At 44.8% G+C, this 576716-nt stretch overlaps 1 protein-coding gene and 3 long non-coding RNA genes across 8 annotated transcripts; 2 read left to right on the forward strand and 2 right to left on the reverse strand.

The window, feature by feature from the left end:
* Positions 1-65789: 65789 nt before the first annotated feature.
* ERCC6 (ERCC excision repair 6, chromatin remodeling factor) lies at positions 65790-325584 on the reverse strand. 5 transcript variants are annotated; one of them, XM_069753041.1, is made up of 21 exons: positions 325507-325584; positions 296258-296620; positions 274597-274717; positions 215191-215302; positions 214381-215077; positions 205357-205482; positions 183007-183165; positions 177809-177944; positions 176762-176932; positions 160545-160721; positions 143093-143209; positions 142924-143019; positions 141298-141516; positions 138669-138779; positions 138427-138546; positions 138238-138332; positions 131500-131645; positions 124395-124859; positions 108140-108329; positions 101963-102041; positions 65790-67981 (listed from the first exon to the last, which is right to left on the reverse strand). In XM_069753041.1, the coding sequence occupies exons 1-21, from the start codon at positions 325536-325538 to the stop codon at positions 67565-67567; spliced, it is 4149 nt and encodes a 1382-aa protein (XP_069609142.1). In that variant the 5' UTR covers positions 325539-325584; the 3' UTR covers positions 65790-67564. The 5 variants fall into 5 exon arrangements, with proteins under 5 accessions (XP_069609142.1, XP_069609145.1, XP_069609143.1 ...); XM_069753044.1 differs by lacking the exon at positions 325507-325584 and adding an exon at positions 314367-314471; XM_069753042.1 differs by lacking the exon at positions 325507-325584 and adding an exon at positions 314339-314471.
* On the forward strand, positions 314317-334176 carry LOC138665500 (uncharacterized). Its single transcript, XR_011318479.1, has 3 exons — positions 314317-314407; positions 331286-331378; positions 334081-334176. It is a non-coding gene; the product is annotated as an uncharacterized lncRNA (long non-coding RNA).
* Positions 334177-334753: 577 nt separating this feature from the next.
* LOC138667675 (uncharacterized) lies at positions 334754-335518 on the forward strand. Its single transcript, XR_011318879.1, has 3 exons — positions 334754-334925; positions 335007-335166; positions 335247-335518. It is a non-coding gene; the product is annotated as an uncharacterized lncRNA (long non-coding RNA).
* A 27733-nt stretch (positions 335519-363251) lies between these two features.
* LOC138665501 (uncharacterized) lies at positions 363252-372951 on the reverse strand. Its single transcript, XR_011318480.1, has 2 exons — positions 372855-372951; positions 363252-366046 (listed from the first exon to the last, which is right to left on the reverse strand). It is a non-coding gene; the product is annotated as an uncharacterized lncRNA (long non-coding RNA).
* Positions 372952-576716: the final 203765 nt, after the last annotated feature.

Below are 576716 nucleotides of genomic sequence, written 5' to 3' on the forward strand. Positions count from 1 at the left end.
TCTTCCCCTCGGCCTTCAAACATGCCACCATCACACCCTTCCTCAAAAAAAACTAACCTTGACCCAACTGCTATGCCCAGCTACCGCCCCATATCACTGCTCCCGTTTGCTTCAAAACTCCTTGAGCAACATGTCCATGCTCAAATTTGCTCGCACCTCTCATCTTACTCTCTCCTTGACAACCTCCAATCTGGCTTCCACCCCACCACTCCACCGAAACTGCCCTGACAAAAATTACTAATGACTTACAGCCAAAGCTAACAGACAGTTCTCCATCCTCCTCCTTCTTGACCTGTCCTCTGCTTTCAACACAGTCGATCACTGCCTACTGCTACAGATTCTTTCTTCCCTTGGCATCAAAGACCTTGCCCTGTCCTGGATTGCCTCATACCTTTCCGACCGCACATTTAGCGTTTCCCACTCCCACACCACCTCCTCATCCCGCCCTCTCTCTGTCCTAGGGCCCCTAGTTTTTTCCATCTATACTCTCGGCCTAGGACAGCTCATAAAGTCCCACGGCTTCCAGTACCACCTATATGCGGACGACACGCAGATCTACCTCTCTGGCCCAGATGCCACCTCTCTGCTGTCCAGAATCCCGAAGTGTCTGTCAGCTGTATCCTCCTTCTTCTCCTCTCGCTTCCTAAAACTCAATGTAGACAAAACCGAACTCATCATCTTTCCCCCATCTCATGTATCCCCACTACCTGACCTATCTATTATGGTAAACGGCATCACGCTCTCTCCCACACCTGAAATCCGCTGCCTCGGGGTAACTCTTGACTCTGCCCTGTCTTTCAAACCGCACATCCAAACTCTTGCCACCTCCTGTCACCTCCAACTCAAAAATATTGCCAGAATCCGTTCCTTCCTCAGCCCACAATCTACCAAAACTCTTGTGCATGCCCTCATTATCTCCCGTGTTGTGAATTCTGTCGTCGAGCTCCCTCCTGTGGTCATGAATGGTACTTCGCTGGTTCTGTCCATGGACTTCCTCTGGTGGCTGTGGGTGTTTCTGAGTTTCCTTCCACAGGTGACGAGCTTAATTCGTTAGATGGCTACTCTATTTAACGCCACTTGGATCATTGCTAGATGCCAGCTGTCAATGTTGTACTATGGTCTTGTTCGCTCCTGGATCATTCTGGTTACCTGTTTACTCCAGCAGAAGCTAAGTTCCTCTTGCTATTTTCTTGTTTTCTGTTTTTTCTGTTCAGCTTGCTATTGTGAATATTACCTTGCTTGCTGGAAGCTCTGGGACGCAGAGGGGCACCTCCGCACCGTGAGTCGGTGCGGAAGGTTTTTTTTCCCTGCACTCTCTGCGTGGCTTTTTGTAGGTTTTTGTGCTGACCGCAAAGTTATCTTTCCCATCCTCTGTCTGTTCAGTAAGTCGGGCCTCTCTTTGCTAAATCTATTTCATCTCTGTGTTTGTAATTTCATCTTTACTCACAGTCAATATATGTGGGGGGCTGCCTTTTCCTTTGGGGAATTTCTCTGAGGCAAGGTAGGCTTTATTTTCCTATCTTTAGGGCTAGCTAGTTCTTAGGCTGTGAAGAGTTGCCTAGGGAGCGTTAGGAGCAATCCACGGCTATTTTTAGTGTGTGTGATAGGATTAGGGATTGCGGTCAGCAGAGTTCCCATTTCCCAGAGCTTGTCCTGTGTTTTTGTAGCTATCAGGTCTTTCCGGGTGCTCTTGACCATCAGGTCGATTTTTGTCCTAACCACCAGGTCATAACACTCCCGCCTCGACTACTGCAACACCCTCCTCTGTGGCCTCCCCGCTAACTCTCTTGCACCACTCCAGTCTGTCCTCAACTCTGCTGCCCGGCTAATCCCCTGCTTCTCCTCTCTGCAAATCCCTCCACTGGCTCCCAATTCCCCAACGAATCCAGTTCAAACTACTAACACTGATCTACAAAGCCATCCACAACCTGTCCCCTCCCTATATCTCTGAACTAATCTCCCAATATCTTCCTTCACGTAATCTCCGATCCTCCCAAGACCTCCTACTCTCCTCCACACTTATTCATTCCTCACACAACCGCCTCCAAGATTTCTCCCGAATATGCCCCATCCTCTGGAATTCCATGCCTCAGCACGTCCAACTATCCACCACCCTTGGCTCCTTCAGACGGAACCTGAAAACCCATCTCTTCAAGAATGCCTACAGCCTGCAATAACCATTCTGCCGCCTTGCCAGAGCCGCCGCCTCACCCCTACATTCTGTCTCTTCCCCACTATCCCATAGAATGTAAGTCCGCAAGGACAGGGTCCTCTCCCATCTGTACCAGTCTGTCACTGTAAATTTGTTTGCTGTAAACGATATCTATAACTCTATATGTAACCCCTTTCTCATGTACAGCACCATGGAATTAATGGTGCTATATAAATAAATAATAATTATATAAAATTATGGCACAAAATAAATTCATTCAGGGGTTTCGTTTCCAAAATGGGGTCACTTGTGGGGGATTTCCACTGTTTAGGCAAAGCAGGGGCTCTGCAAATTCAACTTGATGCCCGCAGACCATTCCATCAAAGTCTGCAATCCAAAACGTCACTCCTTCCATTCCGGGCCCTGCCAGGCGCCCAAACAGTGGTTTTCCTCCACATATGGGGTATCAGCGAACTCAGGAAAAATTGCTCAACAACTGTAGAAGATCATTTTCTCCTGTTACCCTTGTGAAAATAAAAAAAATCATTGCTATAAGATAATTTTTGGTGAAAAAATATGATTTTTTATTTTGACGGCTCTACGTTATAAACTTCTGTGAAGCACCTGGGGGTTCAAAGTGCTCACCATACAGCTAGATAAGTTGCTTGAGGGGTCCAGATTCCAAAATGGAGTTACTTGTGGGGGTTTTCTAATACGACATGGCGTCCTGTTATGATTAGGTAATTCAGTACCACAATGGACATAGAAGTCAGAGCACATACAGTGACCTGACAATAACCCAAAAACATAGAACGAGCTCTGAGACATGGGAACTCTGCTGACCGAAATCCCTAATCCTCTCCAACAACACTAGAGGCAGCCGTGGATTGCGCCTAACGCTCCCTATGCATCTCGGCACAGCCTGAGAAACTAGCTAGCCTGAAGATAGAAAATAAGCCTACCTTGCCTCAGAGAAATACCCCAAAGGAAAAGGCAGCCCCCCACATATAATGACTGTGAGTTAAGATGAAAAGACAAACGTAGAGATGAAATAGATTTAGCAAAGTGAGGCCCGACTTTCTGAACAGAGCGAGGATAGGAAAGGTAACTTTGCGGTCAACACAAAACCCTACAAACAACCACGCAAAGGGGGCAAAAAGACCCTCCGTACCGACTAACGGCACGGAGGTACACCCTCTGCGTCCCAGAGCTTCCAGCAAGCAAGAAAAACCAAATAAGCAAGCTGGACAGAAAAAAAACAGCAAACAAAAATAACTAAAGCGGAACTTAGCTATGCAGAGCAGCAGGCCACAGGAACGATCCAGGAGGAAGCAAGTCCAATACTAGAACATTGACTGGAGGCCAGGATCAGAGCACTAGGTGGAGTTAAATAGAGCAGCACCTAACGACTTCACCACATCACCTGAGGAAGGAAACTCAGAAGCCGCAGTACCACTCCTCCACCAACGGAAGCTCATAGAGAGAATCAGCCGAAGTACCACTCGTGACCACAGGAGGGAGCTCTGTCACAGAATTCACAACAGCGTCCGCTCTCAATTCCAGCAAATTTTGCGTTTAAGTCAAAAGGTGCTCCTTCACTTCCATGCCAAGCCGTGCACCTAAACAGTGGTTCCCCCCACATATGGGGTATCAGCGAAATCAGGAGAAATTGCAAAACATCTTTTATGTTTTGTTTTTTTTTACCCTTGGAAAAATAAAAAAATTGGGGCTGTGACTAAAAAGTTAAATGTTAAGGTTTTCCTTCCATTTTGCCTCAGTTCATGTGAAGCACCTGAAGGGTTAATAAACTTCTTGAATGTGGTTTTGATAATCTTGAGGGATGCAGTTTTTAGAATGGTGTCACTTTTGAGTATTTTCTTTCCTATAGACCCCTCAAAGTGATTTCAAATGTCATGTGGTCCCTAAAAAAAATGGTTTTGTAAAATTTGTTGAAAAAATGAAAAATTGCTGGTCAATTTTTAACCCTTATAACTTCCTAACAAAAAAAAAAAATTGGTTCCAAAATTGTACTGATGATAAGTAGACACGTGGGAAATGTTATTTATTATCTGTTTTGTTCTATATGACTGTCTGATTTAAGGGCATAAAAATTAAAAATTGAAAATTGCAACATTTTGCAAATGTTCATTTTTTTCACAAATAATTGCAAGTCATATCAAAGTTACTTTACCACTATCATAAAGTACAATATGCCACAAAAAAATATTCTCAGAATCACCAGGATCCATTGAAGCATTCCAGAGTTATGACCACATAAAGTGACAATGGTCAGAATTGTAAAAATTGGCCTAGTCAGGAAGGTAAAAATAGGCTTCCGGGCGAAAGGGTTAAATTACAGAGATATGTCACACAAAATAGTTAATAAATAACATTTCCCACATGTCTTCTTTACATCAGCACAATTTTGGAAACAATTTTTTTTGTACGCAAGTTATAAGGATTAAAAGTTGACCAGCAATTTTTCCTTTTTCAACAAATTTTAGAAAACCATTTTTTTAAGGACCACATCACATTTGAATTCTCTTTGAGAGGTCTATATGAAAGAAGATGGCCAAAAGTGACACCATTCTAAAAACTGCACCCCTCACGGTGCTCAAAACCAGATTCAAGAAGTTTATTAACCCTTCAGGTGCTTCACAAGAATTTTTTGAAAAAAAATTACATTTAACTTTTTTTCACAAAAATTTACTTCAGATCAATTTTTTTTAATTTTTACAAGGATAAGAGAAAAAAATGGACCCCAAAATTTGTTGTGTAATTTCTCCTGAGTATGCCGATACTAAAATGGAGAAAACCAATGTTTGGGTGCACTGCAGAGCTCAGAAGGAAGGCGCGCCATTTGACTTTTTGAATGCAAAGTTTGCTGGAACAAATGGCAGTCGCAATGTCGCGTTTGGAGAGCTTCCCTGATGTGCCAAAACAGTGAAAATTCCCCACAAGTGACACCATTTTGGAAACTAGACCCCTTATGGAACTTATCTAGATGTGTATTGAGCACCTTGAACCCACAGGTGCTTTACAGAAGTTTATAACGCAGGGCCGGTTAAATAAATAAATCACATTTTTCCAAATTAAATCGTTTTTAGCTCCAAATTTTGCATTTTCATAAGGGTAACAGGAGAAATTGTTCCACACAATTGGTTGTGCAATTTCTCCTGAGTACACCGATACTCCATATGTGGGGGCAGGGCTGCCAAGAGAAATTTCGGGGCCACATACTGACAATTTTTTTTGTGGCCCCCTTGAGACTCCGCCCTGGCTCCACCCCAGCCCCGCCTCCACACTCCACCCCTCGAACTCTCCACAGTCCCACTGCTCTGTCTTGGAAAAACTCCACTTCTCACCTATCACACATTAACAGTTCCCATCACCAGATCACACATATAGCCAGCAGCTTTTGTTTTGGCCTAAAGATTTTTTAAGCTGCCACCATAACACGGTAGACACTTTTGGCCGGGCGCTACTCTGCTGTAACCTATTAAATATTTGTTAAAATATGCAATACAGTTTAGGTATATTTTTATTTATTTTTCAATTTTTTAAATGACCAATAATATCACATACAAGGAACAAATACCACAACACCATGACCAGACACCATATTACTACCACGTAGTGACCAAATAGCACATACAAGGGACAAATACCACCGCACCATGTTCAGACCACATATTACCACCAGTGACTGAATAATATCTCATACAAGGGACAAATACCACCGCACCATGACCAGACCACATATTACCACCACAAAGTGACCAAATAGCAGATACAAGGGAAAAATACCGCAACACCATGTCCAGACCACATATTAGCACCACATAGTGACTGAATACTACAATACTGATCAGTAATAAAAAAAACAATACTGTCACCATAAGTGCCATTATACACAGGAGATATGTACTTAGTATGCAGTGTCTGTGTACAGGTAATCCAGTGATCACTGGTGATATTATACACAGGAGCTCTGTATGAAATGCATAGGTAATACAGTGATCACTGGTGACATTATACACAGGAGCTCTGTATATAGTATACAGTGTATAGTGTCAGTGTATAGGTAACACACTGACTCACCAGTGACGTCTCTAGGTGAAGTCCTTCATCTTTCAACTTTCATCCAGCATAGACAGCCGTCACTTCTTCCAGCGAGGACTTGTCTCTGCAGGAAATAACACAGTTATCTTGAGCTCCGTGTCATGATCCCAGTGCAGGGTTTCAATGTGTTGATCAGTGCAGGCTCTGACCTGCACACCTGGGGCTTATTATTGGCCTCTCTTTGGTTCGGGGTGAGCTTCTTATAGCCCTGGGAAGCTCCAATCTCTGTCAGTTATACTTTTGCTATTGGCTGAGTGTGTTGACCTCTGTTTGCTTGTGCCTTGTGCCAGTATTCTAGTTTGCTTGTATGGTTCTGATTCGGTTCTGTTTCCTGGTGTGATTTTGCCTTTTGATTCTGTACTGTGTATCTGCTTCTCTGGTTTTCTGACTCCTGCCACGTCCCTGACTATTCTTCATTTCCTTGCTCCTTGTGTACTGCGTTACCACTCCCGTTTATTGACCTCGGCTTGTCTTGGATTGCGCCTCCCTCTGCCTCATCCTTTCCTTGGTGTCCGGTGACTCCCTTTCCCTTCTCCTGTACCCTTTGTTCCTGTAGTATCCTGCATACTCCTGCTACAGGACACTAAGCCCCGCCCCCTGTTGTCACGTGACCACAGGTCCTTTCAGTACACTCACTACCTGGCGTTCTGCTCACTCCAGCTCTGCTGTTACGGTGTTTTCTTGCCCAGCTCTCAGGTGCTGTGAGTACAGCTGTCACAGGCTGTCTGAGACTCTGGGGTTCTCACTGTCAGGGCAGCATAAACCACTGGGGAGTGCCACCTGGCGGTTTTTCCTGATAGTTTGCCCTGATACTCCGCTTGCAGAACACATTACTTAATTTTTCCCAACTTCTACATTACACCACATGAAGAAAAAAGGTGACATAGTATCACTCAACACAGTAACAGGACCCCCCTCCATTTGAAAGAGTATACTCAAAAAATTAAATAAACTCATCACTGCAGTAATAATATCCCTTAATTAGCCCCTATGGTAATAATATTCCCCATCCTGGCCCCCGTGTGTCTCATTCCTGGCTTCAGCCATATGTTCTCCCATCCTGCCCTCATGAGTATCCATCCTGCCCCATCTGTCTCCATCGTATCCATCCTGCCCCATGATCCTGTACGATCTGTCTCCAATCCTACCCCCATGTCTCCAATCACGCCCCGTATCTCCATTCTGCCCCCTATAACTCCAGTCCTGCCCCCAGGGTCTCCACCATTCTGCCCCCAGTGTGTCCACCATTCTGCCCCAGTGTCTCCAGCATTCTGCCCCCAGTGTGTCCAGCATTCTGCCCCCAGTGTGTCCAGCATTCTGCCTCCAGTGTCTCCACCATTCTACCTCCAGTGTCTCTACCATTCTGCCCCCAGTGTGTCCACCATTCTGCCCCCGGTGTGTCCACCATTCTGCCGCCGGTGTGTCCAGCATTCTTCCCCCAGTGTGTCCAGCATTCTGCCCCCAGTGTGTCCAGCATTCTGCCCCCAGTGTCTCTACCATTCTGCCCCCAGTGTGTCCACCATTCTGCCCCCGGTGTGTCCACCATTCTGCCGCCGGTGTGTCCAGCATTCTGCCCCCAGTGTGTCCAGCATTCTGCCCCCAGTGTGTCCAGCATTCTGCCCCCAGTGTGTCCAGCATTCTGCCCCCAGTGTGTCCAGCATTCTGCCCCCAGTGTGTCCAGCATTCTGCCCCTTGTGTGTCCAGCATTCCGCCCCAGTGTCTTCAGCATTCTGCCCCCAGTGTGTCCAGCATTTCTGCCCCAGCGTGTCCAGCATTCTGCCCCGGGGCCCCCTGGATCGCCGCTCTAAAAGAACCCAAGAAAACCACGAGTTCTTACCTGGCTGCACTCCTGCGGCGGGCGGCGAAGCTCACTCCCTCCACGCAGGTGAAGCGCGCACTCACCAGCGGCTGACAATGACGTCAGACGCCGGTGAAGTGCGTGCTGCGGCTCATGTCAGCTGCCAGCCTCCGGTTGGTTGGCGACTGTTAAAGGTTGACGTGCGGGCACGAGCCTGCACCCGCACATCATTAGCGTTAAACTGCCACAGCAGTGGTAGGGTAGGGGCCCGGTGAGCATATGAGACGGGGCCCATTGCGGGCCCCCTCTGCCCACTGGGCCCCATAAGCCAGTCAGGCCTGATAGTGGCCCTGTGTGGGGGAATACTACTGTTTGGGTTCATGGCAGGGCCTGGAAGGGAAGAAGCACCTTTTGACTTTTTGAACGCAAAATTGGCTGGAATTGAATGCGGACGCCATGACGTGTTTGAAGAGCCCCTGATGTGCCTAAACATTGGAAAAAACCCACATGTGACATCATTTTGGAAACAAGACCACTCAGGAAACTGATCTAGATGTGTGGTGAGTACATTGAATTCTCAGGTGCCTCACAGAAGTTTATAACATTGAGCCGTAAAAGTAAAAAAAAATAAAAAAAAAAAAAAAAATTTTTCCCCACAAATAGGTTTTCAGCACAAAATATTGCATTTTCATAAGGGTAACAGGAGAAATTGCACCATTCAATTTGTTGTGCAATTTCTCCTGAGTAAGCGGATACCCCATATGTGGGGGAATGCTACTTTTGAGGCACAGTGCAAAGCTCAGAAAGGGAAAAAGCAACAATTGGAGCTCAGATTTTGCTGGAGTGGTTTGAGGGCTCCATGTCACATTGGCTGAGCCACTGAGGTTGCAGAACAACAGAGACCCCTTATATGTGACCTAATTTAACAAACTACACTGCTCAATGAATTGGTCTAGGAGTGCAGTGATCATATTGACACCATATGTGCCTTACAGAATTTTATACCACTGAGTGGTGAAGAAAGAATAAATTACATTTTTACCATTAAAATGTTGTTTTAGCCTCAAGTTTTTAATTTTTCTAAGGGCTAATAGGAATTTTTTTTTACAACAAACTGAGGTCCATTTTTTCCTAAGTGCACCAATACCCTTCATGTAATTGGGAAACATTTTTCAGGCACAGTGCAAAGCTCAGAAGGCAAGGAGCGCCAGATTTTACTATTATGGTTTGCAGGTGCCGTGACCCACTGGGAGAGCCCATGAGGTACCGGAACAGGAGAACCCCCCATAAGTGACCCCATTTTACAAACTACACCTCTCAATGAATTCATCTATGGGTGCAGGGATCATATTGACACCATGGGTGTGTCACAGAATTTTATACCATTGGGCAGGTGACATCACCGCTCTGCTTTCCGGCTGGCCGGCGCTGACACAGGATGCAGGAGGAGTGCAGAGAAGCAGAGCGCCAGGGACAGACAGCTGAAGGTAAGTATGTAGTGTTTGTTTTTTTACGTTTACGCTGGTAACCAGGGTAAACATCGGGTTACTAAGCACGGCCCTGCGCTTAGTAACCCGATGTTTACCCTGGTTACCAGTGAAGACATCGCTGAATCGGCGTCACACACGCCGATTCAGCGATGTCAGCGGGAGATCAGACACAGCGAGATCGTAAGGATATCGCTGGAACGTCACAGATCGTGCCGTCCTAGCGATCAAAGTGCCACTGTGTGACGGTACCCTTAGCTCTGCACTGACAGAGAGACTTACTGATTATGCACTGTGCATGATCAGCAAGTTTCCCAGCTCTGGTGACCGTAGGGCATCTAGGAAATAGCGACCACAATATTGTACAGTTTCACTTGTCTTTCTCTAGATGGACATATCAGGGAGTCACAAAACACTGAACTTTAGGAAGGCAAAGTTTGACCAACTTAGAGATGCCCTTAAAGGGAACTTGTCACCCCCCAGGGCGTTTTTAAGCAAAAGAGCCACCTTCAGCAGCACTAAGGCTGCATTCTGTGAAGGTGGCAAATATGTTTCTGATCCCTAGTAACACTGAAATATTGACTTTTATAAATTGCACCCCATACCTGTATTGAATCCCAGAGGTATGGTGTCTCCCCTATTTCAGCCGCCCCCCAGCCGTCCATCATCCCCCTATTGCGTCTGTGAGCCGCCTCCTGTGTTGTTGTTACATGCCCGGCTTCTGCGCTGTGCCAACAGTGCGCGCTGCCTGGGAACTGACATCAGGCTATCGCACCTGCGTGTTGTGGAGGCCCCAGATCCCACCCCGCAGTGTGTAATGATGTATTCACTCTGCGGGGCTGGGAAGCTGGCGCCTGCGCAGTGGAGCGGGTCACCGTGCTCCATTGAAGATAGTGCTGAAGTCTCGCAATAAGAAATATCATGACATTTTCTTTAGAGTATCGCATCTGGAAAAGAATCCTGAAAAAAATATTTATTTTGTATATTTATTTAAACAATTAATACCTGCTTATCCACGGTATTCATGGTGGAAAATAAAATGCTCCACCAATCTAACCCAAGAAGAGGTGCGAAACCGGGCTACAGAAGATTAAAATAGATAAATCTCCAGGTCCATTTGGCATACACCCACGAGTACTAAGAGAACTAAGTAATGTAATAGACAAACCATTATTTATTATATTTGGGGACTCTATAGTGACCGGGTCTGTTCCACAGGACTGGCGCATAGCAAATGTGGTACCAATATTCAAAAAGGGCTCTAAAAGTGAACCTGGAAATTATAGGCCAGTAAGTCTAACCTCTATTGTTGGTAAAATATTTGAAGGGTTTCTGAGGGATGTTATTCTGGATTGTCTCAATGAGAACAACTGTTTAACTCCATATCAGCATGGGTTTATGAGGAATCGCTCCTGTCAAACCAATATACTCAATTTTTGTGAAGAGGTAAGCTGTAGATTGGACCAAGGTGAGTCATTGGACGTGGTATATCTAGATTTTTCCAAAGTGTCTAATACCGTGCCACACAAGAGGTTGGTACACAAAATGAGAATGCTGGGTTTGAGGGAAAATGTGGGTAAATGGGTAAGTAACTGACTTAGTGACAGAAAGTATAGGGTGGTTATAAATGGTATATTCTCAAACTGGGTCACTGTGACACCGCAGGGGTCGGTGTTGGTACCTATTCTCTTCAACATATTTATTAACAATCTGGTAGAAGGTTTACACAGTAAAATATTGATATTTGCAGATGATACAAAACTATGTAAAGCAGTCAATGCAAGAGAAGATAGTATTCTGCTACAGATGAATCTGGATAAGTTAGAAACTTGGGCCGAGAGGTGGCAGATGTGGTTTAACAAGGAAAAATGTAAGGTTATGCACATGGGAAGAAGGAATCAATATCAACATTACACACTGAACGGGAAACCACTGGGTAAAAGTGACATGGAGAAAGACTTGGGGATCCTAGTTAAAGGGAACCTGTCACCCCGAAAATCGCGGGTGAGGTAATCCCACCGGCATCAGGGGCTTATCTGCAGCATTCTATAATGCTGTAGATATGCCCCCGATGTTACCTGAAAAAGGAGAAAAAGTCGTTAGATTATACTCACCCAGGGGCGGTCCCGCTGCTGGTCTGGTCAGATGGGCGTCTCCGGTCCGCTGCGGCGCCTCCTATCTTCTTTCCATGACGTCCTCTTCTGATCTTCGGCCACGGCTCCGGCGCAGGCGTACTTTGCTCTGCCCTGTTGAGGGCAGACAAAGTACTGCAGTGCGCAGGCGCCGAGCCTCTGACCTTTCCGGCGCCTGCGCACTGCTGTACTATCCTCTGCCCTCAACAGGGCAGAGCAAAGTACGCCTGCGCCGGAGCCGTGGCTGAAGATCAGAAGAGGACGTCATGGAAAGAAGATGGGAGGCGACGCAGCGGACCGGAGACGCCCATCTGACCAGACCAGCAGCGGGACCGCCCCTGGGTGAGTATAATATAACGTCTTTTTCTCCTTTTTCAGGTAACATCGGGGGCTTATCTACAGCATTATAGAATGCTGCAGATAAGCCCCTGATGCCGGTGGGATTACCTCACCCCCGATTTTCGGGGTGACAGGTTCCCTTTAATGATAAACTTACCTGGAGAAGCCAGTGAAAGGCAGCGGCTGTCAAGGCAAACAGGATCATGGGGTGCATTAAAAGAGGACTGGATACACATCATGAGAGCATTATACTGCCTCTGTACAAATCTCTGGTTAGATCGCACATAGAGTACGGTGTACAGTTTTGGGCACCGGTGCTCAGGAAGGATATAATGGAACTAGAGCGAGTACACAGGAGGGCAACAAAATTAATATAGGGGATGGGGGAACTACAATACCCAGAGATTAGCAAAATTAGGATTATTTATTCTAGAAAAATAAGACTGAGGGGTGATCTAATAACCATGTATAAGTATATAAGGGGACAAAAATCTCTCCGAGGATCTGTTTATACCAAGGAAGGTGACGGTCACAAGGGGGCATTCTCTGCGTCTGGAGGAGAGTTGGTTATTCCACCAACATAGAAAAGGATTCTTTACTGTTAGGCCAGTGAGAATCTGGAATTCCTTGCCTGAGGAGGTGGTGATGGTAAACTCACTTGAGGGGTTCAAGAAAGGCCTGGATGTCTTCCTGGAGCGTAACAATATTGTATCTTACAGTTATTAGGTTCTTTAGAAGGACGTAGATCTGGGGATTTATTCTGACGGAATACAGGCTGAACTGGATGGACAAATGTCTTTTTACAGCCTTGCTAAACTATTACTATGACATCCGGTCACCATGGCAATGATCGGGGCCCTGCATCAAGCCGCGGGGACTCCAATCCAAAGGCAGTGGGGCTGACAGCCCTCTGCCTGCTCACGGAATACTACGATCGTGTTCGATTGCAGCATTTCAGGGGTTAAAGTGCCAGGAGCAGTCTGTGACCACTCCTGGCACTTATTGCCAGGTGCCAGAATCAGCTGACACCCAGCGGCGATCACCCTCACACCCCTGTGTGCGTGGACGATAGCTCAGTCATAATATTCCCTCCATGGTCAAATAGGCCCTGAGCACATGGACGGAATATTACGTCTGATGTCAGAAAGGGGTTAAAGCATCAGCCAACTCCTGGACAGTCAGTGGTGCAATGTGGCGTTGGTGGATGAAATGAGACAATCTCCCAGATGTGCTTGATTGGATTCCGGTCTGGGGAATGGGCAGGTCAGTCCATAGCATCAATGCTTTCATCATGCAGGACCTGCTTGACACACTTCAACCACATGAGGCCTAGCATTGTCATGCACAATGGGTCTGAAGATCTCATTCCGGTACCTAACAGCAGTCAGGGTACCTCTGGCTAGCACATGGAGGGCTGTGTGGCCCTCCAAAGAAGTGCCTCCCCACACCATTACTGACCCACAGCCAAACCAGGCATGCTAGAGGATGTTGCAGGCAACAGAATGACTGTCATATGTGATCAGTGTGAACCTTCTTTCATTTGTGAAGAGAACAGGGCGTCAATGTGTAATCTGCCAATCTTTGTGTTCTTTGGCAAATGCCAATCACCCTGCTCATTGTTGGGCTGAAAGCACAACACCCACTTGTGGATGTCAGACCCTCATGGAGTCTGACAGTTTGTGCAGACACATGGATATTTGTGACCTGCTAGAGGCCATTTTGCAGGGCACTGCCACTGCTCCTCCTGGTCTTCCTTGCACAAAGGAGGAGATAGCCTTCCTGCTGCTGGGTTGTTGCCCTCCTATGGCCCCCACCACGTCTCTTGGTATCTGCTCCATGATCTGGACACTGTGCTGACAGACACAGCTACTCTTCTTGCCACAGCTTGCATTGATGTGCCATCCTATATGAGCTGTACTGCTTGAGGAACTTCTGTGGGTTGTACAGGAGACACTGCCTAATGCTACTGTACATTACCTTTAGGGATGAGAGCAATGACAAAATGTAAGTGACCAAAACAACAGCCAAAAAGGATGAGAACAGTGAAATTGTCTGTGATCACCACCAGCAGAACCATTCCATTATAGGAGTTGTCTTGCTAATTGCCTATCATTTCTACCTGTTGTCTGTTCAAGTTGCACAACAGCAGGAGACCGCTCACACTACTGCGGAACTGTTCACACTAGGCCTTTTTTCAACATTTTTTGTCTGCAGCCAAACCAGATCTCTTGGCAGGAAAGCAGCTGCAGAAAAAAAAGAATTTGTTTTTTTGCAGTAGGCCTTGGTTTTTCTTGCGTTTTTTTGTGGCTGTTTTAGCATGCCAGATTTGTCTCTTGTGCATCCTGATAAAGTTTAATGTTGTAAAAAAAAAGTCCTATTCCATAGAATCAGATTTTGGCTAAAAAAAAAATGATAGCAAAACCTGATACTTGCATTTTTGGTGTGTTTATTCAGCGTTTTTTCACCATCAATTCAAGTTAATAGGTGAAACACAGTGAGAAAACACTGAAAGAAGTAACATGCTCTATGTCCAAACAACAATTCAAAGCACAAAATACTTATAACTGAAAAAACAATGCGTGTGCATGAGATTTCTGAAATCTCATAAACTTTGCTGGTATTTTGAAATGTAGCTGAAAATTAGCATAAAAAAAACAAAAACACAGTGTGACCTGGCCTTAACACTTTAGTGACAGAGCCAATTTGGTACTTAATGACCGAGCCAATTTTTACAATTCTGACCACTGTCACTTTATGAGGTTATAACTCTGGAACGCTTTAACAGATCCCGCTGTTTCATATAATGTTTTTTCGTGACATATTGTACTTCATGATAGTGTTAACATTTCTTCGATATTACTTGCGATTATTTATGAAAAAAAACAGATATATTGCGAAAATTTTTAAAATTTTGCAATTTTCAAATTTTGTATTTTTATGCCCTTAAATCAGAGAGATATGTCACAAAAAATAGTTAATACATAACATTTCCCACATATCTACTTTACATCAGCACAATTTTGGAAACAAAATTTTTGTTTGTTAGGGAGTTATAAGGGTTAAAATTTGACCAGCAATTTCTCATTTTTACAACACCATTTTTTTAAGGGACCACATCACATTTGAAGTCATTTTGAGGGGTCTATATGATAGAAGATAACCAAGTGTGACCCCATTCTAAAAACTGCACCCCTCAAGGTGCTCAAAACCACATTCAAGAAGTTTATTAACTCTTTATGTGCTTCACAGGAACTGAAACAATGTGGAAGGAAAAAATGAACATTTAACTTTTTTTTGCAAACATTTTACTTCAGAACCATTTTTTTTATTTTCACAAGGGTAAAAACAGAAATTTAACCATACATTTTGTTGTGCAATTTCTCCTGAATACGCCAATACCCCATATGTGGGGGTAAACCATTGTTTGGGCGCACTGCAGAGCTTGGAAGAGAAGGAGCACCGTTTGACTTTTTCAATGCAGAATTGGCTGGAATTGAGATCGGATGCCATGTCACGTTTAGAGAGCCCCTGATGTGCCTAAACAGTGGAAACGCTCCACAAGTGACACCATTTTGGAAACTAGACCCCTTAAGGAACTTATCTAGATGTGTAGTGAGCACTTTGAACCCCCAAGTGCTTCAAAGAAGTTTATAACGTAGAGCCGCGAAAATAAAAAATTGCATTTGTTTACACAAAATGATCTTTTTGCCCACGAATTCTTATTTTCACAAGGGTAACAGGAGAAATTAGACCACAAAAGTTGTTGTGCAATTTCTTCTGAGTACGTCGATACCCCATATGTGGGGGTAAACCACTGTTTGGGCACACCGCAGAGCTTGGAAGAGAAGGAGTGCCATTTTACTTTTTCAATGTAGAATTGGCTGGAATTGAGATCGGACCATGTCGCGCTTGGAGAACCCATGATGTGCCTAAACAGTAGAAACCCCCACAAGTGACCCCATTTTGGAAACTAGACCCCTTAAGGAACTTATCTAGATGTATGGTGAGCACTTTAAACCCCCAAATGCTTCACAGAAATTTATAAAGTAGAGCCGTGAAAATAAAAAATCCTTTTTTTTCCTCAAAAATGATTTTTTAGCCTGCTATTTTTTATTTTCTCAAGGGTAACAGGAGACATTGGACCCCAAAATCTGTTGACCAGTTTGTCCTGAGTATGCTGATATCCCATATGTGGGGGAGGGCACTGTTTGGGCACCCATCGGGGCTCGGAAGGGAAGGAGCGCCACTTGGAATGCAGTCTTTGATGGGATGGTCTGCGGGCGTCATGTTGCATTTGCAGAGCTCCTGATGTACCTAAACAGTAGAAACCCCCCACAATTGACACCATTTTGGAAACTAAACTCCCCAAAGAGCATATCTAGATGTGTGGTGAGCACTATGAACCCCCAACTGCTTCACAGAAGTTTATAATGTAGAGCCATGAAAATTAAAAAAATCATATTTTTTCCACAAAAATGATCTTTTCACCCCCAAATTTTTACTTTCACAAGGGTAACAGGAGAAATTGGACCCCAAAATTTATTGGGCAATTTATGCTGAGTAGGCTGATACCCCATATGTGGAGGGGACCACTGTTTGGGCACACGGCAGAGCACGGAAGGGAAGGAGCGCCGTTTTGGAATGCAGACTTTGATAGAATGGTCTGCGGGCATTATGTTGCATTTGCAGAGCCCCTGATGTACCTAAACAGTAGAAATCAGTAGAAATCCCCCACAAGTGACCCCAGTTTGGAAACTAGACCCCCTAAGGAACTTATCTAGATGTGTGGTGAGAACTATGAATGCCCAAGTGCTTCACAGAAGTTTATAATGCACAGTCGTGAAAATAAAAAATATATTTTTTTCCACAAAAGATTTTTTAGCACCCTAGTTTTTATTTTCACAAGGGTAACAGGAGAAATTGGATCCCAAAAGTTGTTGTCCAATTTATCCCGAGTACGCAGATGCCCCATATGTGGGGGTAAACCACTGTTTGGGCGCACGGCAGAGCTCAGAAGGGAGGAAGCACCATTTGACTTTTTGAGCGCTAAAGTGGCTGTCGTGTTTGGAGACCCCCTGATGTACCTAAACAGCGGAAACCCCCAATTCTAACTCCAACCCTAACCCCAACACACCCCTAACCCTAATCCCAACCCGATCCATAATCCTGATCACAACCCTAACCCCAAAACAACCCTAATCTCAACCATAACCCTAATCAAAACCCTGAATCTAACAAACCCCTAATCCTAATCTCTGTACTCTCCCTTATGTCCCTCTACTTTAATATTTAGGCACTCCTTCTCTACAAGCAAGCATGTCCCCTGAAGAGTTGTCTTGGATGAAACGCGTAGGGACGAATTTATAAGGGAGAGTGCAGGGCTTCCTATGTATAGGGGTAGTTGTGGACTGCCCTTGTAAGGGAAGGAGCTTTGGGGGATAGACTATTTATAGCCCCATAGGGATTGATATAGGGACTGTCATCCCTTCGTATCCTGGATGTCTACCTAACAGGGGATTATCTGGTGCTCCGTTGCCCTCGCTTTGGAATTGGTGAGACCGTTCCTTATTTATATGTATATTTATTAAACACCAGCAAGTATTATTTACAATATATGCTAGGACTGTTTTTTTTGGTCTTATGTGACTGAGTGCAGTAGATTTGCTGTGTCCACATATAAACATTGGTGGCACAGCTTTGTCATATTCACTGCCTCAGCAATCAGGATTCTGGCTGTTGTTATTGCAGTCGAGTTCTGTTTTATCCTATAGAGGGCTCACTAGTCTCTATGGACCATCACGTTATATGGTAGAGACATAGCCCCTGTTATGGTTTATTTTTCACTTGGGTGATTTGTGTGTTTTTTTAGGTTACTTTTTGAGTATTAAAAGTTACGTTTTATTAGTCCTTTTTGCTGTATTGGGAGTATTTATAGGATTATTTATTGTATTTATTACACAGATTTTGCTTTGTTATCACTTCTGTGACGAGGCAGATCACAGCATAGGAGCAAGGCAGTATGTCTGCTCCTGTCTGACGGAGACTCTGCAAGCTGCTAGCACAGTGGCGGCTGCAGAGTCTCCCTCCTGCAGTGAATTGTATTGCCTGTCTGACCTGATCATGAAGCTGAAGCTTTTCCTGGGCTGCAGCTCTGAATCTTGGCTCTGTGCAGTGTGCACGCTGGGTCCTAGTGCCATTTCACTGACACAGACACTTCCTGGTCCTGCCTGCAAACTTCATCAGTAAGTGGGGATGGAACTTATCAGCTTTACTAAATTCAGGTATGTCACTGTGAGACCATTGGGGTATTGTGGGCGCTGAAAGTAGGTGAGGGAGGACAGGGTTTGGGGGGGAAAATGTGAGACCATGGAGGTATTGTGGAAGAGGGGAGACAGGGCACTGGGGGGTGAATGTGAGACCATGGGGTATTGTAGGGGCTGAAAGTAGGTGAGGGAGGACAAGGTACTGGGGGGTAAATGTGAGACCATGGAGGTATTGTAGGCCCTCCAAATCTTAATGTAGAGGAGAAGCGAGCTCTAACTGCCTTACAGAACAACAGAGAATTTACTATCAAAGAGGCAGATAAAGGGGGGAATGTGGTGTTGTGGTCTTACCGTCTGTATGAAACTGAAGCTAAAAGACAACTCAATAATATCCAATATTATCAAAAGCTTCCTTCTGACCCCACTCCTGTGTTCCTTTCTAAATTTGATCGACTCCTCTGCAGGGCCCTACAGTTTGCCATCATCACCCCACAGGAGAAACGGTATCTGTGGGTGGAAAACCCAGTCACGGCAACATTCTACATGCTGCCGAAAATACACAAAGACAGCACCAGGGCTCCTGGAAGGCCAATCGTTTCCAGTGTCGGCAGCCTGTGTGAACGGGCGGGTGAGTACTTGGACTTTTTTCTTCAGCCTATCGCCTCGTCCCTCCCTTCGTTTGTCCGTGACTCCTTACATTTTATTGATGTATGTGGTCAGATCGAACTTCCTGAGGATTTCCTTCTAGTCACGTGTGATGTAGAATCACTCTATTCTAACATTGGCCACAAAGAAGGGACTGAGGCAGTTGCCTATTTTCTGAATAAGAACAGCTCTTCAGATAGGGGGCACGATTCATTTCTGCTAGACTTACTGACATTTGTTCTTCATCACAATTTCTTTCTCTTTGACAGGGTCTACTATCTTCAGCGATCAGGCGTTTGCGATGGGCGCGAAGTGTGCACCAGCCTACGCTAATACTTTTCTCGGCTGGTGGGAAGAGAAATTCGTCTATCCTCTACCATCCTTCGCGGCCCACGTACACGCCTGGTTTCGCTTTATAGATGACATTTTCATTCTTTGGAAGGGTACTAAGGAGGAGTGTATTGCATTTCTTAACAACTTGAACTCCAACCCCTTTAACATCTTCCTCACCTACTCTTTTTCTACCAGTGAAATCACTTTCTTGGATCTAAAGATTTTTCTATATGAGAATCGCTTGGCGACGAACTTGTTCCGAAAACCGACGGCAACAAATGCACTCTTGGAATTCTCTAGCTTCCACCCCTGGCATACTAAGGTGGGTGTACCTACGGGACAGTTCTTACGTGTAAGACGTAATTGTACTCGTGACTGTGATTTTTCGATCCAGGCTCGGGATCTTTCGGATCGATTTCACCAAAGGGGTTACCCAAAACGTGTCATCTCTACGGCCTATCAAAGGGAGAAGACAATGTCAGGAGACACAAACTAGAGTTATCACTGACTTCAACAGTAGTTGGAAACAGGTCAGTGATATCCTCACTAAACATTGGCAAATTCTTCGAGCGGATCTACAAACAATGGAGGTTACAAGTGATAGACCCCTCATGACTGCTAGACGGGCGCCCAATTTGAGGGACCTCCTTACTAGGAGTCATTTTAGGAGACCAACAGTGAGGTTAAATAGAGGTATTATCCTCAGGGGTTCCTTTCCATGTGGGGACTGCAATGTATGTCCCCACATGGCTCCTACCCGTGACCTCTTTGTTCACCTCACACTCCTTAGTAGGCACTCCCTCAAGGCGTATATTAACTGTAAATCTAGGGATGTCATTTACGCCCTCATCTGCCCATGCAAAATGCTGTACGTGGGACAGACCTCACAAGAACTGAGGAAATGTGTCCAGAAGCACATTTCAACAATCCATCTAGCTGCTTCAGATTTGAGAAAGGGCAAGACTCTTACCCCGGTGTCTGAACACTTTTTTGCTCACCACGGAGGTTCTTCAACTAATCTCAGGATGGTGGGTTTGCATAAACTCACTCCAAATGAGAGAGGAGGGGATAGACGTAAAGCACTTTTACAAATAGAATCCAGATGGATTTTTCAGCTACAATCAGTAGCTCCCTTTGGGCTGAATGAAGAACTTCTCTTTACGGGATTTCTGGGTAGCTGATCCATCGATGCAACGTATTCAGCCCGGCCTCATTGTGGTTTTAACATTCTTATTCTTTTCTAGCCTTCATTGGGATTGGACTGACTCGTTTCAACATCAATTGCCCTGTAATCGGTTGGATGTCGGTCGCTTGTTCACCTGTACATGACCTGTGGGCGACTTGGACCCTTGAAGGACAGTGGTATCTGGACGATTACGGAATCGGGACTCGGCTTTGGCGACTTGGACCCTTGAAGGACAACGGTATCTGGACGGCTATGGAATCGGGACTCGGTTATGGACTCATTTGAGCCTGGATCATCTTGGGGCATGATGACTGTATTTCGGTCGGTTGTACTAATCCCCTACTGTTATGTGAGGGATACAGTATTTTAGATGGACAGTTTCTGCAAGTTCTTTGGAGGAGGGATATTTTTGTCCTCTTCCTTATATATGCCTGTACATTGCCATCAGCAAGTGGATATGCCGACGTCGGGCTTGGACAAATTAGTAGTTCCCTGATTTTGGAGCCTTTTTTTTTTTTATATGTCTCCTTTATTATATCTGGGACGGTTGACATTATGGTTATTGGTTATCAATATTTTTGTGTATTATTTTCCTGCACCCATTTATTTATGGGTATAAAATATATAGTCACCTGCTTTATTGTATTGCATTATATCATATCTGCATTACCAATAGATTTCCCTATGTATTACTGTCTTGTACCCATTTACTTATGGGCATGATATCTAGCCGCTCCATTGTCTTGCATTGTACTGTATTTATATTAACATCCTATTTTTCTTTATTCAGGTACACTTATATTGCCCATGCCCGTATGGCATGCACTTGCGTTTTATTGCGTCCCGTTTTGAGTCGCAGGTCCTTGTGGCCAGCACTTGTGCGCTATTGCGTCTTGCTTCTTGTCCTATGTGCCTCTGTGCTTCACCTGTGCCCTCTAATGTACTTCTAGACGCTTGTGCAGCGCGGCTCATGCGTCATTCATCTCCATGGAGATTACCGGTACTTCCGCTTTCTTTTTTTTTTTTTTTTTTACTCTGAACCAGTGCTAGTCTTCTGGTCTTTACCTCCCGCCCCTGTGCGACGCAGCTGTGCACACTTCTGAGGATGATCATCTGCATTTATACGTGAGTTATTCATCCCAGCACTCACTTACCCTGACGAAGCCGCTGCGGCGATACGCGTGGGGTTTTCTCCACACACCCTTTTCTGATTCCATGCTGGTCACTTAGGGCATGGATAGCTGCATGACATTTTAGAGCCAGTTATCTGTGGGCTTCGGCTTATTTTCTTCTACATTCAGCTGAGTATATACGGCATTATATCGCTTTCATTATTTGCATGGGCTATCAATCTTGTTGACTGTTTTCTACCCTGGTTGATGGTCTTTTGGACATTTTTTTTTCTTCTTAGGCTCATTATGCTGATACATCTATAGGGAGTACAGCACATAGGGTCTGGTTTTCCTTATCTACAGGTCTTTTGCACGTCATAGAGACCTCTCCCTTTTCAGCTATATATATATATATATATATATACAGTGGGGCAAAAAAGTATTTAGTCAGTCAGCAATAGTGCAAGTTCCACCACTTAAAAAGATGAGAGGCGTCTGTAATTTACATCATAGGTAGACCTCAACTATGGGAGACAAACTGAGAAAAAAAAATCCAGAAAATCACATTGTCTGTTTTTTTTAACATTTTATTTGCATATTATGGTGGAAAATAAGTATTTGGTCAGAAACAAAATTTCATCTCAATACTTTGTAATATATCCTTTGTTGGCAATGACAGAGGTCAAACGTTTTCTGTAAGTCTTCACAAGGTTGCCACACACTGTTGTTGGTATGTTGGCCCATTCCTCCATGCAGATCTCCTCTAGAGCAGTGATGTTTTTGGCTTTTCGCTTGGCAACACGGACTTTCAACTCCCTCCAAAGGTTTTCTATAGGGTTGAGATCTGTAGACTGGCTAGGCCTTGAAATGCTTCTTACGAAGCCACTCCTTCGTTGCCCTGGCGGTGTGCTTTGGATCATTGTCATGTTGAAAGACCCAGCCACATTTCATCTTCAATGCCCTTGCTGATGGAAGGAGGTTTGCACTCAAAATCTCACGATACATGGCCCCATTCATTCTTTCATGTACCCGGATCAGTCGTCCTGGCCCCTTTGCAGAGAAACAGCCCCAAAGCATGATGTTTCCACCACCATGCTTTACAGTAGGTATGGTGTTTGATGGATGCAACTCAGTATTCTTTTTCCTCCAAACACGACAAGTTGTGTTTCTACCAAACAGTTCCAGTTTGGTTTCATCAGACCATAGGACATTCTCCCAAAACTCCTCTGGATCATCCAAATGCTCTCTAGCAAACTTCAGATGGGCCCGGACATGTACTGGCTTAAGCAGTGGGACACGTCTGGCACTGCAGGATCTGAGTCCATGGTGGCATAGTGTGTTACTTATGGTAGGCCTTGTTACATTGGTCCCAGCTCTCTGCAGTTCATTCACTAGGTCCCCCCGCGTGGTTCTGGGATTTTTGCTCACCATTCTTGTGATCATTCTGACCCCACGGGGTGGGATTTTGCGTGGAGCCCCAGATCGAGGGAGATTATCAGTGGTCTTGTATGTCTTCTATTTTCTAATTATTGCTCCCACTGTTGATTTCTTCACTCCAAGCTGGTTGGCTATTGCAGATTCAGTCTTCCCAGCCTGGTGCAGGGCTACAATTTTGTTTCTGGTGTCCTTTGACAGCTCTTTGGTCTTCACCATAGTGGAGTTTGGAGTCAGACTGTTTGAGGGTGTGCACAGGTGTCTTTTTATACTGATAACAAGTTTAAACAGGTGCCATTACTACAGGTAATGAGTGGAGGAAAGAGGAGACTCTTAAAGAAGAAGTTACAGGTCTGTGAGAGCCAGAAATCTTGATTGTTTGTTTCTGACCAAATACTTATTTTCCACCATAATATGCAAATAAAATGTTAAAAAAACAGACAATGTGATTTTCTGGATTTTTTTTTCTCAGTTTGTCTCCCATAGTTGAGGTCTACCTATGATGTAAATTACAGACGCCTCTCATCTTTTTAAGTGGTGGAACTTGCACTATTGCTGACTGACTAAATACTTTTTTGCCCCACTGTATATATATATATACACACACACACACTTCTTTGCAAACATGTGGTGATTTATACTGCCAGCCCTATTTATCTTACTATATTATGTTAAAATATTTCTTGCAGACATATTATGTGTGATTAGGGGTGTTTTGTACACACTTGTTGTATTTTTAATGTTTTTAGATGTTCTTTGCTGTGGTGTTTAATAAACTATTTTGTATTTTTCTTTTCCTTGTGGTTGTGCTGGCCTGTTTGTAGTCCAATCTTTTTCTCTTTTCTTTGCCATGGAGGTATTGTAGGGGCTGAAAGTAGGTGAGGGAGGACAAGGTACTGGGGGGTAAATGTGAGACCATGGAAGTATTGTAGGGGCTGAAAGTAGGTGAGGGAGGACAAGGTACTGGGGGGTAAATGTGAGACCATGGAGGTATTGTAGGGGCTGAAAGTAGGTGAGGGAGGACAAGGTACTGGGGGGTAAATGTGAGACCATGGAGGTATTGTGGAAGAGGGGAGACAGAGCACTGGAGGGTGAATGTGAGACCATGGGGGTGTCGTGGGTGAGGTGTGGACAGGGCACTGAGGGGGTGGATGTGAGATGATGGGGGTATTGTTGGGGCTGAAATGGGGGAGGGGGGCAGGGCACTGGGGGCTGAATATTATGTTATGTTATTTTATTATATGCACTCCACATGTAATATTTGCTGTCTGGGGGGGGGGGGGGGGTAGGGGGCTCTTGATACGTACCACTTGGGTCTTCTATGAGTATTAGTATAAGAAGACCCAAACAGTAACCAAGAGCTGCATCACATTTACAGCACCACTCCAGTATTTTTTTTTTATTTCACTGCTGGAGCGGAGCTGAAAATCCAAGTCCCCTGCCCCGTCTAATCCTCCCCTTCAGGGGATTTCATCGGTTTTCACCTCAGCTCCGTCTCCTGCAGTGTTTCATGGAGCGGTGCAGGGGTCACTAATCATGTAAGTCTATGGGAGCCTCCTTCTGGTATGTTCCTCGCTCTCATAGTCTTACATTGAGCGCTTGTGACATAGCTTCTCACTTCTGGCCAGTCAGAAGCTGCGCTCACAAGTTTGAGCCGCCGCACTGCAGCAGTGCCACAAAATAGTGCGCTTAAAGCACCATTCCAGCGGTAGAAAAAAAAACCCTGCTAGAGAGGTGCTTTAATAATTTAATAATAAGCAATTTTTTACTATAAAGTTGTTAAAGGCTTGGAATAAATGTCTGCAGTCACTTTATATGACTGCAGACTGCCAAATCATAATCGTGAGCTGCGGGCCCATCATATTGTGTATAAGGGAGCTGCGGGCCCATCATACTGTGTACAAGGGAGCTGCGGGCCCATCATACTGTGTATACGGGAGCTGCGGGCCAATCATACTGTGTATAAGGGAGCTGCGGGCCCATCATACTGTGTATAGGGGAGCTGCGGGACAATCATACTGTGTATAAGGGAGCTGCAGGCCCATCCTACTGTGTATAGGGGAGCTGCGGGCCAATCATACTGTGTATAAGGGAGCTGTGGGCCCATCATACTGTGTATAGGGGAGCTGCAGGCCAATCATACTGTGTATAAGGGAGCTGCGGGCCCATCCTACTGTGTATAGGGGAGCTACGGGCCAATCATACTGTGTATAAGGGAGCTGCGGGCCCATCATACTGTGTATAGGGGAGCTGCGGACCCATCATACTATGTATAAGAGAGCTGGAGGCCCATCATACTGTGTATAAGTGAGCTGTGGCCCCATCATACTGTGTATAAGGAAGCTGTGGGCCATCATACTGTGTATAAGGAAGCTGCGGGCCCATCATACTGTGTATAGGGGAGCTGCGGGCCAATCATACTGTGTATAAGGGAGCTGCGGGCCCATCATACTGTGTATAGGGGAGCTGCGGGCCAATCATACTGTGTATAGGGGAGCTGCGGACCCATCATACTATGTATAAGAGAGCTGCAGGCCCATCATACTGTGTATAAGTGAGCTGTGGCCCCATCATACTGTGTATAAGGAAGCTGTGGGCCCATCATACTGTGTATAAGGAAGCTGCGGGCCCATCATACTGTGTGTAAGGGAGCTGCTAGCCAATCATACTGTGTATAAGGGAGCTGTCGACCAATCATACTGTGTATAAGGGAGCTGTCGACCCACCATACTTTGTATAGTGAACTGTGAAGGCATTAAATTGTGCATATGGGAGCTGTTGGCCCATTACACTGTATATAGTGGGGCTCTGGGGGTCATTATACTTTCTATAGTGGAGCTCTGTCAGCATTATACTGTTTTAAGGGGAGCATTGGGCTTATACTTTCTATACAGGAGCAGTGGGAACATCATACTGTGTAAAGGGGAGCAGTGGGAATATCATACGGTGTATAGGGGAGTTGTAGAATCATAATTTGTATAGGGGAGCTGTGGGGGCCTTATACTGTGTATAGGGAAGCTTTGAGCTCACCATACTGTGTATAATGGAGCAGTACATGAGGGAACTTAGGGGACATTATTAAATGTTAAGTGGGCACTTAAAGGGAACCTGTCACCCCGTTTTTTCAGATTGAGATATAAATACTGTTAAATAGGGCCTGCGCTGTGCGTTACTATAGTGTATGTAGTGTACCCTGATTCCCCACCTATGCTGAGAAATACATTACCAAAGTCGCCGTTTTTGCCTGTCAATCAGGCTGGTCAGGTCAGATGGGCGTGGTGACATCGCTCCTTTCTTCCCCAGCTTTCCGTTGGTGGCGTAGTGGTGTGCGCATGTCGCAGTGACTAATCCACAGTGGGCACGTGAAGAAGCAGCGCGCGGGGGGGTGTCATCGGTGGGGGCGGCCATCTTCCTGGGGCCGCGCGTGCGCAGATGGAGTGCTCTGCTGCATGGGGCTTCAGGAAAATGGCCGCGGGATGCCGCGCGTGCGCACAAGAGATCGCGGCGGCCATTTTCCCAAAGCCGAGATGCAAACTGTCGACAGAAAGATAGAAGAATTACAGCTATCAAAACATGGCAGCAGCCAAATCTAAAAAAAAATAAAAAATACACTGGGATTTCAATGCAAATCTCTGAAAAATTTGATTCAGATGGAACCCCGATGAAAGATTCACTTTGATGAGGCAGATGGAGGCACTGTGGACACCGTCTGACTCGTGATCAGGTGGTGTCCGTCTGTTAAGTTGTGGCATTTTTGTACATTAAGCTACCGTATATACTCAAGTATAAGCCGAGATTTTCAGCCCACTTTTTTGGGCTGAAAGTAACCCTCTCGGCTTATGCTCGAGTCATACCCTGGGGTTGCCACGGAAGGGGAAGTGGAGCTGTGTAATAATACTCACCTGCTCCTGGCGCGGTGTCCCTGGATCCCCGGCGCCGGCAGCTTCTTTCTGTAGTGAGCGGTCACATGGTACCGCTCATTACAGTAATGAATATGGGTGGAGCCGCATATTCATTACTGTAATGAGCAGTACCATGTGACTGCTCACTACAGAAAAAGCTGCTGGTGCCGGGGAACAGACGTGCAGGGACCGCGCCAGGAGCAGGTGAGTATAACTCAGTGCGGATATTCACCTGCTACCTGTTCCACCGTTGGTGCCACTGCGTCTTCTGCGTCCTCTGCAGTGATGCTCCGGTCAGAGGGCGTGATGACGCGATTAGTGTGCGCACCGCCCCCTGCCTGAGCGTCAGTGCAGAGGACGCGGAAGACACAGCGGCAGTCGGTGTTGGAACGGGAAAGGTGAGTATAGCAAGTGCCGGGTGCCAGAGCGACGACAGGTGAGTATGTCATTTTTTATTTTTTTAATCGCAGCAACAGTATATGGGGCAAATGTCTGTATGGAGCATCTTATGGGGCCATGTTCAGCATTATATGGGGCAAATATTTGTATGATATATACATATTTGTATATGTATATGAGGGGACAGTACAAAGACCTTTCTGATGATCTTTTTAATCATAGACCTAAGACAGGGACAAGGGGGCATCCTCTACGTCTGGAGGAAAGAAGGTTTAGGCATAATAACAGACGCAGGTTCTTTACTGTAAGAGCAGTGAGACTATGAAACTCTCTGCCATATGATGTTGTAATAAGTGATTCATTACTTAAATTTAAGAGAAGATTGGATACCTTTCTTGAAAAAGTATAATGTTGCAGGGTATACAGTCATGGCCAAAAGTATTGACACCCCTGCAATTCTGTCAGATAATACTCAGTTTCTTCCTGAAAATGATTGCAAACACAAATTATTTGGTATTAGTATCTTTATTTAATTTGTTTTAAATGAAAAAACACAAAAGAGAATGAAGCAAAAAGCAAAACATTGATCGTTTCACACAAAACTCCAAAAATGGGCCAGGCGAAAGTATTGGCACCCTCAGCCTAATACTTGGTTGCACAACCTTTAGCCAAAATAACTGCGACCAACCGCTTCCGGTAACCATCAATGAGTTTCTTACAATGCTCTGCTGGAATTTTAGACCATTCTTCTTTGGCAAACTGCTCCAGGTTCCTGATGTTTGAAGCGTGCCTTCTCCAAACTGCCATTTTTAGATCTCTCCACAGGTGTTCTATGGGATTCAGGTCTGGACTCATTGCTGGCCACCTTAGAAGTCTCCAGTGCTTTCTCTCAAACCATTTTCTAGTGCTTTTTGAAGTGTGTTTTGGGTCATTGTCCTGCTGGAAGACCCATGACCTTTGAGGGAGACCCAGCTTTTTCACACTTGGCCCTACATTATGCTGCAAAATTTGTTCGTAGTCTTCAGACTTCATAATGCCATGCACACGGTCAAGCAGTCCGGTGCCAGAGGCAGCAAAGCAACCCCAAAACATCAGGGAACCTCCGCCATGTTTGGCTGTAGGGACCGTGTTCTTTTCTTTGAATGCCTCTTTTTTTCTCCTGTAAACTCTATGTTGATGCCTTTGCCCAAAAAGCTCTACTTTTGTCTCATCTGACTAGAGAACATTCTTCCAAAACGTTTCAGGCTTTTTCAGGTAAGTTTTGGCAAACTCCAGCCTGGCTTTTTTATGTCTCGGGGTAAGAAGTGGGGTCTTCCTGTGTCTCCTACCATACAGTCCCTTTTCATTCAGATGCCGACGGATAGTACGGGTTGACACTGTTGTACCCTTGGACTGCAGGGCAGCTTGAACTTGTTTGGATGTTAGTCGAGGTTCTTTATCCAACATCCGCACAATCTTGCGTTGAAATCTCTTGTCAATTTTTCTTTTCCGTTCACATCTAGGGAGGTTAGACACAGTGCCATGGGCTTTAAACTTCTTGATGACACTGCACACGGTAAACACAGGAACATTCAGGTCTTTGGAGATGGACTTGCAGACTTGAGATTGCTCATGCTTTCTCACAATTTGGTTTCTCAAGTCCTCAGACAGTTCTTTGGTCTTCTTTCTTTTCTCCATGCTCAATGTGGTACACACAAGGACACAGGACAGAGGCTGAGTCAACTTTAATCCATGTCAACTGGCTGCAAGTATGATTTAGTTATTGCCAACACCTGTTAGGTGCCACAGGTACAGTTAAGGGCCAGAAATATTTGGACAGTGACACAATTTTCGCGAGTTGGGCTCTGCATGCCACCACATTGGATTTGAAATGAAACCTCTACAACAGAATTCAAGTGCAGATTGTAACGTTTAATTTGAAGGGTTGAACAAAAATATCTGATAGAAAATGTAGGAATTGTACACATTTCTTTACAAACACTCCACATTTTAGGAGGTCAAAAGTAATTGGACAAATAAACATAACCCAAACAAAATATATTTTTTTTCAATATTTTGTTGCAAATCCTTTGGAGGCAATCACTGCCTTAAGTCTGGAACCCATGGACATCACCAAACGCTGGGTTTCCTCCTTCTTAATGCTTTGCCAGGCCTTTACAGCCGCAGCCTTCAGGTCTTGCTTGTTTGTGGGTCTTTCCGTCTTAAGTCTGGATTTGAGCAAGTGAAATGCATGCTCAATTGGGTTTAGATCTGGAGATTGACTTGGCCATTGCAGAATGTTCCACTTTTTGGCACTCATGAACTCCTGGGTAGCTTTGGCTGTATGCTTGGGGTCATTGTCCATCTTTACTATGAAGCGCTGTCCAATCAACTTTGCAGCATTTGGCTGAATCTGGGCTGAAAGTATATCCGGCTACTCTTGTCTGCTCTTATGTCATCAATAAACACAAGTGACCCAGTGCCATTGAAAGCCATGCATGCCCATGCCATCACGTTGCCTCCACCATGTTTTACAGAGGATGTGATGTGCCGTTCCCTTTCTTCTCCAAACTTTTTTCTTCCCATCATTCTGGTACAGGTTGATCTTTGTCTCATCTGTCCATAGAATACTTTTCCAGAACTGAGCTGGCTTCTTGAGGTGTTTTTCTGCAAATTTAACTCTGGCCTGTCTATTTTTGGTATTGATGAATGGTTTGCATCTAGATGTGAACCCTTTGTATTTACTGTCATGGAGTCTTCTCTTTACTGTTGACTTAGAGACAGATACACCTACTTCACTGAGAGTGTTCTGGATTTCAGTTGATGTTGTGAACGGGTTCTTCTTCACCAAATTAAGTATGCGGCGATCATCCACCACTGTTGTCATCCGTGGACGCCCAGGCCTTTTTGAGTTCCCAAGCTCACCAGTCAATTCCTTTTTTCTCAGAATGTACCCAACTGTTGATTTTGCTACTCCAAGCATGTCTGCTATCTCTCTGATGGATTTTTTTTCTTTTTTTTTCAGCCTCAGGATGTTCTGCTTCACCTCAATTGAGAGTTCCTTTGACCGCATGTTGTCTGCTCACAGCAACAGCTTCCAAATGCAAAACCACACACCTGGAATCCACCCCTGACCTTTTAACTACTTCATTGATTACAGGTTAACGAGGGAGACGCCTTCAGAGTTAATTGCAGCCCTTAGAGTCCACTGTCCAATTACTTTTGGTCCCTTGAAAAAGAGGACGCTATGCATTACAGAGCTATGATTCCTAAACCCTTTCTCTGATTTGGATGTGGAAACTATCATATTGCAGCTGGGAGTGTGCACTTTCAGCCCATATTATATATATAATTGTATTTCTGAACATGTTTTTGTAAACAGCTAAAATAACAAAACTTGTGTCACTGTCCAAATATTTCTGGCCCTAACTGTAAGTTACGTGCTGTTAATTACACAAATTAGAGAGCCAACCAGCCCGAAACACCGTGTATGAATTGAGATACTAATTTGGCTTTTATCCTAAGTCATATTGCACGACTCGTTAAAGAGTTGATTGTGACTTGTAGGATTGCTACTTCCAACAGGTGGCGCTATAGAGTCCTCTTTTTCTCAGAAGAGGCAATTTGCATACAAATTAGAGAAGCATCACATGATTTTTTTAACAGTGCCAATACTTTTGTCCACCACCTTTTTTATGTTTTGTGTGGAATTATATCCAATTTGGCTTTAGGACAATTCTTTTTGTATTTTTTCATTTAAGACAAATTAAATGAAGATGATAATACCAAATAATTTGTGTTTGCAATCATTTTCAGGAAGAAAATTGAGTATTATCTGACAGAATTGCAGGGGTGTCAATACTTTTGGCCATGACTGTATATACTAGATTCCTTGATAGGGAGTTGATCCAGGGAACTAGTCAGATTACCGTATGTGGAGTCAGGAAGGAATTTTTTCCCCCAAAGTGGAGCTTACTATTTGCCACATGGTTTTTTTTTGCCTTCCTCTGGATCAACATGTTAGGGCATGTTAGGTTAGGCTATGGGTTGAACTAGATGGACTTATAGTCTTCCTTCAACCTTAATAACTATGTTACTCTGTATGTTACTATGTATGGGGCCATGTGCAGCATTATATGGGGCAAATTTCTGTATGGAGCATCTTATGGGGCCATGTGTAGCATTATATGGGGCAAATATCTGTATGGAGCATCTTATGGGGCCATGTGCAGCATTATATGGGGCAAACATCTGTATGGGGCCATGTGCAGCATTATATGGGGCAAATATCTGTATGGAGCATCTTATGGGGCCATGTGCAGCATTATATGGGGCAAATATCTGTATGGAGCATCTTATGGGGTCATGTGCAGCATTATATGGGGCAAATATCTGTATGGGGCCATGTGCAGCATTATATGGGGTAATTATCTGTATGGGGCCATGGGCACCATTATATGGGATAAATATCTGTATGGAGCATCTTATGGGGCCATGTGCAGCATTATATGGGGCAATTATCTGTATGCGGCATCTTATGGGGCCATGTGCAGCATTATATGGGGCAAATATCTGTATGGGGACATGTGCAGCATTATATGGGGCAAATATCTGTATGGAGCATCTTATGGGGCCATGTGCAGCATTATATGGGGCAAATATCTGTATGGGGCCATGTGCAGAATTATATGGGGCAAATATCTGTATGGGGCCATGTGCAGCATTATATGGGGCAATATCTGTATTGAGCATTATATGGGGCAAATATCTGTATGGGGCCATGTGCAGCATTATATGGGACAAATATCCATATGGGGTCATGTGCAGCATTATATGGGGCAAATATCTGTATGGAGCATCTTATGGGGCTATGTGCAGCATTATATGGGGCAAATATCTGTATGGGGCCATCTGTAGCATTATATGGGGCAAATATCTGTATGGAGCATCTTATGGGGCTATGAGCAGCATTATATGGGGCAACTATCTGTATGGAGCATCTTATGGGGCCATGTGCAGCATTATATGGGGCAAATATCTGTATGGAGCATCTTATGGGGCCATAATCCGCATTTGTGGAGCATTATATGGGGCAAATGTGTCTATGGAGCATCTTATGGGGCCATAATCCACATTTGTAGAGCATTATATGGGACAAATGTGTCTATGGAGCATCTTATGGGGTCATAATCAGCATTTGTGCAGCATTGTATGGGGCATATTTTAATATGGAGCATCTTATGGAGCCCATCATAAACTGTATGGAGCATTATATGGGGCGTATTTTGTATGGAGCATCTTATGGGGCCCATCATGAACTGTATGGAGCATTATATGGGGCTCCTGATTCAATATGGATATTTAAAAACACTTAACTTACTGATGTCTCAATTAATTTTACTCTTATTTGTATCTATTTTTATTTTTGAAATTTACCAGTAGCTGCTGCATTTTCCACCCTAGGCTTATACTCGAGTCAATAAGTTTTTCCAGTTTGTTGTGGCAAAAAAATTAGGGGGGTCGGCTTATACTCGGGTTGGCTTATACTCGAGTATATACGGTAAGTACATTTTTCAAAGTACCTTGCAGTTATTCATGGCAGAATCTAACACTCATCTCTATTCTCTTCATACAGGTATATAGCTCATTCAACTACTACATAGAATCTGCATGTCTCCAGTCATTTCTATTCATGTCTGTAAGCATACCTAATGGTATATAGCTCATTCAATTACTGCATAGATCCTGCATGTCTCCAGTCATTTCTATTCATGTCTGCAAGCATATCTAATGGTATATAGATCATTTACCTACTACATAGATCCTGCATGTCTCCAGTCATTTCTTTTCATGTCTGCAAGCATATCTAATGGTATATAGCTCATTCAACTACTACATAGATCCTGCATGTCTCCAGTCATTTCTATTCATGTCTGCAAGCATACCTAATGGTATATAGCTCATTCAACTACTACATAGATCCTGCATGTCTCGAGTCATTTCTTTTCATGTCTGCAAGCATACCTAATGGTATATAGCTCATTCAACTACTACATAGATCCTGAATGTCTCCAGTCATTTCTGCTCCACGGCCTCCTGAGCGGGAAGTGACCAGGCTCCACCCCCCAGCACTTTCAAAACCTTTCATTCTTATTCCCTTCCCCGATAAACCCCACCTTTCCTACCCCTTCGCTCCAAACCCCCTGTCATGATGGCTTACACGTATGCCGCCCGTGGGAGGGGGTGGGGTGACTCGCTCCAGCCTGCTCTTGACATTGGTATTGTTGATAACCAGGTAATAGGTGCATACCCATGGGTCCCCGACCCCTCCTCACCGACCCAATAACGAAAGGCTCCCAAATTGGATAATAATTGGCCACAGCGGCCTTTATTATAGAACAAACAAAACATATAAAAGTAAGATAAGCTGGTAAGGGTCCTTGGAGCTCAAAAGCTGGTGTTAACCATACAAGAAAATTAGTGGACAGAAAACCAACCATAATTTACTCTCAGCCGTTACCCCACTGGCTCGAGAGCAGCAAAATCCCTCAAAGGGTTACCATTGTCCATTTCCAACTTCGGAATCTGGCCCACCGTTGCCAAGATTCCCCCCAATTAACCAAACCCGAAACCAAAATTTATACCAACTGAAGAATCCATATTTCGACGGATTCCCCAGGCCAATTTAGCACCAACTCCAAGGACCCCTGCCACGGCCACAACAAGGGTATTTGCCCCCAGAGACCCCACCACCCTTAACCACTATGGCTCGTTCAATACCATTCTGCAACTCGAGGGCCCACAAATCAATGCCCACTGTGTTCAGATGGACACCATCACCCAGAAGAAATTCTTCACCCTCATGTTCCAACTCGAAATGACGAACCGCCAGACCCCATTCCAGACAACAAAGCCAGACACAGCCCGATTTACCTTAATGCGAGCTTTATTAAGTGGTTAGCACAGCAGCCTTGCAGCGCTGGAGTCCTGGGTTCAAGCCCCACCAAGGACAACATCTGCAAAGAGTTTGTATGTTCTCTCTGTGTTTGCGTGGGTTTCCTCCGGGCACTCCGGTTCCCTCCCACATTCCAAAGACATACTGATAGGGAATTTAGATTGTGAGCCCCAACGGGGACAGCGACTGTAATGTGTGCAAAATGTATAGCGCTGCAGAATATGTTAGCGCTATATAAATATAAAGATTATTATTATTATTATTAATCCTAACAACCGATCTAGCATGCCTCCAACACTTCCGCGGGACGATATCCGACCACACTATGACCATCTCCCGAAAAGAAACCCATAATCTGAGTAAATCATGTTTAATATCTCTTATCAACTGCCGACATGGGCGAACCCCCAAATCGTTTCCCCCAACATGCAAAACCAAAATATAGGGAGGCCTGTCCAACCGAACCCCATTATGAACCTCCTGCATAACTCTATTCCAGCCCAAACCCCGAAAACCCAACCACCTGATAACAGACACATCCCTGGAAAAACCGAGCTGTCTTCCATCGTGTCGAACGTCTGCATGCTTCGCGCCCCAATAAACGTAGGAGTGGCCGACAATCCAAACCAACAGCGGAGTTGAACCTGGAAAACATAAACAACTTAGAACCATACAGATTTAAACAAAATTTCAACCTGTTAAGAAAACACACTTTTCAAGGTCTAACGTAACTCTGGCACCGGCCAGACTCCCATCTCCCTATCCTATGTACCACTGCAGGAGCCAAACCACCCAACACTGCCTCCGTAGCAGCTCCATTTCAAATGGAATGAGAGGCAAACCTAGAAGAGTCCAGACCAATAGCCACCAAGGCTCACCGAAAAACCGCCACAAACTGGTATCTGGAAAGAAAAGACCCATCCTCATGGCGCAACAAAGGCCCGTCTCTACGCGGTTGCAAACTATAAAAAACCCGCCAACAATGGATTGGACACATGGCAGAACCTGCAACAGCACCCAATACCACCTTTTTGCCCTTTCCGGCCTGATCCGTCTTAGACCGGCGAATCCAAAATTCCAAGATGCCCCAAAAACCAACACGTCCCCAGCTCAAAGCCCCCCTTGCCTGCCCATAGAAGGAGACACGAGCTCCCCCACCCTCAAAGCTCCAAAAAAGGCAAGGGAAAAGGCCAGGCGAAAAAGGGCAACTTCAAAACTGGAACAACAAATGTCAGCCAATCGGGCACCCAAAAGCTCCAATGCACCAAAAGAAACTGGGCGCCTGCGATCTCCCCAGCTTCCTGCTCGTCTCAACCCCTTAACTGCTTGCTTCACCAAAAAGGTCTTCGTCAAATCCCTAATACCCCGAAGCCGAAAACCAAATGCCAAAGCCGCTATAACTGTCAACCTTCGCCGCCGACGCTCCTTGATCAGCCCCATGCCTCAGCCACAACAACAAAGCACCCACTTGATCATCGCCAGCATTAAGAGCCCCACAGGACACCAACCAAGTCTCCCACAAACCCCATACCGACCGATAAGCAGACCATGTGCTGGGGGCCAACGATGCCTGAATTAAAGGTTCTGCAGCCCGGACACCACGTTCCAAAGCTCCTCCATACCCAATACCTCTGCATCCGGAACCAACGACCGAAAACGCTCCAACTGAAAACGAGACAGAGTCGGCAATGCAATTGTTAACACCAGGCACATGAGACGCCGTAACATACGCCGTAACATACGCATTAGTGGACAAGCAAGACAAAATTCAACTGACGAATAACCATAATAACTGGAGGCGAAGATGTTGTTAAACTGTTAATCACACATACAACTCCCATATTGTCACAATTAAAACGGACCCGTTTGTTTTGGAAATCATCTTTCCACAGATGAACTGCCACCAAATTGGAAAGATCTTCAGCAAAGTGATGTTCTTCACCAACCCAACTACAAACCATTCTTTCGGCCATCTAGCGGTGCACCACCGACCCCCAAAAAGGCCCCAAAACAAATACCACCAGGAGCGTCAGTAAAAAGATCCAAGTCCGCATTACCCACCACCTCTTCCATCAACAGAGAAAGACCATTGTAACGTGTTAGAAAACGGTCCCAAACCTCCAAAACGGCCTTGTGTTCACCCAATAAACAAACAAAATGATGTGAGGCCTTAACCCCGGCTGTAGCACTAGCCAGCCGGCGGGAAAAAACCCTCCCCATTGGGATAATTCTGCACGCGAAATTCAATTTCCCAAGAAGCGCCTGAACTTCCCGCAACGGCAACTTCTTCAACTGTCTGGCTCAAGCCACCTCACTTCTCAAATCAGTCACCTTTTCATCAGGCAACCTAAACTCCCATTGCACCGAATCAATAACGATGCCTAAAAAAGGCACATGCACGAACCCTCAGTTTTACCCGGCGCCAAAGGGACGCCGAATCGCTCAGCTATCCAAACAACCGTTTTCAAAAGAACGTCACAATGGCTAGACTGGCCGGGCCCAATGCCCAAGTCGTCATCCAAATAGTGTATCACAGAATCCAAATCGGACACATCCAATACCGCCCATTCAAGAAAAGAACTGAAGGCTTCAAAATATGCGCACGACAATGAGCAACCCATCGGCAAACATCTATCAACGTAAAACCCCCCGCTCCAATAACAGCCTAACAACCTCACGCTATCGGGGTGAACCGGTAATAAACGGAAAGCAGACTCAATATCCGTCTTAGCCAACAATGCGCCCCTGCCACAACTACGCCCCCATCGAGCCGCCTCATCAAAAGACGTATAAACCAAGCAAACAACCAAACAAACAAAGCTCAGGGTCGATACCATCATTCACGGACCTCTCCTCAGGATAAGACAAATGCTGTATAAGCCTAAACCTGTTTGGCTCCTTCTTTGGAACCACCCCTAAAGGCGACACCACCAAGTCGTCTAACGGAGGAACGGGAAAAGGTCCAGACATCCTACCTAAGGAAACCTCCTTATTCAATTTCTCTGATACAACAACCGCGTGCAACTCAGCCGATCTAAGGTTTTTGAAAATCTGAGCTATTACGAAAGGGGGGGTGGGTATACAGAAACCCTCGCTAAGACCCGTCAACAGCAGCTCCACCCTGTCCCTATCAGGAAATCTATTTAGAGAGGGGACCATCACGTCCAGCCTTACTGACGTCACCCCCTTTGGAATTACCATCTGGCTTCTTTCTTCTTAAAACATCTGGAGACGCCATGGGAAGAACCATTGCAGTGCGAGCACAAGTGCTTCCAAACTTACACTGGCCTTCACTGAACTGCCAGCATACGCCATGTTTTTGACCTCCGGATTGTCCTGACTGACCCCCAGTACCTGAAGAACTGCCTTGCGGGACGGCCTGGCCGGAAGTACCGGACCCACTTTGAAAGGAATTACCAAATTTTGTTGGAGCCATAACACGCAACCACAACCCTATGTCCTTCTGATCCCATCGAATTGCAGGACTAACCGCCTTTCGCTGTCTAAACTTTTCATCGTAACGTAACCATGCTTGCCCCCATAGGCTCTATGAATCCATGTAGCAAAATAAGGCAGAACAATTCTCGGGAGCCTTCTCACCAATAACGCTTGCCAGATTCGCAAATGCCTGAAGCCAATCCACAAAAGTCTGAGAAATATGGCGCCATCTCCGTTTTTCCTCGTCCTCCTTCTTGCCATCATCCTTCTTGGTCTTATCCAAATTAAATTTCTCCAACGGCAAAAGCGAAAAAAATCTCCACGCATTCGTCCTTCCAAATCTTCTCACGCACTTCCTTTTTCAAATGAGCCCCAAACGGCCCCTCAAAACAAACATACACCTCACCAAGCGCCTTATCATCCAAGCGAATCCCACCCTCCTTTTCCTTCTCGGTCTGCACGGATACAGATACCGGCTCAGCCGACCTATCCCGCATCGCGGAACCGCTACCCGACAACTCAACACCCAAATCTGGAGGTCCCACCCAAGCCGCCAAAGGAGACGGCCCATACCTAACGCTGCCCAACCGTGTCAACAGCTCACGAACATTTGACAAAAGCTCCCCCACCCCTTCAGCACCACTATCAGCCCTAACGCAAACTCCCTCACTCTGACCCACAGCCCGACTAAGGCTACTTTCACACTAGCGTTTTTTGCAATACGTTGCAATGCGTCGTTTATGGGAAAAAAACGCATCCTGCAAAGTTGTTTGCAGGATGCGTTTTTGCCCCATAGATTAACATTGGCGACGCATTGACACACGTTGCAACCGTCGTGCATGTGCGGTCGGAACTCCGCCCCCACCTCCCCGCATCTTACAATGGGGCAGCGGATACGCAGGAAAAATGCATCTGCTGCCTCCGTTTCACTGCTAGCGTCGGAACCTCGAGTCCGACGCTAGTGTGAAAGTAGCCTAACAGCAACTGACAGAGACGTTGAGAACGCCGGTAACAAACGAGACATAGACACATGCTCACCAGGCTGCAGGCGAGCTGTGGTCCCTCCAGCCGCAGATGCCGTGGTTATCCAGCCGTCTCTTGACCCCGATCCATTCCTTAGACCATCCTGAAGATGAAGTCCACCTGCAGAAGATCTCGCCGTGCCGGGCACAGTAGAGGGCACAGACCCCAAGTCGTCTGCCGCAGATGCAGCCTGATGTGGGGAAGCCCCAGGTCCTCCGTCTAGTCCGCTTCCAGCAGATCCTAAGATCCTATAAAGTCCCGTCCCAGGTAAAAGAAGAGGTCAAGAATCTCCAGCCAGGTCCAGCAGCCGCGCCGCACCTGGAGCGCTGCCCGCCGCCGCATCAAAAGAGTTCCCCCGAAGTCTGCTGACGACGGATGTGGCAGGCCGCGCACACTGGGCCCTAGTAGATCTGGCGCATGCAGGCCCCACCCCCGGGACACGGGAGAAGGACTGACAGCCGCCGTAGGCCCCAGCGCAGCTGGTGGATTCCTCCCAGACTGCGTTTATGAGCAGGCACACGGTCGGGAGGGTCCCTGGAGGGGCTCCTGCACCGCCGCTGGGACGTCTGAGGCAGGTCGGGGGATAAGCGCTCAGGAGGCCTGACGCGTCTGGACCGCCGCTCCACAGAACCGCTCGCCGAGGAAACCCCGCTGCCGCCACCCAGGATACCGGACACCTGGGATTCCAACCAGCCAGGGGGCTGATTTACAGCTGCCGCCCACAGCTGGTCAAACACCTGATCCAAGGAGCTCATCGCTGGTGAGTATGGATGTCCTGCTCCACGGCCTCCTGAGCGGGAAGTGACCAGGCTCCACCCCCAACACTTTCAAAACCTTTCCTTCTTAGTCCCTCCCCCTGATAAACCCCACCTTTCCTACCCCTTCGCTCCAAACCCCTTGACATGATGGCTTACAGGCACGCCGCCCGTGGGAGGCAGCTCCAGCCTCCTCTTTCATGTCTGCAAGCATACCTAATGGTGTATAGCTTATTTAACTACTACATAGATCCTGCATGTCTCCAGTCATTTCTATTCATGTCTGCAAGCATACCTAATGGTATATAGATCATTTAAAGGGAACCTGTCACCCCGAAAATCGCGGGTGAGGTAAGCCCACCGGCATCAGGGGCTTATCTACAGCATTCTGTAATGGTGTTGATAAGCCCCCGATGTTACCTGAAAGAGGAGAAAAACACGTTATATTATACTCATCCAGGGGCGGTCCCGCTGCGGTCCGGTCAAACGGGCGTCTCTGGTCTGCTCCGGCGCCTCCCATCTTCATTACAAGACGTCCTCTTCTGATCTTCAGCCTCGGCTCCGGCGCTGGCGTACTTTGCTCTGCCCTGTTGAGGGCAGAGGATAGTACTGCAGTGCGCAGGCGCCGGAAAGGTCAGAGAGGCCCGGCGCCTGCGCAATACAGTACTTTACTTAGGGCAGAGCAAAGTACGCCTGCGCCGGAGCCGTGGCTGAAGATCAGAAGAGGACGTCTTGTAATGAAGATGGGAGGCGCCGCAGCGGACCAGAGACACCCGTTTGACCGGACCGCAGTGGGACCGCCCCTGGGTGAGTATAATATAACGTCTTATTCTCCTCTTTCATGTAACATCGGGGGCTTATCTACAGCATTACAGAATGATGTAGATAAGCCCCTGATGTCGGTGGGCTTACCTCACCCGCGATTTTCGGGGTGACAGGTTCCCTTTAACTACTACATAGATCCTGCATGTCTCCAGTCATTTCTATTCATGTCTGCAAGCATATCTAATGGTATATAGATCATGTAACTACTGCATAGATCCTGCATGTCTACAGTCATTTCTATCCATGTATGCAAGCATTTCTAATGGCATATAGCTCATTCAACTACTACATAGATCCTACATGTCTCCAGTCATTTCTATCCCATGTCTGCAAGCATATTTAATGGTATATAGCTCATTTATCTTACTCTGCTTGTTCCTTAATGCTGTGAGGCCATGTAACTTTCTCAGAGGTTTATGATCCATGTAGGCCTGCAAACTTGTTTATTTGTCACTACATTTATTGTCTCCTGCTTCTTAACTTAGTTGATTGATTGCTAACAAGGTGAAATAGTGATAGATCTTAAGGTACCGTTACACTAAGCGACTTACCAACGATCACGACCAGCGATACGACCTGGCCATGATCGTTGGTAAGTCGTTGTGTGGTCTCTGGGGAGCTGTCACACAGACAGCTCTCTCCAGCGACCAACGATCAGGGGAACGACTTCGGCATCGTTGAAACTGTCTTCAACGATGCCGAAGTCCCCGGGTAACCAGGGTAAACATTGGGTTACTAAGCGCAGGGCCGCGCTTTGTAACCCAATATTAACCATGGTTACCATTGTAAAAGTTAAAAAAAAAAAAACAGTACATACTTACATTCCGATGTCTGTCATGTCCCCCGCTGTCAGCTTCCCGCACTGACTGTGTCAGCGGCGCTGGCCGTAAAGCAGAGCACAGCGGTGATGTCACCGCTGTGCTCTGCTTTACGGCCGGCGCTCACAGTCAGTGCAGGGAAGCTGACGGCGGGGGACGTGACAGACATCAGAATGTTAGTATGTACTTTTTTTTTCTTTTAACTTTTACAATGGTAACCAGTGTAAATATCGGGTTACTAAGCGCGGCCCTGCGCTTAGTAATCCGATATTTACCCTGGTTACAATTGAACACATCGCTGGATCGGCGTCACACATGCTGATCCAGCGATAACAGCGGGTGATCAGCGACCAAAAAAAGGTCCTGATCATTCCCCACGACCAACGATTTCCCAGCAGGGGCCTGATCGTTGGACGCTGTCACACATAAAGGAGATCGTTAGCGAGATCGTTGCTACGTCACAAAAGGCGTGACGTTGCAACGCTATCGTTAACGATATTGTTGTGTGTAAAGGTACCTTTAGAGCAAGACTCCTATATATTCAGACCTAGCTTTGGGGATGCTTTTATGTAGGGGTAGCATTTATGTACATTTATTCTAAGTACATTTTTTAAAGTACATTGCAGTTATTCATGGCAGTTAGACAGGGCAGGAGACAGGTAACACATTTAAACAAACCTATTCCCAGTACATTTGGATTGCAACAAATATTCACCATATGCATTTTTATAATTTATTTCCTGACTGCTGCATTCACTCACATCCACCATCCTTGCATTAACTCTTTACACTACATCCATTTCGACCCCTGAGTCCTCCCCTCTCCTATGTATAGCACTCATTTTCTTTTCACATTGCTAAATTGCACAGATCCATTCAGTTCCACCATCCAACACAAAAGACGCTTTTACAAATCACTTAACCATCTGCTCTTTCTACCTTCTAGTCATGGGCGAATATACTCGTTACTCGAGATTTCCAGAGCACGCTCAGGTGACCTCCGAGTATTTTTTAGTGCTCGGAGATTTAGTTTTCATCGCCGCAGCTGAATGGTTTACAACTCTTAGCCAGCATAAGAACATGTGGGGGTTGCCTGGTTGCTAGGGAATCCCCACATGTACTTCTGCTGGCTAACAGATGTAAATCATGCAGCTGAGGTCATGAAAACTAAATCTCCGAGCACTAAAAAATACTCTGAGGACACCCAAGCGTGCTTGGGAAGTCTCGAGTAACGAGTATATTCGCTCATCACTACTATTCTCCTCCTAGTCGCTGGAGATATCTCTCCCAAACCTGGTCCCTCATGTTATAGTAAGTCAAACCCCTCAAATCTCATTAATATTCCCTGCATGCCTTCTGTCTCTTAATTGTGCCCTTTGGAATTCTCACTCAGGGTGTAATAAACTCTCCTTCATCCATGACTTCTTCCTTTCTGATTCTTTTAACCTTCTGGCTCTAACTGAAACCTGAATCCAGCAGTCAGACACCACCGCTGCTGCTACGCTCTCATATGGTGGTCTAGACTTCTCTCATACTCCAAGATCGGACAACAGAGCAGGTGGAGACAATGGTCTGCTCCTATCACCCAAATGTACATTTCATGTTATCCCTCAAGTACCCTCACTTGTCTTCCTTTCTTTTGATGTCCATGCTGTCATACTCTACATCCCCTTCTCCATGCGAGTGGTGGTTGTATATCGTCCTCCGGGCTCCTCCCATCACTTCCTGCATCATTTTGAAACCTGGCTCCCACATTTTCTCTCCTGTGACATAGTAACAAAGTTATTAAGGTTGAAGGAAGACTAAGTCCATCTAGTTCAACCCATAGCCTAACCTAACATGCCCTAACATGTTGATCCAGAGGAAGGCAAAAAAAAATCCATGTGGCAAAAGGTAAGCTCCACATCGGGGAAAAAAAATTCCTTCCCGACTCTACATACGGCAATCAGACTAGTTCCCTGGATCAACGCCCCATCAAGGAATCTAGTATATATAACCTGTAACATTATACTTTTCAAGAAAGGCATCCAGTCCCCTCTTAAATTTTAGTAATGAATCACTCATTACAACATCATACGGCAGAGTTCCATAGTCTCACTGCTCTTACAGTAAAGAATCCGCATCTGTTATTATGCTTAAACCTTCTTTCCTCCAGACGTAGAGGATGCCCCCTTGTCCCTGTCTCAGGTCTATAATAAAAGATTATCAGAAAGGTCTTTGTACTGTCCCCTCATATTTATACATTAAAATAAGATCACCCCTTAGCCTTCGTTTTGCCAAACTAAATAGCCCCAAGTGTAATAACCTGTCTTGGTATTGCAGACCCCCCAGTCCTCTAATAACCATGTCTTTCTTATACACCGGAAAGAAGAACTGTGCACAGTATTCTAAGTGTGGTCGAACTAGTGACTTGTATAGAGGTAAAATTATATTCTCCTCATGAGCATCTATGTCTCTTTTAATGCATCCCATTATTTTATTTTCCTTTGTAGCAGCTACCTGACACTGGCCACTAAATGTGAGTTTGTCATCCACCCATACACCCAGGTCTTTATCATTGATGGTTTTGTCCAGCATTTTACAATTCAGCACATAGTTAAACATCTCATTACTTCTGCCCAAGTGCATGACCTTACATTTATCCCCATTAAAGCTTATTTGCCATTTATAAGCCCAAGCTTCTAGTTTACATAAATCATCCTGTAATATAAAATTGTCCTCCTCTGTATTGATTACCCTGCAGAGTTTAGTGTCATCTGTAAATATTGAAATTCTGCTCTGTATGCCCCCTACAAGATCATTAATATGTTAAAAAGAAGAGGACCCAATACTGACCCCTGTGGTACCCCACTGCTTACTGCGACCCAGTTCGAGTATGCTCCATTAATATCCACCCTTTGTTTCCTATGCCTGAGCCAGCTCTTAACCCACTTACACATATTTTCCCCTATCCCCATTATTCTCATTTTATGTATCAACCTTTTGTGTGGCACCATATCAAAAGCTTTTGAAAAGTCCATATACACTACATCCACTGGGTTCCCTTAGTCCAGTCCGGAACTTACCTCTTCATAGAAATTGATCAGATTAGTCTGACAGGAACGGTTTCCAGTAAACCCATGCTGATATTGGGTCATCCTCTTCAGATACTCCAGTATAGCATCCCTTAGAATGCCCTCCAGGATTTTACCCACAGTAGAGGTTAAGCTTACTGGCCTATAATTTCTGAGTTCAGTTTTTGTCCCCTTTTTGAATATTGGCACCACATTTGCTATACGCCAGTCCTGCGGTACAGACCCTGCTATTATGGAGTCTTTAAAGATTAAAAATAATGGTCTATCAATTGTGCAATTCTGAAAGGAAGAACACTGCTGAACAGAGACCAGACAGAGTCAAGAGTAAGGCTATGTGCACACGTTGCGGATTCTCTGCGGATCCGCAGCGGTTTTTGCAGTGCAGAAATGCTGCAGATCCGCAATTGATTTACAGTACAATCTAAATCAATGAGAAAAAAAATGCTGTGCACAGTTTGTGGAAAATCTGCTGCGGTTTAAAAGAAGTAGCATGTAACTTCTTTTTTGTGAATCTGCAGCGTTTTTGTACCCATTCCATTATAGAATACCGCAGGGGTAAAAAATGCAGCAAATTCGCAAGAAAACCACAGCAAAAACGCACAAAAAACGCTGCGGAATCGCAGAAAAAATGCAACAAATCCGCAGGTGCGTTTTCTGCCATGAGAGGCAGAATCCGCACCAGAAATTCCTAAGCTTAAAGGGAACCTGTCACCCCGTTTTTTGAGATTGAGCTATAAATACTGTTAAATAGGGCCTGCACTGTGTGTTACTATAGTGTATGTAGTGTACCCTGATTCCCCATGTATGCTGAGAAATACATTACCAAAGTCGCAGTTTTCGCCTGTCAATCAGGCTGGTCTGGTTAGGTGGGCGTGTTCACAGCGCTCTTTTCTTCCCCAGCTTTCCGTTGGTGGCGTAGTGGTGTGCGCATGTCCAGAGTTCCGACTTCCCTGCGCCCACGTGAAGACACAGCGCGCGATCTGCGCTGTAATCCCTTGCATCGGTGGGGGCCTGATTGACAGGCGAAAAAGGCGACTTTGGTAATGTATTTCTCAGCATACATGGGGAATCAGGGTACACTACATACACTATAGTAACGCACAGCGCAGGCCCTATTTAACAGTATTTATAGCTCAATCTCAAAAAACGGGGTGACAGGTTCCCTTTAATCCGCAAAGTGTGCACATAGCCTAACTCTGCTGCCTCATTATAGTGAGTGGCTCCCTCAGGGGTTTCATCTGAATGACATCGTTTAGAGATTTAGATAGTAACCCTGAAGTAAGTACTCAGCATAGAGCTCAAGGTAAATGTGATCCAAAATGATGTGTAAAATGTTCCCAATAAAAGATTCAACTCAATTCAAAAAATAAGCAAGCCCTCCCTCAGCTCCTTCATCTGTTAATGGAAATATGGGGACTTTCATGTTACTGGTAGTACAAAAGGTTCTGCAAATGAAATCCAGAAAATCCAAATGCCCCCCTCCTTTGAGCCCCAGTGTGCCTGAACCACATTTAGTGTTCACATGTTTGGCATTTGTGTAGCAATGAAAGCCCACCTAATTTATAGGTGCATGTCATAATGTACTGGGCAGTACAACAGCAGACTTGCAATTTTCACTGAGCAACATCCACTGCTGCTTGTTTCAGGAAAACATCCATTGAGTCAAATCATCACTACATATGTAGATAAATTCTGAAAAGTGTATTATTTCCAAAATGGGGTCACTAGAGGGGGGTATTCTGTCCTTGCAGCACTTAGCGGCTCTGTATACAGAGTTTGCAAACTATTCTAAGAAAATCTGAGCTCCTGGAGGCAAATAGCCCTCTGTCACTCCCAAGTCTCACCGTGTGGCTAAGGCTACGTTCAGACTAGCGTTGTGCGCCACAGCGTCGGCGACGCGACGCACAACGCACCGAAAAATGCAGCAAAACGCACGCAAAAACGCTGCGTTTTGCGACGCGTGCGTCGTTTTTTGCCGAAAATCGGACGCAAGAAAAATGCAACTTGTTGCGTTTTCTTGGTCCGACGCTTGCGGCAAAAAAGACGCATTTGTCGCAAAACGCAACAAGCAAAAACGCATGCGTCCCCCATGTTAAACATAGGGGCGCATGACGCGTGCGTCGCCGCTGCGTCGCCCGACGCACACTAGCACAACGCTAGTGTGAACATACCCTAAGCAGTGCTGTACAGCCACACATGGGGTATTTTCAGGTTTAGCATAAATTGTGTGACAAATTTTGGTGCCATTTTAACTCATTTCCCCTTGTGAAAATGTAAAAATTGGGTCTAAAGCAACATTTTTTTGTGGTAAAAAAGTAATTTTAGTTTTCACTACCCAATGGTAAGAAGTTTTGTGACATATCCGTAGCGTCAATATGATGCACCCTTAGAAAAATTAATTGAGGTGAAGTTTGTAAAGTGGGGTCACTTATGGTGGGGGTTCTGCTGTTCTGGAACAAAGGGCTCTCAGTGGGTCATGGCACCCGCAAACTATACCAGTAAAATCTGCACTAAAATATGGTGCTCCATCCCTTCTGAGTTTTGCACTGTGCCTGAAAGGAGTTCCTGATTACATGTAGGGTATTGGCGCACTCAGAACACGATGAACAGAGGTCCATATTTTCCTATTAGCCTTTATAAAAATTAGAAATTTTAGAGGTAAAAATTTAATTATTCTTTCTTCACCTCCAAATGGTATAAATTTCTATGAGACACGTGGTGTAACATGCTCACTGCACCCCTAGATGAATTCATTGAGAGGTTTAGTTTGTAAAATGACATTACTTATGGGAGGATTCTGCTGTTCTGGCATCTCAGGGGCTCTGCCAATATGACATGGCATCCTTAAACCATTACAGCAAAATGTGAAGTCCAATATGGCGCTTCTTCCCTTGTGAGCTTTGCACTGTGCCTCAAAAGTAGTTTTCGACCACATGAGTATCGTTGTACTCAGGAGAAATAGCAAAACAAATTGTATGGTCTATTTTGCTCCTGTTACCCTTGTAAAAATGAAAATTTGGGGCAAAATCAACATTTTTGCTGGAAATTTTTTTTATTTTCAAAGTTCAGTGTTATAAACTTCTGTAAAGCACATGTGGGTTTAAAGTGCTCACCACAAGTCTGGATAAATTCTTTGAGAGGTCTAGTTTCCAAAATGGTGTCACATGTGAGGGGTTTTCACTGTTTAGGCACATCAGGGGCTCTGCAAACTAGACATGGTGTACGCTAAAAATACAAGCCAATTTTGCATTTAAAAAGTCAAATTGAGCTCTTTCCCTTCCGATTGCCCAAACAGTATTTTTCCCCCACATATGGGTTAGTAGGGTACTCAGGAAAAACTGCACAACAGATTGTATTGTGCAATTTCTCCGGTCACCCTTGAGAAAATAAAAAAAAATTGAAGCTAAAAACATTTTTGTTTAAAATGCGTGATTTTATTATTTTCATAGCTCAACGTTCTAAATAGGGATTAGCAAACCCAAATGGTAAGGTTCAGGGTCTGTACCGAACCGAGATGTTTTAACGTACATCCAGTTTCCTGTTCGCCAGTATAATAGACTGTGGGCACTTCTGGAGCCATCATTATTAAATTCACCTATATTATCGCGCAGGATGGGTTTTAAGGATGATTTTACATATAGACACACCCCTCCCCCTCGCTTATCTGTACGGTCATTTCTGAACAGGCTATAGCCCTGCAAGTTAACAGCCCAGTCATGGCTCTCATCCAGCCACGTTTCAGATATCCCCACCATGTCATAATTATGCTCCAACAACATTAGTTCTAATTCGTCCATTTTGTTGGCGAGGCTTCTGGCATTAGTATACATGCACTTTATGTTCCTCTCTGTACTTCTATTTCTTAAATTATTAACTGTTCTGACCCCACCCCCCATGCCACCACCACCCCCAACTTCCTTATTTGTGCCCAGGACTCTGTCTGCACTATCTTCCCCTCCTATAAAATGAATACCCTCCCCCCCAATTCCTAGTTTAAACACTCCTCCAACCTTCTAGCCATTCTCTCCCCCAGCACAGCTGCACCCTCCCCATTGAGGTGCAGCCCGTCCCTAGCGTAGAGCCTGTAGCCAACTGAGAAGTCGGCCCAGTTCTGCAGGAACCCAAACCCCTCTTTCCTACACCAATTCTTGAGCCACTTATTAACCTCCCTAATCTCCCGTTGCCTCTCTGGCGTGGCACGTGGTACCGGCAGTATTTCGGAAAATACCACGTTGGAGGTCCTTGCTTTCAGCTTGCAGCCTAATTCCCTGAAATCATCTTTAAGGACCTTCCACCTACCTCTAACTTTGTCATTAGTGCCAATGTGCACCATGACCGCTGGGTCCTCACCAGCCCCTCCCAATAATCTGTCCACCCGATCAGCGATGTGTCGGACTCGAGCGCCAGGTAGGCAGCACACCGTTCGACGATCCCTGTCTTTGTGACAGATTGCCCTATCTGTTCCCCTAATAATTGAGTCGCCCACTACCAGCACCTGTCTGGCCTGCCCTGCTCTCCTATTTCCCTCCTTACTGGAGCAGTCACTCCTCCGGCTTTCAGAGGACATGCCTGGCTGCAGCAGTGCTACCCCTGTACTGGCACCCCCCTCATCTGCCAACTTAGCAAACTTATTGGGGTGTTCCAGATCAGGACTAGCCTCCCTGGCACTCTTCCCTCTACCCCGCTTCCTAACGGTCACCCAGCTTGCTACTTCATTGACCTGCAGCTCCATCCCACCATCCCCCCCCTCATCTGTCCCATTGAGCGTCTGCTCCGTGAGCAGAAGACTCCTCTCCATGTTGTCTATGGATCTCAGTGTTGCCAGCTGCACATTTAGAGTCAGAATCTGGGTTTCCAAATGCACAACGTGCTCACATCTCGCACAGCAGTATGCACCCTCGATCGGCTGCTCAAGGACTGCATACATGTGGCAAGATGTGCACTGGATGGCATTAACAATCGTGGAGCACATTTCCTAATGGGGATTGCACCAGACAGAACAGTTCAATAAAAAAAATAAATAAATACAAAGTATTAATAAAAATCAGACAGCAATTCAGTAATTCCTCCCCTGAAAACTCCCTGACTCCAAAGTCACTGAATCACAAGTCACACTTACCGCCGTCCACACTTACGCTCTGGTTACACTCAGCTCGCTCACACTCGCTCTGCTGAAGATTTATAGAGATTTTTTTTTTTTTTTCCTAGTTCCCCTCAACAGCAATCAACCTTGCTGTTCAAATGCACTTCCAAAAAGGACTTGAGCCCCAAACAGCTGCCCCTTATAAACCCTTAACTATGAGCCCCCACCCTAAGTTAACCCTTATGAATATAGCTACCCCCAATTCAGCAACTCACACCAATTCACACAGGTATTTGTTAAAGGCTTTCCAAATACCTCTTCACTGAATCACAAGTCACACTTACCGCCGTCCACACTTACGCTCTGGTCACACTCAGCTCGCTCACACTCGCTCTGCTGAAGATTTATAGATTTTTTTTTTTTCCCTAGTTCCCCTCAACAGCAATCAACCTTGCTGTTCAAATGCACTTCCAAAAAGGACTTGAGCCCCAAACAGCTGCCCCTTATAAACCCTTAACTATGAGCCCCCACCCTAAGTTAACCCTTATGAATATAGCTACCCCCAATTCAGCAACTCACACCAATTCACACAGGTATTTGTTAAAGGCTTTCCAAATACCTCTTCACTGAATCACAAGTCACACTTACCGCCGTCCACACTTACGCTCTGGTCACACTCAGCTCGCTCACACTCGCTCTGCTGAAGATTTATAGAGATTTTTTTTTTTTTTTCCTAGTTCCCCTCAACAGCAATCAACCTTGCTGTTCAAATGCACTTCCAAAAAGGACTTGAGCCCCAAACAGCTGCCCCTTATAAACCCTTAACTATGAGCCCCCACCCTAAGTTAACCCTTATGAATATAGCTACCCCCAATTCAGCAACTCACACAGGTATTTGTTAAAGGCTTTCCAAATACCTCTTCACTGAATCACAAGTCACACTTACCGCCGTCCACACTTACGCTCTGGTCACACTCAGCTCGCTCACACTCGCTCTGCTGAAGATTTATAGAGATTTTTTTTTTTTTTTTTTCCTAGTTCCCCTCAACAGCAATCAACCTTGCTGTTCAAATGCACTTCCAAAAAAAAGCATAGCATCATAGGCATGCTAAATATTGGCATGGCTGTGACTGGCCAATGCACCACGTCACCCGGCCTGTATAAATGCTGGAACCTGACAGCTCCCGCAATTCTTTTATCATTAGTGTAGGGATTGGATGCAGCTGGAGTGAGGGACAGATTCTGTGTGTACTCTTCAACCCATACCTGTGGAAGTACTGTGCCAAAATTCCACTGTGTGTAATCTGCACTATTTGACTGTGGGAGTACTGTACCTTTAATCACTTAGTGTACTCTGCACCTTGCACCTGTGGGAGTAGTGCTTTTAAGCCGCTGTGTGTTTTATAGTAGTCTTTTATAGTAGTCTGGTAAATATTTGCCATCAGCCTTATCGTTGACATTTTTCAGGACCAGTGTGTTTTGTAGTGTTGCAAATAAATAATTGGCATCAGCAGTGTCATTGCCATTTCAATGCCAAAGAATGTGCAAATTGTCTCTTCAGAGAGGAAGAGGTATAGAACTTTAGTGCCAACTAGTGGAAGTAGCAATCCTAATAGTCAATGTCGACCCTTTAACGAGCCTTGTCACATGACTTAGGATAAAAACCAAACCAGAATCTCAATTTGCAGACACTGTTTTGGGGTACTGCCCCAAGTCAGTGCAAAGTGGAGATCTGGTTTGGCTGAGTGAGAGGCATCTGACCGGGATCCAAGAAGTATAGTTTCTCCTTGTGGAGAGTGACATGTTAATCATGTCGAGATGAGGACACTTAAAGCCGCAATGCTCCTCTGGGAAATATGCCAATTGTCTCTTCAGAGAGGAAGAGGACTAGAACTCTAGTGCCGCCTATTGGAAGCACAGTGTCTGCAAACTGAGATTCTGGTTTGGTTTTTATCCGAAGTTATGTGACAAGGCTCGTTAAAGGATTGACATTGACTGTTAGGATTGCTACTTCCAATAGGTGGCACTAAAGTTCTAGTCCTCTTCCTCTCTGAAGATACAATTTGCATATTTCCCAGAGGAACATTGCAGCTTTAAGTCTCCTCATCTTGACATGCTTAATATGTCACTCTCCGGAAGGAGAAATGATACTTCTTGAATGCCAAAGAAATAATTTTTCTCAGTCGGTGTGTTTTCTAGTAGTGTTGCAAATAAATAATTGGCATCAACCATTTCGTTGCTGTTTAGAAGCCAAATAAATATTTTTGTAGACAGATGTGGTGGTAAGCTGGAGCCTTGTTGCGTGTTTCGTGGCCTCAGCTTCGTCGTCGAAGCCAATGCGGTGAAACACATGTCGAGGCTCCAGTGTGTCCCACCTGCACTGTGTCAACATGTCTCAAGGTAATACTCTCCCACATTGTTGGACCCCTAAAGAAGTTCTGTGCCCTGAGACACTTATGCTGGGATTTTGATACCTAGTCTTTAGCAGTCATATTTAGTTCTAGCATCTATTTCAGATGCTTTCTCTAACAGGAGTCTCTCACATGACAGCAACACCACTAATTTCCTGCCCTCTAATATATACTGCTATCTGACCTAACAAGCTCAATTCACTGAAACCTGTAGCTTATTATACCAGCATATTTCTTTATTTGTATGCAGGCTAATGCCAGGGGACACCTGTGTTTTCCTTGATTGCCTTGTGCAGGCATGTACTACGGAGGACAGAGAATGAACTTCAATCCAATATTGCAGCCAGCATGCAGCCAGCGGGTAAGGAAAGGGTGAATCAAAAACCCCAAAACCCCGCCTCCATGGCTGAAGATTGTTCCCTCCAAATTCAGGTGACAGTGTCCCTTTAATTCCACAGTACATTATTATTATTACCAACAGTATCATCACTGTCCCTATTGGGGCTCACAATCTAAATTCCCTAACAGTAGGTCTTTGGAGTGTGGTGGGAAACCGGAGTACCCAGCGGAAACCCACACAAATACTGGGAGGACATACTAACTCCATGCAGATGTTGTATTTGGTTGGATTTGAACCCATGACCACATTGCTAAGCACTGAGCTACAGTGCTGCCCTGCCTCTTCCACCTATACCAACACATCCACCTCCTCATCAGCTTGGACCTGTTTCTCCAGTTTCAAGATTCTAATTTTTTTATTTTAACTCTGCTTAGCATAGGGAGTTAATGCAGCTGTAGTTTTGCACAGTATTAGGTTTTGAGTGTGCATAGTTTTCCAAAAGTACTCTGTGTACTCGACACCCATGTCTGTGATCGGACTGTGCACAACTAAAAGTTTTTATAATCTTCAACTGTATCAGCATAAGTGATGTGCTTCTAAACATTTTTCTATGCTTATGCAACCATGTCTGATAGTACTGTGCCAACAGCCGCTGTGTGCATTCTTTAACCCACATACAGTGAGTATGGAAAGTATTCAGACCCCTTTAATTTTTTCAGTTTCATTGCAGCCATTTGGTAAATACAAAAAAAGTTCATTTTTTTCTCATTAATGTACACTCTGCACCCCATCTTGACTGGAAAAAAAACAGAAATGTAAAAATGTTGCATATTTATTAAAAAAGAAAAACTGAAATATCACATGGTCATAAGTCTTCAGACCCTTTGCTCAGACACTCATACTTAAGTCAGATGCTGTCCATTTCCTTGTGATCCTCCTTGAGGGCAGTCCCACATGCCCAGATAATTCCGGTACCGGAAAAAATCGGTACTGGAATTATCCATGTCCGTGTGCCCGTGCGTTTCTGTGGCACATCAGTGTGGCACATGTGCGGCACACGTGTGCCGCCCGTGTGCCCACTGGGTACCACACGCACCGTGCAGGAGACAGCGCTAAAGTTTAGCGCTGTCCCCTGCATCTGGTGCTGAAACCGCCATGCATATCTTCTCTGCAGCAGCGTTTGCTCCTTCTTTGGAGTCCAGCTGTGTTTAATTAAACTAATAAGGTTTGATTTGGTAAGGCACACACCAGTCTATATAAGACCTCACAGCTATGAGCAAGTGTACTCGTTGCTTGGGTTTTCCCAAGCACACTCGGGTGACCTCAGAGTATTTATGACTGCTCGGAGATTTTGTTTTCATTGCGGCAGCTGAATGATTTACAACTACTTGATTACATGTGGGGATTCCCTAGCAACCAGGCATGTGGGGGACATGTACTCAGCCTGGCTAGTAGCTGTAAATTCAGCTGCCGCGATGAAAAGTAAATCTCCGAGCAGTCATAAATACTCGGTCACCCGAGCGTACTCGAGAAAACCTGAGCAACGAGTACACTCGCTCATCACTACGGTCAAACCAAATAAGAATCATGAGGTCAAAGGAACTGGCCAAGGAGCTCAGAGTCAGAATTGTGGTAAGGAACGCATCTGGCCAAGGTTATAAAAGAATTTCTGTCGTACTTAAGGTTCCCAAGAGCACAGTGGCCTCCATAATCCTTAAATAGAAGAAGTTTGGAACCACCAGAAGTCTTCCTAGACCTTGCTGTCCAGCCAAACAGAGCAATCGTTGGAGAAGAGCCTTGGTGAGAGGTAAAGAAGTGCGCTAAGATCACTGTGGCTGAGCTCCAGAGATGCAGTAGGGAAATGGCAGAAAGTTCCACAAAGTTAACTATCACTGCAGCCCTCCACCAGTCGGGCCTTTATGGCAGAGTGGTCCGACCTAAGCCTCTACTCAGTGCAAGACCTATGAAAGCCCGCAAAGAGTTTGCTACAAAAAACAAAAACACACAAATAACTCCCAGACTATGAGAAATAAGATTCTCTGGTCTGATGAGATGAAGATAGACCTTTTTGGTGATAATTCTAAGAGGCAGGCGTGGAGAAAACCAGGCACTGCTCATCACCTGCCCAACAGTGAAACATGGTGGTGGCAGCATCATGCTGTGGGGTTGTTTTTCAATTGCAGGGATAGGATAAATGGTTGCCATTGAAGGAAACATGAATGCGGCCAAGTACAGAGATATCCTGGATGAAAACCTCTTCCAGAGTGCTCTGGACCTTAGACTTGGCCAAAGGTTCACCTCCCAACAAGAGCATGACCCTAAGCACACAGCTAAAACAAAAGAGTGGTTTCAGAACAACTCTGTGACCATTCTTGACTGGCCCAGCCAGAGCCCTGACCTAAACAAAATTGAGCATCTCTAGAGACCTGAAAATGGCTGTCCACCAACATTCACCATCCAACCTGATGGAACTGGAGAGGATCTGCAAGGAATAATAGCTGAGGATCCCCAAAGTGTGAAAAATCTTTCCCAAGAAGACTCATGGCTGTACTAGCTCAAAAGGGTGTTTCTACTCAATACCGAGCAAAGGGTCTGAATACTTATGACCATTGATAGTTCAGTTTTTCAAGATGGGGTGCAGAGTATACATTAATGAAAAAAAATGAACTTTTTTGAATTTACCAAATCAGCTTCAATGGGGGAAAATGTGAAAAAATGCTCTGTGTGTTCAATTAGTTTGCTTCTGTGGGGTTCGGGGCACTCTGCAGCCGTGTCTGTACAAGTAGTGGGCCTAAAAATTAATTTTACTCTACCTTTGTAGCGGGGCCTAATGCTCATTAAAGGATTCAACTACTCATTCCAAGTACAAAGCTTCCGAGTTGTCATGGATGGCTATTTTGTCTCTCTACATCAACTGCTGTCAGAGAAATGGTTAATTTGCTTGACTGCTGCCTTCCTTGGATATGGTGCCTGTTCATCAGGCTGCCTCTCTGGAACAGAACCTATTCTCTGTTACTAGTGTGTACTCTACAGCCCCGTCTGTGGAAGTACTGTGGCCAGAGGCGCATCTAAGGCCGGCATCACACTAGGCGTAGGGAAATACGGTCCGTATTTTACATGCGCAATACGCAAAACCCAACAGGATATGAGACATGGTTTACATACAGTAAACCATTTCATATCCCTTATATTTTTACACATTCCTCACTACTAATGTTAGTATAGTGTGTGCAAAATTTGGAGGCTGCTAAAATAAAGGGTTAAATCGCGGAAAAAAACTGGCGTGGGCTCCCGCGCTATTTTCTCCGCCAGAGTGGGAAAGCCAGTGACTGAGGACAGATATTAATGGCCTAGAGAGGGACCATGGTTATTGGCTCCCCCCTGGCTAAAAACATCTGCCCCCAGCAATACCAGAAAAGGCGCATCTGTAAGATGCGCCTATTCTGGCACTTAGCCTCTCTCTTCCCACTCCTGAGTAGCGGTGGGATATGGGCTAATAAAGGCTTAATGCAACCTATGTAAGGTGACATTAAGCCTGGTTAATAATAGAGAGGTGTCAATAAGACACCTATCCATTAATAATCTAATAGTAGTAAAGGGTTAATAAAACACATTAGGAAAAAAGTATTTTTTTTGAAGTACACAGGGTGTTGTAATAGTTTATTATACTCTCAATCTAAATGACGACCCTCGTTCTGTAAAAATATAAAAACAATATCCCACCGCCGTTAGTCATGTCCTACGTTGTAAATCCATCTGAAGGGGTTAAATAATTTTACAAGCAGGAGCCTGCTAATGCAGCCGCCCCTGCCTGTAAAAACTGGGGAATGAATGGGAAGCAGGGGAATGTAGCTACCTAGACTTGCGGTGCTGCGCCCCCTGCTGGCATAACCTCATATGAACTCGAGCGTGAGAAAATATTCAGAAAAATTCCCATATATCTACCTATACTATGTGTAGACATTTGTTTTATCTATTCTATCCTGTCAGTGTGATTTTACTGTACACCGCACTAAATTACCGGCTTTTCTATTGAACACCGCTGTGTATTTCTCGCAAGTCACACTGATGGTCCGTGTGTAATCTGTATTTTTCTCACCCCCATAGACTTTCATTGGTGGACTTTTTTGGCAATACGCTGACAAACGCAGCATGCTGCGATTTTCTACACCCTTAAAATACAGCTGAGAAATATACGGCAGATAGGAGCTGCCCCATAGAGAATCATTGGTCCGTGTGCAATACGTTGTTTTTGCGCCTCTCATACGTCCATAAAACTCTCTAGTGTGACGGCAGCCTAAGAGGGGGCAGCTGAGGCATGAACCCCAGGCGTAGATGGCTGGTGTCAGGAATTATATATTTGATTGTCTATGATCTTGCACACTGAGCTCTGCTACGTCCAGGAGCTGAGTACCTACACACGCTGCAGATTTGACCCCCCTTCTTTTCTCTGCCTGCTAGCACAGTGAAATTCTAAGCCAGTCGTTTCCCCTTCCCTCAGGAATGTCTGTTTGCAACTGTGAAGCCAAACGTAAAGAGTAGCAAAGCACGGGAATTCCTTTGTGTAGCTTCAGTGGTCCTTTAAGACCAAATATGCCAAAACAGGATAGTCATAGAAATAGGCTGTTCATATTTCTGAAACCACAGGGACCGGGCTACTATCTGGTGGGTTTGGGGAGCCTAACTGGGGCTCCTAGTCAAGATGTTTCCACTTAAAATTAAGATTTAGGACTTGCTGAGCATAGTGATAACTTTGTCTTTCTGCTACGAGGTTCATACGCCAAAATGTGTGTAATTTCACAATGTTAAGAAAGGGGGTTTTGGGCATGGAGATAAGTGAGACATCAGTCTTCACTAGTCTTTTGTCCAAGGAACGAGCTGAGAGTCCGATGTGTCATGCACTGGGATATATGCCCTTCTCCCACAGCACATGGTCAGCCATCATATGAAAGAACTGTAAGTCGATTTTCTTCTGTTAATCCCTTTTTATTCAGAATTGTACTGTACATAAGATACTTGTCTTATAATATCCTTTTACCCTTTTGTAAACACTGCCTACCTTTTTGGAGTAAAATATATAAAATTACCGGTACTAGCTTCGTTTCTCCTTGCTCTATAACTTACTGTCACGTCCTCTGAAGTGAATTACGCTACTAATTTGGGTTGGCTCTGGCCTCCTTATTAATTAAGGAACTGGCTGGTGGCAGCCGATTTGTTCTGTGAGTTTGGGAGACCTTGTAGTGTCAGACGGCATTGATAATTATCGTTCCCGCCTGAGTGGGAGTTGTTATATCAAACCTCGTTGCAGCATGCCCATTAGCCAGTACAAACTAAGGCAGCCTTTCTGGCGACTAATTATCCTAGGGTAAGGGGGGTGCCAGAGAGCTGCAAGTTCCAAACCAGAAATGGGATATAGATAACTGGGCAACCAAACAACCCCGATTCATGACATATTGGTGTGAGCGGTGGGGATGATAAAGTTATTCTCCCTGAGTATCGTGACAGCAGGGAAGGGTATAGTAAGGTCGCCTAATTCGGTGGTATTCTGCCACCCGCCGGACCATGAGTCGGCGGTTCTCTGAGTGATCAATTGTACTCGAGTCTTTGAAGCTGACCACCAGTGGCATGATCAGGTCATTTGATCATGCTGCTGCTGTCACGGAGAGCATTGGTGGTAAGTGCTTCATGGTAGTGGAGATGAGGACATTGAAGATAGAAGGGGGGAATTTTCTGTGTGGGGTATTTACTGCGTAGGGGTTTTTTAGTGTAAAGCACCTGGGGGAGATTGACGGTGATGGAGGGATTTAGTGAAATGGGGAGATTTGAGGACACGAGTTTGGGGAGAAAAGAAGGGACAGATGCAGGCAATATGGGGAACAGGAAAAATTTGAAGACAAAATAAGAGGAAGGGGTGAGATTGGGGTAATGGATGGGGGATGGCTGTGGAGGGGGGGCAAGGGGAAAATGTATGCGGACACAGTATGGGTAGCGAGGGCGATGGCATGGGTGCGGATGGTATGGGAAGTCGTAGAGATTTGTGAGGAGGCTGTATGGAAAGTGAGAGGGTATATGTATGAGGAGGGAGGGGGAAACATGTAAGAAGACTATTGAGGGGAATAGTGTCAGGAGACCGTATAGGTGAAGAAACGCTTGAGTAGACAGAATAGAGACAAAGTAGTGTAGGGGGTAACATGAGGGAACAGTGTAAGGGCACAGCATACCAAGGAGGGGAATGCGGTGAGGGGGAAGAGTATAGAGACTGGGCCCTATAAGGGGGGACTCATTATGAAGAGGGGGCCCAGTATGGAAAGAGGGAGTAGTCTGGAGAACATGTACCATAAGAGGGACAGTGTGGGGATCATATTTTGTACAGGGAATATAGTGAGGGGAAATTATTCAGGGGCTCAGCATAGGGCAGATATTTGATATTTTTATATTGAAATAACACTTCGATCTTTAAAAGGAACCCGTCAGCAGATTTCGCCGCTATAAGATGCAACCTACTGCCTTTTATGGCTTATTTACAGCATTCTATAATGTTGTAGATAAGCCCCAGGTCCGACCTGCAAATGAAAAATAAATTATATCATACTCACACGGGGGTGGGGGGTGTGGATGCGGTCCGGTCTGTTGGGTGTCACAGGTTCATGTCCGGCACCTCCCATCTTCTTGCGACGACGCCGCTTGCTTCATAGTCCTCGGCATTGCGCTCCTGCGTACTTACCTGCCCTGTTGAGGGCAGAGTAAAGTTTTGCGGTGTGCAGGTAATGGGCCTCTCTGACCTTTCCCAGTGCCTGCACACTGCGGCACTTTACTCTGTCCTCAACAGGGCAGAGAAGTACGCCTGTGCAGGAGCGTGGATGCCGGGGAGCGAGGAAGCAGGGCGGTGTCGCAAGATGGGGAGGCGCCGGACACGGACCGCCTTCGGGTGAGTATAATATAACTTATTTTTCTTCACTTGCAGGTCGAACAGGGGGCTTATCTACAGCATTATAGAATTTTGTAGATAAGCTCTGAAAGGCAGTGGCCGCATCTTATAGCGGCAAAATCTGCTGATAGGTTCCCTTTAACCCCTTTACCCCCAAGGGTGGTTTGCACGTTAATGACCGAGCCAATTTTTACAATTCTGACCACTGTCCCTTTATGAGATTATAACTTTGGAACGCTTCAACGGATCCTGGTGATTTTGACAATGTTTTCTCGTGACATATTGTACTTCATGATAGTGGTAAAAATTTCTTTGATATTACCTGCATTTATTTGTGAAAAAAATGGAAATTTGGTGAAAATTTTCAAAATTTTGCAATTTTCCAACTTTGAATTTTTATGCAATTAAATCACAGAGCTATGTCACACAAAATACTTGATAAGTATCATTTCCCACATGTCTACTTTACATCAGCACAATTTTGGAACCAAAAATTTTTTTTTTTAGGGAGTTAAGGGTTAAAAGTTGACCAGCAATTTCTCATTTTTACAACACCATTTTTTTTATAGGGCCCACATCTCATTTGAAGTCATTTTTAGGGGTCTATATAAGGTGCTCAAAACCACATTCAAGAAGTTTATTAACCCTTCAGGTGTTTCACAGGAATTTTTGGAATGTTTAAATAAAAATTAACATTTAACTTTTTTTCATAAAAAATGTGCCGTATATACTCGAGTATAAGCCGAGATTTTCAGCCCAAATTTTTGGGCTGAAAGTGCCCCTCTCGGCTTATACTCGAGTCACGGTCGGCAGGTGAGGGGGGGAGAGGTCTGAGGCATACTCACCGAGTCTCGGCGCTCACCCTGCCTGTCCCGCGGTCTTCGGTGCTGCAGCTCTTCTCCTGTTCAGCGGTCACGTGGGACCGCTCATTAAACTTATGAATATGGACTCCACTCCCATAGGGGTGGAGCCGCATATTCATTCCTCTAATGAGCGGTGCCAGTGACCGCTGACAGAGGAAGCCGCGGCACCCGGAGACCAGGTGTCCGGAAGAAGGAGCGGGACGCCGGGAGCAGGTAAGTATTACATAATCACCTGCCCACGTTCCACACGCCGGGCGCCGCTCTGTCTTCCCGTCCTTTTGCAGTGACTGTGCAGGTCAGAGGGCGCGATGACGTATAGTGTGCACGCCGCCCTCTGCCTGAACAGTCAGTGCGGAGAGACGCCGGGACGGGACGCGGAGGAGCTGCAAGCAAGAGAGGTGAGTATGGCATTTTTTATTGCAGCAGCCGCAGCATTATATATACCGGTAGCAGTTTTATATGGCACATCTATGGGGCAATAATGAACGGTGCAGAGCACTATATGGCAGAGCTTTCTATGGCACATCTATGGGACCATAATGAACGGTGCAGAGCACTATATGGCAGAGCTTTCTATGGCACATCTATGGGGCAATAATGAACAGTGCAGAGCACTATATGGCATAGCTTTCTATGGCACATCTATGGGGCAATAATGAACGGTGCAGAGCACTATATGGCAGAGCTTTCTATGGCACATCTATGGGGCAATAATGAACGGTGCAGAGCACTATATGGCAGAGCTTTCTATGGCACATCTATGGGGCAATAATGAATGGTGCAGAGCACTATATGGCAGAGCTTTCTATGGCACATCTATGGGGCAATAATGAACGGTGCAGAGCACTATATGGCAGAGCTTTCTATGGCACATCTATGGGACCATAATGAACGGTGCAGAGCACTATATGGCAGAGCTTTCTATGGCACATCTATGGGGCAATAATGAACAGTGCAGAGCACTATATGGCAGAGCTTTCTATGGCACATCTATGGGGCAATAATGAACGGTGCAGAGCACTATATGGCAGAGCTTTCTATGGCACATCTATGGGGCAATAATGAACGGTGCAGAGCACTATATGGCAGAGCTTTCTATGGCACATCTATGGGGCAATAATGAACGGTGCAGAGCACTATATGGCAGAGCTTTCTATGGCACATCTATGGGGCAATAATGAACGGTGCAGAGCATTATATGGCACAGCTTTATATGGCACATCTATGGGGCAATAATGAACAGTATGGAGCATTATATGTGGCACAGCTTTACACAGAGCATCTATGGGGCAATAATGAATGGTATGCAGCATTATATGTGGCACAGCATTATATGGAGCATCTTATGAGGCAATAATGAACGGTATAGAGCATCTATTTTTATTTTCGAAATTCACCGGTAGCTGCTGCATTTCCTACCCTAGGCTTATATTCGAGTCAATAAGTTATCCCAGTTTTTTGGGCCAAAATTAGGGGGGTCGGCTTATACTCGGGTCGGCTTATACTCGAGTATGTACGGTACTTCAGCTCCAATTTGATTAATTTTTACCAAGGGTAACAGGAGAAAATGGACCACAAAAGTTGTTGTACAATTTGTCCTGAGTACGCTGATACCCCATATGTGGGGGTAAACCACTGTTTGGGCACATGACAGAGCTCGGAAGCAAAGGAGCGCCATTTGACTTTTCAATGTAAAATTTACAGGAATTGAGATGGGACACCATGTTGCGTTTGGAGAGCCACTGATGTGCCTAAACATTGAAACCCCCCACTATTGACACCATTTTGGAAAGTAGACCCCCTAAGGAACTTATCTAGATGTGTTGTGAGAACTTTGAACCCCCAAGTGTTTCACTACAGTTTATAACGCAGAGCCGTGAAAATAAAAAAATCTTTTTTTTCCCCATAAAAATTATTTTTTAGCCCCCAGTTTTGTATTTTCCCAAGGGTAACAGGAGAAATTGGACCCCAAAAGTTGTTGTCCAATTTGTCCTGAGTACGCTGATACCCCATATGTTGGGGTAAACCCCTGTTTGGGCGCACGGGAGAGCTCGGAAGGGAAGGAGCACTGTTTTATTTTTTCAACGCAGAATTGGCTGGAATTGAGATTGGACGCCATGTCGCGTTTGGAGAGCCCCTGATGTGCCTAAACAGTGGAAACCCCCCAATTATAACTGAAACCCTAATCCAAACACACCCCTAACCCTAATCCCAACGGTAGCCCTAACCACACCTCTAACCCAGACACACCCCTAACCCTAATCCCAACCGTAAATGTAATCCAAACCCTAACTTTAGCCCCAACCCTAACTGTAGCCTTAACCCTAGCCCCAACCCTAACCCTAGCCCCAACCCTAACCCTAGCCCTAATGGGAAAATAGAAATAAATACATTTAATTTTTTTATTTTTCCCTAACTAAGGGGGTGATGATGGGGGGTTTGATTTACTTTTATAGCGGGTTATTTAGCGGATTTTTATGATTGGCAGCCGTCACACACTGAAAGACGCTTTTTATTGCAAAAAATATTTTTTGCATTACCACATTTTGAGAGCTATAATTTTTCCATATTTGAGTCCACAAAGTCATGTGAGGTCTTGTTTTTTGCAGGACGAGTTAACATTTTTATTGGTAACATTTTCGGGCACGTGACATTTTTTTATCGCTTTTTATTCTGATTTTTGTGAGGCAGAATGATCAAAAACCAGCTATTCATGAACTTCTTTTGGGGGAGGCGTTTATATTGTTCCGCATTTGGTAAAATTGATAAAGCAGTTTTATTCTTCGTGTCAGTACGATTACAGCGATACCTCATTTATATCATTTTTTTATGTTTTGGCGCTTTTATACAATAAAAACTATTTTATAGAAAAAATAATTATTTTGGCATCGTTTTATTTTCAGGACTATAACTTTTTTTATTTTTTTGCTGATGATGCTGTATGGTGGCTTGTTTTTTGCGGGACAAGATGACGTTTTCAGCGGTACCATGGTTATTTATATCTGTCTTTTTGATTGCGTGTTATTCCACGTTTTATTCGGCGGTATGATAATAAAGCGTTGTTTTTTGCCTTTTTTTTCTTACGGTGTTTACTTAAGGGGTTAACTAGTGGGGCAGTTTTATAGGTTGGGTCGTTACGGACGCGACGATACTAAATATGTGTACTTTAATTGTTTTTTTTTTTATTTAGATAAAGAAATGTATTTATGGGAATAATAATTTATTTTTCTTTATTTAGGAATTTTTTTTTTTTTTTTACACATGTGGAATTTTTTTTTTTTTTTTATACTTTTTTACTTTGTCCCAGGGGGGGGACATCACAGATCGCTGATCTGACAGTTTGCACAGCACTCTGTCAGATCAGCGATCTGACTTACAGCGCTGCAGGCTTACCAAGCGCCTCCTCTGAGCAGGCACTTAGTAAGTCACCTTCCTCCCTGCAAGACCCGGATGCCGCAGCCATTTTGGATCCGGGCCTGCAGCGAGGAAGGAGACCATCGGAGCAACGCGATCACATCGCGTTGCTGCGGGGGTCTCAGGGAGCCCCCTCCCTGCGCGATGCTTCCCTATACCGCAGGCACACAGCGATCATGTTTGATCGCGGTGTGCCAGGGGTTAATGTGCCTGCTCCTGGCACATAGTGCCGGATGTCAGCTGCGATAGGCAGCTGACACCCGGCCGCGATAGGCCACGCTCCCCCCCGTGAGCGCGTGACGTGCTGCACAAACGTTATGGCCCCATATAGTGCTGCACAAACGCTATGGCCCCATATAATGCTGCACAAACGCTGTGGCCCCATAAATGCTCCATACAGACACTTGCCCCACATACTCACCTCTCCGTCGGCTCAAGCCCCCGGCACTTTCAATATTCACATGCTCCTCGTTCCGGCGCCACTCCATCTTCAGCACTGGCGTTCAGGCTGAGGGCGCACACTAGCCACGTCACCACGCCCTCTGACCTGAGCACCACTGCTGAAGATGGAGCAGCGCCGAAACGAGGAGCAGGTGACTATCGTGCACCGCTCCCTCTCCTCGTTATACTTACCTGCTCCTGGCGCTGTGGAGTCCCTGCTTCCCCGGCGCTGCAGCTTCTTTCTGTACTGAGCGGTCACATGGTACCGCTCATTACAGTAATGAATATGCGGGCTCCACCTCTATAGGAGGTGGAGCCGCATATTCATTACTGTAATGAGCGGTACCATGTGACTGCTCAGTACAGGAGGAAGCTGCCGGCGCCGGGAAGCCAGGGACCTGAAGGGACCGCGCCAGGAGCAGGTACCGTATATACTCGAGTATAAGCCGAGATTTTCAGCCCATTTTTGGGCTGAAAGTCCCCCTCTCGGTTTATACTCGAGTCATACCCGGTCTAATAATACTCACCTACTGCTGGTGCAGTCCGTGCAGGTCCCCGCTTCTTCCAGCGCTGCAGATTCTTCCTGTGCTGAGCGGTCACATGGTACCACTCATTACAGTAATGAATATGCGGCTCCACCTCCCATAGAGGTGGAGCCGCATATTCATTACTGTAATGATCGGTAACTGTGACCGCTGGAAGAAGCAGGGACTGCACAGCGCCAGCAGTAGGTGAGTATATGGGGAGGGGAGTGCAGCGCTACGCGATATTTACCTCTCCTCGTTCCGATGAGGCTCCGTCTTCATCGTCCTCTGGCTGTGACGCTCAGGTCAGAGGGCGCGGTGACGTAGTCAGTGCGCGCCCTCTGCTGAACGTCAGTGCCGCACGAGGAGCAGGTAACTATTGAAAGTGCCGGGGGTCCTGAGCGAAGAGAGAGGTGAGTATGTGATTTTTTTTTTTATCACAGCAAAAGCATATGGGGCAAGTGACTGTATGGAGCATCTTATGGGGCCATAACACTTGTGCAGCACTATAAGGGGCAAGTCACTGTATGGAGCATCTTATGGGGCCATAACGCTTGTGCAGCACTATATGGGGCAAGTGACTGTATGGAGCATCTTATGGGGCCATAACGTTTGTGCAGCATTATATGGGGCAAGTGTCTCTATGGAGCATCTTATGGGGCCCTTATTACCCTTTATTCAGGATTATTTGGGGCATATTTTAATATGGAGCATTATATGGGGCTCTTGATTCAATATGGATATTCAAAAACACAACCTACTGATGTCTCAATTAATTTTACTTTCATTGGTATCTATTTTTACTTTTGAAATTAACCGGTAGCTGCTGCATTTTCAACCCTAGGCTTATACTCGAGTCATTAAGTTTTTGGTGGCAAAATTAGGGGGGTCGGCTTATACTCGGGTCAGCTTATACTCGGGTCGGCTTATACTCGAGTATATACGGTAAGTATAATTAGACAGCCCCCGCTCCTCCTCACCTGCCGACCCCTGGGTATGACTCGAGTATAAGCCGAGAGGGGGACTTTCAGCCCAAAAAAGTGGGCTGAAAATCTCGGCTTATACTCGAGTGTATACGGTATTTTGCTGGCTAACAGATGTAAATCATTCAGCTGCGGCTCTAAAAACTAAAGCTCCGAGCACTAAAAAAATACTCGGAGGACCCCTGAGCATGCTCGAGAAATCTCGAGTAACGAGTATATTTGCTCATCACTATTAATCTTTTATTAGGAATGAAGTAATAACTCCGTATTGTGAATACCCATTTTGGCAAGTAGCCTTAAAGAGAACCTGTCACCCCCAAAATCGAAGGTGAGCTAAGCCCACCGGCATCAGGGGCTTATCTACTGCATTCTGTAATGCTGTAGATAAGCCCCCGATGTATCCTGAAAGATGAGAAAGAGGTTAGATTATACTCACCTGGGCGGGCGGTCCGATCCGATGGGCGTCGCTGTCCATTCCGGAGCCTCCCATCTTCATAGGAGGACGTCCTCTTCTTGTCTTAACGCTCCAAAGACAAGGTACGCCTGCGCTGGGCCTCTCTGACCTTTCCCAGCGCCTGCGCACTGCATTACAGAATGCTGTAGATAAGCCCCTGATGCTGGTGGGCTTACCTCATCTTCGATTTTGGGGGTGACAGGTTCCCTTTTTGCAATAATGCATATCTGCCTCATTAGCTGCTTAAAGTCCTTATAGGAACAGCAGGAGATTCCCCTCACATTACAAATTACATTATATGGCTTGTACTACAATATATGATTGTACTTCACGCTTGGCAAATGATACATTACATTAAAATGACAGGGTCAGTTCTCTACAGTGATTCTGCACAGCAGCAGTCAGAAGTAGACAACAGCTCTTAGATCCAGCCTTACTTATACGTCAGCAAGCTGTCTCTCTGAATGATTTTAGGAACATATAGTAAAAGATATATTGCTATTACTCTTCATGCCTGCAGTTTAATACAGTTCTTGAATTAAAAGATTGAAGAGGATATAAAAAAAATAAAGAGTAAAACTGTGATTCTGAGTAAAATATACCTGGCTGCAATAACACAGTAAACCTAAAGAAACTAACTGGAATATAAGTTGTTATGCATGCAACATGTAAGCGCATGTTTACACGGCCACTAAACAGACAACTCAAGATAAAAACAGAATAGGAAATACCTGGCAATAAATATGGTAAGCCACAATAGCACATGGAAATATAGGGTGCTTAGTTAACATAATTTTGATGGAAAAAATGTAAAAGCCATACCACCATAACAAGGTGACCCTACTTGGGACAGTACTAACCTCTAATATTAAACACTTACCATTTTTCAAGTGACGTATATGTGGATAAAGACTGAGACCCGGCTAGTGGTCACGCAGCCTTGGGGAACTACATGAATGTAATGTCCAGCTCAAAGAAAAGGCAGGCCACATTGAACTGCACATTAAGTTCATGTAGTTCCCCATGTCTGCGTGTCCACTAGTTGCGCTTAGTCTTTCTCAGTCCTCAACCACATATATGTCACTTGAGATGATTCTAAGCTCTAATATTAAAACCTTACCATTTGTCAAGTGACATATATGTGGATGAGGACTGAGAAAGACTAAGCGCAACTAGTCGACACGCAGACATGGGGAACTACATGAACTTAATGTGCAGTTCAATGTGGCCTGCCTTTTCTTTGAGCTGCACATTACATTCATGTAGTTCCCCAAGGCTGCATGACCACTAGCCGGGTCTCAGTCTTAATCCACACATATGTCACTTGAAAAATGGTAAGGGTTTAATATTAGAGGTTAGTACCGTCCCAAGTAGGGTGACCATGACGTGGTAGGGTGGCTTTTACCCTGTGTATTTACTGCAAGGTATTTGCTTAAATGCTGCATGCACACCCAGTTCATTTCTTTAGATTTTTTGTTTCATTTTTTTGCACACAGTGCAAATAAAGGTGTGATCTGCCTTTTCTTTGAGCCAGACATTACATTCATGTAGTCCTGTAGCCCCCCATGGCTGCGTGTTCACTAGCTGGTTCTAAGTCCTTCTCAGCCCTTATACATATGTTTTGCAATAACAAAGTTTCTGATATATGCGGTTCATGATCTGGACTTGAATCTACCTTTAGAGGTTTTAATGGTCTTATATTTTTTTTTTTAGTTCTGTCGGTTTGTTGTGAAGTGAAACTTCTCAGACAGCAGCTTAACCAAATCATTCCTATATATGAGAGGAAAACAGTTTCCAACATATAAAACAATGCACCAAATGGACAGTTTTCTTAAACATATCACAAATTTCAAATGTTTAAGGTGTGTCCTGAAAAATACATGGAGTTGCCTGAGCACTTAGTAGCACTACTATGTAAGTCACAAAGGATTGCACTCAGAAGGCAGAAGAATTCAATGGAACTCGGGTCGGAGTCTCCATACTCCGTCACCATCAGGCTTTCTATGAAAAGTGCACAGTTTACGCAGGAGTTCACGGAAAACACAGGACTGTGAGGGGGACAGCTTATCCTCGAACTCCTGGAGCACCTCTTTGGTGGTGGCTTCTCCATCCTGCTGTGCTTGGAATGCTATAAAGTTTCTCATATCTGCTAAGAGGTCATCATGCTCAGTAGGGTCTGCTGTCGTAAGGCCACTTCCTATCTCACTTTCTTCTCTGGAAGGAAGAATTAAATGATTTCTTTCCTTCATACGAGCAAGCAAATTGGATGAAGAGGGGGCAGAACTACTCGAGTCAGAGGCTTTAGACTCTCCATTGAAGTGAGAGGAGGTAACGGTCTTGCACTTTTCTTGTCTAATGGTCTTTATATCCTGAAAAACATCAAAGAAATAGCAGAAATTTTAATACAAACAGGAACATAGGATGTTAATTTTTCAGGATTTTTTTAAACTTAATCTTACAAATTAACTCCATAAAATACAGAATGCATCACCATTTCACTGTGGTAGTCTGTTCACCTCCTTATATGGTTAACCAGAATTAAAGGGAACCTGTCACCCCCAAAATCGAAGGTGAGCTAAGTCCACCGGCATCATGGGCTTATCTACAGCATTCTGTAATGCTGTGGATAAGCCCCCGATGTATCCTGAAAGATGAGAGAAAGAGGTTAGATTATACTCACCCAGGGGCGCTCCCGCTGCGGTCCGGTCCAATGGGCGTTGCATCTTCTTACGCTGACGTCCTCTTCTTGTCTTCCTGCCGCAGCTCCGGCGCAGGCATACTTTGTCTGTCCTGTTGAGGGCAGAGCAAAGTACTACAGTGCGCAGGCACCGGGAAAGGTCAGAGAGGCCCGGCGCCTGCGCACTGCAGTACTTTGCTCTGCCCTCAACAGGGCAGACAAAGTACGCCTGCGCCGGACCGTGAAGACAAGAGGATGTCCTCCTATGAAGATGGGAGGCCCTAGAACGGACAGCGATCCCCATCGGATCGGACCGCCCGCCCAGGTGAGTATAATCTAACCTCTTTCTCATCTTTCAGGATAAATCGGGGGCTTATCTACAGCATTACAGAATGCAGCAGATAAGCCCCTGATGCTGGTGGGCTTAGCTCACCTTCGATTTTAGGGGTGACAGGTTCCCTTTAAGGCTACTTGCCAAAATGGGTAGGGACACTACTCTACTATTCACAATACGGAGTTTTTACTTCATTCCTAATAAAAGGTGACTAGTGATGAGCGAATACACTCGTTACTCGAGATTTCTCGAGCATGTTTGGGGTCCTCCGAGTATTTTTTAGTGCTCGGAGTTTTAGTTTTTAGCGCCGCAGCTGAATGACTTACATCTGTTAGCCAGCATAAGTACATGTGGGGGTTGGCTGGTTGCTAGGGAATCCCCACATGGGTTCGGAACATATTTTTCCACGCAGAACTTTTCTATCTGTTGTATGTTAACCACTTTAATACAGCTGCCTGAGGAGCTTATTTTCCATAGCTACAAAATATACCTTCATTACCTCGCTGCTTCAGTGGAAACTTGTTGTGGACCAGAAGTTTATCCATCACCCTTCTCTCACATTAAGGGTAAGTTCACACAAGGCGTTTTTGCTGCTTTTTTTCTGCAACAAAACCAGATCTTCTTGGCACGAAAGAAGCTGTGTCAAAAACGTAGGTTTAGGTGCGTATTTGGTGCGTTTTTTTGGTGCATTTTTTTTCTCAATGTCTAATGTCCTTGGATTTTCAGCAGCAAATAACGATAACTGTGTTTTTGCAGCGTTTTTTCAACACCCATTCAAGTCAATGGGTGAAAAAAAGCAGCAAAAACGCTGAAAGAAGTGACATGCTCTAAGTTAAAAAAAAAAAAGGAGCAAAGCACAAAATACTGATCAACCCAAAAACCAATGTGTGCGCATGAGATTTCTAAAATGCTGGTATTGTAAAAAGCAGCTGAAAATTAGCATTAAAAAAGCAGCAAAAATGCCCTGTGTGAACTTACCCTAATACAGCATAAGGCTACGTTTACACTGAGTATTTGGTCAGTATTTTACCTCCGTATTTGAAAGCTAAAAATAGGAGATGAACAGTCAGAGGAAAAGTGCATTGAACAGCAAGGTGGATTGCTGCTGAGAGGAAAAAAAAAAATCTCTTTAAATCTTCAGCTTAGCGAGTGTGAACGAGCTGAGTGTGACCTAAGCGTAAGTGCGAACGGTGATAAAGCTTCTTTCACATTTCCATCGGTACGCGGCCGTCGATAAGCGTCGGCGTGACGTACCGACGGACGTTGTGAAAATTCGGCACAACGTGGGCAGCGGATGCAGTTTTTCAACGCATCCGCTGCCCATTCTAAAGTCCCGGAGAGGAGGGGGCGGAGTCCCGGCTGCGCATGCACGGTAGTAAATGCAGGATCCGACGTACTAAAAAACGTTCCCTTGAACATTTTTTCGTGACGACGGTCTGCCAAAACACGACGCATCCAGTGCACGACGGACGCGACGTATGGCCATATATCGCAATCCGTCGGCAATACAAGTTTATGGGAAAAAAACGCATCCTGCGGGCACATTAGCAGGATGCATTTTTTTCCCAAACCGACGCATTGCGACGGAGGCCAAACGAAGCAAGTGTGAAAGTAGCCTTAGTGTGTGACTTGTGGTTCAGTGACTTTGGATTCAGGGAGTTTCCAAGGAAGGAATTACTGAATTGCTGTCTGTATTTTATTATTACTTTGCATTTATTTCTATTTAACTTGTCTGTCTGGTGCAATCCCCATTAGTAAATGTGCTCCACTATTGTTAATGCCATCCAGTGTACATCATGCCACATGTATGCAAGCCTTGATCAGCCGGTCGAGGGTGCATACTGCTGTGCGAGATGTGAACACGTTGTGCATTTGGAAGCCCAGATACTGGATATAAATGTGCAGCTGGCAACACTGAGATCCATAGACAATATGAAAAGGAGTCTTCTGCTCACTGAGCAGACGCGCAATGGGATAGATAGGGAGGATGGTAGGATGGAGCTGCAGGACACTGAAGCAGTAATCTGGGTGACAGTGGCTATGTGCACACGTTCAGGTTTTTTCGCGTTTTTTTCAAGTTTTTTCACGATAAAAACTCTATAAAAACTCAAAAATGCATACATTATGCATCCTATCATTTAGAATGCATTCTGCATGTTTTGTGCACATGATGTGTTTTTTTTCCTGAAAAAACGCATCGCGGTAAAAAAAAGCAGCATGTCCATTAATTTTGCGGATTTTCTGCGTTTTTCCCGCTATTCTATGCATTTGGGAAAAAACTCACCAAAAACGCTTCAAAAATGCATCAAAAACGCTTAAAAAAACGCATGCGCATTTCTGGCAGAAATGTCCGGTTTTTGTCAGGAAAATTTCTGCAAGAAATCCTGACGTGTGCACATACCCTTAGAAAGGGGGGTAAAGGGAAGACTGCCAGGGAGGCTAGTCCTGATCTGGCACACCCCAATAAATTTGCTAAGTTGGCAGATGGGAGGGGTGCCAGTACAGAGGTAGCACTGCTGCAGCCAGACATGTCCTCTGAAAGCCGGAGGAGTGACTGCTACAGTAAGGAGGGAAAAAGGAGAGCAGGGCAGGCCAGACAGGTGCTGGTAGTGGGGGACTCAATTATTAGGGGAACAGATAGGGCAATCTGTCACAAAGACAGGGATCGTCGAACAGTGTGCTGCCTACCTGGCGCTCGAGTCCGACACATCGCTGATCGGGTGGACAGATTACTGGGAGTGGCTGGTGATGGTGCACATTGGCACAAATGACAAAGTAAGAGGTAGGTGGAAGGTCCCTAAAGATGATTTCAGGGAATTAGGCTGCAAGCTGAAAGCAAGGACCTAAAACGTGGTATTTTCTGAAATACTGCCTGTACCACGTGCCACACCAGAGAGGCAACAGGAGATTAGGGAGGTTAATAAGTGGCTCAAGAATTGGTGTAGGAAGGAGGGGTTTGGGTTCCTGCAGAACTGGGCCGACTTCTCAGTTGGCTACAGGTTCTACGCTAGGGACGGGCTGCACCTCAATGGGGAAGGTGCAGCTGTGCTGGGGGAGAAAATGGCTAAAAGGTTGGAGGAGGGGAGGATAATGCAGATAGAGATCTGGGCACAAATAAGGAAGTTGGAGGTGGCGGTGGCATGGGGGGTGGGATTAGAACAGTTAATAATTTAAGAAAGAATAGAGGTGCAGAGAGATACATAAAGTGCATTTATACTAATACCAGAAGCCTCGCCAACAAAATGGAGGAATTAGAATTAATGTTGTTGGAGCATAATTATGACATGGTGGGGATATCTGAAATGTGGCTGGATGAGAGCCATGACTGGGCTGTTAACTTGCAGGGCTATAGTCTGTTCAGAAATGACCGAACGGATAAGCGAGGGGGGGGTGTGTTTCTATATGTAAAATCATCTTTAAAACCCATCCTGCGTGATAATATAGGTGAATCTAATGATAACGTAGAGTCCCTGTGGGTGGAGATAAGGGGAGGGGGAAAAAAATAATAAATTACTGATAGGGGTTTGTTTTAAGTATCCAAAAATAATGGAGGCACCTATCCTCAAAAAGCCTTCTCTTGACCCATCCTCTGTATCTAGCTATCGCCCTATATCACTTCTCCCCTATGCCTCCAAAATACTGGAACAACACGTTTACCTTGAACTGTCCTCCCATCTCTCTTCCTGCTCCCTCTTTGACCGCTTACAATCTGGCTTCCGGTCACACCATTCCACTGAAACTGCCCTAACTAAGGTCACCAATGACCTCAACCGCCAAGAGCAAGTGACACTACTCTGTCCTCCTCCTCCTCGACCTGTCGGCTGCCTTTGACACAATGGACAATTCCCTATTATTACAGACCCTCTCTCATTCCTTGGCATCACAGACTTGGCCCTATCCTGGATTTCATCATACCTAACAGACCGGACATTCAGCGTCTCCCACTCACACACCACCTCCTCACCTCGCCCCCTATCTGACGGAGTCCCACAAGGTTCAGTCCTTGGGCCCCTGCTCTTCTCCATTTACACCTTTGGCCTGGGACAGCTCATAGAATCTCATGGCTTTCAGTATCACCTCTGTGCTGATGACACATAGATCTACATCTCTGGACCAGATATCACCTCCCTTCTAAACAGAATCCCTCAATGTCTGTCCACCATTTCATCCTTCTTCTCCGCTAGATTTCTGAAACTTAACATGGACAAAACAGAATTCATCATCTTTCCCCCATCTCACGCGACCCCCCCAACGAACCTATCCATTACAGTAAATGGCTGCCCACTCTCCCCAGTCCCACAAGCTTGCTGCTTCGGGGTAACCCTTGACGCTGATCTCTCCTTCAAACCGCATATCCAAGCCCTTTCCACTTCCTGCCGACCAACTCAAAAATATTTCACGAATCCGTTCATTCCTCGACCATGAATCTGCAAAAACCCTAGTCCATGCCCTCATCATCTCTCGCCTTGACTACTGCAACCTCCTGCTCTGTGGCCTCCCCTCTAACACTCTCGCACCCCTCCAATCTATTCTAAACTCTGCTGCCCGACTAATCCACCTGTCCCCCCGCTATTCCCCAGCTTCTCCCCTCAGTCAATCCCTTCACTGGCTCCCCATTGCCCAGAGACTCCAGTACAAAACCCTAACCATGACGTACAAAGCCATCCACAACCTGTCTCCTCCATACATCTGTGACCTCGTCTCACGGTACACTTACCTACACGCAACCTCCGATCCTCACAAGATCTCCTTCTCTACTCCCCTCTTCCCACAATCGTATACAAGATTTCTCTCGCGTATCACCCCTACTCTGGAACTCTCTACCACAACACAATGAATAGCTATTGGATAAAACTTAACCTTTATTAGGTATATGGATAAAAAAATACTACCACAAATAACATAACATACATAAAGGACCTGGGAAAGGATAGACCCTAGTGCTCTAGTGAACCCTAACAACCACAGAAAAGGGAAGAAAAAAAGGGGGGGGGGTATATAAAACAGATACCTCTGACAATACTATATGGTCACTTTACCACAGCACACCGTGATACATGTCACATAGCTTAGGGTGTCTGGATAAGTGCAAATTTAGTAGGCTGTACCAAAGAATATTTCAGTATGTAATACCTGTATTTCAGCCAACCTATGTGTCAATAAGCATATATGACCTCTATGGTGGGTGTTCACTGCAACCATCCACCCTATATTGTCACTGACTCCTTTATTTGATAAGGTTTTGACACTGGTTATGTATACTTGTCACTTAAACCATTTAACATCCATAGGTTCCTTTACTACAGGCTTAAACTGGACAAGATTGGTCTTGGGTAAATCTGACACATACCATTATTATTCTCTGTACCACCGCCTTACAAAAAACACCATCAGAGGTTTATAGCAGCATAAGAGAGGTATATACAAAACATGTGACCAACAAAAAGAAACTGTCACTGTATTGCACTTATTACGGGACCATGCTACCTCATGAATATATATCAAGAGCGTCCCTCAGTGAGTACAACAGTGTGGTCACCATTTTATTGCTCCAACCCCTGTTACCTTCGGGCATCAATGTATGCAAACTTTGCAACTAGGAGCAATCATGTAATGCATCGATCTCACCCACGGTTGGAGAGAGTTAACGTATCTCTCAAAAAGGTGAGCCTGCCTCTCATTCATGTGTAGCGTCTCCCGACGCGTTTCGTCCTAGTGGGACTCATCAGGGGAGTGAAGACTGCCGCTTACAGAACATACCCCCATCTGTGATTTAAAAGCACTGACGGAGGCGCGCCTTTGAGGCTCCGCCCCCAGCATGTGACGCGTCTTCTGTGCTGCGCGAAGCATTTCCGGTATATCGGAGCTCACGTACAAGCTGTGGGACGCAGAATGTCATGGAGATGGAACGCAAGCGCTCCACTTCATTATCATGCGCCGCTTGGCACCGGATTAATGTACACTCCATACCTGCATGTCAATTAAGCAAGACCTTTATACAGTCTATGACACATGCAATAAGTGCCTCTCTAGTAATGCACCAATGTGTGTAGTGGGCATGTACAACGGGCACAGTGCATGAACGGATGGAACCACTATCTTTACACCGGTCCCATCCACCCCTAATATGGTACAGTGTTACTCTGGTCACTACCATGAACAACGTAGATTTGGCTCGCTGAGGCAAGTATGATGCATCAAGATAGACATACTATGAACCAAATATGACACCCTCCTGAGCGATGAGGAGGAGAGATGTATGGAGACCCAAATGTGATATAGGCATACCAAAATGGAAAAATTAAGAATTAAAGTATTAAAAAATGAAGTACCGGACACCACCAACCTATGGGATTTCGACACACAAAAGGGGATGAAAGAAGGCTCCCTATTACACCCTTTTTACTGGAAAAGACCTACACTCCTGAATCCTACCTAACGCTGAGGTTGGCACCCTAGAAAGAACCCTGCGCATATGGCGCCCCCACTCAACGGCGGCTAGCCCTATATACCTGTCCCTATAAACCCTACACTAGGACAGTTAGGGGGGAAAAACACAACAAAATGAACATGTAGGGGATGTATCCCAGCATTTTGATTATTAGTAATAGGGGACAAGTAAGAAATATGTGCCTAGAAATATGTTGCAATGACTGGACACCTGCCTAACGTGGGGGTTGGCACCCTAAAAACCTCACGCCTTGGCGCCACCACTCGTCGGTGGCTCTCCCTCCCTAAATAACCCTATAACATGTGTCGGCGGGGAAAGAATATATAATGGAACTAAAGGAAACAGCTATAGGGCTGTAATTCGTTCAGTCCCAATGGTTGGACTGTTTTAAGACAAAAGATCCATCTACTTTCTTTTTGAAGGATCAATTTATCCCAGTCCCCTCCTCTAACGGGTGGCAAAATTCTATCTATCCCCACAAAAGTTATTTTTTTTCGGATTGCCCTGATGAAAGGAATTCATGTGGGTTGCCACCGGAGTTTCTCTTCCATTAGCAATGTCTCGGAGGTGCTCCCCCACTCTCTTCCGAAATTCCCTTTTAGTTTTCCCAACATACTCCAAACCACACTCACAGTTTGCTTTGTAGACAACGCCTTTCGTGCGACAATTAATAAAATGTTGTATGGAATAAGATCTACTTGTTACATTACTTGAAAATTCCTTTGTTGTTAGTATCGAGGCACAGGCCTTGCAGTTTCCACATTTAAAACAACCTTTGGTGTTATCTATGTGTGGATTTGAGTTGCCTTTTAGATCATAATGGCTGTGAACCAATCTGTCTTTGAGGGATCTACCTCTCTTGTATGTGATTTGGGGGTAAGGGGAAACATGCCCTTTGATTTTTCTATCCATTAACAGAATCGGCCAATGCTTTTGGAGGATATCCCTGATGTTATTTGCCCCATTACAGTACCTGGTTATAAACCTGATAGTCGTGTCGCTCTCTGGCTGTGGTTTAGGTGTCAATAGGTCCTTCCTATCTCTCTTTACAGTTTCTCTATAGGCCTTTTTAAAAACTCCCTCGGGATAGCCCCTATCAAGAAATCTGCCACAAAGATCATTGGCTTGTTCTTGAAAAGCATTTTGGCTTGAGCAGTTCCTTCGAATTCTTAGGTACTGGCCTTTAGGGATCCCTCTCTTCAAAGGGACCGGATGGTTACTCTCCCATCGAAGAAGAGAATTAGTGGCTGTGCTTTTTCTGTGGGTCTTAGTAGAAATGGCCCCATTATTACCTTTTTCTATGTGGATATCCAAGAATGCTAGCTTTTCTGTACTGGCCTCGTATGTAAAATGTAGGCCTATGTTGTTAACATTTAGCCCCTCTACAAAACTGCCAAATTCACAGGTGCTCCCTCTCCAGATGACCAGCACATCATCGATGTACCTTAACCATAGTACAATCCTTTCATCTAGAGCAGAGGCACCATCTCCAAAGACCACTCTTTCCTCCCACCAGCCCAGGAGCAGATTTGCATACGAGGGCGCACAAGGGCTGCCCGTCGCGGTGCCCCTGAGCTGGTGGAAGTACTTGTGGTCAAATAAAAAAACATTCCTGGTGAGAGAGAATTCAAGGGCTTCTAAAACAAACTTGTTATGTCTGTCATATTGTGTGCCCCTGGTACTGAGGTAATGATTCACTGCCAGTAGACCCTTATCGTGTGGGATGGAGGAGTATAACGCTTCCACGTCTATACTAGCCAGTATCATATCTTCCTCCAAAAAGACCCTGTCTAATTTGCCCAAAAGGTCGGTGGTGTCCCGTACATAGGAATTTAAAGCATTCACAAAAGGTTTAACAATTTGATCCACATATTGCCCCAATCTCTCTGTAAGGCTGTTATTGCCAGAGACTATAGGTCTCCCTTTAAGGGGGTAACCCCTTTATGTACTTTAGGGAGGCAGTAAAAAGTGGGGATGACTGGATTTTTTGGTATGAGAAAGTCTTAGTTACTCACCGGTTAACGGTGTTTTTCGGAGTCCATGACAGCACTACGGAGAGAGGGGATCCGCCCTTCAGGAACAGGAAACCTACAGATACATAAGGGCGGCACCTCTCCCCACGCATCAGTTGGTTTACAGAGCATAAGAGGACCACCAAGGTTAATAGCATACACAATAAACAATAATACAATATTAACTATTCACTACCCGTGAATTATATATAAATAAAGGAAGAGGTGTACACCCAGAACTTTAAGAAGACGGGAGGGTATGTACAGGTGCTGTCATGGACTCCGAAAAACACCGTTAACCGGTGAGTAACTAAGACTTTATTCGGTCGTCCATGACAGCACTACGGAGAGAATTACAGAGAGTAACTAACTAGGGAGGGACTACAGCTTGCAGCACCCTTACACCAAAAGAGAGGTCAGAGGAGGCACCCAGGTTCAATCTATAATGGTTATAGAAAGTGTTTGGAGAAGACCAAGTAGCAGCCTTACAAATCTGGTCGATCGACACCTCCAATCTTTCCGCCCACGAAGCCGCCATAGCTCTAGTGGAATGCGCTTTAAGACCTTCAGGCGTCGGCTTGCCCTTTGAGATATAAGCCAGCGAGATAGCCTCCCTGATCCATCTAGCTAGAGTAGACTTCGATGCTCTATGCCCTTTCCTACTACCCTGATAGGACACGAATAAGGCATTATCTAACTTCCAGGAATCAGTTACCGCTAGATACTGCAGGATACATCTTCTTACATCTAAGGTGTGTAACTTCCTCTCCTTATCGTTGGTAGGACTGGGGAGGAAAGATGGAAGGACTATTTCCTGTGTTCTGTGGAAACTGGACACTACCTTAGGGAGATATGCTGGATCAGGGGATAGTATCACTCTATCATCCCTAAGCTGCATGTAAGGGGGAACCCTGGATAATGCTTGGATGTCGCCTATCCTACGCGCCGATGTTATGGCCACCAGGAAGGCTACTTTAAGGGAAAGATTTTTAATAGAGGCTGAAGTAATTGGCTCAAATGGGGCCTCTGTCAAGGCTGAGAGGACTAGGTTCAGGTCCCAAGGCATGACTCTATCCTTCACAATTGGTCTAGACCGCTTTGTTGCCCTGATGAATCTGCTGACCCAGTGATTCTCAGCGATGTTGCAGCCAAAGAGGGCCCCCAAGGCTGATACCTGCACCTTAAGAGTATTTGGGGATAACCCCATATCTAACCCCCTTTGTAAGAATTCCAAGATCTGGACAATCGGTATTGACTGTCCAGCTGTTGCCCCCGAGTTCTGAAGAAACCTCTTCCAGATTCTGACATAGATTTTTGTGGTTATCATTTTCCTGCTTTTCAGCAGCGTGTTAATGAGGGCTGGCGAGAACCCCCTATCTTTTAGTAGCGCCCGCTCAAAATCCATGCCGTCAGATGAAGGCCAACCGCTCGAGGATGGTAGACTGGGCCCTGGGATAGGAGATCCGGAATGTCTGGCAAGACCCATGGATCGGATATCGACATAGCCCTCAGGCATGGAAACCACGTCCTTCTGGGCCAGAAGGGGGCAATTACTATCACTGTGGCCTTGTCCTTCCTGATTTTCCTCACCACCAGAGGAAGTAGAGACAGGGGAGGAAAGGCGTAGGCTAGCCTGAAGTTCCAGTCTATGAGGAGGGCGTCTACTGACAGGGGATTTTCTCTGGGGTTCAGAGAGCAGAACTGTGCAACTTTCCTGTTTCCTTTTGTGGCAAACAGGTCTACCTCTGGTTGTCCCCACCTTTCCACGATAAGGTCGAAGATGGTGCTGTTCAGGGACGACTCTCCCTGCCTTAATGTGTTGCGACTTAAGAAATCCGCTGTAGTGTTTTCTGCCCCTTTTATGTGTAGAGCCGTCAACGAGAGAAGATGTTGCTCTGCTAGATGAAACAGACGATCTGCTACACACATCAGGGATCTGGAACGAGTCCCGCCTTGGTGATTTATGTATGCCACGGTGACTCGATTGTCCGAGAATACCCGCACGTGGTGGCCCTGTAGACAGACAAGGAGTGTTTTAACCGCCTGCTCCACAGCCGTTAACTCCTTTAGATTGGAAGACATCTCCATCTGATCATGATCCCAAAGCCCCTGGACCAATGAATCCCCCATGTGAGCCCCCCACCCAGAAGGGCTAGCGTCCGAGGTGATAATACGAGTTATATTATACTCTCAGGGGACCCCTGTGGACAGGTTCTTTTGATCTAACCACCACTCGAGGGATACCACAGTGTCTTGGGATAGGGTCAGCAGACTGTCTAGACCTCCTCCCAACCTTTTTTGATGTAACAGTACCTCGCCCTGTAGTATCCTCGTATGATACTGAGCCCATCGGACCGCCGGAATACAGGACGAGAGAGAGCCTAACAGAGACATGGCTCTTCGTAGGGACATGGTGGGGTTTTTTGAGGCATTCAGCACCTGAAGGTACAGGCGATTAATTTTTTCTTGAGGCAAACGGCATTCCTGAACCTGGGAATCCAGGGTCAGGCCTAAAAATCGCTGCACCGTCATGGGCTGTAACCGTGATTTTTTAATGTTTAGCATCCACCCCAGACGCTCTAGAGCCGACATCACTTTATGTAACTGTTCTAGACAGTGATCCGCCGTTTTACCTACGATAAGGAGATCGTCCAGGTAGGGGATTATTAGAATGTTGGACTCATGAAGGTGTGCCATAACTTCCGCCATTACCTTGGTAAATACCCGAGGGGCGACTGAAATCCCAAAGGGAAGGGCCCTATACTGGAAGTGTCTTATTACCCCATCCAACCGTACCGCCACCCTCAGGTATCGTTGGTGACCTGCATAAATAGGGATATGGTAATAGGCGTCCTTCAAATCCAATACTACCATAAAGCAGTTTTTAAACAGCAACTTTATTGCGGTATTAATAGTTTCCATTTTAAATGGTTGAATGGTCAGAAAATTATTCAGCGCTCTAAGGTTGATAATTGTTCTGAAGGAGCCGTCTGGTTTACTTATTAGGAATAGAGGAGAGTAGAAACCACTACCCTGTTCTCCTTCCGGAACCTCGGATAAGACATTTTTATTGAGCAGATCGTGAACTTCCGCTTCCAGGGCCGCCTGTTCCGCTGGAGAGGATCTGAGAGGGGTGACTCTGAAGAAGTTCTGAGGGATAGAGGAGAATTCTAGCCGCAGACCCGTAGCTATCAACCCCAAAATCCAATCACTACTGGAGATCTTGGACCAGGCCAGGTAGAAGGCAGATAGTCTACCTCCCATCGGGGCGACTAGTCATTGGGGTGGTTTTTTGACTTCACGGGGTGGCTCCTGACGTCCTCCACCAAACATGAACCCAGTACCTCTCTTCTTTTTCTCGTCCCATCTGCTCTGATCTCTGGCCGGTCTCCTCCGAAAGAATCTTTTCCCTGCGAAGGGGCGCCGGTAAGAAGTAGTTGGAAGATTAGGAAACTTCTTCTCATCTCCGGCTTTCTCTAGCAGCTCATCTAGGACTGGTCCAAACAGGTATTCCCCTTCACATGGGATGGAGCACAGACGAGATCTGGACTGAAGGTCACCCGGCCAACATTTCAGCCATAGGGCCCTGCGTGCTGCGTTCGATAGTCCTGCCGCTCTAGCCGCCATTCTTGCGGAATCCGCAGAAGCATCTGCGAGAAAGGCAGCAGCATTTTGGATTGTTGGCAGGAATTTCAACATGGAATCTCTGGAAACACCTTCTTCCAATTTAGACCCCAGCTGATCTAGCCAGACCATCATTGATCTGGCTGCGCATGTCGCAGCTACCGCCGGTCTCAAGGCACCAGCCGACATTTCCCATGTCCCTTTAAGGAACGAGTCAGCCTTTTTATCTAGAGGATCCTTTAGGGAAGCCATGTCATCAAAGGGGATAGAAGATTTTTTGGATGCCTTAGACACCGCCGCGTCTAATTTTGGTGCCTTATCCCATGTGTTCACCATGGGGTCCTCAAAGGGGTATCTTCGTTTAAAGGCCGGTGGAAAAGAGCCTTTTTTCTCTGGCTTCTTCCATTCTTTTTTAATGAGGTTTTGGACCTTGTCATTGAGCGGAAAAGACCTACGTTTTTTAGGGTCTAGGCCGCCAAACATTAAGTCCTGGGCTGACAGTTCTGGTCTTTCATCCGCCACCCCCATAGTGGATCTAACTGATTTAATCAGTTTGTCCATTTGGTCCAATGGGAAACAGAACCGGTTAGACTCTTCTTCCGAAGAGGACGCTGAGGAGACAGAGGCGTCTGAATCATTCTCCCTACTTGGGCCAACAGACGAATCCGAATTTGAGGCGCTAGGCTCCCTTCTCCTTTTGGAAGGCTCCCCCCGGGATAGGGATTTCAGGGAATCCTTCACCTCCTTCCTGATAATCTCCCTAAGATTTGATGTGAAATCGGGAGACTCCTCCGCCACCTATGGGAGCGGAGAAAAAAGGCTATGTAATTTCCTCTGGTGCTACCGCTATATAGTATCCCATTTATCTATTTCCTACCGTCTGCCGCACACACGACTGACAAAGTCTCTTAGGGTAGGCGTCTGGCAAAGGGCAAGCGCATAGCGCGCACTCCTTGTTTTTTGATTTACCAGCGCTCTTTTTCCCCTACGGAAATAAACATAGGAAAGACTGCATCAGGGTACATTCACGAAGATCTCTTACCCAGGCAGTAGCGGTAGGTACCGGATTACTGGGGGGTCGGTCCAGATCCTTCTGTCTTGATCTGCGACTGGCCTGAGCACTGCGCCCGCGGGTCTTCTGCTGGGTATTTGCCTCCGAGGATCTGTCCTCTTGCTCCAGCAGGTCACCGGCAGCTTCTGGCACCTCCATAGCTGTAGATGCTATCAGCAGCTCTGCAGCAGTGTAATTGGCCATATATAGCCCTCCCCCATCCGGAACATGTGCAGGTGTGCATGGCCAGCCTAATCAATCCCCCCCCTGCCCCGGACCATGCTCGACCCTCCCCCGCCCCTGAACGCTCCCCCCCCCGCCGCTCCCACCGCATGCAGGACAGCGGTATCCCCAGCGAAGCCGGCCGGCGTCTAACTTCCGGTCCCGGCTCCGCCCCCCCTCGCGTCACTTCCGGTAACGCCGGAGCGCTCAGGGAAGAGCCCGGAGGCCGGCGCCGCCGGATCCCCCAGCCACACGCCGCTACACCGCACATGGCCAGCACAGCGGCGATACCGGCGCCCGACCCCCGGACCCGCCCCCCCCCCCAAAGGAGCGCAGAGGGGCGCACCGGGAAGTCCGCGCCGCACGGATAGGAGCCAGAGGTAGGGAGGACCGGGGCACGGGAGAGCGAAAGGACCGGGGGGGTGGGGGAGATATACTCACCTTCGCCGGCCACAGAGACAGACCTCCTCCGGACGCTGCTCCCCACTGCACCGCTCACTGTCGTGGAGCCCTACCCGGGCCCACCGTGGTGCTTCCAGGGACCCGCACTGCCCGAGGTAGGAGACCCCCTCGCTACCTGGGTCGGACAGCCGGCCTGGGTGCTTGATAGGTGACTGAAGAAAAATCTGTAGGGAATCCTGTCCTCCAGGAACAGGAAACCAACTGATGCGTGGGGAGAGGTGCCGCCCTTATGTATCTGTAGGTTTCCTGTTCCTGAAGGGCAGATCCCCTCTCTCCGTAGTGCTGTCATGGACGACCGAATAAAGTCTCTTTCATCCTTCCCCACAACCCCATCCTCAAAACCTCGCTCAATGATGGTTCTTAATTCTGTCAAAAAAGTCGCTGTAGGGTTGCCACTCAAAACTCTGTATTCGTCTTTTCTGTCCAAAAGGGAGATGCACATGGAACGGTAATCTGTGGTATCCATAATCACTACATTCCCCCCTTTATCAGAGGGTTTTATTGTAATACTGTGATCTTTTTCAAGGCTACATAAACATGCCATCTCACTTCTGGACAGATTAAAACGCCCTCTTCTCTTATTTTCTGGCAAATTGACAATCTCCTCTGTGACTAAATTCAAGAAAATATCAATGCATCCAAGATCGCCCATGGGAGGGGGCATCTTAGAACTTTTGTTTCTCAAACTGGTGAAGGGGCCTATACCATCTTGATTAGGAATAGGATCGCTTAGGTGAAATAGTAACTGTACATCCTGCAGCAAATCATCCGAAATGCCAAGTTCTGTACATTGCCTTCTATCCTCCTTCATAAAAAAACTTCTTCCACTTTAGGTCTTTGATAACCTCAAAAGTATCCATATCAGAGGTGGGGACAAACGACAAACCTTTACTCCGTAATGATGTTTCCTCCTTACTCAGGGATCTTGATGATAAATTGATCACTTGTGTATTCATATTGGAGGATTGGTTCGATTCCTGAGAGGATAGCTTAGTTCTAAAAAACTATTTTTTGGGGGTGATCTCTTATTACCCCCATGTCCCCAATTACTGCCTCTTCCCTTTCCTTTTCCCCTACCTCTCTGTCCACTTGGACGTGTATCACAATCTGATACTTCGGCCTCCGAAGAGGAAATGTCCGTTTCAGCTCTTCGGGAGAACCTAACCGTAGAGAAAGAGTATGCTCTATTTTCTTTAAAATCTTGGAGATCTCGTATGAAAAATTTATGTTTTTTCTCTTTCAAATGATATTGAAACCTTTCTAAAGAGTTTTGTAACAATATTTCCTTCTTGGAGAACTCTGGTTCCGTGGAGAATTTCTTTGTGATTTCAATTTGTTCTTTTAAGGAATTGTTAAGGCTAGTCAGATTTTGTTTTTCTTCCTCTAATAGTAATTTAATTAATCTTAGGGAGCTCTCTGTAGCTTCCTTCTCCCACTTGACCAATAAGGCTGGATTCTTATAGCGATACCCAGGTGCTAATGTAATTCTTAAATGTCTTGGCACAATGTTATGAACTGGTGATTCAGAACCACAATGGACCTAGTGGTTAAGAGCACACAAGGTGACCTGATAGTAACTAATAACATAGGACGAGCTCTAAGACGTGGGAACTCTGCTGACCGCAATCCCTAATCCTATCATACCACACTAGAGGTAGCCGTGGAGCGCTCCTGACCAGACCTAGGCGCCTCGGGCACGGCCTGAGAAACTAGCTAGCCCTGAAGATAGAAAGATAAGCCTACCTTGCCTCAGAGAAATTCCCCAAAGGAAAAGGCAGCCCCCCACATATAATGACTGTGCGTAAAGATGAAAATACAAACACAGAGATGAAATAGATTTTAGCAAAGTGAGGCCCGACTTACTGAATAGACCGAGGATAGGAAAGATAGCTTTGCGGTCAGCACAAAAACCTACAAACAACCACGCAGAGGGCGCAAAAAGACCCTCCGCACCGACTAATGGTACGGAGGTGCTCCCTCTGCGTCTCAGAGCTTCCAGCAAGCAAGAAAAACCAATATAGCAAGCTGGACAGAAAAAATAGCAAACAAAAGTAACACCAGCAAAACTTAGCTTATGCAGGGTAGACAGGCCACAAGAACGATCCAGGAGCGAGCAAGACCAACACTGGAACACTGACTGGAGGCCAGGAACAAAGAACTAGGTGGAGTTAAATAGAGCAGCACCTAACGACTTAACCTCGTCACCTGAGGAAGGAAACTCAGAAGCCGCAGCCCCACTCATATCCACCAGAGGAAGCGCATAGACAGAACCAGCCGAAGTACCACTCATGACCACAGGAGGGAGCTTGACCACAGAACTCACAACAGCACAATTCCAGTTTTAATGTAGTTGTCTAAACTTTGCACCTCCCACCAGGAAGATATCTGATCTTTGTATATTTTTGTCAATTCCTTAAAAGCCCCATTGAATGATGGAACGTACTTTTTTTGAGTATATGTTCTATCTGAAAACACGTGTGATGCCTCAGCGAACCACTGATTCGTGTCAATGCCTGTACTCAGAAAACCTGCCATATCACTGATATAAATATATATAAGCTGGGTAATTAATCCAAGAAAATTGTAATGAATAGCTATTGGATAAAACTTAACCTTTATTAGGTATATGGATAAAAAATACTACCACAAATAACATAACATACATAAAGGACCTGGGAAAGGATAGACCCTAGTGCTCTAGTGAACCCTAACAACCACAGAAAAGGGAAGAAAAAAAGGGGGGTATATAAAACCGATACCTCTGACAATACTATATGGTCACTTTACCACAGCACACCGTGATACATGTCTCCCGGTACACTTACCTACACGCAACCTCCGATCCTCACAAGATCTCCTGCTCTACTCCCCTCTTCCCACAATCGTATACAAGATTTCTCTCGCGTATCACCCCTACTCTGGAACTCTCTACCACAACACATCAGACATTAAAGAAGGCGTTTAATAGAGCAAGATTTTCCACTCAGGATGCATTGCTTTATGGAACAAAGAAGGATAAAAGTAAGGATGAGGTGGTGCGCTTTGTTACCAACTTTCATTCACATTTCCCCCATATGAGAAGGGCATTGGAGAGATCCTGGCACATTTTGAAAGCGGATCCGGTAATCTCTAGGTTTCTTCCTGAGAGGGTATCCGTCACAGCAAGACGATCCAAAAATTTACGTGACCATCTGGTCCATAGTCATTATGTGGGTGAGAAAACTACCACCTTTTTGGATAAAATGGCGGGGAAATATGGATGTGCTCCCTGTGGCCACTGTGTGGTGTGCTCGAGTATTGATAAGTGTGGTACATTTTGGAATGCCGGGGGTTCGCGTCAGTTTAATATCCGGAAATGGATTACACGCACTGACAAAAATGTAATATACTGTGCCATATGCCCGTGCGGCAAAATTTATGTGGGTATGACGACACGGCAATTCAAAATACGGGTTAGGGAGCACGTCCGGGGCATCATGGCAGCAGCTACGGAATCGGACGCATCCATGCTGAAAACTCTTACCCGCCATTTTAGGGATCACCACAACTGTGACGGTGCCCTCTTAAAATTCCGTGGGATTGACAAGATTGAGGCCGTTATCCGGGGTGGGGGGGGATTTCCAAACGTTTGGCCCAACTAGAGTCCAGATGGATTTGGACCTTGAACACGGTCCATCCATCTGGACTCAATGAAAATATTAGCTTTGCTCCATTTTTATGATAGCCTATCCCTTAATTATCATCAATTGGTCCATCTTTTGGTGTTTTGGCCCTGTGGTTGTTACAATTGTTTCTCTGCGTTTTGTTTTTAACAGTTGTTTTTTTATGTACATCTTATTTTAGTTCCTGCGTGTTTCCTGTATGTCCTGATTTGAATCTTTGGTACAATGACGCTGATGGATATGTGACGAGGATTACCACAAGAAGGTCATTATCAAAATCAACGGCTACTATTTAATGTCACAATGTCCTATCGTCTTTGTATTGTTTGTGTTATTGGTGATTTGGCCTTATATATATAGCGTTTCACTTGTTGTTTTTCTTTGGTTTTGTGCTCTTATATTGTTCCCCGGTTAATATGTATCATATTCGTGTATATGTTTTAGTGGTCAAGGAGTGGGGGTGGAATAGTACCTGCACGGGGTGCTTACGCCGATTGCTGATTGCATGAGGCGTTTACATCTATTGCCAATCGGCGGAATAGGTTGCGCTCCTGTATCTGTACGCGCCTGTCTCTCCGGCTCTGCGCCTCTGGACGGCTTTCGGCGTCTCTGGTGGTGGGCGGTATCCTGTAAGGACCTGCCGTCACATGACGCTGACCGGCGTCGCGGTTGCTGGGGAGATGCGCGCGTCACTTCCGGTCGAGTCCGCAACTTCCGGTTTTCCGGCTACGCTGGGCCGGCCGGTATTTTGGCAGCGCGGGTATTAAAGACAGGACACGCGATGGGATAGCAGGCCCCCTTGGAAGAAGGAAAGTCCGAAACGCGCGTCGGGGCGGACGGACCGGGTCATTGGGAGTTGTGTGCCGGGTGTCGCCGTTCTACAGGTAATCGTGGCTATGTTTATAATGTGAGGCAGTCACCTTAAAATCAGCAATGAGCTGGGGTGAGTCACTATGAGATTAAGTATAGGCACAGTTGGGCAGTAAAAGTGGCAACCTTGTACTTTCTATGCAAGGGTTTATATAGAGTAATTATATCCTGCCCATATGTGAGGCTATAGCTTTCGAGCCTCCATCATTCCCCAGTGTCCCGGTGTGTCCTGACAGCTGTAACGTTCCACAATGTATTTTCCAATTTCTTGCATATCTCTCTCACACAGCGTTCTTACTTAATTGATTTGTTGTTTGACCTTATGTGTGGTCATTTTTAATAAATAAATTATAAATTTTGCTATATATCTTCGTTTGACCCTGTAATCATTGTGTTGTGTGGATTTTGATATATCTTTTGATGATAGGGGCAGTAGTCCGTATTGCGTACACAGGGACCCTTTAATGGTTATTGGGATCCACTGTGGTATTATGTGGCTTTGTTCGTTAGGAAGTGTGTACACAACACATCAGACTCTCGCCTACCATCGAAACCTTCAAAAAGAACCTGAAGACCCACCTCTTCAGACAAGCCTACAACCTGCCATAACCACCGATGGACCAAACCGCTGCATGGCCAGCTCTATCCTCACCTACTGTATTCTCACTCATCCCCTGTAGATTGTGAGCCTTCGCGGGCAGGGTCCTCACTCCTCCTGTACCAGTTATGACTTGTATTGTTTAAGATTATTGTACTTGTTTTTATTATGTATACCCCTCCTCACATGTAAAGCGCCATGGAATAAATGGCGCTATAACAATAAATAATAATAATATCCTCATAAAGCAACTAGATGAAGCTGTGACTCAAGGAGAAGTCATTATTATGGGGGACTTCAACAACCATGAAATCGATTGGGGAACAGAAACCTGCAGTTCCAGCAAAGGTAATCGGTTTTTGACAACTAGGAGAGACAATTACCTTTCACAATTGGTTCAGGACCCAACAAGAAGGGGGGCACTGCTAGACCTAATATTAACCAACAGGCCAGACTGCACATCAAATATAAGGGTTGGGGGTCACTTGGGGAATAGTGATCACAAAATAATACGTTTTCATGTATCCTTTAATAAGATGTGTAGTAGAGGGGTTACAAGGACACTAAACTTCAGGAGGGCAAATTTCCAACGGATGAGTGATGCAATTAACTGGGATGATATTCTGGAACATAAAAATACACAGAGAAAATGGGAGAAGTTTATTAGCATCCTGGATAGGACCTATGCACAATATATACCGTATGGGAATAAACATACTAGAAATAGGAGGAAACCAATATGGCTAAATAGAGCTGTAAGGCGCACAATAAGGGACAAAAAAAAAAAGCATTCAGAGAATTAAAGGAAGTAGGTAGTGATGAGGCATTAAATAAATACTGAAAATTAAATAAAGTCTGTAAAAAGCAAATCAAGGCAGCAAAGATTGAGACAGAGAGAATCATTGCCAGACAGAGTAAAAATAATCCCAAAATATTTTTTAACTACGTAAATAGAAAGAAACTAAAAAATGATAGTGTTGGCCCCATTAAAAATAGTCTGGGTGAAATGGTGGATGAGGATGAGGAAAAAGCCAATATGCTAAATGACACTTTTCATCAGTATTTACACAAGAAAATTCCATGGCAGACAATATGATCAGTGATAACAAAAATTCCCAATTAAATGTCACCTGCTTAACCCAGTAGGATGTATGTCGGCGTCTAAAAATCACTAAAATTGACACATCTCCGGGCCCGGATGGGATACACCCCCAAGTACTGGAGGAATTAATTACAGTCATTGATAGATCATTATTTTTAATCTTTAAAGATTCCATAATAACAGGGTCTGTACCACAGGACTGGCGTATAGCAAGTGTGGTGCCAATATTCAAAAAGGGGACAAAAGCTGAACTCGGAAATTATAGGCCAGTAAGCTTAACTCTACTGTGGGTAAAATCCTGGAGGGTATTCTAAGGAATGCTATACTGGAGTATCTGAAGAGGAATAACCTCATGATCCAATATCAGCATGGGTTTACTAGGGACCGTTCCTGTCAGACTAATGTGATCAATTTCTATGAAGAGGTAAGTTCCGAACTGGACCAAGGGAATGCGGTGGATGTAGTTGTAGATGGACTTTTCAAAAGCTTTTATACCAGTGTTTCTCAACTCCAGTCCTCAAGACCCCACAACAGGTCATGTGTTCAGGATTCCCTTAGTATTGCACAGGTGATAATTTCATCACCTGCTCAAGCATTAATTCCATCGCCTATGCAATACTAAGGAAATCCTGAAAACATGACCTGTTGTGGGGTCTTGAGGACTGGAGTTGAGAAACGCTGTTTTAGGCCGGTTTCACATGTCAGTGGCTCCGGTACGTGAGGTGACAGTTTCCTCACGTACCGGAGACACTGACTCACGTAGGCACATTGAAATCAACGTGTCTCTGCACATGTCAGCGTGTTTTCACAGACCGTGCGTCCATGTGCAAAACAGGGAGACATGTCAGTGTTCGTGGGAGCGCACAGATTACACGGACCCATTAAAGTCAATGGGTCCGTGTAAAACACGGACGTTGTCCGTGCGCAGTCCGTGTGCCGTGCAGGAGACAGCGCTACAGTAAGTGCTGTCCCCCCCACATGGTGCTGAAGCCGCCATTCATATCTTCTCTCCAGCAGCGTTCGCTGAAGAGAAGATATGAATAATCTTTTTTTTTTTTTTTGCTCGTGTTTAAAATAAAGATCCCTGTCCATGTCACTATGTGAGGTGGAGCCGCATATTCATGACTGTAATCGGGGGCACCACGTGACCGCTCATACAGGAGAAGGTGCGGCGAGGACAGGACACTGCGAGGGAGCCGGGTGAGTATTTTATTAACAGCGGGCGGGCGCACAGGGGGTGGGAGGGGGGTGGGGACAGGGATCTTTATTTTAAACACGAGCAAAAAAAAAAAAAGGATTATTCATATCTTCTCTTCAGCGAACGCTGCTGGAGAGAAGATATGAATGGCGGCTTCAGCACCAGATGCAGGTGACAGCACTTATCTCTAGCGCTGTCTCCTGCACGCTCCGTGTGGTACCCAGTCGGCACACGTGTGCCACACTGATGTGCCACATAAACACACGGGCACACGGACACGGATAATTCCAGTACCGGAATTAACTGGACGTGTGAGACTGCCCTTATATGGTGCCACAAAAGGTTGATACATAAAATGAGAACAGTGGGGATAGGGGAAAATATTTGTAAGTGGGTTAAGAGCTGGTTCGGGGATAGGAAACAAAGGGTGGTTATTAATGGCAGGGCTGTGGAGTCGGTAAGCCACAGTTGCGACTCCGACTCCTGGATTTTATCAGGTTCCGACTCAGACTCCGACTCAGACTCCTTCATAAATGGCCAATTCGTAACAATAAATTTACTGTTGTCAAACATTAACATCGTTTTTATTCAGTTTCTCACTATCATATAAGTAATCAGACCACTTAGAGCAAAAACTATATTTATTAGAATACAATTAGAATATAGCAAATAACTTTTATAAACTTTTCTAAACTCTTGTAAGTAAATATGCAATAAACACTTATGCAGTTAATAAGAAATCTATAAATTTGTCCTCAGAAAAAGTATTGCCTCTGTCAGATCCTCCTTCATGGATGCCCTCAAATCTGATCTAATTATTTTGAGAGCAGAGAACAACCTCTCAACACTAACTTGGGTTGGTGGCAAAGCAGTAACCACTCGGCAACATCTCTGACAATGTCAGGATACAGAGGAATCGCTTGTTGCACTGTTATTTTTGATGAACGGTCAAATTTCTCAATTTCTTTTAGTGCACATGAATAATTCTGCTGAAATGTACTGGTTGTGCTCTTTGATTTTCATTTTCACTTTCAGTTTCATACATTGTAAGTAGGGGGTTGGGGCAGCATGAGGTTAACCAAGTATAAGATTAGATAAGGGCAGTGGAGAACAGTGACACACAAGAGGTAAGAAATGTCTATCTCCAGCAGAACTGCTTATCACTGTTGTTCATAGTTTGATAGAACATATATGAGTAACATTTAAAAAAATTCATATGAAAGTTCAGTTATGAAATATTAATACATTTTTTTTTTTAAAGCTGGAGTCGGAGTCGGTACATTTCTACCGACTCCAACCAAAACTAACTGCGACTCCACAGCCCTGATTAATGGAGCACACTCGGACTGGGTCGCGGTTAGCAGTGGGGTACCACAGGGGTCAGTATTGGGCCCTCTTCTTTTTAACATTTATTAATGATCTTGTAGGGGGCATACAGAGCAGAATTTCAATATTTGCAGATGACACTAAACTTCTGCAGGGTAATCAATACAGAGGAGGACAATTTTATATTACAGGATGATTTATGTAAACTAGAAGCTTGGGCTGATAAATGGCAAATTAGATTTAAAGGGGATAAATGTAAGGTCATGCACTTTGGCAGAAGTAATAAGATGTATAACTATGTGCTTAATTGTAAAACACTGGGCAAAACCGTCAATGAAAAAGACCTGGGTGTATGGATGAATGACAAACTCACATTTAGTGGCCAGTGTCAGGCAGCTGCTACAAAGGCAAATAAAATAATGGGATGCATTAAAAGAGGCTTAGATGCTCATGAGGAGAACATAAATTTACCTCTATACAAGTCACTTGTGCGATCACACCTAGAATACTGTGTACAGTTCTGGTCTCCGGTGTATAAGAAAGACATAGCTGAACTGGAGCGGGTGCAGAGAAGAGCGACCAAGGTTATTAGAGGACTGGGGGGTCTGCAATACCAAGATAGGTTATTACACTTGGGGCTATTTAGTTTGGAAAAACGAAGACTAAGGGGTGATCTTATTTTAATGTATAAATATATGAGGGGACAGTACAAAAACCTTTCTGATGATCTTTTTAATCATAGACCTGAGACAGGGACAAGGGGGCATCCTCTACATCTGGAGGAAAGAAGGTTTAATCATAATCACAGACGCGGATTCTTTACTGTAAGAGCAGTGAGACTATGGAACTCTCTGCCATATGATGTTGTAATGAGTGATTCATTACTAGAATTTAAGTGGGGACTGGATACCTTTATTGAAAAGTATAATGTTACAGGGTATATATACTAGTTTCCTTGATAGCGCGTTGATCCAGGGAACTAGTCTGATTCCCGTATGTGAAGTCGGGAAGGAATTTTTTTCCCCAATGTGGAGCTTACTCTTTGCTACATGGGTATTTTTTGCCTTCCTCTGGATCAACATGTTAGGGCATGTTAGGTTAGGCTATAGGTTGAACTAAATGGACTTAACCCCTTCATGACCCAGTCTATTTTGACCTTAATGACCTGGCCATTTTTTGCAATTCTGACCAGTATCCATTTATGAGGTAATAACTCAGGAACGCTTCAACGGATCCTAGCGGTTCTGAGAATGCTTTTAGTGACATATTGGGCTTCATGTTAGTGGTAAATTTAGGTCGATAACTTTTGCGTTTATTTGAGAGAAAAAAATGAAAATTTGGCTAAAGTTTGGAAAATTTTGCAATTTTCAAATTTTGAAGTTTTATTCTGTTAAATCCTGCTGGTGCACTAGGGATGCGGCAATGGTTGGCACACAGTCGCACAATTAGGCTACTTTCACACTAGCGTCGTACGTCGCAATGCGTCGTTTTGGTGAAAAAACGCATCCTGCAAAGTTGGCTGCAGGATGCATTTTTTCCCCATAGACCAACTTTAGCGACGCATTGCAACACGTCGCAACCGTCATGCGACGGTTACGTTGTGTTGTGGCGGACCGTCGGAACAAAAAAACGTTACATGTAACTTTTTTTGTGCATCGGGTCCGCCATTTCCGACCTCGCATGCGCGTCCGGAACTCCGCTTCCTCCTCCTCGCATCTCACAATGGGGCAGCGGATGCGTTGTAATAATGCATCCGCTGCCCCTGTTGTGCTGCGTTGTCACAGGATGCGCCGGTACGTCGGCCCGACGCACTGCGACGGGCCGACGCCGACGCTAGTGAGAAAGTAGCCTTAAGGCTATAAAAAGTTAGGACCCACTGAGAAGTCTGCCATGATGTGGCAATGGGTTTCATACATAATCAGAATGTTAAACTAAAGAATTTTGTACAATTTTGCCTAGCGGGGACAGATCAATGTATGATTTTTGGATTTTGGATATATGGCACAGATTTTTAACCCATTCAAATGAATAGAGAAATATGCATGAAATGCATGCAAAAAACGTGTGAAAAGGTGTGTACTTTGTTTTTTTAATGCCAAAAGATGCAGAAATTTCTGTTGCAAATACTTAATGGGTGCACATAGCCTTACGGTAGGGTATGTGCACACGTTGCGGAATCTGGCGTGGATTTTCTGCGTAGATTCCTAAAAATCCACAGGCAAAACGCCCTGGATTTATCGCGTTTTTTGTGCTATTTTCAATAGCGATTTTGCATGTGCGGATTCCTATTATGGAACAGGTGTAAAACGCTGCAGAATCCACACAAAGAATTGACATGCTGCAGCAAAAAACAACGCTGTGTTTCCGCAGCATGTGCACTGCGGATTTTGTTTTCCGTTTACATGGTACTGTACACCGCATGGAAAACTGCTGCAGATCCGCAGCAAAATCCGCAACATGTGCACATAGCCTAAGGCTATATTCACACTTTGCGGATTTTGCTGCGGATCCGCAGCGGATTTGACCGCTGCGGATCTGCAGCAGTTTCCCATGAGTTTACATTTCAATGTAAACCTATGGGAAACAAAAAACGCTGTGCACATGCTGCAGAAAAATCCGCGCGGAAACGCTGCGGATTACATTCCGCAGCATGTCACTTCTTTTCTGCGGATTTTCAGCTGCTCCAATAGAAAACTGCAGTTGAAAATCCGCAGAAGAAAACGCAGTAAAAACCGCGATAAATCCGCAGTAAAAACCGCGATGGGTTTTCACTGCGGATTTTGCAATTCCGCTGCGGAAAAATCCGCAGTGGAATCTGCAAAGTGTGCACATAGCCTAAGACTCCCTACAGCAGTTAAAACGCAGCAAGATCAACACCTTCCAAACTGTCAAAAGAATCTCACCAGCCAGTCCATTAGAATAGGACAGGTGCAGCATAGCTGATGGTGCATGTGTACCGGAAGGTATCACTGGCACCATTCCGCTCAAGATTTTCATGGACCCACTTGAATTGGAGAGTTTGATCCAGGACTACTTTCAAAAGCTGACATGTCTGGGGTTTTTTTTAGGTCGCAAAAAACTTGGACATGTGAACAGACCCATAGACTATGGGTACACTGAAAACAAGTATGTGAAACATAGATGTCTGAAGCAACCCCAAATCTGAAGCTTATTGCTGACTGACATTATTAAAATTTACAGCAGCATGATTAGTGACTTCTATACATAAAGAAAGGCAAAGCTTTTTAGTAAAAGCACTGAAATCCCTACACCTTTAGCATTTCAGTAGTCAACAGCCAACCAGCGATATTCATTGCAAACACCACGGGAAATGTATTTTACATGTGCTATTGTCAAAATGTACTTGAAAAGTATTTATTTTAATAATTTGTGCCATGTAAGGGTTGATCTACATTGATCCTTGCAAGTCTCTCCAATTAAGGCAATATAAATGCACACACATTAGCTGATGAAAGTCGCAAGGAATTCTCCTCCTTGTTCAAGGAGATGCTGAGTGCAAGCATCTTCTTACTGTTACAAATATGTAGGAAAATAAGGTATTCAGTATACAAAAAAAATAATCAATGGACTTGCTTTCTACAAACACGCAATCCTTAACCAGCTACAAGCCAGATTCCCAGATAGTAAATTCCAGTTACATGACTGATAATACAAGAAGCTTCCATTTATGTAAAGGGATGCAATCACTGGAGTGCAATTAAGAGACACATGTAGCAATTTTCATTGACATCAATTAGATGCAAATCTTGAGAGAGAGAAAAAAAAAAAAGATTCCTGGGAGGCAACAATTACTTCCCAGCACTGTGATCTCTCTGGGGCAGCTGCAAACCCAGAGATCACTGGCAGTTTGATTTTGAGGCACTTTATCCTGTCACATTAGTTCTTGATCCTTGCCCAGAAGAGACCATAGCAACAGGAAGAGGTCAGTGTCTGATGGTCTCTGAGCACCTTACTTTAATCTCCTTATACAGTTGCGTGAAAAAGTGTTTGCCCCTTCCTGATCTCCTATTCTTTTGTATGTTTGGAATTAAAGGTTTCAGATCACTAATCAAATGTAAATATTAAACAAAGATAACACAAGTAATCACAAAATGCAGTTTTTAAATAAAAATCCACACCTACAGCACCCTGTGTGAAAAAGTGATTGCCCCCACCCATAAAAGATAACATTAACTGGTTTATCACATTTTTGGGAAGCTGAGTTCAAAGTAAAGTAGACCAAAAGATCCTCAAAAACTACACATCATGCAACGATCCAAAGAAATTCTGTAGTAAAGTATAAGGTAATTGAGATCTATCAGTCTGGAAAAGGTCATAAATCCATTTCTAAAGCTTTGCGACTCCACCAAAAAATGGAACACTGGTGAGCCTTCCCAGGAGTGTCTGGCTGACTAAAATTACCCTAGAGTTCAAAAAAGACCCCCACAATAACATCCAAAAAACTGCAGGCTACATTTGGCTGAGTTAAGGTCAGTGCTCATGACTCCACCATAACAAAGAGACTGGGCAAGAATTGCCTACATGGCAGATTTCCAAGACAAAACAGCTGAACACTAAAAACACAAAACGCTTGTCTCAGTTTTGTCAGAAAATATCTTGATGATCCCCAAGCCTAGCTAAGGGTGGCCCAACTAGTTATTAGGTTTAGGGGGCAATCACTTTTTCACACAGGGCCCTGTACGTGTGGATTTCTTTTTCCCTTGTGAATAAAGACCTTCATTTAATCCTTTAGTGACTGTGCAGATTTTGACCTTAATGACCAGGCCAGATTTTACAATCCGTGTTATTTTATGAGGTAGTAACTCTGAAATGCTTCAACCTACCCCACTGATTTAAAGAATGTTTTTCATGACATATTGTACTTCATGATAGTGTTAACATTTCTGCTATATGACTTGCATTTATAAAAACTTTCAAAATTTGTATTTTTATGCCGTTAAATCAGAGAGTTATGTCACACATTATAGTTAATAAATAACAGTTCCAACATGTCTACTTTACATCAGCAGAATTTTAGAAACAATTTTTTTGTCAGGAAGTTAGAAGTGTTAATAAGGGGAACCTTTCAGCAGGATTGTGCACAGTAACCTACACGGTGTCAGGTCAAAATGATATTTTGGTTGATGAAATCCGTCTTGTGGTTGTTGCGTAATCTTTATTTTCAGATTTGAGTTAATTATATGCTCATGCTCCAGAGGGGCTTCATGTGGTGCTCTGATCAGCTATTCATAAAGCAGACTGATGACAGGTCACTGATCCCTCACTGACCTGCCCCCAAGTTTACATAATCAATATATGTACATACTGAAAAAAAACCTTCCGCAGGCAGATACCAGCTGTGGCACCTGCACTGCAGGATAATCGCAGGTTTACTGTGTTAATGATAAATGTGCTTGAGGTTATCCCTGATAGCATAAAAAAAAAAAAAAATCCATCTGAAAATGGCACCAGCCACACCTGCGCATTAGCAGCTATCGGTGTATATAGAGGTGATCAGATAGCTGCTACTGCGCCGCCATCTTGATAGAGAAGAAAAAAATCTTCCTCCGTGCTGGCGTCACTTGCACATGTGCAGTAGCAGCTATTGGCGATCACTGATAGCTGCCATTGCGCAGGCTTGGCGGCGCCATCTTGGAGGATTTCTTTTTTCTTCTCTAGGAAGATGGTGGCACAGCAGCTATCAGATCACCTCTATATACACCGATAGCTGCTAATGCGCAGGCGTGGCTGGTGCCATTTTCAGATGGATTTTGTTTGTATACTATTAGGATAACCTCAAGAACATTTATTATTAACACAGTAGACATGCGATTATGCTGCAGCTCAGGTGGCACGGATCCGGAGCACGAGCATATATCAATAACTTAAAACTGAAAATAAAAATCAAACAACCACAAGCTGGATTTCATCAACTATGGTATCATTTTAATCAGTATAACGGCGCCGACCGGACACTGTCTGTAGGTTACTGTGCACAATCCTGCTGACAGGTTCCCTTGTAAGAGTTGACCAGCGATTTCTCGCTTTTCCAACAAAATTTACAAAACCATTTTTTTAGGGACCACATCACAAGTGAAGTTACTTTGAGGGGTCTATATGACAGAAAGTACCCAAAAGTGACACCATTCTAAAAATTGCATCCCTCAAGGTGCTCAAAACCACATTCAAGAAGCTTAAAGGGAACCTGTCACCCCGACAATCGCGGGTGAGGTAAGCCCACTGGCATCAGGGGCTTATCTACAGCATTCTGTAATGCTGTAGATAAGCCCCCGATGTTACCTGAAAGAGGAGAAAAAGACATTCTATTATACTCACCCAGGGGCGGTCCCGCTGCTGGTCCGGTCGGATGGGCGTCTCTGGTCTGCTGCGGCGCCTCCCATCTTCATTCCAAGACGTCCTCTTCTGATCTTCAGCCACGGCTCCGGCGCACTTTGTCTGAACAAAGTACTGCAGTGCGCAGGCGCCGGAAAGGTCAGAGAGGCCCGGCGCCTGCGCACTGCAGTACTTTGCTCTGCCCTCAACAGGGCAGACAAAGTACGCCTGCGCCGGAGCCGTGGCTGAAGATCAGAAGAGGACGTCTTGGAATGAAGATGGGAGGTGCCGCAGCGGACCAGAGACGCCCATCCGACCGGACCAGCAGCGGGACCGCCCCTGGGTGAGTATAATAGAATGTCTTTTTCTCCTCTTTCAGGTAACATCGGGGGCTTATCTACAGCATTCCGGAATGCTGTAGATAAGCCCCTGATGCCGGTGGGCTTACCTCACCCGTGATTTTCGGGGTGACAGGTTCCCTTTAATAACCTTTTAGTTGCTTCACAGGAACTGAAGCAATGTGGAAGGAAATCATTTTTCATAAAACAATTACATAGTAACATAGTTAGTAAGGCCGAAAAAAGACATTTGTCCATCCAGTTCAGCCTATATTCCATCATAATAAATACCCAGATCTACGTCCTTCTACAGAACCTAATAATTGTATGATACAATATTGTTCTGCTCCAGGAAGACATCCAGGCCTCTCTTGAACCCCTCGACTGAGTTCGCCATCACCACCTCCTCAGGCAAGCAATTCCAGATTCTCACTGCCCTAACAGTAAAGAATCCTCTTCTATGTTGGTGGAAAAACCTTCTCTCCTCCAGACGCAAAGAATGCCCCCTTGTGCCCGTCACCTTCCTTGGTATAAACAGACCCTCAGCGAGATATTTGTATTGTCCCCTTATATACTTATACATGGTTATTAGATCGCCCCTCAGTCGTCTTTTTTCTAGACTAAATAATCCTAATTTCGCTAATCTATCTGGGTATTGTAGTTCTCCCATCCCCTTTATTAATTTTGTTGCCCTCCTTTGTACTCTCTCTAGTTCCATTATATCCTTCCTGAGCACCGGTGCCCAAAACTGGACACAGTACTCCATGTGCGGTCTAACTAGGGATTTGTACAGAGGCAGTATAATGCTCTCATCATGTGTATCCAGACCTCTTTTAATGCACCCCATGATCCTGTTTGCCTTGGCAGCTGCTGCCTGGCACTGGCTGCTCCAGGTAAGTTTATCATTAACTAGGATCCCCAAGTCCTTCTCCCTGTCAGATTTACCCAGTGGTTTCCCGTTCAGTGTGTAATGGTGATATTGATTCCCTCTTCCCATGTGTATAACCTTACATTTATCATTGTTAAACCTCATCTGCCACCTTTCAGCCCAAGTTTCCAACTTATCCAGATCCATCTGTAGCAGAATACTATCTTCTCTTGTATTAACTGCTTTACATAGTTTTGTATCATCTGCAAATATCGATATTTTACTGTGTAAACCTTCTACCAGATCATTAATGAATAAGTTGAAGAGAACAGGTCCCAATACTGACCCCTGCGGTACCCCACTGGTCACAGCGACCCAGTTAGAGACTATACCATTTATAACCACCCTCTGCTTTCTATCACTAAGCCAGTTACTAACCCATTTACACACATTTTCCCCCAGACCAAGCATTCTCATTTTGTGTACCAACCTCTTGTGCGGCACGGTATCAAACGCTTTGGAAAAATCGAGATATACCACGTCCAATGACTCACCGTGGTCCAGTCTATAGCTTACCTCTTCATAAAAACTGATTAGATTGGTTTGACAGGAGCGATTTCTCATAAACCCATGCTGATATGGAGTTAAACAGTTATTCTCATTGAGATAATCCAGAATAACATCCCTCAGAAACCCTTCAAATATTTTACCAACAATAGAGGTTAGACTTACTGGCCTATAATTTCCAGGTTCACTTTTAGAGCCCTTTTTGAATATTGGCACCACATTTGCTATGCGCCAGTCCTGCGGAACAGACCCTGTCGCTATAGAGTCACTAAAAATAAGAAATAATGGTTTATCTATTACATTACTTAGTTCTCTTAGTACTCGTGGGTGTATGCCATCCGGACCCGGAGATTTATCTATTTTAATCTTATTTAGCCGGTTTCGCACCTCTTCTTGGGTTAGATTGGTGACCCTTAATATAGGGTTTTCATTGTTTCTTGGGATTTCACCTATCATTTCATTTTCCACAAATGTTTAATATGTGGTGTTTAATATGTTAGCTTTTTCCTCGTCATCTACAACCATTCTTTCCTCACTATTTTTTAAGGGGCCTACATTTTCAGTTTTTATTCTTTTACTATTGATATAGTTGAAGAACAGTTTGGGATTAGTTTTACTCTCCTTAGCAATGTGCTTCTCTGTTTCCTTTTTGGCAGCTTTAATTAGTTTTTTAGATAAAGTATTTTTCTCCCTATAGTTTTTTAGAGCTTCAATTGTGCCATCCTGCTTTAGTAGTGCAAATGCTTTCTTTTTACTGTTAATTGCCTGTCTTACTTCTTTGTTTAGCCACATTGGGTTTTTCCTATTTCTAGTCCTTTTATTCCCACAAGGTATAAACCGCTTACACTGCCTATTTAGGATGTTCTTAAACATTTCCCATTTATTATCTGTATTCTCATTTCTGAGGATATTGTCCCAGTCTACCAGATTAAGGGCATCTCTAAGCTGTTCAAACTTTGCCTTCCTAAAGTTCAATGTTTTTGTGACTCCCTGACAAGTCCCCCTAGTGAAAGACAGGTGAAACTGCACAATATTGTGGTCGCTATTTCCTAAATGCCCAACCACCTGCAGATTTGTTATTCTGTCAGGTCTATTAGATAGTATTAGGTCTAAAAGTGCTGCTCCTCTGGTTGGATTCTGCACCAATTGTGAAAGATAATTTTTCTTGGTTATTAGCAGAAACCTGTTGCCTTTATGGGTTTCACAGGTTTCTGTTTCCCAGTTAATATCCGGGTAGTTAAAGTCCCCCATAACCAGGACCTCATTATGGGTTGCAGCTTCATCTATCTGCTTTAGAAGTAGACTTTCCATGCTTTCTGTTATATTTGGGGGTTTGTAACAGACCCCAATGAGAATTTTGTTACCATTTTTCCCTCCATGAATTTCAACCCATATGGACTCGACATCCTCATTCCCTTCGCTAATATCCTCCCTTAAAGTGGACTTTAGACAAGACTTTACATAGAGACAAACCCCTCCTCCTCTCCGATTTTTACGATCCTTTCTAAACAGACTGTAACCCTGTAAGTTAACTGCCCAGTCATAGCTTTCATCTAACCATGTCTCGGTTATTCCCACTATGTCAAAGTTACCTGTAGATATTTCTGCTTCTAGTTCTTCCATCTTGTTTGTCAGGCTTCTGGCGTTTGCGAGCATGCAGTTTAGAGGATTTTGTTTTGTTCCAATCTCCTCACTGTGGATTGTTTTAGAAATGTTCTTACCTCCCTTCTGAGTATGTTTTCCTGGGTCGTCTTTGTTCGAGTCTAATGTTTTTCTTCCCGTCCCCTCTTCTTCTAGTTTAACGCCCTCCTGATGAGTGTAGCGAGTCTTCTGGCGAATGTGTGTTTCCCAGGTTTGTTGAGGTGTAGTCCGTCTCTGGCGAGGAGTCCATCATACCAGTAATTCACACCGTGGTCCAGGAATCCAAATCCTTGTTGTCTGCACCATCGTCTTAGCCAGTTGTTTGCATCAAGGATCCTGTTCCATCTCCATTACTTTAGACAAACTTTTTTCACAAGGGTAACAGCATAAGGGTATGTGCACACATTGCGGATTTGCTGCGGATCCGCAGTGTTTTTTGCAGTGCAGAAACACTGCAGATCCGCAAGTGATTTACAATACAATGTAAATCAATGTGAAAAAAAAAACGCTGTGCTAATGGTGCGGAAAATTCCGTGCGGAAACGCTGCGGATTAAAAGTAGTATGTCAGCTCTTTTGTGCGGATCTGCAGCGTTTTTGTACCCATTCCATTATAGAAATCCGCAACGTGTGCGCATAGCCTAAAATTGACCACAAACGTGTTGTGAGGAGTACGAATATACCCCATTTGTGGGGAAAATCTACTGTATGGGAGTACGGAAGGCCTCGGAAGGGAAGGAGCACCGTTTGACTATTTTGAATGTAAAATTTGCTGGAATAGTTTGCATTGGGTGCTCAGGTATGCACCGAACATCGTGGGAGCTCGAGTGACATGCTGGAGTCCATACCTGAGCACCCTTTTTCCAACAACTGTATGTGATCAGTAAGTACGTTATCTCTGATATGCATCTCAGAACAGACAATCACTACACAATACACTCAAAGGAGCAGGACTTTCAACACACAGATTTTCTAGTTTTTTTGTAGAGAAATATTCCATAACTCGGCCGTTTTACCTTGCATTTGTCCTGAGGGATTGAAGTTTTGGGCACATCTGCATCACGTAACAAAGGATTCTTTTTTTGACCAAACCGTCTGTAAGAAAAATGAGGATTTTTACTGACCGTAAAATTTAACTTTGGGATAGTCTGCTACCACCTGAATGCTGACACTATTAATTATTATTATTTATTGTTATAGCGCCATTTATTCCATGGCGCTTTACATGTGAGGAGGGGTATACATAATAAAAACAAGTACAATAATCAAACAATACAAGTCATAACTGGTACAGGAGGAGAGAGGACCCTGCCAACGAAGGCTCACAATCTACAATTATCTATTACTGCAACTAATTTAAAATTGACTCCTCCCCAATAGTCAATGCATTGCCTGCTAGCACCAGGCTCCTCTGTTTAGTCAAAAAGACATGGAGAAAAAAAACAAATTAAAGCATGAAAAGAAAAATAATGCATGCCCGTCGGGGTAACCAACAGTGGTGTCTCTCAATGAAGACTATGAGAAAGATTTTACGGGTAGTAAAAAATCGTCACTTCTCATTCATCTTATTGGCAGGACAGTAACCATGCAGCGTCCTATAGCTGTCTCCTAGGGGTGTGAATAAACAGTCACCAGGGAACGTTCTCCACATTTGCTCAAGTGGTCGCCTGAGCAACTGCTGCCTGCAGCATCTTTTTCTCCAGATTTGTGCCTGCAGAAGCAAATGCGTGAACCCTGTAAAACTTGGAGAGGTTATGCATTGATGAGCAAAAGGCTGCTTTACAGAGCTGCAAGGTTGATATCTTTTGAAGAACTACCCAAAATGATCTTACAGTCCACACAGAGTGCACCCTGACCCTGAATGGAGGAGCACTGGCATTTGCACTATAAGCATCACTAATGTCTGATCTAATCCAGAGAGCAAAGATCACCCTAGAGATGGTTGGACCTTTGCTAGAGCATGAAAAGAAGAAGAAGAAAACTATGCGGCACTCACCCCAAAATAGTTGTGAAGATCGTGATCTTTATTGGAGAAAAAAAAAAATGCTAATGCACAAGGACCAATTGGCTTAAATAACCGGCTTGACATGTCCGTATTTTTATAAGATCCTTTATAGGTAATAGTACTGTTGTAAATTTATTTGCCTCTAGGAATTGTTAGTCTGCATGTAGATTATAAATATTTAAATTAGTCACATTCACGACTTTTTCACATTGTTGAGTTTATTATATTCATGCTTCTAATTATATACATACGTCAGAGATCCTTTAAAAGGAAATGACGTATTGTAATCTACTATCTGGACCCGTCGAAGCACCTGTGTGTGCGAAACGGCCGTCGTCCATGCTCCTATACCGCACCCTCTCATTTACCTGATGTCCTGACGGATGTATTCTTCATTTTTTCTCCAATAAAGATCACGATCTTCACAACTATTTTGGGGTGAGTGCCGCATAGTTTTCTTCTTCTTCTTTGCATGTGGATTATTCGCTGGATATTTTATGCAGAGCACCATTACCCTTAGCGATCGTGACGCCTGATACACAGATGCCCATCAGCAGTCCTGCCTGTTTGAATACGTCCTGCTCTAGTGCCGTTCTATCTTTCATTTTGCTACGATTATTTCTTTACTAGAGCATACCTGGATGACCCCGAGGCATCCGAATGGAGCTTTGAGAGACTTATGGCCATACATCGCGATCTGTCGGCAATACAAGTCTATGGGAAAAAAACGCATCCTGCGGGCACATTTGCAGGATGAGTTTTTTTCCCAAAACGACGCATTGCGACGGAGGCCAAACGACGGAAGTGTGAAACAAGCCTTAGGCAAACACTCCAAAGCTCGGTCCTAGCAAAGGAGAGGAAATTCCCTACCTCTCCCATTACAAAATAAACAAACAAAAGAAAAAAACTAAACAAACAATAAAAACACAAACTTGAGAGATCTATCTGATCAGCTCAAAAGGGGGAGCCCAAAGGACAACTAGACCCCTAGAGGTCAACCAGACCCCAGGAAATAATCTGGTCACCAGGAGTTTTTCCTGCCCGGGTAGGCAGTTCTGACAGCTGGCCTATAAAATAAATTTCACTGGACTAGGCTAGCTAGGGGAGAAACTTGGTTCTTGCAAGTCTGCCCTAGTTCAATTTAGACCTGCAAAAAGTAAAAACAAGGATATTGCCCTATTAGCGTTGCCCATAAGATCTCACCTATGAAAACAGGTGTTAAATTAAATGGCCGAAAAATGACCTAGGGATTTTGTTCCTTAATCCTACTCAGACAATCCTAATCAGATAGGACTGGAGCCTTTTGAATTGCAGACCTGACCTGACCCACTGGTAAACTAAAGAAAAAATTGGATAGAAGAGGACAACCTTGGGAAAGGTCTGTCTGGATAATATGGGAGATGTCTGAAGGCATTGACCACAATGAAAGGGAATTTTGTACTCAAACTAGATACAGGAAATATATACATCTTTGTACCATGTTAGCCAGTAGATACTCAAACTAGAGAATCCTTCGCAAACTGGCATTCAAAATACTCAGTCCAAGCTGGGAATGGTGAATCCTGCCCTAATAAGGAAAGACCAAGATTCCTTTGCGATGTGGAAGAGCCCAGACATAGGCCCTGACCTATCACCTACTGGGGGAAGCTCTATTGTAGGCGGTAGCCTACTGGGAAACCCTTAGAGGCCTAAGATCTCTCCACTCCCTGGAGGTCCAGGCAACGTATGAGAAGTCGATTGTTTAAACAACATGCACTAATTCCCAAATGAGATAAACTTTGCCAGATGTTAAAAGATGGAAGCACTGCGAATACTCTGAAACCCAGACCTCTAGGAAAGCCTTGAAGAAACTTGATCCTGTGGCTAGAAGTTGGGCATTCTACACTCCATCTTCTGCTCCAAGCAAACACACATGCTATAGTGGGCGGGCAGGAGACCACGAGGCTAAAAGACCACAATCACGGTACCTGATATACAACTGCGTCAAAGTACATAGTCTAGCCTTAAAAGCGAGAGAGGATACCGACTGAACAATGCAGCCAGTATTTTCCGACGCTACGTGGATGAAGCAGTGCGCAATTACACCGTGTCACCCTAAAAGCAATCCATCTGAAAAAGAAGAGCTTAACATCTAACCAGGCTTCTAAAGGCCGAAAATATCTCTGAGACTCAGACCTCAGTTGCCTCCAACTAACACTATGAAAAATGGAGGAGCCTGGTGCTAGCAGGCGAGGTATAGTTTGCAGCAGAGGAGCCAATTTTTAATAACCGGAGTTGTATTAATAGTGCTAGAAGACTATGCCATGGATACAGTGCTCCCCAATAGGGCGAACAAGAAAGATTTTCTTACATGATGAAAAACAAATTTGAACAAAGAAAAACACACGATGAAAGAAAGACTGTATTTTATGACATAAGGATGAATGTGAATGTCTCATGAAGGCATAAAAATATTTAGAATTGAGAGTCCTCAGTGGTTGATACCTTTTAATGGCTAACTGAAAAGATGGTAACAAATTGCAAGCTTTCGAGACTACACAGGTCTCTTCATCAGGCAAAGTGTCTTTGCCTGATGAAGAGACCTGTGTAGTCTCGAAAGCTTGCAATTTGTTACCATCTTTTCAGTTAGCCATTAAAAGGTATCAACCACTGAGGACTCTCAATTCTAAATATTTTTCTATCTACTGGCTAACACGGTACCAAGATATATTTCTTTCCTGTATCACCATGAAGACAAACATCTTTAGCACATAAAAACAAAAAATTTACACACAGCACCATCTACAGCTCAAAATTGAGAATTGCACCAATAAAACCGGATTTCCAAGGAGAGAACATTGGATGATGCTTAGGCTTCTTTCACACTTCCGTCGGCAGGCGGCCGTCATAATGCGTCATTTTGTGAAAAAAACTCTTCCTGCGAATTTGCCCACAGGATGCATTTTTTTCTCACAGACGTGTATTAGTGACGTATGGTCACACGTTTCGTCCGTCGTGCACTCGATCCTGCAGAATTTGGCGACACGTCGTCTACAAAAAATGTACAATGAAACGTTTTTGGTCTGCATTGGAAAAACGTGCCACGACGGATCCTGCAGCATACGTCATTGGCTAGAACGGAAGCTTATGGACGCAGGATCCGTCGTGGCACGTCGCATGACGGAATCCGGAGCTGGATTCAGTTTTGTTTTTTTACACTGAGCATGCTCCAAATCAGTATTTAGTAGCCAATTGGCCAGACAGATCAAAAATCTATATAAACCTGGCCTGTGGCTTAATTCCTCAATGTGCCAGCAAGAAGCATACAAGCAAAAAGCCTGCCAGCAACCTGCCGGATGGATAGATGCATAGATGGTCACAATATTTGCTAGAACTCCTTCCATTTCTGTCACTTGCTCTAAACCCTCTCAAAGATGGGGTGTTAAAACACTCAATATATAGGTTTCCATTATTTTCCAGTAGCCAATTACATTTGGGAGCCTCCCATTTGGAGGCATGTAAAACGGATCAGTCAAAAAAAACGGATGAAACAGATGGGAAAAACTGATAAAACGGATGCAACGGATCCAGTATTTCGCCAGAACAGTCTATCAAATTCGTCGAAAAACTGGATGCGTTGCATCTGTTTTACACTATTGATGCATTATGACGGCCGCCTGCCGACGGAAGTGTGAAAGAAGCCTTAGGCCTCTTTCACACTTGCGTTGTTTGGCATCCGTCGCAATCCGTCGTTTTGGGAAAAAAAAACGGATCTTGCAAATTTGCCCGCAGGATCCGTTTTTTGCCCATAGACTTGAATTAGCGATGGATGGCCATACGTCGCATCCGTCGTGCAACGGATCCGTCGTGTTTTGGCGGACCGTCGGCACAAAAAAATGTTCAAGTGAACTTTTTTTGTCCGTTGCGTCCGCCATCCGTTCGCGTCCGCCCCCTCCTCACCGGACTTCAGAATGGGCAGCGGATGCATTGAAATACTGCATCCGCTGCCCACAAATTTCACAACGTGCGTCGGTACGTCGGCCCTACGCATAGCGACGGACCCGTACCAACGCAAGTGTGAAAGAGGCCTTACTTCTATATTAGCGCTGCAGCTCTGGACACTTCTCCAGTTCAAGATTACAGCAAAGCAACTTACTTGGATCTTCTTTTTTTTTTAAAGTAAAAAAAGTTGTCCACTACTTGTGCAACCCCCCTCTCATATCTACGCTTGGCCCCAATAAAATAAAAAAAGCTTATACTCACCACCAGTGCCATGGAGAAACTGAGTGCCGACACAGTAGGAACGACGCTGGGATGGGAGGCGAGTATTAGGTTTTTATATTTTATCGGGTCCAAACATCAAGTTGTCCAAGTAGTGGGCAACCACTTTAAAGCTGAAGTTTGTTTTGTGTAACTATTGTCTAAGACCTGTACGGTTTTTATTTTTCCCTAGATTGAGCTATGTGAGGGCTCGTATTTTTGAGTGGCAAGCTGAAAGTTGATCAGTGCTATTTTGAGGTACATATAGTGTGAAAGAAAAACTGCAAACCAGCGTTTCAATTTTTGTGTGTGATATTTTGTCATTAGTCTTGTGTTTGTTTTATGAATGTGTAAGCAAGAGATGAATTTTTCATTCATGTAACGTCAGTTACGTGAAATGAAATCGGTATTTATTTGCCAGGATGTTTCATTTATGATGCCTATGAGTAAGAACAAGTATGGTCCAAAACGTGCAAGGTATTAAATATCCTGGCTCTTTCCTGGGGGTTTTTAATCATATTTTTATTCATTTGTTAATAAACTTAAAAATTTTTATCACTTCCGATGCTAGATTACATTCTTCCTTTTTTGGCCCTCTCTCTCCTTGTGGATACCAGGCCCCAAAAATCCGTGCATCAGATATCTTCTCAATCCTTTGTCATTTTTGGAGTTATTTCTGGTGGGCTGATCATTTCCTTTCCTTGAGAAAAATGGTGATCTGGATCTGGATCCAATAATGGCCTATGAGAAGGCTGTAGATAATCTGTGCATGCACTGAACAAGGCACTGATTACATGACAAAGAAGGAAACCATACATATACTTTTTTCTGTAAACTACACTATTGTAATAATACTTAATTCAAAAGATTAAAAAAGCAACACATTTATCACTTAAATCCAAAACCACACAAAACATTAGGATTCATTAGTAATTCCCAATGCACCCACCTAGCTCCAGCTCCACCATTGGTCCCAGTCCATGTTGGGATCCCAGATGAAGCAGCATTGCAACGTTGGCGAGAAACTTTTAAAACTCGCAAAGCCTCCTGGGCAACTCTACTTGCTTCTTCTTCAACGAGCACATAATCTGGGTTAGACGCGTCCATAATGACATCATGTTTCATCACACTGTGAACACCTAGGGAGCACATGCTTTGCAATAATAATCATTATCCACTACTGATATAAACCCTTTTAAAAGACTATTTCCCAGTGTCAAATAAAGTGAACGCTCACCTCCTGAATCACTGGCTGCAGGGTCGCATGCATAGCATAACAATCAGCTCACACCTACTTTGGATGAACGCCCCTGGCGTTTTTTAACTAAAAGAGCCACCTTGTGCAGCACTAATGCTGCATTATGTCAAGGTGGCTCTTTTATTTAGGGTCCCTTCCAACGCTGCAATATTCGTTTTTTTAATTTGCCCGCCATACCTGTGGTTTGTCCGGGGGGCATGTCTTTTCCCCTCGGACACAAATGCTTCCCAGCCATTACTTGGCCCCTCCATGCGCTGCCTACTCTGCCTTCAGTAACGTCCCTTTCGCCTGCGCTGTAAGTTCCCACCATGTGATGCACATGCCCGAAAAAGGAACTTACAGCGCAGGTGCCGTTAATGAAGTAAGAGGAGGCGGCGCCCGGAGGGGCCGAGTGATGGCTGGGAGGCATTTGTGTCCGGGGGAAAAGACATGCCCCCCTGACAGACTACAGGTATGGTGGGCAAAGTAAAAAAACAAATATTTCAGCGTTGGAAGGGGCCCCATATAAAAAAGCCACCTTGACAGAATGCAGCATTAGTGCTGCACATGGTGTCTCTTAGTTAAAAACGCCAGGGGGGGGGGGGGTGTCAGATTCCCCTTAAATGTCTGAAAGCAGTTTAAAGGCCCCGTCACACATAGCGACGCTGCAGCGATACCGACAACGATCCGGATCGCTGCAGCGTCGCTGTTTGGTCGCTGGAGAGCTGTCACACAGACGGCTCTCCAGCGACCAACGATCCCGAGGTCCCCGGTAACCAGGGTAAACATCGGGTAACTAAGCGCAGGGTCGCGCTTAGTAACCCGATGTTTACCCTGGTTACCATCGTTAAAGTAAAAAAAAAACAACCGCTACATACTTACCTATCGCTGTCTGTCCTCGGCGCTCTGCTTCTCTGGTCTGGCTGTGAGCACAGTGGCCAGAAAGCAGAGCGGTGACGTCACTGCTCTGCTTTCCGGCTGACCGGCGCTCACAGCCAGACCAGAGAAGCCCAGCACCGGGGACAGACAGCGATAGGTAAGTATGTAGTGTTTGTTTTTTTTTACTTTTAGGATGGTAACCAGGGTAAACATCGGGTTACTAAGCGCGGCCCTGCGCTTAGTTACCCGATGTTTACCCTGGTTACCAGCGAAGACATCGCTGAATCGGCGTCACACACGCCGATTCAGCGATGTCAGCGGGACCTCAACGATCAAAAAATGGCCCAGGCCATTCCGACACGACCAGCGATCTCACAGCAGGGGCCTGATCGCTGGTACGTGTCACACATAGCGAGATCGCTACTGAGATCGCTGTTGCGTCACAAAACTCAGCGATCTCGCTAGCGATCTCGCTGTGTGTGACGGGGGCTATGGAACTGCTGCTTATTACAGGTTACTGATGGGCTGCAGGGCTCATGTGGTAAAATAATGTAAAACAAGACTGGGAGACTCAGCGCCAATATTGCTGGACTAGAGCTTTATAAACCATAAATGTACAGTGGCTCGCGAAAGTATTCACACCCCTTTTTTCATGTTTTGCTACAACACAACCAGGAATTTCACCTTTTTTTTTTTTGGGGTGGGTTTGCATCAGTTCATGTAAAGAATATGCTTACAACTGTGAACGTTTGGTTTTCTTTTTATTGTAAAGTAAATAAATAGGACAACATAACTGAAAATTACAATTACAGCTGCAAATCGCTTTGAATAAGTCTCGATAGCTTTCCACATCTTGCTAATATCCAATGAAACTGTAGGAGAGATCAGCACAAAAAAGGGTCTTATGCAAGAAACCTAGTGAGCTTCATGCTCAGATTTAACTCTTTAACCCTTTAACCTGTTTAATCCGTAAAAACAGCACATAGTGCAAAATCAGCTGTAGCACATCCACAGGTCAGCCAGTGACCATCAGACATCAATAGGTTAGAAGGAGTTTGTGCATAGTCTCCATGCTGATGACAGGATTTAAGACATGTATCACAGAGTAGTAAAATAAGAAGATGGTTTATTTAGACGCATTTCGAAGTACAAAGTTAATTCTTTAGGAAAAACTACATTGTGATTTTTGACCAATTTCTCAAGGCAAAAACTGCTCCAGCTCCTTCAAGTTAGCTTGTTTCCTCTAGTGAACAGCAATCTTCCACTCTAAGAACAGATTTTCAATTGGAATAAGGTCTGGGCTTTGACTAGGCCATTCCAAAACATTTACAAGTTTCCCCTTAAACTACTCGATTGTTGCTTTAACATTATGCTTTAGATCATTATCTTGTTGGAAGGTGAACCTCCGTCCCAGTCTCAAATCACTGACAGAAACAGGTTTTGCTCAAGAATATCCCTGTATTTCTCACTACGGTATATCTCGATTTTTCCAAAGCGTTTGATACCGTGCCGCACAAGAGGTTGGTACACAAAATGAGAATGCTTGGTCTGGGGGAAAATGTGTGTAAATGGGTTAGTAACTGGCTTAGTGATAGAAAGCAGAGGGTGGTTATAAATGGTATAGTCTCTAACTGGGTCGCTGTGACCAGTGGGGTACCGCAGGGGTCAGTATTGGGACCTGTTCTCTTCAACATATTCATTAATGATCTGGTAGAAGGTTTACACAGTAAAATATCGATATTTGCAGATGATACAAAACTATGTAAAGCAGTTAATACAAGAGAAGATAGTATTCTGCTACAGATGGATCTGGATAAGTTGGAAACTTGGGCTGAAAGGTGGCAGATGAGGTTTAACAATGATAAATGTAAGGTTATACACATGGGAAGAGGGAATCAATATCACCATTACACACTGAACGGGAAACCACTGGGTAAATCTGACAGGGAGAAGGACTTGGGGATCCTAGTTAATGATAAACTTACCTGGAGCAGCCAGTGCCAGGCAGCAGCTGCCAAGGCAAACAGGATCATGGGGTGCATTAAAAGAGGTCTGGATACACATGATGAGAGCATTATACTGCCTCTGTACAAATCCCTAGTTAGACCGCACATGGAGTACTGTGTCCAGTTTTGGGCACCGGTGCTCAGGAAGGATATAATGGAACTAGAGAGAGTACAAAGGAGGGCAACAAAATTAATAAAGGGGATGGGAGAACTACAATACCCAGATAGATTAGCGAAATTAGGATTATTTAGTCTAGAAAAAAGACGACTGAGGGGCGATCTAATCACCATGTATAAGTATATAAGGGGACAATACAAATATCTCGCTGAGGATCTGTTTATACCAAGGAAGGTGACGGGCACAAGGGGGCATTCTTTGCGTCTGGAGGAGAGAAGGTTTTTCCACCAACATAGAAGAGGATTCTTTACTGTTAGGGCAGTGAGAATCTGGAATTGCTTGCCTGAGGAGGTGGTGATGGCGAACTCAGTCGAGGGGTTCAAGAGAGGCCTGGATGTCTTCCTGGAGCAGAACAATATTGTATCATACAATTATTAGGTTCTGTAGAAGGACGTAGATCTGGGTATTTATTATGATGGAATATAGGCTGAACTGGATGGACAAATGTCTTTTTTCGGCCTTACCAACTATGTTACTATGTTACTATGTTACTAGATCGTTACTCCATGCCAGCTGTCAATGTTCTTGTACTGGTTCAGTTTGCTCCTGGATCTTTCTGGTGACCTGTCTACTCCAGCAGAAGCCAAGTCCCTGCTAGTTATTTATTTGTTCATTGTTTCCTTGTCCAGTTGGCTATCATGATTTTGTCTTGCTAGCTGGAAGCTCTGGGATGCAGAGTGGCACCTCCGCACCGTGAGTCGGTGCGGAGGTCTTTTTGCACACTCTGCGTGGTCTTTTGTAGTTTTTTGTGCTGACCGCAAAGATACCTTTCCTATCTTCAGTCTGTTTAGTAAGTCTGGCCTCCCTTTGCTGAAACCTGTTTAATTTCTGTGTTTGTGACTTCATCTTAACTCACAGTCCATATATGTGGGGGGCTGCCTTTTCCTTTTGGGGAATTTCTCTGAGGCAAGGTAGGCTTTATTTTCTATCTTTAGGGCTAGTTAGCTCTTAGGCTGTGAAGAGGCGTCTAGGTCGTGTTAGGTACGCTCTACGGCTATTTCTAGTTGTGTGATAGGATTAGGGTTTGCGGTCAGCAGAGTTCCCACTTCCCAGAGCTTGTCCTGTGTGAGTTTAACCATCAGGTCGTTCCGGGTGCTCCTAACAATAACTAATAAAGGGGATGGGAGAACTACAATACCCAGATAGATTAGCGAAATTAGGATTATTTAGTCTAGAAAAAAGACGACTGAGGGGCGATCTAATAACCATGTATAAGTATATAAGGGGACAATACAAATATCTCGCTGAGGATCTGTTTATACCAAGGAAGGTGACGGGCACAAGGGGGCATTCTTTGCGTCTGGAGGAGAGAAGGTTTTTCCACCAACATAGAAGAGGATTCTTTACTGTTAGGGCAGTGAGAATCTGGAATTGCTTGCCTGAGGAGGTGGTGATGGCGAACTCAGTCGAGGGGTTCAAGAGAGGCCTGGATGTCTTCCTGGAGCAGAACAATATTGTATCATACAATTATTAGGTTCTGTAGAAGGACGTAGATCTGGGTATTTATTATGATGGAATATAGGCTGAACTGGATGGACAAATGTCTTTTTTCGGCCTTACTAACTATGTTACTATGTTACTATGGTATTAATCGTTCCCTTGACTAGGACCATCTTTCTTGTCCCTGCTGCAGAAAAACATACACAAAGCATGATGCTGCCACCACATTTCACTGTGATGGTTTTCTTGGGGTGATGAGCTGTGTTAATTTGGTGCCAGACAGCATTTACCTTGGCGGCTAAAAAGCTAAATTTTGGTCTCATCGGACCATAGCACCTTTCTCCATACAATTGGAGAGTCTGCTACATGACTTTTGGCAAGCTATAAACAAGCATTACTGTGACAAACCCGCACATTGCCACTCTGCCTTACGCCACTATTACATCAAAAGGATCACGTAATGAGGTCTCCCCATTTTCACCAATGTGACGTTTCGCACCCCCTGGGACATGCAAAGTCAGTTTGGTACAGTTTCATACAGACACCCTCTGACCACATGGGCCCAGGGAGGCACAGGGAGTGAGAGGATGTGGCCCACACAGTCACTGATGTGGCACCACACCTGCAACAACCCTGACAGGCTCCGTTTACTAGCACTAGTGAAACTGCGCCTGGTCAGTCCCATAGGACTGCCACCAGTTCCTCGTTCGATAGAAGCATGGTCAGTTAACAGTATTTTATTGGGACAGAGACCAGTCCTGGTAGCATGGAAAGTTAAACCGGGAAACAGACGTGTGGATTCATGGATCAAGATAAATTCTATAGTTAATCGCTTTAAAGTGACACTAGACAATACACTATATACAAAATGGTTATACATATACAATGGTCAGACATGCAAGTACAATAGTAGTAGGACAAAGTTTGCAGAACATAAGAGTCAGTTACCAGTCATATGAAAGGCCTGGCTTGTGGGGAAAAGCCTGCCACAAGGGAGGCTGATGGTCCCCTCTGCTCCTTGACTTATCCTCAATGTGTTATCACGACCTCCTCAGAGAAAAAGCATTATGCCATACTTTACACAAGAATTCAACCCCTTTGGGTCACACACCTACTGGCCCCAGGGCTGAAACGAAATCCCCCCCCCCTTGCCTCTAGCAGCTAACTCGTCCAAAACCTACGATGGGTTATAACTCTTTTATAGACGGTCCCAAGGAGGCGATATTAGCACCATCAGATCTGGCCGTGCACCTGCTACGCGTGGAGCACAAACGCTACCTGGCTCCTACTAGCCATTCCACGTATCTCCTCACCCTGGGGTGTTATAATGGATCAAGACCCTGAAAGACATTCAGTCCGTTCCATAGATCTCGAACATGTAACCAGTGTGTGGCTATGATGTACGATAAGTCCATATTCTCCTTAAGAAATCCTACCTGTCTGAACAAAGCAGTACACTGCATGAACTCCATACTGCAAACACAGCTTTTGTGCTGAACTTAGCTGACTCTAGGTGCAAGATCTGTCACACTCAGCATTTGAGGCTTGACCCCCTGCTGAGCTAGGTGTCATGTTACAGTTGCACAAAGGAGGGGGGCTTTATAATCTCACTAGATGGTGGCCCGATTCTAATGCATCGGGTATTCTAGAATATGTATTTATGTATGTATATAGCAGCCACATAGTATATAGCACAGGTGTTATGATCTGGTGGCCTAGGAGCAGCATGTGACGTACTCTGGAGAAGGTGGTACCTGTACTGACTGCAGACCCTGAACCTAGCAGCGCAACTAGAAATAGCCGTGGGATGTACCTAACACTCCCTAGACACCTCGACACAGCCTAAGGACTAACTTCCCCTAAAGATAGAAACAAGAAAACTATCTTGCCTCAGAGAAAATCCCCAAAGGATAGACAGCCCCCCACAAATATTGACTGTGAGAGGAGAAGGAAATGACAAACGCAGACTGAAATCAGGATTAGCAAAGGAGGCCTTACTAGCTAAAAAGAAAGAACAGAGAACTTTTCGGTCAGTATTAAAACACTAGAAAATATCCACCACAGAAAATACAAAACTCCACATCTGACTAAAGACATGGAGGGTATATCTGCATCTCCAGAGATACCGCTTGGCTGCAAAAAATCCTTTCACAGACAAGCTGGACAAGACAAAACATGAAAATGCACTGAACTATAAGGCCCACAGCATGTGGACAGCAGAAACAAAGCCAGGACTTATCTTTGATGAAAAGCACAGCAAACAGGAGAGACCAGAAAGGGATGTGAATCCTCCAAAAACAATGGACAACTGGCACTGACTAAAGGATCAAGCAGGACTAAATAGCTGAGTCCAAATTGCAAAAAGTGAACACACCTGATAAATGCTGCGATACACAGACAGCAGCACTACCACTCATAACCACCGGAGGGAGCCCAAGAGCAGAATTCACAACACACAGGCCACGTAGTATATAGGAGCCATGTAGTATATAGCAGACAAATACTACGGGGCCTGTGCTATATACTATATGGCTGCTATATACATACATATTGCAAAACCCCCGAAGCGTTAATACAGGCCACGCAATATATAACAGTGGCCACGCAGTATATAACAGCCACGTACTATATAACACAGCCCACGCAGTATATAGCAGCCACGCAGTATATAACACAGGCGACGTAGTATATAACACAGGCCACGCAGTATATAACACTGGCCACGTAATATATAGCACAGCCCACGCAGTATATAGCAGCCATGTAGTATATAACACTGGCCACACAGTATATAGCAGCCACGTAGTATATAACACTGCCCACGCAGTATATAACAGTGGCCACTTAATATATAGCACAGCCCACGGAGTATATCACACAGCCCACATAGTATATAACACTGCCTATGTAGTATATAGCAGCCACGCGGTATCTAACACGTAGTATACTGCAGTGTGGGCACCATATCCCTGTTAAAAAAAAATAATTAAAATAAAAAATAGTTATATACTCACCCCCTGGGATCCACCGAAGCTCCAGCGATACGCGCGCGGCTGCCGCCATCTTCCGTTCCCAGGATGCATTGCGAAATTACCCAGATGACTTAGCGGTCTCGCGAGACCGCTAAGTCTTCTGGGTAATTTTGCAATGCATCGCTGGCGGCCGGCGCAAGTGGCTTGGCAGACTACGGAGGGTGAGAATAGCAAGTTTTTTGTTTTTTTATTATTTTTAACATTACATTTTTTTACTATTGATGCCGCATAGGCAGCATCATTAGTAAAAAGTTGGGGACACACAGGGTTAATAGCAGCGGTTACGGAGTGCGTTACCCGCGGCATAACGCAGTCCGTTACCGCAGGCATTAACCCTGTGTGAGCGGTGACTGGAGGGGAGTATGCGGGCGCCGGGCACTGACTGCGGGGAGTAAGGAGCGGCCATTTTCTTTTGGACTGTGCCCGTCGCTGATTGGTCGTGGCTATTTTGCACTGACCAAACAACGACTTGGATTTCCATGACAGACAGAGGCCGCGACCAATGAATATCCGTGACAGAAAGGACAGACAGAAAGATGGAAGTGACACTTAGATAATTATATAGTAGATGCCAAAAAGGATACAAATTGTTGACATGAAATTATCTCTCCAATATTCTTCACACTTACAATTTTTATGTGTAAGTTTCACCTCTATAGAGTGTATGACTTATTGTGATCATATAGACAGATACTCCAGTCTCTGCTTGGGAACTCTGCAGCTCCATCAGAGTTACCTTTGGTCTCTGTGCTTTCTGCTAATGCCCTCCTTGCCCAAGCTGACAGTTTTGGTTGGCCGCCCTCTCTTGGCAGGTTTGTTGTGGTACCATTTTCTTTCCATTTGATGATAATGGATTTAATGGTGCTCCGAGGGATCATTAGAGATTGAGATTTTTTTTTTGTTGAGCTCCTCATCAACTTTCTCCCTGACTTGGAGACTTTGGAGATCTCCTTTGGTCTTCATGGTGTTGTTTGGTTAGTGGTGCCTTTTGCTTAACTCCTTTCTGACAATGGACGCACTATTCCGTCCATATGACCTGGGACTTAATTCCCATAGATGAAATAATACGTCCAAGGCTATCAACCGCACTCACGGTGGGAGCGTGGCTGATCGTGGCTGGGTGTCAGCCAATTCTCACAGCAGACACCCGACACCAAGTGCCAGGAGCGGCCATATCTGCTCCTGGCACTTTAACCCCCGGAACACTGCGATCAAACAAGATCGCAGCGTTACGGTGCCAGCAGAGGCATAGAGAAGCATCGTTCAGGGAGATGGGTCCCTGCGTGTGCTTCCCACAGAACAATTTTACCAAACGGAACGGTTTTTGTTCATTCTGCCTCACAAAAATCGGAATAAAACACGATCAAAACTTTCATGTGCCCGAAAATAGTTCTAAAAAAAAACATCAACTCGTCCCGCAAAAAAAAAGACCTTACATGACTGTGGGCAAAAATATGGAAAAGTTATAGCTCTCAAAAAGCGGTGATGCTAAAACCAGTTTTTGCAATAAAGCATCTTTTAGTGTGTGACAGCTGCCAAACATAAAAACACGCTATAAATCGTAAATCAAACCCTCATTTATCACCCCCTTAGTTAGGGAAAAATAAAAAAATAAAAAAATATGTTTTTATTTCAATTTTCCAATTAGGGTTAGTGCTAAAGTTAGGGTTAGGCTAGAATTGGGGTTAGGGTTTGGATTGCGTTTACGGTTGGGATTAGGGTTAGGGGTGTGTCAGGGTTAGGTTAAGGTTATGGTTGGGATTAGGGTTAGGTGTGTGTTGGGGTTAGTATTGTGGTTTGGGTTGGGTTTAGGGGTGTGTTTGAATTAGGGGTGTGGTAAAGGCACATTAGGGGCTCTCCAAACACGACATGGAGTCCGATCTCAATTGCAGCCAATTCTGTGTTGAAAAAGTAAATCGGTGCTTCTTCCCTTCCGAGCTCTGCCGTGCGCCCAGACAGTGGTTTACCCCAACATATGGGGTATCAATGTACTCAGGACAAATTGCACAACAACTTTTGGGGTGAAATTTCTCCTGTTACCCTTGAGAAAATAAAAAATTGGGAGTAAAAAATTCATTTTTGTGAAAAAAATATGATTTTTTATTTTTACGGCTTTACATTATAAACTTCTGTGAAGCACTTAGTGGGTCAAAATGCTCACCACACATCTAGATAAGTTCCTTAGGGGGTCTACTTTCCAAAATGGTGTCAACTGTGGGGGGTTTCCACTATTTAGGCACGTCAGGGGTTCTCCAAACGCGACATGGTGTCCTCTCAATTCCAGCCAATTTTGCATTAAAAAGTCAAACGGCGCTCCTTCCCTTCCAAGCTCTGCCATGCACCCAAACAGTGGTTTGCCCCCACATATGGGGTATCGGCGTACGCAGAACAAATTGCACAACAACTTTTGGGGTCTAATTTTCCTGTTAACCTTGTTAAAATAAAACAAATTGGATCTGAAGTAAATTTTTTGTGAAAAAAAGTTAAATGTTCATTTTTTTTTTTTTTAACATTCCAAAAATTCATGTGAACACCTGAAGGGTTAATAAGCTTCTTGAATGTGTTTTTGAGCAACTTGAGGGGGTGCAGTTTTTAGAATGGTGTCACTTTTAGGTATTTTCTATCACGCAGACCTCTCAAAATGACTTCAAATGTGATGTGTTCCCTAAAAAAAATGGTGTTGTAAAAATGAGAAATCGCTGGTCATCTTTTACCCCTTATAACTCCCTAACAAAAAAAAAAATATTCCAAAATTGTGCTGATGTAGAGTAGACATGTGGGAAATGTTACTTGTTAAGAATTTTGTGTGACATATCTCTGTGATTGAAGGGTATGAAAATTCAAAGTTGGAAAATTTGGAAATTTTCAAAATTTTTCGTCAAATTTCCATTTTTTTCGCAAATAAACGAAAGTCATATCAAAGAATTTTTACCACTATCATCAAGTACAATATGTCATGAGTAGTGTTGAGCATTCCGATACTGCAAATATCGGGTATCGGCCGATATTCGCTGTATCGGAATTCCGATACTTTTGCGGTATCGGATACTGTAATCGGAAGTTCCTATAGTGCAATTATGAACTATAATGGAGCGTGGGCGGAGTCTGTGCGGGAGTGCAGGCTCTCTGTGCGGGCGTGCAGGCTCTCTGTGCGGGCGTGCAGGCTCTCTGTGCGGGCGTGCAGGCTCTCTGTGCGGGCGTGCAGGCTCTCTGTGCGGGCGTGCAGGCTCTCTGTGCGGGCGTGCAGGCTCTCTGTGCGGGCGTGCAGTGTTATGGACCTGGTGGTTAGGAGCACCCGGAACGACCTGATGGTTAAACTCACACAGGACAAGCTCTGGGAAGTGGGAACTCTGCTGACCGCAAACCCTAATCCTATCACACAACTAGAAATAGCCGTAGAGCGTACCTAACACGACCTAGACGCCTCTTCACAGCCTAAGAGCTAACTAGCCCTAAAGATAGAAAATAAAGCCTACCTTGCCTCAGAGAAATTCCCCAAAAGGAAAAGGCAGCCCCCCACATATATTGACTGTGAGTTAAGATGAAGTCACAAACACAGAAATTAAACAGGTTTCAGCAAAGGGAGGCCAGACTTACTAAACAGACTGAAGATAGGAAAGGTATCTTTGCGGTCAGCACAAAAAACTACAAAAGACCACGCAGAGTGTGCAAAAAGACCTCCGCACCGACTCACGGTGCGGAGGTGCCACTCTGCATCCCAGAGCTTCCAGCTAGCAAGACAAAATCATGATAGCCAACTGGACAAGGAAACAATGAACAAATAAATAACTAGCAGGGACTTAGCTTCTGCTGGAGTAGACAGGTCACCAGAAAGATCCAGGAGCAAACTGAACCAGTACAAGAACATTGACAGCTGGCATGGAGTAACGATCTAGTAACATAGTAACATAGTTGGTAAGGCCGAAAAAAGACATTTGTCCATCCAGTTCAGCCTATATTCCATCATAATAAATACCCAGATCTACGTCCTTCTACAGAACCTAATAATTGTATGATACAATATTGTTCTGCTCCAGGAAGACATCCAGGCCTCTCTTGAACCCCTCGACTGAGTTCGCCATCACCACCTCCTCAGGCAAGCAATTCCAGATTCTCACTGCCCTAACAGTAAAGAATCCTCTTCTATGTTGGTGGAAAAACCTTCTCTCCTCCAGACGCAAAGAATGCCCCCTTGTGCCCGTCACCTTCCTTGGTATAAACAGATCCTCAGCGAGATATTTGTATTGTCCCCTTATATACTTATACATGGTGATTAGATCGCCCCTCAGTCGTCTTTTTTCTAGACTAAATAATCCTAATTTCGCTAATCTATCTGGGTATTGTAGTTCTCCCATCCCCTTTATTAATTTTGTTGCCCTCCTTTGTACTCTCTCTAGTTCCATTATATCCTTCCTGAGCACCGGTGCCCAAAACTGGACACAGTACTCCATGTGCGGTCTAACTAGGGATTTTTACAGAGGCAGTATAATGCTCTCATCATGTGTATCCAGACCTCTTTTAATGCACCCCATGATCCTGTTTGCCTTGGCAGCTGCTGCCTGGCACTGGCTGCTCCAGGTAAGTTTATCATTAACTAGGATCCCCAAGTCCTTCTCCCTGTCAGATTTACCCAGTGGTTTCCCGTTCAGTGTGTAATGGTGATATTGATTCCCTCTTCCCATGTGTATAACCTTACATTTATCATTGTTAAACCTCATCTGCCACCTTTCAGCCCAAGTTTCCAACTTATCCAGATCCATCTGTAGCAGAATACTATCTTCTCTTGTATTAACTGCTTTACATAGTTTTGTATCATCTGCAAATATCGATATTTTACTGTGTAAACCTTCTACCAGATCATTAATGAATATGTTGAAGAGAACAGGTCCCAATACCTGAGATCTGAGTGGAGTTAAATAGAACAGCCAGCCAACGAATAAACTACGTCACGCTCTCTGTGCGGGCGTGCAGGGTCCCTGTGCGGGCGTGCAGGGTCCCTGTGCGGGCGTGCAGGGTCCCTGTGCGGGCGTGCAGGGTCCCTGTGCGGGCGTGCAGGGTCCCTGTGCGGGCGTGCAGGGTCCCTGTGCGGGCGTGCAGGGTCCCTGTGCGGGCGTGCAGGGTCCCTGTGCGGGCGTGCAGGGTCCCTGTGCGGGCGTGCAGGGTCCCTGTGCGGGCGTGCAGGGTCCCTGTGCGGGCGTGCAGGGTCCCTGTGCGGGCGTGCAGGGTCCCTGTGCGGGCGTGCAGGGTCCCTGTGCGGGCGTGCAGGGTCCCTGTGCGGGCGTGCAGGGTCCCTGTGCGGGCGTGCAGGGTCCCTGTGCGGGCGTGCAGGGTCCCTGTGCGGGCGTGCAGGGTCCCTGTGCGGGCGTGCAGGGTCCCTGTGCGGGCGTGCAGGGTCCCTGTGCGGGCGTGCAGGGTCCCTGTGCGGGCGTGCAGGGTCCCTGTGCGGGCGTGCAGGGTCCCTGTGCGGGCGTGCAGGGTCCCTGTGCGGGCGTGCAGGGTCCCTGTGCGGGCGTGCAGGGTCCCTGTGCGGGCGTGCAGGGTCCCTGTGCGGGCGTGCAGGGTCCCTGTGCGGGCGTGCAGGGTCCCTGTGCGGGCGTGCAGGGTCCCTGTGCGGGCGTGCAGGGTCCCTGTGCGGGCGTGCAGGGTCCCTGTGCGGGCGTGCAGGGTCCCTGTGCGGGCGTGCAGGGTCCCTGTGCGGGCGTGCAGGGTCTCTGTGCAAGTCCCATCGGACGATGCATGCTACACTGACAGTGATTGACACATTAGCCAATGATGGAACAATAGTAGTCCAATCATCCGGCTAATGTGTTGAATGAAAAAAAAAAAAAAAAAACATACATACGCCATACAGTACATAGATATAGACATACAGTACATTAAACATAGAGTTCATACTCACCATTACTTGTCACTTTGATCCCCGAAGCCAGTGTCAACCTGTAAAAAAGATTAAAATAACAAACAACCAATATACTCCCTGTCCGCAGAAATCCACGAGTGTCCCACGACGATCTCCCATGGAGAACGGCAGCAACAGCTGTTGCGACCGCTCTCTAGGGGCTCCAGAAACACAATGACGGGAGGAAGGTATCCTTCCGCACTGTAAAAAAATAGTCCCTAGTCTCACTTATGGCATTGCTGGGTGAGAAATTTTCCCACGCAGCAATTGCCATAAAGTGACACTTTGAACTTTAGTAACCTCAGTGATGCACTGCAGGAGCCATTGTCTCCTGTCAGTGTGTCACTGAGGGTCCTATAGAGCAGTGACATCACCCGATGTCACTGTTCTATAGGGGAGATCGTCGTGGGGCCCTCGTTATTAATTGGACTACGGCAGACAGGTAGTGTACGGTTTATTATTTTACGTTTTTTGCAGGCGATGAAGTATGGTAAGTACCCCATATCCCACCACTACACGGGAGTGGGAAGAGAGGGGCTAAGTGCCGGAATTTCTGGGGCGGCTGCGGACTGGTATTTGTAGCCGGTGGGGGGCCAATATCCATGGCCCCTCTCTAGGCTATGAATATCAGCCCGCAGCTGTCTGCGTAGCCTTTCTGGCTATAAAATATAGGGGGACCCCACGCACACATTAGGAAAAAAGTATTTTAATATTCTTCATTCAACCATACTTACCATACGTCAGCGCCTGCAAAAAAAAGTAAAATAATAAACCGTATACTACCTGTCCGCCGTAGTCCAATTAATAACGAGGGTCCCACGACGATCTCCCCTATAGAACAACTGACATCGGGTGATGTCACTGCTCTATAGGACCCTCAGTGACACACTGACAGGAGACAATGGCTCCTGCAGTGCATCACTGAGGTTACTAAAGTTCAAAGTGTCACTTTATAGCAATTGCTGCGTGGGAAAATTTCTCACCCAGCAATGCCATAAGTGAGACTAGGGACTATTTTTTTACAGTGCGGAAGGATACCTTCCTCCCGTCATTGTGTTTCTGGTGCCCCTAGAGAGCGGTCGCAACAGCTGTTGCTGCCGTTCTCCACGGGAGATCGTCGTGGGACACTCGTGGATTTCTGCGGAAAGGGAGTATATTGGTTGTTTGTTATTTTAATCTTTTTTACAGGTTGACACTGGCTTCGGGGATCAAAGTGACAAGTAATGGTGAGTATGAACTCTATGTTTAATGTACTGTATGTCTATATGTATGTACTGTATGGAGTATGTATGTGTTTTGTTTTTTTTTCATTCAACACATTAGCCGGATGATGGGACTACTACTGTCTCATCATTGGCTAATGTGTCAATTACTGTCAGTTTAGCAGGCATCGTCCGATAGGACCCTGCATGCCGCACAGAGGCCCGGCACGCCGCACAGAGACCCGGCAGGCCCGCATAGAGCCCCGGCAGCCCGCATACAGCCCCAGCAGGCCCGCATACAGCCCGGGAAGGCCCGCATACAGCCCCGGCAGGCCCGCATACAGCCCCGGCAGCCCGCATACAGCCCATCAGGCACGTACAGATCCCCGGCAGGCCCGCACACAAAGACACGCACAGTGTCCGCCCACGCACCGCCCACACTCTTCCCCCCTCCGAAACAGGTTGTAGAAGGACAGAAAAGGCTTATTTACGTTTCGATATTTGTGTCCCATTGAGTTGCATTGGTATCGGGTATCGGTAATATCCGATATTTTTTGGATATCGGCCGATCCAATCCGATACTTCTGGATATCGGAAGGTATAGCTCAACACTAGTCATGAGAAAACAATGTCAGAATCACCATGATCCATGGAAGCATTCTAGAGTTATTACCTCAGAGACAGTGGTCAGAATTGTAAAAATTGGCCCGGTCATTAACATGCAAACCACCCTCGGTGTTAATGGTGTTGCAGCTATGTGGCCTTTCAGAAAAGATGTGTATATACTGACAGACCATTTGATACTTGGTGGGCTTCCTTTCGTTAAGCATGTGAAGATATCTGCTTGTACCAGAAATTCTTAAGCGCTTCATAGGAAAAGGGGTGAATACATAAGCACATGCCAATTTTTAGTTATTTGATCCCATAAATTTAATTTATGGCTATATTTTTCTCATACACTAACTTAGACAATTTAGTGCTGATGCATCACACACAAATCGGATTACCAAAATATTTAAACACAAGTTGTAATGTAAGAAAATTGTTAAAAAAGCAAAGGGTGTGAATACTTCGGCAAGCCACTGTAGACTACAGAGGCCGGTTTTCTGATTCATGCTGCCGATAGGTTGAGTAACATGATTCAGTGAGCAGATTCCATTCAACTGCGGCGTTGCTTTCCAAGTTTTCACTGCACTTCAAATTTCCCAGCTATTCTTTAAAAAGGACTTATTGCCAAACTAGACCTCAGTCCCCCACCCCGCTATCCTAGAGATGTGAAAAATGTACAAGCTGTATTCAGAACATAATACACATTACTGAACAACACATACCGGACTTTTTCAGCAGTTTCTCCAAGACATACTCATCGCTAGTCTTCCCATCTCCCTTCCGATCCTCTTTCACCTCTTTAGTGAATGGCTTTTGCTTGACCAGATGGGAGATCCTCTCCCCCTCATACTTGGCACCTTTCTTTCTTTTCACTTTGTCTTGGTGTTTCGTTTTGGCCTTGTGTTTGTGATGGAGCTGTGCAGGGTTTACGGAATGGGAGTCCATGCTTTCTTTAATCGATGGAAGAGAGTCTAGGCTTCTAGGTGAACGAGACCTGTCCAGCACTTTCGCTGGCTCGGTAGTCTTGGTGCTGTTAGGCTGTGCGACACATCCAGATGTTGAGGGCATACTTGGCAGAGGCTGCTCTATTTTCATTGTACAGCAAGAATCCTCTTTAGAAATAAAACGGACTTCGGTTGTAGTCTGTTTTTTAGGATACTTTGATAGTTTAACATCTGATCCAATTCCTCCAAAAAAGAAGAGAATTCCATTTAAGTGAATCAGAGATAAGTATGAGGTTAGATGATAAAATATGTGCTCTGGCACTGACAGGTTGGAATCTGTTTAACTTTACAACTGCATTGCACAAAAACATGATTGGCGTGTGGGGATAGTGTGACCCAATTCTCTCAGATGAGAAGATGGAAAAAAAAGGTCTCCATCTTTTCCATTATGTGAGCTCTTGAAAAATCAGAGAACACTCAGATGTCATCCGAGTGCAGTTCGATGGTTTACATGCATCCATAAATTTGAATGGCCCAGTGGGATCTAATTATCAGATCAAACTTGCGCATACTGCGATAGATTTTTTCCTTGTACTAGCTCAGTCTGAGGAAAAAATTGGATATGTGCACAGCCCCATAGAAGACCTTTGGTCAGAGCGCAATCTGATGTTGTGTCGGATCGCACTCGAACCGAAAATTAAGATTATGGTACCATAAAATCTGCTTCTCGTTAGTCTTCATTGGGGGACACAGTAACTATGGGATAGTCTGCTGCCACTTGAAGGCTGACACTACTACATTCTAAATGAAAATTGGCTCCTCCCCAGCAGACTACACCTTGCCTGCTAGTCACAGGCTCCCTCAGTTTAGTGAGAAAGCAGTAGAAGTAAAAAAAAAAAAAAAACATTAACGCATTAGGACTAAAATAATTCAATTAAACTCCGACAGAAGAAAACATAAAAGCATGTCCAAACAGGCAACTAAAGGTGGGTGCGGTGTCCTCCAATGAAGACTAACGAGAAACAGATTTTACAATGGGTACCAAAAGTCTTAATTTCTCGGTCGCTTCACTGAGGGACACAGAGAACCATGGGATGTCCTACACCGACAAGTTTCGGAAGATGCCTCTCCCCCCCACACCTGATAAAAACCTGCCATTGGTTGAGGCGCAAGGAGCAATCTCAAACTAATAGGAGCGACGTCAGTCACCGCCTCAGAGGCTGCCTAGAGACAGTATTCACCTGTCCTAACAGGTAGGCCTTGAATAAAATTGTGCAAACGGGACCCGATTTTTGCTACCATCTTCCCCAAGGCCCTCATGTAAAATCGGAGAGAACGTCTCTCAGGCCGCTTCAGAATACAGACAGAGGATAGCAGAGCTAGCCTCTTCTCCTCTGGAAGAAAGTTTGACGCCTGAAATATATTAAACATAATTTCAAGGAAATTAAGCAGCTATGTTGGAAGGAACGCGGACTTTGCCCTGTTTACAATGCATCCGAGTTGTTCCAGGGAATCCAGAACAATCTGAAAACTCTCCAGATTCTGGGAAAAGGAAGGTGCCTTGATCAGAATATTGTCCAGGTAGGAGATTACCACCTTCCCTCTGGTCCAGACCAAAGCCATGACTGGGTCAAGACCTTTGTAAACACGCTGAGCGCATTTGCCAGCACAAAGGGAAGAACCCGGAACAGAAAGTGATCCTGGTTAACAGCAAAAGTAAAGAAATTGCCGATGAGAAGGAAAGATAGGTGCATGAATATGGGAGTCCTGAATGTCTATCGAGGACAGAAACTCCCGTCCTCCACGGATGCTACAAATGACCGTAGTGACGCAGTACCAATCGTACCATTTGTTGCTTCGTCTTCGATCCAGAATGGGTCGTATTGAACTATCCTTTTTAGGGATATTGAATAGGTTTGAATTCGAACCCTCTGAAATTTTCTGTACAAGGAACCCTCAGGATTACTCCTGATTGAGGCAGGAAACCTTGGACAAAACTGGCTCTTATACTGGGGGTAAGTGGGGGACGAAATATCAATCATCATATGTTAACTCCTCTACTGCCTCCGGAACCAGAGGGCTTACCACTCGGACCGAAGGAACACCCAGAGGGAGTCGATTTAAAGGATGACCTCCTTGACCTCTGGGGGACTGACCAGATGACCGGAATCCTCCAATGCAGGAAACTGAAGAAAGGGGCGAAAATGCAAAGCCCCACATCTTAAAAATGGATGGCGGAGCCTGGCCTGGAGAAGCAGAGTGCTTACAGTGAATTTTGCATAGTAATCTACAGATACTGTCAGATTGGCGCTGTTATACTGATTAAAATGTTACCTTGGTTAATGAAATCCGTTTTGTGGTTGTTGTTTAATCTGTATTTGTAGTTTTAATGCTTCGGGGAGGCCTGTGGGTGGGGGTTTATGTGGTTCTCTGTTATAAGGCTTATGACATGTTACATACTGCATATAATGGTGTTGGCTAAAAATGATATAACTTCAGCATAATGGCACCGGCAGATGAACAGTTGCACCTATTGGCAAGCGATAGATGCTACTGCACATGCCCGCAGAAGGTGTTGTCATTGTGCTGGAGAAAAAAAAATATGGCTGCAGCAAAATTGTGCCTGCGCCGTAGGAATGCGCATTTTGCTGAAGTTAATTTTTTTAACACAATATATGCATTACGCGATATATGCTACTTCGCAAGCGCTGTTGCAGAAGGCATTTTGCTGAACGTACTTTTTTTTCCTAATTCCACAGTAGTATGTAAAATAGGGGGCAGGTCACTGAAGGATCAGTGACCTATCATAAGCCATACTGATGAATATGTAAGCCGAGAACCACAAAGTATAGACACCCCAAAGCACGATAATCTCACTAACTGAAAACTACAAATACAGATTAAACAACCACAAGACTGATTTCATCAACCAAGGTATCATTTTAATCTGTATAACAGCACCAACTTGACAAGTGTATCTAGTTTAATGCACAAAAACCTGATGACTGGTTCGCTTTAAGCCACTCGTGGTGTCAGCAATGATCTTGTGCAAATTACTACCAAACAAACGAGACCCATGGAAGGGTAAATCTGTAAGCGACGTTTGAAGCCAAAACTGCTCTCCATGCATTAAGCCAGTGTTCCCCAACTCCGGACCTCAAGAGCCACCAACAGGTCATGGTTTCAGGATTTCCTAAGTATTGCACAGGTGATAATTGCATCATCTGGACAGGCAAGCATTCAATCACCTGTGCAATACTAAGGAAATCCTGAAAACATGACCTGTTGGTGGCTCTTGAGGACCGGTGTTGGGGAACACTGGCTTAAGCTATAAAATATGACAAATGGCCACACAATTGCTCACAGGCTGGGCAGAGTATCTAATGGGTAGGGCATCTAATGATGCCAAACAAATATCTGCTAATACGATCTGATCCACAATATCTGCAAGGTCCACCCCCTAGGAACCAGCCAGAATACTGTGCTTTAAATGCTTCAACCTAGCAGGAACTGCCTTGGATACCTAAGTAGCAGTGAAAAAAAAGGGCAGCGTGCAAAGTCCACTGCCTCAAAAGCGGACTTAGCCACAGACGCTAGACATCTGTCAGTGATGTCAGGAAGTACCGCTAACTCAGCAAGAGGTAAGGTGGTTGTCCTGGAAAGGTGAGATATGGGAGTATCTAGTACAGGAGGAGCTGACCAGGATGCCACCAACTGGAAATGGGTGTAACACCTCCATACAACTGCATTTAAATACCTATCAAGGTTTTCCCATGCATTCTGTAGCATTTCTCCAATTGCCTCATGGTTAGAAAAAGATCTAGCGACACGCTTGCCTCTCCTAAAGAAACCTGTTTCAGTAGAGGGTCCTCTGACAACACTCCTACAGACGAGTCAACAGCTGACATCAAACCTTCTATTATCTCCTTCAACTTCCCCTTTGGATATGGGTCTAACACAGACACTGAGCTGGAACTAGAGTCTGAGCATTGGGGGAGTGTATGTCTTGAGGGAAGGTGGGGGGGGGAGAGAGAAAAGATCTTGAACGTCTTCCGTGAGAGAAAGACCTGGAAGTTGAGGAAAATCAAGGCCACTTGGATCTTGGCTGGGATCGGCTATACGGTGTGGCAGGAGGGTCCAACTCACACATAGCAGCGGCCGATGTTCCTAACATGGTAAGCGCCAATGGCAAACGCTCTACAACAGTAACCAGTGCCCTGGATACCTTGGTTACTTCAGCTACAGACTGGGTTACATCATGAGCCCAAGCAGGCAGGGTTATAGTCTCCTCTGACTTTACTGAGGTCCCCTGAGCAGGTATAAACAAGGAGTGAGGTGGAGTACAGGAGGTACACTAGGCTACCAACTGCTCCATGGAAAACTTATTATTACAGGCTAAACAGACATAAGTGACTGGTGCGGGCTGTGCTGATAGGTGTGCTGGATTCTGGATTCTGACATTATAAGAGCCAGAGAGCAGGGAATAAATGAACGACAGTGAGCAGTGCTTTAAGAAAAGTTGAACTATCAGCCTCCAGATTTAAACAGCCTACCCTGTCTGCTGTCTCAGAAGAGCATCCCTTTGTCGCTGGGGTCTGTTAGGCTTCAGTAAGTGCTGAAAGCAGAAAAAACATGAGTGAGGGTCTCTTGCTGGCGACCATCTTCAAACTACTGACGTAAGAAGATACAGCACCACCCTGGAAAAGGTAGGGGCTGAACTAAAAGGACAAAAGGTAGGAAGTGCTGCTGATAGGATAACGTGTTTCTGTACTGGCCACGCTGATTGGTCGATTAAACGGCCATGTAGATTGGCCAGGTCACACGGGAGAATCCAACTGGAAAACAGGCGCCAGAGGCCCAACTACAATAATAGCAGGGATGTCACACAGAAGACCGCCGCACCAGGGCAGAGGCGATGCCGCTGAGTAACGGCCACAGGCAGTCCACACCACCTGACCGAGCTGAGTGCACAACCCAAGAAAATAGGGGGGCAATCCCTGGAGGACAGCAAGGTGGACCTTAACAGTTCGCTGTCACAGCAGTGAAATGTCACCCCCACCCGGCAGCACAGCGAAAACCTGAGCCACAGGCAGGACCCAGCAGCCGGCATTAAGACCCGAGCACTCCTTGTAACCATTGACGCCCAGGCTCAGCCGCCACCAGCCTAACTAATCTAAAAAGACAGGGAGTGGCAAAAAGAGGAAGGAAGTGGGAGAGAGATGAGATGGGGTGAAGGTCACACATTATAGCCATGTTATTACTGTTACTTGTCCTGAAGACCCAAAATCTGATCTTCTGCTCCATGCAACACTCACTGTGTGTGGGCGGACGAGCAGGAACTGACTGGCTTACAGACTTCTGCTCCAGTCACTGACACTGACTGATACGGTCTGAACAATTACAGCTTGTACTTTCAGTCACTGCATGGGTGAAAGAGTGCACAATTACACACTGTTACCTTCACACGATCCAGCTGAAACGCACAAAAGAAGATGGTTAATGCCTAACCTAACGACTAAAGGCCCCTTCACATTTAGCGACGCTGCAGCGATACCGACAACGATCCGAATCGCTGCAGCGTCGCTGTTTGGTCGCTGGAGAGCTGTCACACAGACCGCTCTCCAGCGACCAACGATGCCGGTAACCAGGGTAAACATCGGGTAACTAAGCGCAGGGCCGCGCTTAGTAACCCGATGTTTACCCTGGTTACCATGCTAAAAGTAAAAAAAAACAAACACTAGATACTTACCTACCGCTGTCTGTCCTCCAGCGCTGCGCTCTGCTTCTCTGCTCTCCTCCTGTACTGTCTGGGAGCCGGAAAGCAGAGCGGTGACGTCACCGCTCTGCTTTCCGGCTCACAGCCAGTACAGGAGGAGAGCAGAGCGCAGCGCTGGAGGACAGACAGCGGTAGGTAAGTATGTACTGTTTGTTTTTTTTTACTTTTAGCATGGTAACCAGGGTAAACATCGGGTTACTAAGCGCGGCCCTGCGCTTAGTTACCCGATGTTTACCCTGGTTACCAGTGAAGACATCGCTGGATCGGTGTCACACACGCCGATCCAGCGATGTCTCCAGGGAGTCCAGCGACGAAATAAAGTTCTGGACTTTCTTCAGCGACCAACGATCTCCCAGCAGGGGCCTGATCGTTGGTCGCTGTCACACAGAACGATTTCATTAACGATATCGTTGCTACGTCACAAATAGCAACGATATCGTTAACAATATCGTTATGTGTGAAGGTACCTTAAGACAGGTCTGAGACAGACCTTGCCTCCAACTGACCCTACATAAACCTGAGGGAGTCTGAGGCTAGCAGGCGAGGTATAGTCTGCTGGGGAAAAAACTATTTTCATTTAGAATGTAATAATATTGTCAACCTTGAGGTGGCAGAAAACTATCCTATGGTTCTCAGTGTTCCTCCATGAGGCGACCAAGAAATACGGCCACATGCATGAGCTCTTAGGATATGTCATCAATATATGATTGAAGAGGGTGCAAGACGTGGCACCCCGATCAGTTTTAGCCAATGGCGGCTGGATTTGCAGAGTTGTGAAGCTGCACAGCACATCTCTGCTAATGGTATAGTGGCCGCGGCCAGATTCTGCACAACCTCGCCCAATTCGTATTAACAAGGGGCGAATGTGTAGTAACCAGCAGAAGCCACTATACCGTTGACAGAGTTGCGCTGTGCAGCTCCACAACTCAGCACATCCAGCACCCACTGGAAACATCAGATCATCGAGAGTGCCATGTGTTGTAGCCCACCAATTAGATATTTTTAAGCAATCAATTTAAAAGTTCTGAACAACCCATTTAATACTAGCGACTAATGGATTTTTCCTTGGCTGTGTACACACATTTGACTATTAAAAACATATCCTACCTGCAAAAATAGCGCTGGTTTCAGTTCCCTGGTTTGTATCTGGACTGGTAAGCGTAAATAACTCATAAAGATCATTGGATTTGAAGAAGCGCCTCTGCTTTGGGTCTTTCAAAACTCGGTTTGTTAAGAACTGCTTAAAGATTTGTCTATGAACAGAGAAAAAAAGATGTCATACGCATCCAAGTTGCTTACAAATTCTTCTCACAAGAACATGTAAGGTGAACCGTGCCCAGTAGTCACAGTGAACCCATTGATGCTATGGACTTATTTCATGTACTATGCACTATTAGCTATTGTTACCTGACTAAACGGACAAGACTATATTTCCAATATATATTACAACCCACCTAAAACAAGCACATGGGTACATACCCCATAAAATAAAGAGGGAAGCAGTAATGTTTGTAATTAAGCAGAATAACCGCAGGAAGGTTAGGTTGCTCAAAAAACTAGATCATTTTTTGCCTTTCCACATGCAATTTTTTTAAACTTCCATAGGGGTAACTGTATGACGTCTTAATTTTACATGATGAGCTATATTTTTTTGTATGCCAATTTGCTACATTTTCCCATACACATAGAGAAGCAATAAATTACCTTTTACATTAAGTGCAAAATTTGTATTAAGTGGTATTTATATAATGTCATTTACCAATTCCCACAAAGTTCACTGTATTTTCTGGCCTGTAGAAGAATATGAAGTCTGTCTTATATAATTTACTATCCCAGCATTTTTCAATGTGGGTCACTATGTTAAGATGTGACGTCATCTATGCCTATCACCTCCCGATCAATAGGTGTAGATGTGACGTCATCTATGCCCCTCACCTCCAGATCAGGAGGTGTAGATGTGCCGTCATCTATGCCCCTCAACTCCCAATCAGTAGGTGTAGATGTGACTTCATCTATGGCCCTCACCTCCCAATCAGTAGGTGTAGATGTGACGTTATCTATGCCCCTCACCTCCCGATCAGTAGGTGTAGATGTGAAGTTACCTATACCCCTCGCCTCCTGATCAGTGGGTGTAGATATGACGTTATCTATGCCCTTCACCTCCCGATCAGTAGGTGTAGAGGTGACGTTATCTATGCCCCTCACCTCCCGATCAGTAGGTGTAGATGTGACATCATTGGTGCCCCTCATCTCCCAATCAGTAGGTGTAGATGTGACGTTATCTATGCCCCTCACCTCCCGATTAGTAGGTGTAGATGTGAAGTTACCTATATCCCTCGCCTCCTGATCAGTGGGTGTAGATATGACGTTATCTATGCCCTTCACCTCCCGATCAGTAGGTGTAGAGGTGACGTTATCTATGCCCCTCACCTCCCGATCAGTAGGTGTAGATGTGACATCATCGGTGCCCCTCATCTCCCAATCAGTAGGTGTAGATGTGAGGTCATTGGTGCCCCTGACCTCCCAGTCAGTAGGTGTAGATGTGACGTCATCGGTGCCCTTCGCCTCCCGATTAGTAGGTGTAGATGTGACGGCAAGGGGAAATAAATAAAACTGCTACTCTATATTAGCGCCAAATATTTCAGATATCATCCTCTGGAGCCCTGACATGTTTTGTTTCCATCATGCCATACAGTATATCGTTAGTAATAGATGATGCAGATACAAAGCGTTAATCACATGTTTTATGAAAGAAATCCTTAATTCATGACGATTATAAAGAAGACCCCAGAAGAAGAATCGGTGAAACGTGCGTTGGGGTGGGAGATAGCAATCCTTATTAATAATAATAATAATAATAATAATAATTTTTATTTATATAGCGCCAACATATTCCGCAGCGCTTTACAAATTATAGAGGGGACTTGTACAGACAATAGACATTACAGCATAACAGAAATACAGTTCAAAACAGATACCAGGAGGAATGAGGGCCCTGCTCGCAAGCTTACAGACTATGAGGAAAAGGGGAGACACGAGAGGTGGATGGTAACAATTGCTTTAGTTATTCGGACCGGCCATAGTGTAAGGCTCGGGTGTTCATGTAAAGCTGCATGAACCAGTTAACTGCCTAAGTATGTAGCAGTACAGACACAGAGGGCTATTAACTGCATAAGTGAATGAGAACATGATGCGAGGAACCTGATTGCCTATTTAAAAAATAAATAAAAACAATAGGTTTTTTTTTTTGTTTGTTTAAATAGGCCACACCGGGATCGTTAGGTTAATACATTGAGGCGGTAGGCCAGTCTGAACAAATGAGTTTTTAGGGTATGCTTAAAACTGTGGGGGTTGGGGATTAATCGTATTAACCTAGGTAGTGCATTCCAAAGAATCGGCGCAGCACGTGTAAAGTCTTGGAGACGGGAGTGGGAGGTTCTGATTATTGAGGATGCTAACCTGAGGTCATTAGCGAAGCGGAGGGCACTGGTAGGGTGGTAGACTGAGACCAGAGAGGAGATGTAGGGTGGTGCCGAGCCATGGAGTGCTTTGTGGATGAGGGTAGTAGTTTTGTACTGGATTCTTGAGTGGATGGGTAGCCAGTGTAATGACTGGCACAGGGTAGAGGCATCGGTGTAACGGTTGGTGAGGAATATGATCCTGGCAGCAGCATTCAGGACAGATTGGAGCGGGGAACGTTTGGTAAGAGGGAGGCCGATTAGTAGAGAGTTACAATAGTCCAGACGAGAATGAATAAGTGAAACAGTAAGAGTTTTTGCAGAGTCGAAAGTAAGAAAAGGGCGAATTCTAGAAATGTTTTTGAGATGCAGGTAAGAAGAGCGAGCCAGTGATCGGATGTGGGGGGTGAATGAAAGGTCAGAATCAAGGATGACCCCAAGGCAGCGGGCATGTTGCTTTGGAGTAATGGTGGAACCGCACACGGAGATTTCAATGTCAGGCAAAGGTAGGTTAGTAGAGGGAGAGAACATGAGGAGTTCAGTTTTTGACAGGTTTAGTTTCAGATAGAGGGAGGACATGATGTTAGAGACAGCAGTAAGACAATCCCTGGTGTTTTCTAAAAAGGTCGGCGTGACAACAGGAGAAGAGGTGTATAATTGGGTGTCGTCAGCATAGAGATGGTACTGGAAACCAAATCTACTGATTGTTTGTCCAATAGGGGCAGTATACAACGAGAAGAGGAGGGGGCCTAGGACTGATCCTTGAGGAACCCCAACAGTAAGGGGAAGGTGAGAGGAGGAGGAACCAGCAAAAGATACAGTGAAGGATCGGTCAGAGAGATAGGAGGAGAACCAGGAGAGAACGGTGTCCTTGAGGCCGATGGAGCGGAGCATAGTGAGGAGGAGCTGATGATCCACAGTATCGAATGCTGCAGAGAGATCCAAGAGAATTAGCATGGAGTAGTGACCATTAGATTTAGCTGTTAGTAGGTCATTAGAGACTTTAGTGAGGGCGATTTCAGTAGAGTGTAAAGAGCGGAAGCCAGATTGAAGAGAGTCGAGAAGAGAGTTATCTGAGAGATAGCGGGTAAGACGGGAGTGGACCAGGCGTTCGAGGAGTTTAGAGATGAAGGGAAGATTAGAGACAGGTCTATAATTAGCGGCACAGTTTTGATCGAGGGATGGTTTTTTAAGTAATGGATGTATGATGGCATGCTTAAATGAGGAGGGAAAAATACCGGAAGTGAGGGAAAGGTTGAATATTTTTGTTAGGTGAGAGGTGACAGCCGGGGAAAGGGACTGGAGGAGATGTGACGGAATGGGGTCACTGGTGCAAGTGGTCAGGCGAGAAGATGCAAGGAGCCTGCTTACTTCTTCTTCTGTAACTGCTTCAAAGTCAGAGAGTGAACTAGATGCAGTGGGGGAGGGAGGACAGTGCATGGTATGAAGAGGTTGGGAGATGATTTCCTGTCGAATGTGGTCAATTTTTTCTTTGAAGTAATTGGCCAGATCGTCCGCACGGAGATCCGTGGTTGGGGCCTGCTCTCTTGGGTTGAGTAGGGACTGGAACGTGTCAAAGAGACGTTTAGGGTTATTGGACAGGGAGGTGATGAGGGTGTTGAAGTAGGTTTGTTTGGAGAGGTGAAGGGCAGAATTGTATGTCTTTAGCATGAACTTATAATGGATGAAATCTTCGGGTAGATTAGATTTTCTCCACAGACGTTCTGCGCACCTGGAGCACCGCTGCAGGAAACGTGTTTGCAGCGTGTGCCACGGTTGTTGCCGTCTGTGCCGAGTTGTTTTATGTATAGGAGGAGCAGCTTCATCCAGAGCACTTTGCAGGGTTTCATTGTAATGCTTCAGAGCAGAATCAGGACATGAGATGGAGAAGATTGGGGCCAATGAGGACTGCAAGTTCTTCATAAGTTTCTGGGTGTTAATGGCCTGTATGTTTCTATAAGTGTGGAAAGTGGGGGTGACCTGAGTGGGATGGCAGTTCTTGATAGAGAGTGAAAGAAGGTTGTGGTCAGAGAGCGGGAGAGGGGAGTTTGTGAAATCATCCACTGAGCAAAGTCGGGAAAAGACCAAGTCAAGGGAGTTTCCATCTTCATGTGTTGGAGAGTTAGTATGCTGCGAGAGGCCGAAAGAGGAGGATAGAGATAAAAGGTGAGAAGCAGATGGGGAGAGGGGAGAGGCAATGGGGATGTTGAAATCACCCATGATAAGGGTGGGGGGGTGTCACAGGAGAGAAACTGTGGAAGCCAGGTGGCAAAGTGATCCAGGAACTGATGAGAGGGGCCGGGAGGACGATACACCACCGCCACTCGCATGGAGAAGGGGACGTAGAGTCTGACCACATGGACCTCAAAGGAAGAGAAGACAAGTGAGGGTACTTGGGGGATAACTTGGAAAGTACATTTGGGTGAAAGGAGCAGACCAACGCCTCCACCTGCTCTGTTGTCCGATCTTGGGGTATGAGAAAAATGTAGTCCACCATATGAAAGAGCAGCAGCAGTGGTGGTGTCTGACTGCTGGATCCAGGTTTCAGTAAGAGCCAGGAGATTAAGAGAATTAGAAAGGAAGAAGTCATGGATGAAGGAGAGTTTATTACACACAGAGCGAGAATTCCAAAGGGCACAATTCAAAGAGACAGAAGGCATGCATGGAATATTAATAAGGTTAGAGGGGTTTCTGGGTGTAACAACTGGGAGGTTTGACTGGCTATAACATGGGGGGCCGGGGTTTGGAGAGATGTCTCCAGCGACTAGGAGAAGGAGGATCGAAAGAGTGAGCAGATGGTTAAGTGATTTGTGAGAGTGTCTCTTGTGTTGGATGGTGGGACTGAATGGATCTGTGCTGTTAAGCAATGTGAACAGAGCATGAGTGCTATACATAGGAGAGGCAAGGACAGAGGGGCCGATATGGATGGCGTGCAAAGAGTTAATGCAAGGGTGGTGAATGTGAGTGAATGCAGCAGCCAGGATATAGATTATACAAATAAATATGGTATTTGTTCTGTTTCAATGGAATAGTGTATATATTTAGTTTTTCTTACCTGTCTCCTGCCCTGTCTAACTGCCATGTTATAACTGCCGAGTACTTAGAAAAAAAGTACTTTGAATAAAAAGACACAAATACTAATGCACGAATGCATCCCCAAGCTAAGTCTACATTTATAAAAGGCTAGCCCTTAGATCTCACTTTTTTTTTTTTGTGTTAAAGCTCGTTAGCAATCAATCTAACTCAGTTGAGACAACAGGACACAATAAATGTAGTGATCAGATAAACAAATGTCCAGGTCTACATGGATCATAAACCGCTTTGAAACAGTTATGTGATCTCTCTGAGTAAAGACATGCAAAAGTCAGATTAAATATCTATAAACACAAACAAATGCATAATAGGATGAATAACATATATAGATATATGCAGGAATTCAATGCCGAAAATAGAATGACTCAGATACCATCCAAGCTGCTTGCTGTCAGGGACTGGAGCAATAGACATGCAGGATATTTCAGCTCAGAGAATGAATGATATGTTTACCATCCAAGCTGCTTGCTGTCAGGGACTGGAGCAATAGACATGCAGGATATTTCAGCTCAGAGAATGAATGATATATTTACCATCCAAGCTGCTTGCTGTCAGGGACTTGGCTTTCAACCCAGGTATAATCTGTTCCGTATGCATTTTATTTAAGGTGGTGTCAACCTGTACTACAATACTGACAATACGCTATGTGTGGTGGCTTGCAATAGTATGAACTGTTACATTGCTGCATTCATTGCATTTTAGATAGTAGCAACATCTTATTCCCCATGCACTGAGGCACTTTATGACTATTTGGTCTTCTAATTTGTTTACATGAATAAAACGCAACATAACGTAGAGCCACTTTTTTTATCTTGTGGTCACATGCACCTTTGATTGAATGCTATAAAAGGCACTTAGCTAATGATTGGTAATTTTGGTATTGTCAGTATAGTGAAGTATTTTTATTTGTTCGGCCAAATGTGCACGTGACTACTGCAACCACTTAGCTTAATGTAACTTTACATGTCATGTTTTGTTGTGTCTTTATAGCCTGATATGAGGCATCTTTTTTTATCTATCTGATGTAAATGTTTAAATACATTTTCGCTTATTGTTGTTCACATTCCTTGTTCTCCGTTTTTTTGGTTCCACTAAATATATTTCGATATGGAGTATAACCTTTGTGGTTAAGGTTGTTTATGGACTAATATGTATGCAGATATACTGCATGGCATCATGGAAACAAAACACGTCAAGGCTCCAGAGGATGGTATCTGAAAACCAGCTATATAACAGCACACTGATCAATGCCGCAGCAGATCACTTTATCCTCTGCAGCGAGGAGCCAGGTTACCTATGGTAAATCTTTTCTTCTATCGTTCCGGCAGTGAGCAGCCTGTAAACAGTAACTTCTTTCTTCTGCCCAATTCTCCATGATCGCTCTCGAGCCTGGAACCACAATATTGTAAAAGCTGAGCAATTAAAGTGCTGCTGCACTATACAACTTATTTCTGCCTCTGACACCTAACCCCCCATAACCTACCTGTGTATCTGTGCTGGGATTCCAGTCCGGATCATAGATGACAACTCTGTTGGCTCCAGTCAGATTTACACCCAGACCGCCAACTCTGGTGGTAAGGAGGAACACAAATATGGAGGAGTCCTGTAACACAAACAGGCTGACAACAGCAGAGCAAACGCTAGCGGTGTGACTTTGCACCATGCACAGAAGGAAACAACCTTAGAAATACAGAGAGAAGATGTAGGTCATTGGACATCCATTACCTCATTAAACTTTGAAATAAGAGGCTGTCGTGATGCCACAGTTGTAGTGCCGTCCATCTTCAGGTACGTATAACCGATCCCCAGAATAAATGCCTCCAGGATATGTATCATCTAACAGACAACATGATAAGACCAATGCATGGAGCCATTACCAAACTATTCATTTTAAAACAAGCTACAGTGGGAAGAAGATGTATTCATTCTGGTGCAATCTGACTACAATAACTTGCACAATATTAACCCCTTAACCCCCAGAGCTTTTTTCGGTTTTGCATTTTCATTTTTTTTGCTCCCCATCTTCCCAGAGCCATAACTTTTTTTTATTTTTCGCCAATATGGCCATGTGAAGGTTTGGTTTTTTGAGGGACGAGTTGTACTTTTGAATGACACCATTGGTTTTAGCATATCGTGTACTGGAAAACGTAACAAAAAATTCCAAGAGCGATGAAATTGTAAAAAAGTGCAATATTACAATTGTTTTTTATTTTGCTTTTTTACTGTGTTCACTAAATGCTAAAACTGACCTAACATTATGATTCTCCAGGTCATTACAAGTTCATAGACACCAAACACGTCTAGGTTTTTTTAATCTAAGTGGTGAGAACAAATTCCAAAGTTTGTTAAAGAAAAAAAATTGCAGCATTTTCCGATACCCATAGCGTCTCCATTTTTCATGATCTCGAGTTGGGTGAGGGCTTATTTTTTGCACACCGAGCTGACATTTTAACCCCTTTCTGACATCAGGCGTATATTTACGCTGATGTCGGACTCCCTCCCTTTGATGTGGGCTCCGGCGGTGAGCCCACATCTTTCCCGGCACATATCATCTAACATGTGCCAAGAATAGCCGCGGGTGGTATCATTAAAAACGTCAGCTTGGCATGCAAAAAATAAGTCCTCACCCATCCAGAGATCACAAAAAATGGAGACGCTACGGGAATCGGAAATGAACGCAATTTTTTTTTTCTTTTACAAAGTTTGGAATTTTTTTTCACCACTTAGATAAAAAAAGAACCTAGACATGTTTGGTCTCTATGACCTGGAGAATCAAAACGGCAGGTCAGTATTGGCAATAAGTGAACCTAGTAAAAAAGCCAAACAAAAATCAAGCGTGGGATTGCACTTTTTTTGCAATTTCTCTGCACTTGAATTTTTTTCCCCTGTTTTCTAGTACACGACATGGTAAAAATCAATGGTGTCGTTCAAAAATACAACTTGTCCTGCAAAAAATAAGCCCTCACACGGACATATTGACAGAAAAATAAAAAGTTATGGTTCTGGGAAAAAGGGGAGCGAAAAACGAAAATGCAAAACCGGAAAAAGCTCAGGGGGTTAAGGGGTTAATGATACCATTTTGGTGCAGATATGATCTTTTGATCGCCCATTTTTGCATATTAATGCAATGTTGCAGCAACAAAAAAAAAAAGCAATTCTGGTGCTTTAACGTTTTTTCTCATTACTCCGTTTAGCGATCGTGCCAATTCTTTTTTATGTTGATTTTGAACACGACAATACAAAATATGTGTATGTTTGATTTTTTGTTGTTTTATTTTGAATGGGGCAAAAGGGGGGTGATTTGAACTTATATTTTTATTATTTTTTTAAATATTTTTTTAAAACATTTCTTTTTACTTTTGGCATGCTTCAATATGGCATCAAGCTGCCATAAAACAATCGGCTCTGCTACATACAGGCGATGATCAGGTAGGATCGCCTGTATGTAGCAGAATTGCTGACTTGCCAAACCATCGGCAACCCGCGGTCATGGGACATGGGCGCTGATGGGCAGGATTTTCGTCGCGCTTGCTGGAAGCGCATGTTAAATGCCGCTGTGAGAGTTTGACAGCATTTAAAGGGTTAACAGCCAATCGCAGTGAGCGAAGAAGTGAGCTCACCGCCGGAGCCCACATCAAAGGGAGGGTATCCGACATTAACATACTATTACGCCCGATATCGGAAAGGGGTTAATTATGTGATTTAAGACACTTATTGCCCCTAGTCCAACAGCAGGGAAAAACTTCATGAAATTGGGACACAGATTGGCGGCTGGGCATGGCCTAAATTGTGACTGTACAGATGTAAAAAATGAGCCAAAGTAAGCCCATTAATGGGTGGCAAAAACTTATTTACCAAGAACTATGACTGATGTGATTAATATAACACACTTTAAAGGGAATCTGTCCCTGGTATTTACAACTTAATCTGAGCGCTGCATGATGTAGGGGCAGAGACCCTGATTCCCATGAGATGTCACTTACTTGACCGATTGCTGTAGTGTTGATAAAACCAGTTTTATCAACAGGAGATTATCACTAAAAAGCTAGTAAATCTGCTGCCATTTAGTGATCCATGTCCATAAAGCTCTGTATAACTCCACCCCACCATGGATTGGCAGCTTTCTGCCTATGCACAGTGCAAATAAAGCTGCCAATAAAACAGTGATTTTATCAAAATTGCAGTCAGCAGCCATGTAAGTGACATCAGGGACTATATTATGCTGCTCACAGATTAAGTGGAAAATACCTAGCTACAAATTCCATTTAAGAGAGTCTGCACTGTTTGAGAGCAAGACAGCATTAATAACTATACAACACAGTTTGCAGTCGACAATGAAACTTCACATCCCAACCTGTCGCGACTGAGTGAAAAGAAGAACTCTGTGTCCCTGACGATGCCAGATCTTCAGAAGTGACTCCACCACTATCATTTTTCCTGACCGCTTGTAGTAACCAAATCGGTCTCCTTCTTCTAGATCCACATCTTTGGTTCCCTTAAGAATTTTAGTTCCTCCTGTGAACAAATCTGGGTGATTGCAGATTTTTCTCAAGGCAATCAGACCGGGAAACACCTGTATAAAAAAAACTCAGTTCACTACAAGTAGTCCAACATAGTAGAACAAAACCCAGTGCCATATTAATTTATGAGACTAGGCACCAACCCAGTGCCAAATACTCACACACAGAAGAGCACAACCAAACCATAACTTCAAAATAGGAGGAATACGGAGGATTTCGGGTTAAAAAACTGTTTTTATTAGTGGACAAAGTAGCCAAAATTTAAAAGTGTACAAAAAGGACAAACAGATGAATGTTACAATTAAAAAGTCCTCTTCATCTAAATAATGTCATTAGTCATGAATGGATTCTAAGATGGTGTTCAGTGAAAAAATATAATAACTGAATGAGTAATAGTGACCAGCCATGGCAAATGTACAAAGTATCAAGACATCTTATCATATAGTAAGAGACGGAACAGTGCTCAAAAATGGGTGAATCCATCCCCAGCACGTGTTTCGTGTGGATATTATCCCTGCTTTCTCAAGGGGAGGTATGAGAAAGTGGGGCACAAAAGGACCTTTTGTAGCTATAGTGACGGATCACATGGAAACCGTCAGTCACCCAATGACGCTGCTCACAAGGGGTGCGCCTCATGCTAGAGGAGCCCAACCATCAGGTCCCAACGGCGTCGGAGTGTGACATAGTCAAAGGTTCCCATAGATGCTCGGCCCAGCACGGAGTGAGGCGCGCACTGCAGCATCACAGGGGATCTAAGTGCATTGAATGTGGCATAGTGAAGGATGGGGAGAGTACCAATATAAATGCTAGAGATAACTAGCACTGAAAAACAGCGACATTGAGTGACAAGTTTCCGTGTGACCCGTCAATATAGCTACAAAAGGTCCTTTTGTGCCCCACTTTCTCATACCTCCCCTTGAGAAAGCAGGGATAATATCCATGCGAAACGCGTGTTGGGGATGGATTCACCAGATTTTTGAGCACTGTGCCGTCTCCTACATTACGGTAAGATGTCTTGATACTTTGTACATTTGTCATGATTTGGTAATACTGGCCACTATTACTCAGTTATTTAGTAATTTGATTTTTTTCTGTCCAGCATCTTATAAACCATTCAGAGACTAATGACTCATCCCTGTTCCCCTGTAGTGTGAACATTATTTAGTTGGAGATGACTTTTTAATTGTTACATTCTTCTGCTTGTCTTTTTTGCACACTTACATTTTGGCTACTTTGTCCACCAATGAACTGTTTTTTTAACCAGTATACTCTGTATTCCCCCAATTTTGAAGTAGTCCAAAATGATGACCTCCACGATACATTGTACTGGCATTCAATGCATACTGGAGACAGAAGATCCTACAGCAGCAGACACGTGTCATCAAACTGAGTAATGCGGGATGGGAGCGAAATTAAGAGGACAGGAATGAGAGTTATTCTGCAAGTTTGTGAATATTTACCCTCATGTCACCATTTAGAATCCCATACACTTCTTTGGAGTCTAAAAAGTTCTGGTAGACCTGTCTCTGCTCATCTGTCAGTCGGCAAAACAGAACCTGAAAAGCAGGAGATTAAAACGAAGACTAAACTCTAATAGATCATGTACAATACTTGGACAATGCAGGTCACCTGCTCATTTTTGTCAGGAAGCGAGAGACTCATCTTCACATCTGCCTTCATACGTCTCAGAAGATAAGGGTTTATGGTGTCACGCAGAACACAGGCACATTTGTATGCAGTTTTTACCTAGGATAAGAAGTAGGCAGTAATCAGCATTATTTTATTCTAAAATGCCCCAAAAAGGCATCATCGGATTGTCGGACCATACTCAGTGAGGGGTCCTAATTATTAAGAATAGCATTTATGTAAGCTGAAAGCTTCAGGCAATTGTTTAAAGAGCTAATTAACCAAAAATACTTGTGTAACTAAAGTATAAAGGTGCATTTGGAAATCCCAACCCTTCAAGCAGCAGCAGTCATGGTCACCTGTATTCCATTAGCTCCAAACTCATTCTTTCACGCTTTTTTTTTTTACATTTTATTTTTTATATAAGTAAAGGATTCATATGTCCAGTGAGGATGAGAATTTATTAACAGTTTGTGGAGTAAACAGATTGGTGACAGCAGGATTAGCATCAGTGGCTTATAAATCTGCATGGTTGAGCACACTAGGCTTCTTATGGAGCACTGTCCAGGATTACCGTAGATTTGTGAATTGTGAATATGGAGAGTGACAATACAGGGGGAAAAACAGAGATTTTTCTGTTAAGATACATAAATCTTTCTTTCTTCCATGTGTATCAGTGATTTATGAACAAATAAAATACAATTACAGGTGTTCTTTAACCCCTTTCCAACATTTGAAGTACTGTGACTTCATAGTTTCCAGGTGCTTACCGCAAATGGATGTACGTACCAGTAAGCAGCGCCGGACTGGGACAGAAAAGCAGTCCTGCCACACAAACCCCACCAGCCCACATACTCAACCACTCCCCACCCCGATCAGTGAATTTTGCAATACTTTGTCATGCCTCTGAACAATCCTCCTAAAGGCGTTATTTCTAGTGCAACATGTGTATGGCACCACAGTGCGCATGATCGACCGCAGGTCTATTTATATGGTGCTCTTTAGAGCTCCAGTTCTCGGGATCATGGGGGTCCCAGCAGTCGGAACCCAGCGACTGGAAAGTTCTTGAGATAGGGGATTACTTGGGATAATCCATTTAAATGGGTTTTCCAATATATTTTTTTATTTTCCCATAGGAATACTGAAAATAATAAACCAGTATTGACCTTCCAAAAGTCCAATGTCGTCTCTCCAAGAACGGAACAGGACAGGAGGAGTGGAACTTTGCAGTATATTATATACAGGATAGGCGGAGTGGTACAGTGCAGTGTATATATACAGGACAGGAGGAGTAGTACTGTGCAGTGTATATATACAGGACAGGAGGAGTGGTACTGTGCAGTGTATATATACAGGACAGGAGAAGTGGTACTGTGCAGCGTATATACAGGACAGGAGGAGTGGTACTGTGCAGCGTATATACAGGACAGGCGGAGTGGTACTGTGCAGTGTATATATACAGGACAGGAGGAGTAGTACTGTGCAGTGTATATATACAGGACAGGAGGAGTGGTACTGTACAGTGTATATAAACAGGACAGGAGGAGTGGTACTGTGCAGTGTATATATACAGGACAGGAGGAGTGGTACTGTGCAGTGTATATATACAGGACAGGAGGAGTGGTACTGTGCAGCGTATATACAGGACAGGAGGAGTGGTACTGTGCAGCGTATATACAGGACAGGCGGAGTGGTACAGTGCAGTGTATATATACAGGACAGGAGGAGTGGTACTGTGCAGTGTATATATACAGGACAGGAGGAGTAGTACTGTGCAGTGTATATATACAGGACAGGAGGAGTAGTACTGTGCAGTCTATATATACAGGACAGGAGGAGTGGTACTGTGCAGTGTATATATACAGGACAGGAGGAGTGGTACTGTGCAGTGTATATATACAGGACAGGAGGAGTGGTACTGTGCAGTGTATATATACAGGACAGGAGGAGTGGTACTGTGCAGTGTATATATACAGGACAGGAGGAGTGGTACTGTGCAGCGTATATACAGGACAGGAGGAGTGGTACTGTGCAGCGTATATACAGGACAGGCGGAGTGGTACAGTGCAGTGTATATATACAGGACAGGAGGAGTGGTACTGTGCAGTGTATATATACAGGACAGGAGGAGTAGTACTGTGCAGTGTATATATACAGGACAGGAGGAGTAGTACTGTGCAGTCTATATATACAGGACAGGAGGAGTGGTACTGTGCAGTGTATATATACAGGACAGGAGGAGTGGTACAGTGCAGTGTATATATACAGGACAGGAGGAGTGGTACTGTGCAGTGTATATATACAGGACAGGAGGAGCGGTACTGTGCAGTGTATATATACAGGACAGGAGGAGTGGTACTGTGCAGTCTATATATACAGGACAGGAGGAGTGGTACTGTGCAGCGTATATACAGAACAGGAGGAGTGGTACTGTGCAGCGTATATACAGGACAGGCGGAGTGGTACTGTGCAGTGTATATATACAGGACAGGCGGAGTGGTACAGTGCAGTGTATATATACAGGACAGGAGGAGTGGTACTGTGCATATACAGGACAGGAGGAGTGGTACTGTGCAGTGTATATATACAGGACAGGAGGAGTGGTACTGTGCAGTGTATATATACAGGACAGGAGAAGTGGTACTGTGCAGTGTATATATACAGGACAGGAGGAGTGGTACTGTGCAGTGTATATATACAGGACAGGAGAAGTGGTACTGTGCAGTGTATATATACAGGACAGGAGGAGTGGTACTGTGCAGTCTATATATACAGGACAGGAGAAGTGGTACTGTGCAGTGTATATATACAGGACAGGAGGAGTGGTACTGTGCAGTCTATATATACAGGACAGGAGGAGTGGTACTGTGCAGCGTATATACAGGACAGGAGGAGTGGTACTGTGCAGCGTATATACAGGACAGGCGGAGTGGTACTGTGCAGTGTATATATACAGGACAGGCGGAGTGGTACAGTGCAGTGTATATATACAGGACAGGAGGAGTGGTACTGTGCATATACAGGACAGGAGGAGTGGTACTGTGCAGTGTATATATACAGGACAGGAGGAGTGGTACTGTGCAGTGTATATATACAGGACAGGAGAAGTGGTACTGTGCAGTGTATATATACAGGACAGGAGGAGTGGTACTGTGCATATACAGGACATGAGGAGTGGTACTGTGCAGTGTATATATACAGGACAGGAGGAGTGGTACTGTGCAGTGTATATATACAGGACAGGAGGAGTGGTACTGTGCAGTGTATATATACAGGACAGGAGGAGTGGTACTGTGCAGTGTATATATACAGGACAGGAGGAGTGGTACTGTGCATATACAGGACAGGAGGAGTGGTACTGTGCAGTGTATATATACAGGACAGGAGGAGTGGTACTGTGCAGTGTATATATACAGGACAGGAGGAGTGGTACTGTGCAGTGTATATATACAGGACAGGAGGAGTGGTACTGTGCATATACAGGACAGGAGGAGTGGTACTGTGCAGTGTATATATACAGGACAGGAGGAGTGGTACTGTGCAGTGTATATATACAGGACAGGAGGAGTGGTACTGTGCAGTGTATATATACAGGACAGGAGAAGTGGTACTGTGCAGCGTATATACATGACAGGAGGAGTGGTACTGTGCAGCGTATATACAGGACAGGCGGAGTGGTACAGTGCAGTGTATATATACAGGACAGGAGGAGTGGTACTGTGCAGTGTATATATACAGGACAGGAGGAGTAGTACTGTGCAGTGTATATATACAGGACAGGAGGAGTGGTACTGTGCAGTGTATATATACAGGACAGGAGAAGTGGTACTGTGCAGCGTATATACATGACAGGAGGAGTGGTACTGTGCAGCGTATATACAGGACAGGCGGAGTGGTACTGTGCAGTGTATATATACAGGACAGGAGGAGTGGTACTGTGCAGTGTATATATACAGGACAGGAGGAGTAGTACTGTGCAGTGTATATATACAGGACAGGAGGAGTGGTACTGTGCAGTCTATATATACAGGACAGGAGGAGTGGTACTGTGCAGCGTATATACAGGACAGGAGGAGTGGTACTGTGCAGCGTATATACAGGACAGGCGGAGTGGTACAGTGCAGTGTATATATACAGGACAGGAGGAGTGGTACTGTGCAGTGTATATATACAGGACAGGAGGAGTAGTACTGTGCAGTGTATATATACAGGACAGGAGGAGTGGTACTGTGCAGTCTATATATACAGGACAGGAGGAGTGGTACTGTGCAGCGTATATACAGGACAGGAGGAGTGGTACTGTGCAGCGTATATACAGGACAGGCGGAGTGGTACTGTGCAGTGTATATATACAGGACAGGCGGAGTGGTACAGTGCAGTGTATATATACAGGACAGGAGGAGTGGTACTGTGCATATACAGGACAGGAGGAGTGGTACTGTGCAGTGTATATATACAGGACAGGAGGAGTGGTACTGTGCAGTGTATATATACAGGACAGGAGAAGTGGTACTGTGCAGTGTATATATACAGGACAGGAGGAGTGGTACTGTGCAGTGTATATATACAGGACAGGAGAAGTGGTACTGTGCAGTGTATATATACAGGACAGGAGGAGTGGTACTGTGCAGTCTATATATACAGGACAGGAGAAGTGGTACTGTGCAGTGTATATATACAGGACAGGAGGAGTGGTACTGTGCAGTCTATATATACAGGACAGGAGGAGTGGTACTGTGCAGCGTATATACAGGACAGGAGGAGTGGTACTGTGCAGCGTATATACAGGACAGGCGGAGTGGTACTGTGCAGTGTATATATACAGGACAGGCGGAGTGGTACAGTGCAGTGTATATATACAGGACAGGAGGAGTGGTACTGTGCATATACAGGACAGGAGGAGTGGTACTGTGCAGTGTATATATACAGGACAGGAGGAGTGGTACTGTGCAGTGTATATATACAGGACAGGAGAAGTGGTACTGTGCAGTGTATATATACAGGACAGGAGGAGTGGTACTGTGCATATACAGGACATGAGGAGTGGTACTGTGCAGTGTATATATACAGGACAGGAGGAGTGGTACTGTGCAGTGTATATATACAGGACAGGAGGAGTGGTACTGTGCAGTGTATATATACAGGACAGGAGGAGTGGTACTGTGCAGTGTATATATACAGGACAGGAGGAGTGGTACTGTGCATATACAGGACAGGAGGAGTGGTACTGTGCAGTGTATATATACAGGACAGGAGGAGTGGTACTGTGCAGTGTATATATACAGGACAGGAGGAGTGGTACTGTGCAGTGTATATATACAGGACAGGAGGAGTGGTACTGTGCATATACAGGACAGGAGGAGTGGTACTGTGCAGTGTATATATACAGGACAGGAGGAGTGGTACTGTGCAGTGTATATATACAGGACAGGAGGAGTGGTACTGTGCAGTGTATATATACAGGACAGGAGGAGTGGTACTGTGCAGTGTATATATACAGGACAGGAGGAGTGGTACTGTGCAGTCTATATATACAGGACAGGAGGAGTAGTACTGTGCAGCGTATATATACAGGACAGGAGGAGTGGTACTGTGCAGTGTATATATACAGGACAGGAGGAGTGGTACTGTGCAGTGTATATATACAGGACAGGAGGAGTGGTACTGTGCAGTCTATATATACAGGACAGGAGGAGTGGTACTGTGCAGCGTATATACAGGACAGGAGGAGTGGTACTGTGCAGCGTATATACAGGACAGGCGGAGTGGTACTGTGCGGTGTATATATACACGACAGGAGGAGTGGTACTGTGCAGTGTATATATACAGGGCAGGCGGAGTGGTACAGTGCAGTGTATATATACAGGACAGGAGGAGTAGTACTGTGCAGCGTATATATACAGGACAGGAGGATTGGTACTGTGCAGTGTATATACAGGACAGGAGGAGTGGTACAGTGCAGTGTATATATACAGGACAGGCGGAGTAGTCCTGTGCAGCGTATATACAGGACAGGAGGAGCGGTACTGTGCAGTGTATATATACAGGACAGGAGAAGTGGTGCTGTGCAGTGTATATATACAGGACAGGAGGAGTGGTACTGTGCAGTGTATACTGTATATACAGGACAGGAGGAATGGTACTGTGCATATACAGGACAGGAGGAGTGGTACTGTGCAGTGTATATAAACAGGACAGGAGTGGTACTGTGCAGTGTATATATACAGGACAGGAGGAGTGGTACTGTGCAGTGTATATATACAGGACAGGAGGAGTGGTACTGTGCATATACAGGACAGGAGGAGTGGTACTGTGCAGTGTATATATACAGGACAGGAGGAGTGGTACTGTGCAGTGTATATATACAGGACAGGAGGAGTGGTACTGTGCAGTGTATATATACAGGACAGGAGGAGTGGTACTGTACAGTGTATATAAACAGGACAGGAGGAGTGGTACTGTGCAGTGTATATATACAGGACAGGAGGAGTGGTACTGTGCAGTGTATATATACAGGACAGGAGGAGTGGTACTGTGCAGTGTATATATACAGGACAGGAGTGGTACTGTGCAGTGTATATATACAGGACAGGAGGAGTGGTACTGTGCATATTCAGGACAGGAGGAGTGATACTGTGCAGTGTATATATACAGGACAGGAGGACTGGTACTAAGCAGTGTATACAGGACAGGAGGAGTGGTACTGTGCAGTGTATATACAGGACAGGAGGAGCAGTACTGTGCAGTGTATATATACAGGACAGGAGGATTGGTACTGTGCAGTGTATACAGGACAGGAGGAGTGGTACTGTGCAGTGTATATATACAGAACAGGAGGAGTGGTACTGTGCAGCGTATATATACAGGACAGGAGGTGTGGTACTGTGCAGTGTATATATACAGGACAGGAGGAGTGGTACTGTGCAGTGTATATACAGGACAGGAGGATTGGTACTGTGCAGTGTATATACAGGACAGGAGGAGTAGTACTGTGCAGTGTATATATACAGGACAGGAGGAGTGGTACTGTGCAGTGTATATATACAGGACAGGAGAAGTGGTACTGTGCAGTGTATATATACAGGACAGGAGGAGTGGTACTGTGCAGTGTATATATACAGGACAGGAGGAGTGGTACTGTGCATATACAGGACAGGAGGAGTGGTACTGTGCAGTGTATATATACAGGACAGGAGGAGTGGTACTGTGCAGTGTATATAAACAGGACAGGAGGAGCGGTACTGTGCAGTGTATATATACAGGACAGGAGAAGTGGTGCTGTGCAGTGTATATATACAGGACAGGAGGAGTGGTACTGTGCAGTGTATATAAACGGGACAGGAGTGGTACTGTGCAGTGTATATATACAGGACAGGAGGAGTGGTACTGTGCAGTGTATATACAGGACAGGCGGAGTGGTACTGTGCGGTGTATATATACAGGACAGGAGGCTTGGTACTGTGCAGTATATATATACAGGACAGGAGGAGTGGTACAGTGCAGTGTATATATACAGGACAGGAGGAGTGGTACTGTGCAGTGTATATATACAGGACAGGAGGAGTGGTACTGTGCAGTGTATATATACAGGACAGGAGGAGTAGTACTGTGCAGTGTATATATACAGGACAGGAGGAGTAGTACTGTGCAGTGTCTATATACAGGACAGGAGGAGTAGTACTGTGCAGCGTATATATACAGGACAGGAGGAGTAGTACTGTGCAGTGTCTATATACAGGACAGGAGGAGAGAAGGTTTTTCCACCAACATAGAAGAGGATTCTTTACTGTTAGGGCAGTGAGAATCTGGAATTGCTTGCCTGAGGAGGTGGTGATGGCGAACTCAGTCGAGGGGTTCAAGAGAGGCCTGGATGTCTTCCTGGAGCAGAACAATATTGTATCATACAATTAGGTTCTGTAGAAGGACGTAGATCTGGGGATTTATTATGATGGAATATAGGCTGAACTGGATGGACCAATGTCTTTTTTCGGCCTTACTAACTATGTTACAGGAGGAGTAGTACTGTGCAGCGTATATATACAGGACAGGAGGAGTGGTACTGTGCAGCGTATATATACAGGACAGGAGGAGTAGTACTGTGCAGCGTATATATACAGGACAGGAGGAGCGGTACTGTGCAGTGTATATATACAGGACAGGAAAAGTGGTACTGTGCAGTGTATATACAGGACAGGAAGAGTGGTAACTGCAGTGTATATATAAAGGAGGAGTGGTACAGTGCAGTGTATATATACAGGACAGGAGGAGTGGTACTGTGCAGTGTATATATACAGGACAGGAGGAGTGGTACTGTGCAGTGTATATATACAGGACAGGAGGAGTGGTACAGTGCAGTGTATATATACAGGACAGGAGGAGTGGTACTGTGCAGTGTATATATACAGGATAGGAGGAGTGGATTGTGCGGTGTATATATAAAGGAGAAGTGGTACAATGCAGTGTATATATACAGGACAGGAGAAGTGGTACTGTGCAGTATATATATATATACAGGACAGGAGAAGTGGTACTGTGCAGTATATTATATACAGGAGGAGTGGTACTGTGTAGTGTATATATACAGGACAGGAGAAGTGTTACTGTGCAGTGCATTATATACGGGACAGGCGGAGTGGTACTGTGCAGTGTATATATACAGGACAGGAGAAGTGGTACTGTGCAGTGTATATATACAGGACAGGAGGAGTGGTACTGTGCGGTGTATATATACAGGACAGGAGGAGTGGTACTGTGCAGTATATATATATATATATATACAGGACAGGAGAAGTGGTACAGTGCAGTGTATATATACAGGACAGGAGGAGTGGATTGTGCGGTGTATATATAAAGGAGAAGTGGTACAGTGCAGTGTATATATACAGGACAGGAGAAGTGGTACTGTGCTATATATATATATATATATATACATACAGGACAGGAGAAGTGGTACTGTGCAGTATATTATATACAGGAGGAGTGGTACTGTGTAGTGTATATATACAGGACAGGAGAAGTGGTACTGTGCAGTGTATTATATACGGGACAGGCGGAGTGGTACTGTGCAGTGTATTATATACGGGACAGGCGGAGTGGTACTGTGCAGTGTATATATGGTCATGATTAAGGGAGCCTAGTCTCCAGAAACGCCTTGAGATTCTTACCCATATGGTTGTGCTGAAGTCTGTATCCTCCATGTTTAAAGTTTAATAAAGAAATCGCCTTTTTACGGACTCGGTGAAGCTGGACATTTCTTTCTCTTTTTTTGCAGTGTATATATACAGGACAGGAGAAGTGGTACTGTGCAGTGTATATATACAGGACAGGCGGAGTGGTACTGTGCAATGTATATATACAGGACAGGAGGAGTGGTACTGTGCAGTATATTATATACAGGACAGGCAAAGTGGTACAGTGCAGTGTATATACAGGACAGGAGAAGTGGTACTGTGCAGTGTATATATACAGGACAGCAGAAGTGGTATATTGCCCAGTCACATAGTATATTGCCCAGCGACGTAGTATATTGCCCAGTCACGCAGTATACAGCACAGAGCATATTGCCCAGCCACGTACTATATTGCCCAGTGACGTAGTATACAGCACAGAGCCACGTAGTATATTGCCCAGCCACGTAGTATATTGCCCAGCTACGTAGTATATTGCCCAGTCACGTAGTATACAGCACAGAGCATATTGCCCAGCCACGTAATGTATAGCCCAGTGACGTAGTATACAGCACAAAGCCACGTAGTATATTGCCCAGCTACGTAGTATATTGCCCAGCCACGTATGTCACAGGTTAAAAAATAAAAAATAAACTTATACTCCCCTTCCGATCTGAGGGCCCCTTGTAGTTCTGTCACCATTTTCCGGTCCCAGCGTGTGATGCGTAGGCGCGCAGGACCTGTGATGACGTCGCAGTCACATGACCGTGACATAATGGAAGGTCCTTCTCGCGCAGGCACGCAGGACCTGTGATGATGTCGCAGTCACATGACTGTCATGGAAGGTCCTTGTCGCATACCAAGGAGCTGGAAAGGCGCCGGAGGGTGAGTATATGACAATTTTTTATTTTTTTTATTATTTTTAACATTAGATCTTTTTACTATTGACGCTGCATAGGCAGCATTAATAGTAAAAACTTGGTCACACAGGATTAATAGCGGCGATAACGGAGTGAGTTAACCGCGGCATAACGCGGTCCGTTACCGCTTGTATTAACCCTGTGTGAGCGGTGACTGCGGGGAGTATGGAGCGGGCGCCGGACTGCAGGGGAGTAGGGAGGGACTAATCGGACTGTGGCCGTCGCTGATTGGTCGCGGCAGCCATGACAGGCAGCTGCGAGACCAATCCGCGACTTGGATTCCATGACAGACAGAGGCCGCGACCAATGAATATCCGTGACAGACAGAAGGACAGACAGACAGAAAGACGGAAGTGACCCTTACACAATTATATAGTAGATATATACACACACACAGAATACGCCAAAACCAGGAGTGGTGGTACTTCCTCTTATTGTTCCATTCCTGGTTTTACCTTACAAATACTGATTAAAATACTAACCAAGTACTGACCGTGTGAACGTGGGCTTAGTAGAGGTACACAGAATTCGGGTGGAATCACACTAGCATATGGCATTGGATGTGACAGGCTAATGACCCTCGGTTTTTGCTCTGCGGCGAGAATGATCCGAGTGTCAGTGCTCCGATGCTCTCGCAACAGAGAATTGCATCACAGCTGTGGAGGAGACGGAGAAATTAATTTCTCCATTGGTTAATAAATTTTATTTCCATTGATGATTTTTGTGGGATTTTGTTGTCAGCACATTCAACTTTGTACAAATCAAAGTATTCAATGAGAATATTTCATTCATTCAGATCTAGGATGTGTTATTTGAGTGTTACCTCTAATTTTTTGAGGACTTTCTTGCGTCTGTATGACCTGGGATGAAAAACCTGCTTCCCTCAGAACGGTGGCCTCAGCAGCCATGCTACTAAATTCAGAAACAGAGAATTCTGTTGGAATAGAAGACCCTATCGATGTCTCGAGGTCCCGATGATCTGGAGGTTTCCAGAGAACATTTGTGAGCAGATTGACGACCTCTGCATACCAGTCGCTTCTGAGCCAGTCTGGTGGCACCACAATTATTGGGTCTCTTTCTTTCTTGATATTATTGGCGACCCTCGGGATCAGCGGAGAGGTGGAAAGAGGTAATGAAGCTGAAAATTCGCCCATGGAATAACCAGGCCGTCAGGGGTCATGAGGAGACTTGGCTAAGAAGTGAGGCACCTTGTGATTCATCCGAGATGCCATTTGATCGACTTTGGGGGTGCCCGATCTCTGACAGATCTGATCGAATACGTCGTGGTTGAAGAACCCTTGCCCGAGGAGAGACCCTGACGACATTTTAAGACAACGGTGCCATTGTCCACCCCTGGGGAATGTGCATTGCTAATATCACTGGCACGCGCCGCCCAACCTAAACCAGAATTCTTCATACCTTCATCATAACGGACTTGCTGCGTGTACCACCCTGGTGGTTTATGTATGCCTTGGCCGTGATGTTGTCTGATTTCCAGTAGATTGATGGGAAGAGAGACTTCCTCAGAATTCCAGTGGCTCTGGACTGTGTGATGAAAGAAGACCGCTCCCCATCCAAGGAAACTGGCGTTGGTAGTGACGACTTGCCAGTGGAGAGGAAAGAATGATCTCCCGAATCGAATGAAGAGGGAGAGAATCCGTCATGTCAAGGACAGTCTCAATCGGAGGGGCAGTAGGATGGGACAGTCCACAGAAGAGATGCTGTTGTCCCACTTTCACAGGGGGCAGGAATGGAACTGGCAAATAGGCACAGCTTCTATGGCAGCAATCATCTTCCCCAGTACACTCATGTATAGGCGAAGAGAATGTGGAGACAGGTGCATCAGAGAACAAATCCTCTGGAAGGAGGAATTTGGAGCGATCAGAAACAAACAACCAGCCCAAGAATACTAGGCACTGAGATGGAATCGAGGAAGATTTTGCCGTGTTGACTATGCAGCCAAGACAAGCAAGCGAGTCCAAGGTGTTCTGAGGACTCTGGCAACAGTCTCCCCTTGACCAAGAGTGTCCAGACAGGGGATCATTACTGTTTCCTTGGATCAAAGAAAGTCCATGATGGTTGCCATCACCTTCACAAACACCCTGGAGGCAGAAGCTAGGCAGAAGGGGAGATCAGTGAATTGATAATGTTACCCATGAACTGCGAATCGGAGAAATTTACATGCGGGACGCAGACTGGAATGTGAAGGTAAGCATCTTGATTGTCCTACAAGCAGAGCAACTCCTCGGGTTCCATAGAAGCGATTACCAAGCAAAGAGATTCCACCCTGAAGTGACGGAGACGTACTCGTCTTTTTAGTCATTTGAGGCCCAGAATTGGACAGAGCGAGCTGCCCTTCTTTGGAACAAAAACATTGGAATAAAAACTTGAAAAGCATTCTTGAGAAGGAACAGGTACTTTGACTCCTCTGTGGAGGAGTGAGGAGATGTCTTGAAAGAAACCTGGGACATGAGCTGGGAGCCTTGGGGGGGTGGGACGTGAAAACAAACGTCTTCCTGGGGTGGGGAGGTGTAGAAAATTCTATTTTGTAACCGGAGATCACAATCTCTCTGACCCAGGCACCATCGTCCACGGATAGCTACATATCCTGGTAGAGTAAAAGATGGCCACCCACCCTGGGATGGTTCCCAGGTGAGGGTAACTAGTCAATCAAAAGAAAATCTATTAGAGAGGGAAGAACAACCCCTTGTGTGCCAATTAGGGGCAGGCTTGAATGACTGCTTCCTTCTCTCCCACTAGGTAGAAGAATGGTCCTATTGGGAGGAGGTCCCAAAGGAAGAGAAGGGACGAAACTGAAGAGAACGTCTCATGGTTAAAGGGCGTTTAGGCTTAGGCTGAGGAAGGGAGGTGTTCTTACCGATGGTAGTGTAAAAAAGGTTTGATCCAACTTGGACCCAAAGAGTCTTGAACCTTTCAAGGGAAGTTTGGTAAGGGACGTCTTTGAAGGCGGGTCTGCGTTACAGGCCTTAAAAAAGTTGTCCACTACTTTGACAATTTTGCATACCCCTCGCTTGGTCCAGATAGCATAAAGCTTATACTCACTTCCTGTGCCGGCACCGGTGTCTGCACTCGCTCTCTCTCCCAGGGCTCTCGGGCAGTTTTGTGATATGTGACGCTGGCGCTCAATCACTGCTGGTGTCACTGTCCCCGCCCTTGGCCATTTTGAACATGAAGAGGAAGCCGGGGATCAGCTGCATGAGCATTGTAATGGATTATAACTGTCAGTGCTGCACTGACACAAGCCCGAGTCCGTGCTCTGCACATGGTCTGAGGGGCTTGCCTGGTGACCCGGTGAAGAAATCAGTGGCAACAATCGGTCCTCAGCGATAGCGTCGCGGGGGCGCTGATTGGAGGGCAAAAGGAGCTGCCTCCCTGACTGCCTTATAAATAATGCAAACGACCATAGTATTTAGGGGGTTAAAGTGTCAGGAGCAACGCAGATAGAATAAGCTGACACTCGGCGGCGATCACGTGTGCACAAAATCACCTGGACGTACTCAGTACATACAAAGTCGGTAAGTACCAGATGACCATGATGTACCGAGTACGTCCAAGGATGGGAAGGGGTTAAAAGGATGTATAGTGGGTTTCCACATTACTGGAAACAAAGGCTCTGGAAAAGTGCCCCTGAAAAAAAAAATCCAGCAAAATCTGCTCTCCCAAATCCAAATGTCTCTTTCCCTTCTGAGCCCCAGTGTGCCTAAACTGCATTTAGCGTCCACATGATCGGCATTTCAGTAGCGATAGAGCCTGATAAATTTACAGGGTGCATGGCTCCAGAAGCATGAGCTGGGCACAATGCATGGGGACTACAACGGTCGGGGGAACTAAAATGGCAGATTTACAGTTTTCACTCAGCAACTTCCACCTATGGAGTCTAAATCGTCACACATGTAGATAAATTCCCAAAAGGGAGCAATTTCCAAAATGAGGCCACTTCAGGGGGAATTCGGCTCTTCTGGCACTTAGGGGCTCTGTATATGGAGTCTGCAAACTATTCTACTAAAACTTGTTTTGTAAGTCAAACATCGCTCTTTCCCTCCCAAGTCTCGCCGTGTTGCTAAGCAGTACTGTGCAGCCACATATAGGGTACTGTCAAGTTCAGCAGAAATTGTGACAAATTTTGGTGCGATTTTCACGAGTGACAATGAAAAATATGGGTTTAAATGTAAATTGTTGTGGAAAAAATGTAATTCTATTTTTTTTTCACTGCCCAATGGTATAAATTTCTATAAATACCCGTGGTGTCAATATGATCACTGCATCACTAGATTAATTCATTGAGGTGTAGTTTGTAAAATGGGGTCAGTCATGGGGGAGTGGGTGGGTTCCGCTGTGCAGACAAGATCTGCACTACAATCTACTATATAATTGTCTAAGGGTCACTTCCGTCTTTCTGTCTGTCCTTCTGACTGTCACAGATATTCATTGGTCGCGGCCTCTGTCTGTCATGGAATCCAAGTCGCTAATTGGTCTCGCCAGCTGGCTGTCATGGCTGCCGCGACCAATCAGCGACGGCCACAGTCCGATTAGTCCCTCCCCTACTCCCCTGCAGTCAGCGCCCGGCGGCCGCTCCATGCTCCCCGCAGTCACCGCTCACACAGGGTTAATGCCAGCGGTAATGGACCGCGTTGTGTCGCGGGTAACTCATTCCGTTACCGCCGCTATTAACCCTGTGTGACCAAGTTTTTACTATTGATACTGCCTATGCAAGGCAGCATTAATAGTAAAACATCTAATGTTAAAAATAATAAAAAAAATAAAAAATCATTATATACTCACCTTTCGCGACGTTCCGGTGACCGCTCCATGCAAGCAGCAGGTTCCAGGGGCAAGGATGGTATAGGAGAAGGACCTGCCATGACGTCACGGTCATGTGACCGCGACGTCATCACAGGCCCTGCGCGCATGCGCGAGAAGGACCTGCCATGCCGTCACGGTCATGTGACCGCGGCGTCATCACAGGTCCTGCACTAGAAGAATCTGCCATGACGTCACGGTCATGTGACCACGGCGTCATCACAGGCCCTGCGGGCATGCGCGAGAAGGACCTGCCATGCCGTCACGGTCATGTGACCGCGGCGTCATCACAGGTCCTGCGCTAGAAGAATCTGCCATGACGTCACGGTCATGTGACCGAACTACAAGGGGCCCTCGGAAGGTGAGTACATGTTTATTTTTTGCTGGGCAATATACTACGTAGCTGGGCAATATACTACGTGACTAGCCAATATACTACGTGGCTCTGTGCTGTATACTACGTCGCTGTGCAATATACTACGTGGCTCTGTGCTGTATACTACGCAACTGGGCAATATACTACACGACTGGGCAATATACTACACGACTGGGCAATACACTACGTGGCTGGGCAATATACTACGTGGCTGGGCTATATACTACGTGGCTGGGCAATATACTACGTGGCTGGGCAATATACTACGTGGCTGGGCAATATACTACGTGGCTGGGCAATATACTACGTGGCTGGGCAATATACTACGTGGCTGGGCAATATACTACGTGGGCTGTGCAATATACTACGTGGACATGCATATTCTAGAATACCCGATGCGTTGGAATCGGGCCACCATCTAGTATGTGTATATTAGTGGAAATAAATAAAAATTGGGGCCAAAATAAAATATTAGTGGTAGAAATTTAAATATTCTTTATTCATCAGCCAATGGTATACATTTCGGTGAGGCACATGTGATGTCAAAATGCTCACTTCACTTCAAGAATTCTAGTTTGCAAAGTTGTGTCACTTATGGGTGTTCTGGCACTTCAGAGGCTCTGCCAATATGACAACACCCTCAAATGATTCCAGCAAAATCTGCACTCCCATATGGAGCTTCCCATCTGCACTTTGCACTGTACCTCAAAAGTAGCTTTCTGGGTGTATTGGCGCACTCAGGAGAAATTGCGTGACTAATTGTACCTTCATTTTCTCCTATTACCCCTTTTTGAAATTAAAAAAAAAAACTTGGGGCATAAAGCAATATTTTAGAGGAAAAAAATGGTAATTTTTCATATACTCAGACAACTCAAAGAATCACCTGAGTGTTAGAAATGCTCACTACACCCTTAAATGAAATTCTCTAGAGGTGCAGTTTCCACTGCGGGATCATTTGTGGGGTTTCTACTGTTTCGGCATGTCATGGTATCTTCAAATGTGACATGGTGTCCACAATCTATTCCAGCCAAAATGGCGCTTTAAAATTCAAATGGCACTCCTTCGCTACAGAGCCCTGCTGCATACCCAAACAGTAGTTTTCCCCTATATAAGCCCACAACAAATTGCACCATCCATTTTTTTCCTGTTATCCTTGTGGAAATGAAAAATTTAGGGCTAAAGGAACAATTTTGCAGGAAAAATGTACTGTATTTTGCGGACCATAAGACTTTCTGGATGATAAGAAGCATCCTAAATTTTGGGGAGGAAAACAATGTTTAACAAAATCGTAGTGTGTCTTATAGTCTGCTTTTACTATAGCTTACTACGGGCGGGGAGGGTCGCAGCAGTGGTATAATGGGGTCCCTGGAGGTAGGGTCACTGCTGCAGGAAGCTGGCGGTGGAGGCAGGAGTGGGGCGATGCTGCGGGCCTCGGGCTCAGAGGAGGTGTTCGGCAGTGCGAGTCTGTGGTGGGACCCGGGTTTTTACAAAATGTTGGGAGTCCCTGCACTTCCCATCCTTTTCACTGCAGTATACTTCGGGACTTCCAAATTGCTTTAATTCCTGTGTACTTCCAACTTCTTCAATGTCATTTTTAGGACTTTGAAAAGTGCACTTTTTAAAATGGTGTCACTTTTGATTATTTTCTGTCACATAGGGCCCTCAAACTCACTTCAAATATTTTGGTCCCTAAAAAAAAGTTGGGTTTGTAAATTTTGTTGTTAAAAAAAAAAAAAATGAAGAATTGCTGATTAACTTTGCTAAATTTTCAAAATGTGAAATTTTCAATATTCTCGTAAATAAATGGAAATCATATGAACCAAAATTTACAACTAACATGAAGTGCAGTGTGTCACAAAAAAAAAATCTCAGAATCAGTGGGATATGTTGAAGTGTTCCAGAGTTATTACCACATAAAGTGACACTGGTCAGAATTGAAAAAATTGTACTGGTCAAGAAGGTGAAAACAGCCTTGGAGTGAAGGGGTTAATTGTCACTCTGCAGTGTGAATAAATAAGGCTACTAGCTCCAGATATTACCTCAATCTAGCAAAAATGCTCCTTGTATACAGAGCATTAACGTCACAAGTCGGCAGTAAGATTACTATAGAAATAAGAACTGGAAAAGTCTCGGTGACAGCAATGATTATACTGCGTAATAAAAGACCCTACCTGAACAGGGGAGGCGTTTGCGTAACCCCCCATAGTGATGGGAACAGAGAACTGCTCCATGAACACAGGCAGGGTACCAAGTTTTCCAGGGAAGACAAAGTCAAAAAGAGACCATAGCTCCCGCAAGTTATTTTGCATTGGAGAACCAGACAGAATTAAGCGATGTGGTGTTCGAAACTGAAATAAAAAAAAAAGAAAATGCAATTATTTAGTAAACAGTCAGATTTTTGTTTCACTTAAAGACCCCATAGAAATTAGAGCTCCCCCACTACGCTTTAGATAGTGATGCTCTGCCAAGTCCTTCTTTGTTCTTTATGAGAGATTTGTTTTACCAGACACCTCGGTCAGAAGCCAATGTCCGGGAGAACCGAAGAATCTGCCACTGGAATTCCAACATGCCGATCCATCTCTTCTCTGACATCAATCACCCAGGTAGACTTGGGATGCCCCACATACACATTAGACAGTCAGCCGATCACACCAATATCGGCAGGTTCGGCCAACTGTAGTCGAATGGGGGCCTCAACACTAATTAGTTACCTTACACTACTCACAAAAAATTAGGGATATTTGGCTTTCGGATGAAATTTATGGAAAATGTAATAAGTTCACTCTACAGTGGTATTTTATCATGAAAGTAGGGCATTTAAGTAGAAGCATGCAATGATGATTTCAAAAATTTACGGAAACAAAAGCCAAGAACAGTGGTGGCTATAACCCCCCCAAACACACACACACACCTAAAAAATAATGTCAGTGTCTCAATAACTTGTCAAGTAAGACAAACAAGGAAGAGCGCAGCATGAGAAGCACCTGGTGCTTTAATTGAGATGTTTCAATGAAAGGTGGGGGGATTAGCCTCTGCACAACTCCGGTTTCGGACGTCTCCGTGCACACTCCTGCTGTTGCTCCGGGACCGCTGCTGTGCTTCCTGGTCTGGTAAAGTGGGCCCAAGATCCAGTCACGTGATGCCACTTCACAGGATGTGACATCACTTCAGGTCCTGTTGCCTGGAGATGAACTCTATGGCCCAAGCTGCTCCAGCCACAATCCCTCAAGGAGAATATCAAGGGTTTTTGGAAAAAAATATGTATGTGGTCAATTTAAGGTGGAAATCCACCTGAGGAAAGTAGCGGTCCGCTGGCGAAACGTGTAGTGGTTAGGCACAGGACATCCACCTCCGGGCAATAGGACTGTCCACATCCGAGACCAGTACCATGGATGACTTGCATCGCTGTATACGCTGCCGGTGCCAGGCTATTCAGCTGCCCTGGGTGCTGGCTCCGCTGGCCTGTGCCTCCATGCACTCAGCCAGAGCTCGGCAGGCCTCTCCTCTGCACACCAGCACACACCAGACTGACACTGACGTGCACCTCACACACCTGACACACCCATACCTCTTACTGCAGGGCTTTTAACAAACAAATCTGTGGCTTTCAGCCACATGGAAAACCCGGACCGGAAATCCGTGACTCCCATGCACACCTATGGACTTCATCCGTCTCCATGCATAACCTGGGGAGAACACACAGCGACCCCTACCAGTGACACGAGTCACTACCTCACATTGCCATCACAGCTACACCTGCGATTCCCATGCACACCTGTGGCCTTCATACGCCTCTGTGCGCATTCTGGGGAGCACAAACAGCACCCCCTAGCTGTAACACGGGTCACTGCCTCACAATATGAAGTATCCGCTGAAAGAGAGCGACCAAACAGAGCTAGGTCACTCCAAGAAATAATGGTATAAACACGAAAGGAAAGAATGAGACGAAGAAGAGGAATAAGGGAGTGGGGGAAGAGGAGAGAAAAAGAAAAAAGCGGGGGGGAACATGGAGTAAGAGGGATTGAAAATCTTGAGAGTCCATATACAAAATCCAAGGTCTAAATATATCTCAAGGCACGGTGCACATAGCATTTGTACATGGGAGGAGAGAATATATATATATATATATATATATATATATATATATATATATATATATATATATAACCACCAATGTGCACCAATGGAAGGTGTATCGGACAAATCGGGAAAACATAGAAAAAAACGAAGAAAAAAAACGAAACAAAGTCCAAAATGCAGTATAAATTACAATATTTATGAAAATCTACTATATAAAGCTGAATGTGTGTGTGTGTGTGTGTGTATGTCCGGGATTGGCATCTGCACCATCGCAGCTACAGCCACAAAATTTTGCACAGTCACACGTCTGGACCCCAAGAGCGTCATAGGCTATATTGTGAGGCGAAATTTTAACCCCGCGCGTTCCAATTCACCAAACAATTTTGCCCCTATCTACATAATGGGGAAAAAAGTGAAAGGAAAAGTGTTGGAGGCGTCACAGCTACAGAAACAAAATTTTGCACAGTCACACGTCTGGACCCCGAGAGCGTCATAGGCTATATTGTGAGGCGAAATTTTAACCCCGCGCGTTCCAATTCACCAAACAATTTTGCCCCTATCTACATAATGGGGAAAAAAGTGAAAGGAAAAGTGTTGGAAGTGTCGCAGCTACAGAAACAAAATTTTGCACAGTCACATGTCTGGACCCTGAGAGCGTCATAGGCTACGTTGTGAGGTGAAATTTTAACCCCGCGCTTTCCAATTCACCAAACAATTTTGCCCCTATCTACATAATGGGGAAAAAGTGAAATGAAAAGTGTTGGAGGCGTCGCAGCTACAGCCACAAAATTTTGCACAGTCACACGTCTGGACCCTGAGAGCGTCATAGGCTATGTTGTGAGGTGAAATACCGGATTACGTACCGGTAATGCTCTTTTATAGAGCCCACGACAGCACCCACTAGAGAGAGAGGGGATCCGCCCCTAGGAACAGGAAACCTACAGAGAGATAAAAGGGGCGGCCCCCCCTCGCTCCTCAGTTGTTTTACAGAGAATAGGAGGAACCGCCGCCAAGTTTTAGTTAACAGGTCCAAGTATATACATATATATATACACATATTTACAACTTCATGCTACATCTTTCTAATATTTACATCTCACCAAACAAGCACCATGTGCAACTATATACAGAAAAGGGAGGGTGAACGGGTGCTGTCGTGGGCTCTATAAAAGAGCATTACCGGTACGTAATCCGGTATTTTCTATTCGCCACGACAGCATCCACTAGAGAGAATTGCAGAGACTATAGACTGGGTGGGTTTACTGAGTCAAGGACCGATACACCAAAAGTTAGATCAGAAGCAGAGGATAGATCTAATCTATAATGCTTATAGAAGGTATTTGGTGAAGACCAAGTTGCAGCCTTACATATAAGGTCTATTGGCACATTCGCCCTTTCTGCCCAGGAAGTCGACAAGGCTCTTGTAGAGTGCGCTCCCACATGCATTGGAGGATCTTTCCCTCCAGCTTTATACGCCAAGATTATGGCTTCTCTGATCCAGCGAGATAATGTGTTCTTTGTGACTCCGGCACCCTTGGTTTTACCCTGGAAAGACAGAAAGAGAGCCCTACTCTTCCTCCAGTCCCTAGTTCTCTCTAAATAGGCTAGGACAGACCTTTTTACATCTAGGGTGTGAAGTCTTTCTTCTTCTGGAGTTGAGTGGTTCTCATAAAAGGTGGGTAACAAGATCTCCTGGGATCTATGAAAGGTAGAAGCCACCTTAGGGAGATAACAAGGATCTGTTTTTAAAAGTATCCTATCTGATGTTACTGTTAAAAAGGGAGGATCTATAGATAATGCATGGAGATCGCTCACTCTTCTGGCAGAGACTAATGCCACTAACAAAACCGTCTTCAAAGAAATATTCTTTAGTGAGGCTGTATGGAGAGGCTCAAAAGGTGGTTGTGTTAATGCATTTAAAACTATCGAAAGATCCCACTGAGGAACCCGAGGAATGTTAATTGGTTTTGATCTTTCACAAGCGGATATAAACCGGGATATCCATTTATTTCCTGCAATGTTATGATTAAAAAGAGCTCCTAATGCTGAAACCTGCACCTTCAGAGTGCTCACGGAGAGCCCTAATTCCAGCCCTTTTTGTAGAAATTCTAACATTGCAAATATAGGAATCTCAGAGGAAAATTGTGTAGTATGAAATTGAAGGAATTTCCTCCAAATTCTAACATAAATCCTGGTAGTTGAAGGTTTTCTGCTCTTCATAAGAGTATCGATTAACCCATTAGAAAACCCCCTGAGATTTAGTAACCGCCTCTCAAACTCCAGGCAGTTAAGTTCATGCCCTTTGCCTGAGGATGGAGGAATGGACCTTGAGAGAGCAGGTCCTTGGACTGAGGCAGAATCCATGGATCTGACACTGACATCGCCCTCAGCCATGAGAACCATGGCCTCTTGGGCCAGAATGGGGCTATCAACAGAACTTTTGCGCCCTCCTCCCTTATTTTTCTTATTACTATAGGTAATAGATTCCATGGAGGGAAAGCATAGGCCAGATCGAATGTCCATGGCGTTTGGAGGGCATCGAGTATGTCTGGCTTGTCCTCCCTGTTTAGAGAGGCAAACATCTTGACTTGACGGTTGGCTCTTGTGGCAAACAAGTCTATTTGAGGAACACCCCATCGAGCTGTTATTGATTTGAAAATCTTCCTGCTCAGCATCCATTCCCCTTGATGAAGAGTATGACGGCTCAGGAAATCGGCACGAAAGTTGTCTGTGCCTCTGATGTGTACTGCCGATAGTGATAGTAGATGACCTTCGGCTAACTCCATGATGTCTGATGCCACCTCCCTGAGTTTGTCCGACCTTGTACCTCCCTGATGGTTCAGATAAGCCACCGCAGTGGTGTTGTCGGAGAATACTCTTGTATGAGAGCCGCTGAGCTGGGGAAGAAAGTGGAGAAGGGAGTAATATACCGCCCTCAACTCCTTGACATTCGAGGAATTATTAAGATCTGAGCTGGACCAAAGATCCTGAACCCATTGATCCTGAAAATGTGCCCCCCAGCCTTCAGGACTAGCATCTGTGGTCACAACACTAGAAGGAGTGATTTCCCATAGAACCCCCTTTGAAAGATTATTCTGATCCAACCACCACCTAAGGGAGTGTAATACTTCCGATGTTAGGAAAACTGTTCTATCCAGACATCCTCTATTCTTAATGTCCTCCTCCAATACAAATTTTTGTAGCTGCCTAGTATGGAACTGTGCCCACTGTACCGCAGGAATGCACGATGTTAGAGAGCCTATCAACGACATGGCCTGTCTTAGTGACATACTACGTCTTTTTATTGCTGAGGACACCTTATCAACTATGGAGAATTTCTTATCCTCAGGCAGTTTACAAATCTGGTCGACCGAATCTAGAAGGAGCCCAAGGAATTTCTGACACGTTACAGGCTGAAGTCTAGATTTTTCCCAATTAACTAGCCAACCCAGGGATTGTAAGGATAACACTACTTCCCGTAATCTCTGCTCACACTGTAGGGGGCTCTTTCCTACAATCAATAGGTCATCTAGATATGGGATGACCAAAGTATCCTTTACCCATAAAAAAGACATTACTTCTGATAGTAACTTAGTAAAAATCCTTGGGGCCATAGATAACCCGAAGGGCATTGCTCTATATTGTAGATGACGAATTTGCCCCTCTATACAAACTGCTACCCGAAGAAATTGTTGGTGTGAATTATGAATGGGAATATGGTAGTAAGCATCTTTAAGATCCAATACTACCATGTAACAATTTGGAAATAGATTTTTTATAGCTGAACGAATGGATTCCATTTTGAATGTTTTAGGTTTTATAAAGGAATTCAGCTTCCTCAAATTGATTATAGTTCTGAAAGAGCCATCCGGCTTACTAATCAGAAACAAGGGAGAGTAAAAGCCTCTCCCTATCTGGGAAGATGGAACCTCTACTAGGACATGTTTGCGTAGGAGGGATTTAACCTCGGTTTCAAGTGCCTCTTGCTGAGGCTTGGATCTTAAGGTGGTAAGAAGGAAAGAATCCGGAGGAGTTTTAATAAAGTCTAGTGTGAGGCCTGAGGATGTTAATTTAATAGCCCACTGATTAGTTATTTCTTTCCATTGATGACTGAATTGTTTTAGTCTTCCACCCACCGGAGAAATATCACTGATGGAATTTATCGGTTGGCTTGAAGGGGCGTTTATTAAACAGATTTCCTTTTTGTTTGAAATCTTTATTATTCCACCTGTCTCTGAAGCCTCCCTTTCTTCCGAATGGTGGCTTCCTGAACGCCCTTCTGTAAGACGGAATAAAGGGATTAGGGAATCCTTTCTTCCTCTCGCCCGCCTTAGTGAGAATATCATCAAGGACTGTTCCAAACAGGAACTCACCCTGACAGGGTATGGAACATAATTTGGATCTTGACTGGGCATCCCCCTTCCAATTCTTTAACCATAAAGCCTGCCGAGCCGTATTAGCGAGATTAGCTGTTCTGGCCGCCAGGCGGAGGGAATCAATTGAGGCATCTGATATAAAAGGGATAGATGCCCGCATCTTTAATCAAAGGGATAGATGCCCGTAATTTTTCTCTGGATACGCCACTTTTAATCTTTTGATCCAGCTGATCCAGCCAGACTAGCATTGATCTGCCAGTACATGTGGCTGAAATAGCCGGCTTGAATGCCGTGACACAGGCTTCCCACGATTTTTTAAGGAGTGCGTCTGATTTCCGGTCCATAGGATCTGATAAGGAACCTGTATCCTCCACTGGTAAGGAGAAACGGCGAGATGTAGACGCAACTGCTGCATCGACCTTTGGTATCTTGGCCCAGGTATTCAAATCTTCATCATCAAAGGGGTAGCGTCTCTTACAGGATATTGGGATCAACCCCTTTTGACCTCTACTCCATTCTTTTTTAACGAGATCTTTTATGGCCTGATTTATTGGAAATACGTGGCCTTTCTTCTGAGAAAGACCAGCGAACATAACTTCTTGTGGTGTCTGGGGTTCTTTTGACTCAGATACCCCCATCGTATTTCTCACTGATTTTACTAGGTTGTTTATGCCCTCAGTTGGAAAACAGACGAAGTCCTCTTCCTCTGAGGAATTAGATTGCTGAGAAATATCAGAGTCGACCTCCCCACTCTCCGCTGATGTGTCAGCTCTAGGAGAGGATATTTTTCTCCTTCGTTTCTCCATATTTACTGAAGAAGTAGAACCACCTCCCAACGACTGAAGTTCTTCCCGAATTATGAGACGTATCTCATTCATTTTAACCGATTCCTCCTGCCGTAAGGTGTTGTCTATACATGCCTGACACAGATTTTTAAGATAGGAGTCAGGCAGGGGTTCGGTACATATGGCACATTGTTTGTGCTTACTCTTCCCCGTCCTCTTTGCCTAGAAATAATATAAGCAAAGGAATCAATATAAGCTTCAGTGAAGCTATATACGCACTCACCCAGCGTAATAATTATACCGGCTGCGGAGATGTCTTAGCTTGGGGTGTGGAACGGGAGGATTTTCTTCCTGATTTATCAGTGGAGTCACTTATTTTAGAGTGTCCACTATTCCTTTTCCTGGCTTCACCACTAGGAACTAATGGCTCTTCCATAGGGTGCACACTGACCTCCTCTTGGGACGACATAATGGCACACAGACTGCACTACTAACTTCCTTTTATAGTGCAGTAACTCCCTATACACACCTCATTTCCTCTTTCTTTTTCTTTTTTTTTTTTACTCACAGGTCCGGCGTCAGGGTAATGGCACCGCATAGAGGAATCCAATATGGCGGTTCCCCCGGAAATGAAAATCTAACCTCGTAACCCCGGAAGTACCAGTCCTCCATTTTCGGGACGCCGACGCTACTGCGCATGCGCCCGCGTCTGCAGTACATCGGAGGACGCCGCTGCAAGCGCTTCCCTTCACATCATGTCGCCTCTTACCTGGAGGGACAGGAGGGAAATCCGGACCATGGAATCATCACCCCGCCGCTCAGATGACATCAAGAGGGCGTCCTGTACCTGCTCCCGGCCCGGCCAGATTAAGGTACCCCCGCAGTCAGCTCCTCACACAACGGTGTCCCAGCAGGGAGACCGTTGGTTACCTTCAGGCTGCATGCCAGCCGCACCAGATGAGGGGGGAGCCCGCAGGAACATTCCTCCGACACTGTCCACCTGCTCTGGGACCCCTGACGCTCAGCAGAGACGAACAGGCGGTAACCCAGGCAGGTCTTCCTCTTCTTAGCCATAGAGTCTTCTCTGTGGGTTCCCCTCTAGGAACAAGAAACCAACTGAGGAGCGAGGGGGGGCCGCCCCTTTTATCTCTCTGTAGGTTTCCTGTTCCTAGGGGCGGATCCCCTCTCTCTCTAGTGGGTGCTGTCGTGGCGAATAGAAAATTTAAACTCCGCGCTTTCCAATTCACCAAACTATTTTTCCCCTATCTACATAATGGGGAAAAGTTAAAGGAAAAGTGTTGGAGGCAAATTGACAGCTGCCAGATGTGAACAAGGGGGACTTAAAGAGTGAGAGCGATGGCGCCAAAGAGTATTTACCGTACAGTTGCTAAGGTGGGACCCCGACATGGGATACTCACCACACACGGGGATATGAACACACACACAAAATGCGCCACACACTACCACGTGCTTGAACACATATACCACCCTCAGCACACATTTCACCACACATACACCAACCTCGCCACATAAAAGTCGAAACACAAAAGTCGCCGCTCAAAACTCACCATGCGCAAAACTCGCCACATGCAAAAAATAGGCTCGCGCAAAACTCGCCACATGCAAAAAATAGGCTCACGCAAAACTCGCCACAAGTGCAAAACTCACCTCATGGAAAACTCGCCACACACAAAACTTGCACATGCGGAAAAATTGCCACATGCACAAAATTTGCAACACATGCAAAAGTTGCTTCACACAAAACTTGCACATACTCAAAAGGCACCAGACATAAAACTCACCACGCGCAAAACTCGCCATGCGCAAAACTTGCTGCACACAACTTGCTACACTAACCTGTCACATGCAACTCGACACACAAAAAGTTGCTACACGCATGTTGCCACACAAAACTCATCTCACAAAATTCGCTACATGCATGTCGCCACACACAACTCAACACACACAACTTGACAAACGAAACTCGCCCTAAAACACACACAAGTCTGGTATTAGCCTTCAAAAATAAAAATTTGATTAATAAGCAGACAAACTACAAGAGCAACAAATGTACCATATAGGAAATACGGCAGCTGTCAGTCACATGACCTGTCTATTATGTGTATGTGTGAGCTAATATATACTGCCAGGGGGAGGGCTTCCTGTTGGCTGGGGATTTATCAGGCTGCCAATTTATCTTACAAATACTGAGGTAAAAATACTGAGCAAATAACGTGTTAACGAGGTCTAATACAGGAGATCACACAGGTATATACTATATACAGGAGCAGATTACCTACAGGTATCTATATATATAATTGTCTAAGGGTTTTTCCGTCCGTCTGTCTGTCTGTCTGTCTGTCTGTCTGTCTGTCTGTCCTGGAAATCCCGGCTCTCTGATTGGTCGAGGCCGCCAGGCCTCGACCAATCAGAGACCGGCACAGCATCGACGTAGAAATCCCGCGTCTCTGATTGGTCGAGGCCGCCAGGCCTCGACCAATCAGCAACGGGCACAGCGACGATGATGTCATAATGGTTGCCATGGCGACGATGATGTCATAAAGGTTGCCTCGACCAATCAGCGACGGGTACAGTCTGCCGCGAATTCTGGAATCATCATTGTCCATATACTACAGGGACATGCATATTCTAGAATACCCGATGCGTTAGAATCGGGCCACAATCTAGTATACTATATACAGGGGAGATGACACACAGGTATATACTATATACAGGAGGAGATGACATACAGGTATATACTATATATAGAAGGAGATGACATACAGGTATATACTATATATAGGAGGAGATGACATACAGGTATATACTATATATAGGAGGAGATGACATACAGGTATATACTATATACAGGGGAGATGACACAGCAGGTATATACTATATACAGGGGAGATGACATACAGGTATATACTATATACAGGAGATGACATACAGGTGTATACTGAGGTGAAAATGAGAGGTGTGAGGTGAAAATGAAAAGGTGTGAGTGCAAAATGAGAGGAGTGAGGGAAAATAGTGTAGTGATCGGAAAATGACAGATGTGAGGTCGAAATGACAAGTGTTAGGCGGGAATGAGAGGAGTGAGGGAGAAAATGAGAGATGTGAGGGGGAAAATTAAAGATGTGATTGGGAAAATGAGAGGCGTGATGGGAAAATAAGAGAAGTGACGTGCTATAACTAACCACAGATATTTACTATGCCCAGGCAACGCCGGGCTCTTCAGCTAGTATATATAATATAGTGCAACGGTGGGAAAAAATACCATAAAAAGCACAACACCAGGGACATATAAATGGCAGCAGTAAAAATAAATTAAATATATAACCACAGTGTAAGGACAACATATATGTGCATACCTGTGTCAATAAGCCATAAAATATATAGCAAGCAGATTTACCAAATAAATATTATAAAGTGCATGTGCAAACTTAATTAGTTGGTGGCAAAAAGGAGACCGAATAGAGATGCTGATAATAAATATTGGTGCAAACTATTGGCGCTAAATCCGGCCGGTATCTATATATATATAATTGTCTAAGGGTTTTTCCGTCCGTCTGTCTGTCTGTCTGTCCTGGAAATCCCGGCTCTCTGATTGGTCGAGGCCGCCAGGCCTCGACCAATCAGAGACCGGCACAGCATCGACGTAGAAATCCCGCGTCTCGGGCACAGCGACGATGATGTCATAAAGGTTGCCTCGACCAATCAGCGACGGGCACAGTCTGCCGCGAATTCTGGAATCATCATTGTCCATATACTATGGGGACATGCATATTCTAGAATACCCAATGCGTTAGAATCGGGCCACAATCTAGTCTATATATATATATAATTGTCTAAGGGTTTTTCCGTCTGTCTTTCTGTCTGTCTTGGAAATCCCACGTCTCTGATTGGTCGAGGCCGCCAGGCCTCGACCAATCAGCGACGGGCACAGCATCGACGTAGAAATCCCGCGTCTCTGATTGGTCGAGGCCGCCAGGCCTCGACCAATCAGCGACGGGCACAGCGACGATGATGTCATAAAGGACGTAGACATCCCGCGTCTCTGATTGGTCGAGGCCGCCAGGCCTCGACCAATCAGCAACGGGCACAGCGACGATGATGTCATAATGGTTGCCATGGCGACGATGATGTCAAAGGTCGCCTCGACCAATCAGCGACGGGCACAGTCTGCAGCGAATTCTGGAATCATCATTGTCCATATACTACGGGAACATGCATATTCTAGAATTCCTGATGCGTTAGAATCGGGCCACAATCTAGTCTATATATATAATTGTCTAAGGGTTTTTCCGTCTGTCTTTCTGTCTGTCTGTCTGTCCTGGAAATCCCACGTCTCTGATTGGTCGAGACCGCCAGGCCTCGACCAATCAGCAATGGGCACAGCGACGATGATGTCATAATGGTTGCCATGGCGACGATGTCGTCATAAAGGTTGCCTCGAACAATCACCGACAGGCACAGTCTGCAGGGAATTCTGGAATCATCATTGTCCATATACTACGGGGACATGCATATTCTAGAATTCCCGATGCGTTAGAATCGGGCCACAATCTAGTATAGTATAATAATCATAGTGACCAGTGAGCTATAAAGCACCCAGCGGGCAAACAACAACAAAAAAATGCCCCCAAAAAACAGTAGAGTAGAGGTAAAAAAAAAGCCACCTGGTATTACCTGCTGAATGGGATGAACGTCCCTGGGATGTGCCGAACCCCGACGCGCGTTTCGGCGTCTGCGTTCGTCAGGGGGTGAATCCAAGGTCTCCAGACCTGCAGATATTTCTCCATTGAACCATTAACCTCAGTGGACAATTCCTCCATACTTTGAAGGCTGGTCATCTCCTTAACCCATTCAGACATATTCGGAGATTGGGAGGATTTTCAATTCCTCGGGATCACAGTGCGCACAGCAGTTAAGCAGAATCTTAGGAGACCCTATTTCTGGAAGCGAAACGAGCCCGGGAGGATAGATAAAGCCACCTGGGGGGATTTGGTCACCAAATGACCGCTAATGGCTTGATAAGCGGAAAAGACAGAATCCCAAAATCGTTTAATATGCTTACATCCCCACCAAATGTGTAGCATGGTACCTCTCTCTATTCCACAACGCCAGCACCTATCGGAGACGGAGGGAAAAGTGGCGTGTAAGGCTATGTGCACACGTAGACTATATAAGGCTTCCCCCCAGTCTAGTGTTTCACTGGTTGGGCCCAGTCCTCTTGTCTGCCCTTATTCGCACTGAGGTCAACATTGACACAATGTAAGGTTTTAATATTAGACAGTGTAGGACTGTCCCGATCAGAGAGTTACCGTGACGAGGTGGGATGGCTTTTGTGCTATTTTTTTTAAATCAAAAAACAGTATTACTAAAAACTCCGTGTTATTTAAATGCACTTTTGCTTTTTTACTTAGTTACATCAGGGTTTTTGTTTACTTTTTTCTCTTGTAGGTTTTTATGTGCACAAGTTGCAGAATTGAGGCGGAAATTTCCGTGGCAATTCTGCAACTTCCTGCCGCGGGTATAACGCATGCAGAATTGGCATGCATACTCCCGCTAAACACTAGCGTTTTGCAAGCGTAATTAGCTTGCAGAATGCTAGCGTTTTCCAAGCGATCTGTAGCATCTATAGGAAAACTGATTGACAGGTTGGTCACACTTGTCAAACAGTGTTTGACAAGTGTGACCAACTTTTTACTATTGATGCTGCCTATGCAGCATCAATAGTAAAAAGATATGTTAAAAATAATAAAAAAAAATTTAAAAAAATCGTGAAATTCTCATCTTCCAGCTGCCCCCGCAGCCTTCCCGATCCTCGCGATGCTCCCGGCAGCTCCCGTTCCCAGTGATGCTTTGCGGCAATGACCCCAGATTACGTAGCATCATGCGAGACCGCTATGTCATCACAGGTCATTGTGGCAAGGCATCACTGGGAACGGGAGATGCCGGGAGCTCCGCTAAGGCCTGGGCTGGATTTGGGGGCCGCTGGAAGGTGAGCATATAAATTCTTTTTTTAAGGGCCTGGAGGAGAGTCTCCTCTTCTCCACCCTGGGTACCATCCGCACATGAGCCGCTTACTTTGCGCATGGTGGGCATAGCCCCATGCGGAAAGTAAGCAGATCAATGCATTTCTATGTGTGCGGAATCGCCACGATTCCGCACAAAGAATGAGCATGCTACGTATTTTTCCGAGATGTGATTTCACCACGGAAAAATACGCACCATTAGCACAGCATTGCGGAATCCCATTGAATTCAATGGGTTGTGTTGTGCATGCGTTTTCGCAGCATTTTCGCGGCAAAAACACATACAATCCGAAATGTGTGCACATAGCCTAAAGTCCAAACATTCAATTTCTTGCCGGCCTGACTGGCAGCTGCAGCCTGTGCTGACAGGTGTGAGATCTCAGTCTAGTTGTGCGAAGAATGAGTTAAGCATTCAGAAAGGATTATACAGCCCATCTGATATGAGTTTAAAAACAAAAAAGATACATCCTCTAAGTGATCCATCCACTGGACAGGTGATAACTTGCTGATCGATGTTCGCTGCCCAGTGACACCCGCACAGATTGGCAGAAAATGGAAACTTCCTATCCCCATCGCAAAATAAGAAGAAGGTTGAACAACTGACTGCAGCTCCATTCTCTCTTCAAGGAGCTGTCGGAAAATGTTGAGCATAGTGTTCAACAACCCAATAGGGAAAGGATGGTGCAGCGGTTGAGCATTTGCACTGCTGCTCCATTGTAACAGGGATAACAAGTGCTCTGTTCTGCCGATCAGTGAGCGCTCCAGCACTGAGACCCACAATTATCAATAAGATGTCACCTATTCTGTGGAAAGGCGATAAAGGATTTCCAAGTGAAAAAAAAAGTTAACTCCATATCCAGGCAACAATTTTAACTCCTTTCTGCCATCGGACGGAATAGTACGTCCGATGGCAGAAGCCCCGCTTTGATGTGGGCTCCAACGGTGAGCCCACATCAAAGCCGGGACATGTTAGCTGTTCGTTAAATATAATTTAAATAGGATTTATCAAGCGCTTCTAGCCTTCCAGCCATGAGCGCACCACTGACCACCATCATGTGAACGGGGGTCATCGGTGAATTGGCATAACAGGCAGAGGTCTCCTGAAAACCTCTATGGTTGTTGATGCCAGATTGCTGTAAGAACCACCCTGTGGTCGGCGCTTATAGCAATGCAGTAGTTCTGCTACATAGGAGCAATCTGAGCATTGCTCCTATGTAGCAGAGCCGATCAGGCTATGCCAGCTTATAGCTTCCCATGGAGGCTATTGAAGAATGGCAAAAGTAAATAAAAAAAAAAGGTTTTAAAAAATATGGAAAAAAAAAATATATAAAAGTTTAAATCACCCCTTTTGCCCCATTCAAAATAAAACAATGAAAAAAAAAAAAAAATCAAACCTACACATATTTTGTATTGCCACATTCAGAGTCGCCCAATATATAAAAAAAACAAAAAAAAAAGGATTAACCTGATCGCTAAATGGCGTAGCGAGAAAAAAAAAACAAACGCCAGAATTAAGTTTTTTTGGTCGGCGCGACACTGCAATAAAATGGCCGATCAAAAGAACGTACTGCATCCAAATGGTATAATTAAAAACAGCAGCTCGGCACGCAAAAAAAAAGCCTTCACCTAACCTGAGAAACTGAAAAATAGAGACGCTGCGGGTATCGGAAAATTGCAAAACCTAAAAGAGCTCCGAGGTGAAGGGGTTAAAATCTCCTGAAAAACAGATCTTCACTAGGGTTGAGCGAAACGGGTCGGCCAGATTCAGAAGTCGCCGACTTTTTCATGAAACCCGACCCGACCCCTGTGTGGGGTCGGCCATGAGGTCGGCTATCTTCTGAACTGGGATCGGAATTCCGATACCGATTCCCGATAGGTTTAAGATATCGGGAATCGGTATCGGAATTCATATTTAAGTGTAAATTAAAGAATAAAAAAAAAAAAATATTGATATACTCACCCTCGGACGCGCCGTGGTTCTCACCGGCAGCCTTCCTTCCTAAGAATTAGCACCTGAAGGACCTTAGATGACGTCACGGCTTGTGATTGGTCGCGTGAGCGGTCACATGGGCCCCGACCCGACCCCTGTGTGGGGTCGGCCATGAGGTCGGCGATCTTCTGAACTGGGATCGGAATTCCGATACCGATTCCCGATATATTTAAGATATCGGGAATCGGTATCGGAATTCATATTTAAGTGTAAATTAAAGAATAAAAATAAAAAAATATTGGTATACTCACCCTCGGACGCGCCGTGGTTCTCACCGGCAGCCTTCCTTCCTAAGAATCACCGCCTGAAGGGCCTTCGATGACGTTGCGGCTTGTGATTGGTCGCGTGAGCGGTCACATGGGCGTCACGCGACCAATCACAAGCCGCGACGTCATCTAAGGTCCTTCAGGTGCTAATTCTTAGGAAGGAAACGTCCGAGGGCGCATCCGAGGGTGAGTATATTCCTAATAGGTATATATTCACCCTCGGACGTGCCCTGGTTCTAACCCGCAGCCTTCCTTCCTAAGAATCAGCGCTTGAAGGACCTTAGATGACGTCGCGGCTTGTGATTGGTCGCGTGACGCCCAAGTGACCGCTCACGCGACCAATCACAAGCCGCGACATCATCGAAGGTCTTTCAGGCGCTCATTCTTAGGAAGGAAGGCTGCCGGTAAGAACCAGGGCGCGTCCGAGGGTAAGTATAGCAAGATTTTTTATTTTGATTCTTTATTTTACACATAAATATGGATCCCAGGGCCTGAAGGAGAGTTTCCTCTCCTTCAGACCCTGGGAACCATTAGAAACCAAATGCACTGCATTGGGTTTCGAGTTTCGGCCGACCCCGACCTCGACTTTTCTATAGGATCGGCCGATTTCACTCGACCCGACTTTTGAAAAAGTCGAGTTTCGTGAAACCCGACCTGATCCTATAAAAAGAAAAGTCGCTCAACCCTAATCTTCACCTCCTAGTATTGATATTTATGAAGAGACTTATCAGCACAGATCTGTTTTATTTAGATTACGAATTCTGAAATAAAAATGATATCCAAGATATTCAGCAGCAGAATGTTATGAAATAACGATACATATGCTGTTGGCAGCGTAGGCTGTACCCACTTGTTTGCACGCCATGGTAACATGTGCATTAGGATTACGGATCTTGTGCCCCTCATCCAAGATGATATAGTGCCAGTGGTACCTAAGCAGTTCTTCCTGCATTAAGCGGACATTAGAATACGAAGTGATGAGAACACCACGACTGTTGCCTATTTCCCCAATTAACTTCACCTGCAATACAAAGAAAGAGGTTTGTAAGAACGAAAACACTATTGAAATATTACATTGTATCTATGAGAACAAGACCATGAAGACAGGAAAGGTACAACCAGCAAAATGACAATTCATGTAATTCACCCACTTGGGAAACCCTATAATTTCCCCTATTACAAAGGGACTAGCAGCACACAGGCTACATTCTACCATACAATCAGAGGGAGATTAGCCAAACATTTGCTGCTAAACCTCATTGTTATGAACGCAGTAAAAAAAAAAAAAATACCCCTCAATGTTTTGCACTGCATGTGAAAGGTGTTGTAAAAACCCTATTGAAGAACAATGAGAAGCAGGCAGAGTGTTACTGACTGCAATAAAGGTTTGCCTGACAGTTCATTTTCCCCACTCCCCCTAGACATTACAGGTGTCAGCCGACCCACAGGGAACAGTCAGGGGGGACTCAAACAGAACTCGCCACAACCTGCAGGTTCAGTGGCACTTCGGCTAATGTTTATGGACCCTTAAAGGGGATGCACCACAATAAAGATGTGTAAAATTCCCTTGTACAAAACAGAGGCCACCGCACCCTTTATTGCCGACGAGCTCCTGAGCTGGATGATCGTCACTGGGCGTCGCAGAATCCAAGGAAAACTACCCAATGTTGCATTAATTATCATCAATTATGCAAATTATCCTGCCAGCATGTGCACCAGAACTGGAAGGTATTTTACCACTGAGCTCCGCCATGACTTAGGGTGCTTCTTGCCTAAAGTGTGTCTTATAGTCCAGAAAATACTCCGCTTCTACCACATACACAGAATTGTATAAAATTAAAAAGCAACAAATCCAGAAATTCAATGTTCTAGCTATGAAATCATGAAGTCTGGTCACCTTTTTACCGACAAAGCTTCCAGTCTCGTGCAGAACAGCCACGCGAATTTTAGGCCACCAAGTATGAAACTCCTTCACCCATTGATGCATGACAGTGGCAGGACACACAATGATGCTGGGACCCAAGCCTTCATATCTACAAGAAATGTTATGGTTACAGAGTGCCGAAGTTTATACAATGTGAAGAATATTAATGCACATCATGCACTGACTTCACTATTCCACCGGCCATAGTGGGCGCACTAACTGTCTGTGTCTTGGAGAATGCCCAGCTGTTCACCTTTACTAGTAAGTCCCAATATCCTATGTAATAAATGCGCACTTTTACCATTTTCAGAAGAAACCTCTTCTGTGCATAAAGAATGGAGTCATATGAGTAAAAGAAATACAAGGAAAATAACTATCCAATAAAAAAAAGTAATGAATGTCCAGTCTTCGGCTACACGAGGGCACGCGCCCAGTGTCATGGTTCCCAGGTATTCCTGATGCCAGCGGGCGCTCACATAACCACATATGTGATTTGCACAGTCTGAATTGGGTAGTACCCACATTTATGTTACTCTCCTACAGGTGGCCAAAGGACTGTCTGGCAATACCGGGGAATCATGCAGCCATGATTCAGCAGTCACATAACAGCAACTCCAGACTTTTGTCCCAGGGTTAAAATTTGACCAGCGATTTCTCATTTTTCTAACAAAACATACAAAGCCATTTGAAGTGACTTTGAGGGGTCAATATAACAGAAAATACCCCAAAGCGACACCATTATAAAAACTGCACTCCTCAAGGTGCACAAAACCACATTCAAGAAGTTAATTAACCCTTAGGGTATGTGCACACGTTCAGGAATTTTTGCGTTAAAAAATGCATACATATGCACCTTATCATTTAGAATGCATTCCGCAATTTTTGTGCACATGATGCATTTTTTTCCGTGAAAAAAACGAATCGCGGTAAAAAAAAAAGCAGCATGTTCATTAATTTTGCGGATTTTTCGCATTTTTCCCGCTATTTAATGCATTGGAAAAAAAAACACAGAAAAAAAACGTGTAAAAAACGCAAAAAAAACACATGCGGATTTCTGGCAGAAATGTCCGATTTTTGTCAGGAAATTTCTGCAAGAAATCCTGAACGTGTACACATACCCTTAAGGTGCTTCACAAGAACTGAAGCAATGTGGAAGAAAAAAAAATGAACATTTTACTTTTTTCACAAAAAAATTTACTTTCAAAGCAATTTTTTTTTTTTTTTCACAATCTTATCAGGAGAAAATGGACCACAAAATTTGTTGCGCAATTTATCCTGAGTACATCAATACCCCATATGTGGGGAAAAGCCACTGTTTGGGAGCATGGCAGGGCTCAGAAGGGAGGGAGCACTGTTTGACTTTTTGAATACAAAATTGGCTGGAATCAATGGTGGCACCATGTCACGTTTGGAGACCCACTGATGTACCTAAACAGTGAAAACCCCAACCCTAACCAAAAACCCCAACCACAAAGCTAGCCCTAACCCTAACCCCAACCCTAACCACAAAGCTAGCCCTAACCCTAGCCCCAACCCTAACCCACTTTGGCCTAACCCACTTTGGCCTAACCCACTTTGGCCTAACCCACTTTGGCCTAACCCACTTTGGCCTAACCCACTTTGGCCTAACCCACTTTCGCCTAACCCACTTTCGCCTAACCCACTTTCGCCTAACCCACTTTCGCCTAACTCACACCTTAATGGAAAAATGGAAATAAATCTATATATATAAATATAATTTTTTATTTTATTTTTCCCTAACTAAGGGGGTTCTAATGAGGGGTTTTATTTACTTTTTTTTTTTTAATTCTGACCACTGTGATAGGGTCTATCACAGTGATTACAATGACCCAATAGGAAAAATTTCCTACTGTTGCCGGGAGCTGGCCGGCAGATCTCAGCGACTGCACATGCACCCATCGGTAGCCCAGGGGACATCACGGAGGGATACTGAAGAATCCAGGGACAACGAAGGTATTGGGGGGGGGGGGGGGGGGTAATCGGGTAACCCCATTTCTCTCTCCTCTGATGTGGGATCACATCAGAGGAGAGAGAAATTAAATGGAAAATCAACCTTTTTTGTGGTCGCCGTTATACCATTAATAACGGCGATTGCAACACTGAGGACGGTAAAAACCGACCCGAATCATGTTCTCTGGGGTCTCAGCTACCCCCGATAGTCGACACCCTGGAGAAATTCGGACTCTGGGGGGCTATACCCTTAAACCTCAGCGCCATTAAAAAGCGGCGCTGTGGTTTAAGTGCCCATAACTGCTCAGCGCCATTAAAAAGCGGCACTGTGCCCATAACTGCTGATGTTAAAAGGAGTATCGGCGGTCGTTAAGGGGTTAAAGATGAGCTTATTCAACTTTTTTGAAGTTGATTATGGACTTAAAAATTCCCTCTCAAATTTTCTCCCAGCAGTGATACAGGAAAAAGTCTGCATCTTTCTAGAAAAAAACCAAAAGAAACAAGCCAGAGCGTAAGTTATTCTACATGCAATGAGTAACAGCATGTTCACGCTGTGGCCATTTCACAGACAAAAACAAAAAACAAAATGAACATGTACCCTGCAGTAAGTAAATAATAATTGTACATGTAAATAACATAAGGTACTTCTGTATTTGGATCCAAAAAGTGTAAAAGCCATTCTACTCCGACAAGGTATACCTAATAGGGATTGTCCAATCAAGTCCATTGCTCTTTACCTATTTACCTACTGCACGGCATGAACTCATTTTGATTTGACTGTGAAATGGCCACAGTGTGAACATGCTCATTTCTCTGGTTTTTCTGTAGTTTCTTGTACTCTTTCCCAGGCAGGGGTGTTTGTTTTCCTTTGTGAGCTATCTACATAGCTTCCCATGGGCAGGTGTCTGAACAGTTGGGTCTGTATCCTGCCCTTATCTTATCTGTGAAATAAACAGCCCTATTCTTCAGAAAATATCGAGTGCCAAGTTTGTATCGTATACTTCTCTTCATTGAGGTCAGTTGATACAAAGTGAGGTTTTAGTACTAGAGACTGTATAGGATCACCTTGTCACGGTGGGCTGGCTTTTACGCTTTTTTGATCAAAATAGTGTTAAGTACCCTATGTTATTTACACGTGCCCTTTACCTATTCAATTACTGCAGGCTATATGCTCATTTTGTTCTTTTCTTGGGTTTTACCTTTCAAGAAAACCATGATTTTTCTGCAGGACATTGTTTCATTGCAGCATAGAAGTCTCCACTGCCCTGCTGCCAGAAAAGGCCTTAAAGGGACTCTGTCAGCTCAAATTGGCGGGATACTAAAATGATTTCTTACCAGTCAGATGGGCGGCGTATCCTCTCTTTCTCCACCCCGTCCATCCGTTTTCCACATAATTTCGGGAATAAGAGTATGCGCGTGCCATAGTTGGCGCGTGCGCCATGCAGTCTTTGGTGGCGCACACGCAGTATGCTTTGCCCTACTGCGGGCAAAGCCGAAAAGCATTGCTGCGCATGCGCCCGCGCACTATGTCCCGGAAGTATTTCGCTGTGTTCTGGGACATAGTGCACGGGCGCAGTAATGCTTTTCGGCCTTGCCCGCAGTAGGTCAAAGCATACTGCGCGTGCGCCACTGAAGACTGCATGGCGCACGCACCAACTATGGCGCACGCATACTCTTATTCCCGAAAATAATGCGGAAAACAGGGACAGACGGGGTGGAGAAATAAAGAGGATACGCCGCCCATCTGACCGGTAAGAAATCATTTTAATATCCCGCCTATTTGAGCTGGCAGAATCCCGTTAATGATGAAAGAATAATGACATGGTCCCTTCTTCACCAGACCTAAACCCATTTGAGAACTTGTGGACCCTTCTAATAAGGGAGATTTATGCTGGAGGAAAATGATCACCTCATCAGTGTCTGGAGGCTGTGACTGGTAAGAAACTGACAGACTCCATAGACAAAAGGCTTATGGCTGAAGAACATGACGGCTAGATTTGTCACCAATATTTTGAGGAAATGTACTTCACACATTTTGAGTAGTTTGATTATTCTCATTGTAACAGATGAAAAAACTATCGAGATGGAAAATTTACATTTTTCATTTAATTACATAAAGAACTTGCACCCCAATAATTCTGCACACAGATATCTCTTTTACTTTCCTGAATATTCAGGTTTCTCATGTGCATTTATGACATATGAGCCCTAGGCTCAATCAGCTCTAGTGTCACCGGCTCCACCTACGGACATCAAGAAAAAGTCAGAAAGCAGCCACAGCCCTGGCTTCCTGTTGATGTTCAAAACGTCCAAAGGTGGGGCCAGTGAAGCCGGGGTTGATTGGGCTCAGGGCTCATGTGATGTAACAACAACACGTGAGCCACGGGAACCCGAGTGAGGACACCACTGGAACAGTGCAGGCACGGGAGACGAGGATAAGTGTTTTTTATTTTAACCAAGTCAAACATGAGGAATGAGAAGGAGTTGACCTAGTAGTGAATCACCTCTTATTTTTTGGATTGACTCACAGTTCTGGATATATTAAATAATAAAATTATCAAATTTATAAATTGCCTAATAATGCTACACACAGTGTATTCTGCAGCACTTCGCAGGCACTGTCAACAAGCACTGTCTCCAGTGGGCCTCAGTGTGGGAGCAGACCCTGGAAAACACAAGCAGATGAAAGATCCACACAGATGTTGCTCTTAGTCGAATATAACCCCAGCACTCAAAAAGCAATAGTTCTAAGCCCTGAGCAGTAGCACAGCTCATAGTGGAGACCTCAGCATACGTTCACCATCATATTTGTAACAAATGAGGACGGTAAGCTCAGAACAACACAAAAAGCTAAGAGAAAAGAAGGGAGAGAATATTTATTTTCTGTATATATTATTCAGTGCATACTTTCTCTTTGCAGAGTTGTGTCCACGACACTTTCACATTGCTGCTATCTGTTGGAAGACACAGATGCGCTGGGCAAGAATTCATTACTGGTGTAAGCTCTTTAATTTCCCGAGCTCTGCAATTCCCCTCCCTGTCATGAACGGACTTTAAAGCAGCCCCCTCCACAGTAAGCAAATTAAAGCAGTCATCTAATTGAAATGCAGTGAATAATTCAGCAGGCCCGCCCTCTGTAATAATGCTGATGAAAAATTCATGGCTGGCTCAGACTGACAGTCTACCGGGCAGCCACTTGCCTGTAATTGGAGCCTCGTGTCCTTATCCGGCTGTGACTCAGGCCTGCCAGGAAGACAATTATCTCAATGGTTTTGCCCAATCCCATTTCATCTCCCAAAATGCCTCCTGCCTGTTGACAATGTAGTTCCCATAGCCACCGAACACCTGTTTGCTGGTACCTGTGGGAAGAAAAGGATGAGTGATGACAACACAGAAAAAGAAAAAAACAAAAGGAAACGCTAAAAGTGAGGGAACTTTAGACCAGTCTTAAAAATATAAAAGCCAAATTAACTGTATTGATTATTGCAAAGATTCAAGTTCAGATTGTGTGGAGCGCAACATGGGATTTATCAAGAGTTGGTCACTTAAATGCTCTTTTTCTGTGGTTGTAGTAAAAATGTGTCTTTCTGAAATGTGATATTTTGTTAATAATTTTATCATTAACCCCTTTACCCCCGAACCTGTTTTTACCTTCATGACCAGGCCAAATTTTACAATTCTGATCCGTGTCACTTTATGTGGTAATAACTCAAACACTTCAACGGATCCCACTGGTTCTAAGAATATTTTTTCGAGACATATTGTACTTCATGCTAGTGGAAAAAATTTGTAAGATATGACTTGCGTTTATTTGTGGAAAAAAAATGGAAATTTGGCAAAAATGTAGCAATTTTCAAACTTAATTTGTACACCCTTAAATCAGTTAATGTCACACAACCTAGTTAATAAATAGAAAATACCCCAAAGTGACACCATGTCTAAAAACTGCACCCCTCAATGTGCTCAAAACCATATTCAAGAGGTTTATTAACCCTTCAGGTCATTCACAGGAATTAATGGAATGGGGAAGAAAAAACAAACCGTAAACTTTTCCTTGAGACTCAATATTTATTTATTTTCACAAGGGCAACAAGAGAAAACGGACCCCAAAAATTTGTTATACAATTTCTTCTGGAGAATGTGGATACCACATGTGTGGGGGAAAACAACTGCTTGGTGCATGGCAGGGCTTGGAAGGGAAGGACCCCATTTTTTTAATGTAAAATTTGATGGAATAATTAGCGGACACCATGTCACATTTTGAGAGACTCTGATGTGCCTAAACAGTGGAAATCCGCTCAAGTGACAACATTTTGGAAACTACACCCCTCAGGGAACTTTTCTATCTAGATGTAACGTGAGCACCTTCATAGCAGTTTATAAAGTTGAGCTGTGAAAATAGAGAAAATAACATTTTTCCACAAAAATGTGTGTTTTAGCACCAAATTTTGCATTTTCACAAGGGTAAACGGTGATACTGAATCATACAATTTGTTCGGCAATTTCTACAGAGTACACTGAAATCCAATATGTGGACGAAAACTATTGTTTTCATGGTGCACAATATGGCATGGAAGGGAAGGAACACCATTTGACTTTTTGAATGCAAAATTTGCTGGAATAATTAGCGGACGCCATGTCAAGTTTGCAAAGCCCCTGATGTGCTTAAGTAGTGGAAACTACCCCACAAATGACACCATTTTGGAAACTAATTTGGAAACGAAACCGCTCAGGGTTCATTTGGGTGTATGCTGAGCACTTTGATCCCCCAAGTAGTTCACAGAAGTTTTTAAAGGAGACGTGAAAATAAAAAAAATAAAAAAAAATGTTCCCACAAAAATGTTCTTATACGATACACTTCATCGATCCTGAGGGAAATTATGGTATTACAGCAGCGTTACAAAACAGCATTTCAAACATTACAACATTACAAACAGCATTACATAAAGTAATTACTAGATACAGATCTTGCACATGACTAACCACATTATGTAACAAACAAATTTGGGTGAATTCAGGTACTTAAATCTCTGATCATTGCCATTAGTGCAGTCATAGGTCATTGTCGTCTTTCACCCTTAGGAAATTGTTATATATCCCCATTACAGTAGGCACAAGCTATTTCCTGAATTCCTCCTTCTTGCACCTAAGTAGAATTAGATGACTGCTGAATGTGCTCTTCTGCTTCAAGAACAGCTATTATAGTGGGTGTATATTATTGTTCATTATAGCCCTACACTTCATCTAAATCCTATCTTCCACTACCTTATCAAAAGAGTCAATATGGAGGCCAACAGCCACGCTTGTCTTGATAAGTTTGTTGAGCTTATTAGTGTCAGCTACTCGCACACTACTGCCCCAGCAAATAATAGCAAAAAAGATGGCGATTGCCACAAGGGACTGGTAAAGCATTTCGAGCATTTTACTGCACACGTTGAACGACCTGAGCTTCCGTAGAAAGTACAGTCTGCTCATTCCCTTCTGGTAAACCTTCTCCGTATGATACCTCCAATCAGGTTTGCTGTCAAGGTGAACCCCCAAATATTTGTAGCTCTCAACTATCTCCATCTCCTGGCCAGCAATAGAGATCAGTAAGTAATCATCCTTTTTCCTTCTATAACTCACCATCATCTCATAGTAACATAGTAACAAAGTTAGTAAGGCCGAAAAAAGACATTTGTCCATCCAGTTCAGCCTATATTCCATCATAATAAATCCCCAGATCTACGTCCTTCTACAGAACCTAATAATTGTATGATACAATATTGTTCTGCTCCAGGAAGACTTCCAGACCTCTCTTGAACCCCTCGACTGAGTTCGCCATCACCACCTCCTCAGGCAAGCAATTCCAGATTCTCACTGCCCTAACAGTAAAGAATCCTCTTCTATGTTGGTGGAAAAACCTTCTCTCCTCCAGACGCAAAGAATGCCCCCTTGTGCCCGTCACTTTCCTTGGTATAAACAGATCCTCAACGAGATATTTGTATTGTCCCCTTATATACTTATACATGGCTATTAGATCGCCCCTCAGTCGTCTTTTTTCTAGACTAAATAATCCTAATTTCGCTAATTTATCTGGGTATTGTAGTTCTCCCATCCCCTTTATTAATTTTGTTGCCCTCTTTTGTTCTCTCTCTAGTTCCATTATATCCTTCCTGAGCACCGGTGCCCAAAACTGGACACAGTACTCCATGTGCGGTCTAACTAGGGATTTGTACAGAGGCAGTATAATGCTCTCATCATGTGTATCCAGACCTCTTTTAATGCACCCCATGATCCTGTTTGCCTTGGCAGCTGCTGCCTGGCACTGGCTGCTCCAGGTAAGTTTATCATTAACTAGGATCCCCAAGTCCTTCTCCCTGTCAGATTTACCCAGTGGTTTCCCGTTCAGTGTGTAATGGTGATATTGATTCCTTCTTCCCATGTGTATAACCTTACTTTTATCATTGTTAAACCTCATCTGCCACCTTTCAGCCCAAGTTTCCAACTTATCCAGATCCATCTGTAGCAGAATACTATCTTCTCTTGTATTAACTGCTTTACATAGTTTTGTATCATCTGCAAATATCGATATTTTACTGTGTAAACCTTCTACCAGATCATTAATGAATATGTTGAAGAGAACAGGTCCCAATACCGACCCCTGCGGTACCCCACTGGTCACAGCGACCCAGTTAGAGACTATACCATTTATAACCACCCTCTGCTTTCTATCACTAAGCCAGTTACTAACCCATTTACACACATTTTCGCCAGACCAAGCATTCTCATTTTGTGTACCAACCTCTTGTGCGGCACGGTATCAAACGCTTTGGAAAAATCGAGACATACCACGTCCAATGACTCAACTTGGTCCAGCCTATAGCTTACCTCTTCATAAAAACTGATTAGTTTGGTTTGACAGGAGCAATTTCTCATAAACCCATGCTGATATGGAGTTAAACAGTTATTCTCATTGAGATAATCCAGAATAACATCCCTCAGAAATCCTTCAAATATTTTACCAACAATAGAGGTTAGACTTACTGGCCTATAATTTCCAGGTTCACTTTTAGAGCCCTTTTTGAATATTGGCACCACATTTGCTATGCGCCAGTCCTGCGGAACAGACCCCGTCGCTATAGAGTCCCTAAAAATAAGAAATAATAGTTTATCTATTACATTACTTAGTTCTCTTAGTACTCGTGGGTGTATGCCATCCGGACCCGGAGATTTATCTATTTTAATCTTATTTAGCCGGTTTCGCACCTCTTCTTGGGTTAGATTGGTGACCCTTAATATACGGTTTTCATTGTTTCTTGGGATTTCACCTAGCATTTCATTTTCCACCGTGAATACCGTTGAGAAGAAGGTGTTTAATATGTTAGCTTTTTCCTCGTCATCTACAACCATTCTTTCCTCACTATTTTTTAAGGGGCCTACATTTTCAGTTTTTATTCTTTTACTATTGATATAGTTGAAAAACAGTTTGGGATTAGTTTTACTCTCCTTAGCAATGTGCTTCTCTGTTTCCTTTTTGGCAGCTTTAATTAGTTTTTTAGATAAAGTATTTTTCTTCCTATAGTTTTTTAGAGCTTCAATGGTGCCATCCTGCTTTAGTAGTGCAAATGCTTTCTTTTTACTGTTAATTGCCTGTCTTACTTCTTTGTTTAGCCACATTGGGTTTTTCCTATTTCTAGTCCTTTTATTCCCACAAGGTATAAACCGCTTACAGTGCCTATTTAGGATGTTCTTAAACATTTTCCATTTATTATCTGTATTCTTAATTCTGAGGATATTGTCCCAGTCTACCAGATTAAGGGCATCTCTAAGCTGGTCAAACTTTGCCTTCCTAAAGTTCAGTGTTTTTGTGACTCCCTGACAAGTCCCCCTAGTGAAAGACAGGTGAAACTGCACAATATTGTGGTCGCTATTTCCTAGATGCCCGACCACCTGCAGATTTGTTATTCTGTCAGGTCTATTAGATAGTATTAGGTCTAAAAGTGCTGCTCCTCTGGTTGGATTCTGCAACAATTATGAAAGATAATTTTTCTTGGTTATTAGCAGAAACCTGTTGCCTTTATGGGTTTCACAGGTTTCTGTTTCCCAGTTAATATCCGGGTAGTTAAAGTCCCCCATAACCAGGACCTCATTATGGGTTGCAGCTTCATCTATCTGCTTTAGAAGTAGACTTTCCATGGTTTTCCCTCCATGAATTTCGACCCATATGGACTCGACATCCTCATTCCCTTCGCTAATATCCTCCCTTAAAGTGGACTTTAGACAAGACTTTACATAGAGACAAACCCCTCCTCCTCTCCGATTTTTACGATCCTTTCTAAACAGACTGTAACCCTGTAAGTTAACTGCCCAGTCATAGCTTTCATCTAACCATGTCTCGGTTATTCCCACTATGTCAAAGTTACCTGTAGATATTTCTGCTTCTAGTTCTTCCATCTTGTTTGTCAGGCTTCTGGCGTTTGCGATCATGCAGTTTAGAGGATTTTGTTTTGTTCCAATCTCCTCGCTGTGGATTGTTTTAGAAATGTTCTTACCTCCCTTCTGAGTATGTTTTCCTGGGTCTTCTTTGTTCGAGTCTAATGTTTTTCTTCCCGTCCCCTCTTCTTCTAGTATAACGCCCTCCTGATGAGTGTAGCGAGTCTTCTGGCGAATGTGTGTTTCCCAGGTTTGTTGAGGTGTAGTCCGTCTCTGGTGAGGAGTCCATCATACAAGTAATTCACACCATGGTCCAGGAATCCGAATCCTTGTTGTCTGCACCATCATCTTAGCCAGTTGTTCGCATCAAGGATCCTGTTCCATCTCCTGGTGCCATGCCCGTCTACTGGAAGGATAGAAGAAAAAACTACTTGTGCATCCAGTTCCTTTACTTTCTTCCCCAACTCTTCAAAGTCCTTGCAGATTGTCGGTAGGTCCTTCCTTGCCGTGTCATTGGTGCCAACATGTATCAGAAGAAATGGGTGGACGTCCGTGGAGCTGAAGAGCTTTGGTATCCTATCGGTCACATCCTTGATCATCGCACCTGGAAGGCAGCATACTTCTCTTGCGGTTATGTCCGGTCTGCAGATGGCTGCTTCTGTGCCTCTCAGTAATAATAATTTTAATAATAATAATTTTATTTATATAGCGCCAACATATTCCGCAGCGCTTTACAAATTATAGAGGGGACTTGTACAGACAATAGACATTACAGCATAACAGAAATACAGTTCAAAACAGATACCAGGAGGAGTGAGGGCCCTGCTCGCAAGCTTACAAACTATGGGAGTGAGTCTCCCACCACCACCACTCTTCGTTGCTTCTTGGCTGTACTTTTTGCTGTCACTTGTTGCTGTGTGCCCTTTTCTTTTTTGCTTGCTGGTATTGCTTCATCCTTAGGTGTGCCATCTTCATCCTCTACAAAGATTTGATATCGGTTCTTCAGTTGTGTGGTTGGTGATTTCTCCATGGTCTTCTTGCTTCTTTTGGTCACATGCTTCCACTCATCTGCTTTTGGAGGTTCTCTGACACTTTTTTCACCTTCTGTGACCAGTAGAGATGCTTCTGTTCTGTCTAGAAAGTCTTCATTCTCTTTGATGAGTTTTCAAAGTTGCTTTTCTTTCTTCCAGACCCCGCACCTTTTCTTCTAAAAGGGCCACTAGTCTACACTTCTGACAGGTGAAAATTGATTCTTCTTCTGGTCGATCTGTGAACATGTAGCACATGCTGCAGCTCACCATGTAGGTTGTCACATCTGCCATGTTGCTCCTAGATCCTGCTGACTTGCTGTGTGTTTTCCTTCTTGTGTAATCTACTCAGCCAAGCTTTCTTGCAATAATGTCCTACAGGCAAAAATTTGTGCGCCGTAAGGCGCGCGGTTTGGTGATGCTTTCCAAGCAGCTGGTCCTGGCTGTACCCAACGATCTTCTAGCTGAGGGAGACTCTTCGCTTTTCCCAGAAGGCACCTGGAATATGCAAATTATCCTCCTCAAGCTTGAATCCCTGGTTTGGTGATGCTTTCCAAGCAGCTGGTCCCCGCTGTACCCAACGATCTTCTAGCTGAGGGAGACTTCGCTTTTCCCAGAAGGCACCTGGAATATGCAAATTATCCTCCTCAAGCTTGAATCCCTGGTTTGGTAATGCTTTCCAGGCAGCTGGTCCCGGCTGTTCCCAACGATCTTCCAGCTGAGGGAGACTCTTCACTTTTCCCAGAAGGCACCTGGAATATGCAAATTATCCTCCTCAAGCTTGAATCCCTGGTTTGGTGATGCTTTCCAAGCAGCTGGTCCCCGCTGTACCCAACGATCTTCTAGCTGAGGGAGACTTCGCTTTTCCCAGAAGGCACCTGGAATATGCAAATTATCCTCCTCAAGCTTGAATCCCTCGTTCGGTGATGCTTTCCAGGCAGCTGGTCCCGGCTGTTCCCAACGATCTTCCAGCTGAGGGAGACTCTTCACTTTTCCCAGAAGGCACCTGGAATATGCAAATTATCCTCCTCAAGCTTGAATCCCTGGTTTGGTGATGCTTTCCAAGCAGCTGGTCCCCGCTGTACCCAACGATCTTCTAGCTGAGGGAGACTTCGCTTTTCCCAGAAGGCACCTGGAATATGCAAATTATCCTCCTCAAGCTTGAATCTCCTTGGTTTTCTTCACATTTAGTTCTAGACAGTTAGTCTAGCACCAATCCACAAAGTCTGAAACCACCCTTCTATATTCCTCCTCCCCCTCGATCCCCCACAATACCCCCTACAATCACTGAGTCATCTGAGAATTTTTGGAGGGGACATTTATTTATACTGGAAGTCATTTGTATACAATGTGAAAAGGAAGGGTGACAACTCTGTACCCTGCCAGATACCACTTCCCCCATCCTCTCAAACTGAGGCCTGTCCATGAGGTAGTCGTTTAGCCCCAATTTTTTTTATTTTCACAAAGGTAATGGGAGAAAATGGACCTCAAAATATGTTGTGCAATTTCTCGAGAGTATGCAGGTACACCATATGTGGGGGAAAACTACTGGTTGGGCACAAAACAGGGCTCTCAAAGGAAGAAGTGATGTTTTGCAATGCAGACTTTGATGGAATGGTCTGCGGATGTCATGTCATGTTTGACGAGTCCATGATGTGCATAAACAGTGGAAACCCCCACATTTTGAAAACTAGATCCCTCAAGGAATTTATCTAAAGATTTGGTGAGCACCTTGAACCCACAGGTGCATCACAAAATTTTAAGTTTATCTGTGAAAATGAAAAATATTTTCTCTCACAAAAGTGTTGTTTAGTGCCAAATGTTTTAATTTTCACAAAGATAGGAGAAAATGGACCCCAAGTGCTCAAAAACTACTTTTGGAGGCACAGTGCAAAACTCAAAGCAAACAAGTGCCATATTGCAATTCAGATTTTGCTGCACTAATTTAAGGATGCGATGTCAAATTGGCAGAGCCCTTAAGGTGCCAGAAAAGCAGAACCCACATTTGTCCCAAAATTTCTGCTGAATGTAGAACTATCCCATATGTGGCTATACAGTACTGCTAAGCCATACGGAGACACTGGAGGGACAGAGTGCTATTTGCCTCCTGGAGCGCAGATTTTCCTAGAATAGTTTGCAGACTCCATATACTGAGCCCCTAAGTGCTGGAAGAGCAGAATTACCCTTCAATTGACACCATTTTGGAAATTATACCTATTTAGGAATGTATCTACAGATGTAGTGATGATTTTGACTCCAGGGGTGTTTTCCAGAAACAAGTAATACCAGCAATACCAGATTGATATAGTTTTTTTATGTTTGGCTGTTGTCATACACAAAAAAAATGTTATTTAGGGAGCAATACTTTTTCCATATTTCAGCCAACAGTGTCATGTTAGGGCTTGTCTTTTTGCGGGATGAGTTGACTTTTTTTTATTGGTACCATTTTCAGTCACATGATATGCTTTGATCGCTTTCTATTCAGATTATGGGGAGGCTGAATGAACAAAAAACAGCAATTCAGGAATTGTTTCTAAAAGGAAAATATGGTATCGCGCTACAATTATGGCCCATACCAATAATATTCACAACCGACCCCAATGAATGGTGTAAGCCGTTAAGCACTGCTAATGTGCTGCGAGTGAGTGACTCTAAATGCACTGTGGATTATATTTACCAGGCCCCTAGATTCTACTATGAATGGGTGTTATCACTACAAAATGCCGTGGTTGTCCCAAATATACCCTATAGTTTCTGTGCCCTCAGTTGCACTGCTAATACTATTATTATTATTTATTATTATAGCACCATTTATTCCATGGTGCTTTACATGTGGGGAGAGGTATACATAATAAAAACAAGTACAATAATCTTGAACAATACAAGTCACAACTGGTACAGGAGGAGGGAGGACCCTGCCCGTGAGGGCTCACAATCTACAAGGGATGGGTGAGGATATAGTAGGTGAGGAAAGAGCTGGTAGCGCAGTGGTTTGGTCGATTGGTGGTTACTGCAGGTTGTAGGCTTGCCGGAAGAGGTGGGTCTTCAGGTTCTTTTTGAAGGTTTCGATGGTAGGTGAAAGTCTGATATGTTGTGGTAGAGAGTTCCAGAGTAAAGGTGATGCGCAAGAGAAATCTTGTATGCGATTGTGGTAAGAGGAGATAAGAGGGGAGTAGAGAAGGAGATCTTGTGAGGATCGGAGGTTGCGTGCAGGAAAGTACTGGGAGGCGAGGTCACAGATATATGGAGGAGACAGGTTGAGGTTGGCCTTGTATGTCATGGTTAGGCTTTTGTACTGGAGTCTCTGGGTAATGGGGAGCCAGTGAAGGGATGCTAATATAACTTAGGATTGTAGGCAAAATAACTGCAGCAAGGCCGATTTCTTACCTAGTTGCCGAAAAGTTAGATCAGGTATTCGGTCTTTGCGTGTTCTTCTCAAAGCGCAAGTAGCGCACAGATAGTCATGTTACTCACTCCGGTGTCCGTCTGGTGAATGCACGGTGCCGTGCAGAGCCAGAAACGCCCCGGCCGGCGGCGTTGCTGGATGCCTTTTGGCTCCAGCGAGGCTCCTTAGCCTAGTGACGTCACACGCTGTAAGCGGCCGCTCCTCCTCCCCGCCTTTTTTTCTCCGAGCATCCAGCGCCGCCGCCGGCCGGGCGTTTCTGGCTCTGCATGGCACCGTGCATTCACCAGACGGACACCGGAGTGAGTAACATGACTATCTGTGCACTACTTGCGCTTTGAGAAGAACATGCAAGGACCGAATACCTGATCTAACTTTTCGGCAACTAGGTAAGAAATCGGCCTTGCTGCAGTTATTTTGCCTACAATCCTAAGTTATATTAGCAGTGCAACTGAGGGCACAGAAACTACATGGATATATTTGGGACAACCATGGCATTTTATAGTGATAACACCCATTCATAGTAGAATCTAGGGGCCTGGTAAATATAATCCACAGTGCATTTAGAGTCACTCACTCGCAGCACATTAGCAGTGCTTAACGGCTACACCCTTCATTGGGGTAGGTTGTGATTATTATTGGTATGGGCCATAATTGTAGCGCGATACCATATTTTCCTTTTTGATCTTTATATGACCTTTGGGTTTTGACATAGCTGGCACAGTGCTTGCCTTGGTATCAGCGGCTTCAAAACTCATTTTAGCGTCGGTGTGCCCTTGTTGTAGGAATTGTTTTCTGTTTTTTTTTTTTTATGACGTTCTGCGTGAATTGAAATTAATAAGGCAGCTGATTTATTCTAGGATCTATAACTATTTTTACGCTAATGGAGCTGTATAGCGGCTTGTTTTTTGAGGGACAAGAGTACAGTGTTTACTAAAAGGGGTTAACTATTGGGACAGTTTTATAGGTTGGGTCATTAAAGACGCAGCAATACCAAACAGGCGTACTTTTTTGTTTTTTTTTCATAGAAATATTTCTGGGTACAATATTTTTATATTTTTTGTGATTTGTTTTTCTTCATAGCTTTGCTATGATTTAGAAACTGTCAGTGCTGTACTGACAGAGAAACATGCTACATCAGGCTCGGAGGGTGATCTAGCATGCTTGTTAGCTCTGGTCACCCAGATGTCATGATGACGACATTCAGTTACCATGGCAAAGATCGGCACCTCACGATTACATAGCGGGGGCGCTGATCAGAGAGAAGATGGAGCTCTGCAGGCCTGCTAAATACTGTGAAAAATATCGATCATAGCATTAAACGGACTAAAGTGCCGGGAGCAGTGCAGGCACAGCTCCTGGCACTGAGTGCCGGATGTCAGCTGTCAATCAGGTGACACCCGGCGGAAATAGCCCACGCATAGCATCCTGATCGCCATGACGTATACATACACTGCATCAGTTTTGGAAGTACTTCCCAACCATTGGACATATGCACTACTATGAGCACTACTAGAGAAGGGGTGCCAAGGACAGGTTCCCAAACCATATAGATAAATAGTAAGAGACCTAGCACTCATCTAGTGAGGGTTCGGTCTCTTACTATGCTTCAAATAGGTGGACACAAATGAAAATACTGCACCATAGAGCAGACATGGGCTCCATATTTATCATTACAGTCAATATCCTAGTCAACGGTAATGTCTGAATCCTGTTTTCAGGGATTTAGCCATACGATCCATATAGCCACTTACCATGGGATAAAAAGCAATGTGAACATAAGCAATGTCTGTTATTCAAGCCATTTCAGGTTGCGTTAAAAATTCTTTTGCTGTGTTTAGAGCACACATTACTCATCAATGTTCATCCGGCGGGGCTCGGCTGGGCTCTTTTAGAATATAAAAGCCAGTAGCTTCCGGTGTGATTGTCGATGCCGTACATTCAGGTCTAGCCTCTGAATTCAGACTACTAAAGTCGGCCATACACAGATGCCATGCCCCGAACAATCGTCCGATATCTAGGAATAAAATCTGCCAAGCTGGAGCTTCCATCATTTAACCATACATGTGTGCAAGTTTATGGGGGGATAGTAACTAAAATGGAGAAACAGGGATTTTTGTGTTACTCACCGTAAAATCCTTTTCTCCGAGTTGTTCATTGGGGGACACAGGACTGTGGGTGTATGCTACTGCCGCCAGGAGGCTGACACTAAGTAGGTATAAAAAAAAAAAAAAAAGTTAGCTCCTCCTCCATAGTATACACCTTGCCACTGGCCCTGACAGCTCCAGTTTGGTGCACAAGCAGTAGGAGATAGAGAAAACAAAACAGCATTAGAGCAAAGACAACATGTCTAGAATAATACTATAGTCTGAACAACCCCATAGACAAATAAAATGAATAGGGAGGGAGCTGTGTCCCCCAATGAACGACTCTGAGAAAAGGATTTTATGGTAACACAAAAATCCCTGTTTCTCCATCGTCTCATTGGGGGACACAGGACTGTGGGATGTCCCAAAGCAGTCCCAGGGTGGGAAGAAGACTCACTGGAAGAAAACCCCTAGGCACTTACCGCCTATAGGTGTGATACCGCAGCCTGAAGAATTTTCCTTCCCAAACTTGCATCAGCAGAGGCCTGAGTGTGGATATTATAATGTTTAGAGAAAGTGTGCAGGCTGGACCAAGTGGCCGCTTTGCAAACCTGCTCTGCTGAAGCTTGGTGCCGAAGCGCCCAGGAAGCCCCTACCGCCCGAGTAGAGTGTGCCCTGATCCCAGCCGGGATTGGCTGCACCCTTGATACGGTAGGCCTCCTGAATAGTGGTTCTTATCCATCTGGCTAAGGTCGATCTAGAGGCTGCGAGTCCCTTTTTATGACCCGCAGGAAGAACGAACAGAACATCCGTCTTTCGAAAAGAAGCGGTCCGAGAAACGTATCTTCTCAGAGCTCTCACCAAATCTAGAGTATGGAGAGCTTTTTCCACCCGGTGTGTAGGCGCAGGACAAAAAGAAGGCAAGACAATGTCCTCATTAATGTGGAATGAGGAGACTACTTTTGGCAAAAAGGAAGGTGCTGGTCTCAGCACCACCTTATCCTGATGAAATTGTAGAAACGGCGCCTGACAGGACAAGGCCGCTAATTCCGATACCCGCCTAATGGATGTTATAGCTACCAGAAACAAAACCTTCCAAGAAAGGTACCTTAAAGGAATATCTTGGATGGGCTCAAATGGAGGTTCCTGAAGAACACTCAAGACCAAATTAAGGTCCCAAGCTTCTATCGGAGCTTTGTAAGGAGGGACTATATGAGAGACTCCCTGCAAAAAAGTTTTTACTTGCAGATTGGTAGCGATCCTGCGCTGGAAAAGAACCGATAAGGCGGATATTTGCCTCCTAAGGGTACTTGGAGCGAGACCTGAGTCTAGACCAGATTGGAGAAAAGCTAGGACATTAGGAATGGAAAACCGAAGAGGAGGAAGACCCTTCTTCCTGCACCATGAGAGAAAGACTTTCCAGGTGTGGTGGTAAATGCGTGCTGAAGCTGTCTTTCGAGCATTAACCATAGTTGAGGCTACTTTCTGAGAAAAACCGGCCTGGGTCAGAATCCAAGATTCAACGGCCAAGCCGTCAAACGCAGGGCCTCTAAGTTCTGGTGGAATATCGGCCCCTGCGACAGAAGATCTGGCTGCATTGGTAGCTGCCAAGGAACCCCGACGATCAGCTGAACTAGGTCTGCGTACCATGACCTCCGAGGCCAATCTGGGGCGACTAGAATTGTCGGAACTCCCTCTAACTTGATCTTCCTGACGACCTATGGAAGCAGCGCCAGAGGGGGAAACAGATATGGAAGACGAAATTGGTTCCAAGATAGGACTAGTGCGTCTACGGCAATTGCTCCTGGATCTCGAAACCGTGCAACGAACCTGGGTACTTTGGTATTCGACCCGGTGGCCATTAGATCCACGTCCGGGATTCCCCAGCGTAGACATATCTGCCGAAAAACATCGGGGTGAAGAGACCATTCCCCGGGCGCAAGACCCTGTCAGCTCAGAAAGTCCGCTGCCCAGTTCTCCTTGCCCGGGATGTAAACTGCCGAGATCACAGAGTGATTGTTCTCGGCCCAGCGGAGGACTTGTCCTACCTCGCGCATGGCTGATCTGCTGCGAGTGCCCCCCTGATGATTTACGTAGGCCACGGCTGTGGCATTGTCCGATTGGATACGCACCGGGCGACCCGCCAGAAGATGGTGAAAGTGCTGCAAAGCCAGCCAAATTGCCCTTATTTGCAACAGATTGATTGGAAGGGTTGATTCCCTTGGGGACCAACGACCCTGAGCCGTGTGCTGGAGAAACACTGCTCCCCAACCGAGAAGGCTGGCGTCCGTAGTGACTACCAGCCAATGAACTGGAGGAAAAGCTTTCCCCTGAAGTAGGGAGGAACTCCTCATCCACCATATCAGGGATTGCCTGACCCCAGGAGCCAGACGACACCTGAGGTTGAGAGACAAAGGACTCCTGTCCCAGGCTGACAGAAGTGCCTGTTGGAGTGGACGAAGTTGGAATTGGGCGAATGGAACCGCTTCTATAGCTGCTACCATCCTGCCCAAGACCTTCATGCAGAACCGGATTGAATGGAAACTTGGCTGCCGAAGAATTTTTACCTCCTGCCGGAGACAAAGCACCTTGTCCTGGGGTAAAATAGTTAGCCCCCGAGAGGTGTCGAAGATCATCCCTAAAAAAGAGATCTTCCGAGATGGTACTAGAGATGACTTATTTAAATTGACCAGCCACCCTAGACGAGCTAGGGTGTCCAAAGAGATGTTGACGTTGTCCCTGCATGCCTGAAAAGTTGGTCCTTTGACTAAGAGATCGTCTAAGTAAGGCAGAATGACTATGCCTCGAGAGTGCAGGATTGACACCACTGTTGCCATCACCTTCGTGAACACCCTGGGAGCAGTGGCGAGCCCGAAAGGTAATGCAGTGAATTGGAAGTGTCGCTCGCCTATGGAAAACCGTAGAAATTTTTGATGAGGAGGAAATATAGGAATGTGCAGATAGGCGTCTTGAATATCTATGGAAGCCAGGAATTCTCCCCTTTCCATAGCCGCAATGACCGAGCGGAGAGATTCCATACGGAAGCGACGAGTGCTGATGAATTTGTTTAGACACTTTAGGTCCAGAATGGGTCTCACGGTCCCATTCTTTTTGGGAACCGTAAACAGATTTGAATAAAACCCCTTGAACCTTTCTTCCTTTGGAACAGGGACAATGACCCCGTTGGACTGAAGAGACTCGACTGCTCTGAATAAAGCTCTTAGACGGGTTTTTGAACTGGGAAGACTGGACGGAAAAAAACGGCCTGGAGGGAGACAGGAAAACTATTTTGTACCCTGAAACCACCAGGTCTCTTACCCATCTGTCGTGAACAACTGACAGCCAGGACTGATGGAACAGTAGTAGGCGACCGCCTACTCTGTTGGAAACGACGAGAGGCTGCCTCCAGTCATTTAGCCGAAGATCGAGGATATCTAGATCCCCTAGATCTTGACGGTTGATACCGCATTCTTGCCAATGGATTGGCCCTATAGGAGACCTGGTGCTCCCGGTCTTGGACAGGCTGACTTGGGGGACCTGCGCTTGGTGCCGCAGACCACCGGGAGTTACGAAAGGATTTAAATCTTGCTTGAAATTGGCGACGAAAAGGTTGCTTAACCTTTTGTTGAGGAAGGAAATTACTTTTACCTCCCGTGGTATCAGATATAAGCTGATCCAATTTTTCGCCAAAAAGACGGACACCTTGATAAGGAAGGGATGTAAGGGACTTCTTTGAAGTAGAGTCCGCCCGCCAATTTCTTAGCCATAGGGCCCTTCTGATAGCAATAGCATTTGCCGCAGCCAATGCTGAACAATTTGCCGCATCCAAGGATGCATTAATCAGATAATTTCCTGCTAAAGATATCTGATTTGACATCTCTATCACCTCTACAGGAAACCCCTCATCCTGAAGAGCCTTAGTTACAGACTCTGACCAAGCTATCATAGCTTTGGCAACCCATGTGGCCGCAAAAGACGGTGCGAGGGCTGACCCTGAAGCCTCAAACAGAGACCGAGCTAGACTCTCTAGGAGCCGATCAGTCGGATCCTTAATAGACGACCCATTAGGAAGAGACAGCAACGTACTAGAGGCCAAACGGGATACGGGAGGATCCACTGAAGGGGATTCTGCCCACTTTTTACAAAGCTCTGGAGCGAACGGATACCTTGCACCTAGGGCCTTCTGGCCTAAGAAACGTTTATCCGGTCGCTCCATGTGACGTTGGACTAAATCCTCAAACTCAGGATGAGTAGAAAACACCTTATGAGGTTGCTTGAATTTCTTAAAGGACACCTTATGACCAGAAGGTAAGGTGGCCACATCCTCTACTCCCAAAGTCTGGTTAACGGCCTCAATGAGACTCAACAGATTCCTGATAACCAGGAGCTTCTAAATCAAAAGACCCCTCTGAGTCATAGTCCGAACCGTGCTCACTCAATTCCGCAGGAGAGGGAGATCGAGAGACGGGATTCAAAGATGCTGATGCACCTGACGGACCGGGAGACGCTGAGTGGGATCGTTTCCCCTGTGTCTGCCTAGAGGGAGTACGGCCCCTGCAGGCCGGAGGATCCTGAAAATCGGAGGATCTTTCCAAAACAGGCGGATGAATGTCCCTGACAGGGGCTTGAAGGGACTCAACCGCCTTTGTTAGAGACGCCATAGACTGCGTTAATGATATGACCCACTCAGGGGGAGACACTGCCGACCCAGGTACAGGCACACCCGGCAGGATAGCCGGCGGGGAAGCAGACAGGGTAGCAGACGGGGGCTCCTGCACGCGCTCGGAATCACAAGCCTCACAGAAATGGTTACTTTGCGCATGCGGAAAAGCAGACTGACAGGTAATGCATGAGGTATACAGAACTGAGTGAGTCTTAGTCTTTCTAGACATGATGACTCTATTGCTGCTGCTATGCTCCGTATCTCCTTATGAGCTACTAGGTCTAGAACAAATACTGCTGTCAGGCTGAGGGAAGTAGCACTTACCCCAGTCCTGTGTCCCCGTATGCTCTCAAAACACTGAACCATGTCTCCTGTGCAAACCACACATATAAACTAATTCACAGGGCGGATGCCTGAAAAAAGTGGGAGGAGTTACCGCACATGGACCCGGTTTAGGCCGAAGCAGGGATCTAGATTTTACTCTTTCCCCTGCTCTCCCGGGAAAGCTGGGTGCTCGAAACAGGAAGTAAACCGTCGCCATGGAGGCGGGACTTCCCCCAGACTACAAGACCCATAATGCCACAGGCTGTACAGAGAAAACAGGAAGCCGCCGAAAAAGGGGCGGGACTTCCGCCCATGCTCAGACTACAAGATCCATAAAAAAATCCACATATAAATATATATATACATATATAAATATTAAAAGACGGTGCAGGCACCCTAACTCCTTACACCCTTCAGAAGGCGAGGAGAGGGACCGTCTGCCTCCTTTAAACACCGTAGTCGTGCATTGGTGATGAAGTGGAGGCTGCACGGACAAGGAATGAATGCCTGTACAACCTAGGGTTCCGTTACCTCAGGGTGGTCAGGTTCTTAGTCCGGCAAAAAAATCCCACGTCGCGGGAGAGGATACGTGGAGGCGACACTCCACGTGCTCGCCCGTTGTTGGTTTGGGGAGATCGGACCCCTTCAAAAGGGTCCGTCGCCCCTGTCTTATCTTCAGAGAAAAAAGCATCTGGGAAAACCCAGAGATGTGCCTCCTACGGACACTAAGCATAAACTGGAGCTGTCAGGGCCAGTGGCAAGGTGTATACTATGGAGGAGGAGCTAACTTTTTTTTTTTTTATACCTACTTAGTGTCAGCCTCCTGGCGGCAGTAGCATACACCCACAGTCCTGTGTCCCCCAATGAGACGATGGAGAAAAACCATGCCGTTTAAATTGGATTGTCCTCAAAACATAGCAGAAAATCCAACGTTTAGTAATCCCAGACACTGAACTGTGTAAGGACCGGGCACAGGTTGTACAACGTATCTCAGACACCGCATTGCATCAGTGTTATATGTCTGCGTGCGGTAGGTTTTTTTCCTCGGACAGCACAATTGCACATACAGTTTCACTGAATTATACACACATCACTTTTAAAAACAAGTCTGTGTCACCGCTTCGTGAGACTCAGAACTCATCCGTTTTGTGTATCATACGTGTTCATTAAAGTACATGAGAATTCGTTAAAAACAGAAGACAAACTTTTTACTTTAGTTTTCCATCCTAGTTACATTTTTCTTGATCCTTTGCTAAATGTGAGTTGATACATGAAAGTTCATGCATGTCACCTCAGGGTTTAAAATCAGATGAGGAAAAGAACACAGATACAGGACAGATGTAAAACAGACACACCGAAGGAGATGGACCAGTTTTCACTGATGTAAAGATGGGAGATCAATATGAATTAAGACTGCTACTTCTCCCTTAGGCCGGTTTCACACTTTCATTTGGCTGGTCTGCGTATGGCTGCGTACATCCTCCCTTAAGCTCCGCCTACTTCCGCATGTGTCCTGCTATCTTTAACATTGGGTATGCAGGGACATGCGTTGTATGCGGATGCGTTCGCATGTAGTGTTTTGACATGCGGTCAGCAGGCAAGTCAAAACACCGCATGTGGACGCATCCACATGCAACGCATGTACCCAGTGTTAAAGATTGGTACGCAGGATGCATGCGGAAGTAGGCGGAGCTTAAGGGAGGAAGTACACAGCCATGCACAGACCAGCCAAAAGCTAGTGTGAACTTACAGCTCTGGAAAATCAAAACTCTACAACCCCAAGGAGCAGCAAGAAGCTGGTAGATTGTACGATGAATAAAACCTGTGCTAATCATTAATAACCAATGCGTAGCCCATGCTACAATCTGGCGTTCTGGAACACCGCGCTCACTTATAGGTTGGACTGGTTTATGGCTCAGAAATGGGCAGACATGGACAGATGGATCCAGATCACTGCTTGTATGACCACAGCTTCTACAGAAAGTGCAATATCTCACAAGCATTTCACAGCTTCTTTGTGATGCAAATCAAGCTAAGGCTTCTTCTTCTGTGTTCAGGAGAAGAAATCAGACCAAACTAAACAGCTGTACCACCACTTGGCAATGTACCACAACACTTCTCATGGAAGACATTTCATGTCACTGGCGGAATAGTGCCAAATGTATTTAATAACATGCACCTCAGAATCAATCTGGACTGTCTTAACGTCAGAGAAGTGCATTTATGTCTGCGATGAGCATTCGGTTCGTACCACATTAGTATTAATAAATATGTCTAAAAGTTTACTTCCAGTAAACAAGGAGCATTTTTCACTTTTATAAACGGAGCTGAGTGGCAAGAAAAGTTTTACATTTTTGGTATGAAAATAAAAGGTGCCATCATTTCTGAATTTTCTAATAGCTTAGTTTAAGACCACATTCACGCTTCCATTTGACATTCAGGAAAAGACCTGACAATGTAAAACATAGATTCATCGCTTAACTGATGCAAATAGCTAATGAGCAGTTCCATTGGTTATTATGGGGTCAGTCTGGATCCAGTTATGTGACTATGCTTGGAAAGGAAGAAAAAACGGAGCATGTAAAACTTTTCTTGTTAACACAAAAGAGAAAAGACAAACCCACTGACTGGTGTCCGCCTGCTTCTGTTTGCAACCTTTATGGAAAGCATCCATTTTATAATATTATTCCATTGGTCTGGTCCTCAGAATGGAGCAATAAACTAAATGATAAAATAAAACGGTGAACATATCCAAAAACAATAACCCAAAGGACATGAATTCAAAAAACAAACAAGAAAAAACAGCCTTCCCAACACCAGGTCGGATTACACACAAACAAGTATGGGCATTTGTGTTCTGACTTGGTGTTGGTAAGGCTGTTTTTTTCTGGTTTGTTTTTTGAATATAGCCGAAGTAAAAAATGTGTACACAGATTATCAAAGGCGAAAACCTACAACATTTGGCCAAAGCCATTGAACCAAGGCTAAACCAGGTATACTGGTTGTAATCAAATATACAATTATTAAACCTATAAAGGAGTGTTTAACTATTACTATAGTAGAAGATTGGTTGCTAACCTATAAATGATAGTGAAAAATCTAAAATGCCTATTTTTTCTCTTCCTGGAAAATTTGAAAAATGTAAAAAAAAAAAAATTACAATTAAAAAAAAAAAAAAAACCTATAAAGAAAGACTACACATCATAAAAATTCAGAGACATATAGCTTTATAATTAACAAATAAAAGCATTTCAAACGGGCATGGAGACAGTCTTATACGAGTGTCTACGTTTACCTTAAGCCTTTGAAACAAGATACATCTGAAAATGGCTCAAAAATACAGCAGGTGATATAGTGTTACAGGACAGACTAAAAAAATAGATGAGTTAAATAGGGAAGGATGACTTCTCTAAATCTTAAATATATATATATATATATATATATATATATATATATATATATATATATATATATATATATATATATATATATATATATATATATATATATATATATATATATACATACAGTGGGGCAAAAAAGTATTTAGTCAGTCAGCAATAGTGCAAGTTCCACCACTTAAAAAGATGAGAGGCGTCTGTAATTTACATCATAGTTAGACCTCAACTATGGGAGACAAGCTGAGAAAAAAAAATCCAGAAAATCACATTGTCTGTTTTTTTTATCATTTTTTTTGCATATTATGGTGGAAAATAAGTATTTGGTCAGAAACAAACAGTCAAGATTTCTGGCTCTCACAGATCTGTAACTTCTTCTTTAAGAGTCTCCTCTTTCCTCCACTCATTACCTGTAGTAATGGCACCTGTTTAAACTTGTTATCAGTATAAAAAGACACCTGTGCACACCCTCAAACAGTCTGACTCCAAACTCCACTATGGTGAAGACCAAAGAGCTGTCAAAGGACACCAGAAACAAAATTGTAGCCCTGCACCAGGCTGGGAAGACTGAATCTGCAATAGCCAACCAGCTTGGAGTGAAGAAATCAACAGTGGGAGCAATAATTAGAAAATGGAAGACATACAAGACCACTGATAATCTCCCTCGATCTGGGGCTCCACGCAAAATCCCACCCCGTGGGGTCAGAATGATCACAAGAACGGTGAGCAAAAATCCCAGAACCACGCGGGGGGACCTAGTGAATGAACTGCAGAGAGCTGGGACCAATGTAACAAGGCCTACCATAAGTAACACACTACGCCACCATGGACTCAGATCCTGCAGTGCCAGACGTGTCCCACTGCTTAAGCCAGTACATGTCCGGGCCCGTCTGAAGTTTGCTAGAGAGCATTTGGATGATCCAGAGGAGTTTTGGGAGAATGTCCTATGGTCTGATGAAACCAAACTGGAACTGTTTGGTAGAAACACAACTTGTCGTGTTTGGAGGAAAAAGAATACTGAGTTGCATCCATCAAACACCATACCTACTGTAAAGCATGGTGGTGGAAACATCATGCTTTGGGGCTGTTTCTCTGCAAAGGGGCAAGGACAACTGATCCGGGTACATGAAAGAATGAATGGGGCCATGTATCGTGAGATTTTGAGTGCAAACCTCCTTCCATCAGCAAGGGCATTGAAGATGAAACGTGGCTGGGTCTTTCAACATGACAATGATCCAAAGCACACCGCCAGGGCAACGAAGGAGTGGCTTCGTAAGAAGCATTTCAAGGTCCTGGAGTGGCCTAGCCAGTCTCCAGATCTCAACCCTATAGAAAACCTTTGGAGGGAGTTGAAAGTCCGTGTTGCCAAGCGAAAAGCCAAAAACATCACTGCTCTAGAGGAGATCTGCATGGAGAAATGGGCCAACATACCAACAACAGTGTGTGGCAACCTTGTGAAGACTTTCAGAAAACGTTTGACCTCTGTCATTGCCAACAAAGGATATATTACAAAGTATTGAGATGAAATTTTGTTTCTAACCAAATACTTATTTTCCACCATAATATGCAAATAAAATGTTAAAAAAACAGACAATGTGATTTTCAGGATTTTTTTTTCTCAGTTTTTCTCCCATAGTTGAGGTCTACCTATGATGTAAATTACAGACGCCTCTCACCTTTTTAAGTGGTGGAACTTGCACTATTGCTGACTGACTAAATACTTTTTTGCCCCACTGTATATCGCTAACATATTCAGCAGAGCTTTACATACATTATCATCGCTGTCCCCGATGGGGCTCACAATCTAGATTCCCTATCCGTATGTGTTTGGAGTGTGGGCGGAAACTGGAGAACCCGGAGGAAAGCCACGCAAACACGGGGAGAACATACAAACTTCTTGCAGATGTTGTTCCTTGGGATTTAAACCCAGGACCGTAGCGCTGCAAGGCTGCAGTGCTAACCACTGAGCCACCGTGCTGCCCCAAATATGGCACAATCCAGTCCTAATATACAGATTCCGTTCAACAATATCAATGGGTAATGCATAACCACTTGTTCCTTAGGTGATATTTATAAGACCATCTCCACACACATTTTAAATGCTTTTATATGTTAATAATAAAGCTATATGGTTCTGAATTATGTATGGTATGTAGTCTTTCTTTATAGTTTTAATAAAGATTATCAAAAGGTGTATAATATCAGGTGTGAAAAAGAAAGATTAGGACTTACCTGTACAACTTTTTCCAGATAGACCCTGGAACGCAGAAACCTTCATCAAATTCCACATCACTGTCCTCAGACGCCTCTGCCGCGCTCCGCTGCTGTGTCTCCTTTGCTTGCTGCTTTTGGTACTGCCTGGAAAAGCAACAATATAGAACCTGAAAATGGGCAGTCTAATCATCAATGTTTAACCATTTCATTTTATAAAGTAGCAACTTTTGTAACTCACATCAATTGAAAATTCCCACCCTTCACGCTCTACATCCATTTCTGTTTTTTTGTTTTTCTTTTAATTCCGATGTCATTCCATCTGAGTCACTCTGTCTGTACAGGGGATTCTCAAACAAAATCTCACTAAGGGCTGGGGTCACTCCCTCCTGCTTCTTTTAGAAGTCTGGACAAGAAGGATGGCCTGCAGTGTTGACCGAGTGTTGCCAGTGAATATAGACATCCAGACCACCAATTTTTTCAATTTTGACCAGTGTCACTTTATGGGAAAATATTTCTGAAATGCTTCTTCAACATATTCCAATGATTCGGAAATTGTTTATTGGGACATATTGTACTTTATGCTAGTGGTAAGTTTTGATTTATATGATATGCGTTTATGAATATATAAAAAATGTGACAAATTTAGCGATTTTCAAACTTTAGATCTTTATGTTCTTAAGCCCTTTACGTTCAATGACAGACAAAGCATGTCATGAGTGGGAGTCAGCCGCTGCACCATGACGCACTATACCAGTTATGACTTTGAACTGTCACTTTGTGTTTACACGCAGCGATAGTTCAGTGCTGACAGCTAAGAGGCCCGGAAAGAGGAGCAGGGACCCATGCCATCGGTCACCGCACCTGGATCGCTGTGGTCGGTTAGTCAATATGACTCACCGATCACAGCATGATCGCGCATGTGATGCCGAAATATCAGCACCTCCTGCCCAATGAGTGGAGGAATTCAGTGCTGCCAATGGCCGAGCTGCTGCACTAAAAATCCAGGAGCGATGTCAGCACTGACACGGGCTATTAGCCCCCTAAATGCGGCTATCGAGTGCGATGGCAAAATTCAGGAGGCAAGCAGAGGCCTCTGCGTTCAGATCAACACCCTTGCACTTCATCATGTTGCCATGGTGACAAGGGCTAAATGGCGGAGAAATTGCACATCAAACTTAGGTCATTTTTTTTCCCTTAACAGACCTTGTAAAAATTAAAAATTTGGGCCTAAAACAACATTTTCGTGGAAGTGTAAATTATTTCTTTCTTCACTGCCCAATGGTATAAATTTCAGTGAGCCACAAATGGTGTGAATATGATGACTGCAGCCCTAGATGACTTCATTAGGAGGTGTAGTTTATAAAATGGAGTCACTTTTAAGGACTTCAAGTCGAGCAGATTCGGGGACAAATATTTTGTGGTTCTGCACCCAAAATTCCTCCTTGAAGGAAAGATCAATGTCTTTAGAAGGATGGTTAAGAAAGAAGTCAGTTTCTTGAATTTTAGTCAAAAATTCTTTGGAGTCCAGTATTTCCCCCCAAAAATTTTGGGACATACAGTGGGTACAGAAAGTATTCAGACCCCTTTAAATTTTTCACTCTTGGTTTCATTGCACCCATTTGGTAAACTCAAAAAAGTTAATTTTTTTCACATTAATATACAATCTGCACCCCATCTTGACTTGACCAAAAAACAGAAATGTAGAAATTTTTGCAAATTTATTAAAAAAGAAAAACAAGTAGCACATGGTCATAAGTGTTCAGACCCTTTGCTCAGACACTCCTATTTAAACCACATGCTGTCCATTTCCTTGTGATCCTCCTTGAGACGGTTCTACTTCTTCATTGGAGTCCAGTTGAGTTTAATTAAACTGATAGGACTTGATTAGGCTAGGTAACGTATGCCATTATTGGCATTATTATTATTACTGATTAAACAAAAAAAACCAATGTGTGTCCTTGAGATTTCTGAAATCTCATAGGCTTAGCTTGTACTGTAAAAAGCAGCTGAAAATTAGCATAAAAATACGCAGCAAAAAAGTCCCTAATGATGCTGCACTCACAGCAGCTCATTCACCAGTGGTTACTATTTATCCCCCAGACATGGATTAACGGCTTGGGACAGAACAACGGACAGGTGAGGAATATTGTTGTATAGTTTTGTTTTATTACTTGAAAAAAAGGAATTCAGTGGAATTAGATATTAGGTCAGTATAGAAAAAAAAATTGCGTCATTTTCCAAGACCAGTAGCATCTCCATTTTTCATGATCTGGGGTTTTGTGTGCTGAGCTGATATTTTTAATGATACAATATTTGGTGTGGATATGATCTTTTATTCACCCGTTATTGTATTTTAATGAAATGTTGAGGTGACTAAAAAAAAAATGTAATTCTCGAGTTTTCACTTTTTTTATACACCGTTTACCGATCAGATTAATTCTTTTTATAGCTTGATAGACTGGGCGATTATGAATGCGGCAATACCATATGTGTACTTTTAAAATTTTTATTTTTTTTTTATTTTGAATGGGGTGAATGGGGGGTGATTGGAACTTTTATACTTTTTATTTTTGTAATATTTTAAATTTTGTTTTCTTTTACTTTTCACTTCAAAACAAATGAACATTTAACTTTTTTTCACAAAAAAATGAATTCAGATCCAATTTTTTTTTTCCCATGGAGAAATTAGACACCCCAAAAGTTGTGCAATTTGTCCTGAGTATGCGGATAACCCATATGTGTGTGTGTGTGGGGGGGGGGGGGGGAGGGAACCACTGTTTGGACGCATGGCAGAGCTCGGAAGGGAAAGGGCGCTGTTTGAATTTTTTCAAAGCAAAATTGGATGAAATTGAGATCAGACACCATGTCGAGTTTGCAGAGCCCCTGATGTGCCTAAACAGTGGAAACACCCCACAAGTGACACCGTTTAGGAAACTAGACTCCCCCCCCGAAGGAACTTATCTAGATGTGTGGTGAGCACTTTGAACCCCCAAGTGCTTCACAGAAGTTTGTAACGTAGAGCCGTGAAAATAAAAAAAATTGTATTTTTTCAACAATAATGATATTTTAGACCCAATTTTTTATTTTACCAATGATAACAGGAGAAACTGGACCACATAAGTTGTTGCGCAATTTCTCATGACTACACCAATACTGCATATGGAGGGGAATACTACTTTTGAGGCACAGTACTAAGCTCAGAAGGGAAGAAGAGCCATATTGGAGTTCAGATTTTGCTGCAATGGTTTGAGGGTGCCATGTCACATTGGCAGAGCCCCTGAGGTGCCAGAACAACAGAAAACCCCTATATGTGAACTCATTTTACAAACTACACTGCCCATCAAATTCATCCAGAGGTGCAGTGATCATATTAACACCATGGGTGTGTCACAAAATGTTATACCATTGGGCAATGAAGACAAAATAACTATATTTTTACCACCACAATTTTGCTTTAGCCAAATATTTTAAATTTTCAAACACCCCATATGTGGCTGTACAGTATTACATAGCCATACGGAGAGAATCGGGAGGAACAGAGCGCGCTATTTCCCTATTAAAGTGAATGGGTCTGTGCACGTTAGTGTGTTTCCAAGAACCGTGTATACGTGGGGAAAACACTCTGACATGTCCGTTTTTAATATCAGCACGGGTTGCAAAACGTCCCGCACAGTTGCACATGCAAAATCCGTGTGACACGCATTGGCACCAGGCAAAAAGAGTTACAGTAAGCGCTGTTCACTGACGCCAGGGGTCTGAACACGGCTCTCATCATTCTCCCCTGCTATGCCGGCGATCGGTGCGAGTATGGGAGAATGATGAGAGTTACATTTAAGTGATAGAAGAGACAGCAGGCAGCTGTTGATGAAACTATTACTACCCCTGATGCTGCTAATAACAGTGACCGCATGAGCGGCTAACAGGGGAATTCACCAGCCGAAGCCTGCGCTATAAATAAAATGAAAAACATGGCATGGGTTCCCCTGTATTTTTCAAAACCAGCCAGGCAAAACTCATAGCTGGAGTTTACAGCCCTCAGCAAGGTTTATTATCAAGAACAGAGGGGTCCCCGCGCTGTTTTTTTTTTTTTTTTTTTTTTAATTATTTAAATAATTTTTTTTTAAAGGCGTGGGGTCCCCCCATTTTTGTCATCCAGCCTTGCTAAAGCTCACAGCTGGAGGCTGATATTCTCAGGCTGGTGAGGGACCATGGATATTAACCCCCCCACCAAGTCTAAAAATAGCAGCCCACAGCTGCCCAGAAAAGGCATATCTATTAGATGCACCAATTCTGGCATTTTGCCTGGCTCTTCCCACTTTCCATGTAGCGGTGGCAAGTGAGGTTCATCTTTGTGAGGTTGATGTCACGTTTGTATTGTCAGGTGACAATAAACCCCAGCTCAGTAAAGGAGAGGAGTCTATAAGACACCTATCCATTACTAGTCCTATAGTTGTATGGTACATAAATAAACAGCCAGAATAAAGTATTTTATTAGTAATAAAACAAAACACACTGTTCCATTTTTAGTTAAAAATAAACACAGTTATACTCACCTAACGCCTATTCCACCAAAGCCCTCGTTCTCCTGTGAAACAAAAATTAATAATAATAATCCATGTCTGGGGAATAATTAGTTTTCAACCTGGACGGTGCCAAGATGCGATCGTCCAGGCTGAGAACCACTGGTGAGTGAGCTGCTGTGAGCGAAGAGTCAGTGACCGGCAGTGACATCATAGAGTCACCTCCAGTCACTGAGGCTCCATTCCCAGCCGGGCTGAGCAGCGGTGAGATCCCCACTAGCACTGTGAGCGCAAAGGTGACATCATGAGAGCTAGCGGGAATCTCATCGGATCTCACCACAGTTCAGCCAGTGAAACACGGTGGTGGCAGCATCATGCTATGGGTGTGTTTTTCTGCTGCAGAGACAGGATGACTGGTAGTCATTGAAAGAAAGATGAATGTGGCCAAGTACAGAGGTATTCTGAATAAAAACCTCTTCCAGAGTGCTCTGGACCTCAGACTTGTGACCATTCTTGACTGGACCAGGCAGAGCCCTGACCTAAACCCAATTGAGCATCTCTGGAGAGCCCTGAAAATGGCTGTTCACCAACGTTCACCATCCAACCTGACTGAACTGGAGATGATCTGCGAAGAAGAATGGCAGAGGAGCCCCAAATCCAGGTGTGAAAAACTTCTTGCATCATTCCCAAGAAGACTCATGGCTGTACCAGTTCAAAAGGGTGCTTCTACTCAATACTGAGCAAAGGGTCTGAATACTTATAACCTTGTGATATCTCAGTTTTTCTTTTTAAATAAATTTGCAAAAATTACTATATTTGTTTTTTTGTCAAGATGGGGTGCAGAGTGTACATTAAATGAGAATATGAACTTTTTTGAATTTACCAAATGGCTACAATGAAACAGAGTGAAAAATGTAAAGGGATATGAATACTTTCCGTACCCACTGTATGTTTGGCTACTGTCAAACACTAAAAGATGCTTTTTATTGCAAAAAAAAAAAAAAAACGAGGATTTTGCATCACATTTTGAGAGCTATAATTTTCTCATATTTTAGCCCACAGAGTCTTTGTGAGGTCTTGGTTTATTTTTTCGGGACGATCTGACATCTTTATTGGTATGATTTCCGGGCATAAAACATTTTTTGATTACTTACTATTCGGATTTTTGGGAGCTAGAATTAGCAAAAAACAGTAATTCATGATTTTTTTTTTTTGGGGGGGGGAGGGGGGTTATGCTGTGTGTGGTAAAATTGATAAGGCAGTTTTATTCTTCAGGTCAGTACGATTACAGTGCTGCCTCATATACATCTTTTTTATGTTTTAGCGCTTTTTTACAATAAAAACTATTTTAAAGAGAAAATTATTATTGCATTGCTTTATTCTGAGAGCTATAACTTTTTGACTTTTCTGCTGATTTATATCCGTATTTTTGATCGCGTCATTCCACATTTTGTTTGGCAGTATGATGATACACAGCATTGTTTTTTGCCTCGCTTTTCTAATTTTTTTATGGTGTTCACTAAAGGGGTTAACTAGTGGGACAGTTTTATAGGCCAGGTTGTTGCGGACGTGGAGATACCAAATATGTGTACTTTTAATGTTTATATTTTTAGATAGAATTTTTTTTTAAACTTTTTATTATTATTTTTGTTTGTTTTTTTACAATTCTTTAAAAAAAATCTACTTTTTTCTAACTTTTTTTTCACTTTGTCCCACTATGGGACACTCATTTTTTGCAGGCTGATCGCTTCTATAGCATGGAGTTCAAGCAGTATCGCCATGCCATATAAACTGTCAGCTCTGCACTGACGAGAGACTTGCTGATCATGCACTGTGCATGATCAGCAAGTTTCGTAGATCTGGTGACCCGGATGTCATCATGACGACATCGGGTCACCATGGCAATGATTGGGACCGCCGCGGGGTCTCTGATGCAAAGGCAGAGGGGCTGTCATCCCTCTGCCGGCTTCTGGAATGCTGCGATCGTGTTCAATCACAGCATTTTGGAGGTTAAAGTGTCGGGAGCACCTAGTGCTGGGTCTCAGCTGTCAGAATCACCTGCTCGCCCCCGGCGTGCGTGGGCGATCACAATGACGTAATGATCAGTCCCTGGTCAAATAGTCCCAGGATACATGGATGGATCATTACGTCCATTGTCAGAAAGGGGTTAACTTCCACAATCCTGTCCTCCTTGGCAGCACTCATGACTGTAATTTTTCCTTTCCCTCTATTTATGATCTTTCTTATCCAGGACTTTGTGGATGGAGCTGCTGCCTTTGGAAAGTGAGCCATTACGCCCATGTTCATTTTTTTCCATCTTCGGGTTTGTCCGTTTAATGATCAGTGTGAACATGTTCCTCTACATATTGCATGTACATCAATTTATACTCCAGTTTATTTCTTTTGGTTTTCCTTAATTTCTTGCACTCTGAGCAGGTAATGGTGTGGCCTCCCTTTATTGGAGTTCAACATTACATTTACCGTATATTGCTTCCCTTGGCTGGGTGTCCTTAGTTGGGGCCAGCTACTGCTCGGATCTTCACATTAAGGTCATTTTTGGCAGATGGTAAGGTTTTAATACTAGAGGTTAGGACCATACACCCTGGCGTTGATGGGATGGCTTACACTTTTTTTGTTCATCAAATACGGTGTTTACTTGTACCCTATGTTGTTTAACCCCTTAGTGACAGAGCCAATTTGGTACTTAATGACCGTGCCAATTTTTACAATTCAGACCACTGTTACTTTATGAAGTTACAAGTCTGGAATGCTTCAACAGACCCCACTGATTCGGTCACTGCTTTTTCGCGACTTATTGTACTTCATGTTATCGGTAAAATTTATTCGATAGGACTTGCATTTATTTCTGGAAAAAACGGAAATTTGGCAAAAATTTTGAAAATGTTAACATTTTGCAATTTCCAAACTTGTAATTTTTGTATCATTAAATCAGAGAGTGGTGTCACACAAAATAGTTAATAAATAACATTTCCCATATTTCTACTTTACATCAGCACAATTTTGGAAACAATTTTTTTTCTGTTAGGATGTTATAAGGGTTAAAAGTTGACCAGCGGTTTCTCATTTTTTCAACAAAATTTACAAAATTATTTTTTTTAGGACCACCTCACATTTGAAGTGAGTTTGGGGGGGTCAATATGTCAGAAGATATCCAAAGTGACACCATTCTTCCTAAAAACTGCATCCCTCAAGGTGCGCAAAACCACATTCAATAAGTTTATTAATCCTTCAGGTGTTTCATGAGAACTAAAGCAATGTGGAAGGAAAAAAATGAACATTTCACTTTCTTCATAAAAAAAATTGACTAATTGACCAAAGTATTTTCACTTTTATTTCACTTTCAATTTGTTGTGCAATTTCTCCTGTGTACGCCGATACCCCATATGTGAGGGAAAGCCACTGTTTGGGCTCATGGCAGGGCTCAGAAGGGAGGGAGCACGTTTGACTTTTTGAACGCAAAATTGGCTGGAATCAATAGCAGGCGCCATGTCGCGTTTGGAGAGCCCCTGATGTACCTAAACAGTGGAAACCCCCCAATTCTAACTCCAACCCACCCCTAACCCTAATCCCAACCCTAACCCCAACACACCCCTAACCTTAATCCCAACCCTAACCCCAATAAACCCCTAACCCTAATCGCAAGCCTAACCAAACACACCCCTAAGCCTAATCCCAACACCCCAACGCTAATCCCAACCCTGACACCATCCTAACCCCAACACTAACCCTAGCCCAACCATTTCTGCGTTTTATATATAAATGTAACCATAAGTAGTAAATTATTAGTTCTAAAACGTACAAGCACCACTCCAGCTGTGAATAAAAATAAAAACTGCTGGAGAGGTGCTTAAGATCCAAGTCCCTTGCCCCCCTGTCTGATACTCCTCTTGCAGCGTTTCCATCTGTTTTCGCTACCGCTCCGATCTGTTTCCTGCAGTATGCAACCTGCCGACCTCTCCAGTATTTGCTGCAGCGAGACAGAGGCACTAATCAATGCAAGTCTATGAGAGCCTCCTTCTAGCTCTCATAGACTTGCATTGAAAACTTGTGATGTAGCTTCTGACTTCCATCAGTCTGAAGCTGCGCTCACAAGATGACGTGGCAATACTGGAGTCGTGGTGAACAACGGTAAAGACACCGGAGGGTGACTATATTACAGGGAGCAAGGGACTCGCATTTAAAGCACCACTCTTGCTGTGGAAAAAAAAAAACACGCTGGAGTGGTGCTTTAAATACCTTTAGCCCCTCTTCAGCCTGCTGACGCCTCACAATCTCTGCGTGCATCGCTCACGTGACCACTGCAGCAAATCACTGGCTTCAGCAAAGATGATTGTGCATGATCTCTACAGGAAGTACAAAAAAATGGAGATCCACTGGATTGAAAATGTGAAGGTTTTTTCTGATTAACCTGTTCCGTACTTGTCTTCATTAATGCACAACCTGGAATACTCTTTAATACAGGTTAATGCAGAACTCACCATAGACCAACAAAGCAACCTACCGTATTCGATGCTTGAAGACCTTGGGATCCCCATCATCTCTGCACCGTTTACCCTTTAACAGGCGATGAGTCTCTTCGTCATCTTCATCAGAGATGGGGAGAAAATCTGGATCCATTCCCTGATTTCGGTGTCTTTTTGCAACCTTTTTTCGCTGTAGAGGTTTTAGCTCATAATCAGAGCTTGGGCAGTCATGCATGCTCTCATCTTCCTCATCCTCCATGCTCTGCTCTTGCTCATCAGGAGAGTACACCGACCCCTCGCTATCATGTTTCTGACTGCTTTCTGTGGACGGAACATCTCTTTTACATGGAATTCCTGTCCTGGACAGAGTATGCAAGGCTTTGCTCTGTAATTTATGCATTCTTTTGGTCAACCTTTTCTCAGCTGATGGCATGGTGACACTTTGATTTACTGATTTGAAAGCTTTTCCATCCTCCTTAGCCTCTTTTTTCACTCTCTCTTTTCGACCTTTTTTTGTAGCAAAGGAACAATTCCTCTGCGCTGCCATTTGCGCTTGATCAGCCAGGTATTTCTCAAAATCTGAGGTCTCATTTAGCATTAGTTTTCTTGGCTTATGTTCTTCTTTCGGTGTTATCTTTGTGCCAAATGGTGTCATCAGCCCTGTGCGGATGAGCTCTTCCCAATCATTATCTTGAACCGGCATCAACATACTGCCCAAAGAAGTGGGCAACGCATCTGAAGAAATTAGAAAGCATATATATGGATTTGGTTATACAATTCAAAGGTGAGACATTGACAAAAGGATAGAAGCAGTCAAACGAGAAGATAAATGGATGATGAGGACTCACCATCATCCACATCTTCTGACAGGAGCTGTTCAGGACCACTCTCCTCCTGGGTGATACCCAATGCTGATCTTAATCGTCGAAGTTTAGCCTTCATTTTTTTCAGCTGCTGTTCCTAAGACGGTAAAATGTACACAGATTAGTAGAAAACATTACCATTGGGGACAGGGAATTATGCTATTACTCCTTCATACATGTCAGTTGTTACATTATGCAATGTCATCAGCAAATATGGACACCTCATTGTCAGATGCAGAAGTATAAGTCACAAATTCTGACAAAAAAATATGCACAAAAAAAAAAAAAAAGATGGGCCCCATGGTCAGTAGTACACAGTTATTTAGATGGGAATTGCTTGGTGCCATAATGTCCAGAGGACTGGACAAGTAAAGGTTTTGTGAATAAAGCCGGGATGAGACAGACCTCAGTGTCCTTGATGTCAGTCCGAGGGGGCAGGGATTCTCCACATGCTGTGGCAATGCCCGAGGCTAAATTCATACTGGCTAGATGTGGGGGAAGTAATTGAGAGAGCATATGGTTGTAAGATTGAAAGGGATCCGGTAGTGCGTATCTTGGGCTCTGTGGAGGAGGTCAGGGTGCAAAATTATCATAAGCTGGCAATAGCCAGATTGTTGTATGTTGCGTGTAAATTAATTGCCAGACACTGGATAAGTGAAGAACCGCCGTCGCTGTGAGAATTCTACAGACAGTTTGATATCGTTGTTAATATGGAAAAGGGCATTTCTGAGAAGCGAAAAAGTGTGAAAACCTTTGAAACCCTATGGAAAACGTGGATGGAGAGGAGCTGACTCTGTTGGGGTGCTGTTTTATGCGATGTAAGTTTTTGTCCTATTGTTGCTCACATATGCTTAAGGGGGGGAGGGGGAGGAAAGGGGGAGTACGGTAATTCAAAATATGTAAACAGGTCTATTCCCTTTTGATACAATTGCAATGGTTTGTTTATTTGATTACTGTTAATAAAAAATTTTATCGGATTTAAAAAATAAAAAAAAAAAGGTTTTGTGAAATGCACACAGGTTGCGGTCACCAATACTCTGATTGCTAGAGGCCAGGCAGTAGATGAAAAAATTCCCACAGAGCGAAACCTGCTGTTTTGATCTATACTACAATGGATTCTAGTTTCCCAGTCTGTTTGAGACATTCTCCATGATTCTGCCCCAATGAATATAGATTTTTAACATTTACCAACTTACAACAAACAACTATTTCATTCTGGAACTTCCCTGCAGCATTTTTACAACCCCTGGCAAAAATTATGGAATCACCGTCCTTGGAGGATGTTCATTCAGTTGTTTAATTTTGTAGAAAAAAAAGCAGATCACAGACATGGCACAAAACTAAAGTCATTTCAAATGGAAACTTTCTGGCTTTAAGAAACACTAAAAGAAATCAAGAACAAAAAATGTCCATAATGGTTACTTTTTTAACCAAGCATAGGGGAAAAATTATGAAATCACTCAATTCTGAGGAAAAAATTATGGAATCATGAAAAACAAACAAAAAAAAACACTCCAACACATCACTAGTATTTTGTTGCACCACTTCTGGCTTTTATAACAGCTTGCAGTCTCTGAGGCATAGACTTAATGAGTGTCAAACAATACTCTTCATCAATCTGGCTCCAACGTTCTCTGATTGCTGTTGCCAAATCAGCTTTGCAGGTTGGAGCCATGTCATGGACCATTTTCTTCAACTTCCAGCAAAGATTTTCAATTGGATTGAGATCCGGACTATCTGCAGGCCATGACATTGACCTTATGTGTCTTTTTTCAAGGAATGTTTTCACAGTTTTTGCTCTATGGCAGGATGCATTATCATCTTGAAATATGATGTCATCATCCCCAAGCATCCTTTCAATTGATAGGATAAGAAAAGTGTCCGAAATACCAACATAAACTTGTGCATTTATTGAAGATGTAATGACAGCCATCTCCCGAGTGCCTTTACCCGACATGCAGCCCAATATCATCAATGACTGTGGAAATTTGCATGCTCTCTTCAGGCATGCATCTTTATAAATCTCATTGGAACGGCACCAAACAAAAGTTCCAGCATTTTCACCTCGACCAATGCAGATTCGTGATTCATCACTGAAAATGACTTTCATCCAGTCATCCACAGTCCACGATTGCTTTTCATTAGCCCATTGTAACCTTGTTTTTTTTTATGTTTAGGTGTTAATGATGGCTTTCGTTTAGCTTTTCTGTATGTAAATCCCATTTCCTTTAAATAGTTTCATACAGTTCGGTCACAGACGTTGACTCCAGTTTCCACCCATTTGTTCCTCATTTGTTTTGTTCTGCATTTCCTGTTTTGGAGACATATTGCTTTACGTTTCTGGTCTTGACTGTTTGAGGTCTTCCTTGGTCTTCCAGTATGTTTGCCATTAACAAACTTCCCATGTTGCTTGTATTTGGTCCAGATTGTAGACACAGCTGACTGTGAACAACCAACATCTTTTGCAAAATTGCGTGATGATTTGCCCTCTGAAGAGTTTGATAATCCTCTCCTTTGTTTCAACTGACATCTCTTGTGTTGGAGCCATGATTCATGTCAGTACCCTTGGTGCAACAGCTCTCCAAGGTGTGATCACTCCTTTTAAGATGCAGACTAACGAGCAGATCTAATTTGATGCAGGTGTTATTTTTGGGTATAAAAATTTACAGGGTGATTCCATAATTTTTTCCTCAGAATTGAGTGATTCCATAATTTTTCCCCTATGCTTGGTTAAAAAAAGTAACCATTACTGACTACCACATTTTTTGTTCTTGATTTATTATAGTGTTTCTTAACCCCTTTCTACCATTGGACATATTATTCCTTCCTTTTGGGCTGGGCCCTACTTCCCAAGGACGGAATAGTACGTCCAGCGCGATCAGCCGCGCTCACGGGGGGAGCGCGGCCGATCGCGGCTGGGTGTCAGCTGACTATCGCAGCGGACATCCGGCACTATGTGCCAGGAGCAGTCACGGACCGCCCCCGGCACACTGCGATCAAACATGATCACAGTGTTCCGGTGGTAAAGGGAAGCAACGCAGGGAGGGGGCTCCCTGCGTGCTTCCCCGAGACCCTCGGAGCAACGCGATGTAATCGCGTAGCTCCAAGGGTATCTTACCACCTCCTCCCTGCAGCAGGCCCGGATCCAAAAGGGAGGTGGCTTCACAGCGCCGGGAAGCCTCCAGGAGTGCACGTCAGATCGCTGATCTGACACAGTCCACAGCAAACTGTCAGATTGGCGATCTTACACTAACATGAGGACCACCACATCAGAACCAGTACAGAAACCTTACATGAGGAAAAGGAATCTGTCATTTATAAAAAAGGAAAGGTCTGATCCATTCAATGTGGCTTGTCCATATATACATAGTCATAGTCTAGCACATGGGTCCTTTATGCCCCATCTCCCGACGCATAGATACAGCAGGGTAATTAAGGAAATGTTGTGGCTCCTCAAGCCATAGTTATATAAAGTCACAAATTCTGAGAGATAAGCATGAGGTTGCTACCATAACTCTGAGAGATCTCATGTTTCATAATTATCACACTGAATCCCTCATTGCCCTTAGAATGTGACGTCATTTCCAGATTGAGGGACGCATATCCGGGTTATGGAGCGCAAAAACGAGGCTGTGACACATGCGGAACTTCCGATTGGCGTGCATTTATGCATTTGCATAAAAGGAGTTACCATAGTCTCAGGGAGAGGAGAAACGCCAGTGACACATCGCAATTCCCCAGTGGAATTGCGGGCAGCTAGATTAGCACAAAAGATGGAACGCCTCATGATGAGAGGCTGCAAAAGTTGGGCTTGTTTAGCTTAGCAAAAAAAAGATGTCTTAGGCTATGTGCACACATCCAGAATTGCCCCAGAAATTTCCGCAACTGTGCCGCGGGTAAAACGAATGCGGATTTGGCATGCGTTTTCCCGCTAAACACTAGTGTTTTACAAGCGTAATTAGCTTGCAGAATGCTAGTGTTTTCGGATCGACGGATCGACAGGTTGGTCACACTTGTCAAACATAGTGTTTGACAAGTGTGACCAACTTTTTACTATTGACGAGTGATTGCTCGCCTTTCGGGTGCGCGTGGTGTTTACGAAACCCAGACTGGTGTATGTGCAGTCTAATAGCAAACAAAAATACCTGGTGTACCTCTCCTGTAACTCCTACCTTGTGTATGAAAAAGCTCTGTAGTTACCACTGTTCGGGTAGAGCTATCCATAAGTGCTATCCATGAAGAAAGTGAACGGGTAGAGCTATCCGATAGCGCTATTCCCAAAGGAAATGAACGGGTAGCACTATCCAATAGCGCTATTCTTCAATGTTCCTGAGCATAAGCTATTTCACATGCTTGAGCGCACTTGGGATCTGCACTGTCGACGCATAATGCCTTTTGATTTTGTTTTATTCGTTTGTTGCGTCAACTTCCAGCATTTAAAAGGGGATTGAACTCGTCACGAATGGCAAGCCTGTATGCATAGTACTGCAACAAAGTGATTCTTTTCTTGTCGATCTTGATCCACTGGTATGGATGGTAGATGAATGTCACCAATTCATTGATGTTGCACACTTAGCGCAACTGGAGTTGTCAAATTCATCCACTGTCCCCATATGTGAATAGAAGTGGATATGTCATTGCATCACACTTTCTGTGAAGAAAGGTGATTTGAACAACTTGGTTTTCACTTTTGAGATGAACTCTGATGTCCTTATTAAATGGGGGTTCACCAATTGCATTTTGATATTATAGCTACTTCATTGTACTTTGGTGCATTGTAGCGCCTCTTGTCATCGTTGTAGTCATTTATAATTGACATTGCTATTTCGAGTGGATCGCGATTTTCTAATTCAACAATCCTCTCTTCCTCTATGTCAAATTCCCTCATAAGACGCACTTTTTATTTGCTTGACTTCTTGTACTTAATGCTTCTTCACTGCCCAAGATATATATCTGGGCAAACTTAGGAGTACTACCCACAGCGGTATGCAAAGGGGCAGTTCTGTGGTAAATTTGTCCATGAATTCGAAAACAGTATGGACCATGCCCAGGAGGTGGCGCTACTTATGCTCCCATTGATGCCAAAGCAAGCGAGCTATTGTATTGCCTTATATTAGTCATAAAATTATTGGAGTGCTGATGCTCTCCTTTCATCAACTTGACTAATTGATCATCCATACGAATGGGACGTAATTGGATGCGCCCTCTCTTGCAGCATGAAGGGAATGTTTTGTCCTGCGCCATTTCATCATTGAAATTTTTACATTGGCAGAATTGACATCGAAATGTCAGTTCACCAGCATAGTGCTCTTCAATACATGTCTCATCAATTTGATTGAGAAGTCCTCTAGGAGCAAATGCAACTTGCCGTCGTCGAGTGGCTCTTGCATTTTGGACACCTATTCTATCTTGTTCTCTTTTTTGTGAAATATGTGTATCACTTTGTGCATTGCGTGTTGCTCGTTGTCGTGCAGCATTAGATGCTCTACGTGATTCAGTTACTTCATTCGTTTCTCTTGCTCTGGCCGCCCTCTGTCGGGCTGCATCAGCAGTTCAACAATTTCATTCATCTTCTGTTTCATTAAGACGCAGGTTACGAATCCATATGTGATCCGCTTCTCTACGTGCAGCAGCGCGCTCAATTTGATCCATCTTTGCAGTGCCTCACAGTGTTGTCTCACAGGCTAACATTCAAAAAAGGCTTATGCCTTAAATCACCACCAGGGGGAGCTCCTCTCCTTAGGTATCCATGGTTACGCCCAACTGTGGATGACTCATTGTGCACAGACGCACAGACACACGGACACGTCCAAATTAGGTATATTGATGCTGCCTATGCAGCATCAATAGTAAAAAGATCTAATGTTAAAAACAATAAATCGTGATATTCTCACCTTCTGGCGTCCCCGGCAGTCTTTCCGCTTCTCGCGATGCTCCCGTTCCAATAGCGGCAATGACCTCAGATGATGTAGCGGTCTCGCGAGCCCCAATTCATCGCAGGTCATTCACGCAAAGCATCACTGGGAATGGAAGCATCGCAGCGAGCGGGAACGCTGCGAGTGACGCCGGAAGGGAGACTCTCCTCTCCTCCACCCTGGGTACCAACCACACGTGATCCGCTTACTTTCCCCATGGTGGGCATAGCCCCATGCAGAAAGTAAGCGGATCAATGCATTCCTATGTGTGCGGAATCCCCGCAATTCCGCACAAGGAATGAACATGCTGCATATTTTTCCAGAATGTGATTCCGCCACGGAAAAAAACGCAACATGTGTGCAAAAATTGCAGATTGCATTCTAATAATAGGATGCTTAATGTATGCGTTTTTTCGTGGTTTTTATAGTGAAAAACTGCAACAACAAAAAAATCACGAAAAATCCTGAACGTGTGCACATAGCCTTAGAGGAGGTCCCATTTATATGTATAAATATATGTGTGGTCAGTACAAAGCACTGGCACTTGACTTATTCCTTCCAAAGACCATACTTAGTACCAGGGGGCACTCAGTACCAGGGGGGACTCATTTCAGGTGGAAGAAAGAGGGGATTCTGACAACTACAAGGAAAAAGGGTTCTTTACAGTTCAGTTAGAGGAGTCAGACTGTGGAATGCCCAAACAGAAGAGGTAGTAATAAAGAGATGGAATCTGACCCTCTAAAAGTTGACTTATTGAATTCAAAGAATACTTTATAATCAATTTTTTCACATTTAGTCTGGTTAACCTTTATCAGATATACACTAGAAGCATACAACCTCAAATGTGTGAAAAATTAAATTCCGGCTCTTTAACGCCTTTCAGACCTTAGACGTATAGGTATGTCTAAGGTCGCCTCTACCTGTTCGCTACGGGCTCCGGTGATGAGCCCGCAACATTTCCAGCAAATGTCAGATGATTTCATTAGCTGCCATGTGCCCCTAACAGCCAAGGGAGGAATGGTGATCCATCAGTGGTTGTTAACATGCTAAATGCCGCTGTCATCTCTTGACAGCAGCATTTAACATGATCGTGCCGGAAGCGTGTCACTATCTCTGCCCATTAGCAAAGATGTCGAATGATTGTAGGTCGCCGATGAGTTGGCATGACGATCCTAAATCTGCAGGAGACCCCTGTGGTTGTCTTTGTCGGATAGGTATGAGCACCGCCCAGCGGTGGACGCTCATAGCAAGTGAGCATGTCTGAAGCTCCGTTGTGTGTAGAACTGGCAATCGGATGCTCGAAGCTTCTAGTCTCTCATGGACATTAATGAAGCAAGTGTAAACCAAGAAAAAAACGTTTTTAAAAATAAAAAAATTATTAAAAGTTTAACCCCTTCACCCCAAAGCCCGTTTTCACCTTCGTGACCAGGCCAATTTTTACAATTCTGACCACTGTCACTTTGTGAGGCCATAATTCTGGAACGCTTTAATGGATCCCACTTATTATGAGAGTGTTTTCTTGTGACATGATAGTGGTAAAATCACTTGTGTCCATTTGTGGAGAAAAAAAAATGAGAAGTTTGATGAAAATTTAGCAATTTTCAAACTTTGAATTTTTATGCCCTTAAATCAGTGTCATATTACACAAAATAGTTCGTCATTAACATTTCCCACATGTCTACTTTACATCAGCACAATTTTTGGACTTCTGTTTTGTTAGGAAGTTAAAAGGGTTAAATATTGAACAGCGATCTCATTTTTGCAACAAAATTTGCAAGTCTATTTTTAGGGACCCCCTCCCATTTGAAGTGACTTTGGATAACAAAGTGACACCATTCTAAACACTGCACCCCTCAAGGTGCTCAAAACCACACTCGAAGTTTATTAACCCTTCAGGTGCTTTACAGGAATTAACTGAATGTAAAAGGGATAAACTTTTAACTTTCTTTCACACAAAAAATTTCCTTTAGACCTCTTTTTGTTTTACTTTCACAAGGGTAACAGGAGAAAATAGACCATACAATTTGTTGTGCAATTTCTCCTGAGCACACTGATTTCCCCTGAGCACGCTGATTTCCCCATACACTACCATTCAAAAGCTTAGGGTCACCCAGACAATTTTGTGTTTTCCATGAAAACTCATACTTTTAAATGCGTTGCCAAATGAATTGAAAATCTAGTCCAGACATTGACAAGGTTCGAAAAGTAGGAATTAGTCCTACCGGTAATAGTGTTTCCAGGAATCCATCATGACACCACCAGGAGGTTGTCCTTCATATCCTTGATAGGGACAGGAACACAGAAGAGGTTAAATAGCCACTCCCCACCTCCACCTCCACCCTTAACCCCTTCCCGACCCATGACGCCACTTAGGCGTCATGAAAGTCGGTGCCAATCCGACCCATGACGCCTATGTGGCGTCATGGAAAGATCGCGTCCCTGCAGATCGGGTGAAAGGGTTAACTCCAATTTCACCCGATCTGCAGGGACAGGGGGAGTAGTAGTTTAGCCCAGGGGGGGTGGCTTCACACACACCCCCCCCCCCCCGTGGCTACGATCGCTCTGATTGGCTGTTGAAAGTGAAACTGCCAATCAGAGCGATTTGTAATATTTCACCTAAAAAACTGGTGAAATATTACAATCCAGCCATGGCCGATGCTGCAATATCATCGGCCATGGCTGGAAACACTGATGTGCCCCCACCCCACCCATCACCCCCCCAGCCCTCCGATCTGTGGTCCGCTCCCCTCCGTCCTGTGCTCCGCTCCCCCGTCCTCCTGTCCGCTCCCCCCGTGCTCCGATGCCACCCCGTGCTCCGACGCCTCCCGTGCACCTATCTCCCCCCCCCCTAAAACTTACCGAGCCTCGTGGTGTCCGTCCGTCTTCTCCATGGGCGCCGCCATCTTCCAAAATGGCGGGCGCATGCGCAGTGCGCCCGCCGAATCTGCCGGCCGGCCGATTCGTTACATGTACATTTTGATCACTGTGATATAACCTATCACAGTGATCAAAATAAAAAAAATAGTAAATGACCCCCCCCCCCTTTTATCACCCCCATAGGTAGGGACAATAATAAAATAAAGAATTTTTTTCCACTACAGTTGGAACTAGGGTTAGGGTTAGGGCACACGTATTCTGGTCCTCTGCTATTCTGGTCCTCTGCGGATTTTTCCGCAGCGGTTTTTATAAATCCGCAGTGCAAAACCGCTGCGGATTTATCGCGGTTTTTCTGCGGATTTCACTGTGGTTTTCTATTGGAGCAGTTGTAAAACCACTGCGGAATCCGCAGAAAGAAGTGAAATGTGCAGAATGTAAACCGCTGTGTTTCCACGCAGTTTTTTCCGCAGCATGTGCGCAGCGTTTTTTGTAAACTCATGGGAAACTGCTGCGGACCCGCATTGGCTGAAACACTGTGGATCCGCAGCGTTTTCCGCATCGTGTGCACATACCCTTAGAATTAGGCTATGTGCACACGGTGCGGATTTGGCTGCGGATCCGCAGCGCATTGGTCGCTGCGGATTCGTAGGAGTTTTCCATCAGCTTTACAGTTCCATGTAAACCTATGGAAAACCAAATCCGCTGTGCCCATGGTGCGGAAAATACCGCGCGGGAACGCTGTGTTGTATTTTCCGCAGCATGTCAATTCTTTGTGCGGATTCCACAGCGTTTTACACCTGTTCCTCAATAGGAATCCACAGGTGAAATCTGCACAAAAAACACTGGAAATCCACGGTAAATCCGCAGGTAAAATGCAGTGCCTTTTACCTGCAGATTTTTCAAAAATCGTGCGGAAAAATCTCACACGAATCCGCAACGTGGGCACATAGCCTTAGGGTTAGGGTTGGAATTAGGGCTAGGGTTGGAAATAGGGTTAAGATTAGGCTTGTGGTTAGGGTTATGGATAGGGTTAGGGGTGTGTTGGGGTTAAAGTTGTGGTTAGGGTTGGGATTAGGGTTAGGATTAGGGATGGGATTAGGGTTTACTGGTGTGTTGGGGTTAGGGTTGTGTTGGGGTTAGGGTTGTGTTGGGGTTAGGGTTGTGGCTACAGTTGGGATTAGGGTTAAGGGTGTTTTGGGGTTAGTGCTGAAGTTAGAATTGAGGGGTTTCCACTGTTTAGGCACATCAGGGGTCTCCAAACGCAACATGGCGTCACCATTGATTCCAGCCAATCTTGCGTTCAAAAAGTCAAATGGTGCTCCCTCCCTTCCGAGCCCCGACGTGCGCCAAAACAGTGGTTTACCCCCACATATGGGGTATCAGTGTACTCAGGTCAAACTGGGCAACAATTATTGGGGTCCAATTTCTCCTGTTACCCTTGTGAAAATAAAAAAATGCTTGCTAAAACATCATTTTTGAGGAAAGAAAAATGATTTTTTTATTTTCATGGCTCTGCGTTATTAACTTCTGTGAAGCACTTGGGGGTTCAAAGTGCTCACCACATATCTAGATAAGTTCCTTGTGGGGGTCTAGTTTCCAAAATGGGGTCACTTGTGGGGGGTTTCTACTGTTTAGGCACATAAGTGGCTCTGCAAATGTAACATGATGCCCGCAGACCATTCCATCAAAGTCTGCATTCCAAAACGTCACTACTTCCCTTCTGAGCCCCGACGTGTGCCCAAACAGTGGTTCCCCCCCACATATGGGGTATCAGCGTACTCAGGACAAACTGGACAACAACTTTTGGGGTCCAATTTCTCCTGTTACTCTTGTAAAAATAAAAAATTGCGAGCTAAAAAATAATTTTTGAGGAAAGAAAAATGATTTTTTTATTTTCATGGCTCTGCGTTATTAACTTCTGTGAAGCACTTGGGGGTTTAAAGTGCTCACCACATATCTAGATAAGTTCCTTGGGGGGGTCTAGTTTCCAAAATGGGGTCACATGTGGGGAAGCTCCAATGTTTAGGCACACAGGGGCTGTCCAAACGTGACACGGTGTCAGCTAACGATTGGAGCCAATTTTTCATTCAAAAAGTCAAATGGCGCTCCTTCCCTTCCGAGCCTTGTCGTGTGCACAAACAGTGGTTTGTGACCACATGTGAGGTATTGCTGTACTCAGGAGAAATTGCCCAACAAATTTTAGGATCCATTTTATCCTGTTGCCCATGTGGAAATGAACAAATTGAGGCTAAAAAATTTTTCGTGAAAAAAAAGTACTTTTTCATTTTTACGATCAATTTGTGAAGCACCTGGGGGTTCAAAATGCTCACTATGCATCTAGAGAAGTTCCCTGGGGGGTCTAGTTTCCAAAATGGGGTCACTTGTGGGGGAGCTCTAATGTTTAGGCACACAGGGGCTCTTCAAACGCGACATGGTGTCCGCTAAAGATTGGAGCCAATTTTTCATTGAAAAAGTCAAATGGCACTCCTTCCCTTCAGAGCCCTGTCGTGCACCCAAACAGTAGTTCCCCCTCACATATGGGGTATCAGCGTACTCAGGACAAATTGTACAATAACTTTTGGGGTCCTGTTTCTCTTTTTACCCTTGGGAAAATAAAAAAATTGTTGCTAAAACATCATTTTTGTGACTAAAAAGTTAAATATTCACCTTTTCCTTCCATGTTGCTTCTGCTGCTGTGAAGACCCTGAAGGGTTAATAAACTTCTTGAATGTGGTTTTGAGTACCTTGAGGGGTGCAGTTTTTAGAATGGTGTCACTTTTGGGTATTTTCAGCCATATAGAACCCTCAAACTGACTTCAAATGTGAGGTGGTCCCTAAAAAAATTGTTTTGTAAATTTTGCTGTAAAAATTAGAAATCGCCGGTCAAATTTTAACCCTTATAACTTCCTAGCAAAAAAAAAATTTTGTTTCCAAAATTGCGCTGATGTAAAGTAGACATATGGGTAATGTTATTTATTAACTATTTTGTGTCACATAACTCTGGTTTAACAGAATAAAAATTCTAAATTTGAAAATTGCGAAATTTTTGCCAAATTTCCATTTTTTTCACAAACGCAAAAATTATCGACCTAAATTTTCCACTAACATGAAGCCCAATATGTCACAAAAAAACAATCTCAGAACCGCTAGGATTCATTGAAGCGTTCCTGAGTTATTACCTCATAAAGGGACACTGGTCAGAATTGCAAACAACGGCCAGGTCATTAAGGTCAAAATAGGCTGGGTCATGAAGGGGTTAAGTGAGTTTACAAAGTACCACACCAGGATGGATGCAACGCAATTTTATTGAACTTCCTCTCTATACATGTTCATATTACATTTCAGACAGGAATTCAAGGGAGGGTAAATAAGAGGTGCCGTCATGATGGACTCCTGGAACCACTATTATAGGTAGGACTAATTCCTACTTTCTAGGACGTCCCACCTGACAGCACCACCAGGAGAAATACCAAATAACTCCTATTTAGGTTGGGATTACAGCTTGGAAGACTTTCCTCCCAAAGACCGTCTGTTGATTTGACAATGTCTAGCTTGTAGTGTTTGCAAAAGGTATTTGAGTTAGACCAAGTTGCCGCTCGGCAGATTTGGTCCATAGATGCACCTGCACTCTCTGCCCACAAGGCAGAGATTGCTCTCAGTGAGTGAGCCTTTAGATTTTCTGGAGGAGATTCACCAGCTGAAATATACGCAGCACAAATAATGGATTCCATCTGGATAGAGTAGCCTTTGAGGCTTTTTCCCCTCTGTTCTTCCCGGACATATGGATGAAGAGGTTTGAGTCAATTCTCCAGCCGTCTGTAAGCTTTAAGTATTGTAATACTGTCCTTTTAACATCCAAAGAATGGAGAGAACGTTGTCATTTTTGTAGTTCTGGCAGAACGTAGGTAATATAATTTCCTGGTTTCTGTGAAAGTCAGTCACTACTTTAGGGAGAAACGTAGGATCAATTTTAAGATAATACAATCTTCCTGTATTTTTAAGTATGGTCCGTTATGGACAGGGCTTGGATCTCGCCTATTCGCCTTGCTGACTGTTGTGAAATCTGTGGCAGAGCTCCCTCCTGTGGTCACAAGTGGTACTTCGGCTGATTCTCTCTGTGAGCTTCCGTTGGTGGAGGAAAATGGTACTGCGGCTTCTGAGTTTCCTTCCTCAGGTGATGTGGGGAAGTCGTTAGGTGCTGCTCTATTTAACTCCACCTAGTGCTTTGATCCTGGCCTCCAGTCAATGTTCTAGTATTAGACCTGTTTCCTCCTGGATCGTTCCTGTGGCCTGCTGCTCTGCATAGCTAAGTTCCACTTTTGCTATTTTGTTTGCTGTTTTTTTCTGTCCAGCTTGTCTATTTGTTTTTTCCTGCTTGCTGGAAGCTGTGGGACGCAGAGGGTGTACCTCCGTGCCGTTAGTTCGGTACGGAGGGTCTTTTTGCCCCCTTTGCGTGGTTTTTGTAGGGTTTTGTGTTGACCGCAAAGTTACCTTTCCTATCCTCGCTCTGTTCAGAAAGTTGGGCCTCACTTTGCTAAATCTATTTCATCTCCACGTTTGTCTTTTCATCTTAACTCACAGTCATTATATGTGGGGGCTGCCTTTTCCTTTGGGGTATTTCTCTGAGGCAAGGTAGGCTTATTTTCTATCTTCAGGCTAGCTAGTTTCTCAGGCCGTGCCGAGTTGCATAAGGAGCGTTAGGCGCAATCCACGGCTGCCTTTAGTGTGGTTGGAGAGGATTAGGGATTGCGGTCAACAGAGTTCCCACGTCTCAGAGCTCGTTCTTGTTTTTTGGGTTATTGCCAGGTCACTGTATGTGCGCTGACCTCTATGTCCATTGTGGTACTGAATTACCTTTCATAACAGCTGACGTTATTGCGACCAGGAAGACTGTTTTGAACGTTACAGATTTTAGGTCTGCCTGATCTAGAGGTTCGTATGGAGCTTTATGTAATTCGTTTAGTACCAAGCTGAGATTCCAGGGGTACTGTATTACGTATTGTTGGCCTAATACATTGCGTAACTTTAATGAACCTTACTACTCAGGGGTGATCGGCTAGTGGATAATCATAAAAGGCGCTTAAAGCTTAAATTGGTACTTTTAAAGTACGAGGTCTCAAACCCATATTGAAGCCTGCTTGAAGGAAATTTAAGACCTGAGGAATATTTGGTACTTGAAAGATAGATATTGGAGTTTTGCTCTGTGCACAAAATTTCTTCCAGATTTTTAGATTTATAGCCGAGGTCACTGGCATCCTGCTTTTTTCCATGGTTGAGATAACCGAATCTGATAGATCTTTTGATCTTAGGATTTCCTTTTCAAGATCCACGCTGAAAACTGTAGCATGTCTAGATTTTGATGGGCCAGCGGCCCCTGCGTCAGAAGGTCCCACCTTGGTGGAAGCAGAACTGGATCCTCCAACGCCATCCACTTCAGAAGAAGAAACCAGCTTCTCTTGGGCCAATATGGCACTATTAGGATTACTGTTGCAAGACTTTCCTGAATTTTCCTCAGAACTCTCGGAATTAGAGCGAGTGGAGGGAATGCGTAAGCAAGTTCCATGTTCCAGCTTTGTGCCAAGGCGTCCACCCCGGTTGGATTGTCTCTTGGATTTAATGAAAACAACTCGTCTTTGTATTTTGCCTTGAGGCAAACAAGTCTATCTGTGGTGTGCCCCACTGCTGGGTTAGCTGAACAAAGACTTTTTCGTTTAGAGACCACTCCGAGGGTTGCACCTTTTCTCTGCTGAGAAAGTCTGCTATATGGTCCTCTGAACCTTTTAGATGTACTGCCGTGATGGACTTCACAGTGCATTCCGCCCAAGAGAATATTGATTCTGCTAGACCTTGGAGGTGACTGTGTCTCAGACCTCCCTGATGAAGAGGTACAGATACTGTGGTCGAGTTGTCTGAGAAGATCCTGAGGTGACGCCCCTGCACCTCCTCTTGGCATCTTTTCAGTGCTTCCCAAACTGCTCTGAGTTCCCTGTAATTGGATGAACTGTTGCATACCGATGTGGGCTATGTTCCCTGAAGGTAATGTCCTTCTATGTGAGCTCCTTAACCCCTTTCTGCCAGCTGCCGTAATAGTACGTCAGCTGGCAGATCCCCTGCTTTGACATGGGCTCCGGCGGTGAGCCCACCTCAAAGCCGCCACATGTCAGCTGTTTTGTACAGCTGACATGTGCGCGCAATGAGCGCGAGCAAAATCACGATCCGCCCGCGCCCATTAACTAGTTAAATGCTGCCGTCAAGCGCTGAAAGCGGCATTTAACTAGCGCTTCCGGCCGGAAGTGCTCGCACCGCTGACCCCGTCACATGATCGGGGGTCAGCGATGCATTGCCATAACAATCAGAGGTCTCCTTGAAACCTCTATGGTTGTTGATGGCCGATTGCTTTGAGCGCCACCCTGTGGTCGGCGTTCAAAGTACACCTGCATTTCTGCTACATAGAGGTGATCTGTACTTCACCTCTATGTAGCAGAGGCGATCGTGTAGTGCATGCTTCTAAAACACCAAAATTACGTTTTTTTGGTCGCCGCGACATTGTATTAAAATGCAATAACGGGCGATCAAAAGAACGTATCTACACCAAAATGGTGTCATTAAAAACGCCAGCTCGGCACACAAAAAATAAGCCCACACCTGACCCCAGATCACGAAAATTGGAGACGCTACTGATATCGGAAAATCGCGCAATTTTTTTTAAGCAAACTTTGGAATTTTTTTCACCACTTAGATAAAAAATAACCTAGACATGTTAGGTGTCTATGAACTCGTAATGACCTGGAGAATCATAATGGAAGGTTAGTTTTAGCATTTGGTGACCTAGCAAAAAAGCCAAACAAAAAACAAGTGTGAGATTGCACTTTATTTGCAATTTCATCACACTTGGAATTTTTTTCCCATTTTCTGTTACATGGCATGGTAAAACCAATGGTATCGTTCAAAAGTACATCTCGTCCCGCAAAAAATAAGCCCTCACATGGCCATATTGACGGAAAAAGGGGTTAAGCTTGCATCTGTGGTTACATTTACACATGGAGACACTCTCCAGGGTCTTACTTTTTTGAGGTATTTCATGTTGATCCACCATGCCATAGACTGTTTCACCTCGCTGGGTAACAACATCTTGTTCTCCAAGGAATCTTTCTTGCCATCCCATACAGAAAGGACCTCCCGTTGAAGAATTCTTGAATGAAACTGGCTCCATTGTACGCTGGGAATACATGAGGTCATTAGACCTAGACCTCTCATGGCTTTCCTGATGGAAATGTGTTTGCGTTTCCTTAAGTGCCTGAAATTCTTGTTCGAGTTTCCGTTGTTTTTTGTCTGGTAGGAAGGAGTATTCCCGTTCGGAGTCTAGTAGTACTCCCAGGAATATTTTCTGTCTTTCTGGTCTGAGACATGATTTCTTTGAATTTATTATCCACCCTAGACTCTTCAGGAGTGATATGGTCATTGTTAAAGACTCTTCCATCTGATGAGGCGAATCTGCCATCAACAGATCGTCCAGGTATGGGGCTATGAGAACGTTCTTTTCTCTTAAATGGGCCATGACCTCTCATGAGTCTTGTGAATATTCGTGGGGCCGAAGCGAGACCGAATGGTAGGCACTGGAATTGGAAATGATGTATTTTCTCGTGGCTTATTATTGCAAATCTGAGGAATTTTTGGTGTGAGGGATGGATGGGTACATGGTAGTACGCATGTTTGAGATGTAGCGTGCACATTACGGAGTCCTTTTTTATTAAAGGTATAATTGATCGGAGAGACTCCATCTTGAAGCTTTTGTAAGCTACCCACTGATTTAAACGTCTTAAGTTTATTATTGTACGGTATTCTCCGCTTGGTTTTTTTTATGGAGAACAGGCTGGAGTAATGCTAATGAAATCGCTGGTGATGGGGTACCAGAACTGTTAACCTGCAGTTCTGAGAGCTCTTGTATGTCTGTTAACAGTCTTTGATGGACTGCTGACGACTCTGTACGTGTTAGCCCCTTTGGGGGGCAGCTGGGTGAATGCTATCCTGTACCCCTGGGCGACCGTCTGCAGGATCCACTGATTTCAAGTGATATTCTGCCAGCCCTCTAGGAAGTACTGTAGTCTCCCTCCTATATTGCTGGCGTCATTGTCTGGTGGGTCCTGACGATTGGTCTTGAAAGGAACCTCTTCCCCTGCCGTCTTTAGGGTAGCTCCATCTGCCGGACTTCCATTTCCCTTTATCGTCCTACCTAGGGTGGGAGCGAGTTTTCCGAAAGAATGGCACCTTCTTAGGCTTCCCTTCGAGAAAGCCCTTCTTGTCAGATGCTCTCTCGAGCAGCTCATCTAGGACAGGACCAAATACATGAGAACCAGAGAAGGGAATCAAACAAAGTTTGTTTTTTGACTGAGTATCTCCCGTCCAAGATCTTAGCCACAGGGCCCGCCTTGCCGCATTTGACAGCATATTTCTAGCTGCAAAACGCACTGACTCTGCTGAAGCATCCGCCATGAAATCAGTCGCCATTCTTAGTATTGACAGAGACTTCAGAATTCCTTCCCTGGGAGCTCTGTCTAATGCGGCCTTCCAGCTCGTCTACCCAGAGGCTCATGGATCTTGCTAGAGGTGGCCGCTATGTTTGTTTTCATAATGGCAGCTGACGACTCCCAGGCTTTTTTAAGGAAATCTTTCGACCTTTTATCCATCGGGTCTTTTAACCCAGATGAATCTTCCAAAGGAATAGATGTTTTCCTTGAAACTTTAGCTACCGGAATGTCGATCTTTGGGACAGATTCCCAGACTTTAGTTTCTTCCGGATCAAAGGGAAAACGGTACTTGAAGTTCCTCGGGACTACTAGCTTTTTCCCCACATCTTCCCATTCTTCCAGTATCATCGCCGTTATATAGTTGTTGACTGGAAATACTCTATTTCTGCAGGTTCTCAGGCCCCCGAACATTTCGTCCTGAACAGATAGTGGTTCAGTGGAGTCCTCTATTTTCATAGTACTCCTAACTGCTTTTAGGAGCACAACCGTGTTTTCGGACAAGAACAGGTATCTTTTGAGTTCCTCCGGAAATACTACTGAGGAATTGTCAACTTCACCAGAGTCCAGGTCGGAATATCCTGATACCTCTCCTTCTTCCGAACTCAAGTCCATATCCCATCTGGGCCTCTTAGGGTGAGGGGATTGGGGTGGCACCAATGTTGATACAGTAGCCTGGACTTTGTCTCTTATCATGGTTTTAATGTTAGTTAATAACGAAGCTTGTTCGTCTTTGAGTAGTTTAGCGATGCACGCTTCGCATAACTTTTTGTTATAAAACAGTCTGGGAGTTTGGCGGCACATAACGGACATCTGATAGCCTTCTTCTTAGTGGCAGACCGCTTGGGGATGTCCTTGTCCTAAAATGTAAAAGAAGTCCCTGTAGCTAACGGATCTAAAGTCCCGCTAGGTACTTCTCCACCACGTTTACTCACATGGTCCGTGGGCAGCTCTAGGGACTGGACGTCTGGATGACTAGCACCCTCCATCTTACCAAGCAGGGCTGTGGAGTCGGTAAGCCACAGTTGCGACTCCGACTCCTGGATTTTATCAGGTTCTGACTCCGACTCCTTCATAAATGGTCAATTCGTAGCAATAAATTTACTGTTGTCAAATATTAACATCGTGCTTATTCAATTTCTCACCATCATAAGTAATCAGACCACTTAGAGCAAAAACTATATTTATTAGAATACAATTAGAATATAGCAAATAACTTTTATAAACTCTTGTAAGTAAATATACAATAAACACTTATGCAGTTAATAACATCTAGTCTAGAGGAGGAGCTTTACTATTAAGAATTTGCAACACATTTTCAGTTTCATACATTGTAAGTAGGCGGGTTGGGGCAGCATGAGGTTAACCAAGTATAAGATTAGATAAGGGCAGTGGAGAACAGTGACACACAAGAAGTAAGAAATGTCTATCTCCAGCAGAACTGCTTATCACTGTTGTTCATAGTTTGATAGAACATATATATTTGAGTTAACATTTATAAAATTCATATGAAAGTTCAATTATGAAATATTAATACTTTTTTTTTTAAAGCTGGAGTCGGAGTCGGTACATTTCTACCGACTCCGACTCCAACCAAAACTACCTCCGACTCCACAGCCCTGTAATACTAAGTCAGGTGTGCTGTCAGCTGTCCGTCATTAAATAGTCAGTCTTACCCGACTTCAAGACATCGGATTCGTCCTCCTTCCGAGCTCAGCTGCTGGTATCTATGGCGATTGCAGGTCCCCAGCTGTACTGCACATGCGTCATCTGGAACGCACGCTGACCAGCCTGGGACCATCTGATCTCAGCGCCATCAAGCCCTGGACTCTCCTCGCCGACGTGCCTTGGCCTGGAAACCACCGGCGCCACAGACCTTGGGAATTTGTCCCCGCCCCTGGAAGTCATCACCGGCGCGCTCCCCTCTGACGTGAAGTGCTGGAACCGAAAGTTGGGGAGACGCCGCCGGCGCCGGCTACAAGTGGAGTTCAGGGGAACAGCGCCGTACACCGCTGCAGCAGCCGTTGCCTCAGAGCCCCTTTGTGAAGGGATGAGGCAGCTGATGGGAGCACACAGCTCTACCTTATCGCGTGAGGGACCTCTGTCGGTATCCTGCGATCTGAGTCCCTCCAGTGAGACTCCCGCGGCCAGAGCCCCCTCCAGGAGGAGAAGACCGCCCTCGGGAGCACCTGCTCTACCGAACCTGACATCCGGCATCAGGTACATCCATTTTCTTCTGGAGAACACTCCCTGCGTCTGTCCCTGATAGGGACAGGAAAAACACTGAAGAGTGGAGGTGGGGAGGGGCTATTTAACCTCTTCTGTGTTCCTGTCCTTATCAAGGATATGAAGGACAACCTCCTGGTGGGGAAGGACATCCTGGAAAAAAGATTTCTATTTTAAATAATTTTCTTCTTCAAGCTTTGCTTTCATCAAATAATGTTCCCTTTGCAGTGATTACAGCATTGCAGACCTTTGGCATTTAGGCAGTTAATTTGCTGAGGTAATTTGGAGAAATTTCACCCCATGCTTCCAGAAGCCCCTCCCACAAGTTGGTTTGGCTTGATGGGCACTTTTTGCGCACCATACTGTCAAGCTGCTCCCACAATATTGGGGGTAGCTATATTCATAAGGGTTAACTTAGGGTGGGGGCTCATAGTTAAGGGTTTATAAGGGGCAGCTGTTTGGGGCTCAAGTCCTTTTTGGAAGTGCATTTGAACAGCAAGGTTGATTGCTGTTGAGGGGAACTAGAAGAATAAAAAAAAATCTATAAATCTTCAGCAGAGCGAGTGTGAGCGAGCTGAGTGTGGCCTGAGCGTAAGTGTGGACGGCGGTAAGTGTGACTTGTGATTCAGTGACTTTGGAGTCAGGGAGTTTCCAAGGGAGGAATTACTGAATTGTTGTCTGTTTTTTATTAATACTTTGTATTTATTTTTATTTTTTTTATTGAACTGTTCTGTCTGGTGCAATCCCCATTAGGAAATGTGCTCCACGATTGTTAATGCCATCCAGTGCACATCTTGCCACATGTATGCAGTCCTTGAGCAGCCGATCGAGGGTGCATACTGCTGTGCGAGATGTGAGCACGTTGTGCATTTGGAAACCCAGATTCTGACTCTAAATGTGCAGCTGGCAACACTGAGATCCATAGACAATATGGAGAGGAGTCTTCTGCTCACGGAGCAAACGCTCAATGGGACAGATGAGGGGGGGGATGGTGGGATGGAGCTGCAGGACAATGAAGTAGCAAGCTGGGTGACAGTTAGGAAGCGGGGTAAAGGGAAGAGTGCCAGGGAGGCTAGTCCTGATCTGGAACACCCCAATAAGTTTGCTAAGTTGGCAGATGAGGGGGGTGCCAATACAGGGGTAGCACTGCTGCAGCCAGGCATGTCCTCTGAAAGCCGGAGGAGTGACTGCTCCAGTAAGGAGGGAAATAGGAGAGCAGGGCAGGCCAGACAGGTGCTGGTAGTGGGCGACTCAATTATTAGGGGAACAGATAGGGCAATCTGTCACAAAGACAGGGATCGTCGAACGGTGTGCTGCCTACCTGGCGCTCGAGTCCGACACATCGCTGATCGGGTGGACAGATTATTGGGAGGGGCTGGTGAGGACCCAGCGGTCATGGTGCACATTGGCACTAATGACAAAGTTAGAGGTAGGTGGAAGGTCCTTAAAGATGATTTCAGGGAATTAGGCTGCAAGCTGAAAGCAAGGACCTCCAATGTGGTATTTTCCGAAATACTGCCGGTACCACGTGCCACGCCAGAGAGGCAACGGGAGATTAGGGAGGTTAATAAGTGGCTCAAGAATTGGTGTAGGAAAGAGGGGTTTGGGTTCCTGCAGAACTGGGCCGACTTCTCAGTTGGCTACAGGCTCTACGCTAGGGACGGGCTGCACCTCAATGGGGAGGATGCAGCTGTGCTGGGGGAGAGAATGGCTAGAAGGTTGGAGGAGTGTTTAAACTAGGAATTGGGGGGGAGGGTATTCATTTTATAGGAGGGGAAGATAGTGCAGACAGAGACCTGGGCACAAATAAGGAAGTTGGGGGTGGCGGTGGCATGGGGGGTGGGGTCAGAACAGTTAATAATTTAAGAAATAGAAGTACAGAGAGGAACATCAAGTGCATGTATACTAATGCCAGAAGCCTCGCCAACAAAATGGACGAATTAGAACTAATGTTGTTGGAGCATAATTATGACATGGTGGGGATATCTGAAACGTGGCTGGATGAGAGCCATGACTGGGCTGTTAACTTGCAGGGCTATAGCCTGTTCAGAAATGACCGTACAGATAAGCGAGGGGGAGGTGTGTGTCTATATGTAAAATCATCCTTAAAACCCATCCTGCGTGATAATATAGGTAAATTTAATGAAAATGTAGAATCCCTGTGGGTGGAGATAAGGGGAGGGGGAAAAAATAATAAATTACTGATAGGGGTTTGTTATAAATCTCCAAAAATAATGGAAGCATTGGAGAATATCCTCGTAAAGCAAATAGATGAAGCTGCGACTCAAGGAGAAGTCATTATTATGGGGGACTTCAACTACCCTGAAATAGATTGGGGAACAGAAACCTGCAGTTCCAGCAAAGGTAATCGGTTTTTGACAATTATGAGAGACAATTACCTTTCACAACTGGTTCAGGACCCAACAAGAAGGGGGGCACTGCTAGACCTAATATTAACCAACAGGCCAGACCGCATATCAAATATAAGGGTTGGGGGTCACTTGGGAAATAGCGATCACAAAATAATAAGTTTTCATGTATCCTTTAAAAAGATGTGTAGTAGAGGGGTTACAAGGACACTAAACTTCAGGAGGGCAAATTTCCAACGGATGAGAGAGGATCTTGGTGCAATTAACTGGGACGATATCCTGAGACACAAAAATACACAAAGAAAATGGGAGACGTTTATTAGCATCCTGGATAGGACCTGTGCACAGTATATACCGTATGGGAATAAACATACTAGAAATAGGAGGAAACCAGTATGGCTAAATAGAGCTGTAAGGGGCGCAATAAGTGACAAAAAGAAAGCATTTAGAGAATTAAAGGAAGTAGGTAGTGAGGAGGCATTAAATAAATACAGAAAATTAAATAAATTCTGTAAAAAGCAAATCAAGGCAGCAAAGATTGAGATAGAGAGACTCATTGCCAGAGAGAGTAAAAATAATCCTAAAATATTCTTTAACCCCTTCATGACCCAGCCTATTTTGACCTTAAAGACCTTGCCGTTTTTTGCAATTCTGACCAGTGTCCCTTTATGAGGTAATAACTCAGGAACGCTTCAACGGATCTTAGCGGTTCTGAGATTGTTTTTTCGTGACATATTGGGCTTCATGTTAGTGGTAAATTTAGGTCAATAAATTCTGCGTTTATTTGTGATAAAAACGGAAATTTGGCGAAAAGTTTGAAAATTTCGCAATTTTCACATTTTGAATTTTTATTCTGTTAAACCAGAGAGATATGTGACACAAAATAGTTAATAAATAACATTTCCCACATGTTTACTTTACATCAGCACAATTTTGGAAACAAAATTTTTTTTTGTTAGGAAGTTATAAGGGTTAAAATTTGACCAGCGATTTGTCATTTTTACAACGAAATTTACAAAACCATTTTTTTTTAGGGACCACCTCACATTTGAAGTCAGTTTGAGGGGTCTATATGGCTGAAAATACCCAAAAGTGACACCATTCTAAAAACTGCACCCCTCAAGGTACTCAAAACCACATTCAAGAAGTTTATTAACCCTTCAGGTGCTTCACAGCAGCAGAAGCAACATGGAAGGAAAAAAATGAACATTTAACTTTCTAGTCACAAAAATTATCTTTTATCAACAATTTTTTTATTTTCCCAATATTAAAAGGAGAAACTGAACCACGAAAGTTGTTGTCCAATTTGTCCTGAGTACGCTGATACCTCATATGTGGGGGTAAACCACTGTTTGGGCGCACGGCAGGGCTTGGAAGGGAAGGAGCGCCATTTGACTTTTTGAATCAAAAATTGGCTCCACTCTTTAGCGGACACCATGTCACGTTTGGAGAGCCCCCGTGTGCCTAAAAATTGGAGCTCCCCCATGGGGCGTGGCCTAGCGAGCGATGTGAGCGGACGTGCGACGGATCTCTCTCCCCGCACCGCTCCTAAATCCTTACCCTTGAAGGCGCCGCCGAGCGCCGAAAACCGGGTGAAGTTGCTCCGCAGGACCCCTGGGCACGGAGGAGAGTGCCGGAGGCAGCGAAAGGAGAAGAGCGGTAATGCCGCGCAAAAGACAGTCAGCGCCCGCGGCTGGCGCGAAAATCCAAGATGGCGCCGTGGCAGAGGAGGAGGCGGCCAGAGCCGGCACCGCATACCGCCGGAGGCTTGAGGTAATCGCCCGGCTGGAGCGGTTTGCTCGGACAGAGGAGGGGGGTGCCCTGCTGCTGGGCCCTGAGGGGCCGGATGAGGAGGAAGTCCCGCAGAGACAGGAGAGAGGAGGGGATGACACCCTCAGTGTGGTGGAGGAGCGGCTTTCTCCAGGGAAGAGGCAGGAGATGCAAGAGACAACTAACATGTCACCCACCGCCAGTCCAGTGCAGGCTAAGGACTCTGAGGGTGCGCAGCAATCAAATGTGGGGGAACCTACACTGCAGGACATTTTCTCAGTCGTTATACACTGCAAATCTGCCCTGGCTGCGCTGAACCTAAGGGTAGACGATTTAACAGTTGAAATGAAGTCCCTTAATTCTGCTATGCGTAAAGTGGAGAAAAGAGTGGAGGTGGTGGAGGAGCGCGTGGGCAGTGTGGAAGATCAGACAAATGAACTGTTGAAAAGAGAAAAGAGATACATTCAGCGCATTGCAGAACTGGAATTTAAAACAGATGACCTGGAAAATCGGTCCCGTAGGAACAATCTAAGAATAATTGGGGTGCCGGAGAAGGTGGAGGGGAATAATCCTACGGAATACATTGAGGCATGGCTCAAAAACTCGGTGGGAGGAGCAGACCTTACCAACCACTTTTCCGTGGAGAGGGCCCATAGAGTCCCCACCCGGCCCCTGCCGCCTGGATCCCCCCCTCGAGCTCTGCTGGCAAAAATTTTGGACTATCGGGACCGGGAAACCCTACTAAGGAAGGCCAGGATCAGTGACGGACTGAGTATAGACGGAAATCGGATCTCCATTTATCCGGACTACTCGGCATCGGTGCAGAAACTGAGAATGAGGTTCGGCGAGGTCAAGAGGCGGCTCCGAGACCTGGACCTAAAATATTCGATGTTATACCCGGCTAAGCTCAGGGTGGTGGCGCTGGACCGTGTTCATTTTTTCCAGAACCCGGAGGAGGCTATGCACTGGCTAGATACCAATACTAAGAAAATTGGCGTGGATCGGAACCGATGAGACTGACGCTGAGACTTCGTCATTCATTTGTTTATACCCCCTGATGGTGATTTTTGAACTTGTCTTACAGAATGCACCCAAAAGTTTGAAATAGTGTGCTCGGCGGCGCAAAGAATATTTCATGCTGTTAGCGGTGGGAGGGGGAGAGATGGACTGCAAGGGGCTCAGTTCTAGGTTCTATCAAGAGCTCTCAGTTCTCATACAGAGAAAGAAAGTTTGTACTAGTTGAATTCTATTGAGTTTTAGATGGGGAAGTTGGGAAAGGGGGATGGGAGGGGGTGGGGGGGTGTCGGGGGAGACCTGAAGGAGACTGCTCTAACTCATTGTTTTTTCTCTAGAAAATGGGAGGGGACGTTAATATTATAAGCTGGAATGTTAGGGGGTTAGCGGACGCCACTAAGCGCGCGGCAATATTTCAGTATCTTCTGAAACAGAGGCCCTCGGTGATCTGCCTGCAAGAAACCCACCTAGTGGAGGAAAAAGTTGATATATTACAGAAACGGTGGGTGCGCAAGGCGTATCATTCGACGTTCTCTAGTTACGCGAGGGGAGTGTCAGTCTTAATTCACACTAATACCCCATTTGAGGAAGTTGAGGTTAAAATTGATACGGATGGTCACTACGTTTTGTTAGTGTGTAAAATCCTTGACTGTTTAATGTGCATAGTATCATTGTATATACCTCCGCCATACTCTGGAAGGAAGATCCAGGACATATTGGAGGCTATAAGAGGTTGGGATGGGATCCCCCTTCTGGTGGTGGGTGATGTAAACAATATAGCAAATGACCACTGGGACAAGAGTAACCACGCATCACAGCGCAGGGACGGTAATGACACTCCCTTTGGTAACTATCTCAGAGAAATTGGTTGGATTGATTTATGGAGGGTCCGCAATCCCAATACATATTCTTATTCCTGTTACTCGACTACATACGGCTCGATGTCAAGAATTGATGTTGCCTTGGGTAACGATAGGATGAACGAACTGTTAAACGGGGTGGAATATAATCCCAGGATTTTATCAGACCATAGCCCAGTTCGGGTCTCTCTAAAGTTGTCAGGTCAGGTTGGTTTGAGGAGGGCGGGTTGGAAAATTCACCCAGTCTGGTTACAAATTTTGGACATGGCAAAGGTGGGAGTAGAGATAGAGGAATTTTTCAAAATTAATGAAGGGAGCGCGGAATGCCATGTAGTGTGGGACACCATGAAAGCTTATTTAAGGGGAATTTTGTTTAGGGATATCTCAAGACATAAGACAAGGACCAAAGAGCGGGATCAGGGCGTTTTAGAGGAGTTGAAAGCAGCAGAGGCGGCATTGGGGGAACATCGTACCGGGGAATCTCAGAGTCGTATGAGGGCAGCTCAGCGGGAGGTCGATCAGTTATTTTTGAAAAAGGCGGAGAGGTTGAGGGCCTTCCAGAGAGAAACTTTCTACTCGGAGGGGGAGAAAGTGGGGCACTTGCTCTCGGTAGTGGCATCCGCGCAAAGAGACTCTTCACATGTTTACTCTATTAAGACGGAGGAGGGAACGTTGGTTACTCAGGGGGAGCAGATCCTGGAAGTGTTCAGGAAATTTTATGGGAAATTATATACGTCCAGTGTGGAGAAGGGATCCGAGGATATGGAGAGGTACTTGGAAGAAATTGATATGCCCCGGTTGAGTAGAGAGGAGTGTGAATTATTGGAGGAACCGATTGGGGAGGAGGAACTGGGGGTGGCCTTGGCAGGTGTTGCGGGGGGTAAGGCCCCGGGAGCGGACGGCATTCCAGCTGAGGTTTATAAGACCTTGAAAGAAACTCTGTTGGCCAGGCTGGTGGGGGTGTACAATAGCTCGCTGGAAAGAGGGGAGTTGCCTTTGTCGATGAGAGAGGCTATAGTGGTGGTTATCCCTAAGGCTGATAAAGATCCACTGATGCCAGAATCCTATAGACCAATTTCACTATTGACTGCCGATATTAAGATTTTGGCAAAAGCCTTGGCAAATAGGTTGAGTAGGGTGATAGACAAATTGGTGCACCCTGACCAGTCAGGCTTCATGCCTAACAAGTCAACGGCAATCAACCTGAGAAGGTTGTTCTTAAATTTACAAATCCCTTCAGATAATGCTGGCAAACGGGTTGTGGCATCTTTGGACGCCCACAAAGCCTTTGACTGTGTGGAGTGGAGTTATCTGTGGACAGTGTTGGAACGTTTGGGGTTTGGACCTAGGTTCATCTCATGGGTGCGGCTGCTGTATTCTTCCCCGGTGGCAAAGGTAAGGGTGAATGGCGTCCTCTCTGAGACTTTCTCTTTGTCTAGGGGGACTAGACAGGGCTGTCCTTTGTCCCCACTGCTTTTTGCCCTGGCGGTGGAACCCCTTGCTGCAAAAATTAGAGGTTCCCGGGAGGTGAGGGGATTTATGTACGGAGATTCGGAAGAGAAGGTAGCGTTATACGCAGATGATATTTTGCTCTTCTTGGAGGATTCGGGGGAGTCCCTGACAGGGGCGGAGGCCATTATTGAAGAATTTGGGAGCTACTCTGGCCTGAGAATCAATTGGGAAAAGTCCAATATGATGTTAGTGGATGGGGATTATGAGAATAGTGCTATGTGGGAATCTCATGCAAAGTTGAGGTTGGTGGATAAATTTAAATATTTGGGGATTCAGATTGCGTTGCCTCTGACGAGTTTTGAGGAACTAAATTTGGCGCCACTATTGCGGAAGATACGTATTAAGGTTCAGGCGTGGAAAAAGTTACACTTATCGGTCATTGGTAGAATAAATCTAATAAAGATGATTGTGATGCCGCAACTTCTCTACGTGCTGCACAACTCCCCTATATGGATATCGCAGAATAGATTTCGGAGGATTAGATCTCTATTTGGCGAGCTGATTTGGGGAGGGAAAAGTCCTAGATTTAAACAGGAAATCCTACAAAGACCAAAGACGGAGGGGGGAGTGGCACTGCCCAACCCATGGTTATATTTTTTGGCTTCACAATGTCAGCATTTTAGGGGATGGGGTGTGGAATCGGGTTGGGAGCGGACACCCTGCAGTCTGAGGAAACTGATTGGGTCAAGGGTACTAGTTGAGGGTTTGGAGGGTGGGCATTTCCGAGAGAAGGGGACTAAATTTTGTACTGTTAGGCTCATCCATAAGGTTTGGGACAAAGTTAAAGGAATTAGGGGTGTGAGGGCACTTACTAGGTTTTCGCCCATATGGAATAATTGTCTCTTGCAGGAGTTTAGACAGATGGAGGGATTCCATGTTTGGAAGGGAGCGGGAATTTCTCGGATAAGCCAAGTTTTGCACCAGGGTAGAGTTAAGAATTTTGAAACACTACAGGAGGAATTTCAGCTGCCAAGCTCTGAATTGTACCAATACAACCGCATCTCTCATGCATATCGGGCACAATGTAAGAAGGGGCCTACGGAGATCCAGGTGGATCTAATGCTAGATTTTATCCTCATAGGGGAAGGCACGAAGGGGGTGATCTCAGGAATATATGAATTTCTTCTATTTTCCTTTTTAGAGGGGCACCCTATCAGAGCTAGAGCAAAGTGGGAGGCAGACCTGGGGGTGATTGACGGCGATCAGTGGGACTCAATATTGGAATACGTGCCCAGGATCTCGATGAGTGAGCCTGGGAGGCTGTCACAGCTGTTGGTCATTCATAGGGCTTATAGAACTCCGGACATGTTGTATAAAGCTGGTCTAAGGCCTAACTCCGAATGCCCTAGGTGCTCGCAGTCCGAGGCGGGTATCCTCCATATGATGTGGCAGTGCCCCAGGTTATCCTCGTTTTGGATCGTGGTGCTAAATAAAGTGGGACTAACATACAAATGTTCGATACCACGGGATCCTTTGGTATGCATATTGGGTTACGTAGAGGAGATTGTAACTGATAACTCGTACAAAACAGTCATTGCAAGATTGCTGTTTATTGCTCGAAAGTTGATCGCTAAGTTTTGGATAAGGGTAGAGCCACCAACGAGAAGAGACTTCATGACACAAGTGGACTATATCGTGGCATTGGAGAAGAGCATTTATTCTAAAAGAAACAAGATGGACCTTTTCAACAAGTTGTGGAATCCTTGGCTCAAGTCGGCGTGATCTGGAGATTGTTTTCTAGTTTTTTGGGTACTCTGCCCCCGTGGGAGCAGTATTGACATGACACCTTCTTGTTCTTGGTTAAGGATAGACGTTTGGGAGGATCGGAGTGGTTCTTCTTGGGTCTCCGGGGATGGGGGGGAGGGGAGGGGAGGGAAGCTGGTTTGGGATTAAAAAGTTTATTGAAAATGCAGAACATATGTATGTACTGTTTACAGTAATGTAATCTACTTATATTTTTCTTACTGTTTAATAAAAATATTTGATTAAAAAAAAAAAAAAAAATTGGAGCTCCCCCACAAGTGACCCCATTTTGGAAACTAGACGCCCCAAGGAACTTATCTAGATGCATAGTGAGCACTTTGAACCCCCAGGTGCTTCACAAATTGATCCGTAAAAATTAAAAAGTACTTTTTTTTCACAAAAAAATTCTTTTAGCCTCAATTTTTTCATTTTCACATGGGCAACAGGATAAAATGGATCCTAAAATGTGTTGGGCAATTTCTCCTGAGTACACCAATACCTCACATGTGGGGGTAAACCACTGTTTGGGCACATGGTAAGGCTCGGAAGGGAAGGAGCGCCATTTGACTTTTTGAATGAAAAATTATTTCCATCGTTAGCGGACACCATGTCGCGTTTGGATAGCTCCTGTGTTCCTAAACATTGGAGCTCCCCCACAAGTGACCCCATTTTGGAAACTAGACCCCCCAAGGAACTTATCTAGATGCATATTGAGCACTTTAAACCCCCAGGTGCTTCACAGAAGTTTATAACGCAGAGCCATGAAAATAAAAAATAATTTTTCTTTCCTCAAAAATGATTTTTTAGCCTGGAATTTCCTATTTTGCCAAGGATAATAGGAGAAATTGGACCCCAAATATTGTTGTCCAGTTTGTCCTGAGTACGCTGATACCCCATATGTGGGGGTAAACCACTGTTTGGGCACACGGCAGGGCTCGGAAGGGATGGCACGCCATTTGGCTTTTTAAATGGAAAATTGGCTCCAATCATTAGCGGACACCATGTCACGTTTGGAGAGCCCCTGTGTGCCTAAACATTGGAGATCCCCCAGAAATGACACCATTTTGGAAACTAGACCCCCAAATGAACTAATCTAGATGTGTGGTGAGGACTTTGAACCCCCAAGTGCTTCACAGAAGTTTATAACGCAGAGCCATGAAAATAAAAAAAAAAATTATTTTCTCAAAAATGATCTTTTAGCCTGCAATTTTTTATTTTCCCAAGGGAAATTTGACCCCAAAAGTTGTTATCCAGTTTCTCCTGAGTACGCTGATACCCCATATGTGGGGGTAAATCACTGTTTGGGCACATGCCGGGGCTCGGAAGTGAAGTAGTGACGTTTTGAAATGCAGACTTTGATGGAATGCTCTGTGGGCGTCACGTTGCGTTTGCAGAGCCCCTGATGTGGCTTAACAGTAGAAACCCCCCACAAGTGACCCCATTTTGGAAACTAGACCCCGAAAGGAACTTATCTAGATGTGTGGTGAGCACTTTGAACCCCCAAGCGCTTCATAGAAGTTTATAATGCAGAGCCGTGAAAATAATAAATACGTTTTCTTTCCTCAAAAATAATTATTTAGCCCAGAATTTTTTAATTTTCCCAAGGGTGACAGGAGAAATTTGACCCCAATATTTGTTGTCCAGTTTCTCCTGAGTACGGTGATACCCCATATGTGGGGGTAAACTACTGTTTGGGCACATGCCGGGGCTTGGAATTGAAGTAGTGACGTTTTGAAATGCAGACTTTGATGGAATGCTCTGCGGGCGTCACGTTGCGTTTGCAGAGCCCCTGGTGTGCCTAAACAGTAGAAACCCCCACAAGTGACCCCATTTTAGAAACTAGACCCCCCAAGGAACTTATCTAGATATGTGGTGAGCACTTTGAACCCCCAAGTGCTTCACAGACGTTTACAACGCAGAGCCGTGAAAATAAAAAATCATTTTTCTTTCCTCAAAAATTATGTTTTAGCAAGCATTTTTTTTTATTCACAAGGGTAACAGGAGAAATTGGACCCCAGTAATTGTTGCGCAGTTTGTCCTGAGTATGCTGGTACCCCATATGTGGGGGTAAACCACTGTTTGGGCACACGTCAGGGCTCGGAAGTGAGGGAGCACCATTTGACTTTTTGAATACGAGATTGGCTGGAATCAATGGTGGCGCCATGTTGCGTTTGGAGACCCCTGATGTGCCTAAACAGTGGTAACCCCTCAATTCTACCTCCAACACTAACCCCCCCACACCCCAAACCCTAATCCCAACTGTATCCATAACCCTAATCACAACCCTAACCACAACCCTAATTCCAACCCTAACCCTAAGGCTATGTGCCCACGTTGCGGATTCGTGTGAGATATTTCCGCACCATTTTTGAAAAATCCGCGGGTAAAAGGCACTGCGTTTTTTACCTGCGGATTTTCCGCGGATTTCCAGTGTTTTTTGTGCGGATTTCACCTGCGGATTCCTATTGAGGAACAGGTGTAAAACGCTGCGGAATCCGCACAAAGAATTGACATGCTGCGGAAAATACAACACAGCGTTTCTGCGCGGTATTTTCCGCACCATGGGCACAGCGGATTTGGTTTTTCATATGTTTACATGGTACTGTAAACCTGATGGAACACTGCTGCGAATCCGCAGCAGCCAATCCGCAGCCAAATCCGCACCGTGTGCACATAGCCTAATTCTAAAGGTATGTGCACACGCTGCGGAAAACGCTGCGGATCCGCAGCAGTTTCCCATGAGTTTACAGTTCAATGTAGACCTATCGGAAACAAAAATCGCTGTACACATGCTGCGGAAAAACTGCACGGAAACGCAGCGGTTTACATTCCGCAGCATGTCACTTCTTTGTGCGGATTCCGCAGCGGTTTTACAACTGCTCAAATAGAAAATCGCAGTTGTAAAACCGCAGTGAAATGCGCAGAAAAACCGCGGTAAATCCGCCATAAATCCGCAGCGGTTTAGCACTGCGGATTTATCAAATCCGCAGCGGAAAAATCCGCAGAGGACCAGAATACGTGTGCACATACCGAAACCCTAACCCTAGCCCTAACCCTACCCCTACCCCTAACCCTACCCCTACCCCTAACCCTACCCCTATTCTAAAATTAGTGGGAAAAAAAAATTTCTTTATTTTTTTATTGTCCCTACCTATGGGGGTGACAAAGGGGGGGGGGGTCATTTATTATTTTTTTTATTTTGATCACTGAGATAGATTATATCTCAGTGATCAAAATGCACTTTGGAACGAATCTGCCGGCCGGCAGATTCGGCGGGCGCACTGCGCATGCGCCCGCCATTTTGGAAGATGGCGGCGCCCAGGGAGAAGACGGACGGGACCCCGGCTGGATCGGTAAGTATGATGGGGTGGAGGGGGACCACGGGGGGGGGATCGGAGCACGGGGGGGGGGGATCAGAGCGCGGGAGGGGTGGAACGGAGCACGGGGGGCGTGGAACGGAGCACGGGGGGGTGGAACGGAGCACCGGGGGGGTGGATCGGAGTGCAGGGGGGGTGATTGGAGCACGAGGGGGGTGATTGGAGCACGGGGGGAGCGGACAAGAGCACGGGGGGGAGCGGAGCACTGGACGGAGGGGAGCCGGAGCAGTGTACCGGCCAGATCGGAGGGCTGGGGGGGCGATCGGTGGGGTGGGGTGGGGGCACATTAGTATTTCCAGCCATGGCCGATGATATTTCAGCATCGGCCATGGCTGGATTGTAATATTTCACCCGTTATAATAGGTGAAATATTACAAATCGCTCTGATTGGCAGTTTCACTTTCAACAGCCAATCAGAGCGATCGTAGCCACGAGGGGGTGAAGCCACCCCCCCTGGGCTAAACTACCACTCCCCCTGTCCCTGCAGATCGGGTGAAATGGGAGTTAACCCTTTCACCCGATCTGCAGGGACGCGATCTTTCCATGACGCCGCATAGGCGTCATGGGTCGGATTGGCACCGACTTTCATGACGCCTACGTGACGTCATGGGTCGGGAAGGGGTTAACTACATAAATAGTAAGAAACTAAAAAATGATAGTGTTGGCCCCCTTAAAAATAGTCTGGGTGAGATGGTGGATGAGGATGAGGAAAAAGCCAATATGCTAAATGACTTTTTTTCATCAGTATTTACACAAGAAAATCCCATGGCAGACAAAATGTCTAGTGATAAAAATTCCCAATTAAATGTCACCTGCTTAACCCAGCAGGAAGTGTGGCGACGTCTAAAAATCACTAAAATTGACAAATCTTCGGGCCCGGATGAGATACACCCTCGAGTACTGCAGGAATTAAGTACAGTCATTGATAGACCATTATTTTTAATCTTTAAAGACTCCATAATAACAGGGTCTGTGCCACAGGACTGGCGTATAGCAAATGTGGTGCCAATATTCAAAAAGGGAACAAAAACTGAACTCGGAAATTATAGGCCAGTAAGCTTAACCTCTACTGTGGGTAAAATCCTGGAGGGCATTCTAAGGGACGCTATACTGGAGTATCTGAAGAGGAATAACCTCATGACCCAGTATCAGCACGGGTTTACTAGGGACCGTTCATGTCAGACTAATTTGATCAGTTTCTATGAAGAGGTAAGTTCCGGATTGGACCAAGGGAACCCAGTGGATGTAGTGTATATGGACTTTTCAAAAGCTTTTGATACGGTGCCACACAGAAGGTTGATACATAAAATGAGAATAATGGGGATAGGGGAAAATATGTGCAAGTGGGTTGAGAGCTGGCTCAGGGATAGGAAACAATGGTGGTTATTAATGGAGCACACTCGGACTGGGTAGCGGTTAGCAGTGGGGTACCACAGGGGTCAGTATTGGGCCCTCTTCTTTTTAACATATTTATTAATGACCTTGTAGGGGGCATTAAGAGTAGAATTTCAATATTTGCAGATGACACTAAACTCTGCAGGGTAATCAATACGGAGGAGGACAATTTTATATTACAGGATGATTTATGTAAACTAGAAGCTTGGGCTGATAAATGGCAAATGAGCTTTAATGGGGATAAATGTAAGGTCATGCACTTGGGTAGAAGTAATAAGATGTATAATTATGTGCTTAATTCTAAAACTCTGGGCAAAACCGTCAATGAAAAAGACCTGGGTGTATGGGTGGATGACAAACTTAAATTCAGTGGCCAGTGTCAGGCAGCGGCTACAAAGGCAAATAAAATAATGGGATGCATTAAAAGAGGCATAGATGCTCATGAGGAGAATATAATTTTACCTCTATACAAGTCACTAGTTCGACCACACTTGGAATACTGTGCACAGTTCTGGTCTCCGGTGTTTAAGAAAGACATAGCTGAACTGGAGCGGGTGCAGAGAAGAGCGACCAAGGTTATTAGAGGACTGGGGGGTCTGCAATACCAACATAGGTTATTACACTTGGGGCTATTTAGTTTGGGAAAACGAAGACTAAGGGGTGATCTTATTTTAATGTATAAATATATGAGGGGACAGTACAAAGACCTTTCTGATGATCTTTTTAATCATAGACCTGAAACAGGGACAAGGGGGCATCCTCTGCGGTTGGAGGAAAAAAGGTTTAAGCATAATAACAGACGCGGATTCTTTACTGTAAGAGCAGTGAGACTATGGAACTCTCTGCCGTATGATGTTGTAATGAGTGATTCATTACTTAAATTTAAGAGGGGACTGGATACCTTTCTGGAAAAGTATAATGTTACAGGGTATATACACTAGATTCCTTGATAGGGCGTTGATCCAGGGAACTAGTCTGATTGCCGTATGTGGAGTCGGGAAGGAATTTTTTTCCCCAATGTGGAGCTTACTCTTTGCCACATGGGTTTTTTTTGCCTTCCTCTGGATCAACATGTTAGGGCATGTTAGGTTAGGCTATGGGTTGAACTAGATGGACATATAGTCTTCCTTCAACCTTAATAACTATGTAACTATGTAACTATGTAATAGCTCAATGGGGTTGAGATCTGGTGACTGCGCTGGCCACTCCGTTACAGATAGAATACCTGCTGCCTGCTTCTTCCCTAAATAGATCTTGCATAATTTGGAGGTGTGCTTTGGGTCATTGTCCTGTTGTAGGATGAAATTGGCTCCAATCAAGTGCTGTCCACAGGGTATGGCATGGCGTTGCAAAATGGAGTGATAGCCTTTCTTTTTCAAAATCCCTTTTACTTTGTACAAATCTCCCAATTTACCATCACCAAAGCAGCCCCAGATCATCACATTACCTCCACCATGCTTGACAGATGGCGTCAGGCACTCTTCCATCATCTTATCAGTTGTTCTGAGTCTCACAAATGTTCTTCTGTGTGATCCAAACACCTCAAACTTTGATTCCTCTGTCCATAACACTTTTTTACAATCTCCTCTGTCCAATATCTGTGTTCTTTTGCCCATATTAATCTCTTCCTTTTATTACCCAGTCTCAGATATGCCTTTTTCTTTGCCACTCTGCCCTGAAGGCCAACATCCTGGAGTCGCCTTTTCACTGTAGACATTGACACTGGAGCTTTGCCTGTTCTATTTAATGAAGCTGCCAGTTGAGGACCTGTGATGCGTCGATTTCTCAAACTACAGATTCTAATGTACTTGTCTTGTTGCTCGGTTGTGCAGTGTGATTGACCTGAGTTTATGTTATCTATTGAAAGGTCACATGCTATGGAAACACTTATGAATGTACTATTGCTTATGTGATTAGAACAAAAGACTAATCTTGGAGTTGTAACATCATTGAGTGTTCCATTCATATAGGGCCTACTAGGGACACCAGGGTAAGCAGACAAGGAGCGAGGGCGCCATTTGCACATCAAGAGGGTGCCAACCTCTGCTGTCTGGTAGTCACGAGAACAGGGGGCAGAATAGGGCATATTATTCATATTTTTAATACATACCAATAAAGTATTTTTAATTAGCACCCAAACAACAGTTTTCCCCTACATATGGTGTATCGGCGTCCCTTTCCTTGGGCACACTGTATTCAGTCTTTTTGGTTAATTTGGGTATTACCGTATTTTTCGGACTATAAGACACACCAGACTATAAGGCGCACCCAGGTTTTAGAGGTGGAAAATAGGGGAAAAAAAATATTTGAAGCAAAAAAATGTGGTAAAATATTTAATAACATAAATAACATACTATTATATGTGGTGTTATTATATATAATAGTATGTTATTATGTTGGAAGCAGCGGGACCAGTGTGGTGTCTGTACAGTACTATATGAAGATGCTGGAGGGTGAGTATAAGAATGGGGGCACAGGGCTTATATTGAAGGCACCACTCCAGCAGTGCAAAATAAAACTGGAGTGCTGCTTTAAAATCCCATGGGAGAACTATAACTCTCAGCATGTCCTGCAGATCCTATGACATGCTGGGAGTTATAGTTCACCAAAGGAGTGGCAGAGTGCTTTATTGTGTTTTGTAAAGACTAACCTTTTAATTGTGGCAGCCACACTGTGGTGAGGTAAAAGCATCCCATGACTGCACACAGAGCCTTCCCTCGTTTCCTTTCCACTGCACAGGTTATGAGGAAGCTGCAGATTCTAGTGGAGACTGGAGAGCCTGAAGGACCTGTGATGTCAAGAAGAGGGAGGGCTCTGAGCTGCCATGTGATGCTCCAGCCCGCCCACTTCTGACATCATCACAGGTCCTGTTTGTGCACAGCACTCCGCGTCCAGCCCAGGCATGGCAGGCAGGTATGCAGCGATCTCCTCTCTCCTCTGGCCCCTGCTGCTGCTGCCTCCTCTCCCCCGGACACACAGACCTCCCCAGCTGCTGCAGGAATCAGCGCTGGAGAAGCCATGTGTGTCCCTGCTTAAGTGCAGTATTCATTTGCTGCTCCCAGCTCAGCTGATAGGTGGGCGGGGAGCCGCTAATGAATATTCACTGCACTTAATCATCGGGAGCACATGGTTTCCCCAGCAATGATTCTGGGCAGCGGGGACATCCTGAAGTGGCATAATAGTGCGATCCCACTCACTGCTGCCCCCCTCCCCACATGCTACATCCGTACCATAAGACGCACCCACACTTTCCTCCCAAATTTGGAGGAAAAAAAGTGCGTCTTATGGTCGGAAAAATACGGTAACGTTTGCTTGCTGGGATGGACCTTTGCCCCTTTGTCCCTTTTTTTTACTATTTCTACTTTTTGGCCTCTAGGTGGGATAGGCTAACATGGCTACCTTCGATGATATAGCTTCTCATATTAATATAGACGCTCTCAAACTTTTATCCTGGAATGCAGCTGGTCTGAATTCGCCGGTAACCGCAGAAAGGTATTAGACAATATTACCCGCTTACGCTCGCATATCGTCTTTTTACAAGAAACTCACTGGCTTTGCATAGGTAATTCAGCGCTCCGTAATAAACATTATTTGGAGTGCTTGGAGGCTTCCTTTTCAAAGAAGAAGCGTGGGGTGGCCATTTTGTTTCATAAAAACCTCGAATACTCTATGCAAAATGTAGTGAAAGATGGTGGGACGATATTTACTAGTTATATTTATGAGTCCTTATTGAACAGCGGGAATACTGCCTCATTAATGTTTATGAGCCCAACACTGCCAACCCTTCTATTTTGCTAGACTCGTGGAAGTTGTTCATGGCTGACATCCCACTAATATACTATTGGGTGGAGATTAAAACACCCTTCATGACGTCTTCCTTGATAGATTGTAACAACCCTGCCGGCATCACTGCATGGCCTTCCATTCCCCACCTGCCTGTTACATCAACTCACTCACCCAGTGCCATGCTGTGAGATCTGTCTGCTGCCGGCTCCACACCATGTGCTCCATGGCCGCTTACTCTGTGTACACTTCCTGGCTGTGTGCATAGGGGGGCGGCGCCAGCAACTCCGGAATCTTATTGAGACTGTGTGCACCTCCCTTAGGTGCTCCTGGCCAATAGCCTTGAGGTCTCTTGATATTTAAGGCATCCTCACCCATTGAAGGATGCCTGTGCAAACTATTCCCCCTCAGTTAGCATTTGCTACTGAGCTGCCAGGTCGTGTCTGTTTCCGGTCTCAGAGGGCTGCAATACTGCAGGCCTTCATCTGTGTTCTGTTAGTGTATCCGTGTCTGTTCCTGTCTGAACTCTGGTCTATGTCCGTTCCTGTTTCTCCTTTGTCATTTGTCATTTCCCACTCTGCTGTGTGTACCTCCGCCTTATCTTTCTGCTCTGTTCGCCACTGTCTGTGGTTCTGCTTCTCTCTGCTCAGTTCTACCACAACCTGTGGTTCTGTGTCTCTCAGCTTTTCTCTCAGCTCTGCTCTGTGTAACTTTTCTCTGCACTCTGACCTTGCTCTGCACTCTGTGGCTCTGCCCTGCTCTCGCTCTGCTCCTTGAGGTTCTACCTGGCTCCGCTCCTTGCGGCTCAGCGTGTCCGCTCTTGGCTCCGCCTCCAGCGTGTCCGCTCTTGGCTCCGCCTCCAGCGTGTCCGCTCTTGGCTCCGCCTCCAGCGTGTCCGCTCTTGGCTCCGCCTCCAGCGTGTCCGCTCTTGGCTCCGCCTCCAGCGTGTCCGCTCTTGGCTCCGCCTCCAGCGTGTCCGCTCTTGGCTCCGCCTCCAGCGTGTCCGCTCTTGGCTCCGCCTCCAGCGTGTCCGCTCTTGGCTCCGCCTCCAGCGTGTCCGCTCTTGGCTCCGCCTTCTCCTTCTCTTAGCTCCACCTCCTACTCTTACTCCGCCTCCTGTGATTCTGCTTTGCTTCCACTTTTGCTCTATCTTTATTCTGCAACTTGCCATACAGGTCTCTACCGCAACATCATGAGAAGTGCGGTGATGAAGATGACTCATCATGAGAAGTGCGGTGATGAAGATGACTCATCTTCATCACCGCACTTCTCATGATGTTGCCTCATTCGCGCCACCAGGCCTTGCATCTCTTTGTTGCATTGTTTGCATTTTGCACGCATGCCTGCCTTACCGATAGGCGAAGGAGCTTCATTAAAATATTCCCAAACTGGGTCTCTTTTACGGCCTTCTGCCGTAAGGAAAGAATGTAATAAACCTGTAAGTATATACTATATACAGGTATATAAGTAAGTAAACCTGTAAGTATATACTATACTATAAGAATGTAAGTATATACTATATACAGGATGAGATGACATACAGGTATATGCTATATATAGAAGATGACATACAGGTATATGCTATATATAGAAGATGACATACAGGTATATACTATATACAGGAGGAGATGACAGATATATACTATATACAGGGGAGATGACACACGTATATACTATATACAGGAGGAGATGACATACAGGTATATACTATATATAGAAGATGACATACAGGTATATACTATATATAGGAGGAGATGACATACATGTATATACTATATACAGGGGAGATGACACACAGCAGGTATATACTATATACAGGGGAGATGACATACAGGTATATACTATATATAAGGGACAAACAGAGAACACACAACCGAACAAATGCCCAAAAATAAATTAAATTCAAAATAGATTTATTTATACAAAAATATATACCAATTGGTAGGGGGAAAAAGAAACCAAAAGAGAGGCACAACAACAAGGAGACAGGGCAACATACAATCCTGTACTGGTAGAATAATGGCCAAATATAAAATAGAAAAAATATATAATAAATATATATAAAGCCAACTACAGAATTGAAAGATTAAATATAAATATATATATATATATATATACACAAAAAATATTTCTTGTAGAAAACATATATATATGATCATAAAAGGATATGTGTACATATATATATATATATATATATATGTATATTATATGACCGCACACAATAATATTAAATAATGAAAAAATAAATAAATAAATGAAAGAATAAAAAAATGAAAAAATGGGTGGTACACCTTTAAGAGAGACCCAAAGGGGTTGATATAATATCCATAGCGGTAGGATGTGAAAACCAATACTAGAAAATGTAGAAATGTGCGGCTACATACAATATGTGCCAATATACTTAAATATTAATAAGGGATACAGGGAGCTGCTGCATAGATCAGAAGACACTATAACGTGTAACACAACAAGTAAATAATGTTATTACTGCAAATAGCAAAATGGAGTGTCACAAAGCAGGCTATACCTGTAGTGCCGCCCTCCTCCTGGATGTGCCAGTCCCCGACGCGCGTTTCGGCGTCAGCCTTCGTCAGGGGGTGGCAACATCCTGCAGAGAGGAAGCATATAAAGGGGGAGCACCCAATGAGCAGGGGCGACGGATGAGAAATGACGCGCACCGCTATTGGGCAGAAACACGGCGACCGCCGCCGCCAGCCCACGTGATCCCCGACGCCGCGTACATATGACGCAGCACCGAGGGACATGGAACCGGAAGGCGGGGACGCCATGATCCCCAACAACGATGCGCGTACCATCCGGCCCGCCGTCATTGGTTAGTGAGGGACATGTGACCAACAGGTCCTGGAAGGGTAAAGGAGAATCAAGGAGAAAACAAACGTAAAGGTCCTGGAGATGTATGAATTAAAGCTGATATAGTGGAATGTAGGAAAGAACTATAAGGGACATATACCTTAAAAGTATATTGCAAAAAGAGGGAGGAAAGAAGGATATGTAAATAAATAATTGAATAAAAATGTATATATATATAAAAGTATGCATAGGCGTATGATGGACAAGAAAAATATATATGCTAAAGTGCACAAAGAAAACGTGATATGCATAAAAAGGAAAAAAGAAAGAAAAAATATATATATGTGAGTGAAAAACAAACCACCGAAAAAAGAGGGGGGTGTGGGGGTAATAAAGGAATGAAAAAAAGTGCAAAATAACATCCACAAAAAATGTATATATGTACATAAACACGATAAATGAATAATAAATGTAAATGTGATGGATTATAAGACTGGACGAGACCAGACGAGCAAAGTGAAATATGTGCTATATAATATAATACCAACACACGCATACCAATGAAAATATATGCACATACATATACATATACATACATGAACATGTGTAAAAATATTGAATAAAAAATAGAAAAAATAGAAAAAACATAATTATTATATAATAACATGGGGAAGTAGTATGAATAATAAATAAGTTCAAATGTCCATCATTCTTCTCATATTCATCTTGATCATAGATAATGGGGAGAAAGAAATCTCCAACCAACATTCAACTCCGTCCTGACAACGAGTCAATCAAGAAGGATGTCCGCAGAAGAAAAAACTGCCATAACTTCAGTGGCTGAACTCTCCAGACATATAGGACCTTCATCCAAGGAACACCAGGTAAGTGAAAACTGAAAAACTAGGAACATATAAATGGTAAGTATAATAAATATAAATAAATAAATAAATATACCTAAAAAGGAAAAAAGAAAAAGGAAAAAAAAAGGGGGGTGCAAAAAAAGAGAAATATAATATGTTATATAATTATAAAATAGCATGAAATGCTCACCATGAAACGATTAAAAACAGCTAAAAGGCAAAATTTAATAAGACAATGGATAAAACCATACAGAAAAATTGCGCAGACTCTACACAGGATACGATGGTGGAAAAGGAAATTTATAAAAAAGGAACAAAGCTGATGTTTTCGTTTAAACCACGGGGTTGTATAGTGTCCAGGGACCAGATCCATCTAGCTTCCTTTTGTGCTAGTTTTTGACTAATGTTACCTCCTCGCATAGATGGATTAATTTTGTCAATGCCCCTGATTTTTAAAAGAGATGGATCACAGTTGTGAAATTGCTTAAAATGTTTAGGAATGGTTTTAAGAGTGCTAGGGTCAACCTCATTATTTTGTGCGGCAATAATACCATTGACGTGCTCTCGTACCCTCACCTTGAATTGGCGAGTGGTAAGGCCAACATAGATTTTGGGACAGGGGCATGTGGCATAATAAATGACCGCCTTGGTCTCACAATTAATAAAGTGTCGAATATTATAATGTTTTGTTCCAGAGGAATCATTAAATGTATGAGTTCTTTCTATGTTAGGGCATGCTTTACAGTGGCCACATTGAAAAGACCCCTTCTTAGGTTGAATTTGGGAAAGAAAAGTTTTAGAATTACTTTCATAGTGGCTTTTTACCAATGTATCACGGATATTCCTTGATCTGCGAAATGTAATACTTGGTTGTTCATTCAAATATTTGGAAAGTGTCTCATCTGCAAGAAGAATAGGCCATGCTTTCTCAAGTATTTGTCTCATCTTCCGATTTTCAGAATGGTAGTCGGTAATAAAGCGTACATTCATAGTGTCAGATCGAGTTGGAGCGGAGTATAACAACTCATTCCTGGATGAGTATTTGGCTCTGTTATATGCCCGTTTCAAACTCCGGTGACTATATCCGCGATCCAAAAATCTAACTTTTAATTCTTGTGCCCGGATTTCAAAATCATTATCCGTAGAACATAGACGTCTAAGTCTCAAAAATTGGCCAACTGGAATTGATTTGATCAAAGATTGGGGGTGGGCAGATGAGGCATGAAGTAGCGAGTTGGTTGAGGTCTGTTTACGAAAAATGTCAGTTTGCAAGATATTATCCTGGTCACGTTTTACAAGAACGTCCAAAAAGTTAGATTTTTGGATCGCGGATATAGTCACCGGAGTTTGAAACGGGCATATAACAGAGCCAAATACTCATCCAGGAATGAGTTGTTATACTCCGCTCCAACTCGATCTGACACACTATGAATGTACGCTTTATTACCGACTACCATTCTGAAAATCGGAAGATGAGACAAATACTTGAGAAAGCATGGCCTATTCTTCTTGCAGATGAGACACTTTCCAAATATTTGAATGAACAACCAAGTATTACATTTCGCAGATCAAGGAATATCCGTGATACATTGGTAAAAAGCCACTATGAAAGTAATTCTAAAACTTTTCTTTCCCAAATTCAACCTAAGAAGGGGTCTTTTCAATGTGGCCACTGTAAAGCATGCCCTAACATAGAAAGAACTCATACATTTAATGATTCCTCTGGAACAAAACATTATAATATTCGACACTTTATTAATTGTGAGACCAAGGCGGTCATTTATTATGCCACATGCCCCTGTCCCAAAATCTATGTTGGCCTTACCACTCGCCAATTCAAGGTGAGGGTACGAGAGCACGTCAATGGTATTATTGCCGCACAAAATAATGAGGTTGACCCTAGCACTCTTAAAACCATTCCTAAACATTTTAAGCAATTTCACAACTGTGATCCATCTCTTTTAAAAATCAGGGGCATTGACAAAATTAATCCATCTATGCGAGGAGGTAACATTAGTCAAAAACTAGCACAAAAGGAAGCTAGATGGATCTGGTCCCTGGACACTATACAACCCCGTGGTTTAAACGAAAACATCAGCTTTGTTCCTTTTTTATAAATTTCCTTTTCCACCATCGTATCCTGTGTAGAGTCTGCGCAATTTTTCTGTATGGTTTTATCCATTGTCTTATTAAATTTTGCCTTTTAGCTGTTTTTAATCGTTTCATGGTGAGCATTTCATGCTATTTTATAATTATATAATATATTATATTTCTCTTTTTTTGCACCCCCCTTTTTTTTTCCTTTTTCTTTTTTCCTTTTTAGGTATATTTATTTATTTATTTATATTTATTATACTTACCATTTATATGTTCCTAGTTTTTCAGTTTTCACTTACCTGGTGTTCCTTGGATGAAGGTCCTATATGTCTGGAGAGTTCAGCCACTGAAGTTATGGCAGTTTTTTCTTCTGCGGACATCCTTCTTGATTGACTCGTTGTCAGGACGGAGTTGAATGTTGGTTGGAGATTTCTTTCTCCCCATTATCTATGATCAAGATGAATATGAGAAGAATGATGGACATTTGAACTTATTTATTATTCATACTACTTCCCCATGTTATTATATAATCATTATGTTTTTTCTATTTTTTCTATTTTTTCTATTTTTTATTCAATATTTTTACACATGTTCATGTATGTATATGTATATGTATGTGCATATATTTTCATTGGTATGCGTGTGTTGGTATTATATTATATAGCACATATTTCACTTTGCTCGTCTGGTCTCGTCCAGTCTTATAATCCATCACATTTACATTTATTATTCATTTATCGTGTTTATGTACATATATACATTTTTTGTGGATGTTATTTTGCACTTTTTTTCATTCCTTTATTACCCCCACACCCCCCTCTTTTTTCGGTGGTTTGTTTTTCACTCACATATATATATTTTTTCTTTCTTTTTTCCTTTTTATGCATATCACATTTTCTTTGTGCACTTTAGCATATATATTTTTCTTGTCCATCATACGCCTATGCATACTTTTATATATATATACATTTTTATTCAATTATTTATTTACATATCCTTCTTTCCTCCCTCTTTTTGCAATATACTTTTAAGGTATATGTCCCTTATAGTTCTTTCCTACATTCCACTATATCAGCTTTAATTCATACATCTCCAGGACCTTTACGTTTGTTTTCTCCTTGATTCTCCTTTACCCTTCCAGGACCTGTTGGTCACATGTCCCTCACTAACCAATGACGGCGGGCCGGATGGTACGCGCATCGTTGTTGGGGATCATGGCGTCCCCGCCTTCCGGTTCCATGTCCCTCGGTGCTGCGTCATATGTACGCGGCGTCGGGGATCACGTGGGCTGGCGGCGGCGGTCGCCGTGTTTCTGCCCAATAGCGGTGCGCGTCATTTCTCATCCGTCGCCCCTGCTCATTGGGTGCTCCCCCTTTATATGCTTCCTCTCTGCAGGATGTTGCCACCCCCTGACGAAGGCTGACGCCGAAACGCGCGTCGGGGACTGGCACATCCAGGAGGAGGGCGGCACTACAGGTATAGCCTGCTTTGTGACACTCCATTTTGCTATTTGCAGTAATAACATTATTTACTTGTTGTGTTACACGTTATAGTGTCTTCTGATCTATGCAGCAGCTCCCTGTATCCCTTATTAATATTTAAGTATATTGGCACATATTGTATGTAGCCGCACATTTCTACATTTTCTAGTATTGGTTTTCACATCCTACCGCTATGGATATTATATCAACCCCTTTGGGTCTCTCTTAAAGGTGTACCACCCATTTTTTCATTTTTTTATTCTTTCATTTATTTATTTATTTTTTCATTATTTAATATTATTGTGTGCGGTCATATAATATACATATATATATATATATATATGTACACATATCCTTTTATGATCATATATATATGTTTTCTACAAGAAATATTTTTTGTGTATATATATATATATATTTATATTTAATCTTTCAATTCTGTAGTTGGCTTTATATATATTTATTATATATTTTTTCTATTTTATATTTGGCCATTATTCTACCAGTACAGGATTGTATGTTGCCCTGTCTCCTTGTTGTTGTGCCTCTCTTTTGGTTTCTTTTTCCCCCTACCAATTGGTATATATTTTTGTATAAATAAATCTATTTTGAATTTAATTTATTTTTGGGCATTTGTTCGGTTGTGTGTTCTCTGTTTGTTATTTATATTTTTCCGATTTGTCCTCCTTATGTCCATTTTGGGATTCATATAATATACATACACATTGGGCATATTATTGAGTTATTAAAATACCTATGTATCCCTTGCTCTGAGTTTTTTCATTTTATATATAAGGGAGATGACAAACATGTATATACTGAGGTGAAAATGAGAGGTGTGAGGTGAAAATGAGGGGTGTGAGGTGAAAATGAAAAGGTGTGAGTGCAAAATGAGGAGTGAGGGAAAATAGTGGAGTGATCCGAAAATGACAGATGTGAGGTCGAAATGACAAGCGTTAGGGGGGGAATGAGAGGAGTGAGGGAGAAAATGAGAGGTGTGAGGGAGAAAATGAGAGGCGTGATGGGAAAATAAGAGAAGTGAGGTGCTATAACTAACCACAGATATTTACTATGCCCAGGCAACGCCGGGCTCTTCAGCTAGTTGTTCAATAAAGATGGCTTCCCCCCCCCCAAAAAAAAGAATGCTGGGAATGTGGGAGAACATTTGAGAGTTTACTGAAAAGAAACACCAGGAAAAAGTTGTGACAGGTAGTGTGTTGGCGCTGTGTAGCAAACACTTGCCTCACTCATTTTCAAAACATTTTGAAATAGAGCAGGGGTGGGGAACCTCAGGCCTTTTAGGGCCCTCGATGACCTTTTATCAGACCCCCTAGCAGATTCTCGGGGACCGCATTCAGGGGCAAGGAGCTGTATTTTGATTGCCACAAGCTCATTAATTTCTTCTTGCTCTTTTAGCACACACAGTGTTCACTACCGATCACTGAAGAGCATGCAATGAAAGAATACGGTATGTCTTGAAACCAGTGCCAGAATCAGGATGTACTTTGTGGACGGAGTATTATGTATGGCCCCCGAAGGATGGCATAAATATCCAAATGGCCCTTCACAAAAAAAGATTCCCCACCCCTGAAACAGAGGAACAAAAATCTCCCTGGACAGGTTTTTATTGAAATGCATTGCAAGTGAAAATGAGAAAAGGGTGTCGAAAAAGGCAAAACTCAGTGATGGAAATAGATTAAGTGAAGAAAAAAAAAATAAATAAATAAAAAATGGTTTTCATACTGTACATCATTTGTTATAAATAAAGTTAATTTTCCTTATTTAAAAACAAAATTGGTGCTTTTTGGGGCTGGAACGGATTAAGAGCATTTCAATTCATTTTCATGGGTATATTTAATTTGATATCCAAGCAAATTGAGTTAAATGCTCGGTCACAGAACAAATTAACTCATAAGTCAAGGTATGGTATTAATAAAATGTAATGTGTCATCACTTTCCAGAGTTATTGCCACATACAGTAACACTGGTCAGATTTGAAAAATTAGGACTGGTCACCAAGGGGCTAAAGCAGGGGTCGGGAACCTATGGCTCATGAGCCAGATGTGGCTCTTTTGAAGGCTGCATCTGGCTCGCAGACAAATCTTTAATAAAAAAAAATAAATAACGCGACAAATATAAAACATTCTCATGGGGGAGTGGCCTGGACCTACATGGCGTCGGATGTATAGTAAATCAGCACCGACGAGAGGAGAATGGCTCACCTAAACCTTCCCCTGACTTCCGTAAACAGTTTTAAAAGACATCTTGATCTCCAAGACGAATAGGGGTGATGCCCTCGATACCACCATTTTTAGAAAACCCGCCTCCACAAACTCTGTACTAAGATGGGATAGTCATCACCCGTATTCTCTCCGGAAAGGCATCCCCAAAGGACAATAACTTCGCTTGAGGAGGAATTGTTCGGATGATGCAGATTTTAAAATCAAGGCAAGGGACCTGAGATCTAGGTTTCTTGACAGGGGTTACCCGGATCGGGTGCTGAGGGAGGCATACCATCATGCCAGAGGACAAACCAGAAGTAATCTGTTGATACCACGGGAGAGGGGGAGAGAGTATGACAAGACCATCAGAATGATCTGTTCCTTTGACAATGGGGCTCCATTGGTTAGGACGGTTCTCAGGAAGCATTGGGGCATACTTGCTATGGATGATGATCTTAAGGATGTTGTGGGTACACAACCACAAATCACATACAGAAAATGTAAAACACTAGGGGATCGACTAGTACATAGCCATCTAACTACATCTAGCAAGGCGACCTGGCTACCAAATAGACCTAAGGGGTGCTATAGATGCGGCACATGTGTAGCGTGTGAAAGTATACAGGTGGGCAAGGAGTTCCACAACATTAACACACAAAAAACATATACCATAAGAGAATTCATCAATTGTAAATCAAAAGGTGTCATATATAGAGCAGCCTGTACTTGTGGCATGACGTATATTGGCAAAACCATCAGGGAACTCAGAAGAAGAGTGGGCGAGCATTTGGGGGATATCCGCAATCAGAGGGATACCCCCATTGCTAGACATGTTAACACCTGTCATGATGGTGATGCCAAGGTCATGAGCTTAATGGGGATTGACAAGGTTGCCCCGCCACTGAGAGGAGGCGACTTTGATAAGATCTTGTTACAAAAGGAAACAAGGTGGATTTTTATATTGGACACATGTCATCCTCATGGACTCAACGATCAGCTCAACTTTAGCTGTTTTCTCTAGGTGGTCTCCAGCATTTTGTATGTATCCCCGCGGGTCACTTTTTAGTGCCTTCCTGGGCTCTCCCATATGTACGACTCCACTCTCCCTGATATATTTGTATTAGTCTATATATAAGTCAGTTTGTTGGTATCCGGTATTTTTCTGTTCCAGAAACAGTCATAATAAACAAAACAATTGCAATGTGTCGGTACAGGGTCACTACCCTGTAACGGTGTTCCCCTCTTGACCGCCTCCTGGCATCAGATAATGGGGATTTTTTCTCCCTGATGGAATCTCCAGGAAGGAGGGGTACCCTCGCCTTAAGTGGGCAATCTTTACAGTGTTTTAATACCATGGCGTCTGTAGCTGTCGCCAATTGGTGACAGCATTCCTGCATCTAGACTAGCACTGTCTTTTATCTCCTCCTCCATAGGGCTTCTCTGGCCCTCCCACCATACCTCGCTCTTCCCCTCTAATCATTATTGTTGTGAATGCACCTTGGAGGTTCTCTAGTCTGGACACTTCCAGCTAGTATCTCGGTAATAATCTGCATATGGTAGGATTATTCACTGACATGTAGGTATCACTTGGGTATATCATGTGACATTAATGGCCACATATATGCATTTTGTTATTTAAGTAAGCAATATCATATGATGTATAGGTGGTTATTTATTTTGCGAGTGAAGCAGGCATTATCATGAGAGGGACGGACTGTTATTTTCCTATTCCTACATTTTCTCCTTTTTATATTGGTGCATTGTATACAGGTGGTTAGGGCTTTTAAGTGCCTCCCCTTTTTTTATCATATTGGAGAGTAACAGCTTTTTTCTTAAATTGGACCCGGGTAATTACTGTCTGCCTTTGCCATCATTGGGCGCCCGGGTCGGCGCTGCACGGGTGTATTTTTACGCTCCCCTGGACGCTGACATCATTACTTAGCGCCCGGAGCTTGCGTCTCACCTGTGGAGCGCACTATAGCTGCGGCGCGCCGGAAGTTGCGTATCTATAATGGCGCCCAGGGTCGGCGTTCCACGAGGGGAGCGCTGTATACTGATATTGCTCCGATGTACACCCTTGTCATACTTAGGCGCCCGGCGCTTGCGTTCCGGTGGTGGAACGCACTACATCAGCGGCGCACCGGAAGTCGGGTATCCAATATGGCGCCGGCACTTCCGGTTTCGCCGTATTGAGCGGCTCGTGAACTGGAGGCATGGGGGAGCTCTGACATGCGCTTCAGGATGGGAGCGCGGCGGGGACCCTATGTGACAGGACTATGTGACGGGTTGGTGGGGGTGACCATTGATTGTTCCAGCTGGCCAGGGGGGAGGGGCTTCTTGCTTATTAGAAGGCAGCGGACGCCATGTGGACCGGACTCACTCAATTTTTGCCGGCAGACAGCACACAGGTCTGCCTGTATTTGGGAAGCCATACAGTCACTGCGTATAGGCTCTGCTCGTTTGGACTGTTAACTATCATCTACGGACATGTTAGCTGTATCCGGGCCAGTTGGCCATTGAAAACTCCCCTGATGAATCTCCACGATTGGAGAAGAAACGCGTAGGGAGGCGCTATCTACATCTAACACTTTTTGGAGGGTGTCCGTAGTGGGACTGATTTGGGCCTGTCCTTGTGAGGACAGGAGTCATTACTGGGGCACGACAGGGGTTTAGGAAACAGGTCCCCCGCCCCCATTTCTTTATCCCACAACTACTGGACCCTCCTAGGGACCCTTCATCATTTGCATGGGGACCCTTTGTCCATGATTGGTGAGATCAAACCATTTTTTATCTGAGCACTGTTTTCGGCGTGAGCACTTTCTAATTTTCTTTTGTATTGTTTTGTCCACTTTTTAATATTATTAGTAAAAGTTATGTTTTATTCTATTGGGTTATGCTCTTCTAGCTGTTTCTACAGTTTTAAAAGACCCCAGACAAGTGGACACGCCCGGAGCGGAGCAGAAATGGCAATGACTGTCACTCAAGAACGGGAGCAGAATCATTTAGGCTAGTTTCACATTTGCGGTTAAGTCCGCAACGTATCGTGCGCAACCGCAAACGCATGCAAAAACGCATGCAAACGTCTGATAACGCAGCGTTTTTTTTATCCGCATCAGCTTAGGCCGGTTTCACATTAGCGTTGCGGACGGCTGTGGACTTCCTCCGTGAAGCCACGCCCTCGGCCGCACCTCTGCAGCTAGCTCCGCCTACTTCTGAATGCGGCCTGCGTACCTATCTTTAACATTAGGTACACAGGTCGTGCCGCTGTATGCGGATGTTTCCGCATGCGTCGTTTTGACGATGCGGCAACCAGCGTAGAACGCAGCTTGTAGCAATTTTTTTTTCTTTGCATCATCAAAAGATGCATGCGGAAGCATCTGCATACAGCAGACCTAATGTTAAAGATAGGTACGCAGGCAGCATGCAGAGGTAGGCGGAGCTAGCGGCAGAGGGCGGGGCTTCACGGAGGAAGTCCGCAGCCCTCCGCAGCTCCTCCAAACGGTAGTGTGAAACTAGCCTTACACATGATGGTAAAAAAAACCACAGCGTTTGCATGCATTTTTACATGTGTCTTAGCTTTTTATGCACATGCATTTCATATTTCCAGGAGGGTGTGTCTCTAACCCCTTCATGACCCAGCCTATTTTGACCTTAATGACCTGGCCGTTTTTGCAATTCTGACCAGTGTCCCTTTATGAGGTTATAACTCGGGATCGCTTCAACGGATCCTAACGTTTCTGAGATTGTTTTTTCGTGACATATTGGGCTTCATGTTAGTGGAAAATTTAGATCAATAATTTTTGCGTTTATTTGTGAAAAAAATGGAAATTTGGCTAAAATTTTGAAAATTTCGCAATTTTCAAATTTTTAATTTTTATTCTGTTAAACCAGAGAGCTATGTGACACAAAATAGTTAATAAATAACATTTCCCACATGTCTACTTTACATCAGCACAATTTTGGAAACAAAATTTTTTTTTGCTAGGAAGTTATAAGGGTTAAAATTTGACCAGCGATTTCTCATTTTTACAACGAAATTTATAAAACCATTTTTTTAGGGACCACCTCACATTTGAAGTCAGTTTGAGGGGTCTGTATGGCTGAAAATACCCAGAAGTGACTCCATTCTAAAAACTGCACCCCTCAAGGTACTCAAAACCACATTCAAGAAGTTTATTAACCCTTCAGGTGCTTCACAGCAGCAGAAGCAACATGGAAGGAAAAAGTGAATATTTAACTTTTTAGTCACAAAAATGATGTTTTAGCAACAATTTTTTTATTTTCCCAAGGGTAAAAAGAGAAACTGGACCCCAAAAGTTATTGTACATTTTGTCCTGAGTACGCCGATACCCCATATGTGGGGGGAACCACTGTCTGGGCACATGACAGGGCTTGGAAGGGAAGGAGCGCCATTTGACTTTTTGAATGAAAAATTGGCTCCAAACTTTAGCGGACCATGTCGCGTTTGGAGAGCCCCTGTGTGCCTAAACATTGGAGCTTCCCCACAAGTGACCCCATTTTGGAAACTAGACCCCCCAAGGAGCTTATCTAGATGCATAGTGTCATGATCTGTACTTTTTTTCCCTGTCCTGTATTTTGTATAATATGTCATGATGTGATGCGACTTCTCTTTCGTTGTATTTACTGTACATTTTGCAATGTCATGGGGTGTATGTAACTAACCTGTCTCCTTCCCCCAATACTTGCAGCCATGAGCTCTAATGTAATTAAGCTTTGTCCACACCACTAGGGAAGGAATAGCCATTCTTCCTCACAGCAGGTGGCTAGTCAAATGCACATAATGAATAGACTAAGTGGAGCCAACCAGTCTAGAATCTTCTGCTGGACCCCAACCATTGAATAGAAGGTGTGACCCCTACCCCCTTCATGGGCGGATCCCAGGAGCTCAGACAATCCATTCTTATTTTGAGATCAGATGTGAGTTGATCCTTGAAGGAGAAGGAGTGGGGATTCTTAGCTGAGGCAAGACCCCACGTCCAGCTGTGACTGCGGAAGCGAACAGGGCGAGACTTGAGCTGAGGACATATCTCGTCGTTCGTGAGATTGTTTTGGGATCCATTGGACTAATTGTGGACTATTGCTTTGTTACCTGGCACAAGGATTATTGGGAGGTGCCCCCAAACCTGTTCCATTGGACTAATTGTGGACTCTGTAGATCTGCCTGCATGTGTTGTTCCAGCGTTCTTGATAATAAATCTGTGGAATCATCCCTTGGCCTATTGTCCCTTCTTGCTCTGCCGTACACCCCGTCACAAACTGGTGGCAAGCAGTGGGATCAGAGCAGAAGGAATGGAGGACAATGGCCCAACATCGGGAACCAACACCGCAGAGTACAAGAACTGGACTTTGGGGAGCCTACAATCAAAGGCCCGTGAAGTAGGAGTCCGTTTTAAGGGACTCTCCAAGGAGCAGCTTATTGAGGCTTTGGAAGGAGTTCGCCTGCAAGATGACGCTGAGGAAGGACCCTCACAGCAAATGGAGGAAAGACTGCAGCCGGAGGTAAATACCCAAAAAAGTCAGTGGGTTGTGTGGTACGAGGAGGAGTTGGCATTGCTGGGAGAAGAGGCCACCATGGACGATAAGAGGGAGGCCATTCACAGAGCTCAGGAGAGGGAGGCCATTCACAGAGCCGAGGAGAGGGAGGCCATTCACAGAGCCGAGGAGAGGGAGGCCATTCACAGAGCCGAGGACAGAGCTCAGGAGATGGCATTGCTGGAGAGGCAGATCGCATTGGAAGCAGCTAGAAGCTCCAGACAGACTGTAACCCCAGCACCCACCATGAGGGAACTCCCCAGAGTGTCCCGCAAAGACTTCAAGCCCTTTAATGAGGCTGCAGGCGACATTGAGGGCTTCTTCCAGGACTTTGAGCATCAGTGTCGATTAATGGAAGTCCCGGAAAGGGAGCGAGTCCGAAATCTGGTGGGGCTCTTAGAGGGTGGAGCTGCCGCAGCCTATAGAGCTATGGACCCTCGGGGAAACTGAGTATGCGGAGATAAAACGGACTATTCTAGAACATTATGCTGTTACCCCAGACACTTACAGGACTCAGTTCCGTACTTTAGCCTGTGATGAGGAAGTGTCTTTCAAGATGTATGCCCACAAACTCAAACAAATATGTCATCGCTGGCTGGAGGCAGAGGAGGCCTTAACCTGGGAGACCTTCCTCCAGGTTATCCTAAAAGAGCAGTTTTACTTCAAGTGCCCTGCTGAGATCCGGGAATGGGTGCGTGAAAGGAGATCAGCCACTGTGGAGGAAGCTGCAGCTCTAGCTGATGAGGCTCTCACCATCAAGCCTCAGTGGAGGGTTCTGTTGGAGGATGGAGAGAGGCCTACCAGCTCCACAACACCAGTGGCCCCCTGTTCTTCTGTCCCCATTGTTCCCCGTTCCTCTAAGCCACCACCTCATGCTGATACCCGTGTAAATGTGCCTCCAGTTGCTTCTACTGCGTTTTCTGGAATACGACGAGGAGAGGAAGTAGCAGAGCGCGGGTGTTATGGTTGTGGGCATCTGGGGCATCTGCAGGCCTCATGCCCAGCCAGCTCATGGAGAAGTCGTCCTCAAACCCCTACAGCACCTTCAGGTGGGAGCCGGCCTCCAGGTTCCCTTACCCCTCGCCCAAGAGGACGCCTTGGATGGAGTGAGACCCAGCAGAGAGGCTATCGATGTGGACAGCCGGGGCATCTGCAAGCCTCCTGCCCAGCTGTTCAAATGAGGATTAATCCTGTACCCAGTCGTATTATTAATTATGTACACCCAAGTGCCATGGAGGATGACGTGTCACCACTACGTGAGGACTGGCCTACCCATGTTGCACCACTAGGAGTTTATGGTGTGCGACCCGCAGCTATGACGACTTCTGCTCATCGAGGTAAGCACTTGCAGGAGGTCGTGCTGGATGGACAGAGACTTATTGGATTTTGTGACTCAGGGGCTTTCCTCACACTGGCTGATCCCCGAGTGGTTCGGCCTGAGGCAATCCATCGAGGACCTGGGATTGTCATTGAACTGGCTGGTGGACAATGGAGGACTATTCCCACAGCCACTGTGGATCTGAACTTTTGTTTTGGGGTCAGGCGATGTGTGGTTGGGGTGATGGGTGGTCTGCCTGCAGATGTTCTCCTGGGCAATGATGTGGGAGAGCTACGATGCCAATTCGTGGCTGCATGAAGCCACATGTAAGTTACGCTCTGCCTGTGTGTACTTAACCAGCGACCTGTAGAGGTCCCTAGTACGTACACAAATTGGGAGGGGAAGGGATTGTCATGATCTGTACTTTTTTCCCTGTCCTGTATTTTGTATAATATGTCATGATGTGATGAGACTTCTCTTTCGTTGTATTTACTGTACATTTTGCAATGTCATGGGGTGTATGTAACTAAAGGTACCTTCACACATAACGATATTGTTAACGATATCGTTGCTATTTGTGACGTAGCAACGATATCGTTAATGAAATCGTTCTATGTGACAGCGACCAACGATCAGGCCCCTGCTGGGAGATCGTTGGTCGCTGAATAAAGTCCAGAACTTTATTTCGTCGCTGGACTCCCTGCTGACATCGCTGGATCGGTGTGTGTGACACCGATCCAGCGATGTCTTCACTGGTAACCAGGGTAAACATCGGGTAACTAAGCGCAGGGCCGCGCTTAGTAACCCGATGTTTACCCTGGTTACCATGCTAAAAGTAATAAAAAACAAACACTAGATACTTGCCTACAGCTGTCTGTCCTCCAGCGCTGTGCTCTGCACTCCTCCTGTACTGGCTGTGAGCCGGAAAGCAGAGCGGTGACGTCACCGCTCTGCTTTCCGGCTCCCAGACAGTACAGGAGGAGAGCAGAGAAGCAGAGCGCAGCGCTGGAGGACAGACGGCTGTAGGTAAGTATCTAGTGTTTGTTTTTTTTTACTTTTAGCATGGTAACCAGGGTAAACATCGGGTTACTAAGCGCGGCCCTGCGCTTAGCTACCCGATGTTTACCCTGGTTACCGGCATCGTTGGTCGCTGGAGAGCGGTCTGTGTGACAGCTCTCCAGCGACCAAACAGCGACGCTGCAGCGATTCGGATCGTTGTCGGTATCGCTGCAGCGTCGCTAAATGTGAAGGGGCCTTAACCTGTCTCCTTCCCCCAATACTTGCAGCCCTGAGCTCTAATGTAATTAAGCTTTGTCCACACCACTAGGGAAGGAATAGCCATTCTTCCTCACAGCAGGTGGCTAGTCAAATGCACATAATGAATAGACTAAGTGGAGCCAACCAGTCTAGAATCTTCTGCTGGACCCCAACCATTGAATAGAAGGTGTGACCCCTACCCCCTTCATGGGCGGATCCCAGGAGCTCAGACAATCCATTCTTATTTTGAGATCAGATGTGAGTTGATCCTTGAAGGAGAAGGAATGGGGATTCTTAGCTGAGGCAAGACCCCACGTCCAGCTGTGACTGCGGAAGCGAACAGGGCGAGACTTGAGCTGAGGACATATCTCGTCGTTCGTGAGATTGTTTTGGGATCCATTGGACTAATTGTGGACTATTGCTTTGTTACCTGGCACAAGGATTATCGGGAGGTGCCCCCGAACCTGTTCCATTGGACTAATTGTGGACTCTGTAGATCTACCTGCATGTGTTGTTCCAGCGTTCTTGGTAATAAATCTGTGGAATCATCCCTTGGCCTATTGTCCCTTCTTGCTCTGCCGTACACCCCGTCACACATAGTGAGCACTTTGAACCCCCAGGTGCTTCACAAATTGATCCGTAAAAAAGAAAAAGTACTTTTTTTTTTTTTTTTCTTCACAAAAAATTTCTTTTAGCCTCAATTTTTTCATTTTCACATGGGCAACAGGATAAAATGGTTCCTAAAACGTGTTGGGCAATTTCTCCTGAGTACACTGATACCTCATATGTGGTCACAAACCACTGTTTGTGCACACGGCAAGGCTCGGAAGGGAAGGAGTGCCATTTGACTTTTGAATGAAAAATTAGCTCCAATCGTTAGCGGACACCATGTCGGGTTTGGAGAGCCCGTGTGCCTAAACATTGGAGCTCCCCCACATGTGACATGGAAACTAGACCTCCAATGGAACTAATCTAGATATGTGGTGACCACTTTAAACCCCCAAGTGCTTCACAGAAGTTTATAACGCAGAGCCGTGAAAATAAAAAATCATTTTTCTTTCCTCAAAAATGATGTTTTAGCAAGCAATTTTTTATTTTCGCAAGGGTAACAGGAGAAATTGGACCCCAGTAAGTTGTTGCCCAGTTTGTCCTGAGTACACTGGTACCCCATATGTGGGGGTAAACCACTGTTTGGGCACACGTCAGGGCTCGGAAGGGAGGGAGCACCATTTGACTTTTTGAACGCAAGATTGGCTGGAATCAATGGTGGCGCCATGTTGCGTTTGGAGACCCCTGATGTGCCTAAACAGTGGAAACCCCTCAATTCTAAATTCAACACTAACTCCAACACACCCCTAACGCTAATCCCAACTGTAGCCATAACCCTAATAACAACCCTAACCCCAACACACCCCTAACCACAACCCTAACCCCAACACACCCGTAACCCCAATCCCAACCCTAACCCTAATCCCAACCCTAACCACAACTTTAACCCCAACACACTCCTAACCATAAGCCTAACCACAAGCCTAATCTTAACCCTATTTCCAACCCTAGCCCTAATTCCAACCCTAAACCTAAGGCTATATGCCTACGTTGCGGATTCGTGTGATTTTTCCGCACAATTTTTGAAAAATCCGCAGGTAAAAGGCACCTGCGGATTTACAGCGGATTTCCAGTGTTTTTTGGTGCGGATTTCACCTGCGGATTCCTATTGAGGAACAGGTGTAAACGCTGCGGAATCCGCGCAAAGAATTGACATGCTGCGGAAAATACAACGCAGCGGTATTTTCCGCACCACGGGCACAGCGGATTTGGTTTTCCATAGGTTTACATGGTCCTGTAAACCTGATGGAAAACGGCTATGAATCCGCAGCGGCCAATCCGCTGCGGATTCGCAGCCAAATCCGCACCGTGTGCACATAGCCTAATTCTAACCCTAGTGGAAAAAAAAAATATATATATATATATTTTCTTTATTTTATTATTTTCCCTACCTATGGGGGTGATAAAGGGGGGGGGTCATTTACTATTTTTTTTTAGATTGATCACTGTGATAAAACCTAAATATACCTGGAATATACCTGCACTGCGCCCGCCATTTTTTGGAAGATGGCGGCGCCCATGAAGAAGACAGAGGGACACCGGGAGGCTTGGTAAGTATAACGGGGGGGGGAGGAGGGGGGTCAGAGATCGCAGCACGGGGGGGGTGGGGATCGGAGGACGGGGGGGTGGCATCGAAGCACGGGGGAGCGGGCAGGAGGATGGGGGAGCAGACAGGATGATGGAGGGGAGCGGAGCACAGGACGGAGGACTGGGGAGGAGATCGGTGGCGGTGGGGGGGAGGCACATCAGGGTTTCCAGCCATGGCCGATGATATTGCAGCATCGGCCATGGCTGGATTGTAATATTTCACCAGTTTTCATAGGTAAAATATTACAAATCGCTCTGATTGGCAGTTTCACTTTCAACAGCCAATCAGAGCGATCGTAGCCCCGGGGGGGGGGGGGGGGGGTGAAGCCCCCTGGGCTGAAGTACCACTCCCCCTGTCCCTGCAGATCGGGTGAAATTGGAGTTAACCCTTTCACCCGATCTGCAGGGACGCGATCCCTCCATGACGCCACATAGGCGTCACAGGTCGGATTGGCACCAACTTTCATGACGCCTACGTGGCATCAAAGGTCGGGAAGGGGTTAATGGGCATGTGTCTAAATCTGTTCCAGGACATGCGCAGTCCAAAGTACGCAAGCGCATCAAACGCATGCGTACGCAAAGACATGTGTACGCATGCGTTCTCATAGAGAGTAATGCATTTTTTTGCCGCATTGCTTGCGCTAACAACCGCATACGTTTCTAGGTGGCAAATTGTTGCCTGTAAAATTACTACATGTAGCGTTTACCGCGCGAAGCCGCAGACGACGAAACGATGCGTGAGTCGTCAAATGCGGCAAAACGCAACCAATCGCAGACACATGTGTCCCTAATGTTAAAGATAGGAATACACGACGCATGCGGAAAATTGCGGCACAAACGCTGCGGACACAACCACAAATGTGAAATCAGCCTAAGCGCAGACCGGAGGTGAGCTCACCAGCAGGTATAGGGAGGTCCTGCGCTGTCAGTCGGCAGTCTGCTCACCCCAGACTAGCAGCAACTGAGCTCTGCTTGCTCAAGTGCAGCTCTAGCTATCAGGAGAGTGGGCGCCTTATTTCCCAGGTGACAGCTTCCTGCAGTGTGGACCAGAAGGTCGTTGTGAGGTCAGGAAGTAAACATCCCTCCTTTTAATCACACTGCAGCATGTGAGTATTGCTGTACTGACAATATTTGTCTCTACGTATGCATGTGAGCAGTCTCTCGCGCATCTAAAGAACATTACAACCAACCTACGATCACGTTTAACGGATGGAAGTCTCAACTCCTGCATGAAGCTTAACTTAACCACATATCAACCAGACTACAAAGCCATCAGCAAAACCATGCAGCACCAGAAGTCACATTAATGGTAATAAGTACTTTATTTATCATTGGTTAGCAACAGCATAACAACGACTTATCGTACTTTAAAATTGTTGGTCTTACATAAAATGCACACATTTACTGGTATTTAGTTTTAAACAGATTATATGGTTCTCAAGGAATTACTTTTTAAAATATGTGACGTTCATGGCTCCCTCAGCCAAAAAGGATCCCGACCCCTGGGCTAAAGGATCATTCTTATATTCTAAAACAACCAATTTTACTAATAACTTTTTATTAATATGTGGCCCCATTTTTCCATTATCCTTACTTATTTATTCTTTACAGATGATGCTTAAGGTACTGCTGTCAGAGTGGAGGTCAAACATGCATTTTACTGGAACGATTGTAAGCAGTATTTTTCGCCTGGCCTAGAGCGCACTTAACTTCTGATTCCAGTCACCGCTCTGCAGCCACCGATGCTGTGGATTAATGGTTTCTTCATACAGCAGCACAAAGATGCCAGCCTGAACTTTCTCCTACCAATCAGAACTTGTGAAGTGGGGAGCAATGCATTCTTTTATTCAGAAAATTACAAAAGATAAAGAAAAAATCCACATAAAATGTTAGTACATAGTGGATGCTTTCCTGAAACGGAAAGTACTTGCAAGCAGCATAATACAAAGAATAGCAGGTTTACCCAGAATCCTTTGCAGTAGGCGGAGCTATGCAAATCATCTCATGCAAAAGAGATGATTTGCATAGCTCCACCTACTGCAAAGGATTCTGGGTAAACCTGCTATTCTTTGTATTATGCTGCTTGCAAGTACTTTCCGTTTCAGGAAAGCATCCACTATGTATTTCCTTTAAGTAGAGGGCTTTTCGGTCTCTTTCGTCCCGCTACATTTAGCCCAACTTGGGTCTATCCCTAAGGTGGCTAGCATGTACATAAAATGTTACTAACTTTGTTATGCTGCTGCCGCTTCACAGAATCCAGTTTCCTGCTGATCTCTTTACACGTTGCAGCTTGCGGTGAAAGTTGATCAATAATTTTGTTGATTTGCCTTAAACAGGTGAGACATGAACTGCAAATAAAAGGAAAATAGAATTAGACTTACCAGTAATTCAGCTCATAAGAGCCCTCCAGGACAGCACCAAAGGAGAATGACTCCCCCACCCCAATAGGGCCAGGAAACACAAAAAGAGTAAAAAAAAGTCCCCTCCCCCATCTCCTTTCCAGTGTTTTTCTCAAGAACCATTAGGCTATGTGCACACGTTTTCGCGTTTTTTCGCGGTAAAAACACTATAAAAACTTCTTACAAACGCATACATTATGCATCCTATCATTTAGAATGCATTCTGCATGTTTTGTGCACATGATAAGTTTTTTTCCGCGAAAAAAAACGCATCGCGGTAAAAAAAAGCAGCATGTTCATTAATTTTGCGGATTTTCTGCGTTTTTCCCGCTATTCTATGCATTTGGGCAAAATGCGTCAAAAACGCACCAAAAACGCATAAAAAATGCATGAAAAGACACGAAAAAAAAACGGATGTGGATTTCTGGCAGAAATGTCCAGTTTTGTCAGGAAAATTTCTGCAAGAAATCCTGACGTGTGAACATACCCTTAGTGTATGAATGCCTCAAATACTTAACACCGGATTAAAGTAATACAAGGAACAGAAGGATGGGAATTACCTGTGCTGTCATGGAGGGTTCTTAGAAGCCGAATTACCAGTACTATTTTCTCTAATCACCCTCCATGACAGAGCCACAGGAAAAATACACCGCATTATGTCACGGAGGGACAATAGCCTTCTCCCAAAGGCCGAATCTCTAATGGACACTAGTCTATGTTTGGAGAAGATATCAACCGAAGATCAGGTAGCGGCTCTGCAGATCTGCTGGATGGAAATACTTGCCCTTTCAGCCTAATAAACAGATACAGCCCTAATGGAGTGAGATGTACATTTTTTAGGGGGGAAAGGCGGTAGATTCTGGTTTTCATAAGCTTTGCCGACTGCTCTCAATCTTTTTGGCAATGGTATTCTTTGACGCCTTACCACTTTTTTGACCAAAGAGCTCAACAAAGTTTCTGATCCTTCCTCCAGGATTCCCATCCTTTAAGGTAGTGAAGTACACCCTCTTCGTACATCTAAGGAATGAAACTTTATTTTTTAAAGGTTTGATTTTCTTTTCCACACAGAACCTGGAGCAGCACAACACAATATGTATTTTTTTACTAATGTGTTTCTTTTCGTTTCCACACAGAGCCTGGTGCAGTACAACACAACGTGGTTCATCCTTTGGTGAAGCGGCCCCTCATCGACCACCCACCGAACAGAAGCAGTCCCAATCATCCACCAGTGATGGAGCAACGTGGCAGGATTCACAGGCTGGGGAAGAGGTCCATCTGGTTTTCCCCTCTCCTAGCCCTCTTCCTCTGCTGTGTCTTCTCGTTAGCGGCAGAGGGCCTGGGAGAGGGCAGGCATGCCAGAGTTTATGCACTTAAGCTCGATCTTCCAGGATGGGATTAGGGTGCTTGGTGATAGATTGAAGAGTGGGTTCACCCATGTGAACACACTTTTACAGGGTGTCAACAAACACGTTGACCACCTGGAAGCCAACCTTGAGAGAACAGCGAGACATTTATTTTCAGCCTTTGAGCGGAGCATGTCAGAAAACCTTACGGCTCAACTCCAGCTGGATGTCATGCAGTCCTGCCAGGCTGCTTACAGCTATGCATTTCAGCAGCATCAGTCCCAAAGCTTCCATCCACAGGCCGGAGGATATTACCAGCAGCCGATCATCTTTTCAACTTCCACAGCACCGAACTATTCTCCACCACCACCTCCAGTTCACCGATCCACCACACTGTCGTGTACAGCACCCCTGCCCACTCCAGAACCCCGGCCAATGACTTCAGAGGCAACCACTCCCACTGGGCCAAAAAAAAATAAAAGGACAAAAACACATCATCTTAGGTCCAGGACGAAGACCTAGAGACAGAAATCCCTCCCAATATTGGACCCACCACCTCCACCTACAAATGTTTCCCTATCTTGCTTCCCCAATGTATCCACTCCCATCCCTGATCCAATCCTTCAAATTGTTTCCCCTTCCCCAACTACCACCCAATCCTCATAGCTTCACACCCCCAAGGTCCACCCCATTTCACTCTCTGATACACCCCGACCCTAAACCCAATCACCACACCAAACCTTATCACCTTTTTTTTATTATTATATTGTAAATAAAATTTGCATTTTTTGTTCAAAATTATTTTGTGTTTTCTTTGATTGTCGCACCACCGCAAAAAGATACATGTGTCTATTGTATTTTTGAGAGAACTTGTAAGTTTTAATGGAACACATTTTAATATAACAGGTACATTTGAATAGAACAGGTAAAGTTTAACATAACACGTACATTTTAACATAACACGTACATTTTAAAATTACAGATACAATTTAAAATTACAGGTTTTACTTAGCTGCTTAAACCATTGTATCTTGCCATTCCTCACGGCCATTATCAGACACAAAGTAATCAGCAAACTTATCTATAATTGGAGAAACTTCCACAGTAGTCCTTAAGGTACCTTCACACAACGATATCGTTAACGATATCGTTGCTTTTTGTGACGTAGCAACGATATCGTTAAGGAAATCGTTCTATGTGACAGCGACCAACGATCAGGCCCCTGCTGGGAGATCGTTGGTCGCTGAGGAAAGTCCAGAACTTTATTTCGTCGCTGGACTCCCTGCAGACATCGCCGAATCGGCGTGTGTGACACCGATCCAGCGATGTCTTCACTGGTAACCAGGGTAAACATCGGGTTACTAAGCGCAGGGCCGCGCTTAGTAACCCGATGTTTACCCTGGTTACCAGCGTAAAAATAAAAACAACAAACACTACATACTTACCTACCGCTGTCTGTCCCCGGCGCTGTGCTTCTCTGCACTCCTCCTGCACTGGCTGTGAGCGTCGGTCAGCCGGAAAGCAGAGCGGTGACGTCACCGCTCTGCTTTCCGGCCGCTGTGCTCACAGCCAGTGCAGGAGGAGTGCAGAGAAGCACAGCGCCGGGGACAGACAGCGGTAGGTAAGTATGTAGTGTTTGTTGTTTTTACTTTTACGCTGGTAACCAGGGTAAACATCGGGTTACTAAGCGCGGCCCTGCGCTTAGTAACCCAATGTTTACCCTGGTTACCCGGGGACTTCGGGATCGTTGGTCGCTGGAGAGCTGTCTGTGTGACAGCTCTCCAGCGACGCTGCAGCGATCGACATCGTTGTCGGTATCGCTGCAGCGTCGCTGAGTGTGAAGGTACCTTTAGAGGGTGACTTTGGTATTCATGAAATGTAACAAGTTCCTCAGGTTCTAAGTTGGGCCGCTCTTTTACCATGTCCTAGTTGTGTAGAACAACACATGCTTTCACAACCTCATCAATAGTTTCAATTTTGAGATTAATAGATGTTCCCAAAATGCGCCATTTACATATCAGCAATCCAAAGGCACACTCAACAGTTCTTCGAGCCCTTGTCAGTCGGTAGTTGTAAAAAATTTTTGTGTAATTTAAGTCCCGACTTGAATATGGTTTTTGGAAATTGGTACGCACTTGGAAAGCCTCATCCCCAACCACAACAAATCTCATTGGTGGTCCTTCAGTGTTGGAAAGAGGTTGTGGCTGTGGGAAATTAAAATCATTACCATACAATCGTTGGCTCATGTACGAGTTTTTAAAGTTTGTGAGTAATTTCCTCGTCCAAATGAGCCAATGTCTACGGCGACAAATCCACACTGAGCATTGGCAATCGCCATTAGAACAATGGAATAGTATTTTTTATATTTGAAGTACCCACTTTCACTACCAGAAGGTTTCAGAATCATAATGTTTTTGCCGTCCACAGCCCCCAAGCAGTTAAGAAAATTACACATTTCCTGGAATTTGATAGCATTTTCCAACTAGATTTCAGGTTTGGGTTGGGGGAGGAATTCTGGATGCAGAACTTCACCTAAAGCACGGTAGAGGTCTCCAATAATCCCAGACACAGTGTTGAGACACCAATGCTGAATTGAAAATGGAGGGAGGATGATGTCTCTCCAGGGGAACAGAAAATTAGAAAAAAAAGTACATGGCTTTTTGAAAAAAAAAAAAAAAGATTTAGATATATATATATATATATATATATACTAGATTGTGGCCCGATTCTAACGCATCGGGTATTCTAGAATATACATGTCCCCGTAGTATATGGCCAATGATGATTTGTGCATATTTGTGTATGGTTGTCTGTTGTGCGACCTTTATGACCTTTATGACATCATTGTCGCCATGGCAACCATTATGACATCATCGTCGTTGTGCCCGTTGCTGATTGGTCGAGGCCTGGCCGCCAGGCCTCGACCAATCAGAGACCGGCACAGCATCGACGTAGAAATCCCGCGTCTCTGATTGGTCGAGGCCGCCAGGCCTCGACCAATCAGCAACGGGCACAGCGACGATGATGTCATAAAGGACGTAGACATCTCACGTTTCTGATTCAGCGACGGGCACAGTATCGACGTAGATGTCATAATGGTTGCCATGGCGACGATGATGTCATAAAGGTTGCCTCGACCAATCAGCGACGGGCACAGTCTGCCATATACAGATACTATCATCACTATCATCATTCTCCATATACTACGGGGACATGCATATTCTAGAATACCCGATGCGTTCGAATCGGGCCACAATCTAAAATATATATATATATATATACACATACACACATATATATATACACACATCGGGTATTCTAGAATAATCATGTCCCCGTAGTATATGGAGAATGATGATTCCAGAATTCGCGGCAGACTGTGCCCGTCGCTGATTAAGGTTGCCTCGACCAATGACATCATCGTTGCCATGCTGTGCCCGTCGCTGATTTGGTCAAGGCCTGGGGGCCTCGACCAATCAGAGACGCGGGATTTACAGGACAGACAGACAGAAAAACCCTTAGACAAAAATATATATATATATTCCATGAAAAACGCCCATTGGGTGTCTGATGTCAACAAAAACAGCTACTGGAAAACATGGGAAATACCGTGAGCATGCGCATAAACGACGCAAACACAAAACGCATGCAGCGTTTTTTGGCGTCATGCGTAAGCGGATGCAGATAAACAAAAAATGCTGAGTAAACATGCGTTTGCACGCGTTTTTGCATGCAGATGATACGCTGCACACATACACGCAAATATGAACTTGGCCTTATCTGACTCCTTTTCTAATAAATCATCTAGCACCAGGCCGAACATTTATTCACCCCAGAAGGGAATGGACCAAAGTTTAAAGAAGTTCCATCAGCCAGAAGCACTTACTTGCGGAGCTTGACTGTCTACTTGTCGGGGCCATCACGGTGTACTGCATATTCGCCTCCTATTCAATTCAATTGGAGGCGGATGTGCAGAACCCTGCAATGGCAACTACAAGTAGACAGCCAAGCTTCGCAAATATGTACTTTCGACCAGTAGCAGCCAACGATAACAGCTGATCTGCAGGGGTGCCAGGTGTTGAACTCCGGCCGATCAGGCATTGGTGACCTATCCCAACGATAAGATATCAATGTAAAAATAGTGCACAACCTCTAACTTTGGTTTAAATTGTGGAATGGAGATGTGTTTTCCAGACCGCTCACCCCACAGAGTTTGACAGACGTGACGATTTTGAACTCACTGACTCCATGGACGCATCTGCCAGGAATCCCGTGGGCTCCTGGAGAAGAGGCAGGGAACCTAACAGATCCTTTCTGGGAGTCCTCATATGCAGATAATCTTCCAATTGCCTCAACCAACAAAACACAGAGCTTGCCACACAAATATAAAACATTCGTTTTCAGGAAGGCTGCAAAGTAATATTTTTAGCCACTCTCACCTTTGAAAGTTTTCGTGTATAGAAAACACCATTTTTGTTTTTGATCCAAGACACCAAAATATTTCATCCTGAACAGTCCAAGTGGTTTTCCTTCTTCCACGGTATTCCTTACTGCTGTAAGGAGTTCCTCCATATCTTCAGATGAGAACTATTTCTTGTTCTCCAGTGCCAAATCCAAGGGTTGAGGTTAATTCTCCCGGTATAGACATGCAATCTTCCACACAGTCTGAGTCCAACTCCTCTTCTAAACTCATTTTTCTCTGGTCAGCCCCAAAGTCCGGGATGTGGATTGGGAAAAAGAGGCCAGGGAAGATTGTATCTCTTGGCGAAGCATCCCATTAATTTCTTCCATTAACCCCTTTACCCCCAAGGGTGGTTTGCATGTCAATGACCAGGCCAATTTTTACAATTCTGACCACTGTCCCTTTATGAGGTTTTAACTCTGGAACGCTTCAACGGATCCTGGTGATTCTGACACTGTTTTCTCGTGATATATTGTACTTCATGTTAGTGGTAAAATTTCTTTGATATTACCTGCGTTTATTTGTGAAAAAACGGAAATTTGGCGAAAATTTTGAACATTTCGCAATTTTCCAACTTTGAATTTTTATGCAATTAAATCACAGTCTACTTTACATCAGCACAATTTTGGAACCAATTTTTTTGTTAGAGAGTTATAAGGGTTAAAAGTTGACCAGCAATTTCTCATTTTTACAATACCATTTTTTTTAGGGACCACATCTCATTTGAAATCATTTTGAGGGGTCTATATGATAAAAAATACCTATGTGTGACACACATTATAAAAACTGCACCCCTCAAGGTACTCAAAACCACATTCAAGAAGTTTATTAACCCTTCAGATGTTTTACAGGAATTTTTGGAATGTTTAACTAAAAATGAACATTTAACTTTTTTTCACAAAAAATTTACTTCAGCTCCAATTTGTTTTATTTTACCAAGGGTAACAGGAGAAAATGGACCCCAAAAGTTGTTGTACAATTCATCCTGAGTACGCCGATACCCCATATGTGGGGGTAAACCACTGTTTGGGCGCATGACAGAGCTCGAAAGCGAAGGAGGGCAATTTGACTTTTCAATGCAAAATTGACAGGAATTGAGATGGGACGCCATGTTGCGTTTGGAGAGCCACTGATGTGCCTAAACATTGAAACCCCCCACAAATGACACCATTTTGGAAAGTAGACCCCCTAAGTAACTCATCTAGAGGTGTGGTGAGCACTTTGACCCACCAAGTGCTTCACAGAAGTTTATAATGCAGAACCGTAAAAATAAAAAATCATATTTTTTCACAAAAATTATCTTTTCGCCCCCAATTTTTTATTTTCCCAAGGGTAAGAGAAGAAATTTGACCCCAAAAGTTGTTGTACAATTTGTCCTGAGTACGCCGATACCCCATGTGTGGCAGTAAACCACTGTTTGGGCGCATGGAGAGCTCGGAAGGGAAGGAGCGCAGTTTGACTTTTCAATGCAAAATTGACAGGAATTGAGATGGGACGCCATGTTGCATTTGGAGACACCATTTTGGAAAGTAGACCCCCTAAGGAACTTATCTGGATGTGTGGTGAGCACTTTGACCTACCAAGGGCTTCACAGAAGTTTATAATGCAGAGCCATAAAAATAAACCAAAATTTTTTTCCCACAAAAATTATTTTTTAGCCTTTAGTTTTGTATTTTCCCGAGGGTGACAGGAGAAATTGGACCCTAAATGTTGTTGTCCAATTTGTCCTGAGCACGCTGATACCCGATTTGTGGGGGGGGAACCACCATTTGAGCGCATGGCAGAGCTCGGAAGAGAAGGAGCATCATTTGGAATGCAGACTTAGATGGATTGGTGTGCAGGCGGCACATTGCGTTTGCAGAGCCCCTAATGTACCTAACCAGTAGAAACCCCCCACAAGTGACCCCATATTGGAAACTAGACCCCTCAAGGAACTTATCTAAATGTGTTGTGAGAACTTTGAACCCCCAAGTGTTTCACTACAGTTTATAACGCAGAGCCGTGAAAATAAAAATAACAAACTCCCCCCCCCCCCCCCCAAATTATTTTTTAGCCCGCAGTTTTGTATTTTTCCAAGGGTAACAGGAGAAATTGGACCCTAAATGTTGTTGACCAATTTGTCCTGAGTACGCTGATACCCCATATGTTGGGGTAAACCCCTGTTTGGGCACACGGGAGAGCTCGGAAGGGAAGGAGCACTGTTTTACATTTTCAGCGCAGAATTGGCTGGAATTGAGATCGGACGCCATGTCGCGTTTGGAGAGCCCCTGATGTGCCTAAACAGTGGAAACCCCCCAATTATAACTGAAAACCTAATGCAAACACACCCCTAACCCTAATCCCAACCCTATTCCAAACCGTAAATGTAATCCAAACCCTAACTTTAGCCCCAACCCTAACTTTAGCCCCAACCCTAACTGTAGCCTTAACCCTAGCCCTAACCCTAGCCCTAACCCTAAACACTAGCCCTAACCCTACTGGGAAAATGGAACTAAATACATTTTTTTAATTTATTTTTCCCTAAGGGGGTGATGAAGGAGGGTTTGATTTACTTTTATAGCGTGTTATTTAGCGGATTTTTATGATTGGCAGCCGTCACACACTGAAAGACGCTTTTTATTGCAAAAAATATTTTGAGAGCTATAATTTTTCCATATTTGAGTCCACAGAGTCATGTGAGGTCTTGTTTTTTGCGGGACGAGTTGACGTTTTTATTGGTAACACTTTCGGGCACGTGACATTTTTTGATCGCTTTTTATTCCGATTTTTGTGAGGCAGAATGACCGAAAACCAGCTATTCATGAACTTCTTTTGGGGGAGGCGTTTATACCGTTCTGCGTTTGGTGTAATTGATAATGCAGTTTTATTCTTCGGGTCAGTACAATTACATTGATACCTCATTTATATTTTTTTTTTATGTTTTGGCGCTTTTATACGATAACTATTTTATAGAAAAAATAATTATTTTTACATCGCTTTATTCTGAGGACTAACTTTTTTATTTTTTCGCTGATGATGCTGTATGGCGGCTCGTTTTTTGCAGAACAAGATGACGTTTTCAGCGGTACCATGGTTACCGTATATACTCAAGTATAAGCCGACCCGAGTATAAGCCGACCCCCCTAATGTTGCCACAAAAAACTGGGAAAACTTATTGACTCGAGTATAACCCTAGGGTGGAAAATGCAGCAGCTACCGGTGAATTTCAAAAATAAAAATAGATGCTCCATACCGTTCATTATGGCCCCACAGCTGTGCCATATAGTGCTCTGCACCGTACATTCTTGCCCCATAGCTGTGCCATAGTGCTCTGCACCGTTCGTTCTTGCCCCATAGCTGTGCCATATAGTGCTCTGCACCGTTCATTATGGCCCCATAGCTGTGCCATTTAGTGCTCAGCACCGTTCATTCTGGCCCCATAGCTGTGCCATATAGTGCTCTGCACCGTTCATTCTGGCCCCATAACTGTGCCATATAGTGCTCTGCACCGTTCATTCTGGCCCCATAGCTGTGCCATATAGTGCTCTGCACCGTTCATTCTGGCCCCATAGCTGTGCCATATAGTGCTCTGCACCGTTCATTCTGGCCCCATAGCTGTGCCATATAGTGCTCTGCACCGTTCATTCTGGCCCCATAGCTGTGCCATATAGTGCTCTGCTCCGTTCATTCTTGCCCCATACTTGTGCCATATAGTGCTCTGCACCGTTCATTCTTGCCCCATAGCTGTGCCATAGTGCTCTGCACCGTTCATTCTTGCCCGATAGCTGTGCCATATAGTGCTCTGCACCGTTCATTCTTGCCCCATACCTGTGCCATATAGTGCTCTGCAGCGTTCATTCTTGCCCCACAGCTGTGCCATATAGTGCTCTGCACAAGTTCATTCTTGCCCCACAGCTGTGCCATATAGTGCTCTGCACCGTTCATTCTTGCCCCACAGCTGTGCCATATAGTGCTCTGCACCGTTCATTCTTGCCCCATAGCTGTGCCATATAGTGCTCTGCACCGTTCATTATGGCCCCATAGCTGTGCCATGTAGTGCTCTGCACCGTTCATTCTGGCCCCATAGCTGTGCCATATAGTGCTCTGCACCGTTCATGCTGGCCCCATAGCTGTGCCATATAGTGCTCTGCACCGTTCATTCTGGCCCCATAGCTGTGCCATATAGTGCTCTGCACTGTTCATTCTGGCCCCATAGCTGTGCCATATAGTGCTCTGCACCGTTCAATCTTGCCCGATAGCTGTGCCATATAGTGCTCTGCACCGTTCATTCTGGCTCCATAGCTGTGCCATATAGTGCTCTGCACCGTTCATTATTGCCCCACAGCTGTGCCATATAGTGCTCTGCAGCGTTCATTCTTGCCCCACAGCTGTGCCATATAGTGCTCTGCACCGTTCATTCTTGCCCCACAGCTGTGCCATATAGTGCTCTGCACCGTTCATTCTTGCCCCATAGCTGTGCCATATAGTGCTCTGCACCGTTCATTCTTGCCCCACAGCTGTGCCATATAGTGCTCTGCAGCTTTCATTCTTGCCCCATAGCTGTGCCATATAGTGCTCTGCACCGTTCATTCATGCCCCATAGCTGTGCCATATAGTGCGCTGCACCGTTCATTCTTGCCCCATAGCTGTGCCATATAGTGCTCTGCACCGTTCATTATGGCCCCATAGCTGTGCCATATAGTGCTCTGCATCGTTCATTCTTGCCCCATAGCTGTGCCATATAGTGCTCTGCACCGTTCATTCTTGCCCCATAGCTGTGCCATATAGTGCTCTGCACCATTCATTCTTGCCCCATAGCTGTGCTATATAGTGCTCTGCACCGTTCATTACTGCCCCATAGCTGTGCCATATAGTGTTCTGCACCGTTCATTCTTGCCCCATAGCTGTGTCATATAGTGCTCTGCACTGTTCATTTTTGCCCCATAGATGCTCCGCATAAAGCTCTGCCATTGCTGCTGCTGCAATAATAAAAAAATGCCATACTCACCTCTTGCTTGCAGCTCCCCAGCGTCCTGTCCCGGCGTCTCTCTGCACTGACTGATCTGGCAGAGGGCTGTTGTGAATTATGCTCTTGGGTTCCCTCCGGGGGTTGAAGGGGGGAATGCAGTTGTCTCTGAGTCACAGTCCAGGCCAGGTGTATTTGATAATTACAATTCGGACTGGGATATTTAGGTGTGCAGGATTCTTTAGCCCTTGCCAGTTGTCAATGTTCCTTCTAAGTGATGGATCTCTTTCTGGCTTCTCCTGCCTGCTGCCAAATTCAGCAAAGAGAAGTGTTTGGTTCTTTTTATTTGTGGTACACTGCTGTGTGCCTGTTTCAGTTTTATTCCTGCTCTGATTGTATGATTCACTGGAGTTGCAGATTTACGCTCCTACATCTATTAGTTAGATGTAGGAAGTTTTTGTAATTTCTGCTGTGGATGTTTTGGAAGGGTTTTATACTGACCGCACAGAACTCTGTCCTATCCTGTCCTATCTAGCTAGTGTGGCCTCCTGTGCTAAATTCTGTTTTCTGCCTGTGTATGCTTTTTCCTCTCCGACTCACCGCCAATATTTGCGGGGGGCTGTCTATCCTTTGGTGATTTTCTCTGAGGCAAGATAGTAATCCTCTTTCCATCTTTAGGGGTAATTAGTCCTCCGGCTGTGACGAGGTGTCTAGGTGTGTTAGGTACACTCCACGGCTACTTCTAGTTACGGTGTTAAGTTCAGGATTGCGGTCAGTACAGTGGCCACCATCTCCAGTGAAAGTTCTCATGCAGCTCCAAAGTCACCGGATCATAACAGTACAACTGGCCAACAATGAGTTAAATGCATCTCAGAAGAAGGGAAGGAAGCTCTTGAGCCATTTTTTTCTCCAGTCTGTTTTGTGTTTTCCTCCCTCTTAATATCTGGGTGGCTGAGGAGCCTGGTGCAAGCATGAATGTTCAGGATTTAGCTTCTCATGTAGACCAGATTGCTGCTAAGGTGCAAGGTATTTCTGATTATATTGTTCAGACTCCTGTTTTAGAACCAAAGATTCCTACTCCTGATTTATTTTCTGGTGACAGGTCTAAATTTTTGAGTTTCAAAAACAACTGTAAACATTTTTTTGCCCTGAGACCTCGATCCTCTGGTGACTCCAGTCAGCAGGTAAAAATCGTTATTTCACTGCTGCGTGGCGACCAGCAGGAGTGGGAGTTTTCCCTGGAATCTGGAAATCCGGCTTTGCTTGATATTGACTCCTTTTTTCAGGCTTTAGGATTATTGTATGATGAGCCTAATTCTGTGGATCAAGCTGAGAAGACCTTGTTGGCCCTGTCTCAGGGTCAAGAGGCGGCAATTTTCAGAAGGGGGCTTTCTGAATCCATTAAAGATGTTATGGTGGGGTTTCCCACGCCTTCCGGTCTGAGTGAATCCATGTCTCTGGCCATCCAGACTGACAGACGCCTGTGGGAGCGCAGAGCTGTGCGCGCTGTGGCATTATCCTCAGAGCAAATTCCTGAGCCTATGCAATGTGATAGAATTCTGTTTAGAACTGAACGACAAGGTTTCAGACGTCAAAATGGGTTGTGTTATTATTGTGGCGATGCTTCTCATGTCATTTCCGTCTGCCCTAAGCGGACAAAGAGGATCGCCAGTTCAATTACAATCAGTACTGTACAACCTAAATTTTTGTTATCCGTGTCCTTGATCTGCTCATTGTCATCATTTTCTGTCATGGCGTTTGTGGATTCAGGCGCCGCCTTGAATTTAATGGATTTTGAGTTTGCCAAGCATTGTGGTTTTCCCTTGCAGCCTTTGCAGAACCCTATTGCTTTAAGGGGTATTGATGCTACACCCTTTGCTAAAAATAAGCCTCAGTTTTGGACACTGGTAACCATGCGCATGGCACCAGCCCATCAGGAAGATTGTCGATTTCTGGTGTTGCATAACTTGCATGATGTTGTCATGCTAGGTTTTCCGTGGTTGCAGGTACATAATCCTGTGTTGGACTGGAAGTCCATGTCTGTGACTAGTTGGGGTTGTCAGGGGGTTCATAATGATGTTCCTTTGATGTCAATCTCTTCTTCTTCACCTTCTGAGATTCCAGAGTTTTTGTCTGATTTTCAGGATTTATTCGATGAGCCCAAGTCCAGTTTCCTTCCACCGCACAGGGACTGCGATTGTGCTATTGACTTGATTCCAGGCTGTAAGTTTCCTAAGGGTCGACTTTTCAACCTATCTGTGCCTGAACATACCGCCATGCGGAGCTATATTAAGGAGTCTTTGGAGAAAGGGCATATTCGACCATCTTCTTCACCGTTGGGAGCGGGGTTCTTTTTTGTTGCTAAAAAAGATGGTTCCTTGAGACCCTGTATAGATTATCGCCTCTTGAATAAAATCACGGTCAAGTTTCAATACCCTCTACCTTTGCTTTCCGATTTGTTTGCTAGGATTAAGGGAGCTAGTTGGTTTACGAAGATTGACCTTCGAGGGGCATATAATCTTGTTCGTATTAAGCAGGGTGATGAATGGAAAACTGCCTTTAACACGCCCGAAGGCCATTTTGAATACCTTGTGATGCCATTCGGACTCTCTAATGCTCCATCTGTTTTTCAGTCCTTTATGCATGATATTTTCCGGACTTATCTTGATAAATTCTTGATTGTATATTTGGACGATATTTTGATTTTTTCCGATGATTGGGAGTCTCATGTGCAGCAGGTCAGGATGGTATTTCAGATCCTTCGTGACAATGCCCTGTTTGTGAAAGGGTCTAAGTGTCTCTTTGGGGTGCAGAAAGTCTCTTTTTTGGGCTTCATTTTTTCTCCCTCGTCTATAGAGATGGATCCGGTTAAGGTTCAGGCCATTCATGATTGGATTCAGCCCACATCCGTGAAGAGCCTTCAGAAATTTTTGGGTTTTGCAAATTTTTATCGCCGTTTCATTGCTAATTTTTCTAGCGTGGTTAAACCCTTGACCGATTTGACGAAGAAGGGCGCTGATGTGGCGAATTGGTCCTCTGCGGCTGTCTCTGCCTTTCAGGAGCTTAAATGTCGATTTACTTCTGCTCCAGTGTTGCGCCAAACGGATGTTTCTCTTCCGTTTCAGGTTGAGGTTGACGCTTCTGAGATTAGGGCAGGGGCCGATTTGTCTCAGAGGGATCCTGTTGGTTCCTTACTGAAACCGTGTGCCTTCTTATCCCGTAAATTTTCGCCTGCTGAATGCAATTATGATGTTGGCAATCGGGAGTTGTTGGCTATGAAGTGGGCGTTTGAGGAGTGGCGACATTGGCTTGAGGGAGCTAAGCACCGTATTGTGGTCTTGACCGATCATAAGAATTTGATTTACCTCGAGTCTGCTAGACGGCTGAATCCTAGACAGGCTCGATGGTCCTTGTTTTTTTCCCGTTTTGATCTCGTGGTCTCGTACCTTCCGGGTTCTAAGAATATTAAGGCTGATGCCCTCTCTAGGAGTTTTTTGCCTGATTCTCCTGAGGTCTTAGAGCCGGTCGGTATTCTGAAAGAAGGGGTGGTCCTTTCTGCCATTTCCCCTGATTTACGACGGGCTCTTCAGGAATTTCAGGCTGACAGACCTGACCGCTGTCCTGTGGGGAAATTGTTTGTTCCTGACAGATGGACTAGTAGAGTGATTTCTGAGGTTCACTGTTCCGTGTTGGCTGGTCATCCTGGCATTTTTGGTACCAGAGATTTGGTTGGTAGGTTCTTTTGGTGGCCTTCATTGTCATGTGATGTACGTTCTTTTGTGCAGTCCTGTGGGACTTGTGCGCGGGCTAAGCCTTGTTCCCGTGCTAGTGGGTTGCTTTTGCCATTGCCAGTCCCTGAGAGACCCTGGACGCATATTTCGATGGATTTTATTTCTGATCTTCCGGTCTCCCAGAAGATGTCTGTTATCTGGGTTGTTTGTGACCGGTTCTCTAAGATGGTTCATTTGGTGCCCTTGCCTAAATTACCTTCCTCTTCAGACTTGGTTCCGTTGTTTTTTCAGCATGTGGTTCGTTTGCATGGTATTCCGGAGAATATTGTGTCCGACAGAGGTTCCCAGTTTGTTTCTAGGTTTTGGCGGGCCTTTTGTGCTAGGCTGGGCATTGATTTGTCTTTTTCTTCTGCAATTCATCCTCAGACAAATGGACAGACCGAGCGCACTAATCAGACTTTGGAGACTTATTTGAGATGCTTTGTGTCTGCTGATCAGGATGATTGGGTGGCTTTCTTGCCATTGGCAGAGTTTGCCCTTAATAATCGGGCTAGTTCTGCTACCTTGGTTTCGCCTTTCTTTTGTAATTTTGGTTTTCATCCTCGTTTTTCTTCTGGGCAGGTTGAGCCTTCTGACTGTCCTGGTGTGGATTCTGTGGTGGACAGGTTGCAACAGATTTGGGCTCATGTGGTGGACAAGTTGCTGTTGTCTCAAGAGGAGGCTCAACGTTTTGCTAATCGTCGTCAGTGTGTTTGTTCCCGGCTTCGGGTTGGGGGATCTGGTTTGGTTGTCCTCCCGTCATGTTCCTATGAAGGTTTCGTCTTCTAAATTTAAGCCTCGGTTTATTGGTCCTTATAGGATTTCTGAGATTATTAATCCGGTGTCTTTTCGACTGGCGCTTCCAGCCTCTTTTGCTATCCATAATGTCTTCCATAGATTCTTTGCTGCGGAAATATGTGGAGCCTGTTGTTCCCTCTGTTGATCCTCTGGCCCCTGTGTTGGTTGAAGGGGAGTTGGAATATGTTGTTGAGAAGATTTTGGATTCCCGTTTTTCGAGGCGGAAGCTTCAGTACCTGGTCAAATGGAAGGGTTATGGCCAGGAGGATAATTCTTGGGTTTTTGCCTCTGATGTCCATGCTGCCGATTTGGTCCGTGCCTTTCATCTGGCTCATCCTGATCGTCCTGGGGGCCCTGGTGAGGGTTCGGTGACCCCTCCTCAAGGGGGGGTACTGTTGTGAATTCTGCTCTTGGGTTACCTCCGGTGGTTGAAGGGGGGAATGCAGTTGTCTCCGAGTCACAGTCCAGGCCAGGTGTATCTGATAATTACAATTCGGACTGGGATATTTAGGTGTGCAGGATCCTTTAGCCCTTGCCAGTTGTAAATGTTCCTTCTAAGTGATGGATCACTTTCTGGCTTCTCCTGCCTGCTGCCAAATTCAGCAAAGATAAGTGTTTGGTTCCTTGTATTTGTGGTGCACTGCTGTGTGCCTGTTTCAGTTTTATTCCTGCTCTGATTGTAGGATTCACTGGAGTTGCAGATTTACGCTCCTACATCTATTAGTTAGATGTAGGAAGTTTTTGCTGTGGATGTTTTGGAAGGGTTTTATACTGACTGTACAGAACTCTGTCCTATCCTGTCCTATCTAGCTAGTGTGGCCTCCTGTGCTAAATTCTGTTTTCTGCCTGTGTATGTTTTTTCCTCTCCGACTCACCGCCAATATTTGTGGGGGGCTGTCTATGCTTTGGGGATTTTCTCTGAGGCAAGATAGTAATCCTCTTGCCATCTTTAGGGGTAATTAGTCCTCCGGCTGTGACGAGGTGTCTAGGTGTGTTAGGTACACTCCACGGCTACTTCTAGTTACGGTGTTAAGTTCAGGATTGCGGTCAGTACAGTGGCCACCATCTCCAGTGAAAGTTCTCATGCAGCTCTAAAGTCACCAGATCTTAACAGAGGGCGGCGCGCACACTATATGCGTCATCGAGCCCTCTGACCTGCACAGTCAGTGCAAGAGGACGCGAAGACAGAGCGGCGCCCAGCGGGTGGAACGCGGACAGGTGAATATAAAATACTCACCTAGTCCCGGCGCTCCTGACGCTGCCCCTGCCTGTCACACTGTCTTCGGGTGCCGCAGCTCTTCCTGTCAGCAGTCACTGGCACCGCTCAGAGGAATGAATATGTGGCTCCACCCCTATGGGAGTGGAGTCCATATTCATTTCTCTAATGAGCGGTCCCACGTGACCACTGAACAGGGGAAGAGCTGCGGCACCCGGAGACAGTGTGACAGGCAGGGGCAGCGTCAGGAGCGCTAGGACTAGGTGAGTATGCCTCAGCGCCCTCTCCTCCTCACCCGCCGACTCTGCCGCCCACCGTGACTCGAGTATAAGCCGAGAGGAGCACTTTCAGCCCAAAAATTTGGGCCGAAAATCTCAGCTTATACTCGAGTTTACACGGTATTTATATCTGTCTTTTTGGTCGCGTGTTATTCCACTTTTTGTTCGGCGGTATGATAATAAAGCGTTGTTTTTTGCCTCTCTTTTTTTTTTCTTATGGTGTTTACTGAAGGGGTTAATCTTCTTCTTTATTTTTTTTATATAGCGCTAACATATTCCGCAGCGCTTTACAGTTTGCACACATTATCATCACTGTCCCCAATTGGGCTCACAATCTAGAATTCCTATCAGTATGTCTTTGGCATGTGGGAGGAAACCGGAGTGCCCGGAGGAAACCCACGCAAACACGGAGAGAACATACAAACTCTTTGCAGATGTTGTCCTGGGTGGGATTAGAACCCAGGACCCCAGCGCTGCAAGGCTGTAGTGCTAACCACTGCGCCACCGTGCTGCCCATGTTAACTAGTTAACTAGGTTAACTAGTGAGACAGTTTTATAGGTTGTGTCGTTACGGATACGGCGATACTAAATATGTGTACTTTTATTGTTTTGTTTTTTTATTTAGATAAAGAAATGTATTTATGCTAATATATATTTTTTTTCCATTATTTAGGTTTTTTTTTTTTTTTGGTTTTTTTTTGTTTTTTTTTTACACACGTGGAAACATTTTTTTTAACTTTTTTATTTTGTCCCGGGGGGGACATCACAGATCACTGATCTGACAGTTTGCACAGCACTCTGTCAGATCAGTGATCTGACTTAGAGCACTGCAGGCTTACCAAGCGCCTGCTCTGAGCAGGCACTTGGTAAGCCACCTCCCTCCCTGCAGGACCCGGATGCCACGGCTATCTTGGATCCGGGCCTGCTACAGGGAGGGAGGTAAGGAGACCCTCGCAGCAATGCGATCACATCGCGTTGCTCCGGGGGTCTCAGGGAAGCCCATAGGGAGCCCCCTTCCTTGCGCGACGCTTCCCTATACCGCCGGCACACCGCGATCATGTTTGATCGCTGTGTGTCGGGGGTTAATGTGCCGGGGGCAGTCCGTGACCGCTCCTGGCACATGGTGCCGGATGTCAGCTGCGATAGGCAGCTGACACCCGGCCGCGCTCCCCCCGTGAGCGCTGCCGATCGCTATGACGTACTATCCTGCTGAGGGTCAGATAGGCCCAGGGCACCTCGACGGGATAGTACGTCTAAGGTCAGAGAGGGGTTAAGGAAGGATATTCCTCTTTAAATGACCTTGTCTGTGCATCCCTGGCATAGTAGTTTCGTATAGGAGGATGAAAGCTTCCTAGTACATATTGCACATTTAAGGCTTGCCACTTTAACTTTACGTATTGGTGCAGGATCCTAGTCCGATTTAAAGAAAGGGGAGGAGAAGGCCAGGCTAAAAAATCGTAACCTGCACCAAACAAAAACATCTACCAATGTCAGGAACCTTTCTGGGACTAGGTTAGCGCCTGAGTTGTGCACATGCAAACCTGGAAGAACATAAACCCTTCACAAGTCAAAGGATAGGTCCTACCTTAGGTTGTCTTCTATCCAGGGTACTTATATACAAGTGACCACACCTAGTGAAACTCTTTCCTCTGGCCTGAAGGTGATAACAAGGGGGCTCCCTTGCAATCTCTAGTAATGCATGGTAATTCAAAAAAACGGTCATGTGTTCCACCCTTTAATGCAACCAGAAGCGAGCTGTACAGGAGCGCCCGGCGTCTGATGTTACTTCTGGTAATCGCACACGCAGGCAAACAGAGGAGGGAGGAGTAAGGCTGGGGAGCTCCTTGAGGCCCCCAGCATGCAGCCATTCAACTTTACAGATAAGCAAAGGGTAAGGAGACAACCAAACCACCAGAATTCAGTAGTGTAATAGCAAGAAGTGGTAATTAAGAACTTCGCTTTTAATAATACTAACATATAAAATATTAACCAAATAAGTCTACGCTGACTAAAGTGCAAACAGTGCAACATCATACAAAAAAGAGATACAACATATAGTAGCTCACCAGTACTGACCGACATACTGTAGGACCATCAGTCCCGGCAGTATGAAACTAGCGACAAAATGAAAAGGACGCAATTAGAAACAATCATCCAGAGTGTGCTTCTGTTATTAACACTGGTATACACTGACATATAGACTGCATTAATGATCCCACAAAATCCCCATAAATACTTCGGCATCACATGAATAATTAAGCATCAAATAATAATAATCTTAATAATAATCTTTATTTTTATATAGCGCTAACATATTCCGCAGCGCTTTACAGGTCGCACACATTATTGTTGCTGTCCCCGTTGGGGCTCACAATCTAAATTCCCTATCAGTATTGTCTTTGGAATGTGGGAGGAAACCGGAGTACCCGGAGGAAACCCACGCAAACACGGAGAGAACATACAAACTATTTGCAGATGTTGTCCTTGGTGGAGTTTGAACCCAGGACTCCAGCGCTGCAAGGCTGCTGTGCTAACCACTGCGCCACCGTGCTGCCCAAATAAAAGAAGGAAGTGGATAGTTCACAAGTGTGAGCAGCGCACCCTTGTGAATTATCCACTTCCCAGTCATCACCATATGGACCTACTCCGTTAACCCTATACTGCTGATTGTGTGAGAGGGTTCCTTCTTTTATACGATGCCTAATTTTTTATGTGATGCCGAAGTATTTATGGGGATTTTGTGGGATCATTAATGCAGTCTATATGTCCGTGTATACCAGGCTTTATAACAGAAGCACACTCTGGATGACTGACTGTTTCTAATCACGTCCTTTTCACTTATCTGCTTAATATTTTATATGTTAGTATTATTAAAAGCGAAGTTTTAAATTACCCCTTCTTGCTATCACAGCCATTCAACTTTACCAAAAGGTGGAGAAGGAATGGCACGGTCCTGCGTCCAAAGGAAACAGGAGCAGCAAGCATCCGCCACTGCCCAGCTCGAATTCCAAGTACACAACAGGCTCTGCCACCGGCCACAGAGCTCCGCAGGATGATCTCCTCATGCCCTATAGCAGTGTTCCCCAACTCCGGTCCTCAAGAGCCACCAACAGGTCATGTTTTCAGGATTTCCTTAGTATTGCACAGGCGATTGAATGCTTGCCTGTCCAGGTAATGCAATTATCGCCTGTGCAAGTTGGGGAACACTGCCCTATAGGGACAGGAAAAACATTGGAGAGAGGATGTGGGAGGGGCTACTTGACCTCTGTGTATTCCATCCCTTTTAGGGAGGGCAGTCATCCACCTCTGGTGCGGTCATGGAGGGTGATTAACCCCTTAATGACCGCCGATACGTCTTTTAACTGACCTGAGATATAAGAGAATAGCCTCCCCATACAGATGACAATTCAGCATCTGTCGGTTGTACACTATAGCTGACAACTTGCTGTACCAGCCACGATCAGTATTTGCACCATCTAAATCTGTTTAACCCCTTAGATGCTGCTGTCAATAGTGACTACATCATTATAAATGGTTAACAGTGTGTGGGGGCTTCTTCTTTGTCACAATTGGTGCCCTCAGATCATGATTTTGTTGTCCTGATGTTTGCCATGGCAATTCATGACCAAATAGTGGCCTTAGAGTCTGACGGCTGTAGTAATCTGTTTAGAAGTTAGCAACATTTAGGTGGTAAAAATACACATTTTCATTTCTGTCATACCACTTTGCATTAATTCCTGTAAAGCACCTGAAAGGTTAATAAACTACCTGACAGCAGTTTTCAATATGTTTAGGGGTGCTGTTTTTAAAATGGTATCACGTTTGTGGGTTTCCCAATATATTGGACCCCTAAAGTCACTTCAAACATGGATAAGTCCCTAAAAAAATAAATTTTGTAAATTTCTTTGAAAAAATGAAAAATTGTTGCTACATTTTTAAACCTCCTAAAATGCTAACAAAATAAAATAACATTTTACAAATGGTGCTGATGTAAAGCAGACATGTGGGAAATGTTATTTATTAATGGTTTGCTGTTGTATGACTATCTGGATTAAAGGGATAATCATTCAAATTTAGAAAATTGCTAATTTTTTAACATTTTTCTAAAATTTTTGATATTTTTTATAAATAAACACAAAAAATGTTGAACAAAATTTACCATTATCATAAAGTATAATGTGTCACGAAAAAACAATCTCAAAATCACTGGGATTTGTTGAAGTGTTGCAGAGTTATTACCACATAAAGTGACACTGGTCAGATTTCAAAAATTTGGCTCGGTCACTAAGGGGTTAAAGAAAACACTAGTAATAATAATAATAATAATTTTATTTATATAGCGCCAACATAAATACGTTCTGGTCGTCGCATCATCTTAAACTCAGAAATAAACCATGCCCTTGTGGGCATTCAACATATTTTGACGTAACAGGAAATGTCAACACATTGGGAAGAAAAATTAACCCAAAACATGCAATTCAAGGTGTAAAGAGTCACATAAATGGGGCTGCGATACAGATCCCAAAGCATACGTGGGCCAGTACACTGCTGTGCAACATAGTAGCCCGCTAAAAACTTGTGGTGGCCCTGGAAGTCAAAACTCCACCAAATAGAGAGGACATATCATGGTCAAAATTCAGTAAAATGTTTTGTTTCAAAAGTTATGTTACCTCTTACCTCAACTCATTTTTAAGCTCTTGTTGTTCATTCTCTGCTTCAGCCACTCGTGCTGCTTGGCTGGCTTTATTGATGGCATTATCTACTTGCTGCAAGACCTCCCGCTCCAGTACTTCTTGATCATACACCGCTAAACCAAGCCCTTGCAGTTCTAGGGCTTGTTGCGCTGTTTCCACCGCCTGGATCTGGTGCCGATCAATCTGTACCATGGACTGTATTTTTCTTGATGAGATTCCAAGAGCATGGGGAAAGTGAAATTGGCTTGAGGTGGCTGATGATCCAGGACAATCATGGCAGTCTAGTGGATCTGCAGAATCTGAGGTCTTTGGTTCTTGTTCCATGGGTGGAGATTCCTCTGGCATTCTGTACACAGAAAGACATAAATGACTATTCATTATACAAAGAAAGATAAGCACACAAAATAATGCGACAGCGATACCACAAGCCTCTGACAGCAATAATGTGTGCATCTAAAATTCCCAACAGTGCTAATGGGTGCAGCTAGCAGTGATAACAGGAGAATCTGAAATTCCAAGACAGACAACTAGGAAACCCATGAAAATTTATTGAAGACACCAAAGTTTTAGGTGGACAGATTTTTGGTTAAACATTTGGTTCATGACCTGTTTTTAGCATAAGTAATCAATATTAGATAAGCTGGAATCAGACATCCACACGGATTAGACATTTTCACCTCCAATTCCGGCCCTATTTAAAACAGTGACCGGGGGGACAGAACAGCTCCTATTCGGCCAGAGATAAAATGGATAAACGACACTCACAACAATGTTACACTAGTGAACTATTATAAAGGATAGATATTGAATATCTTAAGTCTGGAAAATCCTTTAATAGCGGGGAAACTTCTTTCGATTTATCTTCGGCTCGCTGGAAAGCAAGTAAAAGTACTGTAAGACTCATGCTGGTGTGGTAGATGGAGGCAGGTATATCTCGCCCAGGTGTTTGTCCTATGTGAATTAGGCCACTCAGTATCTTCAGGGTGCTAATGGGTTAATGATTGCAGGAATAAAAGATGACCAGCTGGGTGTTTCCAGTGTCTGCCTGGGGCACACAGATTGCCTGCCTGTGTGAGACAAACGTGAGTGAAGAGCTCTGCTCAAGATCTGTATGATGTTAGCTGGGTGGGAGAAGCCCCCCCAGTTGTTGAGATAGCAACGTATTTGTTTAGTTAGTGCCGGACAGGCTAGGGTTTATTTTTATGTTTTGTTTTTTGTGTTGCTTTCACGTTAATAAATCTGACCTGAGGTCAGCCTGCTCAGAAACCTGCTGTACGCCTCAGATTCAATGCACAAACCACGTGTCCTTTGACCCCAGCAAAGGCGATCCCAGAGTGTTTTGTCACATTGTGGTGGAGAATGCGGGCATACCGTGGCACAGGCGACAGCATGGAAGACGTGGTGAAAGCCTTAGTACAGTCCACTGCCGTACAGCAGCAGGCCACTGCCGCACAGCACGAAGCTAATCGCTTGATGGCCGCACAGCTGAAGGAGTTACTGGACATGACGGTTGCAGACCGCCAACTTCTCCAACAGGTGGCGCAGCGCCTGGTGAGCATGCCTGACGCTGACCCGGAAGCAGAGTCCAGAAGGATCCATGTGAGTCGATACTGGCAAAAGCTGACTGCAGAAGATGACGTCGAGGCATATCTGACAACTTTTGAGCGGACGGCATTGAGAGAGAAGTGGCCGAAGGCACGATGGGCCGATTTGATTGCCCCGTTTCTCTCCGGCGAGGCCCAAAAAGCTTACCATGATTTGGACCCGGAGGTCGCTCAGGACTTTGAGAAGCTGAAAGCTGAGATCCTGGCCCGGCTGGGTGTGACGACGGCTGTCCGGGCACAGAGGGTACATCAGTGGACATACCAGCAAGATAAACCGGCGCGGTCTCAGATGTTCGACCTGATCTACTTAACAAAGAAATGGCTGCAACCCGAGGTACTGACAATACCCGAAATAATCCAGCGGGTTGTCCTGGACAAGTACCTGAGAGTACTACCCCCAGCGCTGAAAAGGTGGCTAAGCCAAGGAAATCCCACGACAGCGGATCAACTTGTGGAGTTGGTCGAGCGTTATTCCGTGGCAGAAGGACTTCCCGACGACACCAAACCCCGGACTGTGCCTCCTCGTGGAACCGGTAAGACTGTTCCAGGGACCACGGGTGAAGGAAAATTGCTTAAAACTGTGGGGGAGGAGTCCGGGACTGCTCGCACTCCGAGACCAAGAGTATTGGACGGTGGTCTCAGTAGGGGACCTGTTAGGTGTTTCCGCTGCCATGAGAAGGGTCATGTTTCTGCGAACTGTCCTGTTACCGCTGAACCCATGCAGTGCGACGTTATAGACTCTAGAAAACGCATGTCTTTGGTTACACAGCTAGTGAGTGTGAATGCGGGTCAAAATGATACAGTGAAACACCTGTGTGAATTATCTGTTGATGGGAAAAATGTTGTGGCATTACTAGACTCTGGAAGTGTGGTGACTCTGGTGAAAGCTAGTCTAGTGGCACTTCCGTCTGGTCCGTCTGACAAGTTTTCTGTGACGTGTGTGCATGGTGACACCCGCTCGTACTTAACAGCGGTCATATGGATTTCTACTCCCTATGGGTCAGTGCAGCACAAAGTGGGACTCGTTCCCGCATTGTTACATGATGTAATCCTGGGCAGGGATTTTCCCTATTTCTGGCAGTTGTGGGAGAATCAGTTACTCCTTCACGGTAGCTGTACCCGTGAATCTTCTCCCATGCCATCTGGGAGGTCCCGAGTCCCTAGAGGAGACCCCACAGGAAGATGTTGCTGGGGAGGTTAGTGAATCTAACCTTCAGTACCCCTTCTCCGTCATGGCGGGGGAAACAGAGGAAACTGAGGAACCTCAGCGAGAGGCGGAGGCAGACAGCCATCCGGCACCCTGCCTGCCAGATTTGGGAGTCCGGGTGGATGACTTCCACAGCGAGCAAATGAAAGATCCTACCCTGACTCCGGCCAGGAAAAATGTAAAAATGATAGATGGGGTACCCGTAGAACCTGACACTAGGCTAGCGTACCCGTATATGGTTCTTGAAAATGATTTGCTCTACCAGGTAGAAAAAAAAGGGGAAGACAGTGCAACGGTTAGTGGTACCCAAACCTTATCGGCGGAAGGTACTGGATTTGGCCCACGGACATATAATGGGGGGACATCTGGGGGTACAGAAAACCACAGAAAGGATATTGCGTTGTTTTGTGTGGCCTGGAATACATTGTGATGTGCGTAACTATTGTGAGTCCTGTCCAGAGTGCCAAATCGCGGCCCCTAAATCTCAGTTCCGTAGCCCTTTGGTACCCCTTCCTATCATCGGGGTCCCTTTTGAGAGAATTGGGATGGATTTGGTTGGGCCCCTTCCCCGATCCGCACGTGGGCACCAACATATCCTCGTCATCGTGGACTATGCCACTCGTTACCCGGAAGCCGTCCCTTTGCGTAACACAGCTACCAAGACGATCGCCAAGGAATTGGTACAAGTGTTTAGTCGGGTGGCAATTCCAAAACAGATACTCACCGACCAGGGGACTCCCTTTATGTCGAGGGTAATGAAGGAGCTCTGCAGGCTCTTACAAATAGACCCGTTGCGTACGTCTGTCTATCACCCTCAAACAGATGGCCTGGTTGAGCGCTTCAACAAAACCTTAAAACAGATGCTCCGGAAGGCGATAGACAAAGATGGGAAGAACTGGGATTACTTGTTACCCTATTTGCTGTTTGCCATTAGGGAAGTTCCCCAGTCTTCCACAGGATTTTCGCCTTTCGAACTGTTGTACGCCCGTCGTCCCCGGGGACTGCTGGACGTCGCAAAAGAAACCTGGGAAGGTCAAGTCACTCCCTTTAAAACGGTGATCGACCATGTAACACAAATGCAGGATCGTATTGCCGCTGTCATGCCCATTGTTAGGGACCATATGTTACAGGCCCAGGGAGCCCAGAGGCAAAGTTATGATAGAGGCGCTAAGGTCCATACATTTGCACCCGGCGATAGGGTGTTGGTCCTAATCCCTACGGTGGATAGTAAATTCCTGGCGAAATGGCAGGGCCCATTTGAGGTCCGAGAAAGAGTTGGTGAAGTGAACTATAAAGTGTACCAGCCGGGTAAGAGAAAACCGGAACAGATTTATCATGTGAATCTGATAAAATCCTGGAAAGACCGCTCTGCCCTAACGGCGGATCTGCCCCGTCCGGTTTGTTCACCTACTGTACCAGAGGTGCAGGTTGCTGAGACTCTCTCAGAACGACAAAAATCTGAGGTTAAGCAATTTTTGTTACAGAACCGACAGTTTTTCTCCGAAAAACCTGGCCGGACGAAGTTGGTGAAACATGAGATTGTCACAGAGCCTGGCGTCACTGTTCATGTGAAGCCCTACCGGATTCCGGAAGCCCGCCGTGAAGCCGTCTCCCGGGAAGTGATGGCAATGTTGGACTTAGGAGTCATTGAGGAGTCACACAGCGCCTGGTCCAGTCCAATTGTGTTGATACCTAAACCGGATGGCTCCATCCGGTTTTGTAATGACTTTAGGAAACTGAATGCAGTTTCTAAATTTGATGCGTACCCTATGCCCCGGGTCAATGAGTTGATCGACCGGCTTGGTAAAGCCCGATACATTACGACCCTGGATTTAACAAAGGGGTACTGGCAGATTCCTCTGGCCGAGGCGGCCAGAGAGAAGACGGCATTTGCTACACCGGAAGGTCTGTTCCAGTATGTCTATATGCCGTTTGGACTTCACGGAGCTCCCGCAACGTTCCAGAGATTGATGGATCGAGTCTTGAGGCCTCACAGACAGTACGCTTCTGCCTACCTGGATGACATCGTAATTTACAGCATGGACTGGGAAACTCATCTCCAGAAGGTACAAGCCGTGATTGATGACCTGCGAGATGCAGGTTTAACGGCAAACCCTAAGAAATGCCACATCGGGCTTGAAGAAGCCCGATACTTGGGCTACGTGATTGGCCGAGGAGTGGTTAAACCCCAGATCGACAAAATACAGGCAATTCAGGGCTGGCCACAACCAGTGAACAAGGAACAAGTGCAGGCTTTCCTGGGGATTGCCGGCTATTATCGCCGGTTCATACCCAATTTTGCAGCCATGGCTACTCCCTTGACGGATCTTACCAAGGGGAAGGGTTCCGTCATGGTAAAATGGACCTCAGCTGCTGAAGAGGCCTTCCACAGCCTGAAACGGGCTTTGTGCTCTCAGCCCGTACTAGTGACTCCTGATTTCAGCAGCGAGTTTGTGGTACAAACTGATGCCTCTGATACTGGTGTCGGAGCTGTACTTTCCCTGGTGAGGGACGGAGTCGAACACCCGGTCCTCTATCTCAGTCGGAAACTGAATGTACATGAGCAGAGGTATGCCGTGGTTGAAAAAGAGTGCCTAGCCATTAAATGGGCTCTCGACTCCCTCAAGTATTAACTGGCTGGTAGGAAGTTTAGGCTGGTCACAGACCATGCCCCTCTCAAGTGGATGCACCTCCACAAGGACCGTAATAGTCGGGTAACCAGGTGGTTCCTTGCCCTGCAGGCTTACTCTTTTACGGTGGAGCACCGACCTGGAGTGCAGATGGGGAACGCCGATGCCCTATCCCGAGTGCACTGTTTCAAAAGTGTTCTTGCTCGACCGGAGTGGTCTGAGCAAGGGGGGGGGATATGTAAGACTCATGCTGGTGTGGTAGATGGAGACAGGTATATCTCGCCCAGGTGTTTGTCCTATGTGAATTAGGCCACTCAGTATCTTCAGGGTGCTAATGGGTTAATGATTGCAGGAATAAAAGATGACCAGCTGGGTGTTTCCAGTGTCTGCCTGGGGCACACAGATTGCCTGCCTGTGTGAGACAAACGTGAGTGAAGAGCTCTGCTCAAGATCTGTATGATGTTAGCTGGGTGGGAGAAGCCCCCCCAGTTGTTGAGATAGCAACGTATTTGTTTAGTTAGTGCCGGACAGGCTAGGGTTTATTTTTATGTTTTGTTTTTTGTGTTGCTTTCACGTTAATAAATCTGACCTGAGGTCAGCCTGCTCAGAAACCTGCTGTACGCCTCAGATTCAATGCACAAACCACGTGTCCTTTGACCCCAGCAAAGGCGATCCCAGAGTGTTTTGTCACAGTACATATATTTCACAAAAGTTGGAAAACAAGACCTCATTCAGAAGTCCATGAAACACAGACTTTGGACAGACCAGCTGTGATTTTTGTAACCCAAACTTGAAAGCATCAAACATACAGTGGGTACAGAAAGTATTCAGACGCCTTTAAATTTTTCACTCTGTTTGGTAAATTCAAAAAAGTTCATTTTTGCATTAATGTACACTCTGCACCCCATCTTGACAGAAAAAAACAAATGTAGAAATTTTTGCAAATTAAGAGAAACTAAAATATCACATGGTCATAAGGATTCATACCATTTGCTCAGTATTGAGTAGAAGCACCCTTTTGAGCTAGTACAGCCATGAGTCTTCTTGGGAATGATGCAACAAGTTTTTCACACCTGGATTTGGGGATCCTCTGCCATTCTTCCTTGCAGATCCTCTCCAGTTCCATCAGGTTGGATGGTGAACATTGGTGGACAGCCATTTTCAGGTCTCTCCAAAGATGCTCAATTGGGTTGAGGTCAGGGCTCTGGCTGGGCCAGTCAAGAATGGTCACAGAGTTGCTCTGAAGCCAATCCATTGTTATTTTAGCTGTGTGCTTAGGATCATTGTCTTGATGTAACGTGAATCTTCGGCCAAGTCTGAGGTCCAGAGCACTCTGTTTTCATCCAAGATACCTCTGTACTTGACCGCATTCATGTTTCCTTCAATGACAACCAGTCATCGTGTGTCTTTGCTGAGACACTCATATTTAAGTCACATGGTTGTGATCCTCCTTGATATGGTTCTACTCCTTCATTGGAGTCCAGCTGTGTTTATTAAACAGATAGGACTTGATTTGGAAAGGCAAACACCTGTCTATATAAGACCTCACAGCTCACAGTGCATGTCAGACCTAATGAGAATCATGAGGTCAAAGGAAATGACCAAGGAGCTTAGAGACAGAATTGTGACAAGGCACAGATCTGGCCAAGGTTACAAAACAATTTCTGCAGTACTCAAGGTTCCTAAGAGCACAGTGGCCTCTATAATCCTTAAATGGAAGAAGTTTGGGACCACCAGAAGTCTTCCTAGACCTGGCCGTCCAGCCAAACTGAGCAATCGTGGGAGAAGAGCCTTGGTGAGAGAGGTAAAGATGAACCTCAAGATCACTGTGGCTGAGCTCCAGAGATGGAGTAGGGAGATGGGAGAAAGTTGCACAAAGTCAACTATCGCTGCAGCCCTACACCAGTTGAGCCTTTATGGCAGAGTGGCCCGACTGAAGCCTCTCCTCAGTGCAAGACATATGAAAGCCGGCATAGAGTTTGATAACAACAAAAAAAAAAAAGACTCCCAGACTATGAGAAATAAGATTCTCTGTTCTGATGAGACAAAGCTAGACCTTTTTGGTGATAATTCTAAGCGGTATGTGTGGAGAAACGCAGGCACTGCTCATCACCTGCCCAATACAATGCCAACAGTGAAACATGGTGGTGGCAGCATCATGCTATGTGGGTGTTTTTCAGCTGCAGGGACAGGACGACTGGTTGTCATTGAAGGAAACAAGAATGCGGCCAAGTACAGAGATATACTGGATGAAAACCTCTTCTAGAATGCTCTGGACCTCAGAGTTGGCCGAAGGTTCACCTTCTAACAAGACAATGACCCTAAGTACTCAGCTAAAATAACAAAGGAGTGGCATCAGAACAACTCTGTGAACATTCTTGACTGGCACAGCCAGAGCCCTGACCTCAACCCAATTGAGCATCTCTGGAGAGACCTGAAAATGGCTGCCCACCAATGTTCACCATCCAACCTGACGGAACAGGAGAGGATCTGCAAGGAAAAATGGCAGAGGATCCCCAAATCCAAGTGTGAAATCCAATCCAAGTGTTGAATCATTCCCAAGAAGACTCATGGCTGCACTAGCTCAAAAGGGTGCTTCCATGTGAAATTCCAGTTTATAAAAATGCAAAAATTTCTACATTTGTTTTTTTCTATTCGCCACGACAGCACCCACGAGAGGGGGTTCGCCCCTAGGAACAGCAAACCTACCGAGAGATAAAAGGGGCGGCCCCCCTCGCTCCTCAGTTGGTTTCCTGTTCCTACATGGGAAACCTCAGAGAATATCTGCATGTTAAGGAAGAGGAAAGCTCGTCAGGGGCTCCAGAGCGAGTATCAGAGACAGGGGAATGTTCCTGCTGGCTCCCCCCTCTTCTGATCGCATCAGGATGGATGTTCAGAGGCAACAGTCTCCCTGCTGGGAGAAGGTTGTAGCGCTCCACCGCATATGGCAGAACGGCAATGGCCGGTGAGTACCTGTTGTGTGGGCTTGCCCCTCGGTATGATCATGGGCGGTGCAGATAGCGATGGCTGCGGCAAACGCCTTCCTCCTCCATGGCGGTGGATTCGGCCGCATGGAGAAGATGTACGCACATGTGCGGTATGGTCGGCGTCCCGGAAGTAGTTCATTGAAATTCCGGGGGCGCGGGGTCAGACTGGCGTTTCCTGTATGGACGCCATTGGATGCAGCTGCGGTGGACGCGATGTCTGAGGCCCCTAATGGAATAGGTAAAAAAAAAAAAGGGGGCAGGAAGGGGTGTGTGTCCTCCGGCGCTATAAATTGCAGCTCAGCTGTGCAGAGGGTGCGTCAGCATGTCGTCCCATGAGGAGGTCTGTGAGCGCCCTGTGGAGGAATTAGTTGCACCCAGTGACAATGCTAGAAAGAGAGGCAGTGGACTATCCAAAGTGAGCGACTCCACTGACAAGTCAGGGAGGAGGTCGTCCCATGGCACACCCCAGGCTGAGCAAAGGAGCCGGGACCCGGTATACAAGTATACTTCAGGGTGAGTGTTATTTAGCTTCATGGAAGCTTATGTGGGTCTCCCCTCCATATGTTTTAATAGGCGAAGAGGACTGGGAAGACGAAGCACAAGCAATGTGCAATATGTACTGAGTCCTTACCTGACTCATATAGTAAGAAACTGTGTCAGGCTTGTATAGAGAACACCCTGCGGCAGGAAGAGTCTGTTAAAATGAATGAAATACGCCTTATGATTCGGGAGGAGCTTCAGAGTTTAAAAGGAAGCAGTCCATCCATAAATATTGACAGGAGAGTTAGCAGAGCATCCTCGCCTAAAGCTGACACGTCGACAGAAAGCGGGGAGGTCGAGTCAGACGTCTCTCAGTTATCAGGTTATCAGATGAGGAGGATTATGTCTGTTTTCCTACGGATGGCATAAATAACCTGGTTAAGTCAGTAAGGAGTACTATGGGGGTTTCAGAATCAAAAGAACCCCAGACCCAGCAGGAGGTGATGTTCGCGGGTCTTTCTCAATGGAAGGGCCATGTGTTTCCAGTAAACCAGGCTATAAAGGACCTTGTCAAGAAAGAATGGAGTAAAGGTCAGAAGGGGTTTGTGCCAGTGTCCTGTAAAAGACGCTACCCCTTTGATGACGAGGACTTGGCCATCTGGGCTAAAGTAACGAAAGTTGATGCAGCTGTAGCATCTACCGCTTGCAGCTCCTCTTTGCCAGTAGAGGATGCGGGTTCTTTGTCCGACCCAATGGACAGAAAATCTGATGCACTTCTCAAAAAATCATGGGAAGCCTGTGTTACTGCATTTAAACCAGCAATTTCAGCTACATGTACTAGTAGATCCATGTTGGTCTGGCTGGAACAACTAGATCAAAACACATCAGAAGTGGCGTTTCCAGAGAGAAGTTGCGAGCCTCTATTCCATTGATTAAGGGGGCTGCGGCATTTATATCCGATGCCTCAATTGACTCTCTCCGCCTAGCGGCTAGATCAGCTAACCTCTCTAATACGGCTCGTCGGGTATTATGGCTAAAGAACTGGAAGGGAGATGCCCAATCCAGGTCTAAGTTGTGTGCCATACCCTGTCAGGGTGAGTACCTTTTTGGAGCTGTCCTGGATGACATACTCACTAAGGCGGGCGAAAGGAAAAAGGAGTTTCCTAATCCCTTTATTCCTTCCTACAGAAGGGCGTTCAGGAAGCCACCATTTGGAAGGAAAGGAGGCTTTAAAGACCGCTGGAGTAACAGGGAGTTCAGGCAGAAGGGCAATCTGTTCAATAAGCATCCCTTCAGACCAGCGGATAAGTTCCGTGAACCCTATTCCACCGGTGGGCGGTAGACTACTACAATTTGTTGAACAGTAGAAAGAGATAACGGCCAATACATGGGCCTTAAATTTAATTTCGTCAGGTCTCACCTTAGACCTCATCCGGACGCCTCCGGATTCTTTTCTTCTTATCTCCCTAAAATCCAGGCTGCAGCAAGAAGCACTGGAGACTGAAATCAAATCTCTTTTGTCCAAACGAGTACTAATAAAAGTTCCATCATCTGAAATAGGAAGGCGCTTTTATTCTCCCTTATTTCTAATTACTAAGCCTGATTGTTCCTTTAGGACTATATTTAATTTGAGGAAGTTGAACTCCTTCATAAGACCTAAAGCCTTTAAAATGGAGTCCATTCGGTCAACCATTAAAAATCTATTTCCCAGCTGTTACATGGTGGTACTGGATCTTAACCCCTTCATGACCATGGGATTTTTCATTTTTCAGTGTTCGTTTTTCGCTCCCCTCCTTCCCAGAGCCATAACTTTTTTATTTTTCCGTCAATTTGGCCATGTGAGGGCTTATTTTTTGCGGGACAAGTTGTACTTTTGAACATCATTGGTTTTAGCATGTCGTGTACTAGAAAACGGGAAAATAATTCCAAGTGCGGTGAAATTGCAAAAAAAGTGCAATCCCACACTTGTTTTTTGTTTGGCTTTTTTGCTAGGTTCACCAAATGCTAAAACTGACTTGACATTATGATTCTCCAGGTCAGTACGAGTTCGTAGACACCTAACATGACTAGGTTATTTTTTATCTAAGTGGTGAAAAAAAATTCCAAACTTTGCTAAAAAAAAAAAAATAAAATTGCGCCATTTTGCGATACTCGTAGCGTCTCCATTTTTCGTGATCTGCGGTCGGTTAAGGGCTTATTTTTTGCGTGCCGAGATGACGTTTTTAATGATAGCATTTTGGTGCAGATACGTTCTTTTGATCGCCCGTTATTGCATTTTTATGCAATGTCGCGGTGACCAAAAAAACGTAATTCTGGTGTTTTGAATTTTTTTCCCGCTACGCTGTTTAGCGATCAGGTTAATGCTTTTTTTTAATTGATAGATCGGGCGATTCTGAGCGCGGCGATACCAAATATGTGTAGATTTGATATTTTTTTTATTGATTTATTTTGATTGGGGTGAAAGGGGGGTGATTTAAACTTTTATATTTTTTTTATTTAACATTTTTTTCAACTTTTTGTTTTTACTTTTGCCATGCTTCAATAGCCTCCATGGGAGGTGTGATGAGGGAACAGCCGCCATCTTGGAACAGGCATGCTATCAGATTGGCGTGACTCCATTTTGTCTCCTGGACACAGGAGTGCTCCTGGCCCCCACCTTTGCTAATGAATAGAGTTCCTATTAGTATGCTAACGGGCTGAGCTCAGTGTAAACTGTAGACGGTAGTTCAAAGCCCCATGAGGAAACCACGCCACCAGGGGGCTTGGAAATGCTTGGGGGCTTAATTAAAACACGCATGCCAAGTGGCCACTGGATACACATCTATTATGGCAGCCCAGCCAAACCGTCTCCAACATGGAATTGTGAATTATGGACGCATCGTCCGAGGTACAGGCTCATAAAAAATATTCTCCTTACCCTAAAGAAATTGTGCATCCAACAGTGTGACTCCCGTGACGGTGGAAGGTCTGAAACCCGAGATATAGGGATCAGCCTCCCACAGGGACCGAATGGGTCCAGGTTTGATCCCAGTACGACCGGCAGAACAAACCACAGGCGCTGGTACTGCCCGTGTGCTGATCCGATCATCCTGAGAGAAGTTATCCCATTTATTAGATATTGGAATAAATCTTGCAGGGAGACAGAGGGGGTGGAGATTGCTAAGCCCACCCAGCTGCAGGCAGGGGGGCTCAGCCAGGTATAAGAAGAAGCTGAGGTCACTGGGAGGGTCTCACTCCACAGAAGAAGATGATGATGATGACATCTTAAGGAACAGGGTATGCCAGCCAGAGGGGAGCAAGCACATGCTTTCTGGGGGCTGCCCGGCAACTAAGTTTTTGGACCTGCGGAATGCTATGCCCCCCGGCTTCCACAAGCGACCTTCGACCTGGTAAATTGACCTCCAGCTTTATACCTTTAAGCCTTGTATTATTGTTGTTATATTGTACTCTGACTAACTCTTGATATATTGTGATTGTATATTTCTTGTAATTATCTAGTGTGCCCTTAAGGCAATTAAATCATAAATTAATTTTGGGCTGATCCTTTTACTCTGATTGCGAATCTTAGAATACCCAGGGTGGGTAACAGGGCAGTCTCCCCGGCGGCCATTTGCTCTAGGTGCAGTTCCTTTACTGACCTGAGAGACAAAGGGGGCGCCGGAGAGCTGGACCTGTGTAGTGACGTCACGGATTGGTGACGTGGGAGGAAGGGGTAATCCTTCACAGGAGGCTAGAAGCAGGCACAACGCGATCGGCTCTGCTACATAGCAGCGATCTGCTGATCGCTGCTATGTAGCAGAAATGGAGGTGTGCTGTGAGCGCCGACCACAGGGTGGCGCTCACAGCCACCGGTGATCAGTAAGCATAGAGGTCTCTAGGACCTCTATGGTTACCATCCAGACGCATCGCCGACCCCCGATCATGTGACGGGGGTCGGCGATGACGTCATTTCCGGCCGCCCGGCCGGAAGCGGTAGTTAAATGCCGCTGTCTGCGTTTGACAGCGGCATTTAACTAGTTAATAGGTGCGGGCAGATCGCGATTCTGCCCGCGCCTATTACGGGCACATGTCAGCTGTTCAAAACAGCTGACATGTCCCGGCTTTGATGCGGGCTCACCGCGGAGCCCTGCATCAAAGCAGGGGATCTGACCTCGGACGTACTATCCCGTCCGAGGTCAGAAAGGGGTTAAGGATGCTTACTACCATCTGCCTATACACCGGTTACACCAGCAGTTTCTTAGGGTAGCAGTTGTATTAGATGGTCAGGTTTGTCATCTGCAATACAGGGCAATGCCCTTTGGCCTATCTATGGCTCCGAGGGTGTTCACTAAGTTATTGTTGGAAGTAATGTCATTTTTGTGGTTAAAGCACACACTAGTCATCCCGTATCTAGATGATCTACTAATAGTGGGAAGAGACTCCCTACAGTGTGAACAAAGATTAGAGGAGGTAGCTTTTTCCTTACAATCTCTTGGCTGGATTATTAATTGGGAGAAATCCAGACTCCGGCCTGTTACATGTCAGAAGTTCCTTGGTCTCCTTTTAGATTCGGTTGATCAAGTATGTTGGCTGCCAGATAGTAAAAAAAACCTCCATAATTGATAAAGTGAACTTAGCAATCAATAGGCGTAGTATGACTTTGAGAAGTGCCATGTCATTGCTAGGGTCTTTAACTTCTTCTATTCCTGCAGTTGAGTGGGCACAGTTTCATACCAGACAGCTGCAGAAATTTATATTACAAGAGAGTATTAAAAATCAGGGACGTTTAGATCAGATAGTTTTTCTACCGTCAGAAGTGGTACACTCCCTTACATGGTGGTTGGATTGGGATAATCTGTCAAAAGGAGTCCTATGGGTAATCACTCCTTCAAATATAGTTACCACAGATGCTAGTCCTGAAGGTTGGGGAGCACATTTTCGGGATCAGATGGTTCAGGGTCTCTGGTCCAGATCAGAGTATAGTAATTCTTCTAATGTTAAAGAGTTAAGAGCTATATATTATTCCCTGCTCCACTTTCTTCCTCAGCTGCGAGGCTCTCACACAAGGGTCCTCTCCGACAACACCTCTGCGGTGGCCTATCTAAACCGTCAAGGAGGTACACGGTCAGACACTCTCATGGAGGTGGCATCAGACATCATAATGTTAGCCGAAAGTCATCTGTTGTCCTTGTCAGCGGTACACATAAGAGGCATAGACAACTTTCAGGCCGATTTCCTCAGTCATCACACTCTTCATCAAGGAGAATGGATGCTCAACAGGAGGATGCCCGATGGGGCATGCCTCAAATAGACTTGTTCTCAACAAGATCCAACCGTCAGGTCAAAAGGTTTGCCTCCCTATGCAGGCTAGACCGGAGGTCCCCAACTCCAGTCCTCAAGGCCCACCAACAGGTCATGTTTTCAGGATTTCCTTAGTCTTGCCCAGGTAATAATTGCATCACCTGTGCAATGCAAAGGAAATCCTGAAAACATGACCTGATGGTGGGCCTTGAGGACTTGAGTTGGGGACCTCTGGGCTAGACAATCCAGACATATTCGATGCCCTTCAGGTACCATGGACATTCGACCTGGCATATGCATTTCCCCCATGGAATCTATTGCCCATGGTGATAAGGAAGATAAGGGAGGAAGGGGCAAGAGTTCTGTTAATAGCCCCCTTTTGGCCCAAGAGGCCATGGTTTTCATGGCTCAGAGCCATGTCAATTACAGACCCTTGGATTCTGCCTCAGACCAAGAACCTGCTGTCTCAGGGTCCGTTTTTCCATCCTCAGGTGAAGGGCATGAACTTAACTGCCTGGAATTTGAGAGGCAATTACTAAGTAGGAGGGGGTTTTCTAGTGGGTTGGTAGATACCCTCATGAAGAGTAGAAAGCCTTCTACCACCAAAATTTATGTTAGGGTCTGGAAAAAATTTCTTCAGTTTCACACTACACCAATTTCTTCAGAGGTACCTATATTTTCAATACTAGAGTTTTTGCAAAAAGGACTAGAATTGGGACTTTCGGTTAATACTTTGAAAGTTCAGGTCTCAGCGTTAGGGGCCCTCTTCAGTTATGATGTCGCAGGTGATAGATGGATATCCCGTTTTATATCTGCATGTGAACGGTCGAAACCAATAAATATACCACAGGTGCCCCAGTGGGATCTATCTTTGGTCCTGGATGCATTGACACAAAGCCCGTTTGAGCCTATTCATGCAGCCTCATTAAAGAACATCTCGTTAAAAGCGATATTATTAGTAGCATTGGTATCAGCTAGAAGAGTGAGTGATCTGCAGGCGTTGTCAATAGATCCTCCATACTTATCTATAACACCTGATAGAATAGTTTTGAAAACAGACCCATGTTACCTCCCTAAGGTGGCCACTAGTTTTCATAGATCCCAGGAGATCCTATTACCTACTTTTTATAAAGACCACTCAACTACAGAGGAAGTAAGACTTCATACCCTAGATGTAAAAAGGACTATTCTGGCCTATTTAGAGAGAACTAGGGACTGGAGGAAGAGTAGGGCCCTGTTTGTGTCTTTTCAGGGTAAAACCAAGGGATCCAGAGTCACGAAGGGCAAATTATCTCGTTGGATCAGAGAAGCCATAATTTTGGCTTATAAGGCCAAAGGAAGAGATCCTCCAATGCATGTGGGGGCGCATTCTACAAGGGCCTTGTCGACTTCCTGGGCAGAAAGGGCGAACGTGCCAATAGAGCTTATATTTAAGGCCACAACTTGGGCTTCGCTTGGCACCTTTTATAGGCACTATAGATTAGACCTATCTGCTGCTTCTGATCTAACCTTTGTGGTTTCGGTTCTTGACTCGGTTAACCCACCCAATCTATAGTCTCTGTAAATCTCTCGTGGGTGCTGTTGTGGCGAATAGAAAATACCGGATTACTCACCGCAAGCCTGGCTGTGACGTCACACGGCCAGAGCTTACTGCGCCTGCACAACAGTAGTACACAGCGCAGGCGCCGGATTTCAAGCAAAAACAGCACGGAGGGGGCGGCACCCGTAGCCCCTGAATATTTGAGTGACGGCAGTGTGGCGTTTCAAGCAGGGGGGTGAGGACCTGCCTCCCTGGATAAAGACAGGTACTTTGGAGAAGTAATAAAACGCTTTATTTTGGGAATAAATGCACCAATAGCTAAAAGAGCCACCTTGTTAGAATGCAGCATTACTGCTGCACAAGTGGCTCTTTTAGTTCATAACGGCTGGAGGGGGTGACAGTGGCCCTTTAATGAGTGGGACCATGCGACCGCTCAGCACAGGAGAGGAGAGCCGCCGGGACGGGCAGGACCAAACGAGGAGGGAGAGTATGACGGGGGAAGACGCAGAGTCATGCATACACACCAGGACACCGGGGGAGCCACACATACAACTAGGACACCGGGGGAGCCACACATACCAGGACACCGGGGGAGCCACACATACCAGGACAGGGATGAGGGAACAATACATACCTGGCTTATAATAATAATAATATATAATAATCTTGCCCAGTTTTCCGTGGCAAAAGTAGGTGCCTCGGCTTATACTCAGGCGGCTTATACTCGAATTTACACGGTACTTTTTTTTTTCCCCCACTGTATCTTGCTGGTACTGTGAAAAGCTGAAAATTTGCACTAAAAATGCAGCATGTGTCTTACTCTGGAAAAGGTCTTGAAATGCCATTCCTACAGAACGGAGGCAGTAAGGAAAGAGCGGCCATAGATGGTTGTGTGTCGCTGCCGCATCGCTTCACAATGCAGGATGAGGTCACATTAGGATTCCTATGGTATGGCTACCACGACTAGTCATTCACATTATCCCAGCGCCTCCAACTGCTTGGTATTTGGTTCTTGCAGTGCACTAAAGGTCAGAATGTGACTCCATCCGCTTGTATTGTTGTGCAGTGATGCACAGACATCTTCGGCCGCACAACCTGTGGTGCAGCCACAATCACCATGTAACCCCAGCATAATGGTTTCCTCCAGGATGACATTTGACTAAATGGAATCTGTCAGCAGTTTTTGCTACCTCATCTGAGAGCAGCCTGATGTATGCAAAAGAAAAGCTGAATCCAACGCTGTATCACTTGTATTACTGGGTGCAGCCGTTCTGAGACAGCGCTTTCAGATTTAGAATGGAGCAGAGCTGAGGAAGCCGCCCCCACCCACACTAGTCTGGGTCCAAAGTCCATAGACAGTGAGGGGCTTATCACAGGAGTGGTGGAGTCAGATCAGTTCCTGCACCAGCTGGTCACTGCTATGATAATGACCTATTAGTGATTCACTGTAAGTAAACACCAGCACACAGCCTGACAGGTGACACATCACTGAGTTCTGTGTTTTACCCCAACCTCATGAGGTCATCAGATTACATAGCAAAATCTGTTGACAGACTCCCTTATATCCTACACCCCATGGACAATAACACCTGTTCTCATCTGATATTTGCAGGGTAGACACAGAACATCCATAATAGGTGACAGTCTGGACCTCTGCCACATGTATTGGGCCTCAGGGTCAGCCTGGCAAGTCATGACGGCGACCCTATGTAGGGAGCCTAGTGAATGTGCGTCATTCTACTCTAGAGAAACAGGAGGGTCTCGGAGTTAGGAGCTACATCTAGAAGATTGTTCTCTCCGGAGTGGACATACCATTGGAGCAGCCGCACAGGGGCCAAAGGGCCACTGTCTGCCACCTCCAAAAAGGAGGAATTGTGCAATGGCCCTCTGCTGTGTGCAATACATGGATGACACCCTGAGGGTGCCCGCTGCACTCAGCCGAGGGTCCCTGCACCACATGGAGGACAGGCCAACAGGCACTAACCATGGTGGCCCCTTACTGAGCACGGGCCCTGGCTATGATGGCAGGGCAACAATTGCACTGTCACGGTCCGACTGTCCCCAGTTAGACGCTGCTGTCTGGAAGCGACTTTCTCTACTGGACCCATAGGGTATGTATGCACGCGATCAGGAGGACTCATGCCCGCAGCGCTCATGTTACAGCACAGTGGGCAGCGCTGCCAGGTCCTGATCGTGTGCACATAGCCGAGTGCCCGGGTACAAAGGACGCGTCCGCTCCTGAGTGTCGCCACCGTCACGTGATCAGTCTACATACAAGGAGCACGCGCGTGTCCGCAGTAACCGGCAGCACAGACGGACGTGCCTTCTCCCGTCACCTAATCGCTGAGCGAGCAGCGCACTGACCCCCTCTCCGACCGGCAACGTCCTGCAGTGCTTCCTCCTGGGTAGGCGCTATAGCCGGGGTAGTGTCTAGAAAAGAGGCGCTCCTGTGAGAGGATGATGTCACCGGAAGGGGCGGAGCCGAGTGCAGAGGTTATCCCAGGAGGCCCAGAGCTGTGTGCAGCTGGAGATGAGGCTTGTGTGGACATGACGGTTGCGTCTAGAGTGGAGTGGCTCCTGTGAGGGGCGGGCCTCCTCCCAGCAGCGCCATTGTATCTGTGTGTGTACTGTAGCTACAGAGATGACTAGTAGTAGGCCGGAGACGCTACAAGGAGGGTTATAATTCCTCTGCACACTGTACTCGGCCCGTGTCAGCACCCGGGCAAGGGCCCACTCGGTGCTGGTTCTAACAAGTGCCCCCCACTCTGCTTGATCAGGGCCCCGGAACTTGCGATACCTGTCGTTGTTCACATTTGCGTCTGTGCGCGCAGGGTTTCATCCGCATAGATCCACATGCAACGAGGCTGAAGTTGGTTTCTTAGGCTACGTTCACATTAGCGCAAAAAACGACGCATGCGTTGCAAAACGCAGCATTTTTGCGTGCGTTTTGGTGCGTTTTTATTTGCGTTGTGCGTTGCGTCGCCGGCGCACAACGCAAATGTGAACATAGACTTATTCGGCAGTTTCTTATTCGGCAGTTTTTTCTTTTCTGCTTTTTGCATGTTTAACAACTAAAAATCAGCATCACAATAATAACATACAATGCAGTGAGGTGCCCTAATGTGAATACGCTTAAAAACGGCTACAAAAATAATGAAACTGGCACAAAAATGGGCATCAAAGTGGGCACCAAAGAGCGGTGAAGAAAGGGTTAAATGCCTTTGGGCCACTGATCTAACACTGCAGACATATAGAACAGGGCGCCCCACATCCAAACCAGTTATTTCCAGCCTGGCCCAAATGGGTTCTGGACACCAGAACTGGCATCAAATTGGGCAGACAGTCAATTCTTGCCATTTTAATAAGTAACTGATGTTTTTAAGGGGTTAAATGCCTTTGGGCCACTGATCTGACACTTAAAATACACAGACAGTGATGCCCTGCATCAAACCCAGGTCCCTTCAGCCTGGCCCAAATGGGTTCTGAGCACCAGAACTGGCATCAAAGTGGGCAAACAACCCATTTTCACAGATTTGAATAAGTGATGTTTTTAAGGGGTTTAATGCCTTTGGGCCACTGATCTGACACTTAAAATACACAGATATTTATGCCCTGCATCAAATCCAGGTCCCTCCAGCCTGGCCCAAATGGGTTCTGGGCACCAAAACTGGCATCAAAGTGGGCAAACAACCCATTTTCACAGACTTGAATAAGTAACTGATGTTTTTAAGGGGTTAAATGCCTTTGGATCACTAATATGACACTTAAAATTCACAGACAGTGATGCCTTGCATCAAACCCAGGTCCCTTCAGCCTGGCCCAAATGGGTTCTGGGCACCAAAACTGGCATCAAAGTGGGCAAACAACCCATTTTCACAGGCTTGAATAAGTAACGGATGTTTTTAAGGGGTTAAATGCCTTTGGATCACTAATATGACACTTAAAATTTACAGGCAGTGATGCCTTGCATCAAACCCAGGTCCCTTCAGCCTGGCCCAAATGGGTTCTGGGCACCAAAACTGGCATCAAAGTGGGCAAATAACCCATTTTCACAGATTTGAATAAGTAACTGATGTTTTTAAGGGGTTAAATGCATTTGGACCACTAATATGACACTTAAATTCACAGACAGTGATGCCCTGCATCAAATCCAGGTCCCTCCAGCCTGGCCCAAATGGGTTCTGGGCACCAAAACTGGCATCAAAGTGGGCAAACAGCCCATTTTCACAGATTTGAATAAGTAACTGATGTTTTTAAGGGGTTAAATGCCTTTGGGCCACTGATACGACACTTAAAATTCACAGACAGTGATGCCCTGCATCAAACCCAGGTCCCTCCAGCCTGGCCCAAATGGGTTCTGGGCACCAGAACTGGCATCAAAGTGGGCAAACAGCTTATTTTCACAGATTTGAATAAGTAACTGATGTTTTTAAGGGGTTAAATGCATTTGGATCACTAATATGACACTTAAAATTCACAGACAGTGATGCCTTGCATCAAACCCAGGTCCATTCAGCCTGGCCCAAATGGGTTCTGGGCACCAAAACTGGCATCAAAGTGGGCAAATAACCAATTTTCACAGATTTGAATAAGTAGCTGATGTTTTTAAGGGGTTAAATGCCTTTGGACCACTAATATGACACTTAAAATACACAGATAGTGATGCCATGCATCAAACCCAGGTCCCTCCAGCCTGGCCCAAATGGGTTCTGGGCACCAGAACTGGTATCAAAGTGGGCAAACAGCCCATTTTCACAGATTTGAATAAATAACTGATGTTTTTAAGGGGTTAAATGCCTTTGGGCCACTAATACGACACGTAAAATACACAGAAAGTGATACAGTGCTCGAGGGACCTGGGTTTGATGCAGGGCATCACTTTCTGTGTATTTTAAGTGTCAGATCAGTGGCCCAAAGGCATTTAACACCTTAAAAACATTAGTTACTTATTCAAATCTGTGAAAATGGGCTGTTTGCCCACTTTGATGCCAGTTCTGGTGCCCAGAACCCATTTGGGCCAGGCTGGAGGGACCTGGGTTGCTTGCAGGGCATTGCTGTTTGTGTATTTTACGTGTCAGATCAGTGGCCCAAAGGCATTTAACCCCTTAAAAACATCAGTTACTTATTAAAATGGCAAGAATTGACTGTCTGCCCACTTTGATGCCAGTTCTGGTGCCCAGAACCCATTTGGGCCAGGCTGGAAATAACTGGTTTGGATGCGGGGCGCCCTGTTCTATATGTCTGCAGTGTTAGATCAGTGGCCCAAAGGCATTTAACCCATTCTTCAGCGCTCTTTGGTGCTCACTTTGATGCCCATTTTTGTGCCAGTTTTATTATTTTTGTAGCCATTTTTAAGCGTGTTCACATTAGGGCACCTCACTGCATTGTATGTTATTATTGTGATGCTTATTTTTAGTTGTTAAACATGCAAAAAACAGAAAAGAAAAAATTGCCGAATAAGAAACTGACGAATAAGAAACCAACTTCAGCTCCGAATAAGAAACTGAACGAATAAGAAACCAACTTCAGCCTCGTCCACATGCATGCATCTATTTCACATGGTGTTAGCAAGGCCAGGTGTTCGCGTGCTTTTGCATGCGCATTTGTCGTTTCGAAGGGCACGGCGAATGCAACATTGCATTTTTGGAGGCCCAAATATTGCGCAATCAACCGCATGCGAATGATTGTGTAAAAAAAACCTCATTCCTGTCTGTGGGAACGCCTTGGTACGCAAGGAACGCAATTCGTTATTCTTGTCCAGGGAACTGTTACCACCTGCAAAAACACTGATGTATGAAAACCCTTTTCCATTACTTGTCCAATCCTTGTCCATTACTCCCAAGACTCGACGGAAGCACAAGACGGGTTGTCTCTTGGTGCTGGCGTCTCTCCTGGTGCTGCCATCTGTCTCTGGTGCTGGCGTCTCTCCTGATGCTGCCATCTGTTTCTGGTGCTGGCGTCTCTCCTGGTGCTGCCATCTGTCTCTGGTGCTGGCGTCTCTCCTGATGCTGCCATCTGTTTCTGGTGCTGGCGTTTCTCCTGGTGCTGCCATCTGTCTCTGGTGCTGGCGTCTCTCCTGGTGCTGTCTCTGGTGCTGGCGTCTCTCCTGGTGCTTTTGTGCTGCCGCCTCTCCTGGTGCTGGCGTCTCTCCTGGTGCTGCCGTCTCTTGGTGCTTTGGTGCTGGCACCTCTCCTGGTGCTGACGTCTCTCTTGATGCTTTGGTGCTGGCGCCTCTCCTGGTGCTGCCGTCTCTCTTGGTGCTGGCGTCTCTCCTGGTGCTTTGGTGCTGGCATCTCTCCTGGTGCTGCCGTCTCTTGGTGCTTTGGTGCTGGCACCTCTCCTGGTGCTGGCGTCTCTCCTGGTGCTGCCATCTGTCTCTGGTGCTGGCATCTCTCCTGGTGCTGCCATCTGTCTCTGGTGCTGGCGTCTCTCCTTGTGCTGCCATCTGTCTCTGGTGCTGGTGTCTCTCCTGGTGCTGCCATCTATCTCTGGTGCTGGCGTCTCTCCTGGTGCTGGCGTCTCTCCTGGTGCTGCCATCTGTCTCTGGTGCTGGCGTCTCTCCTGGTGCTTCCATCTGTCTCTGGTGTTGGCGTCTCTCCTGGTGCTTTGGTGCTGACGTCTCTCCTGGTGCTGCTGTCTCTTGGTGCTTTGGTGCTGGCGCCTCTGCTGTTGCTGGCGTCTCTCTTGGTGCTGGCGCCTCTCCTGGTGCTAGCGTCTCTCTTGGTACTAGCGTCTCTCTTGGTGCTAGCGTCTCTCTTGGTGCTAGCGTTTCTCTTGGTGCTGCCGTCTCTCCTGGTGCTGCCGCCTCTCCTGGTGCTGCCGCCTCTCCTGGTGCTGCCATCTCTTGGTGCTTTGGTGCTGGCGCCTCTCCTGGTGCTGGCGTCTCTCCTAGTGTTCTGTCCTCACTAGCTGAGGCAGGCTCATACGTAGCTATACAGTCAGCTAAACCGCTATACCGGGGTCCAATAAGGAGACTGTGGTTGAGTCTGTGCTTTATTAAACGTAGTGGTATATTGATGCGGTGAAACTGTGAACAATGATATACATAGAATCAGTACATGGCATAGAACAGATACATAATACACATGATATACATTATGCATAACATTTAGAAAGCTAGTGACTAAACTGGGAGTACAACTGGTTAAACTAAGCTAATGTAGAGCAGGAATATCTATATGAAGCATAAAGACATACCGGCAATGCAATCGCAAGGGGGATGAAGTGAAGCGTCTTTCCTTGAAGGCAAACTGAAGAAAGTGAAAGGAAAAATGGAGGCTGAGCTACCATAATGCATTGCAAAGGAGGAGGAGAATCAGACATGGATAATACAAAAACAAGATTGAACTGCCAACATAATTCTGACCGCTAGAGGGAGCCAAAGCATCACAGATGAATAAAGGCATGAATATATCAATACTGTATACTGAGGAAACTGCAATTATGCAAGCAAATAATCGGAGGTAGCAAATTGGATGGCGGAGACAGAACACTCCCCGTCTGGCATCAACGGATGTCACTACTCCTTTCTTCCGAAGGCAACAATAGGACCAGTTCAGATACCGGTCTGGAAAATGTCTTAGGTTCATTCCCTTTGGTCATCCTTAGCTCAACTTTGCGGACGTTGCCGTCCTTGCTCGGGAACGTTGTGGTAACTAGACCAAGTGGCCACTGGTTCCGGTGAATCTGACAGTCTTTCACAAGAACAAGGTCACCTATGTTCAGATTAGGTTTAGTAGATTGCCACTTCGTCCGTGGCTGCAGGGTAGACAAATATTGTTTGCGCCACCTGTCCCAGAAAGTATTTGCAAGACTTTGTACCTGTCTCCATTGGCGCTTGTAGAGGTCCTTCGCGTCGAATCCTCCTGGAGGGGCACTGGACAGTCCTGTTTTCTGGGTAAGTAAAGTAGCTGGAGTCAATAACAAGGGCTCCTCAGGGTCGTTAGGAACTGGAACCAGGGGTCTTGCATTGATTATAGCTGCAGCTTCAGCCATGAAGGTGATTAGGCTTTCGTGGGTAAGCCTCGCTGCTCCATTAGATTTTTCCATGTCACGAGTTCTGGTGGTCCCGAATGAGCGAGCTATATGAGTCAGGCAGGTAATGGCTCGAGTAAGTGACTTCCAACTTGAGAATCTGTCGAACCTGCAAGATCCAAGCTGGATAACAGAGGTCATTGTATGTAGTGTAGACACCTGAGGGCGGATTTCAGCATCTGAGTCCTCTCCTACAAGTTCGAAGGTGTCTGGAAAACATTCCTCAATGTACAATAGTTTTGGTCCAGAGAGCCACGTTGTGCTTCCTAGTCGACTTGCGTCAACTGCTCTAGTTGCATGATCTGCGGGATTCTGGTCTGTGGGTATGTAATGCCACTGCTGTGGGTGAACTGATCTCCTGATTCGTAGCACTCTGTTATTGACATAAACGTAGAATCGCCTGGTTTCGTTGTGGATATATCCCAGGACTACTTTGCTGTCTGAGTAGAACTTGGCCTGTGTCAGGTCGATATCCATTTCGGATGCGATGAACTCCGCTAACTCAACGGCTAAGACTGCGGCACAAAGCTCTAACCTGGGTATAGTGTGCTCTGGTTGTGGTGCGAGTTTGGCCTTTCCCATGACGAAACCAATGTGGCACTGACATTTGGAGTCTACAGTTTTGAGGTAGGCAACAGCGGCAATTGCTTTGACAGAAGCATGTGCAAATACGTACAGTCTTTGGCTCTGTATCTCAGTAGATGGCACAGGGGTGTATGGTCTTGGCATATGCAAGTTGGAGAGTGCCGCTAACGAGTTCTTCCACTCTTCCCACTGGATCCTCTTATCAGGTGGCAGAGGTGCATCCCAGTCAGATGTTTCCCTAGTTAAGTCTCTTAGTAGGGCCTTGCCTTGTATAGTAACAGGAGCTGCGAAACCCAAGGGGTCGTACAGACTGTTGATGGTAGACAGGACGCCTCTACGTGTGAAAGGCCTTTCTTCCTGGCTGACCTGAAAGGTGAAAGTGTCTGATTGTAGATTCCAGAGAAGCCCGAGGCTGCGTTGCATTGGTGCGGGGTCTGACCCCAGGTCCAGGTCTCTGAGACCATTACATAGGTCTTGAGAAGGGAACGCTTCCATGAGTTCTTGGCTGTTTGAGGCTATTTTATGAAGCCTAAGGTTCGAGCAGGCAAGCATGTCCTGAGCTCTTCTGAGAAGACTGATGGCAGTCTCATTTGAAGGCATGGCTTTTAGACAGTCGTTGACATAAAAGTCCTTTTCTATGAATTGTCTGACATCTGCTCCGTATTCTGGTTCTCCTTCCTGAGCTGACCTTTTGAGTCCGTAAATGGCGACTGCAGGTGAAGGACTGTTGCCAAAGATGTGCACTCTCATGCGATACTCTGTGACTTCTTTAGTAGGATCATTGTCTCTGTACCAGAAGAATCTTAGGAAGTTCCTGTCTCTCTCTCTCACAAGGAAACAATGGAACATTTGCTGGATGTCAGCGATGAAGGCAATGGAATCCTTACGGAAGCGCATAAGTACACCCAGTAGTTTGTTATTGAGGTCTGGTCCTGTCAGCAGAACGTCATTCAGGGAGACATCATTAAATTTAGCACTGGAATCAAACACGACTCTGATGTGGCCTGGTTTCTTAGGGTGGTATACTCCGAACATGGGTAGGAACCAGCATTCTTCAGAGTCTTTGAGAGTGGGAGCTAGTTCTGCGTGACGGTTTTCAAAAATCTTTGACATGAAGGAGAAAAAGTGATCTTTCATCTCTGGTTTCTTTTGCAGATTACGAGTGAGAGAGGAGAAACGTTGTAATGCCTGATTTCTGTTGTTCGGTAGACGTGGTCTGTGGGTTTTGAAGGGAAGAGGTGCGACCCAGCTGTTGGTCTCATCTTTAACGAGTCCCTTGTCCATTACCTCTAAGAACAACTTGTCCTCTACCGACATTGCCACTTGGTTGTCCTGCTTAGTTCTCTGGAAGACTGTGCCCCCTAACTGATCCTCATAGCTTCCCGACACTATACTGCTGTCCAGGGCTGCCACTAGAAATTTTGGGGCCCCATACTGGCAAAATTTTCGGGGCCCCCTTGAAACTCCGCTCAGGCTCCACCCCAGCCCCACCTCCAGGCTCCACCCCTCGAACTGTCCGCAGTCCCACCTCTCTCTCTTGGAAAATCTCCACTTCTCACCTATCACACACTGACAGTTCCCATCACCAGATCACACATATAGCCGGCAGCTTTTGTTTTGGCCAAAAGATTTTTTAAGCCGCCACCATAACACGGTAGACACTTTTGGCTGGGCCCTACTCTGCTGTAACCTATTAAATATTTGTTAAAATATGCAATACAATTTAGGTATATTTTTATTTATTTTTCAATTTTTAAAATGACCTATAATACTACATACAAGGATCAAATACCACAGCACTATGACCAGATGACATATTACCACCACAGTGATCGAATAATATAAAATACAAGGAACAAATACCACTACACCATGACCAGACCGCATATTACCACAAATGACTGAATACTACAATACTGATCAGTAATAAAAAAAAAAGCCACAGTACTATCACCATCAGTGCCATTATACACAGGAGATCTGTACTTAGTATGCAGTGTCTGTGTAGAGGTAATACAGTGATCACTGGTGACATTGTACACAGGACCTCTATATAGTATACAGTGTATAGTGTCAGTGTATAGGTAACACTGACTCACCAGTGACGTCTCTAGGTGAAGTCCTTCATCTTTCATCCAGCACAGACCGCCATCACTTCATCCAGCCAGGACTCGTCTCTGCAGGAAATAACACAGTTATCTCGAGTTCCGCTTGTAGAACACATTACTTAATTTTCCCACCCTTTACATTACACCACATGAAGAAGGCAACACAGTATCACTCTACACAGTAACAGCACCGCCCCCCATTTAAAACAGTATACTAAAAAAATAAAATAAATGCATCACTGCAATAATAATATCCCTTAATTAGCCCCTACGGTAATATTCGCCATCCTAGCCCCCGTGTGTCTCATTCCTGGCGTCAGCCATATGTTCTCCCATCCTGTCCCATATGATCTCCCCATCCTGCCCCATCTGTCTCCATCGTATCCATCCTGCCCCATCTGTCTCCAATCCTGCCCCATCTTTCTCCATTCTGCCCCATCTGTTTCCAATCCTGCCCCATCTGTGTCCAGCACTCTGCCCCATCTGTGTCCAGCACTCTGCCCCATCTGTGTCCAGCACTCTGCCCCATCTGTGTCCAGCACTCTGCCCCATCTGTGTCCCATCCTGCCCCATCTGTGTCCAGCACTCTGCCCCATCTGTTTCCAATCCTGCCCCATCTGTGTCCAGCACTCTGCCCCATCTGTTTCCAATCCTGCCCCATCTGTGTCCAGCACTCTGCCCCATCTGTGTCCAATCCTGCCCCATCTGTGTCCAGCACTCTGCCCCATCTGTTTCCAATCCTGCCCCATCTGTGTCCAGCACTCTTCCCCATCTGTGTCCAGCACTCTGCCCCATCTGTTTCTAATCCTGCCCCATCTGTGTCCAGCACTCTGCCCCATCTGTTTCTAATCCTGCCCCATCTGTGTCCAGCACTCTGCCCCATCTGTGTCCAATCCTGCCCCATCTGTGTCCAGCACTCTGCCCCATCTGTGTCCAATCCTGCCCCATCTGTGTCCAGCACTCTGCCCCATCTGTGTCCAGCACTCTGCCCCATCTGTGTCCAGCACTCTGCCCCATCTGTGTCCAATCCTGCCCCATCTGTGTCCAGCACTCTGCCCCATCTGTTTCCAATCCTGCCCCATCTGTGTCCAGCACTCTGCCCCATCTGTGTCCAGCACTCTGCCCCATCTGTGTCCAGCACTCTGCCCCATCTGTGTCCAGCACTCTGCCCCATCTGTGTCCAGCACTCTGCCCCATCTGTGTCCAGCACTCTGCCCCATCTGTTTCCAATCCTGCCCCATCTGTGTCCAGCACTCTGCCCCATCTGTTTCCAGCACTCTGCCCCATCTGTGTCCAGCACTCTGCCCCATCTGTGTCCAGCACTCTGCCCCATCTGTTTCCAATCCTGCCTCATCTGTGTCCAGCACTCTGCCCCATCTGTTTCCAATCCTGCCCCATCTGTGTCCAGCACTCTGCCCCATCTGTGTCCAGCACTCTGCCCCATCTGTGTCCAATCCTGTCCCATCTGTGTCCAGCACTCTGCCCCATCTGTGTCCAGCACTCTGCCCCATCTGTGTCCAGCACTCTGCCCCATCTGTTTCCAATCCTGCCCCATCTGTGTCCAGCACTCTGCCCCATCTGTGTCTAGTACTCTGCCCCATCTGTGTCCAGCACTCTGCCCCATCTGTGTCCAGCACTCTGCCCCATCTGTTTCCAATCCTGCCCCATCTGTGTCCAGCACTCTGCCCCATCTGTGTCCAGCACTCTGCCCCATCTGTGTCCAGCACTCGGCCCCATCTGTGTCCAGCACTCGGCCCCATCTGTGTCCAGCACTCTGCTCCATCTGTGTCCAGCGTTTTGCCCCTTGTCCAGCACTCTGCCCCATCTCTGTCCAGCACTCTGCCCCATCTCTGTCCAGCACTCTGCCCCATCTCTGTCCAGCACTCTGCCCCATCTATGTCCAGCGTTTTGCCCCTGTGTCCAGCGTTCTTCCCTGGGCCCCCCGAATCGCCGCTCTCAAGGAAAAAAAAAAAAAAAAAGTTCTTCTTACCTGGCCGTGCTCCTGCGGCGGGCGAAGTTCTCTGTCTCCACGCAGCAGCAGCGTGCACTCACCGGCGAGTGACAATGATGTCAGACGCCGGCGACATGTACGCACGCTGCGGCTGACGTCGGCTGCCAGCCTCAGATTGGCTGGCGGCTGTTAACTATTGACGTGCGGGCCCTCGCCAATAGCTTTAAACAGCTGCAGCATCGGTGCTAAGGGCCAGGTTAGCCTGTGGCTGCCGGTAGGGGCCCGGTGAGCAGATGAGACAGGGCCCGATGCGGGCCTCCTCTGCCCACCGGGCCCCATATGCCAGTCACGGCCGTCATGCCGTGATGGCGGCCCTGTAAAATGCTCACATATATACATACAGTATACCAGTATATGACGTCTTCTCACGCATTATAGGTGAGGTGTGTTATTAAAGATAATTCATAAAAATACACACATGCATTGTGTGCTGGCATTAGGGTACAGAGTGCAGCACTCCTCTGCAGACATCGCTTCTCTACACTGATAGAACTATAATATATATACATACACATATACACACACACTGTACACTATACATTACGTACAATATATACTACAGATACAAGGATCATATATATATACACACACTGTACGCTATACATTAACTACACTATATACTGCAGATACACTATTACATATACAAGGATCATCTCCAGTATACCCATACACTTATTTACAAACAAGAAAATACATATACTGCACACTATATATTACATACACTATATACACATACTACCATACGCACACTATTATATATACTTACCTATGCTGCAGGGCCTTCACCACCTGCACCATTATCCCAGGACAGCGGACAGCCAGGGCAAAAGTCAGCAGGAGACTATAGAGCGGCTGCTGTCTCTTCCAGTGCACACTCTTGGTCACCCCCTCCCCCGGTCCCGACTGCAAGTGATGAGTACAGGGAGACTTCCTACACAGCAGTTTCCTAGCACTGGTGTTATGGAGGGACAGTGTAGTGTAGCCTAGTGCAGTGCCGGCAGCTTGATCCCACAGGAATAGTGGGGCCCCGGGGTCCCTCCTGCAGCCCAGTGAAGCCCTAGTTCTGGAGCCACTAGGAGGCAGCACCACAGAATTGCTGACCTTTACTGGCTTCAATCTCTTCCTGCAGAGCTCCGGTCACTGCTGCTGTTATGTTCTGGAGTAGGTGACGGTCACGGTGAGAGATGCTGGAGGCGGAGCCTCTGCTGGAGGCGGCACCGAGCTCAAGTCCTTGTGCAGCGTCTGCTGCAGTGAGTGCGGCCACATCAGGCAGGAGCGATGTAATCACCTCATAATGCCTCCAGCCCAGCAGGAAAAGAGGTGGGGCCCAAAGTGTATGAGACATGCTGACTGCGTGTCTGGTCAGTCCGGGCCCTCCCCCCTTGCCTCTCCTCAGCGGGCCCCTTACACATGTAATGGCTGTAATGCCCTGATGGCGGCCCTGCTGCTGTCGTGAGTAAAGTCTATTAAATGATCAGGTAGTTGGATGCTGTGTGGCAGTTCCCTGACATGGAACTCATTGTTACAAGGTTGAAACAGAGATGGACGTCCTTTCTCCAATGTATTTGTCAGCATGCTTGTCACAGAAGATGGGGCGTGCATGCGTCCCAATCATACGTTGCCAATTATGACCCATCCTAGGTCTAGCTTTTGGGCATAGGGAGCATTGTGGAGTCCGTTGATATGACGTCTCACTTTATGAACCTGTAGGATATCTCTCCCCAGCAGCAGAATTATCTGGGCCTGATGGTCGAGTTCCGGTATGAGGTGTGCTATTTGTTTTAAGTGAGCGTGATGGATTGCTACATCTGGCGTAGGGATTTCTGATCTGTTGTCTGGGATCTGGTTACATTCGATGATCGTAGGTAGTGGTAGGCAGAGTTGTCCGTCTAAAGACTCAATCTGGTAGTCAGTAGCTTTCCTGCCTGCTGTTGTCACAGTACCTGCACACGTCTTTAAGGAGTAGGGAGTGCTTGGCCCTTTGATGTTGAATAGGTCAAAGAACGTTGATCTAGCCAAGGATCGATTACTTTGGTCATCTAAGATAGCATACAGTCTTACAGCTTGGTCTCTATGGCCCTTCGGGTATACTTTGACGAGGCATATTTTTGAACAGGACCTACTGTCTATTGTCCCTTTGCAGACCTCGGTGCATTGTGAAGTGATCTCTGGCGTAGCTGTATCAGTGTTCCTTTCCTCCCCGCCATGCTCACTGTCAGCTGGCGTGTTTTGTGTACTCCATGGAGCTGGGCCAGGGTGTAGAGCGGTGTTATGATCTTTGGTGCCACATTCTGTGCATTTTACACTGACCTTGCAATCCTTGGCGAGATGAGCTGTGGACAAGCAGCACTTGTAGCAGATACCGTTTTCTTTCAGGAAGCTTCTGCGATCTGGCATAGATTTTCCTCTGAAGGCTCTGCATTTCAGGAGAGGATGAGGCTTCTGATGAAGTGGGCACTGCTTGTCAGGGTCCTGCACCTTTGTCTCTGATTGGGAGCAGCCAGTAGACCTGTAATTAGAACCTGGAGAAGAAACATAAGTCTTGTGTACTGCCACAGATGTTCTGCATGGATTTGCAGGTGGTGATGGTGTGGCATATGGTATTGCAAAGTCAAAGCTGGGATCGTTTCTAATTCTCGCTTGTTGGTGTATGAAGTCTACAAAAACGGAGAAGGGAGGGAATGGAACGCTGTGTTTGTATTTATACGTGGAACCATGTGTGAGCCACCTCTCCTGTAGATTGTAGGGCAACTTCTGGACTATAGGGTTAACACCTCTGGCTGTGTCGAGAAATGCAAGTCCCTGTAGGTCGTCCTCGTATTTGGCAACTTGGACTTCCTTTAGCAAGTCGCTTAGCTCTCTAAGTTTCTGGAGACCTTTGTTAGATATTTTAGGAAAGTCATCGATTCTTTTGAACAAGGCTCTTTCTATTACTTCTGCTGAGCCGTAACACTCATCCAGCCTTTTCCAGATTTCTTTGAGGCCAGTCTCAGGGCGGTTTATATTAATGTCTCTGATCCTTACTGCGTGTTTGACTGACTCTTCTCCCAGGTATTTGACTAACAGGTCTATCTCTTCCCTGTGTTGTAGCCCCAAGTCTCTAATGACATTTTGGAAAGAAGCTTTCCAAGCTCTGTAACCTTCAGCTCGGTCAGTGAATTTCATGAGTCCCTTGGCAACCAGTTCACGTCGTGTGAAGAACTTGGCAAATTCTGTCGTGAACCGGTTGTCAGCAGAGTATACTGGTGATGGGTCGCCCTGATAATGATGTGAGGTGCGTTCGTACCTGTTAGTGTCCTCAGGGTGGCACCAGCCGGTGTCGTATTGCTTCGGCCTGGTGTACGGTGTGTCAGCAGGGTGATCCACGTTCGTTACCTGGTAAAGGGCAAGGTAGTCATTAGCAGAGTTGTTTTGCCTCACATTTTCGAGTTTGTTTCTGTCCTGAGCCTCGTGACGACTCTCGCTCACTTCGCTGGAGGTTTCGTATTCTGGTTTTGGTACTGGTTCAGGGTTATAGTTTGGATCAGGAAGGTCATTAACATACTGAGATGTGCGTTGTGGTGAGTCTTGCAGTGGAAACTCCAGACTCGACGTACTGCTTTGGCTATGCAGCTTGGGATTTTGCGCGGCTTCTAGCGATTCTGCTTCGGCGAGGGCTGCGGCAGCTTCCCTTTTTGCTGCTAGGCTTTCTAAGGCGGCATCCACACGTGCCTTCTCTAACTGCGTTCTTCTCTCTTGGTCGGCTCTCTCTAAGCGTGACCTTCTCTCTTGCTCGTCTCTCTCTAAGCGCGACCTTCTCTCTTGCTCGTCTCTCTCTAAGCGCGACCTTCTCTCTTGCTCGTCTCTCTCTAAGAGTGACCTTCTCTCTTCGTCATCTAGGCGTGCTTTTTCTAATTTAAATTGCATCTCTTGGTCAGCAAAGCTCGCTCGTATTTTGGCGGCTTCAGCATTTGCGCGGGCAATGGCGACCGCGCTGCTGATGGATGTTGTCTTTGAGGAGACGGAAGTAACAGATCTTGTCCTATGTGATTTGTGAGACATGGTGTCTTGGGAGAGTTCTTGGCTGTGCAGAGATTGCTGCAGCTGTATTCAGTCTCTGTGTAGCCGGTGACTTGAATCCCACTAGTTGGATGGCTGCCGTTTCACTGTTCTGTCCTCACTAGCTGAGGCAGGCTCATACGTAGCTATACAGTCAGCTAAACCGCTATACCGGGGTCCAATAAGGAGACTGTGGTTGAGTCTGTGCTTTATTAAACGTAGTGGTATATTGATGCGGTGAAACTGTGAACAATGATATACAGTTAGGGCCAGAAATATTTGGACAGTGACACAATTTTCGCGAGTTGGGCTCTGCATGCCACCACATTGGATTTGAAATGAAACCTCTACAACAGAATTCAAGTTCAGATTGTAACGTTTAATTTGAAGGGTTGAACAAAAATATCTGATAGAAAATGTAGGAATTGTACACATTTCTTTACAAACACTCCACATTTTAGGAGGTCAAAAGTAATTGGACAAATAAACATAACCCAAACAAAATATTTTTATTTTCAATATTTTGTTGCAAATCCTTTGGAGGCAATCACTGCCTTAAGTATGGAACCCATGGACATCACCAAACGCTGGGTTTCCTCCTTCTTAATGCTTTGCCAGGCCTTTACAGCCGCAGCCTTCAGGTCTTGCTTGTTTGTGGGTCTTTCCGTCTTAAGTCTGGATTTGAGCAAGTGAAATGCATGCTCAATTGGGTTTAGATCTGGAGATTGACTTGGCCATTGCAGAATGTTCCACTTTTTGGCACTCATGAACTCCTGGGTAGCTTTGGATGTATGCTTGGGGTCATTGTCCATCTGTACTATGAAGCGCCGTCCAATCAACTTTGCAGCATTTGGCTGAATCTGGGCTGAAAGTATATCCCGGTACACTTCAGAATTCATCCGGCTACTCTTGTCTGCTCTTATGTCATCAATAAACACAAGTGACCCAGTGCCATTGAAAGCCATGCATGCCCATGCCATCACGTTGCCTCCACCATGTTTTACAGAGGATGTGGTGTGCCTTGGATCATGTGCCGTTCCCTTTCTTCTCCAAACTTTTTTCTTCCCATCATTCTGGTACAGGTTGATCTTTGTCTCATCTGTCCATAGAATACTTTTCCAGAACTGAGCTGGCTTCTTGAGGTGTTTTTCTGCAAATTTAACTCTGGCCTGTCTATTTTTGGTATTGATGAATGGTTTGCATCTAGATGTGAACCCTTTGTATTTACTGTCATGGAGTCTTCTCCTTACTGTTGACTTAGAGACAGATACACCTACTTCACTGAGAGTGTTCTGGACTTCAGTTGATGTTGTGAACGGGTTCTTCTTCACCAAATTAAGTATGCGGCGATCATCCACCACTGTTGTCATCCGTGGACGCCCAGGCCTTTTTGAGTTCCCAAGCTCACCAGTCAATTCCTTTTTTCTCAGAATGTACCCAACTGTTGATTTTGCTACTCCAAGCATGTCTGCTATCTCTCTGATGGATTTTTTCTTTTTTTTCAGCCTCAGGATGTTCTGCTTCATCTCAATTGAGAGTTCCTTTGACCGCATGTTGTCTGCTCACAGCAACAGCTTCCAAATGCAAAACCACACACCTGGAATCCACCCCTGACCTTTTAACTACTTCATTGATTACAGGTTAACGAGGGAGACGCCTTCAGAGTTAATTGCAGCCCTTAGAGTCCATTGTCCAATTACTTTTGGTCCCTTGAAAAAGAGGACGCTATGCATTACAGAGCTATGATTCCTAAACCCTTTCTCCGATTTCGATGTGGAAACTATCATATTGCAGCTGGGAAAGTGCACTTTCAGCCCATATTATATATATAATTGTATTTCTGAACATGTTTTTGTAAACAGCTAAAATAACAAAACTTGTGTCACTGTCCAAATATTTCTGGCCCTAACTGTACATAGAATCAGTACATGGCATAGAACAGATACATAATACACATGATATACATTATGCATAACATTTAGAAAGCTAGTGACTAAACTGGGAGTACAACTGGTTAAACTAAGCTAATATAGAGCAGGAATATCTATATGAAGCATAAAGACATACCGACAATGCAATCGCAAGGGGGATGAAGTGAAGCGTCTTTCCTTGAAGGCAAACTGAAGAAAGTGAAAGGAAAAATGGAGGGAAATGGAGGCTAAGCTACCATAATGCATTGCAAAGGAGGAGGAGAATCAGACATGGATAATACAAAAACAAGATTGAACTGCCAACATAACTCTGACCGCTAGAGGGAGCCAAAGCATCACAGATGAATAAAGGCATGAATATATCAATACTGTATACTGAGGAAACTGCAATTATGCAAGCAAATAATCGGAGGTAGCAAATTGGATGGCGGAGACAGAACACCTAGTGCTGCCGTCTCTCTTGGTGCTTTGGTGCTGGCGTCTCTCCTGGTGCTGCTGTCCTGGTGAGGACAACAGTGGCTACGTAAGTAAAGAACTTTTGAAAATGTCTCTTAATTTTTCTTTCTGTTCCTTCAGACTGATTATCTCCTGGTGCTGCCATCTGTCCTGGTGCTGCTGTCTGTCCTTGTCCTGTGCTGACTGCTGTGCTATTGGACTACTGCCTGTAATGTAAGTATTGGTGTCTGTTTTTTGTTTGTTTTTTTGGGGGGCTACTTTGTGTTTGGTTCTTAACAAGGTTAACCCCTTCCTGACCTTTGACGCACCGTATGCGTCATGAAAACCTGTGCCAATCTGACCTGTGACGCAGCATATCCGTCATGGCCGGATTAGGCTCCTGCAGGCCGGGTGAAGGGGTTAACTGTAATTTCACCTGGCCTGCCCCCCCCCGTGGCTACGATCGCTCTGATTGCTGTTGAAAGTGACGTTTTACTTTCAATCAGAGCGATCAAATAGGTTCTATCACAGCGATCAAAATAAAAAAAATAATAAATAAACCCCCCCTTTATCACCCCCATAGGTAGGGACTAAAATAAAATAAAGAAAAAAAATTTTTTTTTCTTTGCCCCACTAGGGTTAGGGTTAGTTCACACTGCGTCTAAGCAGTCCGTTAGACGGAATACGTTACACCACGACATAAACGCGGTGTAACGTAGTCCGTTACGGCCGCCATTGACAGCAATGTCGGACGCATCACTAGCGCACGCCCACAATGAACGTACGCTAGGGATGTGCCGTCATTGAGTGACGGACCCGGAGACGCGGGCTGCAGCGTTTCCGGGTCCGTCACTGCTAGCACAGATAGAGCTAGCAGATGCTCTATCTGCGCTAGCGCGTTACAAACGTCGGCACTTGCGCTAGCAGCAGCCCGTTAGCGTATGTGCTGAAAGGGCTGCTGCTAGCGCAATGTGAACCTGGCCTTAGGGTTAGGGTTTGGGTTACGGCTAGAATTAGGGTTAGAACTAGGGTTAGGGTTAGAATTAGGCTTTGTGCACACGGTGCGGATTTGGCTGCGGATCTGCAGCAGATTTGGCTGCGGATCCGCAGCGGATTGGCCGCTGTGGATTCGTAGCAGTTTTCCATCAGGTTTACAGTACCATGTAAACCTATGGAAAACCAAATCCGCTGTGCCCTTGGTGCGGAAAATACCGCGTGGAAGCGCTGTGTTGTATTTTCCGCAGCATGTCAATTCTTTGTGCGTATTCCGCAGCGTTTTACACCTGTTCCTCAATAGGAATCCACAGTAAAATGCAGTGACTTTTACCTGCAGATTTTTCAAAAATGGTGCTGAAAAATCTCACACGAATCCGCAACGTGGGCACATAGACTTAGAATTAGGGTTGGAATTAGGGCTAGGGTTGGAAATAGGGTTAAGATTAGGCTGTGGTTAGGGTTAGGGGTGTGTTGGGGTTAGGGTTGGGATTAGGGTTGGGATTAAGGTTAGGGGTGTGTTGGGGTTAGGGTTGTGGTTAGGGGTGTGTTGGGATTAGGGTTGTGATTAGGGTTATGGCTAGAGTTGGGATTAGGGTTAGGGGTGTGTTGGGGTTAGTGTTGGAGTTAGAATTGAGGGGTTTCCACTGTTACGGCACATCAGGGGTCTCCAAACGCAACATGTCGCCACCATTGATTCCAGTCAATCTTGCATTCAAAAAGTCAAATGGTCCTTCCTCCCTTCCGAGCCCCGACGTGCGCCCAAACAGTGGTTTACCCCCACATATGGGGTACCAGCATACTCAGGACAAACTGGGCAACAACTTATTGGAGTCCAATTTCTCCTGTTACCCTTGTGAAAATAAAAAAATTGCTTGCTAAAACATCATTTTTGAGGAAAGAAACATGATTTTTTATTTTCACGGCTCTGCGTTATAAACTTCTGTGAAGCACTTGAGGGTTTAAAGTGGTCACCACACATCTAGATTAGTTCCTTGGGAGGTCTAGTTTCCAAAATGGGGTCACATGCGGGGAAGCTCCAATGTTTAGGGACACAGGGGCTCTCCAAATGCGACATGGTGTCCACTAAAGATTGGAGCCAATTTTTCATTGAAAAAGTCAAATGGCGCTCCTTCCCTTCCGAGCCCTGTCGTGCGCCCAAACAGTGGTTTCCCCCCACATATGGGGTATCGGTGTACTCAGGACAAATTGTACAATAACTATTGGTGTCCAGTTTCTCTTTTTACCCTTGGGAAAATAAAAAAAAATGTTGCTAAAACATCATTTTTGTGACTAAAAAGTTAAATGTTCATTTTTTCCTTCCATGTTGCTTCTGCTGCTGTGAAGCACCTGAAGGGTTAATAAACTTCTTGAATGTGGTTTTGAGTACCTTGAGGGGTGCAGTTTTTAGAATGGTGTCACTTTTGGGTATTTTCAGCCATATAGACCCCTCAAACTGACTTCAAATGTGAGGTGGTCCCTAAAAAAAATTGTTTTGTAAACTTTGCTGTAAAAATGAGAAATCGCTGGTCAAATTTTAACCCTTATAACTTCCTAGCAAAAAAGAAATTTGGTTCCAAAATTGTGCTGATGTAAAGTAGACATGTGGGAAATGTTATTTATTAACTATTTTGTGTCACATAATTTGTTTAACGGAATAAAAATTCATAATTTGAAAATTGCAAAATTTTCAAAATTTTAGCCAAATTTCCATTTTTTTCACAAATAAACGCAAAAATTATCGACCTAAATTTACCACTAACATGAAGCCCAATATGTCACGAAAAAACAGTCTCAGAACCGCTAGGATTCGTTGAAGCGTTCCTGAGTTATTACCTCATAAAGGGACACTGGTCAGAATTACAAAAAACGGCCAGGTCATTAAGGTCAAAATAGGCTGGGTCATGAAGGGGTTAAATTTTCTTCTTTCTTTTTTCCTGTAGTGTTTCACTTGACTGCTGTCTGCTCTTCAATCAAGTGAAGAAGTGACTGCTTCCCGGGGTGGACATGACACCGATTATGTAATCACATTTGATTACTGATGGGTATGTATTGACTGGTAATGCAAATACAGTAATCAATAAGCATGAAATATAAATGGCCGAGAGCATATTTAGTACTTAAGACAGCTCTCCCAATGTTAATAACAATATAGAAATACAGGAGTATCACTCCTAATTAAAAATGTAATATACTAGCGAAAAAGGGAGCATAGACACCAAAGATTATAAAAGAATATATATAGATATTTTATTGATTAACAAACATCAAAAAAGTAGCATACAAACAATTACATACATGACAGAATATATATAAAAAAATCCAACATGTGGAGAGGAGGAAAAACCAGCCAGTACACTAGAAGTTAGAACACACATCCATGATATGACCTGGGTAAGTATCAGAAGTCGCAAAATAAGAGGCGTTGGTCCTCTAGAGATGATTCCTCATTGTAGGAGTATGGGTCATTTTGGGACTTCTGATACGTACCCAGGTCATATCATGGATGTGTGTTCTACCTTCTATTGTACTGGCTGGTTTTTCCTCCTCTCCACATGTTGGAATTTAAAATTATTTTGTTTTATTGGATCTATAGATTCCACATCAGGAAGCAGCTACCAGAACATTGAAAACGAGCAACTAATTAACCTTGTGCAAGAGCGAGTACCGTTGTGGGACACCCATGATCGTCAGCACTCCAACGTTGGTGTCATTCGACAACTCTGGGAAGAAGTGGCCAAATCGCTGCTGCATAATTGAGAGTGCCACGAACCAGAAATTTATTTTGGTAAGTATTGCAATGTGGTGTGACGCGTCAGTGAAACTAAATGTAGGTGCATTGTTTTACAATTTTTTTCCCCATTCACAGTGAAGAGAATAAGTGTGCGTTGGCGCTCGATGAAGGACCGCTTCAACAAGGACATGAGACAGGAGAATGAGGTTAAAAGTGGTGCTGCTCCAAGGATACTCAGAAAATACAAATACCACCTGAACCTTGCTTTTCTGAGGCCTGCACTTGCTATGCGAATGTGAGTATATTTTGTGTAGTCTTACTATAATTTAACCTTTTTTTGTGTTTTACTAATGTTTTTCTTTTATTTCACCACAGAACCTGGTGCAGCACCACACAACCTGGATCGTCCTCTGTTGGAGTGGACCCTCATCGACTAGCCAACGAACAGACAGTCCCAATCATCCACCAGCGAAGGAGCAACCTGGCAGGCTTCACAGGCTGGGGAACAGGCAGCCGGACCATCAGCATTTCCCCTCTCCCAGCCCTCTGTCGCTGCTTTGGTTGGGTCTTCTCGTCAGCGGCAGAGGGCCTAGGAGAGGTCGCTCATACCAGAGTTTATGCACTTAAGCTCGGTCTTTCAGGATGGGTTTAAGATGCTTGGTGATAGACTAAAAAGTGGGTTCACCCATGTGAGCACACTTCTACAGGATGTCAGTAAACGCCTTGACCGCCTGGAAGCCAACCTTTTTCTTCAATAGAGCGGGAAGTGTTGGAAAACCTTGCACCTCAATTCCAGATCAACGTCATGCAGGCCTGCGAGGCTGCTTAGAGCCACTCATTGCAGCAGCAGTCTCAAAGCTACAAGCCACAGGCTGGAGGATATTACCAGCAGCCGAACATCTACTGTCAAACTCTCACAGCACTAAACTATCCGCCACCGCCTTCAGTTCACAGATCCACCACACTGCCGACTTCATCATCCCTGCAGCCGGTGGCATTTACCACACACCCAAGTTCAGCACCCCTGCAGCTAGCAGGATCCACCACGCTGCTCAGTCCAGCACCATGCCAGAAGACTGCTACAGAGGCCACCACTCCCACTTGGCCAAGAAAGCAAAGAAAAAATGGGACCCACCACCTCCACCCTCACCTACCAATATGTCTGTGACGCTGTAAGAATCTGGCTGCACTCGGATGTCACCCGAGTGCAGTCCTATTAGAGCATGTAGATTCAAACAGTGAAAAACGGAGAGCGGACCCACTGGACTGTGATGACGAACCCCTCTCGGACGAGCTGACCAGGTGGACCGCCCCCTATACAGGGAGAGTTAGGGGCAGGCCCGTGAGGGACTATCGCCACGGAAGCTGGAGGGTCGACTGAGATCAGATGGAAACACAGCAGGCACAAAGGGAAAGAGGGAACAGAAAGGAACTACTGAGACAAGGGAGAAGATGGGAACGCTACGGAGGCACGGAGGCTGGCAGGACAATATGGAGACACCGAGGCTGACGGGAGCAAGGAAAAGATATAGGAGCCGGGCAGGTACCGCAGAGGAAGAGGAACTGAAGGAACAAGGCAGGAACACAGGAAACAGGCAGGCACTGCAGAGGGCGGAGGAGACCCAAAGTCAGAGAGCTAGGAACGCACAGAGACCACAGGTGGCCGGAAGCACTAGTAAACACAAATGAACATCAGGCACAGAGAAGCAGCAGGAAGCAGTTTACAAAGCAGCATGGGAGCTACTTCCGGGTTACAGTCCTCCAGGATGACGGAGAGGACAGGAAAGAGCGCCAACAGAGGAATCAGATGTGCGCACGCGCAGAGCTGAATGCGACGCGCGCGCGCACCCGGCGAGCTGCAGTGGGGAGAGGCGGCGGCAGCAACGGCATGACAGTACCCCCATCTTTACGCCCCTCCTTTTTAAGACTAGAAAGAAACCGGGACAAAATACGAGGAGCCCGAATGTTCTCTCGAGGCTCCCAGGACCTCTCCTCAGGACCAAAACCCTTCCAGTCAACCAAAAACAAAGTTCTCCCTCTAAGTTTTTTCATGGCTAAAATGTCCCTAACTTCAAAGACATCATCCCCGGAAACAGGCGAAGGAGAACAAAGGTTAGAAGAATGAAACTGATTAAAAACTACAGGTTTAAGGAGAGACACATGAAAAGAATTAGAAATACGCAGAGAGGCAGGCAACTTAAGTTTGTAAGAAACGTCATTAATACAAGACAAAACTTCCAGTGGACCGATATAGCGAGGACTCAGCTTATGTGAAGGGATTTTGAGACGGATAAATTTAGAAGAAACCCAAACCTTGTCCCCAGGATGGAATATAGGAGAATCAAGACGTCTTTTGTCCGCATATCTCTTCATCCTAACTTGAGCCAACTCAAGGGCGGACTTGGTCTCCTGCCAGACCCTGGAGAACTCTCTAGACAGTAGATCAGCCACTGGTACAGTAGAGACAGGAGGAACCGGAAGAGGAAGACCAGGATGTTGACCGTAGACGATAAATAATGGAGATTTGTTAGTGGCTTCGCTGGGATGGTTATTGTAAGAAAACTCAGCCCATGGCAGTAAGTCAGACCAATCATTCTGATGAGAATTGGAAAAATGACGGAGATAAGTTACCAAGGTCTGATTAGTACGTTCCAACTGGCCATTGGACTGTGGATGGTAGGCCGAAGAAAAATCAAGCGAAATGTTCATAGATTTGCAGAGGGATCTCCAGAAGCGGGCGGTGAATTGAACACCTCGGTCAGAAACAATATGTAAAGGAAGACCATAAAGACGAAAAATATGGTGAACAAAAATCTTTGCCAATTCGGGGGCAGAAGGTAAACCTGGGAGAGCGATGAAATGAGCCATCTTAGAGAAACGGTCCATGACCACGAAGATGACGGTGGAACCAGAAGAGTGAGGCAGATCAGTGATGAAATCCATAGATAAATGTTGCCACGGAGTGGAAGGTACTGGCAAAGGATGTAGAAGCCCAGAAGGTAGTTGCCTGGGAATCATATTCTTGGCACAGGAAGGACAAGAGGCGACAAAACTTTGGACATCCTTAGACAACGTTGGCCACCAGTAAAAACGAGAGGTCAAACGAAAGGTTTTTTTGAAACCAACATGTCCTGCCAGTTTGGAGGCGTGACCCCAAAGTAAGACACGTCTCCTGTTCCCTTCAGTGACAAAGGTCTTACCCGGAGGCAACGAAGTGAGAGAGACTGGAGCAACTGTGATCACTCTGGCAGGATCAATGATGTGTGCAGGCTTGTCCTCCAAATCCACCACCTGGAATGACCTAGACAGAGCGTCGGCTTTGGAGTTTTTATTTCCTGGCAAGAAACGAAGTTCAAAGTCAAACCTGGCGAAAAACAAGGCCCACCTGGCCTGCCGAGGATTAAGTCTTTGCGCAGAACGAATATACGCCAGATTCTTGTGATCGCTGTAGATTATAAAACGATGTAAAGCCCCTTCTAAGAGGTACCACCACTCCTCTAATGCCAACTTGATTGCCAAAAGTTCTTTATCACCGATGGAATAATTTTTTTCTGAGGAGGAGAAGATCTTAGAGAAAAAACCACAGGGCACAAGACGACCAGAAGAGGATTTCTGCGATTCAGCTCCAGCTCCAATTGCAGAAGCATCTACTTCAAGGATGAAGGGTTTATTGGCCACTGGACGATAAAGAATAGGAGCTGAGGCAAAGGCTTGCTTGATGGACCGGAAAGCCTCTTCGGCCTCAGACGACCACAGATGAGGATTGGCACCCTTCCGAATCATGGAGGAGATTGGAGCTGAAAGAGAGGAAAAGTGAGGTATAACCCGCCATAGTAGTTAGCAAATCCAAGAAATCGCTGAATTGCTTTCACTCCAAGAGGACGCGGCCAGTTGAGCACGGCAGAAACTTTTCCCGGATCCATACACAAACCAGCGTCGGAAATGATGAAACCCAAGAAGGGTATAGATGACTGTTCGAAGACACATTTTTCCAGTTTTGCGTACAGCCAATTCTCTCTCAAACGCTAAAGTACTTGCCGTACATCTCTTCTGTGAGTAGACAGATCTGGAGAGAACACAAGGATATCGTCCAAGTACACCACAACACAGGTGTAAAGTAGATCCCGAAAAACATCATTTACGAACTCCTGGAAGACTGCGGGTGCATTGCATAAACCGAATGGCATAACCAAATATTCATAATGACCATCTCTGGTATTAAACACAGTCTTCCACTCGTCACCAGAACGGATACGGATCAAATTATAAGCTCCTCTGAGATCCAATTTGGTAAAGATTCGTGCTCCACGTAGACGATCAAAGAGTTCTGGTATGAGAGGAAGTGGGTACTTGTTTTTGATCGTGATGGTGTTGAGACCCCGGTAGTCTATACGTGGGCGAAGAGAACCGTCCTTCTTTTTAACGAAGAAGAACCCAGCTCCTGCAGGTGAGGAAGACTTTCGAATGAAGCCTCTGGCCAGATTCTCTTGAATATATTCGGACATGGCTTGAGTCTCGGTAGGAGACAATGGGTAAATACAACCCCTAGGTGGAGTAGAACCAGGAACAAGGTCTATCGGGCAGTCATAAGAGCGGTGCGGCGGCAAAATCTCCACTTCCTTCTTGTTAAAGACGTCCGAGAAAGCGCAATAGGCTGGAGGAATTCCCACGGATTCCGAAGCAGACCGAGAGGAGGACGCAGGCTTGACGGGAAGGAGGCACCTGTTCAGACAAGACTGTCCCCACCGTAGAACATCTCCAGTACGCCAGTCCAGCATGGGTTCGTGATCTCTCAACCAAGGAAGACCCAAAAGGAAAGAATGAGACAAAGAAGGTAAAACATAAAAGGCCAGTTTCTCACGATGAAGAGCTCCAATCTGAAGTTCGACTTCCTCCGTAACCAAGTTGACGGTCTCCCGCAAAGGCTGACCATCGACGGAAGCTATTTGTCTAGGAGTCTCCAAGGGTCTAACAGGTATCCCAAGCCTGTTAACAACCTCGAGCTGAACAAAGTTCCCAGCCGCTCCTGAATCAACATAAGCCTCTAGAGAAAAGTGATGGGAACCTAAATGTAGAATAACAGACAAAACCAGAGGCGGAGAGGAATCATAACCACCTAGGAAGGCCTCTCTTACCTGTCCTAGGCGGATGCGTTTCCCGGCTTCTGAGGACAAGCGCGTAAGAGATGAAAGGCACTGCCGCAGTAAAAACAAAGACCTTGTGCGAGTCTCTCCTTGCGGTGTTGCTCAGAAGACTTAAGGCGATCGACCTGCATGGGTTCAGGAGAAGATGAAGAAGCCACCGGGGCTGCTTGAGAAAAAGAAGTCCCTCGAGCAACAGTGGTCTGGCGAAGAGGTCTCATCTCTCTGGCAAGCTCACGAGTGCGCTCCTGAAAGCGCAGATCAATGCGTATGGCCAAGGAGATAAGATCATCCAAAGAGGTGGGAGTGTCCTGTCCCGACAACTCATCCTTAATCCGTGAAGACAAACCACGCCAAAACGCTCCAACCAAAGCCTCATTATTCCACCCAAGGTCTGAGGACAGAGTCCGGAAACGGATGGCGTACTGGGCTACTGAGAGACTACCCTGGTAAAGGTTAAAGAGGGACTCAGTGGTAGAGACCAGACGACCAGGTTCATCAAAAACCTTACGGAAGGTATCCAGGAATGGATTGAGTTGGGAGACCAAAGGATCATCACGCTCCCAGAGGGGATTAACCCACGCCAAAGCCTCACCCTCCAAATGGGATACTATAAAAGCAACCTTAGCTCAGTCGGTAGGATAAAGTAGCGGAGATAATTCAAAATGCAACTGGCATTGATTAAGAAAGCCGCGGCACGCTTTAGAATCCCCACCATACCGAGGAGGTCTAGCAAGTCGGGGCGAGGGTTGTGGCGCAGAGACAGGAGTGGAAACAGAGGCCACATTCTGGAGGGAGAGAAGCCGATCATTAATGGAGGCCATAAAATTCAAAATATGGGACTGAGTGTCCCATTGTTGACCTAGCTCCTGCTGAAGGGCAACCAACTGTGGAGCAATACCAGGATCAGAAGGCTGTAAAGCCGCTAGGCGAGACTCCATATTCTTTAAAAATGACATGATCCTAGTCTGGTTTTCACGCAAAAAGAGTAACTCCTTTTGAGTGGCGGAGACTCCAGCGGGGTCCATGGCCTGATGTTACTGTGACGCTGTAAGAATCTGGCTGCACTCGGATGGCACCCGAGTGCAGTCCTATTAGAGCATGTAGATTCAAACAGTGAAAAACGGAGAGTGGACCCACTGGACCGTGATGACGAACCCCTCTCGGACGAGCTGACAAGGTGGACCGCCCCCTATACAGGGAGAGTTAGGGGCAGGCCCGTGAGGGACTATCGCCACGGAAGCTGGAGGGTCGACTGAGATCAGATGGAAACACAGCAGGCACAAAGGGAAAGAGGGAACAGAAAGGAACTACTGAGACAAGGGAGAAGATGGGAACGCTACGGAGGCACGGAGGCTGGCAGGACAATATGGAGACACCGAGGCTGACGGGAGCAAGGAAAAGATATAGGAGCCGGGCAGGTACCGCAGAGGAAGAGGAACTGAAGGAACAAGGCAGGAACACAGGAAACAGGCAGGCACTGCAGAGGGCGGAGGAGACCCAAAGTCAGAGAGCTAGGAACGCACAGAGACCACAGGTGGCCAGAAGCACTTGTAAACACAAATGAACATCAGGCACAGAGAAGCAGCAGGAAGCAGTTTACATAGCAGCATGGGAGCTACTTCCGGGTTACAGTCCTCCAGGATGACGGAGAGGACAGGAAAGAGCGCCAACAGAGGAATCAGATGTGCGCACGCGCAGAGCTGAATGCGACGCGCGCGCGCACCCGGCGAGCTGCAGTGGGGAGAGGCGGCGGCAGCAACGGCATGACAATGTCTCTGTTGCCAATAATGATTATTATAATTAAAGATTATTGAATGTGTCACTACCTTCCCGTGTGTCTGTCCCTTCCAGTTTGTCTATCCATTCCAATGATTCCACTGTGTTGTCTACTCCCAATGTGTCCAGTCTCATCCATGCTCCAATCCTTCAACTTGTTGCCCCTTCCCCTGTAACCCCTTCATCAACTACCACCCAATCCTCACACCTCCAAGGTCCATCACATCTCATCCTCAGATAGACCACGATCCTAAACCCTGCTAATTTTTTGTTAAATGTTGATTTTGCTTGCACAATATCTTGGTTTTCTTTGTATCTTTAAGCGACACACACGTGTATTGTATTGTTGAGGGAACTTGCAATGGGTGTTTTACTACAGGTATTTTACTATTTAATTCAGCCAACATTACAGATACATTTTTACATTACAGGTACATACTTATCAGCTTTAACCATTCCGTCTTGCTGTGCCACACATCCATGATCAGAAATAAAGTAGGCAGCACATTTATCTATCATCTGGGCAACTTCCACTGTAGTCCTCAGAGTGTGATCTTGGTATTCATGCAATGTAACAGGTTCCTCAGGTCCTAAGTTGGGTCGCTCTTTTGCCAGGATATAATTGTGCATAACACCACATGCTTTCACAACCTCATCAATTGTCTCAATTTTTAGATTGGTGTTCCCAAAATGCACCATGTAGATACCAGCAAGCCAAAGGCACACTCAACAGTTCTTCGTGCCCTTGTCAGTCAGTAGTTGAAAATCCTTTTGGTGTGGTTCAAGTCCCTACTTGAGTAAGGTTTTAGGAGGTTGGCACACATTTCAAAGGCCTCATCCCCAACCACAACAAATGGCATTGGCGGGCTTTCAGTGTTGGCCCATGTCAGAGTTTTTTGAATGTCAGAGAGTCATTTCCTCGTCCAAATGAGCCAACGTCCACTGTGAGAAATCGACGTTCAGCATCTGCAATCGCCATAAAAACAAATGAAAAGTATTTTTTGTAATTAAAATACTCAGTTCCTCTTCCAGCAGGTTTCATAATCCGAATGTGTTTGCCATCCACAGCCCCCAAACAGTTAGGAAAATTACAAATGTCCTGGAATTTTTCCGCATTTTCAAGCCAGAGTTCAACTGGGGGAGGTATTCTTGATGCAGAATGTCACATGAAGCCCTGCAGGTGTCTCCAACAATCCCAGAAAGGGTGGACACTCCAATCGGAACTGGAATTGGAGAGATAAGGTCTCTCCAGTTGCCAGGAATCTGTCGAATAGAAATAAAAAAATTTATACATGGGCTTTCTAACAATAATACTAAGCAGGAAATGCTCTACAGAGTTGTGTGTCATGCCTGGTAATGGATCCTCGGACACTTTGCAGCAAGTCATCGAAACTCCGTTCAGACAACTTCGTGTAGTAAAAAAACTTCTGAGGGTTTTCACGCACCTTGGTGTATAACAAGTGGTAGGCTCCACGGCTCTCTCGAAGTTCAAGGATGGGGTGTTGCCAGTAGCGACGACGTCTTCTCAGTCTTTGTCTTTTTGACAAGCAAAGGCAACAGCATATTACAATTGTAAATCCAGATTAGCATAGAAGCTCTCCATGTCAAGATCCATTTTGCAGTGGGATACAGCAGCAAAAGATAATTTCCTCATTGCAGTGTATATATTGATATTCCATGAGAGTAGTGTATCTTACATATTACTCATCAAACTCAATTTGACAGGTGGGCCCGCCCCTATCAAAGTGTATCAAAGTGTGTAACCCCTCCCCTCCTTGTCTGCCAGCTGTCCCTCCTTATCTGGATTTCCCCTTTTGATACAGTTTGATATTGTTATCACAGTATTTTGATACAGTGATTATTATCCCAGTATTTGATTTATAACCTATTACATTTTATATGTAGTTGTTGTGAGATTGCATTCTGTAATATGTAATTTAGAACCAGTGTTTTATTACCAATGAGCACATATAGTGCAAAATTGTGTTTTATAACACACCATGCTGTTTATTTTATATCCTATTAGATTTTCATATGAGCTTGCTTCTGTAAGCTGTATTTTTCTGCCGGCAGTCCATAATGCGCAGCATGTGGTTATGTTATCTCATCTAAACAGAGTAGCTGTCTATGCCTACCGAAGCAGTTGTCTACTCCCACTATGCCCCATGTTACAACACCCGCAAGTATGAAGCGGTGTGTTTTATACGTTTATAAAAAGCAAAGACACGATATTGTAAAAGTTTAAAAGATTTTATTGTTGCAAAATAAACACCGCTCAAAGACATTTCAATAATATAAAAATTCTTACAGAATATAAAAGTAAAAACATTAAATAGTACAATGCACACACCAACACACTTCTTACAAACTAAGTAATATAGTGTTACAAGCCAAGTACAGCATTTATCCAGTACATTCTTTACATCGTGAGCCACATGGTTTGTAGTATCGGTAGAGACCTTTTTTTAGGTAGCAGAGTTCCGCGTGTGGTACCTAATGACGGGTAATGTAAAGATTGAATTGTACATGGTGTTGGGGCTAGCTTCTGCAGTGTAGATACAGCGTGTGTCTCACTGCTGGAAATTTTTAATTCATCTAAAAGCTTCCTAGTAGCGGGGTTACCCACAACTATAGACGGTATATTTAGCTCGCCATAGCCTGCATAAATGAATCCCAACCCGGAGGTAAATTTCTGCTGTTCAGAGCATGACTCTGTGTTGTACTACGTACCAAATCCAGTAAGTTTAGACCCTGGTATTACGGATCCTTTGAAAATAAATTCAGCTTTATTATTCCAGGCTGTAACATTTTTATTCTGTAGTAACCTGTTTAGTAAAAATTCAGCATTCTTTTTATATCTTTGGTTTATATGGCCGACAATTTCAGCGACCTCTTGATTTTTATCAGAGTCAGTATTTGACAATTGTTGCTGATCAGGATCAGGAGTGCTAACGAGATTTATAGCCGTTACTTCTTTTGAGCTGTGCCTCGTATGTACCAAGTAGCGCTGTAGCACGGAGCTATACATTTTAATTTTCACATCATCGGGAATGTCACGACTTTGTAAAATGGCTCTAATTTCACCATCAAGGCAAAGAATAACACTGTCGCGGATGTTATCTGTAGCACTGGGTCTTAGTTTGTCTAGCTCCGGCGAGAAGGCTTGTTATTATTGGAATTGCAAAAGCTAAAAGAGGGCCGATAAACCTGCCGGCCTGCCTTAGTAGGCGCTTCTTTTTCTTTATGGGCTGAGACCTGTCGCTCAGGGTTCTTATAGCTTTACGCCACTTCTTTAATATGCCCTTTTGACGCTCTTTCAGCGGAATCCTGCCTTTTAAGATGTTTAAAGCAATCTCGCCTATGGCTGTAATTAAATCATTGCTTGCATTGCGCAAAATAGACTTTCTGACAGCAGGGGTTGCTTTCACCAGAGTTTTTAAGAGCGCCCAGTTACGCCAGAGTCTCTCAGACATCTTTACATCACAACGCACACAGCGTAGAATGTCTGATACCGGATAAAATTCACTTTTTAGTGATTTTCTTTTGAACATAGACAGCGGGCAATGCTGGTGGAAACAATCCGGTCCTTAAGCACAGATCCTCAGGGGTATTAGCTCTCTAATCTACAAGCAAATCTACAAGCAAATACCCATAAGGCTCCCGCGTGGCATCCTCAAAAGCTTCTAGGAAAAAACGTGTTTTTCCGGGATACATCTGACGAGCTAGAGTTAAAATTTGTAATTTATCTCGGGGGTTATTGAAAAGCACAATGTATTTTGTGTTTAAATTTATCGTGCGACTTTTCTTACCCTGACAAAATATGTTTTGTACCAGGTAGAAAATGCTGAGATTTCCGTGGTGCACATACTTGGTAAAGGCTTTTTCTATCTCACAATTTTCATGAGATCATCAACAATAGCCAAATTCACCTTCTCCGGCGGGAATAATTCGTCATCTACAAATGTATTCGGCAGACCCTCCACAAATCTGGTGTGGGGAAAAGAGAGAGAGATTTCATCATATAATTTTTGCCAACACGAATAAAACCAAACAATATTATCAGGTTTCTGAAAAAAATTAGTTTCAATATTATATAGCAGTTGTTTTACAAAATAGCTCTTTCCAGAATTAGACGGTCCTGCTAGAATGCATGAGAATGGGTGTTGCAGGCGTGTATCCATCACCACAATACTCGGCTAATACCCAAAAGGCACCTGCTGTACGACAATACGCTTCTGTGTATCTGTGTCAGAATTGCGCTGGTAGTCCAGAACTAGATCTTTTAGACGGTGTTGAGTTTGTATCCGTAAGTTTTGGGGCCCGCGGATACAAATTCTGTGATGTGTGTACAATCGGGTATTTCACTGGTCAGCACCCCACAGGTAATCGCCTAAAGGCGGCTGCCACTCACCATCTCTCTGTACAAAAATAACTGAATCTGTGTCGTGATAAAGGCACCTCTCCTGCAGCCGGGCCATCAGCGAATAGAGCTCTAGCCAGGCATACGCTGTTGTAAAACACGCTATAAAAATGTTTGTGTTTTTATTGTGTTAAAATCATACAGCCGCTGCCTCTTTTGTTTAATGATCTGACTGGTCGCTATAGATTTCAAGCGCCTTTTTTACACCACCGCTATTTTTAATGATGGTGACGACTAGCTTTAACTAATTGGATGCTAGACATTCAACATTACTTTGAAGTGTGTGGGCAATGGCATTTAAAAAAGATTCAGAATTAAAATCTTCCCTGGTTTGTTTTGTAGTGAAAATAGGGTCTAAAGTATCGCCACCTTCAAGCCTTCAATGTCCCTGATGATTCTATCCAGTAATGACTGAACACCGTCATGAACAATATTTACGGCCTCTACAAATGATTGTACATGATCCAAATTTACAAATCTAAAATGATCTGTATGTATATGTCCGTTGAAATTGCGGAGAGCCCTTTGATGATGATAAAAATGCTGTAAAATGTCTGAACGATCTATGGACATTTCATTATTATAAACACCATTACCCTCAGAGGCTGCATCACGCGCATTTTCAGTATGTGTTTCAAGATGCCCACTGCTCTGAGCATCTGGAACACCACAGCTGTTGACACTTCCTGGGTTGTCTTGGGTGTGTAAAACTGTAGTTGAATCATGTAACAGCCTCTGGGGATATTGTGTAGTTATAGCGCTGTAAACGGTCTTTCACCCCCTTCTAGCGGCTCGTGATCTTCTGGATTTTTTCAAACCATAGCCAACCAAGCTTAGGTGGATTTAGATTTATTTAAATTCACAGGGGGTGTACGTACACATGCGTGATTTAGTTTAAAATCATACAGCTCGGCGATAATGTCAGGCGTTGGACAGGCATTTATCAGTCTTTCATACGTATCACAGAAAGATTTTAGTTTGATCTGTGCGAGTTTGGTTTGGACGTACTGAGCAGACATGGCAGTAAACATTTTGACATGGTCATCATCCCACACAGGACTCCCTGTGTAAGATGAATGTTCAGCAACTTTCTGTTTTTTACTTACACGGCGTCGTGATACTGATCGTTTCTTTAGAGGTAATACACTGCCAAAATCGCTAGAAGATCCTGCAAGAGCAGTATCTGCAAATTGTACAGTTTGACACACACGTATATTGCACCGGTTATTACTCTTCTTACCTGCAACGAGCTGCGCAATTTCTCTGTTTTCAGGAGTAACTTGTGGAATGCTGCTTGTGCTATTTGCTTCCTGAGTTATACAGGGACTAACGTTCTGCGATGCAAATCTCTCTCTTGAAACATTCTTATATTTCTGATGTGGAATCTTGGGGCTTGGATTCCCGGAGTGTTTGGGGGCCGTGTAGCTTTCCTCACAATCCACAACACAGATGGGCGAAAGAGGAGTTGTTCTCACAGCCGTATTAGCTCTTTGTGGTTGATTCTGTGCAGATCCGTAATTACGCCGATGCAAAACTCGTGGTTGAAGATCCGGCGTATCTAAAAGAAAAGATACAAGTGTCTGTTATCCGCGAAACCGGTGTAAAATTGGAAAAGCTACACGTCGACACTTATCTATGATCCTGCGTAATATTTGAAAAGTTAACGGTGACAGTTATCCATGAAATCATTGTAACAATATTTGCATAAATCCAGTATAGAGCAGACCAGATATATACTTACAAGTATGAAGCGGGAATTGCACCTCCGCAGCTCCTGGTTTAATGGAGAGCGCATTGTTCAAACTCGTCGAGACGGGGATATTCTCTTTTTCAAATTGAATTTTTCTGGCAACTAGTTTAGCAGATGTGTTATGATAGGCAATTCAGTAACACAATGTACATAGCGATCAGAGCACATACAGTGATCTGACAATAACCCAAAATAATAGAACGAGCTCTGAGACGTGGGAACTCTGTAGACCGCAATTCCTGATCCTCTCCAAACACAACTAGAGGCAGCTGTGGATTGCGCCTAACGCTCCCTATGCAACTCGGCACAGCCTGAGAAACTAACTAGCCTGAAGATAGAAAAATAAGCCTACCTTGCCTCAGAGAAATACCCCAAAGGAAAAGGCAGCCCCCCACATATAATGACTGTGAGTAAGATGAAAAGACAAACGTAAGGATGAAATAGATTCAGCAAAGTGAGGCCCGATATTCTAGACAGAACGAGGATAGGAAAGATAACTTTGCGGTCTACACAAAACCCTAAAGAAAACCACGCAAAGGGGGCAAAAAGACCCTCCGTACCGAACTAACGGCACGGAGGTACACCCTTTGCGTCCCAGAGCTTCCAGCAAAACAAATAGACAAGCTGGACAGAAAAAATAGCAACAAATAGCAAAGAAGCACTTAGCTATGCAGAGCAGCAGGCCACAGGAATGATCCAGAGAAACTCAAGTCCAACACTGGAACATTGACAGGAAGCATGGATCAAAGCATTAGGTGGAGTTAAGTAGAGAAGCAGCTAACGAGCTCACCAGATCACCTGAGGGAGGAAACTCAGAAGCTGCAGTACCACTTTCCTCCACAAACGGAAGCTCCCAGAGAGAATCAGCCGAAGTACCACTTGTGACCACCGGAGTGAACTCTGCCACAGAATTCACAACAGTACCCCCCTTGAGGAGGGGTCACCGAACCCTCACCAGAGCCCCCAGGCCGACCAGGATGAGCCACATGAAAGGCACGAACAAGATCGGGAGCATGGACATCAGAGGCAAAAACCCAGGAATTATCTTCCTGAGCATAACCCTTCCATTTAACCAGATACTGGAGTTTCCGTCTTGAAACACGAGAATCCAAAATCTTCTCCACAATATACTCCAATTCCCCCTCCACCAAAACCGGGGCAGGAGGCTCAACAGATGGAACCATAGGTGCCACGTATCTCCGCAACAATGACCTATGGAATACGTTATGTATGGAAAAAGAATCTGGGAGGGTCAGACGAAAAGACACAGGATTAAAAACCTCAGAAATCCTATACGGACCAATAAAACGAGGTTTAAACTTAGGAGAGGAAACCTTCATAGGAATATGACGAGAAGATAACCAAACCAGATCCCCAACACGAAGTCGGGGACCCACACGACGTCTGCGATTAGCGAAAAGTTGAGCCTTCTCCTGGGACAAGGTCAAATTGTCCACTACCTGAGTCCAAATCTGCTGCAACCTGTCCACCACAGTATCCACACCAGGACAGTCCGAAGACTCAACCTGTCCTGAAGAGAAACGAGGATGGAACCCAGAATTGCAGAAAAACGGCGAAACCAAGGTAGCCGAGCTAGCCCGATTATTAAGGGCGAACTCAGCCAAAGGCAAAAAGGACACCCAGTCATCCTGATCAGCAGAAACAAAGCATCTCCGATATGTTTCCAAGGTCTGATTGGTTCGTTCGGTCTGGCCATTAGTCTGAGGATGGAAAGCCGAGGAAAAAGACAAGTCAATGCCCATCCTACCACAAAAGGCTCGCCAAAACCTCGAAACAAACTGGGAACCTCTGTCAGAAACAATATTCTCTGGAATGCCATGCAAACGAACCACATGCTGGAAGAACAAAGGCACCAAATCAGAGGAGGAAGGCAACTTAGACAAGGGTACCAGATGGACCATCTTAGAAAAGCGATCACAGACCACCCAAATGACTGACATCTTTTGAGAAACGGGAAGGTCAGAAATAAAATCCATAGAGATATGTGTCCAAGGCCTCTTCGGGACCGGCAAGGGCAAAAGCAACCCACTGGCACGAGAACAGCAGGGCTTAGCCCGAGCACAAATCCCACAGGACTGCACAAAAGTACGCACATCCCGCGACAGAGACGGCCACCAAAACGATCTAGCCACTAACTCTCTGGTACCAAAGATTCCAGGATGACCAGCCAACACCGAACAATGAAGTTCAGAGATAACTCTATTCGTCCACCTATCAGGGACAAACAGTTTCTCCGCTGGGCAACGATCAGGTTTATTAGCCTGAAATTTTTGCAGCACCCGCCGCAAATCAGGGGAGATGGCAGACACAATTACTCCTTCCTTGAGGATACCCGCCGGCTCAGATAAACCTGGAGAGTCGGGCACAAAACTCCTAGACAGAGCATCCGCCTTCACATTTTTAGAGACCGGAAGGTACGAAATCACAAAGTCAAAACGGGCAAAAAACAACGACCAACGAGCTTGTCTAGGATTCAAGCGCTTGGCAGACTCGAGATAAGTCAAGTTCTTATGATCAGTCAATACCACCACGCGATGCTTAGCTCCTTCAAGCCAATGACGCCACTCCTCGAATGCCCACTTCATGGCCAGCAACTCTCAGTTGCCCACATCATAATTTCGCTCAGCAGGCGAAAACTTCCTGGAAAAGAAAGCGCATGGTTTCATCACTGAGCAACCAGAACCTCTCTGTGACAAAACAGCCCCTGCTCCAATCTCAGAAGCATCAACCTCGACCTGGAACGGAAGAGAAACATCTGGTTGACACAACACAGGGGCAGAAGAAAAACGACGCTTCAACTCTTGAAAAGCTTCCACAGCAGCAGAAGACCAATTGACCAAATCAGCACCCTTCTTGGTCAAATCGGTCAATGGTTTGGCAACACTAGAAAAATTGCAGATGAAGCGACGATAAAAATTAGCAAAGCCCAGGAACTTTTGCAGACTTTTCAGAGATGTCGGCTGAGTCCAATCATGGATGGCTTGGACCTTAACCGGATCCATCTCGATAGTAGAAGGGGAAAAGATGAACCCCAAAAATGAAACCTTCTGCACAGCAAAGAGACACTTTGATCCCTTCACAAACAAAGAATTAGCACGCAGGACCTGAAAAACCATTCTGACCTGCTTCACATGAGACTCCCAATCATCCGAGAAGATCAAAATGTCATCCAAGTACACAATCAGGAATTTATCCAGGTACTTACGGAAGATGTCATGCATAAAGGATTGAAACACTGATGGAGCATTGGCAAGTCCGAACGGCATCACTAGATACTCAAAATGACCCTCTAGTGAACCAACTAGCCCCCTTAATCCGAGCAAACAAATCAGATAACAATGGCAAGGGGTACTGAAATTTAACAGTGATCTTATTAAGAAGGCGGTAATCTATACACGGTCTCAGCGAACCATCCTTCTTGGCTACAAAAAAGAACCCTGCTCCTAATGGCGACGATGACGGGCGAATATGCCCCTTCTCCAGGGATTCCTTTACATAACTGCGCATAGCGGTGTGCTCAGGTACGGATAAATTAAACAGTCGACCTTTTGGGAATTTACTACCAGGAATCAAATTGATAGCACAATCACAATCCCTATGCGGATGTAGGGCATCGGACTTGGGCTCATCAAATACATCCCGGTAATCAGACAAGAACTCTGGAACCTCAGAAGGGGTGGATGACGAAATTGACAGAAATGTAACATCACCATGTACCCCCTGACAACCCCAGCTGGACACCAACATGGAATTCCAATCCAATACTGGATTATGGGCTTGTAGCCATGGCAACCCCAACACGACCACATCATGCAGATTATGCAACACCAGAAAGCGAATAACCTCCTGATGTGCAGGAGCCATGCACATGGTCAGCTGGGTCCAGTATTGAGGCTTATTCTTGGCCAAAGGTGTAGCATCAATTCCTCTCAATGGAATAGGACACTGCAAGGGCTCCAAGAAAAACCCACAACGTTTAGCATAATCCAAGTCCATCAAATTCAGGGCAGCGCCTGAATCCACAAACGCCATGACAGAATATGATGACAAGGAGCATATCAAGGTAACGGACAGAAGAAATTTTGACTGTACAGTACCAATGGCGGCAGACCTAGCGAACCGCTTAGTGCGCTTAGGACAATCAGAGATAGCATGAGTGGAATCACCACAGTAGAAACACAGCCCATTCAGACGTCTGTGTTCTTGCCGTTCAACTCTGGTCATAGTCCTATCGCACTGCATAGGCTCAGGTTTAATCTCAGGTAATACCGCCAAATGGTGCACAGATTTACGCTCACGCAAGCGTCGACCGATCTGAATGGCCAAAGACATAGACTCATTCAAACCAGCGGGCATAGGAAATCCCACCATGACATCCTTAATGGCTTCAGAGAGACCCTTTCTGAAAATGGCTGCAAGCGCAGATTCATTCCATTGAGTGAGCACGGACCATTTTCTAAATTTCTGGCAATATAGCTCTATCTCATCCTGAGCCTGACAAAGAGCCAGCAAATTTTTTTCTGCCTGATCTACTGAATTAGGCTCATCGTACAGCAATCCAAGCGCCAGGAAAAACGCATCGATATTACTTAATGCAGGATCTCCTGACGCAAGAGAAAATGCCCAGTCCTGAGGGTCGCCACGCAAAAAAGAAATGACGATCCTAACCTGTTGCGCTGGGTCACCAGAGGAGCGAGGTTTCAAAGCCAGAAACAGTTTACAATTATTCTTGAAACTCAGAAATTTAGTTCTATCTCCAAAAAACAAATCTGGAATAGGAATTCTCGGTTCTAAGAATTCTGAACCACAAAATTTTTAATATCTTGAACTCTTGCCGTGAGCTGATCTACACATGAAGACAGACCTTTAATGTCCATTGTAACACCTGTGTCCTGAACCACCCAAATGTCTAGGGGAAAAAAAAGACAAATCACAGTGCAAAGGGAAAAAAATGGTCTCAGAACTTCTTTTTTCCTCTATTGAGAATCATTAGTACTTTTGGCTTCCTGTACTGTTATGATAGGCAATTCAGTAACACAATGTACATAGCGATCAGAGCACATACAGTGATCTGACAATAACCCAAAATAATAGAACGAGCTCCGAGACGTGGGAACTCTGTAGACCGCAATTCCTGATCCTCTCCAAACATAACTAGAGGCAGCTGTGGATTGCGCCTAACGCTCCCTATGCAACTCGGCACAGCCTGAGAAACTAACTAGCCTGAAGATAGAAAAATAAGCCTACCTTGCCTCAGAGAAATACCCCAAAGGAAAAGGCAGCCCCCCACATATAATGACTGTGAGTAAGATGAAAAGACAAACGTAGGGATGAAATAGATTCAGCAAAATGAGGCCCGATATTCTAGACAGAACGAGGATAGGAAAGATAACTTTGCGGTCTACACAAAACCCTAAAGAAAACCACGCAAAGGGGGCAAAAAGACCCTCCGTACCGAACTAACGGCACGGAGGTACACCCTTTGCGTCCCAGAGCTTCCAGCAAAACAAATAGACAAGCTGGACAGAAAAAATAGCAACAAATAGCAAAGAAGCACTTAGCTATGCAGAGCAGCAGGCCACAGGAATGATCCAGAGAAACTCAAGTCCAACACTGGAACATTGACAGGAAGCATGGATCAAAGCATTAGGTGGAGTTAAGTAGAGAAGCAGCTAACGAGCTCACCAGATCACCTGAGGGAGGAAACTCAGAAGCTGCAGTACCACTTTGCTCCACAAACGGAAGCTCCCAGAGAGAATCAGCCGAAGTACCACTTGTGACCACCGGAGTGAACTCTGCCACAGAATTCACAACACAGATGTAAATAAAATATAACTTACACAAAAGTGAGAATCGTATGTATTTCAAGTGAACCGTTACCTTTTCTATTCTTGAGACACCTGCTTAACGAATTTCCACGTCTTTTAGGAGCATCGGGTAGCAGTGAAATTACACTGTTCTTGACATCTATGATCTCGATGTCTGAATCCAGATTTTCACATGGTTTGGGAACGCACCAGTTTTCCGGCATATAGAGTGTTGGATGCGTGTCAGTATTTGTATGAGAAATTGCACTTAGTTCGTGTTTACATACAAAGGATTAAAGCAGCTGACAGTATAATATAGTTTTACGGTATAACCCCTGTGTATGGTGTATCTGTTTTAATAATTTAGTATCATATTGGTGGCTAGCGGCATTATTTGTTTTAATAATTTAACCATATATTTATTATGACATAATTTGTGTAATATAGTTAATAGCTGTTATAGTTTTACGGTATAACCAGTATTTGTGGTGTAAAATTAATATAGCATGACTTATTCCGTATTACCTATGTTTTGCTTAGTATAAACATATTTATGCAGTAGGCGTAAATTTAGTTGTTCAGGTGTATAAAATAGTTTTACTGTATAAACCATATTTGTGTTGTAAAATTAATATAGCAAGACTTATTCCGTATTACCTATGTTTTGCTTAGTATAAACATATTTATGCAGTAGGCGTAAATTTAGTTGTTGAGGTGTATAAAATAGTTTTACTGTATAAATCATATTTGTGTTGTAAAATTAATATAGCAAGACTTATTCCGTATTATCTATGTTTTGCTTAGTATAAACATATTTATGCAGTAGGCGTAAATTTAGTTGTTAAGGTGTATAAAATAGTTTTACTGTATAAACCATATTTGTGGTGTAAAATTAATATAGCAAGACTTATTCCGTATTACCTATGTTTTGCTTAGTATAAACATTTATGCAGTAGGCGTAAATTTAGTTGTTCAAGTGTATAAAATAGTTTTACTGTATAAACTATATTTGTGCTGTAAAATTAATATAGCAAGACTTATTCCGTATTATCTATGTTTTGCTTAGTATAAACATATTTTGTTATGACCTGGTGGTCAGGACAATAATGGACCTGGTGGTTAAGAGCACACGGAATGACCTGATAGTTACTGATAATATAGGACGAGCTCTGGGACATGGGAACTCTGCTGACCGCAATCCCTAATCCTATCAACCACACTAGAAATAGCCGTGGATTGCTCCTAACGTTCCCTATGCAACTCGGCACAGCCTAAGGAACTAGCTAGCCCTAAACAGGGCCGTATTTAGAGTTTCTGCTGCCCTAGGCACTTTTAGCGCTGCCTCCCCCTTTGGTGAGTATGACACTATCGGCAGTGACTTTGGCAAAAATCGCTGATGTGAAAGTCGCCTTTTGCAGCAGATCCGACAGTTTTTCCGCATCTGCCGCGTAATGGATCACTTAGGGCAACACTGCGTTCGGCCTCATTCATTCCCTATGGGACTTACAGACATGTGCGGCTCTTGCGGTTTTGCCGCCATCCGGCAAATGCGGTACTTGCAGCAATGAGAAAAAACACTACTAGCAGTGTTTTATGTATCATCGTAAGTGCAAAACCGCAATTGCCGCACATGTTCGCAAGTAGCCATCATTACCTGTCCCTGCACCTTGCTAGCTCATCCCTATCCAACCCTCCCTGACCTAAAACTACACTATAAAGCTTCAGAAAAGCAATTTATTAACTGCCATATTCCTATGATAATGAGGGCTCTAGGCTACGGCGTAGACTGGGACGGGCAGTGTCCGGGTCTCCATCCTCTCTGTGCACACCCTCAGTCCCTGCCTCACTGCCTGTGCACAGACCTCCCTCCACCGCACCCGGTAATCACCGCTCGCAGTAGCATACCAGCAGAGGTGTATCTAGGGTTTCTGGCACCCGGGGAAAGAATTCATTTTGGTGCCCCCCCTCCGCCAAGGACATATGTGATTTGCACACTCAGTCATGTGCCCACGAGCTCCTCTCCCTAATGCTCTCAATGTTCAGTGAAAAACTAAGAGAAGCAGAAGAGAAGCTCGATGTCACAGGACCATAAGAGTATGTGTCCACGTTCAGGATTGCATCAGGATTTGGTCAGGATTTTTCATCAGTATTTGTAGCCAAAACCAGGAGTGGAACAATTAGAGGAAAACTATAATAGAACCATATGCTCCACTTCTGTATTTATCACCCACTCCTGGTTTTGGCTACAAATACTGATGTAAAATACTGACCAAATCCTGATGCAATCCTGAACGTGGACACACACCCTAAGTCTGAAAAATCACATATGAGTGACGTGTCCATGTGACGACTACTGGAACTTGCAGAGCTGAATCCTGACATCGCAGCTTCTGAATTCTCACAACGCATGCACTGCACTTTTAGGATTCTCCCTTGCCGGTGGACGGTCATGTCAGCACAAGTATGTGATTTGTAGACTTCTGACCACATTCTGACTAGATGTGCCCGGCCTCGCTCAGTTCATTTTCATTGACGGAGGTCACGCATGTCTAGTCAGCACGTGATCGCATTAATGTAAATCCCCAGCATGAGAGAATCCTGACAGCGTGCAGTGTGCACTGTGAGAATTCAGAAGTCTGCAGTCACAAAGAATGACTGCAGACTCATCACAAGCCTGGACATCCCCTTTAAAAGGGACTCTGTCACCTGAATTTGGAGGGAACAATTTTCAGCCATAGGGGCGGGGCTTTCGGGTGTTTGATTCACCCTTTCCTTACCCGCTGGCTGCATGCTGGCTGCAATATTGGATTGAAGCTCATTCTCTGTCCTCCATAGTACACGCCTGCGCAAGGCAAGATTGCAGATTGTGCAGGTACAGTATGTACTACGGAGGACAGAGAATGAGCTTCAATCCAATATTGCAGCCAGCATGCAGCCAGCGGGTATGGAAAGGGTGAATCAAACACCCGAAAACCCCACCCCTATGGCTGAAAATTGTTCCCTCCAAATTCAGGTGACAGTGTCCCTTTAAATCTCCTAACATATATAAAAACATGAGAGTTAGCATCACAAATAACATTTACATCCAGGTACCTTATAGATGACGTCGCCTCTGGAGCCGTTCTCCTTTTCTTCATCTTGTCCAGATCCCATGATGAGTTTTCTCATCCACAGCCGTCTCTGCAGACTTCCATCTTCGCCGCTCTTTTGCAGAAAGTCTCCACATGACGCCCTTAAAGATACAAGTGTCATTATAATGCTCCCAAATAAAAAATTGCCCCTCACTATATTGTCTGCACAAAGTATGACCCCCACACTGTCCCTCTTATGGTACATGCTCTTCACACTGTCCTCTCCTTTCTATACCAGTCCCCTCTTCACACTGTCCTCTCACACTGTGTCCCCCTTATAGGGCCCAGTATTTATACTCCATATTTATACTCCATCCTCCCACACTGCGTTCATGCCTCCCCCATCCTCCCACCCTGCGTTCATGGCTCCCCCATCCTTCTCCCCTGCAAGCATGGCTCCCCCATCCTCCCACTCTGCGTTCATGGCTCCCCATCCTTCTCCCCTGCGTTCATGGCTCCCCCATCCTTCTCCCCTGCGTTCATGGCTCCCCCATCCTCCCACTCTGCGTTCATGGCTCCCCCATCCTCCCACTCTGCGTTCATGGCTCCCCCATCCTCCCACTCTGCGTTCATGGCTCCCCCATCCTCCCACTCTGCGTTCATGGCTCCCCATCCTTCTCCCCTGCGTTCATGGCTCCCCATCCTTCTCCCCTGTATGCACGGCTCCCCATCCTTCTCCCCTGTATGCACGGCTCCCCATCCTTCTCCCCTGTGTGCACGGCTCCCCATCCTTCTCCCCTGTGTGCACGGCTCCCCATCCTTCTCCCCTGTGTACATGGCTCCCCATCCTTCTCCCCTGTGTGCACGGCTCCCCATCCTTCTCCCCTGTGTGCACGGCTCCCCAACCTTCTCCCCTGTGTGCACGGCTCCCCATCCTTCTCCCCTGTGTACATGGCTCCCCATCCTTCTCCCCTGTGTGCACGGCTCCCCATCCTTCTCCCCTGTATGCACGACTCCCCATCCTCCCCTGTATGCACGGCTCCCCATCCTTCTCCCCTGTATGCACGGCTCCCCATCCTTCTCCCCTGTGTGCATGGCTCCCCATCCTTCTCCCCTGTATGCATGGCTCCCCATCCTCCTCCCCTGTGTGCACGGCACCCCACTTTTTTCCCTGTCATACTTACCTCTCACCGGCGCGCAGCACAGAACTTCCTGGCATCTCAGCGTCTTCCTTCCTGTCTTCAGCGGTCACATGGTAGCGCTAATTAAGGGTGATGAATATGCGCATATTCATCACCCTTAATGATCGGTACCATGTGACCGCTGAAGACAGGACGGCGCTGAGACGCAGTTGCAGCCACCGCTGGAGGAAGGTGAGTATTACGTCTTCAGGGAGGGAGGGAGGGGGGCGGGAAGGAGGGAGGAGGGGGGGGCGGGAAGGGGGGAGGGAGGAGGGGGGGCGGAAACGTGACCCCGGAGTTTTATAAAATAAAAAAAAAATAAAAAAGGAAAAAACCTAGCTCAAGGGCGCCCCCCCGCATCCCGCCGCCCTAGGCACGTGCCCTCAAGTGCCTAGTGGCAAATACGGCCCTGGCCCTAAAGATAGAAAAATAAAGCCTACCTTGCCTCAGAGAAATTCCCCAAAGGAATATAAAGACTGTGAGTAAAGATGAAAATACAAACACAGATGAAATAGATTAAGCAAAGTGAGGCCCGACTTACTGAACAGACTGAGGATAGGAAAGGTAGCTTTGCGGTCAGCACAAAAACCTACAAAAAGACCACGCAGAGGGCGCAAAAAGACCCTCCGCACCGACTCACGGTGCGGAGGCGCTCCCTCTGCGTCCCAGAGCTTCCAGCAAGCAAGACAACAATCAAAAATAGCAAGCTGGACAGAAAAATAGCAAACCAGAGAAAAACAAGCAGTCACTTAGCTTCTGCTGGGAAGACAGGTCACAAGAACGATCCAGGAGTGAACTAGACCAATACTGGAACATTGACAGGTGGCATGGAGCAAAGATCTAAGTGGAGTTAAATAGAGCAGCCAGCTAACGAATTAACCTCGTCACCTGAGGAAGGAAACTCAGAAACACCCACAGCCACCAGAGAAAGTCCATGGACAGAACCAGCCGAAGTACCATTCATGACCACAGGAGGGAGCCCGACAACAGAATTCACAACAATACCCCCCCTTGAGGAGGGGTCACTGAACCCTCACCAGAGCCCCCAGGCCGACCAGGACGAGCCCAATGAAAGGCACGAACCAGATCGGCAGCATGAACATCAGAGGCAAAAACCCAGGAATTATCTTCCTGACCATAACCCTTCCACTTGACCAGGTACTGGAGTTTCCGTCTCGAAATACGAGAATCCAAAATCTTCTCCACCACATACTCCAACTCCCCCTCAACCAACACCGGGGCAGGAGGATCAACGGATGGAACCACAGGCGCTACGTATCTCCGCAACAACGACCTATGGAACACATTATGGATGGCAAAAGAAGCAGGAAGGGCCAAACGAAATGACACAGGATTGATAACCTCAGAAATCTTATACGGACCAATGAAACGAGTCTTAAACTTAGGAGAGGAAACCTTCATAGGAACATAACGAGACGACAACCCTACTAGTCCATCTATCAGGGACAAACAGTTTCTCTGTTGGGCAACGGTCAGGTCTATCAGCCTGAAATTTTTCCAGCACCCGCCGCAAATCAGGGGAGATGGCAGACAAAATTACCCCCTCTTTGAGAATACCCGCCGGCTCAGGAACACACGGAGAGTCAGGCACAAAACTCCTTGACAGGGCATCAGCCTTCACATTCTTAGAGCCCGGAAGGTACGAAACCACAAAATCAAAACGGGAGAAAAATAACGACCATCGAGCCTGTCTCGGATTCAACCGTTTGGCAGACTCAAGATAAGTCAAATTCTTGTGATCTGTCAAGACCACCACGCGATGCTTGGCTCCTTCAAGCCAATGACGCCACTCCTCGAATGCCCACTTCATGGCCAACAACTCTCGATAACCAACATCATAATTGCGCTCAGCAGGCGAAAACTTTCTAGAAAAGAAAGCACATGGCTTCATCACCGAGCCATCAGAACTTCTTTGCGACAAAACAGCACCAGCTCCAATCTCAGAAGCATCAACCTCAACCTGAAACGGGAGCGAAACATCTGGCTGGCACAACACAGGGGCAGAAGAAAAAACAACGCTTCAACTCCTGAAAAGCCTCTACAGCTGCAGAAGACCAATTGACCACATCAGCACCCTTCTTGGTCAAATCAGTCAACGGTTTAGCAACACTAGAAAAATTAGCGATGAAGCGCCGATAAAAATTAGCAAAGCCCAGGAACTTTTGCAGGCTCTTCACAGATGTCGGCTGAGTCCAATCGTAAAGGGCTTGGACTTTAACAGGGTCCATCTCGATAGTAGAAGGGGAAAAAATGAACCCCAAAAATGAAACCTTCTGAACTCCAAAGAGACACTTTGACCCCTTCACAAACAAGGAATTCGCACGAAGGACCTGGAACACCATTCTGACCTGCTTCAAATGAGACTCCTAATCATCCGAAAAGACCAAAATATCATCCAAATACACAATCAGGAATTTATCCAGGTACTCTCGGAAGATGTCATGCATAAAGGACTGAAATACTGATGGAGCATTGGAAAGCCCGAATGGCATAACCAGGTACTCAAAATGGCCCTCGGGCGTATTAAATGCTGTTTTCCATTCATCGCCTTGTTTAATACGCACAAGATTATACGCCCCTCGAAGATCTATCTTGGTGAACCAACTAGCCCCTTTAATACGAGCAAACAAATCAGACAGCAACGGCAAAGGATACTGAAATTTGACTGTAATTTTATTGAGAAGGCGGTAATCAATACAAGGTCTCAAAGAACCATCCTTCTTGGCCACAAAAAAGAACCCTGAATAATAATAATCTTTATTTTTATATAGCGCTAACATATTCCGCAGCGCTTTACAGTTTTGCACACATTATCATCACTGTCCCCGATGGGGCTCACAATCTAGAATCCCTATCAGTATGTCTTTGGAATGTGGGAGGAAACCGGAGTACCCGGAGGAAACCCACGCAAACACGGAGAGAACATACAAACTCTTTGCAGATGTTGTCCTGGGTGGGATTAGAACCCAGGGCCCCAGCGCTGCAAGACTGCAGTGCTAACCACTGCGCCACCGTGCTGCCCCAACCCTGCTCCTAACGGTGATGACGACGGGCGAATATGGCCTTTCTCCAAGGATTCCTTTATATAACTCCGCATAGCGGCGTGTTCTGGCACAGATAAATTGAACAATCGGCCCTTAGGAAACTTACTACCAGGAATCAAATTAATTGCACAATCACAATCCCTATGAGGAGGTAGGGCACTGGCTTTGGGCTCATCAAATACATCCCGATAATCCGACAAAAACTCTGGAACTTCAGAAGGAGTGGAAGATGAAATAGACAAAAATGGAACATCACCATGTACCCCCTGGCAACCCCAGCTGGACACAGACATAGATTTCCAGTCCAATACTGGATTATGAACCTGTAGCCATGGCAACCCCAAAACGACCACATCATGCAGATTATGCAACACCAGAAAGCGGATATCCTCCTGATGTGCAGGAGCCATGCACATGGTCAATTGGGTCCAGTACTGAGGCTTATTCTTGGCCAAAGGCGTAGCATCAATTCCTCTCAATAGAATAGGATACTGCAAGGGCTCCAAGAAAATACCACAGCGCCTGGCAAACTCCAAGTCCATCAAATTCAGGGCAGCGCCTGAATCCACAAATGCCATAACAGAATAGGATGACAAAGAGCAAATCAGAGTAACGGACAACAGAAATTTAGACTGTACCGTACCAATGGTGTCAGACCTAGCGAACCGCTTAGTGCGCTTAGGACAATCGGAGATAGCATGAGTGGAATCACCACAGTAAAAACATAGCCCATTCCGACGTCTGTGTTCTTGCCGTTCAGCTCTGGTCAAAGTCCTATCACATTGCATAGGCTCAGGCCCATGCTCAGATAGTACCGCCAAATGGTGCACAGCTTTACGCTCACGCAAGCGTCGATCGATCTGAATGGCCAAAGACATAGACTCATTCAGACCAGCAGGCATGGGAAATCCCACCATGACATCCTTAAGGGCTTCAGAGAGACCCTTTCTGAAGATTGCTGCCAGGGCACATTCATTCCACTGAGTGAGCACAGACCACTTTCTAAACTTCTGACAATATATCTCCTGTTATGTAGGCAATCCAGTGACACAGTGTGCCAGCAATCCGAGCACATACAGTGATCTGACAATAACCCAAAAACAATAGAACGAGCTCTGAGACGTGGAATCTCTGTAGACCGCAATACCTGAACCTATCCTAAACACAACTAAAGGCAGCTGTGGATTGCGCCTGACACTACCTATGCAACTCGGCACAGCCTGAGGAGCTGACTAGCCTGAAGATAGAAAAACAAGCCTGACTTGCCTCAGAGAAATACCCCAAAGGAAAAGGCAGCCCCCCACATATAATGACTGTTAGCAAGATGAAAAGACAAACGTAGGGATGAAATAGATTCAGCAAAGTGAGGCCCGATATTCTAGATAGAGCGAGGATAGCAAAGAGAACTTTGCAGTCTACAAAAAACCCTAAAGCAAAAAACCACGCAAAGGGGGCAAAATGACCCACCGTGCCGAACTAACGGCACGGCGGTACACCCTTTGCGTCTCAGAGCTTCCAGCAAAACGAATTGACAAGCTGGACAGAAAAAGTAGCAACAAAAGCAAAGAAGCACTAATCTAAGCAGAGCAGCAGGCCACAGGAAAGATCCAGAAGCTCAGATCCAACACTGGAACATTGACAAGGAGCAAGGAAGACAGAATCAGGCGGAGTTAAATAACAAAGCATCCAACGAGCTCAACAGAACACCTGAGGGAGGAAGCTCAGAAGCTGCAGTACCACTTGTGACCACAGGAGTGAATTCAGCCACAGAATTCACAACAGTACCCCCCCCTTGAGGAGGGGTCACCGAACCCTCACCAGAGCCCCCAGGCCGACCAGGATGAGCCACATGAAAGGCACGAACAAGATCTGGAGCATGGACATCAGAGGCAAAAACCCAGGAATTATCTTCCTGAGCATAACCCTTCCATTTAACCAGATACTGGAGTTTCCGTCTAGAAACACGAGAATCCAACATTTTCTCCACAATATACTCCAATTCCCCCTCCACCAAAACCGGGGCAGGAGGCTCAACAGATGGAACTGATATGGAAATTTGGGTTGGATAAATCTACCCGTGTGTGCTGCGGCCGCTCCCAATTATTATTTCTGAGCCCTTAATGAATGAATGAGTCTGACACGTGATGACAGCTTGACATTCAATCAAAGACTGGAGATTTATTTCCTGATACATAGGTTTTATAATAGCATATAGAAAGGTGTGGTTTGGGCGGTTAGTTAATTAACATACAATTCAGTTATTGGTTATCTGATACATATGGAATATTGTGATTAATGCTCATATGATTGCTGATTATGCAACTAAAATGTAGCTCTCGATATGTAGGGCAAAGTTGAGGCATCTGACCAGGACTCAGTTACATTTGGCACTTGTTGATCTGCCATTTCAGAAGACTCAGCGGTATCAGTCCCGAACATCTGGTCCAACTTCCCGTTTTTAAGGTGTTTGAGACATAGCGGAAAGTACCGAGCACGCTCTGGCCTAGCTAATGTGGTAAAGTTGAGCAATTGATTATAAAGTAGCTGAGTAGATAGATATATATTTGCTTTGTGTAAGTATATGTGATTTAAAGGAATATATATATATATATGATTTAAAGGCGTATACATGCAAGTGAGATCTACATGATATACATATTTCTATCACAAGCCCCCCTTAGATATCACTTGCCCTAAGCCTAGCCTCCTGTCCCAAAGCGCTGCAACTCTTTTGTGCTGCCGGCGATCCGACGCAAACCTAGTGTCTACGCCCTACTCCGTACAGTCTTTCGCAATGAGCGATCAGGAGATCTGTCCCTAAACGGGGGTAGAAACATGCATGGTCTCATATTGGCGACTCTGTGCGATCAGTTCCACATATTCGTCGTCATCAGGATTGGAGGAACCATCAGGTGGGTGAATCTGAATTCGGATAGGTTCGTCCAGGAGGAGATGCGGCATCAGGTTTGTTGTTTCCTTTACTGTTTTTTCCATCATCCTGCGGATACAAGGGATTACGCAGCAACCAGAAATTATCACAAGAACAAAAATAACAAGTATGGCTGCCCCAATCTGTGCTAGCATCCTTTGCCACCCACTCATCCACCCAAAGTACTGGTCCCAAGGATCTTTCACTCCTGAATTCTGTTTCAATTCCTCAGACAGCACAGTGAGTTTCTGTATTGCCACTGTGACTTTACCATTGGGGCCAGTATTGTCTGGGATGTAGGTGCAACAGGTGTCTTTGATCATCTTACAAACACCCCCTTTTTCAGCTAGTATCATGTCTAAGGCCATTCTATTCTGGAATGCCATGATGGAAGTGGGGCCCAACTGGTCCGCCAGACCTTTCAGAGCATCTCGGGTGTAGTTAACAAATCTCTGCTGGTTGTAATACACATAATTTATCCAATCAACATTTTTGTTCACGGTTATTATTGGCAATAATGATTCAAATCCTGCTTTAACCTGGTCTCTGGCCTTGAATTCATCAGGTACCCCCCTGGGTACACCTATGGCGTCTATATAAACATGTGGGTCGAAGCTGCCTTTTGGAGAACTTGCCCTTTTTGTCCTGTTCTTTGCAGTACTGGGTGTGAACTCATGGGTGTAGGGAAAAAGGTGGAAAGGCATCAGAACTTTTGCCAGAGCACATTGGCCTACCCAAACACCTTCCAGTCTACTACGGATTTTCATGTCACCACAGATCCAGTATATGTCACCCAGGGAAACCACATGATTAACTAGGTTGTCAGTGATGGTACTGTACTCTGAGCAGAACCCCTCGGTGAAGTTTTTTACATCCCTGCCAGTCCCTGTGCGTGTATAACAGGTGTAATTACCAGGGTATATTGTTATTCCAGTCCCTGAGGGTGTGTCTTTAGTCATGAGTGGGTATTTAGACTTCCAATCTTCACAGGATGCGGAGTGAGATGAGTTAGTGTATATGCTGAGAAAACAGGCCCGCTGGGAATCTGGGATGTCGAGTGGCACTGTGCCCAGGTGGGGTCTGGCTCCTGCACATGCATAACAGCCACTCCCATTATGTTGTTGGGCGGTGTATCTTACCCATTCCAGCCAGTAATTGGTTTCAGAAAACCCAGTCTCTACTGCCAAAGTCTCCTCATAGGTTGGGTCTGTCAGTACCATTATGTTACTAGGGATCTCCTGAGTCACATTGGGCTTGTCAGCTGCATTTGCCAGTTTGAATTTTCCTGTGTACTGTACGGGGGGTTTGCGCTCACCACTTGGGGGTGTGCTGCTCATTATATAAGTACCGGCGTCACCTGGGGAGGGGTTTTCAATACTAAGTATGAGTCTATTGCATTCTCCTCTGGTGATGCACCCCTTCCTGAAAGCCTGCTTTGTAAGGCGCATACGGTCAATTAGTGATTTGCCATCTTTATCTCTCTTGTTTAGGGCTAATGAGGGTTTGTATCCCCAACTCTCACCAGTGTTCCAGGCTGCTGCTCCCCAATATTCACATTTGTCCCCCCAATATTCATCTGCAACACAAATATATTGAGTCCCACGTCCCAAACTGTCCAGCAGTGTGGATGGGCAGTGTACCACGTCGCAGTAATCAAACAGGTATGTAATTATGTGAGCTGATGTATCGAACCAGAAAATGGTGTAGTCCCCATCTTTGGTGATCTCCCCTCCCAGGGGGGGGGCACGTGGAGCTTCTGCCCCCAGAATATGCATCACACAGGATGTACAGGATCATTCTGGCTTAGGCGTATCTTCTGGTACGGGAGCCTTCTTGCAGTGTGATGCGTGGATCCAGGTGGGCCTTCCCTCTAGTTTCACAGAGGTTGGTGTCTTCAGCAGCACTTGGAAGGGACCGTCGAATCTGGGGTCGAGCGTTCTCCTCACAAACTTCTTCACCAACACCCAGTCTCCTGGTTTCAGGGAGTGCGAACCGGGTACCGATCCTGGATCTGGTAATGAAGAGAAAACTCGAGAATGGACATCAGCTAGGTTTTTGGTCAACTGAATTACGTAAGCAGACAAAGTATCATATTGCATTGTCAACTGCTGGGGGAAAAATACCCCTAACCGAGGGCTGGACCCAAACAGAATCTCATGAGGTGACAGCTTTTCTGGGCCCCGTGGAGTGTGCCTGACACTAAACAGTGCGATGGGGAGTGTTTCATGCCATGGTTTGCGTGTCTCTTGGGCAACTTTTAACATCCTGTTTTTGAGTGTCCCATTCAGTCTTTCTACTTTCCCGCTACTCTGGGGGTGGTAGGGAGTGTGTAGGCCTAAGTCTGACCCTACTGCTGACCAGATCTCCCTTGTGAGGTTTGCTGTGAATGCAGGCCCCTGATCACTCTCTATCACTTCTGGGACCCCGTATCTGCACACGATCTCTGAGAGTAGCTTCTTTGCAGTAGTCTTTGCTGACTGATTCCTCACTGGGAAAGCTTCTGGCCATCCTGAAAATAAGTCCACGACCACAAGGGCATATTCGAATCCTCCACTTAGCGGCATCTGGATGTGGTCTATCTGGATCCTCTGGAAGGGGTACAGCGGTCTGGCGAGATGATGTGTGGGAACTTTCTCCATTCTTCCAGGGTTGCGTTTGCCGCAGGTCAGACAGCTGCTAGTGATTTTGGCTGTTAGGGTGGAGATCCCTGGAGCGAACCAGTAAGCACCAATCAGATCATTCATCTGTGTCTTTGATCTGTGCGTGGGCCCATGTGCCCACTGGACCACCATAGGGTACATGCTTTGGGGTAAACAGGGTTTGTAGTCCATTGAGTATACTCTTCCTTCTTGATGTGTTGCACCCTTCCACATCAAATTCTCCTTCTCCTCCTTTGGGGCTTGTTCTTGCAACTTCTTGAATAGATCCCAAGACGTCATCTCATCTGGTGTCTTGTCCTCAGTTGCCACGTAGTAGCCGTCCGGCTCTACGACCTCTCCCATTTCTCCATACTGTCTTCCTTTGGCGGCTTCTTTGGCTGCCATATCTGCCATGTTGTTGCCCCGTGCCTCTACTGTGTTCAGTTTTCCATGTGCTTTGACCTTCAGTACTGCCACCATTTTTGGGAGTTGTAGTGCGCTCAGTAGGTCTTTAATAGCTCCATGATGCTTTACGGTTGTTCCGCTTGCTGTGATGAAGTCTCTTGCAGCCCAGATGGGTCCGAAGTCGTGTGCTATGCCATGCGAATACCTTGAATCGGTGTAAATGTTCGCAGTTTTGCCTTCTGCAATCTGGCAAGCCTTCGTCAGCGCTATCAGTTCTGCTTCTTGGGCTGACAGGCTAGGTGGCAGACTCCTGGACCACAGGATTTCTTGATTGCTGGTCACTGCACATCCCGTGTGAAATCTTCCTTCATCATCTGCAAATCTGGAGCCATCTACATAGAGGATCAACTCTGGGTTGGCCAGTGGCTCTTCTGCCACATTGGGTAGTCCTGCTGTTTCCTGTTGCATGATGCTGAAGCAATCGTGATCATCTGGTCGGAGCAAATCCAGATCCTTGTGGAAGGTATCATGCAGATTTTGATCTGGAGGGTCCATATCTGTATCCCCCCTTGGGAGTGGGAGTAGAGTGGCTGGGTTGAGGACTGTACATCTGGAGATGGTGACGTTTTCAGGCAGTAGTAGCGAGCACTGTAGACGAAGATGTCTTGCTGTGGAGAGATGTTTTGGCTGTGTTTGGTTGAGAATTGCTGAGATGTCATGTGGAGCCAGGATTTCCAGTGGATGTCCAAGAATGATGTCAGCTGTTTTGTCCAGGAGGGCGTGTGCTGCAAATACTGCTCTCATGCAGGAGGGGGCTCCCCTTGCAACTGGATCCAGGCGAGCTGAAAAATAGCCTAGAGGTCTCTGTCTTTCCCCGTGAGTCTGTGTCAGGACTCCAGTAGCATGGCCTTCTTTCTCCATCAGGTAGAGACGGAATGGCTTCTCGTAGTCAGGTAGGCCTAGTGCTGGCGCTGAGACTACTGAGTCTTTTAGCTTCTTGAACGAACTGAAGGCCACATCTGTTAGCAGGAACGGGGTTACGTTAACGCAGTCATACAGAGGTTGCATTAGGACTGAGGCATCAGGGATCCAGGTTCTGCAGTACGATACTAGACCAAGAAAAGCTTGTAGTGCCTTTGGAGATGTTGGGGGAGCCATCCTCTCCACTGTGGTCTTCCGGTCATCTGTCAGGTGTTTAGTCTGGTGAGCAATGCAGTGCCCAAGGAATGTAACTCGCTTCAGACACCACTGGACTTTGTTCTTTGAGACCTTGCAGTGTTGTTTCGCCAGGTAGAGTAGGAGAGACACGGAATGTGCTTTACACGTGTCAAAGTCAACTGCACAAAGGAGTAGATCGTCCACGTATTGTAGCAGGGTCACTTCTGCATGTTCTGTGATCCAGTTGGCGAGAACTGTGGACATTGCTTTGGTGAATTGCGAGGGGCTGTTCTGGGCCCCCTGGGGCATCACCGCCCATGTGTACTGTGCCCCCTGATGCGTGAAGGCAAACAGGAACTGGTAATCTGGATGGAGGGGAACACTGAAGAAAGCATTTGCCAGGTCGATCACCGTGAACACTGTTGCTGTGGAAGGCACATTTGAGAGCAGGGTGTGTGGATTCGGCACAATTGGAGTTTCAAATACTGTAGCGTCATTCACCGCTCTTAGGTCATGTACCATTCTGAACTTGGCTGGCTCTCCTTTTACAGTCTTTTTCTTGACAGGGAAAAGCGGGGTATTGCAAGGAGAGGTGCAGGGGACAACGACCCCTATTTCCAGGAACACCTTCAATTGGTCGGAGACGGCTTGACTTTGTGCGATGGACAAGGGATACTGGGCCTTACGAGGATATGGAGTACCTGGCTTGAGTGATACCCGCACCGGGGCAACCTGAAGTTTTCCCACATCTTGGGGTCCCTTAGACCATAGACTTTCTGGTACTACGTCCAGTACCTCCTTGGGTAGGCCTTCATGGGTTGTTTGAGGTTCCTGTAAGGCTGCCAGCATGACTGACTCTTCCTGGGTCAGAGGTGAAGAAAGGGTCACGGTCCCATCTTCCTGGAACACTATGGTTGCTTTTAGTTTCTGTAGAAGGTCTGCCCCCAGTAGGTTGAGTGGGCAGGTTCTTGACACCACAAACTGGGACAGGATAGAGTGTCCTGGCTGAGTGCACACGCTCAAAGGCTTTGTAAGCTGAGAATTTCTGACTTGACCGTCGATGCCTACGCAAGACACAGAGGATTCTGATAGGCAGGTAGGGTCAGGGAGTTCCACATGTCTCATCACACTTCTGGCTGCACCAGTGTCCACAAGAAAAGACCTGACAACGCCATCCACTTTCAGGGTAATTTGAGGGGTTGGTCCTGCTGAAGGGGTTTTGCATGTCAGGAGCGTGGTGTCTTGCGGACCTGGCTTGCCCCTGTCCTATGGATGGGGCGCTTCACTGTCCACCTTGTCTGCTCCTTGGATTGCTCCTCTGGGCAGGGTCTTGGGTTGTGATGGAGCTCTGCACCGGCTCTGGTAATGACCCAATTTGCCGCAGTTGAAACATCTGACGTTCCTTCTGTCTCGGTATTGCGGTGGCTCTTCAGAGTCTATGGCCGCCATAAGGGGTGTTGTCTTCCGCACTCCTGGTTGGGACTCGATCCCTTTGGCTACGGTGAGCAGGGTGTCCATTGCTATTGACCTGTACTCGGGTCTAGCTACTATCAGTGGCTTCTTGATTGGTTCTCTGAGTCCATGCACAAAGGCCTGTGCCAACATCTGCCTGTGTATCTGATCATGAATGGTGAAGCCCAGGTCCTGGAAAACCTGCATTACTCTGCCATGAAACTTCTCCACAGTCTCTGTCTTCTCCTGACTCATGTCATGTAAGCTGAGGGCCTGTCCAGCCAGCCTGCCTTTGGCCCATTCTCTGAGTTGTTCAATCAGCTTCGGCCCTGACTCCCAGGCATGTACGTCTAAATCTGCTGAAAGCTTGAAGTGTTCTTTCATGATTGGCCAGAAGGCATCACCTGCCTTTATCTCCATCACTGCCCACAGATCATTCCAGGTGGCTGCATATGTGCGCTGGTTCTGCTGCATTCTTCTGTAGAATGGCATGGGGTGCATCTCTGGATCTGGAAGATTGTTGAGGATGCTGGTCACCTGACTTGGGGTGAAGTGCACATAGTGTAATGGTGGTGCTTCTATCTGCCCCTGTCTCCTAGGTGCCCGTGGGTTTTTCTTTCTAGTACTGGGAAGCATGTATGAAGTCCCCTCTTCATCCTCATCAGAGGAATAGTTGTGATAGGGTGCACTGGGGTCATGCAGTGGCTGATAAGCGGTCTTGGATATTGTCTTTTTGTGAGAGGATGTGTTCCCACCCTGCTGAGGCTGTGGAGGATTATAGTTCCATTGTGGTGTGAATGTTGGCTGCTCTGACCGGGGATACTGATCACCATCTGATGCCTGTCTCTCCCCCCCTGTCCCCGGACCTGAGCTGCCTGCTGCCGGGTTTGCCTGGGGGAAGCCTGCTGCGGCTTGGGGGGTGCCTTCTACTGGGGGATCTCCACCCTCCTCCCCCGATACCATGACTGTCAGAGGCTGGGCTGTATTGGGAACATAGAATGTGCCTTGTGCTGTGAGCACTGGATACAGAGACACCACACTGCCTGGACTCGGCACCTGCCCGACAGGCAGCAGATCAGGAGAAGGAGAGTGTGGCCCAGAAAGCGGAGATGAAAGGTGGGAGGGAGCAACTGAGTGAGGAAAAGATGGGTGATTCAGAGGAGGGGGAGAGTGCTTCAGAGAGAGAGAGAGAGAGGAGGAGATGAAAAGTGTGAAGGAGGTGGGTGTGGTGTAGGAGGAGGTGCGGAATAATGAGAAGGGTGAGGAAGAGAAAGAGGAGGAGAAAGAGGTGGAGATGAAAAAGGAGGAGGAGAGGGCAGTGTAGAAGACGGAGAGGAAAAAGATGGAGGAGAAAGACAAGAAGAGAATCCCTTCTCCTTTGATGCAGCCCGTGCCGGCATTGTCAGAGTAACAGTGCCATCTCCCTGTACCAAGTTTGGGCGCGGCGCACCACATGCTGAGCAAGTCTCCCTGTACAATGGATTCTGCTGGGTGCAGACTGCACACACCCAATATTTTTTATCCCCATATGGGGGAGGTGCTGATGGTTTAACACCTTTCCCTACTTTGTACACATAAAAATCACTTCCTGACTCCTTCACATATCTTTCAGTGCTCCCCGAGCGTTGTAAGTCTGTAGCCACCTTATACCATGCTGTTGCAATGGGCAGTAAGTTAGTATCAACTAGCTTTCCTTTCTTTCTTTTTAAGACATCATGCCACTCTGCAGCTCTGAGTCTGCCTCCCTTATGGATTTCACATACTTTCATGAGCTGCCTGTAATTCTTCACATATCTGACACCTTCATGCTCCGCTACTATTTGAGGAGCCGTTTTCTCATCAGGAAGCAAAAGGCTCTCCTGTTGCTTGGCCAATTTATTCCCCATTGCAAAAAGAAAAAAAGAAATAAAAAACACAACAATAAAAATCTCAAGTAGGTAAGTATATAAAAACATGAAAAGTAGAAGAAAAAGGGAGCTTTCAAAAAAATTGATGCAAGATGTTGAAATCAAAACATAAAAGAACCATAAAATAACTGGGTACACGATCCAAAACTCAGGATCTTCACAGAGAAGGAAGAACAATAAATAAATAAAAACCCCTTTTAAACAAAAAGGTGAAGAGGCAGAAAAGAAACTTTGAAAAACTTATAAAAAGTCTAAAAACTTAAAAAAAATGCAACAAAAACAGAAAATAAAATAAAATTAAAACGGCTTCTCCTCTCCCCCCTCTTTTTTTTTTTTTTTTTCTGTACGCTGCGCTCAAATGCAGTCAGAGACACACTTCCCCTTTTTATCAGCAGCTGCTGTTATACCAAAAATCAGATATGTCACATCAAAAATGATAGATATCATTTAGTTTCACCTCTTCAAATAAATGTCATATATATGCAAAAACAGAAAACTTAGCAACAAAAAAGAATAGAAAAAAAAGACAAAAAAAAAAACGGTTGTGACCGTGTGATTTACAATGCATATATTTCTCCTAACTGCATGGAGGAGGGGAAGTTCTAAATAGAGAACAGACGGGGAGAGAGAAGAGAAAAAAAAAAAACTTCTTTTTCGATTCTACGCAGTTAAGCGACAGTACGTGACATTAACAGACAAAGAACATTGACATCCAGGAGATTCGACACCCTCTTTATTATTTTGTGACACATGCCAGAAGCGCTGGGTAAACAGACTACTGCCAATCGCACTGGGCACACCTATGCCCGGGCCACCTGAGTGAAAAACACAACAGGTGGGATTTCTACCACCCCGGTCCAAGCTATCTAACTAGATAGTCGGCACTACGGGAATCTGCAGTAGCCCTCTAAGTTACCACTACCACGTGCCTGGAGCCTGGGGTCAACTACCCCGGGATTAACTATCCCTCCTATGCACGGGAATCCTGCAATAACTTATCGAGCGATTTGACCTCCTGCGGTCTGTTACCCAGCAACCACAAACAGTCACTGTTCCTTTCTTCTCCCGGATGTTACACAAACACAGAACATATACACGGCACACAGCAGACACCTCGACTTATATCCCAGGGTTTAGGTTCAGGCTCGGACTTTTTACACTACCTGGGAATGCGGTGGTGACCACACCTGACCGGCTAAAGGTACAGACCCGGACTGGGCACAGGGGACATTCAGGTAAGATGATAGAATTTTCTTACCTTACTCTGATGGAGCTGCAGTCTCCGTCCCGTGGGCCAAGGCCGTGGCCCGCACCCTCGTCTGTGCGGTCAGCCGGATCCCCTCCTGTGATATCTTCGTCCGGCCCCACGTTGGGCGCCATTTGATATGGAAATTTGGGTTGGATAAATCTACCCGTGTGTGCTGCGGCCGCTCCCAATTATTATTTCTGAGCCCTTAATGAATGAATGAGTCTGACACGTGATGACAGCTTGACATTTAATCAAAGACTGGAGATTTATTTCCTGATACATAGGTTTTATAATAGCATATAGAAAGGTGTGGTTTGGGCGGTTAGTTAATTAACATACAATTCAGTTATTGGTTATCTGATACATATGGAATATTGTGATTAATGCTCATATGATTGCTGATTATGCAACTAAAATGTAGCTCTCGATATGTAGGGCAAAGTTGAGGCATCTGACCAGGACTCAGTTACATTTGGCACTTGTTGATCTGCCATTTCAGAAGACTCAGCGGTATCAGTCCCGAACATCTGGTCCAACTTCCCGTTTTTAAGGTGTTTGAGACATAGCGGAAAGTACCGAGCACGCTCTGGCCTAGCTAATGTGGTAAAGTTGAGCAATTGATTATAAAGTAGCTGAGTAGATAGATATATATTTGCTTTGTGTAAGTATATGTGATTTAAAGGAATATATATATATATGATTTAAAGGCGTATACATGCAAATGAGATCTACATGATATACATATTTCTATCACAGAACCATAGGTGCCACGTATCTCCGCAACAACGACCTATGGAATACATTATGTATGGAAAAGGAGTCTGGGAGGGTCAGACGAAAAGACACAGGATTGAGAATCTCAGAAATCCTATACGGACCAATAAAACGAGGATTAAATTTAGGAGAGGAAACCTTCATAGGAATATAACGAGAAGATAACCAAACCAGATCCCCAACACGAAGTCGGGGACCCACACGGCATCTGCGATTAGCGAAAAGTTGAGCCTTCTCCTGGGACAAGGTTAAATTGTCCACTACCTGAGTCCAGATCTGCTGCAACCTGTCCACCACAGAATCCACACCAGGACAGTCCGAAGACTCAACCTGTCCTGAAGAGAAACGAGGATGGAACCCAGAATTGCAGAAAAATGGAGAGACCAAGGTAGCCGAGCTGGCCCGATTATTAAGGGCGAACTCAGCCAACGGCAAAAAGGACACCCAATCATCCTGGTCTGCAGAAACAAAACATCTCAGATATGTTTCCAAGGTCTGATTGGTTCGTTCGGTCTGGCCATTAGTCTGAGGATGGAAAGCCGAGGAAAAAGATAGGTCAATGCCCATCCTACCACAAAAGGCTCGCCAAAACCTTGAAACAAACTGGGAACCTCTGTCAGAAACAATATTCTCAAGAATGCCATGCAAACGAACCACATGTTGGAAGAACAAAGGCACCAAATCAGAGGAGGAAGGCAATTTAACCAAGGGCACCAGATGGACCATTTTAGAAAAGCGATCACAGACCACCCAAATGACTGACATCTTTTGAGAAACGGGAAGGTCAGAAATGAAATCCATCGAAATATGTGTCCAAGGCCTCTTTGGGACCGGCAAGGGCAAAAGCAACCCACTGGCACGTGAACAGCAGGGCTTAGCCCTAGCACAAATCCCACAGGACTGCACAAAAGTACGTACATCCCGTGACAGAGATGGCCACCAGAAGGATCTAGCCACTAACTCTCTGGTACCAAAGATTCCAGGATGACCAGCCAACACCGAACAATGAAGTTCAGAGATAACTTTACTAGTCCACCTATCAGGGACGAACAGTTTCTCCGCCGGACAACGATCAGGTTTATTCGCCTGAAATTTTTGCAGCACTCGCCGCAAATCAGGGGGGATGGCAGACACAATGATTTCTTCCTTGAGGATACTCGCCGGCTCAGATGAACCCGGAGAGTCGGGCACAAAACTCCTAGACAGAGCATCCGCCTTCACATTTTTAGAGCCCGGAAGGTACGAAATCACAAAATCGAAGCGTGCAAAAAATAACGACCAACGGGCCTGTCTAGGATTCAAGCGCTTGGCAGACTCGAGATAAGTAAGGTTCTTATGATCAGTCAATACCACCACGCGATGCTTAGCTCCTTCAAGCCAATGACGCCATTCCTCGAATGCCCACTTCATGGCCAGCAACTCTCGGTTGCCCACATCATAATTACGCTCAGCAGCCGAAAACTTCCTGGAAAAGAAAGCACATGGTTTCAACACTGAGCAACCAGAACCTCTCTGTGACAAAACCGCCCCTGCTCCAATCTCAGAAGCATCAACCTCGACCTGGAACGGAAGAGAAACATCTGGTTGACACAACACAGGGGCAGAACAAAAACGATGCTTCAACTCCTGAAAAGCTTCCACAGCAGCAGAAGACCAATTAACCAAATCAGCACCCTTCTTGGTCAAATCGGTCAATGGTTTGGCAATGCTAGAAAAATTACAGATGAAGCGACGATAAAAATTAGCAAAGCCCAGGAATTTTTGCAGACTTTTCAGAGATGTCGGCTGAGTCCAATCCTGGATGGCTTGGACCTTAACCGGATCCATCTCGATAGTAGAAGGGGAAAAGATGAACCCCAAAAATGAAACTTTCTGCACACCGAAGAGACACTTTGATCCCTTCACAAACAAAGAATTAGCACGCAGGACCTGGAAAACCATTCTGACATGCTTCACATGAGAGTCCCAATCATCTGAGAAGATCAAAATGTCATCCAAGTAAACAATCAGGAATTTATCCAGATACTCACGGAAGATGTCATGCATAAAAGACTGAAACACAGATGGAGCATTGGCAAGTCCGAACGGCATCACTAGATACTCAAAATGACCCTCGGGCGTATTAAATGCAGTTTTCCATTCATCTCCTTGCCTGATTCTCACCAGATTATACGCACCACGAAGATCTATCTTAGTGAACCAACTAGCCCCCTTAATCCGAGCAAACAAGTCAGATAACAATGGCAAGGGATACTGAAATTTAACAGTGATCTTATTAAGAAGGCGGTAATCAATACACGGTCTCAGCGAACCATCCTTCTTGGCTACAAAAAAGAACCCTGCTCCCAGTGGTGATGACGATGGGCGAATATGTCCCTTCTCCAGGGATTCCTTCACATAACTGCGCATAGCGGCGTGTTCAGACACGGATAAATTAAATAATCGACCTTTAGGGAATTTACTACCAGGAATCAAATTGATAGCACAATCACAATCCCTATGCGGAGGTACGGCATCGGACTTGGGCTCTTCAAATACATCCTGATAATCAGACAAGAACTCTGGGACCTCAGAAGGAGTGGATGACGAAATAGACAAAAATGGAACATGACCATGTACCCCCTGACAACCCCAGCTGGATACCGACATAGAGTTCCAATCCAATACTGGATTATGGGTTTGCAGCCATGGCAACCCCAACACGACCACATCATGCAGATTATGTAGCACCAGAAAGCGAATAACTTCCTGATGTGCAGGAGCCATGCACATGGTCAGCTGGGTCCAGTACTGAGGTTTATTCTTGGCCAAAGGTGTAGCATCAATTCCTCTCAACGGAATAGGACACCGCAAAAGCTCCAAGAAAAACCCACAACGTTTAGCATAATCCAAATCCATCAGATTCAGGGCAGCGCCTGAATCCACAAACGCCATGACAGAATACGATGACAAAGAGCATATCAAGGTAATGGACAGAAGGAATTTGGATTGTACAGTACCAATGACAGCAGACCTATCGAACCGCTTAGTGCGCTTAGGACAATCAGAAATAGCATGAGTGGAATCACCACAGTAGAAACACAGACCATTCAGACGTCTGTGTTCTTGCCGTTCAACTCTGGTCATAGTCCTATCGCACTGCATAGGCTCAGGTTTAATCTTAGACAATACCGCCAAATGGTGCACAGATTTACGCTCGCGCAAGCGTCGACCGATCTGAATGGCCAAAGACATAGACTCATTCAAACCAGCAGGCATAGGAAAACCCACCATGACATCCTTAAGAGCCTCAGAGAGACCCTTTCTGAACAAAGCTGCCAGCGCAGATTCATTCCACAGAGTGAGTACTGACCACTTCCTAAATTTCTGACAATATACTTCTATATCATCCTGACCCTGGCACAAAGCCAGCAAATATTTCTCAGCCTGATCCACTGAATTAGGCTCATCGTAAAGTAATCCGAGCGCCAGGAAAAACGCATTGACATTACTCAATGCAGGGTCTCCTGGCGCAAGAGAAAATGCCCAGTCCTGAGGGTCGCCGCGCAAAAAAGAAATAATCAAAACCTGTTGAATAGGATTACCAGAAGAATGAGGTTTCAAGGCCAGAAATAGCTTACAATTATTTTTGAAATTAAGAAACTTAGTTCTATCACCAAAAAACAAATCAGGAATAGGAATTCTTGGTTCTAACATAGATTTCTGATCAATAATATCTTGAATCCTTTGTACATTTGTAACGAGATTATCCATTGAAGAGCACAGACCCTGAATATCCATGTCCACACCTGTGTCCTGAAACACCCAAATGTCTAGGGGAAAAAAAAGACTGAACACAGAGCTGAGAAAAAAAAATGATGTCAGAACTTCTTTTTTCCCTCTATTGAGAATCATTAGGTTGGCTCCTTGTACTGTTATGTAGGCAATCCAGTGACACAGTGTGCCAGCAATCCGAGCACATACAGTGATCTGACAATAACCCAAAAACAATAGAACGAGCTCTGAGACGTGGAATCTCTGTAGACCGCAATACCTGAACCTATCCTAAACACAACTAAAGGCAGCTGTGGATTGCGCCTGACACTACCTATGCAACTCGGCACAGCCTGAGGAGCTGACTAGCCTGAAGATAGAAAAACAAGCCTGACTTGCCTCAGAGAAATACCCCAAAGGAAAAGGCAGCCCCCCACATATAATGACTGTTAGCAAGATGAAAAGACAAATGTAGGGATGAAATAGATTCAGCAAAGTGAGGCCCGATATTCTAGATAGAGCGAGGATAGCAAAGAGAACTTTGCAGTCTACAAAAAACCCTAAAGCAAAAAACCACGCAAAGGGGGCAAAAAGACCCACCGTGCCGAACTAACGGCCCGGCGGTACACCCTTTGCGTCTCAGAGCTTCCAGCAAAACGAATTGACAAGTTGGACAGAAAAAGTAGCAACAAAAGCAAAGAAGCACTAATCTAAGCAGAGCAGCAGGCCACAGGAAAGATCCAGAAGCTCAGATCCAACACTGGAACATTGACAAGGAGCAAGGAAGACAGAATCAGGCGGAGTTAAATAACAAAGCAGCCAACGAGCTCACCAGAACACCTGAGGGAGGAAGCTCAGAAGCTGCAGTACCACTTGTGACCACAGGAGTGAATTCAGCCACAGAATTCACAACAATCTCCGCTTCATCCTGACCCTGACACAGAGCCAGCAAGATTTTCTCTGCCTGATCCACTGAATTAGGTTCGTCGTAAAGCAATCCAAGCGCCAGGAAAAACGCATCAACATCACGCATTGCCGGATCTCCTGGCGCAAGGGAAAATGCCCAGTCTTGAGGGTCACCACGTAACAAAGAAATAATGATCTTTACTTGTTGAACAGGGTCACCTGAGGAGCGAGGTTTCAACGCAAGAAACAATTTACAATTATTTTTGAAATTCAAGAACTTAGATCTATCACCAAAAAACAAATCAGGAATTGGAATCCTAGGCTCTGACATCGGATTCTGAACCACAAAATCTTGAATGTTTTGTACACTTATAGTGAGATTATCCATCAAAGAGGACAGACCTTGAATGTCCATGTCTACACCTGTGTTCTGAACCACCCAGATGTAAAGGGGAAAAGAGAGACAAAACACACTGCAAAGAAAAAAAAATGGTCTCAGAACTTCTCTTATCCCTCTATTGAGATGCATTAGTACTTATGGCCACCTGTACTGTTATGACCTGGTGGTCAGGACAATAATGGACCTGGTGGTTAAGAGCACACGGAATGACCTGATAGTTACTGATAATATAGGACGAGCTCTGGGACGTGGGAACTCTGCTGACCGCAATCCCTAATCCTATCAACCACACTAGAAATAGCCGTGGATTGCTCCTAACGCTCCCTATGCAACTCGGCGCAGCCTAAAGAACTAGCTAGCCCTAAAGATAGAAAAATAAAGCCTACCTTGCCTCAGAGAAATTCCCCAAAGGAAAAGGCAGTCATATAATGACTGTGAGTAAAGATGAAAATACAAACACAGAGATGAAATAGATTAAGCAAAGTGAGGCCCGACTTACTGAACAGACTGAGGATAGGAAAGGTAGCTTTGCGGTCAGCACAAAAACCTACAAAAAGACCACACAGAGGGCGCAAAAAGACCCTCCGCACCGACTCACGGTGCGGAGGCGCTCCCTCTGCGTCCCAGAGCTTCCAGCAAGCAAGACAACAATCAAAAATAGCAAGCTGGACAGAAAAATAGCAAACCAGAGAAAAACAAGCAGTCACTTAGCTTCTGCTGGGAAGACAGGTCACAAGAACGATCCAGGAGTGAACTAGACCAATACTGGAACATTGACAGGTGGTATGGAGCAAAGATCTAAGTGGAGTTAAATAGAGCAGCCAGCTAACGAATTAACCTCGTCACCTGAGGAAGGAAACTCAGAAACACCCACAGCCACCAGAGAAAGTCCATGGACAGAACCAGCCAAAGTACCATTCATGACCACAGGAGGGAGCCCGACAACAGAATTCACAACAATATTTATGCAGTAGGCGTAAATTTAGTTGTTGAGGTGTATAAAATAGTTTTACTGTATAAACCATATTTGTGCTGTAAAATTAATATAGCAAGACTTATTCCGTATTACCTATGTAAGTATATGTATGTCTATGTAATTATGTAGTATAAACATATTTATGCAGTAGGCGTAAATTTAGTTGTTGAGGTGTATAAATCGTGTTTGTCTGCGGTGGTGTGGAATTAACATAGAGTATAGATATATATAGCTTTCTTACATGTGATACAGGGAAGATAAATATCTTGGTACCATGTTACAATGACATTTTTCCCTATCTAAATGCAAAAAGGAGAACCTAATTACCTGTGATAAGGTGAAGAGCAGGCTCATTATCTTCTAACGGTTCCACAGCTACGGATTCAAAGAGTTCATAATTCGGCGTGACGAAATTATTGCGATAATCGGGAGACATACACTCCTCTTAAATAAGAAAGAATGCAATAATATGTTAAATATTAATTATTCTTATTTTTATTCTGTACTGAGCACATTGCTTATTGCTGACACTATCAAAAAGCTATTTCTGTGTATGTAGCTCAGAGTATAAGTTAACACCATATACAGAGGACACGTGGTCTGTGTTGGACATATATAAACGTCTCTTAGGAGGGTGTGGGGGCCTTTTTGTCATGTGGGACGGTCACCTCCCTTCCTACATTTCATTCTCCATGGACGTCCAGCAAGGAAGGAACAACAGCTGATAGCGGAAGCCATGATGACCTTCAAACTTCACACAGACAGACGGTTTTACCATTCAGGACCTTGGGAAAGATGAGTAACAAGACAAGCGCTGATATCTACACATGGACAATCTACTTTTATGTTTTCTGCAATTTGTTTTTTCTGTGGACAACTCAATAAACCACTATATTTCTCATCAGAATACCATGACATTTTTCTTTTAAGAATAACGCACCTGGTTAAGTCTTGATTAAATATTTTTGCGAAATAACCATTTTTTAACATTGGCGAAGCCAGCTAGTTTTGATTTTTTGTGCTATTTTTGCGTGAATTTCCTTCTTCTTGCACACGGGGGAAGACAGAAGAGTTCCGCTAGATTGTGCAAGTATTCAGAAATTTCACTTCAAAACTTCAAGTCACAAAGATCTCACAAGAACCTATGAAACAGACTAACAGGTGCAAGACGGTTTGACAAGCACTAGCATCGAATGTGCTGAAGACAGATGTTCTGAAAATAGCCGTGATGAAGTCCGGAGCCCAGCGTTGTAAAAGCAAAGGGACTACAAGCTGAGATTTCAAGGTAAGACAAACGGATTTGATTAATTCATATGCTAAATCAAGTCAGATAGAATTTGTAAGTTTGTACAGATCTAGCTTAGAAATATTTTGGTTTTCTTTATTTGCAGAATGCAGAATCGTGAATTTGAAGTTAGATTCTAAGCTAGTATCTAGGAAAAAAGAAAAAGCAACTGAAAAATATTTTACATATAGTTTATGTATTTAACAAGTTTGTTACAGAGAAGTCCAAAAAAGACAGTGTAGAAAGAATTTCTAAGGAAATGGAAATTAATGATGTTCCCAAGATTGACTGTAATGGGAAGAGTGAAGAAGATGTGACACACGTGTGTGTGGCCGCCCAAGGTGACATTGACTTTGTGACTCATGATGAAAAACAAGATGGAGGAAGTGTAGGAGAAACTGACAAAGATGATCTACGAGGGACAGATGTACCATTGCCATTAAAAATAGACGACTCAGAGGCCCAACTCCAACCTAAATCTAGAAAAATCTTGCTAAAGTTATGCAAAATCATTCCTGCATATGATGACAAAATCCATGTGTGCAGAAATTCAGAGATATTTGAGAGTTTTGCTGATAAGTTTAATTTGACTAATGTGCAGAGAAATCATTTGTTTAAAATTTGGATTCCGGGAAATTTTATCAGGAGATTTTCATTAAAAATGTCGTTCCATGACGACATGACTGATGTAGAAAGATTAAAAATGTTGATTTTCTGTGGATTGAAAGAAAATTATCCAGATCTTGATATTCTTCTAAAATTGAAGATCGGCCGGGAAGAATATACCTTTACTTTTATGTCCATTTTTGAAAGGATTTATAAATTGGTTTGTACGAATTTGAATCAACAATCCATGATAAATTGTTTTGTAAACAAATTTAAATTCTTAACTCCTGCATCTCGTGTTATTGCGTCACAGAAAGATTCTTTATATGAATGTGCGCAATCCCTTGATTTTTCTAGAAAACATGAGAATCTTGAAAGGAACACAAATTTTACTAAGTTTTTGAAACCAGGCAGAATTCAATCTTATCAAAAGCCAAAATCAAAATCTCTAAAACTGACCCAAAATCAAATCTATGAAGTACGAAGAAAATTACATATTTGCTACAAACCCTATGAAACGATTCAGGAGTCTATTAAAGAAGTTCCTCTGAAAGGGTTAAAAGCTGAAGGCTCAGATCTCTCTGTAAAGATGGCGGAAATTGACAGATGGAAGCAGGTGTGCAACAGCATAGGGAGCGAGCTGAACACTCCGTTTTCACAGCTCATAAGACTAAAGATGGCAGTTTTAGGTTTTCAACAAATTATCAATAGAGAGGTAAATTTTGGGATAGGAATTGGCTAAAAAAGTAATTATATTATATGATGAGTTATACAATGTATTATTTATTAATATGTAATTATTTTATTTCAATATAATTCTGCAGTTACATATATTAATATAATATATAGTAAATACTGTAGCATATTTGTATAAGTAGAGATTACATTAACTGCATTTTTATATATATATATATATATGTATATATATATATATATATAGTGAAATAATTAAAATTTCCTCCAGTAAAAATATTTAGAATTACATTAAATACATTTATTAAATATATACATATGTATAAGATATTTAAATTACTTTGTTTTTAAATAAATATGAAATTAACCTTTATCTTTCATTTTCCCTTAGAATTTTTCTTTCAAAGCAAGGATTGAAAAAAAAACACAAAAAAAAAACACCTCTTTCATGAATTTATGTCTTATTCACACAGGAAGTTATATTAACTGCATGATTTTTATATCTAACAACCTAAAAATGTGTGTACTACATGTCAGTTTTCTTTCTGTAATAATCTAAAACGTGTTTTTTTCCTCCCACTGCATGGCATGTCACACCCCCCTATTTCAATTTAGAGCTGAACTGTAAGAAGAAACTTTAGGAATTTTCCTCAGCCTTTACATGCAAATGGATTCCTGTACCAATTTAGCTGTGAAACATTCAACTCGGGTTTCTTGTGAATGGGTCCAGTCCTTTCTATAGGTTAAAACATAGCGTTACTGTTAGATAATATTTGGGGAATATTCAAAGGAATATTAGAATACTAAATTTAATAGTTTACAATGTGCATTGATTGATAATTAGGATACAATATTTTGGGTTAATATACATGTTTTTTTTCCTTTGTATGTGAAATATGTATTGTGAACGTCTATGTGAGTCACAGTTTGAGTGACAGATGACAGATGAGCAGCTGCTGAGTGAACCTAATGCTAAGTGTGTAATGTAAGAGTGATCAGAGCGTGGTATGTGGAATGTGGAATGTGTATGCACAGTTTGACAGAGGCCTTATGATTCATGGTATGTTGAAACAAAAAAAAACTTTGTGTTTAAGAAATAATAGGATTCAGTTAAATTATTAAAATATTAAGATATATTTAAATATTATTATTCAACATATATTTCTTTAGTGATTATTAGTGAATAAGTACAATAACACATCAATATGGTTTATCTAGAAAATCTACATTTAGAACATTTTCCCAAATGATAATTTTATGATATTCAGTGTTTTTTTTTATGGTTACATAGATGAGTACACATCTTCAAACAAATATAAGTCATAAAGCTGATATGACAGTTATAAAAATAATTATTTTTCACTTGGGTTTTTACAAATTAATTTTTTCACAAAATAATATTTTTTTTTATATTAAGGGGGAAATGTGTTTTTGATCCTGATCACATCATCACATTTCATCAATACCTCTTCTTCACACATTTTAATAAAGAAGAAATATTAATAAGGTATTATTGGGTACAATAACATTAATTATAAATGTCATTTTTTTTTCTAATGAAGAGTATTATATGCAAAGTTGCATAATTTCAATATTTTGATAATCCAAGGTCAAGACAACATTTAGATGATGAAAATATTAAGGGAATGTGTTACTGAGACATAATCTCAGCATTTGTCATCAATATATATAAAGGCCTTATTCTTATTTTTTTATTCTCATTTTTATTTTTCATTTTTCATTTTTTCATCAACAAATGAAGGCCTTATTTTTATTTTTCATTTTTAATTTTTTCTTCATTTTTATTTTTCATTTTTATTTTTTATCTCAAGAAAAAATCAATATTTCATAAAGTAATGTCTAATACAAGAATATTGCTTTATCAAATATAGTGATCATATGGTTTCATTATATAAGAAATGTTTCAATCCTGAGTTAAATACAACAATTCTTTCACTCATTCATTCATTCATTCATTCATTCATTCATTCATATATATACTTATTTTGGTTCATGGCTATACATACTTACATATTATTGGTCTACTGAATATAAATTAATAAAGTTTTAATAATAAATATCAGCACTTGTTACATAGAAGACACACTGACATCTATGGGTTCAAAAAGAAATTACACCTACGACATAAAAATGTCCAAACACATGAAGAATATGGTTAATAATATATCATATATTATTATTATTATTATTTAATTTTTCCAAATATAAATTTCATATTAATATTCTGATAAAATAATTATATGGATATTATTGATTGCTATGGTAAGCTATGATATTATAGTTTAGGGAAATTACCAGATTTGGTATAGAATAGGGAATGAAGACTTCAATCAAGATACTAAAGACGTTAATAAAGATTTTACATTTTTCTAAATTCAATTGATTCTAAAAAGTCGCAAGAAGAAAAGCCGTTATCCAGAAGTTCCACAAGGTAACAATGCTATGATTTCTGAGTAATAATAGACTGTGTCAAATACAATTCATGTCACCACACACAATTACAGCATCCATCACTGACAACTGAGTACAGTATCAAAGATGAACTGTGTTATTACGTTCCAGTGGTTTCCTATCACCTATAAGACTTCCATGAAAGCTGGTGAACACTCAGGTAATAACCCTGACATGTGTCCTGTGCACTAAGGACTGGTTATGGTGCTATGTTTAGCAAGGAAGAGTCAATGTAACCCTTGCTGTGCTGACCAAAGACGTCACAACTGTTCCAAGACCAGTGCGGATTATATGGAAGGATTCCAGATGATTTCCAAGGCGAGCCAATGTAAGTCCAGGTTTCTAAAGGTGACACTGCACAGATATTAAAGCTACATTTCATCTATGAACTTTGTTTTCTTATCAACATTTGATTTTATGGACTTTGACACATGACACACAGTCTCTACATATCTACATGCTATCATCTATTTCAAAAAAAATTATAATAAAGATTGTTTTAAAAGAACCAAGAAGAAGAACCAAGATGAAGACCAGATGACATCAGATGACATCAGACCTGAGATGCTTCAAGTAGATATAGGGAAGTATAATTATATATTTTATATGAATATTAGTCACGGCTTACCATAACATGAATTTACATATCATTATATTATTGAGAACATATAACAATATTATTGATATTACTATTTATTACATTATTTTGCCAAAGAAAGTAGATCTAATTAATATTTTAATTTGAGGGTTCCAATCAATGTCTGTCACCCTCAAAAGGGGGAATTGTTAAATATTAATTATTCTTATTTTTATTCTGTACTGAGCACATTGGATTATTTACATAGTTAATAAGGTTGAAGGAAGACTATAAGTCCATCTAGTTCAACCCATAGCATAACCTAACATGCCCTAACATGTTGATCCAGAGGAAGGCAAAAAAAAAACCATGTGGCAAAGAGTAAGGCTAGTTTCACATTTGCATTAAAAAATGCAGCGTTTTTAACGCAAACACAGGTGGTGCAAAAAACGCATGCAAACGCCGCGTTTTTTAGACGCATGCATTTTTGCATGTGGTAAAAAAACGCGGCATTTTGACGCGTCCACATGCGCTTTTCCCTGCGTTTGCGTTTTTTGTATTCTTGTATTTTTCTATTGAAACGCATGCGTTTAAAAACGCATGCAAACGCATGTGCTTAAAAATGCATGCGCTTAAAAACGTATGCGTTTACATAGACAGCAATACGTTTCAGCTTATTGCTGACACTATCAAAAAGCTATTTCTGTGTATGTAGCTCAGAGTATAAGTTAACACCATATACAGAGGACACGTGGTCTGTGTTGGACATATATAAACGTCTCTTAGGAGGGTGTGGGGGCCTTTTTTTCACGTGGGACGGTCACCTCCCTTGCTACATTTCATTCTCCATGGACATCCAACAAGGAAGGAACAACAGCTGATAGCGGAAGCCATGATGACCTTCAAACTTCACACAGACAGACGGTTTTACCATTCAGGACCTTGGGAAAGATGAGTAACAAGACAAGCGCTGATATCTACACATGGACAATCTACTTTTATGTTTTCTGCAATTTGGTTTTTCTGTGGACAACTCAATAAACCACTATATTTCTCATCAGAATACCATGACATTTTTCTTTTAAGAATAACGCACCTGGTTAAGTCTTGATTAAATATTTTTGAGCAATAACGATTTTTAACATAATATATAATTAATATGAATTACTTATAATATAATGACTCAATCAGAATGAGCCAATACTCTGTACATTATATTCGTATAATACCTAATGCTGTGCTTGTAAGAAGGGGGCTGTATTGATCGCAAGGATATTGGGATTCCATCTTAAATAAAAAGGGGAAAAGTTTTATCTATATCTATTCCGATGATAAATACAGTTTAAAACTATGTTACAAATATATACGTTACAGACAATGATAACATCAGGGAGCAAATAAATCCGTAAACACTTACTTACTTGACCTGTACTTAAAGAGAAAACACCACCCACCGTGGCTGTGTTCAGCTCTTCAGTGATTTCAGCCAGGCAGTACCGGATTACACTAATGAGCTGCTGCTGTTGTGTTAAAACAAATAACAACTTTAAATATGGTTTTAGAGATGCATAGTTAAATATAATTAAGAATTTGCGAATAATAAGACAAAATAGAATAATGTGGCGCTCTGTATATACTTACATTTAGAATAGCTCAGAGATTAGCCAGGTCTGCCTTTTGGTGGACGTGTGCTGTACTACAGGGCTACAGACAGTTGAATTTATTCTGACTGTCAGAAAACAGACCTTCTGTTAACACCCAGAAACACACCCAGTTACGCCCCGCCACACGCCTTCTGTTAAAACCCAGAACACACCAAAACAGACAATTATTGCTTGTATTAACTCAAGCATGATATAGTCGGATTAAAACCGGAAATTTTATACAATTGAATTTCTGAAAGAAGCAGGCGGTTGTTGATTATCGACACACAATCATTTTATTCAATCATGACGTCTAATGCCTATCAGGAAATATTAGAGAGACAATATTTTACGCCTAAAGCACCCGGGTCAGTCTGCGGAATTCACAAATTATTTAGAGAGACAAGAGCCCGCGGAATAAAGAAATCTGATGTGACTGACTGGCTGAATAAACAAGACACCTACTGTTGTGAATTCTGTGGCAGAGCTCCCTCCTGTGGTCACAAGTGGTACTTCGGCTGATTCTCTCTATGAGCTTCCGTTGGTGGAGGAGAGTGGTACTGCGGCTTCTGAGTTTCCTTCCTCAGGTGATGTGGTGAAGTCGTTAGGTGCTGCTCTATTTAACTCCACCTAGTGCTTTGATCCTGGCCTCCAGTCAATGTTCTAGTATTGGACTTGCTTCCTCCTGGATCGTTCCTGTGGCCTGCTGCTCTGCATAGCTAAGTTTCTCTTGTGTTATTTTTGTTTGCTGTTTTTTCTGTCCAGCTTGTTTATTTGGTTTTTCTTGCTTGCTGGAAGCTCTGGGACGCAGAGGGTGTACCTCCGTGCCGTTAGTTGGTACGGAGGGTCTTTTTGCCCCCTTTGCGTGGTTGTTTGTAGGGTTTTGTGTTGACTGCAAAGTTACCTTTCCTATCCTCGCTCTGTTCAGAAAGTCGGGCCTCACTTTGCTAAATCTATTTCACCTCTACGTTTGTCTTTTCATCTTAACTCACAGTCATTATATGTGGGGGGCTGCCTTTTCCTTTGGGGTATTTCTCTGAGGCAAGGTAGGCTTATTTTCTATCTTCAGGCTAGCTAGTTTCTCAGGCTGTGCCGAGTTGCATAGGGAGCGTTAGGCGCAATCCACGGCTGCCTCTAGTGTGGTTGGAGAGGATTAGGGATTGCGGTCAGCAGAGTTCCCACGTCTCAGAGCTCATTCTATGTTTTTGGGTTATTGTCAGATCACTGTATGTGCTCTGACTTCTATGTCCATTGTGGTACTGAATTACCAGCCATAACAGTACTGGAGGCCCAAAGTACTAATGATTCCCCATAGAGGGAAAAAAGAAGTTCTGAGACCATTTTTTTTTCTCTGCACTGTGTTTTGCCTTTTTTTTCCCCTAGACTTTTGGGTGGTTCAGGACACAGGTGTAGCGATGGACATTAAAGGTCTGTCTTCATGTGTGGATCAGCTCACGGCAAGAGTACAAAATATTCAAGACTTTGTGGTTCAGAATTCTATGTTAGAACCAAGAATTCCTATTTCTGATTTGTTTTTTGGAGATAGAACTAAATTTCTGAGTTTCAAAAATAATTGTAAACTATTTCTGGCTTTGAAACCTCGCTCCTCTGGTGACCCAGTTCAACAAGTTAGGATCATTATTTCTTTTTTACGTGGTGACCCTCAGGACTGGGCATTTTCTCTTGCGCCAGGAGATCCTGCATCAAGTAATATTGATGCGTTTTTCCTGGCGCTCGGATTGCTGTACGATGAACCTAATTCAGTGGATCAGGCAGAGAAAAATTTGCTGGCTCTGTGTCAGGGTCAGGATGAGATAGATGTCATGATTCCAATGGCAGGGAATCACAAAAGGACAAGCACCAACGAGCTCTAGGGTGATGGAACCTGAGCTGACCGCGACCCTAAACCTGAACACACAAATAACAATAGCCGGGGAACGTGCCTACGTTGATCCTAGACGTCTCGCACCAGCCGAAGATCTAACTTCCCCTATTAGAAGAAACACAGACCTCTCTTGCCTCCAGAGAAATACCCCACAGAAATAGCAGCCCCCCACATATAATGACGGTGAAATGAGAGGAAGGCACATACACAGTATGAAAACAGATTCAGCAAAATGAGGCCCGCTAAAACTAGATAGCAGAGGATACAAAAGTAAACTGCGCGGTCAGCAAAAAACCCTTCAAAAAAACCATCCTGCAATTACTTGAACTCATGTTCCAACTCATGGAACATGAGGAGCAATTACAGCCCACTAGAGCAACCAGCAGCAAAGAAACAATTATATGCAAGCTGGACAAGACAAAAATAAAGCAAAACGTGGAACAAGAAAATCAAAAACTTAGCTTGTCCTGAAGATTACTGAAGCCAGAAGCTGAGGAAACAAAACACTCTGATAACCTTGATAGCCGGCGGGGAAATGACAAGAAAGCCCGGTTAAATAGGAAACTCCCAAATCCTAATAGAACAGGTGGACACCAGAGACAGCAGAACACAAATCACCCAGTACCATCAGTAACCACCAGAGGGAGCCCAAAAACAGAACTCACAACAGTACCCCCCCCCTTGAGGAGGGGTCACCGAACCCTCACGAGAACCACCAGGGCGACCAGGATGAGCCCTATGAAAAGCGTGGACCAAATCATCAGCATGAACATCAGAGGCAACCACCCAAGAATTATCCTCCTGACCATAACCCTTCCACTTGACCAAATATTGGAGTTTCCGTCTGGAAACACGAGAATCCAAGATCTTCTCTACAACATACTCCAATTCTCCCTCCACCAGCACCGGAGCAGGAGGCTCAAGCGAAGGAACAACAGGTACCTCATACCTCCGCAACAACGACCGATGGAACACATTATGAATAGCAAACGATGCCGGGAGATCCAAACGAAACGACACAGGGTTAAGAATTTCCAAGATCCTATAAGGACCGATGAACCGAGGCTTGAACTTAGGAGAAGAGACCTTCATAGGAACAAAACGAGAAGACAACCACACCAAGTCCCCAACACGAAGTCGAGGACCCACGCGGCGACGGCGATTAGCAAACTGCTGAGCCTTCTCCTGGGACAACTTCAAATTGTCCACCACATGACTCCGAATCAGATGCAACCCATCCACCACCATGTTCACTCCAGGACAATCAGAAGGCTCCACCTGACCAGAGGAAAAACGAGGATGAAACCCCGAATTACAAAAGAAAGGAGAAACCAAGGTAGCAGAACTAGCCCGATTATTAAGGGCAAACTCGGCCAGCGGCAAAAAGGTAACCCAGTCATCCTAATCAGCAGAAACAAAACACCTCAAATAAGTTTCCAAGGTCTGATTAGTTCGCTCCGTCTGGCCATTCGTCTGAGGATGGAATGCAGACGAAAAGGACAAATCAATGCCCATCTTAGCACAGAACGTCCGCCAAAATCTAGACACAAACTGGGATCCCCTGTCAGAAACGATGTTCTCCGGAATCCCATGCAAACGAACCACGTTCTGGAAAAACAGAGGGACCAACTCAGAGGAGGAAGGCAACTTAGGCAAGGGTACAAGATGAACCATTTTAGAAAAGCGGTCACACACAACCCAGATGACAGACATTTTTTGAGAGACAGGGAGATCCGAAATAAAGTCCATGGAAATGTGCGTCCAAGGCCTCTTCGGGATAGGCAAAGGTGACAACAATCCACTGGCTCGAGAACAGCAAGGCTTAGCCCGAGCACAAACCTCACAAGACTGCACAAAAGAACGCACATCCCTCGACAAGGAAGGCCACCAAAAAGACCTGGCCACCAAGTCTCTAGTACCAAATATTCCAGGATGACCTGCCAACGCAGAAGAATGGACCTCGGAGATGACTCTACTGGTCCAACTATCCGGAACAAACAGTCTCTCAGGCGGACAACGATCAGGTTTACCCGCCTGAAACTCCTGCAAAGCACGTCGCAAGTCTGGGAAGACGGCCGACAAAATCACCCCATCCCTAAGGATACCAGTGGGCTCAGAATTTCCAGGGGAGTCAGGCACAAAACTCCTAGAAAGAGCATCCGCCTTCACATTCTTTGAACCTGGCAGGTATGAAACCACAAAATTGAAACGAGAGAAAAACAGTGACCAACGAGCCTGTCTAGGATTCAGACGCCTGGCAGACTCAAGGTAAATCAGATTTTTGTGATCAGTCAAGACCACCACACGATGTCTAGCACCCTCCAGCCAATGACGCCACTCCTCAAATGCCCACTTCATGGCCAAAAGTTCCCGATTACCCACATCATAATTCCGCTCAGCGGGCAAAAATTTTCTAGAAAAGAACGCACATGGCTTCATCACTGAGCAATCGGAGCTTCTCTGTGACAAAACCGCCCCCGCTCCAATCTCGGAAGCATCAACCTCAACTTGGAAAGGAAGCGAAACATCAGGCTGACGGAACACAGGAGCAGAAGAAAACCGGCGTTTAAGTTCCTGAAAGGCCTCCACAGCCGCAGGAGACCAATCAGCAACATCAGCACCCTTCTTAGTCAAATCCGTCAAAGGCTTAACAACACTAGAAAAATTAGTTATAAAACGACGATAGAAATTAGCAAAGCCCAAGAACTTCTGCAGACTCTTAAGAGATGCAGGCTGCGTCCAGTCACAAATAGCCTGAACCTTGACGGGATCCATCTCAATAGTAGAAGGGGAAAAAATATACCCCAAGAAAGAAATCTTCTGGACTCCAAAGAGACACTTTGAGCCCTTTACAAACAAGGAATTAGCCTGCAGGACCTGAAACACCTTCCTGACCTGCTGAACATGAGACTCCCAGTCATCAGAAAAAAACAAAATATCATCCAAATACACAATCACAAATTTATCCAGATATTCACGGAAAATATCGTGCATAAAGGACTGGAAGACAGAAGGAGCATTAGAAAGTCCGAAAGGCATTACCAAATACTCAAAATGGCCCTCAGGCGTATTAAATGCGGTTTTCCACTCATCACCTTGCTTTATTTGTATAAGATTATACGCACCCCGAAGATCAATCTTAGTGAACCATTTAGCCCCCTTAATGCGAGCAAACAAATCAGTCAACAAAGGCAAAGGATACTGATATTTTACGGTAATCTTATTCAAAAGACGATAATCTATACAAGGCCTCAAGGACCCATCTTTTTTGGCCACGAAAAAAAAACCTGCTCCCAAAGGGGACAAAGATGGACGGATATGTCCCTTTTCCAAGGACTCCTTAACATAATCCCGCATAGCAGTATGCTCTGGCACTGACAGATTGAACAAACGACCTTTAGGAAATTTACTACCAGGAATTAAATCTATAGCACAATCGCAATCCCTGTGAGGAGGAAGCGAACTGAGCTTAGGCTCCTCAAAAACATCCCGATAATCAGACAAAAATACAGGAACCTCAGAAGGAGTAGATGAAGCGATAGAAATCGGAGGTGCATCATCATGAACCCCCTGACATCCCCAGCTTAACACAGACATTGTTTTCCAGTCAAGGACTGGATTATGAGTTTGTAACCATGGCAGACCAAGTACTAGAACATCATGTAAATTATACAATACCAGGAAGCGAATCACCTCCTGATGAACGGGAGTCATACGCATGGTCACTTGTGTCCAGTACTGAGGTTTATTCATAGCTAAAGGTGTAGAGTCAATTCCCTTCAAAGGAATAGGGACTTCCAGAGGCTCAAGACTAAACCCACATCGCTTGGCAAATGACCAATCCATAAGACTCAGGGCAGCGCCTGAATCTACATAGGCATCAACGGAAATGGATGATAATGAGCAAATCAGAGTCACAGACAGAATGAACTTAGACTGTAACGTACTAATGGCAACAGACTTATCAACCTTTTTTGTGCACTTAGAGCATGCTGATATAACATGAGCTGAATCACCACAATAAAAGCACAACCCATTTTTCCGCCTATAGTTTTGCCGTTCACTTCTAGACTGAACTCTATCACATTGCATTGTCTCAAGTGCCTGTTCAGAAGACACCGCCAAATGGTGCACAGGTTTGCGCTCCCGTAAACGCCAATCAATCTGAATAGCCATAGTCATAGACTCATTCAGACCCGTAGGCGCAGGGAACCCCACCATAACATCTTTAATGGCCTCAGAAAGGCCATCTCTGAACTTGCAGCCAGGGCGCACTCATTCCACTGAGTAAGCACTGACCATTTCCGAAATTTTTGACAATATATTTCTGCTTCATCTTGCTCCTGAGAGAGAGCTAATAAAGCTTTTTCAGCCTGAATCTCCTGGTTAGGTTCCTCATAGAGCAAACCCAATGCCAGAAAAAACGCATCCACATTAAGCAACGCAGGATCCCCTGGTGCCAATGCAAATGCCCAATTTTGAGGGTCACCCCGCAGGAAAGATATAATAATCTTAACCTGCTGAGCAGGGTCTCCAGAAGAGCGAGATTTCAAAGAAAGGAACAGCTTGCAATTGTTCCTAAAATTCAGAAAACTAGATCTATCTCCAGCAAAGAACTCTGGAATAGGAATTCTAGGTTCAGACATAGGAGCATGTACAACAAAATCTTGTATATTTTGAACCTTAGCAGCAAGATTATTCAAGCTGGAAGCTAAACTCTGGACGTCCATGATAAACAGCTAAGGTCAGAGCCATTCAAGGATTAAGAGGAGGAGAAAAAAAAAATCAGCCAGGCTGCAATTAAGGCTAGGCAGCAACCTCAGAGGAGAGAAAAAAAAAAACTTCCTCAGACTACTTTTCCTCCTACTTCAGCCCAAACATTTTGGCCGGCTATACTGTCATGATTCTAATGGCAGGGAATCACAAAAGGACAAGCACCAACGAGCTCTAGGGTGATGGAACCTGAGCTGACCGCGACCCTAAACCTGAACACACAAATAACAATAGCCGGGGAACGTGCCTACGTTGATCCTAGACGTCTCGCACCAGCCGAAGATCTAACTTCCCCTATTAGAAGAAACACAGACCTCTCTTGCCTCCAGAGAAATACCCCACAGAAATAGCAGCCCCCCACATATAATGACGGTGAAATGAGAGGAAGGCACATACACAGTATGAAAACAGATTCAGCAAAATGAGGCCCGCTAAAACTAGATAGCAGAGGATACAAAAGTAAACTGCGCGGTCAGCAAAAAACCCTTCAAAAAAACTATCCTGCAATTACTTGAACTCATGTTCCAACTCATGGAACATGAGGAGCAATTACAGCCCACTAGAGCAACCAGCAGCAAAGAAACAATTATATGCAAGCTGGACAAGACAAAAATAAAGCAAAACGTGGAACAAGAAAATCAAAAACTTAGCTTGTCCTGAAGATTACTGAAGCCAGAAGCTGAGGAAACAAAACACTCTGATAACCTTGATAGCCGACGGGGAAATGACAAGAAAGCCCGGTTAAATAGGAAACTCCCAAATCCTAATAGAACAGGTGGACACCAGAGACAGCAGAACCCAAATCACCCAGTACCATCAGTAACCACCAGAGGGAGCCCAAAAACAGAACTCACAACAGATAGAGGTATATTGTCAGAAATTTAGAAAGTGGTCCATACTCACTCAATGGAATGAAGGTGCGCTCACAGCTATTCTCAGAAAGGGTCTCTCTGAAGCCCTTAAGGATGTCATGGTGGGATTTCCTATGCCTGCTGGTCTGAATGAGTCTATGTCTTTGGCCATTCAGATCGGTCGACGCCTGCGTGAGCGTAAATCTGTGCACCATTTGGCGGTATTATCTGAGCATAAACCTGAGCCTATGCAGTGCGATAGGACTTTGACCAGAGTTGAACGGCAAGAACACAGACGTCAGAATGGGCTGTTTCTACTGTGGTGATTCCACTCATGCTATCTCTGATTGTCCTAAGCGCACTAAGCGGTTCGCTAGGTCTGCCACCATTGGTACGGTACAGTCAAAATTTCTTTTGTCCGTTACCTTGATCTGCTCTTTGTCATCTTATTCTGTCATGGCATTTGTGGATTCAGGCGCTGCCCTGAATTTGATGGACTTGGAGTATGCTAGGCGTTGTGGGTTTTTCTTGGAGCCCTTGCAGTATCCTATTCCATTGAGAGGAATTGATGCTACGCCTTTGGCCAAGAATAAGCCTCAATACTGGACCCAGCTGACCATGTGCATGGCTCCTGCACATCAGCAGGTTATTCGCTTTCTGGTGTTGCATAATCTGCATGATGTGGTCGTGTTGGGGTTGCCATGGCTACAAGTCCATAATCCAGTATTAGATTGGAAATCCATGTCTGTGTCCAGCTGGGGTTGTCAGGGGGTACATGGTGATGTCCCATTTCTGTCTATTTCGTCATCCACCCCTTCTGAGGTTCCAGAGTTCTTGTCTGATTACCGGGATGTATTTGATGAGCCCAAGTCCGATACCCTACCTCCGCATAGGGATTGTGATTGTGCTATCGATTTGATTCCTGGTAGTAAATTCCCAAAAGGTCGACTGTTTAATTTATCTGTGCCTGAGCACGCCACTATGCGGAGTTACGTGAAGGAGTCCTTGGAGAAGCGGCATATTCGCCCGTCATCGTCGCCATTAGGAGCAGGGTTCTTTTTTGTGGCCAAGAAGGATGGTTCGCTGAGACCTTGTATAGATTACCGCCTTCTAAATAAGATCACGGTTAAATTTCAGTACCCCTTGCCGCTGTTATCTGATTTGTTTGCTCGCATTAAGGGGGCTAGTTGGTTCACCAAGATAGATCTTCGTGGTGCGTATAATCTTGTGCGTATTAAGCGAGGCGATGAATGGAAAACTGCATTTAATACGCCCGAGGGCCATTTTGAGTATCTAGTAATGCCATTCGGACTTGCCAATGCTCCATCAGTGTTTCAGTCCTTTATGCATGACATTTTCCGAGAGTACCTGGATAAATTCCTGATTGTATACTTGGATGATATTTTGATCTTCTCGGATGATTGGGAGTCTCATGTGAAGCAGGTCAGAACGGTGTTTCAGGTCCTGCGTGCTAATTCTTTGTTTGTGAAGGGATCTAAGTGTCTCTTTGGTGTTCAGAAGGTTTCATTTTTGGGGTTCATTTTTTCCCCTTCTACTATCGAGATGGACCCTGTTAAGGTCCAAGCCATCCATGATTGGACTCAGCCGACATCTCTGAAAAGTCTGCAAAAGTTCCTGGGCTTTGCTAATTTTTATCGTCGCTTCATCTGCAATTTTTCTAGTATTGCTAAACCATTGACCGATTTGACCAAGAAGGGTGCTGATGTGGTCAATTGGTCGTCTGCTGCTGTGGAAGCTTTCCAAGAGTTGAAGCGTCGGTTTTCTTCTGCCCCTGTGTTGTGTCAACCAGATGTTTCGCTTCCATTCCAGGTCGAGGTTGATGCTTCTGAGATTGGAGCAGGGGCTGTTTTGTCGCAGAGAAGTTCTGATTGCTCGGTGATGAAACCATGCGCCTTCTTTTCCAGGAAGTTTTTGCCTGCTGAGCGAAATTATGATGTTGGCAATCGAGAGTTGCTGGCCATGAAGTGGGCATTCGAGGAGTGGCGTCATTGGCTTGAAGGAGCTAAGCATCGTGTGGTGGTCTTGACTGATCATAAAAACTTGACTTATCTCGAGTCTGCCAAGCGGTTGAATCCTAGACAGGCTCGTTGGGCGCTGTTTTTTGCCCGTTTTGACTTTGTGGTTTCGTACCTTCCGGGCTCTAAAAATGTGAAGGCGGATGCCCTGTCTAGGAGTTTTGTGCCCGACTCTCCGGGTTTATCTGAGCCGGCGGGTATTCTCAAAGAGGAAGTAATTGTGTCTGCCATCTCCCCTGATTTGCGGCGGGTGCTGCAAAAATTTCAGGCTAATAAACCTGATCGTTGCCCAGCGGAGAAACTGTTTGTTCCTGATAGTGGACGAATAAAGTTATCTCTGAGGTTCATTGTTCGGTGTTGGCTGGTCATCCTGGAATCTTTGGTACCAGAGAGTTAGTGGCTAGATCCTTTTGGTGGCCATCTCTGTCGCGGGATGTGCGTTCTTTTGTGCAGTCCTGTGGGATTTGTGCTCGGGCTAAGCCCTGCTGTTCTCGTGCCAGTGGGTTGCTTTTGCCCTTGCCGGTCCCGAAGAGGCCTTGGACACATATCTCTATGGATTTTATTTCAGATCTTCCCGTCTCTCAAAAAATGTCAGTCATTTGGGTGGTTTGTGATCGCTTCTCTAAGATGGTCCATTTGGTACCCTTGTCCAAATTACCTTCCTCCTCTGATTTGGTGCCATTGTTCTTCCAGCATGTGGTTCGTTTACATGGCATTCCAGAGAATATCGTTTCTGACAGAGGTTCCCAGTTTGTTTCGAGGTTTTGGCGAGCCTTTTGTGCAAGGATGGGCATTGACTTGTCTTTTTCCTCGGCTTTCCATCCTCAGACTAATGGCCAGACCGAACGAACCAATCAGACCTTGGAAACATATCTGAGATGCTTTGTTTCTGCTGATCAGGATGACTGGGTGTCCTTTCTGCCTTTGGTTGAGTTCGCCCTTAATAATCGGGCCAGCTCGGCTACCTTGGTTTCGCCGTTTTTCTGCAACTCTGGGTTCCATCCTCGTTTCTCTTCAGGGCAGGTTGAGTCTTCGGACTGTCCTGGTGTGGATACGGTGGTGGACAGGTTGCAGCAGATTTGGACTCATGTAGTGGACAATTTGAACTTGTCCCAGGAGAAGGCTCAACGTTTCGCTAATCGCAGACGCTGTGTGGGTCCCCGACTTCGTGTTGGGGATTTGGTTTGGTTGTCTTCTCATCATATTCCTATGAAGGTTTCCTCTCCTAAGTTTAAACCTCGTTTCATTGGTCCTTATAGGATTTCTGAGGTTCTTAATCCTGTGTCTTTTCGTTTGACCCTTCCAGATTCTTTTTCCATCCATAACGTATTCCATAGGTCATTGTTGCAGAGATACGTGGCACCTATGGTTCCATCTGTTGATCCTCCTGCCCCGGTTTTGGTGGAGGGGGAGTTGGAGTATATTGTGGAGAAGATTTTGGATTCTCGTGTCAAGACGGAAACTCCAGTATCTGGTTAAGTGGAAGGGTTATGCTCAGGAAGATAATTCCTGGTTCTTTGCCTATGATGTCCATGCTCCCGATCTTGTTCGTGCCTTTCATATGGCTCATCCTTTTCGTCCTGAAGGCTCTGGTGAGGGTTCGGTGACCCCTCCTCAAGGGGGGTACTGTTGTGAATTCTGTGGCAGAGCTCCCTCCTGTGGTCACAAGTGGTACTTCGGCTGATTCTCTCTATGAGCTTCCGTTGGTGGAGGAGAGTGGTACTGCGGCTTCTGAGTTTCCTTCCTCAGGTGATGTGGTGAAGTCGTTAGGTGCTGCTCTATTTAACTCCACCTAGTGCTTTGATCCTGGCCTCCAGTCAATGTTTTAGTATTGGACTTGCTTCCTCCTGGATCGTTCCTGTGGCCTGCTGCTCTGCATAGCTAAGTTGCTCTTGTGTTATTTTTGTTTGCTGTTTTTTCTGTCCAGCTTGTTTATTTGGTTTTTCTTGCTTGCTGGAAGCTCTGGGATGCAGAGGGTGTACCTCCGTGCCGTTAGTTGGTACGGAGGGTCTTTTTGCCCCCTTTGCGTGGTTGTTTGTAGGGTTTTGTGTTGACCGCAAAGTTACCTTTCCTATCCTCGCTCTGTTCAGAAAGTCGGGCCTCACTTTGCTAAATCTATTTCACCTCTACGTTTGTCTTTTCATCTTAACTCACAGTCATTATATGTGGGGGGCTGCCTTTTCCTTTGGGTTATTTCTCTGTGGCAAGGTAGGCTTATTTTCTATCTTCAGGCTAGCTAGTTTCTCAGGCTGTGCCGAGTTGCATAGGGAGCGTTAGGCGCAATCCACGGCTGCCTCTAGTGTGGTTGGAGAGGATTAGGGATTGCGGTCAGCAGAGTTCCCATGTCTCAGAGCTCGTTCTATGTTTTTGGGTTATTGTCAGATCACTGTATGTGCTCTGACTTCTATGTCCATTGTGGTACTGAATTACCAGCCATAACAACCTACACGCTACACAAACCTGCTAGAAAACGCTTTTTGACAAATAAAATTTACGTCTCGGACATTGATGCGCAGTGGCAAGCGGATCTCGTAAGTTTAATTGACTATTCAAGGGAAAATGATAATGTCAAATACATCCTGATGGTGATTGATACTCTATCAAGATACACATGGTGCGTGGCCTTATCAAACAAGACCGGTGCGAGTGTAGCCAGATCGTTCGAATTAATATTTCAAAATGATAGGCGCATACCGAAGAAATTGCAGACGGATCGCGGCAAAGAATTTATAAATTCACAACTCAAGCAACTATGTAATATGCATAATATTCACCACTTTTTTTTACCAACAATGACGTAAAGGCCGCTATGGTAGAGCGCTTTAATCGCACATTAAAAACCCGTATGTGGCGCTATCTTATGCAGCATAATATTTTTAGGTATATTGATATTTTACCGGATTTGGTGCATAGCTACAATCATACTTATCATTCTACCATACGCTGTAGTCCCTCGGCTGTGACAGAGAAAAACGCTCTGCAAATCTGGCGAAATATTTACAGTTCTACTATTACTAATAAGCCTATTAAACCGACTTTAAAGATTGGAGATCATGTCAGAATTTCCCGCTATAAAGGGCCCTTCTGTAAGGCCTATAAAAAAAATCGTACAGCACAGAGATTTTTTCAATTACCGCCGTCTCCAATAAATTTCATAAACCTCTTTATAAAATCAGTGATTTAGCCGGCGATACTGCAGAGGGGTCATTTTATAAGGAAGAGCTGCAAAAAATGCCTATGGATGAGAATCGTGTCTACAGAGTAGAAAAGATTTTGAGAAAAAACGTGTCAGGGGTGTGAGTCACTGCTTTGTCAAATGGCTGTGCTACCTGTTATGATCAGGTGGCCTTGGAGCAGCATGAAAACCTTCTCTGGAGTAGGTGGTAACTTATACTGACCGCAAACCCTGATCTTAACACCGCAACTAGATGTAGCCGTGGGGTGTACCTAACAAAACCTAGACACCTCGACACAGCCGAAGGACTAAATACCCCTAAAGATGGATATAGGAAAACGATCTTGCCTCAGAGTAGACCCCCAAAGGATAGGCAGCCCCCACAAATATTGACTGTGAGTTGGAGAGGAAAAGACACACGCAGGCAGAAAACAGGCTTAGCAAAGGAGGCCACTTCTAGCTAAATAGAAAAGGACAGGACAGAGTTCTGTGCGGTCAGTATTAAAACCCTTCCAAAATATCCACAGCAGAAAATACAAAAACTCCACCATCTAACTAAAGACGTGGAGAGTATAACTGCAACTCCAGAGAATCCAACCAGACTGAGAAAAACAGCTGACACAGTCTAAGCTGGACAAATAGAAACAAAAGATCAGCACTGAAAATAAGTACACAGCAAGTGTGCTTTAGAAAAAGGAACAGACACTTATCTTTGCTGAACTGGCAGCTAAGCAGGTGAGGCCAGGCAGAGATCCAATACTTCCAAAGAAACATTGACAACTGGCAAGGGCTAATGAATCCTGCACACTTAAATATCCCAGTCAGAACAGCAATTAGCAGAAACACCTGGCCAGGCCTGTGACTCAGAGACAACTGCATTCCCACCTACAACCACTGGAGGGAACCCAAGAGCAGAATTCACAACAGTACCCCCCCCCTTGAGGAGGGGTCACCGAACCCTCACCAGGACCTCCAGGACGATCAGGATGAGCCAGATGAAAGGCACGGACCAAATCAGCAGCATTGACATCAGAGGCAAAAACCCAAGAATTATCCTCCTGGCCATAACCCTTCCATTTGACAAGGTACTGAAGCTTCCGCCTCGAAAAACGGGAATCCAAAATCTCAACAACATATTCCAAATCCCCATCAACCAACACAGGGGCCGGAGGATCAACAGAGGGAACAACGGGCTCCACATATTTCCGCAACAAAGATCTATGGAAGACATTATGAATAGCAAAAGAGGCCGGAAGCGCCAGTCGAAAAGACACCGGATTAATAATCTCAGAAATCCTATAAGGACCAATAAACCGATGCATAAACTTAGGAGAAGAAACCTTCATAGGAACATGACGGGAAGACAACCAGACCAGATCCCCAACCCGAAGCCGGGAACCAACACACCGACGACGGTTAGCAAAACGCTGAGCCTCCTCCTGAGACAACACCAAATTGTCCACCACATGAGCCCAAATCTGCTGCAACCTGTCATCCACAGAATCCACACCAGAACAGTCAGAAGGCTCAACCTGCCCAGAAGAAAAACGAGGATGAAAACCAAAATTACAAAAGAAAGGCGAAACCAAAGTAGCCGAACTAGCCTGATTATTAAGGGCAAACTCAGCCAATGGCAAAAAAGCCACCCAATCATCCTGATCAGCAGACACAAAGCATCTCAAATAAGTCTCCAAAGTCTGATTAGTACGCTCGGTCTAGCCGTTTGTCTGAGGATGAAATGCAGAGGAAAAAGACAAATCAATGCCCAGCTTGGCACAAAAGGCCCGCCAAAACCTAGAAACAAACTGGGAACCTCTGTCGGACACAATATTCTCCGGAATACCATGCAAACGAACCACATGCTGAAAGAACAACGGAACCAAATCAGAAGAAGAAGGCAATTTAGGCAAAGGCACCAAATGAATCATCTTAGAGAATCGGTCACAAACAACCCAGATAACCGACATCCTCTGGGAAACAGGAAGATCGGAAATAAAATCCATAGAAATATGCGTCCAGGGCCTCTCAGGGATCGGCAATGGCAAAAGCAACCCACTAGCCCGGGAGCAACAAGGCTTGGCCCGCGCACAAGTCCCACAGGACTGCACAAAAGAACGCACATCACGCGACAATGAAGGCCACCAAAAGGACCTACCAACCAAATCTCTGGTACCAAAAATGCCAGGATGACCAGCCAACACGGAACAGTGAACCTCAGAAATCACTCTACTAGTTCATCTGTCAGGAACAAACAGTTTCCCCACAGGACAGCGGTCAGGTTTGTCAGCCTGAAATTCCTGAAGAACCCGTCGTAAATCAGGGGAAATGGCAGAAAGGACTACCCCCTCTTTCAGAATACCAACCGGCTCTAAGACCTCAGGAGAATCAGGCAAAAAACTCCTAGAGAGGGCATCTGTTGTGAATTCCGCTTTTGGGCTCCCTCCGGTGGTTGTAAGTGACACTTTTGTGAGTTCTGCTCTTGGGCTCCCTCTTGTGGTTTCTAGTGGTATGGCTGCTCCTTGGAGTTAGCTGTCTTCAGCTGCTTCCACCTGATCGTCGTTTCTGCTCGGCTATTTAAGCCTGGCTTTTCCTTCAGCTTGTGCCACTTGTAAATGGTTTCTGGTTGGATTCACATCTCTTTGGATTTCCCTGTTATCCTGACCAGTTCAGCTAAGCTAAGTTCTTGCTTGCGCTTTTCTGTCCACAGATTGTGGACTTATCCGTTCTGTGTTTTCTATGTTTGTCCAGCTTATCAGTATGAATTAATTCTGTCTTGCTGGAAGCTCTGGGAAGCAGATTTACCCTCCACACCTTTAGTCAGGTGTGGAGTTTTTAGTAAACTCTGCGTGGATTTTTATAGTGTTTTATACTGACTGCACAGTATTCCATCCTGTCCTATCTATCCAGCTAGACTGGCCTCCTGTGCTCATTCTGGTTTCATTCTGTGTATGTCTTTTCCCTCTCCACTCACAGTCATTATTTGTGGGGGGCTAATCTATCCTTTGGGGATTTTCTCTGAGGCAAGATAGTTTTCCTGCTTCTATCTTTAGGGGTAGTTAGCTCTTAGGCTGTGTCGAGATGTCTAGGGAGTGACAGGTACATCCCACGGCTACTTCTAGTGTGGTGTTGAGCTTAGGGACTGCGGTCAGTACAGATACCACTTCCTTCAGAGCTCGTTCCATGTTGCTCCTAAACCACCACATCATAACAGGCATCAGCCTTAATATTCTTAGAACCCGGAAGGTACGAGCCCATGAAATCAAAACGAGAAAAAAACAAGGACCATCGAGCCTGTCTAGGATTCAACCATTTGGCAGACTCGAGGTAAATCAGATTCTTATGATCAGTCAAGACCACAATACGGTGCTTAGCTCCCTCAAGCCAATGTCGCCACCCCTCAAACGCCCACTTCATAGCCAACAACTCCCGATTGCCGACATCATAATTGCGTTCAGCAGGCGAAAACTTACGGGAAAAGAAGGCACACGGTTTCATTAAGGAACCAACAGGATCCCTCTGAGACAAAACATCCGGTTGACGCAACACTGGAGCAGAAGTAAAACGACGTTTAAGTTCCTGAAAGGCAGAGACAGCCGCAGGGGACCAATTTGCCACATCAGCGCCCTTCTTCGTCAAATCAGTCAAGGGTTTAACCACGCTGGAGAAATTAGCAATGAAACGGCGATAAAAATTAGCAAAACCCAAAAATTTCTGAAGGCTCTTCACGGATGTGGGCTGAATCCAATCATGAATGGCCTGAACCTTAACCGGATCCATCTCTATAGACGAGGGAGAAAAAATAAAGCCCAAAAAGGAAACCTTCTGCACCCCAAAAAGACACTTAGACCCTTTCACAAACAAGGCATTGTCACGAAGGGTCTGATATACCATCCTGACCTGCTGCACATGAGACTCCCAATCATCGGAAAAAATCAAAATATCGTCCAAATATACAATCAAGAATTTATCAAGATAATCCCGGAAGATATCATGCATGAAGGACTGAAAAACAGATGGAGCATTAGAGAGTCCGAATGGCATCACAAGGTATTCAAAATGGCCTTCGGGCGTGTTAAACGCAGTTTTCCATTCATCACCCTGTTTAATACGAACAAGATTATAAGCCCCCCGAAGGTCAATCTTAGTAAACCAACTAGCTCCCTTAATCCTAGAAAACAAATCGGAAAGCAAAGGTAAAGGATATTGAAACTTGACCGTGATCTTATTCAAGAGGCGATAATCAATACAGGGTCTTAAGGAACCATCTTTTTTAGCAACAAAAAAGAACCCCGCTCCCATTGGTGAAGAAGATGGCCGAATATGCCCTTTCTCCAAAGACTCCTTTATATAGCTCCGCATGGCGGCATGTTCAGGTACAGACAGGTTGAAAAGTCGGCCCTTAGGAAACTTACAGCCTGGAATCAAGTCACTAGCATAATCGCAGTCCCTGTGCGGTGGAAGGAAACTGGACTTGGGCTCATCGAATACATCCTGAAAATCAGACAACAACTCCGGAATTTCAGAAGGGGAAGAAAGGGCGATAGACATCAGAGGAACATCATTATGAACCCCCTGACAACCCCAACTAGTCACAGACATGGACTTCCAATCCAAAACAGGATTATGTACCTGTAACCAGGGAAAACCCAGCACGATAGCATCATGCAAATTATGCAACACCAGAAATCGACAATCTTCCCGATGGGCTGGCGCCATGCGCATGGTCACCTGTGTCCAAAACTGGGGCTTATTTTTAGCCAAGGGTGTAGCATCAATGCCCCTTAAAGGAATAGGGTTCTGCAAAGGCTGCAAGGGAAAACCACAACGCCTAGCAAAGTCAAAGTCCATTAAGTTCAAGGCAGCGCCTGAATCCCCAAACGCCATGACAGAAAATGATGACAAAGAGCAGATCAAGGACACAGATAACAGAAATTTAGGTTGTACAGTACTGATGGTAAATGAACTGGCGATCCTCTTTGTCCGCTTAGGGCAGACAGAAATGACATGAGAAGCGTCGCCACAATAATAACACAACCTATTCTGACGTCTGAAACCTTGTCATTCTGTTTTAGACAGAATTCTATTACATTGCATAGGCTCAGGAATTTGCTCTGAGGATAACGCAATAGCGCGCACAGTTCTGCGCTCCCGCAAGCGCCGGTCAATCTGAATGGCCAGAGACATAGAATCACTCAGATTGGAGGGTGTGGGAAACCCCACCATAACATCTTTAACGGATTCAGAAAGACCCTTTCTGAAAATTGCCGCCAAAGCATCATCGTTCCATGTGATCAACACAGACTATTTTCTGAATTTCTGACAATACAATTCAGCCGCCTCTTGCCCCTGAGACAGGGCCAACAAGGTCTTCTCAGCTTGATCCACCAAATTAGGTTCATCATATAATAATCCTAACGCCTGAAAGAAGGAGTCTACATTAAGCAAAGCAGGATCCTGTTGTGAATTCTGTGGCTGAATTCACTCCTGTGGTCACAAGTGGTACTGCAGCTTCTGAGCTTCCTCCCTCAGGTGTTCTGGTGAGCTCGTTAACTGCTTCATTACTTAACTCCGCCTGATGCTGCTATCCTTGCTCCTTCTCAATGTTTCAGTGTTGGATCTGAGCTTCTCCTGATTGTTCCTGTGACCTGCTGCTGTGTATAGCTAAGTGCTTTTTGCTTTTTTGTTGCTTTTTTTCTGTCCAGCTTGTCTTTTGTTTTGCTGGAAGCTCTGAGACGCAAAGGGTGTACCGCCGTGCCGTTAGTTCGGCACGGTGGTTTTTTTTTGCCCCCCTTGCGTGGTTTTGCTTTAGGGTTTTTTGTAGACTGCAAAGTTCGCTTTACTGTCCTCGCTCTGTCCTAGAATATCGGGCCCCACTTTGCTGAATCTATTTCATCCCTACGTTTTGTCTTTTCATCTTACTCACAGTCATTATATGTGGGGGGCTGCCTTTTCCTTTGGGGAATTTCTCTGGGGCAAGTCAGGCCTATTTTTCTATCTTCAGGCTAGCTAGTTTCTTAGGCTGTGCCGAGTTGCCTAGGTAGTTGTTAGGCGCAATCCACAGCCGCTTTTAGTTGTGTTTAGGATAGGATCAGGTGTGCAGTCTACAGAGTTTCCACGTCTCAGAGCTCGTTCTTGTATTTTTGGGTATTTGTCAGATCACTGTGTGCGCTCTGATCGCTAAGCACACTGTGTTTCTGGATTGCCTTCATAACACCTGTCATTAGCAAACATAACAGGATCCCCAGATTCCAGGGAAAATGCCCAATCCTGTGGATCACCACGCAGCAGGGAGATGATGATTTTAACTTGTTGAATGGAATCACCAGAGGATCGAGGTTTCAATGCAAAAAACAGTTTACAGTTGTTTTTAAAACTCAAAAATTTGGACCTGTCACCAAAAAACAAATCAGGAGTAGGAATCTTCGGTTTTAAAGCAGGAGTTTGAACAATATAATCAGAAATACCCAGTATCCTAGCAGCAAGCTGGTCTACACGAGAAGCTAATTCCTGAACATTCATGCTAGCACAAGGCTCTTCAGCCACCCAGAGATAAAGAGGGAGGAAAAGACAAAACAGACTGAAGAAAAAAAAATGGCTCAAGACCTTTCCTCCCTTCTTCTGAGATGCATTTAACTCATTGTTGGCCAGTTGTACTGTTATGATCAGGTGGCCTTGGAGCAGCATGAAAACCTTCCCTGGAGTAGGTGGTAACTTATACTGACCGCAAACCCTGATCTTAACACCGCAACTAGATGTAGCCGTGGGGTGTACCTAACAAAGCCTAGACACCTCGACACAGCCGGAGGACTAAATACCCCTAAAGATGGAAATAGGAAAACTATCTTGCCTCAGAGTAGACCCCCAAAGGATAGGCAGCCCCCCACAAATATTGACTGTGAGTTGGAGAGGAAAAGACACATGCAGGCAGAAAACAGGCTTAGCAAAGGAGGCCACTTCTAACTAAATAGAAAAGGACAGGACAGAGTTCTGTGCGGTCAGTATTAAAACCCTTCCAAAATATCCACAGCAGAAAATACAAAAACTCCACCATCTAACTAAAGACGTGGAGAGTATAACTGCAACTCCAGAGAATCCAACCAGACTGAGAAAAACAGCTGACACAGTCTAAGCTGGACAAATAGAAACAAAAGATCAGCACTGAAAATAAGCACACAGCAAGTGTGCTTCAGAAAAAGGAACAGACACTTATCTTTTCTGAACTGGCAGCTAAGCAGGTGAGGCCAGGCAGAGATCCAATACTTCCAAAGAAACATTGACAACTGGTAAGGGCTAATGAATCCTGCACACTTAAATATCCCAGTCAGAACAGCAATTAGCAGAAACACCTGGCCAGGCCTGTGACTCAGAGACAACTGCATTCCCACCTACAACCACTGGAGGGAACCCAAGAGCAGAATTCACAACAGCTACCCCGAAAAATTCAATAGTTGGATCCCGGCTTCGGCGTTGACAGATATATAACCATGGAAGCTGGTTCGTTTTTCGTCACATTACCCAGCAATTCCTCAATCAAAATCTACCCCGAAAACACCATATCGAGCTACAATACCAAGTTAGCGAGGGCCGTTCATCTTTCAGCCACTTATGAAGTGGCGTTAATGGAAATACAGTACCCCCATATGTGGAACACGTTTGAGGCTTTTGAAGGGAACTTCTACGCGGCTAAGCACGACGAGCCGTTAGAACATTATCACATAAAATCAGGATTTTACTCGAACATTCATAAGCTGGTTGGTGCGGTCAATGCCCGAATAGAAGCGCTGAATTTATCCACGCCTGCCTACAGAATGCGGTATGATGAGCTATGCCGAGAGGTGATCCTGCCCGACCCAGCCCCTATACAGTTTGCTCTGGGTACTAAGCTAAAATTTATTTTCGGCCTACAGACCGTCGATGACTCTCCCGTTGCTTTAATGCCGTGGAATCGCCGCTTTTACCCCGATTCAAAGGCTGGTTTTTATTCGCTTTTTGTATACACTGATATAATTCAACATCAGCTTGTAGGGGACAGTTACGTTCAACTGTTACGAACCGTAGAAGTTAGCGACGATGATAATGATATTGTCACAGTGCGCTACTCGTGTCCCGATTACATACCGCTGTGCAAACAACACTTTGACTCCATAAACGTTACAGTCATGTCGGACCAGGGTACGCCGGTTAAATTCAGATACGGAAAGTGTATAGTGCAATTACATTTTAGACCTCGACAGTATTGACACGATAAAATGGTGTCTCAAAGGGTGTATGGAGATCCCGCTGTTTATGCCCGCTACTATACTGCCCAGTCGGGGCACGGGCTAGAGGGGTTCCGCGGGAGCGAATACATGTATGGCTCTAGCCTGGCCGTGATATTTAAAGGGTTATTTCGCTGCGCCGTGCCGCTTTTCAGAAAAGGCCTAGAATTAGTAAAGCCGCACCTGAAGACAGCTGTCCGGAACATCGCGACGGACGCCTTCACGACTGCCTCAACGGCCCTTATGCAACGGATAAATACACCACCTCAGCAAGACGGATCTGGGATAATTTATGTCGCTAAAAAAGCACAAAACAGAAAGAGGTGTGTTTGCCCGCCTTTACCGCCGATGCTCATGAATAAAACTACAAATAAGAGACGCACCCGTCAGAAACAAGTAAGACGCTCTGTGGACGACATCTTCTAATCAGTTATCATGGCTTTCCTGCATGACGCTTCTGTAGAGTGAGCAAAATCTGAACTGGATATTTTTGACGTACCCCCGACACAAACAAGTATAGAGAAATCTCTATTTGTAGAAGTACAGCCGGTTGCGGCTCTGTCAGACAATGGACCGTTGGAATTTTACATATCTGGGAGCGGCGATTATTATTATGATCTGAACAACACGCTGCTGTACATAAGCTGTCGAATCGTGAAGCATGATAATACGGCTATAGCCGATGGTGCGCGTGTGGCGCTCATAAACTACCCTCTAGCCACTCTTTTTAACCAGGTCGATATTACTCTGGGAGACCGACTTATCTCACAATCGGACAATCTCTACAGCTATAGAGCGTACATAGAGACCCTTTTTAATTACAGCTCGCAGACGCTGTCATCACAATTTACAGCCGGTTTGTTCTATAAAGACACTGCGGGCCATCAAAATGACAGGCGCTTGGATGGCGCAAATGCAGGGTTTATCAAAAGAGCCAATGCAACTTCTTACTCAAAGCCGGTCGACCTCTTGGGGCCCATTTTTGGGGATATATTTAACCAACCAAAGCTAATATTGAATGGCCTTGACCTTAAGGTTAAGTTAACAAGAAATAAGGATGCTTTCTGCCTCATGTCCGCAGTAGCCGAGCCGCTGAAGGTGCAAATCTCGCAAGCGGCTCTCTATGTGAAAAGAGTGCAGGTATCTCCGGCTGTCCTAATCGGTCACAGCCAGGCCCTCCTATCCGCAACAGCCAAGTACGCTATTGACCGAACATGCATGAAAGTGTACAGCATCGCCACAGGGACACGGATCACGAACCACGAGAACCTCTTCCTAGGACAGATACCAAAAACTGTTATATTGGGGTTTGTAGATAATGAGGGGTTCAGCGGTTCTTACACGAAAAACCCATTGCACTTCCACCACTACCACGTCCATTATATCTGGATGGCCAACAGATACCCGCGAGACCTTATAATCCTAATTTTAATGATGATTTAGCCATCAGAGAGTATATGGCGCTTGCCCATATATCTGGCAAGCAAAAGGCTGATTGTGCCATGGCGATAGATCGTGAAGAATTTATGGCTGGATTCACGCTATTTGCTTTTGATTTATCGCCTGATCAAGAGCCTGGAGGCCATTTCTCGCTCATTAAAACAGGTAACCTGCGTGCTGAAGTCCGCTTTGCGTTAGCGACACCCCACACGATAAATATGATTGTTTTTGCAGTCAACCACACCATTCTGGAAATTAATAATAGGCGAGAGATCTTGTACGATTTTAATTAAGTAACGATGGACAGTCTGCAGCTTACAGCGGTAGTGAGGGCCGAGAATTATACAGAGAGCATATTCGCATGTTTTCGTGTGATTTGCTTCCGGAAGAAAGAGTGACTCAGAGACCCGCGGCATATATCGTGAATACAGACCCGGCGAATCAAGCTGGACGCCACTGGGTATTAATCGTACTCTGCGATGATAAGACTGGCATATTTTTGGATAGTTACGGCTTTCGTGCGGACAATATTATCTTTCCACGCGATTTTGTGACATCCCTGAACTTATTGTTATCAGAACGCGCAAATCCAGGATTTGTATAGTAGTGTATGTGGCCATTATTGCATATATGTATTACACCATTTAGCGCGCGGGTTACCATTCAAGAAGTGTTTCACTTCTGACTTGCAGAATAATGATAGAATCGTATCAGATTTTGTGTCATCAAAATTTTCACGCTTAACCCATTGTTCTGACCGGGGTTATCAAATTCAACAAAGATGTACTTGTCAGCTTCACACTGCTAGTTAGATAGAATGTATTATTTATCTTTGTGTAGTTGTGGTATGTGGGGAATAAATATTTTAACCCCTTCATGACCCAGCCTAGTTTGACCTTAATGACCTGGCCATTTTTTGCAATTCTGACCAGTTTCCCTTTATGAGGTAATAACTCAGGATTGCTTCAACGGATCCTAGCGGTTCTGAGATTGTTTTTTCGTGACATATTGGGCTTCATGTTAGTGGTAAATTTAGGCCGATAATTTTTGTGTTTATTTCTAAAAAAAAATCGGAAATTTTGCCAAAATTTTGAAAATTTCGCAATTTTCACATTTTAAATTTTTATTCTGTAAAAACCAGAGAGATATGTGACACAAAATAGTTAATACATTACCACATGTCTACTTTACATCAGTACAATTTTGGAGCCAAAATTTTTTTTGCTAGGAAGTTATATGGGTTAAAATTTGACCAACGATTTCTCATTTTTACAACAAAATTTACAAAACCATTTTTTTTTAGGGACCACCTCACATTTGAAGTCAGTTTGAGGGGTCTATATGGCTGAAAATACCCAAAAGTGACACCATTCTAAAAACTGCACCCCTCAAGGTGCTCAAAACCACATTCAAGTAGTTTATTAACCCTTCAGGTGTTTCACAGCAGCAGAAGCAACATGGAAGGAAAAAATGAACATTTAACTTTTTAGTCACAAAAATGATCTTTTAGCAACTTTTTTTTATTTTCCCGAGGGTAAAGGAGAAACTGAACCCCAAAAGTTGTTGTCCAATTTGTCCTGAGTACGCTGAAACCTCATATGTGGGGGGGAACCACTGTTTGGCTGCATGGCAGGGCTCGGAAGGGAAGGAGCGCCATTTGACTTTTTGAATGAAAAATTAGCTCCCATCTTTAGCGGACATCATGTCGCGTTTGGAGAGCCCCTGTGTGCCTAAACATTGGAGCTCCCCCACATATGACCCCATTTTGGAAACTAGACCACCCAAGGAACTTATCTAGATGCATATTGAGCACTTTGAACCCCCAGGTGCTTCACAAATTGATCCATAAATATGAAAAAGTACTTTTTTTCCAAAAAATTTTATTTTAGCCTCAAATTTTTCCATTTTTACATGGGCATCAGGCTAAAATGGATGCTAAAATTTGTTGGGCAATTTCTCCTGAGTACACTGATATCTCACATGTGGGGGTAAACCACTGTTTGGGTGCACGGCAAGGCTCGGAAGGGAAGGAGCGCCATTTGACTTTTTGAATGAAAAATTAGCTCCAATATTTAGCGGACACCATGTCGCGTTTGGAGAGCCCCTGTGTGCCTAAATTTTGGAGATCCCCCACATGTGACCCCATTTTGGAAACTAGACCACCCAAGGAACTTATCTAGATGCATATTGAGCACTTTGAACCCCCAGGTGCTTTACAAATTGATCCATAAAAATGAAAAAGTACTTTTTTTCATAAAATTTTTATTTTAGCCTCAATTTTTTTCATTTTCACATGGGCATCAGGATAAAATGGATGCTAAAATTTGTTGGGCAATTTCTCCTGAGTACACCGATACCTCACATGTGGGGGTAAACCACTTTGGGCGCACGGCAAGGCTCGGAAGGGAAGGAGCGCCATTTGACTTTTTGAATGGAAAATTAGCTCCAATCATTAGCGGACACCATGTTGCGTATGGAAGGTATGTAGTGTATGTCAGGTTGGTGTGTGTGGTGTAATGTACACCATACACACCAACCTGACATATACTATACCACACCACACACCAACCTGATGTACACTACGCCATACACACCAACCTGACACACTACGTCAGGTTGGAGTGTGTGGTGGAGTGTACGTCAGGTTGGGGTGTGGTGTAGTGTACGTCAGTTTGGTGTGTGGTGTAGTGTACACCATACACACACACCAACCTGACATACACTATACCACACCACACACCAACCTGACGTACACTACGCCATACACACCAACCTGACACACTACGTCAGGTTGGAGTGTGTGGTGGAGTGTACGTCAGGTTGGGGTGTGGTGTAGTGTACGTCAGGTTGGTGTGTATGGTGTAGTGTACACCATACACACACACCAACCTGACGTACACTATACCATACCACACACCAACCTGACGTACACTACGCCATACACACCAACCTGACACACTACGTCAGGTTGGAGTGTGTGGTGTAGTGTACGTCAGGTTGGGGTGTGGTGTAGTGTACGTCAGGTTGGTGTGTGGTGTAGTGTACACCATACACACACACCAAACTGACATATACTATACCACACCACACACCAACCTGACGTACACTACGCCATACACCCCAACCTGACCCACTATGTCAGGTTGGAGTGTGTGGTGTAGTGTACGTCAGGTTGGGGTGTGGTGTAGTGTACGTCAGGTTGGTGTGTGTGGTGTAGTGTACACCATACACACACACCAACCTGATGTACACTATACCACACCACACACCAACCTGACGTACACTACGCCATACACACCAATCTGACACACTATGTCAGGTTGGAGTGTGTGGTGTAGTGTATGTCAGGTTGGGGTGTGGTGTAGTGTACGTCAGGTTGGTGTGTGTGTGTGTGGTGTTGTGTATATCAGCCTGGTGTGGGTGAGTTCTGTAGGGGAATGTCAGGATGTGTTTAGTCCACGGACGTGTGATGAATTCTGAAGCATTCATTCAAACACAGTCCAGGTTTGTCAGGACACGTTTCACATTGGAAACGAGTTTCCCTTCTTATCCCCCTTTTATAGCACACCCGGCACCTTTTTTTTGCTCTCCCCTCACAAGGAAAATGTTGCCCTGGTACCATACGGGAAACTTGAGTTCCAGGGGTGCTGGGGCCCGCTCCTTCCTCGCCTCCAAACATTAGGGCCTTTATCACCGCCTCCTGGAACTGAAGGAAGGTGTTGTTGGTCTGGCCTGCACATCGTAATAGCACATATGCGTTATACAGTGCCATTTGCACGATGTGCACAGCCAATTTTAAACCACACCTTCGTCTTCTGCATGGCACTATAGGGCTGGAGGACTTGATCAGAAAGATCAACTCCCCCATGTGTTTGTTGTACCCCAGGGCACATTCCGGTTTGTGGACCTGTGCTGGGGTACCTCGAACGGTGGTGGCCGTGGTTCCGGGACCATGGATTGTGGTCAAGAAAAAGACGTCCCTTTTGTCTTTGAACTTGATCACAAGCATGTTGCCGCTACATTTGGCCCGGCTCTCACCCTTTGGGAGAGCCTGCTCAATTAGCGGCAAAGGGAGACCCCTCTTGTTTCTGCGCACGGTACCGCAAGCGACGGTAGCTCTGGCAGAGAGGGATTGAAAGAGTGGGATGCTTGTATAAAAGTTATCAAAGTACAGATGGTAACCTTTATCAAGCAGTGGGTGGACCAAATCCCACACTATTTTCCCACTCATCCCCAGAGCAGGTGGACATTCTGGGGGCTGGATACTGCTGTCCTTTCCTTAATAAACCCTAAAGCTGAGAGTGTTCCCTGAGGTACTCTCACAGATCTTATAGAGCTTTATCCCGTACCTCGCCCTTTTGCTGGGCAGGTACTGATGGAACTGAAGCCTCCCTTTGAAGTGGATGAGGGATTCATCCACACAAATTTCCCTTTGGGGAATGTACACTTCAGCAAACTTGTTGCTGAAGTGTTCGATGACCGGCCGAATTTTGAACAGTCTATCAAAATTCGGGTCATCATGAGGAAGGATGTCCGTGTTGTCCCTAAAGTGGAGAAATTTATGAATCGCCTCAAAACGTTTGCGATTTATAACCATGCCATATATTGGAGTTTGATATAAAACTCCAGTAGTACTCCAGTATTGGCGAATTTCTGGTTTCTTCACAATCCCCATGTGAAGGACCAGTCCCCAATATTTCATCATTTCTACGGAGTCAACGGGATTCAAAGTAGTAAATTATGAACTTTGGTTTTTCGGCAAAAAATTGCAGGGCGTACAAATTTGTTTGCTCCACCATGAGACTGACGATTGACTCCGAGAAAAAAACTTTGAAAAAGTCTATTTCCCTGAGATTGGCAGTCTCAAATTGGATTCCTGATTGGGGAATGAAATCAGGAATCCGTGGAGCAAAATTTTCAGGGACGGGGGTCCAGACGGGGGCACTAGTGCTAGCTTGGGCGTGACTAGCACTAGGTTGGGGGTTACTTACACTTGGCTGTGTGTCTTCTCCCCTGGGCTCCGGCTCTCCTCCCCTGGGCTGCGAACGATTTCTCGTCCTGCGACATCTTGGGGGTGGCGAGTCGGTGTCACTAGAGGAGGAAGAGTTGGAGGAATACAAAAAAGTGGGGTCCTCTCCCTCACTATCAGCTTCGGAGGCAAGAAAGGAATATGCCTCCTCAGCTGAGTACAGCCTTTGTGACTGGGATGAGCGGGACATTGTGTGTGTGGTGTGTGTAAAAAACGAAACTTTATTATAGTGTGCGTGTGTGTGTATGTGCGAGTGTTTGGTGAAACTTTCTACTGCAGGAGGGGGCTGTCAGGCGCGGGGGTGGCTGTCAGGCGCGGGGGGGCTGTCAGGCGTGGGGGCGGCTGTCAGGCGCGGGTGCGCTGTCAGGCGTGGGGGGGTAGAGGCGATGCAGTAGCAGATGGAATCGGCAACAGCAGGGGGTGATCGGGGGACGAGGGGTGATCAGGGGGGCAGTGGGTAATCGGGGGCAGTGGGTGATCACCAGGGGACAGGAGGGAGCTGTCAGGCGAGGGGGCAAAGGCGATGCAGTAGCAGATGAAATCGGCGGCAGCAGCAGGGGATGATCAGGGGGGCAGGGGGTGATCAGGGGGGCAGGGGTTGATCAGGGGGGCAGTGGGTGATCACTAGGGACAGGAGGGGGCTGTCAGGCGCAGGGGGGCAGAGGCGATGCAGTAGCAGCAGCAGATGGAATCGGCAGCAGCAGGAGGTGATCAGGGGGACGGGGGTGATCAGGGGGGCAGTGGGTGATCAGGGGGGCAGGGGGTGATCAGGGGGGCAGGGGGTGATCACTGGGGGACAGGAGGGGGCTGTCAGGCGCGGGGGCAGAGGTGATGCGACAGCAGCAGATGGAATCGGCAGCAGCAGGGGGGTGATCAGGGGGCGATCAGGGGGGCAGGGGGCGATCAGGGGGGCAGGGGGTGATCAGGGGGCCAGGGGGTGATCACCGAGGGGCAGGAGGGGGCTGTCAAGCGCGGGGGGGCTGAGGCAATGCAGCAGGAGCAGATGAAATCTGCTGCAGCAGCAGGGGGTGATCAGGGGGGCAGGGGGTGCTCAAGTGGGCAGGAGATGATCACCAGGGGGCAGGCGGGGGCTGTCAGGAGCTGGGAGAGCTGAGGTGATTGAGCTGGCAGCAGCAGCAGGGGGGGTGAAAAGGGGTGCAGGGGGTAAGATCGGGGGGGAGGGTGATCGGGGGGCAGAGCGCAGAGGTGGATGGCAGAGAGGGGAGTACCTGGCGGCGGCAGGAGCACAGGCGGCGGTGGCAGGAGCAGCGGCAGAGGTGGCGATCGGGGGCAGGTATGAACGCGGGGTCCTCGTTCTCCAGCTACCAGCAACGGGATGAGTCTGGAGAATGAGGACAGACATATTTTACTCCGCTCCTCCAGATCTGATTGGAGAGCTAGCGTCACATGGACGCTAGCTCCAATCAGAGCTGGAGGGGGTTAAACAAAGGTCACCCAGAGCGATCGTACACCCGGGGGGGGCAAAGCCACCCCCCTGGGGTGAAGTACAGGTCTCCCTGCACCTGCGGGTACGGTGACATTTAAATGACCCCGGTCACCGGACCCGCAGGGAAGCATTCCCGCCATGACGCCACATAGGCTTCACAGGTCGGATTGGCACCGACTTTCATGACGCCTACGTGGCGTCAAAGGTCGGGAAGGGGTTAAACTGCTCTCTGTGTACTTCTACAGATGTTTTTGCTTTTGCTGCTTTGGTAGGCATAGACAGCTACTCTGTTTAGATGAGATAACATAATATAACCACATTAACATAACCACATAACAGGAGAATATCTCTCTCTGTTTTCTGTTGTCGGTGGGAGTAGACAACTGCTTCGGTAGGCATAGACAGCTACTCTGTTTAGATGAGATAACATAACATAACCACATGCTGTGCATTATGGACTGCCGGCAGAAAAATACAGCTTACAGAAGCAAGCTCATATGAAAATCTAATATGATATAAAATAAACAGCATGGTGTGTTATAAAACACAAGGCGCTGATTACAGAATGCAATCTCACAACAACTACATATAAAAATGAAAATCTAATAGGATATAAAATCAATTAGCTAACATTGCAAAGTGTGACTGTGGTTAGCTGGCTGTATTGCTGCATCACTCTAACACTGGACATTATCTGTACAGGATGAGGCATCTCTGTGCTTGTGGCTATTTTATCTGTTAACCACCCTGAGCATGTAGCTGGATATCACACCTAACACAGCCCCTGGGTGTGCTGAAAAATTATGCTGTCACTGCTTCATTCTAAATGTGTAGTGGTCAGCGCCCTGAGCATTATGGACTGCCGGCAGAAAAATACAGCTTACAGAAGCAAACTCACAAACAACTACATATAATATGAAAATCTAATAGGATATAAAATAAACAGCATGATGTGTTGTAAAACACAATTTTGCACTATATGTGCTCATTGGTAATAAAACACTGGTTCTAAATTACATATTACAGAATGCAATCTCACAACTACATAGAAAAAATGAGAATCCTAGGATATAAAATTATATAATTGCACCAATAACAAACTGCCCTGATTACAGAATGCAATCTCACAACAACTACATATAAAATGTAATATGTTATAAAATCAAATACTGGGATAATAATCACTGTATCAAAATACTGTGATAACAATATCAAACTGTATCAAAAGGGGAAAACCAGATAAGGAGGGACAGCTGGCAGACAAGGAGGGGAGGGGTTACACACTTTGATACACTTTGATAGGGGCGGGCCCACCTGTCAAATTGAGTTTGATGAGTAATATGTAGGATACACTACTCATGAGGCGCCTATTGGGTGTCTGATGTCAAGGAAAAGCTGCTGGAAAACATTGGAAATATTGAACGCATGCGCATAAACAATGCAAACGCGTGCACAGGCAAAGTTTTTTTGCTGTCATGCGTAAGATGCTGGTTAAAAAAATGCAGCGTAAGCGTGCGTTTTTCCTTGTGTTTGCGCATGCGGATGATACGCTGCAGACTCAAACGCTAATGTGAACCTAGCCATTGCTCCACCTCTGTGGTATCTTCCGCAGCTCCTGACTGTGACGTTCAGGTCAGAGGGCACCAGAGTAGTGACAGTGCAGAGAGCATGAAGACATCGACGCGGGGAGAGTCAGGAGCAGAGCAGCAGTCAGCGAGCACAGGTCAGTATTCCTTTTTTATGTTTGCAGCAATGTATAGGGCCCATCATACACTGAAGCATCATATATGGGGCCATTTTTATATGGAGCATTATATGAGCCCATCAGACACTGGAGCATCATATATGGCGCCCATTATACACTGAAGCATCATATATGGAGCCCTACATACACTGGAGCATCATATATGGGGTCCATCATATAGTGGAGTATCATATGGGGCCCATTATACATGGAGCATTATTTGGGCCCATCAGACACTGGAGCATCAAATATGTGTCCCATTATATATGAAGCATTATCTGGGCCCATCATACACTGGAGAATCATATATGGGGTCAATTATACACTGGAGCATCATATATCGGGCCCATTATCTATGGAGCATTATATGCACTGTTATGAAAGGTAATTCAGTACCACAATGGACATAGAGGTCAGCGCACATACAGTGACCTGGCAATAACCCAAAAAACAAGAACGAGCTCTGAGACGTGGGAACTCTGTTGACCGCAATCCCTAATCCTCTCCAACAACACTAAAGGCAGCCGTGGATTGCGCCTAACGCTCCCTATGCAACTCGGCACGGCCTGAGAAACTAGCTAGCCTGAAGATAGAAAATAAGCCTACCTTGCCTCAGAGAAATATCCCCAAAGGAAAAGGCAGCCCCCACATATAATGACTGTGAGTTAAGATGAAAAGACAAACGTAGAGATGAAATAGATTTAGCAAAGCGAGGCCCAACTTTCTGAACAGAGCGAGGATAGGAAAGGTAACTTTGCGGTCAACACAAAACCCTACAAAAACCACGCAAAGGGGGCAAAAAGACCCTCCGTACCGAACTAACGGCATGGAGGTACACCCTCTGCGTCCCAGAGCTTCCAGCAAGCAGAAAAAAACAAATAGACAAGCTGGACAGAAAAAAACAGCAACAAATAGCAAAGAATAACTTAGCTACGCAGAGCAGCAGGCCACAGGAACGATCCAGGAGGAGACAGGTCCAATACTAGAACATTGACTGGAGGCCAGGATCAAAGCACTAGGTGGAGTTAAATAGAGCGGCACCTAACGACTTCACAATATCACCTGAGGAAGGAAACTCAGAAGCCGCAGTACCACTTTCCTCCACCAACGGAAGCTCACAGAGAGAGTCAGCCGAAGTACCACTTGTGACCACAAGAGGGAGCTCTGCCACAGAATTCACAACAATGCACCCATCAAATACTGGAGCATTATATGGGCCCATCAGACACTGGAGCATCATATATGGACCCATTATATATGGAGGATTACATGGGGCCCATCATACTCTATAGCATCATAAATGGGTCCATTATACACTGGAGCATTATATATGGAGTCCATCATATAGTGGAGTATCATATGGGTCCTGTCACGGGGCTACCGCGACAGAGAGGTTCCAGAGAACCACAGCGCTCTGGGCCTCATTCACACACAGTGAACAGAAGCTCTTCTCCTGTATTTTGACCTGGCTGCGTTGTGCCAGCAGTGCAGGAGTTAACCTTATTGCTAAGTTGCTTTTAGCTGGGTCTCTCAGCTGAAATGGATTTTTGTAATCTCCTCTTCTATATAGACCCAGTCCTGACTACAGCTAGTGTCAGTGATCAGTTCTGCTGCCTGGCTTGGAGGTTGAAGGAGAGTGATATTTGGAGCTTGGAAGTTTATTACAGAGATTGGTGTCTGCGGTTTTGAGGCTTGTTAAACCTGTTCTCCTTCCTAGTTTTCTCCTTCTCTTCCCTTCTATGTGTACCCTCTGTGGTTGTGTGAGTATTTGGTGAGTTTGAGACTTTTAGTTACCTTGTCTGTATACCCTGTTTATTGTTGTGTTTATACACAGGTGCAGGGCCGTATTTAGAGTTTCTGCTGCCCTAGGCACTCTTAGTGCTGCCTCCCCCATTGGTGAGTATGACACTATCCGCAGTGACTTTGGCAAGAATCGCTGTTGTGAAAGTCGCCTTTTGCAGCAGATCGGGCAGTTTTTCTGCATCTGCCGCGTAACGGATCACTTACAGCAATATTGCGTTTGGTTTCATTCATTCCCTATGGGATTTGCGGTACTTGCTGTGATCTGGGAAATGCGGTACCATACTTCCCAACTTTTGAAGAAGGGAAAAAGGTGTAAAGGTTGCGCCGCGGCAAATTTTAGGCCATGCCTCTGACCACACCCATTTCACAACTAATCACACCCATATCCAAGTCCCAACCACACCCATTCAGCACTGCTGATCACACTGTTTCATATACAATAATTAAAACCAAAAAAATATGGCCACACAGTGCTCCATACTGTATAATGGCTACGCAGTGCTCCACATACTGTATAATGGCCCTACATGATGCTCCATACTGTATAATGGCCACACATGATGGTCCATACTGTATAATGGCCATACATGATGCTCAATACTGTATAATGACCTCACATGATGCTCAATACTGTATAATGACCGCACATGAAGCTCCATACTGTATAATGGCCATACATGATGTTCCATACTTTATAATGGCCGCACATGATGCTCCATATTGTATAATGACCGCACATGAAGCTCCATACTGTATAATGGCCATACATGATGCTCCATACTGTATAATGGCCACACATGATGCTCCATACTGTATAATGGCCCCACATGATGCTCCATACTGTATAATGACCACACATGATGCTCCATACTGTATAATAGCCGCACATGATGCTCCATACTGTATAATGGCCCCACATGATGCTCCATACTGTATAATGGCCACACATGATGCTCCATACTGTATAATAGCCGCACATGATGCTCAATACTGTATAATGGCCCCACATGATGCTCCATACTGTATAATGACCGCACATGAAGCTCCATACTGTATAATGGCCATACATGATGCTCCATACTTTATAATGGCCCCACATGATGCTCCATATTGTATAATGGCCATGGCTCATATCCCCCCCCTCCTCCTGTATGCATGGCTCATAATCCCCCCCCTGTATGCATGGCTGATGGCTCATAATTCCCCCCCTGTATGCATGGCTGATGGCTCATAATCCCCCCCCCCTGTATGCATGGCTGATGGATCATAATCCCCCCCCCTGTATGCATGGCTGATGGCTCATAATCCCCCCCTGTATGCATGGCTGATGGCTCATAATCCCCCCCTGTATGCATGGCTGATGGCTCATAATCCCCCCCCCCGTATGCATGGCTGATGGCTCATAATCCCCCCCTGTATGCATGGCTGATGGCTCATAATCCCCCCCTGTATGCATGGCTGATGGCTCATAATTCCCCCTCCCTCCCTCCCTATGCATGGCTGATGGCTCATAATTCCCTCCCTCCCTTTGCATGGCTGATGGCTCATAATTCCCCCCCTCCCTCCCTATGCATGGCTGATGGCTGATGGCTCATAATTCCCCCCCCTCCCCCTCTTTCTCCTTCTCCCGGGCCATCTTGCATGGCGCGGGTGGCTTACCGTCCTCCCCCCGCCCCCCGTCCCTCATACTCACCTGGCTGTCAGCTGCCTGTCCCACACGCCGCGCCGACATCCCTCCGGCTCCGGCTCTGTCCCGCTGCAGCGCCTTCTTCCTGAGTGAGCGGTCATGTGGTACCGCTAATTAAGGTAATGAATATGCGCATATTCATGACCTTGATTAGCGGTACCACATGACCGCTCACTCAGGACGCGCTACAGACGCTGAGACCAGGCATCGCTGGAGCAGGTGAGTATCGTCTTCAAGGAGGGTGGGTGGGACTCGGAGACTCGGAGGTGGGGGGACTCGGAGGTGGGGGGACTCGGAGGTGGGGGGGACTCGGAGGTGGGGGTCGGGGCCGTCGGTCGCGTTTTTGACCCGGGGACTTATAAAAGAAAAAAAAAAACACCTTGCTCAGGTGCCGCCCCTCGCAATGTTGCCGCCCTAGGCATGTGCCCTCGCGTGCCTAGTGGTAAATACAGCCCTGCACAGGTGCAGTCCTCCTCCCTGGGGGGGAGAGGGGGCCACTTATAGAACCTGCACAGGAGACAGGGATACGCTGGTGGCTCTGGACTCCTAACTATCATAGGTACCCCCGAGATAAGGGAAAGCCAGGGCCCCATTAGAGTGGTAGGGACAGGTGCGGGTCCCAGTACGCTGTCCTGCCCCTTTAACGCCGCTTACGGCGTGACCGTATCACTGACCCTAAAAATGTCATGGTCCAATATGGACCCCATTGCTGCTTTAGCTTGACAATTACAGCAGCTCAGTCTAGAGGTGGCTGTCCTCCGCTCGGCGGTTGTACAGCGCACCCCAGTGGCCACTGCAGGGGTTGCTACACCTCCACAAGCTACGTTGGAACCTAGAATTGCATTACCTGACAGGTTCTCTGGGGGGGGGGACAAATTTGTTACTTTCAGGGAGGCCTGTAAATTGTATTTTAGGTTGCATTCTGACACTTCAGGTTCAGAGGAGCAGAGGGGTGGAATTGTAGTATCGCTCCTACGAGGTGACCCTCAGGCCTGGGCTTTTTCACTTCCCGCTGACGCTTTGCCGTTACAGACTGTGGAGGAGTTTTTTCAAGCCTTAGGTCATGTGTATGATGATCCTGACCGCGTCTCCCTCGCTGAGTCCACAATACGCCATCTTACACAGGGAGACCGGCCAGTAGAGGAGTACTGCTCTGAGTTTCGGAGATGGGCTACTAACACATTGTGGAATGACCCTGCACTCCGCAGTCAATTTTATCAGGGCCTATCTGATAAAATAAAAGATGCCTTCGCCCTACAGGAGACACCAACCACACTGGAGGCAGCTATGTCTCTTGCGATCCGTGTGGACCGCCGCCTGCGCCAGAGACTTAATGAATCGCTGCTTTTCAAGGGTAATTCAGATTTGGACTCACCAGAATCTGAGTCTTTAGGAGAACCTATGCAGTTGGGTGGCGAATCTCTTTCTAAGGGGGCTGCGGTGGTACGGCGTAAGGGAGGTGCATTTTTTTTTGTGGCAGAAGGGGTCATTATGTGAATGTGTCTCCTTCTAAAAAACAACCGCCGGAAAACTATTGATCCCGGGTTGCGGGGAGGCTGGCAACTCGGGTGTACTAGTTTCCTCCTTAGGTAAACCACAATTTTTCCTACCAGCCAAGATTCGTCTTGGTGAAAGTAGGCTCAATATTTCTGCCTTTCTGGACTCTGGGGCAGGGTTTAATTTAATTGATGCTGGGTTTGTTCAGGCACATGGGCTTAAGACTCAAGAGTTGTCTAGACCCATACCTATAATTGCTATTGACTCTGCACCTTTGAGCCAGGGGACTTTCACTCAGATCGTCCGTGGGGTAAGCCTACAAATAGATTGTTATGTGTTGGGGGGTTTGCCGTTGCCTGTAGTTCTCGGTTTACCATGGCTCACATTACACAACCCGGTGTTAGACTGGCAGACTCGGGAGATTACTAGATGGAGTGAGTTTTGTCAGAAACATTGCCTGGGCACTCGGCTGGCCGGTTCGAGTTCTCAGGTTTTGCCAGAGTTCAACTCAGATTTTGAAGATGTATTCTCTGAGGAGGGGAGTCAAGAGCTGCCTCCACACCGTCCTTATGATTGTGCCATACGTCTCATTCCTGGTGCTAAACTGCCTAAGAGTAGGCTATACAACATCTCTGCCCCAGAGAGACAGGCCAGGAAGGACTATATCATGGAGAGTCTGGCCAAGGGTCATATCAGACCCTCGTCATCACCCATTGCTGCTGGGTTCTTCTTTGTAAAGAAGAACTACAGGGGTTTACGCCCATGCTTAGACTTCCGTGAATTGAATCAAATTACGGTCCGGGATTCTTTCCCGCTCCCTCTTATTCCGGACCTCTTTAATCAAATCGTGGGGGCTAAGTGGTTCTCCAAATTAGACCTCAGGGGGGGCATTGTTGTGAATTCTGTTGTCGAACTCCCTCCTGTGGTCGTGAATGGTACTTCGGTGAGTTCTGTCCATGGACTCCCTCTGGTGGCTGTGAGTGGAGCTGCTGCTTCTGAGGTTCCTTACACAGGTGACATGGTTTATCCTTTGGTTTGCTGCTCTATTTAACTCCACTTAGATCGTTACTCCATGCCAGCTGTCAATGTTTCTGCATTGGTTCAGTTCGCTCTTGGATCTTTCTGGTGACCTGTCTACTCCAGCCGAAGCTAAGTTCCTGATAGTATCTAATTCGTTCATTGTTTCCTTGTCCAGCTGGATATCATGATTTTGTCTTGCTAGCTGGAAGCTCTGGGATGCAGAGTGGCTTCTCCGCACCGTTAGTCGGTGTGGAGGTCTTTTTGCACACTCTGCGTGGTCTTTTGTAGTTTTTTGTGCTGACCGCAAAGATACCTTTCCTATCTTCAGTCTGTTTAGTAAGTCTGGCCTCCCTTTGCTGAAACCTGTTTCATTTCTGCGTTTGTGACTTTCATCTTTACTCACAGTCAATATATGTGGGGGGCTGCCTTTTCCTTTGGGAAATTTCTCTGAGGCAAGGTAGGCTTTATTTTCTATCTCTAGGGCTAGTTAGCTCTTAGGCTGTGACGAGGTGCCTAGGTAGAGTCAGGAGCGCTCCACGGCTATTTCTAGTTGTTGTGATAGGATTAGGGGTTGCGGTCAGCAGAGTTCCCACTTCCCAGAGCTTGTCCTGTGGTAGTTTTAACTATCAGGTCATTCCGGGTGCTCCTAACCACCAGGTCATAACAGTACAGCTGGCCTAAAGTATTAATGCATCTCAATAGAGGGATAAGAGAAGTTCTGAGACCATTTTTTTTTCTTTGCACTGTGTTTTGTCTTTCTTTTCCCCTAAACCTTTGGGTGGTTCAGGACACAGGTGTAGATATGGACATTCAAGGTCTGTCCTCTTGTGTGGATCATCTCACTGCAAGGGTTCAGAATCCGATGTTAGAGCCTAGAATTCCTATTCCTGATTTATTTTCTGGGAATAGATCAAAGTTTCTGAATTTCAAAAATAATTGTAAACTGTTTCTAGCTTTGAAACCCCGCTCCTCTGGTGACCCCGCTCAACAAGTAAAAATCATTATTTCTTTGTTGCGTGGTGACCCTCAAGACTGGGCATTTTCCCTTGCGCCAGGAGATCCTGCATTGCGTGATATTGATGCGTTTTTTCTGGCGCTTGGATTGCTTTATGATGAACCAAATTCAGTGGATCAGGCAGAGAAAATCTTGCTGGCTTTGTGTCAGGGTCAGGATGAAGCGGAGGTGTACTGTCAGAAGTTTAGAAAGTGGTCTGTGCTTACTCGGTGGAATGAATGTGCCCTGGCGGCAATTTTCAGAAAGGGTCTTTCTGAAGCCCTTAAGGATGTCATGGTAGGATTTCCCACGCCTGCTGGTCTGAATGAGTCTATGTCCTTGGCCATTCAGATCGATCGGCGCTTGCGTGAGCGCAAAGCTGTGCACCATTTGGCGGTATTCTCTGAGAATAGGCCTGAGCCAATGCAGTGTGATAGGACTTTGACCAGAGCTGAACGGCAAGAACACAGACGTCGGAATGGGCTGTGTTTTTACTGTGGTGAATACACTCATGCTATCTCCGATTGTCCTAAGCGCACTAAGCGGTTCGCTAGGTCTCTCTGTGTGGTCCCATGCCCCCTGAGGAAGGAAGTTTCTATACTTCCGAAACGCGCGTCGGGGAGGGAGGGAATACGTATGTGAACCTGCTATACTACAAGGTATGTTACCGGAGACTTGGCCACTGTGCAATATGGGTACTGTTTACTCTTTGCTATAAATATTTATTGTCTCTTTGTATTGGTTCACATGCTTCTTCTCTGCCAGTGCTCTATTTGTGGGAGTGTCCGTCACTTTTTCCCTATGTGTGCTATCTATGGATCCTTTTTTATATGATTAATAAACTTTTGCAGTTATTACTATTGTCAGTTTCTGGACATTTGTACACTGATTTATTTTTGTGGTGTTCTCTCTATGGACTTCAGTGTGTCCGTGCACGTCCTGCAATATACTATGGGTTATGTCCATTATTATATGGTATACTAACATGATGTCCCATAGTTTTTTGTGGTTTCTTGCTTATTATTGGTACGGTACAGTCTAAATTTCTTTTGTCCGTTACTCTGATTTGCTCTCTGTTGTCCTATTCTGTTATGGCATTTGTGGATTCAGGCGCTGCCCTGAATTTGATGGACTTGGAGTTTGCCAGGCGCTGTGGTTTTTTCTTGGAGCCCTTGCAGCATTCTATTCCATTGAGAGGAATTGATGCTACGCCTTTGGCTCCTGTGTTGTGAATTCTGTTGTCGGGCTCCCTCCTGTGGTCATGAATGGTACTTCGGCTGGTTCTGTCCATGGACTTTCTCTGGTGCCTGTGGGTGTTTCTGAGTTTCCTTCCACAGGTGACGAGGCTAATTCGTTAGTGGGCTGCTCTATTTAACTCCACTTAGATCTTTGCCCCATGCCAGCTGTCAATGTTGTACTATGGCTCTAGTTCGCTCCTGGATCGTTCTGAGTTCCTGTTGCTCCAGCAGAAGCTAAGTTCCTCTGTGCTATTTTGCTTGTTTGCTATTTTTTCTGTCCAGCTTGCTTTTGTCAATATTTGCCTTGCTTGCTGGAAGCTCTGGGACGCAGAGGGGCGCCTCCCGCACCGTGAGTCGGTGCGGAAGGTATTTTTCCCTGCACTCTCTGCGTGGCTTTTTGTAGGTTTTTGTGCTGACCGCAAAGTAACCTTTACTATCCTCGGTCTGTTCAGTAAGTCGGGCCTCACTTTGCTAAATCTATTTCATCTCTGTGTTTGTATTTTCATCTTTGCTCACAGTCATTATATGTGGGGGGCTGCCTTTTCCTTTGGGGAATTTCTCTGAGGCAAGGTAGGCTTATATTTCTATCTTCAGGGCTAGCTAGTTTCTTAGGCTGTGCCGAGTTGCATAGGGAGCGTTAGGCGCAATCCACGGCTATTTCTAGTGTGTTTTGATAGGTTTAGGGATTGCGGTCAGCAGAGTTCCCACGTCCCAGAGCTCGTCCTTATTATCAGTAACAATCAGGTCCATAATTTGTCCTAACCACCGGATCATAACAGTACAGCTGGCCAAAAATATTGATGCATCTCAATAGAGGGATAAGTGAAGCTCTGAGACCATTTTTTTTTCTTTGCAGCGTGTTCTGTCTCACTTTTCCCCTTTACCTCTGGGTGGTTCAGAACACAGGTGTAGACATGGACATTCAAGGTCTGTCCTCTTGGATGGATAATCTCACTACAAGGGTACAAAACATTCAAGATTTTGTGGTTCAGAATCCGATGTCAGAGCCTAGGATTCCAATTCCTGATTTATTTTTTGGTGATAGATCTAAGTTCTTGAATTTCAAAAATAATTGTAAATTGTTTCTAGCTTTGAAACCTCGCTGCTCAGGTGATCCTGTTCAACAGGTAAGGATCATTATTTCCTTATTACGTGGCGACCCTCAAGACTGGGCATTTTCCCTTGCGCCAGGAGATCCGGCATTGCGTGATATAGATGCGTTTTTCCTGGCGCTCGGATTGCTTTATGACGAACCTAATTCAGTGGATCAGGCAGAGAAAATCTTGCTGGCTCTATGTCAGGGTCAGGATGAAGCAGAGATATATTGTCAGAAGTTTAGAAAGTGGTCTGTGCTCACTCAGTGGAATGAATGTGCCCTGGCAGCAATCTTCAGAAAGGGTCTCTCTGAAGCCCTTAAAGATGTCATGGTGGGATTTCCCATGCCTGCTGGTCTGAATGAGTCTATGTCTTTGGCTATTCAGATCGATCGGCGCTTGCGTGAGCGTAAAACTGTGCACCATTTGGCGTTACTATCTGAGCATGGGCCTGAGCCTATGCAGTGTGATAGGACTTTGACCAGAGCTGAACGGCAGAAACACAGACGTCAGAATGGGCTGTGTTTTTACTGTGGTGACTCCACTCATGCTATCTCCGATTGTCCTAAGCGCACTAAGCGGTTCGCTAAGTCTGCCACCATTGGTACGGTACAGTCTAAATTTCTTTTGTCCGTTACTTTAACCCCTTACCGGCATCGGACGTACTATACCGTCCGATGCCGGCTCCCCTGCTTTGATGCAGGGCTCCGCGGTGAGCCCGCACCAAAGCCGGGACATGTCAGCTGTTTTGAGCAGCTGACATGTGCCCGTAGTAGGCGCGGGCAGAATCGCGATCTGCCCGCACCTATTAACTAGTTAAATGCCGCTGTCAAACGCAGACAGCGGCATTTAACTACCGCTTCCGGCCGGGCGGCCGGAAATGACGTCATCGCCGACCCCCGTCACATGTCCGGGGGTCGGCGATGCGTCTCCATTGTAGCCATAGAGGTCCTTGAGACCTCTATGGTTACTGATTGCCCGTCGCTGTGAGCGCCACCCTGTGGTCGGCGCTCACAGCACACGTGCAATTCTGCTACATAGCAGCGATCAGCAGATCGCTGCTATGTAGCAGAGCCGATCGTGCTGTCCCTGCTTCTAGCCTCCCATGGAGGCTATTGAAGCATGGCAAAAGTTAAAAAAAAAAGTTTAAAAAAATGTGAAAAAAATAAAAAAAACATAAAAGTTTAAATCACCCCCCTTTCGCCCCAATCAAAATAAATCAATAAAAAAAATATCAAATCTACGCATATTTGGTATCGCCGCGCTCAGAATTGCCCGATCTATCAAATAAAAAAAAGTATTAACCTGATCGCTAAACAGCATAGCGGGAAAAAAACTCGAAACGCCAGAATTACGTTTTTTTGGTCGCCGCGACATTGCATTAAAATGCAATAACGGGCGATCAAAAGAACGTATCTGCACCGAAATGCTATCATTAAAAACGTCATGTCGGCACGCAAAAAATAAGCCCTCAACCGACCCCAGATCACGAAAAATGGAGACGCTACGAGTATCGGAAAATGGCGCAATTTTTTTTTTTTTTTAGCAAAGTTTGGAATTTTTTTTCACCACTTAGATAAAAAATAACCTAGTCATGTTTGGTGTCTATGAACTCGTAATGACCTGGAGAATCATATTGGCAGGTCATTTTTAGCATTTAGTGAACCTAGCAAAAAAGCCAAACAAAAAACCAATGTGGGATTGCACTTTTTTTGCAATTTCACCGCACTTGGAATTTTTTTCCCGTTTTCTAGTACACGACATGCTAAAACCAATGATGTCGTTCAAAAGTACAACTCGTCCCGCAAAAAATAAGCCCTCACATGGCCAAATTGACGGAAAAATAAAAAAGTTATGGCTCTGGGAAGGAGGGGAGCGAAAAACGAACACGGAAAAACGAAAAATCCCCTGGTCATGAAGGGGTTAATTTGCTCTTTGTCGTCCTATTCTGTTATGGCATTTGTGGATTCAGGCGCTGCCCTGAATTTGATGGACTTGGAGTATGCTAGGCGCTGTGGTTTTTTCTTGGAGCCCTTGCAGCATCCTATTCCATTGAGAGGAATTGATGCTACGCCTTTGGCCAAGAATAAGCCTCAGTACTGGACCCAATTGACCATGTGCATGGCTCCTGCACATCAAGAGGATATCCGTTTTTTGGTGTTACATAATCTGCATGATGTGGTCGTTTTGGGGTTGCCATGGCTACAGGTCCATAATCCAGTATTGGACTGGAAATCTATGTCTGTGTCCGGCTGGGGTTGTCAAGGGGTACATGGTGATGTTCCATTGTTGTCAATTTTGCCTTCCACTCCTTCTGAAGTCCCTGAGTTTTTGTCAGATTACTGGGATGTATTTGAGGAGCCCAAATCCGGTGCCCTACCTCCTCATAGGGATTGTGATTGTGCTATTAATTTGATTCCCGGTAGTAAGTTTCCTAAAGGCCGACTGTTTAATTTATCTGTGCCAGAGCACGCTGCTATGCGGAGTTATATAAGGGAATCCTTGGAGAAGGGTCATATTCGCCCGTCGTCGTCACCATTGGGAGCAGGGTTCTTTTTAGTGGCTAAGAAGGATGGCTCTTTAAGACCTTGTATTGATTACCGCCTTCCTAATAAGATCACAGTCAAATTTCAGTATCCTGATGTCTGATTTGTTTGCTCGGATTAAGGGGGCTAGTTGGTTCACAGAGATAGATCTTCGAGGGGCGTATAATCTTGTGCGAATTAAACAGGGTGATGAATGGAAAACAGCATTTAATACGCCCGAGGGCCATTTTGAGTACCTGGTTATGCCATTCGGGCTTTCTAATGCTCCATCTGTGTTTCAGTCCTTTATGCATGACATCTTCCGAGAGTACCTGGATAGATTCATAAATGTATATTTGGATGACATTTTGGTCTTTTCGGATGATTGGGAGTCTCATGTGAAGCAGGTCAGAATGGTGTTCCAGGTTCTTCGTGCTAATTCCTTGTTTGTGAAGGGGTCAAAGTGTCTCTTTGGAGTTCAGAAGGTTTCATTTTTGGGTTTTATTTTTTCCCCTTCTACTATCGAGATGGACCCTGTTAAAGTTCAGGCCATTTATCATTGGACTCAGCCGACATCTGTGAAGAGCCTACAGAAGTTCCTGGGCTTTGCTAATTTTTACCGTCGCTTCATCGCTAATTTTTCTAGTATTGCTAAACCGTTGACTGATTTGACCAAGAAAGGTGCTGATGTGGTCAATTGGTCCTCTACGGCTGTAGAGGCTTTTCAGGAGTTGAAGCGTCGTTTTTCTTCTGCCCCTGTGCTGTGCCAGCCAGATGTTTCGCTCCCGTTTCAGGTCGAGGTTGATGCTTCTGAGATTGGAGCAGGGGCTGTTTTGTCGCAAAGAAGTTCTGATGGCTCGGTGATGAAACCATGTGCCTTCTTTTCTAGAAAATTCTCGCCTGCTGAGCGCAATTATGATGTTGGCAATCGAGAGTTGTTGGCCATGAAATGGGCATTCGAGGAGTGGCGACATTGGCTTGAAGGAGCTAAACATCGCGTGGTGGTCTTGACGGATCACAAGAATTTGACTTATCTCGAGTCTGCCAAACGGTTGAATCCTAGACAGGCTTGATGGTCGCTCTTTTTCTCCCGTTTTGATTTTGTGGTTTCATACCTTCCGGGATCTAAGACTGTGAAGGCTGATGCCCTGTCAAGGAGTTTTGTGCCTGACTCTCCGGGTGTTCCGGAGCCGGCGGGTATTCTCAAAGAGGGGGTAATTTTGTCTGCCATCTCCCCTGATTTGTGGCGCGTGCTGCAGAAGTTTCAGGCTGATAGACCTGACCGTTGTCCAACGGAGAAACTGTTTGTCCCTGATAGATGGACTAGTAGAGTTATCTCTGAGGTTCATTGTTCGGTGTTGGCTGGTCATCCTGGAATCTTTGGTACCAGATATTTGGTGGCTAGATCCTTTTGGTGGCCTTCTTTGTCACGGGATGTGTGTTCTTTTGTGCAGTCCTGTGGGACTTGTGCTCGGGCTAAGCCCTGCTGTTCTCGTGCCAGTGGGTTGCTTTTGCCCTTGCCGGTCCCGAAGAGGCCCTGGACGCATATTTCCATGGATTTTATTTCTGATCTCCCTGTTTCTCAAAGGATGTCGGTCATTTGGGTGGTTTGTGATCGCTTCTCTAAGATGGTCCATTTGGTACCCTTGTCTAAATTGCCTTCCTCCTCTGATTTGGTGCCATTGTTTTTCCAGCATGTGGTTCGTTTGCATGGCATTCCGGAGAACATCGTCTCGGACAGAGGTTCCCAGTTTGTTTCAAGGTTTTGGCCGTCCTTTTGTGCTAAGATGGGCATTGATTTGTCTTTTTCTTCGGCTTTCCATCCTCAGACTAATGGCCAAACCGAACGAACTAATCAGACGTTGGAAACATATCTGAGATGCTTTGTTTCTGCTGATCAGGATGATTGGGTGTCCTTCTTGCCTTTGGCTGAGTTCGCCCTTAATAATCAGGCCAGCTCGGCTACTTTGGTTTCTCCTTTTTTCTGTAATTCTGGTTTCCATCCTCGTTTCTCTTCAGGGCAGGTTGAGCCTTCGGACTGTCCTGGTGTGGATACTGTGGTGGACAGGTTGCAGCAGATTTGGACTCATGTGGTGGACAATTTGACATTGTCCCAGGAGAAGGCTCAGCGTTTCGCTAACCGCCGGCGCTGTGTTGGTCCCCGACTTCGGGTTGGGGATTTGGTTTGGTTGTCATCTCGTCATGTTCCTATGAAGGTTTCCTCTCCTAAGTTTAAGCCTTGTTTCATTGGGCCATATAAGATTTCTGAAGTTCTTAATCCTGTGTCATTTAGTTTGGACCTTCCAGCGTCTTTTGCCATCCATAATGTGTTCCATAGGTCGTTGTTGCGGAGATATGTGGCGCCTATGGTTCCCTCCGTTGATCCTCCTGCCCCGATGTTGGTCGAGGGGGAGTTGGAGTATGTGGTGGAGAAGATTTTGGATTCTCGTGTTTCGAGACGGAGACTCCAGTACCTGGTCAAGTGGAAGGGTTATGGTCAGGAAGATAATTCCTGGGTTTTTGCCTCTGATGTTCATGCTGCCGATCTAGTTCGTGCCTTTCATTTGGCTCATCCTGATCGGCCTGGGGGCTCTGGTGAGGGTTCGGTGACCCCTCCTCAAGGGGGGGGGTACTGTTGTGAATTCTGTTGTCGAACTCCCTCCTGTGGTCGTGAATGGTACTTCGGCGAGTTCTGTCTATGGACTCCCTCTGGTGGCTGTGAGTGGAGCTGCTGCTTCTGAGGTTCCTTACACAGGTGACGTGGTTTATCCTTTGGTTTGCTGCTCTATTTAACTCCACTAAGATCATTACTCCATGCCAGCTGTCAATGTTTCTGCATTGGTTCAGTTTGCTCTTGGATCTTTCTGGTGACCTGTCTACTCCAGCCGAAGCTAAGTTCCTGATAGTATCTAATTCGTTCATTGTTTCCTTGTCCAGCTGGATATCATGATTTTGTCTTGCTAGCTGGAAGCTCTGGGATGCAGAGTGGCATCTCCGCACCGTTAGTCGGTGCGGAGGTCTTTTTGCACACTCTGCGTGGTCTTTTGTAGTTTTTTGTGCTGACCGCAAAGATACCTTTCCTATCTTCTGTCTGTTTAGTAAGTCTGGCCTCCCTTTGCTGAAACCTGTTTCATTTCTGCATTTGTGACTTTCATCTTTACTCACAGTCAATATATGTGGGGGGCTGCCTTTTCCTTTGGGAAATTTCTCTGAGGCAAGGTAGGCTTTATTTTCTATCTCTAGGGCTAGTTAGCTCTTAGGCTGTGACGAGGCGCCTAGGTAGAGTCAGGAGCGCTCCACGGCTATTTCTAGTTGTTGTGATAGGATTAGGGGTTGCGGTCAGCAGAGTTCCCACTTCCCAGAGCTTGTCCTGTGGTAGTTTTAACTATCAGGTCATTCCGGGTGCTCCTAACCACCAGGTCATAACAGGGCATATAATCTCATTCGGATGAAGGAGGGGGATGAATGGAAAACGGCGTTTAATACTCCAAAGGGACATTACGAGAACTTGGTCATGCCTTTTGGATTGTGTGGTGCTCCTGCGGTGTTCCAACGCTTTGTCAATGATATACTTAGTCATCTGATAGGTAGGTTTGTGGTGGTATATCTCAATGACATCTTAATTTATTCCCCTCGAGTCTCATCAGGATCATGTAGGGCAGGTCCTTCAGGTACTCAGGGACAATAAACTATTTGCCAAACTTGAAAAATGTATGTTCGCGGTCAAAGAGATTCCGTTCTTGGGTTATTTCTTATCCTCCACAGGATTTCGTATGGATGCGGCTAAGGTCAAGGCGGTCCTGGAGTGAGAGTATCCTGAGGACCTTAAGGCCTTACAGAGGTTTTTAGGTTTTGCAAACTACTATCGCAAATTTATTAAAGACTTTTCAGTAGTAGCCAAACCTTTAACAGATATGACCAAGAGAGGCACAGACTTCTCTGCCTGGTCCAGTGCGGCCTGTCAGGCTATTGTGACTTTGAAGAAGTGTTTTTCTACTGCACCCATACTAATACAGCCTGACATCACGCAGCCATTTGTGGTAGAGGTGGATGCCTCTGAGATGGGGGTGGGAGCTGTATTGTCACAGGGGATTTCTCCGAGTAAGTGGCGTCCATGTGCATTTTTCTCGAAAAAATTATCTCCTACTGAGAGGAATTATGATATTAGTAACAGGGAACTGTTGGCAATTAAATGGGCATTTGAAGAATGGCGCCATTTTTTGGAGGGAGCACTTCACCCAGTCATGGTGATCACAGATCACAAAAATCTGTTGTATTTAGAATCTGCGAAGCGTCTCACACCTAGGCAAGCTAGGTGGTCTCTGTTCTTTGCCAGGTTCAATTTCTACATTACGTATAGGCCAGGAAGCAAGAATGTCAAGGCCGATGCGTTATACCGTTGTTTTCCAGGGGGTGGGGATAACTGTGAGCCAGGTCCTATACTGCAGAAGGGTGTAATTGTCGCCGCAATTAATTCGGATCTTGAGAGAAAGGTGGTAGAGGTGCAGGGGGACGCCCCAGCAGCCTGTCCTTTAGGTAAACTGTACGTTCCTCCTAATCTTCGTCTTAGGGTCATCAATGAACATCATGATTCGGTTCTGGCCGGACACCCTGGAAGTAAGGTTACCTCGGACCTTCTGACTCGGCGTTTTTGGTGGTCTGGGGTAAATCATGATGTACAGGAGTATGTCGCTGCCGGCAGTGTGTGTGTGTGCATTCCAAGACGCCTCGTACTCGCCCATCTGGGTCTCTCCAACCTTCTGGAGATTCCCAATAGACCTTGAACCCATTTGTCAATAGACTTCATCACTGACTTACCGGTTTCTGAGGGCAATACAGTTATTTTAGTCGTAGTTGACAGATTTAGCAAAATGTCACATTTTATTGCTCTTCCCGCGTTACCTAATGCCAAGACTCTGGCACAGATCTTTATCAAGGAGCAAGGAGATTGTGAGATTGCATGATGTTCCTTCAGATACTGTATCAGACCATGGGGTGCAGTTTATTTCTAAGTTTTGGAGGACTTTTTGCAGCCGCTTGGGGATTCATTTGTCATTTTCTTCAGCTTTTCATCCTCAATCTAATGGTCAAACAGAACGTGTAAATCAAAATCTTGAAACTTATCTCAGGTGTTTCTTTTCAGAAAATCAGGACTGGGTTTAATACTTACCGTTGGCAGAGTTTGCTATAAACAACTGTACTCATGAGTCCACTGGTAAGTCCCCGTTTTTCGGGGCATATGGTTTTCATCCTCAATTCAGTTCTTTTAATAGGAAGGATTCCTCAGGGGTGCCTTAAGAGGAGAGGGTTTCTTCGTCTATCACGTCCATTTGGCAAGGGGTTCTTGATAAATTAAAAAGGATGGGTTCCAGGTATAAGAATGCAGCTGATCGGAGACGTGTGGAAGGTCCGGACCTGTGTGTGGGTGATTGGGTTTGGTTGTCCTCGAAAAATATTAGGCTGAGAGTTCCTTCGTGGAAATTGGGCCCTAGGTTCATTGGCCCTTATAGGATTGTGGCCATCGTGAATTCTGTTGCTTTTCGACTGGCTTTGCCTCAGTCATTTAAGATCCATAATGTTTTTCATTGCTCCTTACTCAAGAAGGTTGTGGTGTCATCCAATCCGTCCCCTTCACCTCCATCTCCGGTCCTTGTTGATGGAAATTTCGAGTTCCAGGGTTATGGATTCTCGTTTAGTTCGTCGGTTCCTACAATATCTGGTACACTGGAGAGGGTACGGTCCTGAGGAGAGGACGTGGGTACCCGCTGCCAATGTCCATGCAGTTAGGTTGGTTCGGGCATTTCATGCAGCTCATCCTGAGAAACCTGGTCCAGATGTTCCGGAGGTCCCTCATAGAAGGGGGGTACTGTCACGAGGCTACCGCGACAGAGAGGTTCCAGAGAACCGCAGCGCTCTGGGCCTCGTTCACACACAGTGAACAGAAGCTCTTCTCCTGTATTTTGACCTGGCTGCTTTGTGCCAGCAGTGCAGGAGTTAACCTTATTGCTAAGTTGCTGTGATCTGGGTCTCTCAGCTGAAATGGATTTTTGTAATCTCCTCTATATAGACCCAGTCCTGACTACAGCTAGTGTCAGTGATCAGTTCTGCTGCCTGGCTTGGAGGTTGAAGGAGAGTGATATTTGGAGCTTGGAGGTTTATTACAGAGATTGGTGTCTGCGGTTTTGGTTGCTTGTTAAACCTGTTTTCCTTCCTAGTTTTCTCCTTTTCTTCCCTCCTATGTGTACCCTCTGTCGTTGTGTGAGTATTTGGTGAGTTTGGGACTTTTAGTTACCTTGTCTGTATACCCTGTTTATTGTTGTGTTTATACACTGGTGCAGGGGGGAGAGGGGGCTACTTATAGGGCCTGACTATCGCAGCTGACATCCGGCACTATGTGCGAGGAGCGGTCACGGACCTGTTATGATCTGGTGGTTTAGGAACAACATGAGACAAGCTCTGAAGGAGGTGGTATCTGTACTGACCGCAGACCCTGAACCTAGCAGCGCAACTAGAAATAGCCGTGGGGGGTACCTGACGTTCCCTAGACCCCTCGGCACAGCCTAAGATCTAACTTCCCCTAAAGATGGAAACAGGAAACCTATCTTGTCTCAGAGAAAATCCCCAAAGGAAAGATAGCCCCCCACAAATATTGACAGTGAGAGGAGGGGAAAATAACATACGCAGAAATGAAATCAGATTTTAGCATAGGAGGCCAGTCTAGCTTGATAGATAGGACAGGAAAGGATACTGTGCGGTCAGTATAAAAATTACAAAACAATCCACACAGAGTTTACAAAATCTCCACACCAGACTAAAGGTGTGGAGGGTAAATCTGCTTCCCAGAGCTTCCAGCTAACAGAAATAATCCATAATGACAAGCTGGACAAATATAGAATGCACAGAACAATAAGTCCACAACATGTGGACTGAAAAGAGCAAAGCCAGAACTTATCTTTGCAGAACTGGTCAGGAAACCAGGAGAATCCAAGCAGAGATGTGAATCCAGCCAGGAAACATTACAAGACTTTACACGTGCTGCGCCGATTCTTTGGAATGTACTACCTAGGTTAATACGATTAATCCCCAATCCCCACAGTTTTAAGCGTACCCTAAAAACTCATTTGTTCAGACTGGCCTACCGCCTCAATGCATTAACCTAACGATCCCTGTGTGGCCTATTTATAATAAAAAAAATTTAAAAAAAAGGTTCCTCGCATCATGTTCTCATACACTTTATGCAGTATTAGCCCTCTGTGTCTGTACTGCTACATACTGGTTCATGCAGCTTTACATGAACACCTGAGCCTTACACTATAGCTGGTCCGAATAACTAAAGCAATTGTTACCATCCACCTCTCGTGTCTCCCCTTTTCCCCATAGTTTGTAAGCTTGCGAGCAGGGCCCTCACTCCTCCTGGTATCTGTTTTGAACTGTATTTCTGTTATGCTGTAATGTCTATTGTCTGTACAAGTCCCCTCTATAATTTGTAAAGCGCTGCGGAATATGTTGGCGCTATATAAATAAAAATTATTATTATTATAACATTGACAAGTTGCACAGGCTGAAGACTAGAGCCAGGTTAAATAGAAGAGCCAGGAGAGACGATTAGTGAAAGCAGCTGCTAAAGCTAAACCCAAGGAGCAGCAGTTCCACTCAAAACCACCAGAGGGAGCCCAAGGGCAGAATTCACAAAAGTGCCATTTACAACCACCGGAGGGAGCCCAAGAACGGAATTCACAACAGTACCCCCCCCTTGAGGAGGTAGCATGGACATCGGAGGCAGCAACCCAAGAATTATCCTCCTGGCCATAACCCTTCCACTTGACAAGATACTGAAGCCTCCGCCTTGAAAAACGAGAATCCAAAATCTTCTCAACTTCATATTCCAACTCTCCCTCATTCAACACCGGGGCAGGAGGGTAAACCGAGGGAACAACGGGCACCACATATCTCCGCAACAAAGATCTATGGAAAACATTATGAATGGCAAAAGAGGCTGGAAGAGCCAAACGAAAAGACACCGGATTAATAATTTCAGAAATTTTATAAGGACCAATAAACCAAGGCTTAAACTTAGGAGAAGAAACCTTCATAGGAACATGATGAGAAGACAACCAAACCAAATCCCCCACACGAAGCCGGGGACCAACACGCCGACGGCGGTTAGCAAAATGTTGAGCCCTTTCCTGAGACAACGTCAAATTGTCCGCCACATGAGTCCAAATCTGCTGCAGCCTGTCCACCACAGAATTAACACCAGGACAATCAGAAGGCTCAACCTGCCCAGAAGAAAAACAGGGATGAAAACCAAAATTACAAAAGAAAGGTGAAACCAAAGTAGCCGAACTAGCCCGATTATTAAGAGCAAACTCGGCCAACGGCAAGAAAGACACCCAATCATCCTGATCAGCAGACACAAAGCATCTCAAATAGGTCTCCAAGGTCTGATTAGTTCGCTCAGTTTGGCCATTAGTCTGAGGATGAAACGCCGAAGAAAAAGACAAATCAATGCCCATCCTAGCACAAAAGACCCGCCAAAATCTAGAGACAAACTGAGAACCTCTGTCAGACACAATATTCTCCGGAATGCCATGCAAACGAACCACATGCTGAAAAAATAATGGAACCAGATCTGAGGAGGAAGGCAACTTAGGCAAAGGTACCAGATGGACCATTTTAGAGAACCGGTCACAAACAACCCAGATAACAGACATCTTCTGGGAAACAGGAAGATCCGAAATAAAATCCATGGAAATATGCATCCAGGGCTTCTCAGGGACCGGCAAAGGCAAAAGCAACCCACTAGCGCGGGAGCAGCAAGGCTTGGCCCGGGCGCAAGTCCCACAGGACTGCACAAAAGCACGCACATCGCGAGACAAGGAAGGCCACCAAAAGGACCTAGCAACCAAATCTCTGGTACCAAAAATTCCAGGATGACCAGCCAACACTGAACAATGAACCTCAGAAATTACCTTACTTGTCCATCTATCAGGAACAAACAGCTTCCCTACTGGACAGCGGTCAGGCCTATCAGCCTGAAATTCCTGAAGCACCCGGCGCAAATCAGGGGAGATAGCAGAAAGAATCACCCCCTCCTTAAGAATGCCAACCAGCTCCAGGACTCCAGGAGAATCAGGCGAAAAACTCCTAGAGAGGGCATCAGCCTTAATATTCTTAGATCAAAGAAGATACGAGACCACAAAATCAAAACGGGAGAAAAACAGGGACTATCGAGCCTGTCTAAGATTCAGCCGCTTGGCCGACTCGAGGTAAATCAGATTCTTATGATCGGTCAGGACCACAATGCAGTGGCTCCCTCAAGCCAATGTCGCCACTCCTCAAACGCCCACTTCATAGCCAACAACTCCCGATTGCTGACATCATAATTGCGTTCCACAGGCGAAAACTTTCTGGAAAAAAAAGTACACGGTTTCATCAAAGAACCATCAGACTCCCTCTGAGACAAAACGGCCCCTGCCCCAATCTCAGAAGCGTCGACCTCAACCTGAAAAGGAAGAGAAACATCCGGTTGACGCAACACAGGGGCAGAAGTAAATCGGCGTTTAAGCTCCTGAAAGGCCTCAACAGCCCCAGAGGACCAATTCGTCACATCAGCACCTTTCTTCGTCAAATCAGTAAGGGGTTTAACCACACTGGAAAAGTTGGCAATGAAACGGCGATAGAAATTAGCAAAGCCCAAAAATTTTTGAAGACCCTTCACAGATGTGGGTTGGATCCAGTCATGAATAGCTTGGACCTTAACAGGATCCATTTCTATAGACGAGGGAGAAAAAACAAAACCCAAAAAAGAGACCTTCTGAACTCCGAATAGGCACTTAGACCCCATCACAAATAAAGCATTATCACGAAGGATCTGGAACACCATCCTGACCTGCTTCACATGAGACTCCCAATCATTGGAAAAAATCAAAATATCATCCAAATATACGACCATGAATTTATCAAGATAATTGCGGAAAATATCATGCATGAAAGACTGGAACACAGATGGAGCATTAGAGAGCCCAAATGGCATCACAAGGTATTCAAAATGGCCTTCAGGCGTATTAAATGCAGTTTTCCATTCGTCACCCTGTTTAATACGAACAAGATTATATGCCCCTCGGAGGTCAATCTTAGTAAACCAACCCTTAATCTGAGCAAACAAATCAGTAAGCAAAGGCAAGGGGTATTGGAATTTGACCGTGATCTTATTAGGAAGACAATAATCAATACAGGGTCCCAAGGAGCCATCCTTCTTAGCAACAAAAAAGAAACCCACTCCTAATGGTGACGAAGAGGGCCGAATATGCCCTTTCTCCAAAGATTCCTTAACATAGCTCCGCATGGCGGCATGTTCTGGCACAGACAGATTGAAAAGTTGGCCCTTAGGGAACTTACAACCAGGAATCAAGTTAATAGCACAATCACAGTCCCTATGCGGAGGAAGGGAATTGGACCTGGGCTCATCAAATACATCCTGGAAATCCGACAAAAACTCAGGGACCTCAGAAGAGGGGGAAGAGGAAATTGACATCAAAGGAACGTCACTATGTACTCCTCGACAACCCCAACTAGTCACCGTTTTCCAATCCAGCACCGGATTATGTTCCTGTAACCATGGAAATCCCAGTACAACAACATCATGCAGGTTATGCAACACCAGAAAACGGCAATCTTCCTGATGTGCAGGAGCCATGTACATAGTCATCTGTGTCCAGTACTGAGGTTTATCCTTGGCCAAGGGTGTAGCATCAATACCCCTCAAAGGAATAGGGCTCTGCAAAGGCTGCAAGGAAAAACCACAGCGCCTGGCGAATTCTAAGTCCATTAAGTTCAGGGCAGCGCCCGAATCCACAAATGCCATGACAGAAAAGGACGACAATGAGCAAATCAGGGTCACAGATAAGAGAAATTTAGGCTGTATAGTACTAATGGTAACAGACCTAGCGACTCTCTTAGTACGCTTAGGGCAATCAGAGATAACATGAGCCGAATCACCACAGTAAAAACACAGCCTATTCTGACGTCTGAATTCCTGCCGCTCTATTCTAGTCAAAATCCTATCACATTGCATAGGTTCAGGACTATGCTCAGAGGATACTGCCATATGGTGCACAGCTTTGCGCTCGCGCAGACGCCGATCAATCTGAATGGCTAGAGACATAGATTCGCTCAAACCGGCAGGCGTAGGAAAGCCCACCATAACATCTTTACGGGTTTCAGGAAGACCTTTTCTGAAAATAGCAGCCAGAGCCTCTTCATTCCATTTAGTGAGCACAGACCATTTTCTAAATTTCTGGCAGTATAACTCTGCCGCTTCCTGACCTTGACACAAGGCCAACAGGGTTTTTTATGCATGATCCACAGAATTAGGTTCGTCATACAATAATCCGAGCGCTTGAAAAAATGCATCTACATTCAATAATGCCAGATCCCCTGTTTCAAGAGAAAAAGCCCAGTCTTGAGGATTGTGTGTAAACGGGTTAGTAACTGGCTTAGTGATAGAAAGCAGAGGGTGGTTATAAATGGTATAGTCTCTAACTGGGTCGCTGTGACCAGTGGGGTACCGCAGGGGTCAGTATTGGGACCTGTTCTCTTCAACATATTCATTAATGATCTGGTAGAAGGTTTACACAGTAAAATATCGATATTTGCAGATGATACAAAACTATGTAAAGCAGTTAATACAAGAGAAGATAGTATTCTGCTACAGATGGATCTGGATAAGTTGGAAACTTGGGCTGAAAGGTGGCAGATGAGGTTTAACAATGATAAATGTAAGGTTATACACATGGGAAGAAGGAATCAATGTCACCATTACACACTGAATGGGAAACCACTGGGTAAATCTGACAGGGAGAAGGACTTGGGGATCCTAGTTAATGATAAACTTACCTGGAGCAGCCAGTGCCAGGCAGCAGCTGCTAAGGCAAACAGGATCATGGGGTGCATTAAAAGAGGTCTGGATACACATGATGAGAGCATTATACTGCCTCTGTACAAATCCCTAGTTAGACCGCACATGGAGTACTGTGTCCAGTTTTGGGCACCGGTGCTCAGGAAGGATATAATGGAACTAGAGAGAGTACAAAGGAGGGCAACAAAATTAATAAAGGGGATGGGAGAACTACAATACCCAGATAGATTAGCGAAATTAGGATTATTTAGTCTAGAAAAAAGACGACTGAGGGGCGATCTAATAACCATGTATAAGTATATAAGGGGACAATACAAATATCTCGCTGAGGATCTGTTTATACCAAGGAAGGTGACGGGCACAAGGGGGCATTCTTTGCGTCTGGAGGAGAGAAGGTTTTTCCACCAACATAGAAGAGGATTCTTTACTGTTAGGGCAGTGAGAATCTGGAATTGCTTGCCCGAGGAGGTGGTGATGGCGAACTCAGTCGAGGGGTTCAAGAGAGGCCTGGATGTCTTCCTGGAGCAGAACAATATTGTATCATACAATTAGGTTCTGTAGAAGGACGTAGATCTGGGGATTTATTATGATGGAATATAGGCTGAACTGGATGGACAAATGTCTTTTTTCGGCCTTACTAACTATGTTACTATGTATGTTACCACGCAGCAAGGATATGATGATTTTCACCTGCTGAATGGGATCACCAGAAGAACGGGGTTTCAAAGCAAAAAACAATTTGCAGTTATTTTTAAAGTTCAAAAACTTGGATCTGTCCCCAAAAAACAAATCCGGAGTAGGAATTCTGGGCTCTAAAGCCGGAGTCTGGACAACATAGTCCTGGATACTCTGTACTCTTGCAGCAAGTTGATCCACACGAGAAAACAAACCCTGAACATCCATACCAAAACATATATCCTGAACCACCCAGATATCAAGAGGAAAAAATAAGACAAACCAAAGCACAGAAAAAAAAATGGTTCAGAACTTTCTTTTCCTTCTTTTGAGATACATTTAATTCATTTTGGGCCACTTGTACTGTTATGATCTGGTGATTTAGGAACAACATGAGACAAGCTCTGAAGGAGGTGGTATCTGTACTGACCGCAGACCCTGAACCTAGCAGCGCAACTAGAAATAGCCGTGGGGGGTACCTGACGCTCCCTAGACCCCTCGACACAGCCTAAGATCTAACTTCCCCTAAAGATGGAAACAGGAAACCTATCTTGCCTCAGAGAAAATCCCCAAAGGAAAGATAGCCCCCCACAAATATTGACGGTGAGAGGAGGGGAAAATAACATACACAGAAATTAAATCCGATTTTAGCATAGGAGGCCAGTCTAGCTTGATAGATAGGACAGGAAAGGATACTGTGCGGTCAGTATAAAAACTACAAAACAATCCACACAGAGTTTACAAAATCTCCACACCTGACTAAAGGTGTGGAGGGTAAATCTGCTTCCCAGAGCTTCCAGCTAACAGAAATAATCCATAATGACAAGCTGGACAAATATAGAATGCACAGAACAATAAGTCCACAACATGTGGACTGAAAAGAGCAAAGCCAGAACTTATCTTTGCAGAACTGGTCAGGAAACTGTTATGAAAGGTAATTCAGTACCACAATGGACATAGAGGTCAGCGCACATACAGTGACCTGGCAATAACCCAAAAAACAAGAACGAGCTCTGAGACGTGGGAACTCTGTTGACCGCAATCCCTAATCCTCTCCAACCACACTAAAGGCAGCCGTGGATTGCGCCTAACGCTGCCTATGCAACTCGGCACGGCCTGAGAAACTAGCTAGCCTGAAGATAGAAAATAAGCCTACCTTGCCTCAGAGAAATACCCCAAAGGAAAAGGCAGCCCCCACATATAATGACTGTGAGTTAAGATGAAAAGACAAACGTAGAGATGAAATAGATTTAGCAAAGTGAGGCCCGACTTTCTGAACAGAGCGAGGATAGGAAAGGTAATTTTGCGGTCAACACAAAACCCTACAAACAACCACGCAAAGGGGGCAAAAAGACCCTCCGTACCGACTAACGGCACGGAGGTACACCCTCTGCGTCCCAGAGCTTCCAGCAAGCAAGAAAAACCAAATAAACAAGCTGGACAGAAAAAACAGCAAACAAATATCACACAAGAGCAACTTAGCTATGCAGAGCAGCAGGCCACAGGAACGATCCAGGAGGAAACAAGTCCAATACTAGAACATTGACTGGAGGCCAGGATCAAAGCACTAGGTGGAGTTAAATAGAGCAGCACCTAACGACTTCACCACATCACCTGAGGAAGGAAACTCAGAAGCCGCAGTACCACTCTCCTCCACCAACGGAAGCTCATAGAGAGAATCAGCCGAAGTACCACTTGTGACCACAGGAGGGAGCTCTGCCACAGAATTCACAACAGTACCCCTTCCTTGAGGAGGGGTCACCGAACCCTCACCAGAGCCCCCAGGACGACCAGGATGAGCCATATGAAAGGCACGAACAAGATTGGGAGCATGGACATCAGAGGCAAAGACCCAGGAATTATTTTCCTGAGCATAACCCTTCCACTTAACCAGATACTGGAGTTTCCGTCTTGAAACACGAGAATCCAAAATCTTCTCCACAATATACTCCAACTCCCCCTCCACCAAAACCGGGGCAGGAGGATGAACAGATGGAACCATAGGTGCCACGTATCTCCGCAACAATGACCTATGGAATACGTTATGTATGGAAAATGATTCTGGAAGGGTCAGACGAAAAGACACAGGATTAAGAACCTCGGAAATCCTATACGGATCAATAAAACGAGGTTTAAACTTAGGAGAGGAAACCTTCATAGGAATATGATGAGAAAATAACCAAACCAAGTCCCCAACCCGAAGTCGGGGAACCACACAGCGTCTGCGATTAGCGAAACGTTGAGCCTTCTCCTGGGACAAAGTCAAATTGTCCACCACATGAGTCCAAATCTGCTCCAACCTATCCACCACAGTATCCACACCAGGACAGTCCGAAGACTCAACCTGCCCTGAAGAGAAACGAGGATGGAACCCAGAGTTGCAGAAAAACGGTGAAACCAAGGTAGCCGAGCTGGCCCGATTATTAAGGGCGAACTCAGCCAAAGGCAAAAAGGACACCCAGTCATCCTGATCAGCAGAAACAAAGCATCTCAGATATGTTTCCAAGGTCTGATTGGTTCGTTCAGTCTGGCCATTAGTCTGAGGATGGAAAGCCGAGGAAAAAGACAAGTCAATGCCCATCCTACCACAAAAGGCTCGCCAAAACCTCGAAACAAACTGGGAACCTCTGTTAGAAACGATATTCTCCGGAATGCCATGCAAACGAACCACATGCTGGAAAAACAATGGCACCAAATCAGAGGAGGAAGGCAATTTAGACAAGGGTACCAAATGGACCATCTTAGAGAAGCGATCACAGACCACCCAAATGACTGACATCTTTTGAGAGACGGGAAGATCTGAAATAAAATCCATAGAGATATGTGTCCAAGGCCTCTTCGGGACCGGCAAGGGCAAAAGCAACCCACTGGCACGAGAACAGCAGGGCTTAGCCCGAGCACAAATCCCACAGGACTGCACAAAAGTACGCACATCCCGTGACAGAGATGGCCACCAAAAGGATCTAGCCACCAACTCTCTGGTACCAAAGATTCCAGGATGACCAGCCAACACCGAACAATGAACCTCAGAGATAACTTTATTCGTCCACCTATCAGGGTCAAACAGTTTCTCCGCTGGGCAACGATCAGGTTTATTAGCCTGAAATTTTTGCAGCACCCGCCGCAAATCAGGGGAGATGGCAGACACAATTACTCCCTCTTTGAGGATACCCGCCGGCTCAGATACACCCGGAGAGTCGGGCACAAAACTCCTAGACAGAGCATCCGCCTTCACATTTTTAGAGCCCAGAAGGAATGAAATCACAAAGTCAAAACGGGCAAAAAACAACGACCAACGAGCTTGTCTAGGATTCAACCGCTTGGCGGACTCGAGATAAGTCAAGTTCTTATGATCAGTCAAGACCACCACGCGATGCTTAGCTCCTTCAAGCCAATGACGCCACTCCTCGAATGCCCACTTCATGGCCAGCAACTCTCGATTGCCCACATCATAATTACGCTCAGCAGGCGCAAACTTCCTGGAAAAGAAGGCGCATGGTTTAATCACCGAGCAATCAGAACTTCTCTGCGACAAAACAGCCCCTGCTCCAATCTCAGAAGCATCAACCTCGACCTGGAACGGAAGCGAAACATCTGGTTGACACAACACAGGGGCAGAAGAAAAACGACGCTTCAACTCTTGAAAAGCTTCCACCGCAGCAGAAGACCAATTGACCAAATCAGCACCTTTCTTGGTCAAATCGGTCAATGGTTTAGCAATACTAGAAAAATTGCAGATGAAGCGACGATAAAAATTAGCAAAGCCCAGGAACTTTTGCAGACTTTTCAGAGATGTCGGCTGAGTCCAATTATGGATGGCTTGGACCTTAACAGGATCCATCTCGATAGTAGAAGGGGAAAAGATGAACCCCAAAAATGAAACCTTCTGAACACCAAAGAGACACTTTGATCCCTTCACAAACAAAGAATTAGCACGCAGGACCTGAAACACCGTTCTGACCTGCTTCACATGAGACTCCCAATCATCCGAGAAGATCAAAATGTCATCTAAGTACACAATCAGGAATTTATCCAGGTACTCTCGGAAGATGTCATGCATAAAGGACTGAAACACTGATGGAGCATTGGCAAGTCCGAATGGCATTACTAGATACTCAAAATGGCCCTCGGGCGTATTAAATGCAGTTTTCCACTCATCGCCTAGCTTAATACGCACAAGATTATACGCACCACGAAGATCTATCTTGGTGAACCAACTAGCCCCATTAATCCGAGCAAACAAATCAGATAACAATGGCAAGGGGTACTGAAATTTAACCGTGATCTTATTTAGAAGGCGGTAATCTATACAAGGTCTCAGTGAACCATCCTTCTTGGCTACAAAAACGAACCCTGCTCCCAATGGCGACGATGACGGGCGAATATGCCCCTTCTCCAAAGACTCCTTCACATAACTCCGCATAGCGGCGTGCTCAGGCACAGATAAATTAAACAGTCGACCTTTTGGGAATTTACTACCAGGAATCAAATCGATAGCACAAACACAATCCCTATGCGGAGGTAGGGTATCGGACTTGGGTTCATCAAATAAATCCCGGTAATCAGACAAGAACTCAGGATCCTCAGGGGTGGATGACGAAATAGTCAGAAATGGGACATCACCATGTACCCCCTGACAACCCCAGCTGTACACAGACATGGATTTCCAATCTAAAACTGGATTATGGACTTGTAGCCATGGCAACCCCAACACGACCACATCATGCAGATTATGCAACACCAGAAAGCGAATAACCTCCTGATGTGCAGGAGCCATGCACATGGTCAGCTGGGTCCAGTACTGAGGCTTATTCTTGGCCAAAGGCGTAGCATCAATTTCTCTCAATGGAATAGGACACTGCAAGGGCTCCAAGAAAAACCCACAGCGCCTAGCATACTCCAAGTCCATCAAATTCAGAGCAGCGCCTGAGTCCACAAATGCCATGACAGAATACGATGACAAAGAGCAGATCAAGGTAACGGACAGAAGAAATTTTGACTGTACCGTACCAATGGTGGCAGACCTAGCGAACCGCTTAGTGCGCTTAGGACAATCAGAGATAGCATGAGTGGAATCACCACAGTAGAAACACAGCCCATTCAGACGTCTGTGTTCTTGCCGTTCAACTCTGGCCAAAGTCATATCGCACTGCATAGGCTCAGGTTTAAGCTCAGGTAATACCGCCAAATGGTGCACAGATTTACGCTCGCGCAAGCGTCGACCGATCTGAATGGCCAAAGACATAGACTCATTCAGACCAGCAGGCATAGGAAATCCCACCATGACATCTTTAAGGGCTTCAGAGAGACCTTTTCTGAAAATAGCTGCGAGCGCACCTTCATTCCACTGAGTGAGTACGGACCACTTTCTAAATTTCTGACAATATACCTCTATTTCATCCTGACCCTGACACAGAGCCAGCAAATTCTTCTCTGCCTGATCCACAGAATTAGGCTCATCGTACAGCAATCCGAGCGCCAGGAAAAACGCATCAATATTACTTAATGCAGGATCTCCTGGCGCAAGAGAAAATGCCCAGTCCTGAGGGTCGCCACGTAAAAAAGAAATAATGATCCTAACTTGTTGAACTGGGTCACCAGAGGAGCGAGGTTTCAAAGCCAGAAATAGTTTACAATTATTTTTGAAAACTCAGAAATTTAGTTCTATCTCCAAAAAACAAATCAGGAATAGGAATTCTTGGTTCTAACATAGAATTCTGAACCACAAAGTCTTGAATATTTTGTACTCTTGCCGTGAGCTGATCCACACATGAAGACAGACCATTAATGTCCATCGCTACACCTGTGTCCTGAACCACCCAAATGTCTAGGGGAAAAAAAAGGCAAAACACAGTGCAGAGAAACAAAAATGGTCTCAGAACTTCTTTTTTCCCTCTATTGGGAATCATTAGTACTTTGGGCCTCCAGTACTGTTATGGCTGGTAATTCAGTACCACAATGGACATAGAAGTCAGAGCACATACAGTGATCTGACAATAACCCAAAAACATAGAACGAGCTCTGAGATGTGGGAACTCTGCTGACCGCAATCCCTAATCCTCTCCAACCACACTAGAGGCAGCCGTGGATTGCGCCTAACGCTCCCTATGCAACTCGGCACAGCCTGAGAAACTAGCTAGCCTGAAGATAGAAAATAAGCCTACCTTGCCTCAGAGAAATACCCCAAAGGAAAAGGCAGCCCCCCACATATAATGACTGTGAGTTAAGATGAAAAGACAAACGTAGAGATGAAATAGATTTAGCAAAGTGAGGCCCGACTTTCTGAACAGAGCGAGGATAGGAAAGGTAACTTTGCGGTCAACACAAAACCCTACAAACAACCACGCAAAGGGGGAAAAAAGACCCTCCGTACCGACTAACGGCACGGAGGTACACCCTCTGCGTCCCAGAGCTTCCAGCAAGCAAGAAAAACCAAATAAACAAGCTGGACAGAAAAAACAGCAAACAAAAATAACACAAGAGCAACTTAGCTATACAGAGCAGCAGGCCACAGGAACGATCCAGGAGGAAACAAGTCCAATACTAGAACATTGACTGGAGGCCAGGATCAAAGCACTAGGTGGAGTTAAATAGAGCAGCACCTAACAACATCACCACATCACCTGAGGAAGGAAACTCAGAAGCCGCAGTACCACTCTCCTCCACCAACGGAAGCTCATAGAGAGAATCAGCCGAAGTACCACTTGTGACCACAGGAGGGAGCTCTGCCACAGAATTCACAACAATAGGGGAGCATCCCCTGCGTGCTTCCCTGAGACCCTCGGCGCAACACGATGTAATCGCGTTGCTCCGACGGTCTCTTACCTCCTCCTCCCTGCAGGCCCGGATCCAAAATGGCCACGGGGCTGCATCCGTGTCCTGCAGGGAGGTGGCTTACCAGCTCCTGCTCAGAGCAAGCACTGGTAAGCGTCCATGCTGTGCCTGTGTGATCGCTGATCTGACACAGTACACAGCAAAGTGTCAGATCAGCGATCTGTCAATAAAATGTGATGCCCCCCCTGGGGCAAAGTAAAAAAAAAAAAAATTTAAATATGTGAAAAAAAAAATTCCTAAATAAAAAATATATATATATATTGTTCCAATAAATACAATTCCTTTATCTAAATAAAAAAAAGCAAACAATAAAAGTACACATATTTAGTATCGCCGTGCCGTAAAAAAAATGCGAAAAAATAAAGTTATAGTCCTCAGAATAAAGCGATGCAAAAATAATTATTTTTTCTATAAAATAGTTTTAATCGTATAAAAGCGCCAAAACATAAAAAAATGATATAAATGAGGTATCGCTGTAATCGTACTGACCCGAGGAATAAAACTGCTTTATCCATTTTACCAAATGCGGAACGGTATAAACCAGGGATGTCAAACTGCATTCCTCGAGGGCCTCAAACCATGCATGTTTTCAAGATTTCCTTAGCATTGCACAAGGTGCTGGAATCATTCTTTGCAGGTGATTCACCTGTGCAATGCAAGGAAATCCTGAAAACATGACCTGTTTGCAGCTCTTGAGGAATGCAGTTTGACACCCCTGGTATAAAGGCCCCCCCCCCCAAAGAAATTCATGAATTGCTGGTTTTTGGTCATTCTGCCTCACAAAAATCGGAATAAAGAGCGATCAAAAACTGTCACATGTCAGAAAATAGTACCAATAAAAACGTCAACTCGTCCCGCAAAAAACAAGACCTCACATGACTTTGTGGACCAAAATATGGAAAAATTATAGCTCTCAAAATATGGTAATGCAAAAAATATTTTTATTCTGACTCCCATGACAGCACCACGAGAGAGGGGATCCACCTATTAGGAACAGGAAACCTACAGTTACAAAAAGGGCGACACCTCTCCCACATATCAGTTGGTTTCCTGTTCCTGAAGGGACGGGATCCTACAGAAATTTTTCCAAGGATCCCAGGCTGGCCAGCCGATTCAAGTAGCGGGGAAGGGGGGGGGGGGGTCTCCTACCTCGACCGGTGCGGAGACCCTAGAAGACGTCACGTGGTCCTAGCAGGACTGCATGACAGTGGCGTTGCAGCAGGGAGCAGTCACCGGTGGTCTTCTGTCTCCAGGAGCCAGCGCGGGTAAGTATTCCCCTGGGGTCCCTCCTTTCGGGCAGGCTGTGTGCGGGCTGGGGTCCGTGTGGCGGCATTGTGGTGGCGCCACCTGAAGTATCGCTGGTCCACCGGGCTTCCCACGCTGCTCTCAGTGCTGACAGGAAGCGCTGTGGGGCTGGGTGACGTCTGGGGGCAGAGCCGACGTCTTCTTCCGGGTCGCGGGGCTCTGCGCATGTGTAGTGGTTCCAAGATGGCGGCGCCCACTGGAATTTTGCACGCCGCTTGATTACAGCCCCCCACCAATATCCTGCTCCTGGAGGGAGGGACATCAAATCAGGGGGGAGCACTTGGCATGAATGCTGACCGGAAGAGGGGTTATAAAGAGATTCCGGAGCTGGGTCCCTTGCTTCTGGCCTCAATTCGTGAGGTATGGAGAGCGATCGTGAGCAGCAGCCTTAGCTGCTGGAGGAGGTTTGTCAGAAGCCTAAAGGTGACAGAAGGAGTGTTGACTCTGGCTGCAAAAGCTCCTCCAGACGGGTCTGGAGCATCAGCCAGGAAGAATCCCCCTCATATTCCGGTATTTCCTCTTTTGGGGCAGGCACTGGTAAGTGATCTCCGAGAATGTTCATCCAGTGACGTGATCCCCCTCATATTCTTTATTGTAATGCATCGGTAAGGCAAAACATAGAGAGTGTGCCATCTGTGGGGTTCCCTTACCTGATAACTGCCCTAAAAAGCTATGTGGCCCCTGTATCCAGCAGACGGTGAGGTCTCGGGGAGGGGGTGAGGGCATTAGGTCTGCAGAGACTAGATTGCCTTACTTGCCCCCTCAGGTAGCGGAAGAATCGCTTAGTGTGGCAGCAAGCCTGAAGGAGATGGTCAGGATGGAAGTCAAACATTCCATTAAGTCCTTGTCTAAAGCAAGAAGCTCTAAATACAAAGCTCCTCTGATCTCTAACTCTTCCATGGATAAGAATATTGAGTAAATTTCCTCCGATTCAGCTGCATCGTCCTCTGAGGAAAATACCGCCCGCTTTTGTCTACCCCTTGAAAGGATAGATAAGTTAGTAAAAGCAGTCAGAGGGTCAATGGGCATAGCAGAGCCCAAGCCTCAATTATCCAGAGAAGAAATTATGTTTTGTGGACTGGAGCAAAAAAAACAACAAAAAAACGCAGAGTTCTTCCGCTAAACGAGAACATTTAGGAACTCATTAATAGAGAGTGGAAAAAAACCTGAGAAAAAAGGTTCCTTACCACCAGCACAAAAACGCAGGTATCCCTTTGATGGCCCAGCAGTTATCAATTGGAAAAAAGCCCCTAAATTAGATGCGGCAATAGCCAAAGTGGCGAAACGGGCCTCTCTTCCCTTTGAGGCTATGGGAACTCTTAAGGACCCCCTTGACAGGAAGGCAGACACTTTTCTAAAAGGTGCCTGGGAAATGGCGGCCAGTTCCTTAAGACCTGTGGTGGCTTCAACCTGTACAGCCAGATCAATGATGGTTTGGCTGGACCAGTTAGAGACCAAGTTGAAAGAGGGAGCTTCTAGGAACTCTATTCTAACTGCTTTACCGGTGATTCAGGAGGCGGCTGCCTTCTTGTCGGACGCTTCCATTGACTCTGTTAAAATGGCGACTAGAGCAGCATGACTTTCTAATGCCATTCCGTGTAAAAGAGAAAATTTATTTGGTTTCACCTTGGACTAACTCCTAGTGAAAGCAGGAGACGACAAGAAGTTCCCTAATCTATTTGGGTCCTATCGTCGTCCCTTCAATAAGAAAAGATTTGGTCAGGGAAGGAAGCGTGCCTTTTTGCCCGTTAGAGATCGGTCTAGATGGGATGATAGACATAGAAGAGGTACAGGATATATGTTCCCTCGTTCCTCAAAGGAGAGGAAGAAGGAAGACAAATGACTAGGAATCCCGGTGGGGGGTAGACTATTGCATTTCTATTCAGAATGGTCAGAGATCACAAATAGTGTTTGGATACAAAACACTATTTCTAGGGGTCTCACACTTGAGTTTATCTGTACCCCACGGGATAATTTTAAATTGACGCCTTTATGCTCTTTTCCCCTGGAACAATTACCTTTAGAAGAAGAGGTGTGGTCTCTTTGTTCTAAAAAAGTCCATTTAGAGGTTCCAAAGTCTGATAGAGGAAAGGAATTTTATTCTCCCCTGTTTCTTATTCAAAAGCCTGATAAGACTTATAGGACCATTATAAATCTTAGACATCTTAATAGTTACCTGGTTAAATATACCTTTAAGATGGAATCTATCAACTCAACAATAAAGATGCTGTTCAAAATTGTTTTATGATAGTAGTGGATTTAAAAGATGCCTATTATCATGTGCCATTCATGAAGATTTCCAACAATTCCTAAGGGTAGCAGTATTAATGGGGGGTGTAGTTCACCATTTCCAGTACAGAGCACTTCCCTTCGGTATAACTTCTGCCCCTAGAGTATTTACAAAAATAATTGCGGAGGTTATGGCGCATTTACGGGAATCTAATATTCTTATTGTCCCCTACCTTGATTATTTCCTCATAGAAGGGAACGCAATAGAACACTGTTTGTCACAATTAGAGGTACCTAGAGTTAAATTGGAACACCTGGGCTGGATAATTAATTGAGAAATCCCGGTTACAGCCCCTAAAAATTCAAAAGTTTTTAGGGTTATTATTAGATTCAACTACACAACAGTGTCTTCTCCCAATAAATAAATTAGATAAAATTTAGCATCAGGTATTAAAGGCAATCAATACACCCTCTATGACCCTTCGACAAGCTATGTCTCTGCTAGGGTCCCTCACATCATGCATCCCAGCGGTCAGATGGGCCCAACTTCATACTAGACCCTTTCAGAAAGATGTTTTGATTAATGACAAAATCTTGGATGCATTAGGAGAAAAAAATAAAAATAACCTTGAAACTGGTAACTCTTGAATCCCTAAAGTGGTGGCTGGATAGGGATAATTTATCGGCAGGCGTTCCCTGGATAATAGATATATCCCAGGTGATAACTACGGATGCTAGCCCCTCAAGGTGGGGGGCTCACATGGATGACATTGTGGTTCAGGGCAATGGGAACCATACACAACGTCTTCATCCAATCAGAGGGGATTATTGGCGATTGAGTTGGCAGTTAAAAGACTCCTCATGTATCTGCAGGGCCACCACATCAGGATCCTCTCGGACAACCAGGTGGCAGTCGCCTATATAAATCATCAAGGTGAAACACGTTCCGAGACTCTGATACAGGTCACAGATCGCCTGTTCCAGATGGCAGAAATGAATTTTCAATATTTGACTGCTCTCCACATCATAGGGAAGGAAAATATAAAAGCGGACTTTCTCAGCCGCAACATACTAAGACAAGGGGAATGGTCTCTAAATGGAGATGTCTTCAATCCGATTGTCCGCCGATGGGGTCGGCCAGTGGTGGACCTATTTGCTACAACAGACAACAAAAAAGTAAAAAGATTTTGTTCTTTGAATCCCAGGGAAAATCCGCTGGCAGTGGATGCATTCCTCATAAAATGGGATTTTTCTCTGGCTTACGCCTTCCCACCATTAAACCTGTTGCCACTAGTGGTGAGGAAAATCAGGGAAGATCGTGCGAAGGTCATTCTGATTGCGCCTTTCTGGCCCAAGAGAACCTGGTTCACATCGCTCAGGGCAATGTCGGTAGGCGATCCCTGGGTACTACCAGACATTCCGAATTTATTTTTCCAGGGGCCGGTATTCCATCCACAAGTGAAGGGACTCCATTTAACGGCTTGGAGTTTGAGTGGTCATTATCAAAAGATAAAGGCTTCTCCCCAAATTTGGTCGATACCATTTTAAAAAGTAGAAAGCAGATAACAACAAAAATCTACTCTAAAACCTGGAAAACGTTCCTGACCTTCTCAGAGTTTAACATTAAAAACGGGGTACCGATACGCCAACTATTAGAATTTCTGCAGAGGGGGTTAGAGTTAAATATCTCTACAAGCACACTGAGAGTACAGGTGTCAGCACTTGGTGCCCTGTTCTCGGGTAATATTGCCAATTATTGGGGTCGAGGTTCATTAAGGCAGTCGGAAGAGCTAGACCGTTACATAAAAATAAGATGGTACCGTGGGACTTAAATCTAGTCCTTTCTTCTCTAACAAAAGACCCCTTCGAGCCCTCACATGAAACCTCAATCAAAATGTTATCTCTCAAAACAGCTTTTCTGATAGCTATAACATCAGCTCGCAGAATTCAGGGACATCCAGGGGCTTTCCAGACCTCCCCTGTACAGAATTCTTACAGGATAGAGTTATCCTCAGGCCAGAACCAGCTTACTAACCAGAGGTAACATAGTAACATAGTTATTAAGGTTGAAGGAAGACTTTAAGTCCATCTAGTTCAACCCATAAACCAATAGAAAGGAAGCAGCAAAAAGTCCAGATAAATATGTAGAACAAACTTTATTAATGATAATTCCAGGTTTAAAAACGACAGGGGGAAATAATCCCCGTGCTGTACTCAGCACGCACCTACATGAACAGGGGACAGGTGCCTACAGTATAAATATATCCACATTGTAACCGAGACAGGTATCACAGAAAAATCAAAGTGACTGTGCAAGTAAATAAAGTTCAAACACCTGCATTAAACACACAGGTCCAGAGGATTGTATAAAAAAGCACATACACAATGAGTAAAACTAATATACATACCAGTTAGTGTAGAAAAAATCCCGGCGTGGACTGGCACCTCACCCCTGTCCCTGAATATGGCCGCAGTGATGGGTATGTGTTAACATCTATATGTCCGTCCGGCGCGATGTGCGCTGTGCGGACGCATCCTGATTACATAGCCATTTGCAGTCATTCCCTCTGTCCCTGGTCGCATGACGCTATCTCTTTGGAGATGCATGGGGCCCCATGTGTTCCCTGATGAGTGGCGTTCAGGTGTATTGGGTGCAGAGTGATTAGGCTCTATGTGGTGATTCGTCAGCCTGCTAATTACACCTCCACCAGTGTGTGCTGTCTTTTACTATTTATTGAACCCAGCGCTATGCCTATGTACCCCTTTAGAAAGGCAATAGCCAAAACGCGCATCGGGGGGTACAGGGGTGAGGTGCCAGTCCACGCCGGGATTTTTTCTACACTGACTGGTATGTATATTAGTTTTACTCATTGTGTATGTGCTTTTTTATACAATCCTCTGAACCTGTGTGTTTAATTCAGGTGTTTGAACTTTATTTACTTGCACAGTCACTTTGATTTTTCTGTGATACCTGTCTCGGTTACAATGTGGATATATTTATACTGTAGGCACCTGTCCCCTGTTCATGTAGGTGCGTGCTGAGTACAGCACGGGGATTATTTCCCCCTGTCGTTTTTAAACCTGGAATTATTATTAATAAAGTTTGTTCTACATATTTATCTGGACTTTATGCTTCTTCCTTTCTATTGGTTTTTGTCGATTTGAGTGCAGTGGTCCAATATGGTCCTTTTTTTGGTCCCATTTTTTCTGGATTAAATATACCCTATTTGGGTTCTATTACGATGCTGGTGACCTTACACTGTTCCACCTTAGTGCTCTAGTTCAACCCATAGCCTAACCTAACATGCCCTGACATGTTGATCCAGAGGAAGGCAAAAAAAAACCATTTGGCAAATAGTAAACTCCACTTTGGGGAAAAAAAATCCTTACCGACTCCACATACGGAAATCAGACTAGTTCAACGCCCTATCAAGGAATCTAGCATATATCCTGCAACATTATACTTTTCAAGAAAGGTATCCAATCCCCTCTTAAATTTAAGTAATGAATCACTCATTACAACATCATACGGCAGAGAGTTTCATAGTCTCACTGCTCTTACAGTAAAAAACTCGGGTCTTTTATTATGCCTAAACCTTCTTTCCTCCAGACGTAGAGGAAGCCCCCTTGTCCCTGTCTCAGGTCTATGATTAAAAAGATCATCAGAAAGGTCTTTGTACTGTCCCCTCATATATTTATACATTAAAATAAGATTACCCCTTAGTCTTTGTTTTTCCAAACTAAATAGCCCCAAGTGTAATAACCTATCTTGGTATTGCAGACCCCCCAGTCCTCTAATAACCTTGGTCGCTCTTCTCTGCACCCGCTCCAGTTCAGCTATGTCTTTCTTGTACACGGAGACCAGAACTGTGCACAGTATTCTAAGTGTGGTCGAACTAGTGACTTGTGTAGAGGTAAAATTATGTTCTCCTCATGTGCATCTATGCCTCTTTTAATGCATCCCATTATTTTATTTGCCTTTGTAGCAGCTGGCAACACAAAGCCAATGAAGGAACAAGGAGCGAAAATCTAAAATAAATCAAGTTTATTAAATATATAAAAACATCAAAATATTCATCAAGTGCTTTTCAGTGCCTCAAGTCAAAACTAGAAAAAGACAGCAGCATTGACATACCATATTGATCCTAAGATATTTCAAAATAACTCTCTCTTTATAGGATGCAAAAGAGTGCATTTACCATCTAATGGATATAATCCTATTGTTCACAAAACACTGAATCCCATATTGGTTATTTCCCATACCGAGAGCGCATACAGATAGACAATCCCCATCTCTATCTATCGCACAAAGCTGTCACAAAATTTGGAGTGCATATCTGCTTTGGAATACCTGGATCTGCGTGTCCACCCTGCTGTCTCACCCCGACGCTGCGTTTCGCCGATCGTTCTTCCGGGGGCGTGTTTTTTGTAGCAGCTGCCTGATACTGGCCACTGAACATGAGTTTGTCATCCACCCATAATCCCAGGTCTTTTTCATTGACGGTTTTGCCCAGAGATTTAGAATTAAGCGCATAGTGATACATCTTATTACTTCTACCCAAGTGCATGACCTTATATTTATCCCCATTTAAGCTCATTTGCCATTTATCAGCCCAAGCTTCTAGTTTACATAAATCATCCTGTAATATAAAATTGTCCTCCTCTGTATTGATTACCCTGCAGAGTTTAGTGTCATCTGCAAATATTGAAATTCTGCTCTGAATGCCCCCTACAAGGTCATTAATAAATATGTTAAAAAGAAGAGGGCCCAATACTGACCCCTGTGGTACCCCACTGCTAATCGCGACCCAGTCCGTGTGTGCTCCATTAATAACCACCCTTTGTTTCCTATCCCTGAGCCAGCTCTTAACCCACTTTCACATATTTTCCCCTATCCCCATTATTCTCATTTTATGTATCAACCTTTTGTGTGGCACCGTATCAAAAGCTTTTGAAAAGTCCATATACACCACGTCCACTGGGTTCCCTTGGTCCAGTCTGGAACTTAGCTCTTCATAGAAATTGATCAGATTAGTCTGATATTGGGTCATGAGGTTATTCCTCTTCAGATACTCCAGTATAGCATCCCTTACAATGCCCTTCAGTATTTTACCCACAGTAGAGTTAAGCTTACTGGCCTATAATTACTGAGTTCAGTTTTTGTCCCCTTTTTGAATATTGGCACCACATTTGCTATACGCCAGTCCTGTGGTACAGACCCTGTTATTATGGAGTCTTTAAAGATTAAAAATAATGGTCTATCAATGACTGTACTTAATTCCTGCAGTACTCGGGGGTGTATCCCATCCGGGCCCGGAGATTTGTCAATTTTAGTGATTTTTAGACGCCAACGTACTTCCTGCTGGGTTAAGGTAAGGTAGCATCACAATTTCACAGGTCACAGGAGATAGTTTTACCTTCTTTTATCCCTAATCCTTCTAACCCTAAAGAGAATGAACTCCATACATTAGATGTCAGGAGATGCCTTTTACAATATATTTCAATTGCTAATGATTGGAAGAAAGATAATACACTATTCTTATCCTTCCAAGGAAAAGGGGTAGAGCGTCAAAATACACACTAGCTAAATGGATTAGGGAGGCTATCTCTCTGGCTTACACAGCAGGTGGGGTCCGACTCCTCAGAATCTGAGGGCGCATTCCACACGAGCCATGGCATCATCCTGGGTGGAAAGATCTGGTGTGTCATGATCCCAATGGCAGGGGATCACAAAAGGACAAGCACACAAAAAAACAGAACAAGCTCTAGGGTGATGGAAACTGAGCTGACCGCGATCCTGAACCTAATTCACAACACTAGCAGTAGCCGGGGAACGTGCCTACGATGATTCTAGACGTCTCGCGCCAGCCGAAGGACTAGCTTCCCCTATTAGAAGAAACAAAGACCTCTCTTGCCTCCAGAGAAACACCCCACAGAAATAGAATAGAATAGAATAGAAATGTAAAAAAAAAAAAAGATTTTCTCACGTGTGATATCTGGATTGTTACTTTATTAAAGATATTGTATTTGATTGTATATATGCTTGTCATTAACCGCGGTAGTCCTCTCAGGCTCTGTAATACAACTGATATGTGGGAGAGGTGCAACCCTTTTTGTATCTGTAGGTTTCCTGTTCCTAATGGACGGATCCCCTCTCTCGTGGTGCAGTCATGGGCCCCTGAAAAATGTCGCTACCGGTAAGTAGCTTAATGCTTTTGCAATAAAAAGCATCTTTTAGTGAGTGACGGTTGCCAGTTATAAAAATCTGATAAAAAACCCGCTATAAAAGTAAATCAAACCCCCATTCATCACCCCCTTAGTTATGGAAAAATTAAAAAATTTAAAAAATGTATTTATTTCCATTTTCCCGCTAGGGTTAGGGCTAGGGTTAGGGTTGGAGCTAGGGTTAGGGTTGGGGCTAGGGTTAGGGTTGGGGGTTAAAGTTAGGGTTAAGGTTGGGGCTAAAGTTAGGGTTAGGGTTTGGATTACATTTACGGTTGGGAATAACGTTGGGATTAGGGTTAGGGGTGTGTCAGGGTTAGGGGTGTAGTTAGGGTTACCATTGAGAATAGGGTTAGGGGTGTGTTTGGATTAGGGTTTCAGTTATAATTGGGGGGTTTCCACTGTTTAGGCACATCAGGGGCTCTCCAAACGCGACATGGCGTCCGATCTCAATTCCAGCCAATTCTGCGTTGAAAAAGTAAAACAGTGCTCCTTCCCTTCCGAGCTCTCCCGTGCGCCCAAACAGGGGTTTACCCCAACATATGGGGTATCAGCGTACTCAGGACACATTGGACAACAACTTTTTGGGTCCAATTTATCCTGTTACCCTTGGGAAAATAAAACAAATTGGAGCTGAATTAAATTTTTTGTGAAAAAAAGTTGGGAAAATACAAAACTGGGGGCTAAAAAATAATTTTTGAGGAAGAAAAAGTTTTTTTATTTTCACGGCTCTGCGTTATAAACTGTAGTGAAACACTTGGGGGTTCAAAGTTCTCACAACACTGTTTAGTTACATCAGGGGCTCTGCAAATGCAACGTGATGCCTTCAGACCAATCCATCTAAGTCTGCATGCGCCCAAACGGTGGTTCCCCCCACATATTGGGTATCGGCGTACTCAGGACAAATTGGACAACTTTTGGGGTCCAATTTCTTCTCTAACCCTTGGGAAAATACAAAACTGGGGGCTAAAAAATTTGAGGAAAAAAAAGATTTTTTATTTTCACGGCTTTGCGTTATAAACTGTAGTGAAACACTTGGGGGTTCAAAGTTCTCACAACACATCTAGATAAGTTCCTTGGGGGGTCTACTGTTATGAACAGGTGATTCAGAACCACAATGGACCTTGAAGTTCAGAGCACACAAAGTGACCTGACAATTACCAAAATCATAGGACGAGCTCTGAGACGTGGGAACTCTGCTGACCGCAATCCCTAATCCTATCCAACCACACTAAAGGTAGCCGTGGAGCGCTCCTGACCAGTCCTATGCGCCTCGAGCACAGCCTGAGAAAATAGCTAGCCCTAAGAAAGAAAAATAAGCCTACCTTGCCTCAGAGAAATACCCCAAAGGAAAAGGCAGCCCCCCACATATAATGACTGTGAGTTGAGATGAAAATACAAACGCAGAGATGAAATAGATTTAGCAAAGTGAGGCCCAACTTACTGAACAGACCGAAGATAGGAAAGATTGCTTTGCGGTCAACACAAAACCCTACAAACAACCACGGAGAGGGGGCAAAAAGACCCTCCGCACCGACTAACGGTACGGAGGTGCTCCCTCTGCGTCCCAGAGCTTCCAGCAAGCAAGAAAAACCAATATAGCAAGCTGGACAGAAAAAATAGCAAACAAAAATAACACAAGCAAAACTTAGCTTATGCAGGATAGACAGGCCACAGGAACGATCCAGGAGGAAGCAAGACCAATACTAGAACATTGACTGGAGGCCAGGATCAAAGCACTAGGTGGAGTTAAATAGAGCAGCACCTAACGACTTAACCTCATCACCTGAGGAAGGAAACTCAGAAGCCGCAGTACCACTCTCATCCACCAAAGGAAGCTCATAGACAGAACCAGCCGAAGTACCACTCACGACCACAGGAGGGAGCTTGGTCACAGAATTCACAACAGTCTACTTTCCAAAATGGTGTCACTTGTGGGGGGTTTCAATGTTTAGGCACATCAGTGGCTCTCCAAACGCAACATGGCATCCCATCTCAATTCCTGTCAATTTTGCATTGAAAAGTCAAACAGCGCTCCTTCCCTTCCGAGCTCTCCCTTACACCCAAACAGTGGTTTACCCCCACATATGGGGTATCATCGTACTCAGGACAAATTGTACAACAACTTTTGGGGTCCATTTTCTCCTGTTACCCTTGGGAAAATAAAACAAATTGGAGCTTTTTTGTGAAAAAAAGTTAAATGTTCATTTTTATTTAAATATTCCAAAAATTCATGTGAAACACCTGAAGCGTTAATAAACTTCTTGAATGTGATTTTGAACACCCTGAGGCCGGCTTCACACACAGCGTATGAAAATACGGTCCGTATATTACGGCCGTAATACGCTGAAAAGTCCCCAAAATAGTGGTCCGTAGCTCCTCCGTAGGCAGGGTGTGTCAGCGTTTTTTGCGCATGGCATCCTCCGTATGTATTCTGTATGGCATCCGTACTGCGTGTTTTTATCGCAGGCTTGCAAAACCAACATACGGCTATACAAGGGATCCATGTGTTAAAAAAAAAACATATATACTGTATATCTATATATATAATTGCCTAAGGGTTTTTCCGTCTGTCTGTCTGTCCTGGAAATCCCGCGTCTGTGATTGGTCGAGGCCACCAGGCCTCGACCAATCAGAGACGGGCACAGCATGGCGACGATGATGTCATAAAGGTTGCCTCGACCAATCAGCGACGGGCACAGTATCGACGTAAAAATCCCGCGTCTCTGATTGGTCAAGGCCGCCAGGCCTCGACCAATCAGTGACGGGCACAGCGACGATGATGTCATAAAGGACGTAGACATCCCGCGTCTGATTGGTCGAGGCCACCAGGCCTCGACCAATCAGCGACGGGCACAGTATCGACGTAGATGTCATAGTGGTTGTCATGGCGACGATGATGTCATAAAGGTTGCCTCGACCAATCAGTGACGGGCACAGTCTGCCGCGAATTCTGGAATCATCATTGTCCATATACTACGGGGACATGCATATTCTAGAATACCCGATGCGTTAGAATCGGACCACAATCTAGTATATATATATATGTCAGTAGACACATATATGTATATATATTATTACTTCATACAGCGCGATATAGCAGAAAGCCGGTAATTCAATTACCGGCTTTTGCTATATCCTTCCTAAACCCGACATGATATGAGACCTGGTTTACATACAGTAAACCATCTCATATTCACTTTTTTTTGCATATTCCACACTACTAATGTTAGTAGTGTGTATATGCAAAATTTGGCCGTTCTAGCTATTAATTTAACCCCTCTGTGACCTTAGACGTACTATCCCGTCGAGGTGCCCTGGGCTTATCTGACCCTGGATGGGATAGTACGTCATAGCGATCGGCAGCGCTCACGGGGGGAGCGCCGCCGGGTGTCAGCTGCTTATCGCAGCTGACATCCGGCACTATGTGCCAGGAGCGGTCACGGACCGCCCCCGGCACATTAACCCCTGGCACACTGCGATCAAACATGATCGCGATGTGCCGGCGGTGCAGGGAAGCACCGCGCAGGGAGGGGGCTCCCTGCGGGCTTCCCTGAGCCCCCCGCAGCAACGCGATGTGATCGCGTTGCTGCGGGGGTCTTACCTCCCTCCCTGCCTGCTCCAGCCCCGGATCCAAGATGGCCGCGGATCCGGGTCCTGCAGGGAGGGAGGTGGCTTCACAGAGCCTGCTCAGAGCAGGCACTGTGAAGCCTGCAGCGCTGCTAGTCAGATCAGTGATCTGACAGAGTGCTGTGCAAACTGTCAGATCACTGATCTGTGATGCCCCCCCCTGGTACAAAGTAAAAATGTAAAAAAAAATTTTTTACAAATGTGTAAAAAAAAATAAAAAAAAATATTCCAAAATAATGAAAAAAAAATATATATATTATTCCCATAAATACATTTCTTCATCTAAATAAAAAAAAAAACAATAAAAGTGCACATATTTAGTATCGCCGCGTCCCTAACGACCCGACCTATAAAAATGTCCCACTAGTTAACCCCTTCAGTAAACACCGTAAGAAAAGAAAAAAAAAAACGAGGCAAAAAACGCTTTATTATCATACCGCCGAACAAAAAGTGGAATAACACGCGATCAAAAAGACAGATATAAATAACCATGGTACCGCTGAAAACGTCATCTTGTCCCACAAAAAACGAGCCGCAATACAGCATCATCAGCAAAAAAATAAAAAAGTTATAGTCCTGAGAATAAAGCAATGCAAAAATAATTATTTTTTCTGTAAAATAGTTTTTATCGTATAAAAGCGCCAAAACATAAAAAAATGATTTAATTGAGGTATCACTGTAATCGTACTGACCCGAAGAATAAAACTGCTTTATCAATTTTACCAAACGCGGAACGGTATAAACGCCTCCCCCAATAGAAATTCATGAATAGCTGGTTTTTGGTCATTCTTCCTCACAAAAATCGGAATAAAAAGCGATCAAAAAATGTCACGTGCCCGAAAATGTTTTCAATAAAAACGTCAACTCGTCCCGCAAAAAACAAGACCTCACATGACTCTGTGGACCAAAATATGGAAAAATTATAGCTCTCAAAATGTGGTATTGCAAAAAATATTTTTTGCAATAAAAAGCGTCTTTCAGTGTGTGACGGCTGCCAATCATAAAAATCCGCTAAAAAACTCGCTATAAAAGTAAATCAAACCCCCCTTCATCACCCGCTTAGTTAGGGAAAAATAAAAAAAATGTATTTATTTCCATTTTCCCATTAGGGTTAGGGCTAGGGTTAGGATTAGGGCTAGGGCTAGGGTTAGGGTTAGGGCTAGAGTTAGGGCTAGGATTAGGCCTAGGGTTAGGGTTAAGGCTAGGGTTAGGGCTAGGGTTAGGGCTAGGGTTGGGGCTAGGGCTAGGGTTAGGGCTAGGGTTAGGGCTAGGGTTAGGGCTAGGGTTAGGGTTGGGGCTACAGTTAGGGTTGGGGCTAAAGTTAGGGTTAGGGTTTAGATTACATTTACAGTTGGGAATAGGGTTGGGATTAGGGTTAGGGGTGTGTCAGGGTTAGAGGTGTGGTTAGGGTTACCGTTGGAATTAGGGTTAGGGGTGTGTTTAGATTAGGGTTTCAGTTATAATTGGGGGGTTTCCACTGTTTCGGCACATCAGGGGCTCTCCAAACACGACATGGCGTCCGATCTCAATTCCAGCCAATTCTGCGTTGAAAAAGTAAAACAGTGCTCCTTCCCTTCCGAGCTCTCCCGTGTGCCCAAACAGGGGTTTACCCCAACATATGGGGTATCAGCGTACTCAGGACAAATAGGACAACAACTATTGTGGTCCAATTTCTCCTGTTACCCTAGGGAAAATACAAAACTGGGGGCTAAAAAATAATTTTTGTGGGAAAACAAAAAGATTTTTTATTTTCACGGCTCTGCGTTATAAACTGTAGTGAAACACTTGGGGGTTCAAAGTTCTCACAACACATCTAGATAAGTTCATTGAGGGGTCTAGTTTCCAATATGGGGTCACTTGTGGGGGGTTTCTAGTGTTTAGGTACATTAGGGGCTCTGCAAACGCAATGTGACGCCTGCAGACCAATCCATCTAAGTCTGTATTCCAAATGATGCTCCTTCCCTTCCGAGCCTTCCCATGCGCCCAAACGGTGGTTCCCCCCCACATATCGGGTATCAGCGTACTCAGGACAAATTGGACAACAACATTTATGGTCCAATTTCTCCTGCTAACCTTGGAAAAATACAAAACTGGGGGCTAAAATATAATTTTTGTGGAAAAAAAAATATTTTTTATTTGCACGGCTCTGCGTTATAAACTGTAGTGAAATACTTGGGGGTTCAAAGCTCTCACAACACATCAAGATGAGTTCCTTAGGGGGTCTACTTTCCAAAATAGTGTCACTTGTGGGGGGTTTATACTGTTTAGGTACATTAGGGGCTCTGCAAACGCAATGTGACGCCTGCAGACCATTCCATCTAAGTCTGCATTCCAAATGGCGCTCCTTCCCTTCCGAGCCCTTCCATGCGCCCAAACAGTGGTTCCCCCCCACATATGGGGTATCAGCGTACTCAGGACAAATTGGACAACAACTTTTGGGGTCCAATTTCTCCTGTTACCCTAGGGAAAATACAAAACTGGGGGCTAAAAAATAATTTTTGTGGGAAAAAAAATTTTGTTTTATTTTTATGGCTCTGCATTATAAACTTCTGTGAAGCCCTTGGTGGGTCAAAGTGCTCACCACACATCCAGATAAGTTCCTTAGGGGGTCTACTTTCCAAAATGGTGTCACTTGTGGGGGGTTTCAATGGTTAGGCACATCAGTGGCTCTCCAAACGCAACATGGCGTCCCATCTCAATTCCTGTCAATTTTGCATTGAAAAGTCAAACGGCGTTCCTTCCCTTCCGAGCTCTCCCATGCGCCCAAACAGTGGTTTACTGCCACATATGGGGTATCAGCATACTCAGGACAAATTGGACAACAACTTTTGAGGTCCAATTTCTTCTCTTACCCTTGGAAAAATAAAAAATTGGGGGCAAAAATATAATTTTTGTGAAAAAATATGATTTTTTATTTTTACGGTTCTGCATTATAAACTTCTGTGAAGCACTTGGTGGGTCAAAGTGCTCACCACACATCCAGATAAGTTCCTTAGGGGGTCTACTTTCCAAAATGGTGTCACTTGTGGGGGGTTTCAATGTTTAGGCACATCAGTGGCTCTCCAAACGCAACATTATCGTCCCATCTCAATTCCTGTCAATTTTGCATTGAAAAGTCAAACGGCGCTCCTTCCCTTCCGAACTCTCCCATGCGCCCAAACAGTGGTTTACTGCCACATATGGGGTATCAGCGTACTCAGCACAAATTGGAAAACAACTTTTGGGGTCCATTTTCTCCTGTTACCCTTGGTAAAATAAAACAAATTGGAGCTGAAGTAAATTTTTTGTGTAAAAAAGTTAAATGTTCATTTTTATTTAAACATTCCAAAAATTCCTATTAAACACCTGAAGGGTTAATAAACTTCTTGAATGTGGTTTTGAGCACCTTGAGGGGTGCAGTTTTTAGAATGGTTTCACACTTGGGTATTTTCTATCATATAGACCCCTCAAAATGACTTCAAATGAGATGTGGTCCCTAAAAAAAAATGGTGTTGTAAAAATGAGAAATTTCTGGTCAACTTTTAACCCTTATAACTCCCTAACAAAAAAAAAATTTGGTTCCAAAATTATGCTGATGTAAAGGAGACATGTGGGAAATGTTACTTATTAAGTATTTTGTGTGACATATCTCTGTGATTTAATTGCATAAAAATTCAAAGTTTGAAAATTGCGAAATTTTCAAAATTTTCGCCAAATTTCCGTTTTTTTCACAAATAAACGCAGGTACTATCAAAGAAATTTTACCACTATCATGAAGTACAATATGTCACGAGAAAACAGTGTCAGAATCACCAGGATCCGTTGAAGCGTTCCAGAGTTATAACCTCATAAAGGGATAGTGGTCAGAATTGTAAAAATTGGCCTGGTTATTGACGTGCAAACCACCCTTGGAGGTAAAGGGGTTAAAGGGTTAAATGGCGGAAAAAATTGGCGTGGGCTCCTGCGCAATTTTCTCCGCCAGAGTAGTAAAGCCAGTGACTGAGGGCAGATATTAATAGCCTGGAGAGGGTCCATGGTTATTGCCCCCCCCTGGCTAAAAACATCTGCCCCCAGCCACCCCTATTCTGGCACTTGGCCACTCTCTTCCCATTCCCGTGTAGCGGTGGGATATAGGGTAATGAAGGGTTAATGCCACCTTGCTATTGTAAGGTGACATTAAGCCAAATTAATAATGGAGAGGCGTCAATTATGACACCTATACATTATTAATCCAATACTAGTAAAGGGTTAAAAAAAAAACACACACACATTATTAAAAATTATTTTAATGAAAAAATCACAAAGGTTGTTGTAATAATTTATTCTACGCTCAATCCACTCACTGAAGACCCTCGATCTGTAACTAAAAAAAAATAATAAACCAACAATATACATACCTTCCGAAGATCTGTAAGGTCCAACGATGTAAATCCATCTGAAGGGGTTAAAATATTTTGCAGCCACGAGCTCTGCTAATGCAGCGGTGCTCCGTGGCTGCAAAACCCCGGAGAATGAAGGTAAAGTAGGTCAATGACCTATATTTACCTTCATTTGCGGTGATGCTCCCTCTGCTGGCTGACTGTTGTGAATTCCGCTCTTGGGCTCCCTCCGATGGTTGTAAGTAGTATTTTTGTGAGTTCTGCTCTTGGGCTCCCTCCTGTGGTTTTGAGTGGTATGACTGCTTCTTGGATTTAGCTTCTTCAGCTGTTTTCACTGATCGTCTTATGGGCTCGGCTATATTAGTCTGGCCTTAGCCCTCATTCAATTCCAGTTGTCAATTGTTCCAGCCTGGAGTCATTGCTCTTTGGATTTTCCTGACACTCTGACCAGTTCTGCAAAGCTAAGTCCTTGCTTGTCCTTTGCAGTTTCTTATTGTGGACTTTGTTGTTCAGTACTGTCTTTGTTTTTGCTCTTTTGTCCAGTTTATCAGTATAGATCTATTCAGCTAAACTGGAAGCTCTGGGCTGCAGAGTTTGCCCTCCACACCTTTAGTTAGGTGTGGAGTTTTTTGCATTTCTCTGCGGTGGACTTTTTCTAGGTTTTATTACTGACCGCACAGTGCTCTTTCCTGTACTATTCCTTTCTAGCTAGAAGTGGCCTCCTGTGCTAAATCTTGTTTCATACTACGTATGTCATTTCCTTCTCCTCTCACAGTCATTACATGTGGGGGGCTATCTATCCTTTGGGGATTTTCTCTGAGGCAAGATAGTTTTCCTGCTTCTATCTTTAGGGGTAGTTAGCTCTTAGGCTGTGACGAGATGCCTAGGCAGAGTTAGGAACATTCCACGGCTACTTCTAGTGTTGTGTTGAGCTTAGGGACTGCGGTCAGTATAGTTCCCACCTGCTCAGAGCTAGTCTCATGTCGCTCCTTAATCACCAGATCATAACCGTACAACTGGCCACAAATGAGCTGAATGCTTCTCAAAAGAAGGAAAAGAAAAGGAGTTCTGAGCCATTTTTTTTTCTTTGGTTTGTTTTGTCTTTTTTTCTTCCTCTTAATATCTGGGTGATTCTGGATTTGGATGCAGGCAGAGGATGTTCAGGGGTTATTTTCTCGTGTGGATCAGCTTACTGCATTTAATACGCCCGAAGGCCATTTTGAATACCCTGTGATGCCATTTGGGCTCCTTCTGTATTTCAGTCCTTTATGCATGATATTTTCCGCAATTATCTTGACAAATTCTTGATTGTGTATTTGGATGATATTTTGATTTTTTCCAATGATTGGGAGTCTCATGTGAAGCAGGTCAGGATGGTATTCCAGATCCTTCGTGATAATGCTCTATTTGTGAAGGGGTCTAAGTGCTTACTCGGAGTTCAGAAGGTCTCTTTTTTGGGGTTTATTTTTTCTCCTTCGTCTATAGAAATGGATCCTGTTAAGGTCCAAGCCATTCATGACTGGATTCAACCCACATCTGTGAAGAGCCTTCAGAAATTTTTGGGCTTTGCTAATTTTTATCGCCGTTTTATTGCCAACTTCTCTAGTGTGGTTAAACCCCTGACCGATTTGACGAAGAAAGGCGCTGATGTGACCAATTGGTCCTCTGAGGCTGTTGAGGCCTTTCGGGAACTTAAACGCCGATTTACTTCTGCCCCTGTCTTGCGTCAGCCAGATGTTTCTCTTCCTTTTCAGGTTGAGGTTGACGCTTCTGAGATTGGGGCAGGGGCCGTTTTGTCACAGAGGAATTCTGATGGTTCCTTGATGAAGCCATGTGCCTTCTTTTCCCGAAAGTTTTCGCCTGCGGAACGCAATTATGATGTCGGCAATCGGGAGTTGTTGGCTATGAAGTGGGCATTTGAGGAGTGGCGACATTGGCTTGAGGGAGCCAAGCACCGTATTGTGGTCTTGACTGATCATAAGAATCTGATTTACCTTGAGTCGGCCAAGCGGCTGAACCCTAGACAGGCTCGGTGGTCCCTGTTTTTCTCCCGTTTTGATTTTGTGGTCTCATATCTTCCGGGATCTAAGAATGTTAAGGCGGATGCCCTCTCTAGGAGTTTTTTGCCTGATTCCCCTGGAGTCCTTGAGCCGGTTGGCATTCTTAGGGAAGGGGTGATTCTATCTGCCATCTCCCCTGATTTGCGGCGGGCGCTTCAGGAATTTCAGGCTGATAAGCCTGACCGCTGTCCTGTAGGGAAGCTGTTTGTTCCTGATAGATGGACAAGTAAGGTAATTTCTGAGGTCCATTGTTCTGTGTTGGCCGATCATCCTGGGATTTTTGGTACCAGAGATTTGGTTGCTAGGTCCTTTTGGTGGCCTTCCTTGTCGCGGGATGTGCGTTCGTTTGTGCAGTCCTGTGGGACCTGTGCCCGGGTTAAGCCTTGCTGTTCCCGTGCTAGTGGGTTGCTTTTGCCTTTGCCCATTCCGGAGAGGCCTTGGACGCATATTTCCATGGATTTTATTTCGGATCTTCCTGTGTCCCAGAGGATGTCTGTTATCTGGGTGGTTTGTGACCGGTTCTCTAAAATGGTCCATTTGGTACCTTTGTCTAAATTGCCTTCCTCCTCTGATTTGGTTCCATTGTTTTTTCAACATGTGGTTCGTTTGCATGGCATTCCGGAGAATATTGTGTCTGATAGAGGTTCCCAGTTTGTTTCCAGGTTTTGGCGGGCCTTTTGTGCTAGGATGGGTATTGATTTGTCTTTTTCTTTGGCGTTCCATCCTCAGACAAATGGCCAAACTGAGCGAACTAATCAAACCTTGGAAACCTATTTGAGATGCTTTGTGTCTGCTGATCAGGATGATTGGGTGACTTTTTTGCCATTGGCCGAGTTTGCCCTTAATAATCGGGCCAGTTCGGCTACTTTGGTTTCGCCTTTCTTTTGTAATTTTGGTTTCCATCCTCGTTTTTCTTCGGGGAAGGTTGAGCCTTCTGATTGTCCTGGTGTGGATTCTGTGGTGGACAGGTTGCAGCGGATTTGGGCTCATGTGGTGGACAATTTGACGTTGTCCCAGGAAAGGGCTCAACGTTTTGCTAACCGCCGTCGGTGTGTTGGTCCTCGGCTTCGTGTGGGGGATTTGGTCTGGTTGTCCTCTCGTCATGTCCCTATGAAGGTTTCTACCCCTAAGTTCAAGCCTCGGTTTATTGGTCCTTATAAGATTTCTGAGATTATCAATCCTGTGTCTTTTCGTTTGGCCCTTCCAGCTTCTTTTGCCATCCACAATGTTTTCCATAGATCTTTGTTGCGGAGATATGTGGTGCCCGTTGTTCCATCTGTTGATCCTCCTGCCCCGGTGTTGGCTGAGGGGGAGTTGGAATATGTGGTTAAGAAAATTTTGGATTCTCGTTTTTTAAGGCAGAAGTTTCAGTATCTTGTCAAGTGGAAGGGTTATGGCCAGGAGGATAATTCTTGGGTTGTTGCCTCCGATGTTCATGCCGCCGATTTGGTTCGTGCTTTTCATTTGGCTCGTCCTGATCGGCCTGGGGGCTCTGGTGAGGGTTCGGTGACCCCTCCTCAAGGGGGGGGGGTACTGTTGTGAATTCCGCTCTTGGGCTCCCTCCAATGGTTGTAAGTAGTATTTTTGTGAGTTCTGCTCTTGGGCTCCCTCCTGTGGTTTTGAGTGGTATGGCTGCTTCTTGGATTTAGCTTCTTCAGCTGTTTTCACTGATCGTCTTATGGGCTCGGCTATATTAGTCTGGCCTTAGCCCTCATTCAATGCCAGTTGTCAATTGTTCCAGCCTGGAGTCATTGCTCTTTGGATTTTCCTGACACTCTGACCAGTTCTGTGCAAAGCTAAGTCCTTGCTTGTCCTTTGCAGTTTCTTATTGTGGACTTTGTTGTTCAGTACTGTCTTTGTTTTTGCTCTTTTGTCCAGTTTATCAGTATGGATCTATTCAGCTAAACTGGAAGCTCTGGGCTGCAGAGTTTGCCCTCCACACCTTTAGTTAGGTGTGGAGTTTTTTGCATTTCTCTGTGGTGGACTTTTTCTAGGTTTTATTACTGACCACACAGTGCTCTTTCATGTACTATTCCTTTCTAGCTAGAAGTGGCCTCTTGTGCTAAATCTTGTTTCATACTACGTATGTCATTTCCTTCTCCTCTCACAGTCATTACATGTGGGGGGCTATCTATCCTTTGGGGATTTTCTCTGAGGCAAGATAGTTTTCCTGCTTCTATCTTTAGGGGTAGTTAGCTCTTAGGCTGTGACGAGATGCCTAGGCAGAGTTAGGAACATTCCACGGCTACTTCTAGTGTTGTGTTGAGCTTAGGGACTGCGGTCAGTATAGTTCCCACCTGCTCAGAGCTAGTCTCATGTCGCTCCTTAATCACCAGATCATAACAGCTGGCCCTAGATTGTGGGAACTTTCCTAGAAAGCTCCCTGGCTCGAGTTCATATGAGGACAACCAGCAGAGGGCGCCCTCGTATGATCTCGAGCCTGGGAGCCTTCTAGGAAAGTTCCCACGATCTAGGGCCAGCCAGCAGAGGGCGCCTCACCGCAAATGAAGGTAAATATAGGTCATTGACCTTCTTTACCTTCATTCTCCAGGGTTTTGCAGCCACGGAGCACCGTTGCATTAGCAGAGCTCGTGGCTGCAAAATATTTTAACCCCTTCAGATGGATTTACATCGTTGGACCTTACAGATCTTCGGAAGGTATGTATATTGTTGGTTTATTATTTTTTTTTTAGTTACATATCGAGGGTCTTCAGTGAGTGGATTGAGCGTAGAATAAATTATTACAACAACCTTTGTGATTTTTTCATTAAAATAATTTTTAATAATGTGTGTGTGTGTTTTTTTTAACCCTTTACTAGTATTGGATTAATAATGGATAGGTGTCATAATTGACGCCTCTCCATTATTAATTTGGCTTAATGTCACCTTACAATAGCAAGGTGGCATTAACCCTTCATTACCCCATATCCCACCGCTACACGGGAATGGGAAGAGAGTGGCCAAGTGCCAGAATAGGCGCATCTTCCAGATGTGCCTTTTCTGGGGTGGCTGGGGGCAGATGTTTTTAGCCAGGGGGGGCCAATAACCATGGACCCTCTCCAGGCTATTAATTTCTGCCCTCAGTCACTAGCTTTACTACTCTGGCAGAGAAAATTGCGCGGGAGCCCACGCCAATTTTTTCCGCCATTTAACCCTTTAAATTAATAGCTAGAACGGCCAAATTTTGCATATACACACTACTAACATTAGTAGTGTGGAATATGCAAAATAAAAGGGAATATGAGATGGTTTACTGTATGTAAACCAGGTCTCATATCATGTCGGGTTTAGGAAGGAGAAAGCAAAAGCCGGTAATTGAATTACCGGCTTTCTGCTATATCGCGCTGGATGAAATAATAATATATATATATACATATATGTGTCTCAATGACGTATATATATATATATATATATATATATACCTATTCTATGTGTACACATTTATTCTACCTATTCTACTTTAAGCTGTCAGTGTGATTTTACTGTACACCACACTGAATTGCCGGCTTTTCTCTCTAACAGCGCTGCGTATTTCTCGCAAGTCACACTGCTGGTCCGTGTGTAATCCGTATTTTTGGGGCTTCCATAGACTTTCATTGGCGTTTTATTTGCGCAATACGGTGACAAACGCAGCATGCTGCGATTTTCTACGGCCGTAGAAAGCCATATAATACGGATCAGTAAAATACGGCAGATAGGAGCAGGGGCATAGAGAATAATTGTGCCGTATATTATGCGAGTTTTACGGACGTAGTTTCTGCGCTCTTACGTCCGTAAAACTCGCAAGTGTGACGCCGGCCTGAGAGGTGCAGTTTTTAGAATGGTGTCAGACTTGGGTATTTTCTATCATATAGACCCCTCAAAATGACTTCAAATGAGATGTGGTTCCTAAAAAAAAAATGGTGTTGTAAAAATGAGAAATTGCTGGTCAACTTTTAACCCTTATAACTCCCTAACAAAAAAATATTTTGGTTCCAAAATTGTACTGATGTAAAGTAGATATGTAGGAAAAGTTACTTATTAAGTATTTTGTGTGACATATCCCTGTAATTTAATTGCATAAAGATTCAAATTTGGAAAATTGCTAAATTTTCAAAATTTTCGCCAAATTTCCGTTTTTTTTTTCACAAATAAACGCAGGTAATATCAGACAAATTTTACGACTATCATGAAGTACAATATGTCACGAGAAAACAATGTCAGAATCACCGGGATCCGTTGAAGCGTTTCAGAGTTATAACCTCATAAATGGACAGTGGTAAGAATTGTAAAAATTGGCCCGGTCATTAACGTGCAAACCACCCTTGGGGGTAAAGGGGTTAAAACAGAAACCATAAAACTAAAGACAGCCCAAAGCCTATATATCAGGACTATTGCAGGCAGTGGCCATGGATACTCCTATCAAGGATGTATGCAATGGGGTATATAATACAAAATAAAGTAAAAAGAAATTGTGAATAGCTAATTAAATACATACAAGGCAATACATAATAAAAGACTTCATCAAATAACAAAGTTGTTTAAAACAGAGATCAGGTGCAAAAGACAGTGTGCTGTAGCACCACAGATATTGTGTGATTAGGGGAGAGCCTAGTAATACAACCAGTCTCTATATAAAGTGACAGGGCTACCCATTCAAGAATAATAATATAGTAGATTCACGAAACCACATAAATGAAACCAGGTTATAATGTTCATAATGAGGTTACATGTCACAGAAATAGCATTGATGGAGGTGACATGAATCCCACATTCAGTGGTTCCTATCCATATTCCTATGTGTGGTGCCACACATGCTGCCCCAACGCACGTTTTGAGTTGGCTTCCTCAGGGGTGTCCCAAGTGCCCCTTTTAAATCCCTATACCAGGTGTCAGTAATTTCAGCTGATCGTGAGCGATGGAAGTTGCATTACCTTAAGGCCGGCGTCACACTACCATGTTTTACGGACGTAAGAGAGGTGCAGAAAATACGGATTGCATACGGTACAATGCTTCTCTATGCCCCTGCTCCTATCAGCCGTATTTTACTGATCCGTATTATACGGTGTTCTACGGCCGTAGAAAATCGCAGCATGCTGCGTTTGTCACCGTATTGTGCAAAAAATACGCCAATGAAAGTCTATGGGGGCGAGAAAAATACGGAATACACACGGACCAGAAGTGTGACTTGCGAGAAATACGCAGCGGTGTTAGAGAGAAAAGCCGGCAATTCAGTGCGGTGTACAGTAAAATCACACTGACAGCTAACCACAGAATAGGTAGAATAAATGTGTACACATAGTATAGGGGTATATATATATATATGTCATTGAGACACATATATGTATATATATTAATATTTCATCCAGCGCTAGATAGCTTTAAAGCCGGTAATTCAATTGCCGACTTTTGCTATCTCCTTCCTAAACCCGGCATGATATGAGACATGGTTTACATACAGTAAACTATCTCATATCCCCATTTTTTTGCATATTCCACACTACTAATGTTAGTAGTGTGTATGTGCAAAATTTGGGCGCTCTAGCTATTAAATTAAAGGGTTAAATGGCGGACAAAATTGGCGTGGGCTCCCGCGCAATTTTCTCTGCCAGAGTAGTAAAGCTAGTGACTGAGGGCAGATATTAATAGCCTGGAGAGGGTCCATGGTTATTGCCCCCCCCCCCCACAGCTAAAAACATCTGCCCCCAGCTAAAAACATCTGACCCCAGCCACCCCAGAAAAGGCACATCAGGAAGATGCGCCTATTCTGGCACTTGGCCACTCTCTTCCCATTCCCGTGTAGCGGTGGGATATGGGGTAATGAAGGGTTAATGTCACCTTGCTATTGTAAGGTGACATTAAGCCAGATCAATAATGGAGAGGCGTCAATTATGACACCTATCCATTATTAATCCAATTGTCTGAAATGGTCATTGACCTACATTACCTTCATTCGAGAGTGGCCAAGTGCCAGAATAGGCACATCTTCCAGATGTGCCTTTTCTGGGGTGGCTGGGGGAAGATGTTTTTATCCAGGGGGGGGGGGGGGGCAATAACCATGGACCCTCTCCAGGCTATTAATATCTGCCCTCAGTCACTGGCTTTACTTCTCTGGCGGAGAAAATTGCGCGGGAGCCCACGCCAATTTTTTCCGCCATTTAACCCTTTAATTTAATAGCTAGAGCACCCAAATTTTGCACATACACACTACTAACATTAGTAGTGTGGCATATGCAAAAAAAATGGGGATATGAGATGGTTTACTGTATGTAAACCATGACTGAAATCATGTCGGGTTTAGGAAGGAGATAGCTTTAAAGCCGGTAATTCAATTGCCGGCTTTTGCTATCTCGCGCTGGATGAAATGTTAATATATATACATATATGTGTCTACTGACATATATATATATATATAGACAGTATATATGCTTTTATGATTTTTTGAGCGCATGGATCCATTGTATATCTGTATGTCGGTTTTGCAAGCCTGCGAGAAAAACACGCAGTACGGATGCCATACGGATTATATACGGAGGATGCCATGCGCAAAATACGCTGACACACCCTGCCTAGGAGGAGATACGGACCACTATTTTGGGGACTTTTCTGCGTATTACGGCCGTAATTTACAGACCGTATTTTTATACGCTGAGTGTGAGGCCGGCCTAAGGCTGCCGTCACACTAGCAGTACTTGGTCAATATTTTACATCAGTATTTGTAAGCCAAAACCAGGAGTGGAACAAATAGAGGAAAAGTGTAATAGAAACATATGCACCACTTCTGCATTTATCACCCACTCCTGGTTTTGGCTAAGGCTAGGGTCACATTGCGTTAGGGCAGTCCGTTTAGCGCACAGCGCTACGGACTGCGCTAATGCAATGTCCCAAAAGGGATCGCATTAGCCGAGCAGCGTTCGCGGTCCGTCACTCAAATGACGGCACATCGCTAGCGCACGCCCAATGTGGGCGTGCGCTAGCAATGCGTTCGCCATAGACAGTAATGGCGGCGTTAATGGACTATGTTACACCCCTATAGATCTTTATTTTAAACACTATTATTCATATCTTCTCTGCAGCAAACGCTGCTGCAGGGAAGATATGAATCGCGGCTTCAGCACCAGTCGGGGGGACAGCGCTTAATGTAGCGCTGTCTCCTGCACGGCACACAGACTGCACATAGACAACGTCCATGTGCGGTACGTGTTTTACACGGACCCATTGACTTTAATGGGTCCGTGTAATACGTGCGCTCCCACGAACACTGACATGTCTCCGTGTTTGGCACAGGGAGACACGGTCCGCAAAAAATCAATGACATCTGCACAGATGCATTGATTTTTATGTGTCTACGTGTGTCAGTGTCTTCGGTACGTGAGGAAACTGTCACCTCATGTACCGGAGACACTGACGTGTGAAACAGGCCTAATGTGTAGTGTTTGATTTTTTTTTTATTGTTTTATTTTTAATGGGGCGAAAGGGGGGTGATTTAAACTTTTATATATATTTTTTTTTATTATTTTTCATATTTTTTTAAACTTTTGTTTTTTTACTTTTGCCATGCTTCAATAGCCTCCATGGGAGGCTAGAAGCTGGCATAGCCTGATCGGCTCTGTTACATAGCAGCGATCATCAGACCACTCCTATGTAGCCGAATTACAGGCTTGCTATGAACGCCGACCATAGGGTGGCGCTCACAGGAAGCCGGCATCAGCAACTTTAGAGGTCTCAAGGAGACCTCTGGTTGCTATGCCGACGCATCGCTGACCCTTGATCATGTGACTGGTTCCGCGACGCGCTCATTTCCGGCCCGATGGTCTGAAGCGCCGGTTAAATGCCGCTGTCAGCGTTTGACAGCGGCATTTACAGTTAGGGCCAGAAATATTTGGACAGTGACACAATTTTCGCGAGTTGGGCTCTGCATGCCACCACATTGGATTTGAAATGAAACCTCTACAACAGAATTCAAGTGCAGATTGTAACGTTTAATTTGAAGGGTTGAACAAAAATATCTGATAGAAAATGTAGGAATTGTACACATTTCTTTACAAACACTCCACATTTTAGGAGGTCAAAAGTAATTGGACAAATAAACATAACCCAAACAAAATATTTTTATTTTCAATATTTTGTTGCAAATCCTTTGGAGGCAATCACTGCCTTAAGTCTGGAACCCATGGACATCACCAAACGCTGGGTTTCCTCCTTCTTAATGCTTTGCCAGGCTTTTACAGCCACAGCCTTCAGGTCTTGCTTGTTTGTGGGTCTTTCCGTCTTAAGTCTGGATTTGAGCAAGTGAAATGCATGCTCAATTGGGTTTAGATCTGGAGATTGACTTGGCCATTGCAGAATTTTCCACTTTTTGGCACTCATGAACTCCTGGGTAGCTTTGGATGTATGCTTGGGGTCATTGTCCATCTGTACTATGAAGCGCCGTCCAATCAACTTTGCAGCATTTGGCTGAATCTGGGCTGAAAGTATATCCCGGTACACTTCAGAATTCATCCGGCTACTCTTGTCTGCTCTTATGTCATCAATAAACACAAGTGACCCAGTGCCATTGAAAGCCATGCATGCCCATGCCATCACGTTGCCTCCACCATGTTTTACAGAGGATGTGGTGTGCCTTGGATCATGTGCCGTTCCCTTTCTTCTCCAAATTTTTTTCTTCCCATCATTCTGGTACAGGTTGATCTTTGTCTCATCTGTCCATAGAATACTTTTCCAGAACTGAGCTGGCTTCTTGAGGTGTTTTTCTGCAAATTTAACTCTGGCCTGTCTATTTTTGGTATTGATGAATGGTTTGCATCTAGATGTGAACCCTTTGTATTTACTTTCATGGAGTCTTCTCTTTACTGTTGACTTAGAGACAGATACACCTACTTCACTGAGAGTGTTCTGGACTTCAGTTGATGTTGTGAACGGGTTCTTCTTCACCAAATTAAGTATGCGGCGATCATCCACCACTGTTGTCATCCGTGGACGCCCAGGCCTTTTTGAGTTCCCAAGCTCACCAGTCAAATCCTTTTTTCTCAGAATGTACCCAACTGTTGATTTTGCTACTCCAAGCATGTCTGCTATCTCTCTGATGGATTTTTTCTTTTTTTTCAGCCTCAGGATGTTCTGCTTCACCTCAATTGAGAGTTCCTTTGACCGCATGTTGTCTGCTCACAACAACAGCTTCCAAATGCAAAACCACACACCTGGAATCCACCCCTGACCTTTTAACTACTTAATTGATTACAGGTTAACGAGGGAGACGCCTTCAGAGTTAATTGCAGCCCTTAGAGTCCATTGTCCAATTACTTTTGGTCCCTTGAAAAAGAGGACGCTATGCATTACAGAGCTATGATTCCTAAACCCTTTCTCCGATTTGGATGTGGAAACTATCATATTGCAGCTGGGAGTGTGCACTTTCAGCCCATATTATATATATAATTGTATTTCTGAACATGTTTTTGTAAACAGCTAAAATAACAAAACTTGTGTCACTGTCCAAATATTTCTGGCCCTAACTGTAGCTAGTTAATAGCGTCGGGTTCAAAACAGCTGACATTCCCGGATTTGATGCGGGCTCACCGCCACAGCCTACATCAAAGTGGGGGTACCGACCTCCGCAGTAATAGTACAGCGGAGGTCGGTAAGGGGTTAATATAGTGTCAGCAACAATAAAGATATCTATAGTATTTGTGGTAGTGTGCATATTCATGGGGTAGTCTTTTCTTTTTCTCCTTCACATTGGACTTTATGACTATATGACTGCATGAGCAGTCACTGGGGTTCACTAACAGCCGATGACTCATCTAAGGCCGGCGTCACACTTGCGAGTTTTACGGACGTAAGAGCGCAGATACTACGTCCGTAAAACTCGCATAACATACAGCACAATGATTCTCAATGGGTCTAGTCCTATCAGCCGTATATTACGGATCCGTAATATACGGCGTTCTACGGCCGCACAAAATCGCAGCATGCTGCGTTTGTCAGCGTATCGCGCAAAAAATACGCCAATGCAAGTCTATGGGAGAGCGTATAATACGGAATGCATACGGACCATGCATGTGCCTTGCGAGAAATACGCAACTTACTGGCAGATGTCCGGAAAAGTCCAAAGGACTCAATCAGGCAGGTGAGACATGCTAATTAGCTGAAAAAGCCAGACAGTGAACCCGGAAGTCTGCTGCACGCCTCCACGGAGTGAGATTCAGCATGGCGAGCATAATTAATGTAGACATGCTGATCATTTTGGTCCAAGAGAGGTCTGTCATCTGGGACCAAAGAGACCCAAATTATGCCAACAGGGCACAAAAAGAGGCTGCATGGAGGAGTGTGTGTGGGTCCCTCTTCCCACATTATGACCAGCAGCCACGTGAGGCACAGCGACAGATAAGTAAGTACACCCATGTTTGAAATGTAATGTTCTTGTGAAACAGCAGGCCTTTACTACTTAATTTATCATCAAGAATGTCTTAAATATTCATGAAAGAACAAGAAAGCCCACCAGTAGATACATGGTGTTGTACCTGATAAAAGGATTTCATTAATGTTTTGAATAGGTGTCCCTTACTAAACAGTGTTTCCCATTAATTGTCCTTTCTGTGATAGAGGTTAGGGGACTCTGTCCTTGTGGCCTTGCTTGATAATTGTGTGTGTTGTTTTTCAATTTAATATTAAATGTGCTCCACAAATGCCTATTTGTATGCTAGCCTTAAATCTGGGTATTCTATTTCACCTTGTGTGAGCAATCTGCATAATGGTGTAATGAATGTGTATATTTTTTGTTGTTTTAGTGGGTGATGTTACAACAAGGTGGCGGAGTATCCGTGACCAGTATAGGAGGGAGAGGCAGCAGCGGGAGAAAAGTGGAGCCGGGGCACCTCCTAAAAAAAAAAAATATGTCTACTTCGACCGCCTAACCTTCCTTAACCCCAGCATGGACCTCAGGCAGGGCCGGCGTCAGCACCCGGCGCACCTGGGCAAATGCCGGGGCCCTGGGGAGAGAGGGGGGCCCACTCAGGCTGTCATAGATACAGCTGGGAGAGCAGAGCAGGAGAACTCTCCGCCCACAAAGTCACTGCTGGCTGCGTTCTCTTAACCCCTATGTGCCAGCTCTGACACAAGCATCTTCTCACTCAGTCAGTGCAGCCAGGCAGGCACACATAGGGGTTAAGAGAAGGCAGCCAGTGTGACATTGTGGGTGGAGAGAGCACTTTCTCCTGCTCTGGCCCCTGGCTGGCTGCAGTGCTGAAGTTTATCAGGGAGATTCCGGAGCTCCTACCAGTGACTGAGTGAGTGCAAAGGTATCCAGCAGAGCAGTGGTTGCAGACGGACTTGTGGCTCAGTCTGCTGCTATCTGTCTCCGCTGCCTAAAAATGTGGGTGATGTCTTGATGTCTGGAGGAGCAGCTGGTGGGGTGCAACCTGCAGCCACCCAGCTCTCCCAGAATACATGCATGCTGCACCAAACCTGCACCAGTGGGGTAGGAAGAAGCTTAACCCCATCCCATCTGTATGAAGGTTATTGCTGAACCTTAAAGATAACAATCCGACCCGCATAAATGGGGTTAACCAGATGCCAGGAGGAAGGGGAGCTGCTGCCATGGATAAAACTGAGCTGTGGGCTGTACGTTGGGGCCCCGTAGCCCCAGGCTGGTGACTGGAGGGACTCTGCCCAGTGCTGGCATGTGGGTGATTTCTGCTCCGGAGTCTCCGCTTCTCTCCTCCAGGTCACACTGTGCAGTCACAGCAACATTGGTTGTGTCTGTCCAGGTCCCAGCAGCTGCCACTGCTCCCACCAAGGACATGGCATCACTTAACCCTTCCCCTGCGGCCACCGGCAACATATCCACATTATTCCTTGATTAAATCAGGTTCCAACCCAATAGAGGAGCAGACATTTCCTGCTGCCATTAGGGTCCGGGACGGGGTGACATTGGCTGCCCTGCTACTTTGTAGTGGGGGGTGACAAGTGTAACATGGGGTAACGATGACTGAGAAATGCACAGGATAATAGTGAGAGCGACAGAGGGCAGTGTATGGTATGGAGCAGTCAGGGGGTGGGCTGCAGGATCCCCCCATACTGTACATGACTACTCAGGACAGGAAGGTGTTTAATGAGGTTCTAATGACGGGGCACTAATTGGGTCATTAGGGTTTGTGGAAAGGAATCAGCATCAGGTCCCTCATTAATGCCCGAGCCACCTGTTACTTTGTAGCACAGATCTGTTGGGGCCACAAAACCAAACAAAGATGTTTATGTAGAAAAGTCTTTGTTTCATAGAAAAACTCAAAACAGAAAAGATTTTCTGATACAACAACGCCCTGCTCACGACACTGCACAGCACCTCTCCCCCTGTATATATACACTGCACAGCACCTCTCCCCCTGTATATATACACTGCACAGCACCTCTCCCCCTGTATATATACACTGCACAGCACCTCTCCCCCTGTATATATACACTGCACAGCACCTCTCCCCCTGTATATATACACTGCACAGCACCTTTCCTCCTGTATATATACACTGCACAGCACCTTTCCTCCTGTATATATACACTGCACAGTATCACTCCTCCTGTCCTGTATATATGCACTGCAGAATTTACAATAGCTGTCACTCATGTAAGAAGTGAAATCTGGCATTGTACTATACACTTCTCTGCCGTATCTGTGCATCATAAATCGGGGTATGTGTTAAAGGGGGGGGCCCACTGAGACTCTTTCGCCCGGGGCCCTCGAAAACCTGGAGCCGGCCCTGACCTCAGGCCTTAAGTACAAACATCACTCACTGTTTTTATTAAGTCTTTTGATAAAAATTTTCATTAAAATTTGGAATAAATCAAAATTTTTCTTTTTCAGAACTCAGTCTAACCTCACTGACAGGGAGACAGGGTCTGAGTCAGAGCTAGTCATTGACCCAGTTGGGGAAGGTGAAGAGGTGGCTGGTCCATCTGCTGCTCCCTCCGGCTCCATCCCTCATGGATCCTCCACATCTGGCCAGGCAGCTCCATCTGCATCAGAACCACACCCAGATGCCCCAGAGTTTGCATCTTCCGCCGCAGCATCAGCAGCAGCAGCTGCACCACCACCTAGCCAGGATGACCCTGGAAATAGCAGCAGCCCAACTGTTGCCCTGGATCCATCCCCACAGGCTGCAGTCAGACCACAGCGTTCACACCGCAGGAGAGAGCTGATCCAAAGCCGGCGAAACGTTGATGCTGGGGTCATGAACTATTTGGCACGGGTTCGAGAGGATGATGGGGAGGAGGGATTTACAAGGAGCCTTGCCCAGTACTTAAGGTCCATAGAGCGGGAGTTGAGGCTGCGTTTGAGAGGGTGTTTTCAGATCCTTATTGACGCATGCACCCCCCCAAATAACCCATACAATCTCTTGCAGATGATTGAACAGTGGCAGATGTCACCTGAAAATATTCTGCGGCCTCAGAGATTACAAGGCCTGGCTGCTCAACAAGGATCTGAAGCACCCCCTCAACGTCAGCCAACCCCTCAACCCCAACCCACAACGAACCCACAATGGCAACCTCAGCAACATATGGCAGGATATCATCAACCATCCCAATATGGCCACTTGTCCTCACCTAGTGCTGGAGGCTGGTCCCAACCTGGGTATGGACAATATGGTCATTTTGGGTTGGGGTATGATTCACGGACATATGGTCAGCAACAGCAGGGGTATGTCCCAAATCCTCGGCCCACTCTTCAAACTTTCCAGCATCATAGCTGGGCTAATGTCCCTCAGGCCACTACAACATCTGCACAGGGTGCTGGACAATTGGGCCTACAAAGGCCACCTGATGCTGACCCTGAGCAAGCTACATCTCCTGCACCAACCTACCAGGACTTGTAATTTTTTTTTTTTTTTTGTTTTATAATTTTTCCTTGTTATTTTTTTGTGGTTTAGATTCTTTTATCCACAATATTGTTTTAGATTGTGCATACATAGCAGTCTTAATTGTGGATGTTGTAACAAATTTTGTGGACACTTAAAACAGGCAAATTTGATGCCAAAATCTGGTTATGGGCCAAAAAAAAAAACCCATAACAAATGTTCTACAGTAAAAAGTTATATTACTACCAATCAAAGTCTGGATGCGCTCGAATCATTCTTCCATCACACACACATGATATGCTGACAACCATATGTGAAATAATTAAATACAACAGACCGAGTTTATAAATTGGTTAACACATACTTCATAGATCCAAATAATTAAACATGCAAAAATGCATAGTCTTGCCAGGGAGTAGCACCTTGAGGACTCAAAAAATAATTTGTAAAGACATCACGAACTTTAAGACCAGAAAGTGGACGGCGCGAAGGAGGGACATATGGGGTAGGCCTACTAACATTGTTCATGAGGTGATCTTCAAAATTTGGAGAGGAACAATCATGTATTCTTGTGAAATTATGTAGAATTACACAGGCTTTGATCACTTCATTGATTGTAGCCTCACTCAGCTGGATGGCAGACTGAAGAACACGCCATTTGGCAACAAGAATCCCAAAGGCGCACTCAACCAGTCTCCGTGCCCTTGCAAGTCTCAAATTAAACACCCTCCGCCGGTGGTCAAGGTTGCGCCTGGGGTAAGGCCTCATGACGTGCCTCGTCAGTTGGAAGGCCTCATCTCCAACAAAAACAAAAGGCACTGCTTCTGCATTGGAGCCTGGGAGTTGTTGTGGTGGTGGGAGGTTCAACTGGTTGTCACGTAGCCGCCGACCCATTATGGACGAATTGAAGACCCTAGAGTCTCCAGTTCGCCCATAGGCCCCAATGTCTACAATTATAAACCTGTAGTTACTGTCAGCAACTGCTAACAGAACTACAGAGAAAAACTGTTTGTAATTGTAGAATTGGGAACCAGAGTTCGGCGGCTTACGCACCCTGATATGTTTCCCATCCACAGCTCCAATGCAGTTAGGGAAGTCACAAGTATTTTTGAAACCAGTGGCGATTTTGACCCAATCCTCCTGTTGGGGCTCAGGCATCACAACTTCCTGAAGTTTCTGCCATATTTGGGAACAGGTTGTCCTAACAATGCCTGAAATTGTCGACCGCCCAATCAGAAACTCCAGGTGTAGACCCGCATAGGACAAGCCTGTGGACAGGAAGCTGCAATACAAGAAAAAGGTACAAAACCCATTAACATGATGACTACGAAAACAGGAATAAGCACAAGTGTATATTTCATTTACTAGGACATTATTTACAATAGAAAAAGGTTAATTTTAATATATTAAAATAATAGCATATTACCAACATTCTTTTATATGTGCTTGTGGCTTCATGTCCAAGTTAAGTTACTGAAACATAGTAGGACAACACACAGTTTTGAACAAACAAAAAAAAAACAGTATGGGCGAATGTGGAATACATACCGTAAGGTTAGGAGCAGACGCTCCTCAGCAGAGATGGCTTTTCTCATCCAGGTGTCCTGATAGGTGAGGCCAGGACGTAAGATCTCCAACAACATGTCAAAAGTCCTGATGGACATGCGACTATACAGGTAAAACTTGTCAGGATGTGCCCTCAGAGCTGAATATAGTCTCTGGAAATGTCCTTTACTCTGGCGTTGGGTCAATAGAGGATGGACCCACAATCTTCGTCTCCTCCTTCGCGGATCAACATTGACCGGATATGGCTGGCCAAAGCGACGAGACAACACCCAGTGAAGCAACACCCGCTGAGTTGTGCTTAAATACACATGGTCAGACATGTTTGTAAGGTCCAAACAACACAGCCAAAATATGCTAGAGAACATATAGGGCAGATGGGAGGGGTCCACCTGTTGTAGAGGGCTTAAATAGTGTGTTTACTGATAATTTAAATGATTTGCAGGCCAGAAAACCGTTAAATGTCCATTTTGTGAGGGTGCATGAAAAATACGCAATACGGATCACATACGGATTACACACGCACAAGCACATGCGCAAAATACGCGGCCACACCTAAGCAACGCATTAACTACGGAAGTCGATTACGGAGACATTGTGGCGTATTGAACGCGTAGTACGGACGTATAATACGTTCCGTATTGTCTTACGCCAAGTGTGACGCCGGCCTAATATATAAAGCTGAATGTGTGTGTATGTGTGTATGTCTGGGATTGGCATCTGCACCGTCGCAGCTACAGCCACAACATTTTGCACAGTCACACGTCTGGAGCCCGAGAGCCTCATAGGCTATGTTGTGAGGCGAAATTTTAACCCCGCGCTTTCCAATTCACCAAACAATTTTGCCCCTATCTACATAATGGGGAAAAAGTGAAAGGAAAAGTGTTGGAGGCAAATTGACAGCTGCCAGATGTGAACAAGGGGGACTTAAAGAATGAGAGCGATGACGCCGGCGCCAAAGAGTATATACCGTACAGTTGCTAAGGTGGGACCCCGACATGGCATACTCACCACACACGGGGATAGGAACACACACACAAAATGCGCCACACACTACCACGTGCTTGAACACATACACCAACCTCACCACATAAAAGTCGAAACACAAGTCACTGCTCAAAATTCGCCACGCACAAAATTCGCCACATGCAAAACTCGCCACATGCAAAACTAGGCTCACAAAAAACTAGCCACACATGCAAAACTCACCTCATTGAAAACTCGCCACAGGCAAAACTTGCACACACGGAAAAATTGCCCCATGCACAAAAGTTGCAACACATGCAAAAGTTGCAGAGTCAATAGAAGAAACGCAATAGCACTCACGAATCTAGCAGTTCACATGTCTTTTTTATTGAAACGTATGGCGGTACATCTTCACGGTTTGGGAGGGTGAATAGAAAACAGGAGTGTGACAAACGAGACGATGGCCGTTTCGCGCTGCAACCAAGCGCTTGGTTGCAGCGCGAAACGGCCGTCGTCTCGTTTGTCACACAGCGCTTGGTTGCAGCGCGAAACAGCCGTCGTCTCGTTTGTCACACTCCTGTTTCCTATTCACCCTCCCGAGCCGTGAAGATATACCGCCATACGTTTCAATAAAAAAAGACATATGAACTGCTAGATTGGTGAGTGCCATTGCGTTTCTTCTATTGACTGCATGATTATACTTTATATCACGCAAGCACCTCCTTTCTACCATACCGGACAGCCAGTGGCTTTATGCTTTCCACGTTATAGAAAATCTCTGGAGATTTGAGCTGTGCTGCTTTTTTTGCTCTCCCCTTTTTTACATGCAAAAGTTGCCTCACACAAAACTTGCACATACTCAAAACGTACCACACATAAATCTTGCCACACGCAAAACTCGCCATGCGCAAAACTTGCTGCACACAACCTGCTACACTAACCTGTCACATGCAACTCAACACACAAAAAGTTGCTACACGCATGTAGCCACACAAAACTCATCTCACAAAAGTCGCTACATTCATGTCGCCACACGCAACTCAACACACACAACTTGACACATGAAACACACACAAGTCTGGTATTATCCTTCAAAAATAAAAATCTGATTAATAAGCAGACAAACTACAAGAGAAACAAACGTACCATATAGGAAATATGGCAGCTATCAGTCACATGACCTGTCTATTATGTGTATGTGTGAGCTAATATATACTGCTAGGGGGGGCTTCCTGTTGGCTTGAGATCTATCAGGCTGCCAATTTAGCTTACAAATACTGAGGTAAAAATACTGACCAAATAACGTGTGATCGAGGTCTAATACAGGAGGAGATGACATACAGGTTCATACTATATACAGGGGAGATGACACACAGGTATATACTATATACAGGAGAGCAGATGACACACAGGTATATACTATATACAGGAGGAGATGACTTACAGGTATATACTATATATAGGAGGAGATGACATACAGAGCAAAAGAGGGGAGAAGCCAGCGCAGCCTAAGGTTAAGACGCAATACATAAAGTGCAAATGCACATATTAATTTCTAACTGTATTTTCAAAATGACACATTTAGCAAACAATTGATCAATTCTTTGAGCCACCCCGCCTCTTCACGGCAATCTCATATTGGGGCAGTCCTACACTACGTTTTTTATATTCGCTGTGCCATAAAGGCCTCCTAAATGAACTAAAAGCAAGACCACATTAAAAGCCTATAATCATATCATATGTCCATAAATAGTGTAGAACACACCTCCAGTAATTCATCTCTAAACCAATTTCCCATCACTTCATATGATAGGAATTAAGAGGCAAATAGCAAAATTCATATAGTAAAAAATACCATTTATTAATAATAATTAAAAAATATCATTAGCAGAAAAATTCTAACATAAAAACAAACGCTAGGAACGACACACAGCAGGACCATATCGTATATAAATGAAGCATAATACGAGATAGCCTAGTATCACCATACATGCATATGTAAAGAGGAAGAGATAACCTATGCTCTAAATGAGGAAACAACAGAGACTGCTAAATATAATCCCCATAGAGGCTAAAAGGTACTCTATCCACAAAATAGTAACTACAGCGACTAAGCTCTAACAAAGTAACTAACAAGTTAAATATCCCCTAGATAATAGGCTAAATAACCTCCCAAATACTGTGGAAACCTGTTGTAACGTGTGACAGCTGTATACTAAATGCAAAGTGCTGAGCCATAATGCATGTGACAATATAAATGCAGATCTAATAACAAGCTCGTAGTGCCAAATGATGTTAGTATAAACTTACAAGATCAAACAGTCCTGCTGAGTGCGTCCCACAGCGACCCCGACAGCGCCGTTTCGCCTACCGGCTTCCTCAACAAGGGGGGCGTACATGTCTAACAGCTACAAAGCCCAGCTATATATGTGCGTAACACAGCTGCAAAGCGGCGTCTGTGTAATGATAGTCATAGCGGCGCATGCGCTAGTACTCGGCCATCATGACCACGGCAACTTCCGGTACGCCGCGCTTAGACAAGGAGCGTGTGACGCTTCAATGTCCTGAGTGCACGGCGCCTGAAGTTGCCATGACAGCGCTCGATCAGCGCATGCGTCCTCAATACACAGAGGCATAGAAAGAATCTAAGGGCGATACAGCAGGAAATACCAAATGGAACAGAGACAAAAGACTACAATACCTCAACAAATAGGGACCAAAGGAGGAGAATAACTAAACTAATAACCTACTATAGTGTATAAAGGGAAAATAACTACCCTCAAAAGGAATAATATAGATGAAATATAAATGGATACAAGAAATATAATTAATAACTCCCTAAATATAACAATACCTATAATATAATAAATAAATAAGGGAATATTAATATTTATAAATATATAATGCAAATAAGGGAACATCAATACACCCAATATAGTGAAAATGTCATAAGTAATAATAAATAGATAGCTCTTAATATTGATATACCCCATAAAAGCATCATATTAGATAATAAATAGCATCCAATATACATACATATATACAACACAATACTACAAAAAGACACAACAAAAATAAATTCAGAACATATAAACAAGAAATATGAAAATAATAATATAACAAAAATAAATACATATACATAGTAATAAAGTTCCCACATATATATGCAGTATACAAGTACAAAGTGCCCATAAATATAACAATAAATTGATGTCCCTTTTTCTTTCTTCTTTCTAGTCCCGGAAAAAAGCGGCCTCCGAAGAACCACCAGCAAACCGACAAGAACACCAGGTAAGTAGCTGCCAATACTCTAAAACGAATGGCTCTAATGAATAAATGAATGAAAAAAACAAAATTAATAAAAAGACACATACGAACAATAAAAATAGAGACTACAGGATATATACCAATAAAGAGAAATGGGAAAAACGAGTCCAAATACAACGACTAATATATCTATGAAAAATAGCAGTCAAGAAGGCTATCCAAGGGAGGATAATACGATAGAGAGATAGGATGTACCCAGCCAATATGTTCATAGAAAGGAGCTAAAGCCTTGAGTTTTATTCAGGCCATCCGGGGCCAAAGTGCCGAGTAAATAAATCCATTTACTCTCTTTTTGGGCAAGAATCTTGCCCAAATTTCCTCCCCTATTTCCTAATGAAATTTGATCTATTGCTTGGATTTTAAGCCCTCTAGGATCTGATTGGTGATAAGACTTAAAATGTCTAGGCAAAGTTTTTAACATACTGAGGTCTGTAACACTCGCCGATTTTTCGATGTCTCTTACGTGTTCTCTTGTCCTCACACGTAACTCCCATGTGGTCAGACCAATATAAACTTTGCCACACGGGCAATGTGCGTGATAAATCACGCCTTTAGACGTGCAAGTGAGCCTCTTTCTAATCTCAAAGTCCCTAGATCCATCATAATTTTTAAAAGTCTTACTCTTAGACATATTAGAACACCCTTTACACATGTTACATGGAAAAAAGCCATTACCCCCAACCGTACCTGATTTAGAAGTGGTTGCAGAGTAGTGACTGTGTACTAGAAGATCCTTGAGATTCCTAGATCTTCTGGGAACCATCAAAGGATGATCAGGCAATATTGTCTTCAGAATGGAATCAGATTGTAAAATATTCCAATGTTTGGACATAATTCTTGATAATTCTGGCCATTGCTTGTTGAATCTCGTTATAAATCTTACTTCATTTTTCACTTTATTCATAGCACTCTTTTTGCTACTACCATATAACAACTCATCACGTGAAACGTTAGCTGCTTTTCTAAGGCCTTTTTTAATTTGACGGTTACTATAACCTCTATCCGAGAATCTTCTAGCCAAGTCTGATGCCTGATCCTTATAGTCATCTCCAGTAGTACAAATCCTTTTGATTCGGAGAAATTGTCCTGTTGGTATACCGTTAATCGTGGACCTATGATGGGCAGAGGAGGCGTGTAATAATGTATTAGTCGCTGTTGGTTTCCTAAATACATTAGTAGTTATTCTACCATCTTCCAGCACTCTGATGTCCAAATCTAAAAATTCTACTCTTTTACCAAACTTGTATGTCAACTTGATGTTACATTGATTTGAATTCAATTTTGTCATAGCTATAGGCAATTTGTCAATAGAATCTTCCCATATAAACAGGATGTCGTCGATATAACGACTCCACCCTTGTATGGCATGACTGTCCCATTCATCCTCCTGAAAAATTTGACGCTCCCAATACCCCATGAATAAATTGGCGTATGCCGGGGCACACGTGGCCCCCATGGCTGTACCTTGCTTTTGGATAAAAACCTCGTTATTGAATAAGAACACATTATGTTCTAATACAAATCTCAAAAGTACAAGAAGGAGCTCTATGAGTGATGGATCAAGATTGCTTTCATACAAATAGTGGGCAACAGCCCTCAGGCCATCCTCATGCTTAATGGACGAATAGAGCGCCTCCACATCTGCTGTGACTAGAACCGCCCCTTTCTCCAACTGTAAAGTGTCAAGTCTTTGTAACATCATCGTAGTATCTTTGATATATGAAGGCAAAGTTAGAACCAGTGGCTGCAAATAGTAATCTATCACTGTACATACCACCTCACACAGACTTTCATTACCTGGCACTATGGGCCTACTCGGCGGGTCTAACAAATTTTTGTGCAGCTTAGGTAATATATAGAATGGGGCCATCTTGGGCTGCAATTTAGACACAGTCTCCACCAATCTTTAGGGGATGATGCCGTCATCACAGGCAGATTCAAGTATCACAACCAATTCAGATTGAAATTTAGTAAGGGGGTTAAAACTAAGTTTTTTGTAACAATTAGTGCTATTAAGAATCTTATATGCCTGTTTTTCATACATTTTACACGGCCATAGCACTGTATTTCCCCCTTTATCTGCCTGCTTGATGACGACATCTTTCCAAGATTGTAACTCCTTAAGTGCCACATTCTCAGCAGCACTCAAATTCGACACCCAACCAGGCACTGAGGGCAAACTTTCTACTTCCTTAGCTACCATTTTAACAAAAATGTCCACAGCCGGAGACATGTTAAAACTAAGAAATCTATTAGATTTCCCCAACAGGTGCGTGGGGAACTTACCAGACGCTTCCTGATTATTTTCCTCAATAAGTTCTTCCAGACATCTTAACGCTTCCTTTTCCACATCCGTGGTAAAGAGACCATCCAAATCAGATCTATGATGTATTTTTTGTAAAATGATCTTACGGGCAAACAGATGTAAATCTTTTACCACTTCGAATTTATCTAAATGTGAGGAAGGGGAGAATGTTAAACCCTTCTCTAATAGACGTGTCTGAGATTCAGTTAATTTATGTTCCGACAGATTTATTACCTTTGATCTGTCATCACCACGTCTACTGGTCTTCTTATTGTAGAAAATGTCTGGATATTTCCTATTTTCTCTATTAGAAGCTCTGGTACGTGTAGAAATTTCACTGGTGCTTTCAGCCTCGCTGCATGAGGTGCTGCTCTCTGCATACACAGACCTCTCAGAGGATGATCTTATTAGAGCTTCTAATAGAGAAAATAGGAAATATCCAGACATTTTCTACAATAAGAAGACCAGTAGACGTGGTGATGACAGATCAAAGGTAATAAATCTGTCGGAACATATATTAACTGAATCTCAGACACGTCTATTAGAGAAGGGTTTAACATTCTCCCCTTCCTCACATTTAGATAAATTCGAAGTGGTAAAAGATTTACATCTGTTTGCCCGTAAGATCATTTTACAAAAAATACATCATAGATCTGATTTGGATGGTCTCTTTACCACGGATGTGGAAAAGGAAGCGTTAAGATGTCTGGAAGAACTTATTGAGGAAAATAATCAGGAAGCGTCTGGTAAGTTCCCCACGCACCTGTTGGGGAAATCTAATAGATTTCCTAGTTTTAACATGTGTCCGGCTGTGGACATTTTTGTTAAAATGGTAGCTAAGGAAGTAGAAAGTTTGCCCTCAGTGCCTGGTTGGGTGTCGAATTTGAGTGCTGCTGAGAATGTGGCACTTAAGGAGTTACAATCTTGGAATGATGTCGTCATCAAGCAGGCAGATAAAGGGGGAAATACAGTGCTATGGCCGTGTAAAATGTATGAAAAACAGGCATATAAGATTCTTAATAGCACTAATTGTTACAAAAAACTTAGTTTTAACCCCCTTACTAAATTTCAATCTGAATTGGTTGTGATACTTGAATCTGCCTGTGATGACGGCATCATCCCCTAAAGATTGGTGGAGACTTTGTCTAAATTGCAGCCCAAGATGGCCACATTCTATTTATTACCTAAGCTGCACAAAAATTCGTTAGACCCGCCGGGTAGGCCCATAGTGGCAGGTAATGAAAGTCTGTGTGAGGTGGTATGTACAGTGATAGACTACTATTTGCAGCCACTGGTTCTAACTTTGCCTTCGTATATCAAAGATACTACGATGATGTTACAAAGACTTGACACTTTACAGTTGGAGAAAGGGGCGGTTCTAGTCACAGCAGATGTGGAGGCGCTCTATTCGTCCATTAAGCATGAGGATGGCCTGAGGGCTGTTGCCCACTATTTGTATGAAAGCAATCTTGATCCATCACTCATAGAGCTCCTTCTTGTACTTTTGAGATTTGTATTAGAACATAATGTGTTCTTATTCAATAACGAGGTTTTCATCCAAAAGCAAGGTACAGCCATGGGGGCCACGTGTGCCCCGGCATACGCCAATTTATTCATGGGGTATTGGGAGCGTCAAATTTTTCAGGAGGATGAATGGGACAGTCATGCCATACAAGGGTGGAGTCGTTATATCGACAACATCCTGTTTATATGGGAAGATTCTATTGACAAATTGCCTATAGCTATGACAAAATTGAATTCAAATCAATGTAACATCAAGTTGACATACAAGTTTGGTAAAAGAGTAGAATTTTTAGATTTGGACATCAGAGTGCTGGAAGATGGTAGAATAACTACTAATGTATTTAGGAAACCAACAGGGACTAATACATTATTACACGCCTCCTCTGCCCATCATAGGTCCACGATTAACGGTATACCAACAGGACAATTTCTCCGAATCAAAAGGATTTGTACTACTGGAGATGACTATAAGGATCAGGCATCAGACTTGGCTAGAAGATTCTCGGATAGAGGTTATAGTAACCGTCAAATTAAAAAAGGCCTTAGAAAAGCAGCTAACGTTTCACGTGATGAGTTGTTATATGGTAGTAGCAAAAAGAGTGCTATGAATAAAGTGAAAAATAAAGTAAGATTTATAACGAGATTCAACAAGCAATGGCCAGAATTATCAAGAATTATGTCCAAACATTGGAATATTTTACAATCTGATTCCATTCTGAAGACAATATTGCCTGATCATCCTTTGATGGTTCCCAGAAGATCTAGGAATCTCAAGGATCTTCTAGTACACAGTCACTACTCTGCAGCCACTTCTAAATCAGGTACGGTTGGGGGTAATGGCTTATTTCCATGTAACATGTGTAAAGGGTGTTCTAATATGTCTAAGAGTAAGACTTTTAAAAATCATGATGGATCTAGGGACTTTGAGATTAGAAAGAGGCTCACTTGCACGTCTAAAGGCGTGATTTATCACGCACATTGCCCGTGTGGCAAAGTTTATATTGGTCTGACCACACGGGAGTTACGTGTGAGGACAAGAGAACACGTAAGAGACATCGAAAAATCGGCGAGTGTTACAGACCTCAGTATGTTAAAAACTTTGCCTAGACATTTTAAGTCTTATCACCAATCAGATCCTAGAGGGCTTAAAATCCAAGCAATAGATCAAATTTCATTAGGAAATAGGGGAGGAAATTTGGGCAAGATTCTTGCCCAAAAAGAGAGTAAATGGATTTATTTACTCGGCACTTTGGCCCCGGATGGCCTGAATGAAACTCAAGGCTTTAGCTCCTTTCTATGAACATATTGGCTGGGTACATCCTATCTCTCTATCATATTATCCTCCCTTGGATAGCCTTCTTGACTGCTATTTTTCATAGATATATTAGTCGTTGTATTTGGACTCGTTTTTCCCATTTCTCTTTATTGGTATATATCCTGTAGTCTCTATTTTTATTGTTCGTATGTGTCTTTTTATTAATTTTGTTTTTTTCATTCATTTATTCATTAGAGCCATTCGTTTTAGAGTACTGGCAGCTACGTACCTGGTGTTCTTGTCGGTTTGCTGGTGGTTCTTCGGAGGCCGCTTTTTTCCGGGACTAGAAAGAAGAAAGAAAAAGGGACATCAATTTATTGTTATATTTATGGGCACTTTGTACTTGTATACTGTATATATATGTGGGAACTTTATTACTATGTATATGTATTTATTTTTGTTATATTATTATTTTCATATTTCTTGTTTATATGTTCTGAATTTATTTTTGTTGTGTCTTTTTGTAGTATTGTGTTGTATATATGTATGTATATTGGATGCTATTTATTATCTAATATGATGCTTTTATGGGGTATATCAATATTAAGAGCTATCTATTTATTATTACTTATGACATTTTCACTATATTGGGTGTATTGATGTTCCCTTATTTGCATTATATATTTATAAATATTAATATTCCCTTATTTATTTATTATATTATAGGTATTGTTATATTTAGGGAGTTATTAATTATATTTCTTGTATCCATTTATATTTCATCTATATTATTCCTTTTGAGGGTAGTTATTTTCCCTTTATACACTATAGTAGGTTATTAGTTTAGTTATTCTCCTCCTTTGGTCCCGATTTGTTGAGGTATTGTAGTCTTTTGTCTCTGTTCCATTTGGTATTTCCTGCTGTATCGCCCTTAGATTCTTTCTATGCCTCTGTGTATTGAGGACGCATGCGCTGATCGAGCGCTGTCATGGCAACTTCAGGCGCCGTGCACTCAGGACATTGAAGCGTCACACGCTCCTTGTCTAAGCGCGGCGTACCGGAAGTTGCCGTGGTCATGACGGCCGAGTACTAGCGCATGCGCCGCTATGACTATCATTACACAGACGCCGCTTTGCAGCTGTGTTACGCACATATATAGCTGGGCTTTGTAGCTGTTAGACATGTACGCCCCCCTTGTTGAGGAAGCCGGTAGGCGAAACGGCGCTGTCGGGGTCGCTGTGGGACGCACTCAGCAGGACTGTTTGATCTTGTAAGTTTATACTAACATCATTTGGCACTACGAGCTTGTTATTAGATCTGCATTTATATTGTCACATGCATTATGGCTCAGCACTTTGCATTTAGTATACAGCTGTCACACGTTACAACAGGTTTCCACAGTATTTGGGAGGTTATTTAGCCTATTATCTAGGGGATATTTAACTTGTTAGTTACTTTGTTAGAGCTTAGTCGCTGTAGTTACTATTTTGTGGATAGAGTACCTTTTAGCCTCTATGGGGATTATATTTAGCAGTCTCTGTTGTTTCCTCATTTAGAGCATAGGTTATCTCTTCCTCTTTACATATGCATGTATTGTTTTTATGTTAGAATTTTTCTGCTAATGATATTTTTTAATTATTATTATTAATAAATGGTATTTTTTACTATATGAATTTTGCTATTTGCCTCTTAATTCCTATCATATGAAGTGATGGGAAATTGGTTTAGAGAGCACATTAAAAGCTTGCTGTACCTGGAGCATTACTGAGTCACCCCCATGGCGCCAGAGTAGGCAAGCGAGGATAAAGGTTGACCAGGTCCAGACAGACATTTCGGATCCAACCTCCACACGGCCCATCTAGAACCACAGATAAAGAGTGAGACAGGCTGAAGCACAGGTGCATAATTAAACAAAGCCTGAGGCAGGGCAGGGCTGCTGTGTGTGTGTGTGTACAGCAGCCTATCAATCACTGAGACACAGAAAGAATGGCGCACATAACAAGGCGCGGCGCACGGCAACAGTGGTGGTCAGCCGCTTACCAATAACAGAGCAAAAGAGGGGAGAAGCCAGAGCAGCCTAAGGTTAAGACGCAATACATAAAGTGCAAATGCACATATTAATTTCTAACTGTATTTTCAAAATGAGACATTTAGCAAACAATTGATCAATTCTTTGAGCCACCCCGCCTCTTCACGGCAATCTCATATTGGGGCAGTCCTACACTACGTTTTTTATATTCGCTGTGCCATAAAGGCCTCCTAAATGAACTAAAAGCAAGACCACATTAAAGGCATGCTGTACCTGGAGCATTACTGAGTCACCCCCATGGCGCCAGAGTAGGCAATCGAGGATAAAGGTTGACCAGGACCAGACAGACATTTCGGATCCAACCTCCACACTGACCATCCAGAACCACAGATAAAGAGTGAGACAGGCTGAGGCACAGGTGCATAATTAAACAAAGCCTGAGGCAGGGCAGGGCTGCTGTGTGTGTGTGTGTACAGCAGCCTATCAATCACTGAGACACAGAAAGAATGGCGCACATAACAAGGCGCGGCGCACGGCAACAGTGGTGGTCAGCCACTTACCAATAACAGAGCAAAAGAGGGGAGAAGCCAGCGCAGCCTAAGGTTAAGACGCAATACATAAAGTGCAAATGCACATATTAATTTCTAACTGTATTTTCAAAATGAGACATTTAGCAAACAATTGATCAATCCTTTGAGCCACCCCGCCTCTTCACGGCAATCTCATATTGGGGCAGTCCTACACTACGTTTTTTATATTCGCTGTGCCATAAAGGCCTCCTAAATGAACTAAAAGCAAGACCACATTAAAAGCATGCTGTACCTGGAGCATTACTAAGTCACCCCCATGGCGCCAGAGTAGGCAAGCGAGGATAAAGGTTGACCAGGTCCAGACAGACATTTCGGATCCAACCTCCACACTGCCCATCCAGAATCACAGATAAAGAGTGAGACAGGCTGAGGCACAGGTGCATAATTAAACAAAGCCTGAGGCAGGGCAGGGCTGTTGGTGTGTGTACAGCAGCCTATCAATCACTGAGACACAGAAAGAATGGCGCACATAACCAGGCGCGGCGCACGGCAACAGTGGTGGTCAGCCACTTACCAATAACTGCCCCAATATGAGATTGCCGTGAAGAGGCGGGGTGGCTCAAAGAATTGATCAATTGTTTGCTAAATGTCTCATTTTGAAAATACAGTTAGAAATTAATATGTGCATTTGCACTTTATGTATTGCGTCTTAACCTTAGGCTGCGCTGGCTTCTCCCCTCTTTTGCTCTGAGATGACATACAAGTATATACTATCTACAGGAGGAGATAACTTACAGGTATTTACTATATACAAGAGGAGATGACATACAGGTATATACTATATATAGGAGGAGATGACATACAGGTATATACTATATACAGGAGGAGATGACACACATATATACTATATACAGGAGGAGATAGCATACAGGTATATACTATATAAAAGAAGAGATGACACATAGGTATATAGAGGAGATGACATACAGCAGGTATATACTATATACAGGGGAGATAACATACAGGTATCTACTATATAATTGTCTAAGGGTCACTTCCGTCTGTCTGTCACAGATATTCATTAGTCGCGGCCTCTGTCTGTCATGGAAATCCAAGTTGCTGATTGGTCGTGGCAAAACGCCCACGACCATTGCCACGACCAATCAGCGACGGCCATAGTCTGGCAGCGAAATGGCCGCTGCTTTACTGCCCTGCAGTCAGCGCTGAGCGTTCACACAGGGTTAATGCCAGTGTTAACGGACCGCGGTGTAATGCACTCCGTTAACACAGCTATTAACCCTGTGTGACCAACTTTTTACTATTGATGCTGCGTATGCAGCATCAATAGTAAAACGATCTAATGTTACTAATAATAATAAAAAAAAGGTTATTCTCACCCTCCGACGTCGCGTTGTCCTCGGCAGTGCAAGCGGCAAGTTCAGGTTCCAAGGATGCTATGCGAGAAGGACCTGCCGTGACATCACGGTCATGTGACCGCAACGTCATCACAGGTCCTGCGCTCATACCAACCCTGGAACCGGAAGCTGCCGCGTGCACTGCACACAGGCGCCAGGACTTCAAGGTACCTTCGGAAGGTGAGTATATGTTTATTTTTTATTTTAAGTCTTTTTTAACCATGCATATAGTGCCCACATTGCTATATACTACGTGGGCTGTGTTACATACTGCGTGGCCTCTGTTATATACTACATCTCTGCTATATACTATGTAGCTGGGCAATATACAACATGACTGTGCAATATACAACGTGGCTGTGCAATATACTACGTGCTCTGTGTTATATACTACGTAGCTGTGCAATATACTATGTGGCTGTGTCGGTTCTGTTATATACTACGTCGACTGTGCAATATACTACGTGGTTCTGTTATATACTTTGTGGCTGTGCAAGATACTAAGTGCCTCTACAATATAGTATGTGGCTATGTTATGTACTAGGTGGTTCTGCTATATACTACGTCGCTGACCAATATACTACATAGCTGTGCAATACACTACGTAGCTGTGCAATACACTATGTGACTGTGTTATATACTACGTGGCTGTGCAGTATACTATGTGCTTGTGCAATATACTACGTGGCTCTACAATATACTACGTGGCTATGTTATATACTACGTGGCTCTGCTATATACTACGTGGCTGACCAATATACTACATACCTGTGCAATACACTACGTGGCTATGTTATATACTACGTACCTCTGCTATATGCTACGTACGCTGTGTTACATACTACGTAGCTCTCTTATATACTACGTAGCTGTGTTATATACTACGTCAGTTGTGTGATATACTACATCACTGTGCAATATTGTACATAGCCTGTGCTATATAATACCTACACATTCTAGAATACCCAATACGTTAGAATCGGGCCACCATCTAGTATACTATATACAGGATATGACATACAGGTATATACTATATAGGAGGAGATGACATACAGGTATATGCTATATACAGAAGAGGTGACATACAGGTATATACTATATATAGGAGGAGATGACGCATAGGTATATACAATATAAAGGAGGAGATGGCATACAGCAGGTATATACTATTTACAGGGGAGATGACATACAGGTATATACTATATACAGGAGATGACATACAGGTGTATACTATATATAAGGGAGATGACAAACATGTATATACTTAGGGGAATATGAGAGGTGTGAGGTAAAAATGAGAGGTTTGAAGTGAAAATTAAAAAGGTGTGAGTGCAAAATGAGAGGAGAGAGGGAAAATAGTGGAGTGATCGGAAAATGACAGATGTGAGGTCGAAATGACAAGTGTTAGGGGGGAATGAGAGGAGTGAAGGGGGAAATAAGAGCAGTGATAGGGGAAAATGAGAGGTGTGAGGGGGAAAATGAGAGATGTGAGGGTGAAAATGAGAGGCGTGTTGGGAAAATAAGAGAAGTGGGGTGCTATAACTAACCACAGATATTTACTATGCCCAGGCAACGTCAGGCTCTTCAGCTAGTATAACTTATTCTGCAGTGTATTTGTTTATAGTTTTCCATGCATTGTCACTTCCCCCCCTCTTTCTCATAAGTAAGGTTAAGGTGGTAGAGATGCTGTCACATGCCCAAAAGCAACAGTTCCGAGAGTTGTTAGATCGGAACAGAGACCTTTTCTCAGAACTACCAGGTTGTACTAGGATCATAAATCATGAGGTTCTGACGGAGCCTCATGACAGGATAAATTTGAAGCCATACTGGATTCCCGAAGCCTGCCAAGAAGTGATCTCGAAAGAGGTAAAACGGGTGCTGAGCCTGGGGGTCATTGTAGAGTCCAAGAGTGGCTGGTCCAGTCCAATAGTTTTAGTGCTGAAACCAGATGCATTATAGCTGTTTTGCAATGACTATAGGAAGCTGAATGAGGCCTCTAAGTTCGATACGTACCCAATGCCCGGTGTCCATGAATTGAATGAGAAGTACATTACTTAGTATAATATAGTATTTAAGGTTGAAGGAAGACTTTAAGTCCATCTGATTTAACCCATAGCCTAACATGTTGATCCAGAGGAAGGCATAAAAAAATAAGATTACCCCTAAGTCTTCGTTTTTCCAAACTAAATAACCCCAAGTGTAATAACCTATCTTGATATTGCAGATTCCCCAGTCCTCTAATAACCTTGGTCGCTCTTCTCTACACCCGCTCCAGTTCAGCTATGTCTTTCTTATGCACTGGAGACCAGAACTGTACACAGTACACAGTATTCTAAGTGTGGTCGCACTAGTGACTTGTATAGAGGTGACTTGTATAGAGCATCTATGCCTCTTAATGCATCCGATTATTTCATTTGCCTTTGCAGCAGCTGCCTGACATTGGCCACTAAATGCGAGTTTGTCGTCCACCCATATGCCCAGGTCTTTTTCAGTAACCGTTTTGCCCAGTGTTTCACAATTAGGCACATAGTTATACATCTTATTTCTTCTGCCCAAGTGCATGACCTTACATTTATCCCCATTAAAGCTCATTTGCCATTTATCAGCCCAAGCTTCTAGTTTACATATCTCTTCCTGTAATATTAAACTGTCCTCTGTATTGATTACCCTGCAGAGTTTAGTGTCATCTGCAGATATTGAAATTCCACTCTGTATGCCCCCTACAAGGTCATTAATAAATATGTTAAAAAGAAGCGGGCCTAATACTGACCCCTGCGGTACCCCACTGCTATCCATGACCCAGTCCGAGTGTGCTCCATTAATAACCACCTTTTGTTTCCTATGCCTGAGCCAGCTCTTAACCCACTTACACATATTTTCCCCTATCCCCATTATTCTCATTTTATGTATCAACCTTTTGTGTGGCACCTGTTGTGAATTCTGCTTTTGGGCTCCCTCCGGTGGTTGTAGGTGGTAATGCAGTTGTCCCTGGGCGGCAGTCCTGGACAGGTGTATCTGCTGATTGCAGTTCTGACTGGGGTATTTAGGTTTGCTGGACTCATTAGTCCTTGCCAGTTGTCAATGTTTCTGGGGAAGTGTTGGATCTCTGACTGGCTTCTCCTGCTTAGCTGCCAATTCAGCAAAGATGAGTGTCTGTTTCTTTTTCCATGGCACACAAGCCGTGTGCTTGTTTTTTGATTGTATTCCTGCTCTGTGTGTATTAGTCTCTGGAGTTGCAGATATACGTTCCACGTCTTTAGTTAGATGGAGGAATTTTTTGTATATTCTGCTGTGGATATTTTTGGAAGGGTTTTAATACTGACCGCACAGAACTCTGTCCTATCCTTTCCTATTTTAGCTAGAGTGGCCTCTTGTGCTAAATCCTGTTTTTCTGCCTGTGTGTGTCTTTCCTCTCCTACTCACAGCCAATATTTGTGGGGGGCTGCCTATCCTTTGGGGTTCTGCTCTGAGGCAAGATAGTCTTCCTATTTCCATCTTCAGGGGTATTTAGTCCTCCGGCTGTGACGAGGTGTCTAGGTTGTTAGGTACATCCCACGGCTACTTCTAGTTGCGGTGTTAAGATTAGGATTTGCGGTCAGTATAGTTACCACTTACTCCAGTGAAAGTTTTCATGCTGCTCCAAGGTCACCGGATCATAACAGGCACCGTATCAAAAGCTTTTGAAAAGTCCATATACACCACGTCCACTGCGTTTCATTGGTCTAGGCCGGAACTTACCTCTTCATACGCCAGTCCTGTGGTACAGACCCTGTTGTTATGGAGTCTTTAAAGATGAAAAATAATGGTCTATCAATGACTGTACTTAATTCCTGCAGTACTCGGGGGTGTATCCCATCCGGGCCCGGAGATTTGTCAATTTTATTGATTTTTAGACGCCAACGTACTTCCTGCTGGGTTAAGGTAAGGTAGCATCACAATTTCACAGGTCACAGGAGATAGTTTTACCTTCTTTTATCCCTAATCCTTCTAACCCTAAAGAGAATGAACTCCATACATTAGATGTCAGGAGATGCCTGTTATTATGGAATCTTTAAAGATTAAAAATAATGATCTATCCATGACTACTTGATTCCTGCAGTACTCTGGGGTGTATGCCATCCGGGTCCGAGGATTTGTCAACTTAAGTGTTTTTTAGACGCCGCCGTATTTCCTGCTGGGTTATGCAGGTGACATTTAACCTCTTAATCCCATATGATGTACTATCCCGTCAAGGTGACCTAGGACTTAATTCCCAGTGACGGGATAGTATGTCATATGCGATCGGCCGCACTCTCGGGGGGGTGCGCGGCCGATCGTGGCAGGGTGTCAGCTGACTATCGCAGCTGACATCTGGTACTATGTGCCAGGAGCAGTCACGGACAGCTGCCAGCACATTAACCCCCGGCTCACTGCGATCAAACATGATCGCGGTGTGCCGGCCGTACAGGGAAGCATCACACAGGGAGGGGGCTCCCTGCGTGCGTCCCTGAGACCCCCTGAGCAACGCGATGTGATCGCGTTGCTGCAAGGGTCTCTAACCTCTCTTCCCTGCAGCAGGCCCGGATCCAAAATGGCCACGGCATCCGGGTCCTGCAGGGAGGGAGGTGGCTTACCAAGTGCCTGCTCAGAGGAGGCGCTTCGTAAGCCTGCAGTGCTGTAAGTCAGATCGCTGATCTGACAGAGTGCTGTGCAAACTATAAGATCAGCGATCTGTGATGTCCCCCCTGGGACAAAGTAAAAAAGCTGAAAAAAAAAATTTCCACACGTGAAAAAAAAAAAAATCCTAAATAAAGAAAAAAAAATATTATTCCCATAAATACATTTCTTTATCTAAATAAAAAAAACAAAACAATAAAAGTACACATATTTAGTATTGCCGCGTCCGTAACGACCCAACTTATAAAACTGTCCCACTAGTTAACCCCTTCAGTAAACACCGTAAGAAAAAAAAAACAAAAAACGAGGCAAAAAACAACGCTTTATTATCATACCGCCGAACAAAAAGTGGAATAACGCGATCAAAAAGACAGATATAAATAACCATGGTACCGCTGAAAATGTCATCTTGTACCGCAAAAAACAAGCCGCAATACAGCATCATCAGCAAAAAAATAAAAAAGTTATAGTCCTGAGAATAAATCGATGCCAAAATAATTATTTTTTCTATAAAATAGTTTTTATCGTATAAAAGCGCCAAAACATAAAAACATGAGATATCGCTGTAATTGTACTGACCCGAAGAATAAAACTGTTTTATCCATTTTACCAAACGCGGAACGGTATAAACGCCCCCCCCCCCCCCCCAAAAGAAATTCATGAATAGCTGATTTTTGGTCATTGTGCCTCACAAAAATCGGAATAAAAAGCGATCAAAAACTGTCACGTGTCAGAAAATGTTACTAATAAAAACGTCAACTCGTCCCACAAAAAACAAGACCTCACATGATTCTCTGGACCAAAATATGGAAAAATTTGAGCCCCTTGAGGGGTGCAGTTTTTTAGAATGGTGTCACACTTGGTTATTTTCTATCATATAGACCCCTAATGACTTCAAATGTGATGTGATCCCTAAAAAATATTGGTGTTGTAAAAATGAGAAATTGCTGGTCAAATTTTAACCCTTATAACTCCCTAACAAAAAAAAATTTTGGTTCCAAAATTGTGCTGATGTAAAGTAGACATGTGGGAAATGTTACTTATTAATTATTTGTGTGACATATCTCTGTGATTTAAGGGCATAAAAATTCAAAGTTGGAAAATTGCAAAATTTTCAAAATTTTTGCCAAATTTCCATTTTTTTCACAAATAAACGCACGTTATATCGAAGAAATTTTACCACTATCATGAAGTACAATATATCACGAGAAAACATTGTCAGAATCGCCAAGATCCATTGAAGCGTTCCAGAGTTATAACCTCATAAATGGACAGTGGTCAGAATTGTAAAAATTGGCCCGGTCATTAACGTGCAAAGCACCCTCGAGGCTTAAGGGGTTAATAGAGAATTTTTGTTATCACTGGTCATGTTGTCCGTCATGGGATTTTCTTGTGTAAATACTGTTGAAAAAAGTAATTTGGCATATTGGCTTTTTCCTCATCCTAACACTAAGTATTCACTTCTAATTTTGATCTTATTATATTTTTCGTATTTACACCACTACCAAAAATATCTGTTTTGATTGATTTTGCTCAGGCTAACAGTCTTCTTACTACTCTCCTGCTCTGATGTGGCACTTAGGTGTCGCCTTCTGTTGTATTTTAATTCTGTTTTTGTCTTTATTGAATTTATATTTAATTTTATTTAATCTTGTAATAAAACATTATTGAGTTTTATATAGCTCTGGTGTCCATTTCTCTTTGTTTTTTTATACAGTGTATAAGTAACACATTGGCTCACTAGTGACTACCTCTTGAAGCTCATCAAGAGAATGCCAAGAGTGTGCAAAGCAGTCATCAATGCAAAAGGTGGCTACTTTGAAGAACCTAGAATATAAGTCATTTTCAGTTGTTTCACACTTTTTTGTTAAGTATATAATTCCACGTGTTAATTCATATTTTTGATGCCTTCAGTGTGAATGTACAATTCTCATAGGTCATGAAAATACAGAAAAATCTTTAAATGAGGTGTGTCCAAACTTTTGGTCTGTACTGTATGTTGCATAACATTGGTGAATGAAGTTGTGGTGCTATTAGAGTCATATGTAATATTTTGTGTGACTTCCATGAGCTTGAAGGACTGCATCCATGCAGTTCAACAATGATTCATACAATTTATTAATGAAGTCATCAGGATTAGCAAAGAATGCAGTCTTACATGCCTCCCAGAGTTCATCTAGATTCTTTGGATTTGTCTTCCAAGCTTCCTCTTTCATCCTACCCCAAACATGCTCAATGATGTTCATGTCCGGTGACTGGGCTGGCCTGTCCTTGAGCACCTTGATCTTTTTTGCCTGGAGGAACTTTGTTGTAGAGATGGATGTATGAAATGGAGCACCATTCTGCTGCAGAATTTGACCCCTTTTATGATTTGGAATATAAGAGGTAGCTAATACTTCTTGATATTTTAGGCTATTGATATTGCCTTCTGTTATGATCCGGTGACTTTGGAGCTGCATGAGAACTTTCACTGGAGATGGTGGCCACTGTACTGACTGCAAACCTGAACTTAACACCGCAACTAGAAATAGCCGTGGAGTGTACCTAACACACCTAGACACCTCCTCACAGCCGGAGGACTAATTACCCCTAAAGATGGAAAGAGGAAAACTATCTTGCCTCAGAGAAAATCCCCAAAGGATAGACAGCCCCCCACAAATATTGGCGGTGAGTCGGAGAGGAAAAAACATACACAGGCAGAAAACAGAATTTAGCACAGGAGGCCACACTAGCTAGATAGGACAGAATAGGACAGAGTTCTGTGCGGTCAGTAAAAAACCTTTCAAAAACATCCACCGCAGAAATTACAAAAACTTCCTACATCTAACTAATAGATGTAGGAGCGTAAATCTGCAACTCCAGTGAATCCTACAATCAGAGCAGGAATAAAACTGAAACAAGCACACAGCAGTGTGCAACATATACAAAGAACCAAACACTTATCTTTGCTGAATTTGGCAGCAGGCAGGAGAAGCCAGAAAGTGATCCATCACTTCACAAGGAACATTGACAACTGGCAAGGGCTAAAGGATCCTGCACACCTAAATATCCCAGTCCGAATTGTAATTATCAGATACACCTGGCCAGGACTGTGACTCAGAGACAACTGCATTCCCACCTTCAACCACCGGAGGGAACCCAAGAGCAGAATTCACAACAGCCTTCCACCTTGCAAATGTTTTGCGCACCCCCATACTGAATGTAACCCCAGACCATGATCTTTCCACCACCAAATTTACCTGTTTTCTGGGTGTATTTTGGATCCCTATGGGCTCCAGTAGGTCTCCTGCAGCATTTGCGGCGGCTGTGGTGTAATTCTACTGAAGATTCTGTGAGGAATCTCTGGTAAATAGGTGGACCCTCTAGACCGTGGCGACGATCCACTCACGGACGAGCTGATCAGGTAGACCACCCCCTATACAGGGAGCGTTAGAGGCAGGAGCATGAGGGACTATCGCCATGGAAGCTGCAGGACCAAGAAGGAAGAGAGACTGAACCCGGCGGGAGAGGCAAGGACACAGGACGGACGGGATGCCGCAGGGATACCGAACTGAAGAGCACTATGGAGACACAGGGAAAAAATGGAAAAACAGGACTGCAGGGAGACTGGGAGTTACAGGGACACGGAACCTGAAGAGACACAAGGACAGCCAGAACAGAGGAACTGCGACGGGACTGGGACTGAAGGGACACGGAACCAGAAGGGACACAGAGACTGCAGGAACACAGGGACTGAGAGGATACAGGAACTGTAGGAACACAGGGACTGCAAGGATACAGGAAAAGTAGGAACACTGGGACTGCAAGGAAACTGGAACTGCAGGAACCGATGCCAGAACTGACGCAGGTACTGCGGAGGAAAAGACAAGGAACAAGATCAGGGACCACAAAGACGCACTAGGTATACGAATATGCACTAGGCATACATGCGACAAGGAGCACTTGATAAACACAAGTGATCATCAGGCACAGGGGTGAAGAGCAGACAGGAAGATATAGTAGCGGTAACAACTTACTTTCGGGTGGAGAGGGTCCTCCAAGACAATAGAGAGGATAGGGCAGGAAGCGTTAAAAGGATCTAGTGGTGCGCACGTGCAGAACGGAACCCGGCGTGTGCGCGCACCCGACGAACAGCTGAAGCCAGGAGCGAGCGCTGGAGGGAGGACGCCGCAGCAGCAGAGCCGCGCCGGGATGCCGAGGACACGTAAGTATTGCAAGGTGAAGCGAGTGGCTGCGGTGGCGTGACAGATTCATCAGAGAAATCCACCTTCTGCCACTTTTCCAGCGTCCATCTGTTTAGCAGGCCGTGGGACTTTGCAAATGCCACACGGTTTTTAATTTTGCTTTTGTTTAGTGCTGGCTTCTGGGCACTGATTCAACCATGGAGGCCATTTCAAGACAGAATACTACAAACTGTTCTTGTTGACACAGGGACTTGAGGTGACCAGGCCTGTTGGAGCTCTGCTGCAGTGGAAGAGGGGCTTGCTTTGGATTTTCTAACCAACAAACGTTCCTCCTGAGCAGTTGTCTTGCAGGGGCTGCAGGACCTGGGCTTGTCAAACACATCTCCAGTCTCTTCAAATCTTTTTTGAATTTTTTGTACTTGACGCTGAGACACATTAAAGGTGCCAGCCACCACTGCAGTGGATCTGGTCTTCAGCATCTTGATAATCCAGGCTTTGGTCGCAGGGTGGATATTGGGCATGTTGTCAGAGCTCAAGTTCAGTTCAAGTGAAGGTCTGGGGTGCTGGGTTTCTTTTTATACACACACATTAATTAACCGATCATTTACTGAGCACAGGTGAAGATGTAAACTAGGATTGGGTGCATTATATAACCAGGCGACAAAACTTTTATCTTGCCAAAATCTGACCATTTTGTGTCCATTAACCGATCAAAATTTCTCGATTGATGTTCTGTCCTCACTAGCTGAGGCAGGCTCATACGTAGCTATACAGTCAGCTAAACCGCTATACCGGGGTCCAATAAGGAGACTGTGGTTGAGTCTGTGCTTTATTAAACGTAGTGGTGTATTGATGCGGTGAAACTGTGAACAATGATATAAATAGAATCAGTGCATGGTATAGAACAGATACATACTACACATGAGGTACATTATGCATAACATTTAGGAAGCTAGTAACTGAACTGGGAGTACAACTGGCTAGGCTAAGCTAATATGGAGCAGAAATATCTATAGGAAGCATAAAGACATACCGGCAATGCAATCGCAAGGGGGATGAAGTGAAGCGTCTTTCCTTGAAGGCAGACTGAGGAAAGTGAAAGGAAAAATGGAGGGAAATGGAGGCTGAGCTACCATAATGCATTGCAAAGGAGGAGGAGAATCAGACATGGATAATACAAAAACAAGATTGAACTGCCAACATAACTCTGGCCGCTAGAGGGAGCCAAAGCATCACAGATGAATAAAGGCATGAATATATCAATACTGTATACTGAGGAAACTGCAATTATGCCAGCAAATAATCAGGGCAACAATATTAGATGGCGGAGACAGAACTCTCCCCGTCTGGCATCAACGGATGTCACTACTCCTTTCTTCCGAAGGCAACAATAGGACCAGTTCAGATACCGGTCTGGAAAATGTCTTAGGTTCATTCCCTTTGGTCATCCTTAGCTCAACTTTGCGGACGTTGCCGTCCTTGCTCGGGAACGTTGCGGTAACTAGACCAAGTGGCCACTGGTTCCGGTGAATCTGACAGTCTTTCACAAGAACAAGGTCACCTATGTTCAGATTAGGTTTAGTAGATTGCCACTTCGTCCGTGGCTGCAGGGTAGACAAATATTGTTTGCGCCACCTGTCCCAGAAAGTATTTGCAAGACTTTGTACCTGTCTCCATTGGCGCTTGTAGAGGTCCTTCGCGTCGAATCCTCCTGGAGGGGCACTGGACAGTCCTGTTTTCTGGGTAAGTAAAGTAGCTGGAGTCAATAACAAGGGCTCCTCAGGGTCGTTAGAAACTGGAACCAGGGGTCTTGCACATTGATTATAGCTGCAGCTTCAGCCAAGAAGGTGATTAGGCTTTCGTGGGTAAGCCTCGCTGCTCCTTTACATTTTTCCATGTCACGAGTTCTGGTGGTCCTGAATGAGCGAGCTATATGAGTCAGGCAGGTAATGGCTTGAGTAAGTGACTTCCAACTTGAGAATCTGTCGAACCTGCAAGATCCAAGCTGGATAACAGAGGTCACTGTATGAAGGGTAGACACCTGAGGGCGGATTTCAGCATCTGAGTCCTCTCCTACTAGTTCAAAGGTGTCTGGAAAACATTCCTCAATGTACAATAGTTTTAGTCCCGAGAGCCACGTTCTGCTTCCTAGTCGACTTGCGTCAACTGCTCTAGTTGCATGATCTGCGGGATTCTGGTCTGTGGGTATGTAATGCCACTGCTTTGGATAAACTGATCTCCTGATTCGTAGCACTCTGTTATTGACATAAACGTAGAATCGCCTGGTTTCGTTGTGGATATATCCCAGGACTACTTTGCTGTCTGAGTAGAACTTGGCCTGTGTCAGGTCGATATCCATTTCGGATGCGATGAACTCCGCTAACTCAACGGCTAAGACTGCGGCACAAAGCTCTAACCTGGGTATAGTGTGCTCTGGTTGTGGTGCGAGTTTGGCCTTTCCCATGACGAAACCAATGTGGCACTGACATTTGGAGTCTACAGTTTTGAGGTAGGCAACAGCGGCAATTGCTTTGACAGAAGCATCTGCAAATACGTACAGTCTTTGGCTCTGTATCTCAGTAGATGGCACAGGGGTGTATGGTCTTGGCATATGCAAGTTGGAGAGTGCCGCTAACGAGTTCTTCCACTATTCCCACTGGATCCTCTTATCAGGTGGCAGAGGTGCATCCCAGTCAGATGTTTCCCTAGTTAAGTCTCTTAGTAGGGCCTTGCCTTGTATAGTAACAGGAGCTGCGAAACCCAAGGGGTCGTACAGACTGTTGATGGTAGACAGGACGCCTCTACGTGTGAAAGGCCTTTCTTCCTGGCTGACCTGAAAGGTGAAAGTGTCTGATTGTAGATTCCAGAGAAGCCCGAGGCTGCGTTGCATTGGTGCGGGGTCTGACCCCAGGTCCAGGTCTCTGAGACCATTACATAGGTCTTGAGAAGGGAACGCTTCCATGAGTTCTTGGCTGTTTGAGGCTATTTTATGAAGCCTAAGGTTCGAGCAGGCAAGCATGTCCTGAGCTCTCCTGAGAAGACTGATGGCAGTCTCATTTGAAGGCATGGCTTTTAGACAGTCGTCGACATAAAAGTCCTTTTCTATGAATTGTCTGACATCTGCTCCGTATTCTGGTTCTCCTTCCTGAGCTGACCTTTTGAGTCCGTAAATGGCGACTGCAGGTGAAGGACTGTTGCCAAAGATGTGCACTCTCATGCGATACTCTGTGACTTCTTTAGTAGGATCATTGTCTCTGTACCAGAAGAATCTTAGGAAGTTCCTGTCTCTCTCTCTCACAAGGAAACAATGGAACATTTGCTGGATGTCAGCGATGAAGGCAATGGAATCTTTACGGAAGCGCATAAGTACACCCAGTAGTTTGTTATTGAGGTCTGGTCCTGTCAGCAGAACGTCAATCAGGGAGACATCATTAAACTTAGCACTGGAATCAAACACGACTCTGATCTGGCCTGGTTTTTTAGGGTGGTATACTCCGAACATGGGTAGGAACCAGCATTCTTCAGAGTCTTTGAGAGTGGGAGCTAGTTCTGCGTGACGGTTTTCAAAAATCTTTGACATGAAGGAGAAAAAGTGATCTTTCATCTCTGGTTTCTTTTGCAGATTACGAATGAGAGAGGAGAAACGTTGTAATGCCTGATTTCTGTTGTTCGGTAGACGTGGTCTGTGGGTTTTGAAGGGAAGAGGTGCGACCCAGCTGCTGGTCTCATCTTTAACGAGTCCCTTGTCCATTACCGCTAAGAACAACTTGTCCTCTACCGACATTGCCACTTGGTTGTCCTGCTTAGTTCTCTGGAAGACTGTGCACCCTAACTGATCCTCATAGCTTCCCGACACTATACTGCTGTCGTGAGTAAAGTCTATTAGATGGTTGGGCAGTTGGATGCTGTGTGGCAGTTCCCTGACATGGAACTCATTGTTACAAGGTTGAAACAGAGATGGACGTCCTTTCTCCAATGTATTTGTCAGCATGCTTGTCACAGAAGATGGGGCGTGCATGCGTCCCAAGCATACGTTGCCAATTATGACCCATCCTAGGTCTAGCTTTTGGGCATAGGGAGCATTGTGGAGTCCGTTGATATGACGTCTCAGTTTATGAACCTGTAGGATATCTCTCCCCAACAGCAGAATTATCTGGGCCTGATGGTCGAGTTCCGGTATGAGGTGTGCTATTTGTTTTAAGTGAGCGTGATGGATTGCTACATCTGGCGTAGGGATTTCAGATCTGTTGTCTGGGATCTGGTTACATTCGATGATCGTAGGTAGTGGTAGGCAGAATTGTCCGTCTAAAGACTCGATCTGGTAGTCAGTAGCTTTCCTGCCTGCTGTTGTCACAGTACCTGCACACGTCTTTAAGGAGTAGGGAGTGCTTGGCCCTTTGATGTTGAATAGGTCAAAGAACGTTGATCTAGCCAAGGATCGATTACTTTGGTCATCTAAGATAGCATACAGTCTTACAGCTTGGTCTCTATGGCCCTTCGGGTATACTTTGACGAGGCATAATTTTGAACAGGACCTACTGTCTATTGTCCCTTTGCAGACCTCGGTGCATTGTGAAGTGATCTCTGGCGTAGCTGTATCAGTGTTCCTTTCCTCCCCGCCATGCTCACTGTCAGCTGGCGTGTTTTGTGTACTCCATGGAGCTGGGCCAGGGTGTAGAGCGGTGTTATGATCTGTGGTGCCACATTCTGTGCATTTTACACTGACCTTGCAATCCTTGGCGAGATGAGCTGTGGACGAGCAGCACTTGTAGCAGATACCGTTTTCTTTCAGGAAGCTTCTGCGATCTGGCATAGATTTTCCTCTGAAGGCTCTGCATTTCAGGAGAGGATGAGGCTTCTGATGAAGTGGGCACTGCTTGTCAGGGTCCTGCACCTTTGTCTCTGATTGGGAGCAGCCAGCAGACCTGTAATTAGAACCTGAAGAAGAAACATAAGTCTTGTGTACTGCCACAGATGTTCTGCGTGGATTTGCAGGTGGTGACGGTGTGGCATATGGTATTGCAAAGTCAAAGCTGGGATCGTTTCTAATTCTTGCTTGTTGGTGTATGAAGTCAACAAAAACGGAGAAGGGAGGGAATGGAACGCTGTGTTTGTATTTGTACGTGGAACCATGTGTGAGCCACCTCTCCTGTAGATTGTAGGGCAACTTCTGGACTATAGGATTAACACCTCTGGCTGTGTCGAGAAATGCAAGTCCCTGTAGGTCGTCCTCGTATTTGGCAACTTGGACTTCCTTTAGCAAGTCGCTTAGCTCTCTAAGTTTCTGGAGACCTTTGTTAGATATTTTAGGAAAGTCATCGATTCTTTTGAACAAGGCTCTTTCTATTACTTCTGCTGAGCCGTAACACTCATCCAGCCTTTTCCAGATCTCTTTGAGGCCAGTCTCAGGGCGGTTTATATTAATGTCTCTGATCCTTACTGCGTGTTTGACTGACTCTTCTCCCAGGTATTTGACTAACAGGTCTATCTCTTCCCTGTGTTGTAGCCCCAAGTCTCTAATGACATTTTGGAAGGAAGCTTTCCAAGCTCTGTAACCTTCAGCTCGGTCAGTGAATTTCATGAGTCCCTTGGCAACCAGTTCACGTCATGTGAAGAACTTGGCAAATTCTGTAGTGAACCGGTTGTCAGCAGAGTATACTGGTGATGGGTCGCCCTGATAGTGATGTGAGGTGCGTTCGTACCTGTTAGTGTCCTCATGGTGGCGCCAGCCGGTGTCGTATTGCTTCGGTCTGACGTAAGGTATGTCAGCAGGGTGATTCACGTTGGTTACCTGATGAGGGGCAGGGTAGTCATTAGCAGAGTTGTTTTGCCTCACATTTTCGAGTTTGTTTCTGTCCTGAGCCTCGTGACGACTCTCGCTCACTTCGCTGGAGGTGTCGTATTCTGGTTTTGGTACTGGTTCAGGGTTATAGTTTGGATCAGGAAGTTCATTAACATACTGAGATGTGCGTTGTGGTGAGTCTTGCAGTGGGAACTCCAGACTCGACATACTGCTTTGGCTATGCAGCTTGGGATTTTGCGCGGCTTCTAGCGATTCTGCTTCGGCGAGGGCTGCGGCAGCTTCCCTTTTTGCTGCCAGGCTTTCTAAGGCGGCATCCACACGTGCCTTCTCTAACTGCGACCTTCTCTCTTCGTCATCTAGGCGTGCTTTTTCTAATTTAAGTTTCATCTCTTGGTCAGCAAAGCTCGCTCGTATTTTGGCGGCTTCAGCATTTGCGCGGGCAATAGCGACAGCGCTGCTGATGGATGTTGTCTTTGAGGAGACGGAAGTAACAGATCTTGTCCTATGTGATTTGTGAGACATGGTGTCTTGGGAAAGTGCTTGGCTGTGCAGAGATTGCTGTAGCTGTATTTAGTCTCTGAGTAGCCGGTGACTTGAATCCCACTAGTTGGATGGCTGCCGTTTCACTGATGAATCCCACTAGTTGGATGATTGCCGTTTCACTGTTCTGTCCTCACTAGCTGAGGCAGGCTCATACGTAGCTATACAGTCAGCTAAACCGCTATACCGGGGTCCAATAAGGAGACTGTGGTTGAGTCTGTGCTTTATTAAACGTAGTGGTATATTGATGCGGTGAAACTGTGAACAATGATATAAATAGAATCAGTGCATGGTATAGAACAGATACATACTACACATGAGGTACATTATGCATAACATTTAGGAAGCTAGTAACTGAACTGGGAGTACAACTGGCTAGGCTAGGCTAATATGGAGCAGAAATATCTATAGGAAGCATAAAGACATACCGGCAATGCAATCGCAAGGGGGATGAAGTGAAGCGTCTTTCCTTGAAGGCAGACTGAGGAAAGTGAAAGGAAAAATGGAGGGAAATGGAGGCTGAGCTACCATAATGCATTGCAAAGGAGGAGGAGAATCAGACATGGATAATACAAAAACAAGATTGAACTGCCAACATAACTCTGGCCGCTAGAGGGAGCCAAAGCATCACAGATGAATAAAGGCATGAATATATCAATACTGTATACTGAGGAAACTGCAATTATGCAAGCAAATAATCAGGGCAACAATATTAGATGGCGGAGACAGAACAATTGATGCCAATTTATTTTCTTAACCTAAACCACATTTCGGAGGGTTTCAGCTTTCAAAAGAATAATTTATACAACCAATGGATGAATTTAACGTCAGGTTATAAGTTTTTATTTACATAACATGGATAAGCGACATAACTTCTGTCAGGGAGTGTAACTATGTGTATATATTCACTGCACAATACCACTTTTCTTGTCCTATATATATACACTGCACAGTACCAGTCCTCCTGTCCTGTGTATATGCTCTGCACAGTACCACTTCTCCTGTCCTGTTTATATGCACTGCACAGTACCACTCCTCCTGTCCTGTATATATGCACTGCACAGTACCACTCCTCCTGCCCTGTATATATACACTGCACAGTACCACTCCTCCTGTCCTGTGCATATGCACTGCACAGTACCACTTCTGTCCTGTATATATGCACTGCACAGCACCACTCCTCCTGTCCTGTGTATATACACTGCACAGTACCACTCCTGTCCTGTTGTAGGAGAGGTGACTTTGGTCTTTGGGAGGGTTGATATTGGTTTATTATTTTTAGGAATACTATGGGAAAATAAAAAATACAGTATTTTTCAGACTGTAACACACTCCCAAAATGTGGAGGAAAATGGGGGGGTGTCTTAAAGTCCGGATGTACAAGCTCTGGCTGTGGTGGAGAGGTGGGGGAGCAGCATCAGCAGAGCAATGGGTCACAGAGGCAGGAGCCGGCGGCTGTGGCTAACTCCTGTGCCCGCTGCTAAAGAGAAATTAATTTTAACTGCATTCCACCCCCATGGGTGTGGAGGGCAATGAATATCCATTTCTTTTCAGAATCTTGGTATGATTGGCCCCCATCCCGTTCCTAGTATAATTGGTCCCATCCTTATTCTGGTATGATTGGCCCCCATCCTGGTATGCATGGCCCCATCCTTATCCTGATATGATTGGACCCATCCTTTCCTTATCCTGGTATGCATGGCCCCATCAGAAAAGATAGAAAAAAAACAAACATTGCACTTACTTCCTCCTCTAAAACAGTCGGTGCTCATCACCTCTATATAGCAGAGCCGATCAAGTTGTGGCAGCTTCTAGACTCCCATGGAGGCTATTGAAGCATGCCAAAAGTTAAAAAAAATGTCTTTAAAAATATGAAAAAAATAAAAAAATATAAAAGTTCAAATCATCCCCCTTTTGCCCCATTCAAATTAAAACCATTAAAAAAAATCAACTCTACACATATTTGGTATCGCTGCGTTCAGAATCGCCCGATCTATCAATAAAAAAATGGATTAACCTGATTGCTAAACGGCGTAGCAATAAAAAAAAAGTCAAAATAACAGAATTACATTTTTTTTGGTCGGCACGACATTGCATTAAAATGCAATAACGGGCAAAGAAAAGAATGTAGCCGCACCATTATGGTATCATTAAAAACGTCAGCTCGGCATGCAAAAACTATGCCCTCACCTAACCCCAGATCACGAAAAATGGAGACGCTACGAGAATCGGAAAATTGCGCTTTTTTTTATTTTAGCAAAGTTTGGAATTATTTTTTTTTGGCAAGTTATTCCATACCCGAGGAGAGGGGATTACTTGAGGTAACCCATTTAAACAGATTTTCCAAGATTTATTTTTGCTTGGCAATAGGAATATAAAAAAACCAAACCAATAATGACAATCCAGAAGTGCAATGAAGCCTCTCTGACAACAAGAAAGGAGAAGTGTGTATATACAGAATAAGGCTGCAGTCACACTAGCAGTATTTGGTCAGTATTTTACATCAGTATTTGTAAGCCAAAACCAGGAGTGGAACAAATAGAGGAAAAGTATAATAGAAACATATGCACCACTTCTGCATTTATCACCCACTCCTGGTTTTGGCTTACAAATACTGAGGTAAAATACTGACCAAATACTGAACGAGTGATGGCAGCCTTAGACTATAGTCACACGTTCAGTATTTTACATCAGTATTTGTAAACCACAGCCAGTAGTGGGTGATAAAAACCGAAGTGGTGACGTGTTTCTATTACACTTTTCCTCTGATTATTCCTCACATGGTTTTGGCTAACAAATATTGACCAAATACTGAACGTGTGAATGTGGCCTTAATACAAATACTGAGAATTGCACTCAGTATACAGGACAGGAGAAGTGATACTGCGCAGAGTGTACTTGGACTATATTGCATTATGTCCTGCGGAGCTGTGATATAGTTATTTAGTGAGTGCTGTGCCTGTGTATATAATTTGTAGTGAGGAGTCCACACCATGTACAGAGCTACAGACACTGTCAGGTCGCGCCGTTATACTGATTACAATGATAACTGGTAGTGATGAGCAAGTGTACTTGTTGCTCGGGTTTTCCTGCTCACTCTTGGGTGGACTCCGAGAATTTGTAACTGCTCGGAGATTTAGTTTTTGTTGACGCAGCTGCGTGATTTACGGCTGCTAGCCAGCCTGAGTACATGTGGGGGTTGCCTGGTTGCTAGGGAATCCCCACATGTATTCAAGCTGTCTATCAGCTGTAAATCATGCAGCTGAAGCAATGAATACTAAAGCTCCGAGCATTCACAAATACTCGGAGACCACCCGAGCAACGAGTATACTTGCTCATTACTAATAACTGGTGATAAAATCCATCTTGTGGTTGTTGTGTAATCTGGATTTTCAGTTTTGAGTTAATGATATGCTCGTGCTCCAGGGTGGCCTGTGGGAGGGTCTTCATGTGGTGCTCTGATAAGCTTTCACAATGCAGACTGCTGGCAGGTCACTGATCCCTCACTGACCTGCCCCTAGTCTACATAATGAATAATTATATATATATATATATATATATTTATATATATATATATTATTTCTTTTTTTTTCTTCCTGAAAATGATTGCAATCACAAATTCTTTGGTATTATTATCTTCATTTAATTTGTTTTAAATGAAAAAACTCAAAAGAGAATAAAGCAAAAAGGAAAACATTGATCATTTCACACAAAACTCCAAAAATGGGCCAGACAAAAGTATCGGCACCCTCAGCCTAATACTTGGTTGCACAACCTTTAGCCAAAATAGCTGCGACCAACCGCTTCCGGTAACCATCAATGAGTTTCTTACTATGCTCTCCTGGAATTTTAGACCATTCTTCTTTGGCAAACTGCTCCAGGTCCCTGATATTTGAAGGGTGCCTTCTCCAAACTGCCATTTTTAGATCTCTCCACAGGTGTTCTATGGGATTCAGGTCTGGACTCATTGCTGGCCACCTTAGAAGTCTCCAGTGCTTTCTCTCAAACCATTTTCTAGTGCTTTTTGAAGTGTGTTTTGGGTCAATGTCCTGCTGGAAGACCCATGACCTCTGAGGGAGACCCAGTTTTCTCACACTGGGCCCTACATTATGCTGCAAAATTTGTTGGTAGTCTTCAGACTTCATAATGTCATGCCCACGGTCAAGCAGTACAGTGCCAGAGGCAGCAAAGCAACCCCAAAACATCAGGGAACCTCCACCATGTTTGACTATAGGAACTGTTTTCTTTTCTTTGAATGCCTCTTTTTTTCTCCTGAAAACTCTATGTTGATGCCTTTGCCCAAATAGCTCTACTTTTGTCTCATCTGATCATAGAACATTCTTCCTAAACATTTTAGGCTTTTTCAAGTAAATAATTTTGGCAAACTCCAGCCTGGCTTTTTTATGTCTCGGGGTAAGAAGTGGGGTCTTCCTGGGTCTCCTACCATACAGTCCCTTTTCATTCAGATGCCGACGGATAGTACAGGTTCACTCTGTTGTACCTGTTGTGAATTCTGTTGTCGAGCTCCCTCCTGTGGTCATGAATGGTACTTCGGCTGGTTCTGTCCATGGACTTTCTCTGGTGCCTGTGGGTGTTTCTGAGTTTCCTTCCACAGGTGACGAGGCTAATTCGTTAGTGGGCTGCTCTATTTAACTCCACTTAGATCTTTGCCCCATGCCAGCTGTCAATGTTGTAGCATTGGTCTAGTTCGCTCCTGGATCTTTCTGGTTACCTGTTTCCTCCAGCAGAAGCTAAGTTTCGCTTTGCCTTTTTCTTGTTTGCTATTTTTTTTCTGTCCAGCATGCTTATGTGAATTTGCCTTGCTTGCTGGAAGCTCTGGAACGCAGAGGGGCGCCTCCGCTCCCTTAGTCGGTGCGGATGGTATTTTTCCCTGCACTCTCTGTGTGGCTTTGTAGGGTTTTGTGATGACTGCAAAGTGACCTTTCCTATCTTCTGTCTGTTTAGTAAGACTGGCCTCTCTTTGCTAAATCTATTTCATCTCTGTGTTTGTGATTTCATCTTAACTCACAGTCAATATATGTGGGGGGCTGCCTTTTCCTTTGGGGAATTTTCTTTGAGGCAAGATAGGCTTATTTTTCCTATCTCTAGGGCTAGCTAGTTCTGAGGCTGTGACGAGGCGCCTAGGTCATGATAGGAGCGCTCCACGGCTATTTCTAGTGTGCGTGATAGGATTAGGGATTGCGGTCAGCAGAGGTTCCACTTCCCAGAGCTTGTCCTATGTTAATGTTCTATCAGGTCTTTCCTGGTGCTCTAGCTACCAGGTCCACTATTTGTCCTAACCACCAGAACATAACATGTACCCTCGGACTGCAGGGCAGCTTGAACTTGTTTGGATGTTAGTCGAGGTTTTTTATCCAACATCCACACAATCTTGCGTTGAAATCTCTTGTCAATTTTTCTTTTCCGTCCACATCTAGGGAGGTTAGCCACAGTGCCATGGGCTTTAAACTTCTTGATGACACTGCGCACGGTAGACACAGGAACATTCAGGTCTTTGGAGATGGACTTGTAGCCTTGAGATTGCTCATGCTTCTTCACAATTTGGTTTCTCAAGTCCTCAGACAGTTCTTTGGTCTTCTTTCTTTTCTCCATGCTCAATGTGGTACACACAAGGACACAGGACAGAGGTTGAGTCAACTTTAATCCATGTCAACTGGCTGCAAGTGTGATTTAGTTATTGCCAACACCTGTTAGGTGCCACAGGTAAGTTACAGGTGCTGTTAATTACACAAATTAGAGAAGCATCACATGATTTTTCCAACAGTGCCAATACTTTTGTCCACCCCCTTTTTTATGTTTGGTGTGGAATTATATCCAATTTGGCTTTAGGACAATTCGTTTTGTGTTTTTTCATTTAAGACAAATTACAGTTATATGAAAGACTTTGGGCACCCCTATTAATCTTAAGCTTAATGTTTTATAAAAATTGTTTTTTTTGCAACAGCTATTTCAGTTTCATACAGTTAGGGCCAGAAATATTTGGACAGTGACACAAGTTTTGTTATTTTAGCTGTTTACAAAAACATGTTCAGAAATACAATTATATATATAATATGGGCTGAAAGTGCACACTCCCAGCTGCAATATGATAGTTTCCACATCCAAATCGGAGAAAGGGTTTAGGAATCATAGCTCTGTAATGCATAGCGTCCTCTTTTTCAAGGGACCAAAAGTAATTGGACAATGGACTCTAAGGGCTGCAATTAACTCTGAAGGCGTCTCCCTCGTTAACCTGTAATCAATGAAGTAGTTAAAAGGTCAGGGGTGGATTCCAGGTGTGTGGTTTTGCATTTGGAAGCTGTTGCTGTGAGCAGACAACATGCGGTCAAAGGAACTCTCAATTGAGGTGAAGCAGAACATCCTGAGGCTGAAAAAAAAGAAAAAATCCATCAGAGAGATAGCAGACATGCTTGGAGTAGCAAAATCAACAGTTGGGTACATTCTGAGAAAAAAGGAATTGACTGGTGAGCTTGGGAACTCAAAAAGGCCTGGGCGTCCACGGATGACAACAGTGGTGGATGATCGCCGCATACTTAATTTTGTGAAGAAGAACCCGTTCACAACATCAACTGAAGTCCAGAACACTCTCAGTGAAGTAGGTGTATCTGTCTCTAAGTCAACAGTAAAGAGAAGACTCCATGACAGTAAATACAAAGGGTTCACATCTAGATGCAAACCATTCATCAATACCAAAAATAGACAGGCCAGAGTTAAATTAGCAGAAAAACACCTCAAGAAGCCAGCTCAGTTCTGGAAAAGTATTCTATGGACAGATGAGACAAAGATCAACCTGTACCAGAATGATGGGAAGAAAAAAGTTTGGAGAAGAAAGGGAACGGCACATGATCCAAGGCACACCACATCCTCTGTAAAACATGGTGGAGGCAACGTGAAGGCATGGGCATGCATGGCTTTCAATGGCACTGGGTCACTTGTGTTTATTGATGACATAAGAGCAGACAAGAGTAGCCGGATGAATTCTGAAGTGTACCGGGATATACTTTCAGCCCAGATTCAGCCAAATGCTGCAAAGTTGATTGGACGGCGCTTCATAGTACAGATGGACAATGACCCCAAACATACAGCCAAAGCTACCCAGGAGTTCATGAGTGCCAAAAAGTGGAACATTCTGCAATGGCCAAGTCAATCTCCAGATCTAAACCCAATTGAGCATGCATTTCACTTGCTCAAATCCAGACTTAAGACGGAAAGACCCACAAACAAGCAAGACCTGAAGGCTGCGGCTGTAAAGGCCTGGCAAAGCATTAAGAAGGAGGAAACCCAGCGTTTGGTGATGTCCATGGGTTCCAGACTTAAGGCAGTGATTGCCTCCAAAGGATTTGCAACAAAATATTGAAAATAAAAATATTTTGTTTGGGTTATGTTTATTTGTCCAATTACTTTTGACCTCCTAAAATGTGGAGTGATTGTAAAGAAATGTGTACAATTCCTACATTTTCTATCAGATATTTTTGTTCAACCCTTCAAATTAAACGTTACAATCTGCACTTGAATTCTGTTGTAGAGGTTTCATTTCAAATCCAATGTGGTGGCATGCAGAGCCCAACTCGCGAAAATTGTGTCACTGTCCAAATATTTCTGGCCCTAACTGTATGTCTAATAACTGTTGGACACAGTAATTTTTCTGCCTTGAAATGAGGTTTATTGTACTAACAGAAAATGTGCAATCTGCATTCAAACAAAATTTGACAGGTGCATAAGTATGGGCACCCCACCAGAAAAGTGACATTAATATTTAGTAGATCCTCCTTTTGCAAAAATAACAGCCTCTAGTCACTTCCTGTAGCTTTTATTGAGTTCCTGGATCCTGGATGAAGGTATTTTTGACCATTCCTCTTTACAAAACAATTTCAGTTCAGTCAAGTTTGATGGTCACCGAGCATGGACAGCCCTCTTCAAATGATCCCACAGATGTTCAATGATATTCAGGTCTGGGGACTAGGGTGGCCATTCCAGAACAGTGTAATTGTTCCTCTGCATGAATGCCTGAGTAGATTTGGAGCGGTGTTTTGGATCAGTGTCTTGCTGAAAGATCCATCCCCTGCGTAACTTCAACTTTGTCACTGATTCATGAACATTGTTGTCAAGAAACTGCTGATACTGAGAGGAATCCATGCATCCCTCAACTTTAACAAGATTCCCGGTGCCGGCATTGGCCACACAGCCCCAAAGCATGATGGAACCTCCACCAAATTTTACTGTGGGTAGCAAGTGTTTTTCTTGGAATGCTGTGTTTTTTGGCCGCCATGCATAACGCCTTTTTGTATGACCAAACAACTCAATCTTGGTTTCATCAGTCCACAGGACCTTCTTCTAAAAAGAAATTGGCTTCTCAAAATGTGCTTTTGCATACCTCAGCCGACTCTGTTTGTGGCGTGCTTGCAGAAACGGCTTCTTTCGAATCACTTTCCCATACAGCTTCTCCTTGTGCAAAGTGCGTTGTATAGTTGACCGATGCACAGTGACACAATCTGCAGCAAGTTGATGCTGCAGCTCTCTGGAGGTGGTCTGAGGATTGTCCTTGACTGATCTCACCATTCTTCTTCTCTGCCTTTCTGATGTTTTTCTTGGCCTGCCACTTCTGGCCTTAACAAGAACTGTACCTGTGTTCTTCCATTTCCTTACTATGTTCCTCACAGTGGAAATTGACAGGTTAAATCTCTGAGACAGCTTTTTGTATCCTTCCCCTGAACAACTATGTTGAATAATCTTTGTTTTCAAATCACTATAGACAGTTGTTTTGAGGAGCCCATGATGCCACTCTTCAGAGGAGATTCAAACAGGAGAACAACTTGCAAGTGGCCACTTTAAGTAGCTTTTCTCATGATTGCATACACCTGGCTATGAAGTTCAAAGCTCAATGAGGTTAGAAAACTAAAAAAAAGTGCTTTAGTAAGTCAGTAAAAAGTAGGTAGGAGCCCATGATGCCACTCTTCAGAGGAGATTCAAACAGGAGAACAACTTGCAAGTGGCCACTTTAAGTAGCTTTTCTCATGATTGCATACACCTGGCTATGAAGTTCAAAGCTCAATGAGGTTAGAAAACTAAAAAAAAGTGCTTTAGTAAGTCAGTAAAAAGTAGGTAGGAGTATTTAAAACAAGAAAACGATAATGATACCCTGGAGGGTTCAACTATAACTCCCAAGCAGCATGCCCGCTGTCTTGGGGTGATATTCGACACCGAACTTTCCTTTACTCCCTATATCCGATCACTCACTCGCTCCTGTCACCTGCATCTTAAAAACATCTCCAGAATCCGACCTTTTCTCACCTTTGAAACTGCTAAGACTCTTACTGTCGCTCTTATTCATTCTCGTCTGGACTACTGCAACTCTCTTCTGATCGGTCTCCCTCTGTCCAAACTTTCTCCTCTCCAATCCATCTTAAATGCGGCAGCCAGGGTCATATTTCTGTCCAGCCGCTTCACTGATGCCTCCATCTTGTGCCAGTCATTACACTGGCTACCCATTCGCTACAGGGTCCAGTATAAACTCATCTCTCTCATCCACAAAGCTCTCCACAGTTCTGCACCGCCTTATATCTCCTCTCTCATGTCCGTCTATTGCCCTACACGTGCCCTCCGTTCTACAAATGACCTAAGACTAACATCCCCCATAATCCGAACCTCGCACCTCCGTCTCCAAGACTTCTCTCGTGCTGCGCCAGCTCTCTGGAATGCACTTTCCCAGACGATCAGACTGATACCTAGCCCTGACCTATTCAAGCGCGCTTTAAAAACCCATCTCTTCAAACAAGCCTACCAAATCAACTACTCAGTAAACTAACTTTGTCCTGTTCCCTCCTTCCAAATATTATCTACATGTGAATCTGCACCCTACTACTCATCTGTCTCCACACCCTCCATGCACATGATAACTGCACTTGATACTTGACTATTGCACTTAAACACACGGGCTGATGACCGGATCATGCAGCTTTATATGAAAATCCCTATTTATTATAATTGCCAGACCTGAAATAACAAGCACTTTTCACCTACTGTATCCCCCCATTTCCTTGTAGATTGTAAGCTTGCGAGCAGGGACCTCACCCCTAATGTCACTATTTAAATTGTCTTAACTTGTACTGAATTTATTGTCTGTACATGTCCCCACCTATTGTAAAGTGCTGCGGAATTTGTTGGCGCTATATAAATAAAAATAATTATTATTATTATTATTATAAGGGTTCCCATACTTATGCACCTGTCAAATTTTGTTTGAATGCAGATTGCACATTTTCTGTTAGTACAATAAACCTCATTTCAAGGCAGAAACATTACTGTGTCCATCAGTTATTAGATATATTAAACTGAAATAGCTGTTGCAAAAAAAACAATTTTTATAAAACATTAAGCTTAAGATTAATAGGGGTGCCCAAACTTTTTCATATAACTGTAAATGAAGATAATAATAACAAAGAATTTGTGATTGCAATCATTTTCAGGAAGAAACTGAGTATTATCTGACAGAATTGCAGGGGTGTCAATACTTTTGGCCACAACTGTATATATAGCCTTGCGAAAGTTTTCGGCTCCCTGGAACTTTTCAACCTTTTCCCACATGTCTTGCTTCAAACATAAAGATACCAAATGTAAATTTTTGGTGAAGAATCAACATGTGGAATACAATTGTGAAGTTGAACGAAATTTATTGGTTATTTTAAATTTTTGTGGAAATTCAAAAACTGAAAAGTGAGGCGTGCAATATTATTCTGCCCCTTTAACTTAATACTTTGTTGTGCCACCTTTTGCTGCGATTACAGCTGCAAGTTGCTTGGGTCTGTATGTCAGTTCTGTACATCGAGAGACTGAAATTCTTGCCCATTCTTCCTTGGCAAACAGCTCGAGCTCAGTGAAGTTTGAGAACAGCAGTTTTCAGCTCTTTCCACAGATTCTCGATTGCATTGAGGTCTGGACTTTGACTTGGCCATTCTAACACCTGGATACGTTTATTTGTGTATCATTCCATTGTAGATTTTGTTTTATGTTTGGGATCATTGTCTTGTTGGAAGACAAATCTCAGTCCCAGTCTCAGATCTTTTGCAGACTCCAACAGGTTTTCTTCAAGAATGGTCCTGTAAGAATGGTCCATCCATCTTCCCATCAATTTTAACCATCTTCCCTGTCCCTGCTGAAGAAAATCAGGCCCAAACCATGATGCTGCCACCACCATGTTTGACAGTTGGGATGGTGTGTTCAGGGTAATGAGCTGTGTTGCCTTTACGCCAAACATATAATTTGGCAATGTTGCCAAAAAGTTCGATTTTGGTTTCATCTGACCAGAGCACCTTCTTCCACATTTTTGGTGTGTCTCCCAGGTGGCTTATTGCAAACTTTAAATGACACTTTTTTTGGATATCTTTGAGAAATGGCTTTCTTCTTGCCACGCTTCCATAAAGGCCAGATTTGTGCAGCGTACGACTGATTGTTGTCCTATGGACAGACTATCCCACCTCAGCTGTAAGATCTCTGTGGTTCTGCCAGATTGATCATGGGCCTCTTGGCTGCATCTCTGATCAGTCTTCTCCTTGTTTGACATGAAAGTTTAGAGGGACGGCTGGGTCTTGGTAGATTTGCAGTAGTATGATACTGCTTCCATTTCAATATAATCGCTTGCACAGTGCTGTTTAGGATGTTTAAAGTTTTGGAAATCATTTTGTATCCAAATCCGGCTTTAAACTTCTCCACAACAGTATCACTTACCTGCCTGTTGTGTTCCTTGGTCTTCATGATGCTCTCTGGTGCTTCAAACAGAACCCTGAGACTTTCACAGAGCAGGTGCGTTTATATGGAGACTTGATTACACACAAGTGGATTATATTTTTCATCATTAGGCATTTAGGACAACATTGGATCATTCAGAGATCCACAATGAACTTCTGGAGTGAGTTTGCTACACTGAAAGTAATGGGGTAGAATAACATTGCACGCCCCACTTTTTAGTTTTTGAAATTCCACCAAAATTTAAAATAACCAATAAATTTCGTTCAACTTCACAATTGTGTTCCACTTGTTGATTCTTCAACAAAAATTTACTTTTGGTATCTTTATGTTTGAAGCATGATATGTGGGAAAAGGTTGAAAAGTTCCAGGAAGCCGAATACTTATGAGCACCGACGGGATAGTACGTCATACCGATCGGCCGCGCTCACGGGGGGAGCGCGGACGATCGCAGCCGGGTGTCAACTGACTATCGCAGCTTACATCCGGCACTATGTGCCAGGAGCAGTCACGAACCGACCCCGGCACATTGCAATCAAACATGATCGCAGTGTTCGTGCGGTATAGAGAAGCATCGCGCAGGGAGGGGGCTCCCTGCGTGCTTCCCTGAGACCCCCGGACCTACCTTCTCCTTTCTGCAGGCCCCAGATCCAAAATGGACGCGGGGCTGCATCCGGGTCCTGCAGGGAGGTGGCTTACCAAGCGCCTGCTCAGAGCAATAAATTAAAAAAAACAATAAACGTACACATATTTAGTATCGCCGTGTCTGTAACGACCCGACCTATAATACTGTCCCACTAGTTACTTCAAGGGTTTACTGAAGGGGTTACTTCAGTGAACACAGTAAAAAAAAAAATGAGGCAAAAAAACAATGCTTTGTTATCATACCGCCAAGCAAAAAGTGGAATAACACACGATCAAAAAGACAGATATAAATAACCATGGGGCCGCTGAAAACATCATCTTGTCCCGCAAGAAACGAGCCATGACACAGCATCATCAGCAAAAAAATAAAAAAGTTATAGTCCTCAGAATAAAGCGATGCAAAAATAATTATTTTTTCTATAAAATAGTTTTTATCGTATAAAAGCGCCAAAACATAAAAAATGACATAAATGAGGTATCGCTGTAATCGTACTGACCCGAAGAATAAAACTGCTTTATCCATTTTACCAAATGCGGAACGGTATAAATGCCCCCCCCCCAAAAAAAAAAAAAAAAAGAAATTCATGAATAGCTGGTTTTTGGTCATTCTGCCTCACAAAAATCGGAATAAAAGCGCTCAAAAAATGTCACGTGCCCGAAAATGTTAAAAATTAAAACGTCAACCACTCCTGCAAAAAACAAGACCTCACATGACTCTGTGGACCAAAATATGGAAAAATTAGAGCTCTCAAAATGTGGTAACGCAAAAAATATTTTTTGCAATAAAAAGCGTCTTTAGTGTGTGACGGCTGCCAATCATAAAAATCCACTAAAAAACGCGCTATAAACATAAATCAAATCCCCCTTCATCACCCCCTTAGTTAGGGAAAAATTAAAAAATTAACAAAATGTATTTATTTACATTTTCCCATTAGGGTTAGGGCTAGGGTTAAGGTTAAGGCTAGGGTCAGGGCTAGGGTTAGGGCTAGGGTTAGGGTTGGGGCTAGGGTTAAGGCTACAGTTAGGGTTGGGGCTAAAGATAGAGTTAGGGTTGGGGCTAAAGTTAGGGTTAGGGTTTGGATTACATTTACGGTCGGGAATAGGGTTGGGATTAGGGTTAGGGGTGTGTGAGGGTTAGGGGTGTGGTTAGGGTTACCGTTGGGATTAGGGTTAGGGGTGTGTTTGGATTAGGGTTTCAGTTATAATTGGGGGGTTTCCACTGTTTAGGCACATCAGGGGCTCTCCAAACGCGACATGGCGTCCGATCTCAATTCCAGCCAATTCTGCGTTGAAAAAGTAAAACCGTGCTCCTTCCCTTCCAAGCTCTCCCGTGCGCCCAAACAGGGGTTTACCCCAACATATGAGGTATCAGAGTACGCAGGATACATTGGACAACAACTTTTGGGGTCCAATTTCTCCTGTTACCCTTGGGAAAATACAAAACTGGGGGCTACAAAATAATTTTTGTGGAAATAAAAGATTTTTTATTTTCACGGCTCTGCGTTATAAACTGTAGTGAAACACTTGGGGATTTGAAGTTCTCACAACACATCTAGAGAGGTTCCTTGGGGGGTCTAGTTTCCAATATGGGGTCACTTGTGGGAGGTTTCTACTGTTTAGTTGCATCAGGGGCTTCTCAAATGCAACGTGACGCCTGCTGACCAGTCCATCTAAGTCTGCATTCCAAATGGCGCTCCTTCCCTTCTGAGCTCTGCCATGCGCTCAAACGGTGGTTCTCCCCCACATATCGGGTATCAGCATACTCAGGACAAATCGGACAACAGCTTTTGGGGTCCAATTTCAACTGTTACCCTTGGAAAAATACAAAACTGGGGGCTAAAAAATAATTTTTGTGGGGAAAAAAATAAATTTTATTCTCACGGCTCTGCGTTATAAACTGTAGTGAAACACTTGGGGGTTCAACGCTCTCACAACACATCTAGATGAGTTCCTTAGGGGGTCTACTTTCCAAAATGGTGTCACTTGTGGGGGTTTCAATGTTTAGGCACATCAGTGGCTCTCTAAACGCAACATGGTGTACCATCTCAATTTCAGTAAATTTTGCATTGAAAAGTCAAATGGCGCTCCTTCCCTTCTGAGCTCTGCCATGCACCCAAACAGTGGCTTACCCCCACATATGGGTTATCAGTGTACTCAGGACAAAGTGTACAACAAAGTTTGGGGTCCAATTTCTTTTCTCACCCTTGGAAAAATGAAAATTGGGGGCGAAAAGTTCATTTTTGTGAAAAAATATGATTTTTTATTTTTACGTCTCTGCATTATAAACTTCTGTGAAGCACTTGGTGGATCAACGTGCTCACCACACATTTAGATAAGTTCCTGAGGGGGTCTACTTTTCAAAATGATGTCACTTGTGGGGGGTTTCAATGTTTAGGCACATCAGTGGCTCTCCAAACGCAACATGGCGTCCCATCGCAATTCCTGTCAATTTTGCATTGAAAAGTCAAATGGCGCTCCTTCCCTTCCGAGCTCTCCCATGCGCCCAAACAGGGGTTTACCCCCACATATGGGGTATTAGCGTACTTAGAGCAAATTGTACAACAACTTTTGGGGGCCAATTTCTACTCTTACTTTTTGGAAAATTAAAAATTGTGGGTGAAAAGATCATTTTTGTGAAAAAAATATGATTTTTTATTTTTACGGCTCTGCATTATAAACTTCTGTGAAGCACTTAATGGGTCAAAGTACTCACCACACATCTAGATAAGTTCCTTAGGGGGTCTACTTTCCAAAATGGTGTCACTTTTGAGGGGTTTCAATGTTTAGGCACATCAGGGGCTCTCCATACGCAACATGGCGTCCGATCTCAGTTCCAGTCAATTTTGCATTGAAAAGTCAAACTGCGCTCCTTCGCTTCCTAGCTCTGCCATGCACCCAAACAGTGGTTTACCCCCACATATGGGGTATTGTCGTACTCAGGACAAATTGTACAAGTTTGGGGGTCCATTTTCTCCTGTTACCCTTGGTAAAATAAAACAAATTGGAGCTGAAATAAATTTTTTGTGAAAAAAAGTTAAATGTTCATTTTTATTTAAACATTCCAAAAATTCCTGTGAAACACCTGAAGGGTTAATAAACTTCTTGAATGTGGTTTTGAGCACCTTGAGGGGTGCAGTTTTTAGAAAGGTGTGACACTTGGTTATTTTCTATCATATAGACCCCTCAAAATGACTTCAAATGAGATGTGGTCCCTAAAAAAAATGGTGTTGTAAAAATGAGAAATTGCTGGTCAACTTTTAACCCTTATAACTCCCTAACAAAAAAATGTTGGTTCCAAAATTGTGCTGATGTAAAGTAGACATGTGTGACATATCTCTGTGATTTAATTGCATAAAAATTCAAAGTTAGAAAATTGCAAAATTTTCAAAATTTTTGCCAAATTTCAATTTTTTTCACAAGTAAACGCAGGTAATATCAAAGAAATTTTACAACTATCATGAAGTACAATATGTCACGAGAAAACAATGTCAGAATCACCAGGATCCGTTGAAGCGTTCCAGAGTTATAACCTCATAAAGGAACAGTGGTCAGAATTGTAAAAATTGGCCTGGTCATTAATGTGCAAACCACCCTTGGGGGTAAAGGGATTAATAATAATGTCACAATTAACTTTAAAGAGATTATACCATTCTCAATACTTTAACTGGTGTCAGTTACTAATATAACGCTACACCTAAGCTTGCAATTATCACAAAAATGAAAACAGTAAATCGCAGCCCTCATCCTTCTGCTGCAATTGAATCTGAAGTAACATATGCATGAGAATTATCTGTGACAATGAGTATCGTTAGATGAGAATGTGAGCTGCTCCACCAGAGGGGAAAACAACGGCATTTCACCCCTTCCACAGCCCACATTATTGCAAACAGTCTGTACTGCAGTTCTCTTGGTACATTTTATGTCTCCTTTGTCTGCGTTGGCAAACTGTTAATCAGTCAGTGACAACATAAATAAAATTAAAGGGTTTAATTAAAAACTAATGAACAAGCGAGACGAGAGTCCCAGGTTCTTTTTGAGCCACCACACTGGCCCCAAGTAATTAAATTGTCAGAGAAAATGTGATGTGCAAGTCAAGTCAGAACGCTTCAAATGCTCAGGAGCTTCATTCTGCATTCACATCAGCACAGTGCTTTTGTTCAGATTTCTTCAGATTCAGGGCCTAGCCATTTTCCCCAGTCATCTGCATAATTTTTCACATAGAGAAAAAAAGTCAAAATAAGGCTGCCGTCAAACTAGCAGTATTTGGTCAGTATTTTACATCAGTATTTGTAAGCCAAAACCATGAGTGGAACAATTAGAGGAAAAGTATAATAGAAACATATGCACCACTTCTGTATTTATCACCCACTCCTGGTTTTGGCTTACAAATACTGATGTAAAATACTGACCAAATACTGATAGTGTGACGGCAGCCTAAGGCCGGAGTCACACTAGACCGTAATATGGCTGAGTGCAATGCGATAAAAAATCTCATAGCACTCATAGTAACATAGTAACATAGTAACATAGTTAGTAAGGCCGAAAAAAGACATTTGTCCATCCAGTTCAGCCTATATTCCATCATAATAAATACCCAGATCTACGTCCTTCTACAGAACCTAATAATTGTATGATACAATATTGTTCTGCTCCAGGAAGACATCCAGGCCTCTCTTGAACCCCTCGACTGAGTTCGCCATCACCACCTCCTCAGGCAAGCAATTCCAGATTCTCACTGCCCTAACAGTAAAGAATCCTCTTCTATGTTGGTGGAAAAACCTTCTCTCCTCCAGACGCAAAGAATGCCCCCTTGTGCCCGTCACCTTCCTTGGTATAAACAGATCCTCAGCGAGATATTTGTATTGTCCCCTTATATACTTATACATGGTTATTAGATCGCCCCTCAGTCGTCTTTTTTCTAGACTAAATAATCCTAATTTCGCTAATCTATCTGGGTATTGTAGTTCTCCCATCCCCTTTATTAATTTTGTTGCCCTCCTTTGTACTCTCTCTAGTTCCATTATATCCTTCCTGAGCACCGGTGCCCAAAACTGGACACAGTACTCCATGTGCGGTCTAACTAGGGATTTGTACAGAGGCAGTATAATGCTCTCATCATGTGTATCCAGACCTCTTTTAATGCACCCCATGATCCTGTTTGCCTTGGCAGCTGCTGCCTGGCACTGGCTGCTCCAGGTAAGTTTATCATTAACTAGGATCCCCAAGTCCTTCTCCCTGTCAGATTTACCCAGTGGTTTCCCGTTCAGTGTGTAATGGTGATATTGATTCCCTCTTCCCATGTGTATAACCTTACATTTATCATTGTTAAACCTCATCTGCCACCTTTCAGCCCAAGTTTCCAACTTCTCCAGATCCATCTGTAGCAGAATACTATCTTCTCTTGTATTAACTGCTTTACATAGTTTTGTATCATCTGCAAATATCGATATTTTACTGTGTAAACCTTCTACCAGATCATTAATGAATATGTTGAAGAGAACAGGTCCCAATACCGACCCCTGCGGTACCCCACTGGTCACAGCGACCCAGTTAGAGACTATACCATTTATAACCACCCTCTGCTTTCTATCACTAAGCCAGTTACTAACCCATTTACACACATTTTCCCCCAGACCAAGCATTCTCATTTTGTGTACCAACCTCTTGTGCGGCACGGTATCAAACGCTTTGGCTCAATGTTAATCTTTGGGGCAGCTCCTATTATCCTTTGTTTTCTCGGCCGTATTCGGGATCCGAGTGAAATCGCAGCATGCTGCGATTGTCAGCGTATCTCGGCCGAGAATCGCCAATGAAAGTCTATGGTGGTGAGAAAAAATCGGACTACACACAGACCATCAGTGTGACTTGCGAGAAATACGCACCCGTGTTCTATAGAGAAGCCGGCAATTCAGCGTAGTGTACAGTAAAATCACACTGACATGTTTGAATAGAACAAATAAAATTAATGTCTACACATAGTATAAGTACCGTATATATATATATGTCAGTGACACATATATATACAGTGGGGCAAAAAAGTATTTAGTCAGTCAGCAATAGTGCAAGTTCCACCACTTAAAAAGATGAGAGGCGTCTGTAATTTACATCATAGGTAGACCTCAACTATGGGAGACAAACTGAGAAAAAAAAATCCAGAAAATCACATTGTCTGTTTTTTTATCATTTTTTTTGCATATTATGGTGGAAAATAAGTATTTGGTCAGAAACAAACAATCAAGATTTCTGGCTCTCACAGACCTGTAACTTCTTCTTTAAGAGTCTCCTCTTTCCTCCACTCATTACCTGTAGTAATGGCACCTGTTTAAACTTGTTATCAGTATAAAAAGACACCTGTGCACACCCTCAAATAGTCTGACTCCAAACCCCACTATGGTGAAGACCAAAGAGCTGTCAAAGGACACCAGAAACAAAATTGTAGCCCTGCACCAGGCTGGGAAGACTGAATCTGCAATAGCCAACCAGCTTGGAGTGAAGAAATCAACAGTGGGAGCAATAATTGGAAAATGGAAGACATACAAGACCACTGATAATCTCCCTCGATCTGGGGCTCCACGCAAAATCCCACCCCATGGGGTCAGCAGGGCCGTATTTAGAGTTTCTGCTGCCCTAGGCACTTTTAGTGCTGCCTCCCCCTTTGGTGAGTATGACACTATCGGCAGTGACTTTGGCAAAAATCGCTGATGTGAAAGTCGCCTTTTGCAGCAGATCCGACAGTTTTTCCGCATCTGCCGCGTAATGGATCACTTAGGGCAACACTGCGTTCGGCCTCATTCATTCCCTATGGGACTTACAGACATGTGCGGCTCTTGCGGTTTTGCCGCCATCCGGCAAATGCGGTACTTGCAGCAATGAGAAAAAACACTACTAGCAGTGTTTTATGTATCATCGTAAGTGCAAAACCGCAATTGCCGCACATGTTCGCAAGTAGCCATCATTACCTGTCCCTGCACCTTGCTAGCTCATCCCTATCCAACCCTCCCTGACCTAAAACTACACTATAAAGCTTCAGAAAAGCAATTTATTAACTGCCATATTCCTATGATAATGAGGGCTCTAGGCTACGGCGTAGACTGGGACGGGCAGTCTCCGGGTCTCCATCCTCTCTGTGCACACCCTCAGTCCCTGCCTCACTGCCTGTGCACAGACCACCCTCCACCGCACCCGGTAATCACCGCTCGCAGTAGCATACCAGCAGAGGTGTATCTAGGGTTTCTGGCACCCGGGGAAAGAATTCATTTTGGTGCCCCCCCTCCGCCAAGGACATATGTGATTTGCACACTCAGTCATGTGCCCACGAGCTCCTCTCCCTAATGCTCTCAATGTTCAGTGAAAAACTAAGAGAAGCAGAAGAGAAGCTCGATGTCGCAGGACCATAAGAGTATGTGTCCACGTTCAGGATTGCATCAGGATTTGGTCATGATTTTTCATCAGTATTTGTAGCCAAAACCAGGAGTGGAACAATTAGAGGAAAACTATAATAGAACCATATGCTCCACTTCTGTATTTATCACCCACTCCTGGTTTTGGCTACAAATACTGATGTAAAATACTGACCAAATCCTGATGCAATCCTGAACGTGGACACACACCCTAAGTCTGAAAAATCGCATATGAGTGACGTGTCCATGTGACGACTACTGGAACTTGCAGAGCTGAATCCTGACATCGCAGCTTCTGAATTCTCACAACGCATGCACTGCACTTTTAGGATTCTCCCTTGCCGGTGGACGGTCATGTCAGCACAAGTATGTGATTTGTAGACTTCTGACCACATTCTGACTAGATGTGCCCGGCCTCGCTCAGTTCATTTTCATTGACGGAGGTCACGCATGTCTAGTCAGCACGTGATCGCATTAATGTAAATCCCCAGCATGAGAGAATCCTGACAGCGTGCAGTGTGCACTGTGAGAATTCAGAAGTCTGCAGTCACAAAGAATGACTGCAGACTCATCACAAGCCTGGACATCCCCTTTAAAAGGGACTCTGTCACCTGAATTTGGAGGGAACAATTTTCAGCCATAGGGGTGGGGTTTTCGGGTGTTTGATTCACCCTTTCCTTACCCGCTGGCTGCATGCTGGCTGCAATATTGGATTGAAGCTCATTCTCTGTCCTCCATAGTACACGCCTGCGCAAGGCAAGATTGCAGATTGTGCAGGTACAGTATGTACTACGGAGGACAGAGAATGAGCTTCAATCCAATATTGCAGCCAGCATGCAGCCAGCGGGTATGGAAAGGGTGAATCAAACACCCGAAAACCCCACCCCTATGGCTGAAAATTGTTCCCTCCAAATTCAGGTGACAGTGTCCCTTTAAATCTCCTAACATATATAAAAACATGAGAGTTAGCATCACAAATAACATTTACATCCAGGTACCTGATAGATGACGTCGCCTCTGGAGCCGTTCTCCTTTTCTTCATCTTGTCCAGATCCCATGATGAGTTTTCTCATCCACAGCCGTCTCTGCAGACTTCCATCTTCGCCGCTCTTTTGCAGAAAGTCTCCACATGACGCCCTTAAAGATACAAGTGTCATTATAATGCTCCCAAATAAAAAATTGCCCCTCACTATATTGTCTGCACAAAGTATGACCCCCACACTGTCCCTCTTATGGTACATGCTCTTCACACTGTCCTCTCCTTTCTATACCAGTCCCCTCTTCACACTGTCCTCTCACACTGTGTCCCCCTTATAGGGCCCAGTATTTATACTCCATATTTATACTCCATCCTCCCACACTGCGTTCATGCCTCCCCCATCCTCCCACCCTGCGTTCATGGCTCCCCCATCCTTCTCCCCTGCAAGCATGGCTCCCCCATCCTCCCACTCTGCGTTCATGGCTCCCCATCCTTCTCCCCTGCGTTCATGGCTCCCCCATCCTTCTCCCCTGCGTTCATGGCTCCCCCATCCTCCCACTCTGCGTTCATGGCTCCCCCATCCTCCCACTCTGCGTTCATGGCTCCCCCATCCTCCCACTCTGCGTTCATGGCTCCCCATCCTTCTCCCCTGCGTTCATGGCTCCCCATCCTTCTCCCCTGTATGCACGGCTCCCCATCCTTCTCCCCTGTATGCACGGCTCCCCATCCTTCTCCCCTGTGTGCACGGCTCCCCATCCTTCTCCCCTGTGTGCACGGCTCCCCATCCTTCTCCCCTGTGTACATGGCTCCCCATCCTTCTCCCCTGTGTGCACGGCTCCCCATCCTTCTCCCCTGTGTGCACGGCTCCCCATCCTTCTCCCCTGTATGCACGGCTCCCCATCCTTCTCCCCTGTGTACATGGCTCCCCATCCTTCTCCCCTGTGTGCACGGCTCCCCATCCTTCTCCCCTGTGTGCACGGCTCCCCATCCTTCTCCCCTGTGTGCACGGCTCCCCATCCTTCTCCCCTGTGTGCACGGCTCCCCATCCTTCTCCCCTGTGTACATGGCTCCCCATCCTTCTCCCCTGTGTGCACGGCTCCCCATCCTTCTCCCCTGTATGCACGACTCCCCATCCTTCTCCCCTGTATGCACGGCTCCCCATCCTTCTCCCCTGTATGCACGGCTCCCCATCCTTCTCCCCTGTGTGCACGGCTCCCCATCCTTCTCCCCTGTATGCACGACTCCCCATCCTTCTCCCCTGTATGCACGGCTCCCCATCCTTCTCCCCTGTATGCATGGCTCCCCATCCTCCTCCCCTGTGTGCACGGCACCCCACTTTTTTCCCTGTCATACTTACCTCTCACCGGCGCGCAGCACAGAACTTCCTGGCATCTCAGCGTCTTCCTTCCTGTCTTCAGCGGTCACATGGTAGCGCTAATTAAGGGTGATGAATATGCGCATATTCATCACCCTTAATGATTGGTACCATGTGACCGCTGAAGACAGGACGGCGCTGAGACGCAGTTGCAGCCACCGCTGGAGGAAGGTGAGTATTACGTCTTCAGGGAGGGAGGGAAGGGGGCGGGAAGGAGGGAGGAGGGGGGGGCGGGAAGGGGGGAGGGAGGAGGGGGGGCGGAAACTTGACCCCGGAGTTTTATAAAATAAAAAAAAAAAAAAAAAGGAAAAAACCTAGCTCAAGGGCGCCCCCCCGCATCCCGCCGCCCTAGGCACGTGCCCTCAAGTGCCTAGTGGCAAATACGGCCCTGGGGGTCAGAATGATCACAAGAACTGTGAGCAAAAATCCCAGAACCACGCGGGGGGACCTAGTGAATGAACTGCAGAGAGCTGGGACCAATGTAACAAGGCCTACCATAAGTAACACACTACGCCACCATGGACTCAGATCCTGCAGTGCCAGACGTGTCCCACTGCTTAAGCCAGTACATGTCCGGGCCCGTCTGAAGTTTGCTAGAGAGCATTTGGATGATCCAGAGGAGTTTTGGGAGAATGTCCTATGGTCTGATGAAACCAAACTGGAACTGTTTGGTAGAAACACAACTTGTCGTGTTTGGAGGAAAAAGAATACGGAGTTGCATCCATCAAACACTATACCTACTGTAAAGCATGGTGGTGGAAACATCATGCTTTGGGGCTGTTTCTCTGCAAAGGGGCCAGAACGACTGATCCGGGTACATGAAAGAATGAATGGGTCCATGTATCGTGAGATTTTGAGTGCAAACCTCCTTCCATCAGCAAGGGCATTGAAGATGAAACGTGGCTGGGTCTTTCAACATGACAATGATCCAAAGCACACCGCCAGGGCAACAAAGGAGTGGCTTCATAAGAAGCATTTCAAGGTCCTGGAGTGGCCTAGTCAGTCTCCAGATCTCAACCCTATAGAAAACCTTTGGAGGGAGTTGAAAGTCCGTGTTGCCAAGCGAAAAGCCAAAAACATCACTGCTCTAGAGGAGATCTGCATGGAGGAATGGGCCAACATACCAACAACAGTGTGTGGCAACCTTGTGAAGACTTACAGAAAACGTTTGACCTCTGTCATTGCCAACAAAGGATATATTACAAAGTATTGAGATGAAATTTTGTTTCTGGCCAAATACTTATTTTCCACCATAATATGCAAATAAAATGTTAAAAAAACAGACAATGTGATTTTCTGGATTTTTTTTTCTCAGTTTGTCTCCCATAGTTGAGGTCTACCTATGATGTAAATTACAGACGCCTCTCATCTTTTTAAGTGGTGGAACTTGCACTATTGCTGACTGACTAAATACTTTTTTGCCCCACTGTATATATATATATATATATATATATATATATATATATATATCTCTAATATATAAAGCTGAATGTGTGTGTGTATGTGTGTGTGTGTGTATGTATGTCCGGGATTGGCATCTGCACCGTCGCAGCTACAGCCACAAAATTTTGCACAGTCACACGTCTGGACCCCGAGAGCGTCATAGGCTATGTTGTGAGGTGAGATTTTAACCCCGCGCTTTCCAATTCACCAAACAATTTTGCCCCTATCTACATAATGGGGAAAAGTGAAAGGAAAAGTGTTGGAGGCAAATTGACAGCTGCCAGATGTGAACAAGAGCGATGGCGCCAAAGAGTATATACCGTACAGTTGCTAAGGTGGGGCCCCGACATGGGATACTCACCACACACGGGGATATGAACACACACACAAAATGGGCCACACACTACCACGTGCTTGAACACATACCACCCTCAGCACACATTTCACCACACATACACCAACCTCGCCACATAAGTCGAAACACAAAAGTCGCCGCTCAAAACTCGCCATGCGCAAAACTCGCCACATGCAAAAACTAGGCTCACGCAAAACTCGCCACAAGTGCAAAACTCACCTCATGGAAAACTCGCCACACGCAAAACTTGCACACGCGGAAAAGTTGCAACACATGCAAAAGTTGCCTCACACAAAACTTGCACATACTCAAAAGGCACCACACATAAAACTCGCCACGCGCAAAACTCGCCATGCGCAAAACTTGCTGCACACAACTTGCTACACTAACCTGTCACATGCAACTCGACACACAAAAAGTTGCTACACGCATGTCGCCACACAAAACTCATCTCACAAAAGTCGCTACATGCATGTCGCCACACGCAACTCAACACACACAACTCGACAAACGAAACTCGCCTTAAAACACACAAGTCTGGTATTATCCTTCAAAAATAAAAATCTGATTAATAAGCAGACAAACTACAAGAGCAACAAATGTACCATATATGAAATATGGCAGCTGTCAGTCACATGACCTGTCTATTATGTGTATGTGTGAGCTAATATATACTGCCAGGGGGAGGGCTTCCTGTTGGCTGGGGATTTATCAGGCTGCCAATTTAGGTTACAAATACTGAGGTAAAAATACTGAGCAAATAACGTGTGAACGAGGTCTAATACAGGAGGAGATGACACACAGGTATATACTATATACAGGAGGAGATGACACACAGATATATACTATATACAGGAGAGATGACACACAGGTATATACTATATAGAGGAGGAGATGACATACAGGTACATACTATATACAGGAGGAGATGACATACAGGTATATACTATATACAGGAGGAGATGACATACAGGTATATACTATATACAGGAGGAGATGACACACAGATATATACTATATACAGGGGAGATGAAATACAGGTATATACTATATATAGAAGGAGATGACATACAGGTATATACAGGTCCTTCTCAAAAAATTAGCATATAGTGTTAAATTTCATTATTTACCATAATGTAATGATTACAATTAAACTTTCATATATTATAGATTCATTATCCACCAACTGAAATTTGTCAGGTCTTTTATTGTTTTAATACTGATGATTTTGGCATACAACTCCTGATAACCCAAAAAACCTGTCTCAATAAATTAGCATATCAAGAAAAGGTTCTCTAAACGACCTATTACCCTAATCTTCTGAATCAACTAATTAACTCTAAACACATGCAAAAGATACCTGAGGCTTTTATAAACTCCCTGCCTGGTTCATTACTCAAAACCCCCATCATGGGTAAGACTAGTGACCTGACAGATGTCAAGAAGGCCATCATTGACACCCTCAAGCAAGAGGGTAAGACCCAGAAAGAAATTTCTCAACAAATAGGCTGTTCCCAGAGTGCTGTATCAAGGCACCTCAATGGTAAGTCTGTTGGAAGGAAACAATGTGGCAGAAAACGCTGTACAACGAGAAGAGGAGACCGGACCCTGAGGAAGATTGTGGAGAAGGACCGATTCCAGACCTTGGGGAACCTGAGGAAGCAGTGGACTGAGTCTGGTGTGGAAACATCCAGAGCCACCGTGCACAGGCGTGTGCAGGAAATGGGCTACAGGTGCCGCATTCCCCAGGTAAAGCCACTTTTGAACCATAAACAGCGGCAGAGGCGCCTGACCTGGGCTACAGAGAAGCAGTACTGGACTGTTGCTAAGTGGTCCCAAGTACTTTTTTCTGATGAAAGCAAATTTTGCATGTCATTCGGAAATCAAGGTGCCAGAGTCTGGAGGAAGACTGGGGAGAAGGAAATGCCAAAATGCCTGAAGTCCAGTGTCAAGTACCCACAGTCAGTGATGGTGTGGGGTGCCATGTCAGCTGCTGGTGTTGGTCCACTGTGTTTCATCAAGGGCAGGGTCAATGCAGCTAGCTATCAGGAGATTTTGGAGCACTTCATGCTTCCATCGGCTGAAATGCTTTATGGAGATGAAGATTTCATTTTTCAGCACGACCTGGCACCTGCTCACAGTGCCAAAACCACTGGTAAATGGTTTACTGACCATGGTATTACTGTGCTCAATTGGCCTGCCAACTCTCCTGACCTGAACCCCATAGAGAATCTGTGGGATATTGTGAAGAGAAAGTTGAGAGACGCAAGACCCAACACTCTGGATGAGCTTAAGGCCGCTATTGAAGCATCCTGGGCCTCCATAACATCTCAGCAGTGTCACAGGCTGATTGCCTCCATGCCACGCCGCATTGAAGCAGTCATTTCTGCCAAAGGATTCCCGACCAAGTATTGAGTGCATAACTGAACATTATTATTTGTTGGTTTTTTTGTTTGTTATTAAAAAACACTTTTATTTGATTGGATGGGTGAAATATGCTAATTTATTGAGACAGGTTTTTTGGGTTATCAGGAGTTGTATGCCAAAATCATCAGTATTAAAACAATAAAAGACCTGCCAAACTTCAGTTGGTGGATAATGAATCTATAATATATGAAAGTTTAATTGTAATCATTACATTATGGTAAATAATGAAATTTAACACTATATGCTAATTTTTTGAGAAGGACCTGTACTATATATAGAAGATGACATAAAGGTATATACTATATACAGGGGAGATGACACACAGCAGGTATATACTATATACAGGGGAGTGTTGTGAATTCTGTGGCAGAGCTCCCTCTTGTGGTCACAAGTGGTACTTCGGCTGATTCTCTCTGTGATCTTCCGTTGGTGGAGAAAAGTGGTACTGCGGCTTCTGAGTTTCCTTCCTCAGGTGATATGGTGAAGTCGTTAGGTGCTACCCTATTTAACTCCACCTGGTGCTTGGATCCTTGCTTCCAGTCAATGTTCTAGTGTTGGACCTGTTTCCTCCTGTGGCCTGCTGATCTGCATAGCTAAGTTCCTCTTTGCTATTTGTTTGCTGTTTTTTCTATTCCAGCTTGTCAATTTGTTTTTTCTGCTAGCTGGAAGCTCTGGGACGCAGAGGGTGTACCTCCGTGCCGTTAGTTCGGTACGGAGGGTCTTTTTGCCCCCTTTGCGTGGATTTTGTAGGGTTTTGTGTTGACCGCAAAGTTGCCTTTTCTATCCTCGCTCTGTTCAGGAAGTTGGGCCTCACTTTGCTAAATCTATTTCATCTCTACGTTTGTCTTTTCATCTTAACTCACAGTCATTATATGTGGGGGCTGCCTTTTCCTTTGGGGTATTTCTCTGAGGCAAGGTAGGCTTATTTTTCATCTTCAGGCTAGCTAGTTTCTCAGGCCGTGCCGAGTTGCATAGGTAGCGTTAGGCGCAATCCACGGCTGCCTCTAGTTGTGTTGGAGAGGATTAGGGATTGCGGTCAACAGAGTTCCCACGTCTCAGAGCTCGTTCTTATTTTTTGGGTTATTGCCAGGTCACTGTATGTGCACTGACCTCTATGTCCATTGTGGTTCTGAATTACCAGCCATAACAAGGGAGATGACATACAGGTATATACTATATACAGGAGATGACATACAGTTGTATACTATATATAAGGGAGATGACAAACATGTATATACTGAGGTGAAAATGAGGGGTGTGAGGTGAAAATGAAAAAGTGTGAGTGCAAAATGAGAGGAGTGAGGGAAAATAGTGGAGTGATCGGAAAATGACAGATGTGAGGTCGAAATGACAAGTGTTAGGGGGGAATGAGAGGAGTGAGGGAAAAAATGAGAGGTGTGAGGGAGAAAATGAGAGGTTTAACGGAGAAAATGAGAGGTGTAAGGGAGAAAATGAGAGATGTGAGGGGGAAAATGAAAGATGTGATTGGGAAAATGAGAGGCGTGATGGGAAAATAAGAGAAGTGAGGTGCTATAACTAACAACAGATATTTACTATGCCCAGGCAACGCCGGGCTCTTCAGCTAGTATTATATAAAGCTGAATGTGTGTGTGTATGTCCGGGATTGGCATCTGCACCATCGCAGCTACAGCCACAAAATGTTGCACAGTCAAACGTCTGGACCCCTAGAGCGTTATAGGCTGTGTTGTGAGGTGAAATGTTAACCCCGCGTGTTCCAATTCACCAAACAATTCTGCCCCTATCTTCATAATGGGGAAAAAGTGAAAGGAAAAGTGTTGGAGGCAAATTGACAGCTGCCAGGTGTGAACAAGGGGGACTTAAAGAGAGTGATGGCGCCAAACAGTATATACTGTACAGTTGCTAAGGTGGGGCCCTGACATGGGATACTCACCACACACGGGGATATGAACACACACACAAAATGTGCCACATACTACCACGTGCTTGAACACATATACCACCCTCAACACACATTTCACCACACATACACCAACCTCGCCACATAAAAATCGAAACACAAAAGTCGCCGCTCAAAACTCGCTACGCACAAAACTCGCCACATGCAAAACTAGGCTCACGCAAAACTCGCCACACGTGCAAAACTCAACTCATGGAAAACTCGCCACACGCAAAACTTGCACACGCGGAAAAATTGCCACATGCATAAAAGTTGCAAAACATGCAAAAGTTGCCTCACACAAAACTTGCACATACTCAAAACGCACCACACATAAAACTCGCCACGCGCAAAACTCGCCATGCGCAAAATTTGCTGCACACAACTTGCTACACTAACCTGTCGACACACAAAAAGTTGCTACACGCATGTCGCCACACAAAACTCATCTCACAAAAGTCGCTACATGCATGTAGCCACATGCAACTCAACACACACAACTTGACACATGAAACTCACCCTAAAACACACACAAGTCTGGTATTATCCTACAAAAATAAAAATCTGATTAATAAGCAGACAAACTACAAGAGCAACAAATGTACCATATAGGAAATACGGCAGCTGTCAGTCACATGACCTGTCTATTATGTGTCTGTGTGAGCTAATATATACTCCCAGGGGGAGGGCTTCCTGTTGGCTGGAGATCTATCAGGCTGCCAATTTAGCTTACAAATACTGAGGTTAAAATACTGACCAAATAACTTGTGAACGCGGTCTAATACAGGAGGAGATGACATACAGGTATATACTATATACAGGAGGAGATGACACAAAGGTATATACAATATACAGGGGAGATGACACACAGGTATATACTATATACAGGAGGAGATGACACACAGGTATATACTATATACAGAAGAGATGACACACACATATATACTATATACAGGATGAGATGACACACTGGTATATACTATATACAGGGGAGATGACACACAGGTATATACTATATACAGGAGGAGATGACACACTAGTATATACTATATACAGGGGAGATGACATACAGGTACATACTATATACAGGGGAGATGACACAAAGGTATATACTATATACAGAGGAGATGACACACAGGTATATATTATATACAGGGGAAATTACACACAGGTATATACTATATAGAGGAGGAGATGACACACAGGTATATGCTATATACAGGAGGAGATGACATACAGGTATATACAATATACAGGAGGAGATGACACACATATATACTATATACAGGAGGAGATGACATACAGGTATATACTATATAAAAGAGGAGATGACACATAGGTATAAAGAGGAGGAGATGACATACAGCAGGTATATACTATATACAGGGGAGATGACATACAGGTATTTACTATATACAGGAGATGACATACAGGTATATACTATATATAGGAGGAGATGACACATAGGTATATACAATATACAGGAGGAGATGACATACAGCAGGTATATACTATTTACAGAGGAGATGATATACAGGTTTATACTATATAGAGGAGATGACATACAGGTGTATACTATATATAAAGGAGATTACAAACATGTATATACTGAGGGGAAAATGAGAGGTGTGAGGTGAAAATGAGGGGTGTGAGGTGAAAATGAAAAGGTGTGAGTGCAAAATGAGAGGAGTGAGGGAAAATAGTGGAGTGATCGGAAAATGACAGATGTGAGGTCGAAATGACTAGTGTTAGGGGGGAATGAGAGGAGTGAGGGGAAAAATAAGAGGAGTGAGGGGGAAAATGAGAGGTGTAAGGGAGAAAATGAGAGATGTGAGGGGGAAAATGAGAGGCGTGATGGGAAAATAAGAGAAGTGAGGTGCTATAACTAACCACAGATATTTACTATGCCGAGGCAATGCCAGGCTCTTCATATATATATATATATATATACAGTGGGGCAAAAAAGTATTTAGTCAGTCAGCAATAGTGCAAGTTCCACCACTTAAAAAGATGAGAGGCGTCTGTAATTTACATCATAGGTAGACCTCAACTATGGGAGACAAACTGAGAAAAAAAAAATCCAGAAAAGCACATTGTCTGTTTTTTTAACATTTTATTTGCATATTATGGTGGAAAATAAGTATTTGGTCAGAAACAAAATTTCATCTCAATACTTTGTAATATATCCTTTGTTGGCAATGACAGAGGTCAAACGTTTTCTGTAAGTCTTCACAAGGTTCCCACACACTGATGTTGGTATGTTGGCCCATTCCTCCATGCAGATCTCCTCTAGAGCAGTGATGTTTTTGGCTTTTCGCTTGGCAACACGGACTTTCAACTCCCTCCAAAGGTTTTCTATAGGGTTGAGATCTGGAGACTGGCTAGGCCACTCCAGGACCTTGAAATGCTTCTTACGAAGCCACTCCTTCATTGCCCTGGCGGTGTGCTTTGGATCATTGTCATGTTGAAAGACCCAGCCACGTTTCATCTTCAATGCCCTTGCTGATGGAAGGAGGTTTGCACTCAAAATCTCACGATACATGGCCCCATTCATTCTTTCATGTACCCGGATCAGTCGTCCTGGCCCCTTTGCAGAGAAACAGCCCCAAAGCATGATGTTTCCACCACCATGCTTTACAATAGGTATGGTGTTTGATGGATGCAACTCAGTATTCTTTTTCCTCCAAACACGACAAGTTGTGTTTCTACCAAACAGTTCCAGTTTGGTTTCATCAGACCATAGGACATTCTCCCAAAACTCCTCTGGATCATCCAAATGCTCTCTAGCAAACTTCAGACGGGCCCGGACATGTACTGGCTTAAGCAGTGGGACACGTCTGGCACTGCAGGATCTGAGTCCATGGTGGCGTAGTGTGTTACTTATGGTAGGCCTTGTTACATTGGTCCCAGCTCTCTGCAGTTCATTCACTATGTCCCCCCGCGTGGTTCTGGGATTTTTGCTCACCGTTCTTGTGATCATTCTGACCCCACGGGGTGGGATTTTGCGTGGAGCCCCAGATCGAGGGAGATTATCAGTGGTCTTGTATGTCTTCCATTTTCTAATTATTGCTCCCACTGTTGATTTCTTCACTCCAAGCTGGTTGGCTATTGCAGATTCAGTCTTCCCAGCCTGGTGCAGGGCTACAATTTTGTTTCTGGTGTCCTTTGACAGCTCTTTGGTCTTCACCATAGTGGAGTTTGGAGTCAGACTGTTTGAGGGTGTGCACAGGTGTCTTTTTATACTGATAACAAGTTTAAACAGGTGCCATTACTACAGGTAATGAGTGGAGGAAAGAGGAGACTCTTAAAGAAGAAGTTACAGGTCTGTGAGAGCCAGAAATCTGGATTGTTTGTTTCTGACCAAATACTTATTTTCCACCATAATATGCAAATAAATTGTTAAAAAAACAGACAATGTGATTTTCTGGATTTTTTTTTCTCAGTTTGTCTTCCATAGTTGAGGTCTACCTATGATGTAAATTACAGACGCCTCTCATCTTTTTAAGTGGTGGAACTTGCACTATTGCTGACTGACTAAATACTTTTTTGCCCCACTGTATATATATATATATATATATATATATATATATATATATTTCATACAGCGCTAGATAGCAGAAAAGTCGGTAATTTAATTGCCGGCTTTTGCTGTTTCCTTCCCAAACCCGTCAGGATATGAGACATGGTTTACATACAGTAAACCATTTCATATCCCTTATTTTTTACATATCCCTCACTACTAATGTTAGAAGTGTCTGTGTGCAAAATTTAGGGGCTCTAGCTGTTAAAATAAAGGGTTAGATCGCGGAAAAAAACTGGCATGGGCTCCCGCGCAATTTTCTCCGCCAGAGTGGTAAAGCCAATGACTGAGGGCAGATATTAATAGCCTAGAGAGGGACCATGGTTATTGGCCCCCCTGGCTAAAAATATCTGCCCCCAGCCACCCCATCTGTAAGATGCGCCTATTCTGGCACTTGACCACTCTCTTCCCACTCCCGAGTAGCGGTGGGATATGGGGTAATAAAGGGTTAATGTCACCTTGCTATTGTAAGGTGACATTAAGCCAGGTTAATAATGGAGAGGCGTCAATAAGACACCTATCCATTATTAATCCAATAGTGGTAAATGGTTAAAAAAACTCACACACATTAGGAAAAAAGTATTTTAATGAAATAAAGACACATGGTGTTGTAATAGTTTATTAAAGGCTCAATCCAATTGAAAACCCTTGTTACCTGAAACAAAGTTAAAATAAAAAAAACAACAATATCCCATACCTTTCCGGAGCTCAGTCATGTCCCACGATGTAAATCCATCAGAAGGGGTTAAATCATTTTACAAGCAGGAGCCTGCTAATGCAGCCACCCCTGCCTGTAAAAGCTGGGTAAGGAATGGGAAGCAGGGAAACGTAGCTGCCTAGACTTGCGGTGCTGCGCCCCCTGCTGACATAAACTCATATGAACTCCAGTGTGGGAATTTTTCTGAATCTTTTCTCATGCTCAAGTTCATATGAGTTTATAACAGTAGGGGGCGCAGCACCGGCAAGTCTAGGTAGCTACGCTCCCCTGCTTCCCATTCATTCCCCAGTTTTTACAGGCGGGGGTGGCTGCATTAGCAGGCTCCTGCTTGTAAAATTATTTAACCCCTTCTAATGGATTTACCTCGTGGGACTTGACTGTAACGCCAGAGAGCTATGGGATATTGTTTTTTTATTTTAACTTTGTTTCAGGTGACAAGGGTCTTCAATTGGATTGAGGGTATAATAAACTATTATAACACACTGTGTCTTTATTTCATTAAAATACTTTTTTCCTAATGTGTGTGTGTTTTATTAACCATTTACTATTATTGGATTAATAATGGATAGGTGTCTTATTGACGCCTCTCTATTATTAACCTGGCTTAATGTCACCTTACAATAGCAAGGTGACATTAACCATTTATTACCCCATATCCCACTGCTACTCGGGAGTGGGAAGAGAGTGGCCAAGTGCCAGAATAGGTGCATCTTAAAGATGTGCCTCTTCTGAGGTGGCTGGGGGCAGATGTTTTTAGCAAGTGGGGGGCCAATAACCATGGTCCCTCTCCAGGCTATTAATATCTGCCCTCAGTCACTGGCTTTACCACACTGGCGGAAAAAATTGCGCGAGAGCCCACGCTAGTTATTTCCGCGATTTAACCCTTTATTTTAACAGCTAGAGTCCCCAAATTTTGCACACATACACTTCTAACATTAGTAGTGAGGAATATGTAAAATAATAAGGGATATGAAATGGTTTACTGTATGTAAACCATGTCTCATATCCTAACATAGTAACATAGTAACATAGTTAGTAAGGCCGAAAAAAGACATTTGTCCATCCAGTTCAGCCTATATTCCATCATAATAAATCCGCAGATCTACGTCCTTCTACAGAACCTAATAATTGTATGTTACAATATTGTTCTGCTCCAGGAAGACATCCAGGCCTCTCTTGAACCCCTCGACTGAGTTCGCCATCACCACCTCCTCAGGCAAGCAATTCCAGATTCTCACTGCCCTAACAGTAAAGAATCCTCTTCTATGTTGGTGGAAAAACCTTCTCTCCTCCAGACGCAAAGAATGCCCCCTTGTGCCCGTCACCTTCCTTGGTATAAACAGATCCTCAGCGAGATATTTGTATTGTCCCCTTATATACTTATACATGGTTATTAGATCGCCCCTCAGTCGTCTTTTTTCTAGACTAAATAATCCTAATTTCGCAAATCTATCTGGGTATTGTAGTTCTCCCATCCACTTTATTAATTTTGTTGCCCTCCTTTGTACTCTCTCTAGTTCCATTATATCCTTTCTGAGCACCGGTGCCCAAAACTGGACACAGTACTCCATGTGCGGTCTAACTAGGGATTTATACAGAGGCAGTATAATGCTCTCATCATGTGTATCCAGACCTCTTTTAATGCACCCCATGATCCTGTTTGCCTTGGCAGCTGCTGCCTGGCACTGGCTGCTCCAGGTAAGTTTATCATTAACTAGGATCCCCAAGTCCTTCTCCCTGTCAGATTTACCCAGTGGTTTCCCGTTCAGTGTGTAATGGTGATATTTGTTATGAATTCTGTTGTCGAACTCCCTCCTGTGGTCGTGAATGGTACTTCGGTGAGTTCTGTCCATGGACTCCCTCTGGTGGCTGTGAGTGGAGCTGCTGCTTCTGAGGTTCCTTACACAGGTAACGTGGTTTATCCTTTGGCTGGCTGCTCTATTTAACTCCACTTAGATCGTTACTCCATGCCAGCTGTCAATGTTTCTGCATTGGTTCAGTTCGCTCTTGGATCTTTCTGGTGACCTGTCTACTCCAGCAGAAGCTAAGTTCCTGATAGTATCTAATTGGTTCATTGTTTTCTTTTCCAGCTGGATATCATGATTTTGTCTTGCTAGCTGGAAGCTCTGGGATGCAGAGTGGCAACTCCGCACCGTTAGTCGGTGCGGAGGTCTTTTTTGCACACTCTGCGTGGTCTTTTGTAGTTTTTTGTGCTGATCGCAAAGCTACCTTTCCTATCCTCTGTCTATTTAGTAAGTCTGGCCTCCCTTTGCTGAAACCTGTTTCATCTCTGCGTTTGTGACTTTCATCTTTACTCACAGTCAATATATGTGGGGGGCTTCCTTTACCTTTGGGGAATTTCTCTGAGGCAAGGTAGGCTTTATTTTCTATCTCTAGGGCTAGCTAGCTCTTAGGCTGTGATGAGGCGCCTAGGTAGCATCAGGAGCGCTCCACGGCTATTTCTAGTGTGTGTGATAGGATTAGGGATTGCGGTCAGCAGAGCTCCCACATCCCAGAGCTTGTCCTGTGTGAGTTTTACCTATCAGGTCATTCCGGGTGCTCCTAACCACCAGGTCATAACAGTACAGCTGGCCCAAAGTATTAATGCATCTCAATAGAGGGATAAGAGAAGTTCTGAGACCATTTTTTTTTCTTTGCACTGTGTTTTGTCTTTCTTTTCCCCTAAACCTTTGGGTGGTTCAGGACACAGGTGTAGATATGGACAATAAAGGTCTGTCCTCTTGTATGGATCATCTCACTGCAAGGTTACAAAACATTCAAGATTTTGTGGTTCAGAATCCGATGTTAGAGCCTAGAATTCCTATTCCTGATTTATTTTCTGGGAATAGATCTAAGTTTCTGAATTTCAAAAATAATTGTAAACTGTTTCTAGCTTTGAAACCCCGCTCCTCTGGTGACCCCGCTCAACAAGTAAAAATCATTATTTCTTTGTTGCATGGTGACCCTCAAGACTGGGCATTTTCCCTTGCGCCAGGAGATCATGCATTGCGTGATGTTGATGCGTTTTTTCTGGCGCTTGGATTGCTTTATGATGAACCAAATTCAGTGGATCAGGCAGAGAAAATCTTGCTGGCTTTGTGTCAGGGTCAGGATGAAGCGGAGGTGTACTGTCAGAAGTTTAGAAAGTGGTCTGTGCTTACTCAGTGGAATGAATATGCCCTGGCGGCAATTTTCAGAAAGGGTCTTTCTGAAGCCCTTAAGGATGTCATGGTGGGATTTCCCACGCCTGCTGGTCTGAATGAGTCTATGTCCTTGGCCATTCAGATCGATCGGCGCTTGCGTGAGCGCAAAGCTGTGCACCATTTGGCGGTATTCTCTGAGAATAGGCCTGAGCCTATGCAGTGTGATAGGACTTTGACCAGAGCTGAACGGCAAGAACACAGAGGCTGGAATGGACTGTGTTTTTACTGTGGTGAATCCACTCATGCTATCTCCGATTGTCCTAAGCGCACTAAGCGGTTCGCTAGGTCTGCCACCATTGGCACGGTACAGTCTAAATTTCTTTTGTCCGTTACTCTGATTTGCTCTCTGTAGTCCTATTCTGTTATGGCATTTGTGGATTCAGGCGCTGCCCTGAATTTGATGGACTTGGAGTTTGCCAGGCGCTGTGGTTTTTCCTTGGAGCCCTTGCAGTATCCTATTCCATTGAGAGGAATTGATGCTACGCCTTTGGCCAAGAATAAACCTCAGTACTGGACGCAATTGACCATGTGCATGGCTCCTGCACATCAGGAGGATATTCGCTTTTTGGTGTTGCATAATCTGCATGATGTGGTCGTTTTGGGGTTGCCATGGCTACAGGTCCATAATCCAGTATTGGATTGGAAATCTATGTCTGTGTCCGGCTGGGGTTGTCAAGGGGTACATGGTGATGTTCCATTGTTGTCAATTTCGCCTTCCACTCCTTCTGAAGTCCCTGAGTTTTTATCAGATTACCGGGATGTATTTGAGGAGCCCAAATCCGGTGCCCTACCTCCTCATAGGGATTGCGATTGTGCTATTAATTTGATTCCCGGTAGTAAGTTCCCTAAGGGCCGACTGTTTAATTTATCTGTGCCAGAGCACGCTGCTATGCGGAGTTATATAAAGGAATCCTTGGAGAAGGGTCATATTCGCCCGTCGTCGTCACCATTGGGAGCAGGGTTCTTTTTTGTGGCCAAGAAGGATGGCTCTTTAAGACCTTGTATTGATTACCGCCTTCTTAATAAGATCACAGTCAAATTCCAGTATCCTTTGCCGCTGCTGTCTGATTTGTTTGCTCGGATTAAGGGGGCTAGTTGGTTCACCAAGATAGATCTTCGAGGGGCGTATAATCTTGTGCGAATTAAACAGGGCGATGAATGGAAAACAGCATTTAATACGCCCGAGGGCCATTTTGAGTACCTGGTTATGCCATTCGGGCTTTCTAATGCTCCATCTGTGTTTCAGTCCTTTATGCATGACATCTTCCGAGAGTACCTGGATAGATTCATGATTGTATATTTGGATGACATTTTGGTCTTTTCGGATGATTGGGAGTCTCATGTGAAGCAGGTCAGAATGGTGTTCCAGGTCCTTCGTGCGAATTCCTTGTTTGTGAAGGGGTCAAAGTGTCTCTTTGGAGTTCAGAAGGTTTCATTTTTGGGTTTCATTTTTTCCCCTTCTACTATCGAGATGGACCCTGTTAAAGTTCAGGCCATTTATGATTGGACTCGGCTGACATCTGTGAAGAGCCTACAGAAGTTCCTGGGCTTTGCTAATTTTTACCGTCGCTTCATCGCTAATTTTTCTAGTATTGCTAAACCGTTGACTGATTTGACCAAGAAAGATGCTGATGTGGTCAATTGGTCCTCTGCAGCTGTAGAGGCTTTTCAGGAGTTGAAGCGTCGTTTTTCTTCTGCCCCTGTGCTGTGCCAGCCAGATGTTTCGCTCCCGTTTCAGGTCGAGGTTGATGCTTCTGAGATTGGAGCAGGGGCTGTTTTGTCGCAAAGAAGTTCTGATGGCTCGGTGATGAAACCATGTGCCTTCTTTTCTAGAAAATTCTCGCCTGCTGAGCGCAATTATGATGTTGGCAATCGAGAGTTGTTGGCCATGAAGTGGGCATTCGAGGAGTGGCGACATTGGCTTGAAGGAGCTAAACATCGCGTGGTGGTCTTGACGGATCACAAGAATTTGACTTATCTCGAGTCTGCCAAACGGTTGAATCCTAGACAGGCTCGATGGTCGCTCTTTTTCTCCCGTTTTGATTTTGTGGTTTCTTACCTTCTGGGATCTAAGAATGTGAAGGCTGATGCCCTGTCAAGGAGTTTTGTGCCTGACTCTCCGGGTGTTCCGGAGCCGGCAGGTATTCTTAAAGAGGGGGTAATTTTGTCTGCCATCTCCCCTGATTTGCGGCGCGTGCTGCAGAAGTTTCAGGCTGATAGACCTGACCGTTGTCCAACGGAGAAACTGTTTGTCCCTGATAGATGGACTAGTAGAGTTATCTCTGAGGTTCATTGTTCGGAGTTGGCTGGTCATCCTGGAATCTTTGGTACCAGAGATATGGTGGCTAGATCCTTTTGGTGGCCTTCTTTGTCACGGGATGTGCGTTCTTTTGTGCAGTCCTGTGGGACTTGTGCTCGGGCTAAGCCCTGCTGTTCTCGTGCCAGTGGGTTGCTTTTGCCCTTGCCGGTCCCGAAGAGGCCCTGGGCGCATATTTCCATGGATTTTATTTCTGATCTCCCTGTTTCTCAAAGGATGTCGGTGATTTGGGTGGTTTGTGATCGCTTCTCTAAGATGGTCCATTTGGTACCCTTGTCTAAATTGCCTTCCTCCTCTGATTTGGTGCCGTTGTTTTTCCAGCATGTGGTTCGTTTGCATGGCATTCCGGAGAACATCGTCTCGGACAGAGGTTCCCAGTTTGTTTCAAGGTTTAGGCTGTCCTTTTTGTGCTAAGATGGGCATTGATTTGTCTTTTTCTTCGGCTTTACATCCTCAGACTAATGGCCAAACCGAACGAACTAATCAGACTTTGGAAACATATCTGAGATGCTTTGTTGCTGCTGATCAGGATGATTGGGTGTCCTTCTTGCCTTTGGCTGAGTTCGCCCTTAATAATCGGGCCAGCTCGGCTACTTTGGTTTCTCCTTTTTTCTGCAATTCTGGTTTCCATCCTCGTTTCTCTTCAGGGCAGGTTGAGCCTTCGGACTGTCCTGGTGTGGATACTGTGGTGGACAGGTTGCAGCAGATTTGGACTCATGTGGTGGACAATTTGACATTGTCCCAGGAGAAGGCTCAACGTTTCGCTAACCACCGGCGCTGTGTTGGTCCCCGACTTCGGGTTGGGGATTTGTTTTGGTTGTCATCTCGTCATGTTCCTATGAAGGTTTCCTCTCCTAAGTTTAAGCCTCGTTTCATTGGGCCATATAAGATTTCTGAAGTTCTTAATCCTGTGTCATTTCGTTTGGACCTTCCAGCTTCTTTTGCCATCCATAATGTGTTCCATAGGTCGTTGTTGCGGAGATACGTGGCGCTTATGGTTCCCTCCGTTGATCCTTCTGCCCCGGTGTTGGTCGAGGGGGAGTTGGAGTATGTGGTGGAGAAGATTTTGGATTCTCGTGTTTCAAGACGGAAACTCCAGTACCTGGTCAAGTGGAAGGGTTATGGTCAGGAAGATAATTCCTGGGTTTTTGCCTCTGATGTTCATGCTGCCGATCTAGTTCGTGCCTTTCATTTGGCTCATCCTGATCGGCCTGGGGGCTCTGGTGAGGGTTCGGTGACCCCTCCTCAAGGGGGGGGTACTGTTATGAATTCTGTTGTCGAACTCCCTCCTGTGGTCGTGAATGGTACTTTGGTGAGTTCTGTCCATGGACTCCCTCTGGTGGCTGTGAGTGGAGCTGCTGCTTCTGAGGTTCCTTACACAGGTGACGTGGTTTATCCTTTGGCTGGCTGCTCTATTTAACTCCACTTAGATCGTTACTCCATGCCAGCTGTCAATGTTTCTGCATTGGTTCAGTTCGCTCTTGGATCTTTCTGGTGACCTGTCTACTCCAGCAGAAGCTAAGTTCCTGATAGTATCTAATTGGTTCATTGTTTTCTTGTCCAGCTGGATATCATGATTTTGTCTTGCTAGCTGGAAGCTCTGGGATGCAGAGTGGCATCTCCGCACCGTTAGTCGGTGCGGAGGTCTTTTTTGCACACTCTGCGTGGTCTTTTGTAGTTTTTTGTGCTGATCGCAAAGCTACCTTTCCTATCCTCTGTCTATTTAGTAAGTCTGGCCTCCCTTTGCTGAAACCTGTTTCATTTCTGCGTTTGTGACTTTCATCTTTACTCACAGTCAATATATGTGGGGGGCTTCCTTTACCTTTGGGGAATTTCTCTGAGGCAAGGTAGGCTTTATTTTCTATCTCTAGGGCTAGCTAGCCCTTAGGCTGTGACGAGGCGCCTAGGTAGCGTCAGGAGCGCTCCACGGCTATTTCTAGTGTGTGTGATAGGATTAGGGATTGCGGTCAGCAGAGTTCCCACATCCCAGAGCTTGTCCTGTGTGAGTTTTACCTATCAGGTCATTCCGGGTGCTCCTAACCACCAGGTCATAACAGATGTTGATTCCTTCTTCCCATGTGTATAACCTTACATTTATCATTGTTAAACCTCATCTGCCACCTTTCAGCCCAAGTTTCCAACTTATCCAGATCCATCTGTAGCAGAATACTATCTTCTCTTGTATTAACTGCTTTACATAGTTTTGTATCATCTGCAAATATCGATATTTTACTGTGTAAACCTTCTACCAGATCATTAATGAATATGTTGAAGAGAACAGGTCCCAATACCGACCCCTGCGGTACCCCACTGGTCACAGCGACCCAGTTAGAGACTATACCATTTATAACCACCCTCTGCTTTCTATCACTAAGCCAGTTACTAACCCATTTACACACATTTTCCCCCAGACCAAGCTTTCTCATTTTGTGTACCAACCTCTTGTGCGGCACGGTATCAAACGCTTTGGAAAAATCGAGATATACCACGTCCAATGACTCACCGTGGTCCAGCCTATAGCTTACTTCTTCATAAAAACTGATTAGATTGGTTTGACAGGAGCGATTTCTCATAAACCCATGCTGATATGGAGTTAAACAGTTATTCTCATTGAGATAATTCAGAATAACATCCCTCAGAAACCCTTCAAATATTTTACCAACAATAGAGGTTAGACTTACTGGCCTATAATTTCCAGGTTCACTTTTAGAGCCCTTTTTGAATATTGGCACCACATTTGCTATGCGCCAGTCCTGTGGAACAGACCCCATGGCTATAGAGTCCCTAAAAATAAGAAATAATGGTTTATCTATTACATTACTTAGTTCTCTTAGTACTCGTGGGTGTATGCCATCCGGACCCGGAGATTTATCTATTTTAATCTTATTTAGCCGGTTTCGCACCTCTTCTTGGGTTAGATTGGTGACCCTTAATATAGGGTTTTCATAGTTTCTTGGGATTTCACCTAGCATTTCATTTTCCACCGTGAATACCGTGGAGAAGAAGGTGTTTAATATGTTAGCTTTTTTCTCCTCATCTACAACCATTCTTTCCTCACTATTTTTAAGGGGCCTACATTTTCAGTTTTTATTCTTTTACTATTGATATAGTTGAAGAACAGTTTGGGATTAGTTTTACTCTCCTTAGCAATGTGCTTCTCTGTTTCCTTTTTGGCAGCTTTAATTAGTTTTTTAGATAAAGTATTTTTCTCCCTATAGTTTTTTAGAGCTTCAATGGTGCCATCCTGCTTTAGTAGTGCAAATGCTCTCTTTTTACTGTTAATTGCCTGTCTTACTTCTTTGTTTAGCCACATTGGGTTTTTCCTATTTCTACTCCTTTTATTCCCACAAGGTATAAACCGCTTACAGTGCCTATTTAGGATGTTCTTAAACATTTTCCATTTATTATCTGTATTCTTATTTCTGAGGATATTGTCCCAGTCTACCAGATTAAGGGCATCTCTAAGCTGGTCAAACTTTGCCTTCCTAAAGTTCAGTGTTTTTGTGACTCCCTGACAAGTCCCCCTAGTGAAAGACAGGTGAAACTGTACAATATTGTGGTCGCTATTTCCTAGACGCCCGACCACCTGCAGATTTGTTATTCTGTCAGGTCTATTAGATAGTATTAGGTCTAAAAGTGCTGCTCCTCTGGTTGGATTCTGCACCAATTGTGAAAGATAATTTTTATTGGTTATTAGCAGAAACCTGTTGCCTTTATGGGTTTCACAGGTTTCTGTTTCCCAGTTAATATCCGGGTAGTTAAAGTCCCCCATAACCAGGACCTCATTATGGGTTTCAGCTTCATCTATCTGCTTTAGAAGTAGACTTTTAGAAGTCGGGTTTGGGAAGGAGATAGCAAAAGCCGGCTTTTCTGCTATCTAGCGCTATATGAAATATAAATATATGTATATATATGTGTCTCACTGATATATATATATATATATATATATACTAGATGGTGGCCCGATTCTAATGCATCGGGTATTCTAGAATATGCATGTCCACGTAGTATATTGCACAGCCCACGTAGTATGTTGCCCAGCCACGTAGTATATTGCCCAACCACGTAGTATATTGCCCAGCCACGTAGTATATTGCCTAGCCACGTAGTATATTGCCCAGTCACGTAGTATATTGTCCAGCCACGTAGTATATTGCCCAGTGACGTAGTATATTGCCCAGTGACGTAGTATATTGGCCAACCACGTAGTATATTGTCCAGTTACGTAGGATATTGTCCAGCCACGTAGTATATTGCGCAGCCACGTAGTATATTGCCTAGTTATGTAGTATATTGCCTAGTGACGTAGTATATTGCGCAGCCTCATAGTATATTGCCCAGTTACGTAGTATATTGCCCAGTGATGTAGTATATTGCCCAGTGACGTAGTATATTGGCCAACCACGTAGTATATTGCCCAGCCACATAGTATATTGCCCAGCCACGTAGTATATTGCCCAGTGACGTAGTATATTGCGCAGCCACGTAGTATATTGTCCAGTTACGTAGTATATTGCCCAGTGATGTAGTATATTGCCCAGTGACGTAGTATACAGCATAGAGCCACGTATTATATTGCACAGCAACGTAGTATACAGCACAGAGCCACGTAGTATATTGCACTGCGAAGTAGTATACAGCACAGAGCCACATAGTATATTGGCCAGTCACGTAGTATATTGCCCAGCCACGTTTGTCACAGGTTTAAAAAAAAAACAACATATACTCACCTTTCCGAGGGCCCGTTGTAGTCCACGGCAGCTTCCGGTCCCAGGGTTGGTATGAGCGTGACCGTGACGTCATGGCAGGTCCTTCTCCCTTACCATATTTGCCACCGGAACCTGCAATGGAAGATGGCGGCCAGCGCGATCGGCTCAGCGGACTACAGAGGGTGAGTATAGCAGGTTTTTTTTTATTATTGTTTTTAACATTCCATTTTTTACTATTGATGCCGCATAGGCAGCGTCAATAGTAAAAAGTTGGGGACACACAGAGTTAATAGCGGCGGTAACGGAGTGTGTTACCCGCGGCATAACGCGGTCCGTTCCTGCCGGCATTAACCCTGTGTTAGCAGTGACTGGAGGGGAGTATGAGGGCGACAGGCACTGACTGCGGGGAGTAAGGAGCAGCCATTTTCTTCCGGACTGTGCCCGTCGCTGATTGGTCGTGGCAGCCATGACAGGCAGCTGGCGAGACCAATCAGTGAATGAATAACCGTGACAGAAAGACAGACAGACAGAAGGACAGATGGAAGTGACCCTTAGACAATTATATAGTATATATATATATATATATATTTAGACTGTATATATGTTTTTACTAATATTTGAGGCCATGGATCCATTCTATGCCCGTTTTGCAAGCAAGCGAGATCTCGCCGTACGAATGCCATACGGATGTCACACGGATAATTTGATGCGAGGAAATCGCATCATCGCACTGCACACGGATCACTGTTTTGTAAACATTTGAGCGATTCTCGTCCGTGTAAAACAGACTGTATTTTTATACGTTGTGTGTGCCCCCGGCCTAATAGTTCCACTCATGGTTTTGGCTTACAAATACTGATGTAAAATACTGACCAAATACTGATAGTGTGACGACAGCCTTAGCCACATTAGGGTTGTACGGTCAGAGACCATGAACCAGGAAAGAATACCAGCAAATACACTCAACATGTCCACAGGAATAAGAGTTTATTTGACATCTGCTGGGCAGGAATATTGAGGTTTATGTTTTATTTTTTGCAGTATAACAGGCCTGCACAGCATGCGGCCTGCCGAGAGTTTGTTGTGGCCCACGAAAACTGGGATGCATAGGCTCCCTTCTTCCTATATTCAAATGTATTTGCATCTTTCAGAGGCCCTGCCAGCGCCGCTGAGGAGCTGAGACGTGAGCTACCGGAAAGCGATCTATGGAGGAACTGAAGATGAAATGTGCTATCATTTTAAATAAGGGGACTGTGTGGGTTGAGGATTGGTATTACTTTCCAAGGCACAATATGAGGTAATAATGGTTATTATGGTGCTATTAGGAGGATTGTGAAAGGAGACAGTACAGCAAGGGGCAGTGGGGTGGGGGGGACTTTATGCAGATAGCCAGTGTGGGGAGATATTATGGAAAGGGACAGTTTGGGGAAATATTGTAGAAAGGGGAAGTTTGAGGGAATATTATGGAGAGGGGCAATGTGCGGGGGCATTATGGAGAGGTGCATTGTGATGGTGATATTATGGAAAGAGTTAGGCTGGGTCATATTTATACAGGTAGCACCTTGAGGGGAAATGATTTATTCAAGGTCTCTGTATGGGGGATAATTTTATTTATGGTGCAGTATAATGATCTTTTAATTTTTAAGTGCTTGCTAAGTGTTGGGAAATGCTGCTGAAGATGGAAGAGGGAAGCCTGCAAAGTTGAGCTGTTGGACTGAAATCTCATCATGGCTTTTGTGCTGAATGGACACAAAAGGGATGAGAACGACTCAAAGTTGAGAAAATATCACTTGTAAGGTACCTGGATAAAAATGTTTATTTGTGATACTGACTCTGTCTCATCAGTGCTGTGGTTACTGTATGGTCCACAGTCCGATCATGACTGAAAAACATCTCTGAGAAAATATAGTGTCATAAGGTACCAATAAGTAGAAAATCATATGGGGACAGGGTTGGACTGGGGTGTCTGGGGCCCACCAGGGGAATGGACTCTAGGGGCCCACGCTACAGCTATATGCAAATATCTGTAAGTTGTTATCCCCATTATCATGGAGCATCGACTGTAAAACACAGGTGGCTTCTGCACATCTACTGTGCGCACCCATAACTGGGATGTACAATTACGATATTTTACATTAAAGGTTCTATGATTAAAACAAGTTATCACCGATCCATGGGTCCACAGGATAGGTGGTCGCTTAGGTCCGACCATTAGAAACTGCACCGATTGGAAGAATGGGGAAGTTTTATCCATGACAGGACACTTATCCCCATTTTAAAATGCAGCAGCAGTTCAGATGTCTGACCACAGCTCCATTCATTCTCTTGGGGCTTCCAGAAAAAACAAGAGCGGCACTCGCAGCCACAGAGTGAATGAATGGATCAGTGGTCAAGTTGGACATACCGCTCCAGTTTAATTGGGATAAAAGTTCCACATTCTGCCGATTGTGTCCCATCAGTCAGACCCCACCAATCAATACGTTATCACTTATTCTGTGGAGAGGTGATTACTTTTTTTCACAGGAGAACCCCTGTAAGTGCATCTCTGACGCTGTGATCCAAGTATCTAATCTCTAATGGAAATAAAGAATCTTCTCCTAATTAATATCAGAGAGAACAGATGACTGCCATACACAACACCATGCACTATACCAAGATCAATACCACATACAGGGGAGAATTACCACCACACCATGACCAGACCACATAATGATGATTAATACTACATATTACCAGCATATAGGCACCGAATAATACCACATACAAGGAGAAATACCGCCACACCATAACAAGAATATATATTCCACCACATAGTGACCAAATAGTGCCACATACAGGGGATAAATACCGCCATACCATGTCCAGACCACAAATTACCACCACATAGTGACCGAAAAATACCACATATAGGGGATAAATACCACCACACCATGACCAGACCACATATTACAATCACATAGTGACTGAATACTACAATACTGATCATGAATACAAACCAGAATACTAACAACACTGTTATTACCACCAGTGACATGATACACAAGAGCACTGTATATACTGTCAGTGTACATTTAATACAGGAATCACAGTGACATTATGCACAGGAGCTCTGTATATAGTGTCAGTGTGCAGGTAATACAGTGATCACCAGTGACCTTATACACAGTAGTCCAAAAATAATTTCAGCACTCCAGTGTAAATGCAGAAAAATATAAGTCATGTTTTATTAACATACAGTAGGTACATCCACTGTGTATAATGTGACGTTTTGCCCAACACTAGGCCTTCAACAGAAATTATCCTCAGTTTCTTGGCACCTCATCCCCAGCACATTTGTGCTTTATCCATAGCGCCGTGTCACACTTTTCTCAGACTCCACTGCCCAGCTACATCTGACCTCTGTTTCGTCGCTGCCAAGAAACTGAAGATTATTTCTGATGAAGGCCTAGTGTTGGCCGAAAAGTCACGTTATACACAGTGGACGTTCCTATGTTAATAAAACACAATTTATATTTTTCTGCATTTACCCTGGAGTGCAGAATTTATTATTGGACTATTTGGAGTTGAATCCTATTCGTGCACCCATTTAGTGGAGTGACGCGCAGCCTTATTTGACCCTTATACACCGTAGCTCTGTTTATAGTGTCGGTGTAAGGGTAATAGTGACCACCAGTGACATTATACACAGGAACTCTGTACACAGTATATAGTGTACGTATACATGTAAGACACTGACTCACCGGTGACATCTCTAGTTGAAGTCCTTCTTCGCTTTTCTTCATCAGCCAGCACAGACCGCCATCACTTCTTCCAGCCAGGACTCATCTCTGCAAAAAATAACACACAGTCATCAATAGCTGATCACTTCCAGAGCACTTTGCCAACTTTTTCCCTGACTTCTACGCTACGTCAGATGAAGAAAAAAAGCCGCCTTGCACAGTAACAGGCAGGGCTGCCATCATGGCATGATAGCCATGACTGGCGTATGGGGCCCGGTGGGCAGAGGGGGCCCGCATCGGGCCCCATCTCATCTGCTCACCGGGCCCCCCTGCAGGCGCTGCGGCACACTATTGACGTGCGGGCCCGTGCCCGCACGTCAATAGTTAACAGTCGCCGCCAGCCAGTCGGAGGCTGGCAGCTGACTTGAGCGGCCGCAGTGCGCAGTCGCACTTCGCCGGTGTCTGACGTCATTGTCAGCCGCCGGCGAGTGCGTCCTTCACCTGCGTCACTGCGTGGAGGAAGTGAGCTCTGTCCGCCGTGGGAGCATGGCAAGGTAAGGACTCCTTTTTTTTTTTTGAGAGCGGCGATCGGGGGGGGGGGCGGGGGGGTCGGGGCATTATGCTGGACACGCTGGGGCAGAGATGCTGGACAAAGGGTCGTTATGCTGGACACGCTGGGGCAGAGATGCTGGACAAAGGGGCAGAAAGCTGGACACAGGGGCATTATGCTGGACACAGGGGCATTATGCTGGACAAAGGGGCAGTATTCTGGACACAGGGGCAGAATGCTACACAGGGGCAGAGATGCTGGACACAGCGGCAGAAAGCTGGACACAGGGGCATTATGCTGGACACAGGGGCATTATGCTGGACAAAGGGGCAGTATTCTGGACACAGGGGCAGAATGCAGGACAAAGAGGCAGTATGCTGGACAAAGGGGCAGTATGCTGGACACAGGGGCAGAATGCTGCACAGGGGCAGAATGCTGGACACACTGGGGCAGAGATGCTGGACACAGGGACATTATGCTGGACACAGGGGCATTATGCTGGACAAAGGGGCAGTATTCTGGACACAGGGGCAGAATGCTACACAGGGGTAGAATGCTGGACACACTGGGGCAGAATGCTGGACAAAGGGGCAGTATTCTGGACACAGGGGCAGAATGCTACACAGGGGCAGAATGCTGGACACACTGGGGAAGAATGCTGGACACAGGGGCAGAATTCTGGACACAGGGGCAGAATGTTGGACAAAGGGGCAGTATGCCGGACAAAGGGGCAGTATGCTGGACACAGGGGCAAAATGCTGGGCACAGGGGCAGAATGCTGGACACAGGGGCAGAATGCTGGACACGCTGGGGCAGAGATGCTGGACACAGGGGCATTATGCTGGACACAGGGGCAGAATGCTGGACACAGGGGCAGAATGCTACACAGGGGCAGAATGCTGGACACACTGGGGAAGAATGCTGGACACAGGGGCAGAATGCTGGACACAGGGGCAGAATGTTGGACAAAGGGGCAGTATGCCGGACAAAGGGGCAGTATGCTGGACACAGGGGCAAAATGCTGGGCACAGGGGCAGAATGCTGGACACACGGGCAGAATGCTGGACACGCTGGGGCAGAGATGCTGGACACAGGGGCATTATGCTGGACACAGGGGCAGAATGCTGGACACAGGCAGAATGCTGGACAAAGAGGCAGTATGCTGGACAAAGGGGCAGTATGCTGGACACAGGGGCAGAATGCTACACAGGGGCAGAATGCTGGACACACTGGGGCAGAGATGCTGGACACAGGGGCATTATGCTGGACACAGGGGCATTATGCTGGACAAAGGGGCAGTATTCTGGACACAGGGGCAGAATGCTACACAGGGGTAGAATGCTGGACACACTGGGGCAGAATGCTGGACACAGGGGCATTATGCTGGACACAGGGGCATTATGCTGGACAAAGGGGCAGTATTCTGGACACAGGGGCAGAATGCTACACAGGGGCAGAATGCTGGACACACTGGGGCAGAATGCTGGACACAGGGGCAGAATGCTAGACACAGGGGCAGAATGCTGGACAAAGGGGCAGTATGCCGGACAAAGGGGCAGTATGCTGGACACAGGGGCAAAATGCTGGACACAGGGGCAGAATGCTGGACACAGGGGCAGAATGCTGGACAAAGGGGCAGTATGCTGGACAAAGGGGCACTATGCTGGACACAGGGGCAGAATGCTGGACACAGGGGCAGAATGCTGGACACAGGGGCAGTATGCTGGACACGGGCAGAATGCTGGACACGGGCAGAATGGAGATACGGGGTATGATGAAAGACATGGGGGCATGACTGGAGACAGATGGGGAAGGATTGGAGACAGATGGGGCAGAATGAAGACACAGGAGGCATGATTGGAGACAAGTGGCAAGATTGCAGACATGGGGGCATGATTGGAGATACTGGGGGCAGAATTGGAGACAGATCGTGCAGGATCATGGGGCAGGATGGATATGATGGAGACAAATGGGTCAGGATTGGGAGATCATATGGGGCAGAATGGATACTCATGAGGGCAGGATGGGAGAACATATGGCTGACGCCAGGAATGGGGAATATTATTACCATAGGGACTAATTTACGGATATTATTACTGCAGTGATGTATTTATTTTATTTTTTGAGGATACTGTTTTAAATGAGGGGGCAGTCCTGTTAGGCTGGTTTCACACTTGCGTTTTGATCTGCAGCATTTTAAACGCGTTTGCACGCGTTTACATGCGTTTTTTCATGCGTTTGCGTTTTTTTGTGCACATGTCCAAAAATATCACAGGAGCCAAAAAAAGATAACCAGACACCACCAAAAGGAATAGAGAGGGCGTATATGATGGGCTCTCTATATATAGACCCTAGGGCTACTGAAATTTTAACAGCTTGCTACTGTTTCCTGTGTCATGATGGATCTTCGCATGGAGAGCTTTTATTTCAACCTGGATTTCAGCTTCAAGATTTTTCTGGCCTGTGCTTTTGCTTGGGAGCAAGACCGAAACCGCCAAAGATGGAGAAGGAGACAACGTAGGCGTTTTTGGAGGCACCCCATAATAGAAGTGCGTGAGAGCCGTGGAGCCTGTCACACGCTCTATGCCGAGCTGAATGCCAACCCGGAGAAATTCCAGGAGTACACGAGAATGTCGCAAGAATCGTTTCGGGATTTGCTGTCTCGTGTCCAAGGAGCCATACGGCGACAGGACACCCAGCTCCGTAGAGCGATTCCACCCGAGGAACATCTGCTGGTGACATTAAGGTACGTTCAAAATCTAAACCAATGACAGTCCCAATTTTGTTTATTCTGACACTTTTTTTGTGTTTTCCTTTTTTTTTTTTATAACCACACCATAAAAAGAGTAGATTGTAATGTTGCTTTTTGTTTGTGTTTTTCTTCTAGATTTCTTGCCATAGGGGAGAGTTTATCTTCCCTCCACTTCCAATACCGGATTGGAATATCCATCCTGTCCGGAAAAGTTGTGGACACCTGTCGGGTTTTATGGAATGTACTCCGTGAGGAGTTTATACCAGTACCCACCGCGGACATGTGGCGTGAAATTGCAGATAAATTCTTGAATGTGTGTGATTTCCCCAACTGTTTAGGAGCGGTGGATGGAAAGCACATCCGCATTATCAAACCTGCCAAAACCGGATCGGAGTTTTTCAACTACAAAAAATATTTTTCTGTAGTGCTCATGGCAATAGCTGATGCGGACTGTCGCTTCATCGTCGTGGACATTGGAGCTTTTGGCCGTGGCAATGATTCCCAGACTTTCAAGAGCTCGGATATGGGCCGGCGTGTGTATGGCAACAATTTTAATTTTCCCCCTCCACAACCTCTCCCCAACACTCAAGGCCCACCGCTGCCATTTGTTATGGTTGGGGATGAGGCCTTCCAGATGTGTGAAAATCTACTGAAGCCATATTCTAGTCGGGACTTGGACCATACTAGAAGGATCTTCAACTACAGACTGACCAGGGCCCGGAGAACAGTAGAGTGTACCTTTGGCATTCTGGTTGCTAAATGGCGCATTCTTGCAACAGCCATACATCTAAAAGTGGAAACAGTCGACGAGGTGGTCAAAGCCTGTGTGGTTCTCCACAATTACATAATTACTAAGGAGCGACCCCACATTGAACTGTATGAACCAGTTGCACACCCACTGCCTGATTTCCAGCATCACCCGCTGGGGTCAACTGCAGCCGTTGGTCTCATGTGGGACCAATTAGCGGCCTATTTTGATTCAGATATTGGACGGGTGTCATGGCAGGACAATGTTGTTTAAATGTCCAGTTGTATCTTTATCTGTACCAGTAAGTTTCTATAATGAAAATAATATTTCAAATTAATAAACTTTAGTGTTGGTTGTGTTGACCGTGTCTCCTATCTTTTTCCTCTCCAAACCAAGGTTGCCCAAAAACGGGCAGTAGATATGTATGTAATATCATTTTTTGTAATCCAAAACCAGGAGTGGGTGATACAGGCAGAGGTGCTAGTTATTATGTTAATATCATAATTGACCTCTTATTGTTCCACTCCCTATTTTGGTTTACAAATAATGATATAAAACACTGGCCACTAGGGTTGAGCGAAACGGGTCGTTCATTTTCAAAAGTCGCCGACTTTTGGCAAAGTCGGGTTTCATGAAACCCGATCCGACCCCTGTGCGGGGTCGGCCATGCGGTACGCGACTTTCGCGCCAAAGTCGTGTTTCAATGACGCGAAAAGCGCCATTTCTCAGCCAATGAAGGTAAACACAGAGTGTGGGCAGCGTGATGACATAGGTCCTGGTCCCCACCATCTTAGAGAAGGGCATTGCAGTGATTGGCTTGCTGTCTGCGGCATCACAGGGGCTATAAAGGGGAGTTCCCGCCGACCGCCATGTTACTGCTGCTGATCTGAGCTTAGGGAGAGGTTGCTGCCGCTTCGTCAGAAGCAGGGATAGCGTTAGGCAGGGTCCATTAACCACCAAACCGCTTGTGCTGTAGCGATTTCCACTGCCCAATACCACCTTCGGTGTGCAGGGACAGTGGAAGCTACATTTTTTTTTTTTTTCCCCTCAGCGCTGTAGCTCATTGGGCTGCCCTAGAAGGCTCCCTGATAGCTGCATTGCTGTGTGTACGCCGCTGTGCAAACCAACTGCTTTTTTCAAAGCACAAATCCTCTTGTTCCTTCCTTTCTGCACAGCTATCTTTTTGGTTTGTACACACTTTTTATTTAATTTGTGCATCAGTCCACTCCTTATTGCTGCCTGCCATACCTGGCTGAGATTACTGCAGGGAGATAGTAATTGAAGGACACTCCCTGTTTTTGTTTTTTTTTTTGTGGGAGATTAAGATTGACATTTCTGCTAGAGTGCCATCCCTGTCTGTGTCATCTCTCACTCAGTGGGCCATAGAAAGCCTATTTATTTTTTTGCTTGATTTGGGTTATAAAATCTACCTGAAAAAATCACTACATCAATCAGTGGGAGAAAAATATTGGCCTCAGGGCTTGTGTGCCACTCTTGACTCCTGTGTGCATCATCACTCACTCAGTGGGCCATAGAAAGCCTATTTATTTTTTTGCTTGATTTTGGTTCTAAAATCTACCTGAAAAAATCACTACATCAATCAGTGGGAGAAAAATATTGGCCTCAGGGCTTGTGTGCCACTCCTGACTCCTGTGTGCATCATCACTCACTCAGTGGGCCATAGAAAGGCCTTTTTTTTTTTTTTTTTGCTTTATTTGGGTTCTAAATTCTACCTGAAAAAATCAATAAATCAATCAGTGGGAGATTAATATTGGCCTTTGGGCTTGTGTGCCAGTCCTAAGCGTGCCATCTCTCTCTCTCAGATAGTGGGCCATAGAAAGCCTATTTATTTTTTTTTTTATTGGGTTTATAAATTTTCCCTGGAAAAAAAAAAAAAAGTGGGAGATTAATATTGGCCTCTGGGCTTGTGTGCCAGTCCTGAGCGTGCCATCTCTCTCACAAATAGTGGGCCATAGAAAGCCTATTTATTTATTTTTTTTTGGTTTTATAAATTCTCCCTTAAAAAAAAAGGGAGATAAATATTGGCCTTTGGGCTTGTGTGCCAGTCCTAAGCGTGCCATCTCTCTCTGTCTCTCAGATAGTGGGCCATAGAAAGCCTATTTATTATTTTTTTTATTGGGTTTATAAATTTTCCCTGGAACAAAAAAAAAAAAGTGGGAGATAAATATTGGCCTCTGGGCTTGTGTGCCACTCCTGACTCCTGTGTGCGTCATCTCTCACTCAGTGGGCCATAGAAAGCCTTTTTTTGTTTTATTTGTTTTCTAAATTCTCCCTGAAAAAATCATTTTATTTTATTTGGTTTCTAAATTCTTCCTGAAAAAATCATTTTATTCTATTTTTTTTTTCCTAAAGTCTCCCTGAAAAAAAAAAAAAAAAACAAATCAGTGGGAGATTTGTTGTGAATTCTGTGGCTGAATTCACTCCTGTGGTCACAAGTGGTACTGCAGCTTCTGAGCTTCCTCCCTCAGGTGTTCTGGTGAGCTCGTTAACTGCTTCATTACTTAACTCCGCCTGATGCTGCTATCCTTGCTCCTTGTCAATGTTTCAGTGTTGGATCTGAGCTTCTCCTGATTGTTCCTGTGACCTGCTGCTCTGTATAGCTAAGTGCTTTTTGCTTTTTTGTTGCTTTTTTTCTGTCCAGCTTGTCTTTTGTTTTGCTGGAAGCTCTGAGACGCAAAGGGTGTACCGCCGTGCCGTTAGTTCGGCACGGTGGTTTTTTTTTGCCCCCTTTGCGTGGTTTTGCTTTAGGGTTTTTTGTAGACTGCAAAGTTCGCTTTACTGTCCTCGCTCTGTCCTAGAATATCGGGCCCCACTTTGCTGAATCTATTTCATCCCTACGTTTTGTCTTTTCATCTTACTCACAGTCATTATATGTGGGGGGCTGCCTTTTCCTTTGGGGAATTTCTCTGGGGCAAGTCAGGCCTATTTTTCTATCTTCAGGCTAGCTAGTTTCTTAGGCTGTGCCGAGTTGCCTAGGTAGTTGTTAGGCGCAATCCACAGCCGCTTTTAGTTGTGTTTAGGATAAGATCAGGTGTGCAGTCTACAGAGTTTCCACGTCTCAGAGCTCGTTCTTGTATTTTTGGGTATTTGTCAGATCACTGTGTGCGCTCTGATCGCTAAGCACACTGTGTTACTGGATTGCCTTCATAACACCTGTCATTAGCAAACATAACAGTACAAGGAGCCGCCAACTAATGATTCTCAATAGAGGGAAAGAAAAAGTTCTGACATCATTTTTTTTTTTTTCTGCTCTGTGTTCACTTTTTTTTTTTTCCCCTAGACATTTGGGTGATTCTGGACACAGGTGTGGACATGGATATTCAGGGTCTGTGCTCTTCAATGGATAATCTCGTTATAAATGTACAAAAAATTCAAGATACTATTGATCAGAAATCTATGTTAGAACCAAGAATTCCTATTCCTGATTTGTTTTTTGGAGATAGAACTAAGTTTCTAAGTTTCAAAAATAATTGTAAGCTATTTCTGGCCTTGAAACCTCATTCTTCTGGTAATCCTATTCAACAGGTTTTGATTATTATTTCTTTTTTGCGCGGCGACCCTCAAGACTGGGCATTTTCTCTTACGCCAGGAGACCCTGCATTGAGTAGTGTCGATGCGTTTTTCCTGGCGCTCGGATTGCTGTACGATGAGCCTAATTCAGTGGATCAGGCTGAGAAAAATTTGCTGGCTTTGTGCCAGGGTCAGGATGATATAGAAGTATATTGTCAGAAATTTAGGAAATGGTCAGTACTCACTCAGTGGAATGAATCTGCGCTGGCAGCTTTGTTCAGAAAGGGTCTCTCTGAGGCTCTTAAGGATGTCATGGTGGGATTTCCTATGCCTGCTGGTTTGAATGAGTCTTTGTCTTTGGCCATTCAGATCGGTCGACGCTTGCGCGAGCGTAAATCTGTGCACCATTTGGCGGTACTGCCTGAGGTTAAACCTGAGCCTATGCAGTGCGATAGGACTATGACTAGAGTTGAACGGCAGGAATACAGACGTCTGAATGGTCTGTGTTTCTACTGTGGTGATTCCACTCATGCTATTTCTGATTGTCCTAAGCGCACTAAGCGGTCCGCTAGGTCTGCCGTCATTGGTACTGTACAGTCCAAATTCCTTCTGTCCATTACCTTGATATGCTCTTTGTCGTCGTTTTCTGTCATGGCGTTTGTGGATTCGGGCGCTGCCCTGAATCTGATGGATTTGGATTATGCTAAACGTTGTGGGTTTTTCTTGGAGCCTTTGCGGTGTCCTATTCCATTGAGAGGAATTGATGCTACACCTTTGGCCAAGAATAAACCTCAATACTGGGCCCAGCTGACCATGTGCATGGCTCCTGCACATCAGGAAGTTATTCGCTTTCTGGTGTTGCATAATCTGCATGATGTGGTCGTGTTGGGGTTGCCATGGCTACAAACCCATAATCCAGTATTGGATTGGAATTCCATGTCGGTATCCAGCTGGGGTTGTCAGGGGGTACATGGTGATGTTCCATTTTTGTCGATTTCGTCATCCACCCCTTCTGAGGTCCCAGAGTTCTTGTCTGATTATCAGGATGTATTTGAAGAGCCCAAGTCCGATGCTCTACCTCCGCATAGGGATTGTGATTGTGCTATCAATTTGATTCCTGGTAGTAAATTCCCTAAAGGTCGATTATTTAATTTATCCGTGCCCGAACACGCCGCTATGCGCAGTTATGTGAAGGAATCCCTGGAGAAGGGACATATTCGCCCATCGTCATCACCACTGGGAGCAGGGTTCTTCTTTGTAGCCAAGAAGGATGGTTCGCTGAGACCGTGTATTGATTACCGCCTTCTTAATAAGATCACTGTTAAATTTCAGTATCCCTTGCCATTGTTATCTGACTTGTTTGCTCGGATTAAGGGGGCTAGTTGGTTCACTAAGATAGATCTTCGTGGTGCGTATAATCTGGTGAGAATCAGGCAAGGAGATGAATGGAAAACTGCATTCAATACGCCCGAGGGTCATTTTGAGTATCTAGTGATGCCGTTCGGACTTGCCAATGCTCCATCTGTGTTTCAGTCTTTTATGCATGACATCTTCCGTGAGTATCTGGATAAATTCCTGATTGTTTACTTGGATGACATTTTGATCTTCTCAGATGATTGGGAGTCTCATGTGAAGCAGGTCAGAATGGTTTTTCAGGTCCTGCGTGCTAACTCTTTGTTTGTGAAGGGATCAAAGTGTCTCTTCGGTGTGCAGAAAGTTTCATTTTTGGGGTTCATCTTTACCCCTTCTACTATCGAGATGGATCCAGTTAAGGTCCAAGCCATCCAGGATTGGATTCAGCCGACATCTCTGAAAAGTCTGCAAAAGTTCCTGGGCTTTGCTAATTTTTATCGTCGCTTCATCTGTAATTTTTCTAGCATTGCCAAACCATTGACCGATTTGACCAAGAAGGGTGCTGATTTGGTTAATTGGTCTTCTGCTGCTGTGGAAGCTTTTCAGGAGTTGAAGCGTCGTTTTTGTTCTGCCCCTGTGTTGTGTCAGCCAGATGTTTCTCTTCCGTTCCAGGTCGAGGTTGATGCTTCTGAGATTGGAGCAGGGGCGGTTTTGTCACAGAGAGGTTCTGATTGCTCAGTGATGAAACCATGTGCTTTCTTTTCCAGGAAGTTTTCGCCCGCTGAGCGTAATTATGATGTGGGCAATCAAGAGTTGCTGGCCATGAAGTGGGCATTCGAGGAGTGGCGTCATTGGCTTGAAGGAGCTAAGCATCGCGTGGTGGTATTGACTGATCATAAGAACTTGACTTATCTCGAGTCTGCCAAGCGCTTGAATCCTAGACAGGCCCGTTGGTCGTTATTTTTTGCCCGCTTCGATTTTGTGATTTCGTACCTTCCGGGCTCTAAAAATGTGAAGGCGGATGCTCTGTCTAGGAGTTTTGTGCCCGACTCTCCGGGTTTATCTGAGCCAGCGGGTATCCTCAAGGAAGGAGTCATTGTGTCTGCCATCTCCCCTGATTTGCGGCGGGTGCTGCAAAAATTTCAGGCGAATAAACCTGATCGTTGTCCAGCAGAGAAACTGTTCGTCCCTGATAGGTGGACTAATAAACTTATCTCTGAACTGCATTGTTCGGTGTTGGCTGGTCATCCTGGAATCTTTGGTACCAGAGAGTTAGTGGCTAGATCCTTCTGGTGGCCATCTCTGTCACGGGATGTACGTACTTTTGTGCAGTCCTGTGGGATTTGTGCTAGGGCTAAGCCCTGCTGTTTTCGTGCCAGTGGGTTGCTTTTGCCCTTGCCGGTCCCAAAGAGGCCTTGGACACATATTTCGATGGATTTCATTTCTGACCTTCCCGTTTCTCAAAAGATGTCAGTCATTTGGGTGGTCTGTGATCGCTTTTCTAAAATGGTCCATCTGGTGCCCTTGGCTAAATTGCCTTCCTCCTCTGATTTGGTACCTTTGTTCTTTCAGCATGTGGTTTGGTTGCATGGCATTCCTGAGAATATTGTTTCTGACAGAGGTTCCCAGTTTGTTTCAAGGTTTTGGCGAGCCTTTTGTGGTAGGATGGGCATTGACCTATCCTTTTCCTCGGCTTTCCATCCTCAGACTAATGGCCAGACCGAACGAACCAATCAGACCTTGGAAACATATCTGAGATGTTTTGTTTCTGCAGACCAGGATGATTGGGTGTCCTTTTTGCCGTTGGCTGAGTTCGCCCTTAATAATCGGGCCAGCTCGGCTACCTTGGTTTCTCCATTTTTTTGCAATTCTGGGTTCCATCCTCGTTTCTCTTCAGGACAGGTTGAGTCTTCGGACTGTCCTGGTGTGGATTCTGTGGTGGATAGGTTGCAGCAGATCTGGACTCAGGTAGTGGACAATTTGATCTTGTCCCAGGAGAAAGCTCAACTTTTCGCTAATCGCAGACGCCGTGTGGGTCCCCGACTTCGTGTTGGGGATCTGGTTTGGTTATCTTCTCGTCATATTCCTATGAAGGTTTCCTCTCCTAAATTTAAACCTCGTTTTATTGGTCCGTATAGGATTTCTGAGGTTCTCAATCCTGTGTCTTTTCGTTTGACCCTCCCAGACTCCTTTTCCATACATAATGTATTCCATAGGTCGTTGTTGCGGAGATACGTGGCACCTATGGTTCCATCTGTTGAGCCTCCTGCCCCGGTTTTGGTGGAGGGGGAATTGGAGTATATTGTGGAGAAGATTTTGGATTCTCGTGTTTCTAGACGGAAACTCCAGTATCTGGTTAAATGGAAGGGTTATGCTCAGGAAGATAATTCCTGGGTTTTTGCCTCTGATGTTCATGCTTCCGATCTTGTTCGTGCCTTTCATGCGGCTCATCCTGGTCGGCCTGGGGGCTCTGGTGAGGGTTCGGTGACCCCTCCTCAAGGGGGGGGTACTGTTGTGAATTCTGTGGCTGAATTCACTCCTGTGGTCACAAGTGGTACTGCAGCTTCTGAGCTTCCTCCCTCAGGTGTTCTGGTGAGCTCGTTAACTGCTTCATTACTTAACTCCGCCTGATGCTGCTATCCTTGCTCCTTGTCAATGTTTCAGTGTTGGATCTGAGCTTCTCCTGATTGTTCCTGTGACCTGCTGCTCTGTATAGCTAAGTGCTTTTTGCTTTTTTGTTGCTTTTTTTCTGTCCAGCTTGTCTTTTGTTTTGCTGGAAGCTCTGAGACGCAAAGGGTGTACCGCCGTGCCGTTAGTTCGGCACGGTGGGTTTTTTTTGCCCCCTTTGCGTGGTTTTGCTTTAGGGTTTTTTGTAGACTGCAAAGTTCGCTTTACTGTCCTCGCTCTGTCCTAGAATATCGGGCCCCACTTTGCTGAATCTATTTCATCCCTACGTTTTGTCTTTTCATCTTACTCACAGTCATTATATGTGGGGGGCTGCCTTTTCCTTTGGGGAATTTCTCTGGGGCAAGTCAGGCCTATTTTTCTATCTTCAGGCTAGCTAGTTTCTTAGGCTGTGCCGAGTTGCCTAGGTAGTTGTTAGGCGCAATCCACAGCCGCTTTTAGTTGTGTTTAGGATAGGATCAGGTGTGCAGTCTACAGAGTTTCCACGTCTCAGAGCTCGTTCTTGTATTTTTGGGTATTTATCAGATCACTGTGTGCGCTCTGATCGCTAAGCACACTGTGTTACTGGATTGCCTTCATAACACCTGTCATTAGCAAACATAACAGAGATTAATATTGCCCTTTCTGCTTGTGTGCCAGTCTTGACTCCTGGGTGTGCCATCTCTCTCTCTCTCTCCAATTGTGGGCCATAGAAAGCCTATTATTTTTTTAGCTTGATTTGGGTTCCAAAATCTACCTGAAAAAATCACTACATCAATCAGTGGGAGATAAATATTGGCCTCTGGGCTTGTGTGCCACTCCTGACTCCTGTGTGCGTCATCTCTCACTCAGTGGGCCATAGAAAGCCTTTTTTTGTTTTATTTGTTTTCTAAATTCTCCCTGAAAAAATCATTTTATTTTCTTTGGTTTCTAAATTCTTCCTGAAAAAATCATTTTATTCTATTTTTTTTTTTTCCTAAAGTCTCCCTGAAAAAAAAAAAAAAAATCAAATCAGTGGGAGATTAATATTTACATTTGTGCTTCAGTGACAGTCCTGCGTGTGTGGCATCTCTCTCATTTGTTGCCACCAACAACAGAGTGTGTAACATTGTGCCTGATTTTCGTTGTGGTCTCACTCACCTGTAAAGGGGTAGCTAAATCATACTGAAGTTATAGCTCACCGTGTAATTTGTGTGACAGCAACAAATACCGTTAGTTTGTTTACGTTTTTAAAACAATGAGGAAGTATGGTGGAAGAGGTCGTGGCCGGGGGCGTTCATTGTCAGCTGGTAATGAGGGTAGTGGTAGTGGTGGAGCATCAGCTGGTCGTGGGAAAAAAAATATTGCACCTAAGTCTGGAGCTGTGGAGCCAGGTTCGTCGTCTGGCTACACAAGGCCTCGAACGCTCCCTTTTCTGGGAGTAGGAAAACCGCTTTTAAAGCCGGAGCAGCAAGAGCAAGTTTTGGCTTATCTTGCTGACTCAGCCTCTAGCTCTTTTGCCTCCTCTTGTGAAACTGGTAAATGTCAAAGCAGCGCGTCGTTAGTGGATGTTCACGGTCAGGGACAAGTCGCTTCCTTGTCCTCTTCAGCAAAAACAACAACAGAGAAGAATGCAGCAGGCGACACAACGGGTTACTCCATGGAGCTCTTTACACATACCGTCCCTGGCTTAGAAAGTGAAGCAGTTAACAGTCCATGCCCATTACAAGTTGAATCTGACATGGAGTGCACTGATGCACAGCCACAGCCAGACTACTATGCTGGTCCTTTGACTCAGACCACAACATTGCCCTCGCAGGGTGCTGATCAAGAATCAGACCCTGATGAGACTATGTTGCCCCATCACGAACGCTATACCACCGACCGACACGGTGACACAGATGAAGTTGCACACGAGCTACAAGAAGAGGTAATAGATGACCCAGTTCTTGACCCCGATTGGCAGCCATTGGGGGAACAGGGTGCAGGCGGCAGCAGTTCTGAAGCGGAGGAGGAGGGGCCGCAGCAGGCATCAACATCGCAACAGGTTCCATCTGCCGGGCCCGTATCTTGCCCAAAACGCGTGGCAAAGCTAAAACCTGTTGGAGGACAGCGTGGCCATCCGGTTAAAGCTCAGTCTGCAATGCCTGAAAAGGTATCCGATGCTAGAAAGAGTGCAGTCTGGCATTTTTTTAAACAACATCCAATTGATCAGCGCAAAGTCATCTGTCAAAAATGTTCAACTACCTTAAGCAGAGGACAGAATCTGAAAAGTCTCAATACAAGTTGCATGCATAGACATTTAACCACCATGCATTTGCAAGCCTGGACTAACTACCAAACGTCCCTTAAGGTTGTAGCACCCTCGGCCAATGAAGCTAGTCAGCAACGCAACATCCCTTCCGGCAGTGTAGGGCCACCATTTTCCGCACCACCTGCAGTATCTGTGCAGGTTTCTTTGCCAGGCCAAAGCCGTCAGGGTCAGGGAATCACCAGTTTCCTAGTAGGAAACACTGCATCTAGGGCACCGGTGGCAACAATACCATCTCCCACCGTCTCTCAGTCTGCCATGTCCACCGGCACCCCCGCTAGTTCCACGATCTCCAGCTCTACAGGCCAGCTCACCCTACATGAGACTATGGTTAGAAAAAGGAAGTACTTAGCCTCGCATCCGCGTACACAGGGTTTGAACGCACACATAGCTAGACTAATCTCGTTAGAGATGATGCCCTACCGGTTAGTTGAAAGCGAAGCTTTCAAAGCCCTGATGGACTACGCTGTACCACGCTACGAGCTACCCAGTCGACACTTTTTTTCCAGAAAAGCCATCCCAGCCCTCCACCAGCATGTTAAAGAGCGCATCGTCCATGCACTCAGGCAATCTGTGAGCACAAAGGTGCACCTGACAACAGATGCATGGACCAGTAGGCATGGCCAGGGACGTTACGTGTCCATCACGGCACACTGGGTAAATGTGGTGGATGCAGGGTCCACAGGGGACAGCAAGTTTGGGACAGTTCTGCCTAGCCCACGGTCTAGGAAACAATTGGCTGTAGCCGTTCGCACCCCCTCCTCCTCCTCTTCGTCCTCCTGCAGAAGCGAGAGCTCGTCCACAGACCGCAGTCGCACAACCACTCCATCCGCAGCTGCCACTGTTGCACACCAGGTCTCCCATTATGGGGCAGCTACTGGCAAACGTCAGCAGGCTGTATTGGCTATGAAGTGTTTGGGCGACAACAGACACACCGCGGAAGTTCTGTCCGAGTTCTTGCAGAAAGAAACGCAGTCGTGGCTGGGCACTGTAGATCTTGAGGCAGGCAAGGTAGTGAGTGATAACGGAAGGAATTTCATGGCTGCCATCTCCCTTTCCCAACTGAAACACATTCCTTGCCTGGCTCACACCTTAAACCTGGTGGTGCAGTGCTTCCTGAAAAGTTATCCGGGGTTATCCGACCTGCTCCTCAAAGTGCGTGGAATTTGCTCACATATCCGCCGTTCGCCCGTACACTCCAGCCGTATGCAGACCTATCAGCGTTCTTTGAACCTTCCCCAGCATCGCCTAATCATAGACGTTGCAACAAGGTGGAACTCAACACTGCACATGCTTCAGAGACTGTGTGAACAGAGGCGGGCTGTTATGTTTTTGTGGGAGGATACACATACACGGGCAGACAGTAGGATGGCAGACATGGAGTTGTCAGGTGTGCAGTGGTCGAAGATTCAAGACATGTGTCAAGTCCTTCAGTGTTTTGAGGAATGCACACGGCTGGTTAGTGCAGACAACGCCATAATAAGCATGAGCATCCCCCTAATGCGTCTGCTGATGCAAAGTTTGACGCACATAAAGGATCAGGCGTCTGCAGCTGAGGAAGAGGAAAGCCTTGATGACAGTCAGCCATTGTCTGGCCAGGGCAGTGTACAGGACGAGGTAGCGGGCGAAGAGGAGGAGGAGGACGAGGAGGATGATGGGGATGATTATATTTTTAATGAGGAAGCTTTTCCGGGGCCACTGGAAATTGGTGGCGCGGCAAGGCCGGGTTCTGGTTTTTTGAGGGACACAAGTGACGTGGATTTGCCTGAAACTGCCCCTCAACCAAGCACAACCGCAGATTTGAGAACTGGAACTTTGGCCCACATGGCGGATTATGCCTTACGTATCCTCAAAAGGGACACACGCATAACTAAAATGATGAATGATGACGATTACTGGTTGGCCTGCCTCCTTGATCCTCGCTATAAAGGCAAATTGCAAAATATAATGCCACATGAGAACTTGGAACTAATATTAGCAACCAAACAATCAACTCTTGTTGACCGTTTGCTTCTGGCATTCCCTGCACACAGCGCCCGTGATCGTTCTCACACGAGCTGCAGGGGCCAGCAGACCAGAGGAGTTAGAGGGGCAGAAATCAGAAGTGGCGTTGGCCAGAGGGGTTTTCTGACCAGGTTGTGGAGTGATTTTGCTATGACCGCAGACAGGACAGGTACTGCAGCATCAATTCAAAGTGACAGGAGACAACATTTGTCCAGTATGGTTACAAACTATTTTTCATCCCTTATCGATGTTCTCCCTCAACCGTCATTCCCATTTGATTACTGGGCATCAAAATTAGACACCTGGCCAGAATTGGCAGAATATGCATTGCAGGAGCTTGCTTGCCCGGCAGCTAGTGTCCTATCAGAAAGAGTATTCAGTGCTGCAGGTTCAATACTAACAGAAAAAAGGACTCGTCTGGCTACCCAAAATGTAGATGATCTAACCTTCATTAAAATGAACCACAACTGGATTTCGAAATCTTTTGCCCCACCTTGCCCGGCTGACACCTAGCTTTCCTATGAAAAGGTCTTGCCTGTGGACTATTCTGAATGCCTTTTCCAATCTCGTAATTTTCTGCACCTGATTGTTCAGCATACGACATGTTTACACCTCACTAAATGGCCAAACTCCCCACACGGGGCCGTGGTATCGACACTTGGCGACAGCACCCGTGAGAGTGCAGTTTGTCTGAAGAGGTGGGTGAGCCCGCTTTTGGTCGACGGCACTGCCACTGGGTCCCTCCTAGTACAATAAAGTGTCTCTGGCGGTGGTGGTGCGCACCCAACGTCAGACACACCGTTGTAATATGAGGGGCCCTGGGCCTGTACCGCCGGCCACAAGACAGTTTCCCCCCACCCCAGCTCAAACAGTGCTCTACCACTTGCAAAATTATCTCACAGCTCCACCAATGTTTAGTCTATGCGCTGACATCCTTCAATGCCTACCACTGACAATACCATTGTATTGACATTTTTGTTATGTTAGGCCTTCGATGCCTGTCTGTGGTCACTCCTTCCACTAGGCCTCCACTGACCACACCACTGCTGCCCGTGTACCCCTGTAACCAATTTAAAATTGCCTACAGCCATGTGTTATTATTTTAGGCCTTCGATGCCTGTCTGCGGTGACTCCTTCCACTAGGCCTCCACTGACCACACCACTGCTGCCCGTGTACCCCTGGAACCAATTTAAAATTGCCTACAGCCATGTGTTATTATTTTAGGCCTTCGATGCCTGTCTGCGGTCACTCCTTCCACTAGGCCTCCACTGACCACACCACTGCTGCCCGTGTACCCCTGTAACCAATTTAAAATTGCCTACAGCCATGTGTTATTATTTTAGGCCTTCGATGCCTGTCTGCGGTGACTCCTTCCACTAGGCCTCCACTGACCACACCACTGCTGCCCGTGTACCCCTGGAACCAATTTAAAATTGCCTACAGCCATGTGTTATTATTTTAGGCCTTCGATGCCTGTCTGCGGTCACTCCTTCCACTAGGCCTCCACTGACCACACCACTGCTGCCCGTGTACCCCTGTAACCAATTTAAAATTGCCTACAGCCATGTGTTATTATTTTAGGCCTTCGATGCCTGTCTGCGGTGACTCCTTCCACTAGGCCTCCACTGACCACACCACTGCTGCCCGTGTACCCCTGGAACCAATTTAAAATTGCCTACAGCCATGTGTT

Source organism: Ranitomeya imitator, chromosome 2, assembly GCF_032444005.1.
Source record: "Ranitomeya imitator isolate aRanImi1 chromosome 2, aRanImi1.pri, whole genome shotgun sequence".
Lineage (NCBI taxonomy): Eukaryota > Metazoa > Chordata > Amphibia > Anura > Dendrobatidae > Ranitomeya > Ranitomeya imitator.

Bases quoted from the DNA above. Each gene is read 5' to 3' on its own strand.
- ERCC6 (XM_069753041.1), bottom strand. From the start codon at position 325,538: ATGGTGCAGGTGGTGAAGGCCCTGCAGCATAG. The intron at 177,945-183,006 runs GCAAGTGGCTGC...CATTTCTTGTAG, and splicing joins ACACGAGGCTCCAATTACAG to ATATGAAGGCTTGGGTCCCA. The intron at 102,042-108,139 runs GTGGGTGCATTG...TTTTTCTTACAG, and splicing joins AATGGTGGAGCTGGAGCTAG to ACGGTTTGGTCAAAAAAAGA.